We start from the raw sequence: 554,662 nt of genomic DNA on the forward strand, positions 1-554,662 counted from the left end.
CGTGGCCCTGGCTGTTTATTCCCTGTGTCAGCCCTGGGGAGCCAGCTGGGCTCTGGCTGACCTCAGTGGCTTCTTTGGGGTGTGGGTGGGCTTCAGGGTTAAGGCTGGGGAGGGATAGGAAGTAAAGTGCTTGCAGGGGCCCTCGGGGCTTGGTCCTAGCTGCACCCCCCCCCCCCACCTCTGGGGCAGGCCAGGGGCCGGACACCCCAGGCTGTGCAAACGGGACTCTCCAGGGCCCCCCGCCAGGAAGAACCCAGCGGAGGACATGTCCATCTGGAGCTGACGGTCTGCTGATTGTCTGCTTGTCTGGCCTCCGGCTGTGGCCTGGTCAGCTCCTCCCGGTGCCAGGGCCTTGGGCACTCTCCAGGGGCCGCCCATCCGGCCGACCCCTCACCTGCGGAGCCGCTGCAGCTAAGGGGGAGGCCGCCAGGGTCAGGGGGGGGGTACTCATGGCCACAGCCGTGCCCCACACCCCCCGGCCTGGCCGCTCACACACCCTGGCCGCTCACCTCACTCTCCACCAAGTTCCGCCTGTAGAGTGCCTCCTTTGCAGCCTCCTGGGGGCCGAGAGGCGGTCAGCGGGCAGCCGCGGGCAGCCCCGGCCCCCCCGCGCCCACCCGGCCCTCGCCTGGCTCACCCTGCTGCCGTCGTTGCCCAGGCGCCGGGCCGCCTCTGTGTAGAACTGCAGCTGACGCTCCAGCTGGGCCGCGTACTCTGAGGGTGGGTAGGGGTCAGGATGGGGGGCTGCTGCCCTGCCCTCCCCTCCCCCACGCGCCCATCCCCGAGACCCTACCCCTCCGGATGCCCGGGCCCCCCTGCTCCAGCTGCGCCCTCTGCCACTGGCTGCGTTGCATGATGTCCTGGTACTGCTGGGCCACCTCCGGGGGCACCGGCCGCCGCGCCTGCCTCAGGGCCAGGATCTGGGGGGTGCAGAGTGGGGGACTGTGACGGCCCTGCCCGGGGCCTACCGAACCCCCAATCCTGCCCCAGCCAGCCTGTCAAAGCAGGCACCCACCTTCCGCTCCAGACGCTCTTGATCAAAGGCCAGCACGCTGAGGCTGTGCAGGGGCCGGGCCGATCTGTGGAGTTGGGGAGGGATGAAGGGCCGCAAGGACCCCCCAAGCCTGACCTCGTTAATTCTCACAGACACACTGGGCACTGGGGAACGGCAGGAGATAAGCTAGGCCCACCCTGGTGTTGCAGAGCCCACGACCTAGTGGGGCTGAGGGCTCTACACTCAGGCAACTGCCGTGCCCGGTGGTCAGGGAAGGTTTCCCAGGGAAGAACGCAGCCAAGCTGGGAGCCAGAGGAGTTACAGCCGGGCAGGGGAGTGGGGAGCAAGTGCTGGGTAGGGGGGCTCATGGCATCATCAGAAGACAGAAAAGCCCAGAGGCCAGTGAAAACGAGGTGTAGATAACCATGAAGGAACAGGAGGAAGTGGGGTGGGGCGAGACTACTGGATATATTGATAATGGTCCAATCACAAAAGATCCTAAAAATCAGGCTGAGAAGTGTCAGGACGTTTCAGGAGACGGGGAGCCAGGAGACGTTTTGCAGCAGGGAAGGGATGCACTACAATTCGTGCCTGATGGGAAACTGTCCAGGAGGGGCTGAAACAGGAAGAAGGGACTTCTCTCCAGCATGGCTTGACCCAGCCACCTACCTGTTCCCTGGCTCCCTCGAAGGGGTGGGTACGGGAGGGGCCTTCCCTTTGGGCCCAGCAACCTGCTTCAGTGGACAGAACCAGTCTTGTGATTCCCGGCCCGCTTGAACCAAGCCTCCCTCCCTGGGGTTGCTGATGGGTAGGAGTCTCACTGTGGGCGCGGCTGCTGGCACGGGGTCAATGACCAGCCACCTCTCAGTTGTGGTCTCCAACTGCTGGGCGGTCAGTGGCTCCCGAATCCGGACCATCACCTCCAGCCGCCCCCCGGTGGGCCTGCGACCATCCAGGACCTGGGTGGAAATGAGGGGAGGCTACTGAGAAGCAGGCAGTGGCTGGAGGCCCAGGGCCGGGATCAGAGAGAACCAGGGTAATTTCCAAAATCTGAGCCCCTAGATAGATAAAGCTGAGACGCCAATTGGTCAAAATGGAGCAGGGTGCTGGGAATATTTAGGGCTGGGTAGTATGGAGGTCTGGGATCCCTGGGGGAGAAGCTGGGTCAGTAGAAGAGACCCCTAGGAGGCCCAGGTCCTGTAGGGAGCTTTTGAATAATGTTAACAAGTGACACAGCCACACCAGAGCCTGTGGGCAAATGTCCACATCTCACCTCAAGGATCTCCCGGACCTCACACGCGGTCTCCAGGGCGTCCAGCTTCAGCTGGGCTGTGCCCAGCACCCGGTCGGTCTTGAACAGCCCCCTGTGTGCGTGAGGGGGACAGGACGGTTGGCCCAGGGCAGCTCCCCCTCCCCCAGAGTCCGCCCAGCACCTGTACCCCCAGCTCACCCCTTGTGGACCACTTCAAATTTGATGCCTTTGGTCTGGATGGCCCTTCGGAAGCCGCGGTGGCTGCGGTTGATGCAGAGTTTGAACTGCTCCTTGAACTCTACTCAGGGAATGAGGACAGGCCCAGGAGGAAAGAGGGAGGGGTCAGGCTATGGTTTCAGGTTCTCTCTGCATGGGGCTGGGGTGCCTCCCAGCAGCCACGGCCTCCTCCCCCTCCTCCTCCGCTCACCGGGGGAGTCTGTGTTCTTAATCACACTGGTCTTGTCTTTCTGAGCTTCTTCCTAGAGCCAAATCAAATAGGAGGCAGGAAGGCTCAGGGGCTGGGGCCTGCCCTTGGACCCCTGCCGACCCACTCCCGCGGATGAGGCTTGAGCCCATCTTTCCTCTCCTGGGCTCTCTACATACCACGTTGGGATAGGGGAAGTCAAACCGAACAAAGACATCCAGGTCGCCGGGAGACAACCCTGTGGGCAGACAACAGTCAGAGCCGGGCAGTGAGGCAGTCCCGCAGCCCTGACCCCTGCCTGGTGCCCCTCACCTGGGGGCGTGGGCAAGTTGATGCCCTTCACGATGAACAGGAGCATGTCGTTGCTGCTGAGGTCAGGGAAGATCCTTCCGGGAGGGCAGGTGGGGAGACAGAGGCACGTCAGCCCCAACGCCTGCCCGCCTTCTTTTCCCTTTGTGGATCCAGGAAACACACCCCATGCTGGCCTTTGTAGCTATATGGGCTCCTGGGCTCCAGTTTTAGGATCTGGACAGACTGGAATTCTTTGTCCAGATCTGCCAATGGCTTATTTTCGAGACTTTTCTTCAGTCTGGGACCCACTCTACGCCAGCCAGTGGCTTCACTGCTGGGGGACCTTCCCTTCATTTAACGATACTTCTGGGGGGCGCTTGGGTGGCTCAGTCGGTCAAGAGTCCGATTTCAGGTCACGATCTCAGGGTTCGTGGGTTCGAGCCCCACGTCAGGCTCGGTGCTGATAGCTCAGAGCCTGGAGCCTGCTTCAGATTCTGTGTCTCCCTCGCTCTCTGCCCCTCCCCTGCTCGCACCCTGTCCCTCTCTCTCTCTCTCTCTCTTTCAAAAATAAATAAACATCTAACAAATTTAAAAGAGCAATATTTCTGCAACCCCTACTATGTGACTGCTGGTGTCCTCACTGATGGGGATATAGCGAGACAGACCCCATCCCTGTGCTCATGGAGCCCAAGCTAGCTGAGTGAAGAGAAGACCAATGCATATATAAACAGAGGAAACAAAGCAATTCTGCAGAAAATTAAAATAGGGGAAGAGAGTGGAGCATGCTCAGGATGGGCTGTTGTAGACGGCAGTGGTCAAAGAGGGCCTCTCAAGGGAGGCGACATCATAGGTGATTCCGGATGCCAAGAAGGCGCTACTACACGGAGACCTGGGGAAGAGGGTCTGTGCAGAGGAAAGAGCCAGTGCAAAGGCCCTGAGGATGAACAAACAGGCCTGTGTGGCAGGAGGCAAGCAACGTGGGGACAGTGGGTGGGGACGAGGTGATGGGAAGCCAGGCTGTGCAGATGTGGGAGAGCCAAGGTAAGGGGTGTGGGGTATCCTAGGTTGTTGCAGTGGCTGTGCCTAACCCCATCTGTAAGTGGGGGAAATGATCCCAATTCCCCACGGTGTGGGAAGGCTTAAGAGGAGCAGGACCAACAACAACCACGCTGAGGGCTCGCCCGGGCCTTGGGACAAGGCACATCTCTGCACTCACTCGGTCTTTCCCATTTCTCAATGTGTCACTGGCAACTCCCCAACACCGTCTTTCACTTGCACCTCATGCCTGCCTCAGGACCCTTGCATATACTGTGCTTTCACCGTGCAACCAAACTCTCCCCCAGAGGCAAGTCCTCTGCTGGCTCCTGGGGAGTGCAAGCCCCTCTCCAAAGGGGCATCTGGGCCAAGGGGCATCAGGGCCTTACTTAATGACGCTGAAGGTTCTCTGCTCAAAGCGGGCAGTGGGCGTGGGGAGACCTCGGGCGAATGCCTGCTTCAGAATCTCCATGCTCCGCTTACAGTCCTCTGCCAATTTCTCAAATCTGCCAGCAAGACAGCCCTGTTCAGGTCCCTGGTCCCAGGGATGGGATGGGGGTACAGACGTCTGGCAGAGGCAGGGACAGGGGTACTTACTTGCTGGTTTCGGCAATGTTGCCCAGGTGGGTGAACTGGTTAGAGTGGTTCAGGCACATCTGAAAAGCAGAAGGCAGTGAGGGGAGGGGTGGGGGGGCCACGACCCTGAGGCCTGCTGATCTGGGCCAGGGGCCCACCTCACCTCATGCTGCTGCCTTATGAGCTTGGTGAGTTCACCGTAGCGCCGGGCAGACTCCTGAGACAGACCTGGGCCAGGCCGCTGGACCAGAGAGAAGTCGTCTTTGTTGACGGGGGCGGGTGGCACCTAGAGAAGACAAGCCTCATGGGGCGGGGCCTGCTGGTTAGCAACAAACAGACCCGCGCATGGAAATGTCACCCCTTCTTGGAGAGGCCTTCCTGGACCACTGCTTTGCCCCAGCCCTGGTCTTTCTTCTTCCCTGAGGAGAAAAGTGGTGCTCAGAGAGAAGTGGATGGTTCCTCCCAAAGTGGCACACAGCCCAGGTACTACATGTCCCAGCATCCCTTGCAGCCGGGTACAGCCATGGGATTCACCTGCGGCCAGTGGAAGGTGAGAAGTGATGGCATTCCATGTCACTTGCTTTAAATGGAACTGCTTGCCTTGTCCTTTCTTTCTCTCACTGCTTCCCATGGACTGAAGGCAGGAAGGGCATCAGTCCACTCTGAGCACGTGGACAAAGATGACCTTCCAAAGTATGACAGAGCAACAAGATGGAAGGAACCTGGGCCCTGGAGTGCTCTGTCTTTTCCAGAGCCCAGACTGCCCCGAGTATTACATGCGAGAAATATATCTGTCTTCTTTCAGCCACTGAGTCGGGGGGGATACTTATCCATTACAGAAGCTTAACCTGGATCCTGACTAATATACTCCAAGTTACGTGGCTGCTAAGTGGCCACAGCCCAACAGGTGGGTGCCTGGGGAGGTCCAGCAGGCCTAGAGGGTTCACCTTGGCGATATCCACAGGCAGCCCATTGCGTGAGGCCTCCAGCATGGGCTCCAGCCCCTTGGCCTGGCGCAGGTGCATTTTGGCACCCTCCACATCATTCTTCTGCTTGGCTCTCAGTGCGGCCTGTAGGAGCTGCTTCTTGCGGCCCTCCAGGAAGGCCAGTTGCTGCTGGGCTGTGGGTACAGGGGTGTCTGTGGATGCGGCCTGGCCCACAGCCAAGCAACAGGCAGCCCAGGAAGGGAGGGCATACCTACCTCTGGCGGATGTGCCCTTGGGGGCTGTTTTGGCTGCCGGGGTGGAGCCTGATTGGGGTGCCCTTGAGGGTGGGGCCTTGGGCTGGGCCGTGGGGGCCAGAGGGCTGGTGGGCTGCTGACAGACAGGGAGGGAATCAGAGCTCTCCCAGCGCTCGGAATGGTTCCACTCCCCAAGGGGCCAGGGCCCGAAACTGACAATGGTGACTGTCTTAGTTTCTGTTTCCTCAGCAACGAACGCCCCATATAGTCTCATTCTCACTGAATCTCCGCAGAGACAAAGACAGCCCCTGTACCCACTTTGCAGATGAGGAGGCAGGATCAGAGAGCAAAATGGCTTGCCCATGGCTGCACAGCCAGGAAGTGACCAGGCCGGGAGGGAGCCCAGCTCTTCCCAGGCTCTGTCAGGGCTTTGCTGCCACTCCCGTCTCACCCCAAGACCCCAGCCCCTCCCACCTTCTTAGGTTCCTCATCCTCTTCATCCTCTGTGCCTTCATCCTGGTTAGCCAGCTTCATGGCGGTCTCCAAGACCCCCACCAGGCTCTGCTGGGTGGGCTCGGTGGCCTCCAGGCCCTGGATGGGGGGAAAGCCTGGGCGGCCAGTCAGGGCCCAGTCAGGAGGGAGGGACCCATGCCGCGGTGGCGGAGACGTGGGTTCCTCCCCTTCCTAAGGAGCCTCGGGGCTTTGGATGTACTTTGAATCCAGGAAGGAGCTGCTGCTGGTTCTGTGTAGATGCCAGATTATTCCAACCTAATCTCCTGCTGCCTCTCACCTGACCCCGGGCCTTGAACCAGATGCCAACGGGCAAGCAGGAGGTGAGGCGGGCTACCAGGCACAAGAGGCGGTCACAGGCCTGGAGGGATTCCCAGGGGACCAAGGTGTTGAGGAATAATTGCTCTCCCGGGGGTGCGCGGGCAGCTCTGAGAACCCAGAGGAGGCCCCCAACCCACTGGGAGGCTGCTGGAAGGCTGAGTAGAGTGTAAGGCCGAGAGCTGATGCGAAAGGAGGAGTCGAACACAGAAGAAATGGAGGAAATCAGACAGACGATGGTGGGCCGGTGAACAGGCTCTCCAAGTAAAACCCCCTGATTTTTAGCGTCTGCCGATTTCCGTGGTATAAACACTCCTATTGGGACCCAACTGTAAGGTACCAATTATCTAACAAGTTTGCAGAATTCCCGAACGCGGAGCACACAGCTCCCTGGGCCTGTGCGGTCAGGAGGAACAGCACCTACGGAGGCTCAGAGGCCGGGAGGGGCAGGGGTGGGGGCTGTGCCTACCTGGGGGCACCGGCAGCTCGGCCACATCTACCGTTCGGCCCGCCTTGTGGGCTCGGATGGCATCTTGGTATTGCTGTAGTGGACACAGGATTAGGGCTACCTGGGCAAGGCCCCCGGGCGCTGTCTGCCTGCCCACTGGGCCCCCACACACCTTGACGATGCGCTCATGCATGCGAGCCTTCCGCTGGTCCCCTTTGGTCTTGGCCTGGGCCGCGGCCACGTGGTATCGCTCCATCCGCTGCTCCAGTGCCTCCAGGAGAGTCCGCGGAGGTGGGGGAACCTCTGGGCCAGATGGGGGCCGAGGGGGAGCAGAGGGGCAGGGTTAAGAGTCTTGGGAGGGAGAGACTTGTCGCCCTGGCCTGCCCACCACACAGGGTTCCAAGAGCCTACCTGGCGTGGAGGGCACCGTGCTGGGAGCCGGAGGCTGCGGTGATGGCGAGGGTGGCTCTGGGGGCAGCTGGTCTGAGGGCAGAGAGGTCCAGTCCAGTGAGGGGCTTGCTCGGGGACCCCCTACCCCACGCTGGTGTGGTCTGAGGGGGTCCCCAGGTGACCAGAGAGGGTGGCAGCACCAAGTCCCGGAGGCTGGGCAGGGTGGTGGGGTCCTCACCAGGGGGAGGTGGCAGGCGGGACAGGTCCACAGGCTCCCCCCGGCTCAGGGCCTCCAAGATGGCATCGAAGCTCTGAGAGAAAGGAGACGAGGGGAAGAGGCTGCGGTTGGGGGCCGGGACCCTGTGGGGAGCCTCTGTCCATTCCTCTGCAGCATCTTGCTTAAGCCCCTTCCAATACTGACGCCCATTTCACAGGCAGGGTAAACCGGGGCTTTAAGAGATACGGAAAACTACACGTACAGAGTGACTAAGGGTCAGGAGTCAAACGGGTTCGTCTGACCACAGCGCTCCTGTTCTTTGCCACCACGCAAAGTCGGAAGCGTCGTGTCTTCTCCCACCGGTCTGGACGCACCTTGGCCACACAGAAACGTCTGGCCGCAGTGGCAGTATCTCCCTGCTGCTTGGCGTGGAGGGCGGCCAACTTATATTCGCGCTGGCGGCTCTGCAGCTGGGCCAGGAGGTCAGGGCTGCAGGGACCTGGAAGGGGGAACAGCGTACGAACCGCCTCTGTTTAACCATCACAACGAAGCCTGTTCCTTAGGCCTGACCTACAGATGTGAGCACCGAGGCTGAGAGGCCATGCCGTCTCCCCAAGATGGTGTGGCGGGGATTCTACCCCGGGACCTGAGAAAGAGACAGAATCCGCAGCAGGCTCCAGGCTCCGAGCTGTCACCACAGAGCCCGACGTGGGGCTTGAACCCTCGAACCGTGAGGTCATAACCTGCACCAAAGTCGGACGCTTAACCGACTGAGCCACCCAGGCGGCCCTCATCTTAACTTTAAAAAGTGACCACAGTTGTCATTCCCAGTGTCGTGCAAATACTGACATTCACAAAACAGAACTATCACATCACTCTTTAAAACTTAATGTACTTTAAGGGCGCCTGGGTGGCTCAGTCAGTTAAGTGTCCGACTTTAGCTCAGGTCACGATCTCACGGTCTGTGGGTTCGAGCCCTGCATCGGGCTCTGTGCTGACAGCTCAGAGCCTGGAGCCTGCTTTGGATTCTGTGTCTCCCTGTCTCTCTCTCTGCCCCTCCCTCACTTGTACTCTCTCTCTCTCTCTCTCTCTCTCTCTTAAAAATAAACAAACGTTAAAAAATTTTTTAACGTTTTTTAATCTAATGTACTTTAACTACCATGGTGATTTGAAACTCACCAGTATTCACTTATTTTTATTTTTTATTTTTTTGCAAGCTCTATGCCAACTGTGGGCCTCGAACTCATGACCCCGAGATCAAGAGTCACACGCTTTACCGAATGAGCTGGTGGTGCCCCTTGTTTTCTTTAATTGCGGCAAAATACACATGAAATTTACCCGCTTAACCCTTTATAAGTGTACAATTCAGTACATCAAGTACAGTTGACCCTTGAACAATGAGGGTGTCAGGGGCACCAACACCCCCTGCCCCCCGGCCATGCAGTTGGAAATCTACTTTTGACTCCCCCCAAATTTGACTACTCATAGCTTGTTGTTGACCGCAGGCATCACCAATAAAGACCACCGATCGACACGTTTCGTGCGTTATGCGCGTTATATGCTATTTTTATAATAAACGAAGCTGTAAGAAATGATACCAGGAAAGCCACAAGGAAGAGAGATACAGTGCTGCACTGTGTTTATCAAAGAAACAGGGGGCCTGCTCAGTTTAAAGCTGCCTTTTCTTTTTCTTTTTTTTTTTCATACTGGGGGGGGGCGGGGAGAGAGAGAGTATGAGTGCGGGAGGGGCAGAGGCAGAGAGAGAATCCCAAGCAGGCTCCACCCTCAGCGCAGAGCCCAACGAGGGGCCCGATCCCACGACTTGGGGATCATGACACAAGCCAAAATCAAGAGCCCGACGCTCAATTGACTAAGCCACCCAGGTGCCCTGTTAAAAGTCTTTTCTTGACCGCCCTATGGTATATTTGTGCAACCAAAATCCATCTATGAGGTTCACTGACAAAGTGAGGAAATGGAGAGTTAAACTGCTTTTTTTTTTTTTAATTTTTTTAACGTCTATTCATTTTTGAGAGAGAGAGAGAGAGAGACAGAGTGTGAGTGGGGGAGGGGCAGAGAGAGGGAGACACAGAATCCGAAGCAAGCTCAAGGCTCTGAGCCGTCAGCCCAGAGCCCGACGCGGGGCTTGAACTCACGGACCGTGAGATCGTGACCTGAGCCAATGTCGGACACTCAACCGACTGAGCCACCCAGGCCCCCCTAAATTGCTTTTTTAAACAGTATGCTAGTTACAGTATTAAATGACACGTTCGATAGGTTTTCAGGAGAAGTATCATTAAATTTAAGGCAACCGGTGCAATTTTTGACCTAAAAAAACAAAGGGCTATTGCACTTACGACCACCGGGGTCCACAAATCCTAGAAACGCCTGGCAAGATGCATGCATTGTACTTCTTCAGACTGACAACTGCACCTACAGCTTTAAGTTCAGGTGTATTTGCCTGAAAAGGTATCCGTGGGTGGAAGCAAAAGAGCGTTGACATTTGATCGGTTTTTATCTCCTATCACAGTGAGTCTCTCAGAGTTAAGAAAATGTCCTTCCGGGGGCACCTGAGTGGCTGAGTCAGTTGAGCGTCCATCTGACTCTTGATTTGGGCTCAGCTCATTATTCCAGGGTTGTGAGATCCAGGCCACACAGCTTAAGATTTTCTCTTTCCCTCTGCCCCTCCCCTGCTTGTGCTCCCTCTTGGTGGGGGGGGGGGGGGGCAGTGAAAACATTCTTCCAGGTTGAATCATTGGTATTATTAGCATAGCACTGAACAAAGCCTAAATACATCAGGCTTTTTGATAAAGAATTTTTATACGCCAAGAGCACAATTTTATCGCACTGGCACCTCTTGCTGACGGGGCTGGGGCTGGGTCTGCCTTCTACCAATTAACTCCCGTTTCCCTGTTCATTGTTTCCCAACTTCCCCTTTTTCTTTTCCAAAGCACCAGGAAACCTGCTTCATACCAACAAATAGACGGGAAGACACGGGGTCCTGTTATCACCATGTTGCGGGCTTCCCTGGACCCTACCCAAGTCGTATGCCAAAACCCCATCGTGAAAAAAGCTTTGGTGACTTTGGCTGAGCATTTCGGGTGACGATTTCCAACAACCTTCCCTGAACTTTGCCAAAACAATAGCTTAGAAACCAGCCGGGCTGTGGAAAGATTTAGACCTGGTGTTTACTTTCTCAACCGGGCCAGCCCAGTTTTAAGTGTCTCTTCGTATGTTTGGGGAGCGTTTGCCCCTGGGGCAGTGCCTGTGTTGATATTCTAGAAGGGACAGAGGCGGGCACTTCTTTCGGGTAGCGGGAGGAAGGCCACCGGAGAGGGAGAGGTTGGGAAGGAAAACCTCCCGCAGGTGAGGGTTTGTTTTTTTTTTTTTTAATGTTTATTTTTGAGAGACAGAGAGACAGAGACAGAGTGTGAGTGGGGGAGGGGCAGAGAGAGAGGGAGACACAGACTCCGAAGCAGGCTCCAGGCTCCGAGCTGTCAGCACAGAGCCTGACGTGGGGCTTGAACTCATAAGCCCGTAGGTAAGTTTTAGAAGACAGACATGCTGAGGGCTGGGGAATTATCCACTTATAACTCTTACGCGTTAGCCCTCAAAAGGGACTCCGACGCATGCTGCAAGGTGACACTAAGTGAAAGAAGCTGGCACCTAAGGACAACTCGTGTGTCGTCCCACTTACGTGAAGTATCCGGGAGACGCAGACTCATAGAGCGTAGATGGCGGCTGTCAGGGGCCGGGGGAGCGGAAACGGGGAGCTAGTGTTTCGCGGGAAGAGAGTTTTTGTGTGATGAAACGGTCTTGGAAACAGAGGAGACCGGTGCACCGCATGGTGAACGTGCTACTCAATTGCACACCGAAAAAGGGTTCAAAGGGCCAATGTCATGTTGTATGTATTAAACCACCACACGTACAAAAAACGGCATTCGTGAACTCCAGAGACATGAGGACCTGGGGAGGCGAGGGGCGTTAAGGATATCTAACAGTCAGTGCAGGGCCTGCACCCCCACAGAATGGCCAAGTGCTGAGTAAACTCCAGGCCTGCAACATCCCATGTCAGCCCAGCCCTGCCCCCGGCCTACCTGGAGGAAGCTGGGGCTTAGCCAAGCCTATGGATGAGGCTGGGGCAGAGGAAGGCGGGCCTTCTACCGTGACCCTGGGCTCCGGGGCTGGCTGGCTCGTGGTGGAGGCCGGCTGGGAGGGTGCGGGCGTGTGGCTGGGGGTGGCTGCCGGACCCTTCCCCACTGCCACGGGCGGTGGGATGTCCCCTTCGTCGATGGCGTTACCTTTCCGGACCGAGGCCAGCAGGTTTTCAAGTGTCTGAGAGAAGGTGTGAAATGGGTTTCCGAGGAGCCTGACAGCTGGGTGCGGTGGGCCGGCGGTAGGGTGCCAGCGCCCTCCCATCACCCGCCCGCCCGCTCACCTTAAGCCCCCGGTCGTAGCGCCGCATCTTGGCTCCATCTCCAGCTTGCCTAGCGCTTTCGATCGCCCTCTGGTAGAGGGCCAGCCTCTCCTGCAAGGTGGCCTCCGCCCCAGGGCTGGGGGCTGCGGCTTTGGGCTGCAGGAGGGACCGGGGCATGGTCTGGGTGGTGACCCCACTTGGGCTCTCCCCAGGGGCTCCCCTGGGCGAGTGCCTACCACACACCAGGCATGGTGCCCCGGGGGCCAGCTGTCCCCGCCGCCTCCCCCCCCCACCCCCACCCCAGGTAGAAATCATCATCATTGTTCCGGGTGCAGGGAACTGGGTCTCAGAGGTGCCATGTCACCTGCCCAAGGTAACGTGGCTGAGGGGCAAGGGAGGGCCTTGAACTCTGTATTACAGGGAGCAGGTTGTCGGGCTATACCTGAGCCACAGGAGGCTGGGACTCCAAAGACTTCTGCTCCTCCCCAAGGACCACATTTAGTTCTGCCTGCAGGGACACACGGCCATAGGCCAGGCATGAGGGCCTGCTGCACGGGGCAACGACAGCATGGGTGGCCCCCTGCCCTGCCCTGGGTGCTCACCAGCAGGTCGTCGTCAGCCTCCACATCCTCCTCGTCGTCGGTACCTTCCTCCTCATCCGGGTCTCTCATGCACAGGCTCGCCATTTTCTCAATGGCCTCCATGGGCAGGGGACCTGGTGGCAGTGACAGGCCCCAGATGGACTGGGATCCTTCAAGAGTCCCCATGGGGCGCCTGGGTGGCTCAGTCAATTGGGCGGCCGACGTCAGCTCAGGTCATGATCTCGCGATTGGTGGGTTCGAGCCCCACGTCCGGCTCTGTGCTGCCAGCCCAGAGCCTGGAGCCTGCTTCGGATTCTGTGTCTCCCTCTCTCTCTGCCCGCCCCCGCTCATGCTCTGTCTCCCTCTCTCTCTCAAAAATAAATAAACATTAGGGGCGCCTGGGTGGCGCAGTCGGTTGAGCGTCCGACTTCAGCCAGGTCACGATCTCGCGGTCCGTGAGTTCGAGCCCCGCGTCAGGCTCTGGGCTGATGGCTCGGAGCCTGGAGCCTGTTTCCGATTCTGTGTCTCCCTCTCTCTCTGCCCCTCCCCCGTTCATGCTCTGTCTCTCTCTGTCCCAAAAATAAAAATAAAAAAAAATAAATAAATAAATAAATAAATAAACATTAAAAAAAAAAAAAGAGTCCCCAGCCTCCTGTCCCAGTTACCCATGGCCCTAAAGAATAGGGCAGCATGTCCCCCTACTGGCCCTTCCATGGCACGCCACTGCCCTCAGGCCCACCAGGTATGATCCCGCTAATCCTGCCGGCCTCCTCTCGTGCTTATCAAGCCGGACTTCCAACCCTGGCTCTGCAGCTTTCTTACTGTGGCGCCCTGGGCAAGTCACGTGACCTCCCTGGGCCTCAGCCTTCCCACCTATTAGACGAGGGCAAGTTTCTCCCTCATACATGCATCGTGAGGACTCAAGGTAAATGAGGTTCTAGAAAAGCACGTCGTCAGCACTTTGTCATTCGAATTATTCTCATTATTTGCATTACCTACGTCCTATAAAAGTGCCTTCAACACTGACTTAGCAAGTACTGGACCACTGCCCCTAGAGGAAATACAAGGTTAGGATCCCATGAGCCTCTGGGCAGTTTCGTCAACCGGCCGATGCATAACCTAGTTCAATGTGTGCCTCTATCTAACTATACCTTTTTAAATACATGTTGTTGGTTTGTTAACATTGAACTCAAGGCTACTCGCGTCTGAATGAATGAAGCTTATCTGCTAGCGTATTTCCTCCATAAGGCGCATCACAAACTTCTTGCCCTTGAAGACACGAGACAGCTCTAAGCGCCACGCTTTAGTGCCATTCTGAACAGCAAAACGTACCACGCAAAGAGTGCCCACAAAGAGTGCCAAAATGAGCAAAATGCAGCCTTACACAGACTGTGAGAAGGACCCGTGTTTACTTGAAGCCCTGAGACACGAAGGCCGACGGTCATCTTGCTCTCTCTCAGCTGGGACCGCGCAAGGTGAGCGACTCAAACTTTCTGCAGCTCTGGGCACGCCCGCCAGGAATTGCCAAACCTCCCCGACTATTGATTTTGGTGTTACCAATAAAGTTTAGCCCGTTGGTGAATTCACAAATATGGAATCCGTTAATAACGAGAATGCACTGAATTAGCTAACAAGTATAAAGGTTCCGTCTCCCCTTGGAGCTCCAGCCCCAAACCCCACTGCAGTGTTGCTGACCCTGTCACCTCCCACGGGGAGAGGGGGGAGGGCTTTGCATGCGCTGGGCCCCCCAGCCGCACTTTCTAGCTCTTCTGCTGACCCTCCTTATTGTGGGTGTCTCTTGCGGGCACCTGGCCCCAGCTCACAGGTCTCCCCCATCCTTCTGTGCTTCCCTCACCCCAACCTGATCATGGGACAGCGTGTTGGAGGAAATGTGAGACCCTGTGTGAAGTACTTTACACACACGAGAAGATGAACTACTGTGACTAAGGGCAATTATTATTCCCATTTTACAGACGGGGAAAACGAAGTCCACACAGGTGCTGGGACTCATCAGTCACACAGCCAGTAAGCAGCACGACTGGGATTTGAACCCTCACTCTGGGTCCAGAGCTGATCGCTTAACCTCTTAACCCAGGCTGCGGGTTCTAGAAGGGCAGAGACCTTCTCCGTCTCCTTTCCCCCTTCTCCCCAGGGCCCCGGGCTGAGTCCTGCCCACAGCAGGTGCTCAGAGAATGTTCGGGGGTGTGTTGAGAGTCTCACCTTTGCCTTTGAGCTTCTCCAGGACTTGGGGCTGGCCCCCCACCAAGGCCAAGAACTCGGCCTCCAGTTCCTCATTGTTAACTCCGTCCTCGGGGATCATAAGGCCGTCTGGGGAGAGGTCAACCAGCAGGCCCAGCTGAGGGAACAGTAAGGGTCCAGTCAGACCTTGGAATGCACCCCACCTGTCCAGAGGCAACCAGGACAGACCCAGGCTTCCCTCAGGAAGGAAACCCAGGTCTCGGAGGGAAAGCAATTTCCCCAGGGAAGTGCCAGGAGGCTGGAATGGGTTGAGAATGCAACACGTGTTCCAAGATGGGCCGGGCCCTCTGGCATAGATCAACCCGGGGCAAAGGGCAGGCAGAGAGACCCTGCTCCCGCTCCCTGCTCCGAGCCCCCACCCACAATGTGCTGCTGACTGAGTTCAGTGGGAAAGACAGGCCCTACACCCTGCCCAAAGCTAAGCCACTCGGTACACCTGGGCTTCTCCTTCCAGCATACTCAGCAGAGGGGGCCACGCAGGAAGCCTGGAGTTAATCAAGAGCACATAGAAGCCCGGACAACACAGAAACTGAAAGCGGGGTTTTCATTGTGTAACAGACCTGTCTTCCTCTCCCGTCCCAGCTAATGACCAATCGTGATGTGATAATATTACACTGAACTACACAAAACGGCCTTTTCTGTCGGTCAGAATGGGCAAATACTGGCTAATATGTATGGCTCCTTTCAACAGTAATAAGTTACGCTTATTGGCTCAGTCGGTTGAGTGTCCGACTTCGGCCCAGGTCATGATCCCGCGCTTTGTGGGTTCGAGTCCCGCGTTGGGCTCTGTGCTGACAGCTCAGAGCCTGGAGCCTGCTTCAGAGTCTGTGTCTCCTTCTCTCTCTGCCCCTCCCCCACTCTGTCTCTCTGTCTCCCCAAAATAAATAGACATTAAAAAAAATAAGTTATGCTTATTGAGTGTTAGGTTCTAGCACTTTCCATAAACTATTCCAGTGAATTTTCACAATTGTGCTGTGACATAGGGACTCTTAGGGCCTCCATTTTACAGACGAGGAAACAGGTGTAAGAGCTGTGAAGCTGAGTGTCCAACATGCAGAGGCCAGTAGGGAACTCCAGGTTGGCCAGATTCTAATGCCCGGGCACTAAACTATGGCCTGAGCTCCTTCCACCAAAGCTAAGAAAAATCAAACCTTCCAGGTGCCTGGGGCAGAGGAGACGGAAGAGGGAAAAGGATGACCAGACACAGTCCCGTGGGCTCATGGCAGTCGCTCTGGATTTTGCACTTAGCCCTGGCCAAGCTGTTAATCCCTATGACCTTGGGAAGCTGTCTTCACCTCTCTGGGCCTCAGTGTCCTCATCTGTACAGTGGGGATAGAAAGTCTGACTTGGCTTGGCTGATGCGAGGTTCCATGAGTGTCCAAACCAGGAGTACATTAACTATCCTTATCTCAGGTCCGAGGCCTTCCCCTCCCAAACCGGAGAGGCTTCGGCAACAGGTGGCTCTGAGCCCAGGGCGGGGCGCCAAGAGCTGAGGAGCTGGGGAGCCGGGGCCACTAGGCCCCACTTTGGGGGCAGAACCTCATCTGGAAGGCGGGGACCGGGGCTCACCTGGGGGTGGTGATCGGTTCCCCTGGTGGGTGGGGCCCTCCTCTGAACCTGTGATAGGGGGTGAGAACGGTTCTCTAGGCGGGGCCGTGGGGTATAGACTCACCTGGCGGGCGGCGGCGGCACCTCGGCCGGGGGGCCCCGGGGGTCCCTTCCTCTTGTGCATCTTCCAGGCAGGATGCCCAGACCACTGGCCACCTCGCCTGGCCTTGCCCTGCCTCCTCCCCTGGGGCCTATCGCCGCGCACGCGCACTTCCTGAGCCCCGCGCCCCTGGTTGGTGCCCCGCGACCGCTGACCCCGCGCCCTCGACCCCGGGGGTGGCCGCCCCACTTCCGCCTCGGCCTCGGCGCCGCGGCACCGGAGCGCAGCCACTGGACTTGCTGGGCCCGCCGCACTGAAACTACAACTCCCGGCAGGCAGTGCGCGGGCACGCGTGCGCACTGCCGGGCGGTGGGCGGGCCGCGGGCCGCGCGGGAAAGAGGCGGGGCGTGCGCGCGTGTGCGGGGGCGGTGCTGCCATCGCGCCTGCGCACGGCGGTGCCGTGAATGCGCGGGAAAGAGGTGGAGCGCGCGCGCAGGTGTGAGGGGTGGTGTCGGCCGCGCGGTTCGCGGCGTCGCGCGGCCACCTGCGGGCTCTGGCCTCTCCTGGCGGCCCGGGTCTGGACATTCCATATTTTTAGGTGGCCGGGGTAGGGTTAGTGTGGGTCCGGCCCCCGGAAGTCGGGCCCACAGCGCTCGGGCTTCGGGCCTTCTCCGCCCTCCCCCCCCCGCCCCCCCCCCCACAGTCAGCGCCAGACCCCCGGCCTCCGTGAGGGCCAACTTTTGCCCTTCATTTTCTCAGAAAATTCTAATGCAAGTAATTTAACCGAGTTGTTCCCCGACAGATCCAGGCAGACCTACCCAGTTCCTGATAAGGACAGAGTGACCTTGACAACTTCTGTGGCCCAGGTCGGTGTCGGCTTGTCTGGACGGCCCCAGGCATCCCCCACAGGGCTCCCCAGGGTCCTCGGGTGTCCCTGGAAGGGCCTCCGACCAGAGCGGAGAGGGACGGGGCTTCCCATGTTCTGTCCCGACGTGGGGACTAGAGCCGTGTCCCCAGGGCTTGCCAGGCGGGCGGGCCGTGGCCTGAGGTGGCTGTGACTCCCCCCCCCCCCCATGTTCCCTCGGGGCCCAGCTTGACCTCCCCCGCCTCCCCCCCCCCCCGTCCCTCCCCCCCCCTGCCCCCACCCCGCATCCCGGCAGCCTGATGGGCCAAGGTGCGGGGAGGGTGGCTTCTGCCCTCAGCCAAGGTCACTGGGGCTGTACCCAGGGGCAAGGACTGCTTACAACGATGGGATTCTGCTCATTTTCAGATTTCTCAAAGGAGGGATAAAATGACCAAGAGGAAAAAGCTTCGGACTTCAGGTATTTGGACACTCAAGTTGACACGTCTTTATTGCTGCTTCCGGTTACAGGAGGATGTGGGCCTGTTTGTTGTAGAAATGCTAACGCGACCCCGCCAAGCCCCTGGGCGGGGGGAGTGACTTCATACGAGCTGGTGAGAAAAGTATGAATTGTGGAAAGTGCATATGGTAAAAAAAGTGAAAGCTTTCTGGAGTTTCCTCCACCCTCGGGTGGGATCCCACAAGCTTAGGGCAGGGGTGCGCTCTCAGAGACAACCTGTGAATAGAGCTACAAGGTCTTTTTTTTTTTAACGTCTATTTTTTTTTAACTTTTTAATTTTTTTTTAAGTTTATTTATTTTTGAGACAGAGAGAGACAGAGCATGAACGGGGGAGGGTCAGAGAGAGAGGGAGACACAGAATCGGAAGCAGGCTCCAGGCTCTGAGCTGTCAGCACAGAGCCCGACGCGGGGCTTGAACTCATAGACCGCGAGATCATGACCTGAGCCGAAGTCGGACGCTTAACCGACTAAACCACCCAGGCGCCCCTTTCACGTCTATTTATTTTTGAGAGAGAGAGACAAAGTGGGATCAGGGGAGGGGCAGAGAGAGAGGGAGACACAGAATCCGAAGCAGGCTCCAGGCTCCAAGCTGTCAGCACAGAGCCCGACACGGGGCTTGAACTCATGAACCACAAGATCACGACCTGAGCCAGAGTCGGACGCTCAACTGACTGAGCCTCCCAGGTGTCCCCAACTACAAGGTCTTTGATATACTACAGGGTCATCGGTTGGTGGCTAAGTGTTTCACTCTGGAACCAAAACCCTGGGTTGAGGGCAGCCTGGGTGGCTCACTCTGTTGAGTGTCCAACTCTACATCTTGGCCCTGTGCTGGGATTTGCACGGAGCCTGCTTGGGGTTCTCTCTCCGCCTCTCCCTCTGCCCCTACTCTGATCGTGTTCTCTCTCTCTCTCTCTCTCTCTCTCTCTCTCTCTCTCAAGATAAACAAATAAACATAAAAGAAAAAAAACTGGGTTCATCCTAGCTCTCATGCTGGCCCTGTGATTGCAGATGACTTACTTTGTGCCTCAGTTTCCCCTTTCTGTAAATAGAAGATAATAAAGGCACCTATCCTGTCCATTCAAACAAGGATTCTCAACCTGGTGGGAGGATTTTTTGCTCCTCGGAAGACACTGGAAATGTCTACAGACATTTTTGGTTTTCACAACTGATATATGTGGGGAAGGTGGCAGGGACTGGCATTTAGTGGGTTGAGGCCTGGGATGTGCTCAAAATCCTAGAATGCGCAGGACAGCCCCCCACAACACAGAATGATCTGGCCTCAAACGTCAACAGTACCGAGGTGGAGAACTCTGCCCTAGAGCTCACATGTGTATTAGTATTTGTAAAGCACAGAGGATAGACCCTAGGTATACACAAGTGTATGCTGCTGTTGTGATTCTCCCCCAGACTTAAAAAAAAACAAAACAAAACAAAACAAAAAAAAACACAAAGAAAACAAACAAAAAAAAACTTCATTCTAAAGTAATTTTGGTCTTACAGACAACTTGCAAAAATAGTTCAGGGTTCTGTCTACCCTACCTCCAGCTTCCCATGAGGTTAATGTCCAACAAAACAACAGGACAACGATCAATCATAATATTGCATACGAAGCCAAGAAATGAAACTCGCTACACTACTTGTTTCAAGCTTTTCTATATATACACCAATATAGTGTTTTCACTGGAAAATAGAATCATCACACATATCGACCTATAATCTGTTTTTTGCTTTATGGGATATCACAATCCTCTTTATTTGTCAACCTACATATACGTGTCTTCACTCGAAAAGAAAAATACCCAACATTACATAGTATAGCACCACCTCCCTGTCATTGTCTAAGATAACTTAAACCTCGTAGAAGTTTGGAAATGATCACTTACTGGCTAATGAACATAAGGAGTAGCACTCATTTCCCACCCCACCCCCCCAACTATGTGGGACAAAAATTAGCAACGGATTGAAAATGTTTTGTGTAGAAATGAGCAACAGGCTGCTTGGAAACACAGGAATTTCACTGACCTTGGAGGGGGAAGCTGGGGACAGCCAGGCCCACCCACAGCATGTCATTTGGGGCCTCTCTTGGCAGTGGCCTCCCTAGCTCGGTGGACCCCAGGCTGGCCCAGGACAGCTGTTTCTGTGTGTCCTGGAAGGGGTGGGGACAGAGGAAGATGATTCTGGCAGGTGGTGAAAGAAGCCCTTCCCTCCCAACGTCTTTGGCCTTTGGCGTTGAACATAAGGTTCTGCCTTAGTTTTTCTTAAATTAGTCCTGTGGGGATAGATCACAGGAAGGAAATGGGAGGCTCTTCACTTCTGTTGATATTTTTGTTTTTTATTTGGTACACATGTCCATTGGATGAGTAAAGCGAGCTGGTGTTTGGGCATCGTAAGAAACCAAATAAACAAAGCTGCTCGATTTTGCCTTTTTTGGCAGACCACAGGGTGGGAATATGCTTGTGTAAGAAGCATTCGTTGGAGCCTTGCTCTAAGTACAGCACTGGCGCGGGCACCTAAGCAGGGTGCACCGGCAGGCGGAGCAAGGATGAGATCCAAGGGTGCCGCAGACTCAGGTCCTGCCCTCATGACCCTCAGGGTCTAGGCAGGGGAGAAAGAAAATTGCTTCTCACCGGGAGCACTAATTCAAATACACAGCAGTAAGGTCAAGTTCTAAAGGGGTACACGTGAACCATAACAGAATCAAAAAAATTACAGAAAAGTCACAGTGGTCTACTGGAGCACAAACAGCCAAGTGAATGCTAACAAGGACCCTAGTGATAGATGTTGGGGATGGGGGGCTCATTCAGTGGGTTTACTTCTAGCTGAGGTTGGAAAGGATCTACCTGACTGAACTCCAGAAAGACCACCTGGTTTGCCTTTTTGTTCTCACTGGTCAGAGGCACGGTACATAGTAGGTACTCAATAAATGCTCAAGTGCACTTAAGTATGCAGGCTCTGGAGTTGGACTGACTGGATCCCATTTCCAGATTCCTTGGCCTCCAGGTGCCTCAGCTTTCTTATCTGTAAGATGGGCAGAACAGTGGGATGCTGCCTCAAAGTTTTATCATAACATACCCAACTTCTCAGGATAGCGTCTGTCATGGAGTTGTCTAGGTTCAACCTTTATCATTTGTTTTTTTAAAAAATTTTTTTTCAACGTTTTTTATTTATTTTTGGGACAGAGAGAGACAGAGCATGAACGGGGGAGGGGCAGAGAGAGAGGGAGACACAGAATCGGAAATAGGCTCCAGGCTCCGAGCCATCAGCCCAGAGCCTGACGCGGGGCTCGAACTCACGGACCGCGAGATCGTGACCTGGCTGAAGTCGGACGCTTAACCGACTGCGCCACCCAGGCGCCCCTATCATTTGTTTTTTGAATAAATGAGTAGGTTGGGGCCAGGTTTGGAGAGGTATTAACAAGTCAGCCACTACTGGCAGTTTCCGTGTAAGGGTGTTTCCTTCATTCAGCAAATAGGTGTTAGGCTCTTAATTGCTTTCAGTGATGGGGAAGGTATTGCAGATATTCAAGGGGCCGAGGAGCAGCTGAGATGTCACCTCCCTAGCACTCGATAACTGTAGGTCCCAGTTTTCCCAGGATGGATATTCTGCAGGCATCACAGAAAACTAGAGTGGTACATAATTTAGTCCTATCAGTGTTTCCTGGTGGTGATCTCTGTTTTACACGTGTGTTTATTTAATCATGTACCAAGTATTTATTGAGCACCAGTGGTATACTAGATGATCTTCTAGGCACTTGAGACTCAGTGGAGAGTGAGATAGACCCCTCTTTGTATGGAGCAGGTTGTACTGAGGGAGACAGAAAATAACCAGTACATCAGATACTGGCAAAAAAAAAGCTGTGAAGTGAATGAAACAGACCGTGGGTCTCTATAGGGGGTGCCCTATAGAGAAGTCAGGGATGGCCCTCTGCAGGAATATTTGAGCTGAGACTCAAGGAAGCCAGTACACATCTCTCCCCACCTTCCCAGAGAGACAGGTGGCTGGACCAGGTTGTCTTATGTAGTTTGGTGCCAGGCCACATCAGGATTTGGTCTCAGTCATGACCAGTCCTTAGGTAAAAAGCCTTTGAATCCCATGGCCACCTAAGCTCCTAGACAAGGCTCCATCCCATCTCTCTCTCCAGGCTAGTGTCAGAGCAAGGGTTTCCTGCTCTTGGAACAAGCTTGTTCATGTTGCAGCAGTGGCCCTGCCATGTTGGTTGTCAGCCATGGAAGTGCCTGCTCCTTGTACCTCCCATCCCTTCATTTTCCTTTCTCTCTAAACTAGGTGGAGAAGGAATCCGTCCTCCAAAACTCCCAAAGAACCCAAGGCTAGGAGACTCTGGCAGGCCCCCCCAGAGTTCTGAGTGGGGCTGTTTGTGTCTCCCTGAAGAGTCAGAAGGCAGATCAGGACCTGTTCCCTCTGCCGAACAGAGGACAGAGGAACCAGTACAGGCAGCCTCCAGGTAGGTGGCTTGGAACATTCCAGCAAGCCTTCCCACCAACAGTGGGCACAGCACAGCCGCCCAGTAGGCAGGATGCAAAAGCGTGGGGACAACCATGACCCATCCAATACCACGCCTCCCTCTGCGGGTTCAGGTCCTCAGGTTGCTTCTCAAAGCCATTCCTAGGAATCTCCTTTCCAGGGAGAAAGGTTGAAATTTTAACCACGGGCAAGGAAAACCTTGAATGTTTCAAGGTCACTTGGTAATAGAATGCATCTTGTCCTCTGCTGGTCAAATCCATGTTTTTTTTTTTCAACGTTTTTTTTTTTTTTTTTTTTAATTTTATTTTTGGGACAGAGAGAGACAGAGCATGAACGGGGGAGGGGCAGAGAGAGAGGGAGACACAGAATCGGAAACAGGCTCCAGGCTCCGAGCCATCAGCCCAGAGCCTGACGCGGGGCTCGAACTCACGGACCGCGAGATCGTGACCTGGCTGAAGTCGGACGCTTAACCGACTGCGCCACCCAGGCGCCCCTGGTCAAATCCATGTTTATCCCACATTCCTTCTTAACCAAGAAAGGATCGATGGAGTTGTGGGTCTGCGAACTAAGAAGCCATGAAAGGGGATAGCAAATATTATGTGCCAGACAGTGTGCTAATAATAAACAGTTTATGTCTGTCTGTTTGTTTAATCCTCGTGGCTATGTGAGGTAAGTTTTTATCCCTGTGTCACAGGTGAGGACTCTGAAATTTCAAGATGTCAAATGACTTACTTGCCCAAGGCTACTGAGCTGGTGCAGGGCAGGCTGGGGTCTGGCTGTGTCTGGCTCCTGTGTTCCTAACCACCATGGTTTCCCAGCTTCCTTATTTTTATTTTCAGGAATATGTAATTAAGCACAATGGGGGAAAAAGAAAGATCTGGAGCATAGTCTATTCATGGAGTTAAACCACATGTAACTACAACAAAGTAGAAAGGGTTAGCAGGAGTTAAGAGGAGGATTCCTGCTACCAGAAGTCTTCAAAGAAAATATCATGGATCAGTGTACCAAATTTTCTGAGTAAACAATTGCGGCACATGGTCTGACCAACAGAGCTGTTTTTGGCGGTGGGGGCTGTGTGGTCGCAGGTCATTGCAATCTTAAGACTAAAGGCAGCCCTGTGGTGTGCGGGATATGAAGAGGGGCCGCATGTCACAGCTAACCCGTTCTCCCAGACAGGTAGCATGATGTCACGGTGCTTCACGCTCCTGGAGAGGCCAGCAGGGCTCATGGGGTCCCAGGCACTGCCCACCCTACTGTCTAAGTCCATAAGAATAGTCAGAACCTACAGAAGTGGGTTCCCACTCTCTTTTTTCTGTTTTTGTTTTCAAAATGTTTAATTAAGAAATTCCATGTGCATAGAAGTACAACAGAAAAAAGCAAAGCCAACAAGCTTAACACATTTATGTTGATAAATGAAATCTTTACCAGTACCCTAGCAGCCACCCAAATAATCCACTCCAATTAAAAATTTTCAAACTCTTGGGGCAGGGTGGCTCAGTCAGTTGAGCATCGAACTTCAGCTTAGGTCATGATCTCACAGTTCATGGGTTCGAGCCCCATGTTGGGCTCTGTGCTGACAGCTCAGATCCTGGAGCCTGCTTCAGATTCTGTGTCTCCCTCTCTCTTTCTCTCTCTCTCTCTCTCTCGCTCTCGCTCTCGCTCTCGCTCTCTCTGCCCCTCCCCCACTCTCACTCTGTTTCTGTCTCTCTCGAAAATAAATAAGCATTAAAAATTTTAAAAATTTTTGGGGCGCCTGGGTGGCGCAGTCGGTTAAGCGTCTGACTTCAGCCAGGTCACGATCTCGCGGTCAGTGAGTTCGAGCCCCGCGTCAGGCTCTGGGCTGATGGCTCGGAGCCTGGAGCCTGTTTCCGATTCTGTGTCTCCCTCTCTCTCTGCCCCTCCCCCGTTCATGCTCTGTCTCTCTCTGTCCCAAAAATAAATTAAAAAAAAAAAAAAAAAAATTTAAAAAATTTTTTTCAAACTCTTGCTGTCAGTATCTAGATTTATTCTGTCTCCATAACCTCCTGACACGGTTTAAACCTGTTACTGTATCTTCGTACTTTTTCCTGTTCCACTTATAAAGGTGAAATCGTGAAGGTTTAGTTCCAGATTTTGATTTTTTTTAACAACACATACATCCACATTTATTTAGATATAACCATAAATCTCACGATCTTTTTAAAAAGACCTAATATTTGGGGGGTGCCTGGGTGGCTCAGTTGGTTACGTGTCCGACTTCGGCTCAGGTCATGGTCTCGCAGTTTGTGAGTTCAAGCCCCGTGTTGAGCTCTGCGCTGACATTGCAGAGCCTGGAGCCTGTTTTGGGTTCTGTGTCTCCCTCTCTCTCTCTGCCTCTCCCTTGCGCTCTGTCTCTCTCTCTCTCTCAAAACTAAATAAACATTAAAAAAAAAAGACCTAATTTTTTAAGGTCTTTGGGTTTATAATAAAATTGGAAAGAAGGTAATGGAGAGTTCCCATATAGACCCCTGCCCCCACACATGCATAGCTTTACCCATTGTCACGATCACTCACCAGAGCTGTGCATTTGTTACCCAGGATGAACATGCACTGACACATAATAATCACCTGCAGTCCACAGTTTACTTTAGAGGTCACTCTGTGTTGTATGTTCTGTGGGTTTGGGCAAACGTAGAATGACATGTATCTACCATTAGAATCTCATGCACAGTATTTTCACTGCCTAAAAATTCTTTGCGTTCCACCTGTTCATCTCTCCTCTCTCCAACTCTGGCCCCACGGATCTTTTTATTGTCTTCATAGTTTTGCCTTTTCCAGAATGTCATAGCGTTTCCATCATACAATATGTAGCTTTTTCAGGTCACTTATTTCACTTAGTAACACGCGTTTAAGCTTCCTCTCTGTGTTCTCATGGCTTGATAGCTCATTTCTTTTAATGCCGAATAATATTCCATTGTCTGGATGCACCACAGTTTATTTATCCATTCACCCACTAAATGCAATCTCAGTTGCTTCTGTATTTTGGCAATTAATGAGTACACCTATTTTTTCTGACATTGTGTCTTTTGCATCTACAACTTCCTTTCTCTGGAATTTGCAGAGTTGGGGGTTAGAGTGTCATTCCAAATGTGAAATCCTATTCTTATTTCAGGAGCCAATTCCTGGGAATCTAAGGGTAAAGTGCTGCCAGAGCAGGAAGCTTGGATTCTAGATGTGAGACTGCACCCTTCTTGGCAGTCACATGTCACCCTAGGCGCAGCTCCCCTTCTCCACCCCACCCTCTCCAAGCAGGTGCTCCAGGACCTCCCTTGCAGGAGACTGAGCACTACTTTGCCTTTGGATTCATTCTGTTTGTCTTACCACGCGCACGGACAGCTTTCCAGAACTTCAGAACCACCTCTGTTTTGCCTTTCTCCACCCAGCTCCCCTGCTGAGGAAGCACAAGCTCCCGCCAGTCTCCTCGGGGAACCAGAAAAGGAGCCGGCACCCCTTCCTCTTTCCCAGGTGAGCCTGTTCTATGGCCTCATATATGTACTGCAAACGCTGCCTCCCTTAAGCTGGAGTTCTTATCTCCATTCAGCATCAACAGGCTGACAGGTTGGTGAGACTGTGTGCTGGGGATGGAGTGGAGGGCAAGGACTGCATTTGAAGCTGCAAGAAAGGAACTGGTTTGGCGTTTGTTTTCTGAGACCTCATTCCGCCCTTATCTTTATTGCTGCTTTGTTCTTGTATCTGGTTCACAGAATTCAGCCAGGAGATTTGTCCCCCAGTTCGCAAAGTCCAGGAAGACAGTGACAAGACCAGCAGAGCTGAGGGAAGAGGACCTCAGGAGTGGAACCCCTAAAATCAGCCAGGTGAGCCCTTTAGACACCCAGTAGCTGCTTGGACCAGCCTTGGCTACTGAGTTCAACCTTGGTTTTCTTTGGCATCGGCTAGACCTGCATCTGTCTGCATGCCCTTTTTCAGTGCGTGATGCTACAGATGTGTGTGGAGCGTGTGCCACGCCTGTGTGAGGCGCTCAGGACGCTGTGCCTGCACCCAAGTGGTCAAGGCCACAGCCCTTTTCCCCAGGTTGCATGATAGTAGTAAAAATGCAGAAAGACAATCCACATTCTGTCCCTGAACCCCTTTACTTCTTGGAAGCTTTTGTGTGGTTGCGGGTAGGGGATGGGTCTTACAGCGTGCTTTCTTGTCCTTTCTACCATGAGCTCCCAGGGTGATGATGTCTCTGGCAACAGGGGCCCCTACAAAAGTGAGGGATGGGCATTCCCAGCAGCCACGTTTGTAATCATCCCCAGCAGAGAACACCCGATATCCTTTAATGGGCGAATGGCTGAACACACCATAGAGCACAACCCAGCAACGAAAGAGGAACAAACCAGTGATACACGCAACAATCTAGATGGATTTCTAGGGCGTTATGTGGAGTGAGAAAAGCCAGTCCCAAGAGGTTATATACCGTAGGGTTTCATTTGCATAACGTTATTGAAATGAGAAAATTATAGAGATGGGTAGGTTAGTGGTTGCAGGGAGTTGGACCAGAGTGGGGTGGGGAGGTGAGTGTGGCTACACGTGGCAGCACAAGGGACCCTGTGTTGGAGATTTCCCATATCTTATTTGTGTGGTGGATGCACAGCCTCCACCACTGAGAGAGCTTTGTAGAACTTCATACACACACACAAACAAGCGTAAGTCAAGCTGGAAAGCCAAATAAGGTCGGTGGACTTGATCAGTGTTGGTATCTGGACTGTGATATTATACTCAAGTTATATAAGATGATACCACTGGGGGAAACTGGGTAAAGGGCATGACGAATCTTTTTCTGCCATTTCCTTATAACTACATATGAATCTACAATGATCTCACAAAAAGTGTAATTTAAAAACAAGAGGGGTCGGGGGGTGCCTGGGTGGCTCAGTCAGTTAAGTGTCTGACTCTTGGTTTCAGCTCAGGTCATGATCTTGCGGCTTTGTGAGTTCTAGTCCCATGTTGGGCTCTGTGCTGGCAGCGCAGAGTCTACTTGTGATTCTCCCTCTCTCTCTGTCCCTCCCCCGCCTCGTGCGATGTTTGTCTCTCTCAAATAAACTTAATAAATAAATACATACGTGCAGGGGCGCCTGGGTGGTGCAGTCGGTTAAGCGTCCGACTTCAGCCAGGTCACGATCTCACGGTCCGTGAGTTCGAGCCCCGCGTCAGGCTCTGGGCTGATGGCTTGGAGCCTGGAGCCTGTTTCCTATTCTGCGTCTCCCTCTCTCTCTGCCCCTCCCCCGTTCATGCTCTGTCTCTCTCTGTCCCAAAAATAAATAAACGTTGAAAAAAAAATTTAAAAAAAAAAAAAAGAAAAAAAAATACATACGTGCATACGTACATACAAACGAGAGGTCGGGTGCCTGGTTGGCTCAGTTGGTAGAGCATGAGACTCCTGATCTTGGGGTTGTGAGTTCAAGCTCCATGTTGGGTGTAGAACTTACTTAAAAAAATAATATTAAAGGGGCGCCTGGGTGGCTGGGTCGGTTAAGCGTCTGACTTTGGCTCGGGTCATGATCTCACGGTCCGTGGGTTCGAGCCCTGCGTCAGGCTCTGTGCTGACCGCTCAGAGCCTGGAGCCTGTTTCAGATTCTGTGTCTCCCTCTCTCTCTGCCCCTCCCGTGTTCATGCTCTGTCTCTCTCTGTCTCAAAAATAAATAAACGTTAAAAAAATTTTTTTAAAATAATAATAATATTAACTAACTAATAAGAGGGGTCTTAGCTTCACTGTCGACTGAAAATGTGCAGGAAATGCTATGTGTAACTCAGCGGCTGGTTGCCAGTGGCTTTACTGAAGCCAGACTGACAGGCCATGACCTTCAATGCTCTGATATTTGCAACACACACCCTCCTAGAAAGGTTGGACTTGACTGATGTAGGGAGGTAACTGTGGAGGAGGCATCTCCCTCAGTGCTGATAACTGTATGGAAGAAGCATGGGAAGGGGGGGACAATCGCTGTCTATAGGGTGCCCTTGAGTACAGACCTCAGTCCCTACCTATCAGATGTAATTACTTGTAGTCCAGTTTGAAAGGAGAGTTGATGGCATGGTTGTGAGAGGAAGGAAGGTGATGGGTTGACTCCAGGGTTTGGGGCCTGAATAGCTTGAAGGATGGAGTTGCTGTAGTTGAAACAGGGAGCCTCTGAGGGCATACTCAGGAGCTGGTGTCGGTCATGTGACATTGGATGTCACCAGGAGATACCAGAGGGAGATTCCAGATACCAGTGTCTCGACTTGGGGGAGATCCAAGGGCTGCAGTGGTTCTGCAGGTTTAGGTCTGAATGCCTGGATTGAGCTGCCATCTACCTAGGGGAAAATATCTATCTACGTCCCAGTCAGAACCCTCTTTCCCACCCTGTTCTGGTCATCTCTGTCTCCATTAGGGACATTTCGCTTCTCCCTCTCTCTTTTAAGTTTTTTTTTTAGTGTTTGTTTATTTATTGTGAGAGAGCAGGAGAGGGGCAGAGAGAGAAGGAGAGAGAAAGAATCCCAAGCAGGCTCTGTGCTGTCAGCATAGAGCCTGATGCAGGGCTTGAACCCACAAACCATGAGATCATGACCTGAGCCAAAACCCAAGAGTTGGATGCTTACCCGATTGAGCCACCCAGGCACCCCATCTCTCTTTTAAGTTTTTTTTTTTAAATGTTTGTTTATTTTTGAGAGAGAGACAGAGACAGAGACAGAGACAGAGAGAGACAGAGTGCAAGTGGGGGAGGGGCACAGAGAAAAGATACAGAATCTGAAGCAGGCTCTAGGCTATGAGCTATCAGCACAGAGCCTGATGTGGGCTGGAACTCACGAACCCACAAGATCATAACCTGAGCCAAAGTCAGATGCTTAACTGACTGAGCCACCCAGGTGTCCCTTAAGTTTTTATGTTGAAATAATTATAGGCTCATAAAAAATTGCAAAAATACTATGGACCCAAGTGTCCACTGGTAGATGAATAAGCAAAATGTTGCATATCCATACAATGGGATGTTATTCAGCCTTAAAAAGCAAAAACATTCTGATAAAGGCTACAACATAAATGAAACTGGGCAATATTATGCTGAGTGAAATAACCCAGCCACAAAAGGATAAATACTATAGGATTCCACTTACAGGAGGTCCCTAGAGGAGTCAAATCCGTGGAGGCAGAAAGTAGACGCTCGATGCTTGGATGCCCGGGGCTGGGAGACAGGGATTAATGGGGACAGAATTTTAGCTTGGGAAGATGAAAAGAGTCTTGGAGATGGAAGGTGGTGACGGTTGCACAACAGTGTACATGTATTTTATGCCACTAAACTGTATACTTATTGGTTAAGATGGTGAGTTTTATATAATGCGTATTAGACCACAATTGAAAACAAAAACAGTACGAGGTGCCTGGGAGGCTCAGTCGGGTAAGCGTCCGACTTCGACTCAGGTTATGATCTCACAGTTCGTGGGTTCGAGCCCCGCATCGGGCCCTGTGCTGACAGCTCAGAGCCTGGAGCCTGCTATGAATTCTATGTCTCCCTCTCTCTCTGCTCCTCCCCTGCTCATGCTTTGTCTCTCTCCTTCAAAAATAAATAAAAGCATTTAAAAATTAAAAAAAAGAAAAGAAAACAGTACAGAGAGGTCCTTGTGTGCTCTCCTCCAGTTTCCTCCAGTGGTAACATCTTCTAACTAGCATCCATTGCCAACACCGGTCAGTTGACGTTGACACAATCCACAGGCCCCCTTGATTTTTATATCCTTGATCTGTCCAAGAGGCAGTGTTGGTGGGAAGAAGCTGCTGATGGAAAGAGGGATTCCTCTGCTTCTGGTCCCCACTCCAGCCCCTGGGTCTAACTATGCCCAGCACTGGTACTGAATGGTACTGGGTGCACCATGTGTAACATCTGAGACTTTGTACAGGTATAGTTACAACTAGAAAAAATTTTAGTTGATTATTGAAGGCTCAAGGCTGGGTCTTTTACTCTCCATAGGAAACACCGCCAGGGCCCAGTAGCCAACAGGCCAGAAGCCGACTGCAAGAGGAGTCACTAGGGCTTGCTTCCTGGGAGCCCAGGGAGCTGGGAGCCCAGACCCAGGTGGACAGCACTCACCCTGAACACAGAGACCAAAACCCCATGACACCTGTGCCTGGAAGTGGGGATTCTCCGCCCTTGGCTTCCACCAATGTCTCTCCAGAACGGGGGATGGTACCCTTGGCCTCAGAGAGGGCCAGCCAGGACCACCTGTCGGAGCAAGGAACCAATACACCGGATGGTGAAAGCAGGAAGGGATGTTGGGTTCTAGGCTATCATGGCCAGAAAGGGCTCCTGCTGAGCAGTGATGCTGAAGAGAAGGAGCCAGACCGAGGAAGCCTCCAGGAAGCAGGTGTCCAAGGGGGAGCAGAGGCTGACCTGCCTGAGGGGCACAGAGAAAAAGGAGACGGTGTCCTGGGTCCCTCCTCCACTCAGGGCCCAGAGCCCGGATCTGCAGACCAGGCCCTCTCTGACCCCATGCAGATACCCAGCAAGACTAGCAGGGAAGAAGAACAGAGCTGTAGCGGCCCAAGTCACTCCTCCCTTGGGACCGTTGTCATCACAGACAGGAGGACAGACCCCACTGAGCCAGAACAGAGGGCTCCAGAGGTGGCCAAGCCAGATGAACAGGCCAACACCAGGGCACCTTCCTCTCCCAGTGGGAAGACCCCTGATGGAGGCCACAGTGGGGCCCTGCTCAGCTGTATACTTCTCACTGGGGAGACAGGAGGCAGAAGGGAGGCCAGGTGGGAAGACAAGCCCCCTGGCAACATCCTGGGGGGCCCTTTAGGCTCCCTGGCTCTGGATCGCAGGATAAAAGAGCCCATAGTAGGTGCTGGAGATTCCAGTCTTCTAGCCTCAGAAATGGGCCCACCTGTTGATCAAACAAGGGCGCCTGGCCTGGATCAAGAGGGACTGGGGGGGATGTGTGCACTGCCTTTGCTGTTGCAGCCTGAAGGTGAAAAAGCAGCTGAGTTAAGGAGCCAGAGCCCTAAAGAAGACCTTGACTGGTTCAATCTGTCTCTTGGAGCCTCTGCTCCTCCAGTGCACAGAGAAGCAGTGGGTGGCCCTTCCCAGGAGACCAGGGCCTGCCACGACCACCCAGATGCCCCTGAAGATCCCACAGGCTGGTCTGAACCCCCTCCTGGCTCTGCAGACCAGGCTCTCTTGGGGGAGTCTCCAGCCATGGAACCTCACTTCCTGCCAGACAGCCAGATACGGGATGCCCTAGAAGTCCCTGACCTTGCAGCCTCACCTGAGCAGGTAAGAGCTTCCCCACATGATAGCCAGACCATCCCGAGATAGGTGTCAAGTGGCCATGAGCCCTGTCACAAAGCACCCACCGGTGGGGAATTTGGGGTGTGTGGTCATCTGTTTATACAGCACACGGGTCTAGGGGAATGAGGTTTAGCTTCAGTGTGTATGGAGTCCGTGATTTTCCAGATAGGACAGTCCTGCCTTTCTGTAAGGAGTTTGTGTGGGAACTGCAGAGCCCCAGGCAGTGACACACATGCATTCCGTCAGCCCAGGCAGAGTTGATGGAGGTCCTCCATTCCTTGACTGCAGCCCCCAGGTGTGCCCACCCTCTCCACGCTTCAGGGCCTGGCCCTGGCTGCAGGTGCCTGAAGGATATAAAGAGGATGCCTGAAGCCTTGAGGGGTACCTTTGAAAAAGCCAGTGTTGTCAAAGCTGGGCATGAGGGAGAGGACTTCAGTCTCCAACTGAAAAGAGCCTTTGCCCATCTTAAGGGTCGTTTCAGGGTCCTGATATGAATTTTTTTTCCAAATATATACAAGAATTTTGCTTTCCTGCTGGAATTCGTAGGGACTTTCTTTCCTTCAGGGATCTGCCTGCCCAACAGGCAGTGGGAGAGCTGCCCCAAATCACCTTTCCTGGCTACTGAGCCTGCACCGGCCATTGGCATTCACCTGTCTGGGGCAGGTGGCAGCCTTGCTTTGGCCCCACCCCCAGGGAGGCACCACATCCCTGACCACTGGCACACCTGAATCTGGGCTAAGTGCTTTGTGGTCACACCCTGGAAGGTAGGTGGTTCTCTTTCCACACACTGGGTGTGGATAAGAGGCTGAAGGAGGTTGGGCACCTGCCCAAGGTGAAGCAGCTGAGTGAAGCAGGCTGGGTCTGTTCCCAGGTTGGCCTGATTCTGCAGCTGTGCCTGTCCTGGAACACAGAACCCAGCTTGCTTCACAAACATTGGCCTCTGTTTCTTCGGCTGTCCTGCTGAAATGTTTAAAAAGTTAATTCAGGGGGCACCTGGGTGGCTCAGTCAGCTAAGCGTCCGACTTCAGCTCAGGTCACGATCTCGCAGTTCGTGGGTTCGAGCCCTGCGTCGGGCTCTGTGATGACAGCTCAGAACCTGGAGCCTGTTTCAGATTCTGTGTCTCCCTCTCTCTCTGACCCTCCCCCGATCATGCTCTATCTCTCTCTGTCTCAAAAATAAATAAGCGTTAAAAAAAAATTTAAAAAAAAATTCAGTTACATGATTATCAAGAGCCTGCTCTTCCAGGAGTCAGCACATCAGGCGTGGTCCCTGCCCCTGTGAGGTTTGTGGTTGTACTGTTCCCACCTGCCTCTCCCAGAGTAAACATTTTGTACCCTATCATTTCAGCACTTAGTTTTTTTATACAATATGGCCCCGAAACACAAGCCTAGTATTTCATCTGGTGCCTAGCTGAAGAAAGCCAGCTGTTCCAGCCACAGAGGGGAATGTGGTTGGGTTGAGCAAATGTGAGTCTCCAAGGTGCTGCCTTCCCAGGGGATGGCCAAGGGTCATCTTTGGCCCTTCACCATGTTTACCTGCAAGGTAGCTTCAGACCAGGCCCCAGGTGCCACATGTGGGCCCCCAGTACCTTGTGCCACCCATTTCTCAATCACCAGATGAGTAAGATCATGGAAAGCCAATCGCCGTGCAGTCCACTCGTAACGTTTGAAGACAAGTACCTGGGATAGATGGGCGTTCAGCTCCTGGCACAGTTGAAATTTTATAATTGAACCCCCATCCCTTGAAAAATATAAGCCCCTCCCTTGGACAGAAGAGCAGTCTAAGTTACCCCCAGTCTCTGGCTGCTGGGCAGTGGCTAAAGGAGCAGTTGGGCTATCTAGTGGCATCCACCAGGCAAAGAACAAGCCCTTCCTGATCGGCCACCAGTGACTTTGGGCTTTGAAAACACTAAGGAATCTGCAGTGGTGGGACCCAGCAGACAGCCGGGGTGGTCAGACCTGACAGGCCCCCCAGGGGCGGAAGCGCTGCCCTGACAAGGCTGCTGACGCCTGGGCACGTTTTGTTTTGATAATGGGCGTTCCCAAACAAGTTGGGGCGACCCCGGCACAGGCAGGTTCCCACGGAAAGCTTCTGGATGGGGCCCAGCAGGAAGGCTGCGTGGTGCAGGTAGATGGAGAGAGTGGCAGCAGCGGCCTGCCCACTGTCCCTCATGGTGGCACAGCCATGAGCACTGCTTCGAGGGAGGCAACTCGGGGTGTCCCAGAGGTTACACAGCAATGACAGAGCAGTTTCAAACCCAGGTCTCCTCACAGGAAACTATGGTGTTTTCTTCTCATAGTAGCTCCCTTAGGATGTAACACTCCCCACAGAGACACTGGGGCCTCTGTAGGCCACCGCCACGTAAGTCACTTAAAAAAAGCTGATTCCACGTCCCTCTTGGGTCCTAGAGTGGTGGCCTCCAGCACATTCTGGAGGAGAACTGCCCTCACTGTGTCAAACATTCACAGAACCCTGGTGGAGGCAGTAGTACCTGTCAGGAGGGAGAATATTCCTCATGGCCAAGAACAGCACAGGGAGTTGAGTGAACATGTGATGCCAAGTTGTATTTTAAGCCACAGAGTCACTTACATGAAAGTCAACCAGATGCCTGGGAGATAACTGGACAGGCTTCCCAACTCGGCACTGCTGGCATTTGGCCCCAGATAGTTCTGTGTGGTGGGGCTGTCCTGTGCACTGTAGGGTGCTGAGTGGCCCTCCTGACCTCTACCCACAGCACGCCCATAGCACCTTCCCCAGTACCAAAGTGTGCCGACCAGCGTGAAGTGCCTAGGGGTGATCCTCCCTGGTGAGAGCCGCTGGGCTACAAGCAGCTCTTCACGTCTGTTCCTTGGGATTCAGGGACGATTTGCAGCTGCAAGCTGTAGCTCAAGCCCTTCATCCCATCCCCCACTGCTGTCAGGAGAGAGGGGCTCGGTTCTGAAAGGATGTCTTTTGGAACGGGTCCCGTCTTACTCTAGGACTTTGGTCCCCCCAGAAGAGGCCCTGGGCCGGCCACTCTGCCCAGCCTCTTTGCCTCTTTTCAGAGGGACATATGTCACCTCCATGATTGAGCCTGACATTTTCCATGAAAGTTAAACCACCGTTGACATTTAGAAACTTAAGCTTCTCAGGGTTATCTGGCTTTCTCCCCTATTAATTATAAATTTTCCCTTAAAATGTATTTGCAAAATCTCTCCCTGACATGAAACCTGGCTGACCTCTTCCCCTCAACACCAGATGCCCACCTCACCCCAGTCACCATTACTGGGGGTCTTCTCTGTATCTTTCCAGATACTGCAGGATGAGCAGGAGACAGTGCTACACCTCAGCCATCAGAGACAGAGCCATCTGCCAACACAGATCAGCCCTTCAGAAAGCACAGGCCTGGCAGGGGACACCAGGGTCAGGCCCCACATTGCCCTGTCTGCTCTTTTGGAATGGGGAGGTGGGGAGAGCAGCCGGGCTGGCGGCCCCCGGGTCTAGCTGTTACGGCATCCCGTCCCTTCCCTACACCACTGTTCTGCAGGATTCTCTGCCTCTGTGTCCCTGACATGGCCTGGAGGAACCAAGAGGTCCCCTGCATGACCCTTCCCTGTGCAGGGCTCACAGCTAGGTCATTCATATGTGTGCTCTCTCTTCACAGTTGTTTCCTCTGGGGAGCAGGCTGGACTCTTGTTGGCCTGGCACAAGCCCACATGCTGATGGAGGCCCCCTCACTGACTTCCAGCTGAGGTAGACATGATGGGGGGAGGCTGACCCAGGACCCTTGCCCCAGTACCGGTTGTCCCTAAGTGCCTGGGAGGGGAAAACGTCACTGCTTTCCTGGAACTGGCGCTTCCCACACTCTCCCTCACCATAGGCCTGCCTTGCCCTGGATGGGCCTCAGTAAGGGAGCCAAGCCCCATCTTTCAAACTGTGCGTGTCGCCTGATCCCCATGAGTGGGAAAATCGTGATCATCGATCTACAGACAAACCACAGTCTCTTCCCAGAACCCCTGGGAAGGTGCTCCCAGGTCCATGGGTTGTTGTGACGTACCATGTACTTTTTGTGGAGAGAGGTTCTAGAGCTTTCCCTAAATCTCTAGAGGGGAAGAGGACCCAGACAGGGCTAAGAACCGTTGGCCCATGTGACCTTGGGGTCTGTCCCCACTCTGGCACCTTCTGGCCCTCCAGGGTCCCTGACTGGTCCCATCGCCTCACTTGGCTCTGTGCCCTAAGGCAGGCCACTTTCTCCCTCCTGCAGGCCATGGAGCGTGTGTGTGCGCGCGCGCGTGTGTTGGGGGGGGGGGGGTCCTCTGTCTCTACCCCAGAGCCTTTCACAGTCCCATCACCTCCCTTTGTGTCCTTTCTCCCCACCCTGCCAGGCGCTAACACTGAGCCAGTCCTCTCCTGTTACCTTGTACTTGAACTGGCCTCTCTGCAGAGGCTGCAGCTTATCGATTATTCATGGCCAAGTTTCTGTTTCTGGCTGGCAAGTGTGGAGGAGGGGTGAGAGACACAGCCCTTGGCAGAATTTGTCTCCTTCCTTTTTCTCCTCCTCCCCCTCATCCTCAGGATAGAGGTGGACACGTTCCCACCTCTTACCCATGCATAACATCTGTAAATAGTACCTGTTGTACCACGTGTTGCCACACACACACACACACACACACACACACACACACACACACACTGCAAGGGGATCAGTGGCGGTTTAGTCACAGTGGCCCTACTATTGCTTCAGCAAAGAGGAGAGAGATTCATGTTGTGAATCTCCAGTGGCCTCTGATATGACCCACATGGATGACTGGAAGCCCCAGGCAGGTCATGGGTCTGGTTCAGTGGCCTGTGGCTGAGTGGGACGTGCAGAGGCTAAGGCAAGCCAGCTCAGGGTGACCGAGGCGGGTGGGGCAGAACTGGAGTTCCCACAGCGACAGCCCGGCAGACGCTGCCAAGCTGGGGTGTGGGAGGATTTAGGAACAGCTGTTGGCTGGAGTCCAGGAGGGCAGCCCACTGCCCACACCCGCAGGCCACGTGTGTTAGTTACAGTGGGTGCTGTGGTGCATCTACCCTTCCATAGATACTAATGCCATCCAGTGCCAGCTCTTCCAGGAATTGCTCTGGGCATGGGGGAGGCCGTGTGGGACAAAACACAAAACTTCCATCTGGTGGGGGTGGGAGGGTGAGAGACCAGCAAATTAGTCAGATGGTGAAGTGTTGAGAAAAAGACTGAGGAAGGGGTTAAAAATTTACAGTGGTGATCAGGGAAGGCCCCCTCCCCCCACCAGGAGGAGATATTTGGGAAAGAACATTCCAGGGCCCTAAGAAGTGCTCAGGGAACAGCCAGGAATTCAGTGTGGCTGGAACAGGGGGGGAAGGGAATGAGAAGGAAGGGATGGGGTCTGGAGGTGCTGGCAGATGGTGCAGGGCTGCAGGGAGGGGCACTGGGCCCGACCCGGTTTCCATTTTCACAGCCCACCCCACCCCACCCCAGCACTGAACGGGGGACAGGCTGTAGGGGCAGGAACTGGGGGCCAGGGAGGCTGTGGCAGCTGTCCAGACAAGGACCAAGGTGGTGGGGAGGCGGCTGGATTCTGAGTGTGCTTCTCATGGTACAGCTAGCCAGGTTGGCCATGAGGGCTCTGCCTGTGGTGGCTTCGTATCTGTAAAAGGTATTAACATCCAGAGAAGACCGCTCCAGGCCCAGCAAAAGCCCCCAGAACAGACTTTGACAGAGCTGTCCAGTGAGGTCAGGCTTCATGTCATCCCTCCCTTCTCCCCCAGGACCTGTGTAGGGATCAAAGCTTGCGAAGCTGCCAGGATGGAGGACGCAACAGACACCGTGCGTGGCCTTGTCGTTGAGCTCTCCAACCTGAAGTAAGCATTGGGCAGGGATCCATGGATGAGTGGGGTGGGAGGGGTGGCAGAGGGGACAGGGCCTTGGAGGGTGGTGGGGAGGGCCCAGTGCCAGCATCTGCCTGTGTGCGTGTCCATGACCCGTGAGTGTGTAGGTGTGTGAGCTTGTGTGGGAGAGTGAGCAGCCACTTGTGCCCGAATGAGAGGTGGGGTCCTCGCACAGACGTCTGGTGGAGCACAGCTCCTGCTGGCACTTCCCTGCAGCCGGCTGATCATGAGCACCCACCGGGACCTGGAGGCTTTCAGGCGCCTCAACTACAGGAAGGCAAGGCCAGCAGGGAAAGCGCCGGCACCCTACACATCAAAGGGAGCTGGGAATCTCCCTCCAGGGGAGCGATCCTGGAGGGATTTGTAGATTACTTCCAGACCACCTCAGGAGCGCCCTGTGCACACACTTGTGTGCAAGCTCACAGTGCCTATGCGTGTTTCCTCTGCGCTGGCCCCCAGAAGTGCCTGGTACTCCTGCCAAACAGCTGGAAACAATCCCTCAGCAGACCCCGGAAAGCCTGCAGGCTGTGTGTGCCCCCTGGTTTACCCTAGAAGATGCTCCAGCGTTTCCCCAGTGGGCCCCAGAAACCTTCCCTCAGCCTACCCAGAAGTCAGCTTTCCATGGGAAACACAGGAGGCCAGGCCTCAGTCAATAGCCTCCCTTGGGAGTTGGTTCGGGAGGGGACCTGCTCCTCCCTGGGGCTGCAGCAAAGGCCAGAGGCAGGAGGCTGGAGGCTGACTGTGCCCCCAACACTCAGGAAGCCAGCTGCTCTGAGCAGGGCCCATAGCTGCCCCGACGTTTATCTGGATTTGCAAATTTCAGTTCTTTAGCTCAGGTTATGGGAGGTTCAGAATTTGTTTCTTTCCTGGAGGAGAAAAGGGTTCCCTTTGTTGGCGGTACCTTTGTTTTTCTCCAGATTTCCATTTTATTTGTTCTGGTTAGAGCATTAATAAATGATTCCCTAGTGTGGATCTGGACCTGTTGTTTGGGGTTTGAGGCATTTTCAGTTCCTTATGTTTTGCCCACAAACCTCCCTAACCACCGCTTTCTCCTTTTACTTCTCATCCTCCCCAGGAAGGCAGGTTGGGCCACTGCCGGGCCCTGTGAATCAAGGGGTCCCCACAAGATGCTAAGTGTGTCAGTCTCCAGGAGTGGGTGGCTGTGTGTCCATGTGTGCACATCCAAGCACACACACACACCCGTATCTGTGGGGCAACAAGCCCACTGAGACATCATAGTTGATCACCCAACTGCAGAGTTGGCAGGTTCGCTTTGAGAGCTCAGATGGCCTTACCCATCCCCCAAGGAAAAAGCTGCTTCTAGGCCCCAGACTGGAAGGAGGCAGTCCTGGGGGATTGTTACTGATACAAACACAGCTAGTGGCTGCAGGTGCTGCTGTCCAACCCATTTTACAGAACACGATGCTTCAATTAAATTGGTCACCAAAACGTTGACCAGACTGGAGACTTCATTAGTCCTTTGACCTGTGACTCCTGCACCCATTTCCTATAGTCAAGGCAGAGATCCCCTCCTACTGCCTTCTTAGACCCCAGGAAACCCCATGCTGGAGGAGAACAAGGTGGGTCATGGTCCCCCTTCTCCTGGCTGGATGTGCAGCTTCTTCCTTGAACCTGCCTGGACATGCCCCTTCTCCTGGTACCCTGGGTCTCAAGTGCCAGCAGCTCTGGCCTATACAATGAGCACTTACAAGCAGCTGGGGGTGGCTGGGATGTTGTGTCCCCTAACCCAGTTTGAAACTCTTGGGGCTGCTAAGGAGCCTTCCTCTGGGTCTTCTTCCTCCTCCTTCCCTCCCCTCTCCAAGCAGAGGGACCAGGCTGTCCTCAAGGACTATCTCCCATCCCAGCCCTCCTCCTGGGTGGCCTCGGGTCCTGGTCCACGTCCAAAAGCCTAGGGCCACAGGGGACCTGCAAAATCCAAATCCCGCTTCCACCCAACTCTGGGAGACCGTGTGAGCTAGGGATGGAACCCCAGACCCCAGGCCAGCCCTTGGCTTGGGGGAAGAATTTAGACAGACACTTGCCACCTGCTGCCCTCTGGAGGCCAGGGGAGCAGACAGGGAGTGGGGATTCCCACAAGCTCAGCCTTTGCCCCAGGAGAACTGGATCACACTACCTGGTAGGGACAGATCTCCCTCCCCTGCCCAAGCAGAGCCAAAGCCATGATGCCTTCTGCCCAAGGCCTTGGCTGGCCCAACCCCCCAGGACATATTCCCATTCTTTGCCAACCCCCTCAAGAAGTCCTTCCCTGTTCTGAAGGGTCTGGCATGTGACTTCATGGCCTTGGTTGCTGGGACATCTGTGATGACCTAAACATTCACTGAGGGCCTCCTTGGTCAGGATGATTTGGGGAGGAGGGGGAGGGACAGTCTCCTATCAAGCCCCCGCCTCCAGGGTGGAGGATTCTGCCCATATGGCATGTCAGTGTGTGAGAGATGGCTGGAAGGGAGTTCAAAAATACCAAACATCACAGAAATGGCTTCAGGGTGCTAACCGGGCAGCACGTGCCGTGCTCAGGTGCTGGACTGTCACCCTGTGGTGCCCACTCCCATTGAGAATAGAAAAGAGGTGCCCCATCCCCTCTGGAGCTGTTCACACTACCTTGTCCCAAGACCTGGCCTCTTCTGACGCTGATCCATTCATAAGCATTTATTGAGTGCTGAGTGGGTGGCCAGTGCTGGGGAGGGAGGGCCAGGGTGACTGACAGCCACCTCCTTCCTCATGGGGGGGCTCTTTCAGCTGTGCTCCCAGGCCCTGCTCTCTTAGCCAGGCCTCCAGGCTGGGGGAAGGGCCCAGGGGCAGGTCCTTGCAAAGTGGACCTTCCCCAAAATACATCTTCCATCGAGCTTGGGTCCCCACGCCCAGGGGAAGGCAGCATCTCCATCCTCCCTGCACCAGTCTCCTAGGCAGAAGTGGAGGGACAGCAGGAAGAGGGTGAAGGTCCAGAAGACTTCCCAGCACCTTTGGAACCTGGATTTTAAAAAGCGGAGGGAAGGAGAAAAACGATAATAGGGTATGATTCAAGACTCTCAAAGTCCTGGTTCAAACTTCAAGGCTGCCGGGGCTCTGGCGCCACCTGGGGGCCGCTCCTGGAATAGCATCCCTGTGACCGCCAGATCAGGACAGCCCAGGGTGGGACCCAGAGCTGGATACAAAGCCCAGAAACTCCCACTCTGGCTGGCTGCGCTGCCCCCTTGCGGCTGTAGGGCTCTGGGACTCCACATTTGTTACACCCAGAATGTTACAGGAGGCTGGCCTTTCTGCCAGTATTGTGGTGAGGGCTGCTCCACCCCACCCTCCAAACCTGGGGAGTTTTCCTATTCCCTCCCACTTAAGAGGGGGAAAAAAGCAAATTCTGAGGCCATCATTTCTATGTACCCTCGGCTTCCCCCATTTCCCAGTTGGACTTCACTGCATCTCTTGGGGAATATGGTTTTCTGCTGGAGGGACTCATCTCTTTGGACAAATGTTCCCTGCACAGCTTCTGGGGGTGAGGGTGAGATGGTTCCGCCCAGTCACTTCCCTCAAGGAGCTCACACTCTGATGGAAGAGGCTATACCCACATCGGGCACCCAAATGGGCAACAATATGGCCCAGTCGGACCTGCCTCTTCTGTTAGCCATCTTCCACAAAAGCAATTAAAGTTGCTAAAACGATTTGTTTTAAAACCCCACAGGAGCTGAGGCCTTTCGCATCTGTAATAACTGCTGCCACGTAAACTCAAACTACACCGAGCCTGCGGCCTGCCTGGTCCCTGGCCTTCCTGCCTGGCTGGGAGCTCGTTAGAAATGCAGGTGCTCAGGCCCCACCCAGACCTGCAGAAATGGAATCCACATTTGATGATCGCTATGGGGTGACCCATGGGGTGAGCCAGGCAGTGTGGGGGCCAGTTTAGAACTCAGGGAGGCTTCAGCCAAAGCTCTCATAAATTTATGCCCCAGCTGCCCTCCTGAGCTGATCCACACACAACCTGACGTTTCCCTGGATGCTGGGTCTCTCCCTCCTTGCTGCCTTGACACCTTTGCCTGGAGGACCAGCCTCCTTCCTGCCTTCTAACACTCTGAAATCTGTCCCGACAGTCCAGCCTACCACGGTCTAACATACTGTTAACATGCAGACCTGGTCTTGCCCCTTCCGTGGCTCCCTAGTACCCAAGTCCAAGATTATAAGGCTTTTGTGCTGTCCCCCCCAAGTCTCTGACACCTCTTCCACCATACATGCACACACATTCTGTCCCAGATACGTTAACTTCACTGGGTTCCGGAACGAGCTCCGATGCCTGGGCCACACTTCTCAGCACTCCATCAAACTGAATTAGACTTTCAAAAGTCACTTCCCCCAGGAAGCCCTCCTGGACCCCTCCATCCGGATCCAGGTGCTTCCTCCGGACTCTCCCATTCAGCACTCATCACACTCTGAAATGCCGCTCTCCCATCTACATTTTCACATCACTGACCCAGCCCAGCACTCAGCACAAAACAGACACCCAAGCTATTTGGCGAAAGAGTGAACAGAGGAGGAGCATGAAGAAGCCAGGGTTCAGAGACGCTGAGCACTTCTCTCAGGCCACACAGCTCCTAAGTGCCAAGCAGGACCGGAGCCCCTGCTATACCTAACTGCAGATCCCACTACTAGTCCCCACAGCCTCCCGGACAGATCCCCCCATGCCTGGAAAAGAAGGCGTTTCCCACATGGGCCCAAAGAGGGAGAGTCTTGCCCAAGGCCACAAGTTAATCCCAGCCCCAGTTTACTCACATTGGGCAACACTTCTAGAATATTGCTCTAAGGTTTCTACACAGATCATCTCCCCCCACCCCTCTAAAGTGGGTGCTTGGGTTAACCCCACTTCATAGAGGCCCCGAAGGACTCGGCCACAGCCTGGGGCAGGTCCCCTCCACAGCGGGTCTCCCCAGCCACCTGCACAGGCTGCCGCCGCTGCTCCCGCGCCCGCTGCTCCCGCGCCCGCTGCTCCTCCTCTGCGATGCCCCGAGTCCTGCATCCTCGCCTTATCAGGCCGGGATACCCTCTTGCCAGCTGAGTTGCGGGTGGTATAGCTGTAGACGGAGGTGTAGCCCTGGCCAGTGAGCGGGCAGAAACGACGGGTGTGGGCACGCTCACGCGTAGCGCCGCACTGAGGGCACACGTAGTCACGAAGGATGGGACACAGCACCCGGCCGGCCTCGTCCTTGAGCACATGGGACTGGTAGATGGCCCGGGACTCTCCGTTGTGTTTGCAGAAAGAGCACAGGCGTTCAGGAGCTGCTGAAGATTCCGGGCTGGGCCTCTGACCCCCTGGCCCTGGAGCTGGCTGTGGCTGGGGGTCCAGCCTGGTCTCAGGCTCCCCTTCCCCACGCAGAGCCCCGACCAGGCGTGCCAAACCCAGGTAATCCGTCCATAGGTTGAAGGTTCCCATAGCTGGGCAGCGTGTGTGCCAGGTAGAGGGGCAGAGAGAAGCAGCCTCGCCTGCCCAGAGCTCGCTTTCTAACCCGTCCTCCGCCCCTCCCTTCCCCTCTGTGGAGCCTAGGAGTCTGGGCTGTCAGTTCCCTCCTTATACCTCCAAGGGAGTGTGAAGGGGGAGGAGCAGGCCATGGGAGGTTCCTCATTGTCACAGGGGGGCTTGCTGCGGCTCCCCCATAAAGGCACCTGCCAGGGGATACATGGTCTCTAGGTGGGCTGGGGGTGATGGGGAGTGACAGGACACAGGCTGCAGGGGGCACCCACAGTTGGGAGCCACCCCCCACACAGAGGGGCATGGGGAGGGCTACCCCTGCCTACCCCTCTTGGAGGCCTGTGAGGCCAGCCAGTCCTGCCCCACAGGGAGACGGGGAGGGGAGGGGGAAGCCCCACCCCAAAGACAAGCACTGATGTAGTCAGTAACTTAGTAACTTGTGTCTTCCTTCCCCTGGGCTGGGGGAGGGGCCGGGTGCCCCTGGGCTCTTTGGGGAAGGTGGGGAGCCGCATGATGCACCGGCTGTCTCTGGAAGGGGGATGGTGCCTGGTTCCTGGGGAAGGCCAAGGATCAAGACCCCCAGCTCAGGGGTCCCTCAGGGAGCTTTCACACCTATTTCAGCGGAACCACTTTCATGGACGAACACCCTGAGGTATGAGGCCACCTGCCCATACTTCACAAAGACAACACAGAAGCCAGTCTCCCCCATCCAGTTACCATAGCCCCTAAGGCTAGGTGCTGGCCCTGGGGTGGACAGGAAGTGAGAAAACATTATGGGGGCAGCAGAGGCACAGGCTGGGTTAATGGAGGAGGGGACCCCCCAGCACCTCAATCCCCACCCACTCCCTCAAATGAGACCCTCAAGAGTTACCCAGGTGGGGCAGAGACTCGGCAGATGAAGGGATGAGCAGGCACCGAGGTGCTAAGTGGGCAACCAAAGGTAAAGCAGAGGTCTGTGGGTGCTGGGCCCAGGACCTAGACACACAGAAGAGGGGCTCTGCTGCCTGCCCACCCCATTCATTGGTTGACTGACTCGTTCAAGAAATCCTAGTCCTGAGTCCTCTGGGAACAGGGCTCACTATCCCGTCAGAAAGGTTTTCCAGGTGCCTCCCAACTCCCCCCACTCCCCTGGATTTATTCCCCAAATCAGGCTTGTGTCCATAAGGATCCCAGATGCCAGCCCTCCCCAAGGGGTGAGGAGCTGAGGTCAGGGCGTCGCGTGAGTGGGTCTTATCCCCTAATCCCTTCCCCTCAGGCTGTGTCCGGCCCAGCCACAGTGACATTCATCCCTCGGTGGGTCTGGCCTCCGTCCTCACAACCCACCGACAACAATGAATGTTGATTGTGACCTTTGCTGTGGCCTAAAGGAGGGGATGCCCAGGCTGGATCTGGGAGCTACCCCGGCCCTCCAGATATAGAAGGCAGGGGTCATGATGGGTGGATGGCAGTTCCAGGCCTCGGGGTCCACTCAACGGTCGATGGTTTGCCTGAGCTGCCCAAACTCACCGACAGGTTGAATGTTCCCCCAAACCCTTGGCAACTTCTCCGGGGCGGGGGGGGGGGGGGGGGCAGGACTGGACAGTGGGGTCGGGGCAGGAGAGACTGGAGGGGGTGAGGGACCTATTAACTCAGTAATTCAGCAAGCAGAACCTGTCTGCTCCAGGACCTGGAAAAAGCACAAGATAAATATAAATAACTGTAGATATTTACGTAGGCTTTGCTACATAGAGGCAGCAATACTGGGCGGTGGGCTTGTTTCTCCGCGCATCTACTCAAATCATCCTCAAAACGGTCCTGGAAGGTGCAGAGGACTCCTATTTGTCAGTTGGGAGACTGAGGCCAAAGGGCACCCACTGCTAGTGAGAGGCAAAGGAGGGATTCCTAGTGGCCCCAAGAGGTCTGGCTGCCAGACGGTTATTGCCCCAGGACATTGATACAACAGAGATAAACAAGTCATTTTAATACAATGTAATACCTTCTGTGAGCTTCACTGTGTTCCCCGCAAGGCAAGATTGTTTATGAATCACAACAACCCCAGGGGGTTGTTCCTCTTTGCAAATTCAGGGCTAGCAGTAGGGCCACTTGGTCCGCGGGGAATCCTAAGGACTAGAGGAGAGACCCCCCACCCCGGGGCCATGTGCCCCCTTGATGTGGGGGTACAGGGTCGCTCACCCTGGGGCTTCAAAATAGGCATCAGTCAAATCCCTGCTCAGACTCCCAACTGCACCAAGATGCTGCCCCCTCCCCATTCCCAGTCCCTCCCTCCAGGGGCCCACAGATTTGGGCTCCCACCCCCTCAAGGTCCCCCACCCCAACCCTCCATGCGCAGTCTCAGGAAAAGCCACCTCCAACCGGGGTCTGGGGACTGCCTGGTGAGAGGCCTTCAAATGTCCAGTCCCTTCTCAGTTTACTGGGAAATACTGAGGGGGTTAGGGATCCCAAGTGTGCTGAGCTTAAGTTAACCCCAAAACGCCCCTTGTCAAAGGTGGACTGAGCCAGCACAGCTCTCCAAGCCAGTTCCCCAGATCCCTACCCAGAGCCAGCCCCCAGAGACCCTTGCACCCACCCCGGCCCCTCCCTAAAGCCCGACTCTGAAAGCCCACACTCCTATGGCCAGTTCCCGGCACCTGTCCTCTAAAGCCCACCCCCAAAGTCATCCCTCATAAAACCACCTTCAAAGCCCATCTTCAAAAAGCCCACATCCTCTAAGCCCTGCCTCCACACCCCGCCCTCTGAACCCACCCCTTCTGGCACCCCCATATTCCAGCTTCAGGAGCGCCCAAGGCCACTAAGCCCCACCCCTCAGTCCCACCTCTAAAGTCAGCCTGCCTAGACCCCCATAACCCAGTCCCTACAGAGGCCCCAAGGCCACCCCCTTGAAGCCCACGGTCCTTAAGTTCTGCCCCTGTAGGACCTGTCCCCAAACAGGAAGCTCTGGGAGGGGATCCTGGAAATGCTCGCTCCTGTGAAATTCCCCTACTTCATGAAGCCCCTTCCCTAGAGCCTACATTCTTGACCTTGGCCAGGGATCCCGCCACGTTCCCACACCAGACTGGAGTTCAGAGTAGGGAGCCCTCCCCCACCACCCATCAATCCAGCCAAATTGCAAATCCAGGGCCCCATTCTGGGGATAGTTTGAGGGCCCCCCTTTACCAGGCTCAGGATATCTAGGCCCGAGAGAGCCATGTGGGGTCTCCTGCAGTGAAAATCAAGGTCCTAAAGAACAGAATGCCTAGGGGCGCCTGGGTGGCTCAGTCGGTTAAGCGTCCGACTTCAGCTCAGGTCACCATCTCACGGTCTGTGAGTTCGAGCCCCGCGTCGGGCTCTGGGCTGATGGCTCAGAGCCTGGAGCCTGCTTCCGATTCTGTGTCTCCCTCGCTCTCTGCCCCTCCCCCGTTCATGCTCTGTCTCTCTCTGTCTCAAAAATAAATAAACGTTAAAAAAAAATTAAAAAAAAAAAAAACAGAATGCCTAAAACTATGGGGGAGAAGCATGGTTCAGGAAGGGAAGTTTATAATAATAATGCTTTACCTACATCACTATTATTAGGATACCCATTTTATCCATGAGGATGGTGAGGCTCTAAGAGTTTGGAACAGAACTCACCCAGGTTCCTCACAAGCTTTGTTTGTGACGATGACTATGGAGCTAGAATGAGGGGTCATCTGGCATAAGGTACTGGGCACAATGGTGGGGAGACTCCTCAAGACACCCTTTTCCTTCTGTGTCTCCTCTCTGACGTCATTCCTTGAGGGCTCTGACCTTGACCTACCAAAGAGGGAAGTCCCTAAAGGGGTTGTCTCCAGGACAAAGACCATCAGAGGGTGCCTGGTCTGGAGGGTCAGAGCCCAGGTAGGAAGGCAGGGTTTCCAGCCAAAGGAAGGGGTGGGAGGAAACCCAAAGCCCCTATAGGCCCTATGGAGGAGGGGTTGCCTGGGGTTTACCCTGGGTCTGCCTGTCTCTCTGTCTATGGTGGTCAGTGCAGCCTTCTGCCCTTGCCCTTGGTGTCTGTCTGGGTCTGACTGTGCCCCTCATGGGCCAGTATTTGTCTGGATCTCCTGCTCTGTGTGTGCTCCTGTCTGTTGCTGTCTGGGTCTGCCTGTGTGCGTCTGCCTCTTTACATCTGATCTGTTAGCCTATCCCCTCCAAGTCTGGGTCTGGCCCTTGGTGAGGGTTGGCTCTGCTCTGTCTGCATCTCACTCTCTGGACTTGGGGCCCTTGGGGAGGTGGGAGAGAGGAAGCTGACCGTTCCTCCCATCAAACGTCCTACGGCTTTCTGAAGGGCCAACTGGGCTTCCATTTGACTTTTTTTGTTGTTTTTTTTTTTGACAGAGAGAGAGAGAGAGAGAGAGCTTGCACGGGGGAGAAGGGCAGAGGGAGAAAGAGATAATCTTAAGCAGCCTCCACGCCCAGCACAGAGCCCAACACAGGGCTCCATCTCACAACCTTGGGATCATGACCTGAGTGGAAATCAAGAGTCAGATGCTCAGGGATGCCTGGGTGGCTCAGAAAGTTAAGTGTCTGACTCCAGCTGAGGTCATGATCTCATGGTTAGTGAGTTTGAGCCCCGTTGTCTGGCTCTGTGCTGACAGCTCAAAGCCTGGAGCCTGCTTCACAGCTTTTGTGTCCCCCGCCCCCCTCCCTGCCCCCCCCGCCCCCCTCTCTGCCCCCCCGCCCCTCCCCCGCTCATATTCTGTCTCTCTCTCTTTCAAAAATCAGTAAAACGTTAAAAAAAAAAAAAAGTCAGACATTTAATGGACTGAGCCACCCAGGCATCCCCCTGACTTTGAAGCCCAGCAGAGTGAAGATGGGGGGCTGTTTCCTACCCCAACCCCAGACCCTGATGCAAGGAAGGAGGACTTTTCAGGGCCATTTTAGCCCTCATTCTGCCTCTTCCTGTTCCTTAGTCCTTGGGACAGCACCCCTTCCCCCCCCCCCAGCTCCCATCCCAACTGGGAGGATCTGTCTAGGCAGGGGGTTGGGAGTGATGGGTGAGGGGAGCCATCCCAAAACCACACTGACCTGCCCCCACACCCACCCTCACCCTGAGCTCCAGAAGGGCAAGGCAGCAAGGCAAGGCAGCTGGCATGGGTCTGGGGGTCAGAGTTGGAGGTGAGAGGTCCCAACAGAACGTGATGGGTAGAGACGGAAGGAGGCAGTTCTGTCAAGCTGAAGAACAGGGGCCAGGGGCGCAAGGTCAGAGGTACAGGGCTTCCAGAGGGTGTCTGGCAGCCTGCACGTCTTTGTGCACCCCTCTCTGTATGTCCACGCGAGTGTTCCTGGTTGCACGACCCCGTAGTTGCTCCGGTGTGCACATGTCCCTGTGTGTGTGCCCTTGTGTGTGTGGATAGACCCTGGTGGGGCACGTGCTGGAGGAGCTGGTCAGGGCCTGGCCGACAGAGCCCATTATGGAGTGTGTAGCAAAAGTGCACTTGGAGGTCCCCAAGTGGAGTCCCATCGATGGCCCAGGCTGTGTAGACTGGGGGGAAGGGGACTCCTCATCTCCCTGATACCTCCATGACCTCTCAGGTTCCCACCTGCCCTCCCCATGGCTTCCTCTCCACCTGCCCGCCCTTTCACACAGGGTCCTCAGCCAAGGGGCTCATCTGTCCCATCAAGACCTGGGGGCAGCCAGTGGGCTGGGACCCTGGGCTTCTATCCCAAGGCTACCAGATACGGGGCCAGAGATGGAGGAGGCAGAAGGGTCCAGCTTCTCCAGGGCTAGGGTGGGGGTGGGGGTGGGGGAGGGGGAGGGGCCTAGGGCAGGTCGATGGGAAATTCAGACACTTGTAGTGAGGTTCATGGTGCAGGGTGACCCTGGGTCTGGGTCAGGGTGGACTGTGCCTGCCAAAACTCGGGCAGCAGCTACCAGTGGACCTGTAACTGGGGGTCTGCAGTGGGCTTGGGCTCCTAGCTACTCTGCTGGGCTATTTGGGGGGTTCTGTGGGTGTCTGTATATCCAGGTGGGCGTGTGCTGTAGTGGGTGGCTGTCTATGCCAGTGGTGTCTTTGTGTCGGCACAAGTGTCGGCACTCCCGTGGGCTTCTGTTTGTGTGTGGATGTCAGTATGACTGTGGGTGTGTGTCAGGCTAATTGTGAGTAATTGCAGGTCGACGTGTGAGCCAGTGTGTGTGGGTGTCTGTCGTCTGTCAGTGTCACTGGGGGTGACTGTAGTCTGTGTGTCATCTGATCATGGTACCCCCCGACCGCCCTCACTAAAATGTCAGCTCCAGGAGGACAGGGATTTTGATCTCTTGCATCCCAGTGCTAGAACAGTGCCCGGTACATAACAGATGCTCAATAAACAAGTGTTGGCTTTACATCCAGGCGACTGTAGATTTCTGCTTGTCCCTCTGTCATTTTCCCGTGGGTCTGTGGGCCATTGCGCGTGTGTTACTCTGTCTGTGTGTTGGTATTGTAGGTGTCGAGGTGTCTAATCAAGTGTTAGGGTAGACGACTATAGGTGTAGGTACTGCTGAAGGGTTCACATCTGTCTGTGGGTGACAGTGTCATAATGGGGGTCTAGGAGGTCAGTCTTACCATGGGCCACCGTGTGTCCTCACATGCAGCTGTGTTACTGGGGATCTGAACGTGTGTACGTCACGATCATGATGACCTGATGTCAGTGTCCACACAGGCCTTATATCAGCTGTGTGTGTGTGTCCAGTCGTCTGGGGGACTGCAGATCCGTGCTTGGGCCGGCACGTGGATGTCTATGATGTGTACGTGTGTCTGCCCCAGTTCTTATGGATGGTGGTATCTATCAGTACATGTGGGGGGGGGGTTTAAATATTTGTGGTAGTCATGGCTACCCTGGGTGACAGCCTGCGGGTGCCCATGCAACACTGAGCATCCGGGTGTGTGTGCGCGTGCAGTAGAGAACTATGTGAATGTCCACGTTTTAGGCAAGGCGGTGTCTACACTGCGGCCACTGTCGGCGATGGCTGCATTTTTCAGCGTAGCAATGTTTTCCAGCTGTCAGCCCTGCGCGTCCTCGTCATCGTGGGTGATGTGTGTGCCCACGTGGCAGTGTTATCGTGAGTGACTGTGTGTGCGAGTGTGCGGATGACTGTTCCCGCAGGTGATGGGAGTAACAATAGGGATGATGTATGTCCACGTATAACGTGTGGATTGGGAGACTTCATCAGGGATTTGGGAATATCTAACTGTGGCTCCGTAAATGTATCTGTGAGTAGTCCAGGGCAGGGGGATGGGTGGGAAAGGAGATGGGGGGCACTTCTCAGCTCCTATCAGCCAATAAGAGGTCTTCATCCCCCCACCCTCAGCATGCCCACCAGGGCGAAGTCCCTGTGAAAGGGGTCCTGTCGCTTTAAAAAGGCTCCCCGGCAGTGGGATTCTGGGCCATTTTTCCCTTCTTCGGCCAGTTTTGGAGGGCGTGTTCCTGTTAGTAAACCTTGGCCCCAGTAAATACCCTGCAGCCTCCGCAGGTAATGACAGGCCGGCGGGGAGCCCGCGGAGGGCGCCAGGGCTCCTGCAGGCGGCGCCGCTGCAGCCGCGGGGCCACGGCCACAGCCAGGCCCTGTGGGGGCACCCCCCCCCCCCGCCCGAATCGCGCCTGGATCGGTCTCCGCAGGGCCCGCGCAGGCCCGCGCGCCCGTGAACTTGGCCGGGGGGCGCCTTCCCGAACGCGTGCGCCGGACCTGAGCTTCTCCCAGCCCTGGATATCGGAGGCCCCCACCCGCTCTGCGCCCCCAAGAACAAAGCTCGCCACCGCCCGGCCCCGGGGCCTCCCCGTGGTCAGGTGTCCCCCCATCATGCAGCCCCTCCCGGCGGGGGCATCTCGGCCTGCCCTCCCCCTCGGCGGCCCAGCCTCGGGTACTTGAGGGCCTGTCCTCTTTAGGGCGTCTGGTCTCCCCGGCTCCCCTTCTCGAGGAAGGCGAGATGCAGAGATGCCGCCGGGGCCTCCCCGCCCCCCTTCTCCAGCCTCCGCAACAATGGAGGGCCGGGCTGCAGAGGCCAGGGCGCCGGCCCCCGGGCTGCGAGCAGGTGCGCGAGGGGGCCGCAGCCGGGTTCCGCCGCCGCCCCGCCCCGCCGCGCCCCCTCCCCGCGGGCGGCGCCCCCGCCCGCCTGGCGCCCGCGCTCACCTCGTTTTGGGCCGCGGCCGCGTCGCCCCTCTTCTTTCCAAACCCGCCCGGAAAAGCCCCCTGAGCCGAGGCGCCTGCACGGGAAATTGCATTTCGGCGGCTCCCGGGCTGGGCGGGGGGAGGCCCCCCCCAGGCCGCGGGCCGGGGGAGGGGGCCGCGGGGCTCCGGCGCCGGCTCGAACCCGCGGCCGCCGCCTCCCGCCCGCCCGCCTGTCTGTCTCGGTGACGTGCCCGCGCTCCCCGCCGCTGCCGCCGCCCCCTCCCTCCTCCCCGCGCCTTGCCGGGCGGTGGGTCCGGCGGCGACCGTGTGTGCCCCGAGGCCTCCCGCCAGGCGCACCGGGACGCACGCGGGATACCCATGGGGCGTCAGGACGCAGCTCCCGGGGCCCGCGCGGGGGACACGGGGGCGCGAGCGGGCACACGCAGGGACCCAGACGCACGTAGACCTCAAAGGCGCACGGGGAGCACACGCGCACAAAGGCACGCGGACCACAAACACAGGGAAGGGTGTGCAAGGGGTTTCCAGACACACATACCCGCAGGAGGGGATGTCAGGACACGCGGGGACACCGGGGCACCGGCCACACGAGGATGTCCATAAAACTGAGCTACACAAATAGGCCCAGGGAGCACACAGACACATGCAAAATGCAGACACATCGCTTCCACAGGACAGGATTGTTCAGAACTGAAATATACGTAGAGAGGAGCCCAGGGGCATGCACAGAGAATACCAAACGGGCACATACACAGACTCACCTCGAAGGGATGGCCACAGAACACACACAAGATACACAGACATACAGGGATACACAGAGAACCAACATACCTCCCCACCCACCAGGTGCAGTCATGGGAACACCTGGAAACACAATACCCCAACACACATGGATATACACGCAGAATAGGAACACATCTATAGAGATATGCCAGGCACACACAGTCTCAGGGACACACACAGACACACAAAGTTCACAGACACACAAATATATGCTCAATGACTCATGTACAAAGGGCAGAGGCATGCTAGAATTCATAAAACCAACAATCATACCCACACACACAAAAAAACCCAGACAGGTCCCCAGGGCACAGGAGTCCATAAGGACACAGTAAATACAGGGATATCTGGGGACACGTGTACCTCTGACCATCTGGCATAGGCATGCACACAGGCCACATACAGAAGGTAGACTCAACAGTTATACACAGGTCCGGGGTGGGGGGCTCCCCTGTTCCCTCACATACACGCACATCAGGTACACAGGCACACCCGGCAGGAAACGGACACTCGCTGAGACTCCCACCAGGGATCCACACACAGGTATTCCCATATACTCCGAACACACACTCATAGTCCCTGCCTGCTGGTTGGTGGAGGGAAGTCACCTCACCTCAGGGACAGTGAGGGAGCCAGGTGGCCTCCCCATGTCCAGGGCTGAGCTGACAGATTTCTCATTCTATTTATCCCCCCATCTCAGTCTGACAAGGCGTCAGAGAAGCCTTTGTGCGCCCCACTCAAGCCCAGACTTTAACCCTTGTGGAGCCATGGCCCTGCTCTATCTGGCCATATCCCCCCCCCCCCCGACCCCCGCCACCCCCGCTTCGGCCCCCTCACCATAGTCCTGCCTGAGTTTCCCCTTCACAGGTCCACCTTCCCCACACCCTGCACCCTTCCTCAGGTCTGCCCGGAAAGCCAAGCTCCAGCTGGCCCAGGCAGGTTGATGTCCCTAGGATCCCCCAGAGGCTACGGGGGTCCAGGTCTATTCTATGCCTGACTCCCCCCAAAATGGGGGATAATTCCCTGAGAGGGAGAGCATGTAAGGAAGAGGACAGGAGTAAATAGTAATTGGGCCTTCGTGGGTGGGGTCGCCTCCCGCGCCCTTCCCTCCGATGACTGAAAGGAGGGAGAGGGTTACTCTGAAATGTACAACATTCATTAATTCATTCACGGACAATCATCTCAGACTCTTCCCAGCAAGCCAACGAAATGAATATTGTGCTTTTTAAAGACGGGCAACTGAGGCCCAGAGAGGGGCTGCCCCTTGCCCAAGGTGGCACAGCCTGGACAGCAGCAGAGCTGGAATTCTGCCCGAGGCCTTTCCCCATCTCCTTCCCTGCAAGGATTGGCCCGAAAAGCGCTCCGAGTTCTGCCCGCTGAGCTTCCCGAGGCCACCAGCAGGGGGCAGCAGACTCCAGAACCCTCCCCTCCGTGAGGGCAGGCTGGCGCTCAGCTCCCATGGCCTCCCACACCCCCTACCTCTAGGCAGCTGGGACCCCGCCTGCACCCCCAGGCTGGAACCTCCACTGCCGAAATGCAGAGGACCCAGAAATAAGGAGCTCTTCGTAAATAGAACCGACGTCCCCACAAATGCCTCCCTTGCACGTGGTCCCTCTTAATGGCTAGCTCTACTCCTTCTTGCTGCAACATGTTGTTGGGCGGGCGGGCGGGCGGCCTCTGCATTCCTGAACCGGGTCAGATCAGGGGAGAGAGGATTCCTGGAGCCCAGTCCAGTGGTCAGCACCCTTCCCCCGCTTCCTGCCCCTAGAGTCCTCCGAATATCCCCCCCGGGGACCAGCACAGGATGGGAGAGGCAGTAGGGGAAGCCCCAGTGCCCCAACCGCCTGGTTCCTCTGGGCGTGGGAACTGCCCTACCCACCCCAGCCCCAGCCCCCAGTTCCTGGGGCCCCTGCCAGTGCTGACTCATAGGGGACCCAGGGCTGTGACTCAGCAGCAGCCCTTCTTGAACTTCTTGAGAGATTTCCCACCCCATGTCACCTCCGGGGGTCTTCTTAGAGACCCAGATGTACGCCAGGCAGGTGCCTGACAGCTCAGAGCCCCAGGCCCAAGGGGTCCCCAAGTTTGTGGCCATGCGTATGCATGCCAGGTCAGCGGGGGTCTTGGGTGGTGGCTGCATGTGCCCAGATGGGTGCGTAGCTCGCACACTCAGGAGTCAGCCAAGAGAAAAGCTTGAAAAGGCAAGACCCAGACTGTGGGGATGCCTCCCTTTGCACCCCCACCAAAGACTGGAAAGGGACAGTCCAGGGCCAGGACGAGGCCCTGGGCGGGAGTTTTGCTCACTCCAACCACAAACCAGCTTCTCAGCCATCTTCTCAGCTCCATCCTTCCAGCCGCTTGGGGCCAAAACCCTTCTTAACAAAATGCAGCCCGTTAATAAATTCAGTTACTGTCCCTCCTAAATGCATCAGAATCCTACTCGCCCCAGGGCCCCCACCAGGTCTCCTCCTGGTCCCATGCAGTCACTAGCTCCCTGCTCTCCTGCCCCAGCTTCACACAGTCTGTCTGGTCCACCCCCAGCAGCCCGAGGGCACCTGGGATCAGCCGAGTCAGGTCGCGTCCCTCCTCTGCTCGGAATTCTCCATGCTTCCCATTTCACTCAGAGCACACTCCTCCCCACAGCCCTGCACGCGCTATCCTGTCCCATCCCCCCACCCCCGCCCTCACCTCCTCCCTTGCTCGTTCTGCTCTGTGTACACAGGCCTCCTCGCTGTTCCTCAAACACACCAGGCACAGTCCAGTCTCAGGGCCTTTGCACTGGCTGTTCCCTCTACTAGGGACTCTCTTCCCCCAGATACCCACATGGCTGCCTCCTTCAGGTCTGTGCTCAACGATCACGATCACCTCCACAGTGACACCTTCCCTGCCTGTTTAAAATCACACCCCCTTGCTTTATCCTGCCCTATTTTTTCACCCATCACCCTATCACCTTTGACCACACTATATGTTTTACTGCATATCTCATTTCTTGTCTGTCTCCTGTACTCACGTGTCAGTGTCAGTTTCTTCAGGGCAGGAAGCTTTGTCTTGATCATTGTTGCGGCACCAGAGCAGAATCTCAGACAATTATCTGTTGCATCGATGTATTGATAATTACCATATTCCTGGCATGCTGGGGAACAAAATAGACATGGCACCTTCCTGCCACTGTTTGGGGGGGGGGGGACAGTCACATAGCTAGCTGATAGTAATGAGTTCTCAGGGCTGAGAGCTGGAGGCACGAGTGAATACGGGGTGGGGGGGCATGGGGGCCAGCCTAAGTATGGGGTGCAATCAGGGAAGCCTTCTGGAGGAGGTGGGGCCATGCAGTGGCCAGGGAGGAGTTTGGATTTAAGTAAGACAGGAACATTTGGAGGGTTTTAAGCAAAAAGAGGTCACATGTACCAGGTCATGCACCCTGCAAAGGGGACAAGGTTGGAAGCAGAGGGCCAGCGGGGAGACCAGTGTGGCTGTCCGGGAGAAAACACACGGGACTGGATTAAGGTAGGGGTCTGGCGGAAGGTGGGAATGGGGAGCCCAGGAACTGGGGCCGACAGGGCTGAGGGAGAGAGAGAGAGGGAGAGCGAGCGGGAGAGCGAGCGAGCGAGAGGGAGTGAGGAACCAAGGACGTGCATGGGGACAGGGTGAGTCAGAGACACCTGTAGGACTTCCTGGAGGAGATATTCAGAGGAGGGGTCATCAATACACGGTGAGCACAGCTATGCCTGGGGAGGATGGCATTTGGGAGGAGGAGGGACACCAGGAGAAAGTAGTGTCCCGGGGCCAAGGCAGAAGAGAGCAAAGGTGACAGATGTTACCCAGAGATAGAGGACAGCGATGGCTGAGGAAGTCGGGTGGGCTGGGCAACTTGGTGTCAGCGATGTGCCCAGGCAGCTCCTTGAGAAGCAAAAGAGAGGAAGGGCGCCTGGGTGGCTCAGCCGGTTAAGTGTCCCACTTCACCTCGGGTCACGATCTCACAGTTCGTGAGTTGGAGCCCAGAGTCAGGCTCTGTGCTGACAGCTCGGAGCCTGGAACCTGCTTCGGATTCTGTGTCTTCCCTCTCTCTGCCCCTCCCCCACTCGTGCTCTATCTCTCTGAGTCTATCTCTCTGAGTCTCTCAAAAATAAATAAACATTAAAAAAAAAAAAAAAAAAAGTAAAAGAGAGGGAAGGAAACCAAGGCAGTGGTTCCAGCACAGCGCTCTTCAGCAGAAGGCTCTGGCAAACCACAAACGCAAGCTGTCACATGCGGAATTCTAAAAACTTCGAGCAGCCACATTAAAAAAAAAAAAAAAAAAAAGGGCAAAAGAAACAGGTGAAATGAATGTTAATCATATATTTCATCTACCCAATATACCCCAAACAGTACCATTTCAACATGCAATCAAATAAAAATTAAGCAGATTGTTGTGCTCGCTTCGGCAGCACATACACTAAAAATAAAAATTAAGCAGATTGTTTACATTCTTTAAAAAAAAAAATCCACACTGGGGGGCACCTGGCTGGGTCTGCCGGAGGAGAGGGGAGACTCTTCATCTCGGGGCCGTGAGTTCAAGCCCCATGTGGGGTGTAGACATTATTTAAATAAATGAAAACTTAGGGGCACCTGGGTGGCTCAGTTGGTTAAGCGTCTGACTCTTGATTTCAGCTCAGGTCATCAGCTCGTGGCTTGTGAGATCGAACCCCAGGTTAGTCTGTATGCTTCCAGCTCAAGCCTGCTTGGAATTTTTTTTTTCCCCTCTCTCTCAAAATAAATAAACTTTTTAAATAAATAAGGAATAAATAAAATACTTAAAAGATTTTTAAAAATCCATGCTGACGGCTTATCTCAATAGCCCTGGGTGATCAGTGGTGACCTTCCTGGAAGGCTCAGGTCTACACCCGAGGGGCACCTGGGTGGCTCAGTCGACACAGCATGTGACTCCTGATCTCGGGGTCGTGAGTTCAAGCCCCCTTGTTGGAAATATACTTACAAAAAGTTTATTTTTCTCAAATCTTACTTAATCTCCCACACAAAACTTACACAGAATGTTCACAGCAGCATTATTCATATCAGCCCCAAAGTGCAAACAACCCAAATGTCCATCGACTGATGAATAGATTTAAAAATGTGATGTCGGGGCACCTGGGTGGCTCAGATGGTTAAGTGACCGACTCTTGGTTTTGGCTTAGGTCATGATCTCACAGTTTGTGGAATTGAGCCCTGCGTCGGGTTCTGTGCTGATGGCTCAGAGCCTGCTTGGGATTCTCTTTCTCCCTCCCTCTCTCTCAAATGATTAAATAAACTTAAAAAAAAGGGGGGGGGAGGGACGTGTCCATACCACATATTATCTGGCAATTAGAAGGAACGAGGTAGTGATACATGGTCTAACACGAATGAGCCTTGAAAAGTGAATGAAGCCAGTCCTAAGTCACACAATAGGAGTCCATTCATACACAGGGATAGAAAGTTGATTAGTTGTGTCAGGGGCTAAGGAGGATGAAGGGGAAATGGGGGGTGACTACTAATGGGTATCTGGGTTTCTTTTTAGGGGGATAAAATTGTTCTAAAATTGATTGTGGGGGTGAATATACTAAAAGCACCTAATTGTGCATTTTTTTAAATTTTTTTAAATGTTTATTCATTTTTGAGAGAGAGCACAAGCAGGGGAGGGTCAGAGATAGAGAGGGAGACACAGAATTCAAAGCAGGCTCCAGGCTCTGAGCTGTCAGTGCAGAGCCGGATGCGGGGCTTGAACTCTCGAACCCCAAGATCATGACCTGAGCCAAAGTTGCACGCTCAACCGACTGAGCCACCCAGGCGCCCCCGATCCACCCAGGTGCCTTCCCCCCCAGTTGTATACTTTAAATAAGGCATTTGTATGGCATGTAAATTTTATGTCAATAAAGCGGTTGTAAAAAATGATTCGGGGGGTGCCTGGGTGGCTCAGTCGATTGAGCATGACTCTTGATCTTGGGGTTGTAGGTTTGAGCCCCACACTGGGTGTGGAGATTACTTAAAAATAAAATCTTTTTTAAAAAAGTTTCATCTTGATTACTGAGTGTTTGGGTGTCACTGTGAATTGTGGGACCCGATCCTGCAGAGAGAGCCTCACTCTCCTCAGCCACAGGGCCCTGCTGCTCCTTCCACACCAAGTTCAAGGACAGTTAAGGTGGGGAGAAGTCCCCACTGTAGACAAGGCAGAGGGGTGGTAAAGCCAAGGAGACATGGCCAGATGTGCACCCCTCTTCCTGCCAAAAGCCATGGGTTTCCCTGAGCTGCAGGTTCCCAAGCTGGGGGGCGGGAGGGGGGGTTGGTTGGAAAGATGGCTCTTCCTGGGGTTTTCACAAAGCCAGAATCCAGGGCCCCCCTGCCTGCCAGCCTTACTAGACAGCCTGACTCAAGTTTGTCCACTCTGTGCATGTGACCCTCTGCTGTCCCCGGAATGACTCAGGCAGCCTGGAACCCCCTTCCGTGGGGGGGGACCCCCGGCTGCCCACGGTGACTTTTCACAGACATGGCGGAAACCGGCTGTCGCCTCCCAGGCCAGGCAGGGCTCCTTGGGGGTAGCCCGCCAGGCAGGGCTCCTGGGGGTAGCCCATCAGGGTCCTGGCCCACATCCCACCCTCCAGAGGGGCTTAAGGACTGGAGGAGGGGGTGGGGAACTCTTCTCAAAGGCCTTTTGTGGGAGCGGCTGGGGGGGGGGGATGTCGGGGGGGGACCCCGCCCTGCGTGACTCACTCCTCATTGCTGGGCGGTGACTCAGCCCAGGCCCCCCTCTGGCCAGCTTGCAGCAGGTGCTGCCAGCTCCGGCTTGGGGATGGGGGCCTCTGCAGCCGCCTTCATGCCTTCCTACTCTGAGCCTGTGACCCACACCCATTTCCAGGGGCACCTGCCTTGCGCTGACCTCCTTGCCCTGTAGGGCTCAGACCACTGAGAAAACTTCCTACACTTCCTCCCCTCCTTGGTTGGGGGCAGACCCTGGCACTGAGATGCGCCAGCCATTGTCTCACTATTGATTCATGGATCCTCAAACCACCCGTGAGGTAGGGAATTCTCGCTACCTCCTTTTACCAGATGGGGAAACTGAGGCTCGGTGTGATTCCCTTGCGGCCCAAAGACACAGATCATCAAACCGGGTCGGGGCTATACCAAAAGCGCTGCTCCGGAGTGTAACGGGGTAATAATCCCAGCTGCCTCGTGCGCCAGAGCAGGGTTACTGCATCCTGCAACGTGGACTCCATTTTATCGATGAGCAAACTGAGGCAACGAGCACGTAACTCGAGAGTGAGAGGCGGGGCCCGGGTTCGAACCGAACCCGAGAGCTGGGGCCTTGCTCGGCCGCTTCCCCACGGGCCTCGGGCGCCCGCTTGGGGGCTGGGACGCCCCCGCCGCCGGGCCCCTCCGGCCGCCGGGGCCGGCAGAAGCCGGGCCGCCCGCCAGGCTGCCGGGCGTGTTGCCCGGCCGCATCACGCCGCTGTGAGTCACCGCGCGCGCCGACCCCGCCCCCCGCGCTAACAAACACCGCGTTGCCGGGCAACCGCCGCCGGGAGCCCGCCCCGTCCGCCCCGGAGAACAGGGTTCGAGCCTCTCGCCGGATGGAAGCTGCGCGGGGCTTTGGGAGCGGCGGCCTTTCCGAGATTGAGGACTCTGATCGGGCCTGCGGTGCTGGTGGGCGCAGACACGAGGGCGCAAGAGACAGCTGCGGTTCAATGCGGGTCGGGGGACAGAGGGTGTGTCGCCGCAAGTCGGACCCTCCCTCGGGCCTGTGGAGTCCGGTGCCAGGATCAGGGGATGGCACGATGTACTTGCTGTGGGGTGAGAAGAGCCCTGAGGAGCTGGACCAGGGAGTCGAAACCATTTTTGTAGAGGGACTTAGGGTGCCTGCCTGGGGTTGGGGGGATCAGGAGGAGGGGATTTGGGCTTCTCATCCCCACCCCCACCCCCCAAAGGAGCTAACACTGAATACATTCTGTGTTCCAAGCTGCTCCACTCACGTGTGTACCTATGGATATTAACTAATGTTCACAATAGCCCTCTGACGGCTCACAGGCATTATGCCCATTTTACAGATGGGGAAACTGAGGCACAGGCACATTTCTTCGCCAGAGGATGCAGAACTCCGAGCTTGACGGCAGGCAGGGTGTCGTGGGCTCCCCCTCGTGGCAGTGGTCATATCTGGGGGAGTCTGGAGCATAGGCCTGAGCTCACGGTTCGGGTGGGACCTGCAAGAGTGTGGTGGGGGCTGCAGAGAAGACAGTTGAAGGCCTTGGCCTCCAGAGGCTATGCCAGGCTAGTTGAGGCCAGGGAGAAGTTTCCCAGGAGTCGGCATCACTTCATTCCAGCTCCCCAGGACCCCATAATAGGTACCACCGACTGGGGCGCCTGGATGGCTCATTCGGTGTAGCGTCTGACTTCGGCTCAGGTCATGACCTCCCGGTTGGTGAGTTCCAGACCCACGTGGGCTTCTGTGCTGACAGCTCAGAGCCTGGAGCCTGCTTCGGATTCTGTGTCTCCCTCTCTCTCTGCCCCTAGCCCACTCGCATTCTGTCTCTGTCTCTCTCAAAAATAAATAAACATTAAAAAAAAGATTTTTTTTTTTTTAACTCAAATGATTGAATAAATCACTGGGATGGTGAAGTGCAGACGCAGAAAAGTACAGGGTTCCTGGAGAGTCTAAAGTCAGAGGGTCTCGGTGGGAGGGAAGGAAGCCTTCCTGGAAGAGTAATGCCCTAGGATCTGAAGGATGCTTGCGACCCAGCGGGCAGGTGAGTGTGAAAGGCTGGGGAGAAGTGGGGATCTGACAAGCAGGGCCTGTGGTCAGAAGAGGTGGGAGACCCTGGAAGAATGCTAGGGTCTCCCCCTAATCCCATCCCCCTGGGAAAGGGGGGATGGGAATTTTCGCAGAGTGAATGGTAGAGGGAGGAGGGAAGATGTGATTAGATTGTCTCCGGAGAAGGGGTGGAAGGAGTAAGGCCAGGAGCAAGGAGGCCAGGGAGGTGTCTGTTGGCGTGTTTTCGGGCCAGAGATGATGGCTGCCAGATTTAGCAAATAAAAATACAGGAGACGCAGTTAAATTTGATTTTCGGATACAGAACAAGTAAAAAAAAATTTTTTTAAGTATAATAACGTCCCCCAATATTGCCGGGGACATAACTTACGGTACAAAGTGATTCCTTGTTTCTCTGAAAATCAGCTTCAACGGGGTGTCCTGTGTCTTATCTGGCAGGAGTACTTGAAGGTCTCAAGCCCCCTAGCTCCCCTCCTCCCCCAGGGATGGCGAAAAGATAATAGCTAACAGTACTGAGCAAACGCACCTTGAGGTGAACACTGTTATCCCATTTTACAGACAGGGAAACGGAGGCTCAGAGAGCTTTCGGTAACTTGCCTATACAGTGAGCGAGTGACCCCCGACTGGAACCCGGGCACGTTGGTCGCAGTCCACCAGCGGGTTGGAGCTGGCACACCCCCCTCCTCCACGGGCGGGGGGATGGGGCTTGGACACGAAGGTTCCCCTGGTTTCTGGTGGCCCTAAAGCAACGGGATCCTCAGCCCCGTCCCGCGGCCCGGGATCCGTGCCACCCCCCGGCGCCCCTCCTCCCAGGACACCGAGGCAGTGGGAGGGGCGGGAGGCGGCCTCAGGGGGGCTCCGCTCCCCGGCTGCGGCTCGGCCTCGCCCTCCTCCAGGCCGGGAGGATCCGCCGTCTGCGCCCGCCGGCAGGGGGAGGGGGAGGGTTATTTTTACCTCCCTCCAGGCAGCCGGGGCGACAGGAAGTGAGCGCGCGGCCCGCCAGATGTGGGGAGCCAGGCAGCTGGGAGCAGCCACAGCTGGACTGGCGGCCGGCCGGGGTCGGGGGGGGGGGGGAGGGGCGGGGTCTGCGGGGGGCGGATCCCAGGCCTCAGGTCCCCTCTTTGTTCCCCGCCGCCCTAGCCTCGTGTCCGAGGTCCCCTCTCACCCCCACCCCCCTCCCCCCCGCGCCCCGCTCATCTCGGTGGTGGCCTTGCTGTCCCCCATCTGTGCGCCGGTGCCTTCCGTGCTCACAGGCTCTCAGGTCCCGGGCGGGAGGGGGGACGCTGCTCCCCGACGTGGGGACCCCCCGAGTCCCAGCAGAGGGTGGGGGGGGGGCCCGCCTGCCACCGCCATTGTTTACCCGTCGGCTGCCTCCTAGGAAACTTAACCCGCCCGCGGTAATTTTATTTGGGAACTTCGGCCAGTTGCCATAGCAACCCCCAGTGACGTCAGAGGGGCTGGGGCCCGAAATCCCCGGGAAAGGGGGGATGGGATTAGGGGGGAGACCCCCAGGAGGGCCCCTCCTTAACCCTGCGCCTGCCAGGTCCCGGTCTGAGGGGAGAGGGCAGCCAGATGTGACACCTCTCGGGCGCCCCCATTCTGGCGCGGTGCCAGGTGAGGGTGGCAGGCCAGGCCCTGATGTCATCCGGTGCTGGGTGGGTGGTGAGTCAGTCCTCGGGTGGGGGCTGGGCCAGGCCTGGGGGCTATTCCTGTCTGACTCACCCCTCCAGTGCCCCTGAGCAACACCCAGACGCTGCCCTAGGGATTTCAGGCGCCAGGCTGGGGGGAGGGGGTGGGGGTCCCCACAGATCCCTGGGGCCTCAGCTTCTCTCAACCGTAGGTGGGTAGGCAAGGGCTTCCCTGGTGCTGTCACCCGGGCCGAGGGTGGCTCAATGGAAGGGTTCGTGGCAGTGAACTGGGGCCACCTCGTAACGTCGTTCCCCGGATGTGGGGAATGGCTGGAACTGGCTAGGGAGGGGGCAGGTGGTGGGATCCCTGCTCCGTCCACAACACAGCCCGTCACTAGGGCGATGGGAGGCAGGGGCCCTGACTGGCACGGAGGAGCACACGCGCGCCAGGGGGGCTGGGCTGGGAGGAGCCACCCTAACCACAGTGACGTGGGACTTCCTCGGCAGGGCCTGTTTGATGTCTCTGTGTGCAGCGTTGCCATGGGGCCCGGCAGGCAGCCGTGCGTGTGAGCTGGGGTGACCTATGGGGCGGCTGGGTCTGTCAGGGTCCCTTGACCCAGCACCCCCTCCCGGGCCCACAGGACTGCATGTACCTGGTGTACCTCCGGGCACTCGCTTATCCAACTTTTACCCCATCCTGGGCCCTGGGCCGGGACATTCCTCATCTCATCTCAGAGCCTTGGCGTCACTGCAAACTGCACGTTTTCAATATAAGGAAACTGAGGTTCAGAGAGGTGTGATCACTTGGCCAACGATATTCAGCCAGAAAGTTGGGGAGCAAAGATTTGAAATTCAGTTCTTCCACCCTGCTCCCCTCGTCCGTCCATCACACTGTTTTCCTCATTGTTTCTCAAATACCCCAGGCATGTTTCTGCCTCGGGACCTTTGCACTGGCTGTTCCCTCCACCTTGAACTTCTCCTCCAGATGTCTGGACGGCTCCTCCTTCACCTCTTGGAAGTCTTTGTTCAAGTGTCACCTGGTCTTCATGCAGCCTTTCCTGACCTGGCCCCCACCTCCTCAGCCCCCTTCTATTTTCCCTTAGCATGGATCACCCAACACAATATATCTTTATACCTATCTGTTTTGTGTGTGTGTGTTCCCTACAGCTGTCAGTCCCATGAGGGCAAAGCTTTTTTTTCTGGCTTGTTCTCTGCTGTGGTCTCCGGTGCCCAGAACAGTGCCTGGCACACAGCAGGCACTCAGCGAATGTTTGAAGAACGAACAGACGGGCGTGTGTGTGATCCCTATGCCACTTGACCACTTAAGCTGGCCTCACCCTGGCCCTGTCCCCCTATCCCTCCCTGTCGTGACAAAGGATCTGTTGGCTAGTTTGGAGAACTCCTATCCCTGTTGGCTGCTGTCCCTGGGTAAACTGGCCAACTCAGGACCAGGGCGTACGGGGCAAGCGCTGGGGGATCCAGAGGGAGAGCTGGTGGCACCTGAGGTCCCTCCAAGCTTAGTGAGCTGGGTCGTCTGGGGTTATAAAGGGTCTTGGCACAGACATCCCTGGAGGACAGCATGGAGGAGGCATTTCCGCTAAATGTGTGCCCAACTGGACTAATGCCAGGCGAGGGATGGTTCTGGATGGGAGGCTTGTTCTGGGGTCCGAAGGAAGCATTCTGGAGGCGCAGTGTGTGTGTGTGGGGGGGGCGGTTGTAATTTGGTCACTTTCTATTTGGTCTGTTTCTGAAATGACAAGCCTGTGTGTGTGTGTCCACAGGGAGACCCTGGATTCTGAGAACGCCATTCCCCTGTGCTTAGCTGCTCAGGAGGCCATGTGGCAAGTACCCCACCCCTCTCTGGGCCCCACCCCGAGTCGGGGAATTCTGTGCCACCCCAAATCTTCCCCCAGGGCCCCACAGGCTGCTCTGCCCCCTCCTGCCCCAACCTGCCAGATCCTGCAGCTTGGGCCAGCCTGCCCCTTGGGCCCCACAGAGAAGAAAGACCCAGGAACCCCCCAGGCTGGGTCCCATGGGATGGGAACTAGGTGTGGCTTCCACCGGCTTCTTCCAATTCCCACTAAGATCCAAGGTGGGAGCCGGCTGAGCTGAACCGAGGAAATGGAGAACTCAGGAGGAATTCTGGGGTATGAGGTGACCCAGAGGCATCCAACCAGCCCCTATGGTCCCCTGCCTGGGCCTGCGGCTGGGTCCCCACTCCCCAGCGTTACCCTTACTTCCCAGGAGTTGGGTGGTGAACAATCTGACCCCCCCGCCCCCAATCATATGACTTGGGAAATGTTGGGAGTGGGGGGAGAAAAACGGCCCCCAAAGCAATGCCCACACAGGTCTGTGTGTGTGTCTCCACAGCCAGAGGAGGGTCCTCTGGCTCCAGAACCCCTCGCGCCATGGCACCATAGGGGTGGCCGTGGTGGCGATCTGGCGCCATCGGCCTCTGTCCCATCTTGGAGAGGGTGAAGTGGCAGTTAGGCATGCCCAAGGAGGCTGTCTTGGCGGTAGAGGGCACCCCGCCCCTCCTTTGGTTAGTTTTGTTCCTGGCCCCCCACCTGGGCACAAGGCCAGGCCCCAAGGCAGGGCCCCGTCCTGGGGAACAATGCCTCCGTGTTTCTCCCGGTGGAGGGGAGGCCGGTGGAGGATGTGGTGGGACAGACGCAGGCAGGGAAGGAGGGAGGGATCCAGGGAGGGACTCTATCCCAGGGAGACTCCAGTAGCTGGGGAGTTTCCCAGAGCCCCTGGGTGGGTGGGGGATGGGGATGCTGGGAAGCCAGACAACCTTGATCCAGGGACCACCTGGACTGGGGTGGGAGGCTTCCATGGCAGCAGGAGAAGGTTGGATGGGATAAAAGGAGGGACTTCCTGGGGCTGGAGAAGGCACTGAGGGACTGGAGGAAGTGGGGATTGGTGTTTGGCAGGAGCCCAGACGCCCAGGCCCGTGCCTCCCAAGGAAGGGTACATACACAGCAGAAGTATGTCCTCCGTCTGGCGCCATTTCTCTCCCCCCCCCCTTCCCCATCTCCCCTGCCCCTGCCCACGGCCTCCAGCGTTTCTCTTCCTGCGCAGGGGCAGGACTTTGCCAAGAGGGGTTTGGGGGTGCGAGGGGCATTAGGACCCCTGCTTCTGTCCTTCCTCCCGCAGGGAGAGCCTAAGCTTAAAATCTGGGGCTGCTTCTCGAGTCCAGGACCCGGAGGGGGGAAGCTGGGCTGGGTTCGGGGGCCCAGGTGGAGTCGGGACAAGGAGGGAGAAAGTTGGGGCTGAGTTGGGGGACCAGAGAGAGAAAGTGGGGGCGGACCGGCTCCGGGGGCACATGACGGCGGCGCCCGCCCCGCCCCGCGCCCGCCCCCTGTCCGGCCCGGGGGGAGGAGACGGGAAGGTTTTAAAAGCGATTCGGCCCCGCGGCGGGCCGGCCAGTGAGTGGGATGGAGCCGGGCCCGCGACCGACCCCGGCCCGTCTCGGGTCCGCCGCCCGCCCGCGTCTCTGCCGCCGGGCCCGGGGCGGCGGCCGGAGCCCCGAGTGCCGGCTCCCCTCCCCCGCGGGTGAGTCGGAGAGGGAACCGGGAGGGAGGCGGCGGCGCCGCGGCGACGGCGGCAACTTTTCTGCGCCGGACTCGTGGGCGGAGTGGGGGGGTGCGCCCGGCGGGTCCCCAGCGCTTGGAGAGGGGGAGGGCGCCGCCCCGCCGCCGGTGGCTGTGTGTGTGTGTGTGTGGGGGGGGTGCAGCGGGGATCGTGCATCTGGCGGCGGCGGTGGCGGCAGAGTCCCGGGGCGCCCCCTACGGAGCGGGGGAAGGGCAGCCCAACATTTACCCCCTCCCCAGGAGACCCCTGGCCACTCCCCCCACCGGAGACCCTTGAGAGCGTGGTGGGGAGGGCGGGTCCCATAGTCACGGGGGCAGGTCCAGGTGGGCCGGGAGTCAGCGGCAGGGTGGGAAGGGGGAGGGCATATGCCCGGGCTGGGGTGGGGAGGGGTGGATACACACGGGTACCTGGGCTCCTAGGGTGCCTCTCAGGGCTTTAGTGGGGATGGGGCTGGAGGAGTGGGTGGGTGGGGGTCTCCCAGAGTTCCGTGGATGGCGGGTGACACGGTGGTTCAAGCTCTTGACATGTCGGCCAACGAGTGGAGGGAAGGCCTTCCATTGAGCAGATGGGCTTGGGGGCCCCAAGGTGTAGCCCCAGCTTGGTGGAGATTGGGGCACCCCTCCCCTCCCTCTTGGCTCCTCCGGGCCCAGGAGAGAGGAGCTCATTCAAGGTTGCTTAGGAAGGGGGCCAGGTGTGGGAGATTACTGGAGGGATGACTCCCCAGTCCTGTGCCCCGCGAGCGGCCCGCAGTCCTCATGCCCTTGGGCTGCAGGCCCCTGACTAAAACCTGAACCTTGTATTCTAGCCCCACACTGACCTCTGACCCCAGCACTGGACTTGACTGCCACCAGAGCCCCCAGCCCTACACTGACTTGCCTATTCAGCCCAGCCAGGCCCAGCCAGGCCCAGTGGCCTCCCGAATGCCTTGAAGGTGCAGTTGGCTCTCCTGTCACCTGCCCCAGTCCTAACCAGCTGCTCGCTCATGATGACGGGTGCCATGTGAGGTTAAAGCTGGGGGGTGGTGTGGGACCCCTGGCATGAAGGCTGTCCTCTGGCAGCTCTTCCCATGCCCCCCGGAGCTGGAGGGCAGTACCCGACAGGTGCCCTGGCTTAGAGGCGAGGTGATGTGGGACACACCCTGTCCGCTCGCCCACGCACCCTGCCTGGGCCGGCCCCTGCGCATGTGTTCACACGCCGCAGTCCCAGGAAGGCACGTCCTGGGAAGGCACGGGCCCTGGGGCCTGGTGCCAGCTCCGTCCTAGCTCCCAGAAGGGCACCCGTTGCCCTCTGCCCTTGCAGGATGTCCTCTGGGAGCTCCTTCGAGACCCCAACTGGCAGGCCTCGTCTGTGGGCCCAGAGGGGGCCCTAAAATAGCTGCTGGCCTAGCCCAGGGCTGGCACGCGGAGCACATGCGTGACAGGGCGTGTCCAGGGGGGTCGGGCCTGTCTGTGCTAGCCCGGCCTCCAAGTCTCTGCAGACCCTTGCTCGCTGGAGAGAAATCTCGGAGGCGGATGCTCCAGGGGTCCTCCCAGGGCCCCCGTACCAACCTCTGCCTGTTGTAAGTGGAGGCCAGATGTTCTGCGCTGGCCACAGCTGCTGAGCAGCCCCTGTCGCTACTGCAGTCCCAGGGTAACTGGCATCATGGTCCGGGTGGGTGTAAGTGGGGTGACCTGCTTCCTATGGGCCCAGGTGGCACTTGGATATACCTTAAAGCATTTTTTCAGAGTGTGCCCTTCACCTTGGGAAGCTGAGCGGAGGGGCTCTGTTTTCGGTGAAGAATACTGCTGGGAACCCTGGGTGGTCGCAAAAAGACACTTTCCTGCCCCTCGCTGGGCTGTCTGGCCAGCCCTTTTCCACTCTGGATACGCTTTCTGCCAGGAGCAGACCTGGCTTTCCTTTAGATTTGCTGCATGACCTTGGGCCCGGCCCTGAATTCCTCTGGGCCTCGGTTTCTCCGTCTGTAAATGGGGAGCACCAGAAAACAAGCGGAAGAGAGTGCATGTCCCCTCCTTGTCGCGGGCGCTCGCCTTCAGATCCCTTTTGGGGCCCCCTGGCCACCTTCCCTCCTGCCATCAGGTGTCCTGGGTGGACAAGGAGATGTGTTGGAAAAGGCTGGTCACCTGGAGAGGTCGTACACGGAGGGCAGCGGGCGTAGGCGTGTGGGAATCCTTGGGCAGAGAAGGACGCCGCCATGCTGGGCACGGCTGAGTCATGCTCCAGCAGCGCCTTGCCCCAGGGTGCTGGAGCTGGCGCCACCCTGGGTGTGGTCACTGAGCTGTGGCCCTGGGCAGAGCAGGCCTGGGTGGTCTGGGATGGGGGGCCTGGGTGGTGAGCGGCCAGGAAGCTGACTTCTGAGACTTGAAGACCTTTGGCCTTCCCCTGGCCTGGGTCTGGCATCACCATCCAGGACTGTGGTCACCCACGCCCTTAGAATGCCTTGAGGATCCTGGGGACCCCTCAGCCTTGGGCCTGGGAGTCCTGGGGGTGCCGAGGAAGGAGGACAAGGCCCAGAAGCCCGTGATTCGCCTCGAGGCTGGCGGTCTCCCTGCAAAAGGCAGGCCAGGGCTACGATGGGGACGTATGGGGACAAGGCAAGAAGTGAACATGGCAATAGGGTGTGCCCCTCAGTTAAGGGCTCTCGGTGTGGATGTTGGGGGGGGGCGCCCTGGGAATTCCGTGACTGATCCTAGGGGGATTGAAGTTTAAGGCAGGGGCTGGAGTGTGGTGTGGTGTGGCTGGGCACAGTGGGGGCTGGGAAGTGACTTGCACGGTTCCCCTATTTATAACAAGTGATTCAGTCCTCACTTACTCACCCCTTCCTGGGCCTGCCCCCTCCCCCCGGCCCTGGGTGGGCAGTGGGGGCCCACCCACTTGCCACTGTCCTGCCTGCCTCCACCCAGGTGCCAGCCTCTGAGCGTCGCCCATCGGGATGGTTGTTGACGGTTGCTGTGTTGGGATCAGGGTAACGGATGGGGGGCTGGTGGTCAGGCGGCACTTGGCCGAGCAGCCCAGGTTGGCGGCTGGCTCTGGGCCCGGCCCAGGGAGCCTCTGCGGAGAGTCTAGGCCCATTAGGCAAAGCGTTAGTGACAGGCTGGGAGGGCGGGCGGTGGCGGGCAGGGCGGGGCCTGCAGCCCTTGGTATTTTCCGATCCCAGCTGCTCCGAGAGGGTGGAAAGTATTTGGGGACCAGGCTTGGGGGCGGTGGTGGTGGCGCCCCCGGCGGAAGCTGCCCCTGATTCATTCTTGGAGCATGGGGTTGGGGGGTGGTGACAGTAAGCCTGCCTGCTTGTGTCTCGTGCCTCCACGCCCTGTACTCAGGCATACATACATACATCCGTGTGGCTTGGGGCCTGCTCTGCTCCTCCGGCCCAGGGGCCCATCTTCCCCCCACGCCTCCAGCTGCCAAGGACTTGGCCCTCCCTGGACACCCATCTCCCATGAGCCTGAGAGGCACACCTTTGGTAACAGGGGTCCCGGCTCCTGGGCACCTGCACGGCAGCGCCCCATCCATGAGAGACCCAGGCCTTTTGTGCCTTTGGGGATGGGGAGTGGCCTTGGCCCCGGCCTGGGGCTCTGTGCAGGGGAAACCCCACAGGAAACGGGCCTGGCCAAATGGCCGCCCTTCCCGTTCTCGTCCCTGGGACACGAATGTGCTGTCTCACTTCCGGAGGCGGCCCAGGGAGGCCGGCCGCCCTGCAGGGCCTTGTCTGCTCCCGGTTGGTGCCCCCAGACCCTGAGGGGACAGGGCTGGGGCCTGATGGGAAAGCCGGTGGCCACTGTATGTGTGTGTGTGTGTGTGTGTGCGCGCGCGTGTGCCCCCGCGTGCGCCTGTATGAATGGGGGGGGTCGGGGAACAGAGCAGGACATCTCTTAACACCTGTCTCCCAGTGACGGGCGCCACCATATGTGGGTGCCAGGGTCCCACCAGTGTTTGGAATCTTCACTGCCACCGTCTTTTCTGTTTCTGCCTGATGATGACAGCATGGCCCCATTCTAATTACATGTACCACTTGTGAGATCCTTACCACGGCATTATCTCTGCTTTGTGGATGGGGAAAGGGAGGCCCAGAGGGGTTGAGTGGCTTTCTAGGAGTCACCCAGCTAGGATGCTACAGAACCAGGGTTCAGAGCTGCCCAAACTGGCTCCAGAGTTGGGGGTCTCCTGGCCAGAGGGCTCTTATCATTAAGGAGAGCTCCGTTTACGACACACAGGCTGGCTTCATGGGCTTGTGATCATGCAGTTCACGGGGTCTCCCCTGCTCGGAAGGACCTGAGCTTGGGTTAATGCTCTTCTGTCAGCGTCTTGAAATTCGCAAGTTGTGAAGAAGGGACCCCGCAATTTCATTTTGCACTGAACACTGACAATCGTGTAAGGCGGTCCTGGTGCTGGGTGCTTGTGAATGACATACGCTCTTGGTGAAACCTCCCTGTGCTGTGCGGTTGAGGCCCTGGGCTGTTATACAGATGGGGAAACTGAGGCTTGGAGGGCATTTGGGAAACTGCAGAGTGGAGATTTGCACCTTGGGCCTGCGTCCGGTGCTCTGGGGATGTGTGTGCCCGCGGGAAGAGCTGGGTACCCGCTGTCGGCATCCGCTCTGATGGGGTGCAGGCTAAGGCTTGGCCACTGAGGAGACGGGGCCACGGGAGGGGGGAGAGGCCCTGGTGGTTTCCTCCTGCCCTTCAGTCTTCTAGGAAGTGGCGCCAGCTGGGGTGAGATCACTTCCTCACCCGCCTGCCCGCCACCCCATCGACTTCCTCTCCTCATGGCCCCGTTTAGCCTGCCCAGGGCTTACGGGGGGGGGGGGCGGGAAAAGGGGGGGAACCTGGCTCTGGAAGTCCCTGCAGCCCTCTTAGCTCAGAGGGATCCTTGGAGCATCTCTGCCTCTCCGGGCCTGGGCCTGAGCGTGTGGCTGCGGTGGGGGCGTCCAGCCTGGTGGTCCAGCATTCCCTTCAGCTGCCGCCGTGTGTGGGGACAGGGCTTCCCTACCAAGCCTCAGCGGGGACGTGGAGCACAGATGTCTTCAAATCTCATTTACCTCCTTTGCTCTCTCTCCCCCCCACCCTCAGGTGCCAACCTCCGGTCCCACCTGGTGCCCCCCAACCCCTGTGCCATGGCCGGCTGGGGTTCCTGGGGATGGGATTTGCTGCCTGTCACAAATCACATTGCCAGGGATTTCCAACCGACCCTGAGCCCTGCCTCTGGGGCTGCCGCCACCGCCTTCGCTGCTGAGGACGCTGCCCGGGGATAGGGCCGGGGATGGGAGGCCGAGAGGCCCCCCGCCCCCTGCGGCCTGCGTCTGGCCTGGGGAGCAGGGCTTAGCTGCTTGTGAGCAGAGTCCACACCAAGTCGTGTTCACAGTGGCTAAGTTCCGCCCCCCGGGACCCCACCTCCTCTGGCCCTGCCGCCTGCCTGTCCCACTGTCCGGGCCTCCCTGGGCTCTGCCTCCCGTGCCTACTGAGCTGAAACACAGTTGATTTGTGCAGACTGGCTCAGTTCAGCAGGAACAGGAGTCGAGCCCCCTCGAAGCCTGTGCAGCCTGCCTTCCTCGGGTGGGCTGATTCCTAGAGGAAAAGCTGAGGACCCAGACCCAGACCTGTGTTGGGCAGAGGGACTTGGGGGAGGGGCAATATAGCCTGGAATGGGGTGGGTGGACCCAGCTGTCTGCTGTAGGCACCCTCCCCCAACTCTGTACTTGGGGGTCCTGCCCCCTGCACAGTCCTACTTCCGGCTGAGGCTGGACAGAACTCCTAGGGAGAATGGGCAGGTGGGTGGGTGGCCCTCCCACTAGAAAGGGAAGCCATCTGGGTCCCTATCCCCTCCCAGTAACCCTCCCAGCCTGGAGCCTTGGCCTTTTCTCTCCCAGGCCTGGTGGGACGTGGACCAGGCCTGTACCTTCCCAGCAGCCAGTTACTCAAGAGGAAGCTGCCCTGGGCCCCCAGACCGTTAAATGCCAACTCCGGCTTCCGGAACCAGGCTGGCCTGACCTGAGTGTGCCTGGCCTCTTCTCCCTGAACCCTGCGGCGTCCTAACTTTGGGGGTGTGGGGAGAGCTGTGACACTCTCCGGGCACGTGGAGCAGGGAGCAAGGTCCCTTGTGGGCCCAGAAAGGACACAGATGGGCCTGTTGAGTCCGCTGGTGGCCCTGCAGTGCACGTGCTACTGCAAGACCGGAGACTGTCCAGTATCAGATGGGATGGACCCTGAGTGCGACCAGGCAGAGAGAGAGGCCCCCTAGGCTGTCAGGGCTGGCCCAGGGTACCCTTTCACCCAGGGATAGGGGCATACTTCAGCTCGGGGCAGGGTCTGTGCTGTGTGTTGCTATCCAATTAAATAAAACCTGCCTCCTACCTCATTCCTGAAGGTCTGGTAGTTTGTGATTTACTCCCTTCCTCCTGTCGCTGGAGTTTTGGCTTTTCAGGTGGGGAGGACCGACGGGCTTGAATTTACTGTCCCAGCACCCTGAACTCCTGACTTCCCAGGATCCCTATGCCTGTCCCACCTGTTGTGAGGAAGGTCGCAAGTTTAGTCACACAGGGCAGAGAAAGCTGGAAAGGTGACCTTGAGGGATGTCCTAGGATGGGGGCGGGAGGGAGGGGTGACTCTCAGGGAGGGCTGATGCAATGGCAGGGAGAGCTGTTCTAGGAAGAATCTAGATGGGGGTCATAATGAGGAGTACCCCAAGCCCAGGGCCTATTGAACCCAACCTCAGGTGGCAGTGGGGGGTGACCCCGAGGGAAACGCTGGGCAGAGATGGCTGGGGCCCGAGGGTCTTGAGCTGGTGACATTTGGGGGTGGCGGAGAGATAAGGGAGAATTCAAGCCTCAGGTTAGACTTGACCTGCTGGTGTCCGAGAACGCTGGCAGGGAATTCGTGCTTGAGGTGTGCGTGGGTTACGAGGGAATCCCCGGGCCCAATGGGGACATTTTTGGATGACTTTAAGAGCTGAGGGGCATAAGAAGGGAGCCCCAAGTCCGAGGACGGCATTTGTAGGCAGCTGAGACTGTTAAGGGGTGAAGCAAAGGCTCGGCACCGAGCCTGCCCCCTCTACCCTCAATCACGCCTCTAGGCGGCGCAAAAGAACACGCCGGCACATACCTGCGGGAACGGGGGAGGCGGGGCAGATGGGCCAGTCTCCAATGGGCCCTCTCGGGCAGAGGGCAGTGCCACGAACCAATCGCTGTGCCCAGCGCTGCCGATGCCCCGCCTACGACCGCGCGCGCGCTGTCTCGGCGCCCTCTGGCGGTCAGCTCCACCCAGCACTGCTCTGTACCCCGCCTGGCCGCGAAGCCCGTCCTCGCTTGCCCCGGCCCTGACAGTGACCCAGACACACTTGTTCATCTATCCGCCACACCCTAAAGACAAGGGCGGGGGGGGGGGGGGTGGCGTCCTGCTTCTCAGGGAACTAGGGAAAGAAGGCAACCGAAGGCCTTCTTTGCGGCCCCCCAGACGGCTCACTCCATTTGGGGACTGGAAGCCTCCACAGCGGCGTAGGAATCCAGACACGCCCAGGCCGCGCCCCTCGCTGACCACACCCACCTGCATTTCTCGCCGACGCCAGAACCCGCCCACCAAGGCCGAGTCGAAGCCCGGGATTCCTGTCTTGTGTGTGTCTCCCCCACCCAGGCGCACCCAGCACCTATCTGGGTCCCCGCTTTCAGCAACTTGGAGACAAGTACCTCCAACATTGGTGTCTGGAGGCAGGGCACCCCCTAGTGGCCATTCCCAGCAGTTCAAGGGCCATGCTGTCCGAGGTGGGCAGGGTCATTGGCTTCACCATGGTACTGATCAGGCTCTGCCTTTCCTTACGCTTTGGAACCCCGCTATTCCCGGAAATGATATTCTTCCCGACTCGTAGGGCCACTGTGACACGTGCTGTAACAGGTGACAGGTGTAAAGCTCTCCTCTTGGGGCTTGCCCAGCTCTCAGCCCTATTATCTACACTACTGTGAACGGACGAAACCAGCAAGCACTCCCATTCCACCCCTCGCTTGAAGTTGTGCCGGGAGCAGCCAAGGCTGGGTTCGGGGCGGGGGAGGGGGGTAGGGGACACACCTCAGTCTCAAAAGCTGTGTTATTAAAAAAAAAAAAAAAAAGGAAATACAATATACGGTTCAATAAATAGAAAAAAAGTTACAAAATGACATGATTTTGTCCTTAATTACAAGAGGAGAAAAGACAGAAGGGGTGATTGGGCTGGGACACTCTCCCTCTTCCTCCCTGGGCCAAGGTGGGAAAGGGAGACCCAAGAGAGTCAGCAGCTGAGATTGAGACACAAATAGAAAGGCTAAATGAAGGGAAATAGGGAAAGGGAGAGAGTAAGATGAGGGGAGGAGCAGGGACACAGAGCAGGAGAAAGAGAGAGCCAGAGTCGGAAATGCCAGGATGCCAACCTGTCTCCTTTCCAGATCTGGGGCGGGGAGTCCCTGGCTCTCCTGCGCTCATCTCCCCCCCCCCGCCCCCCCCCCAGGTTTGGAGGACAGTGTGAGCCTGGCTCAGTTCCTGAGTTGTATCCAGTGACTAGCAGGTAGGGGGAGGGACAGTAGTGACCCCTTGAGCCTGCCCTGGGACCTTGGCATCCTCGGGAATGGGAGTCCTGGCCGGAAGGGGGGTGAGGTATGTGGCTGAGGCCTGAGGCCTCTTCAAATCCTTCAGTGGGAATGAGCCATTGGTCCCAGCTGGGCAGCCTGGAGGAGGCCCTGGGATGCAGAATGGGGCCCCTGAGGCGGTGAGGGGAGGGTACAAAAGGAGATTTAGATGCCCTAACAGGAGTCCCCTGGCCACCCAGAGTGGGGTGTGGGGCGGTCTGCTACGCTGGCTTTAAGAGCCACTTTCTGGAACGTCCTGCCTCGAAGCTCCCACCCCCACCCCCAGTCCAAGCCAGGCCTGCCTGTCTGGGGAGGGAGAGCTTGCCTATTGCTTTTGGGGTGCCCAAGGCGGGGTCATACCAGCTGCCCAAGCACACACCCCCTTCCGGGCCCCTGGGTGGCGGTATGGCTTCTGATCCTCACGTCTCGCACTCACTTGCACACTTCTAGGCACGCGTGTGGCAGGAAGTCACCCCCCCAGCAGGCCTCCAGGGGATGGCAGGCAAGATCTCCTAGCTCCGGCCGGGCTCCTTCCCTGACTTAATACTGAAACGCCACGTGGGCCTCCAGTGCCGAGGCCCTGGACGGGGCGCTGGTGCCGCGGAGGCCGGGGTGAAGGGGGCCGCAGCCCCTCAACCGAAGCGCTCCCGCACCAACAGCATGAGCTTTTTCTTGCCCTTGTAGGTCTGTTTGAGGTTCTCCAGGAACTGGGCGAACTGCAGGTGCCCGTCAGGCGCCAACAGGAAGGTCTCACGGGCCTGGCCTAGGAACTCGATGAAGTCACCGTAGTGCCGCGGGCTGATGTGCGTGAGGCGCGAGTGGCTGGTGGCGATGTAGGCCGCCACCGCGGCGTCCAGGAGCTGGCAGAGCGGCGCCCGGTCAGCGCCCAGCGGTTTGGCGGCCCGACGGGCCCCCAGGGGCCCCAGGCCAGGTGCCGAGAGGGTCCAGCGGCGCAGGATGTCAGAGAGCATGGGGGCACAGTGGATGCTGCGGATGATGAGGGGGACGATGGCAGAGAGCTCATGGCGGCCCAGCGAGTGGCTGAGCGAGCAGGCCCAGAGCACATCGTTGACGGCGGGGTGGCTGTCCTGGTTGAAGGCGATGCTGAGCTGCGCCAGGGCCAGCGTGGCCAGCTTGTACGCCCGCAGTGGGAGGCCACGGTGCTCCATGTAGCGGGCCACGGTGAAGAGGTGGGCGTGGCCCAGACCGCCGGCCGCGGCGTCCAGCACGATCTGGTAGGCCGCCTCGAAGGCCGCGTGGTTCTTCTCGCACAGGGTGAGGGCGGGCAGGGCACAGTTCTGCGGGTCTTTCATGGCGCACTGCAAGGCCAGGGTGCGCGCACAGGCCCAGAGCTCCTCCCGCCGGGGCGGATCCAGCTGCAGCCGCGACAGCGTGGCGTGCGTGGTGCCTGTCACCGCCACGATGGTGGCAGCCTCCACTGGTGTGAATAAGGAGTACCAGTTCTGCATGATATTCATCAGGGCCTGGGGGCCTGGGGGGAGGCAAGAGGGCAAAGCTGGCCGGGAAGAAGGGCGGGGACTCCCAGGTGCGGGCACAGGTTTGCCCTGATGCGCCGTCCCCACCACCCAGGGCTGAAGACACAACCCCTCTGCCGCCACCCCAAGCCTGACGGAAGCCGCACCCCACCTTTCCAAAGGAGCGGGGAGCAGCGGGGCTGGGTGGGGAGAGGGCACGCTTTGGAGCCGCTGTCCCTTCTCCAAGCCACTTTAGCCTGGCCAGCTTCTGGGCCTCTGTCCAGCTCTGTCCCCCCACAACGCCCATCGCACCAGCCTGGCCCTGAGCTCGGGCTGGAGTCAGGGCAAAGGCCCGGCCTCTCTCTCATGCCTGCCTGCCGCCATAGGGAGACAGACGGCAGGTTCACTGGGGGACTCTCACCAATCTCTGTGGCACAGCTGACCAGCCAACGCACCATCTCCCTCCGCCTCCAGGTCATGGTGTTCAGGGTCATCCGCATCACCTGCAGCGTGGGAGGGGACAGGGAAGGGGATCAGGGATCCTGAGGGGCCCAGGAGACTCGGAAGTTAAGGGCTGAATCAGTGAGCCACACAATCTGGACATGTGGCCTGGCCTCCTGGGGCCTTGGTTTCCTCGTCTATAAAATGGGGATTAAAGGGGCGCCTGGGTGGCTCAGTCGGTGAAGTGTCCAACCGCAGCTCACGTCATGATCCCGCAGTTTGGGGTTCAAGCCCCGCGTGGGGCTCTGTGCTGAGAGCTTGGAGCCTGGAGCCTGCTTCGGATCCTGTGTCTCCTCCTCTCTCTGCCCCACCCCTGCTCATGCTGTCTCTCTCTCAAAAATTAAAATAACAAAAAACTAAAAAAATAAAATGGGGATTAAAAATAGTATCTACCGCACAGGGTTGTTCTGAAAGTGCGATTGCACAGTACTGGTTGCTTCAAAGCGCTCAGCCCAACGCCAGCCATGACTGTTACTGTTATTGTCGGTGTTATTCTGAGGCCCCACGGAGCCTACCCCAGACAACCAACCAACCTGCCCCTTCTCTCTAGAAAGTTCCATGCTCGTGTCAGATTTCCCCCTGGAGGCCCAAAGCACCTGCCCCACAAGTCCCACCTTCCCTGCTTGCCTCTCCCCCCCGGCTCCCTCCCCAAGTCCTGTCTGGGGGCTCTGCCTTCTGAAGGCTCCTAAACAGTGTGTCACCTCTCTAAGGGACCCCTCCCTGCTCTCACCTCCCACATACCCTCTGCCATGGCTCCACTCCCCCACAGGAGGTTGTTCTGTTCGGGGGCTAATCCCGCCTTCTGCAGCCCCCCTGCTTGCCAGTTCTGGGAAGGTCCCAACCCATCCTGCAAGCCTGCCCCCAACTGTTCCCTATCCTCCTATTTTACTTCGCAAGCACTCTGAGGCCCCGCCCCCTCCGGGTCCCACACCCTGCTTTTGACTCCTCACCTCCAAGCTGCACCCCTGCTGGCCTCTGACTTGCCGCAGCAGGACAGCCCTTGCCCGGGCGGCCCCTGGGGATGGCCCCAACTCGCAGGCCCGCCCTCGAAGATCTCAGACTCAGAGGTGGCTCCTCACCTTCAGGACCCTCCCCCGGGCCCCGCCCCCTCCGCGGTGACCTTTCCTTCCAGGCCGGTTCCCAGCAAGCCCCGCCCCCAAGCAGGCTCCTTATTGGCTCTGCTCCTTCAGCTTCAGCCCCGCCCACCCAGGGGCCCTAGCCTCAGGCACACCAGCCCCAGGCCCCACCCCAAGCCCAGCACCCTAGGCTCTGCTGCTTTTTGTGGCCCACCGGCTCACCTGCGGGACCCGGGACCCGCATCCTTGTCCTCAGTCACACCTCCAGAAGTGGACTGTCACCTTCAGACTCTGCCACAGAGTCCCTCACTCATAAGCCCACCCCAGCTGGTGACCATTCCCTCATCCCCAGACAGGGCTCCTCGCGGCCCCGCCCCCAGAGGTGTCGCTCACACGCAGGCGGGGCCTCAGGCAGCCTTCCCCTCCCCTCCCCCCCCCCCCCCCCCCGACTCCCGCCCACCTGCAGGCCCAGTTCCAGCGCAATGCCCAGCAGCGTGGTGTCCGGAGGCGCGCTGGCAGGGGTGGCCGTCTTGCAGGCGTCCTGGGCCAGCTTGAAAAGCAGGGCAGGCGAGTGGATGTTCTGCTGGATGGAGCCCAGCACCGCATGCAGCCACTTGGGGTCTCCTGGGGTGAGGGAAGGAGGAGGGCAGGGTCAGCACACCTGGCACCAGACCCTGCTGCCGCCTGACCTGTTCACACAGCTTCCTCCCCACTAGGTGCACCCGTGTGAGGAGGGAGAAGCACCCGGCAGTGGTTCCGCAGTGGTTCCGTAAAGATCCAGACCACTCTTGGTACTCCCTCACCCAGCGGGACAAAGCCACAAAAGGACCCCTAATTGTCAAGGGCATTGATTCTGGACCCAGAGCACCAGGGTCCCAATCCCTGCCTTGCCATTCACTAGCTGTGTGATGCTGAGCAAGGCACTCCACCTTTCTGTGCCTTGGCTGCCCCATCTGTAAAACGGGTTAAACTAACACTATGCTACCTGCCTCACGGGATGGGGAGCCCACACTTGAAAAGCTTTAACAGGGCAAGAGCTATAGAAATATGAGCTTCTATTGCTGTTATTGTCACCGGCCCTGATCCTATAATTCTGTCGCTCCACTTTCAGCCACACGGGCCTTCTCTGTTCCTCAAACATACCAGGCACAATCTAGCCTCAGAGCCTGTGAACTGGCTGTTCCCTCTGCCTGGAATGCTCTCCAGGCCTGGACTGCACCCTCCCCAGATTCATGGTGAAGCCCGGATCCCCAGGATGATGGTATCTGGGGGTGGGGACTTCCAGAGGCACTGGGTCCTGAGGGTAGGGCACCGTGATGGCATCAGTGTCCTCCTGAGAAGAGGAAGAACTTGGAGCTCTTTCTCTGCCAAGGGAAGACACAACAGGAAGGTGGCCGTCTGCAAGCCAGGAAGAGAGTCCTCACTGGGAACCGACCAGGCTGGCACCCTGATCTCGGACTTCCAGCCCCCAGAGCCGTGAGAAAATAAACGTCTGTTGTTTGCGCCCCCTGGTCTGTGGTTCTGTCATGGAGGCTCCAGGTGACTCGGACAGCAGATATCGGCCATAGCTCAGTCCTCTTGGCTTAAGCATTAGCCTGCTTTAGGCACTTCTGCCTCTCTTGCTTACTGAGTACCATAACTGTTTACCTTGCGCGTGGTCTGCCTGCCCCCACTAGAACGTAACATCACAGGGCACGGGATTCGGAACGGTGTTGTGTGTCCCTAGTACCCGGGGCACTGCCTGGGCCATCTAGGAAGTGCTCAAGGAAAACTGAAATCTGATGAAGGAGTAAAAGGGAGAGGGGAGGCATGACAGAAAGGAGGAAAGAGAAGGCAGAGGGGGACAGGGGGCAGCCGCTGTCCTCACCCTTGGCAGCTGTCAGCATGGCAGAAGCCAGCTCGCATTGGCGGGTCTCCAGGTGGCCAAGGATGAACCAGCGGGGGAAGCGGTTGCTCATGATGGAGTCCAGCGGGTTGGGGTGAGGTTCTCCGGCTGGAAACGCGGTCTCCAGTACAGGCAGCCTGGGGCAGGGGACGGGGAGGGGGAGAAGCGCAAGATGTTCACTAAAGTACTGCTGATACCCTTCACAGTTGATTAAATAAACGATACTCTATTCATATGCCAGGGCCAATAAAAATGTGAGGTTATTTGTGTCCTGATGCAGCCCCTGTTAGCCTTTCTGTCACCCCTACTCTGTTCCAGGTACCATTCCCCTCAATGTCCCTCAAATACAATGAAGCACAGTCCGACCTCAGGGCCTTTGCACATGCTGCTCCCTCTGCCTGGAACACTCTTCCCCAGACATCCTTATGGCTTCTTCCTCACCTCCCTCAAGTCTTTGCTCAAATATTTTTCAGTGGGCTCTTCCGTGACACCCCCCACCCCCGCACCGTGTGAACTTCCCACTCCCAACTTCTCCCAGGGCTTCTTTGCTATAGGTCACATCTGACACACAATATAGTTTACCTATATATTTTTTTTTAATTTTTTTTTCTGTTTTTATTTCATTTTTGAGAGAGAGAGGCAGAGTGCAAGTAGGGGAGAGGTAGAGAGAGAGGGAGACACAGCATCTGAAACAGGCTCCAGGCTCCGAGCTGTCGGCACAGAACCTGATGCGGGGCTTGAACTCACGGACTGTGAGATCATGACCTGAGCCGTCAGGATAAGTCAGACACTTAACCGACTGAGCCACCCAGGTGCCCCTACCTATATATTTTTTTAATTTTAAAGTTTATTTGTTTTGAGAGAGAGAGAATTCCAAGCAGGCTTCATGCTGTCAGGGCAGAGCCCAACACGGGGCCTGATCTCACAAATGGGGAGATCATGATCTGAGCTGAAATCAGGAGTCGGACGCTTAAATCGACTGAGCCACCCGGGCCCCCCTATTAATTTCTTGATTGTCTCTCCTGCCCTAAAACCTCAGCTCCATGAAGGCGGGCATTTGTGACTATTTTATTCACTGCTGCATATCCAGCAGCCAGAACAATGCTGAGCACACAAATGTTTGGGGGAGGACTTTACGTGCCCGCTACGGCATATTGTTAACTGGCTCGCTCTCTATAGATGTAGTTTATATTTAGAAAGTTCTTCTAAGTTGTCAGATGGGATCAACAGCACGGAAGAGGAGTCAAGACTATTCTGGTTTCAAATATTACTGAAGTTTCCTCAACATGTGACTCTGGACACACTTTAAGTGTGTGTACGTGTAAAACGGGGGTCAACATACTTACTTCTCTAGGTTGTTAAGATTACACGAGGTAATGTGAGCCGTGGATTTGGACCAGGGACCGGCACCGTTTCTTTGCACGAGTCTGGACAGCCGGTATTTTTGGCTGTGCAGGCCATTTGGTCCCTGTCCCAACAACTCTGCCACTGCCATGTAAATTAGCCACAGACGATACATAAATGAATGGGCGTGGCTGCATGCCAATAAAACTTTACTGCTGGACACTGAAACCTGAGTTTCATATACTTTCCATGGGTCGCAGAATATTCTTTTATTTTCAAACACTTAAAAATGTAAAAACCATTCTCGTCTCCTGGGTTGTACAGGAACAGGTGGCAGGCTGAATCTGGCCCGTGGGCTGTTAATTTGCTGGGTCCTGCTTAGATATCCACAGCTCTTCAGAGATGATTCTTTCCAAATATTCTGGAAAGATGCACCCTAAATGGGATCGTCTGAGATTGGGGACAGACTGCACTTTATTTGTTGGGCATGGCTTAGTACACAGAGGACCTCTAAAAATTCCGCTGGGGCTCCCGGGTGGCTCAGTCAGTTGTGTCCAACTCTGGATTTTGGCTCAGGTCGTGAAATCAAGCCCCATGTCAGGCTCTGTGCTGAGCGTGGAGCCTGCCTGAAATCCACCCCACCCCCACCCCCTCTCTCTCTCCCTCACCCTCCCTCTGCCCTCCCCTGCGGGCACTTTTTCTCTAAAAGAAAAAAAAAAAAGTTGCAGGTGCAAGAAAGAGATACAGGATGCATCATGGGTGTAAAAGGAAGACCAACTTTCAATTTCCAGACCATGGGTTTGCCGAAATCTTGATTCTTGTGGGTTAGATAAGAAAGTGGTGACACGGCTTGCCTCGGAAGAGATCTGGGTAGGTTGGGACAAAAATGTCTAGAAAAGGACTCTGAATTCTGTGCCGTGTGGATATCTCTCAAATTCAAGATCATAACACCCATGCATATTTAATAATCAAAAGCACAGGGCAACCGGGCTGCCAGCGTGAGGGAGACGGAATTAAGCAGGCTGTGAGTTCAGGCGGGAAGACGGGGCTCCAAGGGCGCCTCTCACCCTCCAGTCCGGCCCGGTCCCCTGGGCCAGTCCCCAGCTGCCCCTTCTCACCTCATGGCTCGCAGCGCGAGGCGGTAGGCCAGGTCAGGGTCGTGGGGCAGCAGCGCGGTGAACAGGTAGCGGGCACAGGTGTGCATGGGCACGCTCTCCCGGAAGAGCACCTCTCCGAAGCCACTGAAGGGACCGGCTGCAGGGGCATGCCGAGCTCAGCCCCCACGTGAGGGCTCGTCTCCACCCCTCCCCAGGCTCTGAGTAGGGGGTAGGCTGGCCCCAGGACAGAGGGGCAGGGGTTGGGGGTTAAAGAGGTCGCGGAGATGGGGGTGCAGGGCCGAGTCAGAAAAGCGCAGGAGAATCCGAAGAGGAGACCCGGCCTCCCCCTTGGTAGGAGGCAGGACTCAGATACGAGACGGGGCTGCACCCGCTCCAGGGGCGGGTGGGGGCCTCAGAAGGCAGGGCCACGGGCAGAGCCAGTGAAGTCCAGCTGGGCATCAGGGACCAGGCTCCTCGACTCCAAGGTGGGAGAGAGGGGCAGCGCCTCAGAGGCCACAGCGGCTACTGGCTGCCGGAACTTTCTCGGGAGCAGGGCTAAGGGCCGGGTCTCACCTTTTAGGCGCTGCCTGCCGAGCTCGGAGCGGAGCGAACTATGAGGGCCGAGAGCCGGGTCTCGAGATCCGGCAGCAACCGACCACCGCAGGTCGGGGGCGGGACCCCGCCTTCAGGAGCGGGCTGGGGGCGGGGCCTCACCTTCCAGCAGCAGCCCGGCCTGTCTGCGCAGCACCTGCACCAGCCGCTCGTCCAGCTCCACCTCCTCCAGCAGGGCCAACAGCTGCTCCTCGCTGCGCACCACCTTGTCTTGGGCGTACAACCCCTCGGGCAGGGCCCGCTGCTGCCCCAGGCCCAGCAGTGCCACCTCGAGGGCCAGCGCCAGGTAGGACTCCCCAGGGCTCCCGGGCACCGGCACGTGCTGGTAGGCCACCTTCCGCTTCTCGGGGCCCGAGTCTGTGGGACACGGGTTTCGGGCTTCAGGACCCGCTTCCTGGGACCCCAGCGGCTCTTCACCTCAAGCGGGGGGCCTGGGGGCTTAGGTTTAGGGGGAACCCAGCGGCTCCCAGCTCTAACCAGACACTTCCTACCAGCAGACACGTAGGTCTACGGTGGCCTCGCGGTCAGGAGAAGCGGAGTCTACGGGCGGCTGGCACCGGTTAGGGGGTGTGGCCAAGGATAAGGGTGCGGCCCCACTTTCTTTTCTCGGGGTGCTGGGCCGGGGAGGGTGGGGGGATGCCCCTCTTCCTCCCAGGGGCCCCAGTGTAGGCACCTGGGTAAAGGGCGAGGGTTTCCTCCTCCAGGCGACAGGCCTCCAGGAGCGCCCTGCAGAGGCAGCCAATAGGGTCCAGGGGGTGGCCCACCCAGCCTTCCGTGTTGGTGATGCACGTGTTCCCTTTCTGCAGCAGCTCTGCAGGCAGTATGGGGGGGCTCAGTGCCTGCCCCTCCACAAGCCTAGTGTGTGTGTGTGTGGGGGGGGGGGGTCTGCCCTTGAACCCCTAGCCCGGCCTCCCAGCGCCGGCCCACTGCCCACCCACCGGCAGCCATCTTCTCTGCCCCCTGAGCTCTGTAGCAGCCCTCGCCTCCACAGCCTTGGCCTCCTGTCCCACAGCCAGACCTAGGCCTGGCGGGTCACAGGATGAAAACTGGGTGCTTTCTGAAACACCTAACCGGTGCCATTCTCCTCTTCTTAATCCCTCCCATCATTTTCATCTCGCCCAGCTGTCCCGACCCCACGTGGCCACCTGCCCCATCCGAAAGCCCATTCTCCGATCTCCTCCCACTCCTGCCTCTGGGATCCTGCCCATGTTGTTCTTCTACCTGAAACGCTGTCCCTCCCTCCTGTTCCCCTGGAAAACCACAATACATCCCTAAGATGTACAGCTCTCGGTGGTTCTGCGGCAGGGCGGGGTTTCTCTGTGCCTCTAGGCCAGGCCAGAACTCTGCCAGGGTCCCAGATCCCCCAGGTTCCCGTTATACCCTGGGCTCAATTTCCTGATAAGTTGCCCTCCTGCCTCCCCATAACCCAGTCCACAAATATGTTCTTTTTTTGGCCCATACACTGTGGCTTTTTTTGGTCCCCCTAATACGAATTTGAACTTGGTGCCCATGTTTAAAAAATTCAGTAAATGGGAGCACGTGGGTGGCTCAGTTGGTTAAGCGTCCAAATTCGACTCAGGTCATGATCTCACTGTTGGTGAGTTTGAGTCCTGCACCAGGGTCAGCGTGGAACCTGCTTCGGATTCTCTCTCTTCGCCTCCCTCCCACCCCCCACCCCCCGCCACTCACTGTCTCCATCCCCCAAATGAATAAACTTAAAAAAAAAAAAAAATCAGGGGTGCCCAAGTGGCTCAGTCCATTAAGCAATCGACTTTGGCTCAGGTCGTAATCTTGCGGTTTGTGAGTTTGAGCCCCGCGTCGGGCTCTGTGCTGACAGCTCAGAGCCCGGAGGCTGCTTCGGATTCTGTGTCTCCCTCTCTCTCTGCCCCTCCCCTGCTCACGCGCTATCTCTCTGTCTCTCAATAACAAATAAACATTAAAAAAAAAAAAATCATGGGGCGCCTGGGTGGCGCAGTCGGTTAAGCGTCCGACTTCAGCCAGGTCACGATCTCGCGGTCCGTGAGTTCGAGCCCCGCGTCGGGCTCTGGGCCGATGGCTCGGAGCCTGGAGCCTGTTTCCGATTCTGTGTCTCCCTCTCTCTCTGCCCCTCCCCCGTTCATGCTCTGTCTCTCTCTGTCCCAAAAATAAATAAAAAACGTTGGAAAAAAAAAAAAAATCAGTAAATTTGCACATCATACAATCCAGATTTCTGGCCTGTCTTGAAAATCTGGGCACGCTAGGTCCACGTTTCTGAAAGACTTGTGGCTGGTGCACCCATCCTGTTCCACGGGAGCTGGAAGCTTAGAAACTACAAGTCCCATGGGGCGCCTGGGTGGCGCAGTCGGTTAAGCGTCCGACTTCAGCCAGGTCACGATCTCGTGGTCCGTGAGTTCGAGCCCCGCGTCAGGCTCTGGGCTGATGGCTCGGAGCCTGGAGCCTGTTTCCGATTCTGTGTCTCCCTCTCTCTCTGCCCCTCCCCCGTTCATGCTCTGTCTCTCTCTGTCCCAAAAATAAATAAAAAACGTTGAAAAAAAAAAATTAAAAAAAAAAAAAAAAAGAAAGAAACTACAAGTCCCAGGCTCCTTTGCGTGAGGTGCAGAGGCTGGGAAAGGATGAGGCTCTTCTGCAGCCTCCATGAGCAGGTGTGTGACTGTGCAGGGCACAGACACAAGGGCTTGCCAGAAGGTTCCGAGTGTCCTCCTGGACGCAGCCCACAGTGCAGCCACAGGCTGCTGAGCTCAATGTCAGCAGTTTGCTGTAATCCCTGTACTTCGGAAGTTCAGGTTCTTGAGCCTAAGCAGTGGTATCCCTGACTCTTAATGCTGCAGCCCTTCCAGTAGTTTTGTGAGGCCTCAATCCCCTGTATTAAATTCTTTTCGGTTCCCGACACCTTTGACTGATCTGGCTTTCCCGGTGGGACCCCGAGCAGTACCCACAGATGTCAGGGTTGCCACAGTGCCCAGCAGTCGGCATTTGTGTCTAGAGCCCCAGGGTAGTATGACAGTCGTGGCACCCACCTTTTTTCTGCTGCTTGTAGCTTTCAAGCTGATGCCGTCGCTGCAGCCGGAGTGAGTTGACTATGGCCCCTGCCAGCCGCAGGGCCTGACGGGGGTATCCATGGGCACGCAGGGTGTCCACACGGGCGCAAGCGGTGGGGAAGGGCTCACCCAGCCACAGTGGGCGGCCCTGGGGGTCAAAGGTTGGCTTTTCACCGCCCATGGTGCCTGTGAGGCTGGGGCCGTAGGCGTCGCTGGCCAGGATCCTCTGCAGGTGAGTGTCGCTCCAGTGCAGCGACCCAGCCTGCAGGGCGCGGCCGAAGACGGTGTGGCGGGAACCTCTAGCCCCCACCTCCTCTTCCTCCTCCTCCTCTGGGCCTGCGGGAGAGGCGCCCAACATGGCCTGGTAAGGGGGCCTAGCACTCGGGGCTGAGGCCAGCTCCCCTGACTGGGTGCCAGCTGGGGACTAGACTCTGGGCTCAGTGATGGCTCTGTTGGAGGAGCTGTTATAGCCCTTCATGCCAATGGACAATGGAGGTGGAATAACTGTCCATTGGTCTCTCTGTCCGTCCTGCCCCTTCCCTGGACTCCATTCCTTTCTCTCTCCATCTCTACCCCCACCCCCATTCCTCACTTTCTCCTCTCTCTCTTCCTCCGTTCCTCCATCTTGACTCTACCTGTCTCTCTCTTCTCAATAGCTTTTTCCTTTTCTCTCTGTCCCCCCACCCCTGCCTCCATGGCCAGGAGAGCAGCCCAGAACTATAAGCGCCTTAAACATTTCACTTCCTGTGACTCAGGCTGCCTGCCGCCCCTGCCTGGGCACTCCCTCCCTCCTGCTGGCAGGGGCTGGGGGCCCCTCTGCTCTCCCCCAGAGCACCGTGATGGGGAGACTGGGCACCAGGCCAGCTTTTTGCAGGGGGAATGGCAGGGACCCCTCTCCTACCTCGGCTGAGGGCCATGGTGGGCTGCAGGCTGGGCTCGTCAAAAGAGTAGTTGCCCTCTTCCAGCGGGCACACGTCCAGCTTGTCCCACTTGCCAAGCAGCTGCAGCCAGCTCACTCGCTCCTCTGTTCTGCAGTGGGGGCTCAGGACGACACACACCCACAGGGCCCCTGGGGAGGGAGGGCGGGTGGTCAGTGTGGGCACGACGCAGGCTCAGCATTCATGACAATAGGAACGGGCACACACCTGTGGAGTGCCTAGTGCGTGCCGGGCACTGGTCTCTGCTGACCCCTCATCTCCAGCCTCTGAGAGGTTGCAACTGATGGTCTTTTCACCTTACCGCCCAGAGAGGTAAAAGCAGTTGCTCAAGGTCACACAGCTGGGAAGTCGGGACTGGAACCCAGACTCTTCCTCTTCTGTTTTTTTTTTTTTTTTTTTTTTCCCCTATAGCACTTATCACCATCTGTTTACAGGGGTCAGCAAACTACTGCCCGTGGATAAAATCGAACCCGCCCCCTGGTCTGAACGGCCCGCGAGCTACGATTGACTTCTATGTTTTCAAATGGTGAGGGAAAAATAAATCAGAAGATTTTGGGACCTGTGAAAATTACGTGAAATTCACATAAATAGCCGCTGTAAACAAAACTGTATTGGGACGTTGCCACGCCCATCTGGTGATATGTCAGGGGCTACTTTTCCACGACAATGGTCAAAACTGAAGCTGTGACAGAGACCAGTGGCCCACAAAGCCAAAGCCAGACAGTCGCCCTTATGGAAAAGGTGTGGTCAGAGGGGTTGGTAGTATTTGATAGGATCTTATAGTGTTCAGTGTCAGCTCCAAGAGGGCAGGTATTTAATCTTTGTTTTCTGCTGCAGCCCCAGCACCCGGTACAGTGCCTCTTACATCAGAGGGGCAAATGAGCAGAGACAGGATTCAGGGGCCAGACCCTAATGTCAGGGTGGGCAAGACCTGGCTGCCAGGGCCGCCGCGGGAGCGGGAGCCCCGGGTCCAGTGCGCCGCCTCGGAATAGGCCTTACCCAGCTCGTCCCAAAGCTGCCGGCACTTGTCGGTCATGCCAGCGCCCTGCTGCCGCCACAGGGCCAGGCGCGGGTCCTGCAGGAACTGCTCAGTCATGAGGATCAGCATGCGCGCCCCGTTGGAGTCCCGCATGCGCAGCATCTCCCGCACCTGTGCCGGGGATGGGGGTGGGGCGGGGTGGTGAGGAGGGGGCGGGGCGCCGGCACCTCCCAGTCCCCGGCCTCGCCGCGCCTGCGCAGCACCTTGCAGAACATGGAGCGCAGCTGCTGGCTGGCGCCGTAGTAGCCGCCGTTGGATAGCAGCTGCTTCACCTGCTCCTGGATCTGCTCCTCGTCCAGGTGCCAGCAGTTGGCATCCTCGATGCCTGCGCCCGCTGTGGGGTCTGGGGCACCTGCGGGGACGGAGGAAAAGTGAGGCCGGGGTTTCCAATCTTCCACCAGCTCCCATCTGTCCACCACCCTCGGTCTACCTTGATCCTAATCAAAGCCCATCCCCCCTCACCGATGCGGTCAATACCACCCACTCCCCATTCACCCACCATCCTACATGATCATTCGCTCACCCAACACCCCACCATTCCCAACGGCCCAGCCATCTCCCTAGCGTCCATCCTACGCCACCCTCTCCCAGCCCCCTGTAGCTCCAAACCCTCCCGGAGCTCACAACGCCTCCTGGTCTGTCTCCCACCCGACACCCACCCACGTCCACATACCCTTCATGCCCTCCACCTACCCACACGCAGGCCTGCTCCTGTGATCTTGGCGCACCCCCACCCGGGGGCTGAATCTCCCGGTTGGCTGATTTCCAACCATTCACTCATCTGCCCGGGGCCAGGTCAGACCCAGGATCTGCACTTAACTAGGTGTGTGACCTTGACTTCAGGCCATGGCGCTCTCCTCACCCCGACTCAAGGATCCAGGGGACCTAAGGATTCCATGGCAAATGCCTGCCTCGAGGCCACCGAGGTGGCTGCAAGCTGAGGCCGAGCCGCCCCATCAGGCCCCCGGGTGCCCTCACCGTGCACCAGGTTGATCTCGGAGCCCAGCAGGAGGATCTCATCAGCCAGGCGCTGGGCAGTGGGCAGCACCTCGGTGTGGTGGGCGCTGATGAGGTACTGCACGAACTTCTGCAGCTGGTCTCGGTTCATCTGGGACAGCGTCTCAGAGATGGGCAGCCGCAGCTCCACCTGGCGGGCGTGCCGAATTCGGTAGAGCGACAGGGCCACCACGTGGGCGCAGTAGAAGAGGTCCCGGTTGTCGCAGCCGCAGCTCACTGATGTGATCTTGCAGCGGTCAAAGCTGATGGAGACGCGGTAGAGGCGCTCGGGCTCTCCGGGGCCCCCCGGCTCCCGGATGTTTCCGCTCAGGTGGAACCCTAAGACCAAAGCCAAACCAGCCGCCCGCTGTGTCACCCGGGAGACAGGGGTGCTGTCCATGGTGCAAGGCAAGACCCGGATGCAAATCCCCGCGGAGTGACCTAGAGCAAGCCACTTAACCTCTCTGTGCCTGGCTTCCTCATCTGTCAAATGGGAATGAATAGTGACATCTTCCTCATGCCTTTGTGATGAGGATGGAACGAGCTAATGCTTGGTAAATGCTTAGAACACTCACTGTAGGTATATAGTAAGTCCTAAATAAATGCTGGCTCCTGTTCTAATTCTGAAGAATATTATAATGATGACGTTGAAGGCGGTTTTCTCGGCCCTTGGGTTACCGTGGATACAGCCTGGGCTCCGGGGGCCCTGTAACTTCCTGGGAAGATGACAGAGGCCTATGACACTTGGGGGTGAGGGGCTGATGTGGCAGGCGAGGGGCCAGGTCATCCCATCAACCCCCTGCCCCTCCCTGGCCCCTGGGGAGCCCAGATGCCAGGCTTATCCAACTGGTTGGGCAGCTCAGGCCCCAGCCGGCCCTGGCTGCGTCACGCAGAGAGACAGTGGCACAGAAACAGTGGCTTCCTCATACCGGCTGAAGATGGCCAAGCCTGGGGTGGGCTGGGCCATGTCCGGGCAAGGGGGCCTCCAGGCTGGCAGGGTTCAGGGAGGACCGTCTTGGCCAAGCCCCTGCCTCCAGTTAGGAGAAGCGGCGCTTCCGCATGAGAGGTGTAGCTTTCCAGGGCTTACCCGCTTTCTGGCTCGACCTCTACTTGTCCGCTCCTGAGCCCCGCTGCCTGAGGCCTAAGACCACCCCTCACAGCTGATCTCAAGCTTCTACTCTAGGCCCCCACCTAAGCCTCGTTGCCTTAGGTCTGAGACCGCCAGACCTCTGGTGAGAGCTCCCCCGAGTCCCTCTGCCTGAGGTCCAAGACTCCTCACCTCTGCCTCTAGATCTTTGCCTGCAACCCTCACCTGGCCCCTGTGTCCTGAGGTCTAGGATCATTCTTACCTTTGGCTCTAGACCTTGGCCCTAAAGCATCACCAGGTCCCTCTGCCTGAGGTCTGAAACGTCCCCTCCTTCTTGTTTACAATTGCTCCTTGACGCCTGCCTCAGGAGCGTCCTGGCTGAGGACCCCAGGACCACCTTTGCCTTTAGCTCAGAATCCCGTACCCACCCCCAAGTGGACTCAAAGCCTGAGGTCTAGGGCTTTTCATCACTCTGTCTCCACCTCTACCCCGATCCCCATAGTGGCCCTCCACCTGGGATCTAGAAATAGCCTCAGCCCTCAGCCCTTAGCTGGTCCTTGCTGCCTAAGTTCTGGGACCTTCCTTCCCCTGCTTTCTAGTTCACCATCCTTCCTCCCTGCCGCATCTAAGCCCACTGCCTGAGGTCCAGGCAGATCTCTGATCCTTAGCTCACAATTTCTTGCATAATCCTTCCCGGGCATGGTAGCCAGACATCTGGAACCTCCCCTCGCCCTGGCCCAGGCCTCCCTCCACTCCCTCCTCCTCCTCCTCCGCGCCTGCTCTGGACCTCCTGGCCTCCCCGGCAGGGGTGGGGGCCAGCACTCACCCACTTGCAGCACTCGGTCTACGGCCCCGCTCTGCAGCAGGTGCAGCCCGCGGGTGAAGGGCACCCGGGCATCATGCTCGCCCTCTGGGGGCTGGTAGCCCAGCGACGAGTACATACATATCTCCCGCTCGCTGCGTGGGAATGACCAGAACACAATGCGCTTCTGGACCGGCTCTGGCACCCGGGAGAACCGCTCCTCAACCTGCGGGAAGGGCCGGTGGGTTAGAAACCCCGGCTCGAACCCTGGCTTTTGCCGCTTAGGAGTATGACTTTGGGCAAGTCACTTTGCCTCTCTGTGCTTGTTTTTTCAAACGTGATGTGGGGATGTTAACAGCACTGCCCTCCTGAGTATCACGAGGATTAAATATTCATTTACATATGTAAATACGTTTACAATTACTCCTGGCCTGTACTTAGTGTTCCAGAACTTTCTGCGACCTCCCTCCTGGATTCCAGGTCCGGGGGTCCTGCTGTAACATAGACCCACCTCCAAGGCTTCGAAGGGGCAAGAGAAAGGGAGACAAAAGTGATAAGAATAGTGATCGGGTCTCCATTTTCTCAGCCTACACTGTACTAAATGCTTTATGTATGTGATTTCCCATAATTTCCATAGCAACATCTCAAGTGAGACTAGTTATCACCCCATTTTGCAGCCTGGAGACTCTGAGGCTCAGAAGTGGGGTGAATTCACTTGTTCAGTCTCACAGCTGGCAAGCTCCAGCTACCAAGACAGACTCTGTTCTCAGTTTCCAACGGCCCACAGGAAGGGAGGGGTGTCCTCGTCACCCCGTGGGCTCTGGGCAGTGAACCAAGCCGATTGAGCCTGCGTTCCAATCTGGGCTTGCTAACTCACGGGCTTTGTGACCTTGCGCACGTTTCTCAACCTCTCTGTGCTCCAGTTTCCTCAAAGTGGGAGGGAGAACGACAAATCCCAGAGGGCTGCAGAGGATTCCATGAGCGAGAGTTTTCCTAGCACCAGGCCTGACCAGGGCAGGTACGTGGGAGACCCAGAGATGGTTTAGGATTGTGAGGGGTGGCAACCTCCCAGAGCCCCCAGTCCTGGGTTTCTGGGGGAAGTGGGTGGGCCAGTGACTGGCTGAGGCCTTGGGGATGGTTTGGCAGATGACTAAGGAGGGATTTTTCCAGGCCGTGAATCAGAGCCTGCCCCATCCCCACTTGGCGGCCCAGACTCATCAGTCCCGCAGACTTCCTAACTCTGGAGATGCCAGGGAGCAAAGAACACCCCTCAAAGCCAGACAGAGGACAGAACCTATGGGGGCTGCAGAAGGCTTGGTCAGACCCAGGCCACACCTCCACTCTCCAGAGGCCCACTCTGAGGCTGGAAAAGGGGACTCTAACCTCCCCAGCCCTGGGGCATCATGGCAGAGCCCTCAGAAACTACAGAGGTAGGGTTCCAGTGCACCTGTCCAGGTACTGTGACCCAGGCCTCGCCCTGCTGCTGATCCCCTGGAAGGACTGGGATGGCTGGGGGGTGGGGGGTAGGGGCGGGGGCAGAGGGAGGGCGAGCACTGGGGAAATAGGGGGATGTGGGAGGGTACCCTCACCCTGGAGGGATTGGGCAGCCCCAAGTGGGAGGTGGTCTCAGAGGGAGGGGGGGCAGGACCCCGGGGAAGGAGCTGGAGGAGGAGGGGGGTTCCCCAGGAGACAGGTGGGTTCTGGAGGCACGGATCAGAGACAGAAAGGAGTATCTCGAGGCTGGGATGTGTAGAAATGGGGGGGGGGGAGGTTCTACTGGGGGTGTGGGGCAGCGATCTGGGGTGTCCAAGTGGGGGCGGCTTACAGGAGTTGGAAAGAGGAGTGAGGATTGAATGGGGTGCTGAGGATGAGGTGGGAAGAGAGGGACTACGGGGCAGGAGGAGAAGGAGAAGGAAGTGTCCTGAGCTGGGATCTAGGGCGCTGAGGGCATCTCTGTTCTTGTGGGCTGGAGGGCAGGGATGGCAAAAGGAATGGGGGCGGGTCACAGGGCTTGAAGAAGTGAAATGGGAGGATGAGGGGGTGTTTCGGGGCGGACTAAAGGATCCTGAAGGGGATCTCTCTCTGGGAGTGTCTAATGTGGGGGCAGGTCCGAGGCTGGGGGTTGGGCAAGGGGAGGAGAAGGCAAGTCGGAGAAGGGGCTGGGGGTGCGTCCCTTCCCCCCTCCACCCCCCACCCCCCGCCCCCGTCACCTGCTCGAAGGCCCAGCTCTCGGCTACTCGCTTGGCGCTGAGGTCCAGCAGCGCCTCGGGCCGGCCCCGGCCGCGCACGGCCCCGGCCCCGGCCCCGGCCCCGGCATCGCGCTCCTCAGGTCCCACGGGGCAGCCCCGGCTCCGCTTGGCCGCAGGGGGGTCCATCGGCCGGACCGGGGCCGGGGCGGGGCCTGTTGGGGGGTCGGTCCGATGCCCGCTTTGCTTCGCCGGATCCCGCGCCCCCTACCCGCCTTCCAGTTCGTCTTCTGCGCTCGGCCGCCCCGGGACCCCAGCCGCACCCACCCCCGCCCCGCGCCGGGCTGGCCGGGTGATGCGGCCCCTTTAAGACTCTTCACAACAATGAAGCTGCCTCAGTCGCCGCTTTATCCTCCGCCGTCGTCCCGCCCCCGCCGCCCGTCCCCATTGGCCCCCCCCTCGGCCTCCGAGGCCCTCCTCCACCATTGGCTGCACCTCCAGACCCGTCCCTAAATTCTCGCTGTTCATTCGTTGGATGTGCCGCCTGTCTTTTGGGGGAAGCCCAATCAGAGAGCTCATCGGGCTGCGCTGTCAATCATGGGGCACCTGCGGCCAATCACAGTAGGAGGACCCCCGTGGCGCAGGCCGTACGCGAAGTTTCGGGGCGGGTCCTGGGTTCATTCACAACATTCCTCTCCCGCCCCCCTCCGGCTGGACAGCGCGCCCCGGGCAGCTGGGGCTGCGCCCACACACGGCTTTGTTTACTGAGGGTCGCTTCCGGGCTCCGCAAGGGGACAATCAACAAGGCTCGGCCAGGGAGCGAGACTGAGCGGCGGGATTCCAGGGCAGCAGCTCGGCCCCTCCTCCCTCTGGGCTGTGTGATGCGAGAAACTCTCTCAGCGTCTCTGGGCGCGGAGTCAAGTTTTGATGTTTTGGGGGATGGCGGGGCGGGCGGGGGGCGGGGAGGATCACAGTCTCCTTGTAGAGCTCATGGGGGCTGCAGACCTCCTCTCTAGAAACAGAGCTCGACTCAAGCCCTAAGAGAGGAACCCCTAATCCATTCTATGCCCTGAACATTACGTTGAGTCATAGGCAGTTGCTGATTTTCGACCGGTTTTGACCAACTAAAATGGCAATTTCGTAAGATTTAACTAATACTTGTCGAATCCGATCACCTCTAATTGTTTTTCCGACCCATTTTGTCCTGGACACCGTCTCTCGCCCGGAAGCCGCCCTTGGTCTTGATCGCCGGCCCCGCCCCCACGGCCCACGCCATCCTTCCTTTCCCCTGTCCTTAGAAAACCCGACGTTTCCCCTTCGGCACGCTTTTCGCCATTATCATTACATTTCTGCATGTGTTTTAGCAGCTGTTTAGTTTCTGACTCTTTCCTCTCCACCGAGACCCCCGGGGGCGGTCGTTTGGATAATCGGTGCACTGCTACACCGCAAGCACCCGAACAAGCAGCCGGCATACAGCAGTCAACCCGTAACCTACCGACTGAGCCAACTCAAACTCTGTTCCCGTTCCGCTGAAATGTCTACAAAGCAGGAAACACCGAAGCTGGCCCTTAAGTGGCCCGATTGCTGTCCCCAGTCTCCCCACCCCATATGGAAACTGGCTTTTTCCTTCCAGGAATTTCCAGCTGCACTTTCTGGCCGATGCCCAACCCACCATTCAGTAAACTCCCTCCGACCTGTGCTGTCCAGTAGGGTCACCACTGGCCACAAGTGACCTTTGAGCCCTTGAAATGGGGCCGGGCGGAATTGAGGTGTGCTGTAAATGTAACAAGATGGATTTCAAGGACTTAGTAGGAGGGCCACCTGGGTGGCTCAGTCGGTTAAGCGTGATCTCACAGCTTGTGAGTTCGAGCCCACGTCTGGCTCTGAGCTGTCCCTGCTTCAGATTCTGTGCCTCCCCCCTCTGCTCATGCTCTATCCCCTTCTCTCCCTCTCTTAAAAATAAATGTTTAAAAAAAAAAAAAGTTGCTTTAAAAAAAAAAAAGGACTTAGGAAAAAAAGGCAAACTATTTCACTAAGAATTATTTATTTTTTAAAAAAATTTTTAACGTTTATTTATTTTTTCAACGTTTTTTTTTTTTTTTTTATTTTTATTTTTGGGACAGAGAGAGACAGAGCATGAACGGGGGAGGGGCAGAGAGAGAGAGGGAGACACAGAATCGGAAACAGGCTCCAGGCTCTGAGCCATCAGCCCAGAGCCCGACGCGGGGCTCGAACTCACGGACCGCGAGATCGTGACCTGGCTGAAGTCGGACGCTTAACCGACTGCGCCACCCAGGCGCCCCAACGTTTATTTATTTTTGATACAGGGAGAGACAGAGCATGAACGGGGGAGGGTCAGAGAGAGAGGGAGACACAGAATCTGAAACAGGCTCCAGGCTCTGAGCTGTCAGCACAGAGCCCGACGCAGGGCTCGAACTCACGGACCGTGAGATCGTGACCTGAGCCGAAGTCGGACGCTTAGCCGACTGAGCCACCCAGGCGCCCCAAGAATTATTTATACTGATGTGTTGAAATGGTAATATTTTAGGTAAGTTTGGGTTAAATAAAATACATGATTCAAATTAATTCCACTTGTTTCCTTTTATTTTTTTATATTTTATTTGGTATCAGGACATTTAAAGTTACATAGGCGACATGCATGGTTAACTTCTATTGGACAGCAGTGGTCTTGAGACACCACAACCTGCCATAATAGCAACACAGGAACAACGTGGATAATAATGTGCTCTTGCTGTTCTGGCATATTATCACTTTTTTTTTTTTAAGTTTCTTTATTTTGAGAGAGAGACAGAGAAAGCACAAGCTGGGGAGGAGCAGAGAGAGAGAATCCCAAGCAGGCTCCACACAGTCAGCATGGAGTCTGAGGCGGGGCTCGAACTCACTAACTGTGAGATCATGACCTGAGCCGAAATCAAGAGTTGGATGCTTAACCGACTGAGTCACCCCGGTGCCCCTAGCAAAGTGGGGCTCGTTGCCTCCATTTCTCAGATGAGGAAACTGAGGCTTGGAGAGGGAAGTGCTTGCCCGAAGTTACCCAGTCTGGGATGCCCTAGACTTATTGCCAGAAAAGTTGAGGCAAAGACGGACCGATGGGGAAGGATAACTGGACTGTGGGGAGACGTGGGGAGGATGAGGAGGGACTTCAGGGAAGCCCACGTTTCGGGTGCTCCCCTTGCCAACAGGACCCCAGAGCCACCCTTACCCGTGATCCTCTTCAGCAACTGGAACGTGGCTGTGTCAGCTAAGCCCAGGTCCCGGTCCCTGAGGATGCTTCAGTGGGTGTCCTGAGACGTTGAATCAGAGAAGTCACCCCAGGCTGCTCTAGTGGGTTAACCATAGGAGGAATGGAGACTAGGGTATCACAGAGTGAGGATGTTATTTTATTCTCTGACATTAGATATTAATACTGTCACCAACCCCATCAGGCACAGAAAGGCCAGGTGAACTTGCTCAGGGAAAGGATAGGGCCCCGCCTTCAAGCCCTGCGGGTGTTTCTGTCACATTGCTGGGGATCAAATGCACAGAGTTTGGGAAAACACCAACATTCTATTCCATTTCCCTGATTTTGCAGAGGAATGAGACCCAGAGGAGGTCAGAAAGTTACCCCAGGCCACGCAGTGATCCCAGGAGAATATATGAGGTCCGAAAGGCCCCTGGGAATCTCTTGGCCTGCTCTCCTCCCAGCAATGCTTTTAGGAGAGGTTGGGAGTCAGGTTCCAGACATTCACATGTCCTCCCTTCTCCATGCAGCCGGCGAACTTGGGCTTCAGAGAGATGGAAGCCACGTTTATCCCGCCAGGCCGCTGTGAGCTCATTGTCTAGGCATCCACAGCTCCTGACCCCAAACCCACATGTATTTGAGACCCGTGGGAAATAGGGTGGCCCCGGCGGCTCAGACGAAGGGGGATAAGGGCCCCCAGCTCTGTGGCCACCCCACCCCAATTTTTCCAGGGTCCCTCCCTTCTGCCAGCCCCCTGCACCAACCCATGCCCTTGTTGACTCAGGCAGGAAACCAGGCGGAGCAGTTTCACTTCCTGGTTCTGATGCAGCCCCTCTGGCCTGTCCAACTGGCAAGATTTACTTCTTACATTTCTCTTCTTCCCTTTTGGAACACAGGTTCATGGGCTGACTGTCAGGGCCCCGCCAGGAAAAACGGGCATTCAGGCGGAGGGGGATGATGGAAGCAAGACAGGAGAGGCTTGGGAAGGAATAATTGTATCTGAAAAGCCACACTTAGTGACTGCTCTGGCTCTGGGGAGAGGGCCAGGGTGGCGGGCAAGAGAGGACCGGCTGAGTGGCTAGTCTTGGGCTCCAATCTTTGGACAAAGGCAACTCTCACAGCCCTCGGGCTCCAGAATTCTCCTGAGGGAGGGGTGTTAAGATCCCCATTCAGCAGATGGGGAAACTGAAGCTCAGTGAAGTGACAGGACTTGCTCAAGGTCACACAGCCAGGAAGCGGCAGAAACTGACCCTGAACTCAAGGTGGAGGTGTTTCCCAAAGTCTGGGGCTCTTGGTTTCCGCACCAACGGGGGGACTTCGTGGGCAGGTGGAAGGAAGAGCAGAGAAGGAAAAGCCATGCCGCTGGCAGAGGCCGTTTGGGGAGGCTGCGGGGGTTGGGGGAAAGGGGAACGAGTGGGTTGACATTCCAGACCTCATACCTGTTGCGCCTGAATGCCTTTTCCTCGCCCCTGGGGTCCTCCTCACAAGGGCCGGCGTCAGAGGGACAAAGGGAGCAGGTTTACAGGGAGTCCCTGGCCCGCCGGGGCGCCGCCAGCCTCAGTGGCGCTGGCCTGGATTCGAAGTGCCTCCTGCTGGCTGAGGGAGGCACCAGAGGGCCCTTGGAGCCCACCTTCCCCCAGTCCTTGCCCCTCCAAGATTCCAGATAAAGCTTAAACGAGAATTTCCAAAAGAGGAAGAAATCAGGAGTCTCACGGACATAGAAAGACGGACACGTGTTAAAATTTTTATTGAGCTCATGTGGGAAGCAGGCAGATGTTCTACGCGGTTCAAAAGAGTCTGGAGAACAGGCACTTTTACATATCAGACTATTTCCCCAAATCCACGTGCAGATGGGGGCAAATTGTTTTTTTCCACAGGGGAGGAGGGCTGTCAAAGGAACCTCTTCCGGACCTGATGGGATTTGCACGTCTACAGATAAGAGTGGTTTTATATTGCTATCAATTGGTTACAATTTACGGAGCCGAGAGTTCAAAGACAATGCTATGAATCAGATTAACCCGGAAGGGTGTGTTGTATAGAGATGATGCACTGAATAACCAGAACTGATTCATTGAAATGCAACATTTTCCTTGCAAAAGAAAAAAAAAAAAAAAGAAAGAAACAATACATTACTTCCTTCCTTCAATGAACACCTACTGTGCACCGTCCTAGGTGTTGGGAGGCTCAGCAGTGAACAAAGGAGCAAAGTCTGGAGCGGGTGGAGGTGCGGGAGGGCCGAGAGGGGCTCCCGGAGGCGGCATCCGGGAAGCGGAGGGAACCACAGCAGGAGGCAGGACGGGAGACAAGGGGGCGGTGGCCAGCCTGAGGTTTGTTTTCTGTTCTCTCCACTAGAACGCCAGTTCTCAGCTCTACCTAGCCGTGCTCGGCACACAGTAAGTAGACAAGAAATGCCCGGCGGGCAATGTGGCTTCCTCTCAAAAGGCAGAAGCCGCTGGCTGTCTGCTTAGGGGATAAACCACCGTGCTGTGACCAGATGGCAGGGGCGCCCAGGTTGACCAAATGGGGCTCAAAGTGGGGCGTGCCCCGAGGATCAGAGTCCCAACCCCAGGCCTGCCCTCCATCCTCCTCCCCCGCCCCGGAAACCTGAGCGCTGGATCCGGGGAAACCCCAAACTAGTCTTTCCATCAAATTTGGGTCCTGTTGCCACAAGTCCCAATTTTTCTTTTTTTTTTTTTTTTGTTGAATAGTAGGCTTCAGGCCCAGCGTGGGGCTTGAACTCATAACCCTCAGATTGAGACCTGAGCGGAGATCAAGAGTTGGACGCTTGGGGCACCTGGGTGGCTCTTGGTTTCCGCCCAGGTCACGATCTCTCCATCCGGGAGCCTGCGTAGGGCTCCAGGCTGACGGGAGTGGAGCCTGCTTGGGATTCTCTCCCTCTCTCTGCCCCTCCCCCACCTGTGCTATTTCTGTTTCTCTCAAAATAAACTTAAAAAAAAAAAAAGAAAAAAGAAAAAAAAGAGCCACCCAGGTGCCCCAGCCCTGATCGTTCAAGTCGTAACTTACAATTTTTTTTGTGTGTGAAACTGCTCACAAATAAAATCTGTCAATTAAAAGAGTAGTTCAGGGAGCCTGGGTGGCTTGGTCAGTTAAGCATTCAGACTCTTGGTTTTGGCTCGGGTCATGATCTCAAGTTCCTGAGATCGAGGCCCGCATAGGGCTCTGCACGGACAGTGTGTAGCCTGCTTGGGATTCTCTCCCCCTCTCTCAAAACAAACTTAGAAAAAAAAAAAAAAGGCACACAGCTCAGCGGCATTCAGCACGTTCATGTTCAGCAGCCGCCCCTGCAAACCTTTTCTTCCTTCAGGATGTGACCCCAGCGTCCAATGGTGGACCCCGCCCCCCCCCCCCCCCCGGGTCCCCCCAAGAACCACCCATCTGCTTTCTGGTTCTCTGTGGGCTGGCCCATTCAGGACGTCTCCCATAAACGAGAGCATACAGCACGTGGCCTTTCACAGCGGCCTCCTCTCCCGGAGCGCGGACTCGAGGTTCAACGAGGCAGCGAGCTGGCGCTTTGTACCTTCGCGGCAGAATGTGTGCAAACACGCCCTTTATCCTCCGTCTGCTCAGGGACATCTGGGCCGTTTCTGTCTTCTGGTGACGGAACTGGCAGTGCTGTGAACGCTCACGTCCGAGCCGTTGGTCAGGCCCCCGTCCTCAATCCTTTTGGGCGCGTGCCCGGGAGCGGAACGGTCGGGTCGTGGGTAATTCTACGCTGAACTTACTGAGCGAGGGGCCACCAGACCGTTCTCCACAGCGGTCGTCCCCTACTGTGCAGAAAAATTTTAGTCGTTCAAAAAATTTTGACCACCACTCCACGGGATCGAGAAAAGCTGCCAGCGGTGGGTTAGGCTGGCCGGGAAAGGACAGGCCACCGGGAGATCGGTCACCCACACGTGCGGCCGACCGCACCCACAGGTGCCACCACCTCCCCTGGACAGCAGCTCAGTGTCACCCAGACCGCAGCCGAGTCCATCAGCTGTGACCTGCTCCCCACAACCCTGGGGCATGGTGGGGGTGCTGGGGGTGGGGGAAGAAGGCCGACAAGCTCTTGGCTGATTCACAGGCACCGTGTGGTCCAGCAGGACTGCAAACAATGACCGAAGGGAGGAGGGACCCAGGAGGGAGCAGGAGAGGCGGCGGACGGGCAGCGGGGATCGGGGACCCCGTTAGCGGCTGTGCAAATCCCTGCTCGGTAGCGTTCACACCACCTAGCCTGGGCATCACGGGGGTTGGGCTGGCACGGAAAGCACTGGCAGGGCGCCTGGGCCACTCACAGTGCCGCACACGTACGAGCCGTCAGGACTAAACGTCGAGGTGGCCTCGAGCGGCTGACGAGTGCATCCGGGCTTACCCGGCACGGAGACCCTACCAGGTGGCGTCAGCCTGTCACACGGGCGGGAAAGGAGCTCCCCGGGACGCCTGGCTGGCCTCTGGCAGAGGCAGTGACCTGGGCATGCCTGCAGGGGGGTGTCAGGTAAGCGAGGAAGCTGGTGGGAAGGGCCCAGGGTGTGAGGGACGAAAAGCCTCTTCTTCGGCTCCTGGGCTGAAGGTGCAGAAGCCTCTCCGTCCCTCCCCGGGCACGCACCGTTCTCCGGTGGAAGCCGCCGGGACTGGCCTGGGTCGGGGCACCGAGGCACCAGCTCCAGAAACGGCCCACTCACAGGAGGACGTGAACGGCATGCGGGAGGAACGGCGGTCAGGTTTATTGCTCTGGGTTAAACCAGTGGAGGGAAGACCTGAGGAGGGGGAGGAGGACACAAGAAACCGGCGGACATTTTCTCCGCTTCCGGGGTTCTTCGGGCCCTGGGAGTCTGACCGGGGCGTTTCAGGTCCGCGGCTCACCTACTCTTGGGCTCACCTACTCTTTCCCCAAGGAAACCCGAGGTGCGTGAACCCAAGGCTTTGGAGAGCTCGGCTCCTCCCTGCGGTGCCACCTGCGGGGTCACCGGCATGGATCTGAGCACGGAGGCTGTGCCGATGGCCTCCACTGGGCTGGTGTCCTTAGGAAGGCGTCTTGGTGGAGGAGGAAGAGGCTGCCTCCTTCTTGGCAGGGGCCTTCACCAGCGCCAGCTTCTTGGGCAGGCTGCTGCTGGCTTTCATGACCACGTCATGTTCGATCTTCTTCCGGATCCCGACCTCCAGGTCCTGAGGGGGCAACCACAGGGCGGTGAAACTGGGTCCTGAGGTAGGGGGGGTGGGGGGCTGACCCGTCACCCTCTTTCTGCCAAGAGCTCATAGGAGACTGGATGAGCAACTTCCCACGAACAGTACCTGGGGTCTGGGGTTTAAACACAAGTCCTGTTCTCATCTCTGAACCTCAGCTTCTAAACCTCTATGCATCCCCATTTTACAGATGGGGAAACACGTTCTAGCAATGTGGAGGCACCTGCCCAGGGTTCCCACGACAGGTGAGTGAAGGGGGACTGGACCCCAGCATGCCCAGAGCCTTTGGTCTCAGTTTCCAGGCACCAGTCCCCTCTTGTCACGTGTTATCTCCACTTGGCAGATGGTGGCCTGGGGCTCTGAGACAGAAATGTCAGAAAGCACAGGCACACGGGTTTGGGTCCAAAACTGGTAGTTTAATCCTATTTCCCAAACTGCCCCATCCTGCCTATGAGTTCCAATGACCATGACCACCGCGACTGTCACATACCTAGATGCAGGGAACAGAACAGCAAACAAGACAGAAAAGTCTCTGCTCTCAGGGAGCTGACACTCAGCATGTATATGCAGACAACATAAATACCCATAACCCACTAGGTGAAAGTGATGGTAAGTGCTGCTGTGGAAGAAAAAAACAAGGGATAACAAGCGAGGGGTGGGGGCTGTTACCAAGGACAGCCGCTCGGAAGTAATGCCTGCAGTCAGACTAGACTCAGAGGAAGGGAGCCGTGTGGATTTCTGGGAGAAGAATCCCACAGGAAACAGCGAGTGCAAAAGTGCTGAGGTGGGATAAGGAGTAGTTAAGGGGCCAGTGAGCAAGGGGGAGAGTGGGAGATTAGGGCAGGGAGGCGACAAGAGCAGATCTCGCAGGGCCCTGTGGGCCACAGAGAGGATCTGAGCTTTTCTCGGGGTCACGTGGGAGACACTGACGGCTGGGAGCAGAGGGGCTCGGCCAGACTTGGGTGCTCACTGGCGCCCTCTGGCTGCTGTGGTGGGGGGTAGGAGATCAGGGAGGGTGCACCTGCACTGGTCCGGGTGGTAGTTGATGGGGTGGGAACAGGAAGGGGGTCAGGGAGGTGGGAAATGGGTGGATTCTAAACTAATACTGAGAGCAAAAAGGACGGGATCAGACCCAAATGTGGCAGAAGGGGGGAAACGATGATCCCAAGTATCTGGAAGGACAGAATCTTCCTGAATCAAAACGGTGGCAGGGTCATGTCGGGGAGGGAGAGGGAAGCATCAGGAGTTCGGTTTTGGATGTGCTGAGACTGAGACGCCCATGTGACAGTCCGCCTCCCGCTGCCACATGGAGGTAAGCAGGCCCTGGGGTCTCAGAAAACCTATGCTCTGAGCAAACGAAACGACTTGCTCAAGATCATGCCGCTTTACAAGTGCCCTATGGCATTAAATCCTTACGACTCTAGAAGAAAGGTGCAATCACTATGACCATGTGACAGGTAAGAGACTTCGGGTGAAGAAATAGCCGTTGACGGCTGCGATCGCACCCGCGCGGCCTTCCTTCGAAACTGGGGTTTCTACTTCCCGTGCCACCTCCCCTCCCAAGTTCCACTAACAGCGAGAGCAACTGGCGGGGGTTTAACACTTCCTGCACGTCGGGCCTTGCTTCTACGGGGTCCGGTGAACGATGTGGGAGGTTCCGGCACCCACGGCACAGGAGGGCGGAACTGAGGCTCAGAGAGCGGAGTTCTCCAGGCTCCCCCCTCCGCCCTTCGCCAGCCTCCAGGCTCCCCCACCGGCTCCAGTCTCCATCCTCCGCCCATCACCGCCTTCAGGCTCCTCGCACGCCCCCACTCACCTTCTTGAGCTTTCGCTGCTGCACGATGTGTGCCTTCTTGGGGGCGATGACACGACCTGGGAAGAGACGCACTCGTGTGAGGCCGGGGAGCCCCGGGTCCCCCTCGCCCCCCATAGCCCTCAACAGCTCCTCACCGCCCTTCCTCGGGCCTCGGTTCCGCTCGGAGGCCGCCGCCGCCGCCTTGCTCTTCCCCGGCTTCCGCGCCTGGAACTTGCGCTGTCCCTGCGCCATGATGCGGCACGCACCGGAAAAGGCGGGGCTGGGAGAAAATACAGCCGGAAGACGCAGAGCACGATGGGATACAGTGGGGCCGGCGGGGCGCGCGCAAAGACTCACGGGACACAACGGGGCAAGGCATTAAAGAGACAGCCGCCAACAGACGTAAATGATACGGAGGGCTTTGCAAAACCTTCCAAAGAAAGGTTAGGCTGATCAGCTAACGCTTCCTGAGCGCTCATTTGTTTTGTAGAACTCAGTTTTATGCTCTTTGTACATAAAAGCTGGTCTAGGATTCTTCACCAACTGAGCCACCCAGGCACCCCTAAACATAAAATTTTAGTATCATGAACGTAAAATCGTCAAACCACAGCCTGCAGAGCAGGTGCCTGAGACCGCAAGTAAGATTTTCTTGGAATGAGGGCCAGTGTCAGGGGTGAGGTACGGTCAAGTTGTGCAAGAAGCCGTTACTTGATTACTGAGCTTTTTGGTGTGCCGTTTAAAATTCTGCACCCCAGGTACCATCCTAGTTCTGGCCCTGAAGCAACCTGAGAACATTTTATACATGAGAACACCAAGGCACGAGGAGGTGAAGTGACTCGACCAAGGTCACACAGCAGAGAAAGTGGCTGAGCTGGGTTTTGAACTTGGGCAGGCTGGCTCCAGTTACAGGGCTCTGAAAGCCATGCAAAGGCCCTGTGTGCTCTCCCTGCTCTAGGAAGAAGTGTAGCCGCGGGGAAGAAAGTCAGTTTTGGGGCAAGCCATTCAATGAATAAGTTTATTACAAAACCTAAGGGAATGGGGGCAGGATGTGGAGAGTCAGCTTGGTTACTCCTGGGGTCCAGCTGGGGTCCCCACCCTCAGGAGACGGTGGTGCTTAGGGCTGCCCGGAGCTCCTCAGGAGCAAAGACCCCCAGTTCTGTGATGATGCCGCCGGTGATGAGGTTGTGGGGGGTGACATCGAAGGCAGGATTCCAAACCTCAATCCCTGCAGGAGAGAAGGAGGAGGCAAGAAAGCAGTATTTGGCTCTGTGACAGCTCTCAAGCTGTTGTGTCCTGTCTCCTCCATTGGGGTTCTGGGACTTCGAGAATCCTTGAGAATCTGGGGATAGTCACTCTGCAAGTGCATGAGGGGGCGGGTTTTAGCACTCAGTAACAACCTTGTTGGCATCGTCTCAGAAGGTTTAGAAGTCTTACATACATCTATCCTGCTCCAAGGATCGCATTAAGAACCTCACAGAGCCCACCCGAGAGCCTTTGCACGGGCAGTCCCTTCTGCCTTCAACATACGACTCACTCGCTGTTTCGTTTCCTTCAGGTCTTTGCTCAGATGTCACCTTCTCAGCGACGCCTTCTCTAATCATTCTGTCTAAATCTCCCTGCGCCGACACTTCCCGTGCCTTTCCTTGCCTTTTCTCCTGAGCCCTTGCCCGCCTCTAACACACACTGTGATTTTGTTATTTATCTTGGATTGTCAGCTCCACAAGCGCAGGGATTTTATGACTTTTTCATTCCTGTATCCCTTGCGTTTAGCACAGCACCTAGCATCGGTCAGGTACTCTAAAACATTTGCTGGGTGAATAACCACCACTTACACCAGAGGCTGCAAACTGGGGGCCTGTAACAGTTTTCTCTGGCTCACAGTTCTTTGTTTTTTTTAATGTTTGTTTTTTGAGAGAGAGAGCGTGTGTGCACATGGGGGAGGGGCAGAGACAGACGGGGACAGAGGATCTGAAGTGGGTTCTGAGCTGGCAGCAGAGAGCCCGATGCGGGGTTCGAATTCACAAACTGTGAGATCATGACCTGAGCTCAAGTCTGACGCTTAACCGACTGAGCCACCCAGATGCCCCATGTAATTGTTACTATCCAATGAGCACTAAGTAAGGGTCAGGCGCGGTTCCTCGTGTCACCTGGGCTGATTCGCTGACCACCCAGGGGTTTGTGAGGCGGGTCATAGTAAGAGTGCATCTCACAGACGGTGAACGCTGGGGCTCTTGGGGATGGGAGAACTCAGGCAGCCTGCTCCAGGTGGGGTGGGGAAGCTGAGAGCATCATCAGTGTCTCTTCACAGGCACTGGGCTAGGCAGTATTCTTATTTCTTCTTTAAGGGAGGAAAACGAAATGGAGAAGAGCAGGACAGCTTGCCTGAAGTCTCCTAACTCATTAGTTGTACATTCCGACCTTGAATCTGACCTTCAAGACGCTTCTGTTCCAAGAAATGGGTCGAAGGAGCCGCTTATGCCCCAGAAGGCCCGTGATGCCCTATATCCACCTGCCCCCAGGAAGGGGCCAGGGTGCCTAAAGGGACGTGCCCAGGTGCCGTGGTGTCCACCTCTAAGGGGCCAGCTTACCGGGTGCTGCAATCCTGACCCCGTTGACATCGGTCAGCTCCCGCCCTGGGCGCTCCTCGATGACGATGTCCCTGCCTGTCTCCAGATGGAGGTCGCACGAGGAGGTGGGGGCAGCCACGTAGAAGGGGATGCCGTGGTGCTTGGCAGCGATGGCCAGCTGGTAGGTGCCCACCTTGTTGGCCGTGTCACCGTTGGCAACCACGCGGTCGGCTCCTACGATGACGGCTGGGGAGCAAGATGCTGGGGTCCTAACCTGGCCCCGGACGCCTGGAAGCCCCGCCCACCGGCATCGCGCCCGCTGACCTGACACCCCTCGGTGGGCCATGGCGGCTGCTGCCATGCTGTCGGCGACGAGCGTGGCGGGGATCCGCTCGTAGACCAGCTCGAAGGCGGTCAGCCGGGCTCCCTGGTTGTAGGGCCGGGTCTCCGTGCAGAAGGCGTGGTCCAGACGGCCCAGGGTGTGCAGCGAGCGGATCACACCTGTAGGGCTCGGCCCACCAGAAGGTCAGGATGGAACAGACAGCGACACGTGGGCAGAGCGGCTCGCTGTTTAGAAGCACCGCTCACCAAAGCCTCGCCAGGCACAGTCTCATCCCCGGGCCCCTGCAGTGATGGTTTCCTGTGCCCGGTACGTGTGGGCTTAGAGAACACCTTCTCCGGGAGGCCCTCCCTGATTCCTCGATCTCGCACAGCCACCCCCCCACCCCTCCGACCCCTTCTCTGCTCTTTTGTACTCATCACCCTCGAACGCAGCCTGCGTATTTACCGACTTGCTTGTGTTACTTCTTCCTACTTTCCTGTTCCTTGGGGCAGAGGTTTTGTCTACTGTTTTCACTGCTGGGTCCCCAGTGCCTAGAACTGTGCCTGGTACACAGCAGGTGCTTAGTAAGCGTTGAGTGAATAGAGGATGGTGGGGTACTCGGGTTCTTAACTGATGTTTATTGAGTGAATAAACGAGTATCTTGCCATCAAGGCCTCAGTCCCCAAGCACAAGGGCAGGACCCAGGCAGGTAGGCAAATCTCCAAGAATTTAGGGTCAAGTGGCATCTACTATTTTGACCCCCAAGACCTGTTCCCCACTGTCCTGGTCACAGCTATCCCAATCTTTCTTTTGGGGGGCCACTCCCTTCTCAGTCCTGTTGGAGTTCACATCGTGCCCATTCTGAGCACAAGGCTCAGTCTGGGCCCGTTGACCGATTGATCCTGGATGGGCAAGTGGCCCTATCAGAGCCCCTGAGATATAAGGAGACTTTTCCAGCACTGTCAACACAGAGACCCTTGGCTCTCTTCCTCATGATCTGAATCCTAGCAGCCTCCCTGCTGACCCGTGGAGCATGAGAATGATGCCATCACGGAGGGCAGGATCTAGGGGACAGGGATAGATGGATCCTGATGCCACTATCTAACACCTGGATCCAGCCACACCTGAAGCCAACCACCTAAGCCCTTCTGTACAAGAATAACTTCACCGGGGCACCTGGCTGGCTCAGTCGGGTAAGCATCCGAGTTTGGCTCAGGTCATGATCTCATGGCCCCACATCGGGCTCTCTGCTGTCAGCATGGAGCCTGCTTCAGATCCTCTGGCCTTCTCTCTCTGCCCCTCCCCCACTCGCTTACTCTCTCTCAAAAATAAATAAATGTTTAAAAGTACTTAAACTTATTAAAAAACAAAAAAGGAACAACTTCACATCTTTTTGGTGGGTAAAGTGACTAGGGTTTCTTTCTCTAGCATCCAAAAGGGGCCCTTCCCCCTTCCCATGATGCCCACTCACCCAGGGCTGTGCCATAGCCAGCAGTGGCCAGGGCACCAGTGTTGCAGTGGGTCAACACGGTCACCTTGCCGCCCCCAGGAGCCACCTGCTCCAGGAGGTGGCGGGCTCCAAGGTCCCCGATGCTCCGATTGTCTTTGAGGTCTTTCTCCAACATGTCCTCGGCACAGCAGATCACTCTGGGGCCGACAAGGGGCTCTCAGCACCAGCCACCAGGCCTTGGGGCCCAGGCTAGCCCCTCCTCCCTGCCCAACACCGCTCAGTAGGAGCCCTCCTGCTCACAGCCTCTCCAGGCTGTGGGACCTGCACTCTTCTGGACCGTCACCTGTCACACCACTTGCTCACTTAACGTATGTTTACCGAGTACTCATGGGCGCTGGAGAGCACAGCACAAAAAATCTCTGCCCCTGTGGAGCTTCCGCTAGGGTGGGGGAGGCAGGTGGTAAGCAATTAATGAAGGAGAAGGCAGCAGAGTCAGGGGACAGAGATGGGGGGATGAGCTGTGTTATGTGAGGTGTGGGGAAGACAGAAACCTGAAACCTGACAGAGAGTAAGCTCTGTGGATACCTGGCCTGCAAGAGATGGCGTGTGCAAAGGCCCTGAGACGGGAGTAAGCTGGGTAAGGTCAAGAAACATGCCAAGTGACCACGTAGCTGCAACAGAGAAGAGTAGAAAAACAAAAGGGCAGGGAAGGGATCAAGGCAGGAAGCAAAATTCCTCAAAAAGAAAAACTAGGAGAATGCAGTGGCTGCAAAAGGGACCTCCGAGGCAGATGGGGCTGGGCATGTTCTGGGGAGGCAGACTCAAGAGACTTGAACTTGAGTGCAAGGACCTTGGGACCCAGCTGTCCGGTAAGGGCTCTTAGTCCCGCTTGCGTGGCCTTGGACTGACATGCCGTGCCTCAGTTTTCCTGTATGTAAAACGGGTCGCTGTGCGAAAAGATGAGTCAACAGCTTCCACGCGGAGCAGTGTTTGGCCCAAGGCCTCCCTACCTCTCCCGGACCGCCTCTTCCGTGGCGCCCTCGCGCTCGGCCTCCAAGGCTGCGGCGTCGGCCAGCTGGCTGGCCGCGCGGGCCAGGTTGACCGCGGTGGGCCGAGCGGTGACCAGGAAGCTCAGCGCGTCGCGCACGAAAGCCACCAGTGCGGCGAGGCCGGGTCCCCCCGCACCCGCCTGCAGCTCCACGGCGAGGCTGAGACAGCCCACGAGCGCGATGGCCGGAGCGCCGCGCACCTGGAGGGGAGGGATCGGGGCGTCAGAAGGGGCCGCCCCCCTCCCATCCCTGCCCCGTCGCTGCGCCGCGCGGTCCCACCTTCATGGCGCGGATAGCCTCCCAGGCCTGGCGCACCGAGCCCACTGCCTCGTAGCGGCTGTGCTGGGGCAGCAGCAGCTGGTCGAGGATCTCCAGCGAGCCCCGGGAGTAGCGGATCGCCTCCAAGGCCATGGTACCGCCGCCTCGCTCACCCCGCTCTGGAAGGACGGGGCGGCGGAGGGGGGGGGGGGATAGGACGCAAGGAGTGGGCGGGACCCGCCCCCGCCCCCGCCCCGCCCTTTCGGACGGAGGCGCGTGCGCACAGCAACCCCGCAGGACCGGCAGTCCAGGAGGCCGAACCCGCCCTACCCCCAGGGCTGAGTTTGGGCAGTTAGCCGCCTTCTGGAAACCTGAGCGCACCGTTTCTGGGGCCGTGTTGTCTCCCGTTCGGCTGACTGGAGTTAAGGGCTCGCAGCAAGGTCCCCCAAATCCCAGGTGGGCACCCTTAGGTGCCTGATTTCTTCAGCCACAGAGAATGCTGAAGGTGGTCTCCAATAAAGGCCCGCATTGGGTATTTCAGAGACTAAGGGGCTCTTACTGTTGCCCTGAAACCTTCCCTTCCCTGCAGGGAGCAAAGGCTGGTGGGCTGGGGACAGCCCCTGGGGCCACCATGCCCCATCAGGCGAAATATGAATCTGGCCAGAACCTCAGCACCAAGCGCACTGTGTGGCTGGGTCACGGCCGTATCCCCTGGGGCTACAACCCCCCCCCCCCCCCCACGTTTGTTAAATGCTCTTCCTTTTCCCGGTTTAAGTAAAGGGAGGTGGCCGGTTAGGTTTCTGGGTGGATGCCCTGCTGTTTCTGAGCTATTTCCTGTTCAGTTTACCAGTTCCCTCCAAAAGATGCACCATGGCAGGGAAGGGGGTAGGGGAGAGGGCCTTTTTGTGACCTTTCCAAGGCATCCCTAGAGGCTGGGGAGAACAAAAACCCCACACTTGCATGCTCCAGGTTTGACTGCTTCAGACACGTCCTATGTTCCCAGTCCTAGCTGTGCGGTTCCTGCTGCCCGGTCCCCCCTCCACCTTTCGCACTCAGACTGTACTGCGTCCTCTGGGAAGTCCGCTCTGATTGCAGGCCAACCTGGGCTACCACACTGAAACCCTCATGCTGGGCGGGGATCGTGGCTGTGGCCGTAGCATCACGCTGGCTGGTGAGGGTCCTGCGAAGCTTAGCTGGGTGGTGGGGTGCGGGGGGAGTCAGCCCCTGGGCCCATCTAGCAACCCGAGGCAGGGACAAAGAAGCAGGGCTTTAATGTTGGGATGTCGTCCCACAAGGCACAAACAGCCTCTCCAGGACCAAATAAATAGCTCCACTGCTGCAGGAAGGCGAGGTCTCGGGAGGGACAGCGTCTGAGCGCTCGGAGGGCTGGGGGGCAAGCAAGGCTGCAGTCCGGGAGGGGCCTCCTGGCTGGGTCGCAGCCCCTGGAGCAGGTCCAGTGCCCAGAACTGCTCACTCACTCTCTGAGTCGGAGTAATCGGCCACCAGGGAGGAGCTGAGGGTGCCCGGGTGTGGTGTGTCCCGGGAGGCGGCTGCCTCCTGAGAGGGGCCTGGTGGGGACCGGGGTCTGTCCGGACGTTTCCCCGCCTGCCCCGGAGGCCCCCTGCTCCTGGGGGTCTCGGCTGTCTCCGGAGAGCAGTCTGGGGGGGATGCGGGCCTGTCCTGGGTGTTCCCCTCTGGCACCCATGGCTCCCCAGGCTTGGGGGTCTCCGCGGCGAGCCGGAGGCTCTCCAAGGCCTCTCGGGACCGCCGCCGCACGATGCCCAGGTCCTCTACGGTGATGGGGGAGCCGACCGGTGCGCATCTGCGGTTCTGGGCCAGCTTCTTCAGGACGCTGCCGGCTTTGCTGCTGCCGGCGCGGGGTCCCGGGGTGGAGGAGAACCAGGAGCGGCTGATGATCTCCGTCCGCTTGAGTTTCTGCTTGTCCTCGTAGGCTGGGGATGGGGAGGCAAGAGAGGGAAGGAGGTCCACAGCCGCCCTCTGCCTTGGCCTGCCGTGGCCCGCTCATGGACGGGGACCTCCGTATCTGCCCACCCGGTCCCCCTTGCCCACTGGCCCCCCAACGCACAGTCCAGGGTGTGGAACTTGAGCAGGGCGGCCAGCTTGCGGTCGTCCTCCGTCTCGGGCACCAGCGGGATGGTCAGGCTCGCCTTAGCCTGCAACGCCTGGTCCCTCTCCTCCTCCTCCTGCATGGCTTTTTTCTTCTCCTGTGTGGTGGGAGACAGGGTGGGGGAAAGGTATGGTGGCTGTCGAAGACCCGCCTCTCCCCTGCCCGCTGACCCGGGGTGCGTGACGCCACTCGGTTTCCTCCTCTTCGAGCTCATCCGAGGCAAGGGCCTCACGCGGTGCCTGGGACGTGGAAGCCACCCAGCAAGTGGGCGACGCGAGCAGACATCGAGGGAGGACCGTGCCCCCGGGGGTGCGAGTCGGGGTCTGTACGTGCGCCCTCAGCGACTCTGCACTCAGGCACTTGTACACTGAAACACGCACGGCCACGCTTCGTCGTAAGCGACTCTCCCCTTGCAGACATTTTTTACCACAGGGTACGGCAGAGATATTTTGGCAATCGTGCGGGCGTGGGTTGATGATCTCGGGGCTCCGTTCTGGGATGGCTGCGTGGACCCGTGAAATACGTGTTAGGAGCTGAGTAGTAGGTCAGGGCCCTGCTGGGCCTCGGCTGTCCCCCTTGGTGGGGCTGGGCCTCACCTGTGCTCTAGCTCGAAGCTTTCTTTCCCTCAGAGAGTCTGCGGAAGGCAGAGTGGGGGCTCCCCGGAAGGGGCTACCTGCTTAATAACAGCTGCCGGGCCAGGGGCTTCCCGTGGGTGCCCCGAGGTAGGGACGTGGTCCGATGGGGACACTGAGGCTCAGAGGGCTAAATGGCCCAGCTGGAGCTGGCATGTGGTGGGGCCAGGGCCGCATCTGCATTCTCCCCCCTCCGACGTCGGTGGCCCCTGCCCCCTCGTGGTCCCGACGCCATGCGGGAGCCCCACTCACCCGGAACCTTTTCCGCAGCATGCTGTTGAGAGCAAAGTCATCCTTCCAGGCGCTCTGGGCCTCCTGGATGTGGCTCAGGGTGGGGAGGGCCTTCTTGAGCGTGCTCCGGTCGGCCTCGCCGTGCTCCAGGCGGAACATGGCGTCCGTCTCCAGCTTCTGCTTCTTCTCATGCTCTGCCACAGCGGGAATGCGGCAGGGCCTTCGGGCTCGGGCTCGGGCTCGGGGCTGGCCTCCGGGCCCACCCCTCCCCCGTGCTCACCTGTCGTCAGCACCTGCTCGTTGTCCTCCATGTCCCAGCGCTCCTCCTTGCGCTGGGCGCCACTCACAATCACGTAGTCGCAGTTGGCGGGGTCCGTCTGCATCTCAATGTAGTTGACACACAGGTGGCATTTCATCCGGAACCTGGGTGGGCACAGGGCGCACGTCAGGACACCGCGGCGGCCCCAGGCCACCCGTCACCCCTCGCCTGCTTCCTTCCACTGGTGAGCATCATTCGGGAAGCGTTCACTGAGCACCTGCTACCCACCAAGCTCTGTGTCTGGGGTCATGGCTGTGGGTGAGACACACACCGTCCCATCGCCCCAGAGCTGACCTTCTGTCTGGAGTTTGCTCCTTCGTGCATTCAACAAACCCTCCCGAGCGAGGCTGCCCTGCGGCAGGCTTGGCAGCGGCTGCTGAGGACACAGCGGTGAAGGACGCCAACCTGCTCTTAGAGGGGCTGACATCCCAGCAGGGGCCACGCTCGCAGCAAATGCACAAGCAACCAGTGTTGGGGGGTGAGTGCTGCTCTGGAAGAGGCCTGAGAGGTGGTGTTGGAGCAGAAACCCAAAGAAGGAGAGGGAGCCTTGCAGATGTCTGGGGAAGAGAATTCCAGGCTGAGAGCATCGAGGTGGGGGGCCTTCAATGGGGGGTGTGTGTGTGAGGGAACTCAGGGGGAGAGTGGAAGGAGGTGAGGACACAGACGGGACAGGGCAGAATGTGCAAGGCCTTGTGGGCAGTGGGGAGGACTCAGGCTTTTTTTAGTCTGAGGAAGGTGGGAGCCATGGAGGGTCCTAGCCAGAGGGATGTGCCTGGACTGACAGACCAGGGCAGTTTCCAGGAAAGGACCGTTGCAAATGGCCATCAGGGAATGGCTGCCCTCCTACTGCGACTCCTTTGTGGCCCCCTCACCCTGTAGCTAACCAATGTGTCCCTCTGGGACACCCGCCAGGCTGCCCCTACCTGTAGATGGGCGTTGTGTAATAATTGCCAACCTTCTTCTTTTCTGCATTGTAACGAACACCTGGGAGGACAGGGAAAGAACGGAGGCTCAGGTTTAGGCCACCCCCAGCGTCTCTGACAGGGGGCAGACAGGGGTGCTATTCCGTGTACCCGCAGGGGAGACACCTCTGGAGAGCCCTGAAGTTCAAGGTGGGAAAGAGCTGTGTCCAGGCCACACAACAGGTGCTCAAGCCACAGAGGAGTGTGGGTGGCGGCAGGAGGGTCCGGGTTCAAATACCGACTTCAGCACATACCAGCTACGTGGCCGTAGGTCGGCTGCTCAGTTTCCCCACCTATTCAACAGGGACGACTATCCTGTTCACCACACGGCGCTGCGGTGACAACTACAGGGGCCGACGATACACACACATCACTTAGCATGGGGGCTGGCCTTGGCAGGTGTTCAAGGAGGGTTGGCTTTCACTAATAACATCTGCATTTTCGGGTTTTCCACTGATTAGATGGTTCGTATTCTTGACCGGTTTAGTCTCGCTTATGGGGTGGAAAAAAAGCTTTAAACCACAAAAACAGAGCTTGGGCTGGCGGGTGGCATGGTCTGAGTTTCCCTTTCCTGGTGGCTGCTTCGGTTCACAGCCCTGAGGGTGACCCACCTTGGGTGTTAGGCCGCGTCCTGCTTTCTGTCCCCTGAGCACCCGGGGGCCTTTGGGGCAGGTGCCCCTGGCTGGGTCTGATCAGGGGGACCTACTGGGTGGGGAGGATTCACTCATCCTCCGTAGCAGTGGGGCGGCCCAGCCCCTCCTTCCTGCTCTTCTGTGGCCCCTGTGACAGTGGCCAGCCCCTACTGCCAAGGGCCACCGTTCCCGTTTACAGAATGAGCTGCTGCACCGGGCCAGGCGCTGCGTGAAGAGCTGAGGGTCCCTGTATCCGAGGAGGACGTGGAAGCCAGGTGGGTCATGTCACCTGCCTGAGATCTCAGAGCTGCCCAGTGGGGCCGTGGCCCCACATCTGTCTGTCTGCCCATCTGTGGCATGGACAGGGGTCCAATATTAAAGGTCACAGCACAGGCAGCAGCGGTTTAAGTCCTGAGCCCTCGTGGGTACTCTGTGCCGTGAGTTATGCACTTGGCCTGCCACACAGCTCTCCTACCACGTGAGTCTTATGGGTAGGTAAACTGAGGCACACAGAGACTAAGTCACTTGCTGAGGTCCGGCTAGCTAGGAAGTGGCAAGGCCGGGCCTCCTAACTGCTCTGCGACAAGGTGTCCACAACCCACCAGTCACTCGGGTGCCCGTTTCCTCTCCGAAGCCTGATCGGGGGCCCCTGGTGGAGACGGTCTCTCCTGGGCCCAGCGGCCAAGGGGCTGGCCATCTGCGGGGCTGAGTGGTCGGGGTCGGGGCGAGGAACGGAAGGGTGGGCGGGGCTCACCCATGCCGATGTGGTTCTTGCAGCCGTCGCACCAGATGTTATAGGGCATCTCAAACCTACACGAAGAGAAAAGAGCTCGTTGGCGCCCGGTGTGCTCGGGCTCTCCCTGGGTCCACGCACCCGCGCCAGCCGAGGCCACGGCGGGTGGGGGGAGCCGAGGGGAGGAGCAGCGGCCCAGCCAGAGTTTAGGAAACTTGCTGCACTGTCACTGGATTTCTTCTCCGTGCTTCCATTTGCGACGCGTGACCTGGCCGTTCGTGTACGGGAGCGACAAGGCTTCCAGTTTGAGACACCGTTATGGAAGGAATAATGGGGTGACGGAAAGACACCGTACAGGTGAGCTGAGGGCTCAGCAAACAGAGCGGCTGGAGCATGGAGGTGCGGGGGTGTTTTGTGTTTTGCAGTGACCTTCAGCTCTCGGCTTCCTGAGGCCACTGCTGGGCCTCCGATCTTGATTCTTTTTCCAAAGACATTCTGACCTCTCTTGATTTTGTCAGTGGATCTGCTCAGGCCCACGATGGACCATAGAGACTGAGGTCAGAGTCCACGAAGCAGAGAAGGGCTCGTCCTTCTGAGGCAGCATAGGCTGGCTTCTGCTACTTTTCCTGGGTGGCCCGCGGGGGCACGGGCCAGAAATAAAAGGAGAGCCCTGCGGGAAGGGCCACTGTCCTGGCTCAGCGGCAGTGTGCCCGTGATTCTTTCTCCTCCCCATATCCGCGCCCTTGGCAATGTGCCTCTGCAGCACGTCCTGTCGAGAGGTGGAATGAACTAACTGCCCCTCCCCCTGCAACACGACTGGGCCATCAGTGAGACAGAAGTGACAGTGTGCCAGCTCTGGGCTGTGGCCTCAAGAGTCCTTGCCTGCCTCCGCCCAGTCTCTTCTGGAAGCTGGGTGCTCCCATGTGAACACGGCCAGGTTAGCCAACTGGGGGATGAGAGACGTGTGGAGCAGAGCCCGGTCGTGCTGGCCCAGGCCGTGCCGGACCAGGCAGTCCCCCAGGCAGGTGACCCCCGACGCATGAGAGAGCCCAGCCCAGGTCAGCCAGGCCCAGGTAAGGCCAGCAGAGACATCCAGCTGAGCTGCAGAATTGGGAGCAACACATAATACATGTTCATCATTTTGTTACCCGGCAACAGCTGACTGATACAGAGACTTTCTGCTTTATGGCATTAAGGCCCTGCAAACGGGGCAAAATCAGGGGCGCTGAATTCTCCCAGAGACCGATGCCAGGTGGCACAATTGCAGGGATCCTCAGGTGATGCCAGGGTCTTACCTGATAATGAGGATGCCTTGGGACAGCTTCCGAGCCCGCTCCCGTAGCGGGTGGCTGTTGTGGTATCGGTTGAGAGAGCCATGCTGCACGGAAAGGACACAGGAGCAGGTTAGCACAGCAAGGCTGTCTCTCGCAGGCTGAGAGAGGCCTCTTTCTCAGGTCCTTTGGGTGGTGTTAACAGCCGACTGTGAGGCACTGAGGCCTTGGTGGGGCAAGTGGGGTTGGAATCAGGAATATGTGAGTCTGAATCTCTGTTCTTCCGTTTAGGAGCTGAAAGAGCTGCATGACCCCGGGGAGTGACCTCACTTTTTGCTTTCCAGCCTCTGTTTCCTCTATCTGTCGACTGGGGACAATGACTGTCATCACCTCTGGTGCTGTGGGGCAGACCAGGTGAGATGTCAGTACTGGTTAGTGTTTACTGGGTACTACGTGTGTATCTTCTCTTTTTTTGTAAAGGTGACTTTACGATTTTTTAATTTTTTCTAATTACCTTTTTTAGTGTTTATTTTTGAAAGGGGGGTGGGGAGGGGCAGAGAGAGATGGAGACACAGAATCCGAAGCAGCTCCAGGCTCTGAGCTGTCAGCACAGAGCTCGACGTGGGGCTCGAACCCACAAACCATGAGATATCATGACCTGAGCCGAAGTCGGTCGCTTAACCGACTGAGCCGCCCAGGCGCCCCCCTTATTTTATTTTTAAGTAATCTCTATACCCACCCTGGGGCTCGAACTTACAACCCCGAGATCAAGAGCTGCACCTCTACCGACTGAGCCAGACAGGTGCCCTGTGTCATCTTGTTTCAACCCCTCAAGGATCCTGTGACATAGGGCCGTTTTTTATTTTCCCCTTTTGACATATGGGGAAACTGTGCCACAGAAAGGCCAGTCACGTGCCCAGGACCACGAAGCTGGGATGCGCCGATTCACTCACCGGGCCCTTACTGAGCACCTACAGCGTGGGACCACAGTTGTGAACGGGACAGATGAACGTCTCTGCCCTCAGGTGGACATTCTAGAGGGGGACACAGAACAACATCCCTATGAAGGGATAGCGCATCCCAGAGTTATAACGGCTACGATGAGAAATAAAGCCCTAGGTGACGCCACAGAGAACGAGACGGGGGTCAGGGAAGCCCCCTGTGGGGAGAGACCCGAAGGATGGGAAGGCGCCTGTGGTCAAGAGAAGAAGAGATTCCAGGCGGAGGGAACAGCACAGGGAACAAAGAGGAAGGCAGAGGAGCCAGAGCTGAGAGTGCAAAGGGGGTCTGACGCAGCCCATGTGCTGGACTTCACTCTGACCTTCGCAGGAAATGGGCCACGCTGGGCCCAGGGTAAAAGGTCACTGACTACACAGCCCCATTTTCCACGGGGAATAAAGACCGTCCTGTGGGGCGCCTGGGTGGCTCGGTCGGTTAAGCGTCTGGCTTCGGCTCAGGTCACGATCTCACGGTTCGTGGGTTCGAGGCCCATGTTGGGCTCACTGCTGTCAGGCTGTCAGTGCAGAGCCTGGAGCCCGCTTCAGATTCTGTGTTTCACCACCCCCCCCCCCAGCCCCTCCCCTACTCTCACTCTGTCTCTCAAAAATGAATAAATGCTAAAAAAAAAAAAAAAAAAAAAAAAAAAAAAAGACTGTCCCGAGACTCCTGTGACAAGTGCAAACCAGCGAGGCAGTGACACTTCAGAGGCCACCCACGCTCCTGCAGCCGTGGCCCTGACGTCAGGGGGGGATGCCGTGCTACGTGGCCCCTGCTCTGTGAAGTCTCTTTGCTATCGTGGACACAGGGAAGGGAACCCGGCCTTACCTTTTCGGGATTGAAATCCGGAGGGTAATACTTGTTTGTACCTTTCCTTTCACCCTGGAAAGCAGAAGAGAGATGTGACTCAGAGAGGGCCCTCCAGGAGGCCTGCAGGGGCAGGGCCCGGATGGGGGGCCATCGGGGGGGAGGTTGAGGGACGTCCCAGAGAAGCCCTGGGCTCTGGGTCGGACCGGGGACCGTGACTTGGGGACTGGCGAGCCGCTGTCGTCACAGTGGAAAATTACAAGAGAATCCGACTCTGCTAAAGCAAGGGCTTCCCGTGTTTTGGGGACCATGACTGACAGCAGGACACGTTAACACAGCCGCTGCATAAACACGCATGTCATACAGCCAGAGCACAGCACGGGCTTCGGGAAAGAACGCCTATCCAGCTGCCAGGGTCTCACTTTCTAAATGCTGGCAGCCGCCCAATAAATTGACCTGATGACCCAGGTAGGAGTGGGTCTCGACTTGGCCGAATGTTGTGTGTACCTGACGAGTTTCTAAAATCCTGACGCCTGGGCCCCGCCCCTCCTGACGAGGGCTCCTCCAGGGTCTGGCACCCGGACCCCCGGGCTTTTAAAAAGCAACCTGGGAACAGGTGTTTGGACAAATCGTTGTGCACGCACCCTCCTAGCAGCCGTAGTGACGAGAGTCAAATGGCAGAAACAACTCAAACGTTTTTCAACGGATGGATGGGGACCCACCATGCGGCCGATCTGGACGGTGGAATATTATTCGGCCACAAAGAGGAATGACGTCCTGACTCCTGCTGCGACGTGGATGAACCTCAACCACATTGTGTTTGGTGAAAGAAGCCAAACGCAAAAGGCCACATAGCGTATGATTCCACTTACATGAAATGTCCCAAACAGGAAAGTCCATGTGGACAGGAAGCAGACGGGTGGTTGCTGGGGGCTGGGGAGGGACTGCTCGTGGGGATAGGATTTCCTTTTTGGGGAGATGGAAATGCTTTGGAAATAGATAGAGGTGGTGGTTGTCCGACAATATGAAGATACTAAATGCCACTAAATCGTACACTCTAAAATGGTTAATTTGATGTTGTTTGAATTTCACCTCCTTAAAAAAGAAAGAAAGAAAGAGAGAGAGAGAGAGAGAGAGAAAGAAAGAGAAAGAAAGAAAGAAAGAAAGAAAGAAAGAAAGAAAGAAAGAAAGAAAGAAAGAAAGAAAGAAAAAGAAAGAAAGAAAGAAAAGGAAAGGAAAAAGCTCCCTGGGTGATTTTAGTGCAATGCCAACTTTGAGAACCAATGCACCAAAAAGATCATGATCCGGAGTTTGGAAATACCTCCTTACAGCCTGGAGAGGAGGAGGGAAAGGGCTACTTCGGGGGCCTGACAAAGACCAGAAGAAAAACCCAGTGAGCATGAGGCTGTCTACTCACCATCTTGCAAGCTGCCTACTGGTCCTCGCCCTCGACTGATCGGCTGATCCGAAGAGGTGATGAGACACGGATTGCAGATTGCTGAGTGTCGCCTCCCTGCCTAGTCCTGCCCTCCTGGGGAGCCTGGGGGAGGGTCCACGGCCTCCCTGCAAAGGGCTGTGTGTGGCGGTGGCTCAGACGACCCTCCAAAGAGTGATGTTTGTCTGCGTAGAGAGAGAGCGTCCTGTTCACTCTCCAGCCAACATGTATTTCACGTCTGACGCTTCTCATCCTTCACGGCCCCCAGGACGGCTCACCTGGACCACTGCAGCTGCCTCCTCCCTGGTCTCCTGGCTCTGCCCTTGACTGCCACGGTCTGTGTTCCCCACAGGGACCAGAAAGAGGTCTTAAAATAGAAATCTGAAACATCGTTCTCCTGCCTAAACCCCTCCAGTGATTCCCTTTGGTTTGAGAATTCAAGCCAAAGCCCTCCCCACAGCCTACGGGGCCCCTGCCTGCCTCTCCAAGTCCGCCTCTTACCCCTCTTCCTGTCCCTCACTCTGTTCCAGTCATGCTGGCTTCCTGGAGGCCGTCAAAGGCTCAGCAGGTGCAGGCCAAGTGCCTTGAATGCATGCTCTCCCACCAGCTGTCTGTTGTCACAGGTCTCAGCTCAAACATCGTCTGTGTCAGAGGCCTCATCTGACCACGTGATCGAAAGCCACTTTGTCCCTGGAGTCCCTATCACATCACCCTGTGTCGGTTTACTTGTCTACAGTCTGTCTCCTCCACCAGGCCACTCTGTGCTGTACCTCCAGCACCTGGGACAGCATGTGGCCCCCGAGGAATGCTGACTGCATGAACCACTCCTAACTGACTGGAGCTCCGTGAGAATTAGTGCAGGTGACACAGGTATCAAATCCAAGGTTTTTGGATTTTTTTTTTTAATGTTTATTCATGTATTCTGAGAGGAGAAGGGTGGGGGTAGAATCCCAAGCAGGCTCCATGCTGTCAGCACAGAGCCCGAAGCGGGGCTCGAACCCCCAAACTGTGGGATCGTGACCTGAGCCGAAGCCGGACCCTCAAACGACTGAGCCACCCAGGCGCCCCGGGACTGAAGCATATTCTAGAACGGGGGTTGGCAAATTTCCTCTATGAAGGACCAGAGAGTAAATATTTCTGGCTTTGCAGACCCAGCTGTCTCTGTCCCAATGACTCAACTCTGCCATCATAGCTAGTAAAGCAGCTGTAGACAATGTGGAAGTGGGCGTGACTGGATGCCATCACACTGAAGTTGTCATTTCACGTGGTTGTCACCCATCACAAAATATCATGCTCCTCTTGATTCTTTCCCAAACATTTATGAAGTTAAAACCATTCATGGGGCGCCTGGGTGGCTCAGTCGGTTGAGCGTCCGACTTCGGCTCAGGTCATGATCTGGCGGTCCGTGGGTTCGAGCCCCGCGTTGGGCTCTGGGCTGACAGCTCAGAGCCTGGAGCCTGCTTCCGATTCTGTGTCTCCCTCTCACTCTGCCCCTTCCCTGCTTGCACTCTGTCTCTCAAAAATAAATAAACATTGAAAAAAAATTTAAACTGTTCTGCCATGACCCTGAACATCTCTTCACCTCAGATCCTTCATCTGTAAAGTGTGTCCTCGGACCGGATTTTCCCAAGGTCACTTCCAACCTAACAATGCTAAGTGCCCACCCCGGCTTGGGATACAGTTCCCTGGGCCTGCATCCCAGCTCCTGTCCTAACTGGGTGACCTCAGCCAGTGTCGGAGCTTCCCTGAACTTCGACTTGCTCATCTGTAACGAGTACATGAGGGTGACCGGACTGACTTTCTGGGGTTGCTGTGAATGAAATAAGATGCTGGAAGTGTTCGCAGGGGACCTCATTTACAGGAGCTGGGGCTCTTACAGTGGTTTTGCCACCCCAGGGAGCGGGTGTTATAGGATGGATGTATAGAAATTTCTAGTCGTTGGTGCCAGGAGTTATTATAAACCCCACTGGCTTAGGGCATAGCGCGTGGGCTTGGATCCCGATTCGTCCGCGTGCTAGCGGTTTTGACTTTTGGCAAAGCCTTTCTCTCCGAGCCCGAGTTTTCTCATCTGTAAAGGAGGGTTTATAAAAGTATCAACCTGATAAGGTTGCTGTCAAGGCTCAGTGAGTTGAAGGACTTAGCACAGCGCCTGATGCAGAGTTAAATGTTGGCACTTTCGATTATTTCTCATGCCAAACCATTTTACGAGCATCTAAATCTTCACCATAACCCAGCGAGGCAGGGGCTCACTGGTCCCATCTTTCAGATAAGAAAACCCAAAGGCCCTTCAGACATAAAACTGCCTGGGGTTGGGACTAAGGTCGCGGCTGGGACCGGAGCCGGCTCCGGACATCGTGCCCACAACCGCAGTGCCCAACAACCCCCCGCGCGCTCACCCCGTCGAGCGGCTCCGAGGTCGGGTGAAGCAACGACCAGACCCCCAGCCCTCACCGGGCCTGACCGCCCCCACCGCCCTCTTGTACTTACCTGCCCTCCTCCTGACGTCACGCCGTGCCAGTGCCCGGAAGTGAGTCCCGAGCGCGCAAGGGGCGTGGCGCACTCCCCGCGTAACGCAGACGCCAGCGCGAGGCGGGGCAAAGCGGCAGCGCCGCCCTGATTTGATTGGCCGACTGCCAAACGGAGTGGACCAATCCGGCCTTTCCCTTCCCAATGCGCGACGACACGAAGCCCCCCCCCCCCCCCAGGCCCCACCCACTCTGCCTGGCCCAATCCGAGGCCCGCTTTCCTGGGAGCTCTGTCTTGTTAGGGGAAGAGGTAGGGCGAGGGTTGGCCGACTGCAGCCCGCGGGTCAAATCGAACCTGCTCTCTGCTTTTCAAAGGCTAGCGATCTAAGAAATCTTTATTCATTTTTAAATGGTTGTGGAAAAAAAAAATTACCTTTTATGAATTGCGAAAATAACATGAAGTTCAAAATAATATGAAGTGCCCATAAATAAAATATTATTGGGAGACAGCCGTGCCCATTCATTTACCCACGTGTCCATGGCTGTTTTCCCACTCCAAGAGCAGAGTTGAATGGTTGCTACAGAGTGTGTGACCCACACAGTCTAAAACATTTTACTACCTTTGCAGAAGTGGACCAGCCCTTGTCTCGGAGGGTGGCTTTTGAGTTTCCTTTTATGCCCTGTAGGGCCCAACAGAATCTGTTTCTTTGTCATTCAACAGCCACTTATTAGGTGCCTGCTGTATGAGATTCAGAAGCAAACGACACACCCTTTCCTCTGATGAGGCAGCCACTTCCACTGGCAATTTATTCAGGACAGTGTGAGAAATAATGACAATACTAACACTACATTATTCAATGCCAAGCCCTGTTCTAAAGCCCACACAAGTCAGTTCTCACGTGATCATGGTGCCGCATATTGAGTGCTCATAACTCGCCAGGCATCATTCACCAGGGCTCACTGCTCACTTACATGTGTCATCTCAGGGAATGCTGCCCCTAGGAAACGAATACTCCATCATTCCCAGTTTGCAGATGAGGGGACAGGCCCAGAGGGGTTAAGTAACTGGCCTAAAGTCACACAGCTAGTGGGGGGTGGAAGATTGGATCTCATTCTGCTGATGCTACACCTTGTTCCTCCGATTCCTGAGCTATGCTGTTTCGGATTGTACGCGTTAAGCCTAAGGGCTACAGGAACTCAGGGGAATCTTTGACAAGTGTGGTGGTTTGGGAGTGGGCAGGAGTGAGGCAAGATCCCTAGGAGGGGTGACTCCTGAGCTGGATGAAAAGGAACGAGGCAGAAGGCGGTGGGACAGGGCAGAGTAATGGTCACAGATCCTGATGGACAAGATGGAGCTGTGGAACTGTGTCCAACCCCAGTCTTGCTTACCGCGTCTGGATTTTGCTTGAATCCTAGTCCTGTACCTGACTGAAGAGAGTGATGGAAAAACCACAAAATGCCACTTGTAATATTTAGAGGAGGGGACGTATGAGGATCCTTGGCTTTCAAGGGACATATAGAGCCTCTCTTATCACTCATGCATAAGGCAGGTGATGGAACCCAGACATCAGCCTGAGATGTCAAATGCAGGCCAGTTCTATAAAGATGTCAAATGCAGCCCAGTGCCTGTGGGGCCAAGGGAACTTAGGGACTTAGGGAGAGGAGGGTAATTAGCCAGTCTGGGCAGGGTGGCAGGGAGGGACCTGAATTCTAGCTCTGGGGACCCTCAGTGAATCATCTCATCTCTGTTTGTGTAAAGTGGGATATCTTGGCTCCACCCAGGGGAAATAATGCAATAAATGCCCACAGATGTACTTATAAAGCATTCCGAATAAGAAAAGAGAATGCTGTGAGCTGGGAAGGGCATTCCGGCATCATAGTGCAGCTTTGGGTGCAAGGGGCAGGCTCTAAACATCAGGAAGTTCTTTTTTTTTTTTTTCAAATTTTTTTTCAACGTTTTTTATTTATTTTTGGGACAGAGAGAGACATAGCATGAACGGGGGAGGGGCAGAGAGAGAGGGAGACACAGAATGGGAAACAGGCTCCAGGCTCCGAGCCATCAGCCCAGAGCCTGACGCAGGGCTCGAACTCACGGACCGCGAGATCGTGACCTGGCTGAAGTCAGACGCTTAACCGACTGCGCCACCCAGGCGCCCCTGGAAGTTCTTGACATAAAAAGCTGAGACCTGTTTCCCTGCAGCTGACACCTGCTGGCCTTACCCTCATGGGCCACAGAGGACCTCTTAGTTTGGGGACCTGGGGCAAGTTGTTAACTACCGTGTGGCTCAGTCTCACTATCCAAAGATAGAGATAATGATCCCTACTTGGTTGGAGAGGTTTCATGGGATAACGTTGAGAAGGCAGTTAGTATGATGCCTGGTCCTTTGTCTAGATTCTGAGGATGTTGAACTGGAAGTCTTTGGCTTAACAAATAGGCTCTCCCCCCCCCCCCCCCACCCTTCATCCCACTGTATAAATTAACTGATATTGGAGCGCCTGGGTGGCTCAGTTAAGCGTCCAACCTCGGCTAGGTCATGATCTCATGGTTTGTGGGTTCAAGCCCCGCGTGGGGCTCTGTGCTGACAGCTCGGAGCCTGGAGCCTGCTTTGGATTCTGTGTCTCCCTCTCTCTCTCTGCCCCTCCCCTGCTCACGCTCTGCCTCTCTCTCTCTCTCTCAAAAATAAACAAACATTAAAAATAATAATAAATTAATTGAGGTTTATCAAAGCTGAAATAAGATCAGTACTTTTAACTTTTGGACTTCTGGATCTGAGGGCACCTCAAGGTTGAGTCTCGGTATCAATTTATGCTAGTAAATATGGTCTGTAGGAGAAATGGCTTCAAAGAAAAGAATTGTATCCAGCATATCATCTTGAAGACCATGATTAGGACAAACTAAAATCTTTTTTATTTATTTTTTTAATTTATTTTTTTAAATTTTTTTTTTTTTTTTTTTTTTAGCGTTTATTTATTTTTGAGACAGAGAGAGACAAAGCATGAACAGGGGAGGGTCAGAGAGAAGGAGACACAGAATCCGAAACAGGCTCCAGGCTCTGAGCGGTCAGCACAGAGCCCGACACGGGCCTCGAACTCACGGACCACGAGATCGTGACCTGGGCCGAAGTCGGCCGCTCAACCGACTGAGCCACCCAGGCGCCCCCAAACTAAAATCTTTTAATTTTTAAACTTTTTTTTTAAGTTTATTTATTTTGAGAGGGGGAGGGGCAGAGTCCGGGGAGAGAGAAAATCCCAAGCAGGCTCTGAGCTGTCATATATGCGGGGCTCGATCCCATCAACCATGAGATCATGATCCGAGCGGAAATCAAGAGTCGGACTTAACTGACCCAGGCGCCTCACTAAAATCTTTTGAAAATATTGGCGAGTTAGGCTTGATATAACCGTTGTGTGTAGACAAATGACATATGAAAGGAATTGAGTGGAGTCCCCCTACTTGCCAAGTAGATTTTTACTACAGACGGCTCTTCTCCTTAAGAAGTAGTTGTCCAAAAGCCATGAACGCAATTGACAATTTTTTTGTTGCTTCTTTATTTATTTTTGAGAGAGAGTGTGAGCAGGGGAGGGGCAGAGAGACAGAGACAGAGACAGAGACAGAGAGGGAATCCCATGCAGGCTCTGCGATGCCAGTGCAGAGCCCGATGGGGGGGGGCCTCAGTCTCACGAACTGGGAGATCATGACCTGAGCCAAAATCGAGTCAGATGCTTAATCGCTTAATCGACTGAGCCACCCAGGCGCCGCCCAGCTATTGAAAACTTCTTAAGAGGAAGTCTGTTCCTTTGTTGCTTCTGTGATGGATTCCAATAAAAACATGAAGAGGCTAAGTAAGAAACAGAACTCAGACCCTTTGGGACAGCAAGCCTCAGCACAAAGTTTGCTTGTGAAGTTCCATTTCCGAATGATGTTTCTTCATTGTGTCCACCTGCTCTGAATCATCTGCCTTTAGGTGATGTTTCCAAACAAGTGTAACATGGCGGGGGGGGGGGGGTGGGGGGGGTGGGGGGTGGGGGCGGGGTGCAGCAATCAGGTTTAGGGACCACAGGACTGCCCCCACCCCATGTAATAAATCCCTTCTCCTGCCACCAGCAGCACATGTAAATGTCACCCTCCAGAAAGCTGCTGTGCACAGACCCAGTGAGGAAGGAGATGCTTTGTCAAATGAGAGTCCTGGGGGGGGGGGGGGGGGGGAGGGAGCGGGGCAAGACACAGAAAAAGGTGTGAAATGAGGGGAAGGGGCGAAAAGACAGGGAGATGTCTAGTATACTGATACTTTCTAGAACATAATCTCAAACTTCAAGCAAAATGTTTAGATCGCCTTGGGGCGCCTGAGTGGCTCGGTGGGTTCAGCGCCCGACTTCGGCTCAGGTCATGATCTCACGGTTCGTGGGTTGGAGCCCCGCGTCGGGCTCTGTGCTGACAGCTTGGAGCCTGGAGCAGCCTGCTTCAGATTCTGTGTCTCCCTCTCTATCTCTGCTCACCTCCACTCACACTCTGTCTCCCTGTCTCTCTCTCTCTCTCAAAAATAAATACACATTAAAAAACTTTTTTTAAATGTTTAGATCGCCTTTAGTCGTTACTTACCCAAATATATGTCAGGGACTCCTTGTTCATTCATTAGTTGGACACATAGTTACTGAGTGTTACTAGGTGTCTAACCTTGCTCTAAGCACTGGGGATGTAGCCATACGCAAAACCGTCTTTTTTTTTTTTTTTCCCTCTCGAGCTTACATTCTAATGGGTTCAGGTTGGATTGTTCTGGGCAGATTACTTACTCCCTTTGAACAGGATCTCAATTCCGTATTTCCAGTTCCTGTTCTTTGAGGAGAGTATAGTCTTCTGACCCGTTACCCCAACCCGGCAACTGCAACATACACAGAAAGGCAGGTGGGTGCTGAAGAGAATGAATTAAAGGGATGATCTATGGCTTTTTGTCTGAACACCAGCGAGGTCAGAATAATTTCTGAGGATGCTTGGGACATTTCTACAGTTCAGCACCGCATCAGGGAGCATTTTAAAAGGCCAGTTTTAAGCTTCATTTTATTTTTCCTCACGGAAACATCAGGGCATCTTGTGCTTAAACACCGTAATTTGCCACAAACAAGCCCCTGACACTGCTGTGTTAAACATCACCATAATTTACTTGTTAGAATCAGGGATAATAATGCATTTGTCTGAGTGGTAACAACAGCCTGGAAAAACGGACTCTGAAGGATGTGTCTGAGGGACCAGGCCGGGGCGGGGGGGAGGGGGGGCTGAGAGATGTTAACAAAAGACATTTGGAGGTGAAGAGAACCCCTCGGAGGGAGGCGGGTGGCTTTAATAACTCCAAGGGGCAGGGCGAGGTGGGGAGAGGGGTCTTGTCAGAATATGAGCATTTCCACGCCCTTAGAAATCATCTCAGGGGCACCTGGGTGGCTCAGTCGGTTAAGTGTCTGACTTCGGCTCAGGTCATGATCTCCCACTTCGTGGGTTCAAGCCCCGCGTTGGGCTCAAAGCCTGCAGCCTGCTTTGCATTCTGTGTCTCCCTCTCTGTTTCTGCTGTCCCCCTCCCCCCACCCCAGGCTTATGCTATCTGTCTCTCAAAAATAAACATTAAAAAAAAAAAAATCATCTCAGTATCTTCACCTGACAGAGGGGGAAAGTGAGTCCAGGGAGGTTGAGAGACAAAGCCATAGAGTCTGTAATGACAGAAATGGGGACAGACCCCAGGTTTCCTGATTCTTGCCCAATGCTTGGTCCACTCAGTTGAACTGTCCATGACAATCATCTATGGTTTCATAAACTCCAATTGGACAGCTAGTTTCCAGAAAATCTGGCCAGAACCTCCATATCATTAGAAAATCGGTATAGCATATACTTTGGGGCACAGAACAATGGTAAAAGAATTTAATTTTTTAACATTTTGAGAGAGAGAGAGAGAGAGGTCTCACCCCACCCCCAGATTCTCCATTGAGAGTTACCCCAAGGTGGGCATCTTCCCCTCCTGGTCCTGCCCAGGCACTAGCTGAACCCCTTGGGCGGGTCACTTCCCTTTTCTGGGCCTCAGTTTCCTTCCCTGTAAAATGGGGAAAATGATAACACCCACCTCCTCGGGCTGTTTGAAGAGGGTCCCTCCCCCCACCACTTCCGCCACAAAGGGCTCGCGAGCGCTCCCCACGGAGCCCACCTTGTTCCCAGTTTTCTAGATCTTCTTCGGCTGCTGAGACAGGGGCTGTGAACCCACATACTACAAACGGGGAAACCGAGGCTGGGAGCGCAGAACTGGACCACGGTCTCAAGCTTTGAAGGAAGGGGCTAGCCTGGAAAGGCGGGGGTCCTCTCCAGGGCTCCTCGAAGGGCTCTCGGCACCAAGGGGGCGCTCAGACGTGCTTCTCCCTCCTGGGCTCCTGCGACCCCGCTTCCCGGCTCCGCGAGGACCTCGGCGGCGGAACAGAGCAACCAGGCGAAGAACTAGGGGTCTGCGCAGGCGCAGGCGCGCGCGCCGGGGGCTCAGCCCGGACGCCGGCGCGGTTGTCCGGGCAACCCGGGCGGGGCGAGAACGCGCGGAGTCCCCGTTGCTTGTTCTTTAACGTTTGGTCTTTTGCCTAAACTCGGTGAAGCTTCTGCGGGTTGTTCCTCGTCCCTTCGTTCATTCCCTTACAACTGGACAAAAGCTGATTTCCTATCCCCAGGAGCACTTAACAGTTAATTAAATGACAACCACCGGCGGGCGGATCCTGGCCACGATTGGGTGCGGGCGGAGACCACGTTCAAGAACTCCCGGTGTCAATCCCGCTTACCTTCACGTGTCATTTTTTCCTTCCTCTTTTGCCTTTAAGTACTCTATAATTTATTAATGGCATCTATAATTTATCTGACTTCTCCGGCCAGATCTTGGCTTAGACCAAATCACGAATCTGAATTTTGCAGAAATGACTCAGTGGTGACTAATTCCATTAGGACAGCAGTCTCTTCAAAGGACTTCAGAGCAGGATTTCTTTAAATAGAAAACGTCCTCAGGGCACTGACAACTATTCACTTTATATAAAACTTATTTAGGGGCTCTTGGGTGGCTCAGTCAGTTGGGCCTCAGACTTTGGCTCAGATCATGATCTCCTGGTTTGTGGGTTCCAGCCCCACATAGGACTCCGTGCTGACAGCTGGGAGCCTGGAGTCTGCTTCACATTCTGTGTCTCCGTCTCTCTCTGCCCTTCCTCTGCTCGCATCCTGTCTGTCTCTCTCTCTCAAAAATAAATGTTAAAAAATTAAAAATAAATTATTTAGCTACAAGACCCTCCCCCCTTTTTGCATTTAGACATAAACCCGCTGTGTGTGGTTGGCTGTGCTGTTATGCCCGGCTGAGGGCACCGGCATCCCTCAGGATTTCAGGGGCTGAAATCCAGCTTAGCTGCGTTCCCCAAGCTGGAGACAGGGTACCTTCTAGTTTGTCTATCGGAGCGGATGCCTTTTTCCCCCCCTATAATTTATTTATTTTGTATAATTTACATCCAAGTTGGTTAGCACACGGTGCAACAATGATTTCAGGATGAGATTCCTTAAGCCTCTTACCCATTTAGCCCATCCCCCCTCCCACAACCCCTCCCACAACCCTCTGTTTGTTCTCTATATTTAAGACAACATTGTATATGTATGCCCCATCTTCTTTATCCATTCATCCCTCGATGGACATTTGGGCTCTTTCCATACTTTGGTGCCTTTTTCTATTTGCACCAGGTTCCGAAGTTTCCTATGTGCCTTCCTGCACATAATTAAACAGTAACCTGGGGCGCCTGGGTGGCTCAGTCGGTTAAGCGGCCACTTCGGCTCAGGTCACGATCTCGCGGTCCATGAGTTCGAGCCCCGCGTCGGGCTCTGTGCTGACAGCTCAGAGCCTGGAGCCTGCTTCCGATTCTGTGTCTCCCTCTCTCTGACCCTCCCCCGTTCATACTCTGTCCTCTCTCTGTCTCAAAAATAAATAAACGTTAAAAAAAAAAAAAAAGAGTAACCAGTTGAATGGCTTTGGGCTTTATGGGATGCTTATAACAAGCTTTAATTATTTAAATGTAATTCCACTTAATTCATGTCACAGATTTCATGTGGACCCACATGTGTGATTAAAATGAAACATGGTGCAAAGAAAGTCATGTAGGGGTGGGCATTAATTCTCTTTCTGGGCTCCGTGGGGTCATCTGGAACCTTAGATTCCTTTCATCTTGTTGTTCCCCTAGGGTTGTCCTCGCCCACCTGGTAAGAGCTTGCCTGCCTCCATTTCCAAGTTGCGACCAGCAGAAAGGGGGAGGAGGAAGCCTACGGCAGGTAGCTTGTGTTTAAGGAGATGACCTCCAAGTTTCTCTCGCGTTTGCTTGGATCCCATTGACTCAAACATGGTCACACAGCCACACCTGGCAGCAAGGGTTCCTGGGAAATGTACTTTCCAGCTGGGGGGCCATGCGTCCCCCACCCCTAAAATTCAAGAGGTTCTATTACTAAAAGGAATTCAGAGAGAATGGATGCTGGGAGACAGTTAGGAATTGTAAGCCCCTTGAGGATAAGGACTGGGTCATCATTGCATGGTGGAGAAGCAGGGATTCAAATCTTGCCTGTGCCACTTACTGCCTGTGCCATCCTGACTAAATTATATCCCCACTCAGCCTCAGTTTTTCTAGTCTGCCAAATGGCTTACAAACCCACTTTTCACATGGTGTGATGAGAGTAAGGGGGAGAAATATATGTGAAACTCCAGCACATTGCTCAGACCTTGTGATTCCCCCCGACCTTTAGCTACAGTAAAAACATCTTTGTTTTAAAGTGTTTATTTCCGAGACAGGGAGAGAGAGAGAGAGAGAGAGAGAGAGAGAGAGAGAGAGAGAGAGAGAATGGGAGGGGCACACAAGCAGGGAGGGGCAGAGAGAGAGGGAAACAGAGGATCCAAAGCGGGCTCCTCGCTGATGGCAGAGAGGTCGATGCGGGGCTCAAACCCTCAACCCACCAATTTAATGCTTAACCGACCGAGCCACCCAGGCGCCCCTAAACTGCTACATTTTTTGAGGGGTCTGTTACAGCGGCAGTTTCCTCCCTCCCTCCTTCCTTCCTTCTTTCCTTCCTTGGCTTGTTAATGAACTCCGTAACACTGAACACTGAAGTTCCTTTCTCCCAGAAGCTGCCCTTTCACGTCCCTCCCCCCCTTCTTTTCTGGTTTCTTCCATCTGTTTTAGAAAGCGAACTTTCTCCTCTCTTTTTTTTTTTTTTTTTTCCAACGGTTTTGTGTTTTGTTTTGTTTTTTTTTTTTGGACAGAGAGAGACAGAGCATGAACGGGGGGGGGGGGGGCAGAGAGAGAGGGAGACACAGAATCGGAAACAGGCTCCAGGCTCCGAGCCATCAGCCCAGAGCCCGACGCGGGGCTCGAACTCACGGACCGCGAGATCGTGACCTGGCTGAAGTCGGACGCTTAACCGACTGCGCCACCCAGGCGCCCCGAACTTTCTCCTCTCTTGGGATATCCCTCGTTTACTACTCCAGCTTTGCCACAACTGCTTCTGTGTGTTGCTTTCGAGGGAGAATTGCAGAAGTTGTAAGAGAGAGATGCGACAAAGTTGGCATCCTGCAGCACCAACCAGATTACTCGGGTTTTTTTTTTTTTTTTTTTTTTTTTGGGGGGGGGGAAGGTCTTGGAGAAGACAACGTGAATCAACCCCAGTTATGTGTAAGGAAAATTGGAGTGGTTTCCAGCTGTCACTTTTCTCTGCCTTACACACATTATTCAGATAAGTTGGCAGGGGAGTGTTGTTTCGGTTTGTATTAGGGAATTATGGGGATGTAAATCTGGGACTAAGTTAGTGAAATTTAAAGTGGAGAATCCTCGGGGAGCCTGGGTGGCTCAGTCAGTTGGGCAGCCGACTTGGGCCTAGGTCATGATCCCACGTTTTATGGGTTCGAGCCCCACATCGGGCTCTGTGCTGATGGCTCAGAGCCTGAAGCCTGCTTTGGACTCTGTGTCTCCTTCTCTCTCTGCCCTTCCCCGCTCACACTCTGTCTCTCTTTCTCTCAAAACTAAATAAACATTAAAAAAATTGAAAAAAAATAAGGAGAATCCTTTAACGCTCAGAGTTGGGATAGTGCTGTCATCAGGAAGGCACCTTCTGTGCTGGGCCATCCGGTTGGCGCTTATCTCTTCCATTCCCTGGCTGTGTGACCTTGGGAGAGCTCCTTAACTACTCTGTGCCTTGTTTTCCTCATCTGTTCCATAGGGATTCTCTTAGCTTGGGTCCCCTTGAGACAAGGACTTGGGTGCAGGCTGTTTATTTGGGAGGTGCCAAAGCAAAGTTGCAAGGGGCAGTGTGAAACAGGCTCTACTCAAGAAAGACTTTATTCAAGAGGTGGGGGAATTCTTACTACACGGGGCTCAGCCTGCCAAGGCTGATGAGGCCTGGGCGGGAAGAGAGCTCAGAGCAACCTCACTATAGTTCGGGTAGGGAGTGGTCCTTGTCAGCGGTGACCCCAGGGAGCAGGAGAGAGCTGGGAGACTGACCAAGAAGGAGGAAAAGCCAAGAGAAGGTGTATCGCCGGGGTCACAGGATAAAGATTTCTCCCGACAGCGTCCATTCGAAAGCTGGAGGCATGACTATTTAGCCACTGGATCGCAGTCTCCATTGGGTGAGGGTTGAAACCTGGAGTCTTTATTTATTTATTTATTTATTTATTTATTTATTTATTTATTTATTATTTTAGAGAGAGAGCAGGGGAGGGGGCTGGGGGTGGTGGTGGAGAATCCCAAGCAGGTTCCATCTCCTGAACCCTGGGATCATGACCTGAGCTGAAATCAAGAGCTGGATGCCACCCAGGCGCCCCTAAAGTAGGGACCTTCTTTTTTTTTTTTTTTTTAACGTTTATTTATTTTTGAGACAGAGAGAGACAGAGCATGAATGGGGGAGGGGCAGAGAGAGAGGGAGACACAGAATCTGAAACAGGCTCTAGGCTCTGAGCTGTCAGCACAGAGCCCGACGCCTGGCTCGAACTCACGGACCGTGAGATCGTGACGTGAGCTGAAGTCAGACGCTCAACCGACCGAGCCACCCAGGCACCCCTAAAGTAGGGACCTTCTAAAGGATTCGCCAGGTTTCCCACCGGGTCCTTTATCTGATCCGGGAAACCATCCACGTTTCACTTAGTTGTCACATCTGCTTGTCTCTGCCGGTCTGTGAAGTTCCCTCAGCCTTCGCTCGTCTTCCGGGATCTTAACATTTCTGTCGTGTTCTGGCCTGGTATTTTGGAGAGTGTCCCTCCTGATGTTTTCTCACAATTATATTGAGGTTATGATGTTGTTGTTGTTGTTGTGTTTTTTTTACACAACTGCTTGCAGAAATATGACCACAATCGACCTAACATAAAATTGACCATTTTAGCAACGTTTAAGGGTCCAGTTCACTAGAATTAAATAGAACCATACTGTCGTGCAAACGGTCCCTGCCATCCACCTCCAGGACTCTTTAAAAAAAAAATTTTTTTTTTTTACATTTATTTTTGAGAGACAGAGAGAGACAGAGCACAAATGGGGGAGGGGCAGAGAGAGAGGGAGACACGGAATTCGAAGCGGGCTCCAGGCTCCGAGCTGTCAGCACAGAGCCCGACGCGGGGCTCGAACCCACGAACCATGAGATCATGACCTGAGCCGAAGTCGGACGCTTAACTGACTGAGCCGCCCAGGTGCCCCCAGGACTCTTTTCATCTTCCCAGACTAAAACTCTGTCCCCATTAGACACAAACTCCCCATTCCTGCCTCTGGAACCCACCACCTACTTTTTCATCTTTTTTTTATAAGGGCCCAAATCCCATGTACAAGGGCTCCATGCTCCTGACCTAATCACCTCCTAGAGGCCTCGCCTCTGATTGTCATCACACTGGGGGTTAGTTTTCAACACATACAATCTGGGGAGACATATCTAGTTTGAATATGTCTTATTAAGGGCCATGCGTTATGTTGATGTTGTCTGTGGTCATTATACTCACATTCTTTTTTTTTTTAATATAAATTTATTTATTTAGTTTTGAGAGAGAGCAAGCGAGCAGGGGAGAGGCGGAGAGAGAGGAAGAGAGGATCTCAAGCAGGCTCTGCACCATCAGCGCAGAGCCCGACGTGGGGCTCGAACTCACGAACCGCGAGATCATGACCTGAGCCGACGCCAAGAGTCGGACGCTTGGCCAACTGAGCCACCCCGCCGCTCCATTACACTCCCATTCGTTAGCCCCACACTTTTGGGCTGCCCCGGGGCGTTGGCAAACATGGGAGGAACTGCATGCATGCATGTGTGGTACAGGCTTGACATGTGATATTGTCAGCAAGAGGTTACTCAGATCTTGCAGGAACTGTCCCCCTGTGGTGAAAGCGGGGGTGGGGGGGGCTGAGGGGAGGGGACACGGGCCACCGGAGGGTCTGCTGCAACAGACATAATGATAAACCAGCCCGTCAGCTCATGTTATAGTCAAACTGAAGGTGGTATATACCCAGCGCCCCGTGGGGGTTGGCCAGTGCTATGACGTTCCAACATCAGCCAGGGCTGTCTGAGGTCATCAAACCGTGGACCCCACCAGCTTGCCCGCTGGCAGCACCTTTATTTCTTGGCCATCCCCAAGATCAGGGAACCCAAGTAGTCGCAGCAACGCCCAGGCCAAACATTCCGTGTCCCTCAGGAAATAATTCAGCTATAACAGCACTAACAGAAGTAAAAGGATTGAAGCCCCGGGGCCTGGGTGCCTCCAGCCTCTGCTCCGGCCTCGTAGGATCGTCTATTCTCCACACAGCAGCCAGAGGGAGCCTTTGTTTTTCCTTTTCAGCAAAGTCAAAAGTTTTCAAATTTGTAGCTCACTTTTTTTTTTTTTTTTTTCAAATGGAAGCGGAACGCACAAAACACAAAGTTCACCCGTTTCAGATGAACAATTCAGTGGCACTTAGGGCATTCACAGCGTTGTGCAAATATCACCTCGCTCTAGTTCTAGAACATTTTCCTCACCCCAAAAGAAAACCCTGTACTCGGTCAACATATGTTGAATGGAATAGCCAGAACGCCTGTGGTTACGGGGCGACCTGGAAGGGGGTATGCATGGTGACGCATAGTATGCGTCTTAATGGGGCCCTTATACTACTCAACATTGCTGTTCTCGCACTTCTCGCTTAGGGGCAAGCTGAGCAAATAATTAATTAAATCACCCATCGGTTTGTTTACGGACAGTCATTTATTTTTGTGCAGGCGTTGGAGCAGATGGTGAAGACGCAGGGATGGAAAAACTTGCCCTTGCCTTCAAGGGAGTTACGTTGATAGAGGAGACGGGTGAAGCAATTAGGACGCGGTGTATACCAAAGGCAGGCAAACTATAACCCCAGGGCCAAATCTGGCCCTCCCACCTGTGCTTGTGGATAAAGTTTTATTGGAACACAGCCATACCCATTTGTTTATGTGTCATCGGGTTACTTTCACACTACAAGGGCAGAGCTGAATTGTTGCGACCGAGACCGTCTGGCCCCCAAAGCTGAAAATATTTACTCCCTGGCCCTTTAGGGAAAAACGCTTGCCGACTCTGGGTGTATATAATTATGGCAAACTGGAAATGTGGACAGAGAGCCTTGGGGACTGAGGAGGGGCAGTTAGCTGGAGGTGGGAAGAATTGCAAGCCTAGAGAAAGCTTGCAGGTGCTAAAACTTAGATCCATAAATGCAAAAATCTTGACTCCTACATCTCGGTGGGTTTTTACATATGTATATACCCATGTAACCACCACAGGATCAAAACACGGGATCCCTGCAGCCCCCAGGAGGCTCCCCAAACCACTCATGGAAACTGCATTGTGCTGTAAGTCCTGGGCTTCATGCAACGATTGAGTCTCAGGCGGCTGCTGTGTCCTCTCAGCTTGCTCGCCTTCCTGCTGCCTGGAATGTCACCGCTGGATCGCTTGCTGGCTCCTGAAAAGGCTCGGAGCCCCTGCGGTTCTCACCAGGGTGACTCAGGGCTGTGCTGGGGGCTTTAGCACACGGTGCCCACAGGAGGGTACAGGAGATCTGTCATGGAAGCCGGAGTTTTAGACTTTGCTTCGGGACCCCCCTCTTTTTTTTTTTTAAGTTTATTTATTTTGAGAGAGAGAGAGAGAGAGAACAAGCAGGGGAGGGGCAGAGAGAGGGAGAGAGAATCCCAAGCTCCGTGCTGTTAGCGCAGAGCCCCACATGGGGCTCGATCCCATGAACCATGAGTTAAGGACCTGAGCCAAAATCAAGAGTCGGACGCTCAACCGACTGAGCCACTCAGGTGTCCCCAGACAAATGTTCATAGCAGCATTATTCACAATAGCTGAAAGGTGGAAATTTCCATCAACGGATAGCAAACTGTGGGAGATCACACGGATTCCACTGTAACAAGGAGCCAAGCCCTGACACTGGCTACAATGTGAACAAATCTTGAAAACATCATGGTGGGTGAAAGAAGTCGGACACAGAAGGCCACGGATTGTAGCATTCTATTTACGCGAAACCAGAATAGGAAAATCCATAGAGACGGAATGTAGATAGTGGTTGCCAGGGGTGAGGAGGGGGGGTGGAGTGGGGGGTATGGGGAATGACTGCTTAATGGGTGCATGGAAATGTTCTGGAACTAGAGAGAGACGGCCCTTGAATTGTGGACTTTGAACTGGTTAGTGTTATGTGAGTTTCCCCTCAATAAGATGAAAAAAAAAAAATAGCACAAAGAATTCCTATATATCATTCACCTCGATTTCCCAGATGGTAACTTCTTATAAAACTAGAGCATGATGGGGGCGCCTGGGTGGCTCAGTCGGTTAAGGGTCCGACTTCAGCTCAGGTCACCATCTCGCGGTCCGTGAGTTCGAGCCCCACGTCGGGCTCTGGGCTGATGGCTCAGAGCCTGGAGCCTGCTTCCGATTCTGTGTCTCCCTCTCTCTCTGTCCCTCCCCCGTTCATGCTCTCTCTCTGTCTCAAAACTAAACGTTAAAAAAAAAAAAAAAAAAAAACAACTAGAGCATGATAGCCAAAATCAGGAAATTAATATTGATGAGATACTCATATCTAATGGACAGACTGGTTGAATCCCAATATTGGCTAAAGGATCTCGGTTCAGGTGGCACTTCCTAGGTTTCTCCAACTGTGAAGTTTGTGCTTATTTTACTTAGCATAATGTACCTGGATTTTTTTTTTTTCTTTAGCAGAGAAACTGTATTTTTATTCTCTGTCTTAAAATGGGTACAGGTGGGACAGGCTGGCCCCTAGGTATGAATTCATATCATGAAGGTTTCTCATGATTTTTCGTGTCTCCTTAGCAACTCTGTTCTCTTCATTATCTCCAATACCTCTGCCCACACGCTGGAGGAACAGAAAAGACAGGTAGAAATACAAGGGAGCACATTTATTTGCTCTCTCTACAAATTTGAATTAACGCACTATTTTTAGAATAGAACTCAACACTTCTCCTTTTTCCCTGGGATGAGTTAGGGATTTGAAGTGGCTTTCTTTCCCCGCAAGCCCCTCCCCCCCGCCCCAGTTTTTTTGCTTGTCTCATCGTGACCATTATTTGTGATCCGTCTGCAACTTTTGACGTCATGATCACGCTTTCCCTTTAAAAGTGTTCTCTTCATGGAGCGCCTGGGTGGCTCAGTCGGTTGAGCACCCGACTTCGGCTCAGGTCACGATCTCGCGGCTCGTGAGTTCGAGCCCCGTGTGGGGCTCTGTGCTGACAGCTCAGAGCCCGGAGCCTGCTTTAGATTCTGTGTCCCCCTTTCTCACCGCCCCACCCCCTGCTTGTGCTCTATCTCTCTCTGTCTTTCAAAAATGAATAAACATCAAAAAAAATTAAAAGTGTTCTCTTCCCCAGTATAGAGGTTCCTCAAATACTGAATCCTAGAACTGCCCTAAGATCAAGTAATCGCACTCCTGAGTACTTACCCAAAGAATACAAAAACACTAATTCAGACAGATACATGCACCCTGTGTTTATGGCAGCATTATTCACAATAGCCAAATTGCGGAAGCAGCCCAAGAGTCCACTGATAGATAAATGGGTAAATAAGAAGTGGGGGTCTATATATACATAACGGAATATTTTTCAGCTGAAAAAAAAAAAACAGAATGAAATCTTGCCATTTGCAACCACATGGCTGGATCTAGAGAGTGTAACGCTAAGCAAAACGACAGATACCATACGATTTCAGTCATATGTGGAATTTAAGGAACAAAACAGGGGCGCCTGGGTGGCTCATTCGGTTAAGCATCCATCTGAGGCTTGATCTCAGCTCAGGTCCTGATCTCAGGGTTGTGAGTTCAAGCCCCGCGTTGCACTCTGTGCTGGTCGTGAAGCCTACTTAAAAACAAAAACAAGGGGCGCCTGGGTGGCGCAGTCGGTTAAGCGTCCGACTTCAGCCAGGTCACGATCTCGCGGTCCGTGAGTTCGAGCCCCGCGTCAGGCTCTGGGCTGATGGCTCGGAGCCTGGAGCCTGTTTCAGATTCTGTGTCTCCCTCTCTCTCTGCCCCTCCCCCGTTCATGCTCTGTCTCTCTCTGTCCCAAAAATAAATAAAAAACGTTGAAAAAAAAAAAAAAACCAAGAACAAAAACACAACAAACGAATAAAGGGGAAAAAAAGAGAGAGAGAGAGAAACCGAAAAGTAGACTCTTAACTATAGAGAGCAAACAGAGGTTTGCCAGACGGCAGGTGGGTGGGGGGCTGGGCGAAATAGGTGAAAGGGATTAGGAGCACACTTAGCGTGATGAGCACTGAGTATCCTCCCGAAACCAATAGAACAGCGTATGTGAACTCTACTGGTATTAAAGTAAAAAATAAAAAAAAATAAATGAACCAAAAGTGTGCACTCCTATTGTGTCTTACTTTTTTTTTTTTTTAATTTTTAAATGTTTATTTATTTTTGAAAGAGAGAGAGAGACAGAGCATGAACGGGGGAGGGGCAGAGAGAGAGAGGGAGACACAGAATCCAAAGCAGGTTCCAGGCTCCGAGCTGTCAGCACAGAGCCTGATGCAGGGCTCGAACCCATGAACCGCGAGATCATGACCTGAGCCGAAGTCAGACGCTCAAAAGACTGAGCCACCCAGGCGCCTCTTACTTTCATTTTTCTGACAGTTTATCTGGCAAGTAGGTTTCAGGAAGCAGGCGCAGAGGAGTTGAGAGAGGAAGGCAGGTCAGGAGGGAACCTGGGGGGGTGGGTACCTGGTTAGGGCAGGCTCCCCGGTGGCCCTCCGGGGGATGGGGTAGAGTTTCATCCCCGACTCCTTCTCTCCAGGCTCAGAGTTCCCTCCTGGAGACTTGAGCCCCTTCTGGCTGCACCTACACGGAGAGTAGCCTTTTGAGGCTTCACGAACGCTTTGAGGCCGAAACACGGGTTACCGCGGGGTAGACGTGAGGTGGGCGGAGGGGTGTATGCACAGAACTTCCCCGGTCATGTTCTGCCATCTCTGAAATCGGAGGTGGGCCAAGAGGACGGGACAGGGTGCCAAAAAGTGCCGGCCTCACCTTCTCAACTCACTCTCTGTGCCGGCTTGACCAGCATCCCCTCAAAAGTCACATCCACCTGGAACCTCGGGATGGGACCTTAGCTAGAATCAAGGTCTTTGCGGATCTCACTATTAGCTGAGATGCAGCCAGTCTGGATGGGGAGGGGCCTCGTATTTGTCACAGTTCCCTGGAGAAACTGATGGAACTGATGACTGTGGAGGCTGAGAAGCTCCCGAGACCCAGGAGCTCGCAGGTGGTGCAGTTCAGGGGCCGGAGAGCCGGAGAGCTGACGTGTGGTCCAGTCTGGGTCCAAAGGCTTGGGAGCCAGGGACACTGAGGGCAGGTGTCCCAGCTCTAACGGTCAGGCAGAGAGAGGCAAAGAACAAGCGGATCCCCCAGCCCCACTCCATTTTTGGGGGGTTGGGGCTTGGCTGCTACAGGTGGAGGGCAGCTGGGTGGCTTTGATTCATGCTCGAACTTCTCTCTGTAGGTTGGAATCAGCGGTACCCTGTGTGTCTTTATTCTGGGGTCTCGGCCGAAGGACTAGCCGTGCCTGGAGGCGGGTGCTCTCCCTCTCTGATGATGGAGACGCGGGCAGGTGGAAACACATGAGGTCTCTAGGGGTCTAGGCTGAAATTGGCACAGTGAGTTTTTTAAAATTTATTTCTTTTTATTTTGAGAGAGAGAGAGAGAAAACAAGCAGGGGAGGGGCAGTGAGGGAGGGAGACAGAATCCCAAGCAGGCTTCTCGCTGCCAGTGCAGGGCCCGATGCAGGGTTTGAACTCATGAACCAGGAGATCATGAGCTGAGCTGAAGTCTGGACGCTCAACCGTCGGAGCCCCAGGCACCCCACTTCTTTTACATTTCATTGACCAAAGCCGGTCAGGGTGTATTAACTATGTCTTTTGTGGGGCACCTGGGTGGCTCAGTCGGTTAAGCGGCTGACTTCGGCTCAGGTCAGGATCTCGCGGTCCGTGAGTTCGAGCCCCGCGTTGGGCTCTGTGCTGGCAGCTCAGAGCCTGGAGCCCGTTTCGGATTCTGTGTCTCCCTCTCTCTGACCCTCCCCTGTTCATGCTCTGTCTCTCTCTGTCTCAAAAATAAATAAACGTTAAAAACAAAAAACAAAAAACTATGTCTTTTGTTTTCTGTGTTGTGATTTTTAAAAAAATTTTTTTAACGTTTATTTATTTTTGAGACAGAGAGAGACAGAGCATGAACAGGGGAGGGGCAGAGAGAGAGGGAGACACAGAATCCGAAACGGGCTCCAGGCTCTGAGCTGTCAGCACAGAGCCCGACGCGGGGCTCGAACTCACGGACCGCGAGATCCTGACCTGAGCCGAAGTCGGACGCTTAACCGACTGAGCCACCCAGGTGCCCCCTGTGCTGTGATTTTTTAAAAATTTATTTATCTTGGGGCGCCTGGGTGGCGCAGTCGGTTAAGCGTCCGACTTCAGCCAGGTCACGATCTCGCGGTCCGTGAGTTCGAGCCCCGCGTCAGGCTCTGGGCTGATGGCTCGGAGCCTGGAGCCTGTTTCCGGTTCTGTGTCTCCCTCTCTCTCTGCCCCTCCCCCGTTCATGCTATGTCTCTCTCTGTCCCAAAAATAAATAAAAAACGTTGAAAAAAAAAATTTAAAAAATAAAAATTTATTTATCTTGAGAGAGAGAGAGCAAGCGGGAAGGGGAGGGGAGAGAAGGAGAGAGAGAGAATCCCAAGCAGGCTCTGAAGGCTTAGAACAGAGCTCGAGGCGGGGTTCGAACGCACGAACCATGAGATCATGACCTGAGTCGATCCACCCAGGAGCCCCTGGACTGTGATGCTTTGACATCTGGGGCCTTGATGGCCCTGGAGGGACTGCCCCCCCCCCCCCCCTCCCAGGGCTCACCAGTTCCCGGAGACAGTAAGCAATTTGCACCCAAGTGTGCCTTTCATATGAAACCAACCAGCCCAGAGTTCGCTACCCCAGCCACCCCGTCTCCTGGGCTCTCACACACTGGGTCCCTGACTGCCCGCTCTAACCACCCCATGGCTCAGGATCAGAGAAGCGGGGGTAGCCCCTGTGCCCCACAGCCTGCTGAAATTATTCAAACCAGCCCATCCCAAACCTGCTTACCTTGCCTTACCTGTTTCTTCCCGGGAAAACCACAATAAAGGCTCCTGCCCACACTCCACTTTCCTCTGCCTCCAGGCAGACCCTGGTGCTTCCCCGGGTGGCCCTGCATGGCAGGTGTGACCTCGGTTCTTGGAAACTTTGAGTAAGAAACCATGTTGTCAGTGGAAATCGTCTTCTGGCCTATGGGCCTTACTATACTGTAAGCTTTCTCTTAATATACTGTATTTTAGGGGCACCTGGGTGGCTCCTTCGGTTAAGTGGCTGACTCTAGATTTCGGCTCGGGTCACGATCTCACGGTTTGTGGGTTCAAGCCCCACATCAGGCTCTGTGCTGACAGCAGGAACCTGCTTGGGATTCTCTCTCTCTGTCTCTCTCTCTCTCTCTGCCCCCCCCCCCCCCCCATGCAACGTGCACTCATGTTCTCCCTCTCTCTCAAAATAAATAAGCTTTAAAAATATATGTAATATGGGGTGCCTGGGTGGCTCAGTCGGTTAAGCGTCCGACTTCGGCTCAGGTCATGATCTCGTGGTTCGTGGGTTCGACACCCGTGTGGGGCTCTGTGCTGACAGCTCAGAGCCTGGGGTCTGCTTTGGGTGCTGTGTCTCCCTCTCTCTCTGTCCCTCCCCGACTCGCACTCTGTCTCTCTCTCTCAAAAATAAACATTAAAACAATTAAAAAAAAAAACCCTGCAACATTTTAAAACACAAGGGGCAGGGGCTTCTGCCTCTAGTGAGTAACAACAAAGTCCATGATGCAGGGTGTGGGCAGGGGGGGGGCAGTAAGGGGTGAAGCAGGACACAGAATTCAATCTGCCGCACAGGTCACTAGTTGTCTGTCCCTCGCTGGGCGGCTGTAAGCCTCCAGGGGCAGGAACCGGGAGAATCCACTGTGTTTTCCAAAGCCTAGCGTAGCACCCGGAACATCAGCACCCTACGAATGTATACCAAACAAAGCAATTGATAATAGGAAGCCCAACTCTCTCGGTAGCCTGAAGGGCTCGGAGAAGTTCGTGTAGCTTCCCAGACAGCTGAGAAAATGCCTTGGTTCGCCAGCTGGGTGTTTTGACCCAGATACGGCAAGTGATGAAAGGGTATGTTTTCATCCACAGCTTCTGCGCTCTCTCATTTTCTCAGTCTCCGCTTGACATTCAATCCCTCCACGATGTCACCGTCCCCACCCGGCATTTGTCTGACGTGCTGTGAAAGGGCATCTTGAACAGCTCTATTTTGGGATTTTGGCAACATCGCCTCCCCACCCAGCCACTCCCTCCACGCAGTCTGTTCTCACGGGGGCAGAGAACTTTCTACGGGTCTCGTGTCTTGTCGGGGTGGCGGTGGGGGGGGGGGGCCTAGTTTTCTTGCAGATGCCTTCGCGCGGACATCCTGTTTTACCTCGATTTGATTTCTCGCCAGCTCCAAACTATTTGAACAGCCCACATTCCAAGAATCACAATTAGGCTGAGGTTCCCTGGCTCCAAAGTGGCTGATGCAATTCTTGAAGGAGTTCTTGCTTTCGGAGGAGGAAACCAGCTCTCCGTTCTGGCACACACAATGTTGTTGACTAGATGCCTGCGAGGAGAGATGGAAAATGCAGATCGACTGTGGCTAATGTGTCGTGGTAAAACCAAATCGCTTTTAAGAGTCTCAGATTTTCCTCTGTTTTTTTCCTTTTTTAAGTTTTAGTGTTGATTTATTTTCAAGGGGGGGGAGGGGCAGAGACAGGGGGAGACACGGAATCCAAAGCAGGCTCCAGGCTCTGAGCTGTCAGCACAGAGCCCGACGCGGGGCTCGAACTCCTGAGCCGTGAGATCATGACCGGAGTTGAAGTTGGATGCTCAACCACTCAGCCGACTGAGCCACCCAGGTGCTCCCTGCTCTGTTTCCTGTATTAGGCTCTCACAAGGGGGTATTTTGATCGCCAGGTGCCACACCTGAAATAATAAGAATTTGGGGGGTAAGTAGACTGGGTGACTTCTTTTGTCAACATTTTACTTTGAAAATGTGTAGACCTATAGGAAAATGACAAGAACAGTACAATAAACACCCACAAATCCTTCGCCTTGACTCCCCAGTTAACATTTCTTTTTTTCCTATTTTTTATTTTTTAATTTAGTTTTACTTATTTGTTTTTTTGGTGCCGAGACCCGGGAGCGAGCCAGAACCTTTCTTCTTCTTCATTTTTTAATGTTTATTTATTTTGAGAGAGAGGGACAGAGAGAGAGAGAGAGAGAGAGAGAGAGAGAGTCCCAAGCAGGCTCTGCACTGTCAGGGCAGAGCTTGATAGGGGGCTTGATCTCACAGACCATGAGATCATGACCTGAGCCAAAACCGAGAGTCGGACGCTTGGCACCCAGATGCCTCTGTTTAGATTATTTTATTTTATTTTATTATTTAAAAAAAATTTTTTTAAACGTTTATTTATTTTTGAGACAAAGAGAAACAGAGCATGAACGGGGGAGGGGCAGAGAGAGAGGGAGACACAGGATCGGAAGCAGGCTCCAGGCTCTGAGCCATCAGCCCAGAGCCTGATGTGGGGCTCGAACCCACGAACCTTGAGATCATGACCTGAGCCGAAGATCGACGCTTAACCGGCTGAGCCACCCAGGCGCCCCTTTAACGTCTATTTATTTTTGAGAGACAGAGACAAAGTGGGATCAGGGGAGGGGCAGAGAGAGAGGGAGACACAGAATCGGAAGCAGGCTCCAGGCTCCGAGCCATCAGCCCAGAGCACGATGCGGTGCTCGAACTCACGGACCGCGAGATCGTGACCTGAGTCGAAGTCGGACGCTTAACTGACTGAGCCACCCAGGCGCCCCTGGATTCTTTTATTTTTACAGAGTGCATACAAGGGAGGAGCAGAGAGAGAGGGCGACAAAGAAGCTGAAGCCGGCTCCAGGCTCTAAGCTGTCAGCACAGAGCCCAACGCAAAGCTCGAACTCAACAACCACGAGATCATGACCTGAGCCAAAGTCAGACACATAACTGACTGAACCAACCAGGCACCCCTGTTTGGATGATTCTAGAACACCACCTTTCACGTTAAAAAAAAAAAAAAATGTTTAGTAGGTTTTACACCCAACATGGGGCTTGACCCTACAACCCCCGGATCAAGAGTTGCATACTCTACTGACTGAGCCAGCCAGGCACCCCAACATTTTACAGTTTAGAGGAATAGCTGCATTTTTATACACCACACATTTTTTGGAATGGTTTGGGCAAATGAAATCATGTACACAGAGACGATCAGGCAGTTAAAGTCCAATGCTGCTGAATTTAATATATGTGCAACTCAAGGACTGTGCCTGAGCTGTTATTATAATTAGTTTTCTGTTGGCAAAGTTTTTTTTTTTTTTTTCCTCCTCATCCTGCCCCAGGCACTTAGGCATTTACAAGAAATGTTTGCATGATGATCCTCTCTTATTCTAATTTGATGAATGTGACCTTTCAAACTGAGGACACAACAGCAGACAAGAGAAGAAAAACTCCAACTAAATTTGGATATAATCAGTTTTGTGCGCGCAGAACCTTTCCGGTACTGAGGACAGACCAAACATAAAAGCAAACAGGCCATTTGTTAATTCCAGAGAGTTTGTTGGCAGAAAGAGGCAGGAGGGGGTTGCCAAAAACTCTGCCAAGTTTAAATTTAGGACATCAGGTTCCTTAGGAGTGGAGAAGTTTTAGAATCCTTGCTCCATTCACACTATAACCTTTCTGTGATCTCTAGGGATTGCCACATGAGGGGAAATTATTTCCAAACTGTTATTATTATTTCCAAACTTCCTTTCTGCTCTCCTTTCTCAAATTATCCAGACAGAAATTACAATCAAGAGATTTTTTTATTTTGATGAGACAGTGGATTGCAGAGACTTTTTCATCCAGCCTCCCAAATGGGGAAACTGAGGCCCAGAATGGCGAAATGACTTATGTGCATCACTCCTGGGAGAGGACTCCTAGAGAGTCCCTTTCAAGAGACTTCTTGGGGCGCCTGGGTGGTTAAGCGTCCAACATCAGCTTAGGTCATGATCTCACGGTTCATGGGTTCAAGCCCCTTGTCAGGCTCTGTGCTGACAGCTGGGGTGGGGGGGCTGGAGCCTGCTTCGGATTCTGTGTCTCCCTCCCTCTACTCCTCCCCCACTTGTGCTTGCTCTCTCTCTCAAAAATAAATAAAAGGTAAAAAAAAAAAACAAACATAAAACAAATGAAGAGACTCCTTGAGAGTCCCTGTGTAATAAATGATTTTTTCCTCTCTCATGAAAACAATGGGATCAGCAAACCGCTGCCCATTGATCTTGGTTCTTCACTAAGTTCTGTGAGTTTTTCTTGCAAAATGAATTACACACGTTGTAGCTGTGGGGAAAATGAAAGGTAATGTCTGTAAAATGTCCTCGAGAAGTCTTCCTTTGCCCAGAAAGTAGGCTCGCGAGTCAGCGTAAGGCTCCATTCAGCGGTGATAACAAGCAAATTGGAAACTTTAGCAGCTGCCCCCAGGACAAGATTGCTTCTCCTTTCTGTAAAGCTGGTTAGCAGGGCTCCCCGCGGAGCAGGGACTCAGCCAGCCAACCTTCCTCCACTGCTCACCAGCACCACCTCTCCCAAGGCTCACCCTGCCATCTCTGGAGGGATGCACCTGCTCTCTACGGCCTCTGCCCCAGGCGTGATCATCTATTGGCTAGAATGAGTCACGTGGGCTGTCCCAACCGCAAGGGAGTCTGGGAAATGTAGGAGAACGTAGGGGTGAGCTTTGAACAAGGCTTGTTCTTTCCACTAAACACGGACCTGCCTCTTAGTACCTTGAATGTGGCAAGAGAATTGTGTTTGGGTATCTCCAGGGTGATAAAAGGGGTCAGAACACGTCCCCCTTTTGAAAAGCAGACATTTAGAGAGGCCAGTGCTCTTGACCGTCCATAGCAGGCAGACCCTGAATCTCTCACAGGACCAAGTAAATCACATTTATTTAAGACCGATGTTCTGCTCAGACATTTGAAAACCCAGCTTTAGCGGAGGGTGAACCCAGCGAGAGCAGAATGGGCTAAATTTTAGGGACTTGAAAAACAATAAGGTTTGTTTCTCTCCCACACTACCCATTTATCTACAGCTGAGTAACAAAATGTCCCCAAACTTAGTGGCTTAGAGCGATCACCATTGTTATTTCTCACCATGCTGTGGTTGACCAGGCTGAAGCCAGGCAAGGACATTAAGTGGAGTGAAAAAAAAGCCAATCGCAGAGGGATACAGATTGCATGACTCCATTTATACAACATTTGTGATACAATTACAGAGACGGACAGCAGATTAGCGGCTTGAGAGTAGCAAGACAGAGTCTTGTGACGTTCCAGTTAAATTCCTCACTTGTGGTGGTGGTTACATAAAGCTCTGCGTGACAAAATTGCAGAGCGCTAAGCACACCGCCCAGATACACGCAAGACACACACACGTGGGTACACACACACATTCACCAATGCATCTGTAACTGACGAGATCTGAGCAAGTTCCGCAAATTGGAGAATTGCACTCATGTCAATTTCTGGTTTGAGGCTGTATGACTGTCATGCACGATGTTACCTTTGGGAGAGGTTTGGTGAAGGGTGCACAGAACCTTCCTGTACCTTTCTTTGTAATTCCCTGGGCATCTGTGATTATTTCAAAATCAAAAGGTTAAAAGTGTAGGCAGGTGGGGGTTCCAGAGCTGGTCCTTTTCGGCAATGATTTATTTTTTTTTTTAATTTTTTTTTAACGTTTATTTATTTTTGAGACAGAGAGAGACAGAGCATGAATGGGGGAGGGGCAGAGAGAGAGGGAGACACAGAATCGGAAGCAGGCTCCAGGCTCTGAGCCGTCAGCCCAGAGCCCGACTCGGGGCTCGAACTCACGGACCTTGAGATCGTGACCTGAGCTGAAGTCGGACGCCCAACCGACCGAGCCACCCAGGCGTCCCATTTTTCGGCAATGATTTAATCACCAGAGCCACTCTTCACCCCCAGCATCACAAAAATTGCCAGAGCACACTGAGGAATGCAGCAGACTAAATGCAGTGACTGAAAGAAAGTTTGTCTGAAAAAAAAGTTGAAATATTAGTGTAATGGGATTGTGGATGTTCTTCTTTTTACCTGTCTTTCTTTCTTTTTTTTTTTTTTCAGCTTGAGTTCCTCCTTTTTTTTTTTTTTTTTAATGCTTATTTTGAGAGAGAGAGAGGGAAATTTAGAGCGTGAGTTGGGGAGGAGCAGAGAGAAAGGGAGACAGAGAATCCCAAGCAGGCTCCCCGCTGTCAGCGCAGAGCCCGATGTGGGGCTCCAACTCATGAACCATGAGATCACGACCTGAGCCGAAATTGAGGATCGAGAATCGGACGCTTAATTGACTGAGCCACCCAGGCGCCCCAGCCTGAGTTTCTCCTAAAGGAGGTGCCAAGACAAGGATGTGAAGTAGGTTATTTTGGAGGTGACACCCCCTCCCCAGTCTGGTGAGGGGGAGGCGGGTGTGAAGGAAAGGAAAACAACGAAGGGTGTGTTTCAAGTAATTTTCTGTGGAGCAGCTGAAGCTTAATCCTGCTGGGGACGCCTGGTAAACCAGCATAGGGCACAGCCTCAGAGAGCTGGGCATTCACCCACCGACTCGGTCAGTTACTGGTTGAGAGCTGCTGGCCAGGGCATTCATTCCGTGGCTTCTGTGTGGCAAAGCGGGGTTTGGTGGCAAACAAAAGCCCCCAGTTTGGGCAGCTGGAAGACAGGCTGGTGCTAGAATCCTTGTGCAAGAAATAAAAACCGGAAGGAAAAGGCAGCAGGCTTAATGTACAGACACTGCTTACTATATCCTCAGTCCCCGTCTTTTCTATTCTTTGTTCCAACAGAAACCCCCTCACCCCCATACCGGTATTTGTTGGGGATGACAAGGTGCTCAGCTTAAAAAAAAAACAAAAACAAAAAACAACAACACCAAAACCCAAAACCAAAAACCCAAAACGTACATTTCCTAACCTTTAATGCAGATAGCAGTGGCCCAATGAAATATATACGTGGAAGTTACCAAGGGGAGCTTCTAGTAACTCTTTAACAGCGAGGACTCAGTTGGGAGATGTGCCCCTAGCCCTTTCCCTCTTAATAGTGCCAGAACATGGATACGATGGCTGGAGCTGTGGCATGCATTTTGTGGCTACGAGACACATCCTTGAGGATGAAAGCCAAGGAGGAGAAAACAGAAAGGTGCCCTTCCAGCTGTGAAACTGCCTACCACCGTAAACCTACATGCGAGAAAAGCACGCCTCTCTTGTTTCACCCCTGTTTTATTTGAGTTTTCCGATCTATGCAGCAGAATTGAATTCCAATTGATAGGCTTATTCATGTACGGAAAGAGGAAACAGCTACGACTAAAATGCTTTCTCCTCCCTCCTTCTCCTCCTCCTTTGCTACAATGTGCTTTAAAGAGTCCGAAAGCTCCGTTTCTTCTTCTGTGAGACACTGAGTAATTGGCGGCCACCTTACTGTGTTTGTGGCTAGGATCAAGTGCGATCCTGAGGCATATAGAACAGGGTGGCGGGCACCTAGGTGGCTCCGTCAGTGAAGCGTCCGACTCTTGATTTCGGCTCAGGTCATGATCTCATGGTCTGTGGGTTTGAGCCCCACGTCGGGCTCTGCGCTGACAGCACGGAGCCTGCTTGGGATGCTCTCTCTCCCTCTCTCTGCCTCTCCCCTGCTCCCTCGCTCTTCCTCAAAATAAATAAATAAACTTAAAAAAAATCCCTGGTATTTGGCTATTTTTCTTGTTATGTGAACCAGTCTGTTTGTTTAATTGCCTTAATTGGAATGGGAAGAAATTGCATTTCACATTTCCAAGCCAGGTTTGTAGGACAGTGACTTTTGGCTAACAGTAGAATGTTCTCTGAATTTTGACAAGTGAGAATCCCTTCAATCTAGTTCGTGTGTTCTTTTGACAAAATTCTTTAGTTTTTGAAAGTCCCTTCCTTGCTTTCTGACATAAGCAGATATTCTAAGCTCTTCTTGTTTATTTCCCGGGAACAGGTTTCTTTTTGTCTTTGTTGTTTCCTGTTTGCCCAGAACAGAGCCTGACGCTGAACGAATGAATGAATAAATGATTGCACTTCACTCCCTCCTCTGCTTCTTCCCTAATAACTTTCAATTTTCATCATCTGCTAAGTCAGAAATTGGAACTTGTACATTATAGGGATGCTCAAAAACCTCTCCGAGGTGAGACCACCCACTGATATCCCTTTGCTGTAGCTAAGCTCAGCCTGGCCACAACTCCTGGATCTGTTAAAAATAGCTCCGTGCAGCCTCAACAGCTCCCAGCATTCTGGCTATTTTTAGGACAGAAGAGGGGGTGAAGGAAAAATGTGACCAAGAGTCACCTCCAGGGAGAAGTAACCCCTTCCACTAGCTCAGGACGAGGGGACTCACCCACTGCCCAGAGATGCCCACTCCTGTGAATGGCTCGAGTCTGAGAAGTTGATGGTCACATGATACGGTTTCCCTCAATCCTGGATTCTGAACGCCAGGCAGATTTCCTGCTCTACGGGGCTTGCAAGAAAATTCAGTGCTCCAGGGTCCAATCAGAGAGGCCACTAAAATTCTCTGGAGGCTCTCAACTTTCACTACCAACTGCGGAAGGGTAGCCATTCTCTAACTCAAGGGATATGTGGGTCAGTTCATTCATTCAGTTCATGGTCCGAGGCGTTGTTCTAGGTGCGCTCTTCTGGCAGGGACGGAAACAGACGAATGTTCCTGCCTTCTGGGGGGCGGTGCCATCCCAGCCCTGGACTCGGACAATATAATAAGGAAGTAAACTATACAATATCCCAACTATCGTTAATTAGTATGCAGAAAAATAATGCTGCAAAGGGGCATGGGCAGTGCTGGGGCAGGGGTTTGGATGAAGCAGGTTTCTGCCACTCTGATATTGGGGGCCTGGCTGAGCCTGGAAAGACTGCCCCTCACAGCGTCAGCCAATTCTTAGAGCAAATAAAGGGCTTCAATCCAGATTCCACATCCCAACTATCTCTTTTACTGGTTCTCGCACTCTGGGCCACTATCCACCTGCCTTTTTTTTTTTTTTTAAGTTTATTTACTTATTTTGAGGGGTGCCTGGGCGGCTCAGTTGGTTAAGGGTCCGACTTAAGCTCAGGTCACGATCTTGCAGTTTGTGGGTTCGAGCCCCGCGTGGGGCTCTGTGCTGACAGCTGGGAGCCTGGAGCCTGCTTCGGATTCTGTGTCTCCCTCTCTCTCTGTTCTCTCCCTCCCCTTGTGCTCTGTGTCTGTCTCTCAAAAATAAATAAATGTTAAAAAATTTAACGTTTATTTATTCATTTTGAGAGACAGAGCGAGCGTGCGCGCACCAGTGGGGGAGGGGCAGAGAGCGAGGAAGCGAGAGAGACTCCCAAGCAGGCTCTGTGCTGTCAGTGTGGAGCCCGACATGGAGCTTGAACTCACGACCTGCAAGATCATGACCTGAGCCAAAATCAAGAGTTGGGTGCCACCCCACTGAGCTACCCGGGCGCTCCTCCACCTGCCTTATTAACCCCAAGGCCAGATATCAGACAAGGAGGGGCAGTTCTCTTTTTTTTTTTTATTTTTAATATTTATTTATTCTTTGAGAGAGAGAGAGACAGAGAGACAGAGAGCGAGCAGGGGAGGGGCAGAGAGAGAGGGAGACACAGAATCCCAAGCCGGCTCCAGGCTCCGAGCTGTCAGCCCAGAGCCCGACGCGGGGCTCGAACCCACAGACCGTGAGATCATGACCTGAGCCGAAGTCGGTCGCTCAACTGACTGAGCCGCCCAGGTGCCCCTCGGGACAGTTCTTATGCTCCAGAACCCACTGCAATTATTCAGACTAGTCAATTCTGAGCCTGCCCATCCTGCCTCAACTGTTCCTTTCTGCAGAACTCCCGCCCGTGTGTCCCTTTACTCTCCCCGCCTCCTGCCTGACCCTGGTGCTTCCCCTGTGCCCTTGCATGGCATGGCGTGCCCCCTCCTCATGGGAACCGAGAATAACAAACTACCTTCTTCTGTGGTGGTCCCATCTCCTGATCTGTTGGCCTCACCAGAAAACCTACGTTTAAAAACAGGGTTCGTGTGATTTTAGGTGGGATGGCTTGGTGTGGCCTCAGTGACAAGGAAAGATTTGAAGGAAGTAAGGAAGCCAGGAAGGAAGTAAGGAATCCCATGAATATCTAGGAAAGGATGTTCCAGGTAGAGGAACAGTAAGTGCAAAGACCCTGAGGCTAGATCAGAGTGGACGAGAGGAGCAGTGGGAGATGATGGCAGGGATGTGAAGAGGCCGAGTGTGCAGGGCTTTGTAGGTGGTGGGGACGCCTTTAGCTTTTGCTTTGAGGAGGTGGGAGCCGTGGAGTGTCCCTCTGGCTGCTGTGGCAGGAAGAGGCGGGGCCGGACAGGGGGGGGCGGCTGTTGGGGAGGGGGGGAGGGTGGTGTTGGGAGCCCAGAGACCAGAGAAGAGGTGATTTGTACTGGACCGAAAGGGAGATGGTGGGGGCTGGGCCAGGGTGGCGGCACTTAAACAGGGACTGTGAACACGGACACGTGGGGCGGCAGCGGGGAGCAAGCAGCCCGCGTTTTCGTCTGCATGCAGCAGAAGTGGATTCGGTGGGTCTTAAATGTAAAGGGTGGGTTGTACAGAAATAACACCAGAGGTGCTCAGAAATGGACCAAGAAGCGGGGCGCCTGGGTGGCTCAGTCCGCTAAGCGCCCGACTTGGGCTCAGGTCACGATCTCGCAGTCGGTGGGCTCGAGCCCCGCGTCGGGCTCTGGGCTGACAGTGTCTGCACCTTCTCGCCCAGGGGCCTTCTCTAAAGTTGTCACCGGCCGGAAGTGCCTGTGGAGGAACAGCCACGCCCCACCCGTGCCACCACCAGCAGCGCTCAGCCAGTGACCGATAGCAGCGGGTGCCGGGACCCCAGCTCCCTCTGCGACAGGTGCAATGACTGTGAGACGGTGTGGACCGCGTCGTCCCTCGGCGTTCCCCAGCAGAGCTGAGCCCCAGCTGCCCACGCGGGAAGCCTGTTTATCACTGCACCCATTATGGGCTGCCCTTCCCTTTCTGTCTCACGTCCCCAGTCCCCTTCCGGTATCTCCCGGGGTCATCTCCCAAATGAGTGATTTGCTCGTGAGTCCTCGGGCCAGCGTCTACTTCTGGGGGGGGGAACCCCGAGAGAAGACAATTGCATCCCTTGGCAGAAGCCTCCAGACCCAGGAATTGAGAATCCCCACTGAGAGAGAAGGGCTGAGAAGCGGTGTTGCTATCGGCATCTAGAAGTTTCCTCCAAGTTTCCCGGTTACCTGGAGACAGCAGCCCCTGAAACAGAAGCCGGGCACAGCGGGTTTCCCCAGCTCTGGGAGCACAGCTCTGCTCCGAGCGATCCTTCCATTAGTACGCAGCGGACATTCGACGTCGTGGGGAGCCGGTGGGAAGCTCCCAGCAGGGCTCGGTGCCCCCCTTCTCCCGGTCACTTGTGTATTGTCACGGGATGCCTGTGCACATTCAGGCTGGATTAAAGGGTTTGTAGGAAGCTTATCCTCAGCATGTCTGCGTTGGATGAGCCTGCCTCCTTGGGGGCCAGCAAGAGGCGTCAGAGCCAAGGTCGCACGGAAGACAGTGCTGGCCACGTGCTACCCTGCCACTGGCCGTTAGGCATTCCCAAGTGATCCTGGAGTCAAAGCAATGAGCCGGGGCCGGGGTTGGCCAAGCGTGGATCCCATGCCTGCCCCAGGACATTGGTGTTGGAAACAGCCCTTGTGGGAAGACTCCTCCCCGCGGGGAATTTCAGCCCCGCGCCCCGCCAAGGGAAAAAGGGGTGCTAATGGGAAGGTAGAAGGTTAGATGCTGTGTAGTCAGAAATACAGCCAATGTCAGCTCTCCGCAGGGAATGAAGCCCCGTTGCGTTTGTGATTTCTTTGTAGCATTTATAACAGTTTTACAGAGATAGGAAAAAAAAAGTTGCAACCTGCTGTAGCAGGCGTTATTGGCGATCCTGTGACCTTGGACCGCCGCAGAGGTCACGGGTAAGCAGTTCCCTTTTACACCAACCACTGCCTGCAGCCTGTGTTGGTTTCCTAAGGCTTTTGTGACAGCTGATCACAGACAGTGGCTTCAGAAACAGAAACTTGTAAGTTCTGGAGGTCAGGAGTCCGAAATCAAGGTGTTGGCAAGTTTGGTTCCCTCTGGACGCTCCGAGGGAGAATTCACCCCGTGCCTCTCTCAGAATCCGAAACAGGCCCCAGGCTCTGAGCTGTCAGCACAGAGCCTGACGCGGGGCTCGAACTCACGGACTGAGAGATCTGCGAGATCGTGAGGTGAGTCGAAGTCGGACACCCAACCGACTGAGCCACCCAGGCGCCCCTAATGTTTATTTATTTTTGACAGAGAGAGACACACACAGAGTGCAAGTAGGGGAGGGGCAGAGAGAGAGGGAGACACAGGATCAGAAACAGGCTCCAGGCCCCGAGCTGTTGTGGCAGGGTCCCCTCCCGAAGGAAAAACAAAAACAAAAACCCTCAAGGCAACCTGGCTATATGCCTATGCGACCTCAGCCCTCAGCGACCTTGTAACACGAGACCACTTAATCAGACTACGCCTTTGTGTGTTCCCATATATGGGAGACAAACAAGTGAAACATAAATAAAAAACCATACCACGTGGTGTTGGGGGGGGGGGGGCTCGGGGCTCAGTTCTTCGGTCGGAACCCACCTGAGCGGCCCCAGCAGGAATAAAGTTGCTTCCTGGAAAGAAAAGCCTCGGTGTCACTGGCTTTCTACGCGAGAATCCCACTACATTCCGCGGCCAGCACAGAGCCTGACGCGGGGCTCGAACCCACAAACCGCGAGATCATGACCTGGGCCAAAATTGGACGCTCAACCGACTGAGCCACCCAGCTGCCCCTAAAGTGTGCTGTTCTAAATTGCTAGGTTTTGGATCACTTGTTATACAGCAGTAGCTAACCAATACAGCGCTCACTGTCCCACCTTTATTTGGCTTCCCTTCTGTACCTGGCTTCTCCGCTCCTTCACCCCGCTTCCTGGGCTCCCCTCCCCCGTAAACCACACGTGCGCTGAGATGCTTAATCCGCAGGGTTGCCCTTGAGGCCATCTGGACGAAGACACCCGTCATTAGGACGGCGGGACAGTTACTTCTGTTTATAGGAAAATCCACGCAAGTTGGAAAATGTCAAAGAACGAGTGTCCTAAAAGGTTTTGTCTGGCGTTCGGTGTAGGCGGATGTGTACTCGGCCTCCGTCCCAATGTCCTTCTGACACAGTTTCTTGTGATGCAGAGCCTGGGCAGCAAAACGTGGCCCTTCCAAGCATCCCTTTTGCAGCCAGAATGCTGGAGATGAATTAGGTCCGACCAGCTGGAAGCTCAGTAGGTTTGGAAGGTGCGGTGAGTTGGGGGCCAGCTCTTTGCCGCCTCTAGGGGTTGGCAGTAGCAAGGATGCCTGGCGAGACCTTGGCTTCTCGTTTTTGTTCCCCAGCAGAATTCCAATGCCCGGGGCCTAGCTTTGTGCGTGTCAAGAGAGGTTTTGGTCCAGCTTCCTGGTTTCTGAATCGACCTGGGAATTGTGGTTTCATGGCGTCCGAAGGACGATTGTTTTGCTCATGGGAAGTCAGTGGAGCGTTCGGCAAATGGTTTCCCTTGCGGATCTGGGACATCCAAGGCGCGGAGGTCAAGATGCGATTAGCCATGTGACAGATCGTTGGGGATGGTGACGGAGGGCCATTAGCGATGTACCGCAGGGAGAGTAAGGGAGGGAGGGGAGGGGAGCAGATTAGGTGGCAGGGCAGCTCTGAGGGATCTGGCCAGGCCATCAAGCTCATTTTCTTGTCCCAGAGGAGTCCTGTGTCTCCCAGGACCTGGCCTGCCTTAATGTCCCTGTTCTACTCAGTAACTGGCAGGAAGCAGCTCATGGGAGGCATGGCCTTGGCAGTGATGGACTTCAGAATCCAACGGTGGGGGGTCTTTTTCGCCTCCAAAACATCTTCACAGCAGGGTTGATCTAACTGCTAAGAAATGGAAACAACCCAAGTGTCAGCGTCAGCCGAGGAGCGGATACACAAAACGGGGTCTACACACACAGGGGTCTGCACATACGGCGGAATTTTAATCAGCCTAAAGAGAACTGAAGTCCTGATAGCTGCTACAAGAGGGCCGAACCGTGGAAACACCGTGCCGAGTGAAATAAGACAGTTGCAAAAGGACTGCACGAACCCACTTCTATGAGGTCCCCGGAGGAGTCACATTCATGGAGACAGGAAGTAGGATGGGGGGGGGGGGGGAGCCAGGGGCTGGGGGAGGGGCTAGGGAGTCGGCGTTCAATGGGGACAGAGTTTCAGTTTTGCAAGATGAAAAGAGTTCTGGCGACGGATGGTTGCACCACAGTGTGAAGGCACTTAATGCCCCTGAAATGTACACTTACAAATGGCTACGATGGTAAATCTTACGCATTTGTACCGCAGTTTTATTTTTATTTATTTATTTAATGTTTGTTTATTTTTGACGCACACACACACAGTGTGAGCAGGGGAGGGGCAGAGAGAGAGAGAGAGGGAGACACAGAATCCAAAGCAGGCTCCAGGCTCTGAGCTGTGAGCACAGAGCCCGACGCGGGGCTCGAACTCACAAACCGCGAGATCATGACTGCAGCCAAAGTCGGACGCTTAACTGACTGGGCCACCCAGGCGCCCCTGTACCACAGTTTTAAAAGGGGGGGGGGGTGTGTTTTTCTCCTGTAACTTACCCTGCCTGGTTCATGGAACCTCTCAGTTTTACACGCATCACACGATTGATGGGCCACAAAAGCTTACTGTGGCTTCTATGGCAAGATTCTCATCCCCAGGAGCTCAAGGTCACATGCTTCCCTCTTCTTCAACATCCTAGCGAACAATGACCGGAATGTCTCTGCCCAGGGGCTTTCTCTTGCAGCCAGGGTCCGTTTTGGCCTTGTGGCAGCCGGAAATGCTGGGGCATCAAAGTCCCCTGGGAGCAGCCTTTGCAGTAATCACCGACAGAAGGCAAAGGATCAATACCCCAGCATCCCTCACCCCACAGATGGGCGTACTCTTGGGGGCAAGTTCTCCACTGGCTCCCAGACTTCCCCAGGGGGATTAATCTCCAGTTACCCACGTGGGTAACTGGGTCACATGGTACCTTGCTCACCAATGCATCCTTTACTGGGTGCTTTACTGGGTACCTTCTCTCTTCACCTGACCTCCCTGTTCCCTACTGATGCTTCCTGGGGGCTACTTCCTGAACACCGACTCATCCTCAAATCCTTGTCTCAGGGTTGACTTCTGGGGGAATTCAGATTAAGATACTCTCAAAGTAGACTGAGTATGTTAAGTCTATCCAGCCTGAACTTAGTCGTGTGTGTGTGTGTGTGTGTGTGTGTGTGCGCGCGCACGTATATGAAGAAAGCACAATTTGGAAAGGCAAAAACTCTACAAAGAGTTGGCATTGCCCCAACACAAGACGTTGTCTTGATGTCTCCCGTAGCACGTAGACTAGAACCCCCGGTAGAGCTCTGTGTCCTCGAAACGGTTGAGTTGATTTGTGACTCGAAGCGGGGAGAAAAAACTAAAGAACTACCTTTGTTCTCAGCTCGGAATTGCTAAACCGTTCCTTTTATATTTTGAAGTGGGTCCAGGAGGGGTTGGCAGCCCCCCACATCCCCCCAGCATGCCACTGGAGGGACCCGCAGACGTTTCTGAGTGCAGAACCAAACGCACACCCATTATGTGCCCACCCACTGACACCATCCAAGAATTTCCATTTTCTGACCCCACTTGGAAAATGTCAAGGCTGTCGGTATCTGTAAAAGGCTGAACAATTTCTTCGCTAAACACAACTTCAACTGGAAGAAAACTGTAGGGGTTTTTTTTGTTTTTTCCCAGCTCAGGAGCACCTGCTGTAGTCGGCACCATACCTGGCTTGGCTGCTCTGGGGGATGATGGACTGGTGCCTGCCCTCCTGAGTCACAGCCTCTCTGTAGGCACACACCGTTGTCAAAGGCTGCCAGCCTGCCGACAGGAGTCTCATCACCCGGTGCCAGCCCCTGACGTCCACGGAGCCCAAGTCTTGAATCACTGCTTCTTCCTGGGGGTTGGTCAAGAAAGAGAAGCAGAAAATGGATTCTTTTTTATTGCACAGAAGTTGGCTGGCTTTCAAGGCAAATGCTTTTGAGACGAACGCTCAAGTAGGCTTCGGGTAGAAGCTTCTCGTATTTTCGCTCGCTCTCGGCAATCAAGCGGGGGGGACCAACCCGGGAGGTCACCCAGGTCTTGGCCGTACTTTGGGACCATCTCAACGAGGGGGAAGTCAAAGCCCTGTGGTCACCATTATGGATTTTGTGAAGAAAAAAAAAAAAAAATCTGAGAACTCTTTTGGTCAAATTGCCCGGGCTGTGAGAGGAGATGGGAGACTAAGTCTGGAAATTTTCGACTCTAACAGAAAACTTCTGCAGCCTGGCGTGGAGTGACAGACATCTGCCGACACCCAATTAAAACGTACTTCCCCCATTAAAAGAGATTGATAAGGTGTTTTTCGTTTCTCATTCCTACTTTCTCAGCAGGAAGTACTTGACCCCCGCTCTGTGTGGGCGTCCTCCTGCTTCAAGCTTACCTGCTACCTTCTCACACCTGTGACCTTCAGGGGTCGCTCATGGCCACTGGAGCCAGCCTGCTCATATGGAGGACCAGAGAACCTGGGAGTTTATCTCACTCCGTCCCCCCATCCTGGGTGGACACATGCTATTGGGTTTTGGAGTCTGTTATGGACTGTGTCCCCACAAAATTCGTCTGTGGAAGCCCTATCCCCAACGTGACTATATTTGGAGACAGGGTCTTTAAGAGGTAATTAAGATTAAATGAGGTATTAAAGGTGGGGCCCTGGTCAGGGACGATTAGTGTCCTCACACGAAGAGAAGGAGAAACCAGGGAGTTCTCTCTCTTCACGCTTGCACTGAAGAAAGGTCACGTGAGCACCCAGTGAGAAGGCAGCCATCCGCAACCCAAGACGGGACCCCTCGCTAGACTTTCACCCCGATGGCACCTTGATCATGGACTTCCAGCCTCCGAAACTGTGAGGGAAAAGATTCTGTTGTTTAAGCCCCCCAGTCTGTGATACTTTGTTGTAGCTGCCCTAGCAGATGAACACAGGGTCCCAAAGCCAAACTTCCCCGCCTGCTGTGTAATTTACAACCACCCCCTCCCCGCCCCCCCACCGGAACTCTCCACTGGGTCAGTCCTCGTTCAGAGCTGCACTTGACATTTTACGTCCTTGTGTGGCTTCCTCCCTTTGCCTGTCCTGATCCCCCACTCCCTCGCGGTCATCTGGGAGAGCATCTGAATTCTTGTCTCTAGTTCTGCTTCTGGGAATATCTGACCTAAGAAATCAGTGATGCAGAACTTCCCCAAAGGTAATCAGAGTGGAGGACACAGAGACTGCTGGGGAATGAATTTCACTTGCAGACATTCGGTTAGTGTGTCTTAACGGGAGTTCCTTGGGTAATCGGCAGATTAAGCAATGTCAGCTGCTACACTGGACGATTCCTGAAATCTCAGTGGCTTAAAAATTTTTTTTTTCAATGTTTATTTATTTTTGAGAGACAGAGACAGAGCATGAGCAGGGGAGGGGCAGAGAGAGAGGGAGACACAGAATCCGAAACAGGCTCCGGGCTCTGAGCTGTCAGCACAGAGCCCGTCGCGGGGCTCGAACTCATGGACCTCGAGATCATGACCTGACCCGAAGTCAGACGCTCAACCGACTGAGCCACCCAGACGCCCCTGAAATCTCAGTGGCTTTACACAACAAAGGTTTAGTTCTTCCTCCCCTGTGGTCTGCGGTAAGTTGGGCAGCCCTGTGTTCCGTCTTGTAGCTGTGCCAAATGAAACACATGGTTTCTGAGGTTGTTGGGCAGCAGAGAAACACATGTTCGTAACTGCTCGGTCCAGAAATGGCACGCATCATTTCTGCTCACAGTTCTTGGGTCGAAACTAGTCGTCTGATCCTAATCAAAATGCAAGGGGTATTGGGAAATGTGGGGGCGCACATGGGCTGTTTGGGGAACCACAGTTTATTCTTAGAAGTGGAGTTTACCTTATATAATGATTAGGTTCTTCAGAAAAGAACAGTGGAAAAGACGAGAGCTGCATGTGGCCCAAACTGCCTTTTTAGGAAGGCAACATCAATGTGATTTGTGGGCTCATACTGTCTTTCAGGACAGAAAATAATTAATATCAGAAAATGTCTTTCCTCTGCATTTTTTGGGCAACGATTAAGAAATGCTTCTAACATTTTTTGAACATTTGCTAGTTAAAGTAAACTAAAATTCGAACGTACTTTGTGAATTTCAATGAAAAGGCATATGCTTTTGTTGGAATAAGAAGGTGAATGAACCCCCCAAAACCGTGAACCATAAAATATCGACAAATTAGACTTCAAGATTAAGACATTTTCTTCATCAAAAAAGCCCACTGAGGGGCGCCTGGGTGGCTCAGTTGGTTTAGTGTCTGACTCTTGATTTCGGCTCCGATCGTGATCTCATGGTTTGTGGGTTCAAGCCCCACACCAGGCTCCTTGCTGACAGTGCAGAGCCTGCTTGGAATTCTCTCTCTCCCTCTCTCTCTCTGCCCTTCGCTCTCTCTCTCTCTCTCTCTCTCTCTCAAAATCAATAAATAAACTTAAAAAAAAGCCATTGAGAGAATGCAAAGTCAAGCCATGGCCTTGGAGAAGATATTTTTTCCGCATATACTTATCTCAAAGGACTCATATTCAGCATATATAAAGAACTCTCACAAAGCGGTAAGATGGATCAATGAATAACAGAACGGGCAAAAACCTTGAACAGGCTGGGTGATTCTGCCTCACGTTGTAGATTGTTTGGGTCTAGTTGGTGCCAAGGATTAGGTTCGCTCTTCTCCATGCCTGTCAAGTCTGTGGCCCCGATAAACGGGGGAAGCGACTCCTTGGGTATGCTCTTCTCCTAACAAGATAATGGAGCACACGAGTTAAATTAAATCATGCAGGAACATTTAAATCCTTTGTTCGCATCTGCTAACATCCATTGGCCAAAGCAAGTCATCTGATCAAGCTTACTGTCAACGAGTTGGGGAAATATACTTCACCCACAGGGGGAGGGCACTATACAGTCACATACAAGCAGGTGTGGATGTACTGCATTTCTAGAAGTGCAGTCCCATCTACTATAGCTGTTGTGGATAGGTTATGGGAGGCAGGAGGTCCTTACCCAACGCGCAACAGATGTGAGAGATAGCGTGAGTTCCAGTGACATCTTTGGCAGCCCTGGATCTGGTCATACTTGGAGCTGGATTCAACTTTGGACTTTGCAGCGTCCCCAGTCGATATATCCACCTGCTGCCCTCCCCCCACCCCCCCGCCGGCCCCAACCCTTTATGACTAAGCTCTTTTGAATCAGGATCCTGTCCCCTATGACCACATGATTCCTAACATACACTTTCCCTCACGGTACATTAGAATGCTCGTTTCTCTTCACCAACAACAGCACTGGGTGTTAATATTCTTTTTCGGTTTCTGCCAATTTTCCAGGCGAAGAACGGCACCTTGGCAGTAATATCAAAAATCTTCATTCGCCTGCTGACGGGTTGTATCTCTCCTTTGTGCACTGAATTTGGCTTACTTTCCAAATGTGCTGATTTTTCAAGCTGGAGTTGGGTTTGCCAAAGGGATACGTTTCCCAAGAGTTCTGGGTGCTGAAATGGTTTTGCCGTTGATTATAATATCCCTCCAGGCTGAGAGTGTTGCTACCTTTACGTAGCCAATGTTTCTTGTTGAAATGAGCACAGAAGGCCTTGTGTCACCTTTTCCAAAGCCTCAATGAATGTTATTTTGGGTTAGAGAGCAAGAGAAAGACAGAGGGTGAGACAGCTGTCACAAGGTCCCGGGAAAGTGGCATCATATTTCACAGTTTCATGGTGACTGCTCTTTGGAAGCGTGACACCTTCCTAGGAGAAATCTAATGCTTGAAAGAGAATTGCCTATTCAAAACACCCTCACGGTATGAATCCAACTAATTTCCAGAAGAAAGGAAGAGCACAGAAAGGGGAGCATATTCTTGGGAGACAATTCATGGTCATTTGACATCTGAGACCAGAATTTGGGAATCTGGACACTTGGCTCCTAACTCTTAGGGGGAGGCAGGGGCATGAGCTGGTTGAAATCCTTGCTCTACAAAGCGTGACCCGTGGCTTACCAGCGTCGGCAATACCCGGGAACTTTCTGGAAATGCTGGATTACTGAATCAGAACTTTCTGCACGGGCTTTGGAGCATGATAAACCTCGACAAATTTCAACCTCTGTCATGCATCATTTTTACTGTGATAGTTCTCGGTCCTGAGCGACTTTCAACCTGTAATCCTGCCACACCGCTTGTGATAAATCACAAGTTGGGACGTATCGTTGTCTCTGCTGTTTGGCCAAGTTATTTATCCAGTTCTTTCTAATTGGTCGGGGGGAGGGGGAGGGAGGGGGACAGCACGGCAGTTACCAGGGGATTTAGCGGCTATGGTGTATTTAGAACACTTCCCCGTGTGTAGGAGGCTGATTAGCTACATTTGCTAAGTACCGAACAGCTGCTATTAGCCTTTAATGATCTTAATTCCCAAAGTAGCTCAGTGGCAAAGGCCGGTCTCAGATTTTTCCCTGCCAGGGTTCCCAGGGGACAGACATTTGCTTTCAGCATCTGGGTGTGAGGGAGCCGAAAGGAATGTTCTCTGGATCCTGAAGATTTCTAGCCAAGGGGTTAGTAACAAAGCCCGTATTTGGCAGAAAGATTAAACCCTGAGATTGAAATTGCTCTCACTTTATCCCATGGGCGAACGGAGTATGTTCTCTTCAAGCTTTTGCCTTTTTTTTTTTTTTTTTTTTTAAATTTTAACGTTTATTTATTTTTGAGACAGAGAGAGACGGAGCATGAACAGGGGAGGGGCAGAGAGAGGGAGACACAGAATCTGGAACAGGCTCCAGGCTCTGAGCTGTCAGCACAGAGCCCGACGCGGGGCTCGAACCCACGGACTGTGAGATCATGACCTGAGCCGAAGTCGGACGCTTAACCGACCGAGCCACCCAGGCGCCCCAAGCTTTTGCCTTTAGAGATGAAGCAGGGCGAAGGTTTTTGTTCTGTGTTCAAGAGCAATTTGCCTTCTTTGTACTAAAATTGCCAATCAGGTGCTTTGCGAGCTTTCTCGTTCACAGTCCTGGGAATGCCCTTGGCATTTCTCCAAATAATTTGCAGGGGAGTGCAAAATCGCATTTTTGGAAATGGATTGTCTTAAGACTTTCGGCCGAAGTCTTTTATTTTTTTTTTAAATTTTTAAAATGTTTATTTATTTTTGAGAGAGAGAGAGAGAGAGAGAGAGCGAGCAGGAGAAGGGTAGAGAGAGAGGGAGACAGAATCCCAAGGGAAGCTCTGTACCGTCAGCACAGAGCCTGACTCGGGGGCCCGAACCCCCGAAACCGTGAGATCGTGACCTGAGCCGAAACCAAGAGTCCGACGCTCAGCCACCCAGGTGCCCTTTGGCTGACGTCTTAAAGCTCCAGCTGTACCACTTACTAGCTGTGTGTCACTGGTCACATCACTTAGACTTCCTATCTCTTAATTTTCTCATTTATAAAATGAGATTAATAATAGTCACCATAGGGGCACTCTGCTGGCTCAGTTGGTGGAGCATGTGACTCTTGATCTTGGGGTTGTGAGTTCAAGCCCCATGATGGGTGTAGAGATGATTTAAAAATAAATCTTTTAGGGATGCCTGGGGTGACTCAGTCGTTTAAGTGTCCGACTCTTGATTTTGGCTCAGGTCATCAGCTCATAGTTCATGAGATCGAGCCCTACATTGGGCTCTGGGCTGACAGTGTGGAGCCTACTTGGGATATTCTCTCTCCCTCTCTCTGCCCCTCCCCATTCGTGCATGCCCTCTCTCTCTCTCTCTCTCTCCCTCTCTCTCTGCCCCTCCCCTGCTCAAGCGCTCCCTTTGGCTCTCTCTCTCTCCTCTCTCTCGCTCCAAATAAATAAACTTAAAAACAAATGGCATGGTTATAAATAAAAAAATTTTTAAATGTTTATTTATTTTGAGGGAGAGAGAGACAGGACGCGAGCAGAGGAGGAGCAGAGAATCCGAAGCAGGCTCCAGGCTCCGAGCTGTCGGAGCCCAGCCCAGAGCCCGACGCGGGGCTCGACCTCACAGACTGTGAGATCATGACTTGAGCCGAAGTCAGACACTTAGCCGACTGAGCCACCCAGGCACCCCGGTGTCATTATAAATTAAAAAAAAATTTTAAAATAGTAACTATAATAATAGTAATAGGATTAAATGGGTTATTGCAAGGAAAGGACTTAGAATAGCGCCTGGCGTATCATATGTAAACATCAGCTGGTATGATTTTACTATTACTGCAAACAATTGTGAGTCGGGGCATGCTCTTCCTTTACCCCTGCCCCCCCCACCCCGCGTTCAGGCATCGTCACCCACCCCCGGGGAGTCCCTCCCCCCTTCATACTTCTGGTAATTGAACTCCCCAGAGTTTTGGCAAAGGACACGGTGGTCCAGCTTCCCAGCAGTAGAATATAGTGGAAACAATACATAAACTCCTGTGCTCCTTCCTTAAGAGGAAATTCTCACCCTCCACTTTTTCTCCCCACCCCCTCTCGCGATGGCTGGAATAAAGACACGGTGATAGGCCAGGTTGGGCATATGGATGAAGACACTCTCGGAGACGTGTTAGAGCTACGAGACGGAGGGAACTGGTCCCCAGATGACCTTGTACAATGAAACCGTTTGCCTGCGTCAGACCTCCTGCCCACGTCTGCGTTCCGAGGTGAGAGAGAACAAAACCTGTTTCTGAGCCATTGTTGTCCTGGGTCTCTTTGTTTCTATTTCTTGTTTCCATGCTCAATAACACATCACTTACAATCTGGGTGTTAGAGTATATCTCAGGGAAATAAATTTAGTTCTTTTTTTTTTTTTTTTTTAGTTTATTTATTTATTTTGAGAGAGAGAGAGAGAGAGAGAACGAGCTGGGGAGGGGCAGAGAGAGAGGGGGACAGGAGATCCGAAGCAGGCTCAGTGCTGACAGCGGAGAGCCCCGATGTGGGGCTTGAACTCACGCACCGTGAGATCATGATCTGAGCCCAAGTCAGATGCTAAACTGACTGAGCCACCCAGGTGTCCTGAAATAAATTTAGTTCTTTAAAAAATTTTTTTTTAATGTTTATTTATTTTTGAGAGAGAGAGAAAGAGCAGGGGAAGGGGCAGAGAGAGAGAGGAAGACACAGAATTTGAAGCAGGCTCCAGGCTCTGACCTGTCAGCACAGAGCCTGACATGGGGCTCAAACTCACAAACCACGAGATCATCACCTGAGTTAGAGTCAGATGCTTATCCAACTGAGCCACCCAAGCACCCTAATTTAATTCTTAACGTGAGCCAAGCTTTGTTAAAAAAAAACTTAGAGTTAAGGGGCACCTGGGTGGCTCAGTTGGTTAAGCATCTGACTCCAGCTCAGGCCATGATCCCATGGTTCATGAGTTCGAGCCCTGCATCGGGCCCTGTGCTGACAGCTCAGAGCCTGGAGCCTGCTTCAAATTCTGTGTTTCCCTCTCTCTCTGGCTCTCCCCTGCTCATGCTGTCTTTGTCTCAAAAATAAGTAAGCTAAAAAAACCCAGAACCAAAACAAAAAAACTTAGGGTTTAGGGGTACCTGGGTGGCTCAGTCAGTGGAGTGTCTGACTCTTGATCTCAGCTCAGGCCTTGATCTCAGGGAAGTGACTTCGAGCCTCATATTGGGCTCCATGTTGGGTGTGGAGCCTACTTAAAAATCTTTAAAGTTTAGGGGCGCCTGTGTGGCTCGGTCGGTTGAGCGTCTGACTTCGGCTCAGGTCATGATCTCACGGTCCGTGAGTTCGAGCCCCGCATCGGGCTTTGTGCCGACAGCTCAGAGCCTGGAGCCTGTTTCAGATTCTGTGTCTCCCTCTCTCTCTGCCCCTCCCCTGTTCGTGCTCTGTCTCTCTCTGTCTCAAAAATCAATAAACGTTACGGGGCGCCTGGGTGGCGCAGTCGGTTAAGCGTCCGACTTCAGCCAGGTCACGATCTCGCGGTCCGTGAGTTCGAGCCCCGCGTCAGGCTCTGGGCTGATGGCTCGGAGCCTGGGGCCTGTTTCCGATTCTGTGTCTCCCTCTCTCTCTGCCCCTCCCCCGTTCATGCTCTGTCTCTCTCTGTCCCAAAAATAAAAATAAAAAACGTTGAAAAAAAAATTAAAAAAAAAAAAAATCAATAAACGTTAAAAAAAATAAAAAAAAATCTTTAAAGTTTAGGGGCCCCCCGGGTGGCTCAGTCGGTAAATGTCCAACTCTCGATCTTGGCTCAGGTCATGATCTCATGTTCCATGAGATCGAGCCCCACGTCGGGCTCTGCACCTACTTGGGATTCTCTCTCTCTCCCTCTCTCTCTGCCCTTCCCTCCACTCACACACTCTGTCTCTTTCTCAAAATAAATACATAAACTTAAAAAAACAATTGTAAACACTATGTTTCAGTAAGCCTTACTGACAACAGGTTTGCTGCTGTTTGAGTCCCAGCGGCAGCCGCCTTGCTGCCTTCTCTAGTGCTTTCCACGGGGGCCCTGTTCTTTTGGAGGCTGGGGCCCAGCGATCCTCGGGGATGGACTTCTCAGCTCTCACGGCACCGAAGCTGCCAAGGGTCTTTGGCGGGGGTGGCTTTTGCTCCAACGCTGTCATCATTCCATTTCAGTGCTATGTGCCTTCCATCATTGCTATGGAAAAGTGTGCCCGTTAATGCTGACATTCCTTTGTAGGTGATGTGAACTTTCTCTCTGGCCGCTTTAACCATCTCTCTGTCTTTGGTGTTTACAGTTTCACCAAGACGCGCGTAGGCGTACGTTTATTTGTATTTATCCCACTTGGGGTATGTGATGTTTCTTGAACCAGTAGACTTAATGTTTTTCATAAGCTTTCAAAAATTCGCAGTTCTTATCTCTAAGTTTTGCCTTTCCTCTGTTTTCTCCACTTGATCCTCTTGGATCTTTTTTTTTTTTTTATTAAAAAAGTTTTTTTTTAACGTTTATTTATTTATGAGAGAGAGACAGCACGCGAGCAGGGGAGAAGCAGAGAGAGGGAGACACAGAATCCGAAGCCGACTCCAGGCTCCGAGCCATCAGCACAGAGCCCGAGGCAGGGCTTGAACTCACAAACCGCGAGATCATGACCTGAGCTGACTGACTTCAGATGCTTACCTGACTGAGCCACCCAGGCGCCCCTGATCCTCCTGGATCTTTGATTAGATGTACCCAAATCAGCTGGGATGAAGTTTCCATGGGCCCACAGAACCTGGGGGGGGTGGGGGTTGAACCGGCAATGAAATTGTTACCAAAAAAAAAAGAAAATTACACATTCTCTTAGGTAGCTACATCGGGAACCGAAATTCACACTTACAGCATCCTCAAGGGTTCAGCAGAAGGAAGTCCAAACTCCTCGAGCAGGGGTTGGCCCACCAGCCGGATTTGCTGGCTGCCTGTGTTTGTAATGAAAGTTTTACGGGCACGCACAAAGTTTTATTGTACTCACGTACATATCGTCCGTGGCTGTTTTTGTGCCACATTTCCCCAGCTGCAACGTCGACTCCCAAAAAGCCCCAAAAGGATTCATTACCTGGTCCTCTACGGGAGTTTGCCAGCCCCTGCCAGCTTTCGGTCCTTCCGCAACGTAAGACCAGTTGTTCAAATACAGACTCCACTGTTCTGCCACCGAAACTTTGCAGCGAGTTAAAACTGGTGTGCACAAAGCCCCCTAAGCCATAAGCTCTAATGTTTTATTGTCCCCGACACAACTGGGGGGGGGGGGGATGAAGACCCCACCCCTTCCCACTTTCCAGTGGAAAACAATGGGAGTGTCGCCCTCAAAGCTGGGGAATTGTGGGTACATGGGCTTTCGCAATACACGTATAGATGATTCCCTATTTCCCCTCAATGCGTACATGACTTCAAGGCTGCTTATTGAAAAATTATAGGCCAAAAGTGTTGCTGCTGCAAATGAGTGTTATTAAGCCCTGTCGGATTTGCCAAACACCCCACAGCAAATTACATTGACAATAGCAAGCTAAACCCACAGTGATTTATCACGGGCAAAGCCAAAGGAACAGCAGTGGAAAACCGTGGCCGGCTCCAGATGACCCAGAGACAAAACGTTCCTTCGGGAAATCGCGGGAATTCCTATTATTGGATTACATGTGGGTACAGTGCAGAGGGGTGATATTCGGCAGCCGACGTCTAAGCGGAATACCCAGAGTGCTCGATACACTAGAGTGGCTATTTTTAATTTGTACGCACTATTGGGGCACCTGGGCAGCTCAGTCCGTGAAGCGTCCGGCTCTTGGTTTCAGCTCAGGTCATGATCCCACCGTTTGTGGGATCGAGCCCCGCTTCGGGCTCCACCCTCTCAGCTCGGGATTCTCTCTCTCTCTCCCCGTCGTTCTGTCCCTCCCCCCATTCACACGCTCTTTCTCTCTCTCTCTCTCAAAATAAATACATAAACTTAAAAAAATAATTTTTTTTGATGTTTTTAGTTTTGAGAGAGAGACAGAGACAGAGCGTGAGCGAGGGAGGGATGGAGAGAGAGGGAGACACAGAATCCGAAGCAGGCTCCAGGCTCTGAGCTGTCAGCACAGAGCCCGACGTGGGGCTCGAACTCCTGAACCATGAGATCATGACCTGAGCCGAAGTTGGATGCTTAACTGACTCAGAACCCAGGAGCCCCAACCCCAACCCTATTTCCAAATTAAGATTCCATTCTGAGGTTCTGGGGAGTTAGGACTCCAGTATATATATATATATATATATATATATATATATATATATATATATTTATATTTATTTATTTATTTATTTTTGGTAGGGAGGTACACAATTCGACCCAGGATAGTGCTGCGGTGGGCAAAACATGGCAATTCTCACTCGTAATTCTCAATTCCATTTTTATTTTTTTTTCAACGTTTTTTTTTATTTATTTATTTTTTTTTTTAATTTTTTTTTATTTTTGGGACAGAGAGAGACAGAGCATGAACGGGGGAGGGGCAGAGAGAGAGGGAGACACAGAATCGGAAACAGGCTCCAGGCTCCGAGCCGTCAGCCCAGAGCCTGACGCGGGGCTCGAACTCACGGACCGCGAGATCGTGACCTGGCTGAAGTCGGACGCTTAACCGACTGCGCCACCCAGGCGCCCCTCAATTCCATTTTTAAAACTTTATTTTTTTTAAGTTGAGAGACAGAGCAAGAGAGAGCATGTGAGCAGGGGAGAGGGGCAGAGGGAGGGAGAGAAAATCATAGGCAGGCTCTGTGTCCAGCATGGGGTCTGACATGGGGCTCAATCCCATGACCCTGGGATCGTGACCTGAGCTGAAATCAAGAGTCCAACGTTCAACAGACTGAGCCACGCAGGCGTCCCTCGATTCCATTTTGTTTAAAAAGCCCATCAAAATAGCTGTTCTGCATCAAGGACACATTCGAGGGAGGGGTCTTCTTTTGGGTAAAGCTTGAATCCCTCACCCAGTTTTCTCCGACCCCTCATGTTTGCATGGAAAGCCCTGTCCGCTTTTCACTGATGGGGTTCAATGTCAGCATGTATCTCCCCAAAGGGGCAGGAGCCCAGTGGACTCCTCTAGGAATGCCCCTCCCAGAGGCAGGAATATACCCTCAAGTGACAGGGAGATTCCCTGGCTGCGTATCCACATCACTCACAGAGATCTAAACATTTTTTTTTTTTTTAATTTTCTTTATTTCTGAGAGAGACAGACACAGAGTGTGAGTGGGGGAGGGGCAGAGAGAGAGGGAGACACAGAATCCGAAGCAGGCTCCAGGCTCCGAGCTGTCAGCACAGAGCCCGGCGCGGGGCTCGAACTCATGAGAGCCGTGAGATCATGACCTGAGCCGAAGTCAGATGCTTAATCAACGGAGCCATCCAGGGGCCCCTGCTTATGGAGCTTTTTAAAGACCGTGCTTGCCGGGGCGCCTGGGTGGCGCAGTCAGTTAAGCGTCCGACTTCAGCCAGGTCACGATCTCGCGGTCTGTGAGTTCGAGCTCCGTGTCGGGCTCTGGGCTGATGGCTCAGAGCCTGGAGCCTGTTTCCGATTCTGTGTCTCCCTCTCTCTCTGACCCTCCCCCGTTCATGCTCTGTCTCTCTCTGTCCCAAAAATAAAAATAAAAAACGTTGAAAAAAAAATAAAATAAAAAAATAAAGACCGTGCTTGCCTGGACATACAAATCTAGGTGGGTGTTCCTCAAAAAGCTCATCTGCGGATGGACATTTCGGTTGTTTTCAAGTCCTGGCTATTGTGAACAACCCTACAATGGACATGGGGGTACAGATAGGTAGTTCTATTTTATTTATCTATCTGTCTATCTATCTATTTATGTATTTATTTATGAGAGAAGGACCGAGAGAGAGAGAGAGAGAGATTGGGAGCAAGGGAGGGGCAGAGAGAGAGGGACAGAGAGAGACCGCCCCCCCCCCCCCCCCAAGTAGGCTCGGCACTGTCAGCTCCGAGCCCGATGTGGGGCTCGAACTCACGAACCGTGAAATCATGACCAGAGCCGAAACCGAGAGCCTGACGCTCAACCCACTGAGCCCCCCAGGTAGTTCTCTTTTTAATAGTGTGAGGAATCTCCATTTCTGGTTTCTACAATAGCTTTTCCAACTTACATTCCCCACAACCCCAAGGGTCACCTTTTTCATGTCCTCGCCAACATGTTATCTCCTGTCCTTTTGATGAAAGTCAGCCACGTTTCTTTGCTCTCAAACCATTTCAAAGCCGCCTGAGAGGGCCGCCCCTGCTCTCCCCGGAGACCTCAATTATGTGAGTCATAAGCCCTTTTTTCTCATCCCCCCCCCCCCCCGGCATGTGGGCGCCACACCTTGATCAGTTTCAACATCAAAATCAAACTCTGAGAGGGGGGGGGGGTCCCCTCTGTTCTCCAGGTGACCGTAATGTACGGTGAAGGGAAGCTTTGCTTCAGGAGGTTGTAGAGAGAAAGCACAACAGGAAAGAAAGATCATTGATCCGCATACAAAAGGAAAACTCACGAAGTAGAGGTTTGGTCTCCCCAGAGTTTGCCAAAGTTGAGCTGAGACGAGGTGGTGCCTCCTGAGGTGGGTGCGACCCCCTGTCTAGTGTTCTCAGCAGCCGTCTCTCCCGGACAAGGGGCCCTGAGTGTCCTTGCCGTGTGGCTCTGCACCCGGGCTCCAGATTTTCACGGGGAGGGAGAGAGAGGCTGTGGGCGCTCGCCGATCTGGCACGCAGGGAGAAAAGGGGGGGAGGGGTGGCCTGGGTGCTGGTCCCAGAAGGATCCTTGAACAGGTTCCGAGGCTACGTGTGGACGTGAAGAGAAAGCTATTCTCCTGAGACGTTGGGAGACTGAGGCCCCAGGCCACCCTGCTCGGGGACGCAGTGCGATGACAACACTGGGGAGGTGCCTCCTGTTGCAGAAGCAGAGCCAGGAAAGGGTGCGTTCTTGGGAACGCTGTTGCGGATGTCAACCCCGCCAGGGATCTCCCCTTGCAGCAAGAAACAGCAGTGTGAGCGGGAGAGGGCGCTCATGGACGGGGACGCCACCAGCATCTCAGTGGGGACGCCGAGCTTCGGTAAGGGTCAGGGAGTCTGGGACTCTCACTCAGAGAGAAGAGGCGGAAGGGTCCTCGGTCAGCGATGGCCCCAGCTCCTGGCCAACCTGCTCCCGAGGGATGCTTCCCCAAACCCGGATTTGGACCCACAGGCCTCCCACCCGGCAAGACTGAGCGACGGGACCTGTCAAGAGTATGAAGAACCAAATCCCCAAGGAAGCTTCCATGGCTGCGTGGAGATGGCTCTGGGAAAAGCCGTGGGCGCCCCTCTTGGGGAGCGTCTCTCCTGAGTTAGGAACGAGGCTCGAGGAGTTACCGTGCTGTCATCCAGCTCCTTACGAAAGGGTGAGCCATCGCCCTGGTTTGCCACGGACTTTCCTGGTGTTGGCACTGCTGGTCTGGATGCCAGGAACTCGTTCTGTTCGGGGCCAACCGGGATGGCTGGTTAATGACTGCATGAAATCAGAAACCACAGCAAGCCAGGAAGTGTGCGTTCAGTTGGTGAGTTCGTTTGTTCTGTGGCTACGTATGACTAGTTTCTGGAGGATGCTCCTGGGGACACAGCCACGAACAGAGACCACATGCTCTCTGACCCACGCCGCTCACCTTCGGGGAGGGCAAAAGCGGTGCGTGATTGCAAATGGTGGTAGTTTCTCTGAAGGGAGAGGCCTCGGGAGCAGAGCCGGGCGCCTGGTTTAGAAGGAGAAGGTAGTGGGGTGCCTGGGCGGCTCAGTGGGTTGAGCGTCCGTCTCCCGGTTTCCGCTCAGGTCGTGATCTCTCGGTTGGCGGTTTCGAGCCCCACGTCGGGCTTCACGCGGGTGGTGCGGGGCCTGCTTGGGATTCTCTCCCTCTTAAAATAAACATATAGGGGCGCCTGGGTGGCTCAGTCGGTTAAGCGTCCGACTTCGGCTCAGGTCACGATCTCGCGGTCCGTGAGTTCGAGCCCCGCGTCAGGCTCTGGGCTGATGGCTCGGAGCCTGGAGCCTGCTTCCGATTCTGTGTCTCCCTCTCTCTCTGCCCCTCCCCCGTTCATGCTCTGTCTCTCTCTGTCTCAAAAATAAATAAACGTTAAAAAAAAATTAAAAAAAAAATAAACATATAAACTTAAAAAAAAAAAATCTTATAAAATGAGGAGGTAGAGAAGGCCTCTCTCCAGAGAAACGTTTTGATCCTGATGATTCCGATTCCAGTATCAGGGCACGGGTTCCCCCCACATCACCGAGCAATTCCACGATGCCAGCTGGGTGGCCTACAATTAAACTCAATGCTGACATTTGCTACCTGGAGACAGCACGCGATTCCGCAGATTAAGGGCTCTGTGCCCCAAGATCGCCCCCACCCCAGATATCCTTTGCAGCCTCAGGTTTGTACCGGTGCTTCTCTCTCTCTCTCTCTCTTTTTTTTTTTTTAACATTTATTTATTTTTGAGACAGAGAGAGAGAGCATGAACAGGGGAGGGTCAGAGAAAGAGGGAGACACAGAATCGGAAACAGGCTCCAGGCTCTGAGCTGTCAGCCCAGAGCCCGACGCGGGGCTCGAACTCACGGACCGCGAGATCGTGACCTGAGCCGAAGTCGGACGCTCAACCGACTGAGCCACCCAGGCGCCCCGGTAACCGTGCTTCTGACCGACTGAGTATAAATCAGGAGTTCCTGTGACCACCCCCCCTCCTTTGATTAATGTGCCAGAGTATCTCTCAGTGCTCAGGAAACGGCTTTCCTCACTAGATTACTGGTTATTACAAAGAATATTAAAGGGTATGAATCAACAGCCGGGGGAAGAGAGATACATAGGGCGAGGTCCCAAATAAAGGAGCTTCTGTCCCCACGGAGCCTGGAAGCCTTCTGGCTCACCAACCCGGAAGCTCTGGCAACCCCATTCTTTTGCGTTTTATGGAAACCGCATGACACAGGGGTGATTGAATAACTCATTAGCTATTGATGACTGAACTCCATTTCCAGCCTCTTCCTTCTTCTGCGGAGGTTGGAGGGTGGGACTGAGAGCTCAACCCACTGATCACAAGGTTGGCTGCCCTAGCAACCAGCCCCCACCCTTAAGTGCTCCCCCCCCCCCCCCCCCGTCAACTCATTAACATAACAAAAGACACCTTGATCGGTGCTTATCCTAAGACCTTCCTCAGGATTTAGGAGCTCTAGGCCCGAAACGGGGACCGAGAACAAATAAGCGTATTTCTTTTTTGAAATCACAGCTTCAGATCCCAAGACTCCCTTTCTGTTTGTCAATCCCAGTAAATTCCCACGATTTCCTGCCTGTTGATCGGGTACCTGGGTTCGCCCGCGGGCAGGTGCCTTATCGCCTTAGGAAATCCTCCTGTAAACTCCCCTTTCCCCAGTGAGTGAGAAACGCGGTCTCCGGGGCAGCGAGGTTCAAGTTCTCTCTGACCATGTGACCCCTCACCGTGGGGCTGAGTTCCCAGGACGAGGGAAGGAAAAAAAAAACCCAGACGCCGTATACCGATTTATGTACAACTCCCAGCAGTTATGGATACAGCCCTTCAGGGAAGCGTTTCTTCCTTCCTGTCGCTCTCATATCACAGATATTGCCCCGAAGCGAGCCCCGCATCGGGCTCTGTGCTGACCGTGCGGAGCCTTACTTGGGATTCTCTTTTCTCCCTCTCTCTCTCTGCCCGGCCTGGGCTCGCCCATGCGTGCGTGCCCTCTCAAAATAAATGAGCATTAAAAAAATGTAAAAACCAAACACAAAGGTTTTTGTCCTTCCCTCCTCCCCTCCTATTCACCCCCCAGCATATCTAAGGGATACGACACAGCCCTTTGAGAAACACTGTAGTTGTAGGCTAACCATTTTTAACAGCGATGGGGCAGTCCCCTGAAGGGTGGATGGTCTTTGAGAGTGTGCCAACGTAGGATTAAAAAGTCTCCTCCCCCCCCCCCCCCCCCCCCGCAGGTGGAATCCTATTCGGCCGTAGAAAGGAACAAACTATGGACCCTCACAAGGACTGGGCTGGATTTCAAGGCATTATGCACAGTGAAAAGAGCCAATCTCCAAAGGCCACGCGTGGAGTGATTCCATTCATATAACAGTCTTGAGGTGACCAAATTATAGAGATGGAGAACAGATTAGCGGTTGCCAAGGGTGAAGGAAGGGAAGTTTGTGGTTCCAAAGGGTTGGCAGGAGGGGGTTCTTTCGTGGAGAAGGAGCCTTACTGGTTTCTTGATTGTGACGGAGGTTCTACAGATCTACGTGTGAGATACAATTGCATGAAACACGCACACACGCACACACGCACACACACACGCACACACACACACGGCCTCCCCGGCCGCGTGCTTCCGCCCCAAGCCGCAAAGCTTCTGATTTCTCAACTGCCCAATGTAAGATCGATTATGCACGTCCCGATTTTGATCGGAAAAAAACCTGTGGCCGTACCGTTTCTAACATCACTGTGGCTCTGCGCTTTTACAAGGAGTAAAGAAATCCTGCGGGATTAACCCCTCAGTCCACGAATATTTACTGAGTACGGACATAGCGGGTAGGCTGCCCATATCCCTTGGGTTTCAACTTTCTTATGCACATCAATGGCTTTTGACTCAGCCTAAGGGCTTTCTAATCACCTAGGGGAGTAGCTAGATGTGTGGGAGAGTAGACACCCCCAAGAGCAGCCCTCATCCAGTGATGCATGGAGGATAAATACCCCAGCTCCCTCACCCCTCTGGTGCAAGAACACTGAGGTCCGTGTTCTACACTGTCTCCCAAAATTTCCCAGTGGAATCAGCGGTTAATGGTAACGTGCTCACTAACCCGACTGTATCGGCCTCCTTCCTTTCCCTGTTTCGCGACCCGACTAATGCATCCGGGGTCCATCTCTCAAATAAACGACTTGACCTTGAATCCTTGTCTCAGGCTCTGCTTCCAGAGGATCCCATTTAAGACAAGGCACCAGGCTTCAATAAGCAGAGGGGAAGTGAGATATATGTACAGTGACAAAGGAAGGATATTCAATTGCATTGGATCTTTGCCAGATGCCAAAGTGCTTTTACCTCTGTTTTTCTCATTTTTTTCCCCAGTGGCAGGTCACCAGGAACCAGGACTTCCCTCTCTGGAGTGTTTGCCGAAGAGAAACAAACACTGTTTTCATTAGGGCATATCTACCGCGGGACCTCGCTGTTACAGCAGCCTATCCTGGTCTCCTAATAAATGCATTATCTGTAATGAGAGAATTAGAGGTGAGGCAAGATTTTCCCTTTCCTTTTGAATTTCTTTGTACTGTTTGAATTTTATTTATTTATTTATTTATTTACAGCAGGGGAGGGGCAGAGGGAGAGGGAGAGAGAGAATCTTAAGCAGGTTCCATGCTTGGCGTGGAGCCCGATGCGAGATTCAATCCCATGACCCTGAGATCATGACCTGGGCCAAAATTAAGAGTCTCCAGATGCTTAACCAACTGAACCATCCGGGTAGCCCTGTACTGTTTGAATTCTATGGCCACACACACACACACACACACACACCCCATTGGGATTATCTAGAAGGTTATAGATCAGTTTTTAGTCCCTCCAGCAAATGCCTTTTCAAGCATGGTTCAGTAAACAAAATCATGGGGGTTCCTGGGTGGGGCAGTTGGTCGAGCATCTGACTCAGCTCAGGTCAGGATCTCACGCTTCGTGAGTTCAAGCCCCAAGTCGGGCTCCACACTCCTCTTTCCCATTCTCTCTCTCTCTCCTTCTCTCTGCCCCTTGCTCACTCGTGCTCTCTCTCAAAAAGAAATAAATAATACTAAAAAAAAAAAAAAAAACCCAATAAAACAAAGTGAAAAGAAAATGAAATCATGGTGTTCTCGGCTGAATTGTGTCCCTCCTCCTGAATTCGTATGTCGAGGGCCTAACCCCTGGCACCTCAGGATGTGGTTGTATCTGGGGATAGGGCCTTTAAAAAGGTAATTAAGTTAGAACCAGGCTTTTTTTTTTTTTTTTTTTTTGGTGGGCCCTTATTCAATCTGACTGGTGTCCTTGGTAGAAGAGGTTTAGACAGGGGCGCCTGGGTGGCGCAGTCAGTTAAGCGTCTGACTTCAGCCAGGTCACGATCTCGCGGTCCGTGAGTTCGAGCCCCGCGTCAGGCTCTGGGCTGATGGCTCGGAGCCTGGAGCCTGTTTCCGTGTGTCTCCCTCTCTCTCTGCCCCTCCCCCGTTCATGCTCTGTCTCTCTCTGTCCCAAAAATAAATAAAAAACATTAAAAAAAAATTTTAAAAAAAAAAAAAAAAAAGAAGAGGTTTAGACACAGAAAGACACCAGAGTTGTGGACGTGCCGAGAGGCTACTGTGTGAGGACCTGGGGAGAAGGAGGCCGTCTGCAAGCTGAGGAGAGACAGTTTTACCAACACCTTTTTGTCGGACTTCTGGCTTCCAGAACGGTGACAGAATTCTGTCGCTGCAGCCACTGGGTGTGTGGTATTCCTTACGACAGGCCTAGCAAACGAACGCCCGTGGCTCACATTTCTTCGAATCGTCTGTGCAGTGAGTTCGAAGACTTGAGGGAACCATGGCTTGCCCGCTGTTCTGAGCTGAACTGTGTCCTCCCCAAACAGGTATGTTGAAACCCTCACCCTGGATGTGACTGTAGGTGGAGATGTGGTCTTTAAAGAAGTAATTAGCGTTAAATGAGGTCAGAAGGGTGGGCCCTAAACCCACAGGACTGGGGCCCTTATTAGAAGAGGAAGAGGGGCGCTTGGGTGGCTCAGTCGGTTGAGCATCCGCCTTTGGCTCAGGTCATGGCTTGTGGGTTCGAGCCCCACGTCGGGCTCTGTGCCGACAGCTCGGAGCCCGGAGCCTGCTTCGGATTCTGTGCCTCCCTCTCTCTCTGCCCCTCCTCCACTCACCGTCTGTCTGTCTGTCTCAGCCTCTCAAAAATAAATAAACATTAAAACACATTTTTAATAAAAAAAAAGAAAACAGAAACGGCTGAGCTGGCATGTCACCTCTCTCTTGGAAACCTACCCTACTTTTCATTTGTTATATTTATTATATAACAAATATATGTATCTTGGGCCACTATAACCAAATACCCTTGACTGGGTGATTGCAACAATAGAAATTTCTTTCGTATTTATTTATTTATTTATTTGGTAATCTCTACACCCAACGTGGGGCTCAAACTCATGACCCCGAGATCAAGAGTCACATGCTCTTCTGACTGAGCCAGCCGGACACCTCATGAAATTTATTTCTTTCATTAGTGGAGGCTAGAAGTCCGAGATCAAGATTCCAGGAGATTCGGTTTCTTCCCTTCTCTTCCCTTCCCTTCCCTTCCCTCCCCTCCCCTCCCCTCCCCCCCCCCTCCCCTTCCCTTCCCTTTCCTTTCCTTTTTTTTCTCCAGAGCTGTCTTCTTGGCTCACAGACGACCATATTCTCACTTGGCCCTCACTGTGGCCTTTCCTCAGTGCACACACACAGAGACAGAGAGATCTTTCTCTCTTCCTTTTCTTTTATTAAAAAAATTTTTTTTTAAGTTTATTTATTTATTTTGAGAGAGAGAGAGAGAGACAGAGAGACAGAGAGAATGAGCAGGGGAGGGGCAGAGAGAGAAGGAGAGAGAGAATCCCAAGCAGACTTCGCGCGATCAACGTGGAGCCTGAGGCGAGGCTTGAACCATGAGATCATGACCTGAGCCGAAACCAAGAGTCCGATGCTTAACCAACTGAACCACCCAGGCACCCCTCTTCCTTTTCTTATAAGGACACCAGTCTTATTGGATTCGGGCCCCACCCTTATGACCTAATTTAACCTTTATTGCCTCCTCAAAGCCCTTTCTCTGAATACAGCCACATCAGGGCTTAGGGCTTTCACATGTGATTTTTAGGGGGGGGCATAATTCAGTTTATAGCAGCCAATGTTCTCTTTAATGTTCAATTCAGTGTGAGATTTTAGTTATTCACAACCAGAAGCTTCCTAAATGGTGAAGTGGAAACTTAAGTGATTTTTAACAAGCCCGAGTCTCATTTTCTTCATCTGAAAAATGTTGAAGACACAGGAGGTCCGTTCTGGCCTCCTACTGTCACCATGCAGGTTAAGTAAAATGATGTATTTGTGAGTATTGGGGAAAACATGCGGTTCGTGGAAGATAGTTACGAAAATTGATACAAACAAGAAAGCTGCCAGATGAGAGTCAGAGGTAGGCCCAGCAAGGCGGGAGAAAAAAGGGAAAATGACACTCTGTTTTCCCACAGAGACAGACAAATTACGACACGAACGCGCATACTTGGGGTATGCGTGCCTGACTCGCAAATCCAAAAATAGCCCCTCGGACCCTATGTGGAGAGAGGATAAAGATAGCAAAGTTAGCTATGAGTGACAAGCCCAGTTAGAGGACAGAGAGACAATTTAAAAGGTCTTCATGCGAAACATCTTGAGTAGCTATAAAAATATTTGACGTTTAGGGGCGCCTGGGTGGCTCGGTCGGTTAAGCGGCCGACTTCGGCTCAGGTCATGATCTCGCGGTCCATGAGTTCGAGCCCCGCGTCGGGCTCTGTGCTGACGGCTCGGAGCCTGGAGCCTGTTTCAGATTCTGTGTCTCCCTCTCTCTCTCTGACCCTCCCCTGTTCATGCTCCGTCTCTCTCTGTCTCAAACATAAATAAACGTTAAAAAAATTAAAAAAAAAATGGATGTTTACGGGTCGAGAAAGAGAGAGTTCACGATCTGCCTGTGTATCTGCTCGGTCGTAGGTGCCTTGAGTAGCTGTACAGTCATTCCAGAAGCGCCAGGGAAAGAATGCCTTCTATGAGTGGCCGTGGCCAGATACCCCGGCTCTCTCACCCCGTAGCTGCACAACACTGAGGTCTGTGATCTCTGCCACCTCCCAGAGGCCCCCAGCGGGACTGACTTCCAGTTGCCCACCGAGGTGACTTCCCCGGAGTGCCCTCGGCACTGGCTGCCTTCCTGCCCCGCCTCGCTTGCCGGTCCCCTCCTGGGTCTCCTGGAGCTACCTCTGCAATGAACAACCTTCACTGCACAGCGTGTAGGACTGTCTTTGAGGGAAGCCCAAAGTAAGACCCACACCCCGCTCCTGCCTGTAAATATTATGCCAAGAATAGTCAGTCCTGATTGTCTATAGTGTTTCACGGCGTCCAAGGTGCCTTCACATACAACGGGATGCTATTCAGCAATAAAACAGAATAAAATACGGAGGGACACGACAGCAGGGATGCGTCTCCGATGCGTTACGCTGGGCGAGTGAAAGAAGCCAGACCCAAACGGCCACAGGCTGTATGCTCCCGTTTATATAGGACCTCCTGGGGACGGCAAAACTATAGGGACAGAAAATAGGCCAATGATCGCCAGGGGCTGAGGGTGCAAGAAGGGATTAATTACAAAGGGTCGGGAAGGAACCCTTTGGGGTGATGGAGCTGTGCTACACCTTGATTTTGACCATGGCTCCGTGACGATGTGTATTCGTCAAAGCTCGCAACAAAGGGTGGATCTGGCGGGAGATGAATTATACCTTAATAAAAAAATGTTAGGGGCGCCTGGGTGGCGCAGTCGGTTAAGCGTCCGACTTCAGCCGGGTCACGATCTCGCGGTCCGTGAGTTCGAGCCCCGCGTCGGGCTCTGGGCCGACGGCTCGGAGCCCGGAGCCTGTTTCCGATTCTGTGTCTCCCTCTCTCTCTCTCTCTCTGCCCCTCCCCCATTCATGTTCTGTCTCTCTCTGTCCCAAAAATAAATAAAAAACGTTGAAAAAAAAATTAAAAAAAAAAAAGTTATACATCCGCCTCCTTGAAGAACAGAGCACTCCCCACCTTTGTCTCACCTGGTTGTCATAACAACGCTGGGGCAATCGGGCGCGCTTGGTCCAGGTTTGCAGCCAAGCGCTTTGCGAGGTTTGGCTTCCTTCTTCCCGTTCGCCCCAAACCTTGCCTCCCGACCCACCAGTCGTCTCAAATCCTTCTGACCAAGGTCGCTGCTGACCTCATCTCCGCTCAAGCCCGTGGCTAATTTTCAGCGCTAACTTCCTTGACCAGGTTTACCACTTGGCACTGGAGATCCTGATGCCTTGGACCTGGGCCAGCCCACGGCTCTCGAGGTGCCACTCGGTCCCCGCTGACCTTGGCTGTCCTTGGCGGCTCTGTTTTCTCCCCGAGCTCCCTAGGGGAGCTCATCAAGCCTTTTGGAGCTATCACTTATATACTCCTGACTTCCGAATCTGTTCTACGTCTTAGCCCCTTAACTGCCTGGTCACCGGGATTTCCAGCATCATGCGCAGGAGTTGATTTTGCAGCCTATGGAAATGATATTACAGCGGGGAAGCCTTATTTTCTAAAGTTTCCAAAATAAAACTTAACGGCTACTGTCACAGATTTCAGGCCACTTCCCCCCCTCCCCCCACCCCGCTTTATTTTTTTATTTTAAGTCTATTCACCGGTTGACAGACAGTTAGGTGGTTTCCTTATCTTGGCCATTGTGAAAAATGCGGCAATTAATAATGCAGATATCTCTTTAAGGTCCAGATTTTCTTTCTTTCCGATATATTTCCGGAAGCGGGACTGCTGGATCATATGGTAGTTCTCTTTTTAATTTTTTGAGGCACCTCCATGCTATTTACCATAATAATATGGACATTTTCTACCAATTTATAGTCCCACCAACATTGTGCTCTCTTTTCTCCACATCCTTGCCAACACTTGTGATCCCTTGTCTTTTTGACAATAGTGAAGGCTCCTAATCTTGACCTCCGATGGCCAAAGACACGTGGAGGCTCCGTAGGGTACCGATGGCTTTATGATGACTGGTCCTGGTTCCTCTGACAGGCCCATCTGAGACTTGATCTCGCATTCTCTTGCGTTATTTCCCCTTTATCATCGTAAAGGCTTACACTACCTTTAGTTAATTTCTGTTACATACTTCCAAAAATCCCAAATAAATATAAGCATGCGTGTTTCGATTTTAAAATCATATTTAATATTTAATCACCACGTTGCTCTCCCCAAAGTTTATAACGATGCGTGTGTCCACTGCAGAGTAAATTGATGCCCACCTTCCCACATCCTAGTCCACACAGGGTATTATTTTAAATATATTTTAATGTACAGGGAAGAGACAAGCTTCCTCGTGAGCGTCCTGGGCTGGTAAACAAAAATTTTCCTGGTACCCATTCCCTAGGGTGTCATCCTACCAGCACCCCAGCTCTCTATAAGGAATGTCAATTCTTTTTTTTTTTTTTTTTTTAATGTTTACTTATTTTTGAGAGAGACAGAGAGAGAGAGTGTGAGCAGGGGAGGGGCAGAGAGAGGGAGACACGGGATCTGAAGCAGGCTCCAGGCTCTGAGCCGTCAGCACAGAGCCCGATGCGGGGCTCAAACTCATGAGCCGTGAGATCGTGACCTGAGCTGAAGTCAGACACTTAACCGCCTGAGCCACCCAGGTGCCCCAAAGAATGTCAATTCTCATTCACCATCTGGTCACCAGGGACATGAGGCCTCCTCTCTCACCCCGCAGGGTCAGTAGAAACCCCCACCCTTGCGCTCTGCAAGTTTTCGGGCTCTCATCTTGCATGCCTACCTCCTGGTTCTTGGCTTTCTCTTCTCTGACTCCTGGGCAACCCTTTGTGTCTTTAGGGCTCATTCGTGCATGTATCTGTGTAGGGCATCTTTCACTGCTAGGAAAATGCAGAAAAGCACCCCAGTGAAGTATGTACACATTGCCTCCAGAATGGCTATTGTCAGAAAGACGGGCGTTATCGCGTGCTGATGAGGCTAGAGAGACAGGCCCACTGCGCGTGGAAAATAGTCCAGTAGCTTCTCCTGGAGTTAAACGTACACTCACCAGATGACCCAGCAGTTCCCCTCGTGGGTATTTACCCAGGATAAATGAAAACCCACATCCGCACAAAGGCTTATAGGCGGATGTTCGTCGCAGTCTTCTCGGTAAGAGCCAAACACCGGCAACAGGACAAATGTCTATCCACAGGTGAGTGGACAAACTGGGTCGGGCCATAAAACAGAGCACAATAAAAAGGAACCAATACTGATAAACAGACCGGGAGGGATGAGTCTCGAGAGCATTATGTTGAGTGAAAGCAATTTGACACCAAAGAGGACATAGGACATCTGTCCATTCTGATAAAATTATTGAATGGTTGAGTTTAAGCCCTAGTGACAGAAAACAGATCAGTGGTTGTCCGGGGACAGGAACGGGAGCGTGGACCGCAAGCGGGCAAAAGGGAACTTCTGGGGCGATGGCGATGTTCCGAATCTTGATGGTGGCGATGGTTCTGTGCTGTATGCTTTAGTCAAAACTCATCAAGCTGGCCACTTAAGCTTGGGGCCTTGGGTCACAGGTAATTTATACCTCAGTGAAGTTGATTACAAGGGGTTACGTGTTATCCAGCATCCTTCCTTGATATACACACAGGCTTTTCTCCATGTCCTGTCCAACGGCTGGGCTCCATCTGGAAGTCTGCTTGAATTCATGAACCGTGAGATCATGCCCTGAGTCGAAACCCAGAGTCGGTTACTTAACCGACTGAGCCACCCAGGCGCCCCTTGACCTGTTTTATGAGGAGGAAACTGAGACCCAGGTTAAGTAATTGTGTCTCCCCCCCGTCTTAGTCTGTTGAGGCTGCGATAGCAGAATATACAGACTGCCAGACATTTATTTCCCACAGAAATAATGGGAAGCTGGGAAATCCAAGATCCAGGTGCGGGTAGATTCGGGGTCCAGTGAAGTCCAGCTTCCTGGTTCGTAGATGGGTGCCTTCTTGCTGTGGCCTCATAAGGCAGAAGGGCCAAGGGAGCTCTCTCTCTCTCTCTCTCTGGGGGGGGGGGGTCTCCTTTATAAGGGCGCTAATCCCATTCACGAGGGATCTCCATCATCTCCTAAAGGCCCCATCTTCTAGTAGAGTCATATTGGGGTTAGGCTTTCAATAAATGAATTTGGGGGGCACACATTCATTCTACAGCACCCCCCCAAATTCATGTATATGGAAGTCCTAACCTTCAGCACCTTAGAATGTGACCTTATTTGGAATTGGGGGTCATTGCAGGTGTCATTAGTTAAAATGACGTTGCAAGGGTGGGCCCTCTAATCCGGTGTGAGCAGTGTCCTTATCAAAAAAGGGGGAGGTTTGGACTGTGTGTGGAGAGGACAGGGAGTGAGCACGAAGAGCGCCCCCTGCAGGTCAGGGAGAGAGGCCTGGAGCAGATCTGTCCCTCACAGCCCTTGGGAGGCATCAGCCCGGCTGCCATCTTGATTTTGCTCGCAGAGGATACGTTTGTGTTGGTTCGGCCATCCAGTTTGTGGTATCGTGTTCCGGCTGCCCCAGAAAACTAAAACAGCAACCTGGAAACGATGGAGGTGGGAAGCGGCAAAGCGGAAGTCTGGTTTGGACGACTGGCGCACGTGGGGATTGCCCTTTCCCTTGCTGTTACTGCCCTTGGACTCTGCCCAGGGCAGACAAGTAGCCTTTGTCTTGCCGGGGCAGATGGCCGGGGGCCAATGGTGGGCATGTTATACGTCCCATCATCGCTCTGTGTGCATAGATCGTCAGCTGTCGGGCTGGGAGAGGCCTGTGCCGTCGTGGATGGCATTTAAATTTGGCCAGCTGTCTGCTCCTTCGGCCGAGAGAAATGTGCTCAGGAGAACCTAAACAGTGTAGTAGGCCCTCCTCTCTCAGGGGAGCTGGCTCAAAGCCGGACGTCACGGCAGACACCCGTGTGTAGGTGGAATAGGGCCCCGAGACTTACTGGGGATTCCTTGGAGCCTCTAATTTTCCTTTTTCTTTTTTTTTTTTTTAAATTTTTTTTTCAAAGTTTTTTTATTTATTTTTGGGACAGAGAGAGACAGAGCATGAACGGGGGAGGGGCAGAGAGAGAGAGGGAGACACAGAATCGGAAACAGGCTCCAGGCTCTGAACCATCAGCCCAGAGCCTGACGCGGGGCTCGAACTCATGGACCGCGAGATCGTGACCTGGCTGAAGTCGGACGCTTAACCGACTGCGCCACCCAGGCGCCCCTAATTTTCCTTTTTCTATCTGTTTCCTTTGGTGGCCAGAGAAGGAAATAATCCGGTCAAGAGGACTGCGGAGAAAAATGACCCAAATCACGGGGCTTCAGACTGTAAATGATGATGAACTGGTAACTGAGAATCAGTTAAAGAAGTAAGAGATTTATTCGGAGGAATTAGCGCGTGCAATTGTTGGGGGGCGGGGGGCTGACCAGTCCGTAATTTTCAACATAGGCCTGAAAATGAGAGATGTACGAAGGCTGATGGTGCAGTTCCAGTCTGAAGGCCAGCGGGCTTGAGAGACCCAGGAAGAGCCGGTGTTTCAGTTTGAGCCCGAAGGCAGAGAGACCAAATGTCCCAGTTCTGGTCCACAGGCCTCTCTTGGAGCAAAGCTGTCTTGTTTTGGAAGGTCAATCTGTTGAGCTGTTCACACCTTCAACTGATTGGACGAGGCCCACCACGTTATGGAGAACGATCTGTTTTCCTCAAAGCACACTGATTTAAAGGTCAATCTCATCAGAAAACTCCCTCAGGGAAACACCCAGAATCGTGTTTGGCCAACCATCTGGGCACCCCACGCAGCTCGGTCAAGTCGACACACCAAGTTAACCACCACACACAGCTTCCAGTTGGTTGGGCCAACAGGAGGGACTCCCAGAGCAAAGGTGGGAGAAGAGTGCGGTTGGGGAGTTTATTTTCTTGGCTTCCTCTAGTCCACGTTGCTATGGAGTGTGTGCATCCCTCTGCTGAAGGCCACCGCTCCTTCAGGCCGCGCTCTGTACATCTGTCCCTCTGCAGGATCTGAACACTGTTCCCCCCTCTCTGCTCCCTTAGGCGTGGATGGGAACCGCTCCCTGCTGCTGCTAGCCGGTGGGGGCTGAGTGATCTCACCCTCCCTGCTCTTGTTGTAAATATATTTTACTAAGTGCTTCTCAAATTGCCCAGTTTGAGCTTGCCCTCCGGTTTCTGCATGGATTCCGCTGGATACAAAGAGTAATAATCTAGGAATAATCGTAAGGGCACCAACAACTAATACTCACGTAGCCTTTATTATGCGTCGGGGGCTGGCCTAAGTGCCTTGTACGTGTTAACTTCACAAAGGCCTTGCAGATATTACGATCATACCCATCCTGCAGATGAGAAGGGAGGCACGTAGAGGTTAAGTGACTTCCTCCGCGTCACAGGGCCAGTAACTGCTAGAGCAAGGATTCTGGCAGTGGTCCTCTGGCTCCAGAGACTTAACCATTCACTATTGCTCTGGACTTTTCCAAGAGACAAGGATGATGATGATGATGATGACGATGACAGAAGCTAACATATAACGCACGCTTGCTGTGTCCCGATCCCGTGCCACATTCTCAATCTGCATTTTTTTCAGATGTTTATTTATTTGACAGTGTGTGTGTGTGTGTGTGTGTGTGTGTGTGCAGACGCTAGTGGGGGAGGGGCAGAGAGCGAGGGAGAGAGAGAGGATCCGGAGTGAGCTCCACGCTGACAGCAGGGAGCCTGAGGCAGGGCTCCCGCATTCACGAGCCACGAGATGGTGACCCGAGCCCAAGTCGGACGCTCAGCTGACTCAGCCACCCGGATGCGCCTCAGTCTACATTTTTGATGGAATCCTTGCCGTGACTCCTCGTGGTAGGCACTACCCCCCATCTACAGGTTACAGCAGCGTCCACTGAGGGTCAGAGAGATGAGACGGCCTGAGTGCCACCCAGAGGTAGCCTGACGATTCGGATGGGCACTTGGAGGACGGCAGATGCCTGGCTCAGAACTGGGCCACCCACATCTGTATCTCACTATTTGATTCAGAAAGATACGGTCAGAGTGTTCATAGGGCACACGGGCATTGGAACAAAAGGTCAGTGTCCACAAACATTGGCATGGGAACATGAAGCAGGGCCAGAAGTCAAGATATGCACTTCCAACCTAGATCCCCCAAAGAGCAGTATGCTTTAGGAGATATTAAGGAGACATTAAGAGGGTAAGGAGAATAGTCATGGTCACTACTTGCTGTAATAGTGAGCATACAGCTTAAGCAGCCGTCGCAAAGAGAGCCAAAACATAATGGCTCAGGCCGGATAGAAATTTCTTTTTTCACCTAATAGCCAAGCAGACGTCTTGGGGCCAAGTAGATGGCTCTGCTCCTTGGAGATCATCCAAGCCCCAGCTTCTTTCCGTCTTGTGATTCTGTCGTCACCCAGGGTGCTGTCCTCACGGGCACGGTTGAAGCTGGTCGCTACTATTCCACATTGAATACGGAGAGAGAGAAAGTTCAGGACGAGGGGATCCCCTTTCAGCCGGCAACCTGGGAGCTACGTACGTGACTTCCGCTCATGTTCCCCTGGTGAGGCCTTGGCCATACCCGACTGCAAGGGATGATGGGAAATGCTGGCCTTTGCCACGCGCCCGGCTCAAATTGTTTTACCGTGGAAGGTGGGGGGAATGGAGCTCGAGAGACAGTTAGTGGGCCCGCCAACCACCAGACGGGCTCTCATGGTGGGTTTTGAATTATACAAACAGGACTTCGGAGTCTAACATCCCATCCGAGATCAACGAGCTGCTTCTCCCACTTTCTCACGTCCCGAGGAAGAAATAGAAAAAGGAGGTACAATCTTTACTGATCTTGTCTTCTTTGAAGATGCAAACTCCTTCAAGTCTGAGTCCAGACGTTCCATTGGGGCAGGTTTGGGGGCCGCTGGGGCCCCCCAGCACAACCACATGTGTCTGGCCCACTGCAAGGACCGGCTGGATGTTAATTGGTGGGATGGGTCAGAAATCTATATACTGAAGATATAGAGAGAGAAAAGAGGGCCAGGTAGAGGTGAAAGGAAGCCCAAGCAGCCGATACATTGTTTTTGGCCCAGGACCTAAGAAAGCTCTTGGCACAGGAATTTTGACCGTTCTAGGCTCAGAGCCATCCACTCACACACATCATTCTCTGGAGGTGGGTCAAAAGAATGGAGGTGGCGGGCGGGGAGAGATACTGACTATCATGTATCGGTTGCACAGGTTGTGCACTGCACAAACCTAGAGGCTGCCCTACCTATACGCAGCAGACCTGGTGTGATGCCAATCTCTGCTTTTCCTATCTCTGATTCCAGTCGCTTCGTATCCTGGAATGGAGGTCTCCAAACAGTGGTTAAAACAACTGGGCTAGTCTGTTGGAGGATGATATACCACAGGGAGCAGAGGTGAGTTTTCCCAGCTAAGACAGGCCAACCACTAGACACGAATGAGGCCACAGTAGCTCACAGCCCCGGCCAAACCACCAGCAGACTACGGAGAGCAGCTACCCTGGCCGCGATCGGACGAGCCACTGAGTTAACCTAAAAAAAAAACGGGGACGGACAATCAGTCTTTTGTCGTTCTAAACCACTAATTTTGGGGTGGTGTGGTTACACAGCAAGAGATAACCGATACACAGACACAGGGGACCCCTCTCGTCTACACTGCCAAAGTCGAGGGTGGTCATCCGATTTGCTCTGGCCCATGACAAATGAGAAGTGATGTGAGTCATTTCTCTGAGAGAGTATTCAAGAGCCGGGGCACAATTCTCCATCTCCCTTTTCGCCGCCACGGTAACCGAGATTGTTCTAGATGGTGGGAGCTTCAGGGCTGCCTGGGTGGCTCAGTCGGTTAAACATCCAACTTCAGCTCAAGTCATGATCTCACAGTTCATGAGTTCGAGCCCCGCGTCGGGCTCTGTGCTGACCGCTCAGAGCCTGGAGCCTGTTTCAGATTCTGTGTCTCCCTCTCTCTGACCCTCCCCCGTTCATGCTCTGTCTTTTTGCAGTTTGCACGGATCCTGGCCCTGGGGGGAGCTTTACAGCATCACCTCTTTCCTCTTAGAAATCACAAGTTCTTCACTCCCATCCTCATAAACAAACTTTATCTTCACTCAGCAAAACCCTTTTTTCCTTGCCTCAAGGAGGAAGGAGAGGAAGCATTTTTTTGTGATGTAAAGAGACACACGGGGCACCCGGGTGGCTCAGTCGGTTAAGCTTAAGCGGCTGACTCTTGATTTCAGCTCAGGTCACCATCTCACAGTTCATGAGACCGGGCCCCGCGCCGGGTTGTATGCTGACAGCACGGAGCCTGCTTGGGATTCTCTCTCTCCCTCTCTGTCTGCCCCTCCCCGACTTGCTCTGTCTCTCTCTCAAGGTAAATAAAGAAACATTAAAAAAAAATAAATAAATAAAGAGGGGGGCCCGGGCGGCTCAGTCGGTTGAGCCTCTGACTTTGGCTCAGGTCGCGATCTCACAGTTTGTGAGTTCGAGCCCCACATCGGGCTTGCTGCTCTCAGCGCAGAGCCTGCTTTGGATCTTCTGTCCCCCTCTCTCTCTGTCCCTCTTCCGTTCGCGTGCGCTCTCTCAAAAATAAATAAAACATTAAAGGGGCCCCTGGGTGGCTCAGCCGGTTAAGCGTCCGGCTTTGGCTCAGACTGCGGTCTCGTGGTTCGTGGGTTCAAGCCCCACGTCGGGATTGGGATTCCCTCTCTTTCCCTCGCTCTCTGCCCCTACCCCATTCCCTCTTTCTCGCTCTCAAAGATAATAAACTTAAAATAGATAAAAGTTCAACAGGGAGAGAAGGGGGAAACGCGTTTAGCGAACCTCTCCCATATCCCCAAAACCTTATCAGGTGATCTCACCACGTTCCGTTATCATTGTGGCAGAGGCCACGGAGTGTGCACCCAAATCCACATTCCCCAGCCTTCCTTGCTGTTGGGGGCGGCCAATCGGGGGGTGGGGGGGATTAGGTAAGTGATGTAACGTTTTGCGTATTCCTTCTGGGCCAGCTGACCCCTGATCCCCAAGTCTCTCGATTCGACGGGCACAGCACGTTGCCTTCTAAAATGTTTCCCCTCAGGCATCATTTTGTGGGCGGAATTGGAAAGCTCCTTGGAATTAGTGGAGTGGGGGCCCAGACTTCGGCTCCGGGGCTGACTCCGTTAGATTCCGTCTGGTTCTGCTTGAATTTCATAGGTTTGATGTGCTTCTTTTCTGGGTCAGACGATCAGTGGATCGGTGCAAGAACGCTGCATCATAAACCCCCCAAAGCTCCGGAGCTTAAAGCAACGGTCATATATCCCCTTGCACCTGGGAGTTAGCCAGAGCCGGCTAATCTGAGTGGGACTGGCTGGATGATGACTCTGCTCCGTGTGTCTGTCATCCTCCTCCGGGGACAGTTGTCACGGCCAGCACGGAGGCGCCAGAGGGCAGGAGGGAGCATGTGAGGCCTCTGAAAGCCCAGGCTTGGGACCGACTCATTGCGTTTTGCCCTCGTGCCATTGACGGAAGCAAGTCCAAAGCCAAGGGTTGGGGAAGCACACGTCACCCACAAGGTGAACGTGGGAGAGATAAGGAGACAGGAAGGCATGAGTAATTGGGGCCAATTGTTCAAATCTATTCACGGTCACCAATTCTTGCAAAAGACACCAGGGTTTAAAAGATGATTGACTCAGGATGGTCTCATTCGCGTAAGGGAAAAAAAGCAGAACTTTTTTACATTCTCAGAGGACTTTTAAGGAAACCAGGATGGCTATTTCTGTTCATCATGACGTGACTCATACAAGTTGTGTGATTTAAAAATAGGAAAATTCAATGCTAATTGCACAGACTTACGGCTTCCGGCATAACAATAATGATATCTCACATATACAGCATTTTAGAGTGCACAGTGTGCGTTGATACTCAATGTCTCAGTATATACTCAAAACAACCCCCCTCGAGTATGATTCTCCTGGTTTTGAAATCTTACGTGACTTGCCCAGGGCCACACGGCTTACCCGTGGCAGAGCCTGGGATTTAGAAAAGCCCTTGAGGGGCGCCCGGGTGGCTCAGCCCGTTAAGCGTCGGAGTTTGGCTCCGGTCATGATCTCACCGTTCGTGAGTTCAAGCCCCGCATCGGGCTCTGTGCCGACAGCTTAGAGCCTGGAGCCTGCTTTGCATTCTGTGTCTCCCTTTGTCTCTGTTCCTCCCCAACTCATACACTCGTCTCTCTCTCTCTCAAAAATAAATAAAGATTACGAAAAAAAATTAAAAAAAAAACAGGCTTAAAAAAAAAAAAAAGAAGAAAAGCCTTTGATATGTGGCACAAGGTAAAGGGACTTACATACATCAGACGTCAGCAAACCTCAGCCCAGGGGCCAAATCAGTCTGTAACCAGTCTTTATAAATAAAGTTTTATTGGCACACAGCCATGCCGCATATTTACACATTGTCTGTGGTGCCCCTACCGGCAGAACTGAGTGTAGGTCACAGAGACCGTGTGATGACGAAGCCTAGGGTATTTACCCGGCCCTTTATAGAGAAAGTGGTGCCTCTGTTGACAGACACGACCTCACTTTTTAATTTAATGTTTTAATCTCTGCTATACTCACACGTTTCCAAGCCCCCTAAATAGAAAAGGGAAAGCCGCCTCCACCCCTGTCGTCTCAAGCAGGGTCCCCGCCCCCACTAGAGCCCTTGTGATTAGTTCTTGAGCCGCTTTCCAGAGATGGTTTTAGGATGCATAGAAGCAAGTATCCTTTCCCCCCCACTTTTCCACGGGGTCTCACGCAATTCTCACAAAATTCCCAGAAGGATGAGCCCCGTTTTACTGATGAGGAGACCGAGGCTCATCTAAGGTGGCAGGGCCAGCTTGCTCTCCCAGACCCCGGGGCCCCCAGGCTTGTTCTTTTCGCTTTGCAGGCCTTGCTGCTGAACTGGGGGCGGCACGCACCCACAGGGGAGCCCCCCCATCCTCTTCTGTCGATTCAAACTACCTCCACGGCTGCATTCTTCCCACTCCACCCCACCCCCACTTCCCTCTTTATTTTTTTATAATTTTTTTTTAATGTTTATTATCTATTTTTTTTGAGAGAGAGAGAGAGAGAGAGAGAGAGTCTGAAGCAGCTCCAGGCTCTGAGCTGTCAGCACAGAGCCCGACGCGGGGCTCGAACCCACAAACCGTGAGATCATGACCTGAGCCGAAGTCGGAGGCTCAACCCACTGAGTCACCCCTCCCACTTTTCTCTGTAAAAGAGAAAATGTCAAGCACACACCCTACAGGGAGAAGACAATGGAAAAAAAAAAAAAAACAAACCAAAAAAACCCACAAAAAACCACGCACTGCATGCCTCTTCCTCAGCAACATTTTGCTGTTTGCCTTTCCTTCCTTTTTTTGTTGGAGTTTATTTTTTTTTATTTTTGAAATTCTTGTCACATGAAATTAACCATTTGAAAGGGAACAGTTCTGTGGAGTTTAGTACATTGACAATGCCACTGAGGACCCCACCTCTGGCTGGTTTCAGAACTCTTTCATCCCCCCCCCCACCCCCCCCACCCCAAAGGAAACCTTGTATCCATTAGGGTCACTCCCCACCTCACCCAGAAACACTTCAATAAGAATCTCTAAGAAATAAGGACCTAAAAAAAAATACCATGATGAAAATACTATCAACAGACCTTTATAAAAACGAACAAATAGGGGGCATTTACGTGGCTCAGTCGGTTAAGCGTCCCATTTCGGCTCAGGTCATGCTCTCAAGGTTTGTGGATCTGAGCCCCGAGCCAGGCTCTGTGCTGACGGCTTAGAGCCTGGAGCCCCGCTTTGGATTCTGTGTCTCCCTCTCTCTCTCTCTCTGCCCCTCCCCTGCTGACTCTCTGTCTCTCTCTTTCAAAAATAAATAAACATTTAAAAAAAAAACATTAAAAAACCCCCCAAACGAACACTAATTTCTCAGGATTCCCTAACATCCAGCCCAGGTTCAATTCTCTCTGTCTAAACAATGCCACATTCTTAGATATTCGATTCACAATCTATACAACTATGGAATCATAATGCTGTATGCCTGAAACTGACATAATTATCTCAATTAAAAAAAAAAGTGTTGCTATCCCCAGGAAGGTAGATATCCCGACTTTGACTCTACCTTGGGAAAAATTATGGGGTCTCTCTGTACCCTAGAAGCCTCTTAGAAGAAAAACATAACCCTCACTGTTAACAGGAGGCCCCCTGTAAATAGAGTCAGGCTGGGGGTCATCTCAGTGTTTGGAACCTAAGTGTTTGCCTGTGGCAACGAAACCCCAGAACTTGCAATCAATTGCTTTTTTTTTTTTTTTTTTGCTTGGAAAGGCTGTTTTCCTTCTCTCTCTGCCTTTCCGTTCCAAGAATACGACCCTTCGGGCTAAGGAGGGGTGAGGGGTGGGGAAGGGGAAGCTGTTTAGGGAAAGAACAGAAAAGACTCAGGGAGGGGCTCAGCAGCTGTCTTCTAATGATTGTGTTTTTGTAAGGGCATCAATAATTTAGGTTGCCATTGGCGGAGGGGAGACGCTTAAATTGTGAGCGTGATTCCACAGCCCTGCCGCCTCCCGCCTGTTGGACACGCCCCCTCCGCAGACCCCCTCCCCTCCCCCCCCAGGAAGAGAGCGAGCCCTCGTGTTACCCTCCCTCCCCTGCTCCTTAAGAGAAGCCCGTCTTGAAAGGAGGTGGCCTGCAGGATAAACAGCATGTCCTTCTAGAAACTAGTGTCCTGCCCCGTGCTGGGAGGTCGCGCGGCGCCAGTTGCTGAGGGGCCTGGAGAAAAGAGCAAGAAATTAATTTTCCCTTAGGAGCAATGGAGGGGCGGGGGGCGCAGCGTATCCAGCCTCCCGTGCTGGGTCCCCGAGGAGCGCTTGGCTGGAAATGAGCAGTTGCTGATGAACTGCTAGTCCTCCCCCCCCCCCCCCCCCCGAATCAGGGAAACCTCCTCCTCTTTCTGCACCCCCCCAACCCCCTCCCTGCAGCTGGCACAGCCAAGCTTGGCGCCTGCCTTTGTGGGGAGCCCTCGGCTCGGAACACGGCTGCTGCTGGCGTCCCCCCTTCTCTCTGCTCGTCTCCTTTCCATTGGATGGGCAATGGGTGCGTGGGCTTCAGCTGGCTCGGCTCCCCGGGCGCTGGCAAGGTGGGACCCTCAGGACAGCTGGCGGGTGCGCTGCGCCGCTCACTAGCTACACCGCCGGAGCCCCGGAGCCCATGCGATACAGGTGAGCGAGCTGGGGCCGCTGGGGCCGGTCCTGCCGGGAGTCGAATCCGTTCTCCCGCAGCTGCAACATTTCCCTCTGTCTGCAGAGGTGGAAAACCCATGACCTCCCTCACCCCCTTCCTATGAATCGTGGTGGTTTTTTTTGGGGGGGGGGATGGGTGGGTGGAGGGGAGACAGTGTATCTCCAGATTTTCCTTGTTTCTGGCTGAAAAACCGCTGCCCCTTTCCGGATAGTTTTTCTGCACGCGGGAGGTGCGGGGGGCAGAGCCTTCATTTCCAGCGTATACTTTGAACAGTTCTTTCTTAAAAACCCATTTTCTGTCAACGGCCCTGAGCCCCCCCCCACCCCCCCCCCCACCCCCCCGCCTTGGAGCGCCTCCCGGCTTCGCCACCTGCCCTGGGCTTGCGCGGTTTCCCGTGAGTAGTTTCGGATCTGAGCCAAATTGGACTTTTTCGTGTCCTCCGCCCCCACCCCCTCTCCCCCCCTGCCCTCGGGTCTGCATTAAGCCTCTTTCTGCGTGGAGACCCAGGCAGGCTGGGCAGGCGACAGGGCTCTCGGGGTCCCGCGCGCCTTCCCCTCCCCCATCGCCTCTGTCGCCTTTGGGGGGGGTCCCCGAAACAAAAGTTGCCTTTGCCGGTGTGGCCCGGCCTTGTTTTCTGTGCTCAGGGCAGCGTGAATGTTGGAAAGAGGGAGATGGCAGGTGGAGTTTAGGCTGTTGAGAATAATTACCTCGTCTTAGGAAACCGCTTGCTGTGTTTAATATTTAATATTCTCCCCTCCCTTGCGCCAAATGACAAGCGGGGACAGCGCTCGTCACCCCTCTAGACCAACCTCCCCCTTTCTATTTTGGACACGGTGGACTCTCGGGGTGGCTTTTTGTTCCCCAAGACGTGAGACTGGCAGCGGGATCCCTCTCCCCTCCTGCTCGAGCTGCTGACAGCGGCATCTTCGCAGGACACGTGTCGCCGCGACCCGAGGGGGCGGGCGGGGGAAGCGGGCGGCGGGGCTCCTGCCTTCTGGGGGGTGGAGGGGGGTGGGCTCCTGCTTCGGGGGCCGTGGGAGACTGCGCCGGGAGTAGGAACCAGAATAGAATGTAAACAGGGCAGAGGGCCTTCCTGGAGGCGGCAGCCTCAAGCTGAGGCCGAACCCACAGGGGGGGGAGCCCCTATCTGCACCCCCTGGCTCCTGAGCTCCGAGCCAGGGTCCTGGGGATGGGTCTCTGCTGGGCAGGCGGCTCCGTCCGGATTCTTTTTCAGAGTCGACGACTTCACAGCACCCTTGCCGTCTCTTTCGGGGACAGTCTTAAGCCCCTTGCCGTTGGGGCGGGGGTGGGGTGGGTGGCCGGGGGTCTGTGACTGATGCTGGCCCCTCCCTTCCCGCTTGGCTTCTAGTCCCTCCTACACCCCCAAATCCAGGCGGCAGGAAGGCCCCCAGATCTGCAAACGTCTTAAGTAGCTGAGGTTATCCCTGTTGACAATTTTGTTTTCCTCTACGGCGTCGCAGAGATTTGCAGAAACGCCTAAAGGTGTCACTAGGGGCAAATACCGTCCTTCCTCTAGGAGGGTTTATTTAATAAGACGGATTTAACTACACGCTGTCGTGTGTCTGCCCGCCCCGCCCCCCCCCCCCCCCCCCCCCCCCCCCCCCCGCCGCTGCCCAGGAAACAGAGCAGGACCAGGGTTCCAGGGACAAAGGGTGGAATTGACATTGAACAAAGTGCGTGCAAGTGACCCGCAAAGTAATGGCAAGTGCAGCTCTGGGACAGTAAAAACTCTGGCAGAGGATTTTACTTATTGATTTCATCATTCTTTTTGAAATGTTAGCTTACAGCACCAGAGGCCCCTAATGACCTGGGGCAAGTGAGGAAGATTCTATTCCAGGATCTTTCAGCTGTCTCTGCCTTCACAGTGACAGGCAGGGGCTCTTGGGTTGTTCTGCCCCCTCTGGCAAGGCCAAGCCTGTCTGATGGAGGAAGCTGACTGGCTTTGCCGAGCATCAGACCTTCCCCTCAAAGTGTTGGCCTTGGGCCAGCGGCAGCCTTTAAGGATGCAGAGTTTCAGGGGCGCCTGGGTGGCTCAGTGGGTGAAGCGTCTGACTTCAGCTCAGGTCGTGATCTCGGTGTCCGTGGGTTCGAGCCCCGCGTCGGGCTCTGTGCTGACAGCTCGGAGCCTGGAGCCTGCTTTGGATTCTGTGTCTCCCTCTCTCTGCCCCTCCCCTCCTCACTCTCTCTCTCTTTCTCTCTCTCTCTCTCACAAATAAATACACATTTTTAAAAAATTAAAAAAAAAAAAAAAAAAGAACGCAGAGTTTCAGGCCCCACCCAGCTCTGCCAAGTTAGAATCTGCATTTGAACACATCCTGAGCAGCCCGGAGGTGGTCAGAGTCTGAGAAGCCCTGGGGCATCACTTGACCCTCCACCCCTCAGGGTTCCTGGCTGACCACCTAGCTAACACTGGCGGCTCCCTCCTAGGGTTTCAGGAAGGCCTGGCTAGGTGACGCACAGTCCTGGGTACACAACAGGGTGCTTACTAAGTCTTGGCTACTTTTTTTAGTAAGCAATTTTTTTTCTATTTAAATTCACTGGCTTCCTTTTAAAATTTGCTGTTGGTTGTTTTTTTTTTTTAAATTTTTAATGTTTATTTATTTTTGGGAGAGAGTCAGCGTTGAGCCAGGGAAGGGCAGAGAGAGAGGGAGACACAGAATCCGAAGCAGGCTCCAGGCTCCGAGCTGTCAGCGCAGACCCCGGCTTGGGGCTCAAACTCACGAACCTCGAGATCATGATCTGAGCTGAAGTCGGATGCTTAACCGACTGAGCCACCCAGGTGCTCCTGTTTCTTTCTTTCTTATTTTTTTTTTTTTAAAGAAAATACAAGTTATGTTACTTTTTAAAAAGGAATTATCACTGGATGTAGTTACACTGAGTTTTAAACTATATATTTATTTATTTTGAGGGGGGTGGGGGAAGGGGAGGGGCAGAGAGAGAGGGAGGGAGAGAATCCCAGGCAGGCTCCGCGCTGTCAGCACAGAGCCCCACGAGGGGCTCGAACCCACAAACCGCAAGATCATGACCTGGGCCGAAATCGAGGGTTGGATGCTTAACTGACTGAGCCACCCAGGCACCCTTTCCATTTTAAAGTGCGTGCTTTTTCTTAAGATTTATTTTTTTTGTAAGTAATCTCTACACCCGACCTGGGGGCTCGAACTTGGAACCCTGAGAACAAGAATTGCACCCTTCGCCCACTGAGCCAGCCAGGTGCCCCTCAAAGCGTGTCATTTAATGGTGTTTAGTACCTTCACACTGTTGTGCGACCCCCCCCCCCCCCCCCCGTCTAGTTCCAGAATATTTCCATCCCTCCAAAAAGGAAAGCAGTCACCCTGTGTCACCCCTCCCTGGCAACCACCAGTCTCCTCTCTGCCTCTGGGGGTCCCTCTTGTCTCCATATTTCATATAAATGGAATTATTCAATGGGTAGCCTCTGGGACTGGCTACTTTGACTTCTATTTTTTTTTTTTTTTTTTTTTTTTTTGTAGCTCGTATTTTCCTCTTCTTTTCACATGACCCACCTGCCCCTGCCCTAAATCATGCAGGTCAGATAAGAGCCGCAGAGCCCCATCACGGACCTACGAATTCACACGGCAACTCTTAGTTACCAAGCACAAAGGCGTAGGGGGACTGGGTCTTCGAACATTTGCCAAGACTGGACGTGAGAGTCTTGAGGAGTCCAGAGGGGCCCCAACTTCGGTGGTTGGCTATTTCTCTCCAGCAAAAACCATCACTGAGGTGTCGTGCAGCCTTAAGGGGACACCGCTTCTAGACGATTTCTCAAGGGTTTTAAGATCCCGAGGCACACGATAGCTGGATCACGGGGGCGCACAGTTGGTGCTCGGTAAATAGTTGTTGAACGCATGACGCACGGCAGCACCAATGACTGCCATCGTGACGAATTCGTGTTGTAACGTATTAATGTGTGCGTGCCATGCACAGCCAGTGACCGGCCCAGAGGGCAGAATGAGTGAGGGGATAGTGAAACCCTTACCTGAGAGGTCAAAAAATATGCCTCGAGTGGGGGGGGCGGGGAACAAAATCCAAAGATGCAGAGTGTAGGCAACACTCCCCACCTCCTCCGTTGTAGTGGTTTAGTTCAAGAAGACACGTTGAAGGAACCCTCTCCCCTGGGAGAAACTTTTTTAAACAAATTTTGTCTCCCCTGGGAGACAGAGAGAGACAGAGCGCGACTGGGGGAGGGGCAGAGAGAGAGAGGGAGACACAGAATCCGAAGCAGGCTCCAGGCTCGCAGCCGTCAGCACAGAGCCCGACGCGGGGCTCGAACCCACGAACCGCGAGATTGTGACCTGAGCCGAAGTCGGACGCTCAACCGACTGAGCCACCCAGGCGCCCCTGGGAGAAAATTTTTATCCCCGTGGCCATCTGTCCTTTTTGACTTTTGATCTCCCAGCACGGATGGGGTCAAGCAAGTTTGAGAGAGAGCGAGAGAGCGAGAGAGCGAGAGAGAAGATAAATGGCATTGAGCATCCAGATTGTTGGTCTGGCTGCCGTATTGCCCGTCCCGGACAAGAGGGATCGTTGACCTGCCTTTCGACAAGCACTGCACCGCAGTAGACTTCTGCAGAGAATGGAATCCCACTGGCAGCCTACAACTCTGTGAAGTCAGTGATCATTTCCCTGAGGAGGCAGCTGCCGCCCAGAGAGGTGAAGGGACTTGCCCAAGGTCACACAGCAAGGGGCGGTAGATCCAGGATCCAGTCCCAAGCCGGCTGCCTGCAAAGACGGGGTGGGGGGCATTTCTCCACCAACGCCCAGACAGTCATTGGTTGAGGCATATCCAAAGGTTTTAACTCCCTAGTGCCTCGGGCCTGCCCCTCACCTCCTTCCCATTCATGCACACTCACTCCCCTCCAGCCACCCAGGCCTCCTTGCCGTTCCTTGAACCCACCAGGCAAGCTCCAGCCACAGGGCCTTTGCACGGGCTCTTCCCTCTGCCTGGAATGCTTTTCTCCACCCACATACCCTCATGGCTCCCCCCTCACCTCTTTCAAGTCTTTACTCCAATCCTTCCTCCTCACTGGGGCCTCCCCTGGCCACCTTCTCTAAATGACGTTTCAGTCCCCCATTTTCTTTTTTCCAATGTGACCGTCTGCATGTTTTACTGGAATATCAGCTTCACGAATGCAGGGTGCTTGAGTCTCTTTTGTTCACTGCTGGATTCCCAGTGCCTAGAACAGTGCCTGGTGCACAGTAGGTGCTCAATAAATGTTGCTGGGTGAATGCACGCCTGAGCCAGTGACGGGAGGCGGATGGAGGCATGACCTGAAGTGGGGAGAAAGAATTCAGCTCGAGATTCAGTGGCTCACACGGATTCCCGCCCAGCAGCCCCCACGGGCAGTCTCCCCGCCCCCCACCCCGTCTCCTTCCTGAGTCCCAGCCAATGTCCTGGGGCTGCCTGTGAAACCCAGCGATCCCAGGCGATCCGTTCATGCCAGTGGGAGGCAGCGCACGTGTCTCGGCTGTGCCGCGATGGGCCCGCGAGGGAGAAAGCAGGTGAAAACCCACCGCAGCTGCGCATCTCGCTGGGGTTGGAGCTTTGCAGCCAAGCTCAGGGCCTTGCCGGCCGGCTGCTCTCTGCCGTCTGGCCTGGCGTTTTATTTAGCTGTGTTCTTAGGTATGTGGAGGCAATTCTGTACTTTTGCTCCAAGCAAGGAGAGTTCTTGCTGGCCCGGGGTTTATTTTTCACGTAACCTTGCTCTCTGCTTCTCTGTGCAAAGGTGGGATGTGGGGTGAGCCCATGCGGCCCGAATCGGGTAGACTTTGTATGTGTTTGTCCCTGCTCGGTACGTCCTCGGTTGGTGGGTGTCAGGATGTGAGGCAAGAAGGCTGGAACACCGGGGCAGCTGTGGATATGTAAGTACCTTTATTAAGATGTAGGGATTTTTGTGTGTGTGTGTGTGTGGTTTGGAGACTTGCTGGTTTTTATTTAATTTTTTATTTAATTTTTAAAATGTTTTATTTATGTTTGAGACAGAGAGAGACAGAGCATGAGCAGGGGAGGGGCAGACACAGAATCTGAAGCAGGCTCCAGGCTCTGAGCGGTCAGCACAGAGCCCGATGCGGGGCTCGAACTCACAAACCGTGAGATCGTGACCTGAGCCAGAGTCGGACCCTTAACCGACTGAGCCACCCAGGTGTGCCAAAAGCAAACTCTCAAAAAACAACTCCTTTTTTTTTTTTTTAATTAGAGAGAGAGAGAGCGAGAGACCACATGCGCAAGCGGTGGGGTGGGGGGGGGGGCAGGAGAGAGGGAGAGAGAGAGAGAGAAAGAGAGAGGATCCCAAGGAGGCTCCACGCTCAGTGCAGAGCCCAATGCAGGGCTCGATCCCACCACCCTTTGGCCATATGACCTGAGCCAAAATCAAGAGTCAGATGCTCAACCGACTGAGCCACCCAGGCGCCCCGAGGATCCCTTTCCTTTTCAAGGACTTAATAATACTCCACCACATTTCGCTCGTCCATTTTTCTGTGGATGGACATTTGGGTGCTTTCCTCTTTACCAGTTGTCACTCCCACCATCAGTGCCCAGGGTCACCTTTTCTTTTCTTTAAAAAAATTTTTTCTTGCGTTTTTACGTGAGTAATCTCTGCACCCAACGTGGGGCTTGAACTCACGACTCCAGCACCCCACCATCAAGAGTTGCATGCTCGTCCGACTGAGCCAGCCAGGCCTCCCTAGGGTTGCCTTTCCGGAAGCCCTCGGGGATGTTGCTCTTGTCCTTTTGATAACAACCATCGTAATAGGTGTGAAGTGATTTCTCAGTGTGGTTTTGATTTGCATTTCGCTTTTTAGCTTGATGTAGTTCCAACTTCTTGATTTTTGCTTTTATTCCTCCCTATTGTGAGTTTTTACTCCGGGGCGGAGGCGGAGGCGTAACACCCGCCCCATCCCTGGCTACCTGCTCGGGAGAGTGTTTGCTCAGGGCTCGGAAATCACTGTTACTATCAGCCCAGTAAACCATCATCCGGAAGGAAGGTGACAAATGCGTCTGAAGGTCGGCTGAAAATGACATTTGGATTACCGTCATCCTGGCTGTTAGAATCCACGGTCTGCTGCATTTCACACTCTTCAGCCTAGGACTCTGGAGGGGACACTGTTTCCGCGGGGACTTAGCAACCTTTCTTTGTCCAGGGCTGGATTAAGATGCTGTATTGACCGTGTGCACGTTAACCACACAGCCAAGACAGGAAGGCGTGAAACCACCCGGGAGAGGCTCAAGCAACAAATGGAAGAGAGTAAAGACTGAGAGAGAGTAAGAGAGAAGAGGTGGGGCGAGGGAGTCCATGTGGAGGTGGTATTTCTTTGCTCTCTCTTTTTTTTTTAGTTTTTATTTTTATCTTGAAAATTTTTAAATGTTTATTTTTGAGAGAGAGAGAGGGAGAGAGAGAGAGAGAGCATGAGTGGCGGAGGGGAGGGGCAGAGAGAGAGGGAGACACAGAATCCAAAGCAGGCTCCGGGCTCTGAGCCATCAGCACAGAGCCCGACGCGGGGCTCGAACCCACGGACGGTGAGATCGTGACCTGAGCCGAAGTTGGACGCCCAACTGACTGAGCCACCCAGGTGTCCCTCTCTTTTTTTTAAATGTTTATTTTTGAGAGAGAGAGAGAGAGAGAGAGAGAATGAGTGGGGGAGGGGAGGGGCAGAGAGAGAGGGAGACAGAATCGGAAGCAGGCTCCAGGCTCTGAGCCATCAGCGCAGAGCCCGACACGGGGCTCGAACTCACGGACCGCGAGATCGTGACCTGGGCTGAAGTTGGACACTTAACCGACTGAGCCACCCAGGTGTCCCTCTCTTTTTTTTAAATGTTTATTTTTATTAAAAAGTTTTTATGTTTGTTTATTTTTGAGGGGGGGGGCGTGTTGCAGAGAGAAAGGGAGACACAGAATCTGAAGCAGGTTCCAGGCTCTGAGTTGTCAGCACCAAGCACGACGCGGGGCTCGAACCCACGAACCGTGGGATCGTGACCCAAGCTGAAGTCAGATGCCTAACTGACTGAGCCACCCAGGCGCCCCGCTTCCTTTCTGATTTAAAAAAATTTTTTTTAAATGTTTTTATTTTTGAGAGACAGAGCACAAGCAGGGGAGGGGCAGAGAGAGGGAGACACAGAATCCGAAACAGGCTGCAGGCTCTGAGCTGTCAGCACAGAGCCCGACGTGGGGCTCGACCCCATGAGCTGTGAGATCATGACCTGAGCCAAAGGCAGACGCTTAACCGGCTGAGCCACCCAGGCGCCCCCTTGGGGCATTTTTCAGTTCCCATCCTGTCTATATTTAGGAGAATCGTGTGTCTTTCCAACGTATACGGTGAGCTTGAGAAGTTTTAGGGAATAGTTTTCCTTTGCTTTTTTGCTTCCTTGCTGTACCTTTATGCATTTTCACCAGAGATTAGCTGCTTTACCTGTTACTAGCACTTCGCCCACGGGCGGTGAAGCCTGGTGGCCAGCACAGCTGTGTAAATGTCCCCGTCCACATGCAGGGGGTCCCAGGAGGTCCCCAGACTCCCCTGCGGTCCCCTCCCTCCTGCCCCCCTCCCCCGAGCACCAGTACCAGCCTCTATTAATCGCGGCATCTCCGGGCACCATCCGGTTGCCATGGAAACTCAGGCTGGTCCAGGCATGGCAGTAGGGGGTCAGTCCCCCCTCTCAGGTGGCTCTTCAGTTGGGATTCGGGGCTGTGGTGGATACGAGCATGCCTGGTGCTTTGTAAAACTCTATTCCTGTGACATTAACGACAGGGCTTTCTGTGGCCTCGGGCTTCATGCCTTATTTTCTTCTGTTTGCTTTTCTCCCCCATTGTCTTCTCTTTGTGCCGTCTGTTCACTGCTTCTAGGGGGAAGCAAACCCCATATGCTTTGCCATTTCCTCTGGGCAGTGGTTGGACAAACAGAGAGGGGGAACAGCACACCTGGCCAGGGGGCCCAGCAGGTGCCAGGGACAGACACCCGGCCGGCAAGTGCCCGTTGGCCCGGGATGTGTTTGTTTCTCGTGTGTACACACGGAACAGCTGGGGCCCCGCTGGAACCGCTCGCGAGGGCACCGCAGAGCACGCTGGATGGTGTCGCTCGGGCAGCTGTCCCCTCTGCCACCAGGCTCCGCCTGCCTGTCGCGATATCAACACGAGGGAGCCGGTGCTGACCAAGCACTTGCCGTGGCCTGGCGCCGTGCTCAGGATGCTGTCTTCCCACAGGTTAGCTCACCGACCCCTGTGGCTCTCCGTGGCACTCACCATCACCTCCACGTTGTGTAGGAGGAAGCAGGTTGAGCAAACTGCTGGGGACCACACAGCGAGTCGGTCGTGTGCTGGGGTAGGACCCGGCCTCTTTCCCACCGTACTTCGTCCCTTCCCTCCGTAGGTGGAGCCCTGGACCCCAGGCAGTCGCAAGGCGCTTCATGATGTCTTGCTGGGGAGACCCTTTCCTAAGACCCTTCGTTCATCCAGGCAAGAGATATTTAAGGTGGCAGGGACCCGACGCCAACAAGACAGGTCGTGATCCTTGCCTCCGTGGTGCTGACATCCTTTGGGGGCGGCAGATGTTATCGAAGGCTACACATAGGTCCCAGTCCCAGAGACTGACCAGCCCCGTGAGAAAGACCGCACTGGAGGATGCGATGGGGCGGGGGGGGGGGTGCCTGCATCTGACCCTAGCCCTGAATGATGAAAGGGAGTCAGCCCATCGGAGATGAGGGGGACAGCAGGAGCAAAGGTGGAATGAGCTCGGCAGAGACCAGGAATGGTGAGGAGGCCCGTGACTCTGGAGCTGGGAAGGCAGAGGGGAGAAGTGAAGGGGATGAGGTCAGGGAGACGGGACAGCCCTGTAGGGTGTGGCTTTTATTCCTGTAACAGAAGTGCTGACCGAAGACTTTCAGAAGGACCCACTGACTGCCCAGCCGAGTACAGGGTGGGACTTGGGAAGCCCGCTGACCCGGGCGAGGCAGCTGCCCAAGTCCAAGTGAGCGTTGTTGGGGGAGGGGGCAGGCAGTGGCCAGAAAACTGATCAGATCCAGGATATATTTTTGGAGGCCAGCGGCTGGGACCCGGTGAATGCTTGTGACCCAGGGAGTGGAGGCGGCTCAGGAGCCGGGGGGGTGGGAGGGGGGTGGGGAAGCCTGCAAGGAAATGGGGAGACCGGGAGCATGCGCTGTAGGGTGGGGTGGGGTATGGAGCGTCTTGTTTTGGGGTTGCAGGCCAAGCGGGGGGATGTCCCAGAGGATGTCACCCGGGATGTGTGCCTTCGGTTTTGTCTTTCCTGTTCCTCCTCCCACCTTCCCAGGTGCAAATACATCTGTAGATGCGCAGAACTTTCTCCATCAAGGTGCTTCTGCTGTGCCTGGTCTCTGGGGTTTTAGCTAAGTGGTAGATCCTTACAGCACACCCAACCTGTAAGCTGGATTCTTTTTTTAAATCCTGAGGCAGTAATAATATTTTTTTTGGGGGGGGAGGGGGGACTTCTGCAGGTAGAAATGGAACCTGGTAGCAAGGCACTTGAATCCACCTTCCGTCCTCAGTTGTATTTCTGTAAAACGGGAAGGAAAATGCCTTCCCCGGGTACATGCTCATGAAGAAATTACAATGTTTTTTTTTTTCAGCGCAAGGGGAATGCATGTGGAAAAACAAAGGCTTTCTAAATGCACGACTGTAGGTGACTTAGCATAAGATTTCATGAGAGTAAATTGAAGCTTAAAGGCATTGTGAAGGAGAGATCTATTAAACCCCATCAGGTACACGATTTGGAAAGAAAACAGAGGGTAACTGTTGCCGTTAAACTGCTGTTGAGCTGATCAGCTCAGGACAGGCTAGGAGAGCTCTCAGTCTTTGGATGCTTCCAGCAGGGGGAGAGGAAACAGGAAATCGCTGGGGGGGGGCGTGGGTTGGGGAAGATGAGCTTCCATTCCCACATACGTTATTGTTGTTGTTGTTGTTTGGCAATCCAGAGGTGGCCTCCTCCTCTGCACCTCTCTCCTTACATCTCTGGGTGTTGAGGTGGCTTATCAACATTCATGCGTGAGATTCAGCCTCATAACTCTGTTTCACTCATGCTAGCCTTCCAGTGGGTCTGCTTTTCTTGGACGGACGCTGAGAGGCCACTTTTCAGGTGGGAGAAATAGGTTTGAGATTGAAGAATTGCTTGGGTGGAGTGTTCCAGGGCGTTCCAAAAGCCGTGGATTATCTCCTTCCAGGAGAAACCAAATAGAGTCCTCCCCACGGTCCAAAAGGTCCCACAAGCTCTGTCCCATCACCTCTCCACCCTTATCCCTTTTCTCTTTTCAAAAACGCAGCCAGGTGGCCAAGAGCAGGCAGGCTCACCGGACAGATGGCCACGCCCCACGTGGGTTTTTAAAGCCGACCCTTGACCTCGCCCTTTGATTTTTCCCAGTGACTCTGTGGGGCTCGCGACACCCAGGGGCAGGAGGGGAGGCCACGAGCAGACTCTCGATGACCCATTTTGCAGCGAGGAGCCCCGAGGCGCTGAGCCACCCAGAGTCCCACCTTCCGTGGTGCGTCCCGCCATCAGGGCCTCGTCGGTTGCCGGGCAGCTCCCGAGAACCCGCTTCCCGGCCCGAGTTGCCAAGGAAATGCCCACCCCCGGCCCCGGGGGCAGCGCGAGCGGCTGTCCCCGGGCTCCCTTCCCTCCCGTCCCTGCTCGCTGCGCGCCGCGCTCACCGTCCGCCCGCTCTCTGCTCTCCCCTCTAGCTGCGCCCTGTGCTGGAGGCCGAAGACCCTGCGAGTTCTGAGCGAGGCCCATGGATGTGGAAGGCCTCCCGGGTCCCGGATCCCATGTTCTCCCCGCGCAGTTATGACGCCCTGCACGACGGCGGCCGGGGGCCCCCGGCGGCGGACGGCACGGCGGGCGCCCCGCAGGACGCACGGGGCCCCCGGATGAGCGGCCCTTGCCCCGGGCCCCCTCTGAAGCGGCGCGGCGGCGTGGTGGACCACCGAGATGTCATCTTGGCCCACCAGGCGCACAAAGTCCACAGCACGCCGCAGGCCCGGAGGAAGGAATGGGAGTGAGTCCGGGCTGGGACGGCGGGTGGGGGGCGGGCGCGCCCCCGGGGGTGGCTTCCAGGGCGGGAGCGCGCTCCTAGGGCGAGGCTGGCTGCTGAAGCCCCGTCCCCTGCCTGGGAGCCCACCTCCCCCCCCCCCCCCACGTGAACCCCTGCGCAGCCCAGGGTGCCCCAGCGAAGGGGGGAGTTGGTAGGCTTGGCAGGGCGTCCGGGTCGGTGGGTGTCCCCTGGGATGGGTTGGCCAGTCTTTCCGGTGGGAGGCATTCCTGAACCTGGCTGAGAAATGCTGGGTTTCTTTGGGGGGGGGGGGGACGGCGGGGGCGGGGATCACATGTCTACTTCAAGCCCTGGAACTACACCCGAGGGTTTGGCGGCTGGAGGTGAAGTTTGTGCTGAAGGCAGAGAGAGGCGCTGAGGGGGTGGGGTGGGGGGGTGGGGGGGATGTGTTGGCTCCGGGGGCGCTGGTCCTGGGTCCCCTTTCCCTCTGCCAGTGACCCTGAAAGTGGGTCTTCTCCTGGGAGTCGCCTTGGCGAGGAAGTGGGGGGGGGGGGGGCCTCTGAGCCGGCTCTGCTCCTGTGATCTTGGGGGGGAGGCCTCCCTGGGCTTGTATCCTCACCTTGAAGTCGCTCTTCCTAGGCTGAGGCTGGAAAGCAGTGCGTGAACGGTTCAATCCCGGGTACAGAAGGAGAGCTGGCGCTTTTTTTTTTTTTCTTTTTCTTTTCTCAAGTGCTTCTTTGGCAAAGGCTTAAGACGGGGGTGGATTCCTGGACGGACATCAGGAAGGTGGGATTCCGAGTGCAGATTTCAGGGCGACCGGAGCTGAGGCTGGCCTGGACGCTAAGCACTCCTGGGCACCCAGAAATGCCCCTCCCACCCACTCCGTGCTCCGGTCTGACCCCTGGGAAGTTACAAACACGGTCTCCGGCACCCCACAGGGCTGTCCCTCAGGCTTCCCTGGATGTTCGGTCTGCTGGGAGGGAGACCTGGATTCGAAATGCCAGCTGGGTGCAGGGTGCGCTCGCGAGGGCTGTGTAGATACGGACTGCGATGAACACTGTGTCCTCAAAAGGTGGTGCTAATTTGGCCTCTGAGGCGGTTTCCTGAGGTTAGGCTGACATCTGGTGGCACGTTGGGGCAATGTGATAAAACTTGATTCGCCCACAGCCGCGTTCCTTCTGACTTTCTCCTCCCGATCCACCGATCTAGCCACTCACCAAACCTGTCCTTCCGTCCATCCATCCATCCATCCATCCATTCACGCATATTTCTTCTTTTTTATCAACGTTTTTATTTTTTTATTTTTTTATTTTTGGACAGAGAGAGACAGAGCATGAACACGGGAGGGGCAGAGAGAGAGGGAGACACAGAATCGGAAACAGGCTCCAGGCTCCGAGCCATCAGCCCAGAGCCTGACGCGGGGCTCGAACTCACGGACCGCGAGATCGTGACCTGGCTGAAGTCGGACGCTTAACCGACTGCGCCACCCAGGCGCCCCTATTTCTTCTTTTTTAAAACATTTATTTATTTTTTTAATTTACACCCAAATTAGTTAGCATATAGTACAACATCGATTTCAGGAGTAGATTCCGTAATGCCCCTTCCCCATTTAGCCCCTCCCCCCCCCCACACCCCCTCCAGCAACCCTCGGTTTGTTCTCCCTATTTATGAGTCTCTTCTGTTTTGTCCCCCTCCCTGTTTTTATATTGTTTTTGCTTCCCTTCCCTTACGTTCATCTGTTTTGTCTCTTAAAGTCCTCATATGAGTGAAGTCATAGGACTTTTGTCTTTCTCTAATTTCACTTAGCATAATACCCTCCAGTTCCATCCACGTCGTTGCAAATGGCAATTGGGCTCTTGTTGCTAGTGCTGCTATAAACACTGGGGTGCATGTTCCCCGTCGAAACACCACACCTGTATCCTTTGGATAAATACCTAGCAATGCAGTTGGTGCATCATAGGGTAGTTCTATTTTTAATTTTTTGAGGAATCTCCAGACTGTTTTCCAGAGTGGCTGCACCAGTTTGCATTCCCACCAGCAGGGCAAAAGAGATCCTCTCTCTCCGCATCTCGCCAGCATCTGTTGTTGCCTGAGTTGTAAATGTGAGCCATTCTGACGGGTGTGAGGCTGTATCTCATTGTGGTTTTGATGTGTATTTCCCTGATGAGGAGTGATGCTGAGCATTTTTTCATGTGTCAGTGGCCACCTGGATGTCTTCTTTGGAGAAGTGTCTATTCATGTGTTTTGCCCATTTCTTTATTGGATTGTGTTTTGGGTGTTGAGTTTGGTAAGTTCTTTATAGATTTTGGATACTAACCCTTTATCCGATACGTTGTTTGCAAATATCTTCCCCCATTCAGTCAGTTGCCTTTTAGTTTTGCTGGCTGTTTGCTTCACTGTGCAGAAGCTTTTTATCTTGATGAGGTCCTCATAGTTCATTTTTGCTTTTGTTTCCCTTGCCTCCGGAGACCTGTTGAGTAAGAAGTTGCTGCGGCCGAGGTCAAAGAGGTTTTTGCCTGCTTTCTCCTCGAGGATTTTGATGGCTTCCTGTCTTACATTTAGGTCTTTCACCCATTTTGAGTTTATTTTTGTGTATAGTGTAAGAAAGTGGTCCAGGTTCATTTTTCTGCATGTGGATGTCCAGTTTTCCCAGCACCACTCACTGAAGAGACTGTCTTTATTCCTTTGGATATTCTTTCCTGCTTTGTCAAAGACTAGTTGGCCATACGTTTGTGGGTCCATTTCTGGGTTTTCTATTCTGTTCCATTGATCAGAGTGTCTGTTCTTGTGCCAGTACCATACTGTCTTGATGATTGCAGCTTTGTAATACAGCTTGAAGTCCGGGATTGTGATGCCTTCTGCTTTGGTTTTCTTTTTCAAGATTGCTTTGGCTATTCAGGGTCTTTTCTGGTTCCATACAAATTTTAGGATTGTTTGTTCTAGCTCTGTGAAGAATGCTGGTGTTATTTTGATAGGGATTGCATTGAATATGTCGATTGCTTTGGGTAGTATCGACATTTTAACAATATTTGTTCTTCCTATCCAGGAGCATGAAATATTCTTCCATTTTTGGTGTCTTCTTCAATTTCTTTCATAAGCTTCCTATAGTTTCCAGTGTATCGATTTCTCATCTCTTTGGTTAGATTTATTCCTAGGTATTTTTTTTTTATTAAAAAAAATTTTTTTTTAAACGTTTATTTATTTTTTTGAGACAGAGAGAGACAGAGCATGAACGGGGGAGGGTCAGAGAGAGGGAGACACAGAATCTGAAACAGGCTCCAGGCTCTGACCATCAGCACAGAGCCCGATGTGGGGCTCGAACTCACGGACCGCGAGATATGACCTGAGCCGAAGTCGGCCGCTTAACCGACTGAGCCACCCAGGCGCCCCTATTCCTAGGTATTTTAATGGTTTTTGGTGCCTCTTCTTTTTTAACATTTGTTTACTCTTAAGAGAGAGAGAGAGAGAGAGAGAGAGAGAGAGAGAGAGCGAGCGCATCAGGAGGGGCAGAAAGAAGAGACAGAGGATCCCAAGCTGACTCCACACTGTGAGCAAAGAACCTGATGAGGGGCTTGAACTCATGAACCGCAAGATCATGACCTGAGTAGAAGACAGACGCTTAACCCACTGAGCCACCCAGGCGCCCCAGTGATTTCTTAAAATATCACCTAATTTCCACTCCACAGTCAAATGTCTCTGCTTGTCTTTTTCCCAGTTGATTTGTTTGAATCAGGAAGGTGGGCGTGTTGTATTGGATCATTCTGTCTTTTGAAAAAAATATTTGTGGTCGCATTTGGGGTACCTGGGTGGCTCAGTCGGTTGAGCGTCTGACTTCAGCTCGGGTCGTGATCTCGTGGTCCATGAGTTCGAGGCCCGCGTCGGGCTCTGTGCTGACAGCTCAGAGCCTGGAGCCTGCTTCGGATTCTGTGTCTCCCTGTCTCTCTGCCCCAACCCCACTCGCGCTGTCTCTTTCTCTCTCAAAAATAAGTAAACATTAAAAAAAATAAAAAAAAAAATTGGCTACTCCCATAAGTGAAATCCTAGGTATTTGTCCTTTTGTTATTAGCATAGTCCTCAAGGTTAATCCATGGTGTAGCCTGTGTTGGAGTTCCCTTCCTTTTTAGGGCTGAATACTATTCCAGTGTGTGGACGTACCACATCGTGCGTATCCATTCATCTGTTGACGGACCCTGCTTCCGCCTTTTGGTGATTGTGAATAACGCTGCCGTGAACATGGGTTTATAAATATATCTTCTGGACCCTGCTTTCAACTCTCCTGGGTGTGCTGCTAGGTCACGTGGGGATTCTCTAAGTCTTATTTCATCAATAATAGCGTTCTCTCCCTGTCCACCCTTTATACCGTCCCAGTGGCTCACAGAAGAAGCCAGATCGCTCGTTCTACAGAATATCCACCATTCTGAACCGTCTGTTTGGGAAGCTTCTTTCTTTTAAAAAAAAAATTTTTTTTTAAATGTTTATTTTTGAGAGAGACAGAGACAGAGCTAGTGTGGGGGGAGGCATAGAGAGAGAGGGAGACTCAGAATCGGAAGCAGACTCCAGGCTCCGAGCTGTCAGCACAGAGCCCGACGCGGGGCTCGAACCCACAAATTGTGAGATCTTGAGTTGATCACGAAGTCAGACGCTCAACCGACTGAGCCACTCGGGCGCCCCGGGAGCCTTATTTCTGCACGTGCTGCTGACCGTGGTGGCTTTGCCCATCTGTAGGAATCCCACGCAGGAAAAGTATCCACCGAGGTGAAACTAACCGTCGTGAATGTGACTCCATGTCTCAAAATGTCTTCCTGAGAATCTCGAACGTGTTTTTGGCCACCTTCTGCTAGGGATTGAATGATATCACTAGGGTTTCTTCTTCCTGTGACCGACGGAATCCTGGTGCCAGGAATGGACAGAGACCCAGCTTGGCCGTTTCTCGCTGCTCCTGCCTGCTCCCGTTACTGTTTTCTTCAACCCTTGCTTTCCGGGCAGTGGCCTTTTTAGGCCACGTGCCCACGTTGCCAGCCTTTGTCTGAATCTGTCAACCCATTTGCGCAGGGCCGTGCAGACCTTGGTAGATCACCACACACTCCATGGTTCTTTATCTCCTTTCTTGTCTGTCTTGCCCACTGGAATGTCCCGGGCCCCTGAGACCCAGGCTGGTTCCGCGTAGGTTACACAGGAAATATCAGTTGAATGAACGCACCGGGTGAGAATGAGTGAGGGTTGCTATCTATCTATCTATCTATCTATCTATCTATCTATCTATCATCTAATCTATCTATCGAGGAAGATTCTTAAGCAGGCTCCGCACCCAGCGTGGAGTCCGACACGGGGCTCGATCCCATGACCCTGAGATGGGTGACCTGAGCCCAAATCAAGAGTCAGACGCTCAACCGACTGAGCTGCCCAGGTGCCCCAGCTTTTCCTTGTTTTAGATGAAATAATCACAGGGCTGGAAGTTGGAGCATTTGGTTTCAAACTGCTGCGGATGTACTCCCTGGGGAGCCCCAACCCGCTCTGGAGATTTTTGCACCCCGAGTTGAGTGAGGAGGTCCTTCTTCCCTCCCCTCTGCTCTCCCCCACCCCAACATGTCCCCTCCCTCTGCCTCCCCCAGGACTTCTTTCTTTTACCAATACTTAGGCCACCCTCTCCGTGCTCAGCTCCATGCGGGGCCTTCGGACACATCGGTCAACAGTCAGCTCTCCACCCAGCAGGAAAACCAACAGGAAGCCGGCAGGAAGAGTGTGGAGGGTGGGGAAGGACCAGGGCGGGGAGGGTTAACTCTCATCCCCGGCTGGCAGACCCCTGCGGGGCTTTGTGAGATGCACCTCTCATCCAGCAGGGCTCCTGGGGCGTCCCAAGCAGACTCTGGGTCGTTAGCATGAAGCCCGATGCAGGGCTTGACCTCACGACTGTGAGATCATGACCCGAGCTGAAATCAAGAGTCGGACACTTGACCGATTGAGCCACCCAGGCGCCCCTGCATTTCTTTTTAACAGGCTCATGTGTGGGGTGCGTCCTTGGGTCCACAGAGGGCGATCTAAGCAGCAGGTTCTAAGTCATCCCCACGGTCGCCGTCATCGCCAGAGAGCAGAGGGCCTGTGCACGAGAATGGAGGGCGGCAAGAGGAAAGCCAGCCACACCGCCGTAAGGACCATGACTAACACTTACTAAAAGATAGCGCAGAATATCATTATTTTCCAGCATCTCTGTGCCGCACGTCTCGTCACGTGCACTCAGCGAGCCGGCCGTGTTGTTCTTACTATTGCCGTTGGTCTGCTCCTCATGCAGACGGGCGGGCAGGCCCCCAGGGTTACCGAGGCATCTGGAGGCTGAGTCGGGACAGGGTGGTGTGGCCTTGACTCCCAGGTCGGAACTGGCTGTTTCTAGGATGTGGGAGCTCAGGCCCAGCCATCCTGCAGGTCACTGGCTGGGGTGGGCAGCCTGAGTCGTTCTGGTCCCCGAGCCTGAGCTCAGAGGAGGGACGCACTGGGTGAGGAAGGAGGCAACACGGGTCCTTCTAGCAAACAGATTTTCTCGTTTATTCTCGGCCCCTTCCCTACCCCTGTTCCCTTCGTCTTCGATACCCCATAGAATAGTTCCGTGGTTTTCAGCGGACAAATTAGGATTATTTAGGGTTATGTGGGACTGTTGGTAAAATGACTAATGCCACTGGACCCCAAAGAGACATGTTTTGTTTAAACCACACACGCGGTTCCTGAGTTCGAGCCCCGCGCTGGGCTCTGTGCTTTATTGCTCAGAGCCTGGAGCCAGTTTTGGGTTCTGGGTCTCCCTCTCTCGCTGCCCCTCCCCCACTACAAGGTCCTGTGTGATCTGTCACTTGCCTGCTTTCACCTCTTCCCATTCTCCCCCTTACTCACCCTGCTCCAGCTACGTGGGCCTCCTCACTGTTCCTCAAACATATCAGGGCAATTCTGTCTCAGGACCTTTGCACTGGCTCTTCCCTCTGATTGGAATGCTTTCCCCCCAGACACCCATATGGCTCCTTCCTTACTGCCTAATGGCTTTTACTTAAAGGCCACCTCCTCAGCAAGCCCTTCCTCACCACCCCTATTTATTTATTTATTAAAAATGTTTTTAAATGTTTACTTTTGAGGGTGAGAGACACCGAGGATGAGCAGGGGAGGGACAGAGAGAGAGGGAGACACAGAATCTGAAGCAGGCTCCAGGCTCTGAGCGGTCAGCGCAGAGCCCGATGCAGGGCTCGAACCTGTGAACCATGGGATCGTGACCTGAGCCAAAGTCGGACGCTTAACTGAATGAGCCACCCAGGCGCCCCCCCCTTCTTTAAAATTTAACCTTTATACATTTCGATTTCTTCTGCCCTACTTTGTTTTTCTGGTTAGTGCTGATGACCAACTCATATGTATTATACATTTGGCTTTTTATCTTGTTGATTATTTATATTCTCTCCATAAGCTCCCCGAGGGCAGAAAGTTTTGCCTGGTTTGTTCTTTGCTGGGACCCTAGCTTCCGGAACAGGAATCAGCAAGCTACAGTAAGGGGGCCAAATCTGGCCAGACACCTGTTGTGGTGTGGCCCATGGGCTAAGAAAGGTTTTTACATCTAAGTGGTTGAAAAAAATCAAAGGAAGGGTAATATTTCTTGATATGTGAAGTTGTATGAAATTCAAAATTCAGTGTGCATAAAGTTTTACTGGAACGCACCCCGGTTGTTTTGTGTGCCTCTTGTCTGTGGCTACCTTTGCACCACAGTGGTGGAGTCCGGTCTGTAACAGACTGGCCTGCAAAACTGAAAATAGGCCATTTAGAGGAGTTTGCCCACTTCGGTCCTGGCGTCGCGGATGCCCAGGCCAAGGGATGCCCATTCGCCTGCGGCTGCCACGACCAGCCACCAGGTGGCGCTGTGGCTCCCGAGCCCGGCGGACGTTGGCAGCCAAGGCAGGAAGCGATCTGCTCACCCTCCTGGGGGGATTCACCTACGGGGCTCATCCTTCCCTCTCGGGGTTCTGAGAAATGGAAGGCGGCCCCAAAGTGAGAGTCCAATTTTTACCATATAATCCTCCATCACTACGTATATGGCACTTTCTTTTTTTTTTAGGCACAAAGGGCTTATAAAGATGAATGAGGGTATCTGAGGGCTGCAGGTGGGTCCTGGGGTCAAGTCTGAGGCCCATCAGGCCTTGGGCTGGGGTTGTGGTTAAATTCCTGGACTGGGAGCCAGAGGGCGGGGTTTCACATCTCAGCCCTGCCCCTCAATGACTCTGTGACTCTGGGGGGAGGGGCATTCTTCTCTCTGCGTGTCAGTTTCCCAGTCTGTAAAATCGACGTAATAACACCCATTTCTGGAATTCTTGCAAAGATGAAATTTAATGCGTTATTATATGGCAGGTCTTTAAAACAATGCAGGTACCTAGTGAGCCTTGATGCTGGTTTGCTATAGTCCTAGGGAATGTCGACTGTTTTGCGCCTAGAGGCCTCAGTTTACACAGTAAAAAAAAAAAGAAAAGAAGAGAAAAAGAAAAAAAAAAAAAAGAATAGCAAGTTGTTTAGACATCACAATTAAACCAAAACCTGACCTTTAAAGACCTGCTTGGAAATCAGAGCACTTTTTTCTCCCTTCTTTTTTAAGGGAGGCAGTTGGACAATTCTAGCCTACTTGATATTTAAAAAAAAATATAGGTCTGGTCCCAGGGAGTTTCTTTTTCAGTGCAAGCTGGCTGGTTTTTGGTGCAGAAAGACCCTCCTTTTGTCCTCTGAAGCAGTTACAGCTTTGGCCGTGGCCAGCCATAGAGGGCCTGGGGAGCACCCCCTACCACGGTGTCCCCCCCTGGGGCCCCCTCCCCCCCATCCCATCCCTTATGATCAATCAGGTTTTCCATGCTAGTTTTTGGAACCCAAGCAGCTTGTGAACAAATGTCCCCTGAGCCCACCGCTCATTCCCATCTTTTCTTCTTGCTGCCAAAGTCTACCTTTGAAACACCCCAAGATTCTCTTGATGCTGTCTGTGTACCTGCGCTCTCCAGGCTGTCTGCACTGTTTCCTCCTGGGGGGGGGGGGTCATCCACTCCGTCTCCGCCTGTGTTTCCACCATAACTGCTCTCACTTTGGTCAAGTCTCCCTGGCCTGCCTTCCATGCCTGGCATTTTCAAGTCGTGTTTGCACCTCAGGGCCTTTGCACTTGCTGTTGCCTCTGTCTGGGATGCCCTGGCCATAGCTGGCTCCTTCTTGCAATCCAGTCTCGGGACAGATGTCAGCTCCTTATGCTCCCTGTGCAGAGACTCCTGCCCTGTCACTGTGGCTCACATCACTCTGTTCATTGCCTGCAATTGTGTGTTTCCTTCTAAACTGGACTGCTGGGACCATGAAGGCAAGGGTTTTTGTCCTCCTTGTCCACTGCAGTGTCCCTGGTGCATAGAAGGTGCCAATGTTTGTTGAGGGAATTGGTCCCAGTGTTTGTTGAGTGAATCGAACATCTGTGTTGATGACCTTTCTGGGTCTCTGGCTTGGAGACCTGCGAGTTCGTTAGAGCCAGTGAACCTCATTTTGACTTCAGGTCTCTGTCCAGGGCCTCCTCTGGTTCCAAGTCCTGCATGATGTACTCAGGGGGGTCTGCCTGGAGGAAGAGGCAGACAAGTGACTGCCCCCATCATCCAGGGGGTACACAGAGACCAGCCCCCATTTATCCCACCATCACCGTGGGCCTAGGAGCTTAGGGTCTGAATTCACGGGGTCCTCACCCCGGCACCCATTTCACAGAGGAGGCTACGGAGGCACAGAAAGGAAAATAATGAAGACTATAGGGCAGAACCCGCCTTGGAGCCCAGAGCTCTCCAGGTACCGAGCCCAAGCTCTTAGTTCCTCTTCTTGCAAGATCGTGAGCTTGGAAATGCCGGCACAGAGTACACTGAATGCGTGCATGAATGAATGAGGTGTGACCATTTAGCTTTTCCGCGCCTTTTAGGTACTAAACTCCATGAAGGAACATCCTTTTCGTATTGATCCTTGAATCTTTCGCATTGCCCAGCACAGCGCTTTGTGGGGAGAAGACACCTGATATCTGCTAAATGTGGTTGTGTTGAGTCTGAGACAGGTTCAGAATGAAATCTATAAAACCTTGAAGGTGAGTGTGGCACACATAACCCGTCCTCCAAATCTGTCGCCAGAATCGGCTCCGAGAGGCCAAATTGGGATAAAATAAAATGTAGTAATTTCTTACCTTCTAACATTTTCTACTTGTCACAGCCCCTTGGTGGTGGTGGCGGGGGGCAGGTCTTATAACCCCTGGGTGAGCCCAGCGCCTCGAGTCGGGTCGGTGACTCGAGTTAAAAAAAACAATGTCCCCCTCCCCCGTTCATGCTCTGTCTCTCTCTGTCCCAAAAATAAATAAAAAACGTTGAAAAAAAAATTAAAAAAAAAAAAAAAAAAACAATGCCCACGTTGGGGCGCCTGGGTGGCTCAGTCGGTTGAGCATCCGACTTCGGCTCAGGTCATGATCTCGCGGTCCGTGAGTTCGAGCCCCGCATCGGGCTCTGCGCCGACAGCTCGGAACCTGGAGCCTGCTTCCGATTCTGTGTCTTCCTCTCTCCCCGCCCCCCCTCACGCTCTCTCTCAAAAATAAAAAAAAAAAAATTAAAAAACAAAAATAATGCCACCATCTTCCCAAAATGCCACCTCGTAAAGCAAATCTGTTCCTTTGCCACCCGAGAAGGCTGTTCTTGCCTGGTTTTAAGTTCTGCTGGAGGGCCCCAAGTGTTGCAGAGAGGATTGATTTGGGGGCAAAAAGGAGCTGCTTTCAAACCTTAGCCCCTCCCTTCAGGGCTGGGTGGCCCTGGGAAAGTACCACGGCCTCTCTGGGCTCCAGGAATGGTTACAGAAGTTCCCGGTGCAGAGAGTCGGGGGTGCATTGACGCGGCGGGGCGCAGCCAGCCAGGTCTTGGAAGAAAAAAACAGCCTGTCTTTCCCCTCCGGTGGCCTGGGAATGGCCTAGAAGTGTGGGCCATGGGCCTTCTCCGGTCTGCATCTTAGGTCCGGGGATTCTGAATAGGAAGCCTTCACAGCCTGGTGACTCTGGAGCCACTGTGCCTGGATTTGCCACTCTGGTTCTGTACGTGCTGTGTGACCTCGGGCCGGTGACCCCGCCAGCGGCCTCCCCTGCCTTGTCTGTAGAATGCGGACTAGCTAGGCCTTAATCTTACTGATTACGTGGCACCAGGGCGAAGTGCATAGGAGGTGGTCAGCAAAAGTTCATGCAAGCGGGATAGGAGACCGGAATGAGTCTGTGGGCGAGAGATGAAAATCTGACCTCTGAATCTGGGGTGCAGACCAATATAAAGGGCCAGATAGTGAATGTGTCCAGCTCCGGGAGGGCGGGGGGGTTGGGGGTCATGTGGTCATATAGTCTCTGTAGCAGTGACTCAGCTCTGCTTTTGTGCCGCCATTGAAAATGTATGAGTGGATGACTAGGTACCAATAAAACTTTATTTATAGCCATATCTAACCTGACACGTAGCTTGTCTCAGTGGAGACGAAGAGAAGGTAATTCGTATGGTGATTTCTGGGCAGATGGTGATGTCAAAAGCCACCGCTGGTGGCTTAAGCCTTGAATTGGAGGGTCGTCTTATTTTTGTTACTTATTAACATTTATTAAGTAAATGCCCTGGCCACCATTGTAATGGGCATTCTGATACTTTCGTTTAATCTTTAGGAAAACCTTTGCGAATATTTTATTTAAAAAAAAATTTTTTTTTTAACGTTTTATTTATTTTTGAGACAGGGAGAGACAGAGCATGAATGGGGGAGGGTCAGAGAGAGGGAGACACAGAATCTGAAACAGGCTCCAGGCTCCGAGCTGTCAGCACAGAGCCCGACGCGGGGCTCGAACTCACGGACTGCGAGATCGTGACCTGAGCCGAAGTCGGCCGCCCAACCGACTGAGCCACCCAGGCGCCCCCTTCGCGAATATTTTAAATTACCCTTTCCTCCTTTTTGAATCAGGGGACTAGAGCCCAGAGTGGTTGAGAAGTTTTCCTGAAGGCACACAGCTCAGAAATAACTTTCAGGCTCTTCGGGGTCCGTTTCCCCCAAATCTGGCCTTTCCCTCCAGGGTCAGAGACTGGCTGGGACCTTCTTTCAAAGCTGTCATTTACATGTTGACAGCTGCCAAAAAATGCCTCAAAAAATGGGGACACGCCCAAGACTAAACGTGAACGTGTCGGGTTTTTCAGCAGACACGTGTAAAGACTGAAATTCTCTACCAACTGGCATGGAACCCGTGGATGGGGCCTGTTGGGGAGCCCTCTGGAATGCTGTGGAACTCTTCGGTTCCTGCCTCGGAATCTGGCTGTTCCATGCGGAGGGAGAGGGAGAGAGTGAGCGCAAGCAGGGGAGGGGCAGAGAGAGAGGGATGAAGAGAGAATCCCAAGCGGACTCTGCATGGTCAGCGAGAAGCGGGGCTCGAACCCACCAACCGTGAGATCGCGACCTGAGCTGAAATCAAGAATCGGGCGCTCAATTGACTGAGCCACCCAGGTGTTCCTGTGTGTGTGTGTGTGTGTGTGTGTGTGTGTGTGTGTGTGTGTTTAATACATATTTTATATTATTTTTGAGAGTGCGAGGGGGGTAGGGGCAGCAGGAGAGGGGGAGAGAATCCCAAGCAGGCTCCGTACCCAGTACGGAGCCCGAAGTGGGGCTCGATCTCACGACCATGGGATCGTGACCTGAGCTGACATTGAGTTGGATGCTTAACCAACTGAGCCACCCGGGCGCCCCAGTTTCCAGGTGATTCTAACACGTAGTCACTCTTGAAAACTAACACATAGGCCATCACTTCTCATGTCACTTACATATACTCAGAGGAGGTCCCCAGGCTTACACACAATTCAGAAATTTAAAATACACTAGAGGATTAAAAAAATAATAATGTCTAATCCATTCCTAAGCCAACACAGAATTATTCTCATATGATTCACCGTTTGGATTCTTACTCTTCTGGCTTCAATGATCTCTTCTCTGTGTATTCAGATATTCAGCTGGGACACATTGGTACAGCTTATTGTTAAAATATTAAAATATTTCCATACCAGTTAGTAAATAGCTGTTGCCTGCAGTCCTCCCCCCCCGCCCCCCGGGTCCTCCCACGCCTCCTGTGAAATATTTTATTGTATTTTATTTACTTTATTTTTGAGAGAGAGGGGGCATGAGTGAGTGAAGGGCAGAGAGAGGGGGAGAGAGAGAATCCTGCGCAGGCTCAGCGGGGAGCCTGCAAGCGGGGGTCGAGCTCACGGAGGGTGAGATCATGACCTGAGCCGAAGTCGGATGCTTGACCGACTGAGCCACTCAGGTGCCCCTGGTTGTTAAATACTTTAAATTTTGCCCAGTGCGTTATGACCTGCTTGCCCATATGGGTGTCTCGAATGCAGGTGGGGATCTAGAATCAGTAGGAAACCTCTGAGCCATCAGTCCACCCTGCTTACCTTCGAGAGCCTCCCTTGTCCCAGCCTGCAAGGTCCCCTCCTTGCAGGAGGAGACTCACCTGCTTCTGAGACACATCTGGGACCCAGGAATCTTTGGGAGGCCTGGGCCCTTTTTCAAGGGTCCAGTCACCCCTGATGCCCCGGGCATCCTTCTCCTCTTGGGGAACGGTCAGGCTGTACTTGGGGCATCCCCCAACCTCCACGACCCTCCAATTTGCTGCCCTCAAAGGCACCTTCCTCTCCCTGCCTTTGGGCACAGCTGGTATAACTTCCTGAATGAGATCAGGATTTCCTAAGAGACAAGGAGGGTGTTGACTTTAAAGAATGTTTCTTCTGAGGCTGGAGACCACAACTTCCTGTAACAGAGAGGGCTATGTTGGAAGAGAGACACGAGCAAAGCTATGGGGGCGCGCAGGTGAGAGAGAGAGAGAGTCTGGGGAGTCGGGGGGGGGGTGGATCACGGAGACGGGGGGAGGGTTTCCTGGTGCAGAAGATGGGGAGAAGCATGCCCTGGAGGAGGGCCAGCAAGGCCCCACCCACGAGGAGCCCTTTGCAGTCCGATCAAGTGTGGGGACCCCTTTTCAGAATCGTGTTTTTAGAATGCATAAAATCAAATGCAAAGAAGACCAGTTGTAATGAATGTTAGTAACCAAAATATCTTAAAAAAAAAAAAAAAAAAGCTTATTTATGCTGGGGCGCCTGGGTGGCTCAGTCGGTCAGGCGTCCGACTCCGGCTCAGGTCATGATCTTGCGGTTTGTGAGTTCGAGCCCCGCGTCGGGCTCTGTGCTGACAGCTCGGAGCCCGGAGCCTGCTTCAGGGATTCCGTGCCTCCCTCTCTCTCTGCCCCTCCCCCGCTTGTGCTCTGTCTCTCTCTGTCTCTTAAAAATAAATAAATGTAGTAAAAAAATTTTTTTTTTAATTTTAAAAATTTTTTCTGCAGTAGGGACAGAGAGAGAGAGAGAGACCGAGAGCCCCAAGCGGGCTCCGCGCCTTTAGGGCAGAGCCCGACACGGGGCTCGAACCCACGAACTGTGAGATCATGACCTGAGCTGAACTGAAGAGCTGGGTTTGTCCTACTCTTACAAATATGCTTCTTTAATAACACGTAAGAACCAAGCTCTAGTGACAAGCATAACAATCTCAAGGTAGTGATGAGAGTAAATGATACTTCAAGATTGCTACAGCAATTGTCATGGGACATAAAAATGTGGTTTCCGCTGATGACAGAGTCACAGGTGCTTCTCTAACACTGTTAATGCTACTGCATTTTTTTTTTTTTGCCTCCATTCATAATTTCAGCTAGAGGTAGTGAACCTTAGGATGTGCCTCCCCGCCCCCCCCCCCCTCCAGCCAAAGTCACGGACTCCCTGAATGAAAAAACAAGTTAAGTCCTCCTTGGTCTGGTGAACGGAAGAAGAGATGTGTTCAGAGGGAACCCTGAGGTTTCGAGTCTGGGGAGGGTCAAAGTGGAGTTCCCCGGGAGGCCGTGAGAAGTTAGAGGTCAGGGGCGCCTGAGTGGCTCAGTCGGTTGAGTGTTCGACTCTTGATTTCAGCTCAGGTCATGATCCCAGGGTCGGGGGATCGAGCCCCATGTCAGGATTCATGCTGAGCGTGGAGCCTGCTTAAGCTTCTCCCTCTCTCTCTCTCTCTCTCTCTCTCTCTCTCTCTCTGTGTGTCTCTTTCCCTTTGCCCCTCCCCTGCTCATGCGCACATGTACTCTCTCCCTCCCCTCTCTCTCAAAAAGAAGTTAGAGGGTAGAACAGAGTGGGGAGAAGGGGGTAGATTCTGGAGGAATTGTGAGACAGGCCAGAGCGTTTAAACCTGTGGCCTTGGGAGCCAAGAGTGCCCGTGTTCTAATCCTGCCCCACCTCCTTTTTTTTTTTTTTTTTAATTTTTTTTTTAACGTTTATTTATTTTTGAGACAGAGAGAGACAGAGCATGAACAGGTGAGGAGCAGAGAGAGAGGGAGACACAGAATCTGAAACAGGCTCCAGGCTCTGAGCTGTCAGCACAGAGCCCGACGCGGGGCTCGAACTCACGGACCGTGAGATCATGACCTGAGCCAAAGTCGGACGCTTAACCGACCGAGCCACCCAGGCGCCCCATAATCCTGCCCCACCTTCTTACCAGCTTTGTAACGATCCTGCGTCCAACAGCACCCCACTTCTGGCACCACGTGCGGACTCCATTGCCTTATGGATCAATCACTGACCCAACCTCACGTGCCTCAGTGGACACATCTGTAGAATGAGGAGGGCAATTGCGTAATCCAGGGTGAGGGAGTCCTGTGTGACCCTGACTGGAGTGTCTTAGAAAAGGTGGTCAGGGATGGCCCATCTGGTGAGGTGACATTTGAGTTGAGTCCTGCATGAGGGGGATGAGGCTTCCATGCAAAGTTCTTGGAGAAGGAAGTTCCAGGTAGGGAGAAGAGCAAATGCAAAGGTCCTGGGGCAGGCACATGCCTGGTGTGTTTGAGGACCAGCAAAGGCAGCCGGTGTGGCTGGAGCAAGGCGAGTGAGCGGGGGAGAGTGGTGAGAAAGGATGTCGCCGGGGTTGGGGCGGGGGGTGGGGGTGGGGGTGCTCAGCTCCTGTGTCGTATGTCCGAGATGTGGAGGATACAGGCTTCCCGGTCGGTGCCCTCAGTGACGCCAAAGACCTAACCGTAGACTGGTTCGGGGAGGCAAATGCTTTAGGAGAGGTATAAGCAGAGGGATTAGCCACAGCTTTCTAAGGGACTCAAGAGGCAAGACCCAAAGATAAGCAGGAGATCATTCCAGAACAGAACAAGAGTGACGAGATCCAAGAGAGAGAGAGCAGGTAGGCAGAGAGAGGGAAGAAGGCAGGGAATTCAGGTGAGCGGTGGCTGAAAGCTAGATGCCCCGGTCGTGTGCAGAGGCGGGGGGGGGCAGGGGGGGGTGGTGGCTGGGGGCACATGTGTTCCCGACTCACCGAGTGTCAGGACACACGTGGGAGTCCCGTTTTGACTCCTCTCTTTCTTTCCACCCTGGGACTCAGCGGTGTCACCGCGCCCTTTCCGTGCTTGCCTCGAACTGCCTGGCTCGTCCAGCATTGGTGGGGGCATCCCGGAACCCCGCCTCTGACACCCAAGTTCCGGTCCCCGTCAGTCTGCATGGACCAGCCTCGCCGTCACTTTCTCGGACTGTTGCCGCCTCCCCCCCACTCATCACTTCCATTCTTCGAGATGCCACCAAGCCTTCCCATCTGGGTTCTCATCGGACGTTTACTCTGCTCCTACGATGTTCCGGGCACCGAGCCGGGCGTTGGGCAGCGATCGTAACCGCCCAGCCAGCAGGGACCGCGCGAGGTCAGCTGACGTTTCCGGTTCTCTGCTTCCTCCACCTGGAGGGTGGCCACGTGACTTGCTCTGGGTGAGAAAATGTGAACGAAAGCCAGTGTGCGACCTGCCACGCGCTCCCTCCCTCCTGCTCCCGTGTTGAACACGCCGCCGGAGCAAGACATAAACGTCCGTTCTTTTAAACCCCTGGGGCTTTGGGCCCGTCTGTCGCGGCAGCCGCAGGGAGGCCATCCCGACCGCGATGCTAGCCTTTGTGACTTCCGCAGGTCCCGGCAGGCTGGTTTCCCCTCTGCTATGTGGGAGCACGCTCTTCCCTTCGCTTCTAATTCCTTTCCAAATGCTATCGATTCGTTAAAAATAGCTTCGGCGAAGGCTCCTTGAAACTTTCACAACATTTACAGTCCCGACGTCGCTATTTAACCACCTAATCCTCTGCTCTGGTGCGTATGGTTTGTTTCTTTCCACCCGCGTCCCAGGACCTCAACCCTCCGTGGGCAAGACTTTGGGCTGTTTGTTGTATCCCGGCATCTAAAACTTCCGGAGAATCAGTAGGCGTTCCGCAAGTATTTTTGAATGAACGAACAGACAGAAGAATAAACGAATGAGAACGTTTATGGGACCGCGTTTGAATCCCTCCTGCTGCCTTGTGTGGTGCAAAGCAGAGAGCGGGTTGCTGCATAAACACGGGCTGATTAAACGAGTGACCTCACGGCTTTCTCCCTGGAATGTACACTTAAAAAAAAAAGTTTATTAATTTATTTTGAGCGAGAGAGCGCAAGAGAGTGAGAGTATGTAAGCAGGGAAGGGGCAGAGAGAGAGAGAGAGAGAGAGAGAGAGAGAGAGAATCCCAAGCAGGCTCCACAATGTCAGTGTCATGAGCTGTGAGACCACGACCTGGGCTGAAATCAAGAGTCAGACGCTTACCTGACTGAGCCACCCACGCGCCCCAGGAAGGTGGACTTTTTGAACAGAGACTTCTGCTTGGAATTTGAGGCAGAGACTTACTAGTAAACAGTAAGATGATGGTGGGATAGTATAAAGGAAGCATAGTCTGGAAGCGGGTCACGTGAATGGGTCCGAGAAGGATGGTTGTCACCGCAATTGACAAATGCCCCGTTCACGTTGAGGAAGAGGGAAACACTGACTTCCTGCGATGCTCTCTGCACCACCAGAAGAGCCTGGTAGACTTCTCCCTGGGTCATACTGGATCCACATTGGCCCAGGCTGCCCATCTACGAACCAATTGCTAATGACGAGATTGAGGTTGACCGTCATCTGCCCAGATTCACCAACTGGGTGGCTTGATTCTGGCCAAGCCTGAGTCTCTGGCCACTGCCCGAGACGAACCGAGGGCTGCATCCTTCCTCTGTCATCTCCCGGCTGTGTGATCATGCATCAATGTCTCAACCTCTCTGAGCCTCAGTTTCCTCATCTGTAAAATGGGGATCTTAATACCTGTTCATAGGGTTCTTAGGAGGGTGAGGTGCGTGATAGACGTAAAGTACCCAGGATAGTTCTCACGACAAGCAGCCCAGCAGAGAAAGGCATTACTGCTTTGCATAACGCTAGGGTCACCACTCACCTAGACTGTGTATGCGATGGTGCCTTCTGGGGTTGCACCGATTTGCAAAATGCTTTCCGAGGATTAACTTAAGTAACCTGACGACAGCCTCATGAGTCAGGCACGCTCATCGTCCCCGTTTTACACACGGGGAAACAGGCACAGAGAGGGTAGGCCACTTACCCGGGGTCACACAGGGCACAAGTGGCATTCGAACGCTGGCATCCAGACTCCGGCTCTCGTTCCGTCGGAACCAGCCAGCTGTCGGCCTCCAATAGCTGCCAGCCACCGAGCTCAGCCCCCAGCATTTCCTCTCATCGGTTCCAGAAATCCGAGGGGGCAGAAATCACTGATCCCGTCGACAGAGGCATGGACGAGCCACCCCGCGGGCTCCCGGCAGGTCAGCCGCAAGAGCCGGGTTTTGGACCCCACAACCCCAGCGTGAGGCCCCCCAACCCCCACGCCAGGTGGCCTCGGAGGTCCCCGCGCCCACCACCCGAGCGCCCGAGAGACCTCTGAGATGGGAATCCGAGTCATTATTGCGAAGGTTGCAAAATACTGCCGTGAGTGGGTTTCAGACACTGTAAACAGGTTTAGTCCCTCTTCCGTTCCTTCGCGAAGAGGCAGTTTACTCAGAGCCGAGGAGCCGAAGCTAAATTGAACGAACCAGAGCTAGTGAGTACCGCAGAGCCCCAAGGAGGCGCTACCTCGGCCGGATCAGGTGAGACAGCAGGTAGCTCTGGGAGCCCTCCTGGAGGTCCCCTCCCCAGTGCCGGTGGGCAGGGGTCCCAAGGCAGGTCTCGGGGCGCCTCGAATGAGGCGGGGGTCAGAGACACCCTCGTCGTGGTCTTTGCCGACATAGCGGGCAGGGCTGAACATAGAAGGGGCTTCCTCTTCCTGCATCTCTATGAATTCATCTCTCTCTCTCTCTCTCTCTCTCTCTCTCTCTCTCTCTCTTTCTGTCTGTTTCTGTCTTTCTCTGGTCTCCTGTTTCTCTGTCCCTGTCTATCTGAATCCCTCTCTTCTCCGTCAGTGTCCCCCTCCCTCTGGGTCTCTCTGTCTCCGTCTCCTGTCCCTCTCTCACACGTGCACAAACTTTCTCTCACGCCCCCTCCAGGCACCCCTGGCTTTCCTGCTCCGTCTGCATGACCGGGCTGCCGTCCTGCCTGTGGGTTGGGCCCCCCCCCCCCCCCCCCCCCCCCCCCCGGCACGGAAGAGGAATTCTCCGCACCCGCCCCCCAGTGACAGGTCGTCGCTGCTGGGAGGGCACATTCTGCCTAAAACACCTGTCTTGCGTCAGGTTCCCTGAAATGGGATGGGGAGTCTTGGGCAAGGGAGTTATCGAGGGGGTGTTCTCGGGAGAGACCGCCAAGGCAGGCCTTCTCAGAGCTGCATTACGATTACCTGGGGAGGTTCTGAAAAATCCTGACGGCCGGCCGGGCTTCACGCCTTACCAGTTAAGCCAGAACCTCTGGGGGTGGGGGTGGGGGTGCTTTCCAGTTTGAGAACCGGTGGTCTACGGAAAATGGGGAAGCAGCAAAGGGCAGGGGGGAGTCCAGACCAAGGATGTGGGTTCAGCCCCTGCCTGATTCCAGTGGCAGGGGGTGCAGGGCCCTGGAACAGGAAGAACGCCATAGAACTGCCATAGAACTGATCCCCGGGGGGCTGGGAACTGGGCTGGGAACTCAGCAGCCCAACTCACAGGAGCCTGGGGATAGACGCCCCAGCCCCGTAAAGAGGCGCGAGGAGCCTCCTCTCAGAGAATAAAACCAGGTTGGATGATACAGGACTCTGGATATTCTAGGATTTACATTTCTGTTGGGAGTTCCGCGCCTTTCACTCTCTAAATGATGCAGGGTTGGGTCACTATTACGATCAAGCTGATAGTGGTTAGTGTTGCAGGTCCGCAATGATTCCTATTACCACGATTCGAATAATCCGTGCTCTTATTATGGTGATGTCAGTCACAGGGGCAGCTGGAACAGAGCAGCTCAGAGACCGGACGGTGTGGCCCAAACGGGGTGGGTGTGAGTTCTGCTGCTTACTGGCTGTGTGGCCTTGGCAAGTCCCTTCACCTCTCTGGACCTTGGTTTCCTCGTCTGTAAAATGGGACGGTGGTCCTGTGTGCGTCCTAAGGTGAGTTGATATGGGTGAAGTGCCTGGCACGCCGTGGCTGCTGTGAACGTATTTCCCGTTTGTTCTCATTCGTGTTCTTGTCGCTATTAGGAGATGTGTCAAGTTTGAACCTTCCCCGTAATTTGAGATGCGTTCTTTGTGCATAAGAGTGGGTAATATATGAATGAATTAAAATAGCTCTTTCCGAAATAACCTTGTTGGATCCTGCCTGCCGCCCTGGAGGGTGTCCCCGCCCCCTCCTCCTCTCCGGCAGCCCTCCCTCCCCCTTCTAAAATTTTTTTTTTTAACATTGATTTATGGTTGAGAGACACTGGGCATGAGCAGGGAAGGGGCAGAGAGAGAGGGAGACGCAGAATCGGAAACGGGCTCCAGGCTCCGAGCTGTCAGCACAGAGCCCGACGCGGGGCTCGAACTCACGGACCGCGAGATCACGACCCGAGCCGAAGTCGGTCGCCCAGCCGACCGAGCCACCCGGGCGCCCCGTGCTGAACCATTCTAGTCAAATCTTAGAACAACGAGGCCTTCGGCCGGTTTGCATCCACACAGGTGGGGCCAGGAGGATCACTTCTGTGTGTCTCGAAAGGGTCGAAGTAAATGTCACCGAGGCCGCGCATTTTCAAGGTTACTGGCCAAGCAGAAAGGCTTGCTCCGGAATGGCTTTTTCACCAACCGGAGGGACCCAGGCAGTAGAGAAACAAGACACGGCTGGGCTCGCTGAGGGGTCCACCTGAGAGATGACAGGAGAGAGCGCTGAGCTCCCTGCTGTCGGCTTTGCCCTCGTGACGAGAAGACGTCTGTCTGTCTGTCTTCCAGGGCGGACAGCAAGACAGCCTCAGGTTAAAGGGGAAGTGAAGCCCAGGAAGGCGGGAGGGGCAGATAAGAAAGAACCTGGGGTGCCTGGGGGGCTCAGTCGGTTGAGTGGCTGACTCTTGATCTCGGCTCAGGTCCTGATCTCACGGTTCGTGGGTTTGAGCCCGCGCTCCGGCTCTGTGCTGACAGTGCGGCTCTGCTTGGATTCTGTCTCCCTCTCTCTCTCTCTCTGCCTCTCCCTCTGCTCCTGCGTGCATGTTCTCTCTCTCAAAATAAATACACATTAAAAAAGAAAAAAGAAGGAAGGGAGGAAGGGAGGAAGGGAGGAAGGGAGGAAGGAAGGAAGGAGGAAGGAAGGAAGGAAGGAAGGAAGGAAGAAGAGCCCGGCTCTCTTAACTTCCTAGGCCTGAGCGAGTCCCATCAGAGGGCAGACAGGGAATTTGCAGGTGTGGTTGGGGAACCACTGGCAGAAAACTTGGAACCTTGCGGAGAATGCCGGACACGGACGGGTGAGGCTAGTGCAGCATTAGCTTTGGGTGCAAGATGTAAGGGGCCCCCAAAAAACTCATCAAGGTAAATATTTTAATGCAGTATTTTTTTTTTTTTTTTCTCTTCAACGTTTTTTTAAATTTTTATTTTTGGGACAGAGAGAGAGACAGAGCATGAACGGGGAGGGGCAGAGAGAGAGGGAGACACAGAATCGGAAACAGGCTCCAGGCTCCGAGCCGTCAGCGCAGAGCCCGACGCGGGGCTCGAACTCACGGACCGCGAGATCGTGACCTGGCTGAAGTCGGCCGCTTAACCGACTGCGCCACCCAGGCGCCCCATGCAGTTTTTTTTTTTTTTTTAATTTTTTTTTTCAACGTTTTTTATTTTTATTTTTGGGACAGAGAGAGACATAGCATGAACGGGGGAGGGGCAGAGAGAGAGGGAGACACAGAATCGGAAACAGGCTCCAGGCTCCGAGCCATCAGCCCAGAGCCTGACGCGGGGCTCGAACTCACGGACCGCGAGATCGTGACCTGGCTGAAGTCGGCCGCTTAACCGACTGCGCCACCCAGGCGCCCTGCAGTATTTTTTTTTTAAGTTTATTTTGTTTACTTAGAGAGAGTGAGCTGGGGAGGGGCGGGGGGGGGGGGGGAGAGAATCCCAAGCAGGCTCCACACTGCCAGCACAGAGCCTGATAGGAGGCTCAAACTCACAAACCGTGAGATCATGACCTGAACGAAAGTCTAGAGTTGGACGCTTAACCGACTGGGCCACCCAGCTGCCCTAACGCAATGTCTGTTTTTTAAATAAAAATCACACAAACAGCGGTGATGAGCAAAATATCAAAATTGAACATAGGGGCAAGATCAGTATTTCTTTTTTTTTTTTTTTAAATTTTTTTTTTAAACGTTTTTTATTAGTTTTTTTGGGACAGAGAGAGACACAGCATGAACGGGGGAGGGGCAGAGAGAGAGGGAGACACAGAATCGGAAACAGGCTCCAGGCTCCGAGCCGTCAGCCCAGAGCCTGACGCGGGGCTCAGAACTCACGGACCGCGAGATCGTGACCTGGCTGAAGTCGGACGCTTAACCGACTGCGCCACCCAGGCGCCCCGCAAGATCAGTATTTCTGACCATTTCCTTTGGCCTCAGGCTCCAGTAGGGCTTGGCGTGTGTTATGGGGTGAATTGTGTCACCCCTGGAAATTCCTGCGTTGAAGCCCTAACTCCCAGTTCCTCAGGGTGTGACCTTGTTTGGAGCAGGGTCGTTGCCGATGTGATCCGTTAAGATGAGAGGAGGCTGGAGGAGGGCGGGCCCTGACCCAGTACAACCCGCGTCCTTAGGGAAAGGGGACATTTGGGACACAGAGACACGTGCGCTCGGGGAGAACGCTCTGTCAAGACTGAATTATGTTGCCACCGACCAGAGAACTACCAGCAGGGAGGAGGGAGGCCTGGGATGGAGCCTTCCTTAGGGTTCGCAGAGGGAGCCGGGCCCCGCCAAACGCCGTGATCTCGGGCTTCCAGCCTCTAGAAACCGGGGACCATACTTTTCTGGCGCTGAAGGCCGCTCCGCGTGCGTGTGGTGTTTTGGTGGCCCCAGCTCACGAGTACCCGGCGGGGCAACTGTTACGTTCTGTGCCCAGAGTGAGTGCTTACTCTCCCCTCCTTTGTTCCAGGCCCAGTGCCAGGGGTGTTGGGAAAAGGATGTAGGCCCTAGTTCTGTCTTTCTTTCTTCCTCCCTCCCGCCTTCCCTCCCTCCCTCCTCCTTCCTTCCTTCCTTCCTTCCTTCCTTCCTTCCTTCCTTCCTTCCCTCCTTCCTCCTTTCCCTCCTTCCTTCCCTCCTTCCTTCCTTTGTTCCTTCCTTCCCTCCCTCCTTCCTTTCCTCCTTCTTTCCTTCCCTCCCTCCTTCTTTCCTTCCTTCCCTCCTTCCCTCCCTCCTTCCTTCCTTCCCTCCTTCCTTCCTTCCTTCCTTCCTTCCTTCCTTCCTTCCTTCCTTCCTTCCCTCCTTCCCCCCTCCCCTCTCTCCCTCCCTCTGCCTTTCAAATAAGAGCTTTCTTGAGATAACAATGCACATATCAGAAAACTCACCCCTTGGGGGCGCCTGGGTGGCGCAGTCGGTTAAGCGTCCGACTTCAGCCAGGTCACGATCTCGCGGTCCGTGAGTTCGAGCCCCGCGTCGGGCTCTGGGCCGATGGCTCGGAGCCTGGAGCCTGTTTCCGATTCTGTGTCTCCCTCTCTCTCTGCCCCTCCCCCGTTCATGCTCTGTCTCTCTGTCCCAAAAATAAATAAAAAACGTTGGAAAAAAAAAAAAATTAAAAAAAATAAAAAAAAAAAGAAAACTCACCCCTTTAAAACGTACAGTGATTTGTATAATATGCATAAGGTTGTCCAGCCATCAACCCTATCTAATTTCAGGCCATTTAGAATCCCATACCCCTTATAGGCTGTTGTTTTCTGCATTCACCAAAACAAAAACAACTCAGTGCAGGCCTTACCCGTCCAGCTCAGGTAAAGCCGATGACACCTGGTTTGGTCCGCTCTCGGAGGACTCACCACCCCAGTGATCAGATCCGGGTCAGGTGTCTTGTCAGAGTGCACGAGGACCGTAACCCTGGAGTATGGTCCTGGGACTCGTCTAGGTGCCCAAATACCCCTGGAAGTCCAGGGTGGCTTGGAGGAGGCCAACTCCCTGGACGGCAGATGGGCAGCCCTCGGGGAGACCAACGATAGTGGCTGTTTATCAACCGGAATGGAAGCATCTCACAGTTTGAACAACCCAGAGGGCCAACAGCAGCCGCGATCGGAACTCCTGGTCGTTTTGGCGTTTCTTCCTTTAAATATTAGCTCCCCAGTTAGACCCGGAGCTATTTGAGAGGGGAGCCCACGAATCTGTTATCTACGTGGCCCTAGTGTGTGCACGGCATACTGTGGGTGCTCTATAAATGTTTGTCGGATTGAAATCTAAAGCCTGGAGAGTAATAGGGTTTGGGGAAAAAAAGGTGGTGAGACTGATTCTCCCCATAATGCTTTTGATGTGAGGACTTTCTCCTGAAAGCGTGCAGCCTGATGGACAAGGCAGGATCATACACTCAGCAGACATGGCTTTGGGGCTCAGGCACCAGACTCCTCGCTGTGAACCTGGGATGAATTTTCTGTCTCCTGGTCTTTAAGTTGGAGGTGATAATAGTCGGGGTCTTAGTTTGGGCTCTCTGAGGCAGATCCTGGGACAAGAATTCAAGTGCGGGGGCCCCTGGGTGGCTCAGTCGGTCGGACGTCTGACACTTGATTTCGGCTCAGGTCATGATCTCATGCTTCATGAGTTCGAGCCCCACATCGGGCTCTCTGCTGTCAGCACCGAGTCTGCTTCAGATCCTCTGTTCCCCTCTCTCTCTGAGCCTCCCTCTCGGACTCTCTCAAAAATAAATAAGCATTAAAAAAAAAAAAAAGAATTCAAGTGCAAATAGTTATGTGGGAGGTGGCCCAGGAAACACCAGGAGGGAAAGGAGGCGTGAGGTGAAGGCAGGCAGGCAGGCGGTTAAGGGAATGTTAGCAAGGCAGTTACCACAGTGGGTAACCGGGGCTCAGTTCCATCATAGGCCTCTGGGAGGCAGCAGAGAGCACGCTTTTCAGAGTCACCCCGCCGAGCGGCAAGGGGGCTGGGTTGTCAGCAGTGGAGGACGTTAATTGCTTCCCAGGACACTTCTGGCTGGCCTCCACCTTCAACACTCATTGAGGGATACGGCGGGTGGGACACCGGTAGCATCTGGCGTAGGGCCTTTGTGACTCTCCGCCGAGATACTGGGTGAAGACCACAGGTGTTATTATCCCTGCAACTGTGGCCCCCAAGTTCAATGGAAAGAAGGCGGATCGATTCACCGGGGTGAGGCTAGGCAGCTATAACAAGAGGCCCAATGCAAATTCAAGGTCTGAAAGAGGGCGGGCGTCTCTTTCTTCCGCCTGTTACGGTCTCGCCTGTTGCGGCGGTGGGGTGGCTCTGCGCCAGGCGATTATGCAGGTCGTGTGCAGACGCAGTTCCGTTCCCCACGCAGCGCCTCTGGCACCTACCATTTCTGGAGCTGCCCGCCCCATTCTCCATGGACGGCGCCTGCCTCTGTCTGCCTCCGAGCCCTGCCTGGCAGCCAGAGTTCGCTGTGGGTACAAGCAAGGCGAGCCTGAAGTGTTGGGGAGACCACCCCCTCCCCCTGGAGGCGTGGTGGATACGTGCGCCAAATTCCCGCCCCCCCACCCCCCCCTTGGGAAGGAGGGCTCGGAGGGGTGTGTGTGTGTGTGTGTGTGTGTGTGTTCCATGCTGCCTTCTAGAACTCTCCAGCAGGATGGCATCCCAGGTGTCCCTGGTGGTAACTGGCTGCCTCCCCTACTCTGTCTCACTTCCCCATTCCCCCACTTGGGTTTTCCGGGGTCATTTCACATCCTTGTCTCCGGGTCTCCTTTTGGGGGAACTCGGACCAAGATACGGTTCTCCGGCTGTCGTCATGCCCTGGGCTCACCAAGGGTGACGGCCAAATGGGAAGACGTGGCCCCTGTCCCTTTCCTCAAGGTCCAGAATCGGCACCTAAAACTTCTGCTGGCATGTCACTGGTCACATGACCACACGGAGTGGCCAGGGCAGCTGGGAAATGTAGTCCCTCCGCCTGCCGGGATGTTGGTGGACACAGCAGTCCCTTCCGCACAGGCGATCGCTCGAGGATCAGAAGTTGACAACCCTTATTCACGACGTGCATAACTCACCTGCGGATGACGCGTTCACGATCACGTCTTTTTGCCTGGGTTAACTTAAACGTTCCTTTTTTGGCTCATGCCGGGGAGCAAAAGCCAGTTCCCAGCTCTGAAATCTTAGTATGACGGCGCTTAAAAGTGAAGCACACAGAAATCTTTTTTTTTTTTTTCTTCTGTTTAGATGACACATCTAGGGATTAAGCATCTGGACCCTAAGATACCTGTCCCCACCCAAGACTGCCGACCAGACAGTCACGGAGCCCAAAAATACGCCTGCATTTCTTCAGTTAGACTGACCTAGTATTTGTACCCAATTTTCTTGGGAACACTTTCTGGCTAAATATTTTTTAGAAGGCTTTCAAAAAATATTTTAAAAGTGAGTTCTATTTTTCTTTCTTTTTTCTTTTCTTTCTTTCTTTCTTTTTTTTGGTCGGGGGGAGGTTGGTGAAGTTTTAACATCACGCCTCCTCTTTTCTCTAGAGGAGGCAGGGATGGAGGGGGGGGGGGGAATGTCTCCACAGCCTGCCAGGCGATGCATCCAGAACCCAGAAGAGCTGGTTCTTAATCCTTTTTGCCTTGGAAGCATTTTTTTTTTTTTCCACCACCCCAGCAGCTTGCCAACCAGTTCTGCAGTCTCCTCTTCCTCCCCCGACTCAGAGCCTTTTTCCAAAGCTCTCAGATTAAAAAGTGCTGAGGCCAGTGTCTCTGAGTGCTCTGGCCTCCTGTTGTCATGGCGAAGGGAGTTGGCAAAGAAAGACTTAACTCCTGCCTCCTTGGGGGCCCCGGCACCTGGGGCCACGTCTCCACCTGGGGCTTTCTGTTTCCAACAGCAGCTAGCTCATCATGCTTTTTTATAAATAAATAAAAAATAAATACATTCATAAATAAATAAATACATGTATTTTAAAAGTTTTTTAAAAAAATTGGGGAGCCTGGGTGGCTCGTCGGTTAAGTGTCCGACTTCGGCTCGGGTCACGATCTCGCGGTTTGTGAGTTCGAGCCCCGCGCCGGGCTCTGGGCTGACAGCTCGGAGCCCGGAGCCTGCTTCGGATTCTGGGTCTCCCTCTCTCTCTGCCCCTCCCCCACTCACACTCAGTCTCTCTCTCTCTCTCTCGCTCTCAAAAATAAATAAAACATTTAAAAAATTTGAAAAAACGTTTTTAAAAATGGAAGCCTAAGATGCATTGGGCGAGATGTGCGCCACGAATTGTTGCGAAGCTACACAACTCTGGGAACGTTGCTCACTTCCAGGTGTACAACAGCCCGTCTCCTCCCAAGGCTCCTTGGAGCTCCTGCTCAGACGCTACCCCAGTTTTCTCTCACTGTGGGTAGGGTTTGCCTCTCTTCCTGAATTTCCAGTAAACAGAAACCCCGTGGCGTTCTTATTCTTTGTCATAGACCGTTGTCATTGTTCTAGTTGTGTGAATAAGACGTCTCTGGGAAATCTTGCTACTTTTTGAAATATTTTATTTTTTTCTCATTATGTTTGTCTCAGGGAGAGAGCATGGGAGAGGGGCAGAGAGAGGGGGACAGAGGATCCCAAGCAGGCTCTGTGCTGACGGCAGTAAGCCGGATGCGGGGCTCGAACTCACGAGCTGTGAGATCATGACCTGAGCTGAAGTTGGATGCTTAACTAACTGAGCCCCTAAATCTTTTTTTTTTTTTTTTTTTTTTGAGAGAGAGAGCAAGTGGGGGAGGAGCAGAGAGAGAGAGAGAGAGAGAGACAGAGACACAGAATCTGAAGCAGACTCCGGGCTCCGAGCTGTCAGCACAGAGCCCGACGCGGGGCTCGAACTCATAGACTGGGATCATGACCTGAGCTGAAGTCCGATGCTTAACCGACTGAGCCACCCAGGCGCATTTGAGATCATAAGCTGATCCAAAGTAGGATGCTTAACCAGTTGAGCCACCCAGGTGCCCCTCGATTCACTTCTAACAAGAAAATACAGCAAAGTGATGGGATCCACTTCCCAATTGGGTTACAAAAGGCCCACGGCTTCTGTCTTGCTCTGCCTTGGGGTTCTCTTGCTTGCTGGTTTTGATGACGCCAGCGACCGAGGAACAGAGAGCGGCTTTCAGCCAACAGCCTGAGAGAAGCTGAATCCTGCCAACAACCACGTGAGTGAGCTTAGAGGCCCTTCCTCAGTCGAGTCCCCAGATGAGACCACAGCCCTGGGTGATAACATCTCATGACACAACGTAAGGCAGAGGCAGCCGCTGAGCCCTGCCAGAAACGACGAAGTCCTCAGTTGTTTGTTCTAGGCTGTGAAGTTTTGGGGTAATTTGTTATACAGCATTTGATAGCGATTAAACCGAACAGAAACAGTTTTGTTCCGCAAGCATGACTTCAAAGTCACGCCTCCAGACCGAATGCCGATCCTGTCGATGCCCCGAAGCCTTTTCAGTGTAGAATTTCCAGAGCCCCTTGAGCCTTGAAGGCCAAGGTTAACAAAAAAGCCCAACCCCACCCTCAGCCCCAGTCACTTGGTCCAAAATTGTTAACAACCTTGGATGTGGTAGCCTTGAACTAAGGGCAGCAGGAAGGATGGGACGTACTGTCTTTCCACCCCAAAATATGTTTTGCTGTGAAGTCAATGCGTTTTTATTTTAAAAACTCCGTGTTTTAAAAAATGTTTTTAAAACTGAATTTACCCGCCCCTCCTCCCTGCCCAAGATGATTCTCATTAATGGTGGTGATGGGCCCCTTTGTGTAGTAAGCAAAATTAACATCCTACATCCCTATTGCTTTGGAATGTGTCTGTCCCACTAAGTAGGGGATGAGATTGATGTCTTTATGATGGGGGCTAGGATTTCTTCTGAACTTTCAGTCCATGTTGTTTAATGAGTACCTACAGTGTGCTGATCTATGTTTCAGGGCTTGGGATCCATGAGTGCCTTCCTTTGAAAAAGAATTTTTAATGTTTATTTATTTTTGAAAGGGCGGGGAGGGGCAGAGAGAGAGAGAGAGAAGGAGACACAGGATCCCAAGCAGGCTCCAGGCTCTGAGCTGTTAGCACAGAGCCCGATGTGGGGCTCGAACCCACAGACCGCGAGATCATGACCTGAGCCAAAGTCGGTCACTCAACCAACTGAGCAACCCAGGCGCCCCACAAAATGGTTTTTCAAAGTCAGGGCAGGCTGTGACTCTTGATCTCGGGGTCGTGAGTTCGAAACCCCACGTTGGGTGTAGAGATTTCTTAACACAAATAAATAAACTTAAAAAAAAAAAAATCCGTGCTTTGTCTTTCGCCATATTTTCCCTCCCCCTTTTCATCTGCAAAATGGGGATAATGCTCCGACCTACCTCATGCATTTCGAGGAGGGTGAATTGAGTTACTGCATGTCGAGCTTTCAGCCAAGGGCCTGACACACGGCAAGCTCTGTATTTGTCAGGATTGCTGGGATGATTCCTCCTTGCCACTTTCCCTTCCTTCCTTCTGCATTCCTCCTTCTGCCTGCCTTCTCATCTTTCCTTTTCTGTAAGGAGGAGGGGCGGTTGAATGCTGACAGTGTTCTGTGTGGGTCCATTACCAGCGTCTGGGAAGGGAAGAAAGGACTAAATTAGATGTGTTTGGCCCGCTCCCGGAGCGGTAGTGGAGAGCTGGAGCCAGCTGGAAGGAGCCGGACCCGTCTTCCTCCCTCTCCCCGTCCTGTTTCCCCTGCCCCCTCCTCGGACACAGGGTTTCTCATTGTTTCCGGGGCTCCGGAGGAGTTTAGCCTGGCAGGGGGGGCACTGGAGGCAGAGGCTGAAAGAAAGGCCTGTGCTGGCAGGAGGCACCCACTCCTTTATCTGCCCGTCTCCGAGGTCCCTCTGTTCCCTTCCCACACACCTTGCCTGCTATTTCATCAGAGGAGAGAATGCGCGCATCGGTGCCATCCATCCGCGGCAGAGACTCTTGGTTTTTCTGATGCCTTAAAAAAAAATAAATCCATTGTCAGAGGAAGGTGACACTTGACTATTCAATCGTTCACTTACTCGTTCATTCGACCCTAACGGCTGTTTGCAGGGGAGGCTGCCGGGGCCAGTGCTGGGCGCACAAACGTGCGAAGGCCGTAGCGCCCCCTCCTCGGGAAGAATGGTCCGGTGCGGCCGACACAGATCAGCGGTCACCAAGGTGGCAGGGGGATGCCGCAGGGAGGCAGCGGGCACCGGGAGCTCCTGGGTTTGCTCTGTGGAATCAGGGGAGCCCTCCCACTGGAGGAAGCACTGGGCCAAGATGTGAGTGACGAGCCCGAGTTTGCCAGGCTGATAAATGTTGTCGGTCTGAGGGGCGTGTGTGTGTGTGTGTGTGTGTGTGTGTGTGTGTGTGTGTGGCATTCCGGACGGATGGGGAGATCAGACAGCATTCGTTTGGTGGTGAGAGATAGAAACACGATGCACATTGAGTCAGGTTGAAAGCAAAAAGGGTTTTGTGTGAGGGGGCATGTGTGTGTGTGTGTGTGTGTTGACTCAAGTAATTTAAAAAGTCTGTTTCAGGAATGGCTGCATCCAGGGGCTGAAATAAGGTCAGGTTTCAGGAATGGCTGCTTCAGGCACTGGAATGAGGCCATCGGCTTGTGGAATAATAAAAACATATTTGGGCTTTGCCTCAGCTCCCAGCATACAGCTCCTAAAACTCTTGGAATCTCTGAGTGATAAGAGGGTCGTTGGAATGCTAAGGAGATGACTCTTGGCCGAGGGCTCCGGGTTGCCAGCAACTGGTTCTAGATCGGGCGAGTAAAGATAAGATGTGATCCTTCTTCTCAGAAGCCCTTGTTAGATTGGGACTCCGGGAGGGACTGGTTGATTCTCCTGAGAAGTATTAGAAAAGAATTTATGCCGTGTGTGATTCTTTAATTTTTTTAAATGTCTATTTATTTTTGAAAGAGAGAGAGACAGAGAGAGAGCGGGGAAGGGGTAGAGAGAGAGACAGAGGGAGACACGGAATCCCAAGCAGGCTGCAGGCTCCGAGCTGTCAGCACCGAGCCCGAGGCGGGGCTCGAACTCACGAACCGTGAGATCACAACCTGAGCCGAAGTCGGCCGCTTAACCGACTGAGCCACCCGGGCGCCCCTGAAGTGTGTGATTCTTGATGTGGGCTGGTGTGTGTCAAACGCTCGGGGAAGGAAATGGTTTCCAGGATGGAGGGAACTTGGTACCCAGAGGCCTAGAAGTGTGGATGACTTCGGTGTTGGAGGAACGGAAAGTAACGGAGTATGGATACCCGCCTGTGCTTCTCCGAGCGGCCCGCCCACCTGCCGCCGAAGCCAGGGCCACACCCGAGACCAAGTGCGCGGTACTGTCCCCGAGGGTAGCAATTTTAAAAGCTTCCCTTTTCCCGGGGATTCTAGTAGGCACCCAGGACCTCTGGGCTAGAGTTTGTGGTGCAAGGAGGATGTGGCAAAACAGACGTCTGTTAGAAGTCAAATCAAGGCTTTTGAGTTTACCCAGTGGGCGGAGGGCAGCCTCCAGCAACAGAGGAGAGGGGTTTAATGTAGAAGCAAGTGATGGTCATTGAGGGGCGCCTGGGGGGCTCAGTCGGTTAAGCGACCGACCTCTCGGCTCAGGTCATGATCTTGCAGTTTGTGAGTTCGAGCCCCACGTCGGGCTCTGGGCTGACAGCTCGGAGCCTGGAGCCTGGAGCCTGTTTCAGATTCTGTGTCTCCCTCTCTCTCTGCCCCTCCCCTACTCGTGCTCTGTGTCTGTCTCTCAATAATAAATAAATGTTAAAAAAATTAAAAAAAAGAATTGAATGCAGGGTCTGGAAGAGATATTTGGACACCACATAGCCTAGGTGTTTGTCAGCGGGTGGATGGTTAAAGAAAATGCTTTATATGTATATAAAATGGAGTATTATTCAGCCTTCAAAAGGAAGAAAATTCTGGGGCGCCCGGCCGGCTTAGTCGGTTAAGCGTCTGACTTCGGCTCAGGTCGTGATCTTGAGGGTTGTGAATTTGAGCCCAGTATCGGGCTCTGTGCACTCAGTGCCACTGAGCTGGGCACTTCAAACATGGTAACAAGATAAGGAAAGAGAGTCCGTGGAGAATTTCGAGCCAGGGAGTTTTTTCGGACGGGGTGTGTGGGTGAGGAAGAGCCCTCGGGGGACGGTGTGAGGGATGATCGAAGACAAGAGATACTAGAGGCAGGGGGATCGGTGAGGGGGACACTGCCACATGGCAGGCAAGCCGCGACGGAGGCCTGGACGGAGCGGTTACGGCATAGACAGGAAGGGATGGGTTAGAGGGGGTTTTGACGAGTGACTGGTTGGTTAACGGGCGAGGGGTGGCGAAGAGGGTTCTGAATCTGTTTAGACCTATTATTCTTGCTTCTAAACACTTGCATCATCTGAACGAAACTGGGATTCCGGGTGTGACGATTTCAGACGCACGGTTGCCCTTCTGGCCCACCTTGCTGGCAAGTCTGTACAGGTTTGCACAAACTGAGAGGCACAGGCCTCCGTGAAGAACGCTTGATGTGATCAGACCAGGGTGGGTGCTGGGCTGCAGGTCGTAGAAAACTGAGGCAGGAAGGGAAGGTAACGCGCTTTCGTGACCGGAAGTGCAGGGGTGGCGTGGGCTTCAGGATGGGGTTGATCCAGCACCATTTTAAGTTCTCAAGGATCCAAGGTCTTAGGATGGCTGCCATTGTAACTGGGGCTACCTGCTTCCCTGTTTGTGCCCCACGGAAGAAGAAAGGTAGTTTCCCATGGCTCTTGTAAGAGACACTCTTTGAGCTGTCCCCAGGAGATGTTCTTATGGACTTTATTGTCCAAATTAACTAACGCGTGGGGCACGTTGGGATTTTTTTTGTGGTCCCTGTTGATCACGCGACATGGCTTGAGGCAGATTCCACAATGTCACACAGAGGTGGTCGAGTTAGGCTGGGTTCGGGGGAGGAACTTAGCAGCCCCGGAGGGCAGAGACCCACGTCATCCCATCATTCCATGGGGAGCTGCGCCAAGGCCTGGGTATCCTGATGGACGGCAGTGGGGGTGGGGGATGGTCTGCAGTTCAGGACATGTGGCCTGGCTACTGGAGGGTTCCTTCAGGTGAGACGACGCTGCCTCTCCCTCTGGGCTTACAACAGTCTATCCTGGGGAACATCTTATAAGAGGACGTAGGTCCAATCTTTCGTTTTCAAGAAAACCCTTTTATCATGAAAAATTTCAAACTTATGGCGAATTGGAGAGAATTCTAAAAATGACCTTTCCTAATTTTATTTTTTTATTTATTTATTTATTTTCAATGTTTTTTTATTTTTTTTATTTTTGGGACAGAGAGAGACAGAGCATGAACGGGGAAGGGGCAGAGAGAGAGGGAGACACAGAATCGGAAACAGGCTCCAGGCTCCGAGCCATCAACCCAGAGCCTGACGCGGGGCTCGAACTCACGGACCGCGAGATCGTGACCTGGTTGAAGTCGGACGCTTAACCGACTGCGCCACCCAGGCGCCCCAACCTTTCCTAATTTTAATAATTACCAACCTTGGCAAGTCTGGTTTCTCTACACCTACTGTCTGCAGTGTGCAGGATTCCTTTCAATTTTTTTTTAATGTTTTTATTTATTTTTGAGACAGAGACAGAGCATGAGCAGGGGAGGGGCAGAGAGAGAGGGAGACACAGAATCTGAAGCAGGCTCCAGGCTCTGAGCTGTCAGCACAGAGCCCGGGACACAGGGGTCAAGCTCATGAACCACGAGATCACGACCTGAGCCGAAGTCGGACCCTTAACCGACTGGGCCACCCAGGCGCCCCTCGGGTAATTTTAGATTTAACAGAAAAGTTGCAAAGATAATATAGGGAGTTCCTGTATGTCCCTCATCCAGTTTCCGCTAATGTTATTATCTTACATTAGTGCAATCCATTACGATTTTATTTGTGTTTTACCAGATTTTCCATTAATGCCCCGTTTGCTGTTTCGGGATCCCTGTTCACACCGACCCCAAAATGACTAGTTCCTTAATACTGCCAAATATCCAATAATTATCCCCATATCCCTGGTTGGCTGATACATCTCGCAAGTGTCTTGGAATCTAGAACCGTTCTGCCACCTTCTTTTTGTTTTCGTGCCACTTATTTATGGGAGGGACCGGATCATTTTTCCTGGAGACCATTCCACACTTTAGGTTTTGCCGATCGCATCCTCTGTGGTGTTGGTTGGGCACGTTCCTCTGTCCTCCATACTTCCTGTGAACCTGTGCCTCGATCTAGCACAGGGGCTGGTGAAAAATCCCTAAAGGCCCGGACAATAGATATTCTAGTCTTTGCAGTTCATATGGGTTCAACTCTGCCATTGTGCTGGGAGAGCAGCCATAGACAGTAGGAAAACGAATGGATGTGGCTGGGTCTCAACGACACGTTCTTTACGAAATCAGGGGGAGGGCTGGGGTTGGCGGGGAGATCACAGTGTGGTGATCCCTGCACTAGAGGATTAATCGGATTCAGTTTTGGTGGTTTGGTGCTCTTTTTGCAAGAATAACTCTTTGACAGTGCTGGGTATTTCCCATTGCCTCATCAGGTGGCACATCACATCTGGTTGTCTCTTTTAGTGACGTGGAATTTGACAGGGATTCTGATGTGACCAGCTGGTGCCATGTATCATGAAGGTCTCTCCATCAGTGGACTGTATTTCAGCTTTCCTCTTTCTTCTGCGGCTGGGAGCACTTGTGCAGTGCGTGCCTTGAGCAACCGTACGTGGCAGCCTCTCTCCAGCATTTGTGATCGCCTCTTGGCATCTTGGGGGTCATACAGCACATCCAGCAGTTGCCCTGCAGGTCCCTGAAGTGCCACAAAGGCTGCCACGCCATCAAGAAGAAGTTTCCAGAAGATTTCCCAAGGAGGCACAGATTCTGCGTTTCTCTGGATCAGAGGTTGTGTACAGACTCCAACTTTTGCTTTCCAAAACAAAACAAAACAAAACAACAGTCTCTGCTAACTCCTAAAATCTGGAAGATTTGACAGAAAAACCTGGCTTCTCCACTCCTCTTGGAAAAGGAGGGAATCTGGCCACTCGGGGCCCACAACCCAGCTGAGAGCAAGTGCCCCCTTTAGGTGAGGCCCGTTTATCAGGCAGACATCAGGGCGCGGTGGGGACTGTGGCGAACAGCAAGGCACGGGCCCTGTCATTTACCGGGTGAGAGATGCTTCTCTTGAGCACCTGGGAGCCTCTCTGGCTGCTGCGTGAGTTGTTGCTGTTCCCGCACGGGATGCATTTACCTCTCCTTCGCCTCCCCGAGCGGGGCCAGAGCCCTACTGCCTCCACCCCCCGTGCCTGCAACATTCACTGGTCTCTTACGTGTCTCTCCAGACCTACTTCGTGCAAGCCCGTCAAGTGTGTGCAAATATCCATCCTTCCTTTCCCCGCTTTCCCCTCCTTGCTTACGCGAAAGAGCATATACTCAGCCCGCGGTTGGGTAGCTTGTGTTTTTTCCCACCTACCTGTATGTTCTCGGAGATCTTTCCAGCTTAGTTCAGGGAGAGCTTCTTTGTTGTGAGAGAGGCAGGGTTGCGGCCGTGTGGTTGAGGGAGCAGGGGTAGCTAAGGAGGAGGGAGAAACTGAGGCTCCTTCTTCTGTCCCAACCACGAGTACCCTCTTTGGGGGCCTGGATGTGATGTGACAGTGACCCTAGAGCATCTTGTTCCCCTACCCTGCCACTTGTCTGCCCTGTGCTTCAAACAGCTCTCTTGGGTTTCTTTGTCTCTCTCTTAAGCGTATTTATTTAATTTGCGAGGGAGAGAGCAGGGGAGGGGCAGAGAGAGAGGGAGAGAGGGAGAGAGAATCCCAAGCAGGCTCCTAGCTGTCAGCAGAGAGCCCAGTGCGGGGCTTGATCTCATGCACGTTGAGATCACGACCTGAGCCAAACTCAAGAGTCAGATGCTTAACCGACTGAGCCACCCAGGCGCCCTTCTCTTGGGTTTCTTTAAAAAAAATTTTTTTAATGTTTACTTATTTTTGAGATGGGGGGGGGGCAGAGAGAGAGGAGAGAGAATCCCAAGCAGGCTACGCCCTGTCAGCACAGAGCCCGACGCGGGGCTCGAACCCACAAACGGTGAGATCATGACCTGAGCCGAACTCACTCAGCTGACTGAGCCCCCCCAGGCTCCCGTGATTACTATTATTATTTTTTTTAACGTGGCGGTTAATAACTCATTCAAGTCTCCCCTACTCATGGTACACGGGTTGTTTCCAGTGTCCCGCCCTCACACGCAATGCTTCAGTGGGTAACTTTGTACATACACGCCGCTTGAAAAACCATGCCAAACGTAACCGGGGCCAAGGGGATACATTTGGAGAGGGTGGGTGGCCGCGTCGCAGAGCAAAGGCTTGGGTTGCGCGGCCACGCGGCTCTCCGTGAGGCTGGTACCAGTTTCCACTCGCCCCACGACGCACGAGGCTGCCCGGATTTGCCCAGGCACCTGGGGAACGCGCTCGCGAGGCCAAAGGCAGGGGGCGCACACGCGGCGGCTGGTCAGTTTTTAAATCGCAGCCCCTGCTGCGCGTCCACACCCTCTGATGATCACGTGGCTCAAGGTCTGGTGTGGAGTTGACGTTCTCCCTGCTTCGTGTTAATTTCCAACGTCCCGGGTGCGGGTGCCTCCTCCTCGGGGCGCGATGTGCGTGCTCCCTGTTGCCTTTGCGCCCTCGCCGCGATTGCTCCCCCCCTCCCCCCAAGAGAAGGCCAGCTCCATGAAAGCAAAGATGGGCAGAATGCGGCCTTGGGGAACTTCTGGTTCTAGGGCGGTCAGATTGACAGCCACCTCCGGCTTCCTTTGGACGCGCAGATTCCCGCTCGGCGTCTTGAGGGAGCAAGTCCTCCGTCCGTCCCTCCGTTTATTTCTTCAAGGACGTGGTGCCAAACATCTGCTATGTGTCGGGCCCAACGGCCCAGACCCTGCAAACACAATAGTGAGCCGCACAGGGATGGGCCCTGCGGCCAGCAGCCTAGTCTAGCGGGTTCCTAGAGTGCTCTGAAGGGAGAACAAAGCTTCTGATGCCCAGTGGAGCGAAGAGGTCTTCCGGCCAGGCCACGTGGACAGTATCGCAGAGGGTCTGGAGCCGGGAAAGCAGACGGTGCGTTTAAAGACTTGGAAGGAGTCTGGGTCCGCCAGAATGGGGAGCATGAGAGAGAGGAAGCTGGGGCTGAGGCAGGGACCACGGTGATGGATTTGGAATTTATCCCAAGAGATGATGGTGGCCTGGGATTTGAAGGAGGCAGTGGTGATAGGGACAGATGGATGGGTTTGGGAGGTCTCTGTAGAATCAACACATCTTGGTGACTGATCAAATAGTGTGGTGAGGGGGGGAGAGGGGTCGAAAATAAATCCCAGTTCTCTGCTTCAGTCACTGGGTTGTCTTTTTTTTTTTTTTTTAATTGTTTTTAATGTTTATTCATTATTGAGAGATAGAGACAGAGCATGAGCAGGGGAGGGGCAGAGAGAGGGGGAGACACAGAATCCGAAGCAGCCTCCAGGCTCCGAGCCGTCAGCCCAGAGCCCCACGCAGGGCTCGAACTCACGAACCGCGAGATCATGACCCGAGCCGAAGTCGGACGCCCAACCGACCGAGCCACCCAGGCGCCCCAGTAACTGGGTTGTCTTAAAAGCTTCCTTCCGTGCTTGGTTTGTCTAGTGGCTAGAGAGCAGTTATCAGCAAGGCCAAAGTCATGGGTGTGAGGCTTCCAATAGACCTCCTGTTTGTTCCACAGGCACAAGACCAAGTAAGAAACAGCTTGGAGAGCATGGCGGAGGGCGAGCGATGGGGGTGCCCAGGAGATCGTGGGGATGCTGAGTCCCAAAGGAAGATGGATTTTCCCTCGAGGGCAGGAAAGGGAAGGTTTAGAAGCAGAATTGGAGAGAATGTCAACTCTACTCAAAACGAGTTGGCTACGCACACCATTACTGAAGGGCTGTGTTCAACAGGTTAAGCAGTGATATAGCTGCGTAACAAGTAGTCCCCGAACACTGAGGGGCTGAACGCCGAGCGAGTTTCCTTCTTGCTCACGTCGCTGTCCAAGGTGGCTGGGGCGTTAGACAGGAAATGTAATGCTAGCTGCTGTAACACATACGCTCCCTGAATGCTCCGTGACGGAACAAGGTGAAAATGTCCTTGCTCGACTGTCCCAGATGGATGACCTCTCCTGGGTGGCTTTTCTCCGGGTGGTGATTTGGGGATCCGGGGTCCTTTCATCGTGTGCCTTTGTCTTGTCCTAAGTAGGGCATCTGAGGTCCCCGGTGGCGCTTCTGAATCTGCCTGGCAGATAAGGAAAGAGAGAGAACAGAAGGACCGGACATTTATCACGGGTCAGGCTTACACGTGGCTCACCATCTCCGTGATTTGCCGTAACTGGGGGAAAATGCACACGCACACGGAGGGTATGGCTGTGGTGGCGAAGGGTTAGGAACATCACCTGTGAAGTCAGAGAGAGCTTTAGAGCCAGGTCTTACCAACGTACTCTCCCAAGATCGTATTGAACGCCGGGACCTGCTCTGGAAATCACTCCCCGCCCCCCTCTTGTTTAGCACCCCCCACCTTCCTTCCTGACCCCAGGGTCTTTTTACTTTGCCAGAACCTTCAGACTGGTTTTCTCCAATGCATGACTTCTAGGCTGATTGTTCTTTCGAATGTCTCCCCAAGTCCTTGGTCCCTTCTCCAGCACAACTGGTTCTTTTCCCTGCCAGCCCCGGGCAAGAGAGAGACTGAGCTGCTGTGATACTAATTACCAGGCTATTACTGTTATTATTCAGCTGTGGAAAAGAGCCTTCAGAAAACCCCAAATATAATTCACCTTACTGACATCTCTCTCCGTCTCTGTCTCTCTCCCCCTTCTCTTTCCCTGCCATCTGTCTCTGTCTCTCTCCGACCACCCCTGTTTTATTGCATCCCGCGCCTTGCCTTCGTTGTCCTTGTCAACATTGTCATTTAGCTTTTATTGATACGATTATTTGAGTGAGAAGCAGCTAAGGGCTCCGTCCAGTTTTTCTTCCCTTGTTTCCTTTTTCTTTTTCTTTTTTCCAGTTTTTCTTTTAATGCATTCCTAGCCCAGAGCAGGAGCTCAAAAATATGTATTGATCAATGCACAGGCGTTAATACTTTAATTATTAACAGTCCTCCCTTAGGGTTTTCCCATTCCTGTGACTCGTCCTTGCCGCCTGCTTGGCTCCTCCCCCCACCCCCACCCCCACTCCTTCCGGTGTTCCGGTCACTGTTCCCTGACCCCGCCCGCCCAGGCGAAGGTTACTCCACGACAGCACCGACTCTTACCAGCCCCAGCAACCCCTTGCTTCTTTCCCCCTTGTCCTTTTTTATTAAAAAAAAATTTTTTTTTGTTTTAAGGTTTCTTTATTTTTGAAGGAGGGAGACACAGAGGGGGAGTGGGAGGGGGGGCAGAGAGAGAGGGAGACCCAGAATCTGAAGCAGGCTCCAGGCTCTGAGCTGTCAGCGCAGAGCCCGATGTGGGGCTCGAACTCACCAATCGTGAGATCATGACCCGAGCCGAAGTCGGACCCTTAACCGCCTGAGCCCCCCAGGCGTCCCGAAATAGGACCCATTTTTCATGGTTTCTCCTACATATGGCCGAATGGCTTCTCCAAAGGGCCTACCAATTTACACATTTACCAGCAATGCCTGTGTCTGCCCATTTGAAGGGACACTAACCAGTATCGAGTACCCTGTCTTAAACTATTTTTGTTAATTTAATAGACAAAAATAGCACCGCCTTATTATCTTGGAATCCCGATTTGTTTGATGGGAGCTGACATTAGTCATTCCACAGATATCTATTAAACATCTTCTCCGCGCGCTAGGCCCGTGTGCTGGGCCCCGGGGGACCGGTGAGTAAGCAGATACGTGTTCTGGTGCCCGGAGGCGTGGAGTTTACCACCAGGTGGGAGGGGTCTCTCGAGGTCCAAAGAGGAAAGAGAATTCACCTCCCTCCCTATGGTTCAAATGCAGAGGCTTTAAGGAGGGACGTGCTTGAAGAAGTGTGGACAGAGGTAAGGGAGCCCGCAAGGCAGGGGGACACTCAGGAGCTGGCAATAACCGAGAGCCTTTACCACCCTTGAGCTGTAGCATTGGCACGGGGAGGGCTAGAGCCAATATGGGGGAGGGGCTGCCTGGCAGGAGCCGTCCTGGTGGAGGGACCGGGCAGCCAAGCAGAGAGGGACTGGGGAAAAACTGTCCTGTCTTCCTTCTCCCGGCTCTGAGTTCCTGCAGATGCCTCCCATTGGCCGAGAGCAGCGGGAATCCAGGGGGCCTGGGAACTGGGTGATGCTCAGAGGAGGGAAGGGCAGACGATGGGTCTGGCAGGGGCGGGGTGGGCACGTGGGGAACCACTTTCTCAGGAGGAGATGCTCAGAAAATAAATAGACCGTCAACAAGTAGTTGCGACGAGCGCTCCCAAGGAAAGCAGCGGGAGGCAGCGACGGGGGAAGAGAGGTGGCGTGGGGGGGGGCGGGGGGATCTGCCTCGGCTGGGGATGTCACGGAGGGACAGCAAGGGCAGCACGTTGAGTGGCCCTGAGAACGGGTCAGAGACCATTGTAGGTGGCATTCTAGGTTTGACCGTGGCGACTACCTCGATCCTCACAAAACGCCCCTGATGGGCACTGGGATCGCTCACAGATGAGGTTTTCTAAGGCCGTAGGAGTTCCTTTTGGAAAGCGGTGGTGGGGGCGGCGGGGGGGGGAGCTCAGATGGTCCCCAGTGCGCATTTTGTCATCCGAAATCTGGCCCACTGGTTTTCAGTTGTGTATAGGTAGAGCTGCCTCGTTCATTTGTTAATTCATCTGATGTCTCTTTTATTTTTTTAAGGCAATGTTATCTTTTTAAAAATTTTTTTTAGAGAGACAGAGTGTGAATGGGAGAGAGGAGCAGAGAGAGAGAGAGAGAGAGACAGAGACAGAATCTTAAGCAGGCTCTATGCTCAGTGTGGAACCCAATGGGGGGCTGGATCCCACGATCCTGGGATCACGACCTGAACCAAAATCAAGAGCCGCATGTTCAACTGACTGAACCACCCAGGCGCCCCTAGCTCACATTTCTTGAGGGCTTAACAAGGCTAAATAAAACTGGTTTTTGTACTCGAGGGGTCTTATGCGAAGAAACACGTAAAGATAGCTTGTTCAGACCGTTTGTACGTAGCAGCCAAGAATTTTATTTGGTTGTATGTAAAATAAAATACTGCAGCGACCCGAGGACCTTTTTTTTTTTTTCTCATGATCCGTCCCAAAATGGCTGCTGTAGCTCCAGACATCACATCTGCATTTCAGGCAAGAAGAAGGTGGAAGGACAAAGGCCAGTTAAGACCGGTGCCCTTCTGTTTCACTGGCCAGCATCGTTCACGTGGCCGTACCTCCCCGCAGAGGAGCCCAGGAAATGTAGTTCCGAGAGCTGGAGAAGAAGGCGTGAGTGGATAACGGGTGGGCCGCCTCCAATCCCTCTTCAGCTTCCTTATGTTTGTCTTTGCGTTCAGACGATCCCCGGTCTTATAGAGGGTAGATGAAGGAATGATAACGTTAGATTAAATAGATCTTCACAGGAGGCAGAGGCTTTGCCTTTCTCCATAGTCTCCCTGATGGCATTTTATTGGCTTCGATAGCTGCGGCAGCTTAGTTCGGGGTTTTTCTGGCAAAATTCCCAGAGAGCAGGGTTTATCTAAACTACCTAATGTGCGGCGTTTGCAAATAATTATTAATAGATGTTTGCATTTTCATTCTTTGTGAGTGCTGCTGTGGGCTAGAGGGACGTGGTAGTGTGGATTGCTACCCTTCCCACGCTACCCCTCCCGCAGCCTCCTCCATCAGGCTGCTCAGTGTCAAAATCCCCGAGGCGTCCTTGACTCCTGTCCTTCACTGCCACCCCACGTCCGATCCGTGAGCAGCGCCTGTCTGCTTTGCCTTTAAAAGATCTGCAGAAATAACCCTGCAGGGCACCCACCTGCTCATGGCCCCCATCACGGACCGGTGCTGTCGCCCCTTCTGCAGACGCCCAGCTTTGCTTTCCTTCTCTCTCCGCTCCGGCGGCCGGGGAGAGACGGCGAACGCCTGAGTAGGTTCACGTCTCTCCTCCTCCCGGCACCCTTTGTGGTCCCCAGTTTACTAAGAATGAAAGCCAGAGTCCTCACTGCAGTCCGTAAGGCTCTGCACGTTCTACCCTTATCGACTTGTCTGTACACACGGAGCATGTTCCGGCCGCAGGACCTTTGCACGTGCTGCCCCCCCCCCCCCCCCCAGCCTGGGATGCTCTTCCTGCAGATGTCTGATGGCTCCCTCCTTCACTTCCTTCAAGTTTTTGCTTGCATATTACCTTACCACGGAAGCTTCCCTGGCCATCCTGTCCGTAAGTCACCCCACTTCGGTCCCCATTCCCGATGTAGGTTTCCTCACCGCATCTGCCGTATTATGAAATTATTTGTTGATTGTCCCCTGTTAGAATGTCCCTTCAATGAGGGCAGGGATGTGAGGCCATGTGGCTCTGCGCTGTGCCCCAGGTGCCTAGAACAGCTCCTGGCACACAGTAGGTGCTCAACAAACGTCTCTCTCTCTATACAAATTGTGAATGTGTATTTGTTTTTGTTTTTGTTTTTGTTTTTTTTAATTTTTTTTTCCAACGTTTTTTATTTATTTTTGGGACAGAGAGAGACAGAGCATGAACGGGGGAGGGGCAGAGAGAGAGGGAGACACAGAATCGGAAACAGGCTCCAGGCTCCGAGCCATCAGCCCAGAGCCCGACGCGGGGCTCGAACTCACGGACCGCGAGATTGTGACCTGGCTGAAGTCGGACGCTTAACCGACTGCGCCACCCAGGCGCCCCCGTGTATTTGTTTTTGAGAGAGAGAGAGAGAGAGAGCATGTGAGCAGGGGAAGGGCAGGAAGAGAGAGAGACAGAGGATCTGAAGCGGACTCCACAATGACAGCAGAGAGCCTGGTGCGGGGCTCGAACCCACGAACCGTGAGATCGTGACCTGAGTTGAGGTCGGACGCTTAACTGACTGAGCCACCCAGGCGCCTCTCAACAAATATATTTAATATGTGAAGCAGGGCATATTTGTATGGCCAGTCTGGAAAGACACTACATCCGATCCAGTTTGCAAGGGCGCCTGGGTGGCCGAGTCGCTTAAGCTTCTGACTTCGGCTCTGGTCATGATCTCGCGGTTTGTGGGTTCGACTCCCGTGTCGGGCTCGGTGCTGACAGGTCGGAGCCTGGAACCCGCTTCGGATTCCGTGTCTCCCTCTCTCTCTTTCTCACGTTGACGTCGATTCACATCATTTCGAGTCATGTCGTCACATTTCAGACGACCATCAACAACCCGAGATAAACATTGGCAAACTCGTCGATCTGATGGGCTCCGGAACGATGTTTTGTGCTAGCCCGGAATGGATCGTTGTTTTTTTAAAAAAATTTTTTTAACGTTTATTTTTTTTTTAATTTTTTTTAATGTTTATTTTTTAAAAAATTTTTTTAATGTTTATTTATTTTTGAGACAGAGACAGACAGAGCATGAACGGGGGAGGGCCAGAGAGAGAGGGAGACACAGAATGTGAAGCAGGCTCCAGGCTCTGAGCGGTCAGCACAGAGCCCGACGCGGGGCTCGAACTCACCGACCGCGAGATCATCACCTGAGCCAAAGTCGGCCGCTTCACCGACTGAGCCACCCAGGCGCCCCGGGAAGGGATCGTTGTGAAGTTGTCGGTTCATTAGCGAGAATGTTTATGTTAGGATGACGTCGGCTTCCCTAAGCTCTTAACCGTGTGGTTATCGGGATAATGAACCATATAATGAATACTCAGATGATGAGGAACTATTGTATATAAAACATCTTTCTGCTATAATTACCTCTATCAAATAAAAGTCCGGGGGTGGGGAGGCCAGACAGAAATACCACGGAATACCCCCAATGTTTATACTGGGGTAGTCAGGGGACAGTGGCTTCAATTTGTTTTTGATGGGGCACCTGGGTGGCTCAGTCAGTTAAGCACGGGACTCTTGATTTTGGCTCAGGTCCCAATCTCACGGTCGTGAGATCAAGCCCCACACCGGCCTCTGTATTGAGCCTGAAGCCTGCTTAAGATTCTCTTTCTTCCTCTGCCCCTCTCCCCTGCTCATGCTCTCTCTCTCTCTCTCTCTCAAAAACAATTTTTTGTCTCTCTGACCTGCTGTGTGGACTATCTCATTTAATCCCTGCGACCACCAAAGAAGTGAACACTGTAATCTCCCCGTTTCGTAAATGGACACCCTGAAGCCAGAGAGGTTGGGCAACTTGCCCAAAGCCACACAGCTCAGCCACACATCATGCTGCCTTGTAACCCATCTGCGAGCCCAACTGAAATCTCTTTCTCGGGGCGACCTGGGTTTTTCCTGGAAATGGGAACTCCTAACACCGCGAGACACTTGATGCTTGAGCGAGCATCTCAGGTGGGAGAGTGAAGGGATTCCTGTCGGTGTGTGATGAAAGCATTTCCTCCACAAAAGACCCAGATGATGCCCGGGGAAGGAATAAAAGAGACGCAGAAAAGAGGCTTAACCTTCTGTCAAGTCAACCCCTGTGGTGTCTCTGTGGGACCCCACGCGTTGGCGCAGCCGGAACAGAAATGCATTCGTGTTTCTCTCCGCAGGTACTTCTTCGATGGGACTTTCAGTCCCTTCGGAGGAGTGGCGTTGGAATCTCTTTTCCGTTACCTTTATTTGTCTGTGTCTCTGACCAGTCCTTCCCTGCGTTTGACCTCCTTATTTGGGGAGCGTGGGAGGCTTCCTTTGGACGCGAGATAGAATTCCACCCGACGCGCAGTAAAGACCATCGAGGAAACCGGTGCTTGGGTCTTTGCTCCCCTGTGGCCGGTGCATCCCGTACGGGGCGTCATTCACCCCTTCCGTGACGCCCTGGGGCACGTCCTGCTTTCATCTCCGTTGTGCCGAAAAGGCAATTGAAGTTCAGGGAGGATCAAGGATGGGAGGAATGGTGTTGTCGTTCTTTGGTGCTGCTTCTGGGCGGGGAGACCACCTCTGTGACGTTGAAGGTCTGGTTCTAGGGAGCTCGGTCGTGTGCAGAGCTGGGGTGACTACCCAGACGGACGATGTCCAATGGAAATACAACAGCAGGGGCGCCTGGGTGGCTCTTAGGCCACTGACTCTTGATTGGGTGGAATATAGACATTCATAATGAGATATTTTGCATTTTGATTCTGGTACTAAGTCTTTAAAATCTGCTGCGGATTCTTACACTTCTGTCTTGATTTGGATCAGTCATATTTCAGGTGCTCAGTGGCCACCTGAGGCTTGTGGCTGTATTTTGGGGAGAGTGAGTCTGAATCTTCTATAAGCAGTTCTGGGATTTTTCTGTTACACGATGAAGTTAGGGCAGCACATATGTTGGGGGTTCCTGATTTATATTCAGCTTTTATCCTGTAATCCCCTTCAATATTTTTTTTTTGTAGAAGGAAGGAAGAAAAATAGGGAAAGGAAAAGGGGAAGAGGGAAGAGGAGAGGAAGGAAGGCAAGAGAGGAAGGATGGTGCAAAGAAGGAAAGAAAGAAGGAAAGGAGGGAGGAGGGGGGCAGGGGAAAGAAGGGAGAGAGGGAGGGAGGATGGAAGGAAGGAAAGGAGGAAGGGGGGAAGGAAAGGAGGGAGGAGGGGGCAGGGGAAAGAAGGGAGAGTGGGAGGGAGGATGGAGGGAAGGAAAGGAGGAAGGGGGAAGGAAAGGAGGGAGGAGGGGGCAGGGGAAAGAAGGGAGAGAGGGAGGAGGAAGGAGGGGGCAGGGGAAAGAAGGGAGAGAGGGAGGAGGAAGGAGGGGGCAGGGGAAAGAAGGGAGAGAGGGAGGAGGAAGGAGGGAAGGAAAGGAGGGAGGAGGGGGCAGGGGAAAGAAGGGAGAGAGGGAGGGAGATGGAAGGAAGGAAAGGAGGAGGGAGGGGAGGAAAGGAGGGAGGAGGGGGCAGGGGAAAGAAGGGAGAGATGGAGGGAAGGAAAGGAGGAAGGGGGGAAGGAAAGGAGGGAGGAGGGGGCAAGGGAAAGAAAAGAAGGGAGAGAGGGAGGGAGGGAGGAAGGGAAGGAGAGGGGAAGGAAAGAAGGAAGGATGGAACTTCCTCTGGCCCCCAAATCTTGAAAGAGGTAACAGACTCTGTCCAACTCCATTGTCTTAGTTTGGGTTCCCCCCAGAAGCAGATCTGGAAGCAAAGAGGCAGTTGCTTTGGGGGCAGATCCCAGGACAGGCTGGCAGAGGAGGCAGAGGAGGGGAAAGTGATGGATGTGCCATCAGTCAAGACAGCATGAGCGCCTGGTCCTCTGTTACCAGCGGGGACCTCTAGTGGGCAGCAGAGAGCACCTGCCTCCCCGCGACCACACCCCAGGACCCAGAGAGCTGGGGTCCTTATCCACCAACTTCCCTGGCAGGGGTCGAAGGATGCTCTCCCGGCATCCCAGCCTGCCGTGTGGACAATGTGGTGGCCAGAAAAAGCCCCTCCCCGACCACACCGGTGACGCCCCTGCCTCCTCGTAGCTCCAAAGCGTTTCTTCCCCATCGCAAGCCCTCCTGAACTCGAAGCGTGTTAACGTTGTGACAGTCGGGGCGCCGCATGGGACGTGAGAGTGTTTCTCTGTTGTCACTTCAGCGACCGAAGAGGCAGAACAGCTATGGAAGGACATCGCAGACGAATGCGGATATTTACATGTGACCCCGCAGGCACCTGTGTGCTCCCGCATTTGTGTCGTCGCCGTGCTTAACTCTTGCCGCCCCCTCTGTTGTGGTGGTGTGTGTGTCTCCTGTTCTCTTTCTCAGTCGTTGGTCAAGACAGAAGAAAATCAAAGGGGCAAGTGTACCCCAGGCAAATTGATGCCGCTGTGAATCTAAGCAGGTGTCAGCGCCCAGTTCCTCCCTTCTTGGTCCCCAGCCCCTCCCCTTCTCCCTATGGTGACATCGTTTGCATTTGGCCTTTGGCTTATTCGTTTGCTTCTTAAAAAGTCTGCACAAGTGTCTTTAAACGTTCACGTCTTCCGTCTCTCTCTCTTAAAGATCGTTCTCATTCTGAACTTCCCCACAACGTCCCCCTTTCGCTTTCTGGGGCAGTGGGTTTCTTTTTTTTTTTTTTTTTCCTTTAGTTTTTTAATGTTTATTTATTTATTTATTTATTAAAAAAAATTTTTTTTCAACGTTTTTTATTTATTTTTGGGACAGAGAGAGACAGAGCATGAACGGGGAAGGGGCAGAGAGAGAGGGAGACACACAGAATCGGAAACAGGCTCCAGGCTCCGAGCCATCAGCCCAGAGCCCGACGCGGGGCTCGAACTCACAGACCGCGAGATCGTGACCTGGCTGAAGTCGGACGCTTAACCGACTGCGCCACCCAGGCGCCCCAATGTTTATTTATTTTTGAGAGAGACAGAGTGCGAGCAGGGGAGGGGCAGGGAGAGAGGGAGACACAGAATCGGAGGCAGGCTCCAGGCTCCGAGCTGTTGCCACAGAGCCTGACGCGGGGCTTGAACTCACGGACCGCGAGATCGTGACCTGAGCCGAAGTCGGACGCTCAACCGACTGAGCCACCCAGGCGCCCCTGGATTCCTGTTTTGACCTCTCTTGGCTGCTGGGGCTGGAGCGGTGAACAGGATAGGCAGGACCTGGGGGGCCCCAGAACTCAAAACATTTTAAGGGACACGCTGTGAATTTGCGGGAGAACAGGCCTCTCAGGGGAGTTCCGGAAGACAAACGCATTAGCCGTGGGCTTGGAGTGTTTTCACTGCGCGTCCCAGGGCTGGCCAATCACTACACGTAGTAAAGGACTCACAAGCGAACACGCGTTTCAACTGCAAACCCACCAACCCGAGCCCACGCCCCGCAGCTCCTCTGTGGGGCTCTCGCACTTCAGGGCCACCTACCCTGATCACCCCAGCGCCAGGTACCAGACAATCAGGGACAGCCTGGTGTCCCAGAGCCCTGGAGTCATTGGGACCAGCCAATCCTGAGCCCGCTTATTCCGCTCTGCCCCTTCCCTGGGGAAACCACACTACAGGGTCTTGCCCACATTCTTCCCTTGTTCTTGCCCCCCGCCTCCCCGCCCCCCAGCAACCCCCTGCTTCCCTCCGTGGCCCCGCACGATGTGCGTGTCCCTCCTCTTGGCATCTGGGAGGAGAACGAGCTATTTGATGGCCGTCATTTCCTCCTCTAGTGGCCTCACCATAGCTGAATCGTAATAAAACCTGCATTTTATTTTTTGAAAACATGTATTCTTTTTTTTTTTTTTAAGTTTATTTATTTTGAGAGAGAGGGCGGGCGCGCACACACGTGCGAGTGCAAGTGGGGGAGAGAGAGAGAGAGAGAGACAGAATCCAAGGAGGCTCCACACGGTCGGCACAGAGCCTGGCTTGAGATCATGACCTGGCCCAAAATCAAGAGTTGGACGCTTGACCGGCTGAGCCACCCAGGCGTCCCTAAAGCCTCTACCTGAAAACAGTAAGGGTCTGACACTGGATGACAGCTTTTGGTCAGCCTGGTCACCTCCCTCCTCTCATCCTGTGTCCCTGTCTCCGCTCTGGCAGGAGGAGCCTCCTCTCTGCTCTCCCCCATGCCGGTCGCCAGGCTCACGGTCCGTGCTGTTGACGTTCCCTCGGCCCGGCCACCGTCCCCGATGTCTGCGCCTCTGTTCCTTCCTCTCCGAGGATCCCTGCCTGAACGCCGCCTTCTCGGAGAGCTCCTTGTGAAAGAACTCCCCTCCTCTTCTGTCTGACCCCCTACCCGCTCCAGTTTTCTTACAAAAATGATCTCTACCTGACATGTGATAGACCTACCCGAGTTCACTCGTTGTTTTCTGGTTTCTCTGTCCTTAAACCATAAATTTCATATTTGTTCTATTCATGGCTCTGTGTATCCCTGATTGCCCGGGGGTAGGGCCTGATATTTAATAGATGCTCAGTAAACATTTGTTGTAGGGGCGCCTGGGTGGCTCAGTCGGTTGAGTGACCGGCTGTTGAGTTCGGCTCAGGTCATGATCCCACGGTTCATGAGTTCGAGCCCTACATCGGGCTCTGTGCTGACCGTGTGGAGCCTGCTTAGGATTCTCTCTCTGTCTTCTCTGTCTTCTCTCTCCACTCCCCACTTGCTCTCTCTCTCTCTCTCTCAAATACAAAAATACTTTAAAAAAAACCCCCATTTTGTGTATGAATGAAGAAACGGGCAAATGAAATTGACCAGGTTAAATAGCACGTTTGACTCTGTTACCTATACCTTTGTCTCCAGACGTGGCAGAACTTGTGTTGTTTTTCCAGCTGAGGTCGGGACTGAGCTCAGTGCTCAGCCCAGAAGAACCACCACGGGGTTTCCCGAAGCAGATGTAACTCATTTTTTTTTTTTTTTAATTTTTTTTTTTCAACGTTTTTTATTTTTTATTTTTGGGACAGAGAGAGACAGAGCATGAACGGGGGAGGGGCAGAGAGAGAGGGAGACACAGAATCGGAAACAGGCTCCAGGCTCCAAGCCATCAGCCCAGAGCCCGACGCGGGGCTCGAACTCACGGACCGCGAGATCGTGACCTGGCTGAAGTCGGACGCTTAACCGACTGCGCCACCCAGGCGCCCCAGATGTAACTCATTTGATTGAATCCCCCTTTGCTAACGTCTCAGGATCCACGTGAATATGTAAGTTAGCATTTAATCAAGCTCCCGACTTAACAGAGAGGGGAGATGCTGAATGTAATTTGCAATTGCCTGAGAATATAGTAAGCTGGAACACCCTTGTTCCCATAATTAAGTGCGAGGTTCCTGTCGCCACGTGAATCAGGAACGCCTCAAGTGGCTTAGGTGCAAAGAACACTGTTCCTTCCGGAAAAGTTCAAACATAACACAAAAGACGAGACGCCAGAATGAGAGCCACCATATTCCTCCCGTCCATCTTCAGTTGTTATTAACTCGTGACTCATCTTGTGATACTGAACCTAAACTTGTAACATAAGTTTACTTTGCCCATCAAAGCGGACCTTTGATTTGCTTTAACGGAACCCCGGGTTACGTTAAAGCAAACCTCAGGCATCGCGTGATCTCATCTGTAACTATTTTAATACGCACTTCTGAAAAGCGAAGGGCTCTGCGGTCACCGTGGGACGCGTGTATGGCCATTCCTTGACACATCAAACATCAAATTACCATATGCCCCGGCGTCCTGCCTTGGGATGAGGAATATGCCCCAAAGAGGGACGCAAAGAGATTTGTATAACCACATTCGTAGGATTGTTCGCAATAACCGAGAGGCGGACGCAGCCCAGGCGTCCGTTGACAGATAAATGGAGAAAAGCAGTTCAGCCACACGCGATTCTTCAGCGTTAAAACGGAAGGAGATTCTAACGTGGGTTAGAACCTTGAGGGCATAACGCCGAGGGAAATCAGCCAGTCGCAGAAGGACATATGCGGTGTGATTCCACTTCATATGAGGTCCTTGGAGGAATCAAATCCCTAGAGACAGAAGTTAGAGTGACAGGTCCAGGGGCTGGAGGAGGGGGCCGGGAATTCATTTTCAGTGGAGAGGATGGAGTTCTGGAGACGGACCGTAGCACAACAGTGTGAATGTATCCAGGGCCTCTGACCTGGGCACTTAAAAATGGCTAGGATGGGGGCGCCTGGGTGGCTCAGTCGGACTTCTCCCAGGTCATGATCTCCCGGTTCGTGTGTTCGAGCCCCGCGTCGGGCTCTGTGCTGACAGCTCGGAGCCTGGAGCCTGCTTCGGATTGTGTGTCTCCCTCTCTCTCTGCCCCTCCCCCACTCATGCTCTGTCTCTGTCTCTGTCTCTGTCTCTGTCTCTCTCTCTCTCAAAATGAATAAACATTAAAACATTGGCTAAGAGGGGCACCTGGGTGGCTCAGCCGGTTAAGCTGATTTCAGCTCAGGTCACGATTTTCATATTTTGTGAGTTCAAGCCCCCTCATCGGGACCTGCTTGGGGTTCTGTCTCTCCTTCTCTCCGTCCCTCCCCTGCTTGTGCTCTCTCTCTCTTTCTCTCAAATAAATAAATAAACTTAAAAGATTCCGATGCTAAGTTTTATGCGACGCATACTTTACCATAAAAAAGGACTGGCTCCTTTAAAAAACCCTGGCGGTATTCGTATGTGCGGCGGGACCAGGGTGGTACTTCTCAGTCCTCGTCTGGCTTTATGTCTGGCAGCGTCTGACCCTGGACTCCCCGTCCGTGGGGCTTCTGGATCACACGCCACCGTTTCCTTCTTCCTCCTTGAGGGTACCTTCTCAGTCCCCACTAGAGGCTTCGGTTTCTCTGCTCTGCCCTATTTTTTAAATATATTTAAAAAAAAAATTTTTTTTTTAACGTTTATTTATTTTTGAGACAGAGACAGAGCATGAACAGGGGAGGGTCAGAGAGAGAGGGAGACACAGAATCTGAAACAGGCTCCAGGCTCTGAGCGGTCAGCACAGAGCCCGACGCGGGGCTCGAACTCACGGACCGCGAGATCATGGCCTGAGCCGAAGTCGGACGCTTAGCCAACTGAGCCACCCAGATGCCCCTATTTTTTAAATATTTTTTAATGTTTTTATTTCTTTTTGAGAGAGAGAGAGAGAGAGAGAGAATGAGTGGGGGAGGGTCAGAGAGAGGGAGACACAGAATCTGAAACAGGCTCCAGGCTCGGAGCCATCAGCACAGAGCCCAACACGGGGCTCGAACTCATGAACCGTGACATCGTGACCTGAGCCGAAGTCGGACGCTTCACCGACTGAGCCACCCAGGCGCCCCTGCCTTTATTTTTTTTTAAGTTTATTTATTTTGAGAGAGAGAGCGGGGGAGGGGCAGAGAGACAGAGACAGAGAGACAGAGAGACAGAGAGACAGAGAGAGGGAATCCCAAGCAGGCTCCATGCTGTCAGCACGGGGCCCGATGCAGGGCTTGAACTCACGAACCATGGGATCCCGACCTGAGCCGAAGTCCAAGAGTCAGACGTTTCACCCACTGAGTCACCCAGGTGCCCTTCTGCTCTGCCTTTCAGTGTCCACCCTTCTCACGAATCCCTCCTAAAGCCTCAACCCTCTCTGGGTCCATTGCCCAGGAACATTCCATCCGCCTTCCAAGGTGTCCATACTGATAGTCCCTGTGCTAATTTCCTGTAGCTGCCATTATTTACTACAAACTAGGTCGTTTAAAGCCACAGAAAATTAATTCTGTCACTCTTCTGGGGGTCAGAAGTCCCAAATCAAATGTCAGTGAGATCACACACAGGCTCTAGGGGAGAATCTGTCCCTTGCCTCTCTCTTAGCCTCTGGTGTTTCTGGCAATCCTCAGTATCCCTCAGCTTAGGGAAGCATCTCTCCAATCTCTGCCTCTGTCTCCATGTGCCATCCCCTCTGTGTCTGTGTCTTCTCTTTATCTCTTGTAGGGACACTTGTCATTGCATTTAGGGCCCACCTGCAGAGTCCAGGATAAGCTCATCTCGCCAAATCCTTAACTTGATGGCATCTGTGGAGACACTTTTTCTAAATTAGATCACATTTTTAGGTTTTGGAAATCAGGATGTGGCCCGGTCTTTAGGGGCCACCATTCGACCCATGACAACTCCCAAATACGTGTCCCTGTTGGGATTTCTCTCCCGAGTCCAGAGCCGTGCAGCCAGCGGGCAAATCTGACTCCCAGGAGTACCCCAGTCTAATCGCGAGCAAATCGCAGACAAACCCAAAGCGAGGGGCACGCTACAAAATACCTGGCCAGATGTTCCTACAGATGATCAAGATTGTGAGAAACGAGGAAAGAAACCGTCACAGAGAAGACTAGGGAGGCCAGGTGACTCGATGGCAGGTGGCAAACAGGAAAGGTGATTAGCGGCAAGACTAGTGAGATCTGAGCATAGGTAGCGGAGGGTTTAGTTAGTAGCACTGTCCTGATGTGAGTTTCTTAGTATTTTTTTAAATTTATTTTGAGAGCGAGAGAGAGACAGAGTGCAAGCGGGGCAAGGGCAGAGAGAGAGGGAGACACAGAACCGGAAGCAGCCTTCCAGCTCCGGGCCGTCGGCACAGAGCCCGACGCGGGGCCCGAACCCGCGAACTGTGAGATCGTGACCTGAGCCGAGGTCAGATGCTTAACCGACTGAACCACCCGGGCGCCCGTGGTTTCTTAGTCTTAACACATGTACCTGGGCTACGTAAGATGTTAACGTGAGGGGGAAGCTGGGTGAAGGGCGTATGGGAACTCTCTCGTACTATTTTTTCCAGCCTTCGGTAAATATGAAAGTCTTCCCAAGTAAAACGTTTGTTGAAAAAACTAAAAAGAAGCCAGTACTGAATCAGTCTGGGTCAATGATACTCACAGACTCCGATTCCAGGTGTGGAAAGTTGACTTGCGGTGATTTTTAAAAAGCAGACTTTATTTTTTGGAGAGGCTTTAGATTCACAGCCAAGCAGAAGGTACAACGATTTCCCTTACACCCGCTGCCCCGCTCATGCGTAGCCTCCCCCATCATCAACAGCCCCACCAGAAGGTACATTTCCTCCAATTGATTAACACGCAGCGACGCGTCCTTAACACCCAAAGTCCGGAGTTTGGTTACTTCCGGGTGTTGGCAGTTGCGAAGAAAGCTGCTTCTAGACATCCGTGTGTAGGTCTTTGTGTGGATGTAAGTTTTCACCTCCTGTGGGTAAATACCAACGAGTGCCAGTTGCTGGATCGTGTGGGAAGAGGAAGTTTAGGTTTGTAAGAGGCCGCCAACCTGTCTTCCAAAGTAGCCGTACCATTTTGCGTTCCCGCCAGCAGCGAATGAGCGTTCCGGTTGCTGCACATTCTCGCCAGCATTTGACTTTGTCAGTGTTCTGGATCTGGGCCATTCGAAGAGGTGTGCGGAGGTATTTCCTTGTTTTAATTTGCATTTCCCTGAGGACGTGTAATGTGGGGACTCTTTCCATATGCTTGTTTGCCATCTGTGTATCTTTGTCAAGGTGTCCGTTGAGGTCTTTGGCTCATTGAAAAATCAAGTTTGAGGGGCACCTGGGTGGCTCAGTCGGTTAAGCGTCCGACTTCGGCTCAGGTCACGATCTCACGGTCCGCGAGTTCGAGCCCCGCGTCGGGCTCTGTGCTGATGGCTCAGAGCCTGGAGCCTGCCTATGTCATGCTTTAGGGGTTTTGCAGTATTACGTTTTATATTTAGTCTGTGATCCATTTTAATTTATGTGACGAGTGTGAGATCTGTGCTTAGATTTCCTTCATTTTTATGGGGGGATGTCCAGTGCAACTTTGTTCTTCTCGCTCAGTGTTGTTTGTGTTGGCTATTCTGGGTCTTTTGCGTCTCTGTGTACACTTAAAATTTTTTTTTAACGTTTATTTATTTTTGAGACAGAGGGAGACAGAGCCTGAGTGGGGGAGGGGCATAGAGAGAGGGAGACACAGAATCGGAAACAGGCTCCAGGCTCTGAGCTGTCAGCACGGAGTTCAACTCAGGGTTCGAACCCACGAACCGTGAGATCATGACCTGAGCCGAAGTCGGACGCTTAGCCGACTGAGCCACCCAGGTGCCCCTGTATAAACTTTAGAATCAGTTTGTCAATATCCACGAAATAACTTGCTGCAATTTTGATGGGGATTGCATAGAATCTGCAGACCAAGTTGGGAGGAACTGGCATTTTGATTATATTGAGTCTCGCCATCCATGAACATGGACTATCTTTCCAGATTGTGGTGGTTTTGACAAAAGTCCACTTACCTTTTCTTGACTGCTTGTTGTGTGGTAGTCATTGTGCTACGTGCTTAGCTGCTTGATCTGAATCAATCCTTACAGGAACCTGCGGGGTAAGATTTGTGTCTCCATTTTACACACAAGGAAACTGTAGTTCAGAGAGGCTAAGAGCTTTTCCAAAAACACACAGCTAGGAAGAAGTGCCATAGCTAGGATTTGAACCCCACTCTGCATCCAGAGATAGGCTCACGCCTCATTTGTTTTTGGAAATTTGTAGGGCATGTACTTCTTTAAAGTTATGTCTGGAGTGGCGGCCACATTCCGTCTCTGGATTCACTCTTACTGCCTACATCGTGACCCACAAATGTCTGGATCATACGATCTGGTTTTTGTCATTTATACCCTCCGTCTCCCAGAGATCTTGGTCCTCATTCCCTGACTGGTATCCAGACCAGAAGGCAGAGACCAAATACCTTTTGGCTGATCCATTTTCGCAACTCAACATGAGTGGATTAGCTGGTAATTGTTTTAGAAGCCAAATGAATGCGATCCACAGTTATTTATTTGGGGCACCTATTTCAGAGATGCTAGCCCTGTTCACTGGAATAACGTTCTCAAAGCCAGTATGGTAATGCTGCTGCTGATTGATAAATGAAACTTCCAGCTGGCAGATGTGTTAAAGATTAGAACCAATGGCTGAGGCTGATTTCCGGAGGCCTGCTGCTAAGCCGCTTCTGTGATGCTAATGAGATTCTGCGTCGTTCTACCTGGTCAACATTAGTAATTTGGATGAAGGGGGAGCAAGGAACTGCCAACTGCAGTCATTCGAGAAGCCTGTGAAGATTTCTTGCTCACCCATCCCCGTTGGCTAGGTGATAGTAAGATTCTAATATTAGAGATTCATTCCTTCGGCTAGCTGAATTTTGTTGTAGTTCTCTGTAAAGTGAATCCGTAGGATAATGCCCGTGGGGGCCTGTCACACTTTTGGGTGCCTGAGTTTTGAGTTCATTCTAGAAAAGGGTGATGGAGCAATTGAGGGGGTTGGAGGACTTGGGGTGATGCTGAGGAAGGAGAGGTATACTCAAACATGTCGAACTTCGTAGTCAGGTGAGTTTGGGGGAGGTCATTTGGTGGGGGGAAAAGGTAGACTCTCCTTGCACTTTGGTGGGGAGCATTTGGAAATGTGTGTGGATATCTGTGCTTGTCACAAGGTTGGGGGTGCAGATGACACTTAGCAGGCATGGGCCGGGCGTACTAAACAGCCCACAAGGTACCCGAAAGCCCCGAGCAACAATCTTTCCACCACAGTCGCCACAAGTGCCCCGCTGATAGTTCCAGAGAATGCCAAGACAATGATGGCAAATTTGTCCCTTCCAGGGCAGCGACTGCCAAGGCTGGCCGTACCCCCAAGGACTTGCTGAATGAAAATCAGGGTAGAGGGGCGCCTGGGTGGCGCAGTCGGTTAAGCGTCCGACTTCAGCCAGGTCACGATCTCGCGGTCCGTGAGTTCGAGCCCCGCGTCAGGCTCTGGGCTGATGGCTCGGAGCCTGGAGCCTGTTTCCGATTCTGTGTCTCCCTCTCTCTGCCCCTCCCCCGTTCATGCTCTGTCTCTCTCTGTCCCAAAAATAAATAAAAAACGTTGAAAAAAAAAATTAAAAAAAAAAAGAAAATCAGGGTAGAGGGGAGGGCCCAGGAGTCTGAATTTTTACAACACCCTGCAGGTGGCTCTGATATGCAGCCAGCCTGCCTGCTCTCGAGGCGTGGGTTAGAGCGCTCCGGGGGACCGTTCTTCGTCTTCTCGTAAAACAAAACAAAACAAAAGAACGGTGTCTGCTGCAGGGACTTCACAGTCAAAGTACACAGAATTACAGGTCACTATGACAAGTGGTGCCACATGGGATCCACATTCAGAAGGATTACAGACGTTTGCTTTTCAAGTGTAGCGCACGTAGAAAACTGCGTAACTCATAGATGGGTGATTCTAGCGTGCGCGTGCGCGCGCGCGTGCGCGTGTGTGTGTATCCGATATCCATTCATCTACTGATGGACCCTTAGGTGGCTTCCATACCTCGGCTATTGTAAATAACGCTGCAGTGAACATAAGAGGGACATGTATCGTCTTGTTCGGCCATGTGCAAACTACATATGTAGGAATCAGACACTATGTTCTACTGCGTGTCTGGGTCTTCTGGCTCCGCATCATGATCGTGAGACGGACCCGTGCGTTTGTACGCAGCTGGGGAACCACCACTCCCGCTGCTGCCCGGGACCGCACGTGCGAATGTTCCACGGCGCATTCAGTCCACTTTACTGTCAAAGGACATCGGAGACGTCCCCAGTGCTTAGCTAGTAGGAATGTGCTGCTGTTCACATTCTAGGCGTGTCTTTCAGCGGACGTACGAGCTCGTCCCTCCTGGGCACGTACCCACGGGGGCCGATGCCGGATCGCAGGATATTCAGACGCCAAGTGTTGGTAGAAATGGCCAGCGTTCCCCAAGGGGTTGTACCAGATTACACTCCGGCCAACAGAGCCCAAGTCCCATGTGGTTTCAGATCCATGGCGGGGACTTGGTTAAGTTGTTTTTTTTTTTTTTTTTTTTTTTTTTTTTTTAATGTTTATTTATTTTTGAGACCGAGAGAGACAGAGCATGAACGGGGGAGGGTCAGAGAGAGAGGGAGACACAGAATCGGAAGCAGGTTCCAGGCTCTGAGCTGTCAGCACAGAGCCCCATACGGGGCTTGAACTCGTGAACTGTGAGATCATGACCTGAGCCGAAGTCAGATGCTCAACCAACTAAGCCACCCAGGCGCCCTATGAGAGAGGGAAAATCTTAAGCAGACTCCACGCTCAGCATGATGCCCCCCGCGGGGCTCAACCCCACGACTCTGGGATCATGACCTGAGACGAAATCAAGAGTCAGACACTCAACCAACTGCGCCACCCAGGCACCCCGAGTTAGGAAACTTGAAGGTGCTATATAAGCAACCTGTAAAAGCTGACTCATAGGCACAGAATGGGGAATTTATATAAAGATGTATCTTTTCTAGAATGTTCCAAAGAACTCAATTACTGATGGGGGCGGGGCACCAACTCAGAGTCACCTAGCTAAGGCTTGGAAAATAATTTGCCGCCTTCGTCCTCTTCCCCAACCCCTATCCTCATCCCTGCCTTCCAAATCTGTACACTGCTTTCTGAAAATTCAGTGGTTTCTGGGTACATCCACTTTGAAAGACAGTTTGGTGACATCTTATAGACCTGAGGACAGGCATACCCTGGGACCCAGAAATTCCATTCCTAGGGCAATTCCTACAGAAATGCATGCCTATAGGCACAAAGAGTATTTGAGGCAGGAATGTTGAAAGCCCCAACTGGAGACAATCCAAATGTCCATCAAGGGGATAATGGATAAACAAATTTTGGCGTACTCTTTCAATGGAATACTATGCAGCAGTGAGAGTGAACCAGTCAGCTACACGTAACAACAGATGAATCTTTTTTTTTTTTTTTACATTTATTTATTTTTGAGAGACAGAGTGAGACAGAGCACAAGTGGGGGAGGGGCAGAGAGAGAAGGAGATACAGAATCTGAAGCTTGCTCCAGGCTCCAAGCAAGCGGTCAGCACAGAGCCTGACGCGGGGCTCGAACCCACGAACTGTGAGATCATGACCTGAGCCGAAGTCAGTCATTTAACCAACTGAGCCACCCAGGCGCCCCAACAGATGAATCTTAAAGACATGATACTGGACCAAAGAAGCCAGACATCACGGGATACATACTGTGTGTCCAAAAAGATGCAAAGTGGAGCTGTATTGTTTAGGAATGCACAATAAGGTAGTAAAAGTATAAAGAAAAGCAAGATTATTAATACTATAAAGTCACCATAGTGATTATTGTTCTGTGTGTGTGTGTGTGTGTGTGTGTGTGTGTGTGTGTTTCTGGGAAAGGGTCAATGTTCCATTTATAGCCCTGGACCTGGGTGTTAGTGTCAAGAGTATTAGTTTCAGGGCAACATCTTCACCCTGTACATTTATGCTTTAGACATTTTTTCTGTGTGCTGATTCAATTTCGCAGTATACAAAGGGGAATGGGAAGTAAATTGCAGTGGTTCTGGAAAGAAGCGAACACCACGCCCCAAATACCACCGGGAAACCCTGTCCAGCCAACTAGGACCTGGTTTAATGATCTGCCGCTGGCAGTTAAGATTTGCCACCTCTGGAATCTTTTCAAAGATGAGCCGGACCTTTTATGCCAGCTTGCAGGGCCTCTGTGATTTGAAACTTTGACAGAAGTACCCCCAGACCGTTCTCCTCAAAATTGTGTCCTCTGCTAAACAGACCAAATTTGTTTAGGGACTGATTGCACCCCTAGACTCCAATCCCCTTCTCTTTTTATCATGAAGTTTCTTCCTCCCAAGCTCCTCTTTGCAAGATGCCGAGAGCGTCCGGTTGTCTGCAACAGAAATGGAACCCGTTGGAAAACAAGGTTTCCTCCCAGGGGAGGAGGAATCTGTCGTCCCAACTTCCCCCCCAGCCTCCCGACCATCCGGCTCTCCCCTCTTCTCCCCCACAAACTCCGCTGAGCCGGGTGCCCTCGCGCCTCCGCGATTGGTCGCGGGCCATCATGTGTCGGCATTCTGGGTGGGTCTTTCTCCCGTTCAACTCATCAATCGCTCCTCTTTGGAGCTTCTCTGGCTAGTGGTTTAGACCTTTGAGCCCATTCTCCCTCTTCCTTCCTCTTCCCCCACCCCTCCCCACCAGTCTTATTTTAGCAAGACCTAGAAGAGAAGGAGGAGGAGGAGGCATTGGGGGGGTGGGGTGGGGGGGGGGGGACGCCAGGCACTGCAGCATCCGGGAGCAGCTATTGAGTGGCTAAGCGAACGGCGCATACCTCTCTCTCCCTCTCTCTCTTTTTCCCCTGTTGGGAATTTTCAGGATTTCATTGCTGCAATTTAACCCCGAGATGAGGCACGGTTAAGCGAAAGGCTGCGTGTGCGCGCGCGCGCGCGCGCGCGCACACACACACACACACACAGACACACACACTCCTTCGTGAGCAGAAGAGGCAGCCGCTCGTGATTCAGGAAGAAAAAAAAAATCACCTGCACCCTGCGGCTTCAAGACTCCTTAAGAGCCCCTCCGGAACGTTTCCCTCCCCCTCCCCTTCTTTCCTTTCCCGTTAATATTCATTTTCCTTTAATTTCATTATCATTATCATTATTATTATTTTTGGCTACAGATCTTTGAGCATTTTTAAGGTCTAGGAACTCAAGCAAAACAGAAAGGGGGATTTTTTTAAAATTTTGGGGGCTGCCCTCCCCCCACCCCCCCGCAAAGACCTCGTTTTTATTTTTATTTTTTCAATAAAAAAATTTTTTTTTCTAATGGGCCGAGCGCACTCCTTTTGCAAGATGCCAGCCTGACCCGGACCTCGGAGGAATTTGAAGCTTCCACTGCGTCCCGGGGGGGGCGTCCTTTGCAAACCGTTCGCGTCTTAAAGGGGGTGTGCGTTGTTGTTTTTTTTTTTTTTTTTAACTGTCTTTTTTTTTTTTTTTTTTTTTTTTTTCCGGAGTGGGTGGACTGGGGATTGCCTGGATTCCTTCCTCGGTTATTTTTTGCCTCGCTTCCCTCTCCCCTCCCCCCTCCCCGGCCCCCGCGCCCCGCCCCCGCACCCTCCTCCCGCCCCTCCTTCTCCGGGGTCAGCCAGGAAGATGTCCCGAGCCGCTATCCCCGGCTGGGGCCGGGCAGCCGCCTTGTGAGCCCCCGACCCGAGGCGCCGAGCCGCCGCCGCCCGATGGGCTGGGCCGTGGAGCGTCTCCGCAGTCGCAGCTCCAGCCGCCGTCTTCACAGCCCCGGCAGCATCGGCATCGGCATCGGCGGCGGCGGCGGCGGCGGCGTCTTCCGCATCGTTCGCCGCAGCGTAACCCGGAGCCCTTTGCTCTTTGCAGAATGGCCCGCTTCGGAGACGAGATGCCGGCCCGCTACGGGGGAGGAGGCTCCGGGGCAGCCGCCGGGGTGGTCGTGGGCGCCGGAGGCGGGCGAGGAGCCGGGGGCAGCCGGCAGGGCGGGCAGCCCGGGGCGCAAAGGATGTACAAGCAGTCAATGGCGCAGAGAGCGCGGACCATGGCCCTCTACAACCCCATCCCCGTCCGACAGAACTGCCTCACGGTCAACCGGTCTCTATTCCTCTTCAGCGAGGACAACGTGGTGAGAAAATACGCCAAAAAGATCACCGAATGGCCATATCCTTTGCCCGAACCCGGCAGCGAACCCCGGCAGCTGCGCCTCCCCCCTCCTCCCTCCGCTTCCCCTCTTCCAGGCTGGGAGAGAGACCCGGGGGTTGATGGGAGGTGGGGGGGTCTTCCAGGGGCTGGGAGAGGGGGCACCGGGGAGGAGTGTGGAGAATCTCTCCACCCCGAGCTGGGTTGAGCTACCGTGGAGGCTTGGGGTGGGGGGAGCCGGGGGAGCCGGGGCAGCTGGGGGAGCGGATTCCTCCTAAGGACCGATTCCAGAATGAGGGCTGGGCCCTGGGGTCGTCACAGGGGCCTGGGTGGGGGGCTGCAGGGCCAGGTCCGGATGGGTCAGAGTCTTCCCAAATGAGCATGGACCCGGCCGGGGCCTGGGCTCTCTCTCTGGCCAGGGCAGGAGAACCGTGGGGGGCTCCGGCCGGGTTTCCTTAGGTGCCCCTCGCTGGAATCCGCCGGAGCCTGGAGGAGCCCCAACCCAGCTCCCTGGCTTCTCCACCCCTGCCTTCCCTGAGGAGGAGGGGGCCGCTCTCTGAGGGCAGGGCGTTAGGGGTGCCCAGGGCCAAGAGCTAGTGGACGAACATGTGGCCTTCACACTGAGGGGCCAGCGCTGGTCCTAGGTAATATCCCCGGCCGGGCCACCGGCCCGGATCCGGGGAAGGCAGTGGTGGGTTGGGGGACACTAATGCTGCCTGTGTCTGCCAACCACTGCTCAGGGTCCCCATCATCGTTTGGGGTGTACAAAGCATCCCATTTGCCCCACCTAGGGCCCCGAACGGAAAGACCCAGATGGACCGTTTCAATAAGAAAGATAGGGCAAAGCGGAAATGGAGCGGCAGGTCCTTCCTAGGGTAGAGCGTCAGGCCGTGGGTTGGATTCCGCTTCTCCCACCCTAGGGAGCCGGGAGGGGACACCGGGAGAATCAGCCTCCATGTGGACACCTCCAGCAGGTAAACGCCTTTTTTTTGTTGTTGTGAAATCGAAGGTCCAGAGGAAGTAGGTGAAGACCACATTTTTCTCTATGGAGATGCTGTCAAAATGCAGATCCCCCTTGTGTTTCTTTAAATCTGTGCCTGCTTGAAATAAACCTTGAGGAGGGCTTAACATCTGTTAAGATGTAGGCAGGCAAGGATGGGTAATTAGTTGGGCTTTCTAGCAGTTATTTAAGCGTGACCCAGATTCCAAGTGGGGGGACGCACCCTGCCCCCCAGGCTGACTGGCCACTGTGCCATATGCCCGAATGTGCTGTTCGTCGGGTTGGTTCCAACTGGCTGCCTTCCGGGTACAAATGAACGGGGCTGGATGAGCCCCCATGCCATCGTCTTTGGTTTCCACTGCTCTGTGCTCAACGGGGCTGGGCCTCAGGTGGTCCCAGGGTTGCTTGTTTGGGGAGCTCTGTGGCCGGTGGAGTCATTTTTAGGCAGACTCAAAATCGAACCAGCTTTCGGCTTGCGGGGGCTGCAGTTGTAAGAGGGCTCTAAGGTTTTGGAGTGTGTGAACAGTCTGCTTTTGAGGGTGGTGGAAATTAGGTTTGGCTGGGGTCTTTCTGGGGGGCCACACCCCTAAGCGTGAGGTCATCTTGATTGGTGCACGAAGCAGGAGCCCGGTGGCTGCCTCCCAAGTTCCAACCTCATGAAGACCCACTGAGATAGTCAGGGGTCTTGTGATCACTCTGCCGGCCTCCCCCTCCCCCCCCACCAGGGAGTGTTGGGGGCTTGGGGGTGGCAAGGTTCAATGTGTGCACGCTCAGATAACTGCAGGGGGGTGTCCAGGAGGGGTTCACTGGGCTGACAGGTTTCCATGTTGAAAATGGCTTTGGATTGCCTTCTGGAGCCTGGATTTGGAGTCTTCTAAGAGGAAAGGAAGGAGGTGGGAGTCCTAATGTTGTGTCCTTAGCTCACCCCGTCCAGCCTGAATCCTGCAGATCAGGGGGCTGCTGGGGAGGGAAGGGATTGCTCGCGACCCCTCAGAGGGAAGATCTGTGGGGCGAGACACGGGTGAATTGGGAGCGTTCTATTAGTTCTTTAGGTTTTCTGTGGCTTTCTTGCTGTTGGTAGCTTTGTGATGAGTTTGTGCATTTTGCCGTCTGCAGACAGTTTTTATTCTCTCTTTGGCCCGAGGTAGCAAACACATTATACAGCCCCGCTCTGGAAGGAAGAGCTCCCCATCCCCCAATCTGTCACCAAGCAGGGTAATCCAGGTCTGAGCTTTCTGGGTGGGGGGTGGGTGAGGGGACAGAGAGCTGGGGGGGGGGGGGGGGGCGGCGCTGGATAAGAGAATCGGGGCTGGAAATGCTGACGAGCGAAGGCGCCAGGGCGGAACGTTTGCTTCTATATCCAAACGCTTCTGCCGTTTAAAAAGCTGTATTCAATTACTTACTCCGAACTTCCAGAAGAAAGTCTAAAGTACGCATACAGAAGTACACAGGTCAAGTCCAGCTTCATACGTGCTCACAAAGTGAACGCGGCCACACCACCAGTGCCCAGGGCAAGAAAAAGGATGTGACCGGCTCCCCAGAGACCACCCCCCCTGGCCCCCCACCCCCCCTGGTCCCACCACAGGGCAAACCACTACCCTGACTTCTAGCCCCACAGATTCATTTTCCTCCATTTGAACTTCCTGCCTGTGGAGTCACAGGCTGTGTTTTTCTTGCTCCATAGCACGTCCGCGAGATTCACCCCCCCGAGGTGGTTCTTTCTCCTCGCCGCGTGGCGTTTTGCCGCGTGACTCCACCGCTGTGGGCTCGGCCCCTCTGCTTTTGGGGGGCCGTTTGGGTAGTTCCCAGATTGTGCCGTCAGGGACATCCTCGTGCACGTCTTCGGGTGAACTCTTTCTGGTTTTGTTTTTGTTTTAACCCTCTCTCGGGTCTCTCTACCTAGGAGTGGAGCTGTCCCTGCCGTGCTTTGATGCACGCGTGGCAGGACGTGTATCCAGAAGTGGCCCTCCCTGGGGGCTGCCGCTGAATCCGGAGAGCACCTTCTTGACCGTCTCGGGGAGGAGGAGTGAGCGAATGTTTTGCGCACTTGGCTGCATGCTCGTGGGGCCCAAGAGTGTTACTTCCAAATGCAAATTCCAGCATGGCACGCCGGCGGAGGGCACAGCCTTGCATTCTCCGTGCTCTTGGGCGCGTTGCCACCGCAAAGCCTTCTGCCCTTCTGCACCCTCCTCTCGGAGTGGCTCGAGCTGGAAGCCGGCAATGAGAATCGGGTGTCTCTCGTTCGTTTTAGTGCCCTCTTTTTAAGCAAGAAAACCCAAGTGGGAGCTTTTGATGTTCAGTTTGACACGGCCACCTTTGCCTCTTGGAGGATGCTGGCCAGCAGGCCGCGTTGACCACGCGCATTGGGTTCCGTGTTTTCGTTGATCAGGCGTCTGATTTCAGTACGGCCGGGAGGGGCTCTGGGGCTGGCTTCTAAAGAGCTCAAATCTTGTCAGTTCACTAAGGTGCATCTGTCAACCTTCCTGGAGCCCCCGCTTAATGCCACTCAGTCCTTCTGATGCGCCACCAAAAGCCAGTGTGACTGTCAGCTTCCCCCAGTCCTGCCGATGTCAGCAGATCACCCACTGAGCGCGGTGTAGGAATTCAGGCCGTTGCAAGAGCCACGGAGCCAGGTCTCTGTGCTGTCACACTCGGTCCCCTGCACCGCACACGGGGTTCCAGCTTCTCACCCATGTTTCCCGCAGTCTCACCAACAAGCCGAGTCCCATCACCTCAGGGAACCTACAGACGTTGGCCGATGGGTGTTCCCCAGTTTTTTCCAAGAGGAATGTTCTCTATGGGAAACAGAGGGAGCCCCAGGGGAAGTTGGAGCGTGCTATGAGGCTCTGCTTGTCCTGAGAAGTCGAACGTGCTAGAAGATACCATTGTTGAAGGCAGGGCAGGGTGATCCCACGGATCCTTCTTCTAGATCAGCGTGGCTGGTATTTCCAGAGGAGCAAAATTCGAGGAAGTAGGAATCAGTGTGGCTTTTGCGTTGGGATTGTTTTTCCCCCTACAAAGGTGCAGTTTCTCCTCCGCAAGCCCCAGGCCCCAGAAGCTCTGAAAACCAAAAGGTCGGATCATATAGGGGTAAAAAACCTACCTTGAATTGGCCTGAGTTTTTAGGTTTCACGTACAGCTTGAATTTATCCCCCCCGGGGTGCGTTTTGGTGCAGAAATGTTACCGACACTGGCTCATGGGGTGCTCTTCCCGCATGTGTGTGACGATCGTCTCGTTAAAATGGTGATTCTGGTCCAGTGGGTTTGGGGTGGGGCCCGGGGTTTTGCTTTCCTGGGCTGTTGGTCCGCGGGTTACACTGGGAGTTACTTTTTTCTTCTTTTTCTCCGAGATCGGGTTTATTGAGATATAAACTACAGATAGGAAAATTCACCCTTTCTGCATACAGGACTATGAGTTTTGGCAAATGCGTGCGGTCACGTAGCCACCGCCAGAATCAGGATGCGGAAGTTTCGGGGCGCCTGGCTGGCTGAGTCGGTGGAGCTCTTGATCTCGGGGTGGCGAGTTTGAGCCCCACGTTGGGTGGAGAGATTACTTAAAAATAAAATCTTAAAAAAAAAAGAGAGAGAAAGATGGGGGACAGTTTCAGCATCCCAGGAGATACCCAAATGCCCTTCTGCGTCGGCACTGCCTGAGACCCTTGCAAGCACCCGTCTATTCTTCATCTTTATATTTCTGCCTTTTCCAGGAGGTCGTATAAATAGACTCATACCGAATGTAGCCTTCGGAGCCTGGCTTTTGTGCAGCCGTTGAGATCCATTCATGTCGTTGTGCGTATGAGTAGTTGATTTCTTTTTAGTGCTGAGTAGTATTCCATGGCTGGACCAGAGTCTGTTCATCCATTTCCCAGTTGAAAGACATTTGGGTTGCGTCCAGCTGGGGCGATTATGACTAGAGCCGCTGTGAACGTTGGCAGTCGGGTTTTAGTGGGAACACTGGGAATGTACGTTGCATTTCTCTTGGGTAAATAAATAGCCCGGAATCAGATTGCTGGGGTGTGAGGTGGAAAGTATACATTTAACTTGATAAGAGACCGCCAGGCTGCTTTTCGAAGCGGCTGTGCCATTTTCTGTTCCCGTCCTCGTTATCCCTTCAAAAGCACCGAATCCTAACCTCCAGAGCACATCTGGCCTCTAGGGTTTAGATAAAGGATTGTGGGTGTGTAAATGGTGCCGGAAAACGGTAGCATTAAGGACCAGTCAGGGAAATGGGAAAGAGTCGGGCGGGGGTCTCTGGTGTGGGGAAACGGGGTCTCCTGCATGGTGCGTCCGTTCGGCCATTCGCAGTAAAGAGTCGGGTTTGAGGACCTGAGACTCATTCGTGCCCGTCACCCCGTTCCCCACGGCAGTCCCACCCCGCCTGGCACAAAGGAAGTCCCCCGTAAGTGTTTGTCCAGGGAGCGCAAAAGCGCCTCTCATCAGCCGTATGCGGGCACACGGATCCGCTTTGCCCTCGACGCCACCCTTTTAGGTTTCCGGGGGGTTTGAGGTGCGGGGGGGTTGGGAAGACGGGGAGAGCACGTGCACACGAGGGTATCAGGCCAAAGAAGGTCTCTGAAGTTAGGGTGCTTGAGAATTTGGGCGGCAGTGGACCTTTGAGGGTGCAGGCTTCCTTCAGGGGCTCGGGGGGGATGTCTGCTGGCTGCTTGGGGTTTTTCTAGCACCTCCTCCCCACCGGCCCCCAGTTGCGAGCACACATACTCGCTCAACGCGGGAAGGCGCCACCGGGCAGGTGGGTTCGATCCAGAGATGGCTGAAGCCCCAGAGCCCCACAGTGAACACATTCTGGAGAATGCCAGCTCAGCTCCTGAGGAAGGATGTGTGTGGGGAGCGGGGAACCGTTCTGTGCCCTGGGACAGCCAGGCCCGGGTTCCAGCGGCTCACCGGCCAGGCTCTTTGGGGGCCTCGGGGCCTCAGTTTCCTCATGTACGTGCTGAGGATCTTGCCTCGGGTAGCATCTCCCTTGGAGAACCCTTGGGGAGGTTAAGCGGGTTCATAAATGCTCCGCGCAGTTTCTGGCGCAAAGAAGCTCCAGGCTACATAAGCCGTAATGGTGGACGGTGCTCCCCGCGCCCCTCCGGTGTTCTTTCCTGGAAACTTTGGCTAGAAACAAGGCTCTGGCTGGATTGGAGTGGGCACAAAGGGCCCCTCTGTGACTGGGCAATTTGGATTTATTAATCTGAGTGTGGGACTCTTTAAAGCACCCCTCGGATGTTCTGTGTTCTCCGTTCTCTCTGGAGGCTTTAAGGGGGAGAAGAAGCCATGCCCACTTGACCCATTTTTCTATTCCCTTCGGTCTCAGATAAAATTAATTTTCTCCCTCTCCCTTGATCCCTCCCTTTGTGGGTGACAAGGTGAGGGAGTTTTAAAGTGTATAATTAGCTTCCTTGTTCTCCCTTCCAGCCCATCTCCTTCTTCTGAGCCGGCCAAGAGTTTAGCCCAGGACGGAGGCCACACGCCTTAGGACAGCTTCTGTGGCCAACCCGGGCCACCAGTTTGGGGTTAGAATGTGTCCCCGCCCCCCCAAATCCTGTCTTATGTTTCCTCTCTCCCTCACTTCCTAGGAGAATAGAGAAGGCAAGGAACGTTCCAGGAGAGGGAACCAGGGGCTGGGCTCTGCAACTTGGGTTTCAGAAACCACTGGGCATTAGTCCTTGTCTGGAAAGGACGACCAGATGTCCCAGTTTGCCTAGGACTGTCCTGCTTTTAGCATCTCGGGAAAGCCGGTAGTTCTGGGCAAACCAGGACACTGGTCACCCTACTGGTGAGTTCTTAACACCCAAGAAGGGAGAGAGGAGGGGATCGTGAGACAGTGCCAGGAAAGGAGGAAAGGGGAAGATAGGTGGCTTTTTCCCCCTCTGAAGAGCTGAGACTTTTTATCGGAATGAATTGTGCTTTTGGAAGCTGCCTGTTTAAGGCAGCTAATGCGAGAGAGATCCCGGCTCTGAAGTGAAATTCCCGAGTTAAGTCCGGATCAAGTTTGTTGTCTCTCTTGGGTCAGAGATGGCTTTTATCTGCTGTTCAGACCGGGAGCGTCCTTGGAGCTTCCTTGAAGGTGCTCAGTGCTCAGGTCGGACCTGGGATTGGGAATTAGCACTCCCTCCCCCGAATGAGCCGTGAGGGAAACTCCTCTTCCTCGCCCACCTGCCAGTAAATAATATTCACGCTGTTCTGTTCTCATTTTAGGTCTGTGTGTAAAAAGTGTATATAATTTTAAACCAATTTTTAAAGTATTTTTATACAAGTAGCTTTTGCAGGAGGGCTAAGTCTGATTTCAAGAATACATTGACAGATCCGTCTTAGAGGAGAGACAGACCCTAGAACTTGCTGGCGGGAGGGAAGGGAGGGTTACGTGGTTTCTGACCTTCTAGAACCTGCCGTGTTCTTTTATCTCATCGAACCTTTATTTTCTTTATTAAGAATAATGGGTGTGGGAGGCTATGCCGACTTTCGCTTGCTCCCGTGAAATGTTTGTGACACGTCATGGAGTCCACAGGAATGTTCTTGTCTGAGCGACAGCACCGGAGAGTGGAGGCTGAGAAGAGGCAGGGCCAGGGAGGTGACTTAGGGTGGGGGCAAAGCACACAGGGCTTGAGGATAGGTGACCCCCGTGCAAATCTCAGCTCCAGCCCACAGTTCTGGAGCTTAGTCTCCCCATCTGTAAAATGGGCAGAGCAGTCCTACGTCCAGGGAATCCTGGGAGGATTGAAAGATACCGTGCACAGAAAGCGTGTGGCATGCAGTGAAAAAGAAGGACTTCAGACCCCACGACCACAAGGGCTGGGACCGTGTGACCACCGCTCTGCCCCGAGCCCGGCACCTTCGGGGGCTGAATGCATATCCGTGGGGTGTTTTCTTGTGTTTCCCGCTAATAGCCTGTTGCTTGCCTCCTATTCGAGGCTCACAACACACTCTCAATATTGCCTCTCCTTGCACTTTCCCCCTTATTTATTGTAATACTGTATGGAAACGCTGCTTGACCAGGTACCAAAGTCAAGAACTAAAATGATCGGGGCGCCCGGATGGCTCAGCCAGGAAAGCGTCTGACTCTTGATTTCGGCTCAGGTCATGATCTCACGGTTCGTGAGCTCGAGCCCCGGGTCAGGCTCTGTGCTGGTGGCGAGGCACCTGCTTGGGATCTTCTCTCTCTTTCTCTCTGCTCCTCCCCTGCTCATGTTCACGCATGTGCGCTCTCTCTCTCTCTCTCAAAATAAATAAACTTAAAAAAAAAAAAAAAAAAGGAACTGAAATGTTGGTCCTCAAAGTGTGGTCCCCGACCCTCCAGGGTCAGCATCGCCGGCTCTAGGGCAGAGGTTCTCACCCGTGAGCACATCTGGAGGGCAGTTTAAACATGGGTGGCTGGATCTCACCCCCAGAGTTTCTGATTCAGGAGGTTTGGGCTGGAGCCTGAGAACTTAACATTTCTCCCGAGTTCCCAGGCGGTGCTGATGTTGCTGGTCTGGGAGCATGCCTTGAGAAACCCTGAGCTGAATATGATCGGTGACTGACTCCTACCTGTGGTCCCGGACCTTCCTTTTCCCCCTGCCCCTCCCCCACTCCACTTACCCAAAGGCAACTACGGTCTCTTGGATGCATAGGTCTTCCTTCCTACCCTCCCTCTTCTCTCTCTCTCTCTTTTCCTAACAAGTTTTATCACATATTTACACGCGCCTTAATGTAAATTTAATTTTCCTGGCTTCTGAACTTCTTAGCCTTCTGGAACTTGTGCTTTGCTGTTTTCACTCCGCTGTATGTTTCTAAGATTCATCGGCTATGAAGTGTAGCGGTAGGTTGTATTTCTTCTATTTTTTTTTTTTTAAGTGTATTTTTTTTTTTTTAAGTGTATTTATTTTGAGAGACAGTGCCAACGGGGGAGGGGCCGACAGAGAGGAGGAATCCCACGAGAGGGAGGGGGAGCCCCCCAGAGGGCGCTCGAACTCCCAAAACTGAGGTCAGGACCTGAGCCCAAATCAAGAGCTGGACACTTAACCGACTGAGCCCCCCCAGGCGCCCCTATTTTTTCTCTGTTTAGTATTGCATTCTGTGATGATACAACAATGTATCCATTTTCCTGGGTGATGGGCATTCGGGCGGTTTCTAGTTAGAATCTGCTGAGATGCACCAGCCCTGATGGAGCACCAGACCTCGGACAGGCACTGGCCACCCTATTCCTCAGTCTCCTCCTCATTCTAAGGGCTGGGTCAGCCAGACAGCCCCCCGTTCTTGCTCGGAGAATTTGGGTCTTGAACCAGTTGGAATCGTCAAAAACGTTCATGGACTTGAATTATCTTTGGGAGAGCTGCAATGCAACATTTTTAACAGTCCGGCCCGTTCCTCCTCACAGCGCAGTCTTTTCAGTTACAGATCGTGGATGGACGTGTGGGGTTTATCGGGGAGGAATCCAGTCGGTATCGGACGAGCGGGTGGCTGGTTGGATCTGTGGATGGTTGGACAGACGGATGGATGGATGGCATAAAAGGCAAGAGGGTCGGAGGGGGAAGAGGAGGGCAGGAAGGAAGGGAAGGAGGGGGAGAGGAAGAAAGAGGACAATGGGTGATGTTGAATGGCGGGGCAGTTGGATGGACGGGTGGATGGAGAAGTCGATTGGTGGATGATGGGTAAATGTATGGGTGGATGACGAGATGGGCAGATGATTACCCTGGATCGGAGGGTGAGAAGGTGGATGGGTGGCTGCACGGATGGATGTTGAAGAGAAGGGTGTGTATGGAAGGGTGGTTGTCCACGTTGGGTGTCTCTGATATTCGGTGCTCTTACTGGGTTGTTCCTGACCTCCGCTTGCCACCTTCCTTGTACCTTTCTCGGCATTAAGTGAGTCTTACCTGCTTTTTATGCAGATCATTGGGACTGTTTGCTTAAGTCTTCCCTCTCTAATTAGAAGGCTCCTTGAGGGCAGGGGACAGCGATTTTCCCTGCGTCACACCCCCCGCCCCCAACCGTTCTCGTGCCACATGGTGCATAAATGTTCGTTCATTGAGTAACGGCGAGGAAAATGAGCAGTGTTGTTGACAGAGATCATTCAAATTCTGGAAACGCCTGGTTTTGTTTATTTCAGCATTGGGGCTGAAAGCGGAATTCCTTGAACTTTGCCCCGTCCGTGAACGGCAGTGGGCTGGTGGAAATGTCTCTCTCCTGAGCAGATTAGGTACGTGCCCTGCCCCCTGGTCTTAGCACTGAGCAGAGATAACAGATTACAGATGCACCAGGGCCCTATCAGGCCCCACACGATCTAGTGCCCGGTTTCTGGTTTATCTTTAGCCTCATATCTTCCATTCTCCACCCCTTCCGCTCTCCACTGGCCATTTTTGCCCACACCCAGATCATTTGCATCCGAAGGCGCGCGTGTGATGTGATGGCTGTTCCCTCCACCCGTCTCCCTGCGCCCGACTCCTCTTTATTTTAGGTCTCCGTGCAAGACTGGCATCCTCCAGGAGGCCTGTCCTCTTCGTTTACTGAACACCTGAAATACCGAGTAGACTCTAAAATATACGCATACTCTCCTATCCAGAGGGAGTCTCTGGAGACGTTTTAACATATTTCTTTCCACACCTTTTAATGGGATAGAAGCTTGTGCGAACACATTTCCATGTCACTAGACATCCTTGGAAAGCATCAGAGCTACCATGTACCGTTGCACAGGCTGTACACTGCACAAGAGGATCATACCTTCTAGGCATCATGGAGCTGTACGTTTAGTATTTCGATTTCCCAGCTGATGAAAGCTCAGTATCTTGTTCTAGAAAAATGAAGCTATTATGACAACTTTTTGACAGATGGACCTAACAACTTGAAAAAAAAAGGGTGTCTTATTTAAACCCACACAGTGCTGCCGTGTGGATTGGCAGCAACCCTGGAGAAGACTGGTGTTGATCGCTGACAATATCCCGCTGTATGGACGTGTCACGCTTCGTGTCAACGTCTCCAGTTGTTTGTTTGCTGTGCTCATAAACAACAGTGCAGTGGACATCTTTGCGCCCCTTTGTCCAAGGTTCTGGCTGTTTTCAGAGTCAGATTCTGATGTAGATAAGGTGCCTGAGGCTGGAAACTGTTACCTGCACTTTTCTTTGATCTGGAGGAGAGATTTGGAGACCGGGCGGCTCAAAGTTCACGATGTTGACGAGGAAGGCGCGGGGAGGGAACCGCCACTGGGTTTGGGCTGCATGTAAAACAGCGCTTGTGGGGGCGCCTGGGTGGCGCAGTCGGTTAAGCGTCCGACTTCAGCCAGGTCACGATCTCGCGGTCTGTGAGTTCGAGCCCCGCGTCGGGCTCTGGGCTGATGGCTCGGAGCCTGGAGCCTGTTTCCAATTCTGTGTGTCTCCCTCTCTCTCTGCCCCTTCCCTGTTCATGCTCTGTCTCTCTCTGTCCCCCCCCCCCAAAAAAAAAAAATAAATAAATAAAAACGTTGAAAAAAAAACAGCGCTTGTGCCCTGCGGGCGATTTCCCCCACCCCAGGGACTTTTGGCAATGTCTAAAGACCTTTCCGGTTGCCGTGACCGTGGAGGGCAAGGGGGCTACTGGTGTGTGGTGTGTGGAAGCCGCTGAGTGTCCTAAAATGCTCAGGACACCCCCACCTGTCCCCCCCCCCCCCGCCCCCAAGTTAAGAATTATCCGGCCCAAGGTGTCAGTAGGGCTGACACGGCGAGATCCTGATGTAAAAGATGTCACAGATTTCCTGGAGGGGAGTGGGTGGATTTAGGGTTTTTGGGTGACTTAAATTGAATTTACAGTTTCTCTTCCTAGCTGGGTGTCTAAGCCAGCTTTCTGTGAACTTTAGATCCCACACAATCAGCAACAGGCTTGCTACCGACAGATTCGTTGATGTAAATATAGACGAGTGTATAGAAGGAAATCTCAACCGGAGTTGGAAAATGTTGGAATGAAAGCTGCCGCGGCCTTTCTTTCTCCTTCCTTCTCCTTCTGCTGCCCAGTTTTTAGATCGTGCCTCACTTCTCTGGGCTCCTGGTGCGGTGGGTGCTGCCGGTGTAGACTGTGGTTCTCTGTTCCCTTCGTCCCTTAGTCCTCTGTTCCCTTAGTCCCCCCTCCCCCCCTCCCCGCGGGGGGCTGGCCTTGCCCACAAACAGGAGACAGACCCTGGGGCAGATTAGCTTAGAGATGGGAGCGGGGAGAGGAGTGCGTTCATTCATGGTGAGATCATTCATTTATAAATGTTTATTGAGCACCTAGTACCTGCCAGGCGGATGGGGGCAGATGAAGGCAGGAAGGTGACCGGATAGATCGTGCAGGGCTTTGTGGACCACAGTGGGGACTGCACTCCAGAGGAAATGGCATCGTCTTTCCCGTGTTTTCCCCTTGGCACGCCTATACTGTTTGGTTTTCTGTAACAAAAATGGGGTCCTTTTGTGTATACGTCTTGAGACCCACCCCGTGATGATATCTTTGCACACGTCTGTGACCGCTTCCTTAGGACAGAGTCCTGGAAGTGGCATAGCAGGGTCATATGTCAGGTTTTGGGGCCAGATTGCAAGAAGCAGTGTGTCTGTGTCCTTTCAAGCTCTGAGGTCCCCTTTCCTTGGTTACGTGGCCCGACTGGGTGGCCCTGGATTTTGCGTCTTTTCCAGACAGACAGGTGAAAAGCGGAACCCCCTTGTGGTGCAGAGGACCCTTGGGAACTGAGGAAGTGGACCATTTCCCAGGTCTGGGTGGGCTGTTTGCATTTCCTTCTTGATGTCCCGCGTCACATTCTTTGCTCCGTGTCCCCCAGAGATGTTCTGCACCGACGTCTTTTGTGCGGACTGTGCCGGGTTCTGTGGACCCTGAGGGGTTCCGTGGCTCTGTGTTGGGGCCGAGGCAGTCCAGCATAGTGGTTAAGAGGAAGGGCTGCAGAACCAGCCTCCGTGGGTTTGAATCTCGGCAGCTTCTTCCTCCCAGTCGCCTCGTCCCGGGTGAGTTGCTTAACCTCCAGGGCCTCAGTTTCCTCATCCGTGAAATGCATATAACTTGAGCGTCCACCCCATGGGGTTGTCGTGAGGCTCAGGCGGCAGCTGGAACGGTGCCTGGCCCACGGTGGGTGCTGAATAAGTTTGGCTTCTCTGCTGTTCTGGGCCTGGCAGTGGCTTCCTCCCTCCTCAGTGCTACAGCGTGTGTTTCCGTGTACGTCCGTCAGTGCTGAAATATTTTGGGGCGCGGCAGCCACCGTGCGATTCAGAGCAAGCTCTCTGAGCCTTAGTGCCAGTCACGGCTCGTCTGGTTGAAAAGCAGCTAGCCCATTTTCCACATGCGTGATGGGTCGGCCCTTTCCTCCCTCCCGTGCGTGTTCGTGTCCAGGATTTCACTTGGAGCCCCACTCAAGAAGTGTGATATTCCGGGAGGACGTGGGAGCCGTCTGCCTTTGGCACGATGGTGAGTAGCTTCTCTTTCCGGGGAAGCTTATGACTCTCAGACTTAATCCGATACCAGCCCCAAGAGCTCCGTGGGTTTATCTTTGCCCCCATTTTACAGATGAGCACACTGAGGCTCAGAGAGCTAACTTCGCGTGCCAAGGTCACGCATCTAGCGAGTGGGGAAACCTCACAGGGGAATCAGCTCAGCAGGGACATAGGCCCGGGGTGGGGGTGGGGGGGGGCCAGAGCTCCGGTCGCATCTGGGAAAGCATTCACACTCCAGAGAAGCTGCAATGCCCGTGGGCAAGAGATGGCACGAGGGAGGGGTTGAGGGACAGAGTCTGAGGTCCGCCGGGACTGGGTTTCTCTCTGTCAGCGGTGTGGCCTTTGGGACGTTGCCTAACTTCGCAGCTCCTCGGTTTCTTCATCTGTGCACTGCCTGTGCTTAGAGCACCGCTGAACTCCCAGGGATGGCGTACGGATGAAGCCGCCAGTGAACGCAGAATGTCATGCTGGGCACAGGGGACAGACATAAGTGCCTTAGAGCAAAAATAAAGCAGGGACGGGAGATACGGCAGGACGGTGAGGGCCGAGGGGGTGTCGGTGCCGAGCTGAGCCAGGAGGGGACCCCAGGGGAGGTGTGGGCACGATTCTGGGGACCCCAGGGGAGGTGTGGGCACGATTCTGGGGAGCAGGGAAGGTGTGGAACAGGAGGTGTGAGGCTGGAGCTCAGAGGGGTTGGTCGGAGAGACACAAGGTAGGGCCGGTGAAGGCGACAGGTGCGGGGGCCCTGAGCCGGGGAAGGTGCTGGGGAAGGCAGGAGGGGAAGACCCAAGGGATTTCCTCGTTTCTTCCTTTCTCTTAACGGTGTTTCTCATTCTTTTTTTTTTTTTTTTTAATTTCTTCCACGTTTATTCATTTTTTGAGAGACAGAGACAGTGCAAGCAGGGGAGGGGCAGAGAGAGCGAGGGAGACACAGAGTTCAGTGCAGGCTCCAGGCTCCGAGCTGTCCGCACAGAGCCCGACGCGGGGCTCGAACTCACGAGCTCTGAGATCGTGACCTGAGCCGCAGTCGGACGCTCAACCGACTGGGCCCCCCGGGCGCCCCACGGTGTCTCTCATTCTTCAAGACGCAGACAAGGAGGCCACACTCCGGGTTGTTTTAGTCTCTAGGTTATTTATTAAGGTTCTAGGGCACCGTTTTTTGTTTGTTTGTTTTTTTTTTAACCTGTTTGATGTCTCCTTCCTTTCTTTCCTTGGACATTGTATAGCTGCCCAGTATGGTAACCAGTAGCCACGTGGGGCTCTTTCAACTTAAAAATTAAATAAAATGAAAGAGTCAGGCCCTCAGCTGCAGCAGCCACACTTGGCGACCGTCCTGGATAGTGTAAGATCTAGAACGTTCCATCACCGTGGGACATTCTGTAGGACAGGCTGTTTAGACCCTGCAGCTGCAGCCTTTCCTGGGAGCTTTGTTAGAAATACAGAATCTCAGGGGCTCCCGGGGGGGACGGGGGGCTCAGTTGGTTAAGCGGCTGACCCTCGATCTCGGCTTAGGTGATGATCTCACCGTTTGTGAGATCGAGCCCTTGAGTCGGGCTCTGCGCTGACATTTCAGAGCCTGCTTGGGATTCTCTTTCTCCCACTCTCGCACGCTCTCTCTCTCTCTCTCAAAGGAAATGAATAAATAAATAAAAAGAAATAGAGAATCCCATCCCCCTCCCCTCTTCCCACCCCGTATCTGTTCAATCTCAATCTGCGTCTCAGCAAGAGCCCCAGGTTAGCTCCACTTGGAATCACCTGAAAGTTTTTGAAACGCGGATGCCCCCAGCCCCACCCCCACAGATGCTGGTGAGATTGGTCCAGGGCTGCCTCTGGACATGGGGGTTTTTAAAAAATTCCCAGGTGATTCTCAAGTTCAGCCAGGATTGGCAAAGTGTCCATCAGCTGGTTGAGGACTCTCAGAAGGCAGGGAGGCTGGTGGGGCAAGTCACTTACCCTCTCTGAGCCTCTGGGCCACAAGGTCCCCCTCCGTAAAAACCCGGGACCTCCTGGCAGGTGCCTCCCTCCCAGGGCTGTGAGGGGCAAATGATGTGACAGTTCCACGGGCTGAGTGGGGGGGGGGGGGGGGCGGCTGGGACACGGAGGGTAAGCACTCCAATTTCTGAAAATTGAAGTCAGCAGCCTGAGAGCTAACAGTCGGAGCGGAGGAAGCTAAGCTCTTTTTGTAATGGTTGTTAAAAGTTCAGTTAAAATTCACATAGCCTAAAACTGACCACTAACCAACCATTCTGCTGTGCACAGGTCAGTGCTGGTTAGCACGTCCGCAGAGTTGTGTGGCCGTCACCTCTGTCTCGTGCCAAGACGTTTTCACCTCCCAAAAGGAAACCCCGTCCTCATCACATCACTCCCCTGCCTTCCCCCGACCCCTGGCCATGGCTAGTCTGGTTCTGTCTCTTGGATTTAGCGATTCCGCTTTCGGAGTTTTTGCGGCCCCCTCCCCCGGACACCCAAGGGGGGTGCTGGGAGCACGTCCACGTCTTCCTGGCCCTGGTGTCGTTGCCACCCCCACCCGTGGCCCTCCCCTCCCCCCCCCCCCCGCCCCGGGCCTGCCGGCAGCCCAGGTGAATGCCAGCAGCAGGGCCCGTGTTCTGCTCTCCTGGGGCCGCCACCAATGAGAGGTTTCATCCCAGTTGGGTTTCTCCTAGTTAAATATTTCATAAAGAAGACCTACAACTTGTGACGCCGGGGAGCGTTTGATAGTGAAGTTAATGAGGGGGAGAGAGTCACAGGTGGCCCACGGGTCCCTGCCTGAATGCCGCCGTCCCCGTGTCCCCCAGCTGTGGCCTCCCTCTGTCTTTCGCACTGTGTCGGGCACAGAGCAGCCACTTGACAAATGTCTGTTCAAAGGGCGTGTGCGCGTGTGCAGAGGGGACGTGGAGGAGGAAAAGGAGGAGGGAGACGAGAGGCAGAGACTGGAAGAAGCAGGAGGAAGAATTGGAGGGATGGGGATGGTGCTGGGGGGGGAGGGGGGAGAAAGGGACCCAGGGGAGGGTGGTGGGGGGAGGGAGACAGGGACAATACAGAAGAGGGAGAATATTGTGTCTTGTATCTCCCCCCGCACCCCCCCCCCCCCCCGGCCCAGGGACCCTTGACAATGTTCTCCCTCTGTCTTCCCATTTTTCATTTCCTTCGTCTTGCTTTCAGACTCGTCTTCATCCATTTTCATTTCCTGTGTCCCGGTTACGTTTTCACTTTCTCTCTGGATGTTTGTCCCTTTTCTCTTTCTCTTCGTAAACCATCCCTTGGTTCCTGCATCTTATTGTTTCTTGTCAGTCTCTGGCTGAGAGAGAGAGAGAGAGAGAGAGAGAGAGAGAGAGCGCGCACGCACGCGTGTGCCTGTGTGTCTGAGACACAGGCACAGAACCCAGGGAAGAATGTAGGAACGTAGATGGACATTTTAAAGACCAGCCTTGGGGTGGGTGGCTCAGTCTGACTTCAGCTCAGGCCACGATCTCGAAGTTCGGGAGTTCGAGCCCCGCGTCAGGCTCGGCACTGATGCCTCGGAGCCTGCTCGGGATATTCTCTCTCTCTCTCTCTCTCTCTCTCTGCCCCTCCCCCCTCTCTAAATAAATAAATAAATAAATAAATAAATAAATAAATAAAGACCAACCACGAAGTGCCCCTCCGGAGCCAGAACCCCCGTCCCCTCGGAGCCCCCCCCGTTCTGCGTCACAAAGCGCCGGGGAGGATCCTATGGGAGTCGTTAGCTGGCTTTCCTTTGTGGTTTTACCGCCCAGGTGTGCAGCCCTAAGCAGCGTCCTTACGTGGTCTGTGGTTTTGAACTTTGCATAAATAAACTCACGCGATACGAACTGTCGTGCGTTTTGCTGCGCTGGCCGGCAGTTCCGTTTGTACGTTTCATCCTTGTCGCGCTCACTGGCGGACACGTGGGTTTGTATCCCTTCTGGGCGCCATGATGAGCCACGTGGCTCATTGTGCGTGGATGCGTGGATTTTGCCGCATGCACGCGGGCCCGGCGGGATCGCGGGGTATTAAAATCAGCGCCTCTTCCTTTTTGCTAAACGGACTGAACCGCGATGTTCCATGCTCGTCCTTGTTTACACTTGCACTGGCAGTGACCGAGTGCCCAAGCTGCTCACCAACACTGGGCATCGGCACCCTTGAACTGCAGCCCTTCTAAGAAACGCGTGATTTCTTGCTGTGATTTGCCTGTGCCCCCCGATCACAAAACGGGTGAACATACATTTATTGGTTATTCAAGTTCCTTCCTTTGGGAGGCGCCCTTCACGTCGCGTCCACTTTTTTATTGGGTTGATTTTTTTTTTTTTTTTCCCATACCGATCTCTAGATGACCCCTGTCTATTCTGGAAATAGGTCGTCCATCATTATATGCTGTGCGGTATCTTCTCTTGACTTGCCTTTTGATCCTTTTTTTTTATGATGTCTTTTGATCAACCGTGGTTCTTCTTTTTTTTTTTTAAGTTTATTTATTTTGAGAGAGAGAGAGAGGGAGAGAGCATGAGCAGGGGAGGGGCAGAGAGAGAGGGAGAGAGAGAGAAACCCGAGCAGGTTCTACACTGTCAGCGTGGAGTCCAATGCGGGGCTCGAACTCACAGACTGAGAGATCATGACCTGAGCCGAAAACCAAGAGTCGGACGCTTAACTGATGGAGCCTCCCAGGCACCGACACAGCAATTCTTAATCTTGATCTTCTAATCTGAATTTAGAAGTCTTCTCCTTTACAGTTTGTGGGTTGTGTATGTTCTGTGAGAAAACCGTTTCTACTGTGAGGTCATGGGAGATACTGTATCTTTACTTCTAAAAGTTTTACAGTTTTTCTCGCCGTATGTCTTTGATCAACTTGGAATTGATTTTGGAGCACAGCATGTGGTAGAGACCCAATTTCCAGAAGGGCTGTGCCAGCACCATTCATTATAAAGTCCAATGACTTGCCTCATGATCCAGAAGACAACCTCTCTGACTGTTTAACTCCGACTTCCTTAGGTCTGATCTGCTAGTCAAGCCACAAATACTTTTTTTTTGAGCACTTATTATGTACCAGGCTCTGGGTTACAGTGACAGACACAACAGGTGCGCTCAGTGCTTCCGTGCATGCGGTTGTGGGGGCAGGAGTGGTGAGAAATCTGTTGTGACCAGAGGAAACAGCATGCGAAAGGTCCTGTGGCAGATGTTTAGGAATGTGGTATTTATCCTAAAGGCGCCATCCAGCCACGGAACCAGCGATGCAATGAGATGAACAGCCCCACTGGTTGCTGCGTGGAGAATGGATTGGACCCTGGGCGAGAACGAAAGCCGGGAGATCAGTGAGGAAGTGACTTTGGTCCTTCAAGGAAGACCTTGGACTGGGATGGTGATTGTGGAGATAGAAATCATTGATCAGACAGCAAGATGTTTTGAGCAAGATGTGATTTTTTTTTCCCCCTCCCTCTCCCCTCTCTCTATCTCTGTTCCTTTTCTGGTTGAGTTTTCTGGGTGAGGAAAGCAGTTTGTGTTCCTGCCAAGGGTTATGTGCTCTGGAGGACGTGTTTGCCACAGATGGTCTTTGGAATTCTAGCCAAGAGAGTAGCTGGACAGCCCCTGGCCCCCAGGGTTTTCTGGAAGCAACTCAACAATGGTCGTTTATTACTGACAATAACAGCAACGAGTTGATAGCCTTTCCTTCGAAACACCTTTAGTTATGGCTTCATGGGTCACCCCCCACCCACCCTCGGAGATGCGTGGGGGAGACACGCAAGGATTTTTGTCTCAGTTTTACCATAGGATGAGGTTCCCCTAATTGGCACTCTTGAGATCACACGCAAGATGTTGGTTTGGGGATTGGAATCCAGTCCTTGACTTTCGGCCCCGTGCGGTTTCTGCAAGGTCACGCACCAGCTCCCCAAACAGAGGCTTGCAGACCATTTCCTACTGGGCGCGCCTGAGTAATTTACCAGACCTCAGTTTCTTTGACTGTCAAGTCAGAGTTAAAATAAAATACGTGCCTCCGAAACTTGAGACGTGACACAGACTGAGGACTCACCACATTTCCCTACGTGAATCCATTAGTGCCCTTGGGTTGCCCGGGGCAGAAAACTCAAAGGGGCTTAAGCAAGCAGACGGGAGTTTAATATACTAGCGCATAGACGGAAGAGTCCAGGGAATGACCGGCTCGTCTGGATCCGGGGATCAGATGACATCATTAGGCCCTGGTTTCCGGGCTGTGCTTTTCGAAGCTGGCTCCATTCTCCCTGCGGCCAGGACGTGGCGGCAGTTCCAGTATTTTGGGCCTCCCCAAACATCCGAAGTTTTCCCAGCCCTTACCCCAGCCTTCTCAGTAAATGACTTGCTGCTTTTGATTGGCTCTGCCGGGGGTCACGTGCTCAGGCCTGACCCCAGTCTTCGTGGGGAACCAGGAAGCGGGGAAAGGGGCGCTCTGATTGGCGTGGGCCTGGGTCACGTGGTCTGCCTCTGGTGTTGGAGGTGGAGCCAGCCTCGCGGAGCAGGTGGCAGTGACCCCTTTAAAGGTGCGTCCTTGCGTGCCGCCTGCTGGAGCAGAAGTAGGGAACCTCCCTTCCGCCTTCCGCCAGCCTTCTGTTGACTAGATCACCCCGTGGTGTATCAGTGAGGATGTCGGTAGGAATCAGGAGACGTCCTTCAAGAATCAGGAGGTGTGGGCAGTTAACCAACACAAGAGAAGAAAGGAGGAATTGAGAGAGAGAGAGAGAGAGAGAAAGCCACCTGACTCAAGCTGCCACCTGAGAAAATCAACAGAATAAATGCCCCAGCATCATGCCCTCTCTCCAGCTCCTGCCACGGCTCCCCATTGTCCAAACCCAGGTGGAAGCCAGAGGCAGGGAGTCGAATGAGGCCGTCTACACAGGTCAGGCTCCCCAGGCGTAGCAGGGTAGAGGAGGGATCGTGGACCCTGGGTAACAGAAGACAGCCAGCACCTGTGGCCCACTGAACTGCAGGGGAGGCTGGGACGTTTAGGCCGTGTGTGCATCCAGGGAGACAAGGCTTAGCGGACCCATCACATTGTCTTTTTTTCACAAGGAGCAACCAGTCCCCTGGCGTCGAAAGTCATGCCTCCTGTCTCGTTTTCTTTTCTCTCCCTCGCTCTTTTCTTGCCGAGTGGAAATTTTTTTAAGCTTCAAAAGGAATTCGGTTCTCTGCCAGGCTTTGAGAGTGGGGCCCTCTGCTTGGAGAGCTGGTAGTTGGGGGCAGCCCGTTGCCCCTGGGGTGGAGGGAAGGCGCCTGGGTGAGGCAGCAAGGGAGGCTTCCTACCTGAAGCAAGTGACCATCTTGTGGGAGGTCGCTCCTAGGAGAGGCCCCTTGGGCTGAGTCCAGGGAGGCAGACTCCAGGTCCCATGGGCAGGAACAAGTCCCCTGGTTGCTTCCTGCCCTCCCTCTCTTTGGAGCCTGTCTTAGCAGCCACAAGTAGGTGCACGAATGAAATTGTAGCCTGGCTGTGCCAACAACGGCTCTTGCCACCCCCCCCCCCCTGCCCCCCAGTTCTGATCCAGCTTTGTTAGCAGCAGCTGTAACACTGGCCCGTCCCCTCCCAGCCTTGCCTCCTTCTTTGAAATCCTCCAAAGCTCTGTGATGATAGGGGCCGTCACTGGCTTGCCTTCCTCCATTCAAGTTTAACCGGCCTGTCCTCCCCTCGGTGGAGAGCGGAAGAACAGCCCCTCATTGCTTCTGGCAGCCACCAGCCAGGTTCGAGCCTTCCAGCCACCCTCCCAAGGTCCGGGACAGCAACGGGGAGGGAGGCGGACAGACCCAAGTCCCCTAGGGTGGTGTGCTGGCCCCGCCTCTCATGAGCTCGGGGTTCCTGGTGTTCATCACCTTCCTCCCCCCTTTGCCAGATCCCAGCTTCCGGCAGCGATGGCCACACAGGTTCGGATCCCAGCTCGACCGCTTGGGCTTGACCGCATCGGCAAGCGGCTTCACCTCTGTGTGCCTCTGTTCGGAAGTTCTGGACAGTATGCCGGGCGCCTCACTTGCATCAAATAGGTTTGTCCTCTTAGTGCCTCGAGGGATAGGTGCCATTGTCATCCTCCCAGGTGGCGGAAGAGAAAACCAGGACGGGGAGAATACCTCTTGTCCAGTTTCGCGCTCCATGAGTGACAGAGGTGGGATTTGAACCCAGGCTGCTCGGCTCCAGGGTCTGCGCCCTTAGTGAGAACGACAATGATGATGTCCTCATTCCAGGAGCTGTTGAACAGATTTAATGCAATAGCATAGGCAGGAAAGCTTGGTCCACTGCCCCACCCAGAAGAAGCCCTCAATCCAGATGTTAGTTACATTGCAGATTGTGTTATTTTATATTATACAATTATATGTTAATATGTGCTGCGAGTACTTAGACTGTCAACACGTAGTTCTGTATTACGCTTAGACTACGGGAGCCAGCAAACGGTTTTTGCCCAAGGGCTGGACAGTGAAGGTCTGAAGGTTTGCAGGCCACGGGTCTCTGTTGGGACCGCTCAGCTCTGCTGTTGTCGCGAAGGCACCCGTGGACAGTAAGGAAATGAACAAGAGTGGCTGTTTTCCAATAAAACTTTATTTAAAAAACAGGCCACGGGCCCTAGTTTGCGAAGACCACAGTTTGCCGAGGTCTGATGTTGTGTATTGGCAATTTTTTCCGTATTCCTTTGTTTATACCCTCCTGTACTTACAAAGCCAGCTTTTCTTGCTCTCCTTTGCTCCTGTCTTTCAGGAGAGCGTGCCGGGCCAGCGGGACATGTGGGGCGTCCTGATATCAGGCCTCCCCCCCCCCCCCCCCGTCCTCCCCCATCATTCCTCAATAGCACTTATCGCAACGTACAGGGATGTGTGGACGTGGCTGGGGTGCAGGTGACATTTGGGCAAGAACTGTCTACGTCCAGAGTGAAATATGGAAGGCAAAAAAAACCACCACAAAATTTGTAACACAGCTCAAGGGAGGGGCTGAGGTCTCAGGTTCCAGCGACAGAGAGCTGAGGATTTGGCTGGGGTGGAGAAATCAGGGGCTGCCTGTCGGACAAAGGGGCTCTGGGCTCCCCCTTCACCCGTAAATCTGCAAACATGGGATGGAAAGAAATCCATCATGAGGTCCCTGAGTTCACGGGGATCCCTGTCCATTGTAAAGACAGTGGGGCCGACGAGTCGTTGTCCTGCTGTCATGTGATGTCATATGATGTCGTACAATGACAAACCGTCATGAAAGCTGGCCTAGAAGCACCACGGGGAGGTGGCTTAGATCGCATACCCAGCGCACGTCTTGGAGCATCTCAGACCATGGGGCAGAATGATGTCCGTCCCAAATGGAAAGGTGGGTGAGAGTTGGGGCAGGAAAACGTTGAGCCAGGGACAGTGTCACCTCCATGAGCTCTGAGCTCTGCCCGCGTCGTCCCCTGTCACATCTTTAGTGCCTAGAATGCTGCCTGGCCCCTAGTAGGTGTTCAGTGTATCCTTGCTGTGTGAGTATTGAAAAGAACAATCATTGTGGCTGAGAACCAGGGCTGTGAAATCAGACTGAGCTTGGTGACTGGTCCTCCGTTACTCACTGCGTGCCTGATACTGGGTTTCTGTTTTCCTGCTTTATAAAATGTCTGGAAAATAGTGTCTGCGTCCTAGGACTGCATGTAGTGAGCAAGGCACTCTTCTAGACACGGGAGACAGACAAAAGTCCTTGCCCTTTTGGGGCTGCAGGCTCACTGGGAGAGACATGGGATGAACAAGAAGCAAAATAACAAGTTAATTGCACAGTACTGTGGAAGATTATAAGGGCAACGGGGAGAAACAGCAAGGAAAGGGCAGGGGGAGGCCAGTGGCTGTGTTGGATAAGGCCTCCCTGAGGAGCTGTCATTTGAGCCAAGGAGGAAGCCATGGCGGTGTCTGGGGGAAGCGGGAACAGCGTATGCAAAGGCCCTGAGGTAGGGTCATGCGTGCTCTATCTGAGGAACAGCGAGGAGGCTGGCGTGGCTGAAAGGGAGGAGCAAAGGGGACAGTGGGCAGAAGGGAGGGCGGGGAGAGGACAGGACAGTTGGGCGTGGCCTCGTGGACCGTGAGGATGACTTTGGCTTTTGCTGTGAGTGAGGTCGGGGGCGAGGAGGGTTCTGAACAGAGGAGGGTTGTGACTAGACTCAGATGTTCACAGGTCCCTCCGACCACCGTGGGGAGGTGAAACAGTTGGGAGGAAGTGACTGTTCTGGTCCAGGCAGGTCGGGGCAGGGCCAAAATGTTGGCTGTGGACATAATGAAGAGTGTTTGGACCCTAGCAAAAAAAATTTTTAAATGTTTTTACCGTTGGGGCACCTGGGTGGCTCAGCCCGTGGAGCATCCGACTCTTGGTTTCGGCTCAGGTCATGATCTCACGGTTCATGAGTTCGAGCCCCTCATTGGGTGCTGAGCTGACCTCTGTGCTGATAGTGTGGAGCCTGCTTGGTATTTCTCTCTCTCTCTCTCTCTCTCTCTCTCTCTCTCTCTCTCTCTGCCCCTTCCCTGCATGCACATAGCTCTCTCTTTCTCTCTCTCAAAAGATAAATAAACTTAAAAAAATATTTTTACTGTGGCGAAATACGTGTAACATAAAAGTTACCACTTTGAGGTGTACAATTCAGTGGCCTTTGGGACTTCACGACGTGGGGCCCCCATCACCTCTACTGAGACTCACCTTTCATTCCCCAAACAGGAAACTCTATACCCGGTAGTACTCACTCCCCACTCCGCCTCCCTCCAGGTCCTGGCAACCACCAATTCGGGATATAATCTGAAGGTTGACCAGTAGGATTTCTGGACAGATAGGAGAAGAAGGCTCAGGGAACCGACGTGCAGACAGCACTTAGGCGGTGCCTGAGACGTGCTCACAGCTGCGACGGCCGTGGTGCGTTGGCAGCCATGGGGAGTGCTTTCCAGAAGCCTTGCTCTGGGGCAGAACCGGCTTACCATCTACTTGGAGCTCCCTCCTGTGTACTGGCTGGGTGCATGGTGGTACCAGAATCTGTCACCCTTCCCGTTCAGCCCGCCTAAGGGTTGGGGCGGGGGGGGGGGGGGGGGAAGGCGTGGTCAGAAGGAACAAGCCAGCACCGTCCGTGGTGGGACACCATCCGACTCCGGTCCGGGTTTCCCAGAACCAGGCAGGAAAATGTCCAGGGAGGGACGGTGCGGCCGACGGGAGTCCTGGCAAGCCGTGGCCTCGGCTTCCTGGGCTGCTGTAGCCCCGAGTAGCATCTGCTGGGCGGCTTTCAGGGAAAGAACAAGAAGCATTTGGGTTCCCTTCGTGGTTGTGCCCTGTGTGGCCTCATAGGAGTGGCCTCTCCATTCCCTGTTGCTGTTGAGCTCCCTGAACCCCTTTCGCCATGTTTGTGATGTGTTACGGTCTCTAAACTTTCTGGCTCCTTGTGTCTCTTCCTCAGCCGATGCGTTCTTTTTCCTTGCCCCTTCTTCCCCCTGCCTCCGCTGATGCTTCTCCTTAGCGTTGCCTAAATTTTATTCTCAGCTTCTGTCATGTGCCCCGGTCAAGAGGCCGTAGCACTTAAAGAAGGAACGTGGGGCCGTACGGTCCTGACCCCTGATCCCCCCTCTGCCAGCTCTGAAGCTGCTTGACTTTGGGCAAGTCGTTTCGGGTCCCTGAGCAGAGATCCTTCCCCCTGCTCAGCTAACATGGCTGGTTCTTCTGTGGGCACACGGCAGAGTGTTCTTTTCCCCGCCTCCCTGAACTTGGGCACGGCCACACGACTTGCTTCGGCCAACGGGATGCGAGGACAAGCGACACATGTCGCTTCTGGGCGGAAGCTTTGAGAGCTGTTGTATGTTTTCACCACGGTTCCTTCTGCCTGCCCCTGCTCTCACTCAGGCACACGGATGGAGCCTCCCTCGGGCTAGGTGTTGGGGAGAGGGTGGGGTGCGGAACAGAGTCCCCATCCCACCTGCAGTGGGCACATAGCACGAGCAAGAAAAGAGCCCTGTGGTGCTTCTGGCCACCGAGATTCGGGAGGCGTTTGTCACTACGGCAGGATGTAGAATACCGGGGCCGAACTACCTCGTCGTCGGTGTGCCGGGGCTAATATCTAAGCACAGCGTTCTTGGGGGTGTGATATACACTCACGTGCGTTCACACCGGCTAACAAATACTCCCTTCTGCTTTCTTCCTGTAGGGCGTCCCCTTCCTCTCCCTGTTTTTGCATCTTGCAAAACGAGAGGTATTGCAAAGCCCTGTTGGACTGCTCCTTCAAGCAGATGAGTGGCGTCTAAATCTCTGGGCACTGATTCAGTCACCCTCAACCTCCTTCTTCCGTGGCCTTCTCCCTCTCTTTCCCTGATCCCTTAGTATCTGCTGCGGGGTCAAGGAAGTCCTGTCTCGTTCAAGTTTTCATTCTCCCCCCTTCGTCTTACTGTTCCCCACCTCCCCTTTGCCTGGTTATCCCACCAGGGAGGTTTTACTCAGGTCCTAGAACCTGCGGGGTTTCTCTGTTAGCTTTGGTTTCTTGCTTGCTTAGCCCCCCCGGGACTCAGCTGCAGTGGCGAATTAACGAACAGCTCCAAAGCACCTCAAGCTTGAAGGCATTTCCTTGTGCTCACCTAAGCAGGATCCTGGAGCGATTGCAAATGTCCTGTGCCCTACTGTAAATCTCCCTCCTTCGTTGCGAGAGCTGCAGTCAGGGTCAGTGAAGACCCAAGCAGAAGGTCTTGGCTGAGGTTCCCTGATGTTCCGGCCGTGCTGGGTGTTGGCGTATTGATTAAGCTCCTGGGACTGCCGCCAGCAGCCTCTAGGATTAAATCGATAGAGTTTGCAAAAGTAAAAGCTTCTTTTGGAGGCATAGAATATGTTGGTTTATTATTATTATTTTTAATGCTGAAGCTTCAAGGAGAAGCTCCAGAGGAAAAGGCCAGACAGACCCAAACATGTGGGGGGAGGGCACGGGGAGCAGGTGAAGGAGTCGCATCGGGGGCTTGGGACTTTCTGGAGAGTCGGTTTGACTTGGGCTGCCAGCCCAACAGCCGAGAGAGCTGGAAGAGAAAAGACAGAAGATTGGAAGGCACAGAAAGAACTGCCCTGGAGATGTAGAGGGAAATGTGGATGTGGATTCATTTGCTCGTTCAGTGAACGTCGACTGGGGTTTTGCTAGGTGCCTGGCACCGGAAGGGGTGCTGAGGATGTGACGGTGAGCAAATTCTATGACCAGGCTTCCTAGGAGGGGAGGCGGGGGGGGGGGGGAGAGAGACACAGGAGAAGGTCATGTGAAGGCAGGGGTAGAGGATGGAGTGATATGGCCACAAGCTGGGGAATGCCCAGAGCCCCCCGAAGCTGAAGGAGGCAAGGAAGGATCCTAGCCTAGAGCCTTCGGAGGCGGCTCTGTCTTCTCGATAGCTTGATTGTGGGGTTCTGGCCTCTACAACTTTGAAATAATAGACTTCTGTTGTTTCAAGCCACCGGTTTGTAGTAATTCGTCATGGCAGCCCTCGGAAATGGATACAGACAGTTCCGTGCGGTCGGAGGGGCCTGTGGGAAGGCACAACGGGACCCAGCTGCAGTAGGGAGGAAATGGGATGAACTCCTCCTTCTTCCCTCTGCTCTCCTGTCGGTGCTTCCCATTGACCAAACCTGCCTGGAAAGCAGGAAGATGAGCCAAGAGCCAACCTTGCCTCTCCCAGGACACCAAGAAGAGTGATGAGCGGATAGATACTGGGGGGAGAGGGAAGGGCATTAGGGGGGTGGCACACCATATCCCAATGCGTGAGGCCTTTAGACGGCGGATATGGGTAGAGAAGAGGTTAGCTAGGGCCGAGCCCCAGAGAAGACCAACGCTTCGAGATCGAGTAGAAAAGGAGTGGGAAGGGGAGACAGAGGAAGGCAGGAGCAAACACAAGAGGAATGTGTGGCCAAGGAATCCGAGCGCAGAAAGGTGGGCCTGGGATTTGGCAGCCTGGAGGTCTTTGGTGATCCTCACTGGAAGAGTTTCGGTTAAGTGATGGAGGCAGAAGCCAGTCTAGGGGGGAGGGGAGGGGAGGGGAAAAATCAAGGTGGAAAAGTGGGAGCAACGCGTGAAGCCAACTCCTTCTCTACGAAGGGGAGCGGAGAAATGGATTGGTGGCCGGAGGGAAATTTGGAGACAGAGGTGGGGTTTCTAATGATGGGAGGATATTAATTTCCCTAAATGGGGTCATTCCTAGCAGTGCTCCAGTATGCCCTGGTATTCTCTCCCACCTAGGATGCTAGACTTCTCGAATTTAAGATCATGAGTTTAGCGTCATCAGCCCAGATCACTGATCTAAAGCACGGGAAAGGCAACTGGTGTGGTTCATCCGGGGGCGGGCTCTTTCCCGGAGGGAAGGAAATGCAGGGAAATGATATACAGCCAACCTGTGCAAGGCTGGCAAGGAAGGAGATGGAGGCAGGAGAGGGTGCTGGGCAAAGGTATTTTGAAGGTGGCTGGTGTCGCTTCTAGGCACGTGTGGCTGGAGTTGACAGCGGTTACTGATGAGGAGGTAGGGATGTTTTCCAGTGATTAAGAAGGAATGGACCGTTGTGGACGGTGGTCTTTCCAATGGAAATGGAAGGTCATAGAAAGTAACCGGCTCCACCAGAGTCTTGCTCTCAGCTTTTGTTTTCCGTCTTGGACTTTGGACTTCCTGCTGAGCCCAGTGGCACCGGCTGGGGGGGAGGGAACCTTCATGGAGATGTCTTGGCTTTTTCGACACTTCTTGGGGCCCTTCTCCGTGGCCTCACTGGGTTTCCTTGGGGGCAATCACGGCAGACCTCTCCCTGGGCTGGATTTCCCTTTCGTTCTTGGGGACTAATTTGAAGCTGCTGGTGGTCCTCTTGGCCTTGGAGTTGATGGCCTACAGGGAATTTCCAAGTTTGCGTTTAAGCCAAGGGGTAGATGAAATGCACAGAGGTGACGCCAGGAAATACAGGACTTCACTGCCCACTGCCCAGGGCGACAGTACAACACGTGAGGAGAAGGCCTCCCTGGACACAGGGGACATCCCAGGGAATGTGATTGCCTGGTCAGGTTATTCATCACAGCCCTGCTTGTCAGAGAGACAAACTGGAAGCATTTAGGGGAATATTAAATGATGGGGCGTTCCTTCGCAAGAATACCGCACAGCCTTTTAAAAGAGGAAGAGCCAATGTACCAACAGGGAAAAATGTGTCCAGTGTGGTGAGGGGCGCGGCAAGTGGTGGAATTTGCATAGCACCATCCCGTTTTTATAAAAGGGAAAATGCAATGTCGTACGTTTGTTTTCACTCATTCGGTAGTATTTATCGAGCGCTTGGTGTGTGATGGGCCCTAGATGCTGGGGACCCAGCTGAGAACAAGCCCCCGAAGGGGCTGACGTTCCAGTAAGAGACCGAGGCAGTAAGACAAATAAATAAAATGTGTAGTTTGAAGCGATAAGTTGCTAAAAAAATAAAAAACAGCAAAAAACAAAGAGGGAAGAGGGATGGTGATGTTGGCCGGGCGGAGACTTCAGATCTGGGAGCCCAGGGAAACCTCGCTGGGAAGATGTTTTTGTACCACCTGATGGATGCAAGGGAATGAGCCCTGCCCGTATTTAGGGGAAGAGACAGCAGGCAGTGTAAAGAATGCGTGTAGGGAAAAATCTGAAAAATAAGCAGCAAATTGCTAGTGGTGGGCTATCTGTGGCCAGTGGGCTTAGGTACGGGCTCTTCACTTTTTAAATGACACGATATAAATTGTAAAATGGAAAAAAAAAACCCAATAAGCACGTATTCCTTTTATAACTGAACCCATTTGTTATTTAAAAAGAACGATCTTGAAGGCTGTCTGGGTGGGGTTTCTGTTCATAGTTCATGGCTCAGAGGAGAGAATGAGCACGTAAACACATTATCGCGGAACCTCGGAGAATCTAGGAGCGAGAAAAGGAGCAAACCAGCAAGACTTTTTTTTTGTTGTTTTTTCTTTTTTCTTTTCTTTTTTTACAAATGGAAGAAATTGTTGAGAAATTCTATCATGTAATGTAATTAAACATTTTAAAGTGAATAGTTCAGTGACATTTAGTATATTCTCATTGTTCTGAATCACCACCCTGAAAAGGAAATCCTGTTCCCATCAGGCAGTTGCTTCCCTCACCTCCTGGCAAATGTGAATCTGCGTTTTGTCTCTATTAAGTTACTTATTTTGGGTAGCCAAGAGATTGGAACAGCCGTCGGTGGGTGAATGGATAAAGGAATTGCACTGCGCATCCTTACAAAGGAATACTAGTCAATCGCTTCTCGGCCTTTTGGCTAAGATCAAGTGGAATACTAGTCAGCTGTAAAAAGGAACAAAGTGCTGGGACACACAGAAACATGACGCTGAATGAAGGACACCAGACACACACACAAAGTCACATTGTATAATCCCATGATGAGAGTAGGTGTTGATGGCCTCCAGTGAAGGGAAGAGACCGAGACTTACATGGGCAAAAAGGACCAGGAAAGGCTTATAATACTGGTCGCTGCAATTGTAGTAAAAACAATAATTTAAAAAATTTTTTAACGTTTATTTATTTTTGAGAGAGACGGAAACAGAATGCGAGTGGGTTAGGGGCAGAGAGAGAGGGAGACACAGAATCGGAAGCAGGCTCCAGGCTCCAAGCTGTCCGCACAGAGCCTGACGCGGGGCTCGAACTCAGGAGCCATGAGATCATGACCCGAGCAGAAGTCAGACGCTCAACCGACTCAGCCACCCAGGTGCCCCTACGGTAAAAATAATAACTTAAGCATCGATTGCATGATCACAATGAGATGCACCCCATCTTCTGCTTTTGTAAACATGTTACGTTTTCTTAATATTAAATTCCATTGCAGGAACCAGAGTAAATTGTAACTAAACACTCAACGTTTATTGAGCACGTACTGCAATGCCAGGTCCTGTTCTAAGTGTATTGTCTGTGTCCACTCATTCTGTTCTCACACAGCCCTATGAGGTAGGCTCTACATTTTGTATTTTATGAGTGAGGAAACTGAGGCTCCGAGAAGGAAGATAAATCTCCAAACCACGTCTGACTCCCAAACCCTTTTAATCACTCTGCTCTACGATTTCTCGTGCATGTATTTCCAGTTTTCTGAGCAGAAGCATGATCCAGCTGCCCTGGGTAGACTTCTCTTTTTGGAACCAACGTGTTGAGAATCCTTGGATAATATTTAGAAAAACAGGGGTACCTGGGTGGCTCATTCAGTTAAGTGTCCGTCTCTTGATTTCTCAGGTCATGATACTGTCATGACAGTTGTGAGTTCAGTCCCCATGTTGGGCTGTGTGCTGGCAGTGCAGAGCCTGCTTGGGATTCTCTCTCTCTCTCTCTCTCTCTCTCTCTCTCTGCCCCTCTTCCCCTCCTTCCCTCAAAATAAATAAACTTAAAAAAATGACACATCACACCTATTTGGTGTTGGGTTTTTAATTTTCTCTTCATCTGATTTTCCTGGTGACATAATGAATTTTTTTTTTTTTTCTGTCTCTACCCCAGATGTGAAATGTAGATCTTTACAAATGTCACAGAGAGTGTTAATACTTGACGCTGGGTTTCCTTGCTCTGCCCCAGGCTTGTGCTGTCTGGGGTGGATGTGAAATTAAACTTCACCGCTTGTCGCTGGCCGCGGTGCTGAAAACATCCCGGGCAGTACCCAGAGTTGCCCTTGTTAATGCGTCCTCGCCACTAGAGTCTCAAGCTGATCAGCTGGTGTAACGCCCTTTCCTAGGCTTGATTTTTGGTTGGTACTGTGCGTTGGAGACTTTGAACCCTGTGTCTGAGAACTGCAGACTCTTTGGGGTATTGGAGGTTAAAATTTTCATTAATCTAACCCACTTGGGATAGGTTTCTGAGAGCATGGATTAGCATGCAATAGTTGATCGGTACTACGTTAAATGGTGGCAGTTGGGACGCAGGTGAGGTCTAATCCATTGGTCTCATCCATATGGTTAAGGCCCCAGGTGTGCCCCAACTCCAGTTTTCAAATAAAGACAAAACTATCCCCCTTCTAATAAGGGTAAGCAGCTGAGTGGTCTTTGGGGACCACCAGCTTACAAGCATAGATCTTGGGGTGAGCCCTTAGCTCTTCCGGTATAGCCTGTGTGATCTTGAGCAATTTATTTAACCTCCCTGAGCCTTGATCTCCCTATCTGGAAAATGGGGCTTGCAACAGAACCCACCTTGTAGAATTGTTGCAAGGAATTAACTGAAACGAGTGTAAAATGCTTAGCACGGTGTCTGCCCAGTGAAGCGCTCGATAAACAGCAGCTGTAATTATGGTTGTTGTGCCTGTTAATGGTCCCATAATAGTTTATCATATTGCCGAGTTAAATGGTGGCATTTGTTTAGCGAAGCAAGGAATATGTCCTAAACCCATACATCGAGCACCCTGGTACCCCCGCTCTTTTCCTGGTAATTGTGATGAGCATGGAACGAACATGAAAATAAGGTCTCTTTGGCTTCTCCACACAAGTTCAACTGCTTGGTTGACTCGCTGAAATACCCGTTTCCTCAGAACATCAGGCAGACCCCGTCGTAGAGAAAAGGTCTTGACGAGTTAACAAACCTGATTTGATTTTCACAACCACCACAGGAGGCTGGGAATGAGATAGGGATGGGGCCTCACAAAGAGAAGAGTGAACGACTTAGACATTCTGCAAGGTCTTGCTAAGGGGCTGGAACCCTCAGCCAGGCCTACACTTTGCAGATTGATTTTCCTTGATGTTCTGGACCCCAAGAGCAGCTCCTGTTAGCAGACGCAGCCCTTCTTCCCTGGGAAGAATCACTTGGTCATTTCCAGTGTCACACGCAGCCCCTTGCTGGGGCCTCTGTGGGTCCTGATCAATCTAATTGTGGGCGGAGCTTTGTGTATCTGCCCTTGCCTGCAGGGCTGTTTGCTATCCTGACTTCCACAAGCCATTTCAGGAGCCAGCTTTTCCTCCCATCAGGGATGCTTCTCTCCTTTCATCTCCTCTCGCCACATTCTCCCCCCCCCCCCCCCCAGCTACCCGCCCCGCCCGCCTTGGCCTCTTCGGCTGGCTGGCTGATTATTCTGGATCCCGCTGACACAGGTGCTTTCTCCCCGAACCAATCGGGGAGCAGGAAGGCTCAGCGCAGCGAGCAGAGGCATTGCTCACCGCAGCTGTGAGTTAGAACCCAGGCTTTCTAAATTGGGAGGATCGGGCACGACTTGGGGTTGGGCTGAGAAAACCTCACCTCCCCCTGCCTGTACTACCTTTGACTTCTGCCTGGGGCAAGGCATCTGCTGCCGTGCCGAGAGCCCAGAACCCCATCTTTGTGTCTGCATGCCAGCCACATCAGTGCATATTTCAAGAAGCTGATTGTGTGCCTAACGTGCCCATCGAGACTTGGCATGCAATGAAGTGGGGGGAGAGATGCAAAGACCAGGACCTACCCACCTTTCCTTCCTCATACAGGTGTTTATTGAGCACCTACTATAAAGCAGATGCTCTCTTAGGTGCTGAGAACCAAGCCGTGAGGAAAGTAGACAAAAATCTCTGCTGCCATCGAGTCTAGTAAGGCAGACAAACGGTGAACAAGATAAAGAAGGCAAACAGAGCAGATGTTTGACTGGGGACCGGGGCCAAGGTGGGGGGGGGGGAAGCAGGGCAAGGGGGTTAAGTCCTCAGTGGGGATGCAGCCTTTGAGGAAAGACCTGAAAGAAGTGAGGGAGGGAACCATTTGGGTCTGTGGGGAAAGCCTATTCCAGGAGAGAGGACAGCAGGTACAAAGGTCCTGCGGTGGAACGTGGCTGGTGTTTGGGGAACACGGAGGAGGGCCACTGTGGCTGCAGCTGGCGGGACAAGGGGAGATGGAAGGAGATGAGAGCGGGGAGGTGATGCGGGGAGGTCATGCGGGGTCTCACTGGCTACCGGCAGGACTGGCTCTTCTTCTGAGTGAGATGGGGGCCGTGGGAACGCTGTGAGTCCTTCCATGTCAGTTAAGCTGGAGTTTTCTTTGTTGCATGCTTGTCCCATTTCAGTGCTGCTGTTCTGTCTTCAAGATCTGGGGTTTCTTACCAGCCCCCGTAGCCTGGGTGAGAGCGGAAGGCTGGTCCAGGACTCCTGAACTCTCCTCCTGGGGTCAGAAAGTGGAGGAGAAAGAGGAGACCCCACCTCTTTGGGGATGACTCAGAACCACAGTTACCTTTCCCCTCCCACCTCTGAAATAGATCTAGGGCAGCATTTCCCAAACTTCGGTGTGCACACAGACCCCCTCCCCACCCCGGGAAGGTGTTGCTAAAATGCAGATTCTGACTCAGCAGGTCAGCGAGGGGCCCGAGACTTTGCATTCCCGAAGGAGGCAGCCGGTGAGGGTATAAGGTCAGCGTCGCGGGGTCCCTTCTGGGGCAGGTCTGTGGATGTTGGCGGGGCCTGTGTGTGCGTGGAGGGGGAAGGAGGTAACACCTGATACCCAGTACTGCCACGTTGGACAAGAAATAAGAAACAGAAATAAGGTAGGAGCGGGCAGCCTCCTCCTCTTCTCCCCCATGCTGACTAAGGCTTCATCACCATACCCAGAGGGCCCCGGGTCTGAAATCCAGGCGACACTGGGCAATTGAAACCCTGATAACGCAGCCCAGAAAGATGCTGCTTGCTGCCAGTCTTCTGGGACTCTTCCTGGAACCTCAGCTCAAGTCTGATGGAAAGGAAGTCACATCCCAGCTGTTAAGGGGCAGGAGGCCACGTACCCCCTCCCCCGCTCCCCGCCAGGAGGGAGCCGGCAGCTCCGTGCCGAAGCGGGCAAGGAGCTAGTTGGCGGGGAAGGGAAGGGAAATCATCAGATTCAAATCATGGCTTCAGAAGCCTCAGCGAGGGGAGGCCAGGGAAGGGCTTGGCGTTGCTTCTCTGTATACAAATATTGTCTCTTATTTTCTGGGCTGCAGGGTGAGGCAGAATGGAGTATTTGTGCAACACAGCCCAGCTTTGTTCTCTGTGCTCCTAATGACTGTCAGCTCGGAGGCAGGAAGCCAATCAGAGGCGCTCGTCGGCAGGGCCGGCTTTTGTTGGCGTCAGATTTGCTTTTCAGAGTGTGCACGGAGCGCAGCTCAGCCGCTGTGAGCTGGAGGCAAAGGCCGAGGCTGGTGACAAAGAAGGCCTGGTTTTCCTGGTTTTCTTAGACTCTTGCTCTCGGGTTGTCTGTTTCAGACTTTCTTCTCCCCACCTGGGAAGTGAGTCCAACCTATAAGATCCCTTGGTTTTATGGAGCTCCCCAAATGCCAGACCTAACTTTAGGGCCCAAAGAGGGAACGAGGCAAGTTAAGCTTCCAACATAGAAAACTGGGAGGAGCCCAGCGGTTTCATGGGACCAACCTCACCAACACCTGCTCTTTGATCCTTCTGCAGAACAGTGGGTTTCCGTGTTCCCGGGGGACACTTGGCACTATCTGGAGATCATTTTTGGTTGTCATAGCTGGAGAGGGGGGGATGCTCCTGGCATCCGGTGGGTGGAGGCCAGGGCTCTACTCATCGCCGTGCAGTGAACCGCAGGTAGGGGACCTCTGCTCCAGAGTAACCGACACCCTATGGTTTTCCCCACCGACGTCCGTTTCCTTACACGTGACCCGCTTGTAATCCACTTCTCAGAGATTGGTCAGGGGGTGCCTCTGTGGGTCTGGCATGAGGTGGGGAGGGAGACGAGACATTCCGGCTCACCGCCTGATCAGCAGATCAGGCCTTAATGTGAACAGAGCAGGACAGACCCTCCCCAAGTACACATGCTCCAGCAGGACTCTGGCGGCCTCGTCAACCCAGAGGAGCGTCCCCGCGATGCAGGAAGGAGCTTGTGCCTGGACAGTTTGTACCTCTGGAAATAGCCGCGTGGACTACCCCTTCCCTCTGTCAGATCTTGAAAGGTCGGCTTCTCAGACACCTGCCCTGACCACCATATTGGTTTTTTGTGTGTGGTTTTTTTTTTTTTTTTTTTTGAGGTGAAATTCACAGGACCGTATTAACCATTTTTAAGTGACGAATTCAGTGGCATTTAGTACGTTCGTAGTGTTTCTTGGACACGATCTGTCTAGTTCCAAACCAATAAGCAGTCACTCCCCACCCCTTCCCCCAGCTTTTGGCCACCACTGGTCTACTTCCTGACTCCATCGATTTGCCTGTTCTGGACGTTTTACATGCGCAAAATCATACACCGCGCGGTCTCTTGCGTCCGGCTTCTTTCACACCGCATTTACGGTTTTGAGGTCCGTCCACACTGTGGCGTGTATTACCACTTCGTTTTTATGGCGGAGTAATATCCCGCTGCGGGGACAGACCACGTTGTGTTCGCCCGTTCATCCACCGAGGGACGTGGGGGTTGTTGCCACCTCTTGGCCCTTGAGAATATTGCTGCCATGAGCGTGCCCTTCGGTGCCCTGTTTGCTATCCTCCGGGGTGTGTCCCCAGGACATATATCGCTGGATCCTACGGTCATTCCGTACATCTTTTTTGAGGAACCACCAAACGGTTGTCTCTAAAGAGCCCGCACCACTCTACATGCCCAACAGCCAAGCACAGAAGTTCCAGTTCTGTTCTGTTCTGTTTTGTTTTTTTTCCTCTAGTGGCTATGGAGCAGTATTTCATTGCGTTTAGATCGGCAGTTCCCTAACAGCTGAGGATATTGAGTATCTTTTTGTGTGCTGATTGGCTATTTAAATATCTTCTTTGGAGAAATATCTATTCAGGCCACTTGCCCATTATTTAATGGGACTGTTTTGTCTTTTTGTTGTTGAGTTGTGATTGTTCTTTATATATTCTGGATACCAGACCCTTATCAGAGATACGATTTGCAAGTATTTTCTCTCATTCTGTGCATCGCCTTTTCACTTTCTTGATAATGCCCTTTGATGCACAAAAGTTTTTAATTTTGATGAAGTCTGGTATATCTGTATTTTCTTTTGTTAACTCACGCTTTCGGTGTCAGACCTGACTACTGTAATTTTTTTGGGGGGTGTATTTATTTATTTTGAGAGAGAGAGACAATGCAAGCAGGGGAGCTGGCAGAGAGGGAGGGAGAGAGAAAATCCCAAGCAGGCTCCGTGCTGTCAGCACAGAGCCCGACACAGGGCTCGATCCCATGAACCGTGAGATCATGACCTGAGCCGAGGTCAAGAATCTGATGCTTAACTGACTGAGCCACTCAGGTGGCCCAAGGGCAGAGATTTTTTTTTTTTTTTTAATTTTTTTTTTCAACGTTTTTTATTTATTTTTGGGACAGAGAGAGACAGAGCATGAACGGGAGAGGGGCAGAGAGAGAGGGAGACACAGAATCGGAAACAGGCTCCAGGCTCCGAGCCATCAGCCCAGAGCCTGACGCGGGGCTCGAACTCACGGACCGCGAGATCGTGACCTGGCTGAAGTCGGACGCTTAACCGACGGCGCCACCCAGGCGCCCCAAGGGATTTTTGTCTGTTTGGCTATAAGGTGTGTCCCCACTGCCCAGAACAGGGCTTGGCACCCAGTGGGTGCTGAATTAATATTTGTTCGTTGGATGTTGGAGGTGCGGTAGAGGAATCACGTCTGCGTTTTTCTCACAAACTTACTGCTGGGTTTTTAGAGCAGGGAAACTACTCCGTAGGACATCTCACGGTGGATACGTGTCATTGTATACTTGTCCAGACCTCCTGAATGCTCGGCACCGAGAGTGAACTGTGACATAAGCTCTGGACTTGGGGTGATAATGATGCGTCAGTGTGAGTGTATCGAGTGTAACAAATGCCCTGCGCTGGTGTGTGTGTGGGGGGGTGTTGAGAATGGGGGAGGGGGCAGGGGGCGTATGGGGACCCCCCCTGACCTTCTGCCGAGTTTTGCTGTGCACCTCAACAAGTTGGAAGGATTTTCCTTAATTCCTCCGTACTCCCTTTGAATATATGATTTTAGCCACCATCATAGCAAACTGCATCGTCCTTGCCCTGGAGCAGCACCTGCCTGACGATGACAAGACCCCCATGTCTGAACGACTGGTGAGTGATGTCTCCCTGTCTTGAGGGGGCCTCTCTTTCGCTTGAGAGGCAAGTTGCTGTGGCCGTGGGAGCAGAGGGCAGAGCGGGCTCTCGGACTCGGAGTCAGGAGCTGGATCGTGAGCCTCCCACCTGGGGCCCCTAAATTCGTGAACACCGATAATCTAGGGAGCAAGATGCCTTCACTCCTCACCCCCAGACCTGAAAAACCTGGTGCCAGCCAGGAGGGCAGCGGGTGATGGATGTTCACGCTGGCCACAGGAACATCGTATGAGAAACAGAATTCTTGTGAAAAAGATCGACTGTATGTGGAAATGGAGAGAACGGTACAATGAACCCCTCCATGAACCCATCACCCAGATCCACAGTTGTCAAGATTTTGCCTTATTTGTGTCCTCTGTCCCCTTTTATTTCATCGGTTTTGTCTTTTCTGGCCAATATATATATATATATATATATATATACACACACACGCACACGTATGTATATATATACGTGTGCGTGTGTATATATGTATATATACATATATATTTTTTATTTTTTTAACGTTTATTTATTCTTGAGAGACAGAGCGCACGCGGGGGAGGGGCAGAGAGAGGGAAACACAGGATCCGAAGCAGGCTGCAGGCTCCAGGCTCCGAGCCGTCAGCACAGAGCCTCATGTGGGGCTCAAACTCAAAAACCATGAGATCATGACCTGAGCTGAAGTTGCACGCTTACTCGACTGAGCCACCCAGGCACCTCTCCTGGCCAAAATATTTTAAGGCAAATCCCAGACAGCTTGTCAATTCATTGAAGTCTTGCATTGCTAAAAATATGGGCATTTTCTTACATTACCACAGTGACATTTTTACACCCAACGTGATTTACAGTGGTTCCTTGGAATCATCTAAGACCAGTCAGGAATCGAATTTTCGCGATCGTCTCAGAAATAGCATCTTGCAGTTGGTTTGTTCAAACCAGGATCCAAGCGGGGACTGGATTTTGTAACATCGCTTAAGCCTTTTAATCTAAAGCCATTATTTTTTTTCCCTCCTACCCTTGACTTATTGCAGAAACTAGTCTGGTTGCCCTAAGGAACGTCCCACATTCTGATGTTAGCCTGGTTGTTTGTATATGATGTCATTTGGCTTTGTTCTTCTGTCCTCTGTGTTTCCTATCATGGATGCCAGCTCTGGGGGTTAAAAAAAAAAAAAAAGTTACTCATTTGGTAACTCTGCGGAGCTGTAAACTAGCACCGAGATCCTTCTCGATCCCCTTACCCATCCCCAAGCCCGCTGGTTCCTCTCCTGGCATTCTCACAGTGCAGTGAAAGAGACTTCTTTCCTTTCTGTCACCTTTTCAGAACCACCGTAATGACTCAAGGGTAGGTAGGGGGATGTAAGAATCCACTCATTCCTGATCCACAAAGTATGGATGGGTCTCAAGACATCTAAATTTTAATAGTTATGAATTATCATGTGTATTCTAAAAAAATATCACTAACCCGGCAAACCTATGATTTCAGGACTTTTTTTTTTTTTTTGGTTTTGCTTAAGATGAAGCTAAGCAAAAAGATTCAACTGGAAAAATAGGAAGCAAATAGTAGCCTGGCAAGGAGATATGGAAAGCATCGTGAAGGCAAAATTCAAGTGATTGAAGCTTGAGAAACTTCGTAACAAATTGGAAAACATCCATGTAGGGGCTCTGATGGAGCCGAGATTATAGCTTAATTTCAAAGGTTATAGACTATCAGCTGGAAGCCAGAACTGGCAGGAGGTTTAGTGAGGGGCTGGTAGCCAGGGCACTGGCCATTTGCCAGCAAATGCAGAAGTATTATTCCAATATTTTCACAACCTGAACAGCTGTGCTGGTGCATACCAGCTGAGAACCATCACGAATGTCAGATTTGGGGGTGAGGTTGGTGTAGAGGGTCCAGCCTTAAAGGTGTTGAGTGATGCGTGTGACAAACATTCCAAACCAGTCCTTTCCTGTAGAATTTTCTGCAGTGATGGACGTGCTCTGGGTCTGCACTGTCCAGTACAGCAGTCACCGGCACGTGGCTAGTGTGGCTGAGACGCTGAATCTCTTGTGATTTCATTTAAATTAATTAAAAGTTAGGGAGGCCTGGGCGGTTGAGTCGGTTAAGCGTCCGACTTCGGCTCAGGCCGTGATCTCGTGGTTCATGAGTTCGAGCCCCGCGTTGGGCTCTGTGCTGACAGCTCAGAGCCTGGAGCCTCCTTCAGATTCTGTGTCTCCCTCTCTCTCTGTTCCTCCTCCCCACCCCCCCACCCCCCAACCTCGCACTCTGTCCCTGTCTTTCTCTCTCAAAAATAAATAAACATTAAAAAAAATAATAAAAAAAAATAAACACATGTGACCAGTGGCCGTCAACACAGGTCCAAGCAAGCAGTTCTGTTTGGCCAAGTGATAGGTGAGGCTGGCCGAAGGGAAAGAAGGAGGGTGCCTTCTCCATGCTTCGGCTTCCCTTGCAAGAGCCTTCAGGCAAGCGAACTCCAAGCAGGATGCATTGGGGGACAGTGAGTGCAGGAGTGGGGTAGGAGAGGTGAGGGAAAACGGGTAGAGGTCTCCGGGTGGGCGGGGTCCCTGATCAGCCCACCCTCTGCCCAGCCAAAGACCTTGACCTTGACCTTCTCTCCCTTCCAGGATGACACAGAACCATACTTCATTGGAATTTTTTGTTTCGAGGCCGGCATTAAAATCATCGCCCTCGGGTTTGCCTTCCATAAAGGCTCTTACTTAAGGAATGGTTGGAATGTGATGGACTTCGTGGTGGTGCTAACAGGGTAAGTGTCGGATGCTGTGCCTCTTAGAATTATCTCGAACTAAGAAGACTTGGGACCCATAATGGTTGGCGTGTCAGGCTGGGCTCAGGAAGGGCTGAGTCCCCGTGTTCTTCTTCAGTATGCGTCTAGAGCCTTCTCGCACCCACCTCTGGAGCCTGGCTGCCTGTGACAGCAGACGCTTTCGGCTACAGTTAGAATTAGGGCTTAGGAGGAGCTGACAGCTTCCAAAGAGCTTTACGTGCATTCTCATCCAATCTTCTCGACGACCCAATGAATCAGGAAATCTTAATACTCCCCTGTGACCGCAGAGAGAGCCGAAGCGCAGATATGAACTGGCCTAAGATCACCTAGCTAGCGGAGCTGGAATTTGAACCAGAACTCGAGTTTTTGACAATTGCGCGCACGTGGTCCTCCCGCCTCACTTAGCGACGCCTTTCTTCCGAGGCGGTCTTTATTTCCAGCCGGTAAATGTCTGTGGAGGACTTCTGGGGGCAACGGTTTGTGGTAGAACTGTGGAGAAAACCAGTCTAGGTAAGGTACAGTGACTGCCTTCGAAGGGTTTTCAGACCTGCGTATAGCGCACCGTGGTTGAAAGGCGACTGTGTATACGCTTTCCTCCAAGGACCGTCTGTGAGGCGACATTAGCTGTTACGACAGCAACAGGAAAAAAAACGAAGTGGGTAATGTCTTACACACGGCGGACGTTTATTTCTCACTGAAGGTCCCAAGTGGTTGGTCCCTGTCGACAGGGCTCTGTCCTCCAAGCAGGGATTGAGGGAACCTAGGCCCTGGCCACTCGGAGGCTCCTCATTGTTGGCCCACATCTTCCAAGGACTCTGTGCTTCTCTGCGTCACAGCACAGACGGCAAACAAGCAGGGACAGGGGTACTTGGGAGGTTTTACGGGCCCGGCACCTGCCTCTTCCTTTCGTATTCTTTCGGCTAGAATTCATTCATGGGACACACATGACTGCAGGGGAAGCTGGGAAACATCAGACTGCGCTTAGGAGGAAAGGGAGACTGATTTGGTGGGGAGCCAGTCAGTCTGTGTCGTGGACCCGAAAGTCCTGTATTAGATGCCAGCGTAGGCAATGCTGTTTCATGCGAATTTCTGGCCCGTCGGCCCACCCGGTCCTCTCCTCCAAGCTGAGACTGGCTCTTGTCCTCCAAGACCCCTATTCACCGCTGTCCTCTGTGGGGTCACCGCTGTCCTCTGTGGGGTCACCGCTGTCCTCTGTGGGGTCATCGCTCTCCTCTATGGGGTCACCCCTCTCCTCTGTGGGGTCACCCCTCTCCTCTGGGGGTCACCCCTCTCCTCTGTGGGGTCACCTCTCTCCTCTCTGTGGGGTCACCCCTCTCCTCTATGGAGTCACCCCTCTCCTCTGTGGGGTCACCCCTCTCCTCTGTGGGGTCACCCCTCTCCTCTGTGGGGTCACCCCTCTCCTCTCTGGGGGGTCACCCCTCTCCTCTATGGAGTCACCCCTCTCCTCTGTGGGGTCACCCCTCTCCTCTGTGGGGTCACCCCTCTCCTCTGTGGGGTCACCCCCTTCTCTGTGGGGTCACCCCTCTCCTCTGTGGGGTCACCCCTCTCTTCTATGGAGTCACCCCTCTCTGTGGGGTCACCCCTCTCCTCTCTGGGGTCACCCCTCTCCTCTCTGGGGTCACCCCTCTCCTCTGTGGGGTCATGGTTCTCTTCTAAGATAACATTCCTCCTCTGGGCTCTGCTGCTGTTCCAGATCCCGTCTCTCCTGGCAGATGTCATGGGTCTCAGCACCCATGCCGCGATGGCTGGGCTCCTGCAACTCAGGTCTTGAGCACATTTGTTGTTTCCGAGCAACGTTGCTTTTCCCAAAAGGAGCCTTGTAATATAACAGCCTTGGGCTGTTTCAGTAGAGGCGTTCGGATGTGAGTGGTCTGTTAGGAGGACCTGGGCCAGCCCTGGTGGGCCTGAGTGCTCACTGAGGGGCCTCTGTTGGCCGTGCCCACAGTCCCGTGGCTTGGGACTTTGACAGGGTCCAGGGAGACGTTACGGTGTTGGGCACCTTTTTCATAGCTTACTAGGAGATCCATCTGTGCACCATCCTAACAGCTGACTTTGTTCTTGTTGTTGTTGAATATTCAGATATTCAAAAGGTGGAGAATAACATGACAGATACTCACGTACGCAAACAATCACCCGAGGAGTATGTTTTGTGCACCTGTTACGCGCCAGGCTCTGGGACACAGCAGTGAGCAAACAGATCAAAGTCCCTCCTTGTGTGCAACAGATGGTCAATGGTGAAGGAAGACTAAGCGAATGAACGAGTGAATGAGTGAAATGTCTGGCGTGTTAGATGGCAGTGAGGGCTACAGAGAAAAAATAAATCAGAGAAAGGATAGGATGTGTTACGGGCAGGAGGGCCGGAAACCGGGGAAGACTTCACGGGGAGGGCAGTATTTGAATGAACAGCTGAAGCTGGTGAGTGAATGAGCCTTGAGGATGGCTGAAGGAGGAAAGTGCCGGGCAGAGGGAATAGCACATGCAAAGGCCCTGGGGCTGGGCTGTGTAAGTCCCCTGCATTCTCTTCCCTGGCCTGGTGACTTTATCTTCCCCATCCAGAAGCACTTTCTGAGTTTTGTGTCTATATGTATTTGCCCTTTTATACACGTATAAATAAGGACATAAAAAATAGGGGCGCCTGGGTGGCTCGGTTGGTTGAGCGTCCAACTCTCGATCTCAGCTCAGGTCTTGATCTCAGGGTTGTGAGTCCGAGCCCCACGTTGGGGCTTCTCCAGCCCCACGTTGTGTCCTTCTCCAGCCTTCCCTCTGCCCTCCACACGAGATTAATCTGATTGACAGGGCTAGGTCTCATTCGTCTGTTCTCACTGCTGCATAGTATTCTCCAGTATGGATATTCTACCGTGTATTTATCTATTTGGGGTGTTTCCAGCTTTGGGCTATTTTGAACCAAGCTGTCCCTTCATTCTCGCCAGTGGATTTCTCTAGGGCGTATACCTGGGAGTGGAATTGCTGAGTCGTGGACTCTGTGTATCCTCAGCTTCACGAGGCATTGGCAAATGGCTCTGCAAAGTGGTCGTGCCAATTTATGCTCCCCTGGGGGCTGACTTTTGCTGGCAGGGGCTGGCTCGACCTTGCTGGCAGGGAAAAAGCCTTAAAAATCCCTGGTGTTTCATAACACGGTTCTTGGAACATCTAAAGAAGCTCACATACCATTGAGCGCCTAGTACGTCTCAGTAAGTGGTCATTAAGTTGAGAGGTGGCTGTTTGATAAGGTAGTTAGCCACTTGGGTGTGGGTCTTTGTGGCAACGAGGTGACCTTTTTCCCCCCTAGTTTTTGCCATCTGCTAAGACTCTAGAGGAGAAATTCTTCATCCGGACCATCTTCGGACAGATAGGCCCTAAGGATGGAAGTCTGTAGTTGGAACTAATGGGATCCACGAGCCCTCTGAAATTGCACGCAAAAATTATGTGTACGTGTATAGTTTTCTGGCCTGTGGTTTTCATTAGATTCCCAGGGGGTCCTGCTCCTAACACCACCAGGAGCCACTATTCTGTTCCTTTCAAACACCTTTCCTTTCCCTCTCTATTTCCCCTGCCTTCCTCTCTCTTGCTTGTCTCTCTGTTGCTTCTCCAGCAGTCAGCCATCCTTTCTTATTGTCTAGTGGTTCTGTCTCTTGCAAATCAAGCACGCAGCTCAAATTTCATTACTTCAAATTCCAAGGGGCTGTTTAGTCTCCTGTTGGGCTGTAAGCATGGAACAGAGAGCGGGGACTAAAAACCCCGCAGACCCAGCTTTCTTTGCAATGCCACGCCAGGCAAATGCAGTACCCTCTTAGTTCCCCATTCCAGGGGGAGGGGACCCGAGTGCGTTAATCTGACGCTGGGACAACAGTGGCTTTAACGAGCACTTTCTGATTAACTCATTGTCTTCTCACATTTCTAAGTAGACTGCAGCATTAAAACACCATTCATTTTTCATGGATTAAGGAGGTTTTTGCCTTCTTCTTGTGTAGTTTGGCAGAAAATATCTTCCCCGTGGAGTTTGGTCTGTTCTGTGGAGTTCAAGGCCCCAGAGACATTCTAACTTTGTAATTTTGTCAACCCCCATTTGAAGTGTGCTTCTATTGTATTTGAAGGTCCAGTCATTAAATTGAAACTGTGTAAGAGGAAAATTTCAGAAGCTTGGCTATATTTCTGAGATGACAGAGCTTTTACTGTAATGCTCAAATATATATAGACATCTAGGAGGTCAAGTAATACAAGGGTGTGTGTTAACAAAAGGGACTTACCAGGGTAGGGATGAAGACAGTTGTTTTTACGTTCACAGGCTTAGCACTGTATCTGGCATAGATGTTTAGCAAAATAAATGGCTGGCAAGTGGGAACACTTCTGAGAATCAGAGGGTTCTGGGAAATGCACTAAGCTGTTTATGAAGCTGGGGACCATGGCATTGATAGTCAAACAGTCCAGGAATCTATGACAGATACTCTGACATCAGATAAGGCATGGGACAGATGAGCTCTGGGTCCTTGCCAACCCTGACATTTTTGACTTCGTAAAGATGGAGGTTCTTTTCTGGAAGGTCCTATGAACTGCCCCAGGCTTTGGGCAGTTTCACTGGGGATCAAAATTGAGAAAAATGCCCAAGTGCTCAGGGACCATCAGGAAAGGACATTGGCTTTGGTTTCATAGCATCACTGAATTTGGGGACTCAATGAACTCTGGCGGGTCCAAACCCTTTATTTCACTCATGAGGGAGCTAAGACAGCAAGAGGCTAAGTAATTTGCCCAAAGTCACACTGACATGGTGGCAAATCAGGAAACTTCCAGAAGCAGAAGGTGTGTTCAGGTCAAGGAGCCTAGAACCCCAGTTTGGGGGCAGTGGGAGTGGTGTAGATGATTAATGTCACTCCTGAGGTTCTGCCATCAGAGCTCTGCCTTTTTCCTCCTTCTGCCCCAAGTGCCCAGCCTGTGGCCCTTTTCCAGAGAGACAGAAAGCGAGCCTCCAAAAAGTAATCCTAGCTTCTCCTTATACAGCTGAAGAAACTAGGGCCCAGAGGGGTCAAAATGACTTGACCAGACTCACACACCGCACACTGTCTTTCCTTTTTGATTAATGTAGCAAACGCATGTTACCACTCTTTACCTTCTCCTCCTTCTCCCACCTCCTATGTTGCTGTTCTGAGTTGCCTGAAAATAAAAACAGCATTCTAAACACAACAACAGTAAGACACAATCAGCACTCCCGAGACCAGCTAACAAACAGCTCCCATAAATACCAGCTGCGTTTTGTTTTAATGTCCCCCTGCATTAATTTCTCCCCCAGTGGGTCAGTCGCCCTTGGTGTCCGAAGGAGTCCCTCCTGGGGCACAAGTGCTTTTTATCCCTCGGAGTTTTAGCATTGAGAGAGTGTTGATCTTTTTTATTGTTCAAAGCATTTGGTCGTCATGGTATTTGCTGAACCAGTGTTCCACCGGGAACAGCCTCATGTCCCAGCGGTAGGAGCTAGTTTCTCTGTCTTCTAATAATAGTGACAGAGGTAGTAACGATGCGGGCTGCCATGATTAAGCACTTACTATGCGCTCTCACTGTAGTAACAATTGTATGTGCGTTACCACATTTCAGTTCCACGAGCCTTTTTTAGAGATGAACCTGAGGCTCAGAGAGGTTCAGCTGCTTGCAAGGGGTCCCACAGCTAGTAGAGGGTAGATTGGATCTCAACCACTCTACTGGGACAGTGCCCTAAGACAGGATGACCCTCGCCCAAGTTAAGTTCAAAGAGCTACATACAGCCCAGTATCCTCATGAACATAATACCTGTTGTTCATAGCAATGGCAACATTGACAAATTAGAACTTAGAAGGCACTTACATGATATACTGTACTTGCGTATATGCTCAGTTAATCCTTACAACCCTCTGAATGAAGTATCATTATTACCCCCAACTTTGCAGATGAAGAAACTAAGGCTCCAAGAGATTAAACACCTTGCCCAATTCACCCACCTCGAAAGTGGTAGATCCAAGATTTGAACTCAGGTGGATCTGGAACCAGGATCCATTTTCTCGAGTCCTACATTGTTTCTTTAAAGTCAGGTTTTCCAGGGAAGTCAGGAACATCTTTGCTTTTCTTCCCCATCTTGGACTCCACTGTAGCAAGGAAAAAAAAATGGGCAAAAGAGGTTTCCAGAAATGGGAGACTGGCATAGGCTAATGGTTAAGACCTGGGCTTCAGAGTCGGAGGGATCTCTGTGATGAGATGATGAACTCGAGAATGTGCGTGGATCTCTCTAAACCTCAGTTTTCTCACCTGGAAAGAGGGGGAGTAGTGATAGGGTCTGCCTTCTTGGGCTGTGGTAGGGCTTGGAGAAGGCAACATTGTGACAGATACCGTGAACTGAGCCCCTGGACCGTTCCATGGTCTCCATAAATGGGAGTTGATTAACTGAAGGGAGAAAATTAAAACCAATTCCTTTGGAGGTGTGTGGTAAATACGGCCTCCATATTCATCCCACTCACCTCCAGGTGTACCCGTGGTGGTCGGGTCCTGGACAAGCTCACTTCTTTGTACCTCCAACACGCTCATTTTTCTACCTCTCTGTTGGAGGGTCCCCTCCAGCACCACAGGGGTTTGTTGGGCCCACGTGACAGACGTCTAACCCCCCCCCCCCCAGGAGCAGTCCATAACCAGCGAGAGAGGGAGTCAGTGTATAAATATCCTGGCTTCTCCATTGCTCAGTGAGAAGACTCGGAGGTGTTCTACAACCTCTCAAACGACCCTCCACAGGATTGAATCGTAGTGGCTCACAGTGACAGCCATTCATCAGTGCCCCCTTTGCTGACTTCTTGCTTTCTAGTTCATCCCTTGTAATTCCGTGGATCATCTGCCCAAAGTCCTTGTCTTGAAGCAGTAGTTTGAAGCCTTAGCGAGTAAGAGACTTCAGCACCCTGGACAGCGCGCCGCACACTCGAGCCGGTCAAGACCTGATAAAGGAGGTAAAGTCCTCCTTTTCTCCCTCAGTGGAATGGCTGAGGTGAGGGAGGACGGGGTCTAGAAAACGAATGCCCCGTTTTTCTTGACTTCTCTGGCTATAATAAGCCCCTGGATGATGTCAGCCAGTCTCAAAGGTATAAATACCTTCTGTACTGATGTTCCCCAGACTTCAGGCTTCTGCCCGGAGCTCTCTCGCAGTCCCCGCGTGGGGAGGAGTCCACAGGCATCTCACACTCAGGATGTCCAAAACTGCATTCCTGTGCATCCTTCTCGTATCTCCCTTCCTATCTTTTCATATCATTGGATGGCAGCTCCATCCTTCCAGAAGCTCTGGCTAAAAATCTTGACACCTCCTCCCTCATGGTCAATCCTGCTGCAAAATTCAGGAGGTTCTGTCTTCTTCCACCCCCGCTGCCCCCACCTGGGCTAAGCCTTCCTCATCTCTCAGCAGGCTCGTGGTAGCAGCCTCCGCCCGGGTCTCTCTGCTTCTGCCCTCCTCCGCCCGCAGCCCGTTATCAACACAAGCAGCCAGAAGGATCCTTTTAACACATAACTTAGATCCAATCACTCTTCTGCTCACGTTTTTCTCTTGGTTCCTGTCTCATTCAGTGTAAAAGCCAAAGTCCTCACCACGGCCCACAAGGATCTGCGTGATCTGCCCCCATCACCTCCCACCCTCTTCGGCTCCCACCCTTGCACACCTGACACCGGCTGCCCCGAGCTCCTCACTGCTCCTTGAACACTTCAGGCCAGTCTCCGCCTCAGGGCCTTTGCACTTGCTGTTCTTATGCCTGGCATGCTCTTCTCAATCCGTTTCCTCACCTTTAAGACTTTACACCAATATCCCCCTGGCCCCTTATCTACAAGTCCAACACTTCAGACACTCCCCGTCCTCTTTCTTCTCTTCAGTTGTTTTTCTATGCCCTTGTCACTTGCCGGCAAACTCGATATTCTACTTCCTTATTTTCCGCCTGTCCCCTCCACTAGGTAAGCTCCCCGAGGACGGAGATTTGGTTTCTTCTGCTCATGGTTCTCTTCCCCCGTGCCTAGCATAGTGCCCGGCACACAGTAGGCGCTCACTGTTTTTGACAGAATGACTGAATCAGTGGTGCCTGTAACCTGCCGATGTTGAGGGAACTTCCGGTGTGCGATAAGCTGAGGCACAGAAGCCCCTTCCCAAATGCCCTCGCGTCTCGGCTGGTCTAGATCAGATGGTGCCGTTTTGGAGGGCAGTTGGAACGTCAACGTAACTATCACGTGTGTTGTGGCTAGAATGAGTCTGCCTACTTACTGTCTGTGGTCCTGCCCCGGGAGTTACAGTGTGTCGTATGTGTTCAGTTCTCAATGGACTCAAACTCCTTTGGAATCAGCTTTGATAGCTACTGTGCGCTAATAAAATGGCACACGTATGAACAGGTTCGTACAGACGAGCTGGGGTCTGAGCAGGGCTGTGTTCTCGGGCCTACCGTGTATGGTTGTGCAGGTTGCACACTGAGCCAGACAGCTGGCGTATATTTCCTAAGTGTGTAGCTCCTCTGTGGGTAAAACTTCTTTCGGAGACAGCCCAGACTAAAAAGGATCAGAGACTTCATGCCCAGGAGTCCCCTCCACCCTAAGAAGCTTTGGTTTGGGGAGTCAAGGTGGTGTTAAAGAGGCATGGTCGGTGCTTACGGTCATGGGTTGTTTTGTTATTGCTGTTCACAGGCATCTTTGGAGGCCGCCCAGAGAATTTCAGGACAGAAACTCTGGCGTCAGGAACAGAGGCAGGGAGGAAGCCTAAGACTCTCAAAGTCCAGCACTGGCCGGTGCTGCTTTTCTTTGCTGCAGGTTGGAATCCCAAGGATGTTAGGTACAACCATTATAAGATTGGGTGGACAGGAGGGATCAGCCTGAGAGGTCTTTGTCAACTGGACTGATGAGTTTTGATTCATAGGAAATAGCCCTGGATGTTTCCAAAGCGGAAACTGCGAATCTGACTTTACACAAAATCATTGTTATGTAATTGGCACACATCTAAAAAGAAACCGGGTGAATATAATAATGAAAGAGTGAGGTCATTTCTTTTTTTTTTTTTTTCTTTTACCACTAAAATTTTTTTGTTATAAGATAAAATCTACCTGCAGCAAACCACCGTAACGCAAGGTAATTGTTGTAAAACAAACACTCTCGTAACCACCGTTCACATCAAGAAATAGATCTTTGGCCACCCGGAAGTTTCCGTGTGTCCCGTCCCCGTGACGGCCAATAGTGAGGTCGTTTCTACCTGCCATTGCATTTAGTGAGTTTTTCCCAAGGAATGAGCATGATATGTGTTCTTCCTAGAACCCAATAAATCAGTTAGGAATGCTTTTCTCTTCAAATAACAGAAGAGACATCTAGAAGGGGCTTTGATATTAAGTAGACGTTTTGTTACCTGACAGAAATATCCACAAATCTGTGGACTGGGATTCGCTGAGTGGCTCAGGGATGTCCTTCCACCTTCCTGGGTGAGTCGAATTTTGACCTCATGATTTCTTGCCCCAGGGTGGCAAAATGGCTGCCACATCGCCTCCTCTCAAAGCTTCATTCAAAGGCAGGAAAGTAATGACTGGGAGAGAGAAAACTCTCACTGGAGGGTTCTTCTTTATCTAGGAGAAACAAGTCTTGGCCAGAAGTTCCCAGCAGACCTCCCTCTACGTCCGATTGGCTATTCTTGGGTCGCGTGACCACTTCCAGCTTCCTGGCAGGCCAGAAACATGAGCATCCGGCATTTTTGCCACTTTATAGGAGGCTAGTTCTGCTTGTGGGAAAGATGAGAGAGGGAAATGGCTGTTGGGACAGTTAGCAGTATCTGTCACATGTATTATACTCTTCACATTCTTTTATGTCACATATTACTGTACACATTATAACATGCTTATTACCGTCCAGACTCAAATATACAAAACTACGTATGTTGTACTTTATGGATGATTTGAAGGTTTGTCAAGGGTATTTTTGGTGTATGCAATTTTTCCTCTGTGCCCTGACTTCAGAACCAGAACTTAACTCTCCCAGGTAAGATAGGACATCCCTTTGAGGATGTGGGTTCAAATCCTGGCTCTCCCTCTCAGAAAATGGGTGACTTTGGGCAAATGGTTTACTCATCTGTTACATAAGGCTCAGATTAGGACTTCCCTCATCGGGTTGAGGTGAAGATTAGATGGATAATTCTTAGCACATAGTAGGGGCTCAATAAAATATAGTCAAGAGGAGGGAGAGGGGGAGGAGGCTTCCTGTGATGGAGTAGGTCCTACAGTGGAGATGATTCCATGTCTGGGATGATTTGGGATGTCAAGGGAAATAGGAAGGAAAGGATGGACTTAAGGGCTCCTTCTCAGAAAAAAAGAACATTCCAGAACAAAATAACCAACCAATTATTGACGAGTATAGTGGTAGTGCCATTGCAGGGGCACAGGGCGCTTCTAGTGAGAACTTATTTCAGACATGCGGAGGTCGCTGCAAGACATTGAAGTGAAAATGTCACTTAGATAGATGTAGATAATGGTTAGAGCTTGACGGGCCGGTCGGAGAAGGCTGGAAAGTGCCTGAGCTCTGTAGGTGTCGTGGTGTAACGGACAGGGACACAGGGTCAGGGAAGCACCCACACTTTGGGGCCAGAGGGAGGAAGAAGATCAAGGAAGGAAACGATGCAGTGGGCAGGTGGTTAGGAAGCGAGACAAGCCACCGTCAGCCACGTGAGTTGCAGCTCAAGAGTGGAGAATGCCTTCGGGGCTTTGTAATTCAGAGGAAAAGAGGGACTTTTTTTTTAATTATTTTTTTTAACGTTTATTTAGAGACAGAGAGAGACAGAGCATGAACGGGGGGAGGGCCAGAGAGAGAGGGAGACACAGAATCGGAAGCAGGCTCCAGGCTCCGAGCCATCAGCCCAGAGCCCGACGCGGGGCTCGAACTCACGGACCGCGAGATCGTGACCTGAGCCGAAGTCGGACGCTTAACCGACTGAGCCACCCAGGCGCCCCGAAAAGAGGGACTTTAAAAGGGTTGTCCACAGGGGCGCCTGGGTGACTTAGTTGGTTAAGCGTCCGACCCTTGATTTCGGCTCAGGTCATGATCTTGAGGGTTCGCGAGTTCGAGCCCCGCATCAGGGTCCGTGCTGAGCCTGCTTGGGATTCTTTCTGTTTCCCTTTCTCTCTTCCCGTCTCTCTCTCTGCCCCTCCCCTGCTCATGCGCTGTCTCTGTCTCTCTCAAAACAAATAATAAAGAAACTGAAAAAAAAATTTTTAAAGCATTGTCCATAGAGGGGAGGCAGATGTATGAAACCTTCGTGGCCAAGTTCTAATTGAAAAGAAAAGGAAGGAGGAAAAAAACCTTGGGTAGTTCCTACCATACTGTGCCAGGGGCTGACGGGTTGGGTGATCTCATCTGGGGACGAGCTTGATTTCCTGGGTCTTTTTCCCCTCCTTTACAATTTTTTTTTTTTTTTTTAAATCAGAAGAGCGAAATGGTGGGGCGTGTTTAGAAAGATGAAGAAAACGGGCATTACACAGTATTATGTATCTCTTCCTAAATAAAAGTCTAGTTACGTCATACCAAAACATCTGGACAGATGTTGACGAAATGTGGAGGGTACATCTGGGGTGGCCTTACTCGGTGATACGCAGGAAATTCACGCAAGAGGCTCTGTCTCGTCGCCCTAGGATGTGATCCACCCGAGCAGCAGAAGTTGTGGTTCAACCCTGCGTGACTTCTCGGGAGTGATACGTCTGATGTATTTTGGTTTCAGATGTCAGTCCTACGTGGAAAGATACTCGGGTAGCAGAGCCTTCAGGCTGCAACCCGGCTTTGCAGCCCAGCTCCTCCTCGTGTGGTGGTGGTTAGGACCACGGGCTTTGGAGTCCGAACAGATTCAGGACGCAGCTCCGTTTCCCAGGTGCTGTGACCTTGGGGCCGGTGACTGTGCCTCCCTGAATCTCAGCCTCCCCAGCTGGAAAGCAGCAACGCTAACACTCCCCAGCTTGCAGACTTGTTTCCAAGGTTGAATGAGCTGATGTCTGACACGTGGTGGGGTGAGTGGATGGATGGTATTTCCCGAGGGAGGGTTTGGAGGAGAAAGGTGCTTTGGTGCTTCCTGGGGCCTCAACTTCCTCATCTGTGAAATGGGGATCATAGTTGGACCTACCTCCAGAGGTAGGATTCCATGAGATCCTGCATGCAGAGTACTCAGAACCTGGCACAGAGTAAGTGCTCAGTGCTGTTGGTTATTGTAACGCTAATAACTATAATTATAATGATGATGATAATTATGGCTGCTTCTCCAGGCCTGGTTCCACAGACCAGTTGGTTCGCCGCTAGAACATTTGCTCCTGCTAGTTTGGCACACAACAGCCAACCTCCCCTTCCAGTCTGGGGAGAACCCCCCTCTGTGCCTGGTGCTCCTGGATCACAGGACTCCGGACTCACAAACTGAAGGTGGCAGGAAGGGGGAGTCGTCCACCCCCGACCCCTGGGTAAATCAGGGCGTGTGATTCAAACTGCACCAGCCCACGCTCCCCGACCCAGGACGTTTCAAACACGAAGGGATGGTTCCGGAGTCCTTCATGGCAGCCTGCTGCAGGGGGAGTCGTTGGTCTGGCTGCTCTGTCCCTGCCCGCCGTCCAAGTCCCCTCCCCTGGACGCTGGCTGGTTATCTGCGCTTCCTCAGAATCCCTTTTACGCCTAAGACAGACGGCCGGTTTCTGGTGTTTGCAATCCAGAACTCAAAACTGACGCTGGGACCAAGATTTGAGGGCCAGGACCTTGTTTGCAGATCCCAGGAAACACAGATGGAGAGGAGAGGGGGAAGACCGCGAAGAGAAGGCGGCCAGTAAAGGTCGCGTTGGTGCACAGCTCAGTGCCGTTGGCGGCTTACGCTTGCTTTTTCTCTCTGGGCAACTTTGGGAGGCAAATAGCAGACGCCCCCTCGGAGTTAGCTCACCTCAGGGGCGAGGGGGCTGGGCTGGGAGATCCTTCTGGGGCACGAGCTCCCTGGCCGTCCTGGCTTGCTCTGCGCTCGGGAGCACGCTTCTGCGGCCGGAACATCACCGACGTTCATGGCAAGCAGCGTGGGACACGGCCTCTGCCTTGACGGCTGTACTTACGTGGTTCTGCCGTGAGCTGTCGCTCAGCTCCTTAGCTTTCTTCCGAAGCATCGTGAGGGTCAGTCCCTCTCCAGACTTCAGCAAGAGGAAACCAAAGCTCGCCCCTGTCGGCCCCAAGTGGGAAGCGAGAACAGCCACTCTGTAGGGAAAGGAAAAAGGAGGGGCAGCTGAAAGCCAGATCCTCGCCCTTTGGGGGAGTTTGGGCGCCATTGATATGCTGGAGACAAACGATCCTCTCCTTCCTGGCCCGATGGGCACGGGACTTCCGTGCAGAGAAGAACAGGGGTCCGTCAGAGCGAATAAAAGGCATCGGAAGTCGAAGCAGATGAGCCAAACAGGATCCAGGTGGGATCCACGGTCCGGGATTGGGGATGAGCCAGCGACATTTTGCATTGTCTCTGGCTGGCGACGTTGCGTGGAATGCATTGGAGCAAAGGGAAAGATGAGCAAACCGGCCTGCTCTCCCTGTGAAGTGAAATTGCGTTAGTAGGGGCAGCCCCTCCGTGGGGGACAGCACAGCATCCCATGTTCACCCCTGGAAAAGGAAGATGTGTGCTTCCTCTGCTCCTACTGTGGAGTCCTGCGTGGCTCAGAGCTGGGAGACTTGGAGGGATGTACCAGGAATGCATTCCATGGCAAGTGACAGAAGAGCCAGCCTGTGGTGGCTTAAACAAAGTGGGGGCTCCCTTTCTGTCATGGTACAAGAAGCTTGCGGTGGGCGTTGGCTGGCATTGGCCGGAATCTCTGTGATTCTCTCGGCCTTTACCTCATGGTTGCAAAACGGCTGCCAGAGCTTTCAGCATTGTGTCCACTTTCAAGGCAGGAAGCAGAAGGGACAAGCTGATCCCATCCAGCTTTGCCAACTTTCGTATCCAGCAGAGCGAAATGTTTCCCGGAAACCATCCATCGAGCTTCTCTGTACACCTCGTGGCCAGAAATACGTCACATGGCCACATCTAGCTCCAGGAGAGCATGGGAGAGTATTTCACTTTTCCAGCCATTCTGGAGACTGTTCTGACTCTTGATTTTGTATATGCTTAAAGGGTACGCTTAAAGTCAGAGCATTTTCTTTTGAAACCACCTGAATTCACCTTAGCTGCGTCCCTTCTGTGTGTTCCTTTGCGTCACCTATAGATTTTGCCATAATAATGCTGCATGACAAACAGTGCCAAACCCCAGTGGCTTAAAGTGACAGCATTTATTTAAAAAAAAATTTTTTTTAATGCTTATTGATTTTTGAGACAGAGAGAGAGACAGCACAAGCGGGGAAGGGGCAGAGAGAAAGGGAGACACAGAATCCGAGGCGGGCTCCAGGCTCCGAGCTGTCAGCACAGAGCCCGACTCGGGGCTCGAACTCACGGACCGTGAGAGCATGACCTGAGCCGCAGTCGGACGCTTCACCGACTGAGCCACCCAGGCGCCCCCGTGACAGCATTTATTCAGCTTATGATCCTGAGGGTTGCCGGTTCATCTGGGCGCTTTATCTGAGCTCAGGCCAGCTCGTCCGTGCATCTGTGCTCAGCTGTGGGGCAGCCGGGTGGCTCTCCGGGTTGGGTGTTGGCTGGCCCGGGATGGCCTTGACTGGGACCACTGTGCTCTCCTCCAAGTGGTCTTACCCTTCAGCTAGTGTGGGCTCGTTCCTTTGGCAGCAGTAGAAGAAAGAGGGGAGTGCACCGGCCTCTGGAGGGCTCGTCCCCGGAATGTGATGCCTTCACTTTGGCAACTGATGGCCAGAGCAAGCGGTGAGGCCGGCCGGATTCAAGGGGTAAGGCGATAGATCCCGTCTCTTGATGGGAGAAGCAGTATTTCATACTGCAAAGGCTGTGTGTATCCAAGAACGTATTCCCTGGGGCCACTGAGACCTGGGCTTCTGTCCCCTGAGACCTTCCGCCCTGACTTCCGGTTAGTCACTGGTGCCACACCCTCCCCTTCCTTTTTCTTCCTCTTAGCAAGAAACAGGGATGATGTGTGATTATTATCATGTCAGTCACACAGTGGAAAGGAGAGAAAATGGCAGCCAGGGTTCTGCTGAGAGCCCAAGGGCTAGTCTTGCAGCCACCTGGGAAGTAAGGGGGATAGAAGATCACGCGATCACGCGGCTTTTATCAAATCTCGACTTGATATCTGAGTTCTGAGCCTTCACGGGCATCGAAGCTAGGGAACAGGTTTCTTGCCCGCCATATTAGCCCAGCATAGTTCACGGCCATGCAGCCTGGCTCCTTATGTGAACTGGGGCTTGTGATTTCTCTTCTCTTCTCTTCTCTTCTCTTCTCTTCTCTTCTCTTCTCTTCTCTTCTCTTCTCTTCTCTTCTCTTCTCTTCCCTTCCCTTCCCTTCCCTTCCCTTCCCTTCCCTTCCCTTCCCTTCCCCTCCCCTCCCCTCCCTTCCCCTCCCCTCCCCTCCCCTCCCCTCCCCTCCCCTCTCCTCTCCTTTTCTCTTTTTTCTTTTCTTTTGTTTGTTTGTTTTGACATGTCACCTGCTCCTGATCAGAGCCAGATAGAAGCCTCTTGCCTTTCCATCAGCTCAGGGGAACAGAGGCCAGGCTGGCGGGCATCCGTGCGGAGACCTTTTCTCCATCCCTCCTTCACGCCCTGATTCTATTTGGTTTCAGCCTTCCCTGTGTACACCTCCCACCCCACCCCACCCACCCCGCCACCTCTCTTCCCTTCCGCGTCTCCAGCGTTATGAGACCCGGGCCAACGGGGGAGGTCAACCTCAGAGAAAGGAAATTGGCATTAGTTGAGCACCGGCTATGCGCCGCGCCCCTTACCTACCTTGTTGCCTTCAAACCTCCCCGCATTTGGGTGCAGATCCACCCTGCTGCAGAACAGGCTTCCTTCTGGTCACAGTTGCATTTTAAGAGGGAGAAAAATAGGGAGAGGGATGCCAGCCTCCTCCAGCAGCAGCACCTGCTCACTCACCCCAGGACCTTTGCAAATGCTATTGTTTGTGTCTGGGATATGCTCCCTCCTCTGTTTAGCTAATTCTGACTCCGACATGATATTGAAAGTATTTAACAACTGGAGCGGCATGGGCCCTGACCAGTTAGAAAGGAGGCTCCCGCTTTGTGTGCAGCGTAGACCTTTTGTTTGCTGCCTCATGGGAGGGTCCTGGGGACTTGGAGGGGGACCGGGGTGCCAGAGGAGCACTCCCATGACTCGAAGAAGTACCTCCTTACTGATAGTAACGGTCTTTTCCTCCGGAAAGCCTTCCTGACCACCCCACGACATGCTCAGCATCAGGCCAGTTTAGGTCGCTTTATGGGATCTGGTGGCATCTGTGTGAACCCTCTCACCATGGCGTACTGGGTTAATCGCCTGTCTTCTTTGCTGGAGGGCAAAGACTAAACTCAGAGCCTGGTGTAGAACCTGAGAATAGTGCTCAGTAAACATCTGTTGAATGAACGAATGAGTGAATGAATGAATGAATGAATGAGTGAATAGCTGGTGATGGAAAGAACCATGCCCTTTGGTAGGCTTGTCCAGGTGTCGCTCAGGGATGGACAGTGGGCAGCACGGGACATCCTTAATTTCAGTCTTGCTGCTGAAGCCCGACTGGAGGAACAGAGAATGCCCGGACACAGGGGCAGCCGAGGTTCCTCTCTCTGTCTGGCCTCATGCTGGGGGCTGTGCCAGCCGAGGGGCATCCTGGGAAGCTAAGAGCAGTGGGGGATTTGAGAATGCAGGGGGTTGGGAGGACAGCCCCTAAGTTTTCATTTTCTAGTCCTTTCTAAAGGAACGGGCAAGGCGTGCATGTTTCTAAACTGTAGGTTCAACAGCAGAGCCCCGGGATCAAGAGCTGAGCCCTGGGGTCATACTGACATGGGCTTCCTCGGTGTCCAGCTAGGGGACCTGTGGCCATTACAGATCGCCGCTGACATTTACCGAGAGCTTCCCATGCGCCCGGTGCTGTCCTCAGCATCGAGTTGACTATCTCATTTAATCCTCCAAGTATACCCTCTCGGTGTAGGCACTGCCATTGTCCCCATTATACAACTGGGAAAACAAGGACCAGATGAGGGGAGCATGGCCGGGCAGGAAGCGGGGCGAACCTGGGGCAGCTGCGTCCTTCCCGCTCACCGCCACTCCTGTGGCGAACCTTCTTGTCTCTCTGAGCCTCAGTTTCCTCATCTGTAAAATGGGGCTTATGGTACCTAATTTGCAGGGCAGTGAAAATGCCAGTAAAGTGGTGCCCACTGGTGAAACGCTTGCCGTGGCCACAGCCTCTGCTGTAAGGACTTTTCCATTCGGTCCCCACCTCCCGTGAGGTGCGAGCTGTCATCCCCATTTTACAGGTGAGAAAACGGAGGCTTGGAAAAGCTCGAGGATTTGCCTCAGGCCACGTGGCCGGGGAGTGGAGGAAGCAGGATTTCAGCGACAAGGCCTGACTCTTAAGCAGTCGATAAACGGAGCGTGGGATGCTGGTGCCATGGGTACCGGATGCAGGAATCGGAGAGGTGAAGCATCTGCTTCCAGGCTGCTTGACTTGGGCTCCACGGGGTCGCGGCTGGTGGACACAGGCCTCCTGCCCCGGAGAGCTTAGCCGGATACACGGCAACATTTTTCTCGCTAAATGATAATAACTGCCCTTATTTACCGCACACGTGCTCTGGGCCAGGGGCTGCCTGAGCTATTTGCATCAGGGCTGTTGTCACCCCTGTGCAAGGATGAGACAGCAAGGCCCGGGGCGTCGATCTGACCTGCACCCTCAGCCAGAACAAGGCCAGCCTTAGCCCAACCCGGGCCCTGTCCCCCTGACAGCAGTCAGAGGGCTCCCGTGAACACCCGAGGCGGGCTGGGTCCCTCCTCTGCTCACGACCCTCCATGGCTCCCACTTCACTTGGTGAAAAAAAAACCTAAGTCCTCCTTGCAGCCCACAGGGCCCCCCAAGCTCTGCCCCATCCCCTGCCTGCCTTCATCTCCACCCCCCCCCCACGCTCCTCCTCACTCACTGAACTCCAGCACACAGGCCTCCTTATTGTCCCTTAAACACACCAGGCAGGGTCCCGCCTCAGGGCCTTTGCACTGGCTGTTCCTTCTGCCTGGAACGCTCTTCCCCCGGGTCTTTGCCTGACTGCGCCCTCATTTCCTTTGCTCAGATGTTCTTGTCTCCAGAACTGTAACTCGCTCGCCCCTCTCCTGACGCTTTCCCTCCCGCTTCTCTGCTCCGTTTCCCTCCACCCTGCTGAGGAGCAGCCACTGGACACATTCATTTTGTGCTGGTGGGTTGTGCTCTGTGTCCCCCGCCAGAAACCCGGCCCCATGAGGGCAGGGGCTTCGGTCTGTTGTGCTCGCTGCTGTGTCCCGGCGCTACAGCTGGATCTCGTAATGGCAGGTGCTCAAGAAATAACTCGCGGCATGAATTTTCCCAGTAAAATGCCCCGGGAGCTTTAAGCCCCTTTGTGGTGCTGAGCGCCTCCAAGGCCCTGCTCTGCCCACGTACTCCGTTATCTCCTCCCGGCTGGCTTGTCTCACTTGTTCTTTCTTTTTAAGAAAACAAGTTTAATTGTGGTGAAATATGTATATAACACAGGATGTACCCTTTGAGCCATATTTTAAATTATTTTTTAATGATTTCATGTTTGTTTATTTTTGAGAGAGAGAGAGTCAGAGCGTGGGAGGGGGGGAGGGGCAGAGAGAGAGAGAGAGACACAGAATCCGAAGCAGGCTCCAGGCTCCGAGAGGTCAGCACGGAGCCCGACGCGGGGCTCGAACCCACGAGCTGGGAGATCGTGACCTGAGCCGAAGTCGGACGCCCCAGCAACTGAGCCACCCAGGCGCCCCAGTTTATTGATTTATTTTCAGAGAGTGTGAGTGGGGGAGGGGCAGAGAGCGAGGGAGAGAGAGAACCCCAAGTAGGCTCACGCTGTCAGAGCTCGATCCCGTGACCCTGAGATCATGACCTAAGATGAAATCAAGAGTTGGATGCTCAACTCACCGAGCCACCCAGTCGCCCCTAGAACTTCCCTCCTTTTTAAGGCTGAACAGTATTCTGTTGTGTGGACAAGCCACGTTTTGTTGATCCATTCATTCGTCGGTGAGTATGTAGGTTGCTTGTATCTTTTGGCTACTTTGGAACTAGGCTGCTGTGATATTCGTGTGGATATGCAAGCATGCCTTTGGGTCTTCGGTTTCGATTCTTTGGGGGTGTAGACCAGAAGTGGAATGACTGAATTACCGTTCTTCCGTTGTTTACAAATCACGATTTAACTCCCTGGGGCCCTGGAGGTTTTACCGGCTAAAGCGTTTTGCCGACATTTCAAACCTAGAAGTAGGGATACCGGGTACAGTGCGGGGGACAGACGGCTCTTGCGTCAGGAGGATAGGTGAAATCCTTTGTTCCCAACACCACCTGTTCTGGTATCTCAGGAGCCCCCTTGTTTAAAGAGGCGGCCGTGGCCTTGGAAAGGTAGTAGTTTCATCAGAAAGGCAGCACCCACAAGCACTGTGGCGTCTGAGACGCGGTGTCGCACGTGGCCGGGAGCCCAGAGAAACCAGGACAGGTGCACTGGGGACGTGGACTGGGGATGGGGCTAATTTTAGTGGCTGACGAGGCTGCGAGAAGGCCATTCTAGGGGAAAGATACTGTGACTCTCTCCCTTTTATGAGCGGGGAGACCAAGGCACTGAACTAAATACCTTCCCCATTAGAAGCAGCGAACGAGCCAGGCAGAAGGGCGAAATTGCGGGGTCCAGGGAAAAACAAAGACGTATAAGCAAGAAGGGTCTCAGGGCATAGGAGTTGACTCTGAAATCCTGGAGCACGGTCACGTTGAAGGGAAGGGTGCAGGTGGCAGAAAGGGGCGGGGCATGTGGATTTGGCAATCAGGGATAGACGTGGTGAAAATTCTGGCTCTTTCGCTCCCTGGCTGTGGGGCCGCTCTGACCCTCGGTTTCCTCATCTGTGAAATACAGTGATGCCGCCTGTCTTTTACCATTGCTGTGAGGATGTCATGTGTCCAGCAGGGGGCATGCTTCAGGGTAGATTCTCAGTGTGTGGTAGTCATAGCTGTATGTTTGGGGACAGTATTGGCAGGTAAAGAGGAAACTTCTCAATCACTCGCAAATTGCGTACGGAGCTCCTACGGTGTGCCAGGCCCTTCAGACACAGTGGTCAACGGGACAGGCCCGGTTCCTGCCTTTCTAGAACCTCGGTGTAGCCACGCTGCGCTCATCAGCGTAATCATTCCCTGAAAGGGTGATGAGAATACCATAGCAATTAGCAACTTATCACGAGCCAGGCACTATTCTGAGCCTTTTGAAAATAACTAGCTCATTTAATCTTCACAGAGGGCCTGTAAGGTAAGAGCTGTTGTTCTGTAGGAGGGAACTGAGGCACAGAGGGGTCAAGTAACTTGCCCCAGGCCACACAGCTGAGCGAGTGGTGGAGCTGGGATTCAAACCCACGAGTGCGGTCCCAGAGTCCATGTTCTTTACCCCTGTGCGTTCTTGCTCGTCTGATAGGAACAGTCATTGATCGCATCAAGCTGTTGCTACGTGCCGTATTCTTCACACACGTCTCTTTGGACCTCTGCAACAATCCTTGGCTGGGTCTTAATCATCCCCGTTAAAAAATAAATATTTATTTATTTTGAGAGAAGCAGAGAGAGAGAGAGAGAGAGAGAGAATCCCAAGCAGGCTCTGAGCTGTCAGCACAGATCCCATCGTGGGACTCGATCTCAAGAATCCTGAGATCATGACTTGAACCGAAATGAAGAGTCGGACACTTAACGGACGGAGCCACTCGGGTGCCCCTTAAGGATCCCCATTTTGTGGAGAGAGAAAACGGAAGCACACAGGGGTTGAGTGCCTTGTTCAAGATCCTGCAGCAGGGACTCTTGGGGTCGCAAACTGGGCGTGGCCTTGGACCCCACATCCCAGCCTGCAGTGGCTCATAGAGGGAAGGCTCTCACTGGGGCATTGATCCTGTTTTCTCCGCTTCTGTAGACAGATAAGCACCCTGAACCCCCTCGCTGTAAACTGTGGGCTATAATTGGTTAGTGGAAGGTAAATGCTTTCGAGATGGAAATCGCTGTGTTTTCCTTGGGCATTGTTGCCCGCGTGCTCATGCAACACGGTGTGTGTTCCGTCAGACCTTGTCGACAAATTCTATCTTCCTCAAAATATTTTGCCGAAGCAAAGAGCATGTGGGGAAGACATTCGGAGACACGGGCGCAGAGAAGAAGCCGTTCTCCTGGGTTTAAATGGAACAGCAGAGCGGTTCAGAGCACGGATCTCACGTCTGGCCGATATGCCAGTTTTGGCACTGACCTCTCAGCACGCCGCGTGCCTCAGTTTACCCATTTGCCGAACGAGGAGGAGAACGGGACCTGCCTCTCACGAGCTTCCCGGTTCTCTCGCTAGCTGTCTCTAATCTGCCACTCGCCACGCCGTTAAGTGTTTTGTTTCAAGCATGAGACTTTTCATCCCCACAAGTGCTACCTGATCCTGGCACACCGGCTTCTTTTTTCTGTAGTAGTTTGTTTTTCTACGGCAGGATTTCTCAAAGTCAGCGCCGATGATGTTTTGGGCGTGATAACTTTGCTGTAAGGGACCGTCCCGTGCACTGTCGGACGTTGGGCAGCATCCCTGGTCTCAACCAAGTAGATTCCAGGAGCACACCTTCCCCACCCCCAGTTGTGACACCCCAAAATGTCTCCAGATTCTGCTAGATGTCCCACGGGAGTCAGAATCACCACCGGTTGAGAATTGCTTTATAGATAATTTCAGGCTAGGGGCGCTTGGGTGGCTCAGTCGGTTGGGCATCCGACTCTTGGTTTCAGCTCAGGTCACGATCTCACGGTTTGTGGGTTCGAGCCCCACGTTGGGTTCTGCACTGCCAGTGCGGAGCCTGCTTGGGATTCTCTCTCTCCCTCCTTCTCTGCAACCCCCCCATCTCAAAAATTTTTAAAAAAAAGATATCTTCAGGCTTATTGTGTATTTCCTTAAGTGTAACGTGCAAAGAATTCTTTTGTAATTAGTGTCTGATAACTTAAATATCTAATTTCTTTATGGCTTTTCTCCTTGTCTCTTTGTTGCTTTGAGTGTTTTACTATTCTTATTCTTGATTGTGAAACTCATTCTCCTTGAGATAATGCTGGGGTGGGGGGAGTTCTCTGGGGCCTGAGATAAAGGTGTATCTTCCCTGAAAGATTTGCATTTACAAATTTCCTTCCAGGCATCTGGGGTGCTCCCATTCCAAGGCCGTCTGAAACTTTTGGACCTGCCCTAGGTTGAGGACTTAGGACGCCAGTGTTTGCAGAGGCCAGCTTGTGGTTAAAACTTCTCGGAGCCTTTTCTTTTTCTGTTTCTCTGCTAAGTGCCAGAGTAACTTGCTTGAAAATCCCTCTGGAAGAGAGGATGGGGTAAATTTGCTCCAGGTTTCTTACCCTTGGGGCCCCATCCTAATTGGGGGGGGGGGTGTCCTTGCGTCACCAAGAGGGTTTAAAAAAAATTTTTTTTAAACGTTTATTTATTTTTGAGACAGAGAGAGACAGAGCATGAACGGGGGAGGGTCAGAGAGAGGGAGACACAGAATCCGAAACAGGCTCCAGGCTCTGAGCCATCAGCCCAGAGCCCGACACGGGGCTCGAACTCACGGACCGCGAGATCATGACCTGAGCCGAAGTCGGCCGCTTAACCGACTGAGCCACCCAGGCGCCCCCCGAGAGGGTTTTTAGACTTTATGCAGGATTTGTGATTGTTTTCAGCAAGAGGGGCCACTCTGATTACCGGGCCTGCTGTGTTACCAGAAACGGAGGTCTGTCGTGTGGATTATATAAAATAGCAGAGCGTCTAGCTCGGTGCTTTGCGTGTGTTGGCTGTTTTGATTTTTACTGAGGACAGTTGAAAAAGAAGCAAGAGCGGTGAAGTCTTGGCTTAGGGGCATCCCCCCCTCCAGGGCAGAGCGAGGGGGCTGTGGGGCGAAGTCAGAGAACGTGACCCAGGTCTTCTTGGATGGTGTTTCGGCTTTTAGCCGGTCTTGTCCAGAAGCCTCATTTATTTCTTGGGGTAGCTCTGGGTACCCAAGATTCCGCATTCCTCCAGGTGCAGTTTCTAAAAGAAAATTCTCTTTGGGACTCAGTTCTGGCCCATACGGTTCTGACTGCTCCGTTTCACCTTCTCCCCCATCTCCCCCCCCCCCCCCCCACCGAGAGATACGCACACACGCACACACACACACACAAACACACCCAGACCCATCAACTTAAGCTGTGAGCTGGGTGCTACAGATTGTCCCCATTCCTGACCGGACTCACTAGCCTCACACATTCTGCCGTGAAAGTACTCAGCGTACTGATTTGATCTCCTTTCTGTCTCGGCCTCTATTCCCAGAGCTACTTGGAGACAGGGACCAGTTTTGTCTATTTCTGAATTCGCGACAGCGCCGTGCCTGATACGCAGGCGGGACTTCTCAAGACGCGTTGCCTGGAGTTGCTTTCCCTTGAGCCAGACTCTCGTCGGCCCGAGGCAGGTTTAAGGTTGTAGGACTGTGGATCAGGGGTCCCCGAGACCACCTTCAGATTGGGCGATTTGCCAGAAGGGCTCGCGGGACCCCGAAGAGCCGTGATACTCGCAGTTCCAGTTTAGTAGAAGGAAAGGATAGAAATGAAAGACGCTGTCATCGGGGCGGGGGGGGAATATTCCAAGGTTATCCCCCAGGAGATAGTCAGGGGCCGGTCCTTTCTTTGGAATACCTACGGTTCTGACTATACAATGTAAATCTGACCAAGTCCTTCGCCTCGTGAAGTCCTCCCAAGGTGACCCATCGCTCTTAGCAGGGTCCTTGAGAGCCTGTGTCGTCTCTCCTCTCTACATCGAACTTTTTTTTTTTTTTTTTGAATTTATCTCTGAGAGGGAGAGACAGAACACGAGCAGAGGAGGGGCAGAGAGAGAGGGAGACGCAGAATCCCAAGCGGGCTCCGGGCTCTGAGCCGTCAGCACAGAGCCTGACACGGAGCTCGAACCCACAAACTGCAAGATGATGACGTGAGCTGAAGTCGGATGCTTAACCGACTGAGCCACCCAGGCGCCCCTACATCGAACTTCTCTAAGGTCTCTAGCATCCTGTGCTTTCTCTCACTGGGCAGCCTCTGGGGTGTTCACCCTTCTTTGTAAAATACGTGCTCCTCTCCCTCTCTGTTTGCCTTCACGTCCTAGAAAAGGCATCATTTCCTCCAAAAGTCCTTCCCTGAGCCTCCAGGCCTGTATTAGGAAACCTCCTGTTTCTCTGTGAATGCCCCTCCACCAGATTTCTTATCCTATCTTATCATTGAGATTTTAATCATCTCTTTTCTTCCCACAAGACTGTGGGCTCCATCAGAGTAGGATCCACCCCTCTGCCCCGCCCCCCGCCCCGCCCCGATCAGCCCCATTGTCACATCCCCAGTGCCTGGAACATCCCAGGTTCATAATCAGTGTTCATCATGTTATGTGGTAATGCTAATCTGCTGTAACAATAGTCTCAAAAGAACAGTGCTTAAAACAATAAAGAATGTTGCTTCTCAGGGCACCTGGGTGGCCCAGTCGGTTAAGCATCCAAGTTCATGATCTCACGGTTCACAAATTCAAGTCTGACATCGAGTTCCCCGCTGTCAGCACAGAGCCTACTTGGGATCTCTGTCCCCTTCTCTCTCTGCCCCTCCTCTGCTTGCACTCTCTCTCTGTCTCAAAAATACATTAACATAAAAAAGAAAAAAAGGACGTTACATCTCCCTTGCAGAATAGCTCCAAGCCGAGCCCTGCAGGTTGGCAGGGGAGCTCCCAGCCACAAAGTCACTCAGGGATCCAGGTTCCCACCCTCTGTTGGCTCTGCCACAACTAAGGGCGTTTGGCATCATTCACACGAAGCTGACTGACCATACGAAGACAGAAGAAAGGGGTGATGGGTATCCCCACCTCTCAAGCCTCAGACCCGGAAGTGGCACATGCGCGTCGGCTCGCAGACCACTTCTGGAAACTGTCACGTGATTGCCCCCAGCTGCCGGGGATGCTGGGATGGGTCACGCGATCGCCCCCAGCTGCCGGGGATGCTGGGATGGGTCATGCGATCGCCCCCCCCCCCCCCCCCCCCCCCCCCGCTGCCGGGGATGCTGGGATGGGTCACGCGATCGCCCCCAGCTGCCAGGGATGCTGGGATGTGTCACGCGATCATACCCCGCTGCCGGGGATGCTGGGATGTGTCACGCGATCGCACCCCACTGCCGGGGATGCTGGGATGTGTCACGCGATCGCACCCCGCTGCCGGGGATGCTGGGATGTGCAGTTTGGGTGGCAGCCAAGGGCCTGGCTAAAATGCTACAACTGGAGGAGACTGTAGGAGAGGGGTGGGTTTTGGCGGGTATCCAGAGGTTAATACTTTATTTATTCGTTTACTCATGTATTTATTTTTGAGAGAGAGCCAGTGAGTGTGAGCACGAGCAGGGGAGGGGCAAAGGGAAAGAGAATTTCAAGCAGCCTCCACGCCTAGCATAGAGCCCCGACGCGGGGCTCGATCCCACAACTGCGAGGTCATGACCTGAGGCGAAATCAAGAGTCGGCTGCTCAACCGACTGAACCACCCAGGCGCCCCACGACCATATTTATGGAATCAAGCTGTCAGACAGGCTGTATCTCATGAAGCTGCTTCAAGGTGAATGGATGGTATTGGGGGCAGAGGCACATCGGTGCTTAAAACAACAGAAATTTATTTGGGGCGCCGGGGTGACTCAGTCGGTTGAGCGACCGACTCCGGCTCAGGTCATGATCTCACGGTTTGCGGGTTCGAGCCCCGCGTCGGGCTCTGGGCTGACAGCTCAGAGCCTGGAGCCTACTTTGGAGTCTGTGTCTCCTCTCTCTGTCCCTCCCCTGCTCGTGCTCTGTCTCTCTCTGTCTCAAAAATAAGTAAAAACATTAAAAATTTTTTTAAAAAAAATCAGAAAGGAAGCGGGGCGCCTGGGTGGCTCAGTCGGTTAGGCATCTGACTTTAGGTTGGGTCACGATCCCACGGTTCGTGGGTTCGAGCCCCGCGTCGGGCTCTGGGCTGACAGCTCAGAGCCTGGAGCCTGCTTTGGATTCTGTGTCTCCCTCTCTCTCTGCCCCTCCCCCACTCATGCTCTGTCTCTCTATGTCTCAGAAATAAATAAACATTTCAAAAAATTTTAAAAAACCCAAAAAGCAGAAATTTATGGTCTCACCATTCAGGTGACCAGAAATCTGAAATCAAGATGCTGGCAGGGCCATGCTCCCTCTGAAGGCTCCATTTTTTGCTTCCTCCAGCCGCTGGTGGCTGCAGACATTCTTTGGCTTGTGGCCCTGAGGCCACAAGGAACTTGGCCTGTAGTCCCATGGCCCCTGTCTCTTCTCTTCCAAAAACTCTCTCTCCCTCTCCAAGTATACATGTGGGCACAGTTAGCTTCCCCCCAGATAATTCAAGAATAAGCCTCTCCTCTCGAAACCTAACTTAATCATACCTACAGAGACCCCCTTTTTCCCCCCCAACGAGGTCACATTTACAGTTTCCAGGAATTTAGATGTGGACCTGTCTTTTGAAGGGTCACCATTCAGCCCACTGTGCCCAGAACGTGCTTTGGAATTCAGCTTCTGACCTCTGAGGGCCTGCCCTGCTGTGTATGTAATGCCAGGAACTTCCTGCCCCCAGCATGCACTGTGCTACCTGGGAAAGGTGGCTTTCTGGAGGTTTCATTCTACTTAGGACATGGCAATCGCTGTCCTGCGGCCTTTACAGGAATTAATCGACTTCACTCTTGGTGTTTTCCCCAGAGAAAATGAGACACAGAGGGGTTAAGTAACTCGCCCAAGGATGCACAGTAAGCAGCAGAGTCGGGATTTGAACGTGTGTGATTCAAGTCTCCCTGTGCCTTCTAACCGCCTCCCAAGTGTTGTCCCAAATACTCTCTGAGCTTCCGTGGTGCCAAGTGCCAGGAAGGAAAAGAACACGGGACCAGGAGAGCCCATGACAGAGCTGGGGCGGGGGGTCCTGCACCTTGGTCTCCCACGCCCTGGGTCTTGTTTAACTCCTCGTGCTGGATTTCTTGGAGAATTCCAAGCCAGGTCAGTCCCAGAAAGCCAGGCACTTGCAGTGCGGAGCTGAACAGGGTCAGAGACTCCTCTGCTGGTCGTATGGGATCCGCCCTGCTGCCTCCAGAATGGGCTGTGGGTGGAATGTTCCATGTAGGGAGCCAGGTGTCCCCATTCTTAGCCCTCGGCCACTCTCTCCTGCTGTCGCCACAGCCATCGGGCGTGCAGAAACCCGGGCGTGACAGCTTTCCTTCCCTGGCCCTGCCCAGTGGAGTGGAAACCCCCCGGGACCCGGACGCCGAGCGTGTGCACACAGCACAGAGCTACGCGGCTCTGGTGCGATGCCTCCCTCCAGCCCTCCGGATGCAAGCGAGTTCTTGGCAGTTGCTTTCTGACCTGGACAAGTAGCTGCCACCTCCTGGAGCATCAGGCTGCCCACTCAGGGAGGGGACGATGGTCTCTTTGGATCCCTGGGAACATTCTTAGCATTGGCACCCTCCAGTCCGGTCCCCGCCAACCGTATGTGGATGTCAGAGTTTTCCAAATTGCGGCCAAACCTACACAGCATAAAATTGAACATTTTAGCCACTTCTAGATGACCCGTGCAGCCATCCATTGTTCAGCCGTTGTTATGCAACCGTCCGTCTCTAGGACGCTTTTCATGTTGCAAAACCCAAATTCTGTCCCCGTTGACAATGAGCGCGCCGTTCCCCTTCCCCTCCACAGCCCCTGGCTCCCTCCCCTCGACTTGCTGTTTCTATGAATTTGATGACTCTAGGGGCCTCGTAGAAGTGGAATCGTGCAGTATTTGTCCTTTGGCAGATGGCTTCTTTCACTTAACGTTAGGTCCTCAAGGTTCGTCGGCGCCGTGGTGTCTCAGAATGTCTTTCTTTTTAAGGCGGAACGGTATTCCACTGCATGGTTATCCCACATTTTTTCGTTCCTCCGTCCCTCCGTCGATGGACACCTGGACCGCTTCCTCCTTTCGGCCACTGCACACAGTGCTTCTGTGCAAGTCTCCGTTCAAGTCCCTGCGTTCAATTCCTTTGGGTAGATCCCCAGAGGTGGGGCTGGGCTGATTCTCTGTCTCATTCTCCGAGGAACCACTGTACTCAACTTGTGATTCTTTAAAATGAAGTCACGTTTCAAGTTCCATCACAGATACCAGCCACATTCCTGGGGCTCAGGAGCTCCTGGATCGGACAGCGTGGGTGGAGGGCACTTTCGGCATCGCGGCCCCGCTCCCGAGTCCTGTGGGAACCAGCCCAGGCACAGGCAGGTGGCGACACGGACTCCCCACACCTGCCACGGTGGCGTTGATGGCAAAACCAAGAGACCACACGTGCCGGCACGGATGTGGAGGAATTGGGCTCCTTGCACGCTGCTGGTGGGAACGCAGAACGGTGCACCCGCTACGGAAAACAGTGTGAAAGTTGCTCAGAAACTTAAAAATAGAGCCATCATATGATCCAACAATCCCACTTCTGGGATGTTCATCCAAAAGAATTGAGAGCAGGATCTTAAAGAGGCATCACCGCTCCGGTGATCACCGTAGCGTTTTGCACAACAGCGAAGGTCTGAAACGACCCGAGTGACCGTTGACAGGTGAGGGGGCAAAGGGGATCGGACACACACCTGCGGTAGAATATCGTCCCGCCTTTGAGAAGAAGGAAAAGCTGCGCTCTGCAACAGCACGGATGAATCTTGAGGACACGGTGCCGAGTGCAGGAAGCCTCGGAAAGGTGCTTGCCAGGGGCTGGAGGCGGGGGAGGTGGGGAGTGACTAATCAGCATCCCTCAAGGTTCGGCCAAGCAAGATGAATGAGCTCTAGAGACGCGCTATATACAGCACTGTGCCTGGAGTCGACGGTAATGCTGTGTGCACGGAGAAACTGGTTACGGGGCGCCTGGGTGGCGCCGTCGGTTAAGCGTCCGACTTCAGCCTGGTCACGATCTCGCGGTCCGTGAGTTCGAGCCCCGCGTCAGGCTCTGGGCTGATGGCTCGGAGCCTGGAGCCTGTTTCCGATTCTGTGTCTCCCTCTCTCTCTGCCCCTCCCCCGTTCATGCTCTGTCTCTCTCTGTCCCAAAAAAAAAAAAAAAAAAAAAGAAACTGGTTACGAGGGTAGAGCTCACGTTAAGTGTCCTCACCACGATAAAATAAAATAACAAAGAGAGAACTCTTAGAGCAAAAGGACACGGGCCAGAGCTGGTGAGAGACTCCTCTTCCAGCTCCAGATCTGTCGCTCACTTGGTAGGTGACCTTGGACAGGCTTCTCAGCCCTTCTGGCTTCTCATTGGTAAAACCGGGAGGTTGGTCTCCGAATGCCGAGGCCCCTTCCGGACCCAGAGCGGAGAACCTGTCGGTCAGGCTCTGACATCCACCTTCTCTCCCGGCTCCCGCCCACCTCTGTCTTCCCCTTGGGGTGAGAAAGCTGGCACGTTGTTGAGACTCCCGAGTGGGCCTTGGGGGATGGCGTCCGGCCCCATTCCCTACGCACCTTTTAACGTCCGCCCCGCCTGCCTCCACCCCCTCCCCGCCACGCCTTCCCTCTGTCTCAGAGAAAGATAGGATTTTCCATGCCCCCGGTTCTGTGCTTACCCTCGCTTCCCTCCCGAGCCACTGTCCTGACTGTCTCAAACTCCCTGGGAACGTGGCCCGCCTCCCGTGTCCATCTCAGCCCAGAAGGCTGTGTTGCCACCTGCCCCCGAATCACTCTGGGAAGAGGAAGAGTCCCCAGAGAGTGGCCAGTTGTCTCATTCAGGCACCTTAGAACTTCTCTTGAGAATTCAGAGGCGTGCTGACTCTCTCTCTCTCTTCAGCTCAGTGACGCTTCTTGGCTTGCCTTTCTTCTTTTCCGGTGACTCCTTCCCAGCCACCATCACGGGGTCATGAAGGTCTCCTGTCCACCTAGAGGACACCCTTATCACGTGATTCCCGAGCCGTGGCTGACAGCCCCAGGGTTTTAAACCCTTCGTTCCCTTCCAAGGTCCGATCCACCAACGCCTTAGCATGGCACCCAGAACGACCCTTACCTGGCGTCCACCTTCTCTCCCGGCTCCCGCCCACTGCTCACTTCTCGCGTTATCTCTCAACTCCCGTGCACGCGGCCTTCTCCTACCTCCCCACGTGGGCTCGTGCAGAGGTGGCCCCCTAGGGTCACCCTTCTGCCTTCTTCATTCAGGAGCTTTCTTCGCTCCTCCCAGCTGAGCTCTGTTGCCCTCATCGTGTCCCAGAGCAAGTGCCACATGCATCCAGCAGAAGTTAAGAGCCCGTACTCCGAACCCCCGCTGCCCGGGTTCAAGTCCTAGCTCTGCCATTTACTACCTGTGTGTCCTTCAGCAAGTTACGGGCTTCTTCGGGCCTTGGCTTCCTCATCTGTAGAATGGAAACAAGTAAGAGTCGCTTCTTTATAAAGTTCTTTTGGAGATTCAAGGAGACAACACGTGGCATGATGCTTAATGCAGGATTGTGAAAGGGAAGGGATGTGTCACCTTTCTATTTAAATCTGTGTCCCTGATGCCAAGAGAAATGACTGACAGATAGTTAGTGCTCACCGTAAGTTAATTAAGCCGCCGAAATTATCGCCTCTTGGCTGACAGCACCTGGGTTAGGATAGGCTAATTGCTGTGACAAACCACTCCCAGATCTCGGTGGCTGGGAGCATTATTCCTTGCTCACGTCCCAGTCTGATCAGAGGGAGAGGTTGGGCTGTGTTCCACACAGTCATGCAGGGATCCAGTCTCAGTCCGCCTTGTGGCTCTGCTATCCCCAAGGGCTGTGGGATCCTCGTCTGGACCCCCTGCAGTTGAATGCAGATAAGGGGAGAGAGAGAGAGTAGAGGGTCTTAAGGAAGTTTTAGGGGCCAGGCCCAGGAATGGTTTATATCACTTCCTCCCACATCCCATGGGCCGGATTCAGTCTTATGACCCGGTCCTAATGGAAGCGATGCTGGGACATATAAGGTAGCAAGGTGCCCAGACAGACAAGAACACGGAAATGGGAGAACACCTGAGTCCGTCTGTGTTGTGAGCCCACCCCACCCCCAAGCCTATGCTTGGTTTTCTCTGGTGAGCTCAACTCGAGTCACTTAAAGCCTCAGCCTGTTCCCCTCCTCGGTGGCACCATCCACCCCTCTCACCCAAACCAGGAGCTCAGACACCATCATTGCCCTCCTTCTCTTCCTCCTTCCTCTCGTCCACGTGAAATCTGCCGAACCCACCTCCCGAACGTGTCGGGGAAGTACGTGTCCACTTTCCTGCCCCCCACCCCACCCCCGCCACCCTTCCTGAGCTCAGGGTTTGTCATCCTTCACCTGGACCGCCTGGGCCTCTGGCCATCCTCCTGCTGGGCTTCCGCCCCCGGCATCCACTCCCCCCCCACCCCCCACCGCCCACTTGCTGAATTTCTGACCCAACTACTTTCATCTAACATTTAAGTTTAATCAAACCACTTCGGGGGCTCCTGGGGCACTCCGTCGGTTGAGTGTCTGACTCTTGATCGCAGCTCAGGTGTTGACCTCAGAGTTGTGAGTTCAGGCCCTGTGTCGGGCTCCGTGCTAAGGATGAAACCTACTTTATTTTCTATTCACTTCTTTTTAATGTTTTTATTTATTTATTTTATTTATTTATTTTTTTTAATTTTTTTTTTTTAACGTTTATTTATTTTTGAGACAGAGAGAGACAGAGCATGAACGGGGGAGGGTCAGAGAGAGGGAGACACAGAATTGAAACAGGCTCCGGGCTCTGAGCTGTCAGCACAGGGGCCCGATGCGGGGCTCGAACTCACGCACCGCGAGATCGTGACCTGAGCCGAAGTCGGCGTTCAACCGACTGAGCCACCCAGGCGCCCCTGTTTTTATTTATTTTTGAAAGAGAGAGAGACAGAGCATGAGCAGGGGAGGGGCAGAGAGAGGGGGAGACACAGAATCCGAAGCAGGCTCCGGGCTCCGAGCTGTCAGCACAGAGCCCGACGCGGAGCTTGAACTCATAGACCGTGAGATCATGACCTGAGCTGAAGTCGGACGCTTAACCGACTGAGCCACCCAGGCGCCCCAACATGAAACCTACTTTAACAAAAAACTCACTTCCCTTGGGGCGCCTGGGTGGCTCATTCGGTTAAGCGGCCGACTTCGGCTCAAGTCATGATCTCACGGTCCATGAGTTCGAGCCCCGCGTCGGGCTCTGTGCCGACAGCTCGGAGCCCGGAGCCTGTTTTGGATTCTGTGTCTCCCTCTCTCTCTGACCCTCCCCCACTCATGCTCTGTCTGTCTGTCTGTGTCTCTCTCTCTCTCTCTCTCAAAAATCAATAAACATTAAAAAAAATTTTTTTTAAATCACTTCCCACTTCAGAAACCAAAATCGTGGTTTTCAAACTCGTTTAAATCAGTGGAACCCTTTCCACCAAATAAATCTTACCTTTAAATAAACTTTTAATTTTAGAATCATTTTGATTTATAGAAAGGTTGCGTGCGCAGATAGCACAGAGGTTTCCTCACCCGGTTTCCCCGGTGTTACCGTCAGACATTACCACGGTACCCTTGTCAAAACTAAGAAATTAACCTTAGCTTACTATGATGAACTGAACTTCTGAGATGTTACTTGAATCCCAATATGTAAAGCAATAAAAAAGGAGCTCTGAAGCAGAAAATGACTTTCCAGCGTCTGGGTGGCTGAGTCGCTTGAGTGTCCGACTCTTGATTTCGGCTTAGCTCATGACCCCAGGGTTGTGGGATTGAGCCCGGGGTCGGGCTCTGCGCTGAGTGTGGAGCCTGCTTCAGATTCTCTCTTCCTCCCTCTCTCTGCCCTTCTCCCGCTGGCATCAGCACTCTCTCTCTCTCTCCCTCCCTCTGCCCCTCCCCCACGTGTGTGTTCTCTCTCTAAGATAAAAACAACTTTTTAAAACAAGAATAGACTGAAGGGATTGTGGATAAAGGACTGTGGAAGCGGGCACACTATTTGGGAGGCGACTAAGAAAGAGAATGGACTTGCCATTGAATGTGCTAGGAAGGGGGTCGGGGGGTGCAGATGAGGAGCTCAGCTTTTGGACATGCTAAGTGCTCTCTGCCGGCTCATGAGGGGAGCTGCGGCGTTGGCCGTGGAGCATCGGGGGTCCGAAGTTCAGGAAGAGGAGACAGGGCTGGAGATACAAATGTGAGAGTCATCAGCCTGTGGAAGTTATTTTTGGCTCTGAAATTGGATAAGGGAGTAGATGTAAAAGGCCACCAAGCACTGAGCTCGGGCTGGCTCTCCATCATTAAAGAGGCTGGGAGACGTGGAGAAAACAGCAGGCAGGCCTTTGGTGGTCCCAGCCGGAGCTGCTTGGAGGAGAGGGAGAGGCAGAGGCTATTGGAGGGATTACCAGTGGTTCTTCTGAAGAGTTTTGCCGGGAAGGATAGAGGGGGAGAGACGAGGTGTTCGCTGGTGGGAATTTCTTGGGAAAAACTTGAGTTTTCCCAGGCTCCAGGCTCCGGGCTGTCAGCCCAGAGCCCGACGCGGGGCTCGAACTCACGGACCGCGAGATCGTGACCTGAGCCCAAGTCGGACGCCCAACCGACGGAGCCACCCAGGCGCCCCTAGGCGTTTTCTGTTTTGAAGACAAGAGGTCTAACAGCGGATGTTATGCTGATGGGAAGGGCCCAGTAGGAAGGAGGAAGTCAGGGAGGCCAGAGAGGAAGACGAGGGTTGGCAGGTGAACTGGAAGGGATGGCCCCTTTGGTGTGGAAGGTACACGGGTCATCCGCAGACCCTCGAGGGAAGGCACCGCCCGGGCAGATGCTGGGGCCGGGGAGTAAGACGGGTGCCTGGTGGTACTTCTGTTCTGATGCTTCTGTTTTCTTACAATTTATCAAGGGAGGTTCACACAACAAACACTAGTTCATTCAGTAATCGCGGGGTGTGGCAGAGACATGGCGCCCGCCCGCGAACGTGGGATTGTTAGACCGGCCACCTCAGATGTCACTGACTCCACCTCCCCCCGCCTCCCACCACCTCGTCTTCCTCCTGCTGGATCTTAAGCCTTAAGACCCGCCCCCCCCAACTCATTCCAGAACTCTCTTCATCACCCCCCTCCCACACCCTCCCTACCGCGATCCTATCTATCCCCACCCCAAGGCCAGCACTCTTAGATCTATCATTCCGGGAAAAGTAACGTGCCAAACAGTCAAGATTGTATCAATGGGCCCGTCTCCGTGGCAACAGTCATGAATGAGCCGAGCAAGGTAACCCTGGAGATGGGAGTGAATGAGAAGTGGTCCATTGCCACGGAGACGTGCTGAATGGAAAGGCCCCCGGTAGCAGGGATACGTCACTGCGACGGAACAGTCAGCATGAAGTCGGCGTGCCTATTTTCGACTCGGAGCTACAAAAATACCTTTCTGCAAAGCTCACGATCCACCTCGCTCCTCTTCTGTGCCTCCTACCCTTCTTTACCCTTCATTCTACCCTGGCAACCCCTCGACGACACTCCAGGGGCCACCGCCTGGCCACCCGCCTCCCTCCCCGGGGCCTCCTCCTTCGACCAATGGCTGTCTAACCTTTCGAGACCAACAGTGTCCTCAGAGGCCACGGGCTGATGAAAAGAACACCGACTGACTCCACGTGGGGGGGGTCGGGGGCGGGGGTGCGGCACGAACAGTCCATCAACTGAGCCGACTCAAGCTCCCGTCTGTGACAGTCGCCTCATTGGTTAGACCTGTTCTCCAGCAGGAAACTGACCTAGTAGCCCGTGCACAGCAATGCAGTCCGATCACGCGGGCGATGTTGAACACGCCCTTAGCACCGCACGGAAGCGGCCGTAGAAACTAATAACTGTGTTTGCCTCTGTAGGGAGACCCCGAGAGGCTTGGAAATAGGCGTACGGAGAAAACTTACCTTCCGCGGTAAATGCTGTGCTCTTCTGAATTGCAGACTATGCGTGCGCATTATCGTCCACAAACCCGGCAGAAAATGGTCATTGTCTTGGTCCGTTCGGGCTGCTGCAGCCGAATACCAGAGATGGGGGGGGGGGGGGGGCCTTACGTGAGACCGGGAAATCCGGCAGCGAAACACTGGCAGATCCGCTGTCTGGTGAGAGCCCTCATCCCGGCTCACAGACGGCTGTCTTTTCACGGAGTCCTCACGTGGGCCGAGGGAGCTCTGGGGGTCTCCCTCCACCCCCACGACCTAATCCCTTCCCAAAGGCCCCAGCTCCCAATACCATCGCATTGGGAGTTAGGATTTAGAAAAACATAGGTGGGCAAAACACATTCCTGATGAGAAAAATGAGGCCCAGAGAAGTTACATGACCCACCCAAGTGGCAGAGCCGAGGTTCAAAATCAGGCAAAATCTGGATGCAGCGTCTATGCAGAAAAAGCAGGGTGTGACGGCTGCACATGTACCTGTGTGCGTGTGTGTGTGCGTGGGCTTGTGTGCTAGAAGAGGAGAGTGGGGAAAGAAGAATCTGCAGAAGGTCAGCGGGGACCGGGACTTCAGCCTGAAGACAGAAGGAAGCCATGGAAGGATTCAGACAACGGGTGGACGTGATCAGATCTTTATATATTTTTTAAGTTTTTTGATCTGTTTTGGGCGGGTGGGCGGAGAGAGAGGGAGAGAGAATCCCAAGCAGGCTCCGTGCTGTCAGTGTAGAGCCAGCACGGGGCTCGATCCCACGAACCGTGAGATCACGACCCGAGCCGAAGCCAAGAGTCGGACGCTTCCCCGACAGAGCCACCCAGGTGCCCCCCAGATCTTTATTGAGAAGGGCCACCCTGGTTGCAATGTGTTGGCCAGGATGCAAGGGTTTATAAAGGACTCCTCCTGCCTAAGTACGGGGATGTCTACCCACCCTCTCTGCCCAGCACAGTTATCAAGGGGCAGATTGGACGTGGCCAGGTTGAGTGGCCCCACTCGGAGGTCCCCAGTGGCTATGGAGTATATCAGCCTCTTGTCCCGGTCGAACCCTAACCTGTAGCTGTCTCACTAATGTAGGGATCAGGGCCCCTGCTTTGTAAAGCTATCTTGTAGAAAGAGCGGCCATCCGGCGGCGTTGGTGTGGGTAGCGAGAGAAGAAGGCAGCGTGGATGAATCCTGATTCCACCACCTCCTGGCCGTGCGACCTTGGCCAAGTCAGCCAACCCTTCTGTGCCTCCGTTTCCAGATCTGTAAAATAGGGCCGGTCCTAGCCTCAGGGAGTTGCAACTATGGCAAAATACACAGCACGTCATTATAACAGCGAGGGTGGTGAGGAACTTCTGTTCCCAGACCACCTGAGCTCAAATCAGGTCCCTCTTTTGCAAGCGCTGTGACTTGAGACAGGTTTCCGAACCTCTCTGGGCCTCACTCGTTTCATCTGGTCAGTGGGGATAATAATATTCCCACTTGCTAGAGTTCTGGAGAGAGTTAACTGGTATGATCCATGTAACGCTCTGAGAAGAGCGCCTGGCTCCTTCTAAGTGCTCAATAAATATCACAAGTCTCTGACTAATAATAATGCCTTCCTATCACCTCCATCGTCATTACTGTTACTAAGGGCCTCTCTCCCTCTGCCCTGTGTTTTGTGTTTTCTTTTTTCAACGTTTTTTTTTTTTTTTTTTTTTTAATTTATTTTTGGGACAGAGAGAGACAGAGCATGAACGGGGGAGGGGCAGAGAGAGAGGGAGACACAGAATCGGAAGCAGGCTCCAGGCTCCGAGCCGTCAGCCCAGAGCCCGACGCGGGGCTCGAACTCATGGACCGCGAGATCATGACCTGGCTGAAGTCGGACGCTTAACCGACTGCGCCACCCAGGCGCCCCATGTGTTTTGTGTTTTCTTGAATGGAAGTCCACACGTGGACTTCCGTCCTCAGGGTGGCCACATTTAGCATCAGCGACCTCTCCCTAAGCGCCATTAGCTCATTTCTGGAAAGCGCTTTCGAGCACCGCCTGTCTTGCAGATTGGAAACATCACTGGGCTTGCACGGTGTTGAAGCCGACGTTAGATCCTCTGTCCGGCAGGTGGAGGACAGGTGGATGGAGCCCTCACGCTTTCTCCCCCTGACCCCCTCTGCTTTGCTCTTGGCCGTCTCCTGTCCCGTTTGAGGCAGCCCGGGCCACTTCTTGCTGTCAGCTTTCTTGAGAGAGGGCGTCTTCCTGATGGAAGTCGCGTTGCCATTATGTCAGCACGGAGAAGCTTGTCCTCAAAATTAGCGGGAGTCCGAGAGCCACCGTTAGCTCGTCAGACGCCCAGCACACGTTTGTGCGGGTAGTGTGAGCCTGAATATGGTGCAGGGGTCAGCTCTGCCCTCAGGGGGCCTGCCCACTCTCCCGAGCTTTAGCCAGGAGCTGTGATAATTGTTTCTTTCACAGACACTTATATAGTACTTACCGTGAACCTTACTGGGTGCGCGTGTGCGTGTGGGTGCCTGTGAGGCTGTTCTGAGCGCTTGGCAAATATTAACCTATTTCATTGTCCCCACAACCCATTTTGTAGATGATAAGACTGGACGCAGACGGGTTAAGTTTCTGGCCCCAGGATCACACAGCTGGTGAGTGAAGGGGCCAGGATCGATCACGTGCGCCTCTCCATCCTTAGGACAGTCACCGGCCACCATTCTGTGAGCCTGTCCGTGTCCACACGCCACAGACAACCCTTGTCTATTTTTCAGACAAGACTAAAAAGCTTTGCTTTAAGATCCGGGATTAGTCGACTTGTCCGGGATTAGTCGACTCTATGCTGTGGGCTTGAACAAAACCAATTCCAGAAAACCTAGACCCAGGGGCAGATGGCCCAGGTTCAAATCCTGGCTCTCCCCCTGCCTTCTCTGAACTGGTTTGTTTGTCTGTGGAGTGGGGATGGTTATAGTCTCCACTTTGCTAAACTGTCGTTGAGTGCTCAAGGTTGGGTTTATATGCATAAAGTTCTCAGGACTTTTTGGGCACAGAGCAAGCACTTGACCCGAATTAATCCCTCCCTATTTACCTATCCGATGATTTACTGAGCAGTAACTCTATGCCAGGCAGTGTTCTCGGTGATGGGGAGACCTGTGACCTTATGATCTAGCAGGGTGGGGGGTCCCAAACAGTAACAGTGTGCTAGAAGCTAAAGGGTGCCCTGGGAAGACGGTAAAGTTGGGCAAGGAAGTTGGCGGTGTTGGGTTCAATGGGGTGGTCAGAGTAGGTCTTACTGGGAAGGTGACATTTGAGCATTTGAGCAGAATACCAGGGTGTCGACACATCTTATTACCATTTGGAGGCACGAATATGAATTTGAATTGAATGTGGGGCCAGTCTCCTCACTCACCCCCTTTAATTGGCCTGACATCCAAAACTTGGCTAAGGAAGGCTCACAGATCTTTATCCAGCTCCTGACCTGGGGAACATCACCCCTCCTCCGTCCCCGTTGGGAGAAGGCGCTTTCTCCCCTGCCTGTCTGCCAGGTGGTGGGGAAGGTATGAAAGAAAGGATTCAGAGTCATCTTGAAGCTTGTCCGATGGTGAGGACATGATGGTATTTGCTGGTAGGGAGAAAAATAGCCACGCTGAGGGAAGAGGAGGTATTAGTTAGCACCAGCTGCTGTAACAGATAAGACAAAAATCTCTGGCTTAAGGAAATACATGAGAGAAAAATAAATTTCTAAAGTACAGCCAGTAAGGGACAGGATAGGGTGGAGGGGTAGACGGCACAGGTGTGGCCTTGCTCCACACAGTCGCTCAGGGATGCAGGGTGACGGAGGCTCTGGCTTTTTTTTTCTTAATGTTTCTTTTTTTTTTTTTTTTTTTTTTTTTTTAATTTTTTTTTTCAACGTTTTTTATTTATTTTTGGGACAGAGAGAGACATAGCATGAACGGGGGAGGGGCAGAGAGAGAGGGAGACACAGAACCGGAAACAGGCTCCAGGCTCCGAGCCATCAGCCCAGAGCCTGACGCGGGGCTCGAACTCACGGACCGCGAGATCGTGACCTGGCTGAAGTCGGACGCTTAACCGACTGCGCCACCCAGGCGCCCCTCTTAATGTTTCTTGATGTTTGAGAGACACAGAGACAGAATGCGAGTGGGTTGGGGCAGAGAGAGAGGGAGACCCAGAATCTGAAGCAGGCTCCAGGCTCCGAGCTGTCAGCCCAGAGCCTGACGTGGGGCTCGAACTCATAAACCGCGAGATCATGACCTGAGCCGAAGTCGAATGCTCAACCGACTGAGCCATCCAGGCACCCCGACTCTGCCCTTTTTTAACATGCAGCTTCCAAGGTTGCTCGGAGAGTCTGTTCCCAGCCAGCAGGTTGGGGGCAAAGGAGAGTGGAGTGGAGGCAAGTGAGAGGTATTTGTGGGCGTGGCCAGGGAGGGATGAACTTCCCTTCTGACCCCATTCCACTGACGGGAATGTGGTCACATGGCCCCATGTCGATGCAAGGGAGACTGGGAAATGTAGTTCCTGACCTGGCGGCCATTTCCCAGCCACCCTGTGGAAGGAGAATGTGAATCTTCCTTCAGCACTCCATACTTGAACCACATTTGCACCAGGAATTCAGTCCACTTCCCACGCACCCTCCAACTCACTATGTACCAAGTACTGTTCTAAGTACTTTGCACATATCAACCCATTTCATGCAACAGCCCTATTAGCCACACTTACAAGTGATAAAAAATAAAAAAAAAAAAAACCCTGATGCCCAGAATAGTTATGTAACTTGCCCAAGAACACACAGCTAGGAAATGGCAGAGTTGGAATTAGAATCCAGGCGGTCTGGCTATGAGCCTCGAGCTTCGCATACATTTATTATAGTTAGAAGGAGGCTGAGGGACCCAAAAGACCTAATCGACTTTTTTTGGTCACTAAGAAATTGGCCACTTGTAAAAATGAGTTCTGACTCAAGATATCTCACCCCAGGGCAACCATGGTCCACTGGGTCCATGTCCTTGTTGGTCAGGTTCTAGATCACAGCTTCTTGGCCACAGCACTTTTGACATCTGGGGCCAGATCATTCTTTGTGTTCTGTGCGTTGTCGGCTGCTTAGCGGCACCCCCCGGGCCACCACCCACCACATGCCCGTAGCACCCCCCCCCCCCCCCGCTCCCCGTCATGACAGTCAAAAGCGTCTCCAGACACTTCCGTATGCCCCCTGGGAGATGAAATTACCCTTGGTTGAGAGCCACTGGTCTCCGTTTCGTTAAATATTATCCTCCAGTACAATGCAAGTTCAAGGCAGACGGACTTTGAAATTGCCAACCTTGTAAAAAAAAAAAAATGCAGATTTCGTAAAGCCTTGTGGTGGCAAACTGCTGAAATCACACCCTAAGACATTAACAGACGGGACCTGGACAGTGTCCCTCTGGTTAAAAATGAACCAGCACAAGACTCCGCCCACTCCTTAAAGAAAACGTTTGCACGTCCAGGGGGTCAAGACAGGAGCCACGGGTGGACCCCCTAGGGAATTTGAACATAAAAAGGATCCTCCCGAAAATGCACGAAGCAGACGTCTGAAGTCCAGGGTGGGACTTCTTCATCTTCACTGCACTGTGAGCGGGAGCTTTGGCTAATCCCCGTGTCACAGATGAGGAAACTGAGGCTCAGAAAGAAGACTAGGTCCCCCAGGCCTGGCAGAGCCAGGATTCAGACCCAGCCTGGCTCTAGGTGCCATGCTTGCAGGTTGTAGGCTCCGTGGCTGCCCTGAACCTGAGGGGCCCCCACTTCCAGAATCTTCCATTTGCTCCCCATGGCCCTTCCCCACTGACGAGAGGCGACAAGCCTCCCCACTCTTCCAGTAGCTTAGGAAACGTGATCGTGGTGTGTGAATTCACAGGGGCGCCTGGGGCTTTGGGGGGGAAACTGAAGCGGAATAGAGGCTCGAGGTGGGTTCTGGCATGGTGAGGAGTCTGCCTTTGTCTGAAGGAAGCAAGGAAGGAGATTGTCGGGGCTCGTGTAGAACTCAGGGTGCCATGAGTCTGTGTAAAACCAGAAAAAGAGGCATGTGCACTAGAGGGATTGGCTGCTGCCTTGGACCGGGAGCTTGAGGACTTGTCTTCTGCTAAGACAAAGAACGAAGTGACTCAGGTCTGCTCAGCTCCTGGCTCCCCCAAGCCCAGCATCCCTTCTTTTTTCCCTTCTCACTTTTGGATCCGGACTTCTGGTGACTCATCTCTCTGAGCAGGGAAGGAGGGAGGAAGTCAGAATTGTTCATTGACCATTTTCTTTCTTCAGTGACTCAGCTGTGATTCACATTTTAATTAATGGGGGAGAAAAAAACCTGATCAGTCCTAAGGCATGTGTCCCGTCACCCATACCTCGAGGCTGGTCGTAAGAAGAATGCCCCCCCCCCCAAACGTGGGACGCCCTGAATTTAACTGTGGTTTGTTTCCTCCATCAGTTCTGAGGACCCCTCCAGGTTCTCCAAGTTCCGGCTCCCCGGCGGGGCCCCCTGATCTAGAAGCAGCCGCTCCAAGCCCCGAAACTGTGGGTCTAATTCCCGCAGAGTTAGTCTGAGGTCACGGCAGGAAACAGAGTCTCGAGCCCTCCTGGGACAGCAGAAGGATCACGGGAGTGGAATAGCGTTTCCTGAGTTGGTCTTTGGCTATAATCCCAGGTTCAAGCCCTGCCTCTCCCATTCTTCCCCCCTCCACCCCCCTTTCCTATAAGTCTCTCTCCTCCCTGTGAGGAAACTGAGGCTGGGGAGTTTGCCCGAAGTAGACAGCTGGTAGGTGATTGGTCAGGATACAAACCCAGCCCCTTTCCACTCTGCTGCACTCTTCTGCCTTCCACTCGGCTGAAAAGAAACATGGAAGCTGACAGCTTATTCAACACATACCTCCTCACTGAGGCCTACTATGTACTAAGGGTCCACCAGGGAATAAGAAACGGGCCTGTGGCCTTAGGGAGCTGACATTTTAGCTGCCTAAGCATATTTGTCACTGTGTATTAGATAAGGTACCAGTAAGCGTACTGGAGAAGTGCTTTTGGCCATCACAGAGAACCCCCCAAATGTATAAAGGGCTCAAACACAATAGAACTTAGTGCTGGCACAGACCGAGTCCAAATTAGGGATCCTGGAACAGTGGGGCAGCTCTCCGCCAAGCAGGGAGGGCGAATCCCAGGCTCCTTCCATATTGTGGCTTCTTATCATCAACCCGGGGCTTCCAAGGTCTCTGCGCTCCTTATGGTGAAGCCGCAAAAGGGAAGAGAGTGGAGGGGGGCACCCAGGAAATACGTCGGGGCCAGGCCTAGAAGTTGCCCACGTGGCTTCTGCTCTCCTTGCCCTGGCCAGAACTTAGTTACAGAGCCGCACCTAACGGCAAGGCTGGAAAATTGAGGCCAGCTGAATGCCCAGGAAGGAGAGACACAGTGTATCCAGAACTGAGCTCCACATCTCCTTGGGTGTCCCCCCGATGGAACCTGCCTTCGGACAGCTTTCAGACACCCCCGTCTTCTTCCACCTCCTCTGTTTCTTAGCCTCCTTGCCCCGAGGAATTGCTCTTGCTTTGCGGTGAGGTGAGGCAAGAACCTGGTGGGATGTCTTTCTGCCAAGACTTATTTGGAAAAGGCCACAGAGTATCCCTGTCCCTTGAGGTGAGGAGACCTGGAATCAAGTCTCGCTTCTCTGGAGACCTTGGTCTCAGAAGCTGTGGGTTTTTGGAACCCTCAGATGGGCAGCCTTCATGGGTCATCCACTCTTCCCACCTTTTATCGGTCAAAGTCTCCACAGGAAACGAAATTCACCCACCGGATGGTTTCACATGAAGAGTGGGTGATTAAGAAACTCTTTAAAGTGGCGGGTGCAGGTAAGGGAAACCGGTAAAGGGATATTGAGATCCCATGAGGGAAGCCATCGCTATCCCCGATACTTTTGGAACTCAGCCGAGGCAGGGCCACGCAGGAAGGAGTAGGCTTCGAATCGGGGGAAGCAATACTCCAACCTCTCTCCTTCATCTTCTGCTGGTGCCTCCCATTGGCCAGACCCAAGCAGGAACCAGAGCAAAGCATTCTGGGAGATGTAGTCCACAGGGGTCCGCCTCACAGCGCACAGCACAAGCGAGAGTTGACCTGGGGAGCAAATGGGGAATAATCAGCACCCGCCAGCGTGTGACCGACTGCATACCCTTGTTTATGTGGTCTCGTCTACAGTGTAGCCACAGAACTGCACAATAGAGCACAGTGGCCACTAGCCCCACATAGCTACGGTAGAAAATACAAATGTAAGTCAATTAGAGTTCACGCAAGTGAAAAATTCAGTTGCTCAGCCACGTTTTAAGCGCTCACTGGCCACACGGGGCTGTTGGCCGCCATATTGGACAGCTCAGAAGAAAATATTTCCACCGTCACCGCAAGGCTCTGGTGTCACCTGAGCCCCCCCCCCCCCCCCCGAAGGTTATGGGATGGAAGAGAAAGGAGTCCGGGGTGAGGCTGGACAGTGAAGGAGGCAGTTTGGAAGGCAGGTGGAGCTATGGATCCGTGGGGAGGAGGTTCTCTGGGCGAAGGAGCAGAGGGAGAAGCAGGGAGGTTGAGTGAGCCACTTTGCTGGGATGGAGGCTGACCCCCCCAGGGCAGAGTAGAGTCAGAAGGCTTCAGTTCACGGACACTCAGTGGTGTGTGGTCTCAGACAAGACGCCTGGCCTCTCAGAACCTCGGTTTGGTCATCATTGAAGCGGGCGTCCACCCGCCTCCCATGACGACGATGCCTATGATGGGAGCTATGGAAAAGTAAGACCGTATGAGGTGGTAATTCTTGCCATCCCTGGAAATGATCACTGGGGTTAGAACGGTCCCAAGAGAACCAGCGAGGAGGGTTCCTTTCTTTCCTACCCGGTGACCCTTGTTTGGATCTTCAGTATCCTTCAGCATTTCTTCGTCTTTAGCCACTGCCTTATTAAATTCACCCCACATCTGCTTCCAATCTTTCCCCGATTCCTTGAGATCTTGCCCACGTTTTCTTAAGACATTGGCGGTCGCTTTCAAGAACTCCCTCCCTTTCAGTTTCCCTCAAGGTCGTCATCTTTTCATTTTTCTCCTCTGTCGTAGAGAAATCCACATCCCTTCGCTTTTCCAAGCCCGGTGCCGCAGAGTAGTTAGAAATGTATGAGAGACGGGATCAAAACCCAGCTCCCCCATGTACCCGCTGTGTGGCCTTAGAGCAGTGACTCAGCCTCTCTGATCTGCAAAGTAGAAGGAATGATAGGCCCTGCTTCATAGGGTCGTCGTGGGGATTGATTAAAACAACACACCCTGCCTGGCCCACGGCAAACACACCGTAAACATTACCTTCTTTCTAATCCCGCTTTTTAAAACTTGATATTGAAGTAGGATATACATGCCGAAAAGCACACACACACACACACACACACACACACACACACACACACAGGTACGGCCTGAGTAATTTTCCAAAACTGAACACGCTCGTGTAACCAGCACCCAAAGCAAGACACGGATTGTCCTCAACCCCCTGACACCTTCTCATTCCCTTCCAGTCCCTCCACCCTGACAGGGAACAGTGCGGATTAGGGTCGCCTATTTTTGAATTGTGAACACACGGAATCACACGGCACGCTCTTCTTGGCCTTCTTCCCTTGCCGCCGTGTGCGTGAGCTGAGCAGAGTTCACGGTCGTGGCCGCGTGTGCCGCACGGGGGGTGACGGGCATTGGGGCGTTTTGCACTTTGCAGCTCTTGCGGGGGGGAAAACCGCTTGTCTTTGGCGGGCCGTGTTGCTAGGACGGGGGTTTCTGGGTCGTAGGGAGGAGTCCCTTTAGCTCTGGCGAAAACCGTCCTCAGCAGTGGTGGGACGAGTCTCCACTCCCACCAGCTGCCACCGGCCAAGAGTTGAGCTTTTGTTTTTATTTTGATCTGGGAGTGCCTCTCCCTCGGCAGGGGCCCACTAAATGTCTGGGAATTAAATCGAAAACGTCCTCGTCCGGTTCCTCGAGAGCTTCGCTCCATCAAACGTCTCATTCGAACCTTCAGGCTCTGTTTCTGCACTCACTCTGTGCCCTTCTCCTTGCAAACTTGGACCCCTCTCCTCTAGCTCTCCCCCACTCTCATTCCAGTGTCTCGGGGACCGGTTTCCCTCCCGCCTCCTCCAGCCCTGCGATCAGCAAGGGATCGCGACCATGACGATGCCCTTCCGCAGGCCCGCGACCTGCTGATCTCCAAACCCGCCCGTCTGCTCGTCATCCGCTTCTCGCCCCCAGCAAACCCACCCCTCTGGAGCTCCCATCTTTTCTAGAATCACTTACCTCCTCTCTCCTTCTGGGGTTTTTACATCTGCTCCTGCTTTTTTTTTTTTTTTTTTTAAGAAAACACTGCACTTTAAGAGAGCTTCAGGAATTACCCAAAATAGAAACGTGTCCTTTTGTGTAATCCTGTACTTTAGAAGACAATTAAGTGGGAGAACGGCTCCATGCAAAGGTTAAGGTGCTTGAGAGGACTGTGTGTGAGTGGTAAGAACTTCACATTCACAGGGGAAAACGCAGGAGAATATCTGTGTGACCTGGGGTGGGGGAAGGGGTTCTTAAACAGAACTTTAAAAGCACAAACTCTTAAAAAACGTTGAAAAAAAAATTAAAAAAAAAAAAAAATGGGGCGCCTGGGTGGCGCAGTCGGTTAAGCGTCCGACTTCAGCCAGGTCACGATCTCGCGGTCCGTGGGTTCGAGCCCCGCGTCAGGCTCTGGGCTGATGGCTCGGAGCCTGGAGCCTGTTTCCGATTCTGTGTCTCCCTCTCTCTCTGCCCCTCCCCCGTTCATGCTCTGTCTCTCTCTGTCCCAAAAATAAATAAAAAATCTTGAAAAAAAATAAAAATAAAATAAAAGCACAAACTCCAAGGCCGATAATAATAATAATAATAATAATAATAATTGATGAGATGAAAAGTGAGATTTTTGTTCAAATAAAGATATAACGGGGACAGTTTAGGAACCAAACTGCCCGCACCCAGATCTTGCGTTACCATTTCCTGTGAATCCACGGGCAAGTAACTCAACCTTTCTGTGCCTCAGTTTCCTCACCAATAAAAGGGAAAGAATAGTATCTACCTACGGGGTTGCTAGGCGTTTCTTAAATGAGTTAATATTTAAAATCCTATAGACTAGCACCTGGTGCATGGTAAGAGCTAAAAGTGGTATTTGTTTTCATTTTTTTAAATGTTTTTAAATTTATTTTTGAGACAGAGACAGAGCATGAGCAGGGGAGGGGCAGAGAGAGAGCGAGACACAGGATCGGAAGCAGGCTCCAGGCTCCGAGCTGTCAGCGCAGAGCCCGATGAGGGGCTCGAACTCGAACCGCGAGATCATGACCTGAGCCTAAGTCAGACGCTTCACCGACTGAGCCACCCAGGCGCCCCCTAAAGTGGTATTTGTAAATAGAACGACAGAAAAATAATTGACCACAGATTAGTATCTAATTGCTATCCGTTAGGCTGCCCCCCCAACCACACGTGACTGTTTTAAAGGTAAATGAAATAAAAGTAAATACAACTTAAAATTCCGTTCCTTGGGGTGCCTGGGTGGCTCAGTCTGGTAAGCTAAGCGTCTGACTTCGGCTCTGGTCATGATCTTGCAGTCCATGAGTTCGGGCCCCACAGCGGGCTCTGCACAGACAGCAGGGAGAAGTCTGAAAAGCTAGCCAGTATGTGACGTGGTACTCAAAATCATTTGCAATCAGAAAGATGAAAATCAAAACAGCGAGTATTTCCGTGTGCCTCTCGTAGTGGAAAAAGTCAGCAAGGTGGATCAGCCAAGGGTGGGCGGGATGTGGGGACAGAGGAGACTCCTGCCCCCACTCCTGCGGGTGTGGCCTGTGCGGCCCTGCGGAAGGTCATCATCCGTGCCAAGTGGAGTTAATTCAGACTCACCAGCAGCTACGCTCCCAGGCAGTCATCCCAGGGAGATTTTCACCAGGTCTGTGAGGGGCGGTGCAGGCTTATTTGCTACAGCACCATCTGGGGGGCGGGGGGGAGCTGGAGGCACCTGGTGTCCATCCCTGGGGACGGGAATATGGCGGATGCACCTACGGAGCCCCCAGACTGAGTGAGAGCTCCAGATGGCACGTCTAATGGACCACCCAGGATGGGGCTTAAAAACCTGGTTCTGGGTGAAAACAGGAAACAACAGAATATGCTTAACTTCGTGCCGTCAATGTAAGTTAAAAATATAAGCCCTCAAAATAAAGCACATGTTTTGCAAGAATGCACTCCAATAAGACCGAATTAAACATTATATTGGTTGTCTCTTGGGAGAGGCGAGTGAAAGTAGGGTTTGGGGACACAAGGGAATGAATGAATGAGTGAACGAACGAACGAATGAATGAGTGAATGAGTGAACGGGCAAATGAACAGAGAGGGACAGTGCAAAGACCAAAGGTATCAATAAATGTGCCATGAACTAAGGAGAGCAATTAACTTGACTCTCTCTGTTTGAAGATTTTTTTTTTTTAAGGAATTTTAGAAATACTTTTTCCAGGAGGAGGTAAAAGCCAAGTGATATAAAAATAAACCTGAAAAGGATTTGCACGATCTATGAATGGCAAGAATATAGACTGCACGGGAAGCAGTTATGCTCCTAAGTACCCATCTCAGGAAGATTTGACCCTGGCCGTGGGGGCAAGTGTTTCTTCTAACCTGAGGTCAGGGGTCCACAGCGGCCTCCATCTCTCTCCTGCTTTCTGACCATGCTAACACCTCCCGGTCACTCTCCTGTCCTCCGTCCCCTCCCTCTCAGCTAGTGACCTCACTCTTTACCAGGAGGTCTCTCCAGCCCCAGGGCCTTTGCACATGTTTCCCTCCTCACCCACCTGGCACCTAGTAGAAACAATGCGATGACCGTTGCCTTTGTTGGTGGGTTCCGGCATAACTTACCCCCAAGTAACACAAGAAGAAGAAAAATGATGAAGAAGACCATTCTTCTTCAAATGATGAAAGCAACCATTTGTGTAGGACTTCCTAAGTCCCAAGCACATCACATAAACCCCCGCACCTATCGGGGCAGGTATATTGTCATGCCCGTCGTACGGCCCAGGAAACTGAGGAACAGAAGAGTTGAGTGACTTACCCGAGGCCACACGGCTAGCGATTGGAGGAACCGGGATTTGAACCCAGGCCGCCTGGCTCTTATCCACTAGGAAGGATGGCTGTTGTCCGTCCACATGACAAGAAGTCTGGAGGCCGGGTGGCTGGTTGCAGGGTTGGCTCCACAGCCCAGGGATGTCCCCAAGGAGCCCTTTCTGTCTTTCCATTGTGGCGTCTTCTGTGGAAGGACTTTCCTGGCAACCTTTACCACCCATGGTCCCAAGATGGCCACCTTGTTCCAAGATGTCTACACAAAAGCATCCAGCCAAAGAAAAGGAGGGGTTGTCTCCTGCCATGCCACTTTTCTCAGGGGAAGAAAACTTTCCCCCCCAGAAGCCTCCAACAGCCCCCAGCAGCCCCCTCAGGTCCTGTTAGATACATGACTGGCTCATTTGACCAGGGCTCCCGTGGAAAGGAATTCTGGGAAAAAAGACTTCCTGTTGGGTATTTTCTGACTCTGATGGAAGACGCACTCCACTGGCAAGGGAGGGCGTAGGATTGGCTGTTGGATAAACAGCCATCGTATCTTCCACAATCCTTTTCCTAGTTTAAGACAAGTCCTGTCTTCTACCCAGCCTTCTGTCTCTTCCAGAATATACTCTGTTATCATCAGGCTTTCCTACTTGTCACTTCCTCATTGTTTGTGCATGCAAGAAGCATTTACTGAGCACCTGCTGTATGCCAGGCATAGTTTTAGGTACTGGGGATACAGCTGTGAACAAAACAGATGAAAATCCCCGCCCTAGTGGGGTGAAGCAAGACTAGCGCCATCCAGTGGAACGTTCTCCGGTGATAGAAATGCCACAGTCCCCATGGGGCTATAGAGCACTTACAAGCCCCCCCCCCCCACCGCCGGCAAGACCCCCCAGTGACCTGATGCTCCTCATCCCTTGCACCCAACTCATCCCTGGGCTTCCCTGAAGACCAGTGACCTTGCCTTTCTCAAAACACTTTTGAACTTGACCCCCTAGGGTGAACCTCCCTGCCGGGTCTCCACCCACATCCGTGACTTCCTCTTTTTCACCAGTCTCCTTCCTCAACCACTTGTCTCTTAAAATGTTGCTCTTTCCCAACATTCCACTGGGGGCCCTTGGCTTCTTTCACTCTACCTCTGTACCACTCTAGGACATCTGGTCTACCATAACCCTGTTTCCCACCACTCTTTTCTCACTCAGCAGACATTTATTGAGTACCTGCTAGGCCGTAAAAGGTGCTACACACACGCGCGCGCACACACACACACACAACCTTTGTCTCTGTGGTGCTCACATTCTAGAAGGGGGGGGGGATAATAAATACAGCTTAATAAACGATATAATCATGGAGAGCAAAGAATCTCTTTAGCTAGAGGGGCCAGGGCCATCCTCTCTGAGAAGGCGAAATGTGACCTTTGAAGGACCTGAAGAGGGCGCCAGGCAAAGAGGGAGAGAGTTAAGGGGATGGGCATTTGCAGAAGAAGAAATGGCCACTGTAACATTCTTGGGGTGGGAAGGAGCTTTTCCTGGGGGAGGAACAGAAGGTCGGGGTGGCCGGAGTGTGGGGGGATAGGTCAGTCCGTGGGCGTCAAGTGATGCTAGGTCTTGTGATCCCGGTAGAGTTTGGATTTTATGCTAAGCCTGATGGAAGCCAATGGAAGGTTTTAACGAGGGAGTCATAGCAACTGGCATCTCAAGCTCAGCGTGTCCACAGCCCGGTCTTGATCCTCCTCCTAACCCACCATTTTGCAATCTCAGTTTCCCGCCACCCCATCCTTCAGGTATTTGAGGCCAAACCCTAGAGTCGTCTTGGATTCCTCTTGCTCCCATCCCACCACGCTTAATCCTTCCACGGGAAGCCCTGGCGGCTGCCATGTTGTTCTCCATAGCACTTCCCACCTTCTCACATACCCTATGTTTTCCCATTGTTTCTTTGTTCATGGCGGCATCCTTGGGCCCCTATAGTAGGTGCTCAATAAACCTTTGTTGAATAAGTGAATGGCCGTTGCCTAGTGGTTCCTTCAGAGCCAGGAAGCCATTCTTCCCTTCTGTCTTTCCCCCCATGGCCCCCACCCCATCCAACAAGCCGCCGGAGATGAAGAACCGGGGTTCTGGCGTGCTGGGGTCCTGGCTTTGAGGTCCTGCTCCAGGGTATGGACCTCCATGCATTAGCAACTTCTCTGGGCCCTAGTTTCCTCTGGAAAATGGGGCTCATCCTACCAACTGCTGGAATGCAGAATTTGATGAGCCCAGGCAAGCTCCCTGATGCCCAGCAATCAATGGCAGCTATATTTAAATTGGGGCCTCCTGTGTACTCCCACTGCCTTTGTCCTAGTTCCAGCCCTCATTACGCCGGCCTGCTCTCACCGCTCCCTCCTCGCTCTGCCTCCATCACTGCCCATCTGTCCTGTCAGCTGTCAGCCCTGTCTCTACCACGCCAACCCTAATCACATCCCTCCCCTGCTCCGAAACCTTATATGACTCCCACTGTCCATACGATAAGGCCCACCTCCTCAGCCTCCAGTTCAGAGCCTCCGGCGCCAGCCCACCCATTTCTCCCCAGCAACATCCTGAATGAAACTTAGGCCTCCGTAGAGCTTTCTTGGCCACAGAAGCCTTCTCCTCCGCCCTCCCCGCCTCCCCTCCTCATTCCTTCTCATCCTTCCAGGGCAGGGGGGGGGGGGGGGGTGGTGGTGGAAGAGAGTGCATTTTAGTTGCCAGTTAAGATTGCACGGGGCTGGAGGGAGGTCCGATGATCTGCATTTCTGAGGCGTGGACAGGTTAGGACAGAAGCCACACCGTGAGAAAAGGCAGGGCTAGGGTTTCGGTCCAGATCGCAGGTTGTGTGTGCGGTGCTGCTTCCCCATTTTCCTGCAGCCTGGGGCTGCAGGGACTTGTGTTTGAACCTCACCCACACGCAGGTTCATCTGAGGGCGGGGCTGAGCTCCTCTCCGGGCTCCCATTGGGTCCCGCGCGCAGCCCCGCCCAGACCGGCCGCATCTCACCCGGAAGTGCGGAAGTGCGTCTCACCCGGAAGTGCGGTGGCCTCGTCCCCAGGTCCCAACTTCTGGCCTTGCCCCGCAGGGGGCTTCATGGTCGTACAGGCCACATCCCATCTCTCCAGTGTTCGGAACCCTCTGTGGCTCCCGCGTCACTTGGAGAAGGAACCAGGTCCTCGCCACGGCCCACAGGGCCCTGTGTGATCGGCTGTCGCCGCCTCCCGCTGTCACCCTGGCTGGCTTGGCCTCCTCACCGGCGGCCTCACGCTTCTTCAGATGACCAAGCTAGTCCACACCAGCAGAGCCACACGCGTTGTTTGCTTTGGTTTTCTATGTTTGGTTGGGTTTTTTTTTTCCCTTCTCATTTATTTCTGAGTAGCTCGGCACGCTTCGTGTGCGCCAGGCGCCGTGCTGACCGCGCCACACGTATCAATTCAACGTCTTGTTAGTCCCCACGCCCCTTTGAGGTGTCGTCCGTACCGGGGTTACCCCTGTTGTACAAAAAGGGGAAACTGAGACACGGAGAGGAGTCCTGGCCTGTCCAAGGTCTCCCAGCTGGGAAATGGCAGAGCCGGGATTTGAACCCATGCAGGCTGGGCTGCTCAGACTGAACCACTTTTCCTGCCAGCTGGTAAAGAGCGCCGAGCCCCGAAGGGTCGGCCATTCTCCCGGGCCCCTCCCCACAGACCTCCGGGCCTCCCCGTGATTCGTTCTGATGGCGAGTTGTGCAATATATGGAGCATCGCCCCGACCACGAGTGATGGGAAACTTTCGCCCCTCTCCGTCCAGCATTTACTCATCACCATCAACCATGCACCGACTCGGGGTCTTTGCAAATCACCTCTTATCCTATAAGGCCGGTACTGTTAACGCTGCTTTCCAGGTCCTGACCCCGAGGCCCAGCAACGTCAAGTCCCGCACCTGTGGTCACCGAGCCAACAACTAACCTCAAATCCCACTCCTGTCTGACCCTGAAACCCACCCTCTGTTTTCCGCTCTGGCTTCTTTCTTCCAGCATATTGGCGACCGTTGGGACGGAGTTTGACCTACGGACCCTGAGGGCAGTCCGAGTGCTGAGACCGCTCAAGCTGGTGTCTGGAATCCCAAGTGCGTGAGTTTCCAACCCTGGCAAGGGGTCTGCTCAGGGGGTCCCGGGAGTCCTCAGTTTCCCCTCCGCAGAGCATCTCAGAAGGGGCCCCCGGGTGCCTCCCAGCCTGTGTCAGGGCAACCTTCTCTTGGGGGAAGCTCCCCAAGGGACCCCCCCCCCCCCCGCCCGCCCCCAGGAACCTGGCAGCCGGTCTGCTCCCATTCATTTATTGAGCACCTGCTATCTGTCCGGAGTCGTGTTGATGTTAGCTCAGTCAGTACTCACAGCTCTCCGCAGTTGGGCCTCGGCAACATCTCCGTTTGACAGGTGGGGAAACTGAGGCTCAGAGCGGCCGAACCGTTGGAGCAGTGTCACGTGGCTGAGAATGGCGGGACTGGGGCTCAGCAAGTGTGGCCCCAAGCCTGGCCAGTAATGCTCGTGGCAGTGGCGGTCACCACGGATCGAGCGCCCGCTGCCTACTGGACGCTAGGGACAGAACTTGCCATGCATCGAATGCCTTCCTTTGTCTTCACAGTCACCCAGGGAACCCATTTGACAGGTGACAAGGCTGAGGCTCAGGTTAAGTTATGCACCTGAGCTCTGACAGCTTGACGGTGATGAGCTCCAAAGTCCATAGGCATCCAGTGCTGCTTTCTTCTTCTCTCAGGGTGCTTCCATTCCCCCCCCCCCCCCACCTTTGGGGACGGCTGCAGTATTCAGGGTCAGAAGGAGGTTCAGCTGCAAAAAAAAAAAAAAACCAGGGCCGACCTTTTTTCTGTCCCACTGCCTCAGTTCGTCCTACCGCTAATAATTTGTTGTGTGCCAGGCACTGCTCTAAGTAGTTGCCATTTTTCAAGTTTGTTTGCCCTCACCACAAGCCTGTGAGGTAGCTTCTCTCATTAGCACCCTCTCCCCCGTCCTTGGCTCTTTCCGTCGGGTTCGTTGCCACCCAGATTTAAAGGGTAAGGTCTCCCCGATGACCACCAGCAGGGCCTTTTCGTGGAAAGAAGGCACGTCTTCTGAAGCGTCTGCAGGATTCCGGGAGCTGCCTGCATTGCATTGAGTCAGGGATCATCCCCAAGCTAACGCTAATAAGGGTTTCTATTAATCACCACCTACGATGGTGCTTTGGCAGCTAGGAGCTCCCTCCTTCAATCCTGAGAGGGCGGTGCTCTCCCAGTCCCCGTTTACAGATGGAGAGACCAAGGTTCAGGACGGTGACCTGCCTTGGTGAAGGTCACATGGCCGGGGTCGTTGACGAGGTCGGGGCCCCTCGATGCAGGCTTAGCGAGGTGCTCAGATGGGCCCTGCCTTATCTGGAGGGGGCTGTCAGGAGACAGAGAATGAGGACAGCGGGATGGAACGGGAAAGATGCCCAGGCAAGGATGCAGTCTCAGCCTGATCTCGTGGAAAGCTCTAGACTGTGAGTAGCCCCCTAGGTATCCTCCAACCTGAGGCAAAGAGACTGCTTGCTGGCCTTCTGTACCTCTCTGGTCACTTGCCAGGGGTGGGAGGCGGGGAGGCAGCAGCCGCCTGGGTGAGGCCGCTGTTGATAACCGAGTTGTACAAAGAGGAGGGGCAGCTGGGAGCCCCTAGCGGCTGGCAGGTGGGTGCAGGGTATCTGGCCCGGGGACTAACGCCACCCAGTGTTCGGAGCCTTACCCACCCTGCCAGGCGGGTGGACGAACATCGCTCTTCCATTTCGGACCCCCCATGGTTTCCCCCCACCAGGAGGTGCTAATCGTGAGCCGTGCGCGGAGTTCTGCTCATCAAGAAGCAAGGCCTCAGGCTTTTTGTTCGGACCCTCGTTTTCACCGTAGACTTCCCTGACCGCACGGTGGCCACAAACCTAGGATCTGACATCCCTCAGGCCTGGGCTTAAACCCTGGCTCTGTTATTGCTAATGCCCTGGGATGAAATCACCTCTCTCGGTCTCGCCTCCCACCTCTGCGAAACGGGGCTACGTGTGCGCCCACATCAAGGGCTGGGGGTACAAGCCGGTGAAATCATGTCTGGTTTCCCTGGGACCGGAACTAGGACATTGATTGCCTTCCCGCGTAGAGGTGGGGCTAACCTAACTGGAGCCTTTGCATGAATTAGGAAAAGACGCCCCCTCTCGGTGGGAAGAATTAAGAAAAGGCTCCCCTCTCTGGGTGGAGGCCGCCCTACACTTAGGAGGACGGCTCCGAAAGCAACCAGTCTCCACGCCTGTCTTGCCTAAAAGGTCATCAGATGACCCAGCATGTGTCAAATACTTCAAAAATACTTTAAAGTGAAAAGTGCCCTCACATACCGGGAGGGATTGTTCCCATTGGATAACGAACAGCCTTGTCATCCCGCCCTCAGCTTCGCGTGTGCTCGGGGTGCCTGGGGTTTGGGGCGCTCGCTCACGGAGCTGTGGGGCTCTCTCTGTGTCTCCCCAGGTTTACAAGTCGTCCTGAAGTCGATCATGAAGGCAATGATCCCCCTGCTGCAGATTGGCCTCCTCCTGTTTTTTGCAATTCTTATTTTTGCAATCATAGGGTTAGAATTTTATATGGGAAAATTTCATACCACCTGCTTTGAAGAGGGGACAGGTAGGTCCAAGCAGCATGATGTTACTTTCCCAAGCTTCCTCCCTTGGGGACGAGCTCCCGGAAGGGAGATGCAGGGTTTTGCTTCTTTTTCCGGGAAGCTGGGAGAGCTTGCTTCCGAAGTGCTGCAGGCAGAGCGAGGCGGGGTGAAATAGCCCTCGAGGTCTCGGTAGTTCTAGGGCCTTGCGTTGGGGTCCCCGGATGGCGTTCCCCCGCTGTCTACACACACGGGGACCCGGTAGCTTCCAGATCCATTTTCAGTGACGTTTCCTGCTCTCCAAACCCTTTTGCTCCCTGAAGCCCAAGTGCCAAACGGAATCAGATAAGGAGAGAAGCCTGTATGTCAGTTTGGGGGCCACTGGCCATCTTGGTGCAGACGGGCCCATCGGCAGGGCTGGTCACGGGGCGAGGGGACCGTGAATTCATGGGGTGGACAGAGAGGATGGTGACGCTGAGGGGGAGTCCCTGTCAGAAAAGAAAGAGGTTTCAGGCCTGTCTTGCTGGGTGGGCAGAGGGATCTGGCCGGGAGTGGCTCCCCACGGGCCATCTCCTCCTGGTGACCCCCAAGAGGCAGAGCCCTGGCCCCGGGCCGCCCCACGGGGGACGGAAAATGTGTATTCAAGATGTGCTTTCTCCTTCCTCCTTTTTCTCTTGCTTCTCCTGACTCCTTCTCTCCTGGGCTTGTGAAGTTTGCTCAATATGGGATGTCCTAATTATTTCTTTCCCCGATGAAGAAGGTGTTAATTGAGGCAGAGCTATTTTTGCGCCTGGCCTCGTCACCCTGGGCGGAAATGCAGGAGGGAGAGATACAGGGCAGGGCCCCTCGGAAAAGTCAGCCGAGAGCAGAGAAACCAGGACTCCTGGACCCTAAGTGTTGAGGTTTTATTGGGTTTTTCTTTCTTTTCTTTCTTTCTTTCTTTCTTTCTTTCTTTCTTTCTTTCTTTCTTTCTTTCTTTCTTTTTCTTTCTTTCTTCCTTCCTTCCTTCCTTCCTTCCTTCCTTCCTTCCTTCCTTCCTTCCTTCCTTCCTTCCTCCCTTCCTTTCTTTTTCTCTCCAGCCAAGCAGACACAACTGGCTTGGGCCTAGGTGGGGTTGTGAGGGCGCAGATGTGGGTGGGGCAGCTGCGGGGTGGGTAGGAAGCCCCGATTTAGGAGGATAACTGAAAAGCTCACGATTAAAAATATAAGGCGTGTGAGTAAGAGACCGATATAGACAGACACCCAGGCAGCAGGTTAATTTTAAAATATATTTATAACCAAATTCCTCAGACTCTCCGGACGGTTGCTTTTCTAGAAGCAGCCCTCAGAGTGTTTCGTGATGGGGGGCAGGGGGAGGGGGGACGGAAGGCTGGGTGGGGGGGTGGGAACGAAATCAAGAGCACCACGATGCAAACTTGCTAAAGAGAGTCAGGTTTCCAGCTGCACTCTTTTGTCATCGGGAACCCGGTTCCTGCACACCCAGAACTGTGCTCAGCCCTCCGGGAAATGCAAAGGTAAAGTGGAGGGCTTCCTGATTTCCAACAGCTTCCAGACAAGACTCCTCGTCTGCCACCAGCTCGTAGCAGTGAAGCCTGATGCGTGCTCTGATCTCCCCACCCTCGGCAAATATGAACGAACCTTCCGGAGCCATTGAAGGGAAGGCGGGACCGGCGTTCACTGGCTGACGCAGGGGGCCGCACGGGGGTGGGAACTGAGCCCGATGTGGTCGCAGGGTGGAGACAGAGAAGGTTCTGGACAGAGGCGGCCTTCCCAACCAACAGCGGTTCTCGTCTGCTATAGGAACCCGTGCATTTCCCCTCTCCCTGCTCTTAGCCTTTTGTTCAGAAGATTTTGCCTTCCAACCTGTATTTATTAAATCGCAGCCCCTGTCCCAAGTGCAGCGTGAATGAGGGAGGCATGTCCAGCCAGTTAAACGAGCGGCCAGTGTGGTCAGTGCTTCTCAAGCACTGAGTGTCACTTCCCAGAGTGGCAGGTGTCTCTTTGCATGACCTTTAACTGGAGTTTCAAAGGCCAATAAAATTCACACATTCCATCGTTTATTTCTCTCTGCTGCGTGCTGAGTGGAGGTTGGCATTCGTGCCCGTAGCACATACATTGAGATACATTTTTGTTTGGTGGAGAGCTTGAGTTTGCACACTGGGCTGCTTTCCTGGCGGACAATGTCGCTCTCTGAAATCCTTCAAAAGTGCGACTCACTGAACAGGACCCTCTCGTACCTGCTACTCTGGTCCAGTGGGGACACACCCAGGTCATTCTGTGCTCCTGTGTGCTCCTGGGGTCTCGCCCTCAATCCCTTGGAATTCAGACCCCAGCTCGGGCGCCCAGCCCAACCTCGCCACGAAGCTGTCGTTGGTTGTCTGCGAAAGCAGCATCTGTTGGCAAGTGTCTCTTTCCTTGTGGCATTTTTACAATCTGCCTCTTGCCGTTTGGGGAGAAAACTTAGCGCCTGTGCCTAAGGGTAAGTAAGTACTATGTGTACTGGCCTTCCTCGCCCCCAGAACAGCTCCCTGTGCCTAGTACATCTAAAAAAAAGGAAAAGAAAGAAAGAAAGAAAGAAAGAAAGAAAGAAAGAAAGAAAGAAAGAAAGAAAGAAAGAAAGAAAAAGGAGAGAAAAGTGAAGAGAGGAGAGAAGAGAAAAGGAAATGGAAAAAGAAGAGAAGAGAAAAAAATCAGGCTACAGAATAACAGCATAACACGACTGACATATTTGTCCTAATGGAAGTCTGGAGGACACAACACCCAACCATGGCACAAAGCACACAGCATATTCACCAAAACTGGCTGTATTCGGGAACATAGAGCACATCTCAACAGATTTTGAAGGACTGAATTATACAGAACATATCCTCTGACCACAGTGTAATTAAGCTGGAAATTGGTAACAAAAGAATAACTCAGAAAGTGTTTGGAAATCAAGAGACCTGCTTCTTATTTGTGGATGACATGATAGGGTATCTGAGATTTGCTTTAAAAAAATATTCTAGTGGCAAGGCAAAGTGTGGGGAGGGGATACGGATGAAGCAAGATTAACCCTGAGTTGATAAGTGTTAAAGTTGATGATAGGTACATGGGGATTCATTATACTATTCTATTTTTATATATCTGACTTAAAAAAAAGTATCTTGGTTATCTGTGGGTCAAAGAATATTTTACTTGCGCAATAATGACAATAATGCATGACAGATTTTGTGGGATGCAGCTAAAGCTGCACTCAGAGGGCAATTTGTAGCCTTAAAGAAAGGGAATGCATTGCGAAAGTTTGGGAAATGCACAGGAAAAATAATAAAGCTTAGAGAAGAAATTCCTAAAACAGACACCAATGACTAGATCAACAAAGCCAAACTTAACAAACGTTGATAAATTCATTCCAGTAGTCTTTGTTTTTGCAACACCATTGAATCTTTACAGCCCCTATTTCCCAGAGTTGATTTTCCCAGCCCCTTCCCCTGATTTTTCTCCTCTTCTCTTTCATAGATGACATTCAGGGTGAGTCTCCGGCTCCGTGTGGGACAGAGGAACCCGCCCGCACCTGCCCCAATGGGACCAAATGTCAGCCCTACTGGGAAGGGCCCAACAATGGGATCACTCAGTTCGACAACATCCTATTTGCAGTGCTGACTGTTTTCCAGTGCATCACCATGGAAGGGTGGACTGACCTCCTCTACAACGTAAGTGATGCAAATTTGGGGGCAGGTGGCCCTCCTGGACCAGCCAATTCCTGAGGCTGCATTGGAGGGACTCTGAACCAGAGAGGGAGGGGAGGTGCAGGTGCCCAGAACTTTAAGTAGAGGAGGCCCCTCAGGACGTGGAAATCCAGAAGGCACACCGATGCTGAATAAGTTTTCACTGTGCAAGTGTTTAAATATAATTTTAGATTTTTTTTAATATGTAAAGCTTGTGTGATTCAAAAACCAACACGGATAAGAAAAGTAATATCCTTGGATCTGTACAAAGGGGCTCTGTGCTGGGACCTTCGCTGGCCCTCTGCCAGCCATGCCCCTCCCCGTAGGGTGAGGCATCCCCGGGGCTCAGGGGACATGTCTACCAGGAACTGGCACCACTTACCCCACTTTCTAGACCCCACTCTTGGATCATCTGGGATTCTGGAATTTTCTGATTCCATGGACTTGCAGTGAGATTCTCCCGTGGGTCTGTTGTCCAACGGTGCCACATGTTCTGGAAGCATCTGTTGGCACAAATGTGGCTGGAGCTTAGACTAATGCAAGCAGAAATGCCCATGCATCTATGCATGAAGCCCCCTTCCCCTGGGCCAGACAGAGCCGTGCGTGGCCAGGGAGCAAGGCTGGCTTTGCTCACGTCGTGATCCAGTGCAGACATCTAGGTTCTAAATTGACCTTCCTAGTGCTTATGAAAGTATGTTTACAAAGGAGAGGCATAGAGCATATTTTATTTAGTAGCTTTTAAATATTTACAAGAGTATATGGGCCTCCGTCAGTACTCTTGTCCAAAATCTTGAAAATGTTAGAGACACATCCAAGGAGATGTATGCTCCTGTCTGCCCCACTTCTGTCCTGTTGCCTATCCCCCCACGATGTGCAACCCCTTTACTTCCCTGGTCTATGCTTTCAGTGTTACTTATGCAAATGTAAGTGTCATCGAATCCACATTCTCCTCCCTCTTTCTTACTCCAAAATGTAGCGTTCTATACGCGCTGTTGAGTTCTGTGATTTCCCCCCCCCCACCCCGTGACAACATATCCTGGAGATCTTTCCGTGGCAGGACACGTCCTCATTCTTTTGTACAGCTGCATAGTGCTCCGTTGTCGGGCAGGCCATGGTTTATTTAATCGGTTCCCCAGAGACAAATGTTTCAGTGGTCTCCCCGCCCTCTGACCCTGAGCTCCGTGCTGCCCTGACCTCTGCCACATGTATGTCTCTTCGCCCTTGTGCAGATACAGCTGGGGTCCGTGGTGTCCCTTCCCGGAAGTGGGATCACTGGGTCAACGGCTACAATGCCCTTGTAATTTTGATATTTGGGGGTGCAGGTTTTAGAGGCCCCTCCGCCCTAAACAGAGCACACCCTCCTCTCACCCTCCTGTGCAGGTGAGAGGCCCCCCCACCGCGCCAGGCCAGTCGCCTGTCAGCAGCTGGAGATGTGTGGAGTCGGGGATTCAGGATCAAGCACGAGGATGCCACGGGTGTAGCCACCCCGCGGGGCGTCCTGGGGCTGCTCCGCACGCATCCCTCTGCTGACTCACAGAAGCGTCCTCTCCACCTGCCCTGAGTGCTGAAATTGCCAGTGAAGGCTCTGCCCATAGGAGTCCTGGCTTGGCCTGCTGGGGAAGCAATCCCAGAGGGCTTCCTCCTGCGTACAGGGTTGCCGAACTCTCCTCTTGGTCCCGGTTCATGTTTCTTAAGGAAGTTTCCCCTTGGCGGGCGGAGGGAGATCTACAGGGACCCATCCTTCGGATCAGTGGCTCCTTTTAGCGTGGGGTGGAGAGTGCCGCCCGGGACAGGATGGCACAAGGGCCGTGGACAGCTGTGCGTGTCACACACTGCACATGTCACCACATCACAGGAGTGTCATTTGTATCGTAGGCGACACCAATGTCTACCACGATTCTAGTTTTCGACAAAAGTAAAGGATGTAGGAAAGACACACGGTGTTCTAATTTGCATGAAGACCTTGCCTGAGCACAGCCTCCCTAGGAACAGACTTCAGATCTGGGAGATGTTCAGTCTCTCTCTTGGGCCTCACTGGCAGACACCCTGGACAAAAGGTTACACCCAATTGGCAAAAGCTTGCGGGAGGGGGGGGCTTTTATGGGGCTCTAGGTCTTTGCAAGCATGGTGAGAGATGGGGGGCTTCAGGGGAAATGAACCCTCCTGGAAGTGAAACAGCTGGGAGCCAGGAAGGTTAAGGGAAGCCGGGCAGAGAAAGGGACTGGGGAGCAGAAGCTAAGAAAATTGTGAACACGGGCAAGGGTTTGTGTCGTGGGGTCAGGCGTCCGGAGAAGACGTCCAGAGTTTCAGGGGAAGACACTGGGGATGTGCTTAGTGGTGGGAGGAGAAGTGTGAGCACGACCACAGACTTCCAGAAGATTCTCTAGTCCTAAGCACCATCGTTGGAAGGGATGTTTGTCCTGGAAGCTTAGAGCTGAGCCGCCTTGGGGAAGCGGTGAGAGCACAGAGTCAGAGGCACCACACTGCCTGGGTTCCCATCCTGGCTCCCCCCCACCCCCGCCCTTTCCTTGCTGTGCAACCTTGGGCAAGTCACTTGGCCTCCCTGTGCCTCACTTCCACGTGTGCAGTATGAACAGAAGCACAGTCCTACCTCACAGGGAAGGAGGACTGGGTGAGGTGGGCGCCTGTGAAGTGCTTACAACTGTGCCTGGTCTGCATAGGCCAAACCCTCCCCCCCGGTGGACACTCCTTTCAGAAACATTTTCAGAATTTTACCCCGTAAAAAACTCCAGCAGCACCTGAGGCAGAGGAGTGAGCTGTGGGGTCCCACTTTATTCCCCACCCTCACCCCACTGGTAGCTGCCACTAACTCAGAGTAGCCTTCTGGAACTTTCCATGCGCTTACATCCCGCTGTCGTAGAAACCCCAGCAGTGATCTGGTACCACAAAGTGGTGGCTGAAACAGCAGACGTTCATTGTCTTGCGGTCTGGGTGCCAGAAATCCCACATCGAGGCCTAGGCAGGGCCAGGCTCCCTCCGAAGGCTGTAGGGGAGGATCCTTCTTGGCCTCTTCCAGCTTCTAGTAGCTGCCGACGGCCCTTGGCATTCCATACAGCCACCAGAGCCCCTCGTCGCCAGAGGCAGGGACTAAGGTGGCTGTCGTTGAGTTTCTGCCGCTGAGGACAGAGCAGTTGATTTTTCCAGGTTCATCTGGGCTCTCCTTTTTTTTTTCAACGTTTTTTTAATTTTATTTTTGGGACAGAGAGAGACAGAGCATGAACGGGGGAGGGGCAGGGAGAGAGGGAGACACAGAATCGGAAACAGGCTCCAGGCTCCGAGCCATCAGCCCAGAGCCCGACGCGGGGCTCGAACTCACGGACCGCGAGATCGTGACCTGGCTGAAGTCGGACGCTTAACCGACTGCGCCACCCAGGCGCCCCTGGGCTCTCCTTTTTACGTGCTGCCTTCGGCCAGCCCTGCCCAGCCCTAGGACACCCCCCTCAGTCCATCCAGCCACAGGCAGCCACAGTGTCTGGAACCTTTGTCCTCTGTTGTTGTACTAGAGCTGAGGACGGTCCAGACGCACATGCTCCAAGCGTCTTAGGATAGATGGGCGCAGATGCCGAGGGGACATTGCCTGCCTGGGTGGGCAATCCCAATAGCTCGCTTCTTTTCTCAGTGTCCTTGAAATCCAGCCGTGTGTTCAGTAACTGTTGAGCACCTACTGTGCGCTGGGCAATGGGCAGGTGACTGGGGACCCAGCACAAGAAGACAAAAATCTCCCCGCTCTCATAAGGGAGACAGACACAGGCAAACACGACAGATAAGGAGCTGGTCCTAAAGTGGGAGGTAGACAGCAAACGAAGGCAGAAGGCGGGCCATGGCGACGTGCCCTATGAGGATGGAAGCAGCACAAGGGGAAGGCGGGGCTGGTCTAGGTCAGGCAGTCAGGGAGGGCTCCTCAGAGGAAGGGACACGTCCCCAAAGGAGCAGAGCACCAGGCAGCTGTTTGTGGGAGAGCATTCGCGGCAGAGGGAACAGCAGCCGCTGACCTACACGGCGTGTTCGGCCCTCCTCCAGGTTTCCCCAACGACGACTGGTTTCTTTTCTTTGCCACGTGGCTTCCTGGTTAAAGCGCCTTTCAGAAAAAGCCTAACCTCCACTGATCAGCAGTGCTGTCAAAGGTTTATATCGGGATGTGCATCTCAGCACTACTTATAAAAATAGAACAGAGCTGGAAGCAAGAGGTTAAATGCCGTATGGTCCCTTTGTATGAGGGAATATTACGCCGTCATTAAAAAGCATCTGATGGGAGAATATTTAAGGATGCAGGGAGATGCTCACTGTCTAATGATGAGCAGGGGGGAATTGATTTTCTTTAAAAAAAATTTTTTTTAACATTTATTTATTTTTGAAAGGCAGAGAGAGACAGAGCGCGAACGGGGAAAGGGGCAGAGAGAGAGGGAGACACAGAATCCGAAGTAGGCTCCAGGCTCTGAGCCGTCAGCCCAGAGCCCAACGCGGGGCTCAAACTCACAGACTCTGAGCCAAAGTCGGACGCTCAACCGACTGAGCCACCCAGGCGCCCCGGGGAAGTCAATTTTCTGGAAAGCATGCCGGCGGTGCGCCTGGGTGGCTCAGCCGGTTAAGCAGCTGACCTGATTTTGGCTCAGGTCATGATCTCACAGTTGGGGAGTTTGAGCCCCGAGCCGGGCTCTGTGCTGACAGCGTGAAGCCTGTTTAGGACTCTCTGTCTCCCGCTCTCTCTGCCCCTCCCGTACTCGCACGTGCTCTCTCTCAGAAATAAATAAAACGTTGTTTAAAAAAAGAATCAAGGTGAGGTAAACCTTATGTCTTAGCTCAGGCTACCGTTACAAACAGCACAGAGCAGGTGGCTTAAACAACGGAAGTTTATTTTCTCACAATTCTGAAGACGGGAAGTCTGAGACAAGCGTGTGCATTTGAAAATAGAAGTTAGGAAGAAGAGACTGGAAAACACTACCAAGATGGCCTCTAGGATTCAAGAATCGGTATTTGCCCGATACTTCTCTGTATCACCACATTTTTCTGCAGAGATCACAATTTCCTTTACAATCGGGAAAAAAAAAATTTAAACTTGTTATCTATTTAGGAGGGGGGAAAAAAGATTATACCAGGAAACAGGGAGGAAGAGGGACCTGAATATTTTCCCAGTGTGCCCATGGTACATTGGGTGCTCTTTTCTTGCTAATGTGTCCAGAGAGAGCCCGCACCGAAGGGCTGATTGACATAGCAATGACAAATGGTCGTTTTTACTTGATTTTTTTTTTTTTTTTTACTAATTTTTTTTTAAATTTTTTTTTCAACGTTTTTTATTTATTTTTGGGACAGAGAGAGACAGAGCATGAACGGGGGAGCGGCAGAAAGAGAGGGAGACACAGAATCGGAAACAGGCTCCAGGCTCCGAGCCATCAGCCTAGAGCCTGACGCGGGGCTCGAACTCACGGACCGCGAGATCGTGACCTGGCTGAAGTCGGACGCTTAACCGACTGCGCCACCCAGGCGCCCCTACTTGATTATTTTTTAAGCAGGCTTCATGCCCACCATGGAGCCCAACGCAGGGCTTGAACTCGTGACCCTGAGATCAAGACCTGAGCTGAGATCGAGAGTCGGACGCTTAACCAACTGAGCCACCCAGGCGCCCCTGTTTGATTATTAAATAAGCAGGAGATGTCGTCATTTTAGAGTGGGGAGACCCCACCTTAAGCCAGCACCCCCAGGGAATATGTAATCGTGTGGCCCTTGATTGACGTGAGGGGCAGGGACCCCATGGGCTGTCTTCCCCAAGACTCACAACCCCTGCGTAATCATGAGCAAAACATCGGACAAACCCAGAATGGAGGGCATCCCGCAGGATACCTGGCCTGTCCTTTTCCAGACCATCAAGGTCACGATCAACAAGGAAAGACTGAGAAACCGTCACAGACCAGAGGGGCCGAAGGAGATATGATTGCTAGATGCAGCGCGGGGAACTGCAAGGGGAACAGAAAGGGGACATCGATGGGAAAACCGATGAAATCCAAATAAAGTCAGGAGTTTGGTTTATGAATAACATGAGAAGGAGAGGTTACCGCCCCCCCTCCCCCCACCCACCCCCCCGCCGAATTACAAATGAGAGTCGGAGGTTGAGAGCATGGCCTGTGGTTGTCAGCCAGGGACGTGGTGGGACCAGGTGCCCTGATCCGGTCTGGGAAGTAGATATGGGGGAAGGGAGAGAAGGAGGGAGAGAGAGAGAGCAGTTTAATTTTTAACGGAATAATTTCTTAAAGCTGTCTAAAATCCAGAGCAGGGGTGCCTGGTTGGGGGGGGGGGCCTCAGTCGGTTAAGCAGAGCCTGCTTGGGATTCTCTCTCTCCCTCTTCCTCTGCCCCTCCCCCACTCATGTACTCAGGCTCTCTCACTCTCGCTTTCTCTCTCTCTCAAAGTAAATAAACATTAAAACTTAAAAAATAAAGTCTGGGGCAGAAAAGATAGAAATCAGGAGCAAAAGAGCCTACCTCAGAGATTTCAGACATTTTTTTTGTTTTTGTATTTTGTTTTAAGGTTTGTTTGTTTTTTTTTGATGTCTTATTTTTTATTTTTTGAGGACAGAGAGAGACAGCACGAGCAGGGGAGGGGCAGAGAGAGAGAGGGAGACACAGAATCCCAAGCAGGCTCCAGGCTCTGAGCTGTCGGCACAGAGCCCCACGCGGGGCTCAAACCCACCAATGCGAGATCATGACCTGAGCGGAAGTCGGACGTTTAACCGACTGAGCCACCCGGGTGCGCCCGTTTTTGGCTTTATTGAGATACAAGTTTAAGAGGTACAGGATAATGATTTGACGTACGCATGTTGCACAACGATTAGTTAACACCTGTCACCTGATATGGTGACCAAAAATTGGTCTTTTCCCGCTTGTGATGGTGGAGGCTTGGGGAAGCTCAGGAGGGCTCTGCTGGGCCAAAGCAGCCTCGAGGCCGCGTTTAGGTGGTAGATACCAGGGATGGGAGGCGGAGAGGCTGGGGCCCTCCAGCACGTCTCACGGGGGCACCTGGGTGGCTCAGTCCGTTAAGCACCCGACTTCAGCTCGGGTCATGATCTCACAGTTTGTGCGTTCGAGCCCCGCGTCGGGCTCTGTGCTGTCCGCTCAGAGCCTGGAGCCTGATTCGGATTCTGTGTCTCCCCCTCTCTCTGCCCCTCCCCCACTCACGCTCTGTCTCTGTCTCTCAAAAGTAAATAAACTTAAAAACCAAAAAACAGGACCCTTCGTGAACAACCAGGGGGTCCTGGCAGGACAAGACATCCTGAGTTAATTTCTGGCCGCCATTTACAGAGTTCGCTGGGCGCCACATGTCTTCTTGCCGTTTCGACTGATCTGGGGAACAACCTTGTGAGACAAGACATTTTTCACCCCATCTTCCAGATGAGGAAACTGAGGCCCAGAGGGGTGAAACGACCTGCCAAGGTCCTATAGCCAAGGGTGGTGAAATCAGGACTCGAACCCGGCACTGGGAACTAAACATGATACCCCCTCCCCTCTTTCTGACTCTCCCCTTCTGTCTCCCTCTCTGTCTTGGTCCCTCTTATTCCACATCTGTCTCTGTCTCCTCCTCCTCCGCCTGTCTTCTCTGTCTCCCTCTCCCTCCCCGCCTCTCTGTGCTTTCCTGTGCCTTTTCTGTCTCTGTCACTCTTTATTTCTCTCTTTCGGTTAACGTCAGTTAAGTAAGCAGCAAAGTGTGCATAGTTGGTTGTGAATGTGTGTCCCTTGACACATGGCCGATCGTGGTTGACACTGGTCTTTGACCTAAACCTTTTTTATTCATAGATGCTCACTGTGGCCAATATCAAAGCATCAGACTTTAGGGGGCTTGGGATCACGCATTCATTCAACAAACATTCCTTGAATGCCTCCTGTGTGCAGGTCGTCTTCCAGGCACCTTGCGTATGTGGTGAATGGAAAAGACAAAAATCCCTGTCTGGGGGGAGTTGACATTTTAGCGGAGGGTGGAGTTGATCAACAACATAATGAAGAGATTGTATGTATGTGTGTGTCAAGGGCCAAGTATCTTAAATATTTTAGGCTTCGTGGGCCATACAGTCTCTGTTGCAACTGCTCAGTCACAACAAAGCAGCCACGGAGAAAATACATGAGGGGATGGACATGGCTGTGTGCCAACAAAGCCAGAATTTACAAACACAAGTGGCTAGTCCATGGGTTCTTTGCAGACTCCTGTGTGAGAGGGCGGTGGGAGCTTGGGGAGAAAAATTAAGCAGTAGAGGGGTTGTGGATCATCAGAGTGAGAGGTTGTAGTTCTCCTAATAAGCCCTGAAGGAGGTGAGGGGGGCCATGGAAATATGTTAAGGAAGGAAGACCCAGGATAACCAGTGCAAAGGCCCTGGGGCAGGAGCACGCCTGGTATTTATGAGGAGCAGCAAGGTGGCTCACATGGCTGGTTGAGAGAGTAAGGGCAGACGAGGGAGGGGGTGAGGTCCCAGGAGGAGACAGGCAGAGAGGCTGTATAATTTATCATCCAAACCGGGACAGTTTTGAAAGCAAACAGGTAAAGGAGGACTCAAAAAATAATTAACAGGCGTTGCATGATCTACAATGGGTGTAAACTGGGACATTCGACCTCCCGCACCACCACTGTGGGACCTTGGCTCTTTCACGGTCAAACCCACATCGTTTTTATCCGGGAGGCTGGGGAACTGGGTGTTCTCCTGAGCTGAATTTTTTTTTTTTTTTAACATCCTCTATACTTTTCTCTGAATGAACCGTTCTCAGAACATTAGAGGAAAATAAACCGTAAAACAGAAGGCACTTCAGAATTTTACTGGGACTCAGTCATTAATTTGTTTGATGCGTGTTACTGAGTGCTCGCTGAGCTCCAGGCACCACACGAGGCCCCGGGGCCGAGGCTGGGATGAATCCGCCTCTCCTTTAAGGCTCTCCTGGACCAACCATTATAGATGGAAACTACTATGTAAATGCAGCGAAGGGGTGAAGTAGGGGGAAAAAAATTCACTCTGTTGCAAGCCCGAAGGCTGGTTCTAACCCCAGCTGTGCTCTCCACACCCTGTGTGAGCCAGCAAATCACCTTGCCTTCCTCAGCCTCAGTTTCCCCATCCACCGGGTCTGGAAATTGTGGAAATCACGGGGCATTTTCGTTGGCTCGGAAGTCCTCTACTAAAGCGATAGTCCTCTACTAAAGCGATCGCATTCCAGGGAAAGAGCCTGATCCTTTGGACCCGACATAAATACAGTCTCGTTTCCTTAGTGTTATTTAAACAGTCCACCCCCAGGGGCCTCAGGGTTCCATGCATTCGCCATGCTGCCGATGCTTGGTAAGCACCTACTGCGTGCTGCTTGGTAAGCACCTACTGCGTGCCAGGTGCCGTGCTGGGCACTGGGGAGCTGACGTGTTAGGGAGCAAAGGCCATTTGCAAACAAGCACGTGTATGAATTGACTAGGTGATTCAGAGAGCAGAGCATGCTGGGAGAAGAATGGATGTCTGGCAGGGCTGGAGGGGGCGGCTGGAGGGAGTCCTTTGGGTCGGGAGGTCCAGGAAGGCTTCTCTGAGGGGGGGGCACTGTAGGAGCTGAAGGCTGAGTGGTGAGGAGGAATCAACCACACCAAGATCGAGGGGACTCCGGGCAGAGGCTCGGGGAACAGAAACACGTAGCACACTGTAATCTGGAACTTTACCGATTTCTCCATTGGACGTGCCGGAGACATTCTTTTTCCACACGCGCCTCCTGAGCTCCATGGAAGGGTCATTGAGAAAGTGACATTTGAGATGAAAGACGTGACGGAGCAAACCGAGGAGGCAGCAGGGTGTATCGGCCAGGAAAACTACGTTAGGCGGCAGTAACAAACATCCCCCAAAGTCCCCGTGACGTTAATAACAACAAATCTCCTTTCTTGCTCACGCTACATGTCCAGTGTGGGTTGGCAGTGGAGGAGAGGGGGCCGTGTGCAACATGGTCACTTGGGAGCCAGCTCTGGAGCCCCTAGGACATTGCCACTTGCTGTCCCAAAAGGAGAGAGACCCCTGAGGGTCCCACAGTGACACTTCAGTGCTCTGGTGCAAAAGTGGCACGGCTATTTCCATCCGCTCCTTACCGGCCAGCACCCATCGTGTGGCCGTCAGCCAACCACAGGGGGACCAGAACAGGCCATCCTACCATGTCACCGGAAATACTCAGTGACAGCACTAATGGGGAATAGTGTTCCAGGCACCAGGACTCCTTGAGCCTTTGGAGGAAAGACGGGACTGGAAGAGCACATCCTTTTCAGTATCACTGATGACAAGTGAGCAAGTTTCCATCCTCCTTCCGTTCCCCAGACCCAGACTTGTGCACACACCCGCCCTTTACCTGAACCGCCGAAGGAGTTCAGACCCAGGAGGGGAGGTTTGGGCCGCCCCACGTTCTCTGCCGTCACCGTGGCCACGGCAGCTCCAGCCTTTCTGCCTGGGAAATCTAGTTCCCGTCTTGCTCCCGAGCAGACCCCACGGGAAGCCCACTTGGTGATCAAAACCCGCGCCCGTCCCTGCACCAACTCCTTCTCCGTGAGTTGTTGGATCCAGAGCATGGAATGGAGTCATTTGGGCCAGACTGGAAAGAGAACACAACACGTTCTCTGCCAGTCCCAGGGAGAAAATCAAACAAGGGAGAGGGGAAGAGGGAGAACAGGTTGAGAACTAAGGACGCGGGCTGGGTGGGGAACTTGGACCCACCTCTCATTCAGTCATTCAACAAACATTTATCGAGCACTACGTGCATGCCTGGCCTTGTGCTAGGGAACACAGCAGGGACCCAAAAAAGCGCGGTCCTTGTTCCTTGTGGAACTGACATCCCAGCTGGGGGGATAGGCAGTGATCAGGAGAAATAAGCAAAGCGTAGAAAGGGTGAAGCGCTAAGGGCAAAGATAGAGCAGGAAATGGGGTTAGCAATGGAGGGTCATCAAAGAGGGCTTCCTGGAGAAGGTGACTTTTGAGCAAAGACCTGGAGGAGGTGAGGGAAGAGCCATGTAGGAATCTAGGAGGAGAGCTTTCCAGGCGGGGGTGGGGCAGCAGGTGCAAAGGTCCTGGGGTGGGGCTGTGCCTGGTGCATTTGAGGAGCCAAAAGGAGCCCATGTGGCTGGAGCAGAGTTATCCGAGGTTGGAGTGACAGAGGGGCTTGGGGGTGGGGGGGTGGGCTGCCATTACATGGAGGCCAGAAGTCCGAGACAAAGATGTCAGCAGGGCCATGCTCCCTCCGAGACTCTGAAAAGAATCCTCCCTCGCCTCTTCCTGGCTTCTCCTTCTGGCTGTTGACCCTTGGTGTTCCTTGGCTTCTCTCCACCCTCTGCCTCCGTGATCATGTGGCTGTTCTCTCCCCTGCGCGTCCCTTCTCCACCTGGTGTTTTCCTCTTTAAAAGGACGCCAGTCATATTGGACTAGGCCCCCCCATCACGACCTCGTCTTAACTCGATGGCAGCTGCCGAAACCCTATTTCCAAGTAAAGTCACATTCCCAGGTACCGGGGTTATAAATTCAGCACAGCTTCTGGAGGGACACAGCGCAACCCAGAACAGACCTTGGGCATGGAACTTTACCTCTCTGTGCCTCAGTTTCCTCACCCAGGAGGATGGGAAGGATTACGCACCACCTTTGGGGGTCCGTGAGAGGATTAAACGAGCTCGGGTAGACCGAGTGCCTGGCCCTGTGGATGTCTGTTATTCTGGCCAGCATGTCATGGCCCAGAGGGCCCTAAGCCCATTGGGGAGCTGGGGTGTGGGCAGAGTCTGAGATGAAGGGGCCGCCTTGGTTCCGAGGGGCCTCAGCCATTTCTCCCCATTCCATCCTGCCTCCCCCGCCCCCTGCCACCGACACACGCCCGCTGCTCTGTTCCCATCCCAAGCCTGTTTCCTGAGATGGCCCAGACTTTTTCTTGTGTTGGCTGGTAAGGGCTTTCTCTCCCTGGACTATATTTAGCCTAAGAAATAGGCATGAGAACCCTCAGCTGCCACAGCACTGGAAAGGAAAAGCACAAAGCCAGTCTTGCCTTCTGTCCAGCCCTGTTCTGCTGACTCCATTCTTTTTTTCCAGAACCTTCTAGCAGCACAGCATTGGAACTTTGGGTGTTTCTGGGAAGAAAGGCATGAGCTAGGAGCCCTGGCCTATTAATTGTCCCCAGAACCTGTCTGCGTCTGCGATGAAAGTTGACTTTGTTTGTTTGTCTTATTTTCCTTTTTTTTTTTTTTTTTTTTTTTTTTAATCACGGTGAAATCCCACAGAACACAAAATTTACCATCTTCCCCGTTTTTAAGTGTCCAGTCCCATGACATTAAGTACATCCTCATTGTTGGGCAGCCGTCGTCACCACCCATCTCCAGAACTCAATTACGTCTTGCAAATCGACACTCTGTCCCCATCGAACACTGACTCCCCACCCCCTCCCCCAGCCCCTGTCTACCTCCTGTCTCTGTGAATCTAGGGACCGCACAGAAGTGGAACCCTACAGCATTTGTGTCTTTATGACTGGCTTATTTCACCCAGCATAGTGTCCTCAAGATTCATCCATGTTGTGCCACGGATCAGAATGTCCCCGCTTATACCACCTCCTCAAAGGGTGCCCCATCAGGACCTCAAGCATCGTTGACTGGTTGGCCTGTTTTTGTGTTTCGTATATAACGGAATCTTACACCGATGTTCCTTTCTGTCCAGCTTCCTTCACTCAACACGCACTCTGTAAGGTTTCATGTGACAAGTGGCAGTCTTTCACTGCATGCTATGCCATTTATTTATCCTCCCTCTTGTTGTCGAGGGGGATTCAGATTATTTCCAGTTTGGGGCTATTATGAAGATCGCCACTGTGAACAACCTTGTGTGTGCCTTTGGCATACACAGGTTCACGGTTCTGTTGGGTAACTATCCAGGACTCAGGAGGGGAATCTCCGGGTGGTCGTGCGGGGACGTGACTAATTTCAGCAGCAGCTCCCAACCCATCTCCCAAAGTGGTTGGACCATGTGCTCTGGATTGAACTGTGTCCTCCCTCCTCCAGTTCATACATAGAAGTCCCAACCCCCAGCACCTGAGAATGTGACCTTAATTGGAAGTGGGGTCATTGTGGGAAGATGAGGTCATTAGGGGGGACCCCAATCCAGTATGACTGCTGGGGGGAGGAGGTGGGGGAGGAATTTGGCCGCAGAGACAGACATGCACACAAGGAGGACGTCACGCGGAGGTGAGGGTGGGGACCACAGCAATGCCTCTGCAAGCCAAGGAACCACTAAAGGGTGTTTTCAGTGAATCCCCAGACTCCAGGAGAGAGGCATGGGGCAGGTTTTCCCTGGAAGCCTCCAGAAGGAACCAGCCTTGTCGACACCCTGATCTTGAACGTCTGACCTCCAAGCACCGTGAGACAATAAATTTCCGTTGTTTTAGGCCACGCAGTTGTGGTTCTTCGTTACCCAGACACAGGACCCTCATCCACCATGTCACCTTCCCATGAGCAGCGTGTGACGATTACAGATCCTCTAGGCTTTCCAGCACCTGGCAGTATGTGTCTTTCTCATTTGGGCCTTTCTGCTTGGTGGCAGCAGCATTAGATGTGCTTTTAAAGGTGAGCTTTTAAAGCCACTCTTGGGGGCCCCACATTGTGCAGATGGCCCAGAGCTGATGAGCCACCCTAAAGCTCCCCTGCTCTGGCGGCTGATGCCAAGGCTTCTCCAGCACGGAGGTTAACTCCATGGGCTCTGGGATCCAATCCCATGTTCGTCACCAGCTGGCTCCGTGACCTTGGGCTGGCACTTTTGTCTTTCTGGGCCTCAGTTTCCCCAACCATAAAATGGGCACGATGATAAAATAGGGTATCCTGACTAACTAAGCTAATGGCTGATGTACTTAGAAGAGTGTCTGGCACGAGTAAGTACTTCATAAGCACTGCTTTTTTATATTTCTCTCTTTCTTTCTCTCTCTCTCTTCTGGATTTTCATCCCTTCCTTTTACTTCCTTCTTGGCACAGTGTTCTGTTCTCCCAGAGAAGAATGTTCTACTTGTGGACTTCTCCCCACCTTGAAAACTGAGCTGGGCGCTTCCAGGAATATTTTTGAGATTGACATTGAGGCTGCAAGGCACAGAGGAGGGAGACATTTGAGGAAAAGGCTCACAGCCCTGTTGGTTGTCTTGGTGATTTAACCCGGGAGTCAGACTCTGCCTTCATGCACCCTCCTGTAAGGGAAAAGTGTGACTGTGTCAGAGAGGAGGAGGGAACCAGGGGTTCATTTGTGCATTTTGATTGGGCTTTTTTTTTTCTCTCTCCTCGTGGATTTTGGTCTGGGAAGTTCTGAGTTTCATGCTGGTTCCTGAGTCCTGTGAGGGCTGCATGATTAGGAGGGGGCTTTGTGCTTTTAATGATACCTCTCAGGTTTCCCCCCACTAATTGATCCTGTGTTCTATTTCCTTGTCTGGGCTGCCAGAGCTCTAGGACTCCACAGGCCACGGACATTTAAGAGCAGAGCTCCCCCTTCTCCCACCTGTCAGGTCATACCTGAATCCCACTGAACACTCACCCGCTTTCCCTCCTCACCTCCCACAGAGCAACGATGCCTCAGGGAACACTTGGAACTGGTTGTACTTCATCCCCCTCATCATCATTGGCTCCTTTTTTATGCTGAACCTCGTGCTGGGTGTGCTATCAGGGTAAGTGTCTGGTACTCTCCCCATCCCACTCCCCGTCACTATCTTCTGACCATAAAGAGGCCATCGAACCTTTGTTTTCATACTCCAGGCAGAGGCAGAGAGTAGGCTTCTTCCCTTGTCTTGGGTTAGCCAGAAAGTTATTAGCAAGTCAGGTACAGATGCACAGGCTGTGCACTGCTGAGAGCACCCAGTAAAAGGACTCAAGGGGGCTGAAATCCAGTGCAACTTCGACTCACAACCCTGCACCCCTGGCACTGAGCAACCTCCACCCAGGAAAAGGGAGCTTCTTTCCAATGCAGACCTCTCATTCAGAAGTCTTTCCCAGCACACAGCCCATCACACAAGAAAATTCTATAGAGCGCTACTTCCTATAATTAACATTAAAAAAAAAAAAAAACCCAGTAGATTGGGTTTTCCCCTTCCTGTTTTCCAAATGGAAAATCTCAATATACAGTCAAGCATGCATTTCCATGACATATATTGTCCCGTATCCCCAAGATCGGGTATTGGGTGTTTTGTGGGGTTTTTTGGCTTAATCATAAATAGATTTTCTTTTTCTCATCACAAGAAGTCTGGGGAGCGGCATAGTGGCTCCACGGTGCCATCAGGGACCCCAGTTCCTTCTGGTTTTCTGCTCTGACGTCCTTACCAGGCAGAGGCTTTCGGTCTCGTGGATGCCTCATGGTCTGAAAGTGGCTGCCTCACACTCACAAGAGAGCCACCGCATGTTCCAAACACGAAGAGGAGGGAGGAGAAGGGAAAGGGGGGGAGGGCATATACGAGGGAAGGGAGGCTGTGGCAGGAAATCAGCTTGTGTCTCCTTGGCCTAACCTAAAAGAGGGTTTCAAATCTTCTTCACCCGGGAGTGCAGAGAATGAGAAGGCGGTGTGCAGCCTTCGGTTTGACTTGTTTCCTCTAGCTGGGGTGCAGCTGTTGGATAATGTGGGAAGCTGGCAGAAACACCCCCATCCCTGTGGTGCTCTCCCAGAAGACCTGAATCCTCGTGTTAAAGTCCACTGCCCTCCTGGGGTTTTCGAACCCCTAAATACGCATGCACACACACACACACACACACACGCACACACACACAGAGTCCCTAAAACATTTACAACGGCCAGACCCGGCTCTTTCCTGCTTCTGCAGGGAGTTTGCCAAAGAAAGGGAGCGGGTGGAGAACCGGCGGGCCTTTCTGAAACTGAGGAGGCAGCAGCAGATCGAACGGGAGCTCAACGGGTACATGGAGTGGATCTCAAAAGCAGGTGAGGCCCATTCATCCTGGGGCCTGGGAACCGAAATCCCAGGCCCCGGAGCGCGCACGGAGTCATGCCCGCGGCTTGAAGGTGGGTGAGGGGAGGGCCTGAGGGGGGAGCAAAGAGGGCCCCTGACCAAGGAGCCCCACTTCCCGGAGGCCGGAATCTGGGCTATGGCAGCGGGACTTCCGGGGTGAAGCCAGGATAGGACATCGCCTCCTCCGTTCCCGTCAACTTTAGTTTACGTCCCAGCCCTGCCGCCGCCGCCTAGCAGCGTACCTCCCTTGCCTGTGCCTCGGTTTCTTGGGTGGTTCAATGGAGACACGCTCACGCCTACCTTCCAGGGCTGTGGAGTGTGCAGTGAGGTGGTCCACACAGCAGGCACGTGTTTATTGGCTCAGCCATTCCCAATGCTTATGGAGCACCCACTCTAGGCTCTGAGGATGTGACAGAACAAAAGATGGGGCTCCGACGTTCTAGTGAGGGAGACAGAAAAGAAACAAGTACGGACAACGCGGGGTGCTCCCCAGTGCCAAGGAGAAAAATAACGCAGCTTAGGAAGTAGAAAAGAGTTGGAGGAGGTGGGCTGGTCAGAGAGGATCTCTCCGAGGAGGTGATGTCCGAGCAGACCCGAAGGAAGCCGTGTGGATGTCTAGCGAAGGGTGTTCCGGGCAGAGGGGATAGCAGGTGCAAAGGTCCTGGGGTAGGGGCAGCGTTGAGTCATAGCAAAGAAGCCGGTGTGGCTGGAGCAGGGACACGCAGGGCAGATGGGGAGGAAAGGAGGGCAGGGAGGTGGCGGGGGCCGAATCAGGCAAGGCCTTATGAGGAAGCTGGGTCTCATATTGAGGGACGTGGAGGTGGTGCTCGCTCTCCTGCTCTTGCTGACGTGGGCTGCGAGGCAGGAAGAACCGAGCAGCACGCTGCTGGCTGGTTGAGCTGCCGCGATCAGCAAGAGGAGAGCGAAGGTGGCCGGGCAGACCCTTGCCCTTCTGGTCCGAGGGAACGCGTCCCAGGAGAGCCCCGTAGACGCTGGAGCTTAACTCTGTGCTCTTCCTCCTCAGAAGAGGTGATCCTCGCCGAGGATGAAACCAACGGGGAGCAGAGGCATCCCTTTGATGGTAACTGCTCTGAACCTGGCTCGGGGGGTGGGGGGGGTGGCTCCCGGGGGGAGACCAGAGCAGCCAGTGCTGGGGGAACAGGCTGTTTGGTTGTCAGGGGCCTCCAGGGGATGGATGTTCAGAGCCCAGGTGACACCAAGAACAAACACAAGACCAGGTCAGGACCAGGAGGATACAGGGAATGGCAGGAATCTGCGGCTTTCGGGAATTTCAGGACGTTGGCGCAGGTTTTTTGTGTTCTGGCCTGCCCTTTCTGCTTTAACCCCGTGCCTCGGTTTTCCGCATCCGTGAAATGGGCATTATGATAATAATACCCACCTCATCGGATAGTTTATGAAGATTACATTAATGCTTGCAAATACAACGCCTACCTGACTCGAGGTCATGACTCACCGTCTGTGTTTGCTGAGTAAATAAATGGCCAAGAATCCGGCTTACTGTTCAGGACCGTGGTCTCACGGTTGGAAATTCCGTGAGACAGAGCAAGGGCTTTGGATCGAAAATACCAGGCGAGAGCAGGAAGTAAAGGAGCTAGGGTTTATCTCGGAGGGTTACAAAATGGATTTTACTACTTGCGGGGGAGGGGAAGAGGTGACCCACGGGGGTGTCTAAATCATTTTGTTGGAAGCGTGTGCCTGAACTCACTGTCCCCTGGAGAGCCCGTGGGGGAGGAGCGGAACCTACATGCTGAGCAAAGGGATCCGCAGTCCCGGCCGATACTAAAGGTCAAGGGTGGGCTGCCTTCATTAGGGGTCACTGTATATCCGGTCCCAGGCAGCCCCCAGGGGCAATGACAACTGAGAGCCCAGACCTCGGCCTCTAAAGTCAGACCGAACAGGACGTGGTTCTCGTCTTGACCCCTTGGGCAAAGTCATGTAACCCCTCCCCCCCGAGCCTCGGTCTCCCCGTCTGCAAAATGGGCATACTCTTCCCTCCCACCAGACCGGATTGGCGTGAGGGTTAAACCCAACACCCCGGCAGAGAGTCCTGTCCAAAAGGGTGACGTCTTTTTCTCTTGCCATGTTTCCATTGTTGGAGCTCTGCGGAGAGCCACCATAAAGAAAAGCAAGACCGACCTGCTCAACCCCGAGGAGGCTGAGGACCAGCTGGCCGACATCGCCTCCGTGGGTGAGTCCGTCCGGCTGCCTCCTGGCGCTCGGCTGTCACCGATGGCGTCAGAGATGCGCGCTGAAGGCCTGGGACCCTCCAGGCCTGCACTTGGATCCCTACTCTGCCCCTTGCCACCTTTGTCTCCTGGAGGAGGTGACGCGATTATGAGAATAACAGCGGCGCCTCCCTCCTGATACCGTCCGTGGAGCTTAAACTAAATAATCCACAGTAAGCATTCAGAAGGGCGCCCGGCAGAGCATAAGCTCCCAGTAATGATATTACGATTCGTCAGTACTCACGGAGGGGCTGCTCTTACGAAGGGCCGGCTGTGAATAGGATGGGAAACCAAATCCCGACCCGCGTGGGCCTTGCGGTCCAGGGCAGGACGCCGATGTTAAACAGGTAGTTCCCGAAATAAGCCTGTCGTGATCGTGGCGCTGCTGAGGAGACGCCCCGGGTTTGGCGTGCTCTGGAAGAATGGGGGGTGGTCAGGGAAGGCTTCTCGGAGGAGGTGACATTGAAGCTGAGGACTGCAGGATGAGTATAGGAGTTGGCCGTGGCTGTGAAAGCAGAGAGAGCCAGGCGGGAGGCTGTGCTCGGTCTGTTGCTGTCGGTTCTTGCCAAGGGCAGAGCCTGGGGAGGAGGGGACATTTGCTCTTTCCCTGCGTGCCCCTCCTGATTGAGACCGTGTTGCCTCCGACCTTCTCCGGAGAGACTAGATTATATTTTGAACAAAAAACTTTTTTCTTTGAGAGAGAGAGAGAGACAGAGAGAGCAAGCGGAGACGGGGGCAGAGAGAGAGGGAGAGAGAGAGAACCCCAAGCAGGCCCCATGCTGTCGGCACAGAGCCCGATGTGGGACTCAAACTCACGAACCTGAGCCCAAACCAACCTGAGTCAGGTGCTGAACCGACTGAGCCACCCGGGCGCCCTGAAGTGGGTTTTTAAACATTCCCAGTAATGAAAGTGGGAGAGCATCCAGGCAGGGGAAGTAGAAAGCCTTTAAAGGGAGGGAGGGGAGGAAGGAAGGGGAGAAGGGAATTCAACGTGTACACGTGGTTCTGATCCACGGGCACCAACCCTTCCATACTCTGCTGTTTTCGCTCCCCCCTGGTTTTTGACCTTGTGCGCTGGGTTTTGACATCATTTCCACTGCAGTCCCATCCTCCCGGAGGGTGGCGTCCCCGTAGTCGTTTGCTTAGCCGTGGCTCTGTCCTATGGTGTTGGAGTTTCCAGTGTTTTGCCCCCACAGAGGAGCACCACCGCGAGCATTTATGTACAATTACTGCCCCCACCCTTTGGGCGTGTTTCCTTGGGGATAATTACAGGATCAAAGATACCAACAGCTTTTCAACTCATTATTCACAGAGCCCTTCTGGGTTTCAGAAACACCGAACCCATGTATAAACCTGCCAAGCACTCATACGTTCAACGGATTCCCCCCTCCCCAGCCACTGCGTATATTGCCCATTTAATTCCCTTTCCCAGCTAAGTAGGTCTGTAATGACACCTTCAAGCTCGTTTCAATTTGCATTTTTAATTTCTAGCCACAACCCTCTTTTGCCTTGTAATGCTGGACTAGACGTCCTTCGACTTGTGGGTGCATCTGTGTCCCTCCTCCCACAGCAAGTTCAAGAACGGGAGCACTCCCAGCAGTGCTCTGTGTGTTTGATCCGTTACGTCTGGCTCACCCACCAAAAGATTGGCATACTCGAGTCAGGATCGCCACTGTGGATAAGATTGGGTACCTGCTCCTCACCGGTGGAGAGGTTCTTTTTCATCAGTCATTCTAGAAAAGATGGAAAAGTGATACTACCCGATGTTGGCAAGGATGTGGGGAAATGGGCATTGTCGCGTGCTGAGGGTAGGAGTTTGGTTTGCACGGTTTCCACCGCGTGGTTGGGTATTATTTAACTGTAGATGTTCCTATTCTTTGACCCGGCATTTCTGCTTCAAAAATATTTCTTCCACGTGTGCAAAAGTTCGATGCCTCTTCTCAACAGCGTTGTCTCTGGTGTTCAAAAGAGTGAGAACCAAAAGAGCCCGGCTGGCTCTGTCGGTAGAGCGTGCAACTCTTGATCCAGGGGTGGTGAGTTGGAGCCCCGTGTTGGGTAGAGAGATTACTTAAAATCTTTTAAGTGAAAACACACACAAGAAAATAGAGTGAAAACCAGAGACAACCCGCATGCCCAGAAATGGGGAGACGACTGAAGAAATTGCAGTATTTACGTACGATGGACTGTTACGCAGCCAGGAAAAAGAACATGGCTGCTGCTCGCATGGAAAGATGTTTGAAAGCGATTTCTCAGTGAAAAAACCAAGTGGCACGGCATTATGTAAAATGTATGATCCCATTGCAAGAACAATATTAAGTATGAGACGTACTTAAAAGTGTGGAAAAGTGTGAGGGATTTTCTTTCACTTTCTACACGACAATTTTCTAAAACGTACAAATTAGTGACAGGCATTTCTTTTGAATCAGAAAAGTAATTAAGTACGGTTGAAGTTACTTAAAAGCAACACAGACTGGGGGCGCCTGGGTGGCTCAGTCAGTTGAGTGTCTTGACTCTCGATCTCGGCTCAGGTCACGATCTCATGGTCGTGAGACTGAGCCCCGAGTTGGTCTCTGTGCTGACAGTGTGGAGCCTCCTTGGGATTCTCTCTCTGTCTCTGTCTCTCTCTCTCTCCCTCTGCCCCTCCCCACCCTGTGCTCTCGCTCTCTTTTAAAAAATTAATTAAGTACGTAAGCAAGTAGGTAAAAAATATTTTTAATTTTTTTTTTTTTTACATTTATTTATTTTTGAGACAGAGAGAGACAGAGCATGAACGGGGGAGGGTCAGAGAGAGGGGGACACAGAATCTGAAACAGGCTCCAGGCTCTGAGCCGTCAGCACAGAGCCCGACGCGGGGCTCGAACTCACGGACCGTGAGATCATGACCCGAGCCGAAGTCGGACGCTTAACCGACTGAGCCACCCAGGCGCCCCAGGTAAAAAATATTTTTTAAAAAAGCAACAAGAGACTGATTATGAGGACTCTGATAGCTATACAGGCTGGGAAGAATTTGGTGGAAAAGCAGAGAAAGCTTCACGAAGGAGGCGTTTGTTGTTTTGGTTTTTGGTTTTGGTTTTTGAAAAAAATGTTTTTAATGTTCATTTAATTTTTGAAAGAGAGAGAGAGACAGAGCGTGAGCACAGGAGAGGCAGGGAGAGAAAGGAGACCCAGAATCCAAAGCAGACTCCAGGCTCCGAGCCGCCAGCACAGAGCCCGACGCGGGGCTCGAACCCACGAGCGGTGAGATCGTGACCTGAGCTGAAGTCCACCGCTTGAGCGACTGAGCCACCCAGGCGCCCGGGGCGGGGGGGGGGGGGGTTTGTTTCTAAGCTGGGCTTTCTGTGGAATGGGGAGAGAGCATCCATTTGCGACGGCTGCCATAATAAAATAGCATAGGCTTGGGGGGCTTAACAGCAGAAGACTGGAGACTGGAGTTCTGGAGACTGGAGCTCCTAGCTCAAGGCGTCCATCAGGGTTGGCTGCTTCTGAGGCCTCCCTCCAAGGCTGTAGACCACCTACAGGACCTGAGTTTACGTTATAATTCGCTCGTTGAAGAACCTAGCTCCAAAGAGGCTCACATTCCGAGGTACTAGGGGATAAGACTCTGGCATATGAATCTAGGGGATCCAGGTCAGTACATAACAGGGGGGCCAGCCAAGAAGCCATGAGAGAGACTCACAGATGATTTGTCCGTGGGAGACCCTGCTCTTGAATTTGTGGCCGACGTAAGAGACCTTGCTCCTTGGAGAATGCAGTTCCAGGCTGGTGTGGGATAAGCACGTGATAAGGGGAAGGACGGGGAGCCAGAGTAGGAAACGGTCGGACTAAGAGCCATGGTTGTCCCGTGCCCTTTCTGTTAACAGAGCAGGCGACGTTCAGCTCTCCAGACGGGTCCCGGACGTAGGCCAGGGCCTCGGTGTCCCCGGACCAGGTTTGCCCCGGGCAAACCCACCAAACTCCAGCCCCTTTGCCTGATGGCTCAGAAACGCACAGGAAGGGGCCCCCGCTCCAGCCAGTACCCCAAAGGACACCTCTGGAATTCCAGTTCTGACCAGGAAATGACTTGACTTTCGTTTCCGTAAGTGAGACCAGCTAAGCGTTTCGGAATGAGGCCGGAGCCGTGCGTCTGCTGTCGAACCCTGGACGGCAGCGAGCACAGCCTTGCGCGGTTGGTGTTTCTCCCGCGCGGTCCAATCAGCCGCTGAGCGCCTCACAAAGCCGTCTCGTCTGCAGCTGACGAACATACTGCCGAATTCTGGAATTTGAGTCGTTTATAGGAACAGCTGAGCCGTGAATGGAAGCTGCCATCACAACCAGCTCTTCAGGAAAATCAGATTCCTTTTAGATGACTTTTGATCGGAAGCTCTGCGCGGGCTGTATCCGTCTGCCTGGGCCGCGTAACATAGTGTCAAAACTGGGCGATTGCTCGAATTCAACCCGCAACTTGGGCAGGAGGACCCGTTTCAACTTATGGACGATTTCAGGGCCACGTAAAGTGCCCCAAGTCCCCATCTTAAGCCTTGGTGGTGACAGGCTGCTGTCCTCATGGCAGGACATTCCAGACCACTACTGGTCACCTGTGGCTCTTGATCCCTCGGGCAGAGCCAGTGTGAGCAAAGAGGTACTTCATTCTTCTAATCAGATTTAGAAGTCTTAGCCCAAGAAAAAGAGCGTGAAACGTCTCTTTAACGTATTTCTATACTGATGCCGTGTTGAAATGATAACGTTTTGGGTCTGTTGGGTTCCATAAAATCTCTTATTAAATTTTTTTTAATGTTGATTTATTTTAGAGAGAGAGAGAGAGAGAGAGACAGAGCGCAAGCGGGGTGGGGGAGGCAGAGAGAGAGGGAGACACAGAATCCCGAGCAGACTTCAGGCTCTGAGCCATCAGCACAGAGCCCCACAGAGGGCTCGAACCCACGAACCGTGGGATCGTGACCTGAGCTGAAGTCGGACGCTTAACCGACTGGGCCATCCAGGCGCCCTGTCTTACGAAAATATTTGTAGAATCTAAGAATTGCCTGCAATTGCCATTCCAGAGAAAAGCTAGAGACAGGAATGTATAGAGAAGGGGAGCATGGGTCCAAGTGAGCGTGAGATACAATCCAGGTGGCAATACGCAGCTAGCAGGGACCTAGCACGTAGTAGGTGTTCAGTTAACATGCACTTCCCTTTTCCTTCCCAGTGGGTGCTGTGCTTGTGGGATATGTCTCTGGGCCAGTGATCAGGAAAGACTTGCTCAATAAATTGGCACATGAACTCGGTCTTCACTGGAGCACTGGGGGTTCTAGTCGAAGATTATGATGGCCATGGTGGCCAGCATGGGGCTAAGGCGTATTCTCCCAGCAGCCCTGTGAGTGAGCAGTGTGGTTGTCCCAGTTTACAAACGGAGGCACGGAGGCCCCAAGATGCGAGGTGTCTTGGCCAAGGTCTCCTGGTGGTTGGCAGTGGAACGGGTTTTCGGTGGGGCTCCAGCAGGAGTGGGGGGTGGGGAGCCTCCCGCCCACTGTGACTGAGCTCTCCCTCCTCCTCCCCACGGAACATCCCAAGCTGACCTGAGACCTTCAAAAGTCTCAATTCTTTGTCATGCCCTGTGGACGCCTGCGGATCTGGGCGCATCTTTGGGAGCTGCCAGAAATGCCCCAACTGAGAAGGGGCCGTGAGGAGCCCCGCTGGGGTTCTCAACGCCTGTGAGGTCAGGCAGCGATGGACATGAGGGAGAGAGGGTCCCGCCTCCAGGGCTGGCCAGCTGCCGCCGAGCGGGCATGTGTGTTTAAAATTTTGTGCGTGGGAAGGGAGGGGAGTGGCGCCCTGGGAGACGTTTGCCGCGTCCCATGATGCACCTGCTGGGTGGACGAATGAGTGAATGGACAAATCAACCAATGAGCGCATGAATCGATGAACAAGCTGGTGAACAGGGGAAAGAATGAATGAGCCAAAGAACAGTCAACCAACAAACGAATGCCCTTGAAGGTGTTCAAGAAGAGATCATTCAGAAGATAGGAGCTGCGAACCTACCCCTAAACCTGTCCGCTCTCAGTGCGTGGCATCTCGGTCCCTCCAGGGGCTCAGGCCAAAGACCTTGGCTCCTCTGTCTCTCTCACACCCACACTCGACCGGCAGCAGGCGTTGAAATCTCCCTGAAGTAACACATCCCCAGTCTGCCCACTCTTCTGCCTTCCCAGCCACCGCGGAGTCCAGCCGTCATTATTGCTGGCCTGGACCAATGCAGTCACCTCCTCCCTCTTCTTGCCCGGGCCTTCCAGACTGTTCCCCCCCCCCCCCCCCGCAGCAGCTAGAGGGCACTTGTGAGCAGCTGAGTCAGCTCTCCCCGCGGCCCCGTAAAGCCCCGCTCCGCTCGTTCCGCACGGTCCCCACCCTGCCCTCAGCTCCTCCTTCTCTCCCCCTCATCTTCTCCACTCCAGCCATACTGGTTTCCTTATGCCATTCCCCAGATAGGTCAGGCAGGCAGATTTCTGCCTCCGGACCTTTGCACTTACTGTTTCCTCTGCCCACAAATACTAAGGGGGCTTAAACCAACGCCTTCACCTTGACCGCTTGGCTTGAATATGGCAGCCTGCCCCATGGTCCCTCCTGAGGCTCCCCAGCCCCTTACACTACTGTGCTTTTTCTTTTTGCCAAAGCACATTGCACCTTCCATCACATTATTACTTTTTTTTTTTTTTTTTTTTTTTTTACCATATTTGCTCTCTCTCTCCCCAAATGGAGATTAGTCCCAGGAAGGCAGGGCTCTGCTAACTCGAGTGTCCTAAACACCTGGAGTAGAGCCTGGCACACAGTAGATGCTCCACCAGCAAAAGTGTATGCAGGCAGATTCTTTGCTGCTCACGTCTAAAGTGAAGTGTCCACGGAAACTAAATGTCCTAGCCACACCTCTTCCTGGAGGCTCTCCAGGAGTTCTCCCTGCAGCGAGGGTCCTGAGCAGAAGCTCCTTCCTCATTCCCCCACCGTGGCATGACCCCCAGAGCCATCAGATGCGGCAGAAGAGGGAGACGCAGGAGGTTGGCATCATCAGTGGAGGGCCATCTGTCTCCCCGTGACATCCAGAGCTCTCGTTGGCCGTTTCTGATACTATTATCTTTGCCTTCCTGTAAGCTCCAGCTCTGGAACGCTACGTCCCTGGGTCATGGTGGTTCCCCCCGGGGGGCTAGACGGCTCGCCCGGGAGGCTGATGGATCCCCTGGCCAGATTCTGTGCCTGGGCCGCGCGGTGGTTAATTGCCTCCACAGGAACGCCCTGACCTTCTCCGTCCTCTCCTCGGCAGGGTCTCCCTTCGCCCGAGCCAGCATTAAAAGTGCCAAGCTGGAGAACTCGACTTTTTTTCACAAAAAGGAGAGGAGGATGCGTTTCTACATCCGCCGCATGGTCAAAACTCAGGCCTTCTACTGGACTGTGCTCAGTCTGGTAGCCCTCAACACTCTGTGTGTTGCTATTGTTCACTACAACCAGCCCGAGTGGCTCTCCGACTTCCTCTGTGAGTACCGCCCGGCCCCGCCCCTGCCCACTCCCGCTCCCTTCCTCACACCCTTTCCCACCTGTGGCGCCGCGTGTTCCTTCCTTACCCCTTGTTGAGTCTGCCCTTTGATGTGGACGTGTTTGCAGCTGGCACCTCAACTGAGTCTTTGGGCCTGAGGGGCTGGAAGCTGGAATTCAGGCCACCAAATACTTCTGTGATTTTTTTTTTTTAATTTTTTAATGTTTATTTATTCTTTGAGAGAGAGAGACGGAGAGAGAGAGAGAACAAGCAGGGGAGGGGCAGAGAGAGGGAGATCATAGGAATCCCAAGCGGGCTCCGGGCTCCGAGCTGTCAGCGCAGAGCCCAGTGCGGGGCTCGAACTCAAAAACCGCAAGATCGTGACCTGAGCTGAAGTCGGATATTTAACTGACTGAACCACCCTGGTGCCCCTGTGATGCTTTTTTTTTTTTTTTCAACGTTTTTTATTTATTTTTGGGACAGAGAGAGACAGAGCATGAACGGGGGAGGGGCAGAGAGAGAGGGAGACACAGAATCGGAAACAGGCTCCAGGCTCTGAGCCATCAGCCCAGAGCCTGACGCGGGGCTCGAACTCACGGACCGCGAGATCGTGACCTGGCTGAAGTCGGACGCTCAACCGACTGCGCCACCCAGGCGCCCCCCTGTGATGCTTTTTAAAAGAGAGGCATAAGGGTGCTGGTGAAGGGGGCATTGGAAGAGAGACAGAAAGGGGTAGAGACTACAGGACAGCCAGATGGAGACAGAAACACACATGCAATTAACAGGTAATGTCTCTGGGGATGTTAAAATGAGTGATTTGTGGTTGAGAGAGGGGGATGCTTTAGGGGCAGAGAGTGGCCCTTATGTTGCCCCCATTTTCTCTGCTTCTCCCCTCTTCTTTCAAGCCTTCTTCTTCCTGCCCCCCCCCCGCCCCCGCCACTTTCCTCTCTAGCCCTTTATGACCTCCTTATATCCAGGATTCATTCCTAGAAGATCCGCCCCAACAACTATGAGAACATCTGGCTCCTTCAATGGCTACCAGGACCCTTAAGGGCTTGCCTTTCTGGGCCTATTCCAGGTTCCAGGAGTTAGCATGTGATACTATCAGAATTGATGGCCAGGAGGGGGTGAGGAGAAGCAGTGAGAGGTGGGGAGACCTCTGACCGGGATTTAAAAAATAAAGAGCTCTGAGAAATCAATAAGAGTAGAGTCCGGCGGTGGGGAAGGCAAGCGCACACCCTGGCTCTGGCCTGTGGGCCCCGAGGGAGGATTTCCCAACACCGTTTGCCTGCTGGCTGCCCTCCGCCTGCAGCTACTGGCCTGTCTGACTTAGGTTCGTAGCTTCTTGCCCCATCTGGCCTGGTTCGGGGTTGACCCAGACAGCCACTGGAGACAGTCGAGTCTTCAGCCTAGAGAGGCCTAGGAGCCTGGTCCAGGTCATTATTTCCTTGTAACCCTTATTGTTCTCCGTCACATTGGTTGACCCCTCAGGACACTCCCCAGGGGCCAGCTCTCCTTCTGAGAGCCCTGACCTAGTTCCAACCCTCGAAATTGAATTTGGTCCCCGTGGAGTCTTACAAATGAGGACTCTTCTTGTGTTAACCTCCTCTGGTAGTCTATTTTTAATCTCCCATATTCTCCACACTAATCACTTTGCTCTGTCTGTCCTGGTTCAGGAACAGAGAGTTGGGACTCCCCGTCCTGGGCTTCTGTGTCTGTAAAGGTCCGTTAGTTATCCCCATTTGAGGAAAAGGAGACACAGAGAGGTTAAGTGACTTGCCCAGGAACACACAGCTAGTGAGTGACAAAGCCAGGATTTGAACCCAGAATCCAAACTGTGACTAATGACAGATCCCTGCCCTGGGGTCACCAGATGACCTGGGTTCTCAGTGCCCGCTCTGCTCCTAACTCATCGTGTGACCCCAGACAAGTCACTACCGACAGCCAGACATCAGCAGAAAGCGTCTTCGTTTATAAAGCACCCTTTTATTTTATTTGCCACAAAGAAAGAAAGCAGGGCTACTATCTTAAACGAGGACATGTCGATTTTAAGATACACCCCAATTTCCCAGATGTCAAACTGAACAAAAGCGTGTGTCTTAGAATCCGTGAAGTGTGGTCGTTTCTCGGGGTCTCAGATTTCTCATCTGGAAATTGGGTTTATTGGGCCCTGAAAGTTCTTCCCGACCCTCCAGGGCTACAGACAATTGTCTCAGGTCTTGTGCATTGCCAGCAACCAGGTTGCCATGGTAACTAGGGGGCAGGTTTCCCAAAGTTGTTTCTGGTGGTTCTCGGAATGCACCAGAAGTTACAGCCAGATGTCCCTCGCTGATATGTTGGCCTGACGATCCCAGAGACCCTGGTTTCCCTCAGATCCTAGGAGCTCCCTGGAGTCCAAAACACTAAGGGGAAGGAGATCCGGTCAGGAATGAGTGTGAAGGACCTTGATGGTTCAAACCACCTCTTAAAAGAATGATAAAAGAAACACCCTTGACTTTCCTTTTTTTTTTTTTTTTTAATGTTTTATTTATTTTTGAGGCGGGGAGGGGCAGAGAGAGAGGACAAGAGAATCCCAAGCAGTCTCTGCACTGCCCGCACCGAGCCCAACGCGGGGCTCGAACCCACGGATCGTGAAATCGTGACCTGAGCCAAAATCGAGAGTCAGACACTCAACCGATTGAGCAACCCAGGCGCCCCAACACCCCTGGCTCTCAGACAGAATTACCTATGTGACCAAAACTGAAACTCTTGGAAGTTTGGGTCCTTTGTCTTCCTTTCTGTTTTCTTCCGCTCAGAAACCCTCCTTACCCCACCAAGAAAGCTCTCTCAGAAAAGGTCTTGAAATTAGCCATTTCTCTGCTGGTGCAAACAAATTCCCATATGTTACCTCTCCCCAGGGCGTTTGGACTATCATGCTTTCTTACCAAAGAACAAAAGTGCTTTATCTTGTCCAAGACTTTTAGACATCAACAAGACAGGATTCTACCGGGGGGCGTCAGATAGGTTTTCCAAGTTGGGAGAAGGGCCGTATCTTAGATTGGTTGCCCCTGAATCTCCAACTAAGCCCCTGACACAAAGGTTACTAAAAGGACACCATTACTTCAGTTTCTCCTTTGGAGCTCAGGCGTGTAAAAGTGGACTTATCATAACTCTTAGATTATGGCATCCTGGGCTCATTGTTATTTTGTTAGTCGGGCAGTTCGTTCGTTCGTTCGTTCATTAGTTTTAAAACGTACTGGGGCGCCTGGGTGGCCCAGTCGGTTGAGCGTCCGACTTCGGCTCAGGTCGCGATCTCGCGGTCCGTGAGTTCGAGCCCCGCGTCGGGCTCTGGGCTGACGGCTCGGAGTCTGGAGCCTGTTTCGGATTCTGTGTCTCCCTCTCTGTCTCTGACCCTCCCCCGTTCATGCTCTGTCTCTCTCTGTCTCAAGAATGAATAAAACGTTAAAAAATTTTTAAAAATAAAAAAATAAAACGTACTAAGCACACAGGAACCCACCAGCCAGCACAAAACCTGAGTCCTTGGCAAGGACCTGTGCCCAGCTGTTATCGTTGAACCAGAGCAAAAAAGTGCATGGTGGAGAGCCATGGAACTTTCCCCACTCCTTTTTTTTTTTTTTTAATTTTTTTTTTCAACGTTTTTTATTTATTTTTGGGACAGAGAGAGACAGAGCATGAACGGGGGAGGGGCAGAGAGAGAGGGAGACACAGAATCGGAAGTAGGCTCCAGGCTCTGAGCCGTCAGCCCAGAGCCCGACGTGGGGCTCGAACTCACGGACCGCGAGATCGTGACCTGGCTGAAGTCGGACGCTTAACCGACTGCGCCACCCAGGCGCCCCTCCCCACTCCTTTTTAAGATCGGCCAGGGGTTGGTGGGTTGGAGGGTGGGGGACAATTGTTGTTCCTCACTTTAACAGTGGAGAAACTGAGGCCCGTGGAAAGGAAGCCTTGCATAATCTTTAGCCAAGGCCCCCAACGACCCTCCTCTCTCCCTGCCTGCCAGGCCAGATGGATGGGGTTGTTATTAACAGGAAAGTCAGAGCCGCCTGGAACACCCCCCCACCCTGCCACGCACTCCACAAACCTAACTTCGTTTCCATTCTCCCCCCTCTCCCTTCTAGACTATGCAGAATTCATTTTCTTAGGACTCTTTATGTCCGAAATGTTTATAAAAATGTACGGGCTTGGGACGCGGCCTTACTTCCACTCTTCCTTCAACTGCTTTGACTGTGGGGTAAGTGCTCTCGTTGATAGGAAGTTCAACTCTCCGGCTCTTGCCAAGAACGGCTGATGCCTGGGCACATCAGAAAGGGGACAGTAGGGTCACGTCTGGACGTGAGAGACGCAGCTGAATGCAGAAGGAATGAGAGGGCAATCCCAGATACTGGTGAGGACACAGAGGTTCCCAAACCTTTAGCCACTGCCAGCGGGAGGGAAACGTTCAGGCCCTCTTTCGTTTATAAAAGTTCCAAACCAAAGGACCCAGTATCCCGTGGCAGCAAGATGGAGAAGTAAACTCTGGCACGGCCATATAATGGAATTCTCCACAGAAAGGAGAGGCGACCAGCCACAGACAGTGACAAAAATCAGCCCGTAGAGCAGGATTCCACTCCGCTCACGTAAGATCAAAAGGATAAAAACTAGACAAGTGTATGTTGGTTAAGGATGATGTTTGAGAACTTTAAAGGGGCAGGGACCTCAAAAACCGTCATGCTCAGTGAAAGAAGCCAGACCCAAAAGGTCACGTACTGCATAATTCCATTTCTGTGAAAGGTCCAGAATAGGCATATCCATAGAGACCAGAAGCAGGTTAGTGGTTGTGGGGAGGAGGAAGGAATGGGGAGTGACTGCTCGTGGGGAGACGGGGTCTCTTGGGGGAGCGATGAAAATGTCTCAGAACTGCATAGAGGTGACGCTGACCCAACATTGTGAACGCGCAAAATGCCACCGGGTTGCATGCTTTAAGTGTTTACTTTGACGTTCTGTGGGTTTCACTTCGATTTCTGAAAAAACGCAAGGAAATGGTTATTGCAGTACCCAGGGGCCCCTCGAGGCTTCTGGGGGTGGAGACCCTCACCCTGCTTCCGTGTGGGGGCATCCTGATTGGGTTCCCGTAAGGTTCGGGGCCAGGGCATGATTTCTAGGGCCCTGGACGCGAGACCAGGTTCTCTGCTCCAGGTTATCATCGGGAGCATCTTCGAGGTCATCTGGGCCGTCATAAAACCCGGCACATCCTTTGGAATCAGCGTGTTACGAGCCCTCAGGTTATTGCGTATTTTCAAAGTCACAAAGTAAGTCTCTGGAGCTCCCCCGGCATCCCAGCAGGGACGGGGATGGGGACCGGGGACGGGCGGGCTCAGCTGACCGGCCTGACCGCCCCTCCCCAACCCGGGCTCTGCTGGCAGGTACTGGGCATCACTCAGGAACCTGGTCGTCTCTCTTCTCAACTCCATGAAATCCATCATCAGCCTGTTGTTCCTCCTTTTCCTGTTCATCGTGGTCTTCGCCCTTTTGGGAATGCAACTCTTCGGCGGCCAGTAAGTGCTCAGCAGACTCCCTGACTTCCGCTTCCCCGGGGTCCCGTGCGGGGACAGAAGTGGGTCTGGTACGTCCAGAGACCCAGGCTCGCCTCCATCCCGCAGACCGCCCCCCTCGTGGCTCCGGGCGCCCAGTGTATTCACCCAGATGGGCGGGGTCCTGGGTACCAGTCAGGGTGTCCTTCTGGGGAACAGAGATGCTGGAGATGTTGCCCTGGAGACAGGATGCTGAGCTAAGCCCTCAGAGCACCCAGGGCAGGGCCAGCGTAAAATGCCTGTGTCCTCCCCGCAGGTTTAACTTCGATGAAGGGACTCCTCCTACCAATTTCGACACTTTTCCAGCAGCAATAATGACAGTGTTTCAGGTATGGTCTTCACCTGGCCCCCGTGGGCGGATACCTCTTAGTGCCAGAGACTAAAGCAACCATTCAGCATAGGAGGGGGGGTTCCTCGAATCGCTCTTTCTCCGCTTTGCCTTGTCCCGCTGTTTTAAAATACAGGTTTTAGAATTATTCAGGTACGGTGAGGCCAGCAGATCTCGTGAGATCGCACCCTCAATCAACAATGGTGGGTAAATGCCATTGGAAAGGCAGTCTGTTGTACTTGGAGATCCCAAGAGAGGAAGTCCACGGCAGGCCACGCAGGGCCACGAGGGGGAGGTCAGGAGGCAGAGAAGGGGGAACATGAGCACAGGCCTTTATTGTGGTTTCTGCAGGAAGGATCCCGCGAGGCAGGGTAAGCAGATTGAGAAGTGGCTAGCTGGAGTGATTTCAGCGGGGCTCTGGGCGTGGGGGCCATCTCGGGTTAGCTGATGAGAAAGATCAGGGGACTGTGGGCCCCGAGTGTAAGAGCCCCATAGAGGAGGTGGTTGGTTTGCATTTGAAAAGTGTAGGGGCGCCTGGGTGGCTCAGTCGGTTGAGCGGCCGACTTCGGCTCAGGTCACGATCTCGCGGTCCGTGGGTTCGAGCCCCGTGTCGGGCTCTGGCCTGACGGCCCAGAGCCTGGAGCCTGCTTCCGATTCTGTGTCTCCCTCTCTCTCTGCCCCTCCCCCGTTCATGCTCTGTCTCTCTCTGTCTCAAAAAATAAATAAACGTTAAAAAAAAAAAAAGAAAAGTGCACACCATGGGCAAGTTGGCCATTATCTCTAGGAATTAGCTGGCCCTGACTCCCTCCAGGGTCAACAAACCCCCCACCCCCGCCAAGTCACAGCATCAGAATACAGAAAATAGGCATGGTTACCACACCCATCCTCCCTGGATTAGGAGATGCCCCTGATCCCACATTCCAAGGCAAAGAGACCCTGGGTGCTCTCCCCAAACCAACTGCTGTATCTGTGTGGGCACATGCCCTGAGGGTGGGGACTGACCTGGCTGGTGGGCACATGCCCTGAGGGTGGGGACTGACCTGGCTGGGACCACCAGAGCCTGGTGGGTTCTGTCTCTTTGTGGGGTGGGGGAGACAGGAAATCTATGGAAAATGTGACTTCACTTTCTCCTTCCCTGGGGAGGTTAGTTTCTAAAAGAGAACCCCTGGACAGGGGGTTAGAAAGGGAAACTAGCCATGAAGATTGTTGATGGTGGGTCTTGAGCACAGGGGTTCTTGTCTAAGGGGGGGGGGGGGTCTGTCCCCCAAGGACACTTGGAAGTTCTAGAAACGTGGTTGGTTGTCACAGCCCTGGGGGAGTTACGCTACAGGCACCTGGTGGGTAGAGGGCAGGACTGCTGCTCGATACCCCACAGTGCCCAGGACGGCCCCTTAACAGAGAATGACCCGGTCCCCAAATGTCAGCAGGCAGGGCCGAGGCTGAGAAACCCACATTAACGGGTTGACATTTTTGGAGTTGATTCACATTTACTTTATCCTTGTGGAAATATTACAGAGGAGGGAAGTTGGATTTTTTTTTTTTTTTTTTTTTTTTTTTTTAGTGAGCGTGTGGGTGACGCACGCCTGTCCCCTCAGTCCATCCCATATGCATCAGGGAGACTGGTGTTTGCCAGCACCTGCCTCCCTGTGCCTGACACATTCTCCCGTCACTGGCACCCGCCCTGCCCCCAGGCACAGCAGGCCAGAAGGACCAGTGAATATGCGGCTTAAGCACCAGAAATTTATTTCTCGTATATCTGGAGGCTGGAAGTCCATGAGCAAGGTGCCTGCGGGGTTGGTTCCTGGTTAGGACTCTCTTCCTGGTTTACAAATGGCCACCTTCCCACTGTGTCCTCACATGGCATGGAGATGGAGAGAGACAGAACAAGTTCTCTGGTGTCTCTTCTTACAAAGGCCCCAGTTCCCATGATGAGAGGCCCATCATCATGACCTCATCTAACCCTGATTACCCCCCATCCCCAAATACTGTCACATGAGGGTTTAGATCTTAAACGTACCGGGGCACCTGGGTGGCTCAGTCGGCTAAGTGTCCGACTTCGGCTGGGGTCCTGATCTCACAGTTGGTGAGTTCGGCTCAGGTCGTGATCTCACGGTCCGTGAGTTCGAGCCCCGCGTCGGGCTCTGTGCTGACAGCTCGGAGCCTGGAGCCCGCTTCGGATTCTGTGTCTCCCTCTCTCTCTGCCCCTCTCCTGCTCACGTTCTGTCTTTCTCTCTCTTTCGCTCTCAAAAACAAACATTAAAAAAATATATGTTTTAGAGCTCCAACCTATGAATTTAGGGGGGCACAGCTCCATCTGTAGTGAATCCCCTGGTCACACGAGGCAGGACAGAGTTACGGAACGAGTTGTGACTCCCCCAGAGGCACCCTTCCCTGGAAGCCAGGCCGAGAGCCCCTCAGGGCAGGGGTGGCCCCTCCCACGCCCCAAGAGCCACCGCAGGCAGGCGCCAGCTCCGCAGCCAAGGCGTCTCCGCGGGGCCCGTGGCTGAGAGGGGTTGGCTGTGTGTTTCTCCGTCCCCTTTCAGATCCTGACGGGCGAAGACTGGAACGAGGTCATGTATGACGGTATCAAGTCTCAGGGGGGCGTGCAGGGCGGCATGGTCTTCTCCATCTACTTCATCGTGCTGACGCTCTTCGGGAACTGTATCCTCCGCGGGGCGGGGCAGGCGGGGGCGGGGCGGGGCAGGCGGGGGCGGGGCAGGCGGAGCAGCCGGGCTGCGAGGGACGGTCCTCGAGGCCCGGGTACCCGGGGTCCGAGTGGTGGTGCTTTCCCTGACTCCAGCGCCTGCAGACACCCTCCTGAACGTGTTCTTAGCCATCGCGGTGGATAATTTGGCCAACGCCCAGGAGCTCACCAAGGTGGAGTTGGTGGGAGAATGCTTCTCCCTCGGGCAAAGTTACCGCCTGCTTGTGGCCGATCAGCACTGTGCTGGGCTTGGGGGTGGAGACAGGGTCCGAGCTTTTGCCCCGGAGGCTCTGTTCCCCGGGAGAAGGAGCCCCCTCCCCCTGAAACAGTCTGTCTCTGATCAAGAGGATTCCACAGCAAAGAAGGTGGGGGGGCGTAAGGCTGCGGGGCTGCCACAGGAAACAGATGGCAGGCTCCACCCGAGGGCCCATTTATAGGGAGCGGGGAGCGTCAAGGGACCTCTCCAAGGAATGGCGCAGCCCCCAGGCCAGCAGGCACTGTCGCCACCCCAGACCTGAAGGGATGGGACAGGTGGGAAAACCCACACAGGGGCCTGAGGCTCACCTCGCGGCCCCATGAGCTTGGGACTGGCCGGACGTCGCCCCCAAGTGACATCAGTAAAGAATTAGATGCTGCCGGTGCCAGGCATCGCTGTTCTCTCCCTTTTGCAGAAGGGGAAACTGAGGCTCAGAAAGGCAAAGTCACTGGCCCCAGATGGTATGATAATAGCAGCTACTATTCACAGTAGCACACTATGCACGTCAGGTACTCGACACAGTTCTTGTTCTACAGTAAGTGCCCAATAAAGGGAGCAAAACTTCGTGTCAGCTGCCTCTTAGAGCAGCCTTGGACTCCCTGGAACTCGGATGCGTCTCAGCTGGGCACAGAGGAGGCAACACTGCTTTCAGGAACACAGCTCACACCCTTGGGAGAGCCCACAAGCAGGGCTGCTGGGAATGGTTGTACAGGTTGCGCACTGCACAAAGGAAGCTGGCACCTTTTCTGCAATTTCAGAGGAGGATGTTGGGAAACAGCCCCATCACATGAAGAGAACATGTGCAGAGTCTTCCTGTGAGCCCAGGAGGGCCAGGCCTGGGGCTTCCCTCCTCTTCATGGTCCCATCTCTAGTGCTTTGAGGTGTTCAGGACACGTTCGTGGAACTGAACCGAACTGAGCGGACGTTGCCAAACCCTCCATCTGCTGGCCCTGGCAGGGGGGAGAGAGAGTTTCCCGGGCCCCGCTCTGACTGGCGGGGTGGGGGGGTGGGGGGGTGGGGGGGAGAAACGGAAGGCTCTGGTACCCCAAGCACACGGCCACGAGCCTGGTCACCATGGAGCTGGCTGGCTCCAGGGGCTAATCCAACCGTATGCTCATCCGAGTTCCAAGAGCCCGTCCTCAGGGGCTGTCACGGGGGAGAGGGTGCACCGGGAGCATGGGAGAAGGGGAGAGAGAAAGGCAAGATCATCTATTTAGTAGGGACATTCTCCTCCAGACCAACTTGTTTCCTTCATTTATCCTGCAGGTATTTCTTGGGCATTTCATGAGGCAGGTACCCTGCTAAGCCCCCGATGTGTTGGTCTTATTGAATCTTCTCAGAAACCCCCGGAATCAAGTTCTCTGAGCCCCCCTTTTACAGATTGTGTCTTTCAAAAAGCATTTCTTGAGCACCTCCCGTGAGCAGAGCCTGGTCTAAGAGCCAAGGATATGGCAGTGAACAAAAAGGCAGAAAGCCCTGCCCTCGCGGGGCTGACATTCGGGAGGGAGAGACAGACACGAAATCAGTGTCTCGGGGTGAGAAGTGCTCAGGTGGGAGAGCCGGGGAGAATGGAAATTTTAGGTGAGGATAGCGAGGCACCCAGAGGCGACGTTAACAGTAAGCGAAGGAGCTGGGATTTGAATCCACGTGGGTCCAGAACTTGTGCTCTGACCCACGTGTACTGTTGCTTAAGCCTGAGCGTGTTTGATACTCGCCCAGGAGCTTGTTGAAAATGCAGATTCCATGGAGCCCAGCCCGGGGTTTTTCGGGGCCGGGGGCGGGGGGTGGGACCTGGGAGCCACTGAGGCAGGTGGTCCAGGGACCCAGCTCTGAGAAACGCTGGGTGAGATGCCAGAAGGAAAGAAGGCCTTCTGAGAACGGGGTGGCTGGTCGGGGCCCACCTCTGCGTGGTCACTGACAGAGCGTCCTGATCTGACCGTTTCCGAGGTGGTTAAGGTTGCTTCTGGCCCCAGAGATCGCAGTGCAGGGGGAGAGGCACCCTGCCACATAGCCCGACACTTCTTACTGGTGGGTTCATCTCTGGCCATTCCTTCCTCGTTGCTTTTCCTTTGCTTTTTCTTTGTGGGCTTTTCTGTTTTACGAACGAGGCCCTGCATGAAGGCTGAAGGAGGCTTTAAAGCCCCAAAACATCTTCTTCTGCGTTTGTAAAACATCTTCCACCCTCCTCCTCTCTGAACCTAACCGGCCGAGAATATAAGCTCCTCTCCCGATTCCCCTTCTGGAAGCTGTTGGCAGTGCACGGAATGGGCCAGGTTTTCTGCATGTGGGGGCTAGTCAGTGTTTTTAAAAAGTCTGGGTTTGGAGAGCTTAACCCAGAAGGTAGAGTGAGAGGGAGGTCTTCGCATTAATTTCCGGCTCGTTGAGATGGGATGCAGAAAAGTCTCCATTGTGGGAAAGCAAGGGAGTCTCTTTCCCCTTTGGTTTTCTCCTGGCTGTGTCCTAAAACAGGATTAAGAACGAGCTGGAGACTGAGCCTGCACCTAGAGGGGATAGCAGTACACTTGACCGACACGGGGCACCTGTTCTGATCTGTGGGCCTTCGCTCGGCTCGGGGCGGGGCGGGGCGGGGCGGGGGGGGGGGGGTCGACGCCCAGGCCACACCTGCTTGTAAATATTTTCCCATGTTGCCCTTTGGTGGCAGTAGGGTCAGCAGTGAGGCCCCAAGACCTGGTTCATGTTTTGTGAACAGGGACCCCGTGTGTCTTTTAGGATGAACAAGAAGAAGAAGAGGCAGCCAACCAGAAGCTGGCCCTGCAGAAAGCCAAGGAGGTGGCAGAAGTGAGTCCCCTGTCAGCCGCCAACATGTCCATAGCTGTGTAAGTGCCCCGAACTCCAGAATGCTGTCCAGGGTCCTCATGTCTACACCCTCCCAGTCAAGAATTTGGGGGCAAGGACCCGTCCCTGACAGGGGTGAGCTTTAGGAAGAGGTGCTTCTGCTCTACCTCCCACTTGTACTCAACAGATAGTGAATAAGCGCCTCTTACGTTCCAAGTATTGTTCTAGCAACTGGGGATATGGTATTAATAGGGGGTTAAGGCGCGTAGGGGGAGCCAGGGGTGGAGAGAGTTGGGACTTTAAATAAAGTTGCCGTGGCAGACCTGGCTGAGAAGGAGATAAGACCAGAAGGAGGTGAGGGAGGAGCCAGGCGGGGGGATCTTAGGGAAGATCATAGCAGGCAGCAGGAACAGTATATACAAAGGTCCTGGGGCAGGAATGTGCCTAGTGTGTTTAGGGAACATGAAGGAGGCCACTGTGACCGAAGTAGAGGGAGGGAGGGAGGAGAGTGGGAGGAAGTGAAGGCAGAGAGGTGATAAGCAGATCATGCAGGGTCACGGGTGGGCTGTGGACTTTTGATCTGAGTCAGATGGGGGCCATGGAGGGCTCTGGAGCACAGGAGGGGCAAGACCTGACTCGGGTGCTCATGGGCCCCCTCTGGCAGCTGTCAAGGGAACAGGTTGTAGGGAACAAGGGTGGGAGTCAGGGGACCAGGTTGGAGACTACATTCATTGGTCCATACAAAAGAGATCGTGGGACTGCAGTAGGGTGGTGGCCGTGGTGATGGATGTAGCTGAGTTCTAGACACATCATGAAAGGTAGAGTGGACAGAGTTCCCTGGCGAATCAGAGGCGGTGAGGTGGTGAGAGTTCAGGTATCTTGATTAAAGGGAGATGCGTTGAGCCAACCCACATTCTGCCTGTGTTGGATGTCCCAGGGACGTTGCACACCGAGGGACAGCACATGATGTGACGGTGGGGAGGGGGCTTTCTTTGCCATAGTGGGTGGCTGTGAAAGGAGAGCCCAGGAAAACACATAATCAGACAAGTGAGTTTAGGTGTGCAGTCTGTGGAAGGTGGTGGTCTGTATAAGACTATCAGTGGGGGCGCCTGGGTGGCTCAGTCGGTTGAGCGTCCGACTTCAGCTCAGGTCACGATCTCACGGTTCTTGAGTTCGAGCCCTGTGTTGGGCTCTTTGCTGACGGCTCAGAGCCTGGAGCCTGCTTCAGATTCTGGGTCTCCCTCTCTCTCTCTGCCCCTCTCCCACTTGTGCTCTGTCTCTCTCGGTCTCTCAAAAATAAATAAATGTAAAAAAAAAAAAAAAAAAAAAAACACACACAAAAAACTATCAATGCCCGCAAAAACCCTAGAGAAGTCTGTATACCCCAGACTGGGCTGCAGGCTGGCCAGCACCGGCCCTGTGGGTAAATAGGCACCGTTGGGTAAATAGGCACTGCCCAAGACTCCCCAGTGCCCACCCTGGCTCCCCCTGGGACCACCCAGACCCTCCACGACCCAGAATTAAAAGATCATGTGGACGATTCCAGAATCTGCTCCAGGCCAACGTCCACTGTGATGGCTTGTCCCGGAGGTTAAGATACTTTGACCATCAAGGCTACATCCCCCAGGGGGTCACGTGCTACAATTTGAGGAAGCGTGGAGAGGACAGCGGGCACACCCACCTGGGCTGAGACCCCCCCCCCCCCCCCATCAGTCACACCCAGAGACACCTTGCTGGATGGAGATGCCCACCTGGGCCAAGGCCCTGGCTAGGCCAGGATGCCCAGCCAGCTTGAGTTTTCGGCACAGGCCGAGCCACCTGGTTGGGCTGAAATACCCTCCCTGGTGGAGAGGCCCCCCAGGCCGAGACATTCGCTGGAGGGGCCTGAGCAGGCCACGTGGCCCAGTGCTCTAACCCCCACCCCCCACCCTTCCCTTGCAGGAAGGAGCAGCAGAAGAACCAGAAGCCCACCAAGTCGGTGTGGGAGCAGCGGACCAGCGAGATGCGGAAGCAGAACCTGCTGGCCAGCCGGGAGGCCCTGTACAACGAGATGGACCCAGACGAGCGCTGGAAGGCCTCATACGCCCGGCATCTGCGGCCGGACATGAAGACCCACCTGGACCGGCCGCTGGTGGTCGACCCCCAGGAGAACCGCAACAACAACACCAACAAGAGCCGGGCGGCCGAGCCCACCGTGGACCAGCGCCTCGGCCAGCAGCGAGCCGAGGACTTCCTCAGGAAACAGGCCCGCTACCACGACCGGGCCCGGGACCCCAGCGGCTCGATGGGCCTGGACCCCCGCAGGCCCTGGGCCGGCAGCCAGGAGGCCGAGCTGAGCCGGGAGGGGCCTTACGGCCGCGAGTCGGACCACCACGCGCGGGAGGGCGGCCTGGAGCAGCCGGGCTTCTGGGAGGGCGAGGCCGAGCGGGTCAAGGCCGGGGACCCCCACCGGAGGCACGCCCACCGGCAGGGGGGCAGCAGGGAGAGCCGCAGCGGCTCGCCCCGCACGGGGGCCGACGGCGAGCCGCGCCGGCACCGGGCCCACCGCCGGCCGGGCGAGGAGGGCGCGGAGGACAAGGCGGAGCGGAGGTCCCGGCACCGCGAGGGCAGCCGGCCGGCCCGGGGCGGCGAGGGCGGCGAGGGCGACGGGCCCGAGGGCGGCGAGCGGAGGCGGCGGCACCGGCACGGCCCCCCGGCCTCCTACGAGGCGGACGCAGCGCGCAGGGAGGACCGAGAGCGCCGCCACCGGAGGAGGAAGTAAGTGGGTGTGACCCCTGATCTGGGTTGGTGGCAGCGGTAGTAACGACGCCGGCCGTGTGGCCCGTTCCTCTGGTGGAGCGTCTCCGTCCTCTCCACCTCTCCCCCCACCGTCCGCCCCGCCCCCCAGCCCTGCGCCCCGCCCCCTGCCCAGGGCCCCGCCTCCCTGCCTGCACCCCGCCCGCCAGCCCTGCGCCCCGCCCCCTGCCCGCCGCCCTGCGCCCCGTCCCCCAGCCCTCCGCCCCTTCCCCAGCCCTGCGCCCCGCCCCCAGCCCTGCACCCCGCCCCTAAGCCCGCCGCCCCGCCCCCCAGCCCTGTGCCCTGTCCCCTGCCCAGCGCCCCGCCTCCCAGCCCTGCGCCCCGCCCCCAGCCCTCCGCCCTGCCCTGTGCCCCGCCCCCAAGCCCTCCGCCCCTTCCCCAGCCCTGCGCCCCGCCCCCCTGCCCTGCGCCCCTTCCCCCAGCCCGCCGCCCCACCCCCGCCCCCCTGGGCAGATGGATCCCAGTGTCACAGATTGGAAACCCAGGGGTGGAGCGCCTTGCCCAAGGTCACACGTGCAGTAGGTGGCGCGGCCAGAGGCTGCAGACCCACCATTTCGCCCTGGTGCCATGTCTCTGGGAACATCTATGAGAAATTCCCCGCGCCCCCCCCCCGAATTCTTGGCGCTGTTCCGTGTAGTTGCTGTGTGACCTGGCGCCGGTGACTTCACGTCTCTGGGCCTCCGTTTCCTCCATCTGTAAAATGAAGATGGGGGTCCACTTGGGTCGTTGCTGGAATGAAGAGATAACTCGTGCAAAAAACCCGGAAGAGCAGCCGACACCTTAAGTACTCGGTACATGCAGACCGTTTTTAGCTGTTAATGAGGCAGCCATCTTTTTTACCTGGTGCTGTGCCCGAAGGATCTGAAAAGCCACACTGGGCCCTCGGAATTGAAAGGAGAGCGGGGTTCAGGCTTCTGGAGGCCTGTTCCAGGCCAGAGCCCTGCCCAGTGGGAAACAGCATCCTCGTGTTCTTGGTATTTTGGAACACTCCTTCGGTCCTGTGGTGATTCTATATATAGGAGCCCAACGATGTTGAAACAGACATCGTTCTTATATTCATTGATGTCCCGTTAGTTTTCTTTTATATCACCACGAGGGCATCGTATTGATTTTTTAATGATGTGTTTAAGTGGCTCTGTTATATGACATAGGCACTAGGCCAGCACTTAACCAAAATTGAATGTGTGCGCGAATCCCCAGGGATCTTCTGAAGCTACAGATTCTAATTCCTTGGGTCTCAGGTGCAGCCTGAGATTCTGCCTTTCTAAGGAGCTCCCAGGGGACACTGATGCTGGTACAAGGACCACACTTTGAGTCGAGAAGAGTCCAGAGGGCAAAGTTAAGTGATGCAAGGCCCTGCGTGCAGAGTCCCCAGGAATGCGACAGCTGGAAATGCTGGCTCGCTCCGGGTGCTGTGGGCCGTTCAGGTGACACGAGGGAGTGGCCACCAGTGTTGAGGTTTTCCAAAGTGGAGAACGCCCCTTGGTGAAGTTCCATATGCGATCGGGTCTGGTGTTCCTTCAGTGCGTCCAGTAGCCGCATTCTGGGGAGATGGGGTGTGTATTTCACGCATACGAGATACGCCGATACGTAGAACGGAGTCACGATGACGCAGGTCATCACGAGCAGATTTTTCGGCCGTGTCAGGGACGTTAAAAAGTCGTGAAGCGGGGCGGAGGGGGCACGCCTGGATGGCTCAGTCGGTCGGGGGTCCAGTTCCTGATCTCAGCTCAGGTCGTGAGCTCAGGGTCGTGAGCTAGGCCTGGAACCTGCTTTAAAAAAAAAAAAAAAAAAAAAGAAAGTCATGAAGGAAAGGCTAATGTAGGTAGAATACAGCATTCAGAACCTAACTCCATCATCAAGGACTAGTGATTCACTGTTGCTGTTAATACTGCCACTGCTAATATTTACTATTATTGTCATTCTTGTTTTTATTTTTTTGTTTTATTTTTTTTTAATTTTTTTTTAAACGTTTATTTATTTTTGAGGCAGAGAGAGACAGAGCATGAACGGGGGAGGGTTAGAGAGAGGGAGACACAGGATCTGAAACAGGCTCCAGGCTGTGAGCTGTCAGCACAGAGCCCGATGCGGGGTTCGAACTCACGGACCGCGAGATCATGACCTGAGCCGAAGTCAGCCGCTCAACCGACTGAGCCACCCAGGCACCCCTCATTCTTGTTTTTATATTACTCCTGTGATCAGAGGAGGCAGAGTGACAGGGACAGAGCACGAGCAGGGGAGGGGCAGAGAGAGAGGGAGACACAGAATCGGAAGCAGGCTCCAGGCTCCGAGCCGTCAGCACAGAGCCCGACGCGGGGCTCGAACTCACGGACCGCAAGATCATGACCTGGGCCACCAGGCACCTGGGGTTTTTTTTGTTTTTTTGTTTTTTAATGTTGACTTATTTTTGAGGGGCAGAGACTGAGCAGGGGCGGTGCAGAGAGAGAGGGAGACAGAGAATCCCGAGCAGGATGTGGGGCTTGATCCCATGAACCGTGAGATCACGACCTGAGCCGAAACCAAGAGTAGGTCGCTCAACTGACTGAGCCGTCCAGTCAGCTGGATGGCTATTGCTGTTAATCAGTATTACTTACACCATTAGGATTTTCTCATCAGTAGATATAAAAAACATCTTTGCATCCATAGCCTTTAGAGTGACCACCCCAGCTCCTTCCTTTCACAGATGGGGAAACTGAGGCCCAGAGAGGGGAAGGGATTTTCCCCGGGCACCGCAAACCGATAGCAGCAGTGGGATAAGAACCCAGCCTAAGGGGTCTGCCACCTGCATTTTTCCTTTTTGTCATTTCTTAGACCTTTTCCCAGACACACTCTGTGTTTTTCCTTCTCCAAAACATTGATAATATACATAGGATTGTTTCCTTTCTGTTTCTTTCTGTCTCTCCCCCAATTACACCTCCTGTCTTCTTCGTCGGCGTCCCCAGCTTTAAATGCCCCCCGCCCAGCTCATCCCGGTGAAAAGTGGACGGAAGCACATTGTCTTTCATTCATTCTACATCGTTCAGTAGCCTCTGCGCCCAGATCCCCCACGCCGGGCGGCCGAGCCCGGTGGCACCCCGGGGTGACCAAAGGGAAGGTAGCACTTTCCCGGTAAAACGCTGTGGGTCCCAGACCTGGGCAGTTCTTCCTGCTGGACGCGGCTGAGCAGGGACATCTTTTGCCCAGATCTGTGTCACCCCAGAATTGACATCTCGGTGCCGTAATTCCACCAGCTCCCTCCCATCACCATGAAACCCAGACCCCAGGAAGAGCAAGGAGACATCCGGGACCGCTGAGCCCCACAATCTGTCCTGCGTGGGGGGAAGAGGGGTGCACCATCCATTAAGGCCCTGATGTTACAGCACCCCCAGTGAGCCTTAGCCAGTGGCTCCAGCACCCCCATTCCATGCCCCCAGGCTGTCCACTGCAACATTTTCTTCACCAAGTGGTGCCGTAGCTTAAAATCTGTGGGACCAGAGGTGCCTGGGTGTCTTGATTTTGGCTTAGGTCATGATCCCAGGGTCGTGGGGTCGAGCCCCGAGTCAGGCTCTGCGCTGAATGTGGAGTTTTGGGGATTCTCTCTCCTCTCTCTCTCTCTCTCTCTCTCTCTCTCTCTCTCTGCCCCTCCCCCCTCTCAAAATAAATAAATAAACTTTTTTTTTTTTTTTTTTTTTAATCTGTAGAACCAGAGTCCAGCCCAGCCCTTTCCCAGCTGGGGGACACCTGCCAAATGCCTTTGCCTCTCCGGGCCTCAGTTTCCTCACCTGTAACGTGGGCCTGATGCTAGTCCCACCTCCAGCAGAGGTGGCTGTGGGGATTAGAACCTGGTGACCCAGGGAAGCAGGACCGTCCTCTGCTCCTGGGGGCCTGAGCACGCCCCGGGCAAGGTGGCCATCGCCCCTGGCGGAAGGATGCTGAAGTGATTAGCTGTCAGAGGCACGCGGTGCAGACGGGGTTATGCAACCGGCTGCCTATTCCGGGCAGATGATGCACGTCCCCAGGAGGGAAGGGGGAAGGGGCCTGACTTCAAAGTTTTCTGCCCCTTTTGAGTTCTCCTTGGAGATCGATGTGCGGTGGCCTTGCAGGCTGAGCTCGGAAGGAAGGCTCCACAGCAGACAGGGTCGACAGAGGGAGCCAAACAGGACAGAACGCCTGCAGCCCCTCCATCCAGACAAGGGGCTCCTGGCCCCGGGCGGGAGGCTGACGTCCCCACGAGGTTCACCATGGTCTCAGCCGCTGTGTTCTTTAGTGTGACCTCTTCACACGGTGGCCGAGGGATCTAGGTTCTCTTTGAAAGAGAAATTCACCCGAGCCTGCTTTGTGCTAGGGATAGCTCTCTCTTGTTAGGAAAATCTGGACATATTTTTGGAGGGGCCACCGTTCGACCCACTGCCCTCTGACGCCGTCTGCCCTCTGACGCCCCCCGCCCAAACGCGTGTCCATTTCACGGGCGGCGTATACTCACCTCCCCACCCCAGCATCCCCAGAAGTCTAAACCTGTCCGTCACAGCACCAGCTGGGAGATCCTAAGTCTCATCCTCTAAGTCGGGTGTGGGTGAGACTCTGGGTAAGATCCATTTGGGGGCCAAATCCCTGTCCCTCTGTGGACGGGAAACTGGAAGGACAGATTCCCTGCCTCCAGAATACAGTCGGGGGACAGACGTGGGGTAGACTTTCCTATTCCAAAAGAGGGGTGTTGGGAAGGATGAAGGGTCACTGGTCCCAAGCACGTTCTAAACCCAGCGGGTTTAAAACCCGGCCCTCGGCCCGGTAACGCGTGTGTTCCTCATAGCGACTCGGGGAAGTTACCACGCCCACCCGGTGACCGTTTAGAAACAAGCTGAGTGTTTCTCACCAATGGTTACGTAGCACATCGGCTCCAGGATCTCCACCGTAGTCCCCAAGTTACAGGCAAGGTTCCGCTGCTATATTCCTAATTTTAAAACAAGGGACCCGGGGCTCAGAGAGGTTAATCAAACCCCAGAAGGTCACACAGCTAGCGAGTGGCTTTGCTGAGACTCAAGCCCAGCTCACTCTGGCCCACTCCCGTGACTGAGACGGGAGAAACCCGGCTGGGCCTGCCCTTCCGCCTCCTAAAAACGCCGGACTTTAGCAAGGTAAAATGCAGAACTAAAACGAAGAAGGGTTAGGTGGATGGACGTTTCCAGATCGGGCCTGGGCTGTGGTGCCTGCGATGGCTCCTGATCTCCCAGCTGGTCAACGAACGGTGTGATGATCTAAGTGCTGTCTCTTGCTCACTTCCGGTGTCCTGAGCAAGCGTGTGGTGGGGACAGCCTGAGAAAACAGTTTTCTATTACGACTCGGCTTCTCCAGGACTCAGTTTCCGCGTCTGTATAATGGGAGGCATCGTGACCCCAGCCTCCTAAGATTGTTTGAGAAGGGCGAGTGCCAAGGATGCCCCCGCATCCATCAGCGCTGGGCTAAGCCTTCGGGGAGATCTCAGGCTGCTTAGAGAAGCGGAGTGTCGGGTAGGGGTTTAGCAGTATGGGCACCAGAGCCCTGTCGTCTGGGCTCCAAGCTGCCTCTGCCACCAACTGGCTGTGGCTGTGTGGCCTCGGGCCAAGGCCCTTCCTGTTTCCAAGCCTCGGTTTCCTCATCTGTAAAATGGGACTAACAATACTACCCACTTCCCACAGCGATTCTGAGAATCACAGGAGTTGCTTTGTGGAGTCTGGTACACGGTGAGCTATTATGAGGAGCAGTGGAGGATACAGTAAGCAGAACTGGGGCAGCCTTTCAGGAGCCCCAGAGAGAGAAGTTCTGGATCGTAGAACCCTCTGGAGGGAGAAGTCATTGAGATTATAGACGACAGATGTCCTGGGGTTTCCAGGAAACGGACTCCACCGGGGCCGGCACACAGGGACTGGGGAAGGATGAGGCCCCTCGTCCGAAGACCGAGGGTCCAGAGGGGCGTGTGAGAGTGAGCAGAGCAGACTGGGGGGCCGGGTTCACTTGGCTCAGGCGGGCGGAGCTGGGGCCAGCCGAGGGGGCACCAGACAGGCCCTAGACCCCAGCCGCCCTCCCTGGGGCCACGGCTCCTGGGGGGGGGTGTCTGGCAAGCTAGGGGTGAGTGTGCAGATGGGGGGGAGGCAGGGGTCGATGAGCGGTCTGGGCCTGTGGGATTTCTGGGCCGCAGTGTCCTCATCTGAGAAATGGGGGCATTGGTTGACCATTCGACGAGAAGCGGCCAAGCGTGTGCCGGGTGCCAGGCCCTGTTCTGACGCTGGATGCACAGCTGTGAACAAGAGAGACAAAAATAAACCACTTGCCTCGCAGAGCTGATGTCCCGGAGGGCACCGAGGTGGAAAATCAGCCGGGACCCTTCACATTTCTGTCTCCTCCCCCCCGTGCCCCCGAACGCTCAGGCTCTTTTCTTCTCGTGTCCATCTGTGTAGTGTTAATTATTCGAGTAACTGAGGCACCAGACTCCTACCCACCGCGTCTCCCTCCCTCTCCACCTCCAGCCACACCAGCCTCCTGAAGCTCAACAAGCCTGTCCCCACTTCAGGACCCTTGCACCGGCTGGGTTCCCTCTGCCTGGGATGCCCTGTGCCCGTCACACCTGTATCCCCGTGAAAAATTACCCAGTTCACTTACCAGCTGTGTGGCCTTGGGCAACAGACTTAACCTCTCTGGGCTACAATGGTCTCATCTGTAAAACAGGTGCCAGTCATTACGCCTCGCGGGGCTGAGGACACAGGGGAGGTTACAAGTCAAGTGCTTAGAACGGCACCTGCGAGCTTGTGTTACTGAGGCGTTTGCTGTTATGACTTTTGTTATTTTTTACGTTGTTTACTTGCCTGTGTTGTTGTGTGCTCCCCCAAACTGGAATTTTGGGAGGGGACGTAAATACTGCAGGCATGTAAAGCCACGAGGCAACTGTACCCCTAGAGGGATGGTGTCCCCGTGTCTGCGTTAGCCACTCCAGAAAACACCGTGCACCTCAGTCCTGCCCAGGAGCTCATGGGGGGCCTGTAGGCTGAATGCAGGCTCTGGCAGAAAGTTGGGGCGGGGTCCAGAACATGCGTTCTATGCCTCTAACTCCTTTACGGGTCCTTTCTCGTTGGCCTGCCTTCTACAGAGAGAACCAGGGCTCCGGGGTCCCCGTGTCGGGCCCCAACCTGTCAACCACCCGGCCAATCCAGCAGGACTTGGGCCGCCAGGACCCGCCGCTGGCCGAGGACATTGACAACATGAGGAACAACAAGCTGGCCACCGCGGGGTCGGCCGGCGCCCACGACAGCCTCGGCCGCCCCGGCCTGCCCCAGAGCCCCTCCAGGACCGGAAACAGCACCGACCCCGGCCCCGTGCCAGCACCGCCCGCCGTGGCCTCGAACCCCCAGAACGCCGCCGGGCGCCGGGCGCCCAACAACCCGGGGGACCCGTCCGACCCCGGCCCCCCCAAGACCCCCGAGAACAGCCTTATCGTCACCAACCCCAGCAGCACACAGACCAACTCAGCAAAGACTGCCAGGAAACCCGATCACACCACGGTGGACATCCCCCCGGCCTGCCCGCCCCCTCTCAACCACACCGTCGTCCAAGGTGAGACCCCCGCTCCCCCTCGCCTGAACACATCACCGGGCGGGGCACCCGGGGTCCCCGGAGCGGCCGCCTCGGGCCCAGTCCCCGGAGGCTTGGCTGGGGGACCCTGGACATTTGAGCCTACCTCTCTGCCCTCGGTTTCTTCCTCTCAAAATGGGCACCCTCTCAAAATGTGGGTCCCGCCCCCACGGGACTGCCGGGAGGGTTAATATGTGTGCAACTCCTGACACTGTCCCCTCTCGGTAGGGTTTAGCGATATTGCCCGCATCCCAAATTCCCAGAGGGGAGCCGGGAAGCCACCATGGATCCTTCTGATGGAAATTGAGGGGGCCTCACATGATTCCCTAGAGCAGCGCTGCCCAAAAGAAATGCGACACAGGCCACGTGTGCAGTTTGAAGCATTCTAGGAGCCATATGGAAAGAAAGAAGGGAGAGAAGGAGGGAGGAGGGAGTGATTGAAAAAAGAAAAAAGAAAAAGGTGCAATGAACTCTAATAATAAGTTGCGTCTAACCCAAAGTGTTATTTATTGGTCCAAAATGCCACCATTTCAACATATGATCAGTATTTTTCACGTGATTAATCGTCTATTTTACGTTCTTATTCTTGTACTCTGTCTTAGAAATTCAGTGTGTTTTACACTTACAGCCTTTCGTGGTTTGGACTAGCCACTGTTGCACGGCTCAGGCCTAGACCCTTGAGAGACTGGCAGTTTTTGACCCCCAGACCCCCCACCACGTAAGATTGGGGTCAGAGGAGCACTAAGAACTTAGAAACGACCCACCGAGCTTATTATTTCTGAACTAGATGTAACTAGATGGTTCCTCTTACTTGTCAGTTCTGTGTAGGAGATTTCCGTGAGTCTGCTTAATAAACGCCCACCGCAGTCCCACAGGGTGACTCTGGTCACTATGCCCATTTTTCAGATGGAAATACTGAGGCTCAGGGACACTCCGCCTGCCCACAGACTCCTAGCAAGGTTAGGCTGCAGAATCAACGCTCAGGAGGGTAGTGACGCTTCCCATCAAGAGAGGGGTGTTAATGGGGGCAAACCCTGCAGTTTGACGAAGAGAGAGCTCAGTGTTACCATCTGTAAAGTGGGGCTATTGGGGCTCATGTCACCTGCCTCCAAATGAAGTCCAGTGGGATGGGGGCAGGTTTGTGTTAATATCCTGTGAGGGTCCCACCAGACTCAAGGTTGTCTACCGAGTGGTCGAGTGCAGGGACGACTCTGGGACCAGGTTCAAATCCGTGTGACCTTAGGCAAGTCACTTCACCTCTCTGTGCCACAGCTGCATCGTCTGTAAAACGGAGCTTTTCAAGTACAAACCTCGCGGGGTCGCGTGAGGATTCACCGACATACCGTGGTGCCTGGCACATAGTAGGCACGTTGTAAATGTCAGCCGCTTATTGTCTGCCCTGGGGAGCGGCCCGGAGCCCAGAGGCTTGTGGGAAATCACGGAGGAAGCCCTGTGTTGGTTCTTGTCCCCACAGTGAACAAAAACGCCAACCCAGACCCACTGCCAAAAAAGGAGGAAGAGAAGAAGGAGGAGGAGGAAGACGACCCTGGGGAAGACGGCCCCAAGCCCATGCCCCCGTACAGCTCGATGTTTATCCTGTCCACAACCAACCCGTGAGTACGGCCTGTGGCCAGGGCAGGGGGCCCGAAGTCAAGCCAGAGGGCAGGCGCAGACGGAGGGTAACGGGGAGAGTTGCTGCCCAGATCACGGTTAGTCCCATAGGGGGTGTTTGAGCAGATGAGAAACTGATGCTCTTAAGTCCTGTAAGAGAGAAATTTCTCATAAAGTACTGATTTGGGGGAGCGGGGAGACCCCTTCCTGCCATCAGCTAGAAATCCTTGTCATAAATATTCAACTCTACACGGTCTGTAATGTGAGAGGCACCCCCTAAGACATGGCTGCCTTGTGCAGTGCGCAACCTGTTACCGTCATACCTGGCGGCCCTGGTCCCTGAGCTCTGGCTCCTCACCTCTGCCCCACAAGGATTTGGATTCTAGGCAGATGGTCTCTGAGTTCCATAGCCCTTTGTCTTGGGCATCCTTGAGGAGGAAAGATTATTCAGGGGAGAGACTTATCACATGCGTGTCACGGTGGTTGATGGAGGGTTGCGTCTTTCCGAAGTCTATTTCTCGAAACCCTGGTCCCTCAAAATGCTTCCTGACCAAGAAAACTCACGTCACATAAATTGGGCGGTAACTGCTTTCTGTAACCTGCCTCTTGAGACTCTTGAGTCTCACTCTGCGTGCTTCCTTTTTTATTTGGTTGAAACTATCTATTTTGTTAGGGAAACACTTACGGGGCACTTAGTGCCAGGCACGGTTGTGAGTGCTTTACAAACTGGGAACAGAAAAAAAAAATTCTCATAATAACCCTATGGGATTGGTACTATGTGTATGCCCATTTAACAGATGAAGAAACTGAGGCCCAGAGAGGTGAAGTCACCTGTCCGAGTTCATACAGCAAGCAAGTGGGAGAGCCCAAACAGACTGACGCCAGCATCCCTGCTCTTAGCCACTCAGCCCTGCTGCCCTTCACACAACTTTGTGACATATTTATTAATATTATTAGCCCCACTTAAGAGGTTAAGTACTTAAGTGTTATCCTAGTACCCCATCAAAGGCTCTGATAAGGCCCGCGATTAATCATTTCAGTAACTGATTTTCTGGAGCCCTTACGATGTGCCAGGCATATATTAACTCTTTGGAGCCTCACATTCTTGTAAGGTAGGCACCATTATTACGGCCATTTCACAGGTAGAGCACCGAGGCACATGGGATAAGTAACTTGCCTAAGGTCCCTCCATTCATTAAAAAAAAAAAAAAAAAAAAGAAAGAAAGAAAGAAAGAAAGAAAGAAAGAAAGAAAGAAAGAAAGAAAGAAAGAAAGAAAGAAATCTGTTTAACCCAGAATTTCCCAATTTTGTTTGACCATAGGGTATTTTATGCATAAAGAACCCTTTCGTCTCTTGCAGAATCAAGGACAGTATTTCTTCCAACTCGTCCCGGGAATCAAGGTTTTCCCAGAGGGTTGTTTGGAAGTGAAAGGAACCTCTCCATAGGGCCCGTGCCCTCCCCTCCCCCCCGCCACCTTCTTGGGGCTCCGTGAACCCCCGAGAGGGCCCCCAGGGGGAAGATCTTGACACTGGGCGGGGTACAGAACCTTGGGAGCCAGAGAGCTCAGGTGGTGGTGGGTGACAGAAGGAGATTCCAGGAGGACGCCCGCCTGTCCCCACAGCCTTCGCCGCCTGTGCCACTACATCCTGAACCTCCGCTACTTTGAGATGTGCATCCTCATGGTCATTGCCATGAGCAGCATCGCCCTGGCGGCTGAGGATCCCGTGCAGCCCAACGCACCGCGAAACAACGTGAGTCCCGCTCCGCGGGCGCCCTGCTGGCCGGGCCGCTCTGCCACGGGCCACCTTCCCCTGCGTCCTCAACGCTGCCAGCCCGGCTGGAGGGAATGTCAGGGGTACCCCTGGGCACAGCCCTGGGCTCACCACGGCTTCCGGTGGGGCGGGGAAGCCCTGATTGGTCGCGTCTGCTCTTGGGGGCGGGACGTCCCTCGAGGGAGTTGGGACTGTGCACCCGGTGGGGGAAAGGCGGCCGAGGGCAGGAGGGGCCGGAAGTTGCTGAGATCCCCCGGCAGGGGGAGCGAGGCTCGCGTTAGGTGGGGGTGCGCACCCTCTGCCTGGAACGTAGGGAGTACCCAGGCAGGGGTGCCCCACAGGTATCCCCTCGGCCGCCGGGCCTCACCCAACAGACTTCTTGGCTCTGATCTTGGCTTTGACACGAGCTTTGAAAGAAAGGACGCTGCTTTTTTTTAAATGCTTATTTTTAGGGGGAGACAGAGAGAGCCAGTGGGGGAGGGACAGAGGGAGAGAGAGACACACACCTCGAAGCCGGCTCCGGGCTCTGAGCCATCAGCACAGAGCCCGACGAGGGGCTGGAACCCACGAACCGCGAGATCGTGACCTGAGCGTGACCTGAGCCGGAGTCGGACGCTTAGCCGACTGAGCCACCCAGGAGAACCAAGAGAAAGAACTCTCTTGGCGCAGAAACACAGCCTACACTTTCAGCTGTTTGGAGAGCTGCAAGGCTCTCCTTTTAGGGGCGCAGGGTCTGCTAACGGTGCCTGATAACTGAGTGGTGGTTGTGTTCAGAGCACAAGCCCCGGCACTTGGCATGTAAGTTCTCCCAGGTATCCCCATTGGACAGATGGTGAAACTGAGGCTCGGGCAGGTTCAGTGACCTGGCCGAGACCACACGGCAGAATCCCAGTGCTGCCTCCCCTGTCGCTCCTTCTGCTTCCCTCAACTGTGTCCGCTTTTGGAGCACCTGCTGTGCGCATGGCTCCCCTTAAGTCCTGCCCAGCAAGAATGGGCGCGTGCCTGTGGTTGAGAGGGGAAAGTGAGGCACTGAGAAGCGAGGGCCTGGCAGATTCCACACCGGTGGCAGAACCTCCTTCCCCAGCTCCTTCCTGCACGCCCCCCCCCCCATCGCTGCCCCCCTGCCCGGAGCCAGGGGCACATTTTCCGCTGGGAGCCAGGCCCTGCCGCCCTCGCTAAGTAGGTTAGGAGCCTGGTGAGGCTGGCAAGCCCCATAAATCAAGCCTGCCCGACAGCAGCTTACCTTGCACTTTCCCTTCCTTTGCAGGCCTGGCAGGGCCCCTGGGGACCCGAGGGGGGAGCTGGAAGGAAATAATTAGAACACGGCTCCCGGAAGAAACGAGCACCAGGGCAGAGCTGAGGCTGCGCTCTGTTCTCTACGGCCAGCTCTCCCCACCCCGGGGGACTGCAGGGAGCCAGGCCCGGGAGGGGGTGTCCCAGGAGCGGTCAGCAACCCCCCTGCAGACTCTAGGAGGTCAGAGAAGGCTCTGTCACTGGCGGGGGTACCGCTGCGGTTCCTGGACCTGAGGGAGCCCGGCGGGGCTCGGACCAGCCCCACGGGGCGTCTGCAAAGCCTTATCCCGGCCCCTGCCTGCTGCATTTTGCAGCTGAAACTTCTCTCCTCGAAGCCCTCCCCTCTTCAAGGGCACTGTGGCCCCACACGGCCAGCTGATGCCCGGGGACCCCCCGCCCCACGGGGCAGGAAGTGAAACAAAACCACCCCCCACACCGGGCACATCTCCTCAGTGCCCCCTTTCCCTCCCTCTGAAGTCAGGGTTCACATCCGGGGACGTCTGGAGACACATTTGGGTTGTCACGACTTGGGGTGGGCCACGGGGAGCTACTGGCACCCAGAGGGGTGCTCGGCCCCCTCAGGGGCACAGGGCAGCCCCCGCGAGGGGAATGCCCCAGCCCCAAGGGTCCACGCTGGATAACCCAACCCTAGCGGTAACCAGAAGGGACCTCCCTTCTGGAACGAGCTTAGCTACTCTAGTTTTAGTTGGGTGTTGTTGCTCATTTCTGACACGAGAACCGATGGAATAATTCTGTGCCTCTCTTCTGTCACCCAACCTTGTGCCCCCCCCCCCCCCCGCTCCCCAAGCTTGTCAACCCTGGGGCCTGGAGACTCCTTTGGCCGACCTGGTGGGTATGATGCAGAGGCTCTCTGGGACTTTGATCTGCGTTCCCCTGGGATAAATGAGCCCGAGCACCTGTTTGGAGTAAACCGAGCCACAGGAAGTTGTCATTTGCATAGGGCAAAGGATCCGCACATCCGAGAGAGTCAAACCTGATTTACTGGTCTCTCGGTTTCCTTGGTTTCCTCTTGTCCGACTTAATTCGGTTCTCCAGAGTTGTTTTTTTTTTTTTTTTTTTGATAAGATTTTATTTCTGAGTAATCTCCACGCGCAGCGTGGGAGCTCAGTTCTCCAGAAGTTGATTCCGCTGACCACGTGGCCTGCCCCTCCCCCACTCCCCTCATTCCTTTTTTCCTCTCTGCTTTTCTTTTCTTTTTTAAATTTTTTTTAATGTTTCTTTATTTTTGAAGGAGAGAGAGAGACAGGACGCGAGTGGGGGAGGGACCGAGAGAAAGGGAGACACAGGCTCCGAAGCAGGCTCCGGGCTCCGAGCCGTCAGCACAGAGCCTGACCTAGGGCTCGAACTCACGAACCGTGAGATGGTGACCTGAGCCGAAGTCGGACGCTTAACTGACTGAGCCACCCAGGCACCCCCTCTCTGCTTTTCATTCATTGCTTTATTTAGCAATTAATGAGCAAATAGTATGTGCCACGCACAGAGCTAAACGTCAAGGATTGACAGGGTAGGAGATGGTCCCTGCCTTCCCAGAGCTCACAGAGCGCCAGGCGGCCTCTGGCCCTGCTGAGCCCTCTGCCCGGTGCACCTAAACTGCTCTCTCTGCACCCAGATCCTTCCAGCACCTTGAACCTGCCAACCCCCCCACCTCAGGGAGCCAGCCATCCTGGCCACTCTGGGCCCCGATGGCCCTTCAAGCCCCACGTGTAACGGGACCACACAGATCCCCAGGACCCTTCCAGCTACCCATGCATTCATTCCGCAAACATTTCTTGAGTGCCAACTGTATGCTTGAGCCTGTGTTATGAGCTGGAGACACTACAGGCATAGCCAAACGTCCCTGGCCGCGTGGGGCTGACCTCAGGTCAGGAACGGGGACGATGAGGTTACTGATGACTATAACAAATGACAACAAATCGTTCGCGGGGGTGGGTGGTTGGTCTGGTAAGGAAAATTGCGAGCGCCAGGAAGTAGGACTTTAAACAGGCAGCAGGGGAAGGCTTCACCGAGCAAGTGAGAGTTGAGCCAAGCCATAAAGAGGGAATCCGGCAGGACACGGGGAAGAGCATTCCAGGCAGAGGTAACCACCTGTACAAAGGCCCTGCGGTGAAGACGCCCAGAGTGACGGGTGTAGACTGAACAAAGGACGGTGAGTGGAGGTGAAGGCATAGAGGTGACCAGGCAGATCGTTCGGGGCCTCGGGGGCCACCAGGAGGACTTTGGCCCTTACCTCAAGTGAGATCAGAGCCGTCGAGGATTCTAGGGCAGAGAAGGACCCTAACAGGACTCCGGTGCTCACGGGCGCCCTCTGGTGGTGGTGCTCAGTAAATATCAGCCCTTCCAACGTGCGCTTGCTGAGTCAGCATAACCACATCCTCCTGCCAAGGCCACACCAGAGCGGTACTGTGGCATGGCCTGGAGAGGGGCCAGGCTGCAGGCCGTTGCTCAGCCAGGTGGAGACCACCCAGCCCTGGCCCCGCACGAGGGAGTGGGGGGAGGGAGGGGTGCGGGGAGAATCCCCCCACCATGGTGAAGATGTGGCCGCAGATCTGCTGGGGGAGACCAGGGTGGTGAGTTTGACCCCCCCCCCCCCCCCCCAGTGTCTGGCTTAGAAGGCCGGTCATGTTTAGGACTTCTCACCTAGGAGACCCAGCAGGTCAAGGGCGTGGGGAGGTCAGACCGGTCGCCAACAGGGTTACAGTCCTCCCTGAACGTCCCTAAGATCACCTTTCCTTTATATTGAGCTTTGGGCAAATAAAAAAAAAAAAAAAAAAGGCGCCCTTCCCGTGGGTAAGCAAACCACCCTGAGTGGTTTTGTTAGGACTTTTCTGCCATCTGCTGGACAGTTTCATACACAACGTACTAATCTGCACTAGGAGACGGGGTGGGAGGGGCCCTTGTACAGTGCCCACCCTGCCCAACTGTATGTGGCAGCCGTGTTTCCCCCTCTGCTTGGAGAGTCTGTTCCTTGGGGACTTTGCTGGAGGCCACACGCTCCAGTGGGCCTTTACTAGGTTCCTGGGGACTCTGCTGGAGCAAGCCAGTGATCTGCTGCCCCTTTGCTTTGATCCCTTACAGGTGCTACGGTATTTTGACTACGTTTTTACAGGCGTCTTTACCTTTGAGATGGTGATCAAGGTGAGTGCTGAGAGAGCCAAGATCCAAGGGAAACTTCACTCTCAAGAATGCCACCCTGGCGCAGGTGGCTTCCCCCGGGGGGATTAGAAATGCTTGGTGTATTGGAGCAGCGGTGAGAACTGGAAGGAGTGAGTGAGGAGAGTGGAGAACCCAGGGCGGAGACATGAGAGCAGGGAGGTGACAGGGACAGATCCGGCGGGGCCTTGTGGGCCACGGGGAGAACTTTGACTTTTACCCCAAGCGAGGTGGGAGCCAGGGAGGGCTCTGAGCAGAGGAGGAACTTGACTCCTGCCCATGCCAGGGGCACCCTCTGGCCTCGCTGGGGAGGATGCGCTTGAGGGAGGGGCAGGGCGGGTGGGAGCTGAGAGCTAGGAGCAGGCGATTGTACCGGGCCAGGCAGAGGGTGGTGGGGGCCAGGCCAGGGTGGTGGAGAAGGTGGGAAGGTTCTTGGCAGGCTTCCTGGTGAATTCCACGTGGGGGAATGAGACAAAGAGGAGTGAAGGGGGGCATCGAGGTTTGGACCTAAGAACCAGCAGGCTAGAACTGCCCTTCGTGAGACGGGGAGGTCCACTGGGCTCCCCTCCGCGTGTCCCCTCCTGGTGCCCTTCCCCCCAGAGACTGGAAGGGTGGGGACTGCTCCCCCAAGTGGGACGAGGGGACCCGAGCACCGTCTCTTCTCACCCCTAGATGATCGACCTGGGGCTCGTCCTGCACCAGGGTGCCTACTTCCGCGACCTCTGGAACATTCTCGACTTCATAGTGGTCAGTGGGGCCCTGGTGGCCTTTGCCTTCACGTAAGTGTCCTCCTGAGGTTTCCACTTGCCTCTCTGCGCCCCGCCCCCGGCCGGGGGCTGCCCGTTGGACCAGGGAACGTGTTCTCAGGGCGTAGAGACGGGAGAGTGGGCTCTGGGAGGTGGGGGTGGGGGGGGGGAGGGGGGAAACATCCGCATGCTACGCCAGGAAGAGCTTCGACTGGCTTTTGCATGACGGCCCCTGCGGAGGAAGGAAGAGAAGGGACCCCACCTTCTACCTCCTCGCGCAGCCACGTCACTGGCCCCTCGCTCCGCTGCTTTCAGTAGAATAGCCCCGCCGGGACATTTCATGTTCCCTCTGCTCTACAAGCTCCACCCCAACCGCTGTCTCTTCGAGACCCCCTAAAAAGAAAATCAGGGAACGAATGTGCATGAGAATTCGGACCCCCCCCCCCCCCACCGCCCTGTGTCTGCAGGCTCAGTAGTTGTGGACCTGGTGACTCCCCTTGTGTGTCCTTCACGTGTCCCGGCAGGTCCTAAGACTCTCTGCCCTCTGAAAGGCCATGCATCGTTGTGCAACTCCGAGATGGCCCCTGGGTCGTGGGTAGCCATCCCAGAACGGCACCCAAGGGCCGGGCAGCCATTCTCTCCAAGATGGCACCCAAATTGTGGGGACCCATTCCAAGATGGCTCCTGAGCTCTGGGAAGCATCTCAAGGTGGTACCCAAGGGCTGAGCACCCGCGAGGTCTTAGGGCCCCGAGAGCGAACTCGGCAGTGCGTTCCTCAAGTTCTAGACATTTGGGGCAGGTTGAGGAGACCTAGCCGGCCCTTCACCCCCAGGTCTTCTTGGCGGACCTTGTGTGTGCCCACCGCAGTGGGTCAATCCCAGAAAGGAAAGTCTCAGAGGGGTTCCCACCCGCCTCACCCCCACAGTGAGAAATCAGAGGCTTCCCTCGTGCCTCTGCTCCCTCGCGTCCTTCTCACGGGGTTCTTGAATGGCCCCCCAACCCAATAGTGAAGACTCCGTTTGTCAGGAGGCCAGAGCGGTCGCTCCTTTCCAATTTAAGGACCAAAGCGGGCCACGCTCGGATTCTCCCCTGGGGACACGATACGGTCAAGTTGTGTCAGAACAGCAAGAAAGTTCCAGGGTTCCGGACGCCTCCAAGCCTCTGGAGCCCTACGACGAGGGTCCCGGGGCTGATCGTATTTCTGACTCTGGCCAGACCTCCCACCCCCTCTCCCCTTTGCCTTCTACTCTCTTTTCCTCTTTCTAGGTTTGCTCGTCTTCCACCTCGTCTCCTTTCTCTCTCCTTCTTCCTCACTCCCTCCGCCTCCCCCCCTCCCTTTTTTAAATGATTATTTCAGTATTAGAGCAGTCGAAGAGATTTTGTAAAAATCCAAAGTGTGACTACGTTATTAAAACGGTCAACACTTTTAAAAAGTAAAGTCAGTAAAATGCACAGCGAATGAGGGGAGAAAGATGGCCACAAATAAGACAGGGAATCGATGGCCTTCATATGTAAAAAGCAGTTACAAATCACTAAGAAACATGAAACTCAGTAGATAAGTGGGCAAGGGAAGGGATATAAACAGAAATTTTGCAGAATGCTGACAGCTAGTAAAAATGAAGAAAATTTTGCCTCCTTGGAATTTGGAGAAATATAAAATACAAACAAGATACAATTTTTTTCCTATCAAGATAGCACCAGTTTTCTTCAAAAAAAAAAAAAAAGATTTTTAGGGGCGCCTGGGTGGCTCAGTCGGTTAAGCGTCCGACTTCAGCTCAGGTCATGATCTCGCGGTCCAGGAGTCCAAGCCCCGCGTCAGGCTCTGTGCTGACAGCTCGGAGCCTGGAGCCTGCTTCGGATTCTGTGTCGTTCCCCCCCCCCCCCCCGCCCCTCTGGCCCTCCCGCACTCGTGCTCTGTCTCACTCTCTCAAAAATAAATGTTAAAAAAAAATTTTTTTTAAAGATCTTTGAAGTATATATGAGAAGGTAACGAAATACAGTCGTCCCTCCCTGTGTCAGCTATTTGAGCGATTCCTCCAAGGTGGCTGGAGGGCCCCACACTAGGTCCAGGGAAAATTTCAACTCAGAAGAGCCAAAACGTCTTACCTCCCTCAGGCTAGAATGAATCTGTCCCCCCCGCCTGTGTCTCCACCCCTGTCTGTCTCTGTTTTCTGTCTCGGATCCCCTGCCCTGCCCTGCTTCTGTGTCTTTCTTTCCCTTTCCCCTTTTTCCTCTTCCTTCTGACTTGCCTCTCTGGCTCTTTCCCCTTCCGTTTCTCTCCCTCCCTCCCTCCCTCTTTCTGTGCGCCTCTCTCCTTTTCCCCCTCCCCCCCCCCATTTTCTGTTCTCTGTTTATCACTTTCTACGTCTCTCTGTTTCTCTTTGCCCACCCAGCCCATTCAGCATGTGTCATGTGTCTCCTCTGTCCTTCTGTCTCGTTCATATTCTCTCTCTCCCTCCCTGTCCCTCTCTCTCTCCCTCTCACTCTCTCTCCCCCTCCCCGGGCCCTGGCCCTTATCTTCCGGGACGTGAGCCTGACTATCCACGTAACCTGGGCTGTGTGGCCTGGAGAAGGCGGACCCTTCGCCATACGCTCGGGCATCAGGAGACCCGATCCCCACTATACTCTGAGCAGCGGTGGTCTTTGTGACAAGGGAGGGCAAGTTTGGGCGGGCGCCTCTTCCATACTTCCTCAAGCCCTCCAGGATGAGGTCTTTCCAACAGTCCCCAAGTCTCCTAGGGCTCGGGAGGTGACGGGGACAGGGACAGGGGTGAGCACCTGTCGGCCACATCCACCTGCCCACACACAACCACCCCTTGGCCAGCTGTGCCCTGGGTGGTGAATTTTGCCCTCCGCGGCCACCGCTGGGTGTAGCACAGAAAAACTGGCGACTGACGTGTCAGCTCACCCTTGACCTTGGCGCTTTCCTCCCAGACCTCTGTCCGCAGCAAATGCTTCAGTGCTGAAGGAGCCTCCCCCTCCCTCCCCCCCCCATTCCCCCGCCCCACCTCCACCCCCCAGTTTGGCCTCACAGTTTGGGGAAGGGGTAGCCTCGGAAAGACCGGGGGCTTTCAACCATAGGACGGACTTTGGCCATAATGAGCTGGTAATTCACAATATGCTGTTTCTAGGATCCCGGAAGCTACAATTAGTCTCTGCAGTCTGCAAAATCAAAATTATTTTTTCCACCAAAAATCAATCCGCAGAGTGGATTCTTTGTGTTGCAAAAGAATCTGCTGGAGGGAGCTGATTTTTGTTTTGAATTTTCATTTTAAATATGAAGTTATCCAAGGGCATTCGAAACGAGCCTCCAACTCACAGAAATCTGGCAGCACACGTTTGTAGCGAATCTTTTCAGCTGCTTCTGCGAAGTTGCTACAGGCACAAAGCCAGCCAGCCCGTGACCTTGAAAAATCCCTGTTTTGAATGTTTGGCTTCTTGTTTTGGGTTTTGGTGTTTTTTTTAATCCCTATGCAAGGAAAAGGTCCAGACTGGGATTTAAGGGCATCCTATGAGCCTCGATGGGCTCGCAGATCTCACAGGAGCTGGGGGATGTGAGATTTTGCCAGTGGGATCCTGACAAGGGCCGGCAACTCTCGCGGGGTTTTGGAAGAGCTGACCGTCACAGGAGCACCTGTCTATGGTGGCCATAGGGGTGAGAGAGGCGGACCCTCGGGCCCCTGCCACACCCTCCCTGCCTTGCCGCAGACACTCCATCTGGTGCCGCCATGTCTCTTTCAAGGCAGGGCTGCAGGCCTGGTGCAACTGGCCAAACACCTTGATCAAGCCGCTCCTGCATGCCCGGGGTTAATCCGCCAAAAAGCCAGACAAGGAGCCCCCAGGCTGCTGCTTTCCTCCCCGGAAACGTTTCCGAATCCTCCTCCTGGCTGCAGGGTTCTGGCCTCTTGCCTGAGAAAGTCCCTGTAAGGACTTTGCTTATGGCCTTTCCTTGTTACTACATGGATGTCATCGTTGGCAGTTGTGGGGGTCTTAGCCTGAGTGCCCAACCTCAGAGTCCTCTGCTTACCTTTCTCCCTGGTCCTTTACCTCAGTTTATCTGCCCTGTGCCATCTTCTCATAGACAAGGCTGAGAACCCCAAACAGGTGTTAGAGTAGTCTCATTGCTTTAGAAAGAGGTTCCTGGAAGTCTGTCCGGTTTGTCTCCAGTGTGCAGGTCCCTTAGCCTGCTCCGTGCCTCGGTTTCCCCATAAAATAGAAAACCCCTCACCACCGCCTCCTGTGGGAAGCTGTCTCGTGATCCCCATTCTGTAGATGAGGAAATTGAGGCCCAGAGGGCGTGTGAAGGGAAGCAAGTCTGGCAGGATGGCTGCCGTGGGCCTCGGCTGTCAGATTCAGGGCTGCTGCCCGCGTCCCAGCCCTGAACCTGGAAGCTTCCACCAGTGAGCCGGATGGATGGCACTCGACGGCCTAGCCAGCCTGGGTTCCTCGAGAGTCGGGGGAAGGGGACACGAGCCTGCTCAGAATCTTGCTGTTCTGGCCTTTTGGGGTGGAGGCAAGGATTCTGCCTCGGTGCTGTGATTGTGGCCCCGTCTCGGATGTGGGAGAACGATCCCTGTGGTCCTCCAAGGGATGTGTCGAAGCTCTGCTGACAGTCTCCACCCCTCCTGCATCTCACCCGGATCTGTGTGTGTGTGTGTGTGTGTGTGTGTGTGTGTGTGTGTGTGTGCGTCCTGCTCCTTCTACTGACTGCGTGCCATGTCCACGTGACCGCCATTAACACAGCATCTCATGAGCCATCACACATGATATCATGCTCTGTGCCCCTGCATCGGGGTGGCCACCTGACATTTCTCAGCAGCTGGCGGATCACGATCCTGCCCTCACTGCCAAGAGTCCATCTGGCGCCGCCCCTCCTCCCTCAGGGCAGGCCGGCACAGCTGGCAGAGCGCCTTGATCAAGCCACTCCTGCATGCTCGGGAGCCAAACTGCCGGGAAGCCAAAGAAGGAGCCCTCAGGCTGCCACCTTTCTTATCCTACCCTCAAAACAGCCCCTGCACCGAAGGCATTATTTTTCTTGTGTGCGCTAAAACGGAGAGAAGATTTGAGCCCGAGATACACGAACCGGGGCTTGAATCTCGCTGGGTGACCTTGGGCAGGTCGCTCCCCCGCTCTGGGCCTCAGCTTCCTCATCTGGAAAACAGACATAACGGTGCCACCTTCCCACAGGCACGGGGACATTCAGAAGACTCCCATGTTACACCTGAAGTCAGCGGGTTAGGCGGAAGTCACTGTCCTTGAAAGACCTGTCAGCCGTCCACGAAGGAGAAGCGACACGATTCCATGTGCGCAGCGATCCCTAGATACGCTGAGCTTTGAGAACCCCTGAGATAAAATAAAGAGGGGGGCGGGGGAGGAAAAACCCCATCGGGAATATTCGTAGGCATTTAAGCCGTTCTGTCGTTAGAAACACCACCAACTTCGAGAGGGGCAGCGGGCGGGGGATTCTGGACAGTGCTTGCCCGGCGGCAAGGCTTCCATTCGCTGACGGCAGTCGGGTCTCTCTGGCCTCGACCTCCCGCCATGGTCGGAGGGTCCTACCGAGGCCAAGCCTGAGGCCAAAGAGGAGTTGTGCGAAGGTGGCTTCGTCTAGGCTCGCGTTTTCTCGGGACTCCTGAGAGCCGGCTCTAACCACAGCCCACATCGGAACCCTTCACTGACCTCCCTGTCCCTCGTCACGTAGGGGGTCCAGGCAAGGCCGTGGCTATTGTGTGTCAAGCATCAGAATCCCCCGGGTCTGTTTTGCAGATGAGGACGGTCCTTAGAGGCAGAGCTGGGGTCCAAACCCTGGTGCTCCCGACTCCAAAGCTCCCAACTGGCAAGCCGTTCTAAAACCTCCCAGCCCCGGGACCTCTGGAGGAAAGGGCTTTCTTTCTCCAGCTCTTGGCAGTGACCTTCAGGGGCGCATTCGCCTTGGGAGTTGACAACTCTCTGGCTGTCCAGCTACTTGGAAATTTGGCTTTCTCGGTGCGGTTGGGCAGTGCCGGGAGCCTGCCCAGGGCAGGGGACCGAACAGGGGCTTCCAGATGGAAGGATGGACGTCGGCCAGAGCCGCAAGCCTGAGGCTGCCGCCCCCGCCCCAACCCAGTGCCCGGGTGGGGCAGGGGGCGCTCAGGTGCGCGTGCGTGTATGTGTGTGTTCTGTGTTCTCTCTTCTGAGGCCGCTTACGATCTGTCTCTCCCACCAACGCCACCTCACCAGGAGCAGTACACGGTAAAGTTCTCTGTCTCTCTCTCTCTCATTTTGTCTCTCGTTCTCCGTGCTCTGGTGCAGCCACGTTGGTTCTGGGCCTCTTTCCATGGCCTCGTGTCCTTGCTGCTGTCCTGTTTTTTGCAGTGACCAGAGCCCCCCCTCGGTCTCTCCCCAGGGAGGGGAGCCCTCAGGGGTCTTGGCAGCTGCTTTCCATTGCAACGCACCATTAGTCTGGTTCTTGGCAGAGATTAGAAGGGACGTGAGGGAGGGGGGCCTCCCCAGGGGCTCCCTTCAGCAAGGCAGACAAGCACGGGGAGGTGATTCCCGAAGGAGTAAGCGTGTCCAGACCCCGAGATGGGAGAAGGGTGGAAACGCCTAACAACCAGGCCTTGGGCTGTAAGAGGAGGAAGTGGCCTCCCAAAGAATATCTACACTCTCAGCAAAGTGGTTCAAAAAGCGGGTGGTTTTCTGTGAGAACGCCTTGATCAAGCCACTCCTGCATGCTCAGGATCCAACCTGCCAGGAACACTCCTCAGTGCCTCCGTAAACAAGATTGTTTCTCAGCCTGGCCAGAGGGCACACAGTGCCTTCTGGGAGAGAGGTCCCCCTGATGGCCGGGGAGTCACTTTCCAAGGAGTGGATCTGCCCACGGGAGTCCTGTTTCCAAATGTCAGGCATTCGGCACTTCAGGATTTTAGCCGGTCCCGCTTACAACCTAGATGCCCCCTTGCTTGATGTTCTAGTACGGAGACTTCTGCTCTTCCCAAAGCAAAAGGCCTGAAAGACACTTGGGGAAGAAATAGCCGTTTCCCCATGCGATCCAAATTGTGTCCCTGTCCTGCTTCAAATTATCTCAGTGGCTCTCTTGACGTGCATCTCGTATTTCAGGGGCACGGCCTTGAGATAACGGTGACTTTGGGTTTCAAAAGGGAAAAACATGTTCCAGCTGAATCCTGGAGCATGGCTGTGCCCCGCAGGGTTAAGTCCAGTTCCCGCTCTTTATTCCCTGAAAAATGAGAGAAAAGAGATCTTTAAAAAAGGCGGGGGGGGGGGGGGGTTGTATCCAGATACACCATGAGAGGGGTCTCTGGGAGTTTTACACCTGACCCACGAGGTAACTCTGGGGAGATGTTTGCTAGGAGACCCTCAAAGAACTCTGATCTGGATCCATTCACGTGTGTCCTGAGATCACACGCCAGGCACACGGCGGGAGCTGGGACAAGAACCAAGATCAAAGGGAAAATGAACCATAGAAGAATAGGTCACAGTTTAAGCCTTTGAGAAGTTCTCTCTCTAAAGCCAGCAGCCAAAGACGAAGCAAAGATGATTCTGAAACAGAAGGAGGGTCTGGTAGAACCCGCAGGCAATCAGGGGAGGCTGTCGGATAAAGGGGCCACTTAACTTGGCTGCGAAGGCTGCACAGTCCTGGGAACGGACAGGTGGCAGAAGGGCCTTTATAGCAGCAGGGACAGTAGGTAAAAACAAACGGAGGCAAAGAGTCTGGCTGGGGCTTGGGGTGTGTAGCAGTCGATGGGAATGCAAAGGCAAGGTAAGTTGGGCTAGGGTTTGAAGAGCCTTGAATGCCGAGCCAAAAGCTTGCAGTTCTAGGCATTCAGATTTCTCCAGAAGGATTCTGAGAAGGAGAGTGACATGGTCATTGGCTTTGAACCACCGTGTGTGGAAAAGGTGGAAGGAGAGGGAGACAGGGAGCGGGTGGGGGGGGGGGGAGGGGAGCTGGGAAATGGGTAGTGGGACTCCAGCACAAGACGATGGCCAGGGACGATGATGGAGAGGTTAGGAGGGTAACCCACTGGGGATGGAGGACAGAAAGCTGAACGGGACCCGGGTTTCTGGCTTGGGCGACTGGCGGGTGGTGAGTTCTATTAACCGCAGGCCTCTGATGGCCGCACCCAATGCCCTCCTTTGGGGGGACCTGAATCATGGTTGGCTGAGGGTATCACAGCCTCTGCAGGGGCTGTACGGCTAGGGCCCCGGTCCAGTAGACCCTGCACTGAACCCCGTAGAAAAGATGGGTTAAGAGACCCTGGAAGAATGAGGCCTGAGACCCTGGCAGAGGTTCAACATCAGCCTCTGACGTCCCGGTTCTTTGCTTTCGCGCGGGCTCAGGGAATATTGAGGGAGGGCCACGTTAACTCGTTCCTGGATCCTGTTGGGAGGGGAGGCAGGGAATCCCGTTCTCCAGCACCAATGAAAGCCCACAGGGGCCACCAGCCGCCCCATGCTGGGTCTGAGGGCCACCCCATGCAGTTACACAGGCCCAGCCAAGTGGTGGAGGGCCCTTAACAAGTCCTGAGACCAGGACCACAGAAGGCCGTCTGCTGGCTACCTCTTGAGCCCAAACACAGCAGGGGTGCTCACCACTCTTCCCCAGCAAGGGCAGGCCAGCGCCAGGCTCACCCCAGACTCCTGGGCCTGAGAGGGCGGGGTCACGTGGAGTTGTGGGCCACCCCCCACCCAGACTGACTTCTGCTCCCTCTTTTCCCCTCTCCGTACCCTAACGTCCCTCCACAGTGGCAACAGCAAAGGAAAGGACATCAACACAATTAAGTCCCTCCGAGTCCTCCGGGTGCTACGACCTCTTAAAACCATCAAGCGGTTGCCAAAGCTCAAGGTGAGATTGGGGCATGTGGGAGGCCCGTCAGGGTTGCTGCCGTGTACAGTTGGGCAGGTTGAGCACTGCTCAAGGACACGACACTGAAAGGGGGTGCTGGTAACAGCACATCCATCGTAGATGGATGTATTTATTATTACAGCTTTCCAGCAGATGGCAGTAAAGTGAGTTGACCTGACAGAACCTGTGTTCTTGTGACAATTTTCCATGAGATGAAGCGTCTTGAGGTCAGGATCCCCTTTCCTAATTCCCACGAAGCTACCGTATGGGTAACAGTAGGGCACAACCCTGATGTGGGAAGCAAGAAACTAGGTTTCTGGCCCCACGTAGCTTTTGACTTTTCAGCTACCGGTTCCAGGTTCGAGTATCTCCTGTTCCACAACAGTGTGAACCAGTATTTCCCAGAGCTTGTCATTCAGGAGGAAAGAAAAGGAAATGAAACCCAGTCATTCAAACGCATCTTTTCAATTGGCGTTCCACCTGAGGACCACCTGTATCCTCTCTTCAGGTTTATTTCATCGATCACTTTTTAAAATTTAAGTGAACGTATTTTAAAAAGAAATTCCGTGTCAATGTTCTCAAGCGGGAAGAGCAGAAAGAACCCAACAGAAGATGAAACTAAACATGTTCCCAAAAGACAAGATACTGTTCTTAAAATCTAGCCTGAGAGGGGTGCCTGGGTGGCTCAGTCGGTTAAGCATCCGACTCTTGATCTCAGCTCAGGTCACACATGATCTCACGGTTCGTGACACGGAGCCCCGCATCGGGCTCTGCGCTGACATTGTGGAGCCTGCTCGGGATTCTTTCTCTCTCCCTCTCTCTGCCCCTCCCCTGCTCTCGCAGGCGCGCTCTCTCAAAATAAATAAGATCCGGCCAAAACGATTGCCTGGAAAGGACTTTGAACACGGGTTGAAAAGCAAAAGTATCAGGGTTAGCTGTTAACAGTAGCAATTAAGCAAGATCTTCTGGCTCGCTCGAAAGGATTGAAGACGTGGAAAGTGATTAAGTTCGTTGCCGTGCGATTCAGCACTATTTAGTGTCGGGCTCCTGCAGGCCCTAAAGAAATGTCCCCTGTCACCAGGACTTTGCACTATCGCTAGCCAATAGGTGGCCGCCCTTTGGACATGAAAGCTTGCTTGCATTAGAAATACGGAGAGGCCCAGCAGTATTCAGTTCTGCGGTTCTTCACCCTCTCCTGGGTCACGGCCCCCTTTAAGAGCCCCCATGAGGGCCACCTGGGTGGCTCAGTCAGCTAAGCGTCCGACTTCGGCTCAGGTCATGATCTCACAATTCGTGGGTTCGAGCCCGGCGTTGGGCTCTGTGCTGACAGCTCGGAGCCCGGAGCCCGCTTCGGATTCTGTGTCTCCCTCGCTCTCTGCCCCTCCCCCGCTCCCACTCTGTCTCTCTCCCTCTGAAAAATAATATTTAATTAATTAATCAAATTAGATAAAACATAAATAAACAAAAGCCCCCAGGAAAGCTATGCACTCTCTCCCTTGGGGAAAGCTGCCGAAGCCAGCCTGTAGTTCCAGTAGGTTCGAGGACCCTTGTCCGCTTGCGGTTAGGACCCGCTGCGGTTGGAAGCAGAACGGGCTGGGAGACATTCCGGGCCTGGACCCCTGCCTTCTTGGGCAGATGGTGAGAGGGCTCCATGTCACCCGGGGCAGGATCTCCGGGGCACCTGAAGTCGGCTCTCACCGGCACAGCGCCCCCTACTGCTCAGCGGTCCAAAGGGAGTGAGAGCGCAGCTCCAGGGGATGGGAAAAGGGGCCACGAGTGAAGCAGGGACACAGAATTAACAGGAAATTCCTTGTCTGCCCGTTCCTCCTGCCCTGAAGAGCTGTGAGCTTGTCCTAGGCTCAGAGAAGCCGCCCGTTTCCCGGCAGTTGAAAACGGCGGGTGTTGGGGGTTGGATGCACGGAAAGCCGGGACTGAGTGCAGCCCCAGTACCTACCTCCCAGAGCCGCGGGCCCTTAAGCGTGACTCGGCGTGGGGCCTGGTCGGTGAAATGGAACGATCGTGGGCTGCTGGAGGCAGCTGACCGGGCGGGCCCCCAGCCCCTCACGCGCTCTCTCTCCCCTCCACGCCCCCCGCCCCCCGCCCCCCGCCCCCCGTCCCCCCAGGCCGTGTTCGACTGCGTGGTGAACTCGCTCAAGAACGTCTTCAACATCCTCATCGTCTACATGCTGTTCATGTTCATCTTCGCCGTGGTGGCCGTGCAGCTGTTCAAGGGGAAGTTCTTCCACTGCACCGACGAATCCAAGGAGTTTGAGAAAGACTGTCGGTGGGTCTGCGCTCTGCTCGGTGCCCCCACCGAGGGGCTGGCGGGGGCGGGGGGGGCGGGGGGGGGGGGCGGCCGGAAGCGCGAGCCACCGGGCTTGGCGACTGGAGTGTTGGGCTCCGGAAGTGAGCCAGGGGCCGCCCGCTGGGGTCTGGAGTAGGGAGGACGAGCGTCGGGGTTGGAGCTCTAGGTAGGAAGCGCCCTAAGCTGGCTGCTTAACTCTTCATTCCGTCGCCACGTGGGATCGACCTGGGGGATATTAACACGCGTCCGCGTCCCCCTGTTTGAAAACCTTTACGGGCAGATGTGTTTCAGAATTCAGAATAGTTTGCAGTTGTTTGAGAAAGACCGTCTACCGCGTGTTCCACGCAGGACGTGACTCCCTCCGCTGGGTCTAAGGCATCCCTGTAATCAAACTTTCTTTTCTTTTTTTTTTTTTTGGCGGGGGGGGGGGGGGTCACGTGACTGTTTGCAGCAAATGGGACGAAAAGCAAGTATAAAGAGCTTCAGGTCCAGGGGGGTCAGGTTTTGTCGCCAAACGAATTAGATCAGAGGTGGACGGACTTTGTCCGCCAAGGGCCAGATGGCGCGTCACTTCTGCCTCTATGGAGTCCATGGTCTCAGCTGCAGCTCCCGTCGTGACACGGGGCGGCCAAGGGCACCTGGGTGGCTCAGTCGATTAAGCGTCCAACTTCAGCTGGGGTCATGATCTCGCGGTTTGTAGGTTCAAGTCCCGCGTCAGGCTCTGTGCTGACAGCTCGGAGCCTGGGGCCTTGTTTCAGATTCTGTGTCTCCCTCTCTCTCTGCCCCTCCCCCACTCACACTCTGTCTCTGTTCCCCCCCCCCGCCCCCCCTTTCTCTCTAAAAAATAAATACACATTAAAAAAATGACACAGAGCAGCCAGACAACACATAAACAAAGGTTCCAATAAAATGTTATTTCTATATTTTTTATTTATTTATTTTTTAGTAATCTCTACACCCAATGTGGGGTTTGAACTCACTCACAGCCCTGAGATCAAGAGTCGCATGCTGTTCCGTCTGGGCCAGCCAGGCTCCCCTAAAATTTTATTTCTAGAAACGAAAACTTGAATGTCGGTGTAAGGTTCATCTGTCACGAATGCAGTCTTTCGATTTGCTTTCAACCACTTGGAAACGTAGAAAACCCTTCCTAGTTTGTGGGCCGTACAGAAACAGGTGCAGATTCGGTCTGCGAGCCATAACGTTCACCCTCTGAGTGAAGAGGAAGATATTTGGTTTTCAGAACTTTCTAGACTTTGGAGTTGTGGGCCAGAACTTGCGGGCCTGGAGTCCCGCCCCGCCCGTCTTTGGGTCATCTTCATGATGGAAATTCTTTTTTAATTTTTTTTATGTGTATTTATTTTTGAGAGACAGAGAGAGAGGGTGGAGGAGGAGTAAAGAGAGGGAGACAGAGGAGCTGAGTGAAGCAGGCTCTGCATTGAGAGCAGAGAGCCCGACGCGGGGCTCAAGCTCATGAACCGCGAGGTCATGAGCTGAGCTGAAGTCAGACGCTTGACTGACTGAGCCACCCGGGCGCCCCCTCGTGGTGGAAATCGCTAAGCCCTTACCGACGGGCCCAGCACATGCTGTCGCCGTGTAAAGTGTTACGGGCAGCCTGTCGTTATCTCGGAGGCTGTTCCCTGACGTTGGAAAGACTCCATTCGGCCACGGGTCTGGGGCTAAGCCTTGTATCGCCGCCCTAAAAAGGAGCAGCCCCCGTCCCCCTCGGCCTGATGGACCCAGAAAAGTTCCTGTCTCTCTCCCTGCTCTCAGCACCCCCCCAAGCCTGAGGCTCCCCCCCCCCGCCCCCCCCCCCGCAGGACTGGAAGTTTTCATGTTGGAAGACAGTGCTGGGTCCTGAGTCAGCTCTCCCGCTGGGAGCAGGGGCCGTGGCCTCATCGGAGGACCTCCAAGGGGGTGCGCACGTCCATCAGAGAGCCGCACGGGGGGCTTCCACTCCCTGGGCTGAGGGATGCCATGTGGGCTGGTGGGCCTCCTCGTCCTCTTACCTCTGGTCACCAAAGATGAGGGTCCCCTTCCTCCGTTGACTAACGGCCCCTATTTTCCGCATCAGCGGCAAGTACCTCCTGTACGAGAAGAACGAGGTGAAGGCCCGGGACAGACAGTGGAAGAAGTACGAGTTCCATTATGACAACGTGCTCTGGGCTCTGTTGACTCTCTTCACCGTGTCCACGGGAGAAGGCTGGCCACAGTAAGAGGCCCACCAGACAGCGCCACGGGGGAGTCGGGGGCCCCCGGGGAGCAGGATGGGGAAGGGTCTGAGAGCCCAGCGCTGAGAAAGGCCTGGACGAGGAGGGGTTTGCTCCCGGCTTCCCGAGGTGGAGACCCCGCTGGGTGCACAGGGGGCCCTGTCACCAGAACAGCAGCCTGCCCGCGTGGCTAGGCTCGTTTGGGGCCGAAATGCAGGCCTCCCTCCGTGCAGTTCGCCGAACCCTCAGAGTCAGGGCCCTGCACCCTCCCAGATGGGGTGCTGTTTCTAATTTGCAGAAAGGCTCCATGGACGCAGGCAGCCACGTCCTCTTAACCCTTTCTGTGCTGGTGAGCACAGATCTCCAAGGACAAGGCCTGGACGTGGCATTTTCCAAGTCCCTTTGACCACGGGACCGTTCCTCACCCGGACAGGGCCAGTCAGGGTTGTGGTGAGGCTGAATTGTGCAAGTCCAGGGCCGGACCCATGCACACGGACGGGGCCAGTGCTAGCCCATACGGCACCTTTGGGCAAATTTTTTAGGAAGCGCTTCCTCAACAGACTTCACTTCCATCTGTCAGAATGTGGTCGGCATGTACCGAATGATTTTGTTCAAATAAGGTACTTCGTGGCCACCTGCCAAAAAGTTGTCCTCATAAATGCACAAATCTATCATGTCTCCAGTACGAATGGCACCCCTGAGGCACAGAGCCCTTGAGCAGTGCACAACCTGTGCAGCTGTTCAGAGCAGCTCTGCAGACACACACTCCCATGTTCATCCCCACTACACCTTCCCAGCACCACCACCTGTGCTTAAATGCCCCCCCCACCCCAGCACACACGCACTTAGGTGTGTGCCTCCATGACTCCCATACACCCTCCCATCCATCCCCACCAGCCTGGTTTCCCATCCCAACTTGGCGAGGCCTTAGTGGGTGAACTTCGACAGGTCACTTTAAACTGCCAAACCTCAGTTTCCTCATTTGCAAAACGGAGCCAGTAATGACCTCCCTGAGAGGGTTGCCAAGGCCATAGATAAAATCATTTCTAGCCCCTGATAGCCCCCGGGACGCGGTGGGAGAGGTAACTGAGAGCGTTGTCCACACTCCCCCCAGACGAAGGAGGAGGGAGCTCTTCTGGCTTCGTAAGATCACCACAGGAGTCGGGGTCGGAAAATAACGACTATTTCCATCTCGTTGCTGTTTTCTTTTAATGTTTCCCTCCGTTCCCGTTGCTTGTCCCGCTTTCCCCCTCCCCCTGCTCCGCGCCTCCCAGGGTCCTCAAGCACTCCGTGGACGCCACCTTTGAGAACCAGGGCCCCAGCCCCGGGTACCGCATGGAGATGTCCATCTTCTACGTCGTCTACTTCGTGGTGTTCCCCTTCTTCTTCGTCAATATCTTCGTGGCCTTGATCATCATCACCTTCCAGGAGCAGGGGGACAAGATGATGGAGGAATACAGCCTGGAGAAAAATGAGGTGCCGCTTCCCAGTTGCCTCCTTCACTTAAAAATTGACAACTCCCGCCCCCCCCATCGCAGGCACACACACAGGCACACGCGTGCGTCCCGAAAACAGCTTCTGGGGGCATCTGGGGAGGGCGCAGCAGCATCCTCCGGGCAGCATTCCGTCTGTAGGACGGCCCTTCATGGGGTTCTCGGAGGAAAACACACCGAAAGAAGGTGTATGTATCAGTCAGTTCAGACGAGGTTATGCCACAGTAACAAGCATGTCCGGAATCTCAGTGCCAGATGCCCACACAGGGATCGATTGATTTCTTGCCCAGCACCGCACGTCCAGGCGGCTCTGGTCCACGTTACCTTTATTCTGGTTGCTCTCCGAGACACTTCAGATCAAGAAGAGATAATGGCAAACCACTGTGCACTTTCGGGGGCGGGGGGGAATCTGTGCCCGGAAGCGACCCTTCCATCCACCCATCCACATCTCACTGGCCAGAGGAAGTCACACATCTGTGTCTGATGTCCGTGGGGTGGCGAAGTGTAATCTCCCCGAGGGCAGGGTGGTGAATATTTGTGAGTGAAACTCCAGTCCTCCCGAGAGAGCGCAGATGTGGCCCTTGGCTCTTCTAGAACCGTCCAAGCTCAGCCAGGTGGAGGACCTGGGAATGCATCCTTCCTCTGCTCTGTTGGCCCCTCACACTGAATGGCCATTATCCCTCCGTCCTTCGAAGGGAAGGAGGAAACGAAGCAAAGAGCTCAGTAGGAAAGAACGGTTAGGTTCGGGTTTGGCCCGCTTGGCAGCTGTGCTGCCTCAGGCAAGTGACTCAGCCTCTCTGAGCCTGCAAAGTAGGGTTGCTGATGGCGTCCCACGTGGGCAGATGACGACTTCTTAGGGAACCGCGGGTGTTGGCAGGAGGAAGCGGGCGTGAAGACCCAACGGGCGTGAGGAATCCTGGCTGGGGGCAGGCTCGGCTGACGTGCCCGAGGGCCGGGGGGGGGGGGGGTGGGGGGTGCCCCGTGTCCAGCCGCCGGCCTCTCTCCCGCAGAGGGCCTGCATCGATTTCGCCATCAGTGCCAAACCGCTGACCCGACACATGCCCCAGAACAAGCAAAGTTTCCAGTATCGCATGTGGCAGTTCGTGGTGTCCCCGCCTTTCGAGTACACCATCATGGCCATGATCGCCCTCAACACCATCGTGCTCATGATGAAGGTGAGCCCCCAGCACCGCCCACACTGCCCACGGCCACCCGTCCCCCCCCCCCCCCAGCAGAGCGGAGCCGCCTGCCGCGAGTCTCCCAGACCGAGCCCCTTCTGACGTCACCTGCGGGGACCTTCCTCCAGGAAGCCCTCCCTGGCCTCCCGCAGCGGCACGAGGCACCCATCTAGCGGTTCTCCCGCGGGCCGTAATGTCGGTGTTGGGTTGCCCGGCCGTCTGCCCCACCGGCCTGTGAGCTCCACAGGGGCCAGGCAAGTCCCGCTCAGCCCTGAATTCCTGGGGTTTGGCACATCCCTGGGCGTGAGGGAACAGGAGGTCCTCAAGAAACGTGCGATGGGTGAAATGAGAAAGGAGGGGCAGGTAAGGACCTTGCAACCCTTGGGGCCGCGGAGTCCCTTCCGGGTGAAAAGCCAGGACCTTGCACCCTGTGGTCTAAAGACCCAAGGGCAGGATTTAAGCCCAACTCCGCTGTTTGACTTAGCATTTAACTTGGCGCCAGGGGCCAGCAACTATCAGGCGTCAGTTTCCCCGTCAATGAAACGAGGACAATAATAACGGCACCTTCCTCCCGACCTCGAGCGGGGGTGAGGATTGAATGAGGAAGTCCAGGCAAAGACACGGGCACATGTCTCGGCACTTTGAAAACACTCGGTCCCTAGGCTGCCAACTTTTGAATTGGCAAAAAAGCAGTGCGTGCGTTTGCTTGAAATGCTTCTCCGCAGGCAAGCTCTTTTCTCTTTCCATCGTTATAATCCTTAAACGGTTCCAAACAGACAGAAAGGAATAGTACAGCACAGCGCTTCTCGAAATGCAGTGCGTTCACGGATCATCTAGGGATCTTGGTAAAATGTGGATTCTCACCCAGCAGATCCGGGGTGGGGCCCCAGGATGCAGCAATCCCCGGGATTGCTGCGGGTCCCTGAATACCCGGTCTCTGTCACCCAGAGGTGCCCATTTGGAACACGCTCTGTGCTGGCTTCATCTGTTCTCTCTCTCTCTCTCTCTCTCTCTCTCTCTCTCTCTTTCTTGTGATTGTCATTGTTGTGAGGTGAAATTCACATAACATAAAATTAACCAGTTCAAGCGCACCTGGGGGGCTCAGTCGGTCAAGCATCTGACTCTTGACCTCAACTCAGGGTTGGGAGTTAAAGCCCCAAGGCGGGCTTCCGAGTCCAGCATGGAGCCTCCTTAAAAAAAAAAAAAAAAAATTTAACCATTTAAAAGTGTGCAATTCAAGGGCAGTTTTGTACAGTCACCACCCTGCGCAACCATCACCTCTCCCTACTTCCAGAACATTTTCATCACCCCCAAAGGAGGACCCGTCCCCGTGAGCAGTCACCGCCCCCCATCCCCCTCCCCCAGCCTCCAGCAACTGCCAGTCTGCGTTCTGTCTCTGTGGATCCATCTATTCTGGACATTTCATCTATTTTTTTAATGATTATTTATTTTGAGAGAGAGAGAGAGAGAGAGAGGGCGCTTGCACACGTGAACAGAGGAGGGGCAGAGAGAGGGAGACAGAGGATCCGAAGCAGGCTCTGCGCTGTGAGCACAGAGCGACCAGGGGCTCGAACCCACACACCCCGAGATCATGACCTGAGCCAAAGTCCAACGCTCAACCAACTGAGCCACCCAGGCGCCCCAATTTCGTCGATTTTTTAAAATTATTTTAATGTTTGTTTATTGTTAATTTTTTTTAACGTTTTTATTTATTTTTGAGATAGAGACAGAGCATGAACGGGGGAGGGGCAGAGAGAGAGGGAGACACAGAATCGGAAGCAGGCTCCAGGCTCCGAGCCGTCAGCACAGAGCCCAACGCGGGGCTCGAACTCATGGACCGCGAGATCATGACCTGAGCCGAAGTCGGACGCTCAACTGACTGAGCCACCCAGGCGCCCCAATGTTTATTTATTTTTGAGAGAGAGACAGAGTGCAAGCAGGGGAGGGGCAGAGAGAGAGGGAGACACAGAATCTGAAACACGTTCCAGTCTCTGAGCTGTCAGTACAGAGCCTGACACGGGGCTCGAACCCACGAACCGTGAGATCGTGACCTGAGCTGAAGTTGGACACTTAACCCGACTGAGCCACCCAGGCGCCCCAATTATTTTAAAGATACCACAATATTTTGACCTTAAATTCTTCGGTATGTATTTCTAATAAATAAGAAAAAAAAAACAAATAAGAAATTTTCCTATATATTCTTTTCTTTTTCCTATATATTCTTATGCTTGACAAGATTTCTCTAAGATACGTATTGAATTGTCCCCAAAGTATCTTTTACAGTATGGGTTGTTCTCTGAGCCAAGATCCAAAGGGCTACACATGGCCTCTGGTTGTTGTCTTTTATTTTTTATTAATTTTTTCATGTTTATTTTTAAGAGAGAGGGAGAAAGACAGAGTACAAATGCGGGGGTGCACAGAGAGAGAGGGAGACACAGGATCCGAAGCAGGCTCCAGGCTCTGAGCTGTCAGCACAGAGCCCGACGGGGGGCTCGAACCCACAAATCATGAGGTACTGACCTGAGTCAAAGTCACATGCTTAACCCACTGAGCCACCCAGGCGCCCCTGTTTGTTGTCTTTTAAATCACTGTCTTCCCCATACCGTTTTTTTTTTTTTTCTTGCCCCATGCTGTTGACTTTTTGAGGAAACCAGCTAAGTTGAATGAAAACTGTCCCACCTCTGGGTGCGTTAGTCTCCTCGTGGGGTATTGTGACTTCTCCCACCTGCCGTGTCTCCTGTAACCTGGTCCTCAGGGCTGAAGGTTATAAATTTGAATATAATTAAATAGTCTGGGCAAGAAGACTTCATAAGGAAGTCTTAGAGTAGCAGTTATCTCTGGGGCAGGTTACTGACTGGGAAAGGGTGCAAGGAAACTTTTGGGGGTGCTGGAAGTGTTCTGGGGGGCAGTCTCATGGGAGTGCACAGCTAAGGATTAAAAAGGGGGGGGCGCTGCGCCTGGGTGGCTCAGTGGGTTAAGCCTCGTACTCTTGGTTTCGGCACAGGTCGTGATCACACGGTTCGTGGATTCAAGCCCCACATCGGGCTCTGCCCTAACAGTGCTTGGGATTCTCTCTCTCCCTCACTCTGTCCCTGCCCTTCCCCTGTTCTTGTGCTGCTGCTCTCTCTCAAAATAAATACATAAAAGATCTGAAAAAAAAAAAAAAAGAAAATCCCGCATTCCATCCGGAGCCGCATCAAGCAGGCAGTCCTGGAATCTGGGGTGCTAAGGTGGGACTCAAGAAAGTGCTTATTTGGATGTGAAAAGATTAGCCCAGCCCAGGAACAGCTGGCCGGGGGGCCTGGGTCACCTCCAACAGCATGTCGGGAAGCCCAGTGTCCAGGTCTCGCCTGCCCCAGGACGGGACAGTCACAGAGCCGCCTCCCCAGCTCCCCCCCCTGCCCGCTGACCCCAACGTCCTTCCTCCTCTCTACTCCAGTTCTACGGGGCCTCGGTTGCTTATGAAAACGCTTTGAGGGTATTCAACATCGTCTTCACCTCCCTCTTCTCTCTGGAATGTCTGCTGAAAGTCATGGCTTTCGGGATTCTGGTAAGTACGGCCTTGGGGCTAGAGCCGTGCATCGGGGATGGTGGGTGATGATCTCCCCAACCCCAGCGGCAGCTTGAGCATCCCTCCAGTGCCCACAGACCCTTGTTAGCCATTCCTGCGCCTGCCAGATAACAGCAAGGAGACCCAGCCCTTGCCAGGCGCATGCACCTGCCGTCATTCCTCAGAGCGATCCAAACTGGGGGGCGGGGGTGGGGGGGCGGCGATTGCCATCCAGTTTAAGGAAACTGAGATCCGGACCGGGCCGAGTCCGTGGTGTCCCAGCCGTTCTAACCACAATCCACAGTCAGGCGTACCTTTTGCGAGGGAGGCAGCACCCAGACGCGCAAATAGACAACCGACGTGAAGTTTTCCAGAATCCAAATCCTGTCTCTGCCTTCGGCACGGGCTCTTCCACTGATGGCGGAGCTTTTCTTTTCTAAATGCAGTTGGTCACCCGCTAGCCTGTCTTCATCTCCGACTAATGCAAGTGGTCTTAACCTGAAGCCCACTGATCCGTGGGTGCAGGGGAAGGGGGGGGCGGGGGGGGGAGGCTATGAACTTAGACGTGAGCAAATCACGTCTCTAGTTTTCACAAGCCGCTAACTGGACGTTAACATTTCCTTCCATCTTGAAGGCAGACCAACCCCTGCAGTGTGACCAGTACTCTCTGTGTCACCGATAAAAATCAGATCTTTCCGTAGCGCATGACAGAGGCAGCAGGTTCCTCCAAATTTTTGTTCGTGTTCAGCCTTGCTTCGGACGCCGGTGACCGTCAAACCTACCGCCAGAAATTATTTCATGTTAATGAAGAAATGCGTTAATCATTAGATCACCGTTTAAAAATAGTTTTTGATAATTGTATTTCGGCGTAACAGGTGCCCTTGCAATCCTGGGTATTTTATTTTATGCATTTACAAAGCTTCCTCTGAGAAGGTCTTCCCAGGAGGCCAGGGAGGTTCACAGCCCCCCCCCCAAAAAAAAAAGCCAAGAAGGCCTGAACTGAACTGATGGGTTGTGTGATGGGACCTTCTAGAAGGTCCCCCGTGAGTGGCCAAGCTCAGACTTAGAACAGGATGCTCCCCTCTTGCCCACCCACTTTGTCCACCTCTCTGAGGAGAGTGGCCCACAGCCTGTGGCCTCGCCAGGCTGTCAGCGAGGTGGAGGCTGGATTCCCAAGGTGCAAAGGGTGTTAGTTTGGACACCAGAGAGGCCTCGATTCAACTCACATCCGGGCTGTGTCACCTCACCTCTCCATCGCGAGGGCTCGTCCTCTGCCTCTTCCTCAGAAGAGCCCTTGCGAACCCCAGTGTGCCTGAAGGCTGAGGGTGAGGGCTGGCATGGAGTGAGCGCCCCATAAATGCCAGGAAGGGTCGCCATGAGGCCTTAAAATTGAATGATCCCCCAGAGCCAGCCCCGGAAGTTCAGGCTCACTTGGTCAGGTGGGAGCCCCAGAATCCATATCTTTTTTTTTTTTTAATTTTTTTTAACATTTATTTATTTTTGAGACAGAGAGAGACAGAGCATGAACGGGGGGAGGGGCAGAGAGAGAGGGAGACACAGAATCGGAAGCAGGCTCCAGGCTCTGAGCCATCCGCCCAGAGCCCGACGCGGGGCTCGAACTCACAGAGTGTGAGATCGTGACCTGAGCTGAAGTCGGACGCTTAACCGACTGAGCCACCCAGGCGCCCCTGAATCCGTATCTTTAATGAGTGCCCCAAGGGGAGTCCAAGATACATCTAGTGTTGAACACCAGGCAGAAAGGGGAGGCACCCCACAGCCAGGGCAAGGGTACTGACTCTGCATTTCGGTCCTGGGGATGCCACCAGGATGGGTCACAGAACACGTATGGGGGGGGCAGCAATCAGGCTCTGGCATGCCCGTATCAGGGTGCAAACCCCTTTCTAGCTGCGTGGCCTCAAGCAAGGCACATGGCCTTTTTCTCCTGTTTCCACATCTACAAAACAGGAGTACCGTGCACCCGGCCTCCCAGGGCGGAGGGGAGCGTGGTGTAGGTTCAGACGCGGGACCTGCCCAGCCCAGTTGTGCTGTACGGTTTTTGTAACCCCCGTCGATCTTCTGGTAAATGAAGCGGCTTAGGGCTCCACCCTCCCCACCCCCGACCATCCCCCAGCGGCCTGCGTGGAGCCGCCCCCTCTGGTTTGGGTGAAGTTCACCATGTGCAGTTTAGGCAATGGGGTGGGAGGGAGGGACCCTTGTCGTCCAGGGGCTAAGACCTATGGCCAGACGCCTAGAAAGTCGCCTTCATTTGGACTCCCCCCAGAAGCACAGCCTGAGATCAGGACTGAGTGCGAGGAATTTATCTGGAAACCCAGGGAACTCAGTGTGGGGGAGAGGAGTGAGGCAGGAGCCAGAAGGCAGCCAGTACAAGCATGTTATGGAGCCAGTTCCACAGTTCCCTTGAGGACCAGCAGGAGGCAGCAGAGAGCGGATACTGCAGCGGCTTTCCACCTGAGGGGAGAGCCGGGGCATTTATCCTCCAAGGCCCATCAGTCATAATCAAGGGCTGCTCCCAGGGGGAGCCGTTTAATTTGCAACCAGAGAAAGACCCTGGGCAGAGCAACCGAAGGTGTGTAGGGGAAATATGAGGGGATATGGGCAGGGCCCCAGCAGCATCTGCCAAAATACCAAAAGTGCCAGTGGAACATGAATTCCTTTTAGATGATTAGGAAACAGCCTCCATTCATTGAGCACCTGCTGTATAACCAAATTCCACCCCCCGGCTTCACATTCATTATCTGATTGCTGTTATACCCCTGTCTTCCAGAAGAGGGCTCCAAGGCCCAACCAGTCCCAACTCCGAGAACCTTTCGTTCCTACGCGCTGAAAATAGTTTGAGCCGGGAAAGCACAGCTCCAAAGCCTGAGTCCTTCTCTGTGAGGCAGAGGGGCTGCCTCAGGGCCAGACGCTCAGGGGAGGAACAGACCAATCAGAAGGGGACCTGCGAGCCCCAAGCTGGTCCCCGCTTTGTGAGGGTGCTGAGAAAGCCTGCGTTAGGTGTGGGTCCCACTGAGCCTGGAGGGGAGGGCTGTCTGTTTGAACCAGACCCTTGGATTCAGGCAGAGGTGCTGCTCGGCGTGGGCTCAAACGGTGTGGAATGTTTTCACAAATACTCCTCTGCGCAAAACCTGTTGGCTGTAACTAGACACAGGCGGCCCCATCCAACCGCAAGGGGACCAGAAAGTGCAGCCTGGCACGTGCCCCGAAGGCGTTTCATGCCCCTGTTACCTTTCCCCTCCTTCAGATTAGGAAGTGGAAGAAATGAGAGGTTAAGTCACTGGCCCACAGCCATACAGCAGGATGGTAACAAAGCTGGGATTCGAACCCACAGTCCAGTGTCTTAGCGAGCAGGTGTGGTCTTGAACACAAACCCTAGACTCGAGCTGAGTTCAGTCCTGACCCTTCACCTCTGTGCTGCTCACCTCAGAAGGTGAGCGGCATCCCCCTCCGAGCTCCCGTCGCCTCGGGTAAAGCGGGTGACAATCCTTTGCTCTGAGGGTCCATGTGAGGATCCCAGTGACATTGTTTATAAACCATCTCGGGTCTCAGGGAGCCCTCAGATATGTCAGAGAGACAGGCAAGCCCAAAGGACAGCCCTCGTGCTCCAGCAGAGCGACACCGGGCCTTGGAGGCGCCCCCTGGGGGCCAGGAGAGCCATGGGGGTCCCAGGGAGGGGGACTCAGAGCAGGTGATATTAAGCAGCCCATACAGCAGCACTTTGCTATTTGAATGACCACGCGTGTTGTGGGCACTCGGGCTGATCAGCAGCCGTGCCCCTAATGCACCCCGGGGCCGGCCGTGGCAGCCGGGCGTGGAGCCCTGTGTTGGCATCTCTGTCTTGTGGGTCCCCATTCTAGAATTATTTTCGTGATGCCTGGAACATCTTCGACTTTGTGACTGTTCTGGGCAGCATCACTGACATCCTCGTGACTGAGTTTGGGGTAAGTTTCCCACCAGCTTCTCTCTGGATAGCTCCCGGCTGGGCGGAGAATGGGTGGCTGGGGGTGGGGGGGAACCTTCCAAAAGCAGCGGTCCCAAAAGCCACACCTGACTCGGGCCAGCACTTGACTGTGACCAAAGAGGGAGAAGCGGGGACCCCAGGGGCAAGGGCAGCCCCTCGGGAGGGCGGCTCAGGGAGACGGGGGGAGCCCAAAGCCACAGCTGTGGGGCCAGCACTGCAGTGTGAACTTTCCTGCATCTCGCCTGTTGACCACTGAATCAATAATATGGATGAGTGCACTGAGATAATTAAAGGATCCCAAGGCTGAGCCCTACCCCCAAACCCCACACAGTGTTGGGGACCCAGAAAGAACCAGCTTCAAGTCCGTTCTGTTTGAACTAACCATCTTCTGGTTCGTGGAAGGAGGTTGAGGAGGGAGCCGTGGCCCTGGAGCCAACAGGGGATCCCACTCCTAGGTCCCCAGGATGTCCACCCTCTTCTGTCCCCAGGCTTGGGAGGCTTGCAGCTTGGGGAGGGGGGCGGTCCCTAGACCTCCGTGGTGGCCCCATAGGCCACATCATCCTTCCCCCCATCTGAGAGACTCAGGGCCCCAGAGCTCCTATCTCAGATACCCTCTTTGGCCATTTTCGAGTAAGCCCAGGCCTGGGAGCCCTCAGGAAACTGGTGGGGAGGGTAGGAAATCCTCATAAGGGGAGCAAAAAGGGCAAAGACTGTTGAAGCCAGGGGTGGGAAGGGATATCAACCTCATCAAAATAGCAGTAAAAATAATGGCCGACTTAGTTGCGTGGCAGGCACAGTGCCAAGCGATTCACGTGGATCAGTTCGTGGTACAGGTCAGGGGGTCAGTAGATAAAAGGATTCCTTTGGGAGGGTTTAACTGAAGGGATTGGAAAGCAGAGACTACTCACAGAGAGGAGGGGAAGAGGGCCGACCAGGATGGGAAAGCGCGGGGCTCCCAGCCACCGTGAGGAGCTGTCACCTGCCCAGGTGCTGAAGCGGGGAGGAAATCTGAGCTGGGGTGGGGAGGGGCCGCCCAGCAGGAGCCGTGGACCTGCGGGGACACAGCCTGTGCCCGAGAGGAAGGCCAGAGCAGGCTCAGGGCATCAGGGGAGAGATACCCAAGCCCATCTCTCCCCCCGCCCTCCATCTCCTGCCAGTGCTTCCCGTTGGCCAAGCCTAGCCAGAAGGGAGCCAGAAGGCCAGGGAGCAGGGGGTGGGGGAGGTGCTCAGAACAAGCAGAGAAAAGTGGAGAATACACGTGGTTGGGCTGTGGCCCCATTTCACAGATGAGGAAGCTAGTGCCCAGTGCTCGGGGAAGCGAGGGACCTGCCCAAGGTCGTGCACGCACCCAGACCTGGTAACTCCTGAGGCTCACCGGTGGCCCTGGGACGGCCCATTAGAGCCCCCAGCAGAAAGGGATCGATGGGCCCATTCTCCCATCCTGGGAGGCCGACGGGACGAAAGAGCTACACAGAAACGGAGGCCACTCTCTGATGTGTCCCCTGAGACCCCCCCTCCCGAGTGGTGTCCTGGCCATACTTCTTTGCCCTGAGCTCCACTGAGCCAGAAATTCTCCCTTCCCTTCGTCCCATCCCTAACACCTTCCTCTAGGGAGGTCAGCGGGGGTATCCCCGACCTGGGCCCCGTGCTCATCTTCTGTCCTGAGTCTCTAAGAGGTCCAGAGCTCCGACTGGCAATCATCCAGCTGAGCACAAGACAGCTTTGAACCAGTACGAGAGGTTGGAAGGGTGGCCCCGCACCCCCCGCAGAGCACGTGGAGGGAGTTGGTTGAAACCTCCAGTGGCCGGGAGTAAGCGGTCCATAGGGCTGGACCCCCGAGGCCCGGGCTCTGGACTGGCAGGACAGGGAAGGGCATCAGGGCTATTCAGTGAGTCGAACAGCCCGCCCCACGAGCTGTTTGACTTTGCCAGCCTACGTCACCTCTGCTCCTGTAGCGTGGGGATAACTGGTGTAATTAACCTCCCTGGGTCCTTGCCAGCTTCACGTTCACACACGCATCCGGTAGGCACTCATTGAGCGCCTGCTGTGTGCCAGGCACTGTTGTAGGTGCTGGAGACCGTGAGCAAAGCCAGACCAGATAAGAACGCCCGCCCCCACAGGGCTGGCATTCTAGGGAAGGAGCTGGCAACCTTTAACACGCGTGAGCGAGCCGCGTGAAGGGTTTGGCACAGAACCTGCCAGGAAATAGATCGTTCACAAATGGCGGCTGTTATTCTTACTGCTACAGCTGTTGCTATTATTACCGGGAGCGTCCTTGGGTCTGCAGTGGGCCTTCCACTGTACTTGGGTTTGCCAGTCACCTCCCCCACCCCAGCCCCCGGGGCCCTGGATCAGAATCATTTGGAGGGGAAGGTGGAGGCTGGGTGTGTGGACCCTTTGAGGATGTTATGCTCCTCCCAACCTGGGCTGAGGGGAGGCCTGCCCTGCGGGGCAAGGAGCCCACAGCCACCCCTTTCTGCCTCCCAGGTAAGCCCGCCAGGTTCAGGCCAGAACCCCGCCAGGCTGAGGCAGGGGGCGCCAGACGCTTGGGAGGGCAGATCCCCCGGGTGGTGCGGGAGGGGGAAGGGCTGGAGGCCCACTGGGCCTCAGCTGCCGCCCCCTAGTGGCCGGGTGACGGGGGTTTGCCCTGCGTGCGATGGTTAATGACTGTTTCTTGTCTTGTCTCTTTTCATGCCTGCTCTTTAAACTGTATATTGGCACAACGCCGTCTGAAAAACTCATCCAATCAAAATGCACTATGAAATTCATTTGTTCATCCATGACATGGTCTGTGTGTTCATACACCAATGACTATCTCCCAACCCACCACCCCCACTCCCCGCCCGGGAACCGAAACCCATTGGTGTTTTGGCACTGGTTACAAATCAACCTAAAAAACGCTGAACACGCCTCCCCAACTGCCCCCGCCCGCCCGCTCCCCCTCCATCTTCAACATCTGCATCTAGAATCCGGTTGGTCTTACTTCTTTCTGAAGTCTAAATGCCTTACATTAACTGTGAACGCATCTTCTCGTACCAGCACGGCACGTCCCGCCCTGGGCTTTCTGGACTTGGGTTGCCTGATGCATCCCGCCCTCCCCCAGCACCCCTACCCCATCTTGTCTGTCCGTCTCCCCAGCCCACCCCCCTCCCTCCTCCTTCCTGCAGTCTCTCTCTCTCTCTCTCTCTCTCTCTCTCTCTCTCTCTCTCTCTCGTTTTTACTGGGCTCTGAGTTGGGGTTTTCTGTGTGGGTTGGTTTGCGTCTTTTGCAAAGCAAAGGGTTTGCTCCAGCAGGACTCATCAGCTGGGTGGGCCTCCCGCCCCATCCCGTACACGCGTCCCTACACGCCGAGCCCCTGCAACACCCAGACATCGCTCCTGTCCCCCTCTGATCAGCTCCATGGGGCCTGGGCCCCGGGAAACTCCAGGCCCGTGGGTGTGACTTTCTAGAGATGTGAATCTCCCAAGTCCAAGGAGGTCGGAGGGCCGGACAGCAGGCAGGCAAACACTCCCAGACAAGGGAAACACGTAAGGGCCAGGACTCGGGCCGGCCAGACGAGACCCTCTCCTGGAGCCCTGGCTTCACGTGCTCACATAACCGCCCCCATACACACAGTCACAGCACAGGTGCCCTCGCCCCTTTCCCACATGCGCCCTCTCTCTCCCTTCCTCTCTTGTTCTTGTGCTCCTCCTCTCTCTCCTCTGCCCACGACACACACACACACACACACACACACACGCACACCTGTCCCTCCCTGTTACATCCATCCAGCCTGCCCCCCGCATGCCCTGTCACAGCACACTCCATCTCCACCTCTGTCACCTCACGGATTCGGCTCCTTGCTCACTTCTCATTCTGGTACCTTCCATCTGCCTCCGCCCCACGCCCGCCACCTCAGAGCCCCGTTGAAGGACTCCCGGAACGGCATCTCTGCGCCAGGACCCCTCCCCACCCCCAACCAGTACCACATGCAGTCATCCGCCAAACAAACGTTGAAGGATTGCAAATTGGGTGCCCCAAGTGGAGTTCCGGGCTGAAGCGGGTGGGAAAGCTGGGCATTGGTCGAATAGGCACTCAGAGCCACCTGAAGTTATAACTGGGTCCGGAGCTAAAGAATGAGCAGTGTTAACAAGGCAAAAGAGCGGGGGGAAGGGCATTTGAGGCCCAGAACAGCACGGGCAAAGGCCCTGTGTCAAGAGGAATCATGCAGGGGTCGGGGTCTGCAAGTTGAGGGGGTGTGGCTGGAGCAAAGAGAGGGAAGGAAGGCTGACCCAGGGAAAGTGAAGAGGGCGGAAGGGGATAAGCCCCTGGGGCCTAGCGGAAGCCGGGGAGCATTTAGAGCAGGGGTAGCATTGGAAGTGTGATTAGACAGGATGGCGAGGCTGGGAGGCAGCAGCCGGTGGCCGGGGCGGCGGGGTGGGGGTGGGGGTGGGGGGCGGTAGGGGAGGTGCTGGGCCGCAAGGGGGAATCCCCAGCGAGAAGGGACTGGCCATCTGAGCAGGGGCTTCTCCGGGACCCAGGGATGGGTTGGGTCTGGACTGGGGGAGGAAGGTACCTGGAGAGATCGGAGTCTGGCTTGAACTGGGAGATAGAATCTAGGGAATGCCAGAAGAGGAGCAGGTTAGGAGAAGAGAACAGGTGTAGAGCACAGCCGTGGCGGGTCTGAGGTCCCTTTAAGAGCACCCTGGAAGAAGTCAGGCCAGGCGAGTGGTTATGGGGTCTGGAGCTCAGAGGCAAAGTCTGCTGAGATGGGGGCTGCCGGGGGCAGGATTTCTCTGGAGCCCTCAGGTGGCTGGTTCCCATGTCTTTCTGAGCTCTCGCGCCCCTGAGCACCACAAGCCTTCCGGGGCCTGCATCCCACCCCAATCGCCCTTGAACCAGGAAGCACAGGGCAGCCTTGAAGGACAGCATAGCTGCTCCTTCGGGGCTTGTGGATGGAAAAGCGGGAGCTAGGAAGAGGGAAGTCGCCAGTTCTGCGAGCACTTGAAGGACTCGATGCAGAACCAAGAAGAGATGGAGGGCAGATGAGTTCCTTCCCCTACCCTGTCACCGGGACCTCTGTCATCTCCACCCCCTACCTCCCCCATGTGTCTCCTCCCTCAGCTCCAAGAAGGGCAGCATGTTCTCTGCACGCGTCTCCCTGCAACACCCCCTTGCTTCTCCCGCATGGTGACAGGCTCCCCCCTGCTCTACCCTGAGCCCCCGGAGGCTGCTCCAGGGCCCGCCTGCTTTTGCATGCTGGGCAGAGTCCCCATGTTATGACCCGCCCCGTGAAGGGATGGCTTGTACTCTGGGGATGGTCGGGAGGGGCTGGGGACACCTGGGCCATCGGCCCCGTCCCCAGGTAGAGCTGGGTGGCCAGGCAGGGCTGGGTGTCAGGTCAGCTGGCCACCGGGGGTGACCCTCAGCTGAGCTGGGTGTGGGAGCGTATTCGAGGCCCTTGGGACATTCTCACGGTGGTTGGGCCCAGTATGGTCAAGGTAGGATCTCCCAGCCCCCACCCCTGTCCTAGAGGCCTAAGGACCAACTGATGTGTCCCCAGAGGCATCCTAGACTTGGCCAGCAAATCCAGAGGCCTCTTGGAGCCCCAGAAATTTCTCGGACCCCCATCCCTGCCTCTCAGCTCCCAGGCCCGGAGCTAGGGCAAGATACAGTAACTGGGAAGGATCCTGGAGGATCCTGGAGGGCACGTGTGGCCTGTTTCAGGGGGCCAGCCACATCTGAGCCCCAGCTAACTTTTGCCAACCCGGAAGCAGGTCCAGGGTTGCCAGCAAGTCAGATTTGGGGGAGAAGTCAGACTTTTAAACACTGGCAACTATTTTTCATCGAAACAAAACAAGCTGCCGAGGCCCGACAAGACAGCTCCGTCAGCCAGATGTGGTCCATTTGTGACTTTGAGCTTCCTGCCCCCCACCCAGTGGCGACCCTGAGGCCCCAGCAGGCACGCCCCCCCCCCCCCCCGGGGCGGCCAGCCAGCGCCCCGTCTCGGCCTGGTCTCTTCGCTCCCCTCCTAGTTGGCTGCCCCCTTCCCTGGGAAGTTCTCCCGGTGGCTGGGCGGGAGGAGGGAGAGGCAGTGACTAGACAGGGGGCCCGTGAGCTGAGGCAGGGTCCACCCAGGGAGGTCCTGGGGGCAGGGACGGCCCCACCTCCAGCCCCGGCCCCTCGGTGGGCCTGGGCTGTTTGCCAGCTCACCCACCCACGGGCGCTGCGTACTTCCTGCTTCCCGCAGGCCTGGTCCCGAGCTACTCCACCCAGCCCCAGAAGCTGAGAAGCCATCCCTGAGAGGGGGGAAAAGGGCCCCAAATGCATCTTCTCGACTCAGCGGGCAGCGAGGACTCGCCCTGCAGCCGACCAGCCCCAGCTCCCTCCCGTCCTCCCCATTCCCGCTCGCCAAGGGGGTAAGAAAAGATGCTCTTTTGCTTCTCCGATTGGCTCAAGCCGCTGCTCCTCTTGGCCGTGGGGTGAGGTCAGGGCGGGCAGGAGCGGGTGGGCAGCTCTACAGGGCAGGGCAGGGCAGGTGCCCGTTGAGTCCCACGACAGATGCATTTCTGGCCCGGAGCGTAACATGCCCTGGGAACCCGCACATGTCCGCCAGGCCTGAGCGTGCTGGCTACCCCCACCCCGCCCTGGTGTTTGTGCATCGTACACGTGTGATGGATTCGGCAACTTGACCCGCTTGTGTCCTATCGTCTCAGTGCATTTGGTTGTTGGGAGAAACAAAAACCATCTCGATTTTTTTCCTGATTGGATGATTCGGATATATTTTCTTTTCCTTGTTCTTTTGTTATTTCTTCCCCACCCCCACCCCACCCGGTTCCTTTCTCTTCCTTCCTTTTTCTTTCCTTTTCCCCATTGCGGGTGGGGCTGGCCGGGAGGGTTTATGCTTTTGAGTTGCCTCTTCCTTCCTCCCACCCTATCCCCCCCCCCACCACCACCTCCCAAACTTTGTTCCCTTTTCGACGTTTTTTCCTCCACACCATTGCATTAAGTAGTGCTTTCTCTCCCTCCTTATTTGGGGTCTGGCTTGCTTTTCCTGTTGGTTGGCTTCATGTAGGGGCCTCTGTGAGTGGTGACGGCTCTGAGCCCCTGGGGGTGGGTGGATGGTCACCCTGTTTCTCTCCATCTCCCCAGAATAACTTCATCAACTTGAGTTTCCTCCGCCTCTTCCGAGCTGCCCGGCTCATCAAACTCCTCCGACAGGGTTACACCATCCGAATTCTTCTCTGGACCTTTGTGCAGTCCTTCAAGGTGAGCCCCTGAAGCCAGCCTGGGGCTGAGAAGATCATACCCCCCATCCCTGCTCTGGCTGAGAGTACAAATCGGGTGGAAATGCGTGTGTGGTGTACTTTGTTGAGAGTCTGTTTCTCTAGGCTGCCTGCTCCTGGGGCGGCTGGAGAGCTCCAAGGGGAATCCCCCTGATACCCTGCCACCATGGCCTCAAAGAGGCCCACCAAAGGGGACCAGCCCTGGCACCACTCTGGCACAGCCTGGGACCGCCCAACCCTGTGGGGTGGCTCTCTGGGACAAGGGAGGGAAATGGTGTGGCCGAGAGGCGACCCCCCCCTGCCCGCACTCTCCTTCATTGCCTTCCTTCCCACCAGGCCTTGCCTTATGTCTGTCTGCTGATCGCCATGCTTTTCTTTATCTACGCCATCATCGGGATGCAGGTGAGTGCCCACCCCTAATGTTCCCAGAGCCCTCCCTGGGACGGCCACCGTCCTCAGGCCGGGCGGGTCAGGGGGACCCAGTTTGGAGAGACCGCCATGGCGATTGAGTGGGGTTTCCCTGGAGCCGTTGAGGGCATGGCTGCCCCCGGTCATCACGCTCCGATTCCCCAGGTGTTTGGCAACATCGGCATCGACGTGGAGGATGAGGACAGTGATGAGGATGAGTTCCAAATCACTGAGCACAATAACTTTCGGACCTTCTTCCAGGCCCTCATGCTTCTCTTCAGGTGAGAGAGGGGACGCGCTTTCAGCCTCTGCTTCTGGTGGGGGCGTGCCCTCTTCCTCCTCTTCCTGTAGGGGGCGTGTCCTCTTCTGTTCCAGTGAGGGTTGCGGGGGGGGGGGGGGGGGGGGGCCGTGGGGGGGGAGTGGTGGCGGCAGGGACACTGGCTGGGCAGAAGCTGAAGGCCCAGGGACACAAGTGCAGAAGGCATTTTCAGACATTACCTCACTGAATCCTGACCATCCTGTGAGGTGGGGATTCTCGGCAATCCCATCCGACAGGTAAGGAAATTGAGGCTTATAGACCCTGAGGCTTGATTCTTAATCCTGGCTGCACATTAGAGTTCTTTCATTTACTCATCAGAGATTTACTGAGCACCTACTCTGTGCCAGGCATTGCAGAAGGGCCTGGCAACAAAGCAGAAAGAGATAGTCTGTGCCATCCGGATGCTTCTATTCCCATGGGGGAGAAAGGCAATCAGTGAGCTAATGATGGAGAGTGCTAGAAGGGGATAAAAAAGGTTAAGAGGGAAGTGGGCGCAAAAGAACAAATAGTGAGTGATTCTACTTATAGGAGGTGCCTAGAAAGGGCAAATTCACAGAGAGGAAACAGACCAGATATTGCCAGGGGCTCCACAACTGGACAGTGGAGAGCTAATGTTTAACGGATACAAGTTCCCAGTTTGGGAGAGATGAAGATTCCAGACGTGGACAGTGGTGATGGGTGCACAGCATTGTGAATGTACTGAACGCCACTGAACTATACCTTTATTAATAGCTAAAATGATCAATTTTATGTTATACATATTTGGGTACAATAAAAAAAGTTCTAATTTAGCAACAACTAAAGGAGCGGAGGCTGGTAGGTCACGCCTCCCTGGAGGCAGGTGACACGTGGAAGAAATAGCTGACAGAGGAAGCCGTGTGGATATCTGAGGAAGGGCAATCCAGGAAGAAGGTATAGCAAGTGCAAAGGCCCTGAGGCAGGAACGCGGCTGCCATGTTTGGGGACAGCAAGGATCCCAGTGTGCCTGGAACAGAGAGACCTAGGGAGAAGGTAGGAAGAGGTGACTACTGCCTGGAGGGACAGGAGCTCTTAAAACATACCTACATCCCCAGGCCCCACCCCAAACCAATTGAAACGAAGTCTGTGGGAGTGGGGCTTTGGTGCCAGCATTGTTGAAAGGCTCCCCGTGAACTTTAATGCACAGCCAAAGGATGAGAATCACCTCTGTTAGTTCCCGGAGAAAAAAGGTGCTTTACCTTGGACTTGAACTCACGCCAGTCCAACCCAGAGCCCAGTGCTCGGCCTCCCTGGGGGGGTATTAGTGTCCAGAACTGGGTGCCCAGGTCCCTGATGCCCCCTCTCTGTTCTCAGGAGTGCCACCGGGGAGGCTTGGCACAACATCATGCTTTCCTGCCTCAGTGGGAAGCCGTGTGATAAGAACTCTGGCATCCTGACTCCCGAGTGTGGCAATGAATTTGCTTACTTCTACTTCGTTTCCTTCATCTTCCTGTGCTCGTTTCTGGTGAGTCTGTGGACATGTGAGGGTGGGCTTCCTCACCTGGCTCCCACTCAGGGGCACGGGTTTCTCTAGAACATGGCTGTGCGGCAGATTTGCTCCCTCCGAAGCGTCTCTGAGCCCGCTGGGGATTAGGTTAACCGGGGTTTCTCGACGTCAGCACTGTTGACACTTGGGGCTGGCTCACTCTCTGTCCTGTGTGCTGCGGGGTCTTTAGCAGCATCCCTGGTCTCCACCCCAGTCTCCTGCCAGCTGTTGATCAGCAAATGTGCCTTCAGATATTGACAGTGTTCCCAGGGATAGAGGGGAAGGGCAGAATCTCCCCCACCCGAGAACTGCTGGGTTATACCGAGGGAAAGCCTAGTGGTGCTGAGAGCTGGTCCCCCCGCCAGTCTAGTTACACAGGATGCTAGTTATGTTCTCCCCTCTCCCTGGAGCAGTGAGAAGAACAGAAACCATCTAGGTATTAGGTGTCTTCAGTGGAGGAGATTTAATACAGGGATTGGCTACATGGGGTTGAAAGAGAAATAGAAAACCCCGAAGCCACCAAGAATTACTGGCTGTGGGAGGCAAGGGCTGGGGAATTAAAAGGAAAAGAAGGTGTACTGACCCACCCCGCTGCCCCTGGCACCGCTGAGGGGGTGCCAGCACCGTGGTTGTCCGTTGCCCCTAGACCGTTGCAGACGGTGATGGTTTCCTGCGGCTGCTGTGAAAAAGGACCACAAACTGGGTGGCAACAAAGATTGATCCTCCCACAGTTCTGGAGGCTAAAACCGATCAAGGCGTTGGCAGGGCCCTGCCCCTTCCAAAGACTCTAGGGGAGAATCCTTCCCGGCCTCTTCTAGCTTCTGGTGGCCCCACGCGGTCCTTGGCGTGTGGCCACATCCCTCCAGTCTCTGCCTCTGCCTTCGCATGGCCTCTCCCCTGTGCGTGTGCGTCCAGATTTCTCTCTTTTGGGGGACAGAAGTCAGATGGGATCAAGGGCCCGCCCTGATCCCGTATGACCTGTTCCTAACTTGATGACATCGCAAAAACCCTTTTCCCAAATAAGATTACACTCACAGCTCCCAGGGGTTAGGATTTGAACATGCCTTTTGAGGGGGACACAATTCAACCCACAATATAGGAAAAGGAGTCCCTTCTCCTGTCCTTCCCGGTCTGGTTTCCTGACCGTGGCTCCCACTGGCAGGGTATAAGAAGCCAGCTGCTGAGGGAGTGTAGACGTGTGCAGACCCCAGCCAGACGCCAGCGTCTGTCAGCAGAAGCCCAGCACCCTCTCCCTCTTCACACCAGTGGCCTCACACGGAGAGATTTGCAGCCTCTATCTCCCAGCATCTACAGCTGCTGACCCGGAGGGTCCGTTGTCCAGTTCCAAATTCCCGGAAGAGTCTGAAAGGGCCAGCCCAGTCTCTGGTCAAATGGCCACCCTTGTCCAAGCAGCTATGGGTACATGTGGGGACAAGATCTTATAATACAGCCCATCTCGGAAGGGCAGGCCCCTAGAGGACATCTACACTTGACCATCAGCCCCCCAAGGGCAGGGATTTCTTTTTTGTTCGCTGCCACATCCCCAGCACCTAGGACAGCAACTGGTGCACAGCAGGTGCTCAATCGATATCACGAAGCTGAGTTAAAAATTGAGTGACTCAAGTGAAGGACAGCGAGGATTATGGGTTATTTGTTAAGCACCTACTATGTTTACGTCTCAACATTTGTTTAACACCTACTACATGCCAGGCACCGGGGTACAAGGGCAGAACGTGGTTCTCTCAGTCTGCAGGGGTGATAGGCAGACAGGTCGGCAGGCAACAGCAGTGTGGTCTGATATGTGCTGTGATGGAGGCGCTAGAACCCGTTTCAATCAAATTGGTTGCAAGCCGCAGAAATTCAACTGAAGTAAGCAGCATATACAGTTCACCAACTTGTGTAACTGAACGGTCAGGCGAGGCTGGAGCCAGACAAGCGGACTCCATCCTCTTTGCTCTTCTCCACACTGGCTCCATGCTCAGACTTTCTCCTTGTGGAGGCAAAATGGCGGCCGGAGCGTCAGCACAAATCCCAGGGAAGGCTCTCATTGGCCACCTTGGGTCACGTGCCGCCGCCCCCCCCCCCAACCAATCACAGATCTGGGTTACATGACTGCTGCCTGTGGAGCCATAAAGTGGGGATCGGCCACGCCCAGCTACAGCCTCTTAAGTATAAAGGAGGGAGTTCCCCCAGATGCTGCTACCCATAGAGAGACAGATCGTGATGTTCCCTAAAGGAGCAACATTTGCAAAGACTTAGAGGCAAGATGATGCAAGACCCCCACGTGCTAAGGGCTAAAAGAATATGTGAGAAGGTGCCACCGGATGCAGACGGGGGCAGGAAAATTCACCCATTCATCCATCCATCCATCCATCCATCCACCCAAGAAATATTTGCTTACTGTGTGCTGGGACTGGGAATACAGCCCGCAAGAAGCACTCGCTTTGGCCTTGTTGGGGGCCAGGTGTGGGAAGATTTGGGGCCATGGCGGTCCCTTGGGGTTGGCCCCCATTTCACATAGCCTCTCCCCCCTCTCTCTCCAACTCTCTTTGTCCATCATCGTGGGTCTTTGTCTCTTTGTATTTCTCTCTGTCTCCACCTCTGTCTCTCTCTGTCCCGTCTCCATATTGCCATCTGTTTCTGGACTCCTTGTGTGAGTCTGTGTCTTTCCTCTCTAACCCCTCCCCCCCATCTTTCTCTTTCTCCGTCTCCCTTTCCCCATCTCACCTCTCTCCCTCTCTCTCTCTCATCTCTCTCTCTCTCTCTGGGCCTCTGTGTCTGTGTGTTTGGGTCTGTCTCGCTCTCCCCCACTCCTTCTTGGCCCCCGGGGTCCCCACAGATGCTGAACCTCTTTGTCGCTGTCATCATGGACAACTTTGAGTACCTCACCCGAGATTCCTCCATCCTGGGCCCCCACCACCTGGATGAGTACGTGCGTGTCTGGGCCGAGTACGACCCCGCAGCGTGGTAAGGAGTCACCCAAGTCCTTCAGCCACATTGCCCGCCTTTCTCTGGCACCAAAGCACCCTAGGCTAGGCCAGGGCCCAGACTTTGGGGCACTGGGTCCCTAGGGAGCTCACCAGGACCTCAGAGGGGTCAGCCTGGAGGAAAGAGATGAGATTCAGTGCCCTCCCACACTACAGGTGAATTGGTCGGGTACACCCCTGCCCGAGGCCCAGGCTTTCTGGGAGATGAGGAAAGGGATCGAGCATTGAGGATTTTGAGAATTTTGCCTCCCGTGAATCTCCCCTGCCCCTGCCTGAGAGGCCTCCGGATGATGAGGACAAGCAAGCCAGGGAGGAAGCCAGAGGCCTCTCAGCCTCTGCTCTACTGGGAGCTGTGGGAAAGGGGCAGGCCTGGCTCCCTGGGCAGATGGGCTTGGGCGTGAGTTTGGAGTCGTGCTGGTACAAGTGATCACACAAATCACGGTCGCAAGGGGCGCGAGCTCTCCTACTCTTAGGCACCCGAGTGCTCCCTCCTGACTGACAGGTGCATGCATGGAACAGCGTGACGCCTTGCGGGACGCTCAGAGGAGCAATCCTGAACCTCAGAACCCACCCACCGCTAACTGGGGAGTCTAGTTCAGGCTGGGCTTGGGGCCTGAGAAGGCGTTAATGGGGCCCCTCAGCAGTGTGGGTGCTGGAGGGGAGGCCTCAGGAGAAGGTGGGGAGGAGTAGGGAGGAGTCCATCTTTGCCCTTCCTGCAGCCCCAGACAAGCCCTCCGTGAGACCGAGGGCCTGGGGTGAGCCACGGGTCTGGGGCTTGACTTTTGGCTGGTTCCTAACTCTTCGTCTTTTGATTTTAGGTCACAGCAGTTGGATGCTGTCCCCTTGTCCTCTCTTCCACGAGCTCCCCCTCCCCCCAGTGTAGCCCATGTAACTTGTGGAGAAGGGAGACACAGAGAGAACCCCGGGGGGAGGGCCCCCCCCCACCACCAGCCCAGAAATGTCGCACACCCCAACCGAAACCCTCTGCCCCGGGTCTGCGAGTGTTCAAGCCAAGGGGTCCCCAACCCCTGGCATCATGACCTCGCCGTGTGCGCGGGGGACAGCCTGACCCCTACCTCCACTAACCCCTGTCTTCTCCTTTCAGCGGTCGGATTCATTATAAGGATATGTACAGTTTATTGCGCGTGATATCTCCCCCTCTCGGCTTAGGCAAGAAATGTCCTCATAGGGTTGCTTGCAAGGTTTGATTTCCACTAAAACCTGCTAGCATCCATGGAATGAGTGTGGCTTGGGGTTCTTCAATATATATATTTCATATATATATATATATATCTAAAAAACAGAGCCATCTCTCTTTCTTGCATTAAACTAGAAAATTCTTAGCCAACAGAATGCAGTCACGTAGACTCGATGAAGCATGGAACATATCTCTCCGTTCCCTTCAGCCATTTCTGCTTGCTGTTAGCTGAAGCTGCCCATCCCAGGGTCTCAACGGCACCCCAAATCAGACACATCCGGGGGGGTCGGAAGTGTGCATTGACCCCCCCCCATCAACCTCCACTCTCTCCCCCCTCCACCTTTCGCCTCCCAAAGCCCCCAGCCCTCCTCCCGCCGCCCCAGCGCCCCCCTCCCCATCTAGGCCCCCTCAGAGACCAGCCTCAGCCAAACCAGAGAACTTTCACCCGATTTTTAAAATAACGCTGAGCCAAAGCGTTGTTCCAGGCGCTCCAAAACGAGAACTGCCCCCTCTCCTCCACGCCCCACCAGAACCATAGCTCAGAGTCAAAACTGAATCTGACTTTTCTCTTTTCTCTTTCTCTCTCCCTGCTCGTGAGCAGTGAAATAATCTTTTTTTTTTAATTCCCTCCTCTTCCATTTTTTTTTTCTCCTGTTTTCCCTTGATTTGAAATACCTATTTTATTGTTCTCTGCATCTTTCTCTCTCTATTTTTTCGGCTCGTGTGGCTTTTTTGTTTGTTTGGGTTTTGGGTTTTTTTTGTTTTTTTTTTTTGTTTGTTTTTTGGTTTGGTTCCTGCTTTTGTTTGTTTTTCTTTTTTTTTTTGTTTTTGGTTTTGTTTTTTTGGGTTTGTTTTTTTTTTTCGGTTTCTTCCTCTCCACCCCCCCCCCCCACCCCACCCCTCCCTTTGGTTCTCCGTTCCCACCCCGTTTTGTTTTCGGTGCTGCTAGGGGCCGCATGCCTTACCCGGACATGTATCAGATGCTGAGACACATGTCTCCGCCCCTGGGTCTGGGGAAGAAGTGTCCGGCCAGAGTGGCTTACAAGGTAGTCTACCCTTGCCGACCACTAGCGTCGGGCACTGGGGATTTTCCAGTGCTGACCAGGAACGACCAGCCAAGTTTCTTCTTCCCGAGTTACTCTTCTTCTCCTTTTTTTCCTTTTCTTTTTCTTTTTTTCTCCCCCTTTCCTCCTCGAGTAAATGGATCATGACCGTCCCTTTGACTCTAAGCAGCACACTGTGTCCGTCTTTTCTGATGAGTGTGGTTTGGTGTTTTGAGACTCCATTATGGCCGACACGCCGGGGGGGAGGGGGAGGGGAGCCCCCCCGGTCCCCTCGCACCTGGTCCCCTGGGAACCAAATTGGACACAAACATGCTTCGGAGGGAACACCGCCTCGCCTCCTTTCTGCCCGCCCAGAGCGGCCCCCCCACGCCCAGGCCGGGGCAGGTGCCTCGCAGCAGGGGGCTTTGGCCCCCACAAGGCGAGGCCCTGCCCCCCCCCCATCTTTTGTATCTCGAGCCCCCAGGTCCAGCAGCAACCCCCCCCCCCCACCATGTACACCTGACGCTGATCTCTGACCTAGGGCCTTGGGGGATTCAAGACCTCCCGAGGAGTACCCAGAGCCTCTCCTCCCTCCACCTCTCCCTCCCCCCCCAAATTGCTTCCCAAGCCCCCATCCCTATGCCACCCATCCTCCCCTAGACACCCCAACATGCCTCTCCATTGTTCCAGAGTGGGCAGGCAGGCCGCAGCTGGACCCCTGGACCGTGGCACCCTGATGCGGGCCATGCACGCTGCCTTGGCGGGGGCCTGGGGCGGGCAGGCACCATGGCCGATTGGGGGATGGTGCATGCTGGCTGAGGGAGCAAGGGTCCCGCCGCCAGGCGGCTGGGCCGGGCCGCCCCTCCGGACCCCTGTCCCGGAATCTCCCTTGGCACCCACGGACAGATGCTCTGTTCCCTCCAGCTCATCCACGAGAAGTTCAGGGATGACCTTTAAAATTGCCTCCCGCCTCCCGGAAAATGACCCCGTCATCCTGCTCTCCCATCTACCCCGGCCCACCTTATGTCCCTCCCCTTCTGTTAGTGCCACCCCTTCCTGCCTCTCTAGCCGTCTCACTGCAGCCTCATCCCTCCTCCTCCTCCTCCTCCTCCTCCTCCTCCTCCTTCCCGATCAAGGCTGGAAAGGGGCTGCCCCCTGCCCCCCGCGCCTCTCCCTCCTCTCGCTTTCCTTTTGTCCCTTCTCTTGGTGTTTAGCTGTGTGCATGTGTGTATGAGAGAGAGAGAGAGAGAGACAGTCCCCTTGGCTTCCTGGGCTCTGTGCAGGGCCACCAGGAGTCCATAAGGCACCTTTGTGCAACTCTGAAAAGGACACCCTTTCCACAGAACATTTGGTCTGTTGGAAAATGGTTGTAATCCACCCCTGTGGTAAGAACAGGAAACTTCTCTGTCATCGCCTGAGAAGTTGCCATTCAAACACACAAATGCGTGACTTCTCAGTCGGTGAGCCTTTTGTGCAGTGCACAACCTGCAGTTGTGTGTGTTTCTGTGTCTACCACCTCCCTCCCCACCTCCCCGCCCCAGTCCCTCTCGTGTGTCCTGTTCTGGGTTTGCCAGCCCTCTCCCCGTCTCCAGCTCTGTGTTTCCCGCTGACCTGCGTCTGAATCCCCCCCCCCCCGCCCTCCCCGCACCGTGAACACCTAATCCACCCTCAACCCCCATTTCCATGCCACCTCAGCCTGGGCTGGTGCCCACCGGTCCAGCATCCTCTCCTATATCACCAAGCACGGGGGACAGAGCCCCTGCTTGGGACATGGGGAGTCTTTTCTTCCCCAGGCCGCGGGAACGCCCCCTCACCCCTTCCCCTTGCCATCACACAGAGCCAAGATCCGGACATGCCCCTGAGATACACTTTCCACGGAGCTATGAATGAGTCTCGAGATTCCGTCTGCATGCGCGCCCCTGTCTGCCGTTCTGTGTGTCTGTGCCTCGCTGCATGTCCGCGAGGGGCCGCCCCGTCCGCGGGGGGGCCGCCTGCCTGCCGCTTCTCAGAGGAATGATGTGGTCTGTGCCCATCTGGTCCGGTCTGGGCCGAGCCGGGGCGGGGGGGGGGGGGGGAGGAGGAGGTGGGGAGCCGGCGGCCCCCCCGGCGGCTGTGGCCGTGGACCCCTGTGCCTGGCTGCTGCACGTCCGGCTTGCTCTCTTCTTTGGGGTCGGAACGGAACGGAGTCATCCAGAAGAACTCTGGGGCAGGGCGGGGGTGGGGGGGGGCAGGGGGGGTCTGGGCCAACCTGGGGGCATGCCAGCTCTCGCGTCCGGCGTGCGGGAGAGGGAAGGGCAGGGGCTCCTGGTGTAGCCGAGCCCCAGAGCCCTCCCCACGAGCCACAAAGGGGAATCCGTAAACGGAGCCCTGGAGACAGGTAGCCTGAGGGTGGGGTCGCCTCAGCCACTGCCTTCAGAGTTCTTCCTGGGGCTCCCCAGGTAGTGTGGGTCTGGCTCACGGGGGACCGGGAGGGGTACCCGGGAATGACTGCCCTTGCCTTTGGTCTTCTGTAGAGGCTCCTTCGCATGGATCTGCCCGTGGCCGATGACAACACCGTCCACTTCAATTCCACCCTCATGGCCCTGATCCGCACAGCCTTGGACATCAAGATCGCCAAGGGTAAGGGCAGGGACGGGAGCAGGGAGGTGGGACCGGATGGAATTGGGGCCTGGAAGGGGAGAGCAGCGGACAGCCGGGGATCCCACTCCCCGCCTGAAACCAGAGGAGCCACTGGCCCGTCCCGGTCTGCCCTCACTCACCCACTCAGCCGGCAAACGTCTCGTGCACGCTTCCTGTGTGCCGGCCAGTGCTATATGTGTGTGTGGGGGGGGGGGGGAGGGGGGGACGTGGCAGTTCACACTTCCAGTGGGAGAGGCTTCCCTAAGGAGGTTCTGAAGGAGTCATGTGGACACGTGGGGAGAAAGTGCCCCAGCAGGTGCCAAGGCCCTGAGGTAGGAGGCCACCCGTGGCCGTGCTGAACTGCCTTGCCCTCTGAGCGAGGGGGGTGCCTGCAGCCTCCAAAGCAGAGGAGGCACCTGACCTAACTCACACTTGAACAGGCTCCCTCTGGCCGCGGGGCAGAACGGACCGGGAGGAGGTCAGCGTGGAGGCCCACTGACCCAAAAATGATCCCAGTGAAAGCAGGATGGCTGCCTAGACTCGGGGGGTGTGGAGTGTTCAGAGTCCAGCCGTGTCCTGGGAGCTGGCCCACGCCATGGCCGATGCAAGGTGTGAGGCAGAGAGAGGAGTCAAGGCCACCCCCAGGGGCGAGGGCCTGAGCAGCCGAAGGACAGAGCCTGAGACGAGGAAAAGGTGGGAGGGGCAGGTTTGGGGCGAAGGAAGGGCAGGAGGTCGGTGTCGGCCTGGAGACACGGTGCAGGCAGGGGGCTCTCCCGCGGATGCTTCCGGTGGGGAACGCCTCCCCAGGAAGGTTCTGAAGGCGAGGTTAACGCGTCTTCCCGGCTGGGCTGGAGAAACAAAGTCAGGAGACATCAGATGCCGACACATCTTAAGCCAGGGGACTGGACGAGCTCGCTCGGCAAGGAGATAAGTGTGAATGAGAGGCCCCAAGGACAGCCCAGGGCCACCGCAGTGTTAGAGGTGACCAGGGAGGGGCGACTGGGGAGGCGAGTGAAGGCCGGGCCAGCGTGGGCCCCCGAAGGGTGTCTCCAGCACGACCGTTCCCGCCCAACAGCCAAGGAAGACAAGGACCAAGAGCGAGCAGTGGATTTCATGACAGGCAACTCTGGCGGAGGGGGTCAGAGCCCCCCTGCCTTGAAACGGGGTCTAGAGGCCTGACAGGAGACGGGATGTGACTTGGCAGGTGATGGGACAGCCGGGCAGAGAGAGAGGTGCGCCGGTCTCCAGGGAGAGGGAGTGTGGGAAGGGGGGGCGGGCAGGTCGATGACCGTGTCGTCCAGCAGAGGGCCGGAAGCTGGGGGGCTAAAGAGAAAGGTCAGGGCTCCACCAGCTGAAGCCACCAGGAGTTCCATCCAGGGTCCCCAGGGGAGGGAGAGCCGGGGCCGGAGGGAGAGCAGGTTGAGGACGGACAAAGTTAGGGCCAGGAAGCGTGCTGGCGAAGGTACAAAAGCAGAAGGAGCCCCCGGAGAGAGCAAGAAAGATCGGAAAGGGCCAAGATGAGGCTCAGGGAACAGCAGAAGGGGGGGGTGGGGCCATCCCCCTGGAAGTCCCGTCTCCTGCAGGAAGTCGGAGGTGAGCGGCTCATGCTTACGGGGCAGCTCCGTGCACGATGGAAGTCCGGGCCCGGTTTCTGGCTGTTCGTGGCTCTGTGCCCCCAGGACTGTTTCCCCATCGTTGGGGTGGAAGCTGGTCCAGGTCCCAGCCCAGGGAGGGGAGGGAGCACAAGGGTGGGTGGCAGTTTTCTGGGTGAGAAATCGGGTGAGAGGGTCGTGTTCTGTGGCCTCATCTCGCCCACCTGCCCCGTCCGCGCCGTAAACCTGGGCAGGTGAGGCCACCCTCCCCGAGCCTCCGGCCATGTATTCGCCAGCGTAAATGGAACGGCTTAAAACATCTGCTCATTTAGCTCTCGGTTCTGTAGGTCAGAGGCCTGGGAGGGCTCAAATGGGTTAGTGTGACCCATTTGAGGGTCCCCCCAGGGCCAAAATCTCGCTGTTGGCCGGGCTGGGCTCTTCTCAGGAAGCTCTGGGGGGGGGGGGGGGGGCGCGGCGGGGATGCATTTCCAAACTCATTCAGGTCTTGGCAGAATTCAGTCCCTTGTGGCTGTGGGACGGAGGTCCTGTTTCTTCGCTGGGATTTAGCCAGAGGTTACGCTGAGCGCCCGGGGACGCACCTGATCTCTGACTTCTTCTGTCGCCAGCCAGAGAGAACACTCGGCTTTTCGGCATCTCGCCTGATTAGGTCAGGCCCACCCAGATCAGCTCTGTGTCTGACAGTCAGCCGACTCAGGACTTGAATTACTTTCGCAGAGCCCTTTCACAGCAGTCCCCTAGACTAGCGTTTGATTGGACAGCCAGAATCTTAGGACAGGAGGCAGGGGCGGCTTTAGAATTTGGCCTGCCGTGGTTCCCTCGCCTGTAAAACGGGTCTAACAGTGCACCCACTCTCGGTATGTGATGCTTTGGTGGCCCAGCTGCTGTTTCTCTCTGGGGAACCTGTTCAGGGGTCCCAAGGGAACCCAAGACTCGGGTTCAGTAATTGACTAGAAAGACTGAGAACTGGGAGGCACTGTTTGACTCACGGTCGCAGTTTATTACAGCAGAAGGACACAGGTTAAAATCCGCAGAGGAGGGGCGCCTGGGAGGCTCAGTTGGTTGGATCGCTGACTCTTAATTTCGGCTCAGGGCATGATCTCACGGTTGTGGGATCGAGCCCCACGTCGGGCTCCCTGCTGAGCATGGTTCCCTCTCTCTCTCTCTCTCTGTGATCTCTCTCTCTCTCTCTCTCAAAAAAAATAAATAAGTAGAATTTAAAAATAAAAAAATGAAATGTGCAAAGCAGAGGCACATGGGTCAGGGTCCCCTGCTGGTGGAGTTACGCGGGCAGCACCCGGAAGTCGGCTCCTGGTGTCCCCACGACCGCGTGTGACGGTGCGATTCTACTGACGAGGGAAGCCCGCCTGAGCTTTGGTGACCAGAGTGTCCCTTGGGGGTTGGTCGCATAGGCCTGACCGACCTTAGCTACTCAGACCCCAGCCACTCCAGAGGTCACACTAACGATGTCACATGGCCCAGACCCCCCTCCCCCCCCCCGCCCCGCCATAAATCACACTGTTAGAATAAACCTTCTTGAGCGGCCCAAGGTCCTCAGATAAACAAAGACGTTTTTATCACGCAGGACACTTTAGAAAGTGACCTCCCAGGAGGCGGCCGGGGACCAGTCCTTTCTTCCAGAATGTGCCGAGTTATCCTTTACCACGGGGACACCTTCTGTGGGACCCCAGTAAGGCCAGTCGTTGGGACACCTGCCAGGTTCCCCACGTGAGGATTTCAGGGGCTCCTGGGAATGTGCCTGAGTTTGGCTGTCACTGCTGTCTCGTACTCCAGATGCTACTCAGTTCCCAGAGGGTCACGCCCTCAACATCTCTGAGCCAAGGGCCTCTCCTCAGTCCTGATGTTGACAAAGGCACCAGGCGCCCCTCCCCACCCCCCCCACCCCCCCACCCCGCCTGGAGTTCCACGGGGAACAGCTGAGCCCGTCTCGGGTTAAGGAAGGTCGGCTGAGTGCGTGGGGACAACAGTTACAACAGTGATGACAATCACAGCCATTTTAGCTGAGAGTCTCAGGCAGGCTCAAAGTATAACACCTTTTTTTTCTTTTTTCCCAACAGCTCAGTTTACTTCTAAACATACTGAGCGCCTGTCCAGCAGGCAGGGGACAGCATGTGGGAACAGATTAACCTCTGTCATTCTCCAGATCTCCCCAAATTGGGAGGCCATTCTTAGCTAGATGCTTGGGAGAGAGGACACAAGTCCCTCTGCCCACCCCTGTGTCCCCTTTATGTCTGTGCCCCTCCCTCCTCTGTCTGTCTGTCCCTCCCCTACCACCCCACCCCTCCGCTCTCTCCACCCAGGAGCGTCTCATCCTTATACGGGGAAAATCCTTCTCTCTTCAAGTTTCTTTTGTTCCTGGATGTTGTGTCTGAACTCCTGAATCCTCCTTCCAAGGGACTCAGTCTGTGTCCCTTCGTTGCCCCCCTGCCCTCCTGCTGCCCGCAGCCAGACGATGAGGGCAGAGCCAACCACCTGGCTGAACAAACATAAACCCAGTTAGCAGATCAAAACCCCCAGCCGAACACTAACACTCTGACTTCCGCTGAGCGGAAAGCGAGAGCTTTACTTTTTTTTTTTAATGTTTATTTACTTTGAAAGAGAGAGAGCTCGAGCAGGAGAAAGGGAGGGGCAGAGAGAGAGAGAGACAGAGGGAGACAGAGAATCCCAACCAAGCTCTGCACCGTGAGCATGGACGTGGGGCTCGAACTCGCGAACCGTGAGATCGTGACCTGAAATTAAGAGTCAGACGCTGAACTGACTGAGCCACCCAGGCGCCCCCAGTGAGAGCTTTATAAACACGGGTCACTGGGAGGGTTGGGGGCAGGGCGAGGGGAGGGGTCTCATGGGGAAAAGATAAGCCCAGAGCCAACTAATAGCCGACACGCAGGGTGACCTCAGCTTCCTAAAAACAGGAACGCTTTCTGCCATTGTCTTAGAAAGGGCCACAGTCCCGGCTAACCCCACCCAGGGCCAGCCCAGACTCCTGTTCAAGACTGCGCGTAGCTGGCCAGCCGAGAGGCCACTGTCCCACCCTTTAATCCCCCCGAAGACCAGACTCTCTCTGAAGGTGGGGTCCGCCATAACCTGGAAGGTTCTGGGGTGGGCCTCGTGGGAGCTAAAAGGCTTTGCCTTGCCCGCACCAGAGAGGGTGGCCTCCTGGCCTCTTGTTACCTGCCTGAAACTGATGGCCGTTGGCCATGGCTCGTTGAATGAGAGCGTTCATTGAGTGCCTGCTGTGTGCCCAGCCCCGTCGCCGATATGTGGGACACGGCAGTGAAAGACCAGTGAACCTCCAACCCTCAGGGGACTGCAGGGAAACGGGCGACGAACAACAAGCACGACGAGTCCGCGGAGCATGTAATGTGTCGGAAGGTTGGAACTCTGCGGAAAGGCTAGAGCAGGGTCGGCGGCTGGGGAGTCTCTCAACCAGGGGCCGTCTGCCCCCAAGGGACGTTGGCAATGTCCGGACACATTTTTAGTTGTCACACTGAGATCAGGGACCGCCTCTCTGAGGCCAAAGTCCTGCGGAATGAGATGGGGGAGGGGAGGACCCTGGGGCAGGACACTCCGATCACACCTGGTTTGGGGGTGACTGTTGCTCCTGCCCCTGCCCCCCCCCCGTAGTAATCGTGTACCTGGAGGAGGAATAAGTCCGAGCCTCAGCCCTCAGGGAACCCCAGGACCTCAGCGGGAGACCACCTTGAAATCCCCCGGACATTTCCCTTCATTCAATGCGACTGACAATCTTACAATCTTGGATGTGATTGAAGGTGGTGGTTCTTGGGGGGGGGGGGGCAGTCTTGTCCCCCAGGGGACACTTGGCAATGTCCGGGGACAGTTTGGTGGTCAGGATTTGAGGAGGGAGATGCTGGCAGTAACTGGATGTGTGGAGGCCAGGGACGCGGCTCAGCCCCCGCCATATAGCGCGTGGGCACCCCGAAACCGGGAACGACCCAGCCCCCAGTGTCCACAGATGCCAGGAGCGGGCGGCGTAGTCTGCTCCGCTTCGTGACAAGGTGCCAGAGACCGGGCGGCTTAAGCCATAGACATGTCTTCTCGCGCGGGTCTGCAGACTGGAAGTTCAAGACCGAGGTGCCAGCAGGGTTGATCCCTGGTGAGGCCTTTCTCCTCTCTCTCTCTCTCTCTCTCTCTCTTCCTTTTTTTTAAATTTATTTTTGAGAGAGACAGAGCACGAGCAGGGGAGGGGCAGAGAGAGAGAGAGGGAGACACAGAATCCGAAGCAGGTTCCGGGCTCCTAGCTGTCAACGCAGAGCCCAACTCAGGGCTCGAACTCCCGAGCCACGAAATCATGACCTGAGCGGAAGTCGGACGCTTAACCGGCCACCAAGGCACCCTTCTCTCTCTCTCTCTCTCTCCTTATAGGGACGGACATCAGTGCTACTGGACTAGGGACGACCCTATGACTTCATGTAACTTTAATTACCCCCTGAAAGGCCCTATCTGCAAATGCAGTTACACTGGGGGGGTTGGGGCTCCAACATGATTTGGGGGAGGGGACACATTTCAGTCCTTAATGACAGGTGTCTTCCTTTTCTTCATGAGAAACGGGAAACATAAGCCCTAAAGAGAAAGTGGCTTTTAATAAGAAATGTTATGTTCTCTTTTCTCCCTTCCTGTGTCTCTGAGAAGGAGCCACAGAGACCCTGGGCACCTCCCTTAGCCACAGTGGACAGCAGACAGCCGTTAATTCCAACCACTTCCCGTAAGGAAAGAGAAACAGTTATAGGTTAGTGTCTAGGGTCTTGAGAGCTTAACAACACCGGGGGTTTTCCCAAGGGTCTCAAGCGTCTCCCGCAATAGTCCTGACCTCCCAACCTGAGTCCTGACCCACCACCCATCAGTCCCACCCCCCCCCCCCCCCCGCGCGGCTTGGCCCCTGGTGACCACAGCCCCCTGCGTCGCCAGTGGTGTAAAGGAAGACCAGACCAGGGGAGTTCGCCCTCTAGCGGGTGAGATAGGGAATGACATCATGAGGTGATGTGTGGGAAGAAGAGAAAGCAGGAGGGCGTCAAAGAGGATGGGGGAGGGCTGTTTTTAGCTGGGGAGGCCAGCTAGAAGACTCGTTTGATAAAGAGGTCGGGCAGGGACCTGAAAGAGGTAAGGGAGGGAGCCATGCGGATATCTGCAGAAAGAACGATCCTGGCAAAGGAAATACAGGCTGTGCAAAGGCCCTGAGGCAGGACCGTGCCTGGTGTGTTTGAGGAACAGTGAGATCGGTGTGTCTGGGGCAGAGTGAGCAAGGGCAGAAGTAGAGGAAAAGAAGGAACATCGCCCAGGGCCTTCTGGACTCATGGTGAGGGCGTGGGCAATCACAAGAGCTCCAAGCAGAGGAGGCCCGTGACCGACAGGGATGGTCACAGGCGCCCCCTGGTGGTGGAGGGGGGCGGACATGGAGACCTGAGCAGAGGCGGCTGTGCTAACCCAGGCGGCGAAGTGCCGCATTGCCTCAACATTCTCACTCCAGCGCAGGCACTGAGCTTTACCTGCACATCGACAAAAAGCCCCTTCCGCTAGACTTTTCCCGAAATAAAGACACGTGTCCAGAGTCACGTGGGAGAAGATGAGCGAAAACTCCACAAAGTGCCTGGCAGATGGCTGTGCTTGGCCCGCATCTGCGGAGAAGCTGGGCCGGGGCAGCCCAAGGGTGGGCCGGGGAAATGTGGGGGGGGGGGGGGGTGGGAAGGAAGGGCAGAGAGGCAGACACCGGGCCAGGAGAGGCAAAGCGGGCTTTGGGGGCTCCCCAGGCGGAGCAGCTCTTCAGCGGGCATGCGCGCCAGGGGATGGCTGCTGAGACGCTGAAATGATTCTCTGTGCGGGGGGGGGGGGGGTAGCTGGCCCCTGCCCTTCCCCACACCTGCTGGGCCTCCCCCCACAATCCAGCAACTGCAGGGTCCGTATCTGGCCTGCAGGGGGCCTTCTGGCCCTTGCTCTCGCTCTGTGACTATTGTGGCTCCGTGCCTGCCCCTAAAAGTTAGGAACAGTGCCCTTGTGCCTGGGGCTGGGGGCTCCGAAACGGCGGTGGGGCCAGGTTGGTGTCTCAGGCAAGATGGAGGAGAACGTGCTGCTTCTGGAACAGCCCCGAGGTCTCCAGCCGACAAAGATTTGCTTCCCGTTCCTGCTGTGTGTCCTCCCTGGGTCGGCAGGGGGCTCTGTCGGTCAGTCACTTAGGCACCAGGCCTGAGGGAGCAGCCACGATCCGTAATATCACCAGAGGGAGAAAGAACTCAAGAGTGGCCCTCGCTGGCCATCAAATGCCCCGGCCCGAAAGTGACGGTTCACGGTGCTCACAGCTCATTAGAAAGAACTCCTCACTCGGGCCCCGGCCAGTCCCGGGGGCCAGGGAGAGTCATGTTCCCATGCACTCAGGCAGGAGGGGCCAGGAATCACTGGCAAAGAGACGGTGGCCACCGTGGCTGGGGTGAGGGGCCAAAGGCCAGCAGCGGCAGCAGGTCACATCCGGGGGAGGGGAGGCTTGGTTGAAGAAGTCTCCTCTAGCAGGGTTGCTCTGGGACGCCCCAGCCTCCCTGGGCCTTACTCCGGGCCGCGTCTCAGATGCACGGGCCACCGTGCTACTAATCCTCTGGCAGAGACTGCCCTGAGCCCACACGCATATTACCTGCTTTGGCCTTCGATCTGGTGAGGTGGGTCCTATTGCCACCGTCCCGTTTCGCGGATGGGAATACCGAGGCCCGGGGCGGTAGACTGCACGGCTGGACCCTCTTGATGTCCGCTGTCCCCCACAGAGCCACTCCGCGGCCCTGGCCCTGCCCAGGACTGAGGCCCACGTAGCCATTCCTCCTCCGGGACAGGCCCACAGGGAACTGGTGGCCCGTGAGAACCAGGGCTCTAGAGCCCGAGCGAGCGGGCAGTCAGGGCCCCTCTGTGCCCACGTTGCAGGCGGGGCCGACAAGCAGCAAATGGACGCTGAGCTGAGGAAGGAGATGATGGCCATCTGGCCCAACCTGTCCCAGAAGACGCTGGACCTGCTGGTCACCCCTCACAAGTGTAAGAGCCGTGCCTCGCCCGGCCCCGGGCTCTGACCCGCCAGGACGGAAGGGGCGGGAGAGAGGAGGAGGCAGGTGCAGGGACTAGGCTGGTGCCTCCGGGGCCCCCACCCACGGCGAGCTCGTCCTGTGCCCCCCCCCCCCAGCCACAGACCTGACCGTGGGGAAGATCTACGCGGCCATGATGATTATGGAATACTACCGGCAGAGCAAGGCCAAGAAGCTGCAGGCCCTGCGTGAGGAGCAGGTACGGCCCTGGGCCCTGGCGCCCTCCGCTCCGGTGCCCGTCGCCCTGCGGGCACCGCAGTGACAGGCCAGAACAGCGAGGGGTAGCCAGGACCCAGAGCAGGTCGCTGGAAAGCAGGGCCGTGCCAAGGAGGTGGCCCGGACGAATTCATCTGCTCCGCCTTGGGGGCCCTGGGCACCCTGGGGGCAATCTGACTTTTGCTCTGGGTCAGACGGGAGCCACCCTGCTCCTGGTTAGACGTGGGAAGCGACCTCACTCAGGTGGCCGCCCTCTGGTGGCCGTAGCTGGTAAGGGCTGGGGCCGGGAGACCCGGGAGGAGGCGCATCTCCAGGTCCAGGTGGGAGATGATGGGGCCAGACCGGGTTGAGAAGTGGTCCCGTTCCGCTTGGATTTGCAAGGAGGGAATTGCTTTGGGCATTTGGCGGGGGGTGGGGAGAATGTGGCGCACTCTCGGCACAGCGCCCCTGCTGTCTCTCAGCTGCAGCCGTGGCCAGAGCCTGAGCCTTGAACACCTGTCCCCAGCCTCCGCCCTGTGCACACACGTTGCTCTCTGTCCCCCCAGAATCGGACACCACTCATGTTCCAGCGCATGGAGCCCCCGTCCCCAACCCAGGAGGGGGGCCCTGGCCAGAACGCCCTCCCGTCCTCCCAGCTGGACCCAGGAGGAGGCCTGTGAGTGTGGCTCTGGCCAGAAGGTGGGGATGGGAGGGCAGGGGGCGCCATCCCCCGGGGGCAGCCGCCCCTGGAGTGCCCACTACCACCCCGGCCTCTGTCCCCCGCACAGGTTGGCTCACGAAAGCGGCATGAAGGAGAGCCCGTCCTGGGTGACCCAGCGGGCCCAGGAGATGTTCCAGAAGACCGGAACGTGGAGCCCAGAGCGGGGGCCTCCCACCGACATGCCCAACAGCCAGCCCAACTCCCAGGTGCCTCTGTCCCCCCCACCCCACCCCCCACCGCCCCACAGCTCCCAGGCGCGAGCAGTACAGGAGGGAAGGGTCTGGGGTCCGAGCGTCAGGTCCCGGACTCACCGGCCTCGCCCTGTGCCCCACAGTCTGTGGAGATGCGAGAGATGGGCAGAGACGGCTACTCGGACAGCGAGCACTACGTCCCCATGGAAGGCCAGGCCCGGGCGGCCTCCATGCCCCGCCTCCCCGCGGAGAACCAGGTGAGCGCTTTCATCCCCCCCCCCCCCACCCAGGGCTGGACTCAGGGCCCCCAGGGTCCCTGCCGGCCAGCAGTGGGGATGCCGTGGCCCCCTCCCTCCCCGCACGGCCCAAGGGGTCTCTTTCCTCCGGGACCCCAGCTCAAGGGGGCCACCCACACCCTCAGCCGCAGGGTGAGGGCCCTGCCACCCTCCGTGGCCACCCCCGGAGGCCCTCAGCTCCTCCCTGATGGAGTACACATGGGGGCGCGGGAGGGGTGGGGGAGGTGACGCGTCAGGGCCAGGTGAGACCGGCGATCGGGCACACGCACCCACAGACGCACGCTACGTGTCCGTTTGTGCTCTTACTGGCACCTACGGACGCACACGCGTGTGCACGTGGGTCTGCTCTTGGGAACTTGGCAGGTCCTAGGACCTGGTAGCAGAGTCTGGCGGGGGGTGGGTGGCCTGGGGACAGCTGGGGTTTGTACTTCCTGTCTGGTCTTTGTGGGGGCCAGTGGGGAGGGACAGGGACGTATGCCTGATGCGTGTCTGTGTGTGGCCGCTTCACCCAGCTGTAGCACCCACTTGGTCAGTGCTGGCGAGGGGCGGGGGGGGGGGGGGAGGGAGGTGCGCCCACTGCCCCAGGCTCGCAGGGACAGGGGCACCGGAGCCAGAAGCATGGCTGGCTGCCCGCCCAGCCTGCAAGGCAGGGCGGCATAGTCTGGCTGTGGCAGGCTTCCCGTGTGCTGTGCCATGGCGTGTGCACGGGGTACAAGGCTGTGCTGTGCCTGGCTGGGCCAGGGTGGCTCCAGGACCTGGCCTCTGGCTGCTGAGAACTCGGGTGGGGGGGGGGGGCGCCCAGCTGCATGTGGCCGCCCAGCGTCATCCCGCCAGGCCTTCTCCCCACCTCCCGCGCCGCCCACACCCCCAGGACTGAGTCGCTGGACCCCGAGAGAGGGTTGGGACAGGACGGCTGACGGCCACCCCCTCCCCAAGCTTTTGAGTGTCAGTGGCAACCAGGGCTGGGGCACCCTGCATGAGGCGGAGCCCAGGGCCCGGGGCCTGTGGTCACGCCATCCCATCTGTCCGTCTCGTGCCTCTGCCATCTGTCTGTCTGTGGTGTCGCCTGTCTGTCTCCTCTGTGCCCGTGGGAGGCTGGCCAGCCGGGCCGGGGGTCACCCACACACCAGGGACTTTAACACCTCTTTCCCTGACCCTCTTGCCCCGTCCCCCTCCCCCCTCCCCCCCACCCCCACCCCACCGCCCGGGTTCCTCTTTCCCGATTTCCCGATCCTGACATCTCCGTGTACCACCTCTCACTCTCCCTCTTGGCTTTTATATTTATTTTCTTCTTTCTGTTTTTCTGTGTGCACCATCCCGTGGGGCTGTGACAGAGGAGAAGGGGCCGGCCACGTGGGAATAACCTCAGTGTATGTACCGCCTCCCGGCTGGGCTCCGGCCCCCTCTTCCCGCCCACCCCCCCTCGTGGGAGTCCCGTCATCTCCCCTGTCCTCGGACCCCCCCCCCTTTCTTTGCAAACTGCAACCCCCCCCCCCCCCCCCGTGAAGCCCCATCCCTGTGTGTTGTGTCTTCCGTGTGCCTGCCGGGCGGGCCTGCCCCCCACCCTTCCCCCCAACCCCCGTCTCCTCCGAGCCCCCACGCTGGGAGATGCCGTCTTTCCAAGAAGCCTCACCTGCAGCCCCACCTGGCCCGCTCTTTTTCAGAGGCTCGTACCCCTGACGCCACCCCTGACCCTCTGGTGCAGGAGCCCTAAGTCTCTTAAAACTGCCACCTGGGGCGGAGCCACCGGCCACTCGGCCGGGATGGCCTCAGGTGCCGTCTTCCTCCTCTCCTCTCCCAGCAGCAGAGAACCACAGGCCCCTCTCTAGGGTTTGACCCCTGGGGGTGCAGCGCGGGCAGGCTCCCAGGTTGCAGGCCAAGGGGAAGGGCGGCTCCCCTCGGGGCCTCAAATGCCAGGGGAAGCCCCTCAAGGGCTCCCTTCGGGAGCCGGACTCGGGTGGGCAGGAAAGCCCAGTGCCGGCTAGCCCAGGAGAGGACAGTGAGCCGGAAGGCTGGGCACCCGGTCCTGAGCACGCAGGAGGCCTGCCAGCCTCCAGAGAGCAGGCAGGAGTGAGCGCCGGGCTGTGCTGCCCAGGGCCCGGGGCTTCCGGGTGGTACCCCGGCTGGGGGACGCTCTCCCGTTCGGCGAGCCTGCCTGCCCCTGGCTGGATGGCCAGGGCTGGGGGGTACCTCCCAGGGGTGGTTCCGAGAAACGGGGGTAGATCAGATGGGGCCTCCTGGCCGGAACCCAGGATGGGCCTGGGAGGAGGCAGAAGGGTCCCGGGACCCTGGTGGATCAGAAGCCGAGCCCCACGGCCCTCTGGGACTCTGCCCCCGACACTCACACCCCGTCACTGAGGGCTGAGGGGCCGGGACAGACCGGGACCGCCCGGTGCGGGCCGCTGACCCCGGCCCGCTGGCCTGTCCACCCCCCCAGACCATCTCAGACACCAGCCCCATGAAGCGCTCAGCCTCCGTGCTGGGCCCCAAGGCCCGGCGCCTGGACGATTACTCCCTGGAGAGGGTGCCGCCTGAAGACACCCAGCACCACCACCAGCGGCGCCGAGACCGCGGCCACCGAGCCTCTGAGCGCTCCCTGGGCCGCTACACGGACGTGGACACAGGTGGGCTACCACTCAGGGCCCAGGGGACGAAGGAGGGGAGGGGACAAGGGAGAGCAGGGGAAACACCGAGGCTGAAAAGAGGAGGTCTGGACCAGGAGCAGGACCCTCAGGGGACAGGACCAAGCGGCCGAGTGGGCCCGATGCCGCCCAGAGCCTGGGGACCAGACCCCTGACGCCCAGCAGGCTCTCCTTGGTCCGGGAGAAGGTGCCCCTGTCTAGAGCCCACAGGCCCTCTGGGAGGCCTCCTGTGCGCCACCCACGCCTCCTGCATGGCCGTCCGTTTGTCTGACCTCCTGCTCTGCCCAGGCTTGGGGACCGACCTGAGCATGACCACCCAGTCCGGGGACCTGCCGTCTAAGGAGCGGGACCAGGAGCGGGGCCGGCCCAAGGACCGGAAGCATCGGCAACACCATCACCACCACCACCACCACCACCCCCCACCCTCGGACAAGGAACGCTACGCCCAGGAGCGGCCTGACCATGGCCGGGCCCGGGCCCGGGACCAGCGCTGGTCCCGCTCGCCCAGCGAGGGCCGTGAACACATGGCACACCGGCAGGTGGGTGTGGCACCGGGCACCCCTGATCCGAGCCCACGGGGAAACAGCTCGGGGGTGCGGGAAGGGGAAGGGGGCGGGGAGGGGGGGGGCACACCAGAGAGCCACTCTAGGCAGGGTCTCCTCTCCCCAAATGTGACCTCTGACCCTGCCCACCACTGGGGTCCCCAAGCCAGGGGGGAGCCGGGCAGGGGGAGACGCTGCCCCCAGCCACTCTGGCTCCCCACTCTGCCTCCCCCCCAGCCCCCCTGCCCGCCTGCCGCCCCCTCCCCTGCCCCGCAGCTGCTTCCTCTTTGGTTGTGGATCACCGTTTGAGTTTCTGGCCAGCGTGGTCCTTACAACTCATGCCCCCCCCGCTGGCTGCCTGCTGCCTTTTGCTTTCCTTTAACCCGGCTTCCGTTTTTGTTTCGATTATGATTTCTGTCCTCTGGACGCCTGTGAGTAATTTTTGAAACTTCTGCTATTTAACCCCGAAACTTACAAACCTCCATTTCTCATTTCTCTTTTCACTTTGTTGTGTTGGTTTTCGACTTCCCCCTCCCTCCTTGTCTCTCCCTCCTCCTCTCCCTCCTCCTCCCCCTCCTCCCCTCCTTGTCCTCCTCCTCCTACCTGTGGCTGTTGCTTTTCTCCTTTTTTTCCATTCAAATGTCCTGTGTCCTCTCCCCCCCACCTCTCCTCCACCTCCTCCTCCCGGTCCCCCCCCCTCCCCGCCCCCGCCCCCTCCCTCTCTCCCTCCCGTCCTCTGTGTCTCCTCCGTCTCCTTCTGGTTGATTTTGTTGTATCTTTTTTTTTGATTTCCTTTGTTTCAATTTTCGTGTAGGGCAGTAGTTCCGTAAGTGGAAGCCCAGCCCCCTCAACATCTGGTACCAGCACTCCGCGGCGGGGACGCCGCCAGCTCCCCCAGACCCCCTCCACCCCCCGGCCACACGTGTCCTATTCCCCCGTGATCCGTAAGGCCGGCGGCTCGGGTCCCCCGCAGCAGCAGCAGCAGCAGCCGGCGGCGCGGCCGGGCCGGGCGGCCCCCAGCGGCCCGCGGAGGTACCCGGGCCCCGCGGCCGAGCCTCTGGCCGGGGAGCGGCCGCCCGCGGGGGGCCACGGCAGCAGCCGCTCGCCCGCGATGGAGCGGCGGGGCCCGGGCCCGGCCCGGAGCGAGTCCCCCAGGGCGTGTCGCCACGGCGGGGCGCGATGGCCGGCGTCCGAGGGGCCCCCCGGGCCCCGGCACCACGGCTACTACCGGGGCTCCGACTACGACGAGGCCGACGGCCCGGGCGGCGGAGGAGGGGAGGAGCCCCGGGCCGCGGCTTACGACGCGCCACCCCCCGCGCGACGCGCGTGCTCGCCCAGGACTCCCCGGGCCCCGGGCCCGGCGTGCGCCTCGCCTTCCCGGCACGGCCGGCGACTCCCCAACGGCTACTACCTGGCGCACGGACCGGCCAGGCCGCGCGGGCCGGGCCCCCGGAGAGGCCTGCACGAAGCCTACAGCGAGACCGACGACGACGACTGGTGCTAAGCCCGGGCGAGGTGGCCCCCGCGCCCGCCCGGCCCCCCCCACGCACCCCACGCACACGCCCCGCGGGGAGGAGCCGCGCACGGGCCGCGGGCCCACCTCGCTGCCGCCTGCCCAGCGCACACGGGGGGTGGGGGGGGGGTGGGGGGGGGGGGGGGGGGGGCCCGGGACGGCCCCGGACTCTGGAGGGAGACCCCAGGACCCGGACACGCCAGGGTGGCCCGCGAAGACCCTCGGCCAGAAAAGCCGCTGGGGGGCGGGTGGGGGGGGGGGGCGGCGATGAGCCCCACCCCCACCCCCACCCAGCCGACCCAACCCCGCCTCCCCCCGCCCCCCACGAGGGGGACCCTGGAAGGGGAGGGGAGGCAGACAAACCATACAGCCAAGGGATTCGAATTAACTCAGCCATTTTTGGAGAACCTTGGGGAAAATGGAAATTTAAAAAAAACAAAAAACAAAAAAACACATTTTTAAAAGAAAAACGGGGAGAAAAAAAAATCGCTTCTATTGATGAGTTTTATCATCTCAATTGAATCTTTCCTTTCCCTGGTGAACGCGAGCTGGTGGCCCGTGTTGTGGCGGAGAAGCCGGAAGCGAAGCCGAAACCCAGCGTCCCACACAAGACCCTCCACCAGACGCTCATACCCCACACACGTTCTCAGACACACACAGGAGTGCTTGCTGGTTATACCAAACCCTACTATTACTGCCTGCAGAAAAATCAATTTAAAAAGATACACAATTTTAAAAAGGACAAAAAAATTAATGATTGAGAAAAGAAGCATTTTTTTCTGACATTTGGTCCTGCTTGAAATAACAAAAGAAAAAGGAAAAAAAAAAAAAAAACACCACCACCACCACCAATTTCCTTCGCTTCTTTTTTCCTTTTTCCTACCTTGTTTGAAAACTGTGGGCTTGGGACTGTGAATTACTGCATGACATTCAAAAAGAAAAAAAAATAAAATAAAAAAAAGTTGAATCAAAGGGCTTTTGGATCGACTGGTCTTTGTCCCTCTGCAAAGTGCTCCCCAGGTCTCTTGGGGGGGGGGTATGGTGGAAGGGAAGCCCTTTGAAAGTGTTTGAAGGCAGGAAAGAAGGAGGCAGACAGACCCTGATCCTCACAGAGCTTAGTGGCCAGAGCCCTAGAAATCCTGGCTACCTGAACAAGCCCAAGAAGGCCAAGGCCGAAGATGTTACCCAGGTCCCTGCCAGCTGTCCTGGCTGGAAGGCAGAGCAGTGCACCCCGCTGCCACCCCACGCCTCCACCCTCAGGCACCCGGGTCTCCCACCGTCTACTGTCAACTAGGTTCTACCTACAAACAGCCATCCTGGAAGATAAATCATCTCGGATGACCATCCTGCATGATGGGGCCAGTGGGAGCCCGGGGAGTGCCTGTGAGGCCCCAAACGTTAGCGAAACTTCCTATTGGAAACATCTGAGCAGCTGGTGGGGTGTCCTAAAGGTCAAAGGTCAGAGCAGCCCCCCCCCATTGGGTAATGGGGGATGGTCATGGCCAGCTCAAGATGCTGGCGGCACATGAAAGGTACAGGTGGGGGTGGGGTTCTTACACAGGGGCTGACAGCCTGCCCTCCCTCCACCCTCAGACCCATCCGTGCCCCTGCCTGTACACTCCCACTCCAGCCTTACAGAAGCTGGCCCCACAGATGAAGGTGACAGAAAACTCCCACCCCCCCCACCCCACCCCCCCATCGTCAAGACTTCACCTCCTTGCCTGTTCTGTGAATGCTCCTGCAAATACGGGCAATAGCCACAAAACTATAGTCAGAGTTGGCGGTCAGAGGGCTGTGTCGATTCAGGTGAGCAAAAGACCCGTTACATCCCCTTGTTCAAGTTGAGCGGAAAGGCAGCTCCTCGTTCTCCCTAGAAAGGGCTTGAGGGAATCCCACAAAGTCTGCAGACAGGGAGAGGGGGGGACGGTCCTCAGGGAACATCAGGGCGCCAGAAGAAGGAAAATCAGAGGCCAGGCAGGGGGAGACTAACACCCCAACTTTCGGGTCAGTCATTGGACCCTGGGGAGCTTAGCGCCACCACCCTCCCTACAGCCCCTCCCAACTCAGCATACACACTGGCTATGTGACCTGAGGAAAGTGACTTAACCTCTCTGTGCCTCTGTGTTTCCAGCCGTAAAATCGAAATAAGACTGTGAAAGTTAAACGCGCTGTTTTACATCAGCCGCCAGCGAACTTTTTCCTAAAGGATCAGAGTAATATTTTCAGCTTTGGGACCCAGATAGTCTCTGTCGCGACTCCTCCACCTGCCATTGTACCAGGAAAGCAGCCAGAGATAACGTGCGAACAAGTGAATGTGGCTGTGTTCCGATAAAACTTTACTTACAGGAGCGCCTGGATGGCTCAGTCAGTTAAGCATCCGACTTCAGCTCGGGCCAACATCTCCCAGCTCCTGGGTTCGAGCCCCGCCCCCCGCGTGGGGATCTGTGCTGACGGCTCAGAGCCTGGCGTCTGCTTCCGGGTCCCCTGTCTCCTTGCCCCTCCCCCACTTGAGCTCGCGCGCTCTCTCTCTCTCTCAAAAATAAATAAAACATTTTAAAAAAACCACTTTATTTATAAACACAGACAGTGGGCCAGACTGGGCCCTTGTCCTACGTAAGCGGTTCCCAAACTTTTTGGTGTCGATGCCCTTTTACATTCTTAAGAAAATTATCAAGGACTCCAAAGCATGTCTCTCCATGTGGGTAATAGCTACAGATACCCCCGCCCCAGGGGCCCAGACCCCTTTGAGACCTGCTGTTCTCAGAGTGTCACCCGTCCCACCTGAGCCATTTCCATAGCACCAAAGCAGAAAGTTCGACAGGCCTTCCTCCAGACCTCGACCCTCGAGCTTACCTTGGGCAAAGAAGGCTGAGCAGGCAGCCTGAGAAGGCCTCCAAATGGCAAGGCAGGCCGAGCTCCCTCCACAATAATGACATCTAGGAAGTGACCGGTCCAACAAAAAGCGAAAGAGGGTTTTCACTTCCTAACCAGGTAGGAAGCCAGTCACAACCCCCCACAGACGTCGAGGCCAGCTGTCTGCCCGAGGCAGGGCTGGCCTCTGGCAAAGGCCCACCTCCCGTGGTGCTGAAGCTGTTCAGCACATTTGCCCCGTGCAATTCCCTCTGGAACCAGGGAAAACTGCAGCCATCTGTCCACAAGAGAACAAGTCCCCCTGCCAGAGCCCCCCACAGCCCCTGGGCCCAAACCTGAGGCTGCGCGCAGGGAGGCTGGACCCCAGGCCTCCATCACCCACACCTTCAGGCTGGGGCAAATGTAAGTTGCCCAGGAGACTCGGAGGGAGGGAATCAGGAGGGGAAGAGGCAGAGGGTGGCTTGGCTTAAGCCCTGGTCTCACATCCCCTCAGTCTCTGGCCTCAGCCACATCATCTGGAAGGCTGCAGAAGGGGCAGGGAAATGGGGACTCTGAAAGCCAAGTATACTCTGCAAATGCCCTGGGCAGCCTCCTACCTGGGGACAATGATCTGAGAGATCCAGACGTATTGCAAATGCATCCTCGGGGCTGAAAGGAACTGCTTCGCTACAGTCTAAAGCTTCCCACTGTTCTCTCTCTGAGCCTCAATGTTCTGTCTGTGAAATGGGGGCCTACTACTGTGTCAGGGAGGCAAAACATTTCCTCTACCCTCTTCGAGTCAGTGACTGAGGCCTGTGAATTAAACAGAGAAATGACGGACTAACGGGAAAAAAGACACACAATTTTTATTAATATTTACGCGCGCAGAAAAGCGGTGAAATTCAAAAGAGTGATTCGACTCAGGGGTTTATATACCATTTTAACAAAGAAAAGGGAGTTTGGGCTTGCACGGATGATAAATTATGGGGAAATGACTAGGAAATATATGGTGGAAACTAACGGAAGATAAGGATTATTTTTGTAAGGTTTCCTAAGGTTTGTTTACACAGACTCATCTTGGTGCCTCTCCATCTTCAATGATGAGTCACTCTTCTGTTCCCGACACAGGAGAAAAGGGGACACCTTCAAAACGGGAAGTTTCTGTCACCTTCTTAAAAGGAAATTGATGCCCTGCTTTTAGGTAGAAAAGAGGAGGACAGAGAGCTCTTTTGCATCTCACTTGCCTTCAGCTCAAAATCATCCTAAAGTGGTGTATTTGGGGGTGGCACCTATCTGACCCCCAGCAGCTGCCATCAAAGGACTGGCGGGGTGTGGATGGGTGACAGCACTTGGCTCGAAGACTTGTGGGAAAGTCAGATCTGTGGGTGGCTGCCGACCAGAGCACCCCACGATGGGGACTGCTGGCTCCTCAGGATCGCTGCGCAGCATGGAGGTAAAGGCCTGGTTTTAGGGAAGCAACCGGAAGGAGGAGGACGAGGACACGACGCTCAGCCCGTGTCTTATGTCACCTTGCATTTGGAAAAGCCTCACCTACAGGGCAACGCCAGCATCTTAGAGACCGGTGCTTAGAGTGGTGAAACACACAAGGGGAGTGGCGCCTGGGTGGCTCAGTCCGTCAAGCATCGGACTCTTGATTTCACCTCGGGTCACGATCTCACAGTTCGTGAGTTCCAGCCCTGTGTCGGGCTCCTCGCTGACCACGGGGAGCTTGCTTGGGATTCTCTCTCTCCCTCTCTCTCTGCCCCTCTCCGGCTCGTGCGCTCTCTCTTACGCGCGCGAAATAAATGCGCTGTTTCAAAAAAAGAAAATTCTTTAAAAAAAATGATTAAAAAACACACATAAGTAGAAAAAGGAGAACAGATGGCTTTAAAAACATTAAATAGTAGCAATATTACTCTCCTAGGAGAGCTGTAACGAACCGCCGCAGACTGAGTGGCTTAAAACAACAGAAATTTCTTGTCTCACAACTCAGGAGGCAAGAAGTCCGGAAGTCAAGGTATCGGCGGGGCGGCTCTCACCGAAGGTCCTGAAGGAGAAGCTGTCCATCCATATCTCCCGTCCAGCTCTCGGTGGTTGCTGGCAGCCCTTAGGCGTTCCTTGACTTGTGGCTACATCACTGTGCCTCTGTCTCTGTCTTCACCTGGCCTTGTCCCTGTGTCTCTTTCTCTTACGAGGACACTTCGCCTGGATTCAGCCCACCACCCTCCCCAATGCAGTATGATCTCATCCCTGCCCTTACCTGAATTACATCTGCAAAGCCCTGATTTCCAAACAAGGTCCCTGTGGTTTGATGAGAAATATATTTGGTCTCTGTCCCCAGTTCCTGGTACAGAGCTCTTAAAACCCTTGGGATTTCCCAAGTCACAGGAGTGTCTTTTATCATTCAAAAGAAGATTTTTAAAAAGGTTTTAATTTTTTAAGGTTTATTTGTTTTTGAGAGAGAGAGAGCAGAGGTAGAGGGAGACACAGAATCCAAAGCAGGCTCCAGGCTCTGAGCTGTCAGCACAGAGCCCCACGCGGGGCTCGAACTCACGAACCACGAGATGATGACCTGAGCCGAAGTCGATCGCTCAACTGACTGGGTCACCCAGACACGCCTAAAGATTTTGTTTTATTTTCAATGTTTATTTTGAGAGAGCGCGCGTGCGCGCGCCCTCACGTGCACAAGTGTGGGAGGGGCAGAGAGAGAGAGAGAGAGAGAGAGAGAGAATCCCAAGCAGGCTCCCAGCTGTCAGCACAGAGCCCGACTTGGAGCTCGATCCCACGTACCCCGAGATCGTGACCTGAGTCAAAGCCAAGAGTCGACTGAGCACCGCCCCCCCCGCCCCGCAGGCCACCTGGATTAATGCCCTTATGAAAGAGCCCCCCCCCCGGGAGAGCTCTCGCCCCTTCCAGCATGTGGGGAAAAGTGAGGAGATGGTGTCTCTGAGCTAAGAGGCAAGCAGGCCCCACCAGACGCCGCATCTGCTGGCGCCTCCAGAACCGTGAACAATAACTCTCCGTGGCTTACAAGCCCCCGGTCCGTGGTCTTCTGCCGTGGCAGCCCAAACGGACTAAGATGGCCTGAACGGGGCGCGAGCAGACAGGGGCTGCTGGCCGGAGTAGTCTTCAGAGGGGCTGGGCACGGAGCCGCTCTCGTTCCACCCCTGCCCTGGATCTGCCATGACAGCCCCATCTGCTGAACGTGACACCCACGCTCCATCTGGCCTCCCGTCCCTGCCCGGAATAGCAGCCCGAGCCCCTCTGCGCTCCACCCAACATGCCCACCACATCGGGCCCTGCGAGCTTTCCAGAGCTCTACCCGCCACCACCCCACCCCGCCCCAGCCTCCCACGCGGTCTGCGCAGACCCAGCCCTCCCCCCTCCGCTGCCCTGCTCCAGCCCTTAAACGTAAAGAAGGCCTCGCCCTGCCCAGCTTATTCTCCGAGACTGCATTTCTCCTGTTAAAAAAAAAAAAAAAAAAAATGATCTGGGGGGATACGCAGCCCGCTGCGGACAGTGGTTCCTTCCAGCGGGGGCTGGGAAGGCACGCCACAGAGGGCTGTGTAGACTTTGGTATTTTACCGAATTAAATTCATGACTGCTTCTACCATGTGGAAACAGTTTTTAAAGGCATCCAGATGACTTCTTCTCAAAAAAAAAAAAAAAGCTTCCGGAGCCCCACATTTCCCCGTGGGATCAAAGACTATATTATAATAATCGATCAACTGGACAACCAAATGAGACTCAGAGCCCCCCCCCCCCCAAAAAAAAAAAAAACAAAGTCTGGGCCTTGTTAAGGTCCGCATCTCCAATCTCCAGCCCCAGCTCCTGGCCCCCAAGAAGGCCCAGGGGAGCCTTTGGTCGAGCTGAGGTTGCGCGGGCGGGACGCGGGCAGGTACACCAGATAGGCAGCGCCACCTAGAGGTCGGTCGGCGAACGGCCAGGGCGTGGCGGGGTAGACCCCTCAGGGAATCTGCGGGGAGAGGCACTGAGCTGGGGGTGCAGGCAGGAGTCTAGAGGCACTGGGGTGGGAGTGAGGGGCACAACAGTACCCCTACTCCCGGCTCCGGAGACAGAAGCTGGACCAGCAGGGACAATACGGATGTAAATGCCCGGCCGCTCTATGGAAAAGACTTTCTACCGATTACTTGGAACAGAGTAGATGGCTCAGGAAAGACCTATGGCGTTTGGGGGCCGGAGAGGCTCCTGGCGCTGGAGGCCCTGTGAGCCTCCTCCTTCTCAGGAAGAGCCCTGGGGAGGCGGGAGGGCTGCAGAGGAGCTCCGGGAGCACCGTGCGGGGAGGGGCTGGCTAAGAGGAGGAGAAGGGGAAGGTATTTGCAGGTCAGAAAACTGAGGGTCAGAAAGGTTCAATCCCTTGTCCAAGATCTCGCCCGAAGTCACATGGGGGGCGGGGGGAGGGGAACCTTAAAAGTGCACCCAGCTGGTTTCCCTCCAGTCAGCCCTGTGGCCTCCCAGAGGGTGAGGACACGCCCTTCCTGGCTGGCACTTGTCGTGCCCCCTTTCCCAGTACGCTTGTCCCCGCTCATCCTAAACCTCTCCCATGTGCTGCCTCCCTGCGGCCAGGACCACTGGGGGTGCAAACCACTAAGCCACCAACCCGGAACAACAGTCTCCAGGTCTTTGAAGTTCAGGTGGCCAAAAGCCCAAGGTGGGTCAAGGTATTGCACCAGTCTCTATCTGCCACACCTCCCCACCGGCAGGGACAGCGCGGTCCTGCCACCTCGGGAACACAAGACAATCAAAAGTCCCCCGGTGGATGGACAGTTTCTTCTCCCTACCTCAGCCCCCCCCCCCCTCCCCGTGATGACAGCTCCTCCCTGCCCCTGCTCTGGGTCAGCAGGGTCCTGGGGTTTTTCACCTGCTGAGCAGAGGACGCAGATGTGACCGGATTGCCCTGGAGGCACAGTGGTCTAGGCCGGGCCATCCACCAGCAGTCTGAAAACAGCCACATTGCAATTTTCTAGTTGCCACATTGAAAAAAGTAAAAAAGAACAGGTGATTTTTTTTTTTTCAGGTTTTTCAAGTTGAGGTGAAACTCACATAACTGAAAATTAACCATTTAAAGGGTTCAATTCTGGGGCGCCTGGGTGGCTCAGTCGGTTGTGCGACTTTGGCTTAGGTCCTGATCCCATGGTCCCGTGAGTTCGAGCCCCACATCAGGCTCGCTGCTGTCACTGCAGAGGCTGCTTCGGATCCTCTGTCCCCCCTCTCTCTCTGCCCTGCCCCCCCCCCTCAAAAATAAATAAACATTTTTTTTAAATTTTTTTTAACGTTTATTTATTTTTGACACAGAGAGAGACAGAGGATGAACGGGGGAGGGGCAGAGAGAGAGGGAGACACAGAATCTGAAACAGGCTCCAGGCTCCGAGCCGTCAGCACAGAACCTGACTCGGGGCTCGAACTCACAGACCGTGAGATCGTGACCTGAGCCGAAGTCGGACGCTTAACCCACCGAGCCACCCAGGCGCCCCAATAAATAAACATTTAAATGCAAAAAATAGATAAAAATAAAGTATTCAGGGGTGCCTGGGTGGCTCAGAAGGTTGGGCTGCTGACTTCAGCTCAGGTCATGATCTCACGGTCCGTGAGTTCAAGCCCCGCATCGGGCTCTGGGCTGACAGCTCGGAGCCTGGAGCCTGTTTCCGATTCTGTGTCTCCCTCTCTCTCTGACCCTCCCGCGTTCATGCTCTGTCTCTCTCTGTCTCAAAAATAAATAAACGTTAAAAAAAAATTAAAAGAAATAAAGTGTTCAATTCCATGGCACCTAGTACACACCCCAGTCTTATGCATCTATCACCTCTGTCTGATTTCAGAATAAACCCTGTCCCCATGAGCAGTCACTGCCCATTTCTCCCTCTCTCAGCGTCTCGCAACCCCTAATCTGCTTTCTTTGTTATTTTTATAACATTTTTTATTTATTTTTGAGAGACAGAGCATGAGCAGGGAAGAGGTAGAGAGAGAGGGGGAGACACAGAATCCGAAGCAGGCTCCAGGCTCCGAGCTGTCCGCACAGAGCCCGACGCGGGGCTCGAACCCACGAACCTTGAGGTCATGACCTGAGCCCATGTCGGACGCTTCACCGACTGAACCACCCAGGCGCCCCTCCTGGGGTCATTCTTGAGCTCTGTTGTGCCACCAGTTCCCCGGGGGGTCCGGGGCAGGATGCCGGATGACCCCCGCCTGTGGGCTCGGCGCTGGGGTAAGCAGGTGATGCCCACACAGCTAGGGTGGGACAGGCTGTCCTCCAATCCCTGTTCTGTCACCTCTGGCTACCTGTTCCACTGCTCCGCCTCACCCACACAGGCACGTGTCCTGCTGTGAATGTCCTATGTTGCTGTAACCCGCACTCATATGTTGATGCCCTAACCCCCAAGGTGACGGTATGATGAGAGGGCCTCTGGGAGGTGTTTAGGCCACAAAGGAGAGCCCTCCTAAACAGGAACCGTGCAGTTGCGAAGGAGACCCCGGAGCCCTCCCTCGGCCCTTCCGCCAGGTCAGGATACGATGAGCAGTTGCCGTCTGTGAACCGGGGAGAGCCCTCTCACCGTCTGCTCCACCTGCTGGTGCCTTGATCTTGGACTCCCAGCCCCCAGAACCGTGAGAAACAAATGTCTCTCGCCCTTCCGTCCCTCGTCCCTCGGACGGTTGTTAGAGCGGCCGGCGCTGACTGAGATATGTCCCCACCGGGGACCTCAGCCTTCCAATCAATAACATAGGAGCGAAATAGGAAGGATGTGTGTGCGTGAGGGTCGATGATGCTGTAGAGCAAGGGGGCGCAGGGGGCTTGGGCATCCGGCAGGAGACGCCGGCCGCAGAGGCCAGTGCCTAAGACCCGGGAGCCATTGCTGGCCTGTGGGTTCCCCTGAGTCGGCGGGTCATGCACTGGGCTTGTCCCCTGGTGCAGAGCCCGGGCACGGCTGGGAGAAAGAAGGCAGCCGGGGCAAGGGAGACCTCGGGTCAACAGGGACCCAGCCGGGGGCTGTTACAGGGTTGCTTCTTGGGGCGGTGTTCCCAGCTTTCTTGGGGCAGACCCGCCGGGCCTTGGGGGGCCACGCCAGGCCTTCCTCTGACTCATCCATCCTGGTGAGGACCCCGCAGTGGAGGCGGAGAAAGCAGCCTTTAAATATAGCTCAGCACCATCTGATGCTCCGGGACTGATGGAAGGAAGCCAGTGGCCGCCCCTGACCCAGCCAGCCTCCCTCCTCGCTAGGTTCAGACATCCTCCCCGCCCCGCCCCTCCCCCACGGCCCCCACCCCCGCCTCCCTGCCTCCCCGCCCCTTCCCTCAAGGGCTCAAATGTTTAGGCTTTCTGTAAATGTGAGATATAAAAAGAACCGGGGGGGGGGGGGGGGGGGGGGTGGGGTGCGGGCGCAGGGGTGGGGAATGGCCACTGGCTGGCGGAGAGATACCGCCCCCATAGGGCCCTGAGCAGTGACACGGCGACAAGCTGGCATTTAGCGTCAGGCAGAAGGAGGCCAGCCAGCTGGGGGAAAGCCAAGTCTGACTTTATCCAGGCCCCTCTCCTTGGCCCACACCGGGCCCTGGAAATGGCAAATTGTGGGGCGCCTGGGTGGCTCAGGCCGTTGAGCGTCCCGCTTGGGCTCCGGTCATGATCTCACAGTTCCGTGAGTTCAAGCCCCACTTGGCGCTTGCTGCTGTCAGGGCAAAGCCTGCTTTGGATCCTCTGTCTCTCTCTCTCTCTCTCTCTCTCTCTCTCTCTCTCTCTCTGCCCCTCCCAGGTTCGTGCTCTCTCTCTCTCTCTTGCTCTCTCAAAAAAAAAAAAAAAAAAAAAAAATTTAAATCTTGTTATAAAAAGAAAGAAAGAAGTTGCAAATGGTGCGGATGCCCTGAGCCAAGGCGAGTCAAACCTGCCCCAGGAACTTACCTCACTGAGGACACAAGGACATCCTGCTCCTGGCTGCCGGTCCCACAGGGCTCCAGCCCCGGACTGGCCCCCACGCATCGCATCGGGTGGCCAGGGATACAACAGCACCAGCCACCTCCCCCCTCAGTCTGCCCCCGCTCCCCCTCTCCCCCCCCCCCCCGACGGCTGACCACTCCCTGCTTTCTGCCAGTCCTTCTCCTATATGTTGAACACCAGCTGTGTGTCGGGCACAGGTCCAGGAGCAGTGAGGGCATGCCCAGTAGTAAGACGGGCACTGTCCATATCTCATGGGCTCACGGTCAGATGGAGGAGGCACAAAGCACATCAAGAGAAAAACACCAACAAACCCAAAGAGAAAGCATGGAGATAACGACTGCTGGGAGGAAGTCGGCCTTCCTCAGAAAGGGAAGGGGAAGTGTCCATGAGACGGAGAAGGAGCACACTGAGAGGACCAGGATGCAACGTGCATCCTCCTCGGGACTATTGGGTCTTTATCCTAAGGGCAGTAGGGAGCCACTGAAGGCTCAGGAGGACTGGCATGCTCGGACTTCCACTGACTTACGGACAGAGAGTGGATCAGGTGATTACCAGAGGGTGGGGAGGGAGTGGGGGACTTGCGTTTAACGGGGACAGTTTCAGTTTGGGAAGATGAAAAGGTGCTGGGGATGGATGGTGGGGAGGGCTGCGTGACAAGGTGAATATACGCAAAGCCACTGAACTTTCACTTGAGAATGGTTCAAATGGTAAATCTCACGTGTCTTTTATGACAATTTTAAAAAGTAGGGGCGCCTGGGTGGCTGAGTCGGTGAAGCGTCCGACTTCGGCTCAGGTCATGATCTCACAGTTCGTGGGTTCGAGCCCCGCGTCGGGCCCCGGGCTGACAGCTCGGAGCCTGGAGCCTGCTTCGGATTCCGTGTCTCCCTCTCGCTCTGCCCCTCCCCTGCTCGCGCTCTGTCTCTCTGTCTCTCAAAAATAAATAAACATTAAAAATAAATAAACTTTGGGGCGCCTGGGTGGCGCAGTCGGTTAAGCGTCCGACTTCAGCCAGGTCACGATCTCGCGGTCCGTGAGTTCGAGCCCCGCGTCGGGCTCTGGGCTGATGGCTCGGAGCCTGGAGCCTGTTTCCGATTCTGTGTCTCCCTCTCTCTCTGCCCCTTCCCCGTTCATGCTCTGTCTCTCTCTGTCCCAAAAATAAATAAAAAACGTTGAAAAAAAATTTTTTTAAATAAATACATAAATAAATAAACTTAAAAAAAGAACAGTTTTTTTCCCTCTGAATTTATTATCCAATTTGTCTTTTTTTTTTTTAAACAGGCAAAAAGGTTTAGTTTTATTTTAGTTTAGCTTTTTTAGGCACAAAGTTTTGCTACATCATACAACGTGGATGAATCTCAAAACCACGCTAACTGAAAGAAGCCAGGCACAAAACGTGGTGGTGAACGTACTAAATGCCAGGCAATCATCCACTTTAAAATGGCTAATTTAGGGGCGCCTGGGTGGCTCAGTCGGTTGAGCAGCCGACTTCGGCTCAGGTCATGATCTCACAGTCCGTGAGTTCGAGCCCCGTGTCGGGCTCTGTGCTGACAGCTCAGAGCCTGGAGCCTGTTTCAGATTCTGTGCCTCCTTCTCTCTCTGACCCTCCCCTGTTCATGCTCTGTCTCTGTCTCAAAAATAAATAAACATTAAAAAAATAAAATAAAATGGCTAATTTAGGGGCGCCTGGCTAACTCAGGCTGTGACAGCCTGAGACTCTTGATCTCAGGGTCGCGAGTTCAAGCCTCATGTTGGGTGCAGAGCTCACATACAAACATACAGACACACAGGTTGATTTAATGTTACATGTGTTTTGCCAAAAGAAAGAAAAAGAAAGGAAAGAAGGAAGGAAAGGAAAGAAGTGGAAGGGAAGGGAGGGAGGGAGGGAGTGGGGAGGGCAGGCAAACCCACTGACCGTGACAGAAGTGTCTCTAGACCCAAGGCAGTGACAGCGAATAGCACCCAGCGAGGGAGGTGACAGCAGGTGACGGCAGGGAAAGGCTGAGGAAAAGGGAAAACACTGGGACAGCAGAGGGGACGTGGCGGCTGGTTAGATGGGCCGTGGCTCTTGGGGTGGTTCTGTTGGGGCTGGAACCCTCACCGCGTGTCCCGGCTGTGCCCGCCCCCCGCCTGCCCCGTCCCCTTGTTCAATCCCACTCCACTTTGAAGGCCCAGATGTCCCCCCACCGCCTGAGGACCGTCCTAGCCTCCCCTTCCCGGCATGATTATCGGTCCCTGTGTGTCCCCGAGCCACTCCACGCAAACGCCACCCACCTGTGCACTGAGGCAACATCCCCGGAAGCCCTGAGTCAGAGGCGGGTTGACGCTCGGTTCTCAGGCCCTGTAGAGCAGGGGTCTGCAAACTTCTCGGGGGGGCGGGGGGAAGGCCAGACAGGAAGTATTTTTTCTTTTCGGCTTGGCTTCGAGGGGCCAGGCAGTCTCCATTGCAATGATTCAACTCTGCCACTTCGAATAAAGGCCGCCACAGCCGACAGGGAAATGAGCGGGCGCAGCTGTGTGTCGATAAAACTTTATCTGCGGACACGGAGTTAGTCCACGGAAATACATTTGCCGGGGAACACCGTGTGGATTCGAGGAGTCCGAGATGTGAATGTGATGCATTTAGCTGTTGGAATACGATTGCCATCGGAACGATAACTAGCACCTGTATTGCATCGTGGAATTATCATCTCCTGGCCGGAGTTGCAACGATCAAGAGTTCTGGTCTCTTGGCAAATCTGATGGTTATGATATTGTATATATCCACTCTACCCCGCGTTAGCCCCTCAGGACTTATTTTCTACTCGTTGCCAGGTTGTACCCTTAAACAACATCTGTCCTATCCCTCCAACCCCCTTGGATACTGAAATCTGAACTGCATATAATTTTCACATCGTGGTGGGTTGTCTTTTTTTTTTTTTTTTTCGCATCATGAAGATAATAGAGGGGCGCCTGGGGTGGCTCAGTCGGCGAAGCATCCGACTTCCGCTCAGGTCATGATCTCGCGGTTCGTGAGTTCGAGCCCCGCGACGGGCTCTGTGCTGACAGCTCGGAACCTGGAGCCTGCTTCAGATGCTGTGTCTCCCTCTCTCTCTGTTCCTCCCCCACTCGCACTCTGGCGCTCTCTCTCTCTCTCTCTCAAAAATAAATGAAGATTAAAAAATTTTTAAAAGATAACACAGACTCACATTGCTATAAGCAAAAGGTCCCGTGGTATAGAGTCCTTCTGTCTCCCACCCTGCACCCATAGCTTCATGGGGGTTCCTTAGGATCAGAGAACATTCAGGCTCTGGCTACAGATGGTTCGGCACAAGGCGCGGGCAGCCGCTGGAAGCAGGGAGCGGCAGTACCTCTGTCCCTTCCCAGGACACCCTGGAAGGACAGTTGCGAAGGGCAATCCTCCCAGCCTCCCGGCGGGCAGAGCTTCAAACAGGCCACCTGGCTGTTCATTTCCGTTGGAGGGAGAAATAGCCGATGTACAATCATATGCCGGTTCGTGGGCTGCAGCCGGAAGGTCAATGACTTGAAAGGAAAATGATTGGAAAACTGGTGATGGGGTCGCCTGGGAAGGTGTGTGGACCCACCTCTCTGAGTGGACAAGGGAGAGTGAAGGTACTTGCGCCCCCTGATGGTCTAAATAAGTATGTCCCCGCCCCCAGACTCACACCTGGAAATCCTAACCCCCAAAGTAATGATATTAGAATGGGGGTTGGGGGGCCCATGGGTGGCACGCTAAGCATCTGGCTTCAGCTCAGGTTGTGATTTCGTGGGGTTTTTTTTGTTTGTTTTTTGAATTTTTTTTGTTACATTTATTTATTTTTGAGACAGAGAGAGACAGAGCATGAGCGGGGGAGGGGCAGAGAGAGAGGGAGACACAGAATCTGAGGCAGGCTCCAGGCTCTGAGCCATCAGCACAGAGCCTGATGCAGGGCTTGAACTCACCAACTGTGAGATGGTGACCTGAGCCAAAGTCGGATGCTCCACGGGCTGAACCACCCAGGTGTCCCAACACTACTTTTTTTAAATTAATTAATTAATTATTTTATTATTTATATTACATTTTTTAAAATGTTTACTTTTTTTTTTTTAATTTTTTTTTCAACGTTTTTTATTTATTTTTGGGACAGAGAGAGACAAAGCATGAACGGGGCAGGGGCAGAGAGAGAGGGAGACACAGAATCGGAAGCAGGCTCCAGGCTCCGAGCCATCAGCCCAGAGCCCGACGCGGGGCTCGAACTCACGGACCGCGAGATCGTGACCTGGCTGAAGTCGGACGCTTAACCGACTGCGCCACCCAGGCGCCCCATGAGAGAGAATCTTAAGCAGAGTCTGTGCCCAGTGCAGAGCCCAACGTGGGGCTCGAACTCACAAGCCGTGAGATCATGACCTGAGCCGAAGTCGGACGCTTCACCGACCGAGCCACCCGGGCACCCCATCCGCAGGGGAGGATTTTAATAAGCAAGTGAATAGGAGGACCCATTCTGTGGACACCAACAGGCCTCTTTCTCCAGACACCCCTGTCATCATTCCAGGCCCCCCCCCCACCCTGCCCCATCTCCCCTCCCGCCTGGGTGACCCCTGTTAGCCACATGCTCTATGCTGTGGCTCCGCTCTCCCCACCATCCACCTACCTCGGTTTCTGAGGACTTCCAAGGGGGCCGGCTCCCGCGATGCACCCCACACACACACACACAGGCCGAAGGCCAGGCCACCTCCACTTGTGCAGACAGGTCTGGGAGGAGGGAAGCCTCAGGCTCCTGCAGGAGCAGGGCCTAGCACGGGGCAGGCTCCTTCCCCTTACTCCTGCGCAGCACTGCCTCCCACCACACACCCCTGTAAATCCTTTCATTTGAAGCCAGAGCAGAAGCGTGAAACACTTCCAGCGTGCTGACTTCCTTCTGTTTTTTTTAATTGTGATAAAATTCAGAGAACATGAAATTAACCCTTAGCCACTGTAAAGCGTATGATTCAGCGGCACGTGGGACTTTCACAATGTTGTGCAACCATTGCCACTATCTAGTTCTAGAATATGCCCACCGGCCCACCTCTGAGCCCCCTGCCTCGCCAAGGAATAATCTGGACCCGTTAAGCAGTCACTCCCCGGGGTGCCTGGGTGAGTCAGCCCACTGAGCACTGACTCTTGGTTTCTGCTCAGGTCCTGATCTCAGGGTTCTCGAGTTCGAGCCCCGCGTCCAGTTCTGCGCTGATAGCTCGGGGCCTACTTGGGATTCTCCCTCTCCCTCCCTCTCTCTCTGCCCTCCCCCACTGGCGTGCGTGCTCTCTCTCTCAAAATAAACAAAAAACTTAAAAAAAAAACAAAAAACAAAAAAAGGCAGTCACTCCCCATTTCCCCCTCCTGGGCCCCTGGCAACCACTAACCCACTTTCTGTCTCTATTTGCCTGTATTGAATATTTCATGTAAATGACGTCACAATAGTGGCCTCTTGTGGTTGGCTTTGAACATAATGTGTTTGAACATAATGTGTTTGAACATAAAGGTTCATCCACGTGGGAGTATGTATCAGAACTTCATTCCTTTTTATGGCCAAATAATAGTCCATAGTATGGAGGGACCACATTTGTTTATTCATTCTTTTTTTTTTTAAGATTTTATTTTAGGGCCGCCTGGGTGGTTCAGTAGGTTAAGTGTCCGACTCTTGATTCCGGCTCAGGTCATGATCTCAAGGTTTGTTAGTTCGAGCTCCACATCCCACTCGCTGCTGTCACCGCAGAGCCCTCTTCAGATCCTCTGTCCCCCTCCCTCTGCCCCTCCCCTGCTTGCGCGCTCAAAAATAAATAAACATTAAAAACACAACAGTACAGCAAGGACATGACAACGGAGAGCTCAGCAAATGTGGGTGGAATAAATGAATGAATCAACGTTTTGAGGAACCTTTCCTCCGCAGCACTGCCGTTTTGGGTGACTGAGAAGCTGTCTGGCTAAGGTGAGAGCCTCAAATGCCCTAGCTGGGGGGGTAGGGGGATGCAAAGGCAGAGGAGCCCCTCGAAACAGAGGGAGGGGTATAGACTCCTTCCTGAACTCCTAGTGGTTTTCTGGAAAGGTCCCAGAGGTAATGCCCAGCTCTAAGGGACAGAGGAAGAGGCTGCCAGGGTTCTCCCAAGACAACCCAGGAGGTGAGGTCAGCCTGTAGAGCGGAGGCAGCACCCCCAGCAAGGATGGGCCCGCTGTCCCACGGGGCTCACCGCCCCCCTGGCCACCTGCTCCCAGCCCGCCGACAAGTGCCAGGGAGGGGAGGGCGGAGGAAGGAGAGGCAGAGGAAACAGATAGGATCGGACAAGCCCCTCGACAAGACAAGCTCTTGGAAAGGATCAAGGAACCATGTACAGGCGCCCAGCCTGGCCCTGCATCTGCCAGCTCAGTGTGGCGGTGAGGAGGATGGCAGGTCACCTCAGTCTCTGTCACCGGCCGGGGACGGCCTCTCTCTTGTCTTCCTCCCCTGTCCCGGCCCCCCACATCTGTCACCTTCCAAATCCCCAGGGCAAACTGCCCAGAGACGCCGTCCCGAACCCTCAGACACGTCACTCGGTCACGGCCACAGTCGGAAGCCACACACGCCACCACCCTCCTGAGCAGCAGCCACTGAGGGCCGGGCCTCCACCGGTGGAGACACATGGGAGTCCCTGAAGGCCCCTGTGGACTCCCAGCAACCCCCGCTGCCCGGGAGAAACAGGCTGCAAGAGACCAGATGAGGGCCGTTTACTGCAACAAACAGAGACCTCTGCCTTCCTGGCGGGGGGTGGGGAGCAGAACATTCTAATGTGCCCCTGCCACAGGCTCTCCCTGACCACCTTCCCAAATCAGCCACCACTCTCCCCAGTCCCCTACAACTGTCTCCCTCTCTCGCAACCCTATTGTATTTCTTCGGAGTGTTTATCTCTATCTGACTTCACAGTGTCTGTGGCCACTCAACCCCGCTTGGCCCCCACCCCGATAGGAAACAAGGTCTCCACAAACCATAAGAGACTCTTTAAATTAAAAAAAAAATTAGTGTTTATTATTTATTTTTGAGAAAGAGAGAGAGAGACAAGGCATGAGTGGGAGAGGGGCAGAGAGAGAGAGGGAGAATCCAAAGCAGGCTTCAGGCTCCGAGCTGTCAGCACAGAACCCGACGCGGGGCTTGAACTCACAGACTCTGAGATCATGACCTGAGCCAAAGTCGGATGCTCAACCGACTGAGCCACCCAGGCGTCCCGGGATTGGCAAACTTCTGCAAAGAGCCAGATAGGAAACGTGCTCGGCTTTGCGGGTCTCTGTGGCAACAACCGTGCTCTGCCCTCCCACCCACGGTGGTGGCCACCATCAAAAAACCTCAAACGGGGGTGCCTGGGTGGCGCAGTCGGTTAAGCGTCCGACTTCAGCCAGGTCACGATCTCGCGGTCCGTGAGTTCGAGCCCCGCGTCGGGCTCTGGGCTGATGGCTCGGAGCCTGGAGCCTGTTTCCGATTCTGTGTCTCCCTCTCTCTCTGCCCCTCCCCCGTTCATGCTCTGTCTCTCTCTGTCCCAAAAATAAATAAAAAACGTCGAAAAAAAAAAATTAAAAAAAAAAAAAAAACCTCAAACGGGGGCGCCTGGGTGGCGCAGTCGGTTAAGCGTCCGACTTCGGCTCAGGTCATGATCTCGCGGTCCGTGAGTTCGAGCCCCGCGTCAGGCTCTGGGCTGATGGCTCGGAGCCTGGAGCCTGTTTCCGATTCTGTGTCTCCCTCTCTCTCTGCCCCTCCCCCGTTCATGCTCTGTCTCTCTCTGTCCCAAAAATAAATAAAAAACGTTGAAAAAAAAAAAAAAAAAAAAAAAAACCCAAACGGGCGTCGGTGGGGAATGTGGAGAAATCGGAGACCCTGCACACTGTTGCCACCAACATAAAACGGGGCGGGTACCCTGGAAAACAGCATGTTGGTTCCCCCCAAAATTAAAAATAGAATCACTATATGACCCGGCAATGGCGCTTCTGGGTCGACGCCCCCAAAGAATTGAAAGCAGGGTCTTCAAGAGATATTTGTAGGGGCGCCTGGTGGCTCAGTCAGTTAAGCATCCGACTACGGCTCGGGTTCCTGAGTTCGAGCCCCGCGTCGGGCTCTGTGCTGACAGCTTGGAGCCCAGAGCCTGCTTCGGATTCTGTGTCTCTCTGTGTCTCCCTCCGTCTCTCCCCGTCCCCGGCTCATGCTCTGTGTCTCTCTCTCTCTCTCTCAAAAATAAAAAGATTTTAAAAAAAGAAGAAGAAAAACAATCGCAGACAATATGGACGTGACTGCCGAAACTGTAATTTCCTATGATTCTGTGTGTCATGGAATACTCATTTTCTCTTGCTTTCATCTGTTTAATCATGTAAAAACCATTCTGAACCAGAAGGCCGTGAGGAGGTCGGGCGGATGTGGCCCGCGGGCTGTGGTTTCGAGACCCCGGTCCAGTCTGCCGGCCCTGCGTGTTGTGCCTCTGGACTGGCAGGGGCTGGGTCGTGCACTTGCTGTATGAACGAATGCATGCATGCACAAATAATGGCACAGCTGGCCAGCAAGCAAACCCCAGAACCTTCGCTTCTGTCCTGAGCACCTTCGGGAAAGCCAATTAACCTCTCTGGGCCTTGGGTTTTCAGCTGTAAACGATCTAGGCTGGCACCCGCGCTGGGTGTGCCTCCACTTACCGAGCCTCCTCTGGTTCCTCCCACTCCTTCTCCAGCTCCAGGGCAGGGGTGGGGGAGGGCGGTTGGGAAACCAGGAAGCTCTAAGAGAGAAGATAGAAGCCTCCCGCCCTGGCTCAGAGCCGGGACCTCACTCCTTGTGTGCACCCCTCCCCAGCCCAGGCCGACGGTGAGGTCTGCTGGGTACCACACACACAGTCTCTCGTCCAGGCCTAAATATATTCCAACCTCAGGGACATTCCACACCCCACGCTCATTTCCGCCTTTCTGCCCAGCATGGTGTCAAGAACAAAAATCCAAGTGGAAGGTTGGGGGCCATGGAGGAAGAGGAGGAGGGAGGGAGCCAGTGTGATCAGTCTGAGATGTGGCTTCAAGGGTCCTGGTGGTGATGGGGATGCTGGGAAAGCTGAGAATGAGGGGGCCTCCCCCCCTCCCTTCCAGCCTGCACAGTGCTTCCCTCCTCTGCTCGCAGCTTCGTGAGTCACCATTCCGGCATTCGCTGGCACAGAGCCAGGGCTGGGTGGGATGTCAGGGCGGCAGGCGGGCGGGCGGGGAGACCTACTTTAGCCTTGGTTTCTCCCCCACGCCCACAAGGGCCTTGGGTCTCAGAGCACACACCCCACACCTACTCAGTACATCCAGAGGCCAGGTTGGGGCTTCCCACGTCTGCTGCCCTGGGAACCAGGAAGGAAGGGCTGCCTGTCGCCACCCACCTGGGGCACTGCCCAAGTCCAGCCACCAGGAGCTGGGGAGGCCAGCACCCCTGTCTCCAGGTAGAGCGGATGTGGCCTAGAAAGGGCGCCCTGCTGGCCCCTCCCCAAGATGCCAGAAGCTGCCAATCACCTCCGTGCCCAGGACTCCAGCCAAGGCCCCAAGTCTGACTCCACATCTGTATCTGGGAAAAGACACACACACACACACACACACACACACACACACAGTGGGGAGAGGCAGGGCAGTGGAAGGTGGGCGGCGAGCCTACGCCTCACCCACTCCACCCCAACATTCAGCCACGCTGGGGGACGTTTTTCGGCTGCCACAACTACAGGAAGAGGCACTTGTGGCACCTAGTGGGTGGAGGCCACCGCTGATGCTCGACACCCTCCGATGCACGAGGCTGCCCCACCGCAGAGAGCCATCCGGCCACAAAAAGTCCAGAAACGCCAGCCATGTGCCCAGGTTCGAATCCAGGCTACAGCACTTTTCAGCTGTAAAGACTATATGCAGGAGGAAGGCTATCTAACCCCATGGTGCCTCAGTTTCCTCCACGGGAAACAAGGAGAACGTCATAATAAGTCAGGCAGTGAGGACTCTGGGAGTGGAGCACTTTAAGTAGTAAGCAGTAGCTTCTATGGTTGTTGTCATTCTCCTTTTTTTCTTTTTTTCCTTTAAAAGTAATCTCTATCCCCGGCGCGGCGCTCGAACTCACGGCCCCGAGATCAAGAATCCTATGCCGTACTGACTGAGCCAGCCAGGCAATCCCGCTGTCATTCTTAAGACGTCAGGCTTCAGGGCACCTGGGTGGCTCAGTCGGTTAAGCGGCCGACTTCGGCTCAGGTCATGATCTCGCGGTCCGTGGGTTCGAGCCCCGCGTCGGGCTCTGTGCTGACAGCTCGGAGCCTGGAGCCTGTTTCAGATTCTGTGTCTCCCTCTCTCTGACCCTCCCCCATTCATGCTCTGTCTCTCTCTGTCTCAAAAATAAATAAACGTTAAAAAAAAAAAAAAAAAAGACCTCAGGCTTCAAGTCCCACAGACTTGAATTCAAATTTGACATTTGTCGTGGGGCACCTGGCTGGCTCAGTGGGGAGAGCATGAGCCTCTTGATCTCGGGGTCGTGAGTTCAAGTCCCATGTTGGGCATAGAGCTTACTAAAAAACAGGTAAACAAACCACACACACACACACACACACACACACACAAAATAAAACAAAAAAACCCTGACACCTCTCAGCTGGATTTGGATAAGTGCTGTCACTGCCTGTCTCCGGAGTCACTAGGGGCAACAGATGAGCTACTGGGCACACAGCCTTAATGTGCGTTGGGGACACAGGGGTGCTGAGTAAACTCTTGCTGAGCTCAGGAGGGCCTGAGCCTGGAAGGGGCAGGAGGGGACATAAGACCATCTGGCTTCTGGGTTCCACGAATGCCATGGCAACGGGACAGGATGGGCTCAGGTGCAAGAGAGTTGGAGGCGAAGGTTTCAGGGAGGATTCACGCTGGCCACAAGCACCAAGCGGGAAGCATATGGCCCCGTGCGTGTGTGAGGCCAGGCCAACCTGGAGTGTGGCTGCCAGGAGCCTTCTAGCTGAGGAACTTTCCCCAGCTTTCTAGAACATACAGGCCAGCTGCAAGGAGGGGAAGTCACTGAGAGCAGGGAACAGGCACACTAGGGTAATCTAGGACAATCGGGGACAGAGAATTTCTCCGGAGCCGCGTGTGTGTGCGTGAGCGAGCGTGTGGGTAACCCACTGGGCCTAGACTCAGCGCACGGTGTTGAGGGGACTGAGCCCGCTCTCCCCAGCCGACCAGAAACCCGGGTCCAAGCTCGGGACATGGCCCTGGGGGAGGCTCCTCGCTCTGGCCTTCCCAGCCTTCAGGGATAGGGCTGGCTTGAGTCACAGCGGAACTGCTGGGAGACTGTGCATGTGTGTGCCCACACCCCTCCCATGGTGAACAGACAGTCGTGAGAGAGAGGGGCAAGCCTAAGGAGAGAGGAGGGAGGCACAGGGAAATACGATGATGCCCGGAAGCAGCCATTGATGCATAGCGTCCCCAAGGGCCCTGCAAATGGCAGCCGGGGCTCCACAGAGGCCAGGGACGCAAAGCAAAGCAGGAGAGGGGAAGACATCCCCCCACCCCACCCCGCACCCCCTATCCCGGCTGAAAGGAAAGCTTCGGTGGTCCCAGTGCGGGCCCCGTTCCCACGGCCCGCTTCTCTGTTTTCTTCAGAACCGGCCTCACACCCACCCCTCTCAGAAGAGAATGCCTTGTCCCAAACCACGTGTGGCCCCTTTGAAAATTCCGGTGACTGTTTATAAGGCAGTGTCCGTGGGGATTTGGAGGGTAGCTGGGGAATACATGGAACTCAGTGCGGCAGGCTCCAGCCGCCGCTCCGATTCAGAGCCTGAGCGGGAAAGGGTCTCGAGACTACCCTCCCCCCCCCGCCCCCCCCCTCCCGCCTCTACCCCCCTCTACCCCGAGGAGTCTGAAAGTTGCCGCCTGCAGGGACTCGGCAGTGGGTTAACTGCAGGCCTGCTTTGCCTTCCCCGGTGGGGTGGCGGTGGCTAGAAGCCAGGACAAGGTTCATTCCGGAAGGGCGGGCCACAGAAGGGAGGGGAGGAGAGGGGAAGGGGGCCTCAGGTGGATGCTGGCTGGCGGTAGGCTGGCCTGGGCCCCGAACCCCAGCTGCTGGGCCTCTAACAGCAACCCCCCCCCCACCCGCCTGCCCTCCGGTCTGAAAGGCAAAGCAGTGAGCCACTTCCTGTCCCAGACACCAGCAAGGGGGCCTGCCAGCAGCCTTTACAGTCTAGAAGTTTGGTTTTGCTCAGTAAATAATGATTACAAAAAAAAAAAAAAAAAAAGAACAAAACAAAACAAAACACCCCAACCCCCAAACCAACTTGATCCTCCTCAAGCCCTTGGGTTGAACATGCACACATTGGCCCTTGGGGAGGTTTTGCTGTCAGAAAGGGGAGGAAAAAATGATACAGTCACCCAGCAAGTGGGTGTGAAAAAGCTGAAGAGGGCATTTGGTGGACCAACCTGGGGGGCGGTGGGCCAAGGATGCAAGGAGAGAGAGAAAAGGCCGCCCAGTGGTGGCAGGGAGACCTGGGGCCCTGTGGCCCTCGCCCCGCCCCACCCCACCCCACCCCAGCTCTCTTTCCTTATCAGTGAATGGAAGATAAGCCACTGGGTATATACAAGCAAAAGTCCACTGGGGTGGACAAGGGCCTCTACGTGACCCCTGCCCCCCACCCCATCCCCCCCAATCCAGGAGAGAAAGAGAAACAATGCACTTTGTTTTACTAGACACACGTTTGCTCTAGGCCTTAATTCCCTCATCTGTAAAATGAGGCCAGTGAAAGTGTCTACTTTAGGGGCGCCTGGGTGGCTCAGTCGGCGAAGCGTCCGACTTCGGCTCAGGTCATGATCTCGCAGTTTGTGGGTTCGAGTCCCGCGTCGGGCTCTGTGCTGACAGTTCGGAGCCTGGAGCCTGCTTTGGATTGATTCTGTGTCTCCCTCTCTCTCTGCCCCTCCCCCACTTGTGCTCCGTTTCTCAAAAATGAATAAATGTAAAAAAAAAAAAAAAGAAAAAAAAAAGTATCTAATTTTTTTGTTTCTTTTGAGAGAGAGCGAGCGAGACAGCAGAGAGCCCTGCTAGCACACAAGTGGGGGAGGGGCAGGGAGCAGGAGAGAGAGGATCCCAAGCAGGCTCCACACCATCAGTGCAGAGACTGACATGAGGCTCGAACCCACGAACTGCGAGATCATGACCTGAGCGGAGATCAAGCGTCAGATGCTTCCCGGACTGCGCCGCCCGGGTGCCCCAGGCCTACTTGAGCTCTGATTTAGGCTTGCAGTGATGGGTAACTGAGAATGTGGGAGGGCCAGGCACAGCACCTGGCTGGGTGGGAGGCATCACTGTGTGCAGTCTCTTCTTAGAACAGGGCATGTTATCTGGCCTGTAACTACCCAAAAGCCTCCGGGGCCGGATGCTGGGGCTCCAGGGACCCTCAGAAGCTCCTGGAGCCTCACAGACTCTCCTGAGGGTGAACCTCTCTGGCTAGCTCTGTAAACAGAAGAGACTTCGCATGAATTCTCAAGGAACACAACAGCTAATTCCCCAGCGTATCTTCCCGGAGCTCCAAGAGACAGCAAAAGGTTTCCCAGACCCCCAGCTCAGGTCGCTCGGGCCCATTAGGATCACGCCGTGCTCCTCTCAGGCCCTTGGAAGAACTTCCCAAGCAGGAAAACTGAGGCCCGGACCAGGGAGCCAACTGGCTGGGGGGTCGTGACCTCCGGCTCATCTGGCAGGGCAGCAAGACCTTGGATTCACCTGGGTCCCTCGGCCGGGCCAAGCCCATCCCCCAGAGATCCTGGGATGTCTCAGCCCTCAGCACAGCGGATTCTCCCAGGCTAGCTATGCCCCGTCCCCCACCCCCGGGGGGGGGGGGGCACAACCCTCAGCTCACCAGAGAGCAGAGAACCAGGCTCTATCACTCCACTGAGGACCACAAGGGGTGCATTCGCCTTGCCCTTTCTGATCATTTGTGAAAACAAGACCTGGGACGGGAGAGAAAGAGCTGCACGTTCCCTAGCTCGGTGGACAAATCCCCTCCAGCTCCCTTTCCACAGTCCAGGCCCCTGAGATGCTCCCCCAAGCTGCACCCCGAGGGAAGGGTTAACAGGAAGCGCCTGGCCTTCCAGCAGCTACAGAAGCCCATTGTTCTGTCAGTCCCCTCCCCCTCGTCCAGGATGACCCTCTGGGGAGCCCCTTCAAAAGGGCCGGACTGGTGTCTCCAGGCTGCTGGCCAGCCAGGCGGGAGAGTGAGCACAGGAAAAGGAAACCCGCCGGGCGCGGGCTGGGGCACAGCTGTCACCGCCACATCCCCCGGGGGCTTTCCGAGGAAGGGGCGGGGGTGCTCAGCCTTGCCTGCCCCCGAGTGGGCAGCCCTCCCTGCGGTCCCCATCTGGAAGCCAGAAAGCTTTGATCTCGAGCCTTTAGGTACAACTGAAGCTCCTGCCTCCCTCCACCCCGCTTCCCCCTCCCGCCCCCGCTCCTCCCCCTCCCCCCCTTCTCTGGTTCAGAAAGTTTCACACCCCGCCCCTCCTCCATCGGATTTCAGATCTTCTCTTCTCCAGGTCCCGTCAGCTTTTTCTGATTAGCAGCCTCGGGTCGGCGGGGGGTGGAGGAAGCGGGTGCTTTGGTAGGGCGTCCTGGGTTTGAGGGGCGCTAGGAGGAGGAGGGCTGTTAGCAATTCCCTGGGAGACCCTGGGGATGGGCAGGGCGAGGACGAGCAGCTGGCCACCAGATGTGGGTGGACAGACGGAGGAGGAAATTAATTGGTGCCAGTCGGTGGTGGCAGGTCCCCAGGGGGCCAGGGGAGCCGCCCAGGTGCGGGAGGGAGCTGAAGGAGTGAGGGGGGCAGTGAATGTTTAGGTTATTATTATTTTTAATGTTTATTTAATTTTGAGAGCGAGAGGAACAGAGCACAAGCGGGAAGGGGCAGAGAGAGGGAGACACAGAATCCGAAGCAGGCTCCAGGCTCCGAGTTGTCAGCTCAGAGCCCGACGCGGGGCTCGAACCCACGAACAGTGGGATCATGACCTGAGCCGAAGTGGGACGCTTGACCGACCGAGCCGCCCAGGCGCCCCTGTTGAGGTTATTTCTTCACTGAGAGCCAACAACGTGCTGGGGGAGAGGGGGTCGATCTTGGACGGATTGGGTATGTAGGTGGAGGGCCTTAGGCCTTGGGCTCAGCTCTCCTGGACACAAATTTCGAGGTGGGCGGAATAAACCTCCAGGCTGAGCCTGGGGGAACAGAACAGGTGCCCTAGTGAGACCCATTGTGGACACAGGTGGGAAGGTGTGGACCCCCCTGAGCACACGTGTGTGGATCCGAGCGCCACGAGACACTGCTGCGGGGGCTCTGGTTCCCCGTGGACGCCGGTGTGGGGTTCTGGGCTCCTCTGGGCACGTGGGGAGCTTCAGCAGCCTGCACGACAGCGGTGGGTAGCATGAACCCCAAGCTCTGGCAGCCCCCTTTCCCTCCCGCTCCTTCCGCGATTTACCTGATTCGATCAGGCCCCCAGCCCCACACGCCCCGGCGCGGCCTCCGCCTTCCGGCCCGGACCCTAAGTCCCACTCCCGCATCCGCGGGGCGTGCTTTGTGGGGGGGGGGGGGGCGCCCGGCGCGGAGAGCCTGGGCGGAATCCGGTCCGGAAGAGACCGGTTTGGGGGGCGAGGGGCGTGGCCCAAGTCACTGACTACGCTGGGAGTTCTTGGAAGTCGCTCGGTGCGGCGCGCAGGGGCGGGACCCGGGGGAAGAGCGCGAGACGAGGTGAACTCGTCTATCCCGCCCCCGACTGTGATTGACACCCCGATCGCTCCGCCCCGCGTTGTGGTAGTTACTGACCTCGACCTCCCCGCCTAGGACTCACATTTCCTGGCGGAGATCGAGGCCCCGCCCCGCCTGGCCTAGGCCTGCGCCTGCCCGGCTCGGACGCGCGGACCTCGCCCCAGGTTCCTGGAACCGGGCAAACCGGTCCGGGTGCTGTTTCTGCGGCTCAGCCCTTTCCCGGGTTTGTGGAGGCTTTAGCGGGGCGCCTGTCCCTTAGGTCCTGCCGAGAGGAGAGTGGAGGGGATCTTGGATGGCCGACACGACTAGAGCCGTCCCTTACTTGCTCTCCTGCAGGGCGATCCTCTCTGGAGTCAGTTTCCCATCCGTAAAAGGTGGAGTTAAAAGGACCAGTCTCAAAGGAGAGGTTGCAAATGAATCATTCATTCACAAAAACCAGTAAGCACCTGCTAGACTCGTCTCTGGCCTCGAAAGGAGGCCCCAGGCCAGAAGAGGAGACAAACCCAGAAACGAATATAAAATTGCTTTGTGATGTTACAGGGGAAAAAAAAAAAAAAAAAAAAAAGCTCCTAATCTGAGCGTCCGTAAACAAAGGTCTTGGACCAAAATGGGGGGCATTTGTAGCTTTGTCTCTCTTCCAGAGGCAGAATTTTCCTAACTCTGGAACGGTGGCCTAACTGATTCAATGCTATTTATTTTAAAAAAAATTTTTTTTTCAATGTTTTTTATTTATTTTTGGGACAGAGAGACACAGAGCATGAACGGGGGAGGGGCAGAGAGAGAGGGAGACACAGAATTGGAAACAGGCTCCAGGCTCCGAGCTGTCAGCACAGAGCCCGATGCGGGGCTCGAACTCACAGAGGCGAGATCGTGACCTGGCTGAAGTCGGCCGCTTAACCGACTGCGCCACCCAGGCGCCCCTTATTCAATGCTATTTAAATAAGAGGACGAATCCCTTTGTTTCTCTCTTTTCAGCTTTTAGACTTTCCCTAGTCTTCTGACTGAAGATAGGCCCTTTCCTGTCTCCTGTGGTAATAATGTGTCGTTAACCGTGGCTAATCTCTGTGCCTAACTAAGAAAGCTGTCTGGACCCTCATACTGGCTACTGTTTCAGCAGAATCTTATGACATTGTTTTGTTTTCACTGTAGCTTGTATTAAAGGTTACCTTCTAAGTATGGTCCGTGATTAACAAGTGGCTTACGTTCAGAAAAATGTTTAGATAAATAATAGTACAGTTGTTTTGCAGATGTGACAAAAATCCTGGCCATCAACGGTCTGAAATTTGGTAAATTCTATGCTAAGAGTCATGGGCAGCCACTGATGAAATGCGACAATAACTACTAAGCACTTAGCACTTGCCTCCCCCAGACAACCTCATCGACTCTTCCAGGCCTGGGTTGGGCATTCCTGGAACGGACATTTGAACACAGATGCGAACTAGAACATTAATTTACCCTTTCAGACAGTGAGTAGTGTTTGAAGGAAGGCTGAGAAGAGGGGTAAAGGGGCTGGGAGGCAGAGTGGGGAGCGTCTTTAGATCAGATGGCCAAAGAAGGCCTCTCCCAGGAGGTGACAGTCCAGCAGAGATCTGAACGGAAGTGAGAACGGATGTCTGGGAGAGGAGCATTGCAAACAGAAGCAACAGCAAGTGCAAAGGCCCTGGACTGGGACATGCCTGGCCTGTTCTCCACGCAGAAAAGAGGCCACGGTGGATGAAGCAGAGGAGAGCTGGAGAGTGACGTTATCCAACTTGCATTTTTAGAAGATCTGTGTGGCTGCGGGGTAGGATAGATTGTGGGGGCGAGAGCAGGGGGGAAGCCACTGCCCCTGATCCAGGTGAGAGGTAACAGCAGCCCAAGTGGAGTGGGATGAGAGGTCAAGTTGACAGCACCTGTGACTGGGTGCCCTGGGCGGGAAGGAGAAAAAGGGATCCAAGGAGGATTCCTCCGTTGGGAGGCCAGGGAGACGTGGGGAGGGGCCTTGGACAGAAAGCCTGGGGGTGGGGGAGGGGGTCCAGGATGGAGAGCAAAATTTGGGAGCCGGCATAGATGAGCCGGCATGGATGAGACCACCTACAAAGGGGTGAGTGTAGACAGCAAGAGGCCCGGGGCCTGAGGTGGGAGGAAGCCAGAAGTGTGGAGGCCTGGGAGGAGGCAAGAGTCAACCCGGTCAAATCCCTAGGATGGAACCAAACTCTGGAGCTGAGCGGGGACGCTGACCCTCATGCACACGGAGCTGTTGGAGGCAGGAACTATGTCTCCAGCTCTCTGGGATGAGCACAGCATCCGCACACACATTCCCACACCCAATGCCTGTGTTGCTGTATGCGCCTTTAAATGGACGGCACTGTTACCATTCTGAGTTCTACCAATAATAAAATAACACCGCTTCCGGTGTGCCAGGCATCCCGCCAGGCCCTTTATATGTATTATCTCACCTAATCTTCGCAACGGACCCCAAGAGGTAGGGGCTATTGTTGCCCGCAGTGTACAGCCAGGGAAACGGAGGCCCAGAGAGGTGAAGTGACTCGCTTGAAGCTGCACAGCAAGCAAGTAGACAGGATCTGTGTTCCCACCCCCACAAGGTCTGCCGCCGGCCCTTGTCACTCAGCGTCATGGTTCTGAGCCATTGGTGTCACCAGAGAGTGTAGATCTGTCCCCGATCAGGCCATTTATTCTCCGGGGAGGCATGGATAGTCCGAATTCTACCAGACCGGTTAGATGGGATGGGCATGTAGGTTGTTTCCAATTTGTACAGTGGACGACACTGTAATGAACAGCCTTCTGGAGCCTCCTGCTGCAGGCCTGAGGTTCCCCCGGGGGACTCTACTGGTCAAGGGACTTGTGACACTTTTAGTTTTCACAACTATTGTCCCATGAATTACTCCCCCAGAGGGCCTAGCCCAATGATCCAATGCCATGTAACGGCGTGAAAACCCAGGCTATTGTGTCGAATATTCAATGTTGCCTATTCGGAAGGGTGGAATGGGGTCTTGGGAAGGGGGATATATTAAAGGGATGGGGGGGGGGGGCTTCTCCTGTCTCCCACTTCATCATCTCCAGCCCCCAGCCCGGAAACCCCCAGGAGGTGGGGCGGAGATCAGCCTGACCGCTTCCCGGGGAGGAAGGAAGGGCCAGGAGGTTCCTGCGACAGGATGCGCACTGAGGGCCCCCTCCCCAGCCGCCGGGGACTTCCCGGGGCAGGCCAGGTTCTCAGGGGAGCTGCTCCCACGCGAACGCACTGAACTGCCGCTGGGGTGTGGGGCTCCAGTCTCCCCCCCCCCCCCCGCCCCCCACGTCCCACTGGGGAGTTACGGGTCAGGACCCCGAGTGGGTGGCGCTTAAGTCTCCCGTGTTTCCCCAGGAAAGAATCAGGTGGCCGCGGAGGCGAGCTGGGCTAGATTCCCCTGGGGGAACCCAGAGGGAGGCGGGGAGCGGGGTGGGTGGACGAGGCTGGAGGGGAGCCGGAGGCGGGAGTTCTGGGGCGGGTCCACCTCCATCTCACCCTCCTCCTTCCACCCTACGGCCTCGGGGTCAGGTCCCCCGGGGTCGCGGGAAGCTGGCAGGGCCGGAGCCAGCCGTCTGGAGGCGGGGCGGCTGCTTTCCCGGCGCCTCCCGCCGCCCTCACTGCCCGCACCTGCGGCTCCTTTGTCCTCCTAACAGCCACCCCGCCACCCGCCCTGGGGCGACGCCTCGCAGCCCCTCTCCTAAATCAGCACTGGATACATTATGAGCGTTTTCTCCTCTGGGGTGACTAAAATGGAGCTGGGATGGAGCCAGAGCAAATAACCAGGGCTCTCAGGGGGGTGTTTCTACATCTACAGCCACCTTTCGGGGAAGCTGTTTAGAGGCCCACTTCACAGATGGGGAGACTGAGGCTGGGAAACTCCCCTCCCAGCCTGAGTCACAAAATGGTACCGCCAGAGAGAAGAACAAGGGTATAAAGGGCGCCCCAAAGCGCACTTCAGCTCCCCCGCAAGCTGAGGGACCCCCGCCAAAGCTGATTCAGTTGGTCAAGTGGGGTGGGGGGAGCCTCCGAAGGAGGCGTGGCCTTCCCAATTCTGTTTGGGGCGCTGGACCCATCGGTAATCCCCCTCAAAGGTCTGAACTCGTCAAGCCCTCTCCGCGCCGCCCCCGCCCCCGCCTGCCCCGAGTTGCAGGATTTCGACGGAACCACCGAATGTGGGGGAGCTGAAGGAGTCAGAGGACCAGAGCACCCAGCACGGAAACGCTCTGGCAAAGAAAAGGGGGCCCAGCCCCATCCCGCCCACTCTACCCACGTGATAGCCGGTCAGACCGGTTTCTGGGGCCCCAGCAAGCCGCCGCCAGCTCCTGACCCCTTAACCCTGCCCCTCCCCCATCAGGGAAGAAAACCAGACGGGCAGCACAGACTTTATTCAAATGGTCTTTATTTTCCTATCTGGCGTTTCTAGCAAAAAGCCAGATAGATGAAATTAAACAGAATCCACCACAGTAAAGGTAAACAGACCTCAGCACGCCCTGGCAAGAATCTTCCCCTTCCCAAACTGGCCCAGTCTCACCAGCAACTGGTCCCAGCGCAGCCTTACAAGCGCTCTAAACACCCCCACCCAATTTTGTGATTCAGACCAGGATCGTCTGGGTTGTGTCTGTGTGTCTGAGGGACGGTCACGCCGGAGACTGGGAACGTATTACCACCTCTAACGCACCAGATGAGGACAATTTTAACCTGAAATTTAATCGGGCCCCCACCTTGCCCCCGCTATACAGCCGAAGGCGCAGGGGCGCGGGGCACAAACCCGCAGCGCGCGGGGCGAGGTGACTCAGGACGCCCTCCTCCCATTCCCCAGGGCGGTCCACACCCCAGACCCTCCTCCCAGGCCCCACACCCACGCAAGGCAACAGGAAGCTCCCCACGTCTGCCCCATGACGCAACGATGACCGCTTGCACAAGTATGTCACTGGTGGGGGAAGGGAGCGCCTGCCTGGAATTCTGAGGTTGGAAATGCAAACACCAACTATTGAAAAACCTTGAAAGGGCAGTACAGCTCCCAATAAAAAATAAAGTCCGACCCTGAGGAGTTTTAAAGAACCTAGCCTCCCTGCTCCCAGTCCCAGAAGGAGAGGGAAAGGTCCACGTCCCAGTCCGTTAAGACAGCACCTGTGGGCGCAGCAGGTCTCGGCGGAAGGCGCTCGCGCTCCCCGCTCAGGCTCCTCGGCGCCGCCGCTGCGCACAGGCGGCGACGGCTCCCCGGGGGCAGAGTCCCTCTTCAGGCCTCTCAGCAGCCCGGGCGGCAGCTCCTCTCCACGGTTTCAGCGGGCGCTCCCCCGGGGGCGGGCCTCGCCTCGGGTGTGCGCACTCCGGCCGACGGTTCGGCCCGCGCTCTGGGCTCCTGTAGCGCCGCTCGGGGACCCTCAGAAGGCCACCACGGCCCGCACGAGCACGTTCAGCATGCTGTCCGCAGGGCGGCAGGCAGGCTTCGCCTCGCACGCCGGCGGCGCCGTCGGGGGGGCGGCGGGGCTGCAGTTCAGGAGGCCAGAGAAGCGCCTCTGTAGGACGCGCGCCAGGTTGGGGAAGGCGCCCTCCGCTTGAGCGGGAGGTGGCTGCAGGCGATCAGGGACCTCCGAAGAGGCCCCTGCCTCCTCCTCTTCTTCTTCTAGACGGGCTTTCTTGCTTGGGACCAGTCCGACGTCCCCGCCGTCACTCAGGCTGCTGCTCCGCCGCTTGCGGCTGACTTTAGTGGGGCGCGGGGCACAGGGAGCTGGGGTCTCCGCGGCTCCCGGCGCCTCCCGCGTGTCCATGGGCTCCGGGGAAGGCTGCTCACCGTCGGGGGGCGCTGCCTCGGCTACAGCTTCCGCTTCCCGCAACTGGTGCAGGCGAGGATCAGTGGAGCGGACGGGCGGCAAGGGCACCTCGGGCTCGTGGGCTTCCACCTTGGCCGAGAGGTAGAGCTCTCGCGCGCTGCGCATGACCAGCGACAGCTGCAGACTCCGGTGCAGCCGCAGGCCACCGCGCTGCATGCGCGAATGGTACATCTTCCACACCGACAGGGTCATGATGCGTTGAGCCTCCTTCTGCACCTCCATGGCGGCTAGACGGCGGGGGCGAGGACGGCGGGGGCTCCCTGACTGGGCAGGACAGGTAGCAGGTGCACTCCGGGCTACGCGCTCGTTCACGCTTCCCCCCTCGCGCCAACCCACGCCGTGACACTGCTAGGACGCTCTGCCCCGGCGCCCGCCACCCGGACCCTTTTGTACCCGGGGTGAAGTCACGGAGACGCCCCGCCCAATCCGAGAGCCGCATCCGGGCTTCCCAACGCACCACGGCGAGAGACTCCTTAAAGCGACAGGGTAGAATTTACCGAGGCGGGAGAAGGGAGGGAGTCGGGGCGTGGGGGAGCATTCCCCAGTCCACGCAGAGCTCTCGGGATGGTCTCCTTTCCCAGGGCCCTCGATGAGTAGGCGCGCGGGCCCAGAAGAGCAGGGCGGCGGATGGGGGATCAGAGTCCACCCACGTGCTGGCGTTTGAAGCCCCAGTGGCTTGTAGGCAGCGAGTTTCCCTTCGCACCGGGGAAGACCGGGGTTCGAACCGGTATATCCCCCGTGGGCACAGTTCCTAGCAGCTACTAGGTGTCTAGTTAATATTTTTTGAATCAGTAACCGATTCGTATTTCTTGAATCAGTAACCGTGCTAACACTTACGAAAGCACTTACTACCCGTCAGGCGCTGTTAAGGGTTTTCCTTTACTAAATGCCTCACCTCCACTCCGCGGAGGGTACCGCTGTACCTGATTTCTTCCGCTGGGGAAATCGAGACAGAGTGACTCGTCCAATATTTGCTAAACGAATAAACGGCCACTGCAGTGAAAGGGGACACTGGGGCCTCCAGCTCTTGCGTCTTTCTAGCGTAAGCCAGCCCTCCTCACTCCTCTGTAGGCAGTAAGCAGGCGGGCAGCGGGGGCTGGCTCCTAGGCATAGCTGCCCACTCCACGGGCATTGGATGTCTGCCGACACGAACGCAGCCCTGGGTGTCATTCCTGCGCTCCACACCGAACACCCCCCGCCCCTTTCCTCTACTCGAGCTCCACGGGTGGGCTGGGTGTTCGCAGGACGCAGGACCCGGGCAACAGGACAGTCCGGGTGAACACGTGGCTGCGCCCCTTAGACAACACGGCCCTGCTCCGCCCCTGCGCCCCAGGAAGCGTGCTTGGGGTAGGAGCTGTAAACCGAGCAAGGCAGAGATAGAGCGGATAGATAGAAAACATCGGCCCCACCCTCCGCTACGCCCTATTGCTCCGGTTCCTCCAAAACAAGATGCAAAATTGTTCCTATAGCTCCATTCATTCGTGGCAAGGGCCCTTTAAGGGAAGGCTCGTCTCCCTCCCCCCTTGCAGTGCCGAAGGGAGAGCGGAGTCTTCCGGCCACTGGAAGCGCCAGACTTCCACGACTAAATTTGGGTATAATGACGTAGGGCAGGCGCGCGAGCCGCTTCCGGCTGCCCATATAAGGACAGGGGCCGGGATCTCCGCTCTGAGCTGAGGCAGCCTCCTTCCGGGCGGGCGGGGGCGGTGCCTGGCCTCCGAACACGCCCCCTTCCCTTCCCTCCCCCGCTCCCAGCCGCTAAGGATGGCTGTAGTCCCGGGCTTCCGGACCAGAGTTTAGCGGGGCGGGCGGGAAAGGAGGGGAAGGCTTCGCTTCCTTCCCTCCGGCGGCCGAGAAGGCGTGACGCCTCTCCGGGAAGCCCCCCGCCGGCAGGTAGGGGCGATCTCTGGACTTCCACTGACGCCATCTCCCAGAGACCCTCCCCAGAGACCTTGCTAACACGAGGGGCGATTCGCTGAGGACCCATTCGTCCCTGTTCCCCCATAGAGACCCACACAATTATTTCTCCCTACAAGGTTCTCTCCCAGGTGTTCCTTCTCCCCCCCACCCCCCAAATCATGCACCCTTGGAGAACCCCACGCCCCGCCTTCCCACCCCCTGCACCTAAGGACTCAACAATTTTATCTTCTTGACCCCTCCAAAAACTGTCCCTAGTCATCGATCCTGCCACACACTAGGGCGACCCGCTGAGGACGCCCCCATCTCCCCCAGGACCCCCACGGCGAATCCACAATGATATTCCCAGCCCAGGCTCTGTCTCTGAGAGACTCCGAAACACAGGGGCACACAGGCTCTCCAAGAACTTCAGACATCCTGCCCAGACTTCCCCAGAGACAGACTAGGACCCCACTCTGGTGATGGCTTCCCCCCGCCCCTCCAAAAAAGAGTGCTTTTCCGGAGACCTTGTCACACAGATCGCCTCTGTCACACAGGGATCCACTCTATGAGTCTCCAGACATTCCTGGCCCCTCCCCAGACGGAGACCCCACACACCGAGAACTTTCTTGTATACAGAAGCCACCACCACGCCCCCTTTTCCCGACTCCTAGCCTCGCACGCAGAAAGATCCCACACCCCAGAAGCATCTCTGGGGCTCCCACTCACAACCACCCCACCCCAGGGCGATCTTGGGGCGCCCTCCTCCGCAGAACAAAAGAGGAGGGGCAGTCCAGCAAGACTCTCCACCGGAGAATGCCCGCACCTCACTCCACCTCCTGCGGTAAAGTGGGGAGGACTACCTCTCCCCCCACCCCTTCCCCACTCTGGGCTGGGACGATCTCCGAGTACAGGATCAAGGTGCAGGCTCAGGAAGTCTGTTAAGAGCGTCTTCAAATTGGGGGCGCCTGGGTGGCTCAGTCGGTTAAACATAAGACTTCTGCTGGGGTCACGACCTGGGGTTCGTGGGCTCGAGACCCGCGTTGGGCTGTCTGCTGTCAGCGTGGAGCCCGCTTGGGATCCTCTGTCCCCGCCATCTCTCTCTGCTCCTCCCCGGCGCTTGCTCTGTCTCAAGAATAAACAAACATTAAAAGAGAGAGAGAGAGAGAGAGAGAGAGAGAGGTTCTACCAATAGAATGATCCCCTTCCCTAGTCATAATCTCTGATTTGAAGAAAGTTATTATTATTCACATTGCCCAAAAGGGAAACTGAGGTTGCTGCGGCAACAATGCGAAGGGCTAGCCCTCCAACCGAGAGATTAGGAGCTCCGACCCCCAACCCAGCCAGACTTAACCGGGACTCTGCTGGGGGCGGGCGCGGCGAGCTACGGGGACGCGAAGCTGTTTCTGCCCACAATAAAGATGGCCACGAGGAGGGCGGAAGCGCGGGCCTCCGAGGCCTCTCTTTCTACCCTGGCGTCCCGGTTCTCGATGGTGATGCGGCTCACGTGACGGGGGCGGGGGAGGCGGCGCTTTCCCTTCTTGCTGGGAGGGAACCCGCTACCGAAGCCGTGAGGGGAGGGGGGTTTGGCCTCGGGCGGGGTTTGTGTGACATGTCTCTCGAGGACCCATTTTTTGTTGTCCGAGGGTGAGTGACAGCAATGGGGGAGAGAAGAGGGTGCTCGGTCCCCCCGCCAACTGATGCCCGCGTGTCCGGCAGAGCGTGCTAGGCAGTTTGGGCACGGCCGTCGGGGTGCGCGGGTCAGGGAAGACCCGTGGCCGAGTGGGATGGGTGCGCAGGGGGTCATCAGGATATCCTGGGCCCTGACTCGTTTGGGGGCGCAGTGGCCGGCGGGAGGACCGCCTGCCCCCAGCCGTGACCGCTGTGTGTGCCCCTGCCCCGCAGCGAGGTGCAGAAGGCGGTGAACACCGCCCGCGGGCTGTACCAGCGCTGGTGCGAGCTCCTGCAAGAGGACGCGGCGGTCGGACGCGAGGAGCTGGACTGGACGACCAATGAACTGCGGAATGGCCTGCGCAGCATCGAGTGGGACCTCGAGGACCTGGAGGAGACCATCGATATCCTGGGGGGTTGCAAGGCGTCCTGGGAGAGCCCACTGTTGTGGCAGGGGGCAACTGGACACCTGGGTGGAGTGGAGGGCTTGAGGCAGAGGAGGGGGGGTCATGTCTGGCTTTGGCCTTGACCCTTGACTCGCGACTTACGCATAGTGGAAGCCAACCCGGGAAAGTTCAAGCTCCCAGCCGGAGACCTGCAGGAGAGAAAGGTGTTCGTGGAGCGGATGCGGGAGGCAGTCCAGGTGAGGAGAGTGTTCGGTGGCGCGAGTGTGGGGAGGTTGGAGTATCTTTACTCTCTGATGGCGTCCTCGCCCCCCAGGATATGAAGGACCATATGGTCAGCCCGGCAGCCATAGCCTTTATGGAGAGGAATAAGAGAGAGGTAAGGCATCCGGACCCAGCACCCTCACCCACCCGAGCCCAAGCCTGACCCCTCTGTGTGTGTTCACTTGTCTCCCTTGCACGTACAGTCTGTCTCTTCCGTGTCAGTGCCCATCTCCTCTGAGCAGTTGGTTCCTGGCTGTCTACCTGCCCGCTCTTTCTGGGTGTAGAATCCTTTCTGCCTCCTAGTGCGGGTCTGTATCCCACCCCCCCTCTCTCTTTTTTTTTTTTTCTTTTTGCTTGTTGCGTCACTGTTTCCAGGATGTATGCCTGCCTTTTTTTCTGTGTCTGTACCTGGCCCTTCTGAGCCTGTGAACTTGGCCTCTGAGTAGATCCCCATCTGCAGTCGGCTTGCATACCATTTCCCTTCGTGGGTGTGCCTGCCCTGTATGTGCCTGCGTATGCCTTTTGTGCGCACTCCCCCAGCTGCCTCTGTTGGTACTTTTTTTCTTCTGTGTGTCCATCCAGCCTGTCTCCAACCCGTCATGGGATGCCCATGTGGGATCGGGGAGGGTGTAGGGCCGAGACCTGCAAGAGCTTGGGGTCGTATAGCAGTGCCCACGGGCTTTCCAGGTGTGCTGCCTTGAGGGTCAAAGTCCAAATTCTTAAATACATCTCTTTATATGATGAGTCCACCATGGATTCGGGCAATCCGCATTCCAGCCCCAGGAACTCCCCGTTTTACAGAGGAGGAAACTGAGGCACAGGGAGGTCAATTGATAGGACCTTGGGGTCACCTTGTTAGCAAGCGGTGGGCTTGGGGAACCCAGGCTATCCCATTCCTAAGACTACCTTCCTGAGCAACAGCCATCTAGATTTGCCACCGGTCTGTGTCTGGCTTTGCTGTGAGTGGCCCTCTCTCCCTGAACCTGTGGTCTGTGCCCCCATAGATGCTGACAGGCAAGCCAGCCGCCCCAAAGTCATCCAGCGACCTGCTGGACGCCAGCATGACCGCAGCCACCTCTCGTTACATTGAGGAGCAGCAGGCCACACAGCAGGTTCGTGCGGGTAGTCGGGGATCCTGGGCCGGAGGGGCCTCCGGACAGCTCAGGGCCCCCCGCTGACGGCAGTTCCCACTCCTCCAATCTGCAGCTGATCATGGACCAACAGAATCAACAGCTGGAAATGGTGTCCGGGAGCATCCGGGTTCTGAAGCACATGTCTGGCCGTGTTGGGGAGGAGCTGGATGAGCAGGGCGTGTGAGGCCAGGATCCTGGGGGTGGGCCGGGTGCCCTCAGCTGGCCGCGCTGGTGTGCCCAGAACTTTTGGAGGCTAACGCCATCTCGGTATCAACAGCATGCTGGATGCCTTTGCTCACGAGATGGACCACACCCAGTCCCGGATGGATGGGGTCCTCAGGAAGATGGCCAAAGTATCCCACATGACGAACGGTAAGCCGCCTTGGGGAGGCAGCTCAGGGGTGGTGGGTGGGGGGCGAAGGTGGTACCTGGTCCCCCCACCCCCCCGTGACCTCTGACCCTTTTGCCCCCAGATCGCCGGCAGTGGTGTGCCATCGTCGTGCTGCTGGGGGTGCTTCTTCTGGTTCTCATCCTGCTCTTCTCCCTCTGACGCCGGCCCTCCCCAGGGCGCCGGTCCCTCTAGCTGTGGGAGCTGGCAGGGTCCTGCCCCCTGGGAGAAGGGGCTCCTTCCTGGAGACCTGTCTCGAGGTTCTCATCCGGAGCCAGTGGGACCCTCGGGGCCCTGGGCCAGAGCCCCTGCCACTGGTCCTGTCTCAAGTGTGCTTAGGAGGTGGCAGAGGTAGGGGAACCTCAGACCCGCCCCTCCCCATTTCTACTCTGGTGCCCCAAAGCCGTTTGCTCCTGTGCCTTCCGCGCGTGCCAACTTGGAAATAAAAATCCCAGCCTTTTTTTTTTTTTTTTTTTAAATACACGTCTATGCCTTACTGTGTGTTGTGGCTCGTTAACTCGTGCCCGTCCCCTAAATGGGACTCCCATTGCGAGCCCCTTGCTTGCACATGCTGGGGCCCGGGTGTGTACCTACGTGCACAGGCACGCGCCTAGTAGGGGTACCAGTGGTCAGGATTTGGTGCAGAAGAGACTAGTCCAGTTTATTTCTTGGTTTCACGGCGGATGAGGCTGAAAAACCCCAAGCCTGATTCCTCCTCGAGCGTTTGAAGTTTAGTCTAAACGTCTTCTGCTCGTTCTCGGCCCACCGGAGGCAACCGCCTCAGCAGTGGAGCTGAGCAAGCCACTTCTGAGGCGCCCGAGTACCGCCGGGCTCCAATGTACACCTGGTCGCTGACAAGGCAGTGTTGGTAAATTCCAGGGCTTTGCCAGAGCTTGCCCGAGTGATTCCTATGAGCCAGGAAAACTCCTAAGTGCCGCGAACCTTAGATTGCCATCTCAGATGTTTCCATTCCGCGCGTGACGCAGTCCCGCATCAGAACCTCACGTCTTAGTGGCTCATTTACACATCACAAAGTGCTGCCTGTTACAAGGGTGTTGTTCCGTTAGGCTGATTTGTCAAACCTTAAAAAGAACCCGTGTTCAATGTGCCGATTCCCTTCTTCATGCAAACCCACTAGAGGTTTGGGTTCTCTTGATCGCTCTATACTCTGTTCCAAGTCTTCCTGAGGTTAAAAGGTGCACTTCTGGGAGGGGGTGGTGTTCGCACGTACCTGGGTTTGCCCGCATGTTAAGGCAGACAAGACTTCCTGTTACCCAAGGTGACTGGATCAGTCACCTCTGGATTTTTGGTGGTGGTGTTGCTGGCTGTCAGAACCCTACTTTCTGGCAGCCGAGGCTGGGGCTGGTCTTCCTCAAGTACGACCGAGCCTCCCTGGGAACTGAGATCCCACCTGATCACCTCTCCAGGACGTCTGTCTGGATGCTCTTGCTAGTTACGAGAGCGGCCAGACCTGTCCCGGGCAGGGATGAAACTTCCTTTTCCACCACAAGGCAAACACTTTCTGATTTGATGGGCTCCCTAACCTCAGCGAATAACCTTCCTACACTACTAGAGACATTTCTGAATCGGGGAGACCTTAGCACACATCTGCGTCTTTCCCGTCTGGTTCGAGAGAACATCTTGGCTTCGTAGCCTCAGAACCTGTGGCTCTTCAAGGTATCTTAAAGGATGCCCACCGAACGGGACTTACCGTCTCAACTTCTGTGTTCCTTCTGATGCGTGCGTGGGCCCAACGGCTCAGATGCCGTGAAGGGTGTGGGTGTGTTCAGGATGTGTATCTGGGGCTGGGGGTGGCAAACAGACCACAGAAGGGGAGGGAGCCAGCGGCTCGGTCATGCAGCCAACTCAACAGAGGCCCTTCTTGGAGGCGATCCTGTAGGACACTGATGTAGGACCTAGGGCTCATGCGTGTGTAGGAACAGCCCTGCCCTGGGGGGGATGTATATATATCCCAGTGTCTATATACTAGGGTAGCCAGAAGGGGGTTTTAAGCGGAAGCTACTTAAGTATGCTCCATACCCACTGTGGGGCTTGAACTCAGGACCTTGAGATCCAGAGTCCCACGCTCTACCGACTGAGCCAGGCCAGGCACCCCGCCGTAAGTGGAAGCTATTGGCCGCTTGGCTTGGAGCCTGTTTCCCAGGGGCAGGGGCTCTGGCCCAGGGCCCCCCTCGGGCCCCCCCCCCTCACAGTGGCGTTCTGAGGTGTGATGTTTGGACTGGCTGTCCTGAGCACACGGTGCCCTAGTGTGCAGCGACCGTCCCTTCCTGGGCCCGGCGCCCCCAGAGAGCAGCATGCGGCAGGGCTGTTACAAAGGCGTTTAGTTTATTTTCCTCAGTGTCACTGATATTCTCATGGTTCACATTTCCCAGTGCGGCTCCTCTCCTTACAGTAGTTAATGTGCAATCTCACTTACGGGCCCGGGGAGTGGGGGGTCGGCCCAGGGCGGGGAGGGCGTTGGCACTTCACACGGACAGGGCGGGCGGTCTGTCCTGCGTGAAAGAGGCGGGTGAGTGGGCGGCCGGGGGAGGCGGAGGGGGGGGCCCACAGTCTTTTTTTTTTTTTTGCGTTGGTTGGTGATTCTCCATTCGTGCTCCTCCCTGGGCTGCCCGGGGTGGGGGGGACCATGCAGCTCAGAGCAGGGCAGGGCAGGGGAGGGAGAGAAGGAAAAGCAGCAGGCCGCCCAGGAGGTGGGGAGGGCAGGGCGGGAGGGGCGCAGGGGTGGCTCCTGGGGTAAGGCACAACCCTGTCTTTGGCTCTCCTGGTGAGGAGTTTCCTCCCCGGCACCCCTGCCCAGCCCCCCCCCCCCCCAACACAGTCCCGGGAGCCAGGGGCACCTCCTGGGGTCCCTGAAACGAGGGGCTCTGCCACCCAACCCAGTGCTGCAGGGGCTTGGAGGAGGGACAGGGGCAAGCCCCACCCGAGGACAAGGCAGGGAGGGGCTGGGCAGGGGCCTGTCCAGGACAAAGGGGTGGGGAGGGAGAAGACCCCAGTCCCAGAGAGCTGGCCCCTGCTAAGGCCTGGAAGGAGGGGAGCGCCTGGGGACTCCTTCCTTGTGGGGTCTGGCTGGAGCCCCAGCCCGCCCCTTGGCCTCGGCCGGCCCGGCAGCTTGCCAAGTGACCAGGATATTGTGCTTTGGGATAGATGCTGGGGTGGGATGTCAAAGCCAGGACAAGGGCGTGGGGGAGGTGCGACTAAGGTGCTTGTGCTTTAGCTGGGGCGTCGACTCCCCCCATACACTGGGCCGGCTGAGGGCTAAGGTGCAGGGGCCAGGCCAGGAAAGTGGGATGCCAGGACCCCAGCCAGACCAGACGCCCCCCCACCCCCACAAAAAGATGTCAGGAGGGGACCCCTTCACAGACTGGTGGGGGCTGCTGGAGGGGGTGGGGGAGACCTCTGAGTCAGATTCCAAGGGTTGGGGCTGACCCCCACCCCACCTCCCACAATCCTCCTGCCTCTGGAGAGGCTGCCGGAAGCAATGGGCTGGTCAGATTGGGGAGAATGCGGCGAGAGGCAGTGGGGACAGGGCTAGAGGGAAAGGTGAAATTGTAAAGGACACCCAGTGTGGGGGGACAGGGAGTAAAAAAAAGAACCCTCCACAGAGTTCACATGTAAAACTCAAAAAAACACAACCCCCTCGCACTGGGCGAGGACAGAAAGAGGAATGGTTAGAGAAAATTCTGCAAACTGCTAACAATGGAAGTGGGCCCTGCCTTGTCCCCAGAAGCTGGGCTCAGCCAAGAGGCCAAGGCCAGGGCCCCCACCCCCCCTTCAAATGGAGCCCCGCTGGGGAACAGAGGAGCAAGGGGGGAGCTGGTCAGACCCACAGGAGCCTGAGCAGAGGCCTGGCCGGGTCCCCACCTCAGAAATGCGCACCCACACTCCACACTCACGCACGCACGCATTCAGCCTGCCCCCATCCCCCACCCCGTCCTGCCTGCCGCGTCCCCCGGGGACTGAAGGGGACATCAGACAGTCCCGTTGGTTTGAAAAATAAAAGGAATCTTATACTTCAATATTTCATTAGCTAAAAAAATGCTTTAAAAAGTATGTACAGGGGGTGGGGGCAGCGTGGGATGTGGGGGTGGGGGGAGGGAGGGCAGCAGCCCCCCAGCCTGCTCCCCTGGCTGCTAGCCCTGGCCCTACTGCCTCGCATATCCATTTGTTTAAAAGCAAAACTTCTACACACACACACACACACACACACACACACACACACACACACACACACTTCTGTGAGCCCAGGAAACCTCTCGTTCTATTCGCAGAGACCCTCAGTCTTTCCCCAAGAGCCTCCCACTCGGGACCTGCCCCACTCAGGCCCCAGGGGAAAAGTGGGGGCAACAGAGGTGGGCACAGGGTGGGGAGAGAGAGGGGCGCCGGGCCCGCCACTGCCCACCACCTTAGATCAGTTGTGAAGTTTCTCTGAGCCTCAGTTTCCTCAGCTGTGAAATGGGCAGTCCCCTCAGCCTCGCCTACCCCAGCCCCCAGGCGCAGGGACAGACGAGGGAGACAGGAAGGCGCTTTTGGAAACATGGAAGCACTGGGAGGTGGTGGCAGGAGGGGTCCTGAGAACCCTGGGGCCCCTGCAAGTCCCAAGAGGTTGCAGCAAGGAGCCCAGGGCCTGGGGAGGGAGCCTTCCTGAGCCCCCCAGGCCGGCCCCTCCCCACCTGGCCTGGTGAGTGGGGAGACCACTGCTAGGGGTTAGGAGAGGGGGAGCAGGAGCCCCCCTGACGGCGCCCGAGTGTGCTAGGGAAGGCAGTGCAGAGCTCGCACCGGCCGCTGCCCTCTCCCAGCCCGCTCGGATTGGGGTCAGAGAGTGGGACGGGGAGGCAGAGGGGCTGGGAGCATGCAGCGCCCCCCGCGGGTCCTGGGGAGGGACAGACAGTAGCTCGTGACCAAGATGGTAGGTGGGCGTGATGGGGGGGGGGGGCGGGGGGGGAGGGAGTGTGACGGCCCCACGGGGAGGGTCCGGTGGTAGTTACTGGAGGGCCTCGGCCGAGGGGCCGGCCTCGCCGTCGTGGCTGGCCGTCTCGAAGCTGTGCTCCACGCCCATCATGTCCGGCTCGATCTTGCCCGTGTCGCTGATGAAGGTGGTGTAGGCATCGCCCTCCGCCATGAGCACCTTGAGCTTGGGAATCCAGCTTTTCCGCACGACGCGGCGGGCGTTGGTGCACATGTCAGCTGCGATGGCGTTCATCTCACTCTCCTTGAAGTTGGGAGCAAAGTTCTGGCAGTAGTCTGCGAGGGCACAGACAGAGCTGGGCTCAGGCAGAGTGCGGCCCCGGCCGCTCACACTGCCAGCAGCCACGCGGCCACGCTGCTCCTTGATTCCCAAACACACGCCCAGGGCAGCCCCGAACCCCCCTCAGAGGTGGCGGAACGGAGGAACTCGCGAGCCACGACGTCAGTTGACCCCATGCCTGACTGGGCTCGGCCATGTGTGGGGTTTGAGAGGATGGCCCGGGGCTCTTGAAAAGTCTGGGTCATTCGCCAGAATTTAGGAACTGCGAGATTCCACACGAAAACCCAGACTTCTCTCCCGACAGCTGGCTGGGGCCTGGCTGTTCACCACTCCCACGACTCCCCGAGGACCCCTCCCCCCGCACTCCCACCCCCACAGCTGACACAGGCTGACCTTCAGTGCCCCCCGCCCCTCACTACGGGGAAATCTGTATCCAGTCACAGCCTTCTTCCCCACAGGCCTAGATTGAGCCTCAGAATCTTGACCCCAAACCCCACCCATCTATCAGGGCCAACGCGGAAGAGGACCATCCGCCTGCCCCGGGCCCCGCCCCTCCAGAGACTCACACTTGACAGCGTGAAGGACGCGACTGTCCAGCGGTTTGCGGCTGGGGTTGTTGGAGGAAGAGCGGATGCCGGTGCCACAGCTGTTGGCCAGCGTGTTCCTGGGGTGGAGGGCACGGAGGAGGGGAGTCAGGCCGCCCGTGGCAGGGGGTATGGGGCGGCCCCCCTCCCCTCCAGCCGGGCTCTGCGAGGGCCTCACCGGTCAAAGAAGGAGGCCAGGAGGCGCCGCAGCAGGACCTTGTGCCGCGTGCCCGCGCTGACGTGGCAGTTCATGAGCTGTGCCCTCGTGATGTACACATTGGTGCCTGGAGTGGGGAGCAGGAGGGTGGCCGGGGGGCCCCAAACTGCCACGTTCCCCACTTGGCCGGGCCCCGGCCTGGGCCCGGCCAAGACGCTCCCTGACAACTCGCCCCGGCGTGGCCTCGTCAGCGGTCAGGCGAGGACAGATGGTGGTGCCGCTGTGCACGGGGCACCTAGAACATGCCGGGCCCTGCTTGCACACGGGGGGCTTTTGCCCACACAACCACCTGGGCATCAAAAAGAACAGGCAGTGGAAGCTCACGCCAAGGCACCCTGCCTCCAAGAGCCGAGATTCTTAGCCGCCGTATCAGGTAACCCCCAAACCACCCTAAGAAGCCGCTCATCCACCCGCGTGGCCAACAGTGCCGACCCACGATTATACCAGCCTCTGGGGCAGAAGCCTGGAGGCCGGCCTTTGGGACGAATCAACACCAAGGGGTGTCAGCTGCCCCAAGACACGGCCAGCGGTGGCAGCGGGGCTGGAGTCAGATCCCAAGTGTGGCTCCTAAACACCGGGCCAGGGGCGCTGGCTCAGAGGGCAGACGTGGGCGAGGAAAGGGGGGTTCTGGGGAGGAAGTGACGCTGGCCCACCTGTCACCAGCTCCAGCTTCTCGGAGGGGTCCCCCTCGTCGTAGAGCTTGGGGTGGCAGCGGTTGCCGATCTGGTTGATGAGCTCGGCCGGGAGAGACGCCAGGTCTTGCCGCACCCGGATGCGATTCCGAGACTCGGGGGCCACCTGCTCAGGGAGGGCCTCCACCTTCTCGGCTTCGGGGGCAGAGAGTAGCACGTGTCGGGGACGGGGTGGGGGCGGGCTGGGGGCAGGGACCGGGGCGGGAGGGCAGGGCAGGCACCTCACCTGTCTGGCCGACGTTCATCATGCTGTACATGGTGTACATGTTGCAGATCTGCCGGTACTGCTCGTCCGTGCCCTCCTCGCCCGCATCCTCCTCCTCATCCTCCTCGTTGTGGTAGGAGCCGGGGCTGTCGCTGGTATAGGCACTCGAGGTGCCTGGGCTGGTCCGCTCTGACGTGCTGGGCCCGCTCACCACGCCCCCTGCCGCCGCCGCCGCGGCTGCCGCCCCCCCAGCAGGTTGCCCGGTGCCGGCCCCCGCCGCCGCCGCCGCCGCCGCCGCCGCCACGGCCACCCCGGCGGGCTGTGCCGCCGCCACCACCGGGGCCTGCTGGGGCGGCCGGTTGGCAGCCAGGTCTGGCGTGGAGAACTTGGCCATCTTGCGGCTGCCGTTGCCACCGCCACTGCCGCCGCTGTCCCACAGCCGCTTGGCCACGGGTGTGCACTGCACGGAGTCCGACTCCTGCTGCTCCGTCTTGACGCGGGACACGAGGGGCAGCGGGGTGCCACAGGCCGGCCAGCTCGACGTCTGGGCCACGGGGCTCTGGGGCTCGGACGACGGGGCCTCCTCAGCGTGCAGGCCCTGGGAGTCGCAGCTGGGGGAGCTCACCTTGAGGAAGAACTCGGTGCCCTTCTCCATGATCTCCTGGATCTGCAGGAAGCCGGCCGTGTACATGAGCAGGAACTGGTCCCCCACGTTCATGCTCAGCCGGCCTGTGTAGCAGAAGCTGAGGATCCGCTGGAAGGACTGGGGCTGCACGGCAGCCGGCAGCTCCACCACCGCGCTCCGGCTGCTGTTGAACAGGTCCCGGAAGTAGGAGCTGCTGGCGGCCAGCACGGCCCGGTGGGCCTTAAAGGCGTGGCCCTTGACCACCACGGACACGTCACAGTACAGGCCCTGCAGCCGCTGCTCGTTCAGACACTCCAGAATGCTGTTGCCGAAGTTCGGGATCTCCATCTGCAGGGTCTGGGCCATGGCGGCAGCTGCTGTGCGGGGGCGGGGGGGGGGGGGGACGGGACAGGGAGAGACAGACGGAGGGACGGGGTCAGGCAGCAGACTCAGCCCCCCTCTCGTGAACCTCACCTGCTGCAGGGAGGCACGTGGGAGCAGCATCCACAGGGTGGACTCGGCCGCGGTTGTGAGAATCACCGGGAGCCACCCACGCCTTCAGTCCCGGCACAGACTTGCCTCCATGACAGACTGTCAGATCAGTTATGTCAGCCACAGGCCCGGGGTGGGGGGGGCGTGCTGGCCGTCCCCGGCAGACAGGAGGGCAAACGCACACTTACACGTATGTGCCTGAATTTGAAATGAGCGAACACAGTGAGCGTCTGTGAGCATTAAGCATCACCAGCACGACACGCACAGATAGGGCAACCCCTAGCGAAGGGCACTGGCGTCAAAACACCAAGAGGCCAGGGTTGTCTGATTTTTCACACTGCGTCCACGGGGCTGAGCACGTGACCCCCAATCACCGTTTGATGAATGAATGAATAACCTACTCAAGAAACCCCGAAAGCGCACGAGAACATCACTAGTCGTCAGGGTAACTACGCGAGCCCAAACCACAGTGAAACACCATTTCATACCAACGGGGCTGGATGGAATAAAAAAGACAGACAAGTGTTGGCAAGGATGAGATCGGAATCCTCCTACGCTGCTGGTGGGGATGCAAAATGGTGCAGTTGCTATGGAAAAAGTCTGGCAGCTCCTCAAATGATTAAACACGGAGTTACCATATGACCCAGCAATTCCATTCCTTAGAATTATACCCAAGAGAAACAAACACCTAGATCCACAGAAAGTCCTGTGCACCGTTCACAATCGCCAAAGAGGTGGAAACCCAAATGTCCATCAACTGATGAGTGGATACATAAAACATGGTCCAGTCATACAACGGAATATTATTCAGCCATATAAAGGAACAAACATGGATACAGGCTATGATATGGGTGAACCTTGAAAACATTACGCTGAATGCAAGAAGGCAGACAAAAGACCTGTGTATTATATGATTTTATGTATGGATGGGTTCTTTCATTTACTTATTTAGCTAAAAGATCAGAAGTAATCTCTACGCCCAACGTGGGGCTCGAATCCACAAAACTGAGATCAAGAGTCACGGGCTCTGCTGACTGAGCCAGCCAGGCACTCTTACATGATCCCATGTATACAGAATCTCCAAAACAGGCAAATTCAGAGCTGGCAAGGTGGGGGGTTGGTGAGCAGAAGAATGCAGTGTTTCTTCTTGCCGTAATGTAAAATGGTCTAAAATTGTGGTGATGTGTGCACAACTCTGAATAAGCAATTGTGATCTTTGAATAACATAGGTCTGAACTGTGTGGGTCCACTTATACACAGAATTTCTTCAACACGGCTCAGTACCATAAATGTTATTTTCCCTGCCTTATGATTTTATTTTAAGTAATCACTACACCCAAGTAGTGGGGCTCAGACTCATGACCCAGAGATCAAGAGTCGCATGCTCCTCTGACAGAGCCAGCCAGGTGCCCCTTCCTGATGATTTTCTTAGTTAACATTTTTTTTTTCTCTAGCTTACTTTATCGTAAGAACACAGTAGGGGCGCCTAGGTGGCTTAGTCAGTTAAGCGTCCGACTTCAGCTCAGGTCATGATCTCCCGTTCATGGGTTTGAGCCCCCGCATCTGGTTCTGTGCTGACAGCTCAGAGCCTAGAGCCTGGAGCCTGCTTTGGATTCTGTGTCTCCGTCTCTGCACCTCCCAGACTCACTCTCTCTCTCTCTCAAAAATAAAATAAACACTAAAAAAAAAAAAAAAAAAAAGAACATAGTATAGACTACTTATACAAAGTATGTGTTAATGGACTGTTTTCATTATCGGTAAGGCTTCCGGCCAACAGTAGGCTGTTAAGTTTTTGGGGAGTCAAAGATTATGCATGGGCTTTCGACTTTGCACGCCCCCCCCCCCCCCCCCCCGCATCTCAACTCGTTGTTCAAGGGTCACCTGTAGTGAAAACCATGGAGTTGTACACTTTAAACGAACTTCATGGTATAAAGCTCAAATAAAGAAATAAGAATCCACAGGACCGGTTTCTTCTGGGCAGAAGACATGAGAAACTTGCCACGAACACTCCTGAGTCTTGAATTTTGAACCTGGTGATCGTATTACACCTACTCACAAAAATAGGTAATATTTTAAAAGACGTAAAATGTGTGAAATCGTATCATACACGTCTAACTTGTGAAAATTAACCCCAAAGTGCTAGAGGGGGATAGAAATGCCAATTTAAGAAACTGTGGCCCTTCTCAGGGAGGCCCAGGCACCTCTCAAATGGGAACTTCTGCATCACAGCCGATTCCATCAGTGCACATTCCAGCACATTCCAACCCAGAACTGGTGGGGTGGGATGGGTATGTCCAGTACTCTAAGGGCACTCATAAAAGGGCATTGAAGGACAAGGCGGCTTTATAACTGTACCCATGGTAAAAGTGAGTCCCCTGCAATTCTATGGAATATAGAAGGGAGTGGTCCTGAATGGGCTGGGTGAGTATGAGAAGAGTCCAGCTGGTGAGAAGGAAGAAAGTCGGCGTGCAAAGGCCCTGGGGCAGGTACCAACTAGAGCCCCCAGCTGTTTCCCCTCATTCTCAGATTAGCTCGCCTGCTTCTTTCACATTTTTCATTCACTAGCGAGTCCGTTCTGAGCTGCTTCCACGGGCTGAACCCTGGGACACAGTGGAACTGTGGTAACACCAGGTACCAAGAGGACAACAGAAGCAGCCATGCGCCCATGGGTAAGTCCTGGCTCTAGGACCAACTTGTTCCTGAAGGCAGGAACTCCAAATCTCTGCTTCTCCATTTGGAAACAGATGTTGGTTATGGCCAACCCGATTGTGCAAGCTGCTACCTGTGGTGGACCCTGAGGGAGACACTGGCAGGCCCTGCCCCTCCCAGCACCTGGGCCACCAAAGAGCTGACAGTTGGTGACCTACAGGAGTTCTCTGAATCCTCTTAGCAAACCCACGGGGCTGATTTCATACTCCCAATTTTCAGACGGGAAAACTGAGGCCACGGGGGGGATGTTACAAACAGTCTCAAGGTCATTGCTGAGTAAACAGTAGGGACAAGATTCAAATCAGGGTCTCTGTGGGCACTGACACTTGTGATTTCCCTTAGCTATGCCCTCTGCTTCCTTGTCCTCATCAAAATCACTGTCACCCCCAGGAAAAACAATTTAAGGCAATCCCGGGGGGAGACAGGGACAGGGACTCCACCGTCAGAAGGCAGCACCTTCCTTCAGGAGTTCAAACTCAATACCACATGGGCTAGGAGCTGGCCCTCTGTGTGTGGATAAGAGAAACTGAGGCACCAAGTGGAGGCAAAGGACGCAGCCCAGAGAGCCCGCTCCAGGGGCCTGGCACCCCCAACCCAATTCCCAAGGCTGCCAAAATGAAGCTACCCCAGGTACTGGGGCCCAAGTGACCAGACACAAGGGGGTCAAGGGTGAGGCTAGCTCCCTCAACAGGATCACTAGACCCCCAGTTGGGAAGGCTCTCACGGTAAGGGGAAGGACCAAGGCAGGAGAGGCCTGCAGTGGAGTCCAACCCCAGACCTGGGTTCCATTGCCAAGCCCTCCCCTCCGTGCCTTGGTTTGTTCGTCTGCAAAATGGAGACTCACTCATCCAACCCACCCTGATAAACTGCAAGGCACGAGGGACACAGCCCTAAAGGAGACTGGCTATTTCCACGTGCAGTTGTCTAGCGGGAAGACACCGGGAGGGACACATTTACCGCTGGGGTGAGTGTGTCAGAGGGGCTGGGCTGACTCTGGGGGTGAGGTGAAGACAGGGGGACAGAGGGCCACCAAGTCTCGGGCAGGAAGGAGTGAGGTGCAGTCAGAAGACCCCCAGGAGGCCAGCGGCGGCTTGAGGCGAGTGCAGGGGCAACAGGGCTGCTGGGAAAGGGGTGGGACGGGGGGGCCCTGGTCTGGTGAGGGGAAGTGTTTCCGCGGGAGCAGTGGGAAGCTTGGAGCAAGGGAGACACAGGCCCAGACCGCCTTCGGGAGAACTCCCAACAAAAACAGGGGAGACACTGAGGGCTGGGCCAGTGGTGGGGCAGGTGGCGGTGGGGCAGCCACAGACAGAGGATGGTCAGACTCAGGAGTGAGCGGCTAGGAGGGGGGAGCACCAAGGCGAGAATAAATGGCTCCAGTCTGGGACGTGGCAGCTGCCGGGGGAGGTGCTGCATCCCAGGGCTGCAGGAGAAATTCTGGGGGGTTCTCCTAACTGTGGTGTGCCAGTTGCTGCTAAGGGCACAAGGACCGCCCGCTTCATAGGTGAGGACTGAAGCGCGGCCCTGCCCCTCCGGAGGCGGCTGCACCTGAGGGCCCGACCCCTCACCGGGAACCGGCACCGGACGGCAGCTCAGCTCGGGGAAAGCTCAGCAACGAGAGTGCTGAGGTCCCTGGGGTGACAGCGGGAGCACACACAGGGAGGCGCTCCCAAAGGCGAGAACCAACCTGACATTCAGGCTGGGGTCCCCCAGGCCTTGTGAACCCCAGCCTCACAGCCCAGCACCCAGGGCTTTGACGCCTTAACCATTTGGCGGGGGGAGGCAAGTAGTGCCAACGGCTCAGCCAGTCAATGCCAGGAACCCCCTCCACAGTGCAGGGGAGGGGGGTGGCAGGGCTTGAGATGCAGACCCCGGGTGGCCTTGCTGTCCTTGCAAGGGCAGCGAAAGGCGAAGGCTTGGCTGGTTTTAGAAGCATAGGACAGGTCACCCCCAGGCTCCCCTCCTTCCCTCCCTGGGCAAATGCCCCAATCCAGTCCTCTGGACTCAGAAATAACGGCTGTCCTGGCTCTCCCTGAAGCCCCTCAGCCACACTAGCCCTGTGAGGGGAGGGACCGTGGAGCACGACGGGCTCCCAGAAAACAGGTCTATAGTACCTGCTGCCTAGGCAGTGGTGATGGAGTCAAGAGTCGGGGGTTTCTAAACCATCCAGCAGTCCTGTCCCCGCCAAGCACACTGCATGGCTCTCCCACCCGCCCCAGGCGTCTGTCCCAGCTGTGCACCCTGCCAGGAGAACCCTTCTCCTCCCACTGCCCACATCTTCCTCTCCCACTGTTACCCCCTGGCTCTGAGAATTCTCCGGACTGGAGAAGATGCCCTTCTTCTGCACACTCTCCCCGGCTCCCACACGCAGCGCCCTAACGCTTACCTCTGAGAAAACTAAATCCCACTCGACTAGAGACTCCTTAAGGGCAGAAGACCTCACAATGTGGCATATTAGCCTGCCCATCTTCTGGGGTCCCCAGACTCCCCTCGAAGGAAGGGGCGGCTCCCAGCCCTATGCAGGGCCAAAGGGACCCTCCCAGCATCGCTAGTGTCGTGGCCCCAAACACGAGCAGGTCTCCCAGTGAGATGCAAGGGCCCAGCACTCCGTTTCCATGACCTCCCAAGTCACTCAACAAATATTTGCCAAGCGCCTGCCTGGGGCGTGAAGTGCCTGGGAGCCCGGGGCAGGCCATGAGCGAGACAAGGCCTGCCTCCAGGGCTCATGATCCAACAGGGAACGTGGTCTTACATCCAGAGTTCCACAGATCAACGTGCCGCATGTGTGGGCCTCTAACATTACAGCTGACATACTGGAGCGGGGACGGGGGGTGGGGGGGCAGATATGACGAGGCGGTGGTGGAATGGGAGCATAGCCCTCAACGTACAGGGAGAGCATGCAGAGTCCTGAGAGAGAAGCAGGCACAGTCCTTCCAGAAAGTGAAGGTAAATGAAGGCTGGTGCTGGGCCCAATCGTTGGTTAGTTTCTCTCTTCCCAGGGATTGAACCCAGACCGAGGGCTCTGCTCTGGACCCAACTGTGCCTCCTCGCCCCAATTCATGGATTGAACTCTTGCCCCCCAACACGTCTGTATTTGGAGATACAGTCTTTCGGAGGTAATTAAGATTCAACAAGGGCCTGAGAGTGGGGGCCCTGATCTGCTAGGACCGGTGAGTCTTGGAGAAGGGAGAGATTTCTCTCTCTGTAAGGACACACACCAAGGCCGTGTGGGCACATCTGGTCTTGAACTTCCAGGCTCCAGAAGTGGGAGCCATGTCTGTTGTTTCGGCCACCCCGTCTCCGGCGTGTTGTTATGGCAAGCTGGCTCAAGACAGGCTTGAGGCAGCACCCTCTCGCCTACAACTCCCCCGTTGAGCCCCTGTCCTGGGCTTCCCACGGGTGCCAGATGTGTCTATGTCCCAAATACTAACTCGACATGCCTGCGGCCAAACCCCTCCCCACACCCCCAAGTCCGCCGGCCAAAGCTCTCACCAGCTCCACCCACCCTGATCTGACCCCCAAACTCTTTCAAAACCTGTTCTCACCACCTGCTCTTGGGACTTCCTAGAATGCTGTCCCCGAGATGGCCACAGCTCGTCACACCTGCCCAGTCACTTATCTCAAACTCCCAAAGACAGAACCTCTCCCAACCCCAATTCCTTCGCTTCTCCTGCTTGATTTTTCCTCCTTGGTGCTTCCTACCATCTAGCTAGCTGGATGCGGCCTTGGCTTTGTGTCAGTTCCACCAGGGCAAGGTGCCTGCCTATCCGGTTTATACTGCAGTGCTCGCTGCCCCCTAGGACCAGACAGGTACACAGTGGGTGCTCAATAGTTGTTTGCGGAATGAAAAATTATTTCTGTTACTTCCAACCTAACTCCCCTTTTTGTTCCACACGAATGTGACCCAAACAGGGTGGGAGCCCCCAGGGCCAGTGTGGAGGGTGCCGCGCAGACCGGTGCCCCCCTCGGGCAGCCGCACCAGGCGGGTGGCCTGCAGTCAGGGTCCCGCTCTGAGCTCAGTGTCACCGCATTTCGGATTCCCACCAACTGTTCACAGTACTGCCTGATCATGCCGGGGTGCGGCAGGCTTGAACTGCAAGCGTCTGGGGGGCAGGGCGATTCCTGGGAGTGGAAACTGGCAGGGATTTGGAAAGGGAAGCTAGGGGTACAGATGTGCGCCATCACCAGGGACGGACTGTCCGTCTATCCGGCTGACTTTCCAGGGAAGCTGTGAGCTGCCCGATGTAGTGCAAGCCAGTTCAGGGAAACCACCAACCCCAAGTGAAAGGACCAGAGGCCCTTGGAAAGCCCCACAGGACTTCAAGCAGCTCAGCAGGAGGTCAGAGTAAGGTGGGGGGAGGGGATATACCCCCAGGCTGCCAGAGCAGCCTTCCTGGCCCAGAGCCATTCTGACCCTCAGTAGGCGCCAACTGCAAAGCAGCTGAGGCAAACATTTGCTAATGAAGAACAAAGTGTTACCTGACTGTACAGATCTCTACTGCTGGCATTTAAAAAAAAAAAAAAAGGACTTTATTATTATTTTTTTAGTAATCCCTACACCCAACACGGGGCTTGAACTCACAACCCCAAGATGAAGAGTCGCAGGCTTTTCCGACTGAGCCAGCGAGGCACCCCCCCCTACTGTTGGCATTTTTAAAGTAGGTGCACATCCCCCCCCCCCCAAAAAAAGTGGCCACGATATCCACAGTGGGTGACAGGATTGTGACAGGGCATTAGCTGGCAAGTAGCATTTACATTGCCCCTACTGTGCACCTGCACAGCACAGGGCAAGGGCTCTGTTAACACTTCTCTCTCTGGTTTCTGAGGAAGAAACAACTCTTCCCGCCATTTTCCGGGCGTAGAGAGCAAGGCCCAGAATTGCGCCCAGGCCCTCTGGCTCCTGTCCCAGAATCGGAGGTAACAGTGGCTGAGGCTTCCTCACCACGGCTGGCCCATGCCAAGCTCGTCCCCCACGTGGTCCCATCGCTCCCCGAGGCACGCAGGCCATCGTGACTAGACCCATCCCACGGATGGGAAAACTGGGGCTCAGAGAGGCCAGAGCTGGGGCTCTTTATCTTCACTGGGTATGTCTTCTCCATAAATGGGATCTCGGGTGCCCTCTGAGGGCCAGGCTGCGTGCCGTTCCTGCCTCCCCTACAGGAGGCCCTCTCCTTTGCCCAGCCTCCCCCAGCTACTCCCTCCCCTTCCCCGCTGCCACCTCTGGGAAATGAGCAGTCCAGTCCCACGCTGGCCCCAGGGTCTCCCTCTCTCCTCCCACTCTCCCTTCCTCCGCCCACAGCAGCAGCCCTATCCCCCACCCCAAGCCCACCTTTCGGAGTTACACCCTAATCCCTGTGTGCCTTCAAACTTGAAGGAGGAGGTGGTGGCAGGCACACAAAGGGTCGTGGAGGGAGTGTCACATGCTAAGGCCCTGAGGTGACGCTGGTGTGGCTAAGGCAGGAGGCCTGGAGGGCTGGAGGGCAGGTGGTTCCTGGGAAGGGGCCTGTCGAAACGGGCTTGGAAGGCGACACAGGACCTTGGCAGGGCTTACGAATACAAATCTTGTTATTTTACACAAAGCGCAAAGCTTCCTGCTTAGAATCGTGCTTCCTTTCCTCTACACCGCCAGAAAACATCTCCCTGTAGCGGCGCTGACAGCCTGACATCAGTCTGCCCAACTCGAAAAGGGGCTAACGGCAGCAGCCACCTCCCGCGGCCATTTCAAGGACTGAACCAGCAAGCAATGCAGGCAGACTGGCGCTTACCCTGAGTCCCGGACCCGGTAACACCAGCTGTTATTAGCCCCGTCCCCTCTGTTCCTCCCCCTAAGCCCCTCGCAGGGCTGTAAGGTCTCTGACAGCAGCGGCCACATCCCACACCCCCAGAACCTTATGCCATTTCACAATTAATCGAGCAGTACTTGCTGAGGGCTCCCTCCCTGCCCCGGTGCCTTCCCAGCATCATCAAACACCCCAGACACCAATCTCTGTGCTCCTCATGGCAACAACACAGCGAGGATGCCCCGACCTTGTGGCCACTGGGACCAGATCACTCTTGGGGGGGGACGGGACGGATGGACGGACCACCCTATACATTACGTACGACGTTGAGCAGCATCCCGGACCTCTACGCTCACTAGAGGCCAGTACCAGCCCCAGCTGTGACCACCAAACCTGCCTCCAGACATTTCCCAAACACCGCTTAAGAGGAGGCGGAATCATTCCTCATTGAGAACCACTGGCGCACAGGCATGCCTGCTTGTCCCCACTCATCAGAGGGGGGCGCAGGAGGTGCCCGAGGTCGCAACCTTTGCCCAGGGTCTCGTGGCTGAGGAGGATGGCGCTGATGGAATCCGACCCTCCACGAGACCGTGGTTGCTCACCTTCAGCCACAAAAGAGCCGCAGTCCTCACAGGGGGCCCCCGGGTCTCGAAGGATGCTGAGACCTTCACCAGAGGAGGCAGCACAGGAGAGACGGGACGATGACCACAGGCAGGCACTGGGCACAGCCTCTAACGGCCAGCCACCAGACCGGATTCGCTTCACTGCAGCTGCAAGCCGCAGCTCAGAGGGCTCTCCAGGGGGGACCCAGAGAGCAGAGGCAGGGAGACGGGCGGGATCGGGGTGATGAGGAGCCGGGAGGACCCCAAGAGGGAGCACAGGCTGTTCAAGCAGCGCCGCCTCGTCTTCAAGCCCAGGGGGGCTCGTCATCGCCTCAAACACGGGCTCCCTTCTCCACCAACCTGCTCTGGCACGGACACTGATGAACTCCGAGTCAACCTGGCCGGACCCACCCCCCCAACCCTCTTCAAACCTGCGCCTGCAGGCTGACCCCAACGACAGATCCTGCAAGACTGACAAAAACTCAGCTGTCCTCGCAGCCTTGCTCGCTGGGGCTCCCCACTGGCTGGCCAGACTTTAAAAGGCCTGGAGGCAGGCCAAGGGGTCTGGACTTTCATCTGGGGGCAGCGGGGAGATCCAGGAGAACCTGCGACCCGGGTGCCTTTCTGTAAATGGCACTAAGGGTCTTCATTTCCACACTGGGGTCACCCCCCTCACTCCTTCCCTCACGAGGACAAGATATTTAGAGTACTTAGCAGGAGGCTGGCACATGCTCAATAAAGGCTTTCAATGTGCTGTCCCCTCTGCCCAGAACATTCGCTCCTCCCCTGCCCCAGCTTCCCTCACCAGGCCGATTTCTTCTTATTCAGGGCTCAGCTCTCCCACAAGCCGTGCCCGACCACCCAATTTGAAATTCTCCACTGTCCCCCCACTCCCCCCCCCCCACCGGATCTGTTATTCAAGGCTGTTCCCCCACCCCCACCCCTAGCAGGCAGTCGACACCCTAGTGAAATAAAACTGTCCCAAGGGTCCCCTTACTTGCTGTACTTGCTATTTTGGCCTCCTCTGGCACCCCAGGTCTGTGTGCCCCGAAGTCCGCACAGCAAAGCAGCCTTTGAGCACCTTCTCCTCTGGCTCCAGAGGCAGCTCAGAGCCACTGCCCTCCTCTGCCACCCACACACCACGGCCAGCCCCCACCAGTCGCTGGCCCCATTCCAGCCATGTGACCAGAGGGCAGCCACCCCCGGCCTCAGTACCCAGCCCTGAGCCCCAGTCTGTGCCACAGCAGCCAGCCTCGGCCCAACCAGACAGGGAAAAGGCACCTTTAAGTGGGGCTGCTGGCCCAGTTCCTCCCGCTCCCAGAACCAGGAGGCTAGCCAGGGAGAGGAGGGCAGGGCCCAGGTGGGATGGGTTCGAGGAACTACAGGCCGACTGGGGGAAGGCAGGGAAGGAGGGTGACAGCCCATCATTAAGCCCAGGCCCAGCTGATAACCACTCGACCCAGCAGTTTGTGGCTCTTGCCTCAGGTGTGGAAGATCCCAGAACACACTGGTAACAATTAGCCCAGAGAGAGCAACGAACGCTGTGGACGCCGGGAACCAAAGAGGGGGAAAAAGACAAACCAGGCAAGCAGAGCACGATGCAGCTCTGGAGCCAGGCTTCGTCCTCGAAACCGCCTCCCGGAGCCAGCCCACAGTTCCGTGACCTCTGGGCTCCCAGAAGGGAGTCGGGGGATGAGGTGTGACCAGGCCCCTGAGAAAGACGCTTCCACTGTTCCCGCCCCGGGAACGCCAGAAAAACTCTGTCCGCAAGGGCACGGATCCATTCCTTGGGAGGGCCAAGAGGAAACGCCCGGGCACAGAAGCCCCGCCAGGGAATCCCAGCAGCGGAGCTCCTCCAGCCATGCCCCTCAAAAGCCAGCTGGGGAGACTGCGGGTTTGAGCCGAGGGCCCGTCAGTCCCAATCTGCCACTGTCTAGCTGTGTGGCCTGGAGCAAGCCACCCGAAGCCTGAGCTTCCTCCCACCATGGAGAAGGCGGCAACCAACGAGCTCATCCCAGGGCCTGGCCCCAGAGGGCACCTCACAGGCAGAGCCCTGGGGCCAAGAGGCCCAAAGGCCTGGGCCAGGGTGTAGACACCAGACTTGGTGTCATCAGGAGCCTCCAAGACACGATGACACGATGAACAGAGCTGTATACGCTCCCCTGCCAGTCCTTCACCCCTGGGGAGCTGGTGCCTGGGAGGCCATGGTAGAAGATGGTGGGTGGCTGCGAGGTCCCATCGCCTGGGCTGGAGCCCCGAGGCTAAGCTCACAAAAAGTGGGGAAAGAATCTAGCACCCCAGGATACTCAGGTAAGGGCAGCTGGGCGGCCTCCCGGCAGATAAACATGCCCAGCTAGGTGTTGCGGACTTTCTCAAGCTCTCCACGCAAACACCCACCCGGTGGGCCAGCGCTTTGGAAGAGCCAGCAGAGGCTTGCTCCAAGGGTAGGTCGGGGACCCAGAGCCCGAGAGGGATGAGGAAAAGAGGACACAGCCCAGGTCTGGCCCGGAGCGAACACCTGGTGGGGGAAGGGGTGGCATGTGCCTTTGGATCGTACTAGTTTCTCGGGACGCCCCGTGTCTCCACTAGCCGAGCCCAAAGGCGCTGTTCCCCCCCCCCCCCCCCCCGCCTTCTCCCGATCTCCTACAGTAGTTCCTCAACCTACCTGATGGCCCCCGGATCTGGCCTTCCCCCCGCCCCGCGCATCTCTCCAAGCCCTAACCTCATATGACCCCTGCAAACATCTCTGGGATCTCCTATCCGCCCCCACCCGAACTAACTCCGCCCACACCCACCCTGCCCCACTTCCTGGGCTTCTCCTCAGCCGCCCCCAGGCCTGTAACCTGACCCACCCACCTCCTCCGGCGCCCGGACACTACCTGCAGGTCGGCCCCTCCCCGCCCCCCCCCCCCCCTCCGGGCCCTTTCCCTCCGGCCGCGCCGCTCTCCCTCCTCCCCCCACTCGGCCGGCCCAAAGCCCGACTCCTCCCCCCTCCCCCCCCCCCCCCCCCCCGCCCCGGCCTCCCCGGACGCCTCCTCACTTTTCTTCCTCCGGCCTTCCAACTTCCCGGGCCTCCGGCACCTGCCCGGGCCCAGCTACGAGCCCCCAGTCGCCGAGAGTGAGGGGGGAGGGGGGGTTGGTCTGGGCCCGATCCCGCCACCCCCAAGCCCCACAGCCCGGCCCGGGACTGGACACTCAAGGCCGCTCGTGAGGGCCGGGCCTCTCCGCACTCGCCGGCCCGGGCAGAGTGCAGGCTGCGGACCCGGTTCCTCTTCTGTCGGAGGAGGCCCCCCCGGCCCTCCCCGCTCAGCCCTCAGCCGGCCCTCGGATGCCCTCGGGCCGCCCCGGAGAGAGGAGGCCGGAACCGGGCCTGGGGCGGGCCGCCTCACCTGCGCCGTGGCCGCGCTCCGGGGGCTCCCAGCGGGCTCCGCAGCGGCGGCTGGGGCCGGGCCTGGGCCCGGGGCGCGCCCCCCTGCGCCGGGGCCTCGGCCTCCGCCTCCGCGGCCTCCGCGGCCTCCGCCTCAGCAGCAGCGGCAGCCGCGGCGGCCATTCATTGTGGGCCAGGCCGCCCCAGCCGAGCGCCGAGCGAGCGCAAGCCGCGCCGCCGCCGCAACCCGGCCGGGGAGGAGCGGCCGCGGCCCCGCCCCCTGCCCGCCTCCGGCCCCGCCCCCGAGACGAGGCCAGCTGAGTGCCGAGCGCGCCCCTTCTCACCTCGGTTTTCTCCCTTCGCCCCTCAGGGTCCCCCGCCTGTTCCTTGATCTGCCGGAGAATTCGTCTCCCGACCCTGCCACTTCCTAGTTCCGCGACCTTGGACAAGTCTCTTCGCCTTTTCGATCATTCGTTTCCTGTAAAACGAAAACAACAATGACTTCTATTTATTGTGCCTGGCACTGTTTTAGGCACTTAATGGGCATTATCTCGTTTAAACGCCACAGTAACATTTTTAAGTAGAAATGACTACACACTTATACACCGTTCATAGAAAGAGAGGCACACAGAAATGAAAAATACCTGCTGAAGATTACCAGCAAGTACGTGATGGAGGGTGCCAGGATTCAAACCCAGAATCAAGAATCGACGATGAAATTAATGCTTTCATGGTTATGCCACACCTGATTCTGTTCTAAGCATTTAACCTGCACTAAGTCGTTTAAAACTCACCACAACACAATAACGAACGTTAAAAAGTTATGTCCATTTTGCAAATGGACAAACTTAAGCATAGATGGAGACAAGAACAAGTAGCAAGGCTAGCTGGGACTGGAATCCAGGCAGTGCAGGCCACTATGCTCCCCTCCCGTCCTGCACAGTTAGAACCTCCTGAGAACTTACTACGTAAGAGGGGATGCTTTGCACACTTTCCAGGCATTCTGTCCCTTAATTTTTGCTCTATATTGGAAGTTAGCATTCCTATTTAGCAGGTAAGGAAAGTGAAGCCCAGAGAGTTTAAGTAACTTGCCAAGACCATGTGATAGGACTGGGATTCAAACTCAGTAAATCTGATTTCAGAGCCTTAATTATTCCTGCAGAGTGCCCTGAAATAATGTGCTTACAGCACTCAGTGCACAGAAGCCGATCAGTAGATGTTGAATTTCTCCGCTTACCGCCCCTTTTCTGAGCCTCACCTTCCTCATCCGTGAAATGGGGCGAGTGATGCGTCCCTTCCCAGGGGAGCCGACGTGATTAAGGCTATCCACACTACACTTTCCGAGCTTTCCGCCGTACATTTTGATCCCGGCCACCCACTGTAGGTAGCATCACTGACTGGCTAAATTCTATCATGTGACCTGCCCTCCCACTGTGCCAACATGGCGACGCCCAGGTCCTAATCCGGGAAACGTGCATCCAGGCTAATACGGTCCTGGGCGCGGGGAGCGAAGGTGAGAAGGACGTGGGCGACGCGGGGAGGGATCCGGGCCAGTGTCGGGCCCGCTAGAGGGCTTCTGGCCTCTGGCTCCTCAGGGGCCGGTACTCCGAAGATGGGGTGTAGTGTCAGCTTACCGAGGCCGCAGGGTCTTAATCTTTACTGATGTATAGGCCACCTGGCCCGGGGACGCAGCTCCCTGATGCTCTTCCTGTGCCCTCCCCCGCCCCCCCAAACCAGGCTTGGCAGGGAGAGGCTCCCGCGGATGCCCCGTGCGAGAATCGGTCTGTGGCTAAGTCTAACTCTCCGCTCCACGCGCAGTCTCTGTAGAGCCGGGTTTATGGAGGGGCAGCCGCAAGGGCCGCCGAATCCAGCCGGCATGGAGAACGGCACCGAGCCCTGCGGAGAAGAGCGAGCATGCGAGGCTCAGGAGACGACGGTCACCGAGGGGGCCGCCAAGATAGCCTTCCCCAGCGCCAACGAAGTCTTCTACAACCCGGTGCAAGAGTTCAACCGGGACCTGACGTGAGCAGGGGTGTGGGGTCAGCTTGGCAGAGGGCAGTGCATCTGCAAGGTTGAGGGAGTGTGAGCTAACCAACCCCCCCGTCTCTCCCGCAGATGTGCCGTGATCACCGAGTTTGCTCGCATTCAGCTTGGGGCCAAAGGAATCCAGAGTGAGTTGAGGTCCAGTCTCCCTGTGGGCCGGGGTCACGCAGAGCTCTCTCCCTGCCCTGCCCCGCCCCCTTTCCCTTAAAGTTCTAAAAGGCTCCAGGCACCTTGCAGGCCCTGGGTTCATTTCCTTCAGGCTTTCCCCAGGGGCTTTGAGGAAGATTTTCTCCCATGAATCTTCTGTATACGGAGGAATAGGGGGAGGTCTCTCAGAGGGAGCTTTGAGACCCCTGACTTGTGTTTCTGGGTGGCTGCAGTCAAGGTGCCAGGTGAGAAGGACGTGCAAAAGGTGGTCGTGGACTTGTCAGAGCAAGAGGAGGAAAAGGCTGAACTGAAAAAGGGTGCAAACCTGGCCCCGGGAGACCAACCTCGAACGGCCGCCGTTGGGGAGATCTGCGAGGTGGGGCCTGGACAGAGGAGGTGGCGGCCCCGGAGTCCTCCAGTAATGGAGGAAGGAAGGCTCCTGAGGCCGGAGAGCTATAGGAAGTGGGTGGTGGGGGCTCCTCGGGGCCCAGCAGAGGACAGAGGTATCCACGTGAGTGGGGCTCCCCGATTACTCCAACAGGAAGGCCTTCGAGTGCTAGAGGGTCTGGCAGCCTCGGGCCTACGTTCCATTCGCTTTGCACGAGAGGTGCCTGGACTCCAGTCTGTAGTTGCCAACGATGCCTCTGCCCGAGCCGTGGATCTCATGTGCCGTAATGTGCAGCTCAACGCTGTGGCCCACCTGGTACATCCCAGGCAGGCCGATGCCAGGTAGGTTTGGGGCAGCCGAGCCTGATGGCTGGAACGTGCATGCCAGAGCAAGGCTGCCTGGGCTCAAGTCCTAAGTCCGTCGTATTCTTGCTCTTTGGCCTTGGGAGAGTGCCTTAGCCTCTCTGAGCCCCCGTTTTCTTGTCTATAAAATGAGAATGTTAGTATTACAGGAGTTGCTCTGTTGATTAAGTGAGAGATGATGCTTAGCCAGAAATAAGTCCCATTATGGTTTCCATTTTATTTTCATTTGTATTTATTTCCTTATTCTAGAAACAGTGCATGAGCAGGGGAGAGGGACAGAGGGAAGGAGAGAGAGAATCTCAAACAGGCTCCATGCTAAGGGTGGAGTAGGGCTCCATCCCATGACCTCCAGGACCATGGCCCAAGCTGGTCACAGGTCACTGAGTGGTCCACCAGCTGAGCCACCCAGATTCCCCTATGGTTTCCATTTTACTTTTATTTTTTTTAATTAATCAATTTTAAAAAAAAAATTTTTTTTTTCAACGTTTTTTATTTATTTTTGGGACAGAGAGAGACAGAGCATGAACGGGGGAGGGGCAGAGAGAGAGGGAGACACAGAATCGGAAACAGGCTCCAGGCTCCGAGCCATCGGCCCAGAGCCCGACGCGGGGCTCAAACTCACGGACCGCGAGATCGTGACCTGGCTGAAGTCGGACGCTTAACCGACTGCGCCACCCAGGCGCCCCTAATTAATCAATTTTTTAATTCACATCCAAGTTAGTTAGCATATAGTGCAATAATGTTTGCAGGAATAGATTTTGTGATTTATCCCGTGTGTATAACACCCAGTGCTCATCCCAACAAGTGTCCTCCTTAATGTCCCTTACCCATTTAGCCCACCCCCCCAAACCCCTCCAGCCACCCTCAGTTCCTCGTATTTAAGAGTCTCTTGTGTTTTGTCCCCCCTCCTTGTTTTTATATTATCTTTGCTTCCTTACCCCTCTGTTCATCTGTTTTATATCTTAAAGTCCTCATATGAGTGAAGTCATAGATTTGTCTTTCTCTGGCTGACCAATTTCGCTTAGCATAATACCCTCTACTTCCAACCATGTAGTTGCAAATGGTAAGATTTCATTCTTGATTGCCGAGTAATACACTATTTTGTGTGTGTGTGTGTGTGTGTATATGTATATATGTGTGTATATATATATGTATATATACACATTTATACATATACATATATATATGTATGTATTTGTATATGTATATGTATATGCCACATCTTCTTTTTTATTTATTTTTTTTTCAACGTTTTTTATTTTATTTTTGGGACAGAGAGAGACAGAGCATGAATGGGGGAGGGGCAGAGAGAGAGGGAGACACAGAATCGGAAACAGGCTCCAGGCTCCGAGCCATCAGCCCAGAGCCTGACGCGGGGCTCGAACTCACGGACCGCGAGATCGTGACCTGGCTGAAGTCAGACGCTTAACCGACTGCACCACCCAGGCGCCCCAATATGCCACATCTTCTTTATCCATTCACCCATCCACGGACATTTGGGCTCTTTCCATACTTTGGCTATTGTCAGTAGCACTGCTATAAACATTGGGGTGCATGTGCCCCTTTGAAACAGCACACGTGTATCCCGTGGATAAATGCCTAGTAGTGCAATTGCTGGGTCGTAGGATAGTTCTATTTTTAATTTTTTTTTTTTTTTATTATTTATTTTTGGGACAGAGAGAGACAGAGCATGAACGGGGGAGGGGCAGAGAGAGAGGGAGACACAGAATTGGAAACAGGCTCCAGGCTCCGAGCCATCAGCCCAGAGCCCAACGCGGGGCTCGAACTCATGGACCGCGAGATCGTGACCTGGCTGAAGTCGGACGCTTAACCGACTGCGCCACCCAGGCGCCCCTATTTTTAATTTTTTGAGGAACCTCCATACTGTTTTCCAGAGTGGCTGCACCAGTTTGCATTCCGTCCAGCAGGGCAAAAGAGATCCTCTTTCTCTGCATCCTCCTCAACATCTGTTGTTGCCGGAGTTGTTAATGTGAGCCGTTCTGACAGATGTGAGGTGGTATCTCATTGGGGTTTCGATTTGTATTTCCCTGATGGTGAGTGATGTTGAGCATTTCTTCATGTGTCTGTTAGCCAGGATGTCTTCTTTGGAAAAGTGTCTATTCATGTGTTTTGCCCATTTCTTCACTGGATTATTTGTTTTTTGGGTGTTGAGTTTGATAAGTTCTTTCTAGATTTTGGATACTAACCCTTTGTCTGATACATCATTTGCAAATGTCCTCTCCTATTCTGTTGGGTGCCTTTTAGTTTTGCTGATTCCTTCGCTGTGCAGAGGCTTTTAATTTTGATGAGGTCCCAATGGTTCATTTTTGCTTTTGTTTCCCTTGCCTCCGGAGACCTGTTGAGTAAGAAGTTGCTGTGGCCGAGGTCAGAGAGGTTTTTGCCTGCTTTCTCCTCGAGGATTTTGATGGCTTCCTGACTTACATTTAGGTGTTTCATCCATTTTGAGTTTCTTTTTGTGTATAGTGTAGGAAAGTGGTCCAGGTTCATTTTTCGCCTGTTGCTGTCCAGTTTTCCCAGCACTATTCGCTGAAGAGACTGTCTTTATTCCTTTGGATATTCTTTGCTGCTTTGTCGAAGATTAGTTGGCCATATGTTTGTGGGTCCATTTCTGGGTTCTCTATTCTGTCCCGTTGATCTGAGTGTCTGTTTTTGAGCCAGTACCATACTGTCTTGATGATTACAGCTTTGTAATACAGCTTGAAGTCCGGGATTGTGATGCCTCCTGCTTTGGTTTTCTTTTTCAGGATTGCTTTGGCTATTCAGGGTCTTTTCTGGTTCCATACAGATTTTAGGGTTTTTTGTTCTAGCTCTGTGAAGAATGCTGGTGTTATTTTGATAGGCATTGCATTGAATATGTAGATTCCTTTGGGGAGTATCGACATTTTAACATTTGTTCTTCCAACCCAGGAGCAAGGAATCTTTTTCCATTTTTTTGTGTCTTCAGTTTCTTTCATAAGTTTTCTTTAGCTTTCAGCATATAGATTTTTCACCTCTTTGGTTAGGTTCATTCCTAGATACTCTGTGGTTTTTGGTGCAGTTGTGAATGGGATCAATTCTTGATTTCTCTCTCTGTTGCTTCACTATTGGTGTATAGAAATGCAACTGATTTCTGTGCATTGATTTTATATCCTGCGACTTTGCTGAATTCATGGATCAGTCCAGTAGCTTTTTTGTGGAATCTTTTGCGTGTTCCATATAGAGTATCATGTCATCCTGCAAAGAATGAAAGTTTGACTTCTCCTTGCCGATTTGGATGCATTTTATTCCTTTGTGTTGTCTGATTGCTGAGGCTAAGACCTCCAATACTACGTTAAATAGCAGTGGCGAGAGTGGACATCCCTGTCGTGGTCCTGACCTTAGGGGGAAAGCTCTCAGTTTTTCCCCACTGAGGATGATACTAGCCGTGGGTCTTTCTTTTTCTTTTTTTTTTTTTTTTTTGTAATTTTTTTTATTTTTTTTTATTTTTTTATTTTTTTAAATTTTTTTTTTTCAACGTTTTTTTATTTATTTTTGGGACAGAGAGAGACAGAGCATGAACGGGGAAGGGGCAGAGAGAGAGGGAGACACACAGAATTGGAAACAGGCTCCAGGCTCCGAGCCATCAGCCCAGAGCCTGACGCGGGGCTCGAACTCACAGACTGCGAGATCGTGACCTGGCTGAAGTCGGACGCTTAACCGACTGCGCCACCCAGGCGCCCCTGTAATTTTTTTTTTAACGTTTATTTATTTTTGAGACAGAGAGAGACAGAGCATGAATGGGGGAGGGTCAGAGAGAGAGGGAGACACAGAATCTGAAACAGGCTCCAGGCTCTGAGCAGTCAGCACAGAGCCCGACGCGGGGCTCGAACCCACAAGCTGTGAGATCATGACCTGAGCTGAAGTCGGACGCTCAACCGACTGAGCCACCCAGGCGCCCCTAGCCGTGGGTCTTTCATACATGGCTTTTATGATCTCGACGTATGATCCTTCTATCCCTACTTTCTTGAGGGTTTTTATCAAGAAAGGGTCCTGTATTTTTGTCAAATGCTTTCTCTGCATCTATTGAGAGGATCACGTGGTTCTTGTCCTTTCTTTTATTGATGTGATGAATCACATTGATTGTTTTGCTATGGTTTCCATTGTAGACTTAACTTCTCAACTTCTGGTACTTTTATTCATTCAAATGAGCCAGCACAAAGCCAGTATCCACAATGTGCCAGGCATCAGTAAACAAAATAGGCAAGATCCCTGACCTTGGGGCATTCACATTCTAATGCTGGGGTCCAGCAAACAGCAGCCTGGGAGGCCCCCTGGGAGGCCGGAGCCTGGGTTGTTGTTTTTTTTTGGCCCACCAGCTAAGAATGTTTTTTGCATTTTCTGTTCTTTTCTTGAGAGAGCGCTCGCACTTGCTGGAGAGTGGGGAGAGGGGCAGAGGGAGAGAGAGAATCCCAAACAGGCTGCCTGCTCAGCGCAGAGCCCAGTGTGGGGGTTCCATCCCACGACCTTGGGATCATGACCTGAGCCGAAATCAAGAGTTGGACCCTCAACCGGCTGAGGCAGGCATCCCATGTTTTTTGCATTTTTAAAGGGTTTAAAAAAAAAAAAAAAAAAAAAAAAAAGGCACCATTTGTGGCCCACAAAGCCTAAAATATTTACTGACTTTTTACAGAGCACAAATAAAGAAAAAGTATTTGTTTTCTGGACTGTATTAGAATCTGATAGGAAACAAAGACAGTGACAGCCAGATCAATGAGCAAACTATAGTAAAAGTGGTGAAAAAGTAAAAAGAAAAGTAAAAGAAAAGTAAAAGGTGAAAAGTGCTCTGGGAAAAAACTGGAGGTTGGAGGGGATCGAGGAAGGTGGTGGATGGGTTGTAATTTTATTTATTTTATTTTATTTCATTTCATTTCATTTCATTTCATTTCATTTTATTTTATTTTTTATTAAAAGTGTTTTTCAATGTTTATTTTTGAGAGAGAGACTGAGACAGAGCATGAGCGGGGGAGGGAAAGAGAGAGACAGGGAGAGAGAGAATCCCAAGCAGAGCCCCATTCGGAGCTCGAACTCATGGACTGTGAGATCGAGACCTGAGCCAAAATCAAGAGTCGGATGGTCAACCCACTGAGCCACCCAGGCGCCCCAGGTTGCAATTTTAAATAACAGTTAGGGTAGGCAACTTGGAGAAGACAGCATTTGCATTTCCTCACCTACAAAGGAAATGATAATGATTCCAAATCCGTAGATTTGCCTGGAAGGTTATTTGATTAAATGAGTTAATCTATAAACGGCTTGAAACAGTTGTCAGGCATATGTATGTCACATCACCATTGGCCATTATTATTGCTGTTGTTAGACGCGAGTACACGGAGGCCCCAGGAAGAAAAGTCACGTGGTTGGTTAGCACATGGCCAGGCCAGGGTCCCAACCTAGCCAGCTGGCCTCCAAATGCAGGCCGAAACCATCACACCCAATGAGAGGACACGTGTAGGGGACAGAGCAGGTCCCTAATGCAGGGGGCTGAGGACCGGGGCCTTCTCGCTCCCAGGATGCTGATGTACCAGCACCAGAGGGCATCGGAGCGGTTTGACGTCATCGACCTGGACCCGTATGGCAGCCCCGCCCCCTTCTTGGATGCAGCCGTGCAGGCCGTGAGTGAAGGAGGTGAGGCCACACTGACCTGGGCACAGAGCAGGGCTCGGGGTTTCCGGAGGATCCTCACTGCTCAGGCCTTCCTTGCAGGTCTGCTGTGTGTCACCTGCACCGACATGGCAGTGCTGGCGGGGAACAGCGGGGAGACCTGTTACAGCAAGTACGGGGCCATGGCCCTCAAGAGCCGGGCCTGCCATGAGATGGTGAGCCGCCCTCCCCCCACCCCTTCCCACCCCGCAGACTTGCTTCGCTTCCTCCAGGCAGCAGGGGCCAGATCCGTCCCAAGATGTCAAAGACAAGCAGGTCTATAGCCAGAATAGTTCTAGAGCCCGCACTTCCAGTTCTGGTCACTCGGACGGCTGCGGTTTTGCCCAGGGCAGGAGCCAGTGGCCGCATTATTTTTCCTAGTACCCTCGGTTTTAACAACTCGTTCAAAATTGTGATTTAAGACAGTTTCCAGGAGTGGGTTTGGCTTTGGGTTCAAATCCTAGCTTTGCTGGCGCCTTTGGGTGATTCATTTCACCCTTCTGGGCCTCGCTTTTGGCCTCTGTGAAATGCGCACGACGGTGAATTGACGGTGAATTGCCGTGGGGATCCGAGAGGGCGGGAGCCGGAAAGGAGGATGGCCTGGCTTTGTTCCGTAAGGGCCCTGTCGCCAGGTCAGTCTGGAAAACCGGAACACAGGTCCTTGGAGCCCATCGCATAGCGCGGGGCACGTGGATGGTGCTGCCCTGGATGGCGGGCCTGTGCGCTCCGTAACCACGTAGCACCCCCGGGAGGCCCATAAAGAGACATAGGCTGTTGTGATTCCGTCGATGGGGGAACTGAGGCATTCACTTGGCAGGGGTCACACGGCCAGGACGCTTGGGCCTGGGCTTGCAACACCGGGGAGCCGCCCCTGAGCCTGTGCTTAGGAGCACCTGGTGTGGCCCCAGGGTAGCTGGGAGGCGTCCGTGGAGGCAGGGCTGCTGGCTGATGCCCGCCTCCCACCCTCAGGCCCTGAGGATCGTCCTGCACAGCCTGGACCTCCGAGCCAACTGCTACCAGCGCTTTGTGGTGCCACTGCTCAGCGTCAGCGCTGACTTCTACGTGAGAGTTTTTGTCCGCGTCTTCACCGGCCAGGCCAAAGTCAAGGCCTCAGCCAGGTTAGTCTGGGGCAAGCAAGGGAGGCAACGAACAGAGGGGGGGCAACAGGGCCTTTTGGGGCACGGGAGGAAACGGGACTCCTAATGGGGAGGAGCTGGGGTGCGGCGGTCAGGCTGGGGAGCTTATGAGCCCTGCCCCCCCCCCCCCCCCCCCGCCCCCCAGCAAGCAGGCACTGGTGTTCCAGTGTGTGGGCTGCGGGACCTTTCACCTCCAGCGCCTTGGCAAAGCGTCCGGAGCCTCTGGCGGCCGGTGAGCACGGGTGAGCCGGGGGAGGAAGGTGAAGGAGGCGGCCTAGGGTCGCCGCCTCCTAACCACCCCTCTCTCCGCAGGGTCAAGTTCTCTGCGGCCTGTGGTCCCCCGATCGGCCCTGAGTGTGAGCACTGTGGGCAGCGACACCAGGTGAGGCAGGGCCGGGGAAACCAGGGGGACGCTGGGGTTCCGGCTCTCTTGACACCTGGCCCTTCGCCCCCTCCCCCCCCCCCGCCACGTGTCTGTAGCTTGGCGGTCCCCTGTGGGCGGAGCCCATCCACGACCTGGACTTCGTGGGGCGCGTGCTGCAGGCCGTGAGCACCAATCCCGGCCGCTTCCACACCTCGGAGCGAATCCAGGGGGTCCTGAGCGTCATCACCGAGGTGGGGGCCCGGGGCGACGGGGAGGGGGCCCCGCCTGCGCCCAGCCATCCTTCCCCCACCCACCCCGCGCCCGTCCTGTCCCCACCGGCAGGAGCTCCCGGACGTGCCTCTCTACTACACGCTGGACCAGCTGAGCAGCACCCTCCGCTGCAGCACGCCCAGCCTCCTGCAGCTGCGGTGAGCGCCCAGTCCCGGGCGGGAAGGAGTCTGCGCCCTTCGCCCGCCCTCTGGGGGCCCTCCGGGGGCCCTCCGGGGGCCCTGGGGCAAGGCCGGCCCCCCTCAAGGCCAGAGTCTTGGGTAAAACGGCTTTCCAACAGGCCTACGTGCAGGTGCTTAGAAGAGAGCGCGGAGGCCTTGAGCCTTGGGGAGGGAGATGGTCTCCCCATCACGATCACTGGCGTTCCCCGGGCCGCGTAGTCACCGTGAGACGTTCAGCTGCGTCACACCCCCGCACGGATCGGCACTGGCTTTGGGGTCCGGCCCCCCGCCCCCCACCCACGGCCCCTCTTGGTCCCCAGGTCAGCCCTCCTCTGTGCCGGCTTCCGGGTCTCACTCTCCCACGCCTGTAAGAATGCCGTGAAGACGGATGCCCCCTCCTCGGCCCTCTGGGACATCATGCGCTGCTGGGTGAGGGCTGGCCTGACCAGATGGGGGTGCGAGGGCGGGACATGGTCAGGCCCAGCGTCCCCTGACCTTCGAACTTTACCTCCCAGGAAAAGGAGTGTCCGGTGAAGCGGGAAAGGCTGTCAGAGGCCAGCCCTGCGTTCCGCATTCTCAGCGTGGAGCCCAGGTACGGGCACTGGTGTGGCTGCCCGCGGGCGTGGGGGGCTCACGTGTGGGCAGGGGACAACGCAGATCCTTCCCTCCACAGACACATGCTCATTCAAGTGAGATCCAGAATCTTCCCGCTTCCCCTCCCCTTCTGCCCCTGCCCCGGTCTGGCCCCATCACTGCCCAGCTGGACCAGTGCTGCTGGCTCCGCCCTGGTTCCCCCCCCCACCCCCCCGCCTCCGGCCCCCAGCCTCTCCCCACAGCAGCCACAGTACATCGGTGAGGACCGGAGTCAGACCTGTCCACCCTCTGTTTAGAGCCCTCTGTGGCTCCCACCTCACTCACTAGAAACCCAAGTTCTGCCTGCAAGCCGTGCGCCGTCTCCCTTCATCCCCACTCTCCCTACCTCCCTCCCTACTGGGCCTCCGCACTCACACTCCCCAGACGCAGCGCCCCCTTACGGCCTTTATAAGGGCTGTTCTCTGTGCCTGGAGTGCCCATCCCGGGTCCCCTGAAGGCTCTTCCCTCCCTCCTGCAGGTGTCTCTGACCGCTCTGTCCTGTCCTGCGCCCCTTCCCCTGCCTCCCCATTCCCTTTGTCCTGCTCTGTTTTTCTCAAAACTCTCATCCGTGCCCTAACACGATACACTTCACTCACCTCTGATCTGTCCCATCGTCTCCCGCACTGGAACGTCGGCCTTACCAATGGCAGATCTTAGGCTCGCGGTAGGCACTGGATACACGTTCATTAACTGGATGAGAATCCCGACCCGGGCGGACACGGCCTTCCCAAGGCACGTGGAGCTGCACGGGGGTTGGCAGGTGGTCCGTGCGCACCTGCAGGGCACCTGCCCCTCAGCCCCCACTCCCACGTCCCCAGGCTGCAGGCCAACTTCGCCATCCGGGATGACGCCAACCCCAGCTCCCGCCAGCGAGGACTCAAGCGTTTCCAGGCTAATCCTGAGGCCAACTGGGGCCCCCGGCCCCGTGCCCGGCCAGGGTGAGTGAGAGCGCGGGTGGCGGTGGGGCTTGTCCAGGGCGGGACGGGGTCCCAGCTACTCCTCTGCCTGCACAGGAGCAAGGCCGCAGGTGAAGGTATGGAGGAGAGACGCAGGCTGCACCAGAATAAGAGAAAGGAGCCAGCTGAGGACCCGGTCCAGCGGGCTGCCCGGCTCAAGACCTTTCCCTGTAAAAGATTCAAGGAGGTAAGGCACCCCCACCACCCCTACACAGCAGCACCCAGGGATCGCCCTCCCTGCAGCAGGGCTGGGAGAACCGGGGCGGGCAGGGCGTGCGAGCGAGCTCCCCGTCTAGGAAGGGGACCCAGCAGAGGCTGCTGAGCACTGAGCCAGGGTTCACACCCACCGTTCTCCCACCAGGGCACCTGTCAACGCGGGGACCAGTGCTGCTACTCCCACAGCCCCCCAGCACCCGAGGACACGGCTGCAGCCGCCTCCCCTGACCATCCCAAGACCTCTTACCAGAACCCGCCTGGGTCTGGCGTTGCCGCTGGTCCGGATGTAGACTGAGCCAATAAAGATATGTCACCTTTCCGACTGCCATTCGTCTGAGTCGGGAGGCTGCCTGCGGGTCTGTCTGTCCATCTGCCTTAGGGGCTCTGTCCGTCTCTCCAGCTGCGTGTCTGGAGCATGCGTTCCTCTGTGCATCTTTTTTTGTTTCACTCCCTGGGAAAGCGCTACGCATCTGGAGGTTTGTTTGTCCCTGCCCGACCGAAGTGCTGTCAGTATTGCCATCTGGAGTGTTCTGTCTGTATGGGGGTGTGGGAGCTGACCGGCGGCCAGCGGGATGGTCTGTCTCGCAGCACGAGGCGCTCAGCCCCCCGCCCCTTTGCTGGCGCCTGCAGTTCCCGGGCCGGCCACGGGGCGGCAGCCGTGCGCTCGTGTTCGTGGGGCCTCCGCCCCCCTGTTGGCGCGCACCCAGACACAGGCGGGCCCTCCAGTCACCCAGCCCCTACCCTGCCTCGCGTCGCCGCCCGGTTTCTCTGGCCGAGCTCCCCACAGGGCCGCGGTGGCGGAAGCCGGACCGGAACCAGGCGCCTTGTGCATCCGCTCCAGGCCAGGTGCTTCCTGCTCCGGGCCCCTCGGGCGAGCACACTGAGGCACTAGCCAGCCTGCCGCTTCCCCTCCTCTCCGGGACGGAGGGTTAGCAGCGTTAACGGAGAGGCTTAGGGCAGAATCCCCACCCCCACGTGGTAGCCGTGGGCCCCCCCCCCCCCCCCCCCCCCGCAAACACCTTTCCCTTGGCTTCCTCCCCGCCTGTAAAAGGAACCTAGTTTGTTGGGGTGATCCGTTAACTTGGGGGCTCAGAGCTGACCTCGCGCTTCCCTGGGGCAGTGGGATGGTTGGAGGCCGGCTGGCTCGGGGCTTCACCAGACTCCTGGGAGGGTGGTGGTAGTATCCGTGCTGGGCGGCTCCTGCAGGCCCCCAGATACACTGGAGGCAAAGTGTGATGGACGCGGGTGAGGGGGCCCTGGAGAAAAGTATTGTCCCTGCTCCCTAGCTATTCCCAGGGCCCTGCCTTTCGCCTTTCTAGCAGGCTCCAGCCGGGTGCTGAGCACCCCCACCACTGCAAGATGCTTGCCCAACGCCTCTTTATCACCTTCCTCAAAGCGGCCTGTGATGTGGGAGGAGGGCCAGAGACCATCAAGTTGGGGCTGTGTGACCCGGTGGCCTAGAGGATCCACGTGGCCACAGGGCGGGCTGGGGGCACCTATTGTAACGTTCTGCCAGCCCCGGCTCCCTAGGAAGTCCCTCCCAGCCATGGTGCTTCCTCTCACCCTCCTGGGCCTGAAAAGGTGGTGTGCAGAGCAGGCCTGGGGGCCCAGGACACTTGGGCCAGGCGGGACACGCGAGGGCAGACTGTCAGAACTGCCTTCCCTCCAGTGCCCCAGTCTGGGGTGGGGGTGGCGCGAAGCCCGGCAGGCGGTCTGTAAAAAGAGGAACAAAGCAGGGTGAGGAGAGGAGGAGCAGGAGGGGGCCCTGGGTCACGAGGCCGCAGACTGCCGGAAAGGGCTCTCCTCCACCCCCATCAGCGCGGACACTTGAGCAGGGGGTGTTCAAAGCCGGAGGTGAAACCCAAGCGCGATACTGGAGGCTGCTGCTTCCCTGCCTCAGTTTCCCCCTCTGCGTGCATCCGGGTACCTCACTCCCAGCGGCGCGCTGGGTCGGGGTCCTCAGAGACCCTGGGCCACTCCAGTGCCTGGGAGGACGTAAGGTGAGGCCCTGAGGGGTGACGGCCCTGTCCGTCGCCGGCCGGGGGCGGGGCCGTGAGGCCCCGGCTGGCTCGGAGCTCCCCGCCCGCCCGCCGGTTTCCTCCGGGGTCAGCCCGGCTCCTTATCAGGCGCGGCCAGTCGGCCAGGGCCTTATCTGTGCCGGCCCGGCATCCTCCGGCGCGGCCCGGGGGTGAGAGGGAGGAAACTGGGCCGCCGGGGGCGGGGAGAGGGCGGGCCGGCCAGGAGCAGCTCACTTTCCCTCGAGGGATCCACGCCGCCGTCGCCGGGGCCCTAGCGAGCCCGGGAAGAGGCGCGGCCCGACGTCGCTGCCGGGAGGGGGCGGCAAGCTCCCAGCGGCCCAGAGCGCAGAGGCCGGACCGGATCAGGGCCACGGAGCCTGGCCTGCAGCCGAACCCGCATCCTGGCCCTGCGGGACAGAGCCGGGGCTCTCACCAGGCAGCAGGACCAGCGCCGGGGTAAGAGCGGAGTCCGCCTGAAGGTGGGGTATCCCGGGACCGCCTGTATTCATTCATTCCATCCATCCTTCATTCATTCATTCAACGGGGGGCGGGGGGGGGGGGGGTGTGTGTGCTCACTGAGAGCCCAGGGCCTAGGTAGGGAAGACAGGACAGAGGGGCCAGGAGTCCCAGAAGTTGCTGGGACACTCCAAGCCGTGGGGCCAAGAGTGAACAGGGACGGCTGGCTACGCAGGTTGCAGAGGAGTGGATGCTGATGGGGTGGGGAGGGTGGGGGAGGCTGCTGATAGGGCCAGAGAAGGATTGGGACATGACCCTGTCTACTGGGCAGTGGAGTCAGTGTTTGGGATCCTGGGTCAGCATTTTTTATCATCATGTCAGCAGTGGGGTTACAGGGTTAGTAAGGGGGACATTTTCAGTGGGGGCGGGCGTCAACGGAGCGATTAGAGAGGACTTTCAGGGTGTGACAGGGAGGCGTTGGGAAGAGCCTCTCGGGGTCATGGCTGAGGGCCACATGGTCAGCTGGGGGAGGGGTGGGGGGGAATCGGTGAAGGGCCAGAGTCAATTACAGAGGGATTCTAAGGTCACACGCTACCGGTGAGGGGTCTTGGGATCAGATCTGAAGGTTACGGGGTCATCCTGGGGGCCGCAGGATCCGTCATGGGTTCCTGGCCTCGCCCCTCGCTCCCGCCTCCAGGTGAGAAGGGATTCTGGAATAAGGGAAATTTGCTCAGGAGCTGGGCAGCTGAGGCCCTCGTGGGTCACAAACAGCTCAGAGAGAGCACTGCCCAGCTCAGCGCTGCCCAGGGGGTCACTGGGTACCTCCTGCCCTTGCGTCAGGTCCCCTCCCGTGTCCTGGTGGTTTCGGAGCCCGCCTGCTTTTGCCCACCGGACCCCCACCCCCACCCCCACCCCCACCTTTTCCCTCTCATTTGAGGGCTCTGCTGGGCTGAGGGATGTGCGTGGCATCTGATTCTTCCCTCCCTGCTGGCTTCCTTGTCTCCCGCAGGTGAGCACCCCTTCGGGGTCCATGTGCCCTCCCCAGGCCCAGACAGAGGTGGGCCCCACCATGACTGAAAAGGCGGAAGTGGTGTGTGCCCCCAGCCCGGCGCCCGCTCCGCCCCCCAAGCCTGCCTCACCTGGGCCCCCAAAGGTGAAGGAGGTTGGCCACCGAGGCTCCTCACCCCCCAGGCTGCCCCCTGGCGTGCCAGTGATCAGCCTGGGCCACACCAGGCCTCCAGGGGCAACCATGGCCACCACGGAGCTGAGCACCCTGCGGCCCCCGCTGCTGCAACTCTCTACCCTGGGAACTGTCCCGCCCCCCCTGGCCCCTCACCCCTTTCTCAACAGGTCAGTGGGGGGGGGGGCTGGGACCTGGGGGGAATTCGGGGCCAGGGTCCTTGCCCACAAGGCGTTAGTGACCCACGACCCCTTACAGCCTCTACATTGGGCCGGCAGGACCTTTTGGCATCTTTCCCAGCAGCCGGCTGAAGCGGAGACCTAGCCACTGTGAGCTGGAGCTGGCCGAGGGTGAGTGCGGGTTCGTGTGTGTGTCGCCATCTCTGCGGGGGCTCGCGTCTTCCCAGGCACACACAGGATAGCCCACACGGGGGCTCAGTGCTCAGGTTACACTCCTGTGCAAAAACCACAGGCCCGGGGCCAGTCCCACACGACCACAGCCACCCAACAAGCCACGGAGAGTCATGGCAGAACGTACCGCGTGGCAGGGGGGCCGCGAAATGACAGCTCCAGTCGAATGCACGGCCACGCAGGGAACAGCCACAGGACGACCACCACAGCAGAGACAGCCACACAACCACAGCCACTCAGGACCATGGCCCCACAAGAGTCAGCCACAGAACCACAGCCACACGACCACAAGCACCCGGCAACGATCATAGGCAACCACAGCCATTTAGATATCCCAGGAGTTCAGCCAGCCACCCGAGTCGCGCAGGCCCACGTTCACACCCAGAGAACCTCTCAGACCCGTGTGCACATCCAGCCACGTGCAGGGCCACACTCAGAATGGGGACCACAAGGACAGCTCTCCAGACTGACAGCCACAGGAAACATTTCCCTAGGGAGTCTCGGCCATTGACATAGAAGTGTGGACAGTCGGGTTCGGAAGGCTTCGGCTGCCTGCAACCTGGGCCGGTGACGGTCCTTGGTCCTTGTCTAGGCCGCTGGGGTGAGTAGGGTGGGAGAGGGGCGGCTACCCAGCAGGGGAGCGACCCATGGATCCTACTTGTGGAGCCCTTGCGTGGAAAAAGCCCCAGCCCGCCGCCTGTGTGGAAGTCCCCTCGGAGATTCTGGGCGCTGAAGTGAGGGCCCCAGGGGGCGCCCCCTGGGCCTCCGCGCCAAACCTGCCCCTCGTGTTCCCCAGGGCACCAGCCCCAGAAGGTGGCCCGGCGTGTGTTCACCAACAGCCGGGAGCGCTGGCGGCAGCAGAACGTGAACGGCGCCTTCGCAGAGCTCAGGAAGCTGCTGCCAACGCACCCGCCCGACCGGAAGCTGAGCAAGAACGAGGTGCTCCGCCTGGCCATGAAATACATCGGCTTCCTGGTGCGGCTGCTGCGCGACCAGGCGGCCGCTCTGGCCGCGGGCCCCGCCCCGCCCGGGCCCCGCAGACGGCCAGCGCACCGAGGCCCGAACGACAGCGCCCGCCGCGGGCCGTGTCGCAGGGCCGAAGGAGTGATGCGCTCGCAGCCCGCGCCCCCGGCCGGCCCCGACGGCAGCCCCGACGGGGCGGCCCGGCCCATCAAGACGGAACGAGCGGCCGTGAGCCCTGAGGTGCGGTGACCTCCGCGGGCGTGGCCTCGGAGCCGAGGGGCACCGGGAACTCAGCCCGGGGCGGTCGAGAAAGGGGCGGCCGATGCTCTGCGCCTGCTCGGGAGCGAACTCCCCGGAAGAGGGACCAGTGAGGACGTTCCCAACGGGGGAATAGGGCCCGGGGATCTGGAGGGGCGACTGTCGCCCGCGGGGGGCCCTGTAGGCCTTTTTACCACCCACCGCCCGCTGGAAATGACCTTTCTCGCGTCTTCCTCCGGGGGACGAGGTCCGGGAACCAACATGGCAGACAGGTCATCGGACTAAAGTGGTGCCTTTTTTCCGGGGCTGGGGTCACCGAGAGAGGTGGGGAGGGACGGGGTAGGGGGCTGGGCTTTGCCCTTCTCGCCGGCGCCCCCTCCTGGAGACTCACGGATACGCGCTCCTGGACCGCGTCTGCGGCGCGCCAGGTGCGCCGAGGGAGGCGCAGAATGGACGCCGGGACCCACCCCCCACCGATCCCGAAGCGGTCCCGCACGACGGCGTTAGCAAAGGCTCGGGCGCTCTTACTTTTGTTTTTCTTTATTTCTTTATTTCACATACACATTAGCCATTCAATGGAGAAGCCGGAGAGAGTCAGGCAAAGATGGTGTAACAGAAGCGCAGTGACGGGGGCGGGGCGGGGCGGGGCGGGGCGGGGCGGGGCAGAGAGGGAACAGACGGGCTGGCTGCCTACTTGCATTCCGCTAGGACACTGAAAACCCAGAAAACAAAACAGACAGTAAACTACCCTTGTTTCTTATGTATCTCAGTGCAGAGACGGGGGTGGAGGGCAGAGAGAGGGGGAGACCAGGCTGAAGGAAGAGGAGCGGAGGGACGGGGGACGCTAAGGGGGAAGCACACCAAATCCATTAGTACTATATATAGAGATACTCGTATATACTGCGTTTCTTAGCCTAAGAAGAAACTTGTTTGACGGGACGGGCGGCCTTTGCGGTCCGCGATGCTGGTGCTGGTCGGGCGCACGGATCTCCCGGGAGGGGCCGAAGCGGGGCTGGCCCAGGCTGGCTTGGGGGGGAGGGGGGCGCCCCGAGGGTGGGGGGGTGGGGGGGAGCAGAGGCGGGGCTGGGGTGCCCCTCGGGCTCTCGATTGGGGGACGAAATTTCTCGTGACTTTATTGCTCCTTTATTTTCTCTCATGTGGGGGGGGGGGGGTCCGTTCAGCACGGTCGGGGTGAGGAAATGGTGGGTCGTCTGAGCCACCCGGCCCCTCTGGGACCCAGAGCGCGGCGTCCGCTCCGCCAGCACGGGGGTGAGAACAAGGCACTAGGTCGGCCGGCCAGCGCGGGGGCGGGTGTGTAAGGCAGTCGACGGGGCTGGTTGCAGGGTGGGGTGGGGCTGTGTGCGGGGCCGTGTGCGTGCGTGCGTGCGGGCGCGGGCCTGGGCGAATCGACCTGTCAGCTTGGCTGGTCCTGTCCTGGAGCTTCGAGCCTTCCTCGTGCTCCCCGGTGGGTGACGGGGCTAGGGGTAGGGGTTGGAGGAATGATGTTGAGTTGGGGGCGCCGGGGAAAAGGGAGGGTAACTACCAACTTGCTGAGCGCGCTCCTGATAATGCTGGTGAGGGTCAAGTTGGCGTCTGGCTCAAAGAAGGGCGCTCGGGGCGGAGAGGGAGAGGGAGAGGGAGAGGGAGGGAGGGGACGTTTGTTCGTTGGCATTGACCTCTGCGGGGGAGGGGCTGGGGACCCCCCCGCCGCGCCCCCGTGCCCGGACGGGGATGGGGCGAGGAGGGGGGCGCTGGGCCCTGGGGAGGGGGCGCCCGGGGAGACCCGCGACCAGAGCAGCCCAGCCGCCGGGCGTATGCCGCTGTCCCGTTCCGTTAAACTCAACAAAGAAGGGATATGCGTGTTCCTAACAAGTGCAGGATATTTAATTGATTCATAAACTTATGTATAATAGTTTGTGGGTTTTTTTTTAAAACGTACTTTATAACGTAAGAAGCACCAGGGTTTTTATGTTGAATTATCTTAAAAATAATTTTCTCTCGTCCTTTTCCTTTTTGATCTTGTTTTTTTTTTTTTTTTTTTAGTGTCGAGGTGTTTTTTTTTTTAAACTCTAAAATGTGAACGTTTCCTTCAGCC

General features: G+C 54.8%; 14 protein-coding genes and 5 long non-coding RNA genes across 55 annotated transcripts in view; 7 read left to right on the plus strand and 12 right to left on the minus strand.

Moving 5' to 3' along the window:
- Positions 1–231: 231 nt before the first annotated feature.
- CC2D1A (coiled-coil and C2 domain containing 1A) lies at positions 232–16,860 on the minus strand. Of its 4 annotated transcripts, none has more exons than XM_058727787.1 (29): positions 16,562–16,860; positions 14,851–14,986; positions 12,652–12,764; positions 12,492–12,557; positions 12,071–12,205; positions 11,730–11,967; positions 8,010–8,134; positions 7,657–7,729; positions 7,440–7,511; positions 7,201–7,331; positions 7,050–7,122; positions 6,227–6,360; positions 5,774–5,885; positions 5,520–5,692; positions 4,736–4,858; positions 4,594–4,652; positions 4,386–4,502; positions 2,983–3,056; positions 2,850–2,908; positions 2,674–2,725; positions 2,445–2,544; positions 2,268–2,358; positions 1,816–1,953; positions 1,664–1,725; positions 1,016–1,079; positions 794–920; positions 638–714; positions 510–557; positions 232–411 (listed from the first exon to the last, which is right to left on the minus strand). In XM_058727787.1, the coding sequence occupies exons 1-29, from the start codon at positions 16,619–16,621 to the stop codon at positions 391–393; spliced, it is 2,853 nt and encodes a 950-aa protein (XP_058583770.1). In that variant the 5' UTR covers positions 16,622–16,860; the 3' UTR covers positions 232–390. The 4 variants fall into 4 exon arrangements, with proteins under 4 accessions (XP_058583770.1, XP_058583768.1, XP_058583769.1 ...); XM_058727785.1 differs by having other exon boundaries at positions 1,664–1,728; XM_058727786.1 differs by having other exon boundaries at positions 5,774–5,888.
- Positions 16,861–16,944: 84 nt separating this feature from the next.
- Positions 16,945–42,479, plus strand: BRME1 (break repair meiotic recombinase recruitment factor 1). 6 transcript variants are annotated; one of them, XM_058727792.1, is made up of 11 exons: positions 16,945–17,033; positions 17,340–17,403; positions 17,808–17,859; positions 22,183–22,360; positions 25,782–25,863; positions 26,103–26,213; positions 30,339–31,643; positions 34,951–35,061; positions 35,303–35,391; positions 37,423–37,515; positions 41,237–42,479. In XM_058727792.1, exons 1-11 carry the CDS (start codon positions 17,002–17,004, stop codon positions 41,241–41,243), a joined length of 2,124 nt encoding a protein of 707 aa, XP_058583775.1. In that variant the 5' UTR covers positions 16,945–17,001; the 3' UTR covers positions 41,244–42,479. The 6 variants fall into 6 exon arrangements, with proteins under 6 accessions (XP_058583775.1, XP_058583771.1, XP_058583772.1 ...); XM_058727788.1 differs by lacking the exon at positions 41,237–42,479 and adding an exon at positions 38,618–38,995; XM_058727789.1 differs by lacking the exon at positions 41,237–42,479 and adding an exon at positions 37,759–38,514.
- Positions 40,195–44,572, minus strand: NANOS3 (nanos C2HC-type zinc finger 3). Its single transcript, XM_058727798.1, has 2 exons — positions 42,478–44,572; positions 40,195–40,530 (listed from the first exon to the last, which is right to left on the minus strand). The coding sequence occupies exons 1-2, from the start codon at positions 42,971–42,973 to the stop codon at positions 40,463–40,465; spliced, it is 564 nt and encodes a 187-aa protein (XP_058583781.1). The 5' UTR covers positions 42,974–44,572; the 3' UTR covers positions 40,195–40,462.
- Positions 44,573–61,998: 17,426 nt separating this feature from the next.
- LOC131508506 (uncharacterized) lies at positions 61,999–63,426 on the plus strand. Its single transcript, XR_009260030.1, has 2 exons — positions 61,999–62,274; positions 63,212–63,426. It is a non-coding gene; the product is annotated as an uncharacterized LOC131508506 (long non-coding RNA).
- Positions 63,427–65,551: 2,125 nt separating this feature from the next.
- On the plus strand, positions 65,552–72,233 carry LOC131510557 (uncharacterized). The gene is made up of 2 exons (XR_009261094.1): positions 65,552–65,843; positions 66,688–72,233. It is a non-coding gene; the product is annotated as an uncharacterized LOC131510557 (long non-coding RNA).
- A 1,746-nt stretch (positions 72,234–73,979) lies between these two features.
- ZSWIM4 (zinc finger SWIM-type containing 4) lies at positions 73,980–92,949 on the minus strand. Its single transcript, XM_058727799.1, has 14 exons — positions 92,567–92,949; positions 90,381–90,582; positions 88,450–88,806; positions 87,675–87,823; positions 87,432–87,582; positions 86,396–86,563; positions 85,474–85,830; positions 83,130–83,267; positions 82,559–82,813; positions 81,866–82,001; positions 79,386–79,540; positions 77,979–78,142; positions 76,363–76,444; positions 73,980–75,958 (listed from the first exon to the last, which is right to left on the minus strand). The coding sequence occupies exons 1-14, from the start codon at positions 92,729–92,731 to the stop codon at positions 75,099–75,101; spliced, it is 3,339 nt and encodes a 1,112-aa protein (XP_058583782.1). The 5' UTR covers positions 92,732–92,949; the 3' UTR covers positions 73,980–75,098.
- Positions 92,950–100,483: 7,534 nt separating this feature from the next.
- Positions 100,484–103,035, minus strand: C4H19orf53 (chromosome 4 C19orf53 homolog). The gene is made up of 3 exons (XM_058727808.1): positions 102,918–103,035; positions 102,784–102,839; positions 100,484–100,949 (listed from the first exon to the last, which is right to left on the minus strand). The coding sequence occupies exons 1-3, from the start codon at positions 103,012–103,014 to the stop codon at positions 100,806–100,808; spliced, it is 297 nt and encodes a 98-aa protein (XP_058583791.1). The 5' UTR covers positions 103,015–103,035; the 3' UTR covers positions 100,484–100,805.
- A 42-nt stretch (positions 103,036–103,077) lies between these two features.
- MRI1 (methylthioribose-1-phosphate isomerase 1) lies at positions 103,078–108,611 on the minus strand. 2 transcript variants are annotated; one of them, XR_009261093.1, is made up of 7 exons: positions 108,430–108,611; positions 108,112–108,350; positions 107,123–107,298; positions 105,654–105,830; positions 105,351–105,575; positions 103,790–103,987; positions 103,078–103,192 (listed from the first exon to the last, which is right to left on the minus strand). XR_009261093.1 is itself a non-coding variant. In XM_058727807.1 (6 exons), the coding sequence occupies exons 1-6, from the start codon at positions 108,559–108,561 to the stop codon at positions 103,860–103,862; spliced, it is 1,077 nt and encodes a 358-aa protein (XP_058583790.1). In that variant the 5' UTR covers positions 108,562–108,611; the 3' UTR covers positions 103,749–103,859. The 2 variants fall into 2 exon arrangements, 1 of the variants encoding a protein (XP_058583790.1); XM_058727807.1 differs by lacking the exon at positions 103,078–103,192 and having other exon boundaries at positions 103,749–103,987.
- Positions 108,612–109,662: 1,051 nt separating this feature from the next.
- On the minus strand, positions 109,663–121,058 carry YJU2B (YJU2 splicing factor homolog B). 7 transcript variants are annotated; one of them, XM_058727804.1, is made up of 11 exons: positions 121,042–121,058; positions 118,833–118,891; positions 118,537–118,739; positions 117,141–117,194; positions 115,341–115,423; positions 114,067–114,122; positions 112,642–112,702; positions 111,680–111,822; positions 111,421–111,593; positions 110,495–110,633; positions 109,663–110,360 (listed from the first exon to the last, which is right to left on the minus strand). In XM_058727804.1, the coding sequence occupies exons 3-11, from the start codon at positions 118,537–118,539 to the stop codon at positions 109,879–109,881; spliced, it is 1,194 nt and encodes a 397-aa protein (XP_058583787.1). In that variant the 5' UTR covers positions 118,540–118,739; positions 118,833–118,891; positions 121,042–121,058; the 3' UTR covers positions 109,663–109,878. The 7 variants fall into 7 exon arrangements, 6 of the variants coding, with proteins under 6 accessions (XP_058583787.1, XP_058583785.1, XP_058583786.1 ...); XM_058727802.1 differs by lacking the exon at positions 121,042–121,058 and adding an exon at positions 120,951–121,026; XM_058727803.1 differs by lacking the exon at positions 121,042–121,058 and adding an exon at positions 120,653–120,922.
- A 71,038-nt stretch (positions 121,059–192,096) lies between these two features.
- Positions 192,097–476,243, plus strand: CACNA1A (calcium voltage-gated channel subunit alpha1 A). 7 transcript variants are annotated; one of them, XM_058727813.1, is made up of 49 exons: positions 192,097–192,278; positions 204,036–204,349; positions 265,404–265,696; positions 302,903–303,009; positions 305,653–305,792; positions 357,908–357,999; positions 360,403–360,555; positions 364,025–364,218; positions 378,798–378,901; positions 380,045–380,160; positions 381,213–381,269; positions 382,308–382,397; positions 389,717–389,926; positions 394,045–394,157; positions 395,102–395,214; positions 395,329–395,460; positions 395,753–395,825; positions 398,368–398,485; positions 398,634–398,701; positions 401,515–401,621; positions 403,522–404,337; positions 411,476–411,939; positions 413,432–413,570; positions 415,191–415,320; positions 419,731–419,790; positions 420,478–420,584; positions 429,294–429,393; positions 431,517–431,677; positions 433,770–433,907; positions 435,180–435,381; positions 436,409–436,573; positions 440,016–440,126; positions 444,002–444,085; positions 451,237–451,353; positions 451,707–451,772; positions 451,944–452,059; positions 453,430–453,580; positions 456,441–456,568; positions 458,736–458,832; positions 461,343–461,448; positions 469,998–470,105; positions 470,251–470,351; positions 470,914–471,023; positions 471,136–471,274; positions 471,403–471,516; positions 472,890–472,925; positions 473,993–474,179; positions 474,486–474,736; positions 475,554–476,243. In XM_058727813.1, exons 2-49 carry the CDS (start codon positions 204,090–204,092, stop codon positions 476,241–476,243), a joined length of 7,734 nt encoding a protein of 2,577 aa, XP_058583796.1. In that variant the 5' UTR covers positions 192,097–192,278; positions 204,036–204,089. The 7 variants fall into 7 exon arrangements, with proteins under 7 accessions (XP_058583796.1, XP_058583794.1, XP_058583797.1 ...); XM_058727811.1 differs by having other exon boundaries at positions 381,213–381,267; positions 382,300–382,397; XM_058727812.1 differs by lacking the exon at positions 458,736–458,832 and adding an exon at positions 457,694–457,790 and having other exon boundaries at positions 192,098–192,278.
- Positions 476,244–481,809: 5,566 nt separating this feature from the next.
- LOC131510559 (uncharacterized) lies at positions 481,810–487,091 on the minus strand. Its single transcript, XR_009261095.1, has 3 exons — positions 487,012–487,091; positions 483,985–484,086; positions 481,810–482,186 (listed from the first exon to the last, which is right to left on the minus strand). It is a non-coding gene; the product is annotated as an uncharacterized LOC131510559 (long non-coding RNA).
- Positions 487,092–502,288: 15,197 nt separating this feature from the next.
- LOC131510561 (uncharacterized) lies at positions 502,289–502,822 on the minus strand. Its single transcript, XR_009261096.1, has 2 exons — positions 502,493–502,822; positions 502,289–502,416 (listed from the first exon to the last, which is right to left on the minus strand). It is a non-coding gene; the product is annotated as an uncharacterized LOC131510561 (long non-coding RNA).
- A 4,348-nt stretch (positions 502,823–507,170) lies between these two features.
- Positions 507,171–510,012, minus strand: IER2 (immediate early response 2). The gene has a single exon (XM_058727838.1). The coding sequence runs from the start codon at positions 508,843–508,845 to the stop codon at positions 508,174–508,176; it is 672 nt and encodes a 223-aa protein (XP_058583821.1). The 5' UTR covers positions 508,846–510,012; the 3' UTR covers positions 507,171–508,173.
- Positions 510,013–511,910: 1,898 nt separating this feature from the next.
- On the plus strand, positions 511,911–514,872 carry STX10 (syntaxin 10). 2 transcript variants are annotated; one of them, XM_058727836.1, is made up of 8 exons: positions 511,911–511,999; positions 512,422–512,603; positions 512,748–512,830; positions 512,908–512,970; positions 513,860–513,967; positions 514,062–514,168; positions 514,266–514,360; positions 514,462–514,872. In XM_058727836.1, exons 1-8 carry the CDS (start codon positions 511,938–511,940, stop codon positions 514,536–514,538), a joined length of 777 nt encoding a protein of 258 aa, XP_058583819.1. In that variant the 5' UTR covers positions 511,911–511,937; the 3' UTR covers positions 514,539–514,872. The 2 variants fall into 2 exon arrangements, with proteins under 2 accessions (XP_058583819.1, XP_058583820.1); XM_058727837.1 differs by lacking the exon at positions 511,911–511,999 and adding an exon at positions 512,052–512,163.
- Positions 514,873–516,701: 1,829 nt separating this feature from the next.
- NACC1 (nucleus accumbens associated 1) lies at positions 516,702–536,295 on the minus strand. 3 transcript variants are annotated; one of them, XM_058727824.1, is made up of 8 exons: positions 536,171–536,295; positions 535,257–535,390; positions 521,362–522,339; positions 521,097–521,270; positions 520,405–520,510; positions 520,209–520,306; positions 519,383–519,638; positions 516,702–516,889 (listed from the first exon to the last, which is right to left on the minus strand). In XM_058727824.1, the coding sequence occupies exons 3-8, from the start codon at positions 522,329–522,331 to the stop codon at positions 516,793–516,795; spliced, it is 1,701 nt and encodes a 566-aa protein (XP_058583807.1). In that variant the 5' UTR covers positions 522,332–522,339; positions 535,257–535,390; positions 536,171–536,295; the 3' UTR covers positions 516,702–516,792. The 3 variants fall into 3 exon arrangements, with proteins under 3 accessions (XP_058583807.1, XP_058583806.1, XP_058583808.1); XM_058727823.1 differs by lacking the exons at positions 535,257–535,390; positions 536,171–536,295 and adding an exon at positions 534,935–535,131; XM_058727825.1 differs by lacking the exons at positions 535,257–535,390; positions 536,171–536,295 and adding an exon at positions 534,935–535,131 and having other exon boundaries at positions 516,702–519,638.
- An 8-nt stretch (positions 536,296–536,303) lies between these two features.
- On the plus strand, positions 536,304–547,601 carry TRMT1 (tRNA methyltransferase 1). 6 transcript variants are annotated; one of them, XM_058727818.1, is made up of 17 exons: positions 536,316–536,425; positions 536,650–536,934; positions 537,028–537,083; positions 537,336–537,478; positions 537,644–537,831; positions 543,398–543,513; positions 543,592–543,704; positions 544,498–544,646; positions 544,810–544,896; positions 544,977–545,046; positions 545,145–545,279; positions 545,371–545,456; positions 545,798–545,906; positions 545,993–546,069; positions 546,929–547,048; positions 547,124–547,253; positions 547,428–547,601. In XM_058727818.1, the coding sequence occupies exons 2-17, from the start codon at positions 536,675–536,677 to the stop codon at positions 547,575–547,577; spliced, it is 1,989 nt and encodes a 662-aa protein (XP_058583801.1). In that variant the 5' UTR covers positions 536,316–536,425; positions 536,650–536,674; the 3' UTR covers positions 547,578–547,601. The 6 variants fall into 6 exon arrangements, with proteins under 6 accessions (XP_058583803.1, XP_058583802.1, XP_058583801.1 ...); XM_058727817.1 differs by having other exon boundaries at positions 543,398–543,704; XM_058727820.1 differs by lacking the exons at positions 537,336–537,478; positions 537,644–537,831 and having other exon boundaries at positions 536,304–536,425; positions 536,731–536,934; positions 543,398–543,704.
- LOC131510569 (uncharacterized) lies at positions 539,529–549,339 on the minus strand. Its single transcript, XR_009261098.1, has 6 exons — positions 549,210–549,339; positions 548,846–548,995; positions 546,707–548,538; positions 543,744–546,137; positions 543,530–543,626; positions 539,529–541,086 (listed from the first exon to the last, which is right to left on the minus strand). It is a non-coding gene; the product is annotated as an uncharacterized LOC131510569 (long non-coding RNA).
- The window catches only part of LYL1 (LYL1 basic helix-loop-helix family member), a 5,952-nt gene continuing 322 nt past the window's right edge, over positions 549,033–554,662 (plus strand). Inside the window, exons 1-5 of one of the 4 annotated variants that reach the window (XM_058727834.1) lie at positions 549,033–549,779; positions 550,766–551,106; positions 551,195–551,286; positions 552,143–552,549; positions 554,611–554,662. The exon at positions 554,611–554,662 is cut by the window's right edge and continues 322 nt beyond it. In XM_058727834.1, coding sequence (XP_058583817.1) covers positions 550,787–551,106; positions 551,195–551,286; positions 552,143–552,549; positions 554,611–554,640 — 849 coding nt within the window. In that variant the 5' untranslated portion in view covers positions 549,033–549,779; positions 550,766–550,786 and the 3' untranslated portion in view covers positions 554,641–554,662. Of the gene's footprint in view, positions 549,780–550,301; positions 550,454–550,765; positions 551,107–551,194; positions 551,287–552,142; positions 554,571–554,610 lie in introns of those variants that run through there. The other 3 variants (XM_058727832.1, XM_058727833.1, XM_058727835.1) reach the window with 3 other exon arrangements.
- Positions 554,572–554,662, minus strand: part of NFIX (nuclear factor I X) — a 98,534-nt gene continuing 98,443 nt past the window's right edge. For all 5 annotated transcript variants that reach the window (XM_058727827.1, XM_058727828.1, XM_058727826.1 and 2 more), the window contains one exon: positions 554,572–554,662. This exon is cut by the window's right edge and continues 2,788 nt beyond it. The gene's annotated coding sequence lies outside the window, so the exon portion shown is untranslated.

This window comes from Neofelis nebulosa, chromosome 4, assembly GCF_028018385.1.
Source record: "Neofelis nebulosa isolate mNeoNeb1 chromosome 4, mNeoNeb1.pri, whole genome shotgun sequence".
Lineage (NCBI taxonomy): Eukaryota > Metazoa > Chordata > Mammalia > Carnivora > Felidae > Neofelis > Neofelis nebulosa.

What these genes read in the sequence shown, in the direction of transcription:
- CC2D1A (XM_058727784.1), bottom strand. Translation starts at nt 16,621, where the DNA reads ATGCACAAGAGGAAGGGACCCCCGGGGCCCCCCGGCCGAGGTGCCGCC. An exon ending in CGAGCTGCCGGTGCCCCCAG is followed by an intron (nt 6,361 to 7,049) that starts GTAGGCACAGCC and finishes CTGGCCGCCCAG; the next exon opens with GCTTTCCCCCCATCCAGGGC. An exon ending in TGGGCAACGACGGCAGCAGG is followed by an intron (nt 558 to 637) that starts GTGAGCCAGGCG and finishes CTCGGCCCCCAG; the next exon opens with GAGGCTGCAAAGGAGGCACT.
- BRME1 (XM_058727788.1), top strand. Translation starts at nt 17,002, where the DNA reads ATGCGCGGGAAAGAGGTGGAGCGCGCGCGCAG. An exon ending in GAAAAAGCTTCGGACTTCAG is followed by an intron (nt 17,860 to 22,182) that starts GTATTTGGACAC and finishes TCTCTAAACTAG; the next exon opens with GTGGAGAAGGAATCCGTCCT. An exon ending in CCAGTACAGGCAGCCTCCAG is followed by an intron (nt 22,361 to 25,781) that starts GTAGGTGGCTTG and finishes TTCTCCACCCAG; the next exon opens with CTCCCCTGCTGAGGAAGCAC.
- NANOS3 (XM_058727798.1), bottom strand. Translation starts at nt 42,973, where the DNA reads ATGGGAACCTTCAACCTATGGACGGATTACCTGGGTTTGGCACGCCTG. An exon ending in AGCGGCGGCAGCCTGTGCAG is followed by an intron (nt 40,531 to 42,477) that starts GTGGCTGGGGAG and finishes TTTAAAATCCAG; the next exon opens with GTTCCAAAGGTGCTGGGAAG.
- ZSWIM4 (XM_058727799.1), bottom strand. Translation starts at nt 92,731, where the DNA reads ATGGACCCCCCTGCGGCCAAGCGGAGCCGGGGCTGCCCCGTGGGACCT. An exon ending in CGAGATCAACCTGGTGCACG is followed by an intron (nt 87,824 to 88,449) that starts GTGAGGGCACCC and finishes CCGTCCCCGCAG; the next exon opens with GTGCCCCAGACCCCACAGCG. An exon ending in CGCTGGAACTGGGCCTGCAG is followed by an intron (nt 76,445 to 77,978) that starts GTGGGCGGGAGT and finishes CCCACGCTGCAG; the next exon opens with GTGATGCGGATGACCCTGAA.
- C4H19orf53 (XM_058727808.1), bottom strand. Translation starts at nt 103,014, where the DNA reads ATGGCGCAGGGACAGCGCAAGTTCCAGGCGCGGAAGCCGGGGAAGAGC. An exon ending in CCGAGGCCCGAGGAAGGGCG is followed by an intron (nt 102,840 to 102,917) that starts GTGAGGAGCTGT and finishes GTCTCTTCCCAG; the next exon opens with GTCGTGTCATCGCCCCCAAG. An exon ending in AGCAGCGAAAGCTCAAGAAG is followed by an intron (nt 100,950 to 102,783) that starts GTGAGTGGGGGC and finishes TTGCCCCCTCAG; the next exon opens with GACCTGGAGGTCGGGATCCG.
- MRI1 (XM_058727807.1), bottom strand. Translation starts at nt 108,561, where the DNA reads ATGGCCTTGGAGGCGATCCGCTACTCCCGGGGCTCGCTGGAGATCCTC. An exon ending in GAAGAGGCGGTCCGGGAGAG is followed by an intron (nt 107,299 to 108,111) that starts GTAGGGAGGCCT and finishes TGTCGGCCCCAG; the next exon opens with AGTGATCTGCTGTGCCGAGG. An exon ending in GGCCCACCGAGGGGTGTCAG is followed by an intron (nt 105,576 to 105,653) that starts GTCAGCGGGCGC and finishes CTTGCTCCCCAG; the next exon opens with CCGTCATCGTAGGAGCCGAC.
- YJU2B (XM_058727801.1), bottom strand. Translation starts at nt 114,009, where the DNA reads ATGGCCAGCCCCTTGGCCGCTGGGCCCAGGAGAGACCGTCTCCACCAG. An exon ending in TGCTGCGGAAAAGGTTCCGG is followed by an intron (nt 110,634 to 111,420) that starts GTGAGTGGGGCT and finishes CCCACCACACAG; the next exon opens with GAGAAGAAAAAAGCCATGCA. An exon ending in CAAGTTCCACACCCTGGACT is followed by an intron (nt 110,361 to 110,494) that starts GTGCGTTGGGGG and finishes CCCCATCCCCAG; the next exon opens with CCTACGAGGACAAGCAGAAA.
- CACNA1A (XM_058727811.1), top strand. Translation starts at nt 204,090, where the DNA reads ATGTGGAAGGCCTCCCGGGTCCCGGATCCCATGTTCTCCCCGCGCAGT. An exon ending in TCTTCCTGTGCTCGTTTCTG is followed by an intron (nt 453,581 to 456,440) that starts GTGAGTCTGTGG and finishes GGGTCCCCACAG; the next exon opens with ATGCTGAACCTCTTTGTCGC. An exon ending in CACGTGGGAATAACCTCAGT is followed by an intron (nt 472,926 to 473,992) that starts GTATGTACCGCC and finishes CCACCCCCCCAG; the next exon opens with ACCATCTCAGACACCAGCCC.
- IER2 (XM_058727838.1), bottom strand. Translation starts at nt 508,845, where the DNA reads ATGGAGGTGCAGAAGGAGGCTCAACGCATCATGACCCTGTCGGTGTGG.
- STX10 (XM_058727836.1), top strand. Translation starts at nt 511,938, where the DNA reads ATGGCCACGAGGAGGGCGGAAGCGCGGGCCTCCGAGGCCTCTCTTTCT. An exon ending in TGGAGAGGAATAAGAGAGAG is followed by an intron (nt 512,971 to 513,859) that starts GTAAGGCATCCG and finishes GTGCCCCCATAG; the next exon opens with ATGCTGACAGGCAAGCCAGC. An exon ending in AGCAGCAGGCCACACAGCAG is followed by an intron (nt 513,968 to 514,061) that starts GTTCGTGCGGGT and finishes TCCAATCTGCAG; the next exon opens with CTGATCATGGACCAACAGAA.
- NACC1 (XM_058727824.1), bottom strand. Translation starts at nt 522,331, where the DNA reads ATGGCCCAGACCCTGCAGATGGAGATCCCGAACTTCGGCAACAGCATT. An exon ending in GATGAACGTCGGCCAGACAG is followed by an intron (nt 521,271 to 521,361) that starts GTGAGGTGCCTG and finishes CTGCCCCCGAAG; the next exon opens with CCGAGAAGGTGGAGGCCCTC. An exon ending in CGTCCTTCACGCTGTCAAGT is followed by an intron (nt 519,639 to 520,208) that starts GTGAGTCTCTGG and finishes GTGCCCTCGCAG; the next exon opens with ACTACTGCCAGAACTTTGCT.
- TRMT1 (XM_058727817.1), top strand. Translation starts at nt 536,675, where the DNA reads ATGCCCCGTGCGAGAATCGGTCTGTGGCTAAGTCTAACTCTCCGCTCC. An exon ending in ATTCTCAGCGTGGAGCCCAG is followed by an intron (nt 546,070 to 546,928) that starts GTACGGGCACTG and finishes CCACGTCCCCAG; the next exon opens with GCTGCAGGCCAACTTCGCCA. An exon ending in CGGCCCCGTGCCCGGCCAGG is followed by an intron (nt 547,049 to 547,123) that starts GTGAGTGAGAGC and finishes CTGCCTGCACAG; the next exon opens with GAGCAAGGCCGCAGGTGAAG.